Raw genomic sequence first — 576716 nt, forward strand, 5'->3', positions numbered from 1 at the left:
GTGACCCTCCCTCCCCCACCCCGATTACCGCCTATGAGCGGAAAGATCAGGACCACGGACGTATTTTCAAACTTGTAAAAATTGCGGACAAGGAAGCTCCAGTGGTTGCAATTGAAACGGCAAACCCTGAACTATACAAATGTAATTTAACATGTTAAAAAAAAAATAAGTACCACTATACTGTAGTCAGAAAACAAGCCGGTATATATTTTGGAGGGCAACAATAGGTGACGCAATGCTCCGCCCGGCTGCAATTTACCATTAAAAAGAAGTTATATCCGGTCAGTGCATAATGTTTTTGCGCAATGACACATTACCCTGTCGAAATGTATGCACTACACAAGTGAGTAGTGCACACAGTATACTATATGTACAGTAAATGTACTCACGAAAGTATCTGAATTGAGACACACCTTTGGAGTTTCAAAGCTTCACCACAAACATTCAGTCACAGTCACAGCCCGTGACCTAAAAAGTTGCCAGTACCCTAATTCAGCAGTTGTATGACATTACCATTGCATGTTTCTTGAATATATTTATAAAGGTATATATTGTAGGGGTGACCCTGAATAGAAAATGTGGTTATGAAACAAAGGGTCATTACTGTTTTTCATGTAGTGGTCAATTTTAAGAGGTTGGTCTTCTTTTACTCTTATGGAAAGAAAACTTCCAAAATACACACTTAAATGGTATTTGTTTTAGGCCTACTACCCTCCGTCTGTTTTCGTTTCTTCCAAAATAACCAAACAAGCTAATCTGCATATTTAAACATAACATATCATGGGAAAAGAGGAAGACTCTTGATGTAAGTCATTAACTGGGGAAGTTCTATGGTGATATGTTTTAGTTATTTTGTTTATACTTCGAAGAAGAAGAAGAAGAAGAAGAAGAAGAAGAAGAAGAAGAAGCTCAGGTGTCGTGATATGACTTGAGTGTGAATCTTGTTATCGTGACTGTATTGACATGATACCTGAGCCAGCTTCATTCACTGATGAAGACATGCTATCTCCATAGCGCTGTGGAGTAAGGTTTGGCTACACCACACATACATTCTGGGATAGGAGAAAAAAACACTTAGGGCCCTATCTTGCACTCAGCGCAATAGACCTTTTTCATGGCAGACATGTTGACTTGTCATAGTAGGAAAAGCACAGGTGTATTCAAAAGCATTAATGATCGCTGCATTCCACTTAGGAGAGGCTTCTCTCATCTAGCAGTTCCCATTTTGGCAAACCATACATAATTACAAGGAAAAATATTACTGAAAATGCGCTTCAGGTGTTTGGCTACATCAGAAGGCACTTTACAGTACAGTCCTCAAAAAGTCGCAGCATTCTTTGTGGCTTGTGTTTTACACAACATTTCCATAAATCATGGATGTGTTGATGACATAAATGAAGATATATTAGAGGACTTAAGGAGACGTGATGTTGAACTATGGCGGGATTGGACACTCTGGCAGGATCTGGTCCAGGAGTGGCAATGCGCGATGCGCTCCTGGTGGAGCAGGTGAACGGAGATGGAGTGGGGGGAGGAGGAAGAGGCATAACAGGAGCAGGTGGTGCGTTTGGAGGCCCACGCTCCATGGCTGCAGCAATCCTCTCCAGACTTGAGGAGATGCGTCCGAGGGGCCGCAGCAACATCGCCACCCGGTCAAGACGGGCATTTATTACTTTGCCGAATCAGTAACATGAGCTATTTAAATTAGCTGGATACATGGTTAAACATAATTTGCTCTTACCAGTCTATCACCCTGTGTACTTCGTCATAGCAATCCTCTCATATCGGTCCCAAAACGACCCAGTTAGATAGAAAATGCAATCATTCCCCGAAAAAAAACAAGCAGTCCTGCCTTATTGCACAATTCAAATTTTCTTTAACAATTGCCATTTTCAGCATGTTGATGCAAGCTCGACGATTGTTGTTGTTTCCCGAAGCAAACACACAACAGAAAGGCAACACACAGGGAGTGAAAGGTTAGGCACATCAAGTGCCGGATGTCAGGCAATGGTCCTGGAAATGTACTTCCGTTGATCCAGACTAGGGCTTGACGTATACTAGGCACCAAAAGTCTGAATATTTTGGCATCTGCTGCTTCGAAGGTAACCAGTCTTTATACAATCTATTTCCTGTGAGTCCCTCAACTTTATGAAAGGGAACTCTAACTAAAATGAGAGTATTTGTCTGTCTGTCTGTCTCTGTCTGTCCTTGTCTTGACAACTGTTCATCTGATTGACTTGGCAGGTGTACTGCTGAGGAATCCATGGAAGTGTAGTGTTGAGTGCCAGCTCTTTCTTCGTTCTGGTTACAGCTCACTCTCTGTAGCTCATTGACTTTACATTGTAACAAACTTAAACTTTTCAAGTATCAGCGATGTAACTTTTGGACTGAAGACTTTTGTTCTTGGAAAAAGCCTGGTCTCAAATAGCTAGCTGTTAGAAAATTGCGCCTATACTCTAGCATTGCTAGGGGACGCAACTATGTCATGGCAGGTGTATTGCTTAGGACCCAATTAAGTGCAGTGTCAAGTGGGAAGTTGTTTGGGTGAGCGTACTTGAGTAAGTGGAAGTAGCAATACCAGAGGTCAAGAAATTGGCCCGTTTCAAAAGGGCAGTGCACTAGTACTAAATAAATTACTAAATTGCCCCTTTAACTGCACATACCTGATGACTAATCCGGCCACATTCAACAGGGGAAAGGAGTAGAAAGGTGAAGGGCACACCAGAGGGAGATTGTCCTCCTCTAAAAACAGACTTTGTTGATACTATGTGCAACTGACTTGTGATCCATAACAATGACTTTGTTTTCGTCACAATAGAAGCTGATGACGTCCACTCTGCTACTCTGATTTATCTACAACTCTTCTGTTGGTTAAACAGATAATGCTCAGATACGCTTCATCATTACTGTGGGTTTTTATGAAGTGACAATTGATGCAAAAGCTATTTCAGGCTGATACCATGACAACTTCAGTTGTGCTGCCTTGTAATAAACAATAGGGTGAATTGAATGTAAATTAGTACTGGAGGACTGTGAGCAAGCAGTTTCAGTTCGATTGCTCTCTGGTTTACAGCATAAAATTCTCTTGTCAATCCAACAGAGAGTCTGTTAATAATTGTGTTTTATATGACTGCAGGTCAAATCAGCTGTGACAGGGTGTGTTGTTACTTTCACCTTGTGCTTCAAGGACATCATGGCTTCATTTATAATCACAGTGGTTCCTTTGTCTCTCATGTTCAGCCAAACTCTCTGTTCTACCTTTCAACAAGTGTTAATATGAGGTCGCACTGCTACTCCACGGCACTGTAGGTATGCCACAGACAAACTGAGGCTTCACTGTGCATTACCTGTATGAGACAGAGAGGAAATACTCCAAGCAATGGTGTGAAGTCAAGGTTAAAACTCTATAACCCACCTATTGTCTCACCCAGTAATAACCAATGGGATTTTTTTCTTTTTTAGTTCCTTTAGGCAGTAACAACTAAAAACTGACATGGTATTATGAGCTTTCTTAAACAGATGTCCAATTTAAAAGTTCCCAAAAGTGTACTTTCAATAATCGGCATATATTAATCTCCATTAAAGTGAAATAAAATACATTTTACATTTCTTGTTATGGACAAGAGAAATATGTAAAACCCAAGAATATAAATGTAAATGGACTGCATTTATTTAGCACATTTCTAGTCTTAACTACTCAAAGCGCTTTTACAGTACAGTCAGCATTTACCATTCAGACACACATTCATACACTGTTGGCTAAGCTGCCATACAAAGTGCTACCTGCTCATCTGATAAACATTAACACATATTCACACACTGATGTAGCCTGGTCCTACCAGACTCTCGTACATTTCATTTGATACACTCTCCATTGACAAGTGTTAACTTCCTTGAAGGCGGGTACTCTGTTGAAGTTTAAAACTATTGGATTAGCCCAGAGCCACTCTGGCTTTCGTCCAATCAGCTGCCAGTTTACATTTTTTGGGCGACAATACAGATTAGCGTCGCCTGCTGTTATGGAGACGTACTATGTCTCTCGCACGTGCAGAGTCAAGTCAAGTCAAGGCACTTTTTTGACTGAACCATTTAAAGATTACCTGACAGGGTCTCTCTTCACTGTATAGTGACAACAACCCAGTTGACTATTTGCAAACTGCACATCTAGGGCCGGTTGAACAACGTTGGGTTGATTATGACGTTAAGCAATGCTCAGTTAAAAGCAATGTAAATGCCGATGCACTGTTTATGGGTCCAGCCCCTGCTGTGCCTCCAGAAGCCCCTGAACCAATTGTCAGGGTGGCTGTTATCAAACTGACCCCCAGTGGAGGAGGGGAATGGGTCGGCAGGGAATGGGAGAAAGCGCATGCTGGTGAACCTGACATTCAAGCTGTCAAAAGGTATGTGTAAGGGCCGGGACACATCAGGCCGATTATTGGCCGTGGGACAGTCTGGTGTGTCCCGTGCCGTTGTCCGTCTGGGGGGCTGTCGGCGTTCATGTTGGCCGACCTGACATGTTCGGTCGGCGGCAGGGCTGTCGGGATCGTATTCTGAACAGCCGCCATGACAGTCCAGGTCTGAATTTCCGGAGAAAACAAACCCATGTGACACATTCGTCCAATCAGCTGCCGGTTTTCATTTCTTGGGCGACATTACAGATTAGCGCTGCCTGCTGTTATAGAGACGCCAAGCAATGCCTTACTGTACGTACACACCGCCGCCGACTTGAGCTGCAAAGAAGCTCTGGACGCCCTGTCGAGGACGCTTGTCAAAAAGTCCGAGGAAGCTGTTTGACGCTTTGGCCGCTCTGACGTGGGAGCATTCTTCGATCATGTGCAACACACGATTGAAGAAAAAGCACAAGCAGCCACTGCACGGCCAATACACTGACACTAGAAACCTTTTATAAATTACATATATAAGGACATCATTTGTATTGTTTGTTGGTCACAGTGGTGTCTGTTAGCAGTTAGCCGCTGAACCGCAGCAGAATGCAGGCAGAGCGAGCAGCCGCCAGCTGTTGACCCGTGCAGGACTTCACTGTGAGCGGACTGTTTAGAGACCATGTGACGGCACGTTAACTGGTCCTTATACGCAAACAACGTTACATCATAAATGATAGGGGAACCCAGCAACGGCGATTATGAGATTTCCCTCCATTTTCATGGAACTAATGTCTTGGTAGGAACAAAAGTTTACATCGTATGTTTCTCCAGAATCAGCCAGCGAGAAGGACGTCTATATTCCGATTGGTTGCTGCCGTTTGCCGCTGAACCGCGTCATAGCTCATTACCATAAAGTTGACCAAAGTTCAACTTTCTGATTGACGCTCAAAACGCTCAAAACGCCTCAAAACGCCAAAAACGCGACGCCGACAGTTTTGACGCCCTTGCAGCTGAGAGAAGCCAGCTTCCATTGAAAATTAATGACTTCCGGTATCTTTAGACGCCCAAGTCGGCGGCGGTGTGTACGTACAGTTATAGAGCCCAGAGACAGTTAAAGCAATGTAAAAATCTACAAGTTAGAAATAACATCTTGTGCCGGAAAATAATTGATTCCAACACACTTCAAGAACACTTCCGGGTTGTGTGTCCGAGTTTGGCGCAGATCCACCGGAAGTTCTACTGGCTGGGCATGGAGGGAGAGGTATGTTTATTCAATCAGGGTTGTGTTGCCTGTGGCCTACAGAGAGAGAGAATATAGCCCAAAGTCCCATTAAACCCTATTGCTATACTCTTACCCATAAGGGATTGTAGGGCTAGATTTCCTATCTACCTACTTACCAGAACATTGACCGTTGCTACTGATTTGTTTACTAATTTTTCCTTGGCTATTCTCAACCACGATCAGACTGCTCAAACTACAGTAAGGGCTCTATAGACCCATGCAATGCAAACATTTGGCTGCCCGACCCGGTTCCATTCTGACCCTGGCCCCAATATTGAGTCTACCCTAATGAACCCACTGTGTGATACTTAGGGTACTTAGGGTATAACCAAGAGTCAAATGACTCCCTACCATCCTGATGGAAATGGCATTGTTGCACACACAATGCTTTAACCAAACTCTATTAAATATGCTTCACTCCTTAGAGGCAGATAAACAACACCGTTGGTCTGAATACTTACCTGAGTTAGTTCATGCCTACAATACCCCACATAGTGTGACTGGTTACACCCCCTCTTATCTTATGTTTGGGTGTCATCTGTGACTCCCAGTAGACGTAGGTCTAGGTAGGCCCCCAAATGCCTAGGTATGACCGGGGTAGCTGGGGGACAGAGCACCAACATAGATTGTCCACAGCTTATAGCCTGACTAGACAGAGGACAGGTAATGTGGCCTCCCAACATAAAAAGGTGATGTCAGAAATGCTTAAGCCTTACCTTTGTTACCTGGGGAAAGAGTGTTGGTACCAGATAGAAATAAAGAAGGAAGAGGAAAGTTGTGTCCTTGGTGGGGTCCCGAACCCTAATGTGGTTTTAAGCTCAGTGGGAGATGCTGGGGTGGTGTGGCGGATGCAGCCAGAGAAAGGTGGCTGAGAACAGACTCTGCATAGATATGCTTCAGACCAAGTCATTATCAAGACCAAAGTGTATCGAGACAGAGACAAGACCAAGACTTTGAGGGGTTGAGACCGAGACAAGACCAAGACCAAGACCAAGGCAGGGCGAGACCGAGTCGAGACCAAGACCAGACCAAACAACTGAAACTAGATCCCTGAAACATAAAGTATGTACACAATTAGCTAATATGTATAGCTAAATCACTTTGGATGAGGGGTGAAGAAATTTTTGAAGAGTTTTGGTACAGAGGCAGATTGATAACGTTAGCTAGCTAGCTTCAGCTAGCTTCACACTTAGACTTAGCTTACCGTTCTTTATGCCTCCTTACTAAGTGCCGCTAAAACTTGTACGTGGTCCCAGCTGTGTCGGTCAGTGTTACATTGCAGAATGTATACACTGCTTTGTTTTCTTTTAGATGTTCTGTGATGTTTTGTGATTAATAAATAAAATGTAATGAATTAAATGTTATTACCAACGATTTGGCTGACATTTCCCAGACAGCCAGCGCTTCTTCTCCTGTCACCTACATTCACTTTGGGAGTACGTGTGGAGGGGGCAGGGAACGGGGGTTAACGATAACACATTTCAAACTAGAAATTAGTAAAATTATTGGTTGCATTTGAAGCAGGAAGTTTTACATCCAATCACAGTAATAATGTTAACACATAAATCAGATGATACACAAGCAATTTAGTGATATCCCTGCAGTTGTGGTCTTGACCGGTCTTGAAATAAAATCCTGAGTCCTCTTTATTCGAGACCAAGACAAGGTCGAGTACTACAACACTGGTGTATGGCTCACTGAGTGGAAGCCCCTATGTCAACCATTTACAGAAACTCAAGGACTCCCAGGAACTTTCTTTTATGGGTTTCCACCCATGGTAATGCAGGTGCAGGTGCAGTTATACGAACTTGGGCTGGCTGCCTGCCCGATACAGAGACTGATTTAATTTATAAATTCTACTTTTGTATATAATACACCCCAGGGCCTTGTTGGTGAGGCTTACTGCTGAGGGAAAAAAAAGATGATGGAGCCCAGGAAGCAGAAGGACTCCACAATGTTAACTGTGGAGTCACCCACGGTGATGGGGTCGGGTGGGACTGCGTCCTTCCTAAAGTCCACAAACATCTCCACGGTCTTCAGAACGTTTAGCTTTTAAGCATTGAAGTCCCTTTAAAGACCGATTTAGTATGTAAGTGTATGTTAAAAAGGACAGTTTACTGGGCCTGAGTTTTTTTCTAGGGCTGCACGATTAATCTCATCACAATTATGATGTCACTCTGCGATTACATAACCGCAAAAATTGTGCGATTTGAGTAAACAAATCCCCACTCAGGCACTGACATCACTCACTCGCCTGCCGTTCTCGCTTTCACTAATGCCTGATTTATGGTTGTGTGTTGAATCTACGTTGAATCTGCCCTCTGAATTACGCTACCCCATGGATGTATTAAGCGCGGCCCTCTTTACAACGTCCACAAAAGATAAGACCAGTCAGTCTGTTTCATGGATGTATTAAGAGAATTGGATACAGCATTTGGCGCAAAGCCCTGTTCATTCCAATGAGAGTTGCTCAAAAGCACATGAAGCAGTCATGGAGCTAAAACAATACCTGGACGATGGACATGTGCACTAGCGACTGTTTGAGCAACACCGCTCGTTCATGAGCTTCTCTCTTGTGGAAACAAGTATAACATTACGCGGAGAACTTGTCGTTCTTGTCTAAACTATTCACTAATGTTAAACATTATGTTTTCACCGTTTTTACTGTTTAATGCTTAACTTAAATAAACAATGGATGTATTACATGTAAGAGAACCAAGGAAATGTAATCATATGTCCTGCAACTAGCTAACGTTAGCTACTAACGTTAGCAGTAGCACCGGTAGTTTGTGAACAGAGATGTTAATAACGTTACATCCACGTTATAGGCTTTACAGGCTTTACAGCATACAGCACTCAGATGTATCAAAAGATAATACACATGATAAACTTCAGCCATTATATCATTTTTTACAGCTACAGGTAATATAAGCCTGCAGTGCAGGGTGACTTGGGCGCAGGCCCGTGGGTCTGCTCGCGTTCATTATGTGTGTTCATCATGCCTAGTTAAATAATTCTGGATTCGGCTATTAGTGCATGTTAAAAAACTGGTAAGTTAATATACCCTAAAAAAAACGTATCTGCTGAAATATAGACATGTTTTTCACCATGTAAAGTCTATGGGAAAAGTATTTCTGGGCCAGCGGGTTCTCAGACATTGCAATTCCACCATTGGCCACTAAGCACATGGTTGCTTTAAGACATGGTGCTGTTCCTGGGTGCTTGGTCTGTTTATTCAGTAGCGTGTGTGTCGCGTATGGTCACGTGACTATTAGAAGTGTAGAGGGATTCAGAGCATACCGACCTTAAAGGTGCTGTAGGTAGGATTGTGAAGATCCAGGACTTAGCCAAAAGATTTGAACATCAACAACTTCTCAGTCCCTCCACCCTTTCAGATCCTAGGTCCTAGGCCTCATAACAATAAACCTAGGTGGCGTTGTCAGCCCCATTTAAAAAACAAAGAAACAGAACTTTACCCCCTCCCCTACCAGTCTGTACATAAACATCTAACACAACTGAAAAACATTCAGAGAGAAAAGAATAGAAAGGACCAGGTAGAGGGAGAGCCTCAGATTGTAGACGTAGCTTGAACCTGGCAACAACACTATGAGGACAAGGTTTTTAAGATGCTGCAAGCTGCATGTAGTCACTGAATCCATCGGTTAGTCAACAAATGCCTCCAATGCTAACTTCTGATGAAGCCACAATCATCTTGCTTTGGGTAAGATCTGCAAACAAGCAGATTTTCCAAATTGCTCAAGTGTTCCCTTAACAGAAGTGCTTCCTCTTTAAACACTAGGCCTTTACTTTGAAAGGACAAGTTTCACAACCTTTAAGTGCTAAATTGCTCCCAGTTCAGACAGCCTGAGTCTAATTCTGTAGATCAGGTTATCTATCTGGTTCAAATATTAACCATCACATGAATTATTGGAAGGATTGAGTACTAAACTTTGTACTGGGGTGAGTAGCAGCTAAATATGAGTGAGATGTGGATTAATTTGTAACCAGTGAACAGTTTCGCAAGAGCACATATTTCACCACAGCATCAGGAGAGTGGCCAGTCAGGATGTGTGATCTGCATCAAACAGGTTTAGAGCATGGTGACAGCTCAGACAAGAGGGAAAAACAATGAAAGTTTAATAGGTGGGGTGTTACACAGTGGACACCAGCAGTTGGTCACCAGCAGTTACACCCTCTGCTATAAACTGTAAAAGTTTTATTAATGTATGAGACAGAAAACGTTGCTCCAAGTAGGTTGTTTTATGGTTTATTTGAATGTGTGCATATAGGCAAACTTAATTTTAGATTCCACTTTGCACATACTTTACTTCCCACTGTTCCATCATCTTCAGTGCGATTATTCCTCTATATCACAGTTATTTCCAAGTTTGCATATTAATGAAAGTGAAGGAGCTGATGAAATTTCAGCAGCCCTATCAATTTTCCACCTTGACTTTCTTGTCGTGACATCATGGCCTGTCTTCAGGGGATTGGGTAACAGAGTCCCACAAAGGAAAACATTCACCTGACTCAGCAACAGAGTGACACAGTGCCTTGTGCGTTAGTATCAGACGCTGAGGGCCACTAACCAAGCTGCCTTATTGGATGAGCTGGGTGTATCGAACAGAAGAAATTTGTGCATTTGTTGGGGACTATTTTCAGTGGATGGTTAATCCACATTAGGTGCGCTAGTGAGTATTTGGGGCAGCAGGACAGTGTATGTGGGATTGAGTCACAATGATAAGATATAAGGAATTAGATATATCAGGCTTAGGATACAAACACAATACTGTTTAGTAGGATCATTTAATTGTTGGTTTAGCTCTGCAAATGGGATTTGTTGACAAGAAAAACAATTGGGGGTGGCAGTAGCTCAGTCCGTAGGGACTTGGGTTGGGAACCAGAAGGTTGCTGGTTCAAGTCCCAGTACAGACCAAAGATGCTCGTTCACCTCCTGGGCACTGCCACGTGCTCTTGAGCAAGGCACCATACCCACCCCAACCACTCAGGGTGCTGGTCCAGCACTGGCAACCCATTCACTCTGACATCTCCCCATTTGTGCATGAATAGGTCCTGAGCATGTGTGTGTGTGTGTGTATTTCAGGCCTGTGTGTGTAGTGATTTCTAACAAACAGAATGTAAATTGTAATTTCCCCACTGGGGATCAATAAACAGTATAAATTATTATAATTATTATAGAATATCACCAGACCTATCCTATACAAGTCGGAGTCAGGATTTAAATAATTATCACACTTTTGCACTTTATTGAAAGCATCATGTTTTTGATGGCCCTCTTTTTTGTTGACCCTCTAGGTTATATAATAATAATAATAATAATAATAATAATACATTTTATTTTAGGGCACCTTTCAGGACACTGCTAACCCGTGAGAAGAGAGAACAGAAGGTTCTTGTAGCCAATCCGGTACTGGACCTGTGCAGTTGGATCAGGATGGGGGTGATGTGATCGGATGATTTGGTGTGGGTTATGATCCTGGCAGCCGAGTTCTGAATGATTTGGAGCCTGTTCCAGTGTAACAGCAGAACACTGTAATCTGTGGTACCTACGTTGGACTTACTGTTGTCTGTCAGTGAGATATGACAAGAATTAGTGACCCCGATGTCAGCCAGGCGCTCCAGGAGTAATGGGTGTGAGATGGTGTCGAAGGCAAGAAGTATAGGTAAGGATGGTGAGCAATCCAAGAAAATTGTTAGTGATTTTAACCAGGGCTGTTTCAGTACTGTGTGTAATGCGGAAACCAGATTGGAAGAGTTCACATAGGTTGTTTGAGTCAAACAAGACTGAGGTGGAGCAGCCACCCTCTCAAGGGTTTTTCTCAAGGGAAAGTTGAAGATGGGTGTTTAGCGGTTCAGGTCAGCTGGGTCGGCACCCACAGTATGATTTCTTATGTGTTTGGTGATTCCAAAGCTTTCATTCAACATTGTCATCAGGTCAAATGTTCACTTTGACCAACACTTTGACAAGGCATTCAAAACTATACTAAATAATTGGAGAAACACTCCATACTTTGCTCTTACAAATACTGATTTGATTCAATTACATTTTATTTAAAGTGTCAAATCATAACAGAGATCATCACAGGACACTTTACAAATAGAGTAAACTCTATTATTTTCAGAGACCCAACAATTCCCCCAAGAGCATGCATTTGGTTGGGACAGTGACAAGGAAAACTTCCTTTTAACAGGCAGAAACCTTGGACAGAACCTTGCTCTTGATGGGTGGCCATCTGCCATAACCGGTTGGGGGGAGAGAGAGAGAGAGAGAGAGAGAGAGAGAGAGAATAATACTTCAATAAATAAGAAAATTTGATTGGGTTTGTTGTCAGGTCATACCTGTTTGGTAGATGGTAACAGACAATATCTTTCAATAACAGGAGGGGTGCTGTGTCTGCAGTTATACACCCTTCCCCGCCGGTCTAGGCGAACGCTGCAGTTTACTCTTAAATGTGAACACGGTGTCTGCACCCTGTCTACTGGGTGCTGGTTCCACATGAGAAGAGCCTTATAGCTAAAGGCTCTGGCTCTCATTCTACTTTTAGAGATTCTGGGAATCACAAGTTACTCTGTATTCTGGGAGCGCAGTGCTCTTGTTGGACAATAAGGTATTATGAGCTCTTATGATGGTGCCTGGCCATTAAGAGCTTTGTAGGTCAAAAGAAGGATTTTAAATTCAATCTGGGATTTTACAGGAAGCCAGTGCAGAGAAGCTAATACAGGAGAAATATGATCTTTTTTCTTAGTTCTTGTCAGAATATGCGCTGCAGCGTTCTGGATCAACTGGAGAGTTTTAAGGTACTTGTTTGAGCAGCCTGATAATAAGGAATTACAGTAGTCCAGCCTTGAAGTAACACATGCATGGACTAGTTTTTCTGCATCGTTTCATCTTTCATACTTCATATGAACATCATAACAAATTATTATTTGTAATTAATTGTTTACAAAAGTACAATTGCTTGTTTTCTTTTTGTTCACTTCACTTCTGAATTGTGATGTGGGAAGTAAAAAGAAAAAACACATTCTTTTCACAATTCTTACACATTACAAGACATTTAAACTTTCCATAATTATCCTCTGTGAATTATTGACCTCTGGGGCATTATGGTATGGCCTTTAGTTGTGACTGACAAAAGGACTTTACTACTGTTGCATTAATGTGTTCAGGTGTGCCCTTTTACTCACTATACACAAAGAAACAAATGTAGTTGTCATTGACAAAGTTTTTCTTTTGTGTTAAACCTTTACAATCCCATCTCTACCTGATCCATGCACACACACACACACACACACACACACACACACACACACACACACACACACACACACAGGCCACAACCCCCCTAAATAAATCAACACATTCTAATGAAAAGGTTTGTATTATATCATGCAAAAACGTACAACAATTCTTAGGATATCCTACAAAATTACGGCGACTGCCAACCTGTTACATTACAGTTAAGTTTAGCTGAGAAAAGGTGACTCTGAGCTCGGTATAGGGCACTATAAGAGGACGGTCGTGACAGTGGCCATTACAGTTTAGCAGACAAAGGGCCCTATTTTAACAATCTAAGGTGTGTTTACGCCGCCTTCACACTGGCACAGTAGATACAGCTGCGAAACAACCGGAAGTCATTCATTTCCTACGGAGATTCGCAGACTGCATGCGAATGGGTCCGAACCGATGCAAACGAGTGCAGTGCGAAAAAAATCGTGTCGGTTGGTCATCCGGATGCGTTAAAAAAATGTAACTCATACGACAGGCAACGGACGGTTACTATCCAACAATCCGAGCGGAAGTTAGCGTTGCTATGGTACTTACTGATAAACAAATCTGAATTCTTAACTTTTAATAAAATAAATAATGATTTCATAACGATATGTTGTCATGTAATTTTTATATCTAACGTTATTAGGGCAGTTAATACAATTAAAATGTGTAATTTTATATTATTATATTATAGTGGCCGTTTTATATTAACTCGATAATAAAGCCATAAAGTTTCAACTCAGGACAGCGCCACTTCTCACAAATACAGATAGGATTGGAGATGAGAAGTTTAACTGACCACCAACTACCGCTGACCTGACAGAGCACCACGACTGGCCACTCATGGTGCTCTGTATCTAGCGCGCAGTAAACGATTCTGGGGTATCAGCTTCGTGGGAAATTAAGAACTCTCTGCACTGGTGGTGGATGTTGTTGATGCACTTGCATCATTAGGTTTGCTTTTTTAATAACAAATCTGTCCATTTAATTCTCACTCTGATTACCTAACGCACATGCACGCACTGTGGGGGGGGATGGAGGCATTTTCATCCAAGAGGATATGGAACAGGGGACTGACAGCGACATAACCAATCACATTATGACAGACGCAAGCGATGTCACTTCCTCAAACCCCACTCGCGGCATTATTTAGAAGATGCAACTGCGGTCAGTTGCGTTAACGACAACAAACAAAATTATGGCTCCAACTTAAAGTACTGTTGCTCAAGGCCAGCCACATTCACTCTCATGATGGACGATAGAGCGTTCCATCCAATTCAATTACATTTTATTTATAGTATCAAATCATAACAAGAGTTATCTCGAGAAACTTTACACATAGAGTAGGTCTAGACCTCACTCTATAATTTACAAAGACCCAACAATTCCAGTAATTCCCATAAGAGCAACCATTTAGTGCAACAGGGGCAAGGAAAAACTCCCTTTTAGGCAGAAACCTCAGACAGACCCAGGCTCTTGGTGGGCAGTTGTCTGCCTGTTCCGGTTGGGGGTATGAACAGTGGCAATTATAGTCACAATAAATACGCAGGGCGTAGCAGGGCATAGCAGGGCACTGCAGGGAATAGCTGGACGTTGCAGGGCGTAGTAGGGCACTTCGCGGCGCCAAAGTGTTCCTAATTTTGGTTTTGTTCTAACCCACTTCGGAGAACATTCTCTCTGCATCTGCATTCGAGAGAACTAAAACCAGATTGGCAATCTTTGACAGCTTTCCAAATCTGCTCAAGTTGATTAAGTAAATGCTAAAGGGTGTAGAATATCTCTTACCCTATTTTTCATTGATGACATATTCCCCCCAAAACCCTCAATGTTGAAAGTGGCTGGGTCTTGAGGCTTGGGGATGTCCATCAATTGATATTTGAGGAACTCCTCACTGAGCAGATCATGCTCTTGGGGTCTCTGGCATGGAAGCAGTTCAGCAAACCTAAAAAGACACAATGTGCACTGAACTGTTTAATATACAGTGGGAGAAACAACAGGGTTTGTTTTGTGAACATCAAACTTCACAATCTATTCAAAATATTTAGAAAATGTAACATAGAAAATAAATAAGGAATACCCTTACCTGTCTACAAAGTATAATGCATCTTCAACGTCACACTCTGTCCTCTGCTGGACATCAACAAATGTTGCTTGCTTGAGTAGGACCTCTCTCAGGGGTAGTATTTCTAATGCATATTCCACTGCTCTCACCAGAAATGCCAGTGCTGCCTGTTGGAACCTCTGCACATAGGCAATATATCTTCTGCAACAAGGAGTGTAGTCCGATTTGTAAATCCAACATTAAGCTTTTCTTCTACCAAAAAAGATAAAGCAGTAGGAAGTAGGAACAGATAAGTTAATAAGATAAGTTAATACAAATATTTTTCTTCCATGGGTTTATTTATATAGTTCTTTAACAACTGAGAATAACCACAATTGCTAACTTGAAAACCTCTTTATGTATAATCGCATCCCATCAGTGACAACATCACCAAACTTATATAACTGAAACAGTCCTCTCTTAAACAATCTCTTTGTGGTCAGTGAGCGGATGGATAATGTGTATCTGCTTATGTGAAACTTTGGAGAATTTCCTGGCAGTTGGCTTGCTGGGTCCTTGTAGTGCAGGGGTGTCAAATTGAATTTCTCAAGGGCCACACTGGAAAATGAGAATCACACCGAGGGCCAGACATGTATAGTTTATTGACATGCTTTCAATAATCAAAAGTCAAATATTTTTGACTGTATTATTGCACGTCTCATATAGCCTTCTCACAATTTGGTCCACATAAAGCCCTAAAAAGTTAGCAAAAAGTTCCTTAGCCATCATAAAGGTTAGCAAATCAAAGCCTTTCACAGGCCTGAATATGCAAATGCTCTGGTTCTGTCTTAAAGTCTGCAAATCTGCCAAATTCTGCTTTGAGTGTTGCATAATTGCAGTTTGAAAACAAGTTTCCCATCATTTTGGTTTGGTTTCAAAATTTATTGTGAACCTAAATCGATATGTAGGCCGAAACAAAAATGTTGCCGGATTTGGGCCGCGGTAGTGGATGTTATGCAATTGTCGAGACTGTAGTGCTCCTTGCTTTACAAACCTTGAGCACAACCTGCGAACAAACTTTGTCATCTATTGTATTCCAGAAAAGATTTTCAAATATCATTTGAACAAGACACATTGTTGTGAAGGACAGAATGGACTCAAATGCAAGGCTCAACAAAAGCAAATAAGTTTATTGAAGAAAACAAAGAGTGACAAGGAGCTCGGGAGTAAACTATGAGGGCGAGGGACTCAAGGGCAACACCTAGGATGGTGAGGTACACAGGAGCAAAAACTATGAGGGCAGGAACTCAAGGAAAAAACCTAGGATGGAGAGGGAGCTTGGGGAAATGCGGGGAAACCGAGGCTGAAGATCCGGAGGAGACACTGGAGTGGGGGAACAGAGGGTCTGAGGGAAATGAAACGATGGTAGAAGTTGGCAAAGCCCAAAAAACGCTGTAATTGTTTAACGGAGGTGGGAGTGGGCCAGTCTGCTACGGCTTGGATTTTGGCTGGGTCTGCGCGGAGCCGGCTTGAAAAACGGCGGGGGCATTAGTGAGGCCAAATGGCATCACTAAATATTCGTAGAGGCCTAATGGCGTTTTAAAAGCTGTTTTCCACTCGTTCCCCTCCCGGATCCGCACAAGATGGTAGGCGTTTCTAAGGTCTAACTTAGCGAATATGGCGGACCGGGAGAGGGACTCAAACACCGAATCCATAAGAGGAAGAGGATACTTGTTTTTTACCGTAATGGAGTTAAGCCCCCGGTAGTTGATACAAGGACAAAGGGTTTTGTCTTTCTTGGCTACAAAAAAGAAACCTGCGCCTAGAGGTGACGAGGAGGGACGAATGATACCAGCGGCCAGGGAATCTTTGATGTACTGCTCCATAGCCTCCCTCTCCGGACGCGACAGATTAAACAACCGACTGGATGGGAGGGGCGCGTCCGGGAGGAGGGCTATGGAGCAGTCATAAGGGCGGTGGGGGGGTAGAGACAAAGCCTGCTCCTTGCTAAACACTTGAGCCAGGTCATGGTATTCAGGGGGAACTAGTGTCAAATCAGGGGGAACCGGGGGAGTGAGAAGCTGAGCGGACTTACCGGGGGAAGACGCGGACAACAGACAGCGTGACAATGGTTGCTCCAATTCCTAAACTTCCCCCGCGCCTAGTCCACATTGGGGTTGTGAGAGATGAGCCAGGGGAGACCAAGAACAACGGGGGACGCAGGAGAGGAGATGAGGTGAAAGGGGAGAGATTCAGGATGGTTACCGGAGGTAAGGTGATGGAGCGGGGGAGTGTGATGGGTAACGGTGTTGAGTGACTGGTTGTTGAGACCGACGGCGTGAAGGGGCGTTTTGAGGGGAATTTGGGGGATGGAAAGTTGTCGAGCGATTTCTATGTCCAGGAAGTTTTCATCCACGCCGGAGTCTACCAATGCTCCCAAAGGGAGCGTTACCTCCTGCCATGACAGGGAAACCTCCAGTAGGAGGCGAGGGTTGGGAGAGGTCCGGCTCGCCAGAGATCCCACTGCTACTGGCGAGCCGACTCCTTTGGCCGGACGGGGCAGGTGGGAATGAAATAAATAAATGCAGACCCCGACCAGACGACGGCGCTCTCGCTCTTCGGGTGTAAGGCGGGCGCGGCCCAATTGCATGGGTTCGGGGGGGGCGGAGACGGGGGTGCCGAAGGACACATCGAACGTGGCTGGGAAGGCGAGGGAGCAGAGACCCAAGGTGGCGCAGGGCAGGACCGGAAAGAGGGCAAAGCGCAGAGCAAGCGCTCTCTCTCCCTCTCCCGGATGCGATTGTCTAAGTCGATAGTGGTTTCGACAAGGCTGTCCAGGCTCTCCCGCTCATCCCTCGCGGCTAGCAGGTCTTTCATTCGTCCGCTAAGCCCATTTCAGAACACGCGACGGAGAGCCGGACTGTTCCAGCCTGATCTAGTGGCCAGAAGGCGGAGTACTCCGCGACACTGCGATTCCCCTGACGGAGATACAAAAGGCGGGAATCGGTTTCAGCCCCCCACACAGGGCGATCAAACACCCTTTTAAGTTCCTCCGAAAAGGCAGAGTACGAGGAGAGGAGAGGAGATCGGGCCGTCCCGCGTTCACCGAAGTGTACCACGAGAAGGCCCGGTCGCGGAGCAGCCCAGCGACAAAACGCACCCTGGCCTCATCAGAGCAGTAGGTTACTGGCTGCCCCTGGAACACCAGGGCCCACTGCACAAGGAAACCCTCACACGTTCCCAGCTCACCGGAAAATTTGTCTGCCGGAGAAACCGGAGACTCGAGAGGAACGGGCGGGGCCGAATGTACCACGGGGGGGCGATCGGAGTGAGCGGACGGAGCAGGGTTGGGGAGGCTCAGGGGGAGGAGCAGGTTGGCCCAGTCGTCGGACCTCCTCGACCAGGGAGCGCAGCGTCTCGCCCATGGCGGAGATGGCTGTTGCATGCTGGCTCCCGCTCCATGGGAGGCCACGGCGAAAGAGAGGTCTGAAGGCGGGGAATCAGAGGTAGCGGGGGGTTGGGGTGAGCCGGCTGAGTCCATGTAGGCTGAATCGTTCTGTTGTGAAGGACAGAACGGACTCAAATGCAAGGCTCAACAAAAGCAAATAAGTTTATTGAAGAAAACAAAGAGTGACAAGGAGCTCGGGAGTAAACTATGAGGGCGAGGGACTCAAGGGCAACACCTAGGATGGTGAGGTACACAGGAGCAAAAACTAGGAGGGCAGGAACTCAAGGAAAAAACCTAGGTTGGAGAGGGACTCAAGGGAAAAACCTAGGATGACCAGGGAGCTTGGGGGAACGCGGGGAAACGCGGGGAAACCAGGGCTGAAGATCTGCGGACGAGACACTGGAGCTGGGGAACAGAGGGTCTGAGGGAGGATTGGCTGGAACGTGGAGGCGGAGGCAGGGTGAGGCAGGGTGCCACAGGAGGAGGACTGAATGGGGAGGCTAGGTGACTGGATCTGGAGGGTATGGAAGTGAACTCTGTAAAACAAACACAAAGAAGGATAAGGTAAATGCTGAAGGCATATCAAGAGGTCTAGCAGCGAGTGTCACCAGTGAAGCGGAGGCAACGATTCAGCGGAGATGATCTGTTGGGCCGGGGTTGAAGTACTGTGCTTGATTGTAGATGGCTGGCAGGTGTGTGTGGCGGGAGAGCAGTAATGGTTGATTGGCAGCAGGTGTGTGTAGTCAGCTGGCAGGCAGTAGGCAGGAGGGGAGGAGGGAAAGCAAAAAGACACAGTGACAGAGAGACAGAGCAAACAGAAAAATACCAACAGCAGAGGAAAATAAACAGACTCACAGCCAGCCGACCCCAACCATCACACACATTGACTAAGAAAAAAATGGCCAAACTTAACAAATGGCAGATGCATGGGCCAACCTTCCCATTTTACTTCTTCATGGAGAAGAAAGATGGATGACCTCTTTCGCTGGAGGAGGAGGTTCAAGGTTCCAAAGGCTGGCAATGTAGTGGGTGTGTCTTACGGTAAATGCATGAAACTTGAGAGCCATGCTACTTGTGTAGGTATATTTATTTTAACATATGTCATGTATTTGAAAAGGTCTACATAGCTACACATTAGAAAACAAATGAAATAATGTCCCATACCATCAAACTTGATATAAAGACTGTAGACCTCTTCCCTCTGCACCTTGGTTGGTGCTACACTGAGAACTGAGCCCTGCAGCAAGGAAGCTAGCTAACTAGCCTGCAGTCCGGACTGCCTCTAAATTAGTAAAACTAAAGCTGTTACTTTTGTCACAGCGCAGGAAAGCACATTGCCTGATGAGTGATAACTTTGTTGGCGCATTTTATGTAACCAGTGTAGCATGAAAGCATGTTGGGTAGAATGAGCAAGCTAGCTAACTAGTTAGCCGGCCGCAGCAGCCTTCTCGGCCTCTCTGCTTCCACCACACGGAGAATTCATTCCTGAGAGAACCGATGACACCTCGGGAGATGAACAAGCTAGCTAGCCATCTCCCTGTGTCTGCTGTTGGTCTGACAGGGAGTGAAGCAGGGGTACTGTATGCCTAAAGACTAGAAGCAGAGGGAATCAGCAAGCCTGGCTCTGTTCAATATTCAAAAATGTGACCAACACCTCTAAAGCTCACTGGTTAGCATTTGTATCTTAGTTGGTAAATCCATATTCAAACAGAAAAGTCGAAATTAAAACAAAAAACATGTTCTGAGTCCAGCTCTATACTTATTCTGCATTCATGTCCTAGTAATAGTAGAAGTGGGGAAGACAACAAGGATCTACCAAGACCTCGAAAGTTGCGATAGTCATGTCAGGGCTTAAAATACTGCCATTATGGCACAACAGGTATTCATTTTGGGTTTAAGTAAACAATGGACTTCCACTGAATGAGAATCATTGCTTTGTTTCTTTGGTTTTCAGGCACTTCCGTAGTCTGGATCAATGGAAGTACATTTCCAGGATAAAGCCTGACACCCGGCACGCGGCTCACACGGAATAATTGTAAAGATTTACAAAGAATATGTTAACGGAATTTACTATCTAACTGGGAAGCGGGGATTGCTGTGGACGAAGTACACACAGTAATACACTGGTAAGAGCAAATTACATTTAACCATGTATCCAGCTAATTTAAATAGCTCACGTTACTGTATTGTTTGAATACGTAATGTAATTTAATCATTTATGTAGCGTTTGCCTGTGCGGGTTGCAAATGTTTTTTTTCTCCTATCAGAATGTATCTGTGGTGTAGCCAGACACTCCACAGTGCTCTGGAGATAGACAATGCGAGACTATCACTTCTGTACCGTAATGCGCCAACTTGGAGCTTCTCACATGTAATGATTATATTGATGTGTGGGAAACTGGTTATTATGGTAACACCAATATGACATGAGCACAACATTAACACGTAGACATGATATTCTTATCTCACTCTCAGGAAGAGAATGTTTATTTCCAAAATGTTTAACTATTTCTTTAATAGTGAAATAAATTATAATATGAGCCAAACAAGCAGTTTCAAATATAAAGCAATGTAGAGACATCCTGGCATACTTACATAGCTCATATATTGAACTCAGTATTGTACAGTGTTGTTGGAAGTGACAGTAATCAGAGTCAGCTCTTTCATTCGTCTGTGAAACTTAGAGGAAGCCAACAGGAAATGAAAAGTTATCATCCACAGCTCTTGGATTAATTAGTAATTAACATATTGACCCTGCCAGGTCCAGCAGTGGGTCAGTTTTTAGAACCTCATGTAAAGTAGACAAGTCATGTTTAAACCTACCTATTTAACATTCTAGTGTAAGTGGCAAAGTTTCCAACTGTCAGGCTTAAAATGTAGGTAATACATGCACAAAATGAGGCACAAGCTACGTAGAATATTTCTATTGGATATAACTGTGAAGCCAAATAACTTCTTGGGTCTTGGGTTTGAATATTTTGCTCAGTTAGTGGAACAAGCAAAAACAGAATATATATTATCATACAGTGTGGAAAACTTATTTGTGCAAAAAAGGTTACATAGTCCCAGTGTTGGAAACCAGCAGGCAACAGAATGTAATATTAATCCTCAGCACTTAAATTATTAGGAATTATCTCATTAATTTCGTGCATGTGCCATAAACCATCATAAAGCATTATGGGTTAGAGCTGCTTACACTTTCAAGTCAACAAGCTACAAGCTTACACTTTATATGTTCTGTGGACTGTATTTTCCCTAAATGTGAATGTGGAAATTGAACCATGCCAATGACTTTGCTTCTTTAGTTAATTTCTACAGATAATGTAAGCAATACATCATTGCTAGCTATTTTCTATCCGATCACAATTGTTTTGTGGTTCGTATCCCACTAGCCATCTATTGGCTGGACCACTGTGAGTTGATTCTGAAAGCACATCTCGGAAAACAAAACAACACAAAGCAGGTTTTAGTTCGAAATGTTCTAATGGTTTAATGAGACACACAAGAATATTTACATTTTTAACAATTGCTCCATTCACTTGACATGAGAGTAAATAGCTAAGAAAGATGCTCCATAGAAAATGATTGGTTCAATGTAGGTCCACGCAGATAAATCTTCAGAAATAAAAACAAACAATTTATGATACAAATTTATGATACCAAAATAAACAATTGAGACAGGCTTTGTTCAGATTTTAGATAATGAAATGTAATCATACTTTATATATATATATATATATATTTCGATTTTTAAATGCGTTGTCCTAGCTTCCGAACACTACTGCATGCATTTTAATCTGGGCTCATTTTACATTAAGAAAACAGCATCTTTATAATCTAATTACAATTTTTGCCCCCCAAATGTGGTAAATCCCCTGCTTTTTTAGACAGTGGAGGCAAAGTTACAAAAAAATTTCCTACACTGACCACATCAATTGCGAATACCAAAAAAGGCCAAAGTGGATGGAAATTTTGACGAGAGTTGATATAGAAACTTGCATTTGTGTAAAGAGTAGCTTGCGACCTGTGCAGGCCTCAAAGAGGAAGACTCACTGTCACCTTGAGTCCAGCCTCCCCCACACACCCTTACACAGTACACATGTTTATTGTGTACACAATCTGACAAAAAGCAGCAGGCGTGGTTGCTGTAAGACACCAAGCTGTATCATTATAAAAATGACAGGCTTTACAGTATCTCACTGGCTGCTACAGAAACCGTGCTTCTGTGATTTCAGCCTGATGGTTACCTTCACATAAGCTCCATCATATAAACAACATAAATGAGCATTGTAGTCAGGCAAATTATGACCAATTTTGCACCAGGACAAGTATACAGTAGCAGCATGATTTTCAACAATTATTAAAGCTTGTCTTGTTATGTTTGGCGCAGGAGATAGGTGGGATTCACCACTATGACTGTTAGAAAGTTAACAGTTACATAAAATTACTTAAAATAAATAATATAGATATTTTCTGTATAGTAGGTGTTATAGCAAACACCACCAACAAATGTTCCAAGATTTTGACCAACAAGTAAATGCAATGCAACACTATTTCATATAAACTGCACCTGAGAATTTTTTGCAGCAAAACATTTGAACTTGTATTTTTATAATATAATGTATTTTAAAAGACATACAATGCCACATTGATTGCTTTTGTCTTCAGTGTATCGTACACAACATTTATGTTCACTGCCATTGTTTTTGCATTTGGATATTCTTTTCTTTAGTATCCACTCACAGCAACTGCACTATGGTTAAATGTATAGCCTGGTGTTATTATATATGTTCTCTTGTCAACAAATCTCACGAAAAGACCACAACCAACTACATGTTAGTCCATCTCTCTAGACTTCCTCAACCCTGTCTTTGGCTCTCTGCCTCAAGCCCATTGGGTCCTACTGAGGACATAAATCTTTTAAAGGTTTAAAGGCCCTGAAACACCTGGCGAGGTCAGTGACTCGAGTCTGTTCGGTGTGTTCCGTGCCGTCGTCCGTCGGAGGGGCCGTCATTGTGGCCTTCATTTTGGCCAATTTCACATGTTGAATCGGAGGGCGGGCAGTCGGACTCATTGACCAATCTGATTGGTGGAGTGCTAGCCCGGAAATAACGAGCAGGATGAGCCTGACAAACGCCTCTCAAAATCTGACAAAAATCTTTTAAACTGACCTTTGTCAATTTGAAATGAAGACAGATTCATCAACTGTATGGCCTATTTCTCACTTAAAATGTTTTCTGAAACACGTTTCAGTGAACTATTTTCGTAAAATACAAGATCGTAATCCGAATGAGCAGACATTATTGTCGGCTGGAGAAGCCAGACCCACGTGACGGTGTGTTCCAAGGCACTTATTGGACCTCAGGGAGCAGACTGATCAGTCCAACTGCCTTTTCTGCCGACGGTCGGCCATCAGGTTGGTGTGTCAGGGCCTTTTAAAAAGCTGGTCACTGTAGTTTTTAACAAACATTACTCAAACAGGAAGAAATAGGGCTATTTTGATAGTTTGTTGGGGACTTTTTTCAGTGGCAGATTGATCCATAGTATTCTAGTGTGTGGTAATAATAATAATAATAATAATAATAATAATAATAGTATGCTTTTCATTTACTCATGTTGGCACAAGGTGGTAATTACTGTATGTATTTTAATCTGAGCTCATTTCACATGAAAAAAACAGCAACTATACGCACAATTCTTTTGTTAAAGTGCCACCCCCAAATGTTGTAAATGTCCTGCTTTTTAGACAGTGGAGGCAAAGTTGCTCCCCTAATCATTTAAATTTCCTACACTGCCCACATCAATCCCAAATACCAATAAAGGCCAAAGTGGATGGAAATTTCGGCAAGAGTTGATCAGATATAGAAACTTGCATTTGTGTAAAGAGTAGCTTGCGACCTGTGCAGGCCTTAAACAGGAAGACTCACTTTCACCTTGAGTCCAGCCTCCCCCACACACCCTTACACAGTACACATGTTTATTGTGTACACAATCTGACAAAAGGCCGCAGTTGTGTAGGTGTGGTTGCTGTAAGACACCAAGCTGTATCATTAGAAAAATGACAGGCTTTAAAGTATCTCACTGGCTGCTACAAAAATCATGCTTCTGTGCTTCACATAAGCTCCATCATAGAAACAAAGGAAATGAGCATTGTAGTCAGGCAAATTATTACCAATTTTGCATCAGGACAAGTATACAGTAGCAGCATGATTCCCAGCAATTATTAGAGCTTGTCTTGTCATGTTTGGAGCAGGAGATAGGTGGGATTCACCACTATGATATGACTATGACTATGTTAGAACATTACATGAAATAACTTAAAATATAAATAAATATATAAATTGTTTTCTAACAATATATATATATATATAGACAAATGACTATATATCAGAGATGTGGACTTGAGACTTGGTGACTTGGACTTGAGATGACTCAAATCACCGTTTTGATGACTTGTGAGTTGACTTGACAAACCTAAATTACTTGAGACTCGTCTTGGACTTGTAAGTTAATGACTTGAGACTTGATATTTTATAATTTAAGTAACCGTACTGTCATATCTAATACTCTAACCATTTAGAAAGAGGTTTGGTTTTTTTTAAGATCCATTTGCATATTACTGGAGAGCTGTCTTTTGAGTTAAAGGATGGTTTTGCCTAAGCTTCTTTATGTAAGAGTTACTTTACTTCACAAACGGGTTTATGTTTGGTCAGGGTTAGGGGTTAGGGTTCAAGACGTGGAAAAATGGGACTTGATTGTGAGCAGGAGGTCAAGTGAGTTTTCAGTTCATGAAGGCTTTAAATAGAGCTGGACAACATCAGTGATTTTACTCCTCTTGTCCTTGGTATTTAAAGGTGAAAACCCCCATGTGCGTAATCCTGACCGATCATACACATATTTACATTCAAACAAATGTACACAGCTCAAGAAACTCAGATGGCAGCACATTGCAGAGCGATTTCACACATGCATGCATGAACACACACATTACACACAGCTCACATAGCCAGACAAGAATGTGAAGGATGTACACACATCTGTATTGTCAGCATGCGGGTGGATCTAGTCTTTTCTTGCTAATCAAATTTGAAACTGTTTTCAGAATTAATTCAGACAAGGCATTTGCCACATTTAAAAGGTACAGCTATTTAGTAGTAGGTAACACCATATAAATTAAAAGCCTCTTATTTCGAGCTTATTGAAAATTGGGTCATCATGAGGCCCCTGGCACCAGCAGCAGAAATGCCCTTGGAGCCGGCTTTAGAGAGGAGTTATAGGCTGTAGAACGCAGGATATATACAGGTTTCAACTATGTGTATACTTGGCAATGCTGTGTAACTAGAGCTTATTAACCCTGTGGTGGGAGGGGGGGTTGCTCTAAGGAGGAATCGACTGCACACAACACAGGACACCCACCAAGTTAAACTGGGAACAGATACCAGTGTGAGCCACACAGGCTTCAGCTAAATGAACTCCATCCTGCTAGTGAAGGGGATGAAATTATTATATTGTTTGTGCCATAATGAGTGTTTGAGTGTAACCGACTTCATTCAGAATTGCAGGTTGGTGTACTGTAATCTGGAATTCTGCGTGATCCTTGTTGTAATTGTTGGCATGCAGTGATTTAACCTGAACAGTCATGCTTAATATCAATTATTTAGTAGGACGTATGTTGTTGTTTTTCTCAATTCATCAACAGTGGCGTTGAGGAAAGTGGACATGTGATCTCACCCACATCCTACTTTAAGATAAAGTTTGTAAAATAAGGACAAATATGGATGGACATCTAAAACCCACCATCCAATTTCTACTGGTATGGCACTAAATTAGGTGTAATCTGTGATAGCACTGTTGTTATAAAGTTGAATCCTCCCTGTTTGACTTCTCATGGTACTCTCCTTGAAATGTATTTTTCTGACAGACACCAGCTTCACAGGAATAGTCTGACTGGCTTATTGTCCCTCTGTGGTCTGTGACACTTTACAAACACATGTAATGGTAGTCTGTCCTGGAGTATCTCAGGCTGGTGTCATTGTAATTATCTGCACTCACCATTCATGACAAGAGGGAATGAGGAGTGGGAGTTTGGTGGCTCAATGAGGGGTGGGGGAGCAAATGATTATGGGGCCCCAGAGCTGAATAAATATTTACTGTGTGAATGCTGTTGAGCATTCAGGCCCCAACAGGGGCCCTGGGCCGAGACTATAATTTAGTAATTTAATTAATTGGAATTTTGTTTTCCAAACTTTGCTCCATGCACCACTACACAACAGTACCAAATAGTATACATATAGTGTGTATGCACATATTGGGGTTATTTTAAGTTGAGTGTGTATGTACACAATGCACAAAGAACCAGGAGAAAAGGGGCCCAACAGCTTATTTTTCCATGAGGTGCCATATTGTGTTAATCTGGTTTTGGTAGATAGAAAAATGGTCATGGTCATGTGTCATCAGGTTATGTAGGCATATGTATATTTATGTATGTATGAATGTATGTATGTATGCAGGGTGTGATTTTCAGGGGGGGGGATGCGTGGGATTTCCCCCCTACATATCCCTGCCTCTGATGAATTATTTTTATCCCCGGTGGGGACTAAATGTATCCCCCCCCCCCCCTCAAAGTGATCAACGCTACTTCAACAATAGACCATACAGTATATTATATACCTAAAATAAAAAAGCTATATTAAAAAAAGTATAAATTAAATGTATTATTAAATTAGAAGTATTTTAAACTAAGTAAAAGTAAAGCACTGTAACATGAACACATAGTGCCATAGCACAATAAAATCCAGCCGTTGCTGGATGTATTTAGCCGCTACAGAGCTCCAGGAAGCCGGCTACCAGCGACAGTTGTTTAGCTGCCAATAGGTGACTGTGAGCCGGCTACAGGCACCGCCAGATGAAAGTCCTTTCAGGGGCCACGTAGTGGAGTTTAGCCAGAAAAAGTGAGCGTGAGGTTTAGGCACCGAAACGACTAGTTCAGTTTAGGAAAAAGATTGTGGTTAAAACGCTCCCGAGGAATGAACAAAGCGTTTCCTGCGAAAAAACGCTGTTTTATGTTGACGGCGCGTTGTGCTATTTCATTTTGAAATTATTTCCCATTGGATATTGAAGTTCATAAATTAGTGTTTTGGCATGGCTGGCCGAGTGCCACTTCATGGTAGGGCTGCCACCTCTTAGTCGATTAGTCGACTAATCGGTCGTTTTGGTCTTAGTCGACTAAGATTTCTTTAGTCGATTAGTCATTTTTTTATGCTTATTCATGCTTAATTATTTATTTCAGGAAACTTCTGAGCACATTTATGGTAAACACAAGATTTAAAGTGGTGCTTTTGCAGAATAAATTGCGGAGAAACTCAGTTTTACAGATGGTTAATTAACTACATTTATATTGTGCTTTTCTAGTCTTAACCACCTCTCAAAGCGCACAGCTCTGTCAATTAAATCAACTAATCGATTAGTCGACAAAATCCTATAAGTGTTAGTCGACTAAGAATATCTTTAGTCGAGGACAGCCCTACTTCATGGTATTGAAAGTGGGATTTAATTCTTGCATGTTTTGTTTTGTTGTGCATTATCAACCCTGCTGTTTTCACAAATCGCACCCTGTATGTATACATGTATGTATGTATGTATGTATGTATGTATATGTATGTAAATCTGGAATTCGGGGCTGACGGAGGTTTGGGCTACCATAATACCTGAAGACGGTTAATAACTTACCTTCACAGACATGTCTGCAAAGCTCAGCCCTGTAGTGCTAAATGCATAGGCTCAATGTATAGGCTCTCTGTCTTGCTTACGTCAGAGTTACGCACGGCTTCTCCGCTGCTGAATTGGCCGGCGCTGCTCCGCCCTCCTAGTAGGTAACTTGTTGGGAGTTTCGGGCGGAGTCGAGGAGAAACGGTTTATATCAGGGTGCCTTTAAGCGGACCGAGCTGGGTTCCTTGTCTGCCTCGGTTCAGGACTTGGTTACCACACTGAGTGAGTCTGACATAGAAAGATTAAGGGAACACTCTAAAGGGAAGTAAATCAGAATGCCTTCAAACAAAGACGATGGAGGATGGAAGAAGTTTCTGTGGAATTCGGAGAAAGGAGAGCTGCTCGGTCGTACCGGAGGGAGTTGGTGTAAGTATGGTTGCCCGGGTGTTCGTGGTAAAACGGTCAATGCGAGCTCACCGGTAGCCTCGTTTTTCTTTACCACCTGTGTGATTTGACTTTGCCGCATTCTGGAACAAAACGGCATCACGACACACTACCGCGCACCTGTAACTAATATCTTCTACGCTTCACTTGATTTCCATGTCCCCACTTTTGAGCTGACCTCGGAAACGCACAGCCCCCAATTTAGTTGGTTTTAGTATTATCAAATAGCCTTTTGACCGTTAAAAACATTGTCATAGGTGTGGTTTTGCTAGTTCTTACTGTAAGTTACATTTAGAGAGCGTGAATGCTGCGGTGCCGTCTTCGGTGCAGATGTGGAAAGCTGACTATGGGACCTCAGTTTGTCCACATTGGCTTTTTACTGTTGGGGAAAACGTCAATTTCTTTTTTTTTTGGGCTATCGGCAGTCAAAGGGTTAAAAATGCATCACGGTCCAAGGTGAGCCAAGGTGATCGGGCCTGCTCGGAAATGGACCGAAGCCCATCGATCCGTCTCGGGTTCCTCTGATCAGATGTCACCGTAATCTAACAAACAATACAACTGATTAACGTGTTCGACCTTTCTTCTCTTGTTTCTCTTGCAGTTGCACTGCGCATGTCCTTGTTCCTCTTCTCAATGTCACACCGCTCTTTAGTCCTGTCTAGAAACTAACGCCTGGGTAAAAATAATGTTTCAGTGACATGATGTCTGATGTCAGCTGAGGGAGGCTGATGTGTGGTGGCTCATATTTGTCCTTCTGAGGTCATCTGAAAATGCTGATGCATTTGGAAGTGTGCCATGCGCAGTGCTGTGTTGAAGGCTGTGAAAGTGCATCCAGGCTGATATGGGACCACATTAATAAATGGGTTTGAATCATGTTTTATCAGATGGTTTTTACTCATGTCTACAGTTTTAACTGGCAGAATGCCATGAGTTGAATGTAAATTGTCCTTATTCTGGTCCTCCTCTAGCTGAGATGTAGTGCTATAAATATCTAGGAATGACAGGTTTACTATACCCAGAGGACACAAGCTTTGATCATATGTTTTTGCATCAGAAAAACTCAAGTGATGTGTGATGTATTACTTGGTTCAGGCTGTTGTGACCTATTTGACATTGCCTCATGCAGCAGAAGGACTGGGTGAATGTATAGCTGGCTACCTGGAAGGTTAACTTCAGCTGTGCTTCATTTAGGCCTTTTGCTCTGCAGTGCAGATAATAGAATTGTAGCGCTCTGTTGCCTGTAATTCTACAGGAACTTCATGCTAAAAATTGATTACGAGGAGCCAACAGTGCTGTGGGTAATTACTACCTTGTACTGTAAGAACAGGCCTCACAGTTGAATTCCTGTAAATCTTTAAAGACAATTACTGTCACTGTTGGATTGTTTTATTATGAATGCTTGCTTTGTAGCTCCTTACATCTATGGTGGAAACACAAGCTCTTTTAACATGTTGGTGTCTGACAGACCTCCTTGGAGCTTGAGCAGCTTGATATAAGACTACTTGATGTTGAAGAGATTACCGCAAATGTGAATGACTTTGTGGACAATGTGTTTTATTCTCGAATATGTGAGGTTAACAAAAGTGTCTTTTGGGTATCGTTACAATATTGTAAAGCCTTTGATCCATTGAAATGCTGATTCAGTAAATTAAATCTGTAGTCTTCTATGTAATGTTCCATTCAAATTTGATGAAGTAACAAATCACAACAAATTTGAGCACAGAATAATTGAATACTAAATTATTTACCCCCAAAAAAAAGTTAGATTACAGCAGAGGCCCCATTGCCAAAAGTTATAACCTTGAGTCTATATCAGCTTTGCTCATCTGCACACTGCAGATTTCCTCAAATTGTCTCTACATAACTAATGTAAGCTCTGTCAAGTTACATGAGGACTGTAAGTGAACAATAGGGTTTTCAAGTCCTGTATAAATACTGGATTGGATTTAAGTCTGGGCTTAGACTTAGTCACTCCTGATGTTTTTTTTGGTTGAAGCTGTTCCTGTTTAGCTTTGACTTTGAGGTTCTCCTCTGTATGTTGCTGCGTTATTTGACCTTCTCCCTTCCCTATCTAGGTGCAGCATCTCCACAGCATGTTGTTGCTGACGCCAGCAGGTTTTATGTTGGGCATAGTGTGTTTCTCCTGATGTGTGGCATTTACCCTAAAACTAAGGATGCACTGATTATACATATATTGAAATATATCCGTGATATTAACATTGCTGTTATGGCCGATAACCGATATTACCGATGGCATTATGATCTGTATAAAACAAGTTTATATGATAATCATATTTTGTACATACTGAAAAACCATGTAAACACTGAATTTGAAAAAGCAATGTCTATCTTTATTTGCAAAACCTTTGGAAAACCCATAAATCATAGATGTACCACATTGATTCCTCTTAGCAAGTTACAGGGACACCATGAAAAACACAAGCAACTAATGGCGTTAGTTTTAGGCTACTTTTATAACTTGTAGCAAGTGTATAACTTAATGTCCCGTTTAACTTACATCTGTGAAAAGTGTTTCAGTAATCAAATTGGTGGTGGTGTTAAAGGATTTGACACGGCATCCTCCTTGCATAATTTCGACCTTCCAAGAACAATATACTGCATTTTGCGTTTGTATATCTTCTTTTTTCACCCTGAAAAACGTCCAGGACATTGCTTCGTCTTCAGCATGCTAATCCTGTGCTGCATCACTGCGTTTACAAACTCAGTGTAGGCAAAAAGGGGGGGGGGGAAAAAAAAACACAGCTAGACCGAAGTAATCTGTTGTTCATATCGGACCAGTTTTGCTCATTGGTCATATATATATATATATATATATATATATATATACACACACACACTACTTATTGTCTTTTATGTGTAAAGGTATCATATGGTATAATTATACTGTACTATATTGTTTGACAAAATTAGTCATTTAGGTTAAAGCTTCCAACCAACCTGAAATTTAAACAATCATGCAATTAACTCACCCCAGTATTATGAATTGTATCATATAAAACTATTGCGTTTCTGCATACTACTAGATACCTATTTCAGCCTTATCTTAAAGTAATTTCCTTGATTTTCTAAGACACTCATGGCATTAGAAAACCTTGCTGTATTGCCGTCGGTCTCGTCTTGTGCTGTTGTATTAACACATTATTTCTTTTTTCTCCTCCCACAGTCAAAATTTTTGCATTCTATACCGTTTTCTATGGCTTCCTGGCTGGAATCTTCATCGGAACCATCCAAGCCATGCTGCTCACACTGAGCGACTACAAGCCCACCTGGCAGGACAGAGTCGCACCCCCTGGTAAGTAGTGGCTCACACTCCCTGTCTGTCAGGATGTTATCATGCAGATCTGTCCCTGAGATATCTGTAGACACTTAGAGTTTAAAAACGGAATAAACACAGTGCTTATTCACAGTCAAATAAAATAGCAAATGGGGTCATATAATGAACCTCAGGAGTTATGCACAATGAAGTTATCTTATTTAAGTATTCTTCAAATGTAAAAACTAAAGATTGATGATACAAATTCATGATCACATTAATTAATTTAATAACTGCAGTTTGTGTTCTGCCTTGGGGACACATTTCCTAATGAAAGTCAATACATATGTTCAGAGTGTTGGTACATGTGCTCTCCCTTGCCTCAGGTAACATGGCTGCATATTGTTTTGGAAATTAACTCTTTATATATCTTCACATAATGGTACCAGTGCCTGTACTGACAGCAGCTTCCACTGTGTACACACCACAGCCTGGTTTCCATGGTGGAGAAGGCCAGCTGGAATTTACCAGGCCAAATTAAGCATTTGCGGAATAGAGTCAACTGATTGGACAGGAGGAAGGCTAATGACGGTCATCTAGTGTCTGACTGCTGTTTGAGTTTGTTTCAGAGTTCCACGTTAAATAGGAGGCGTATCCGAGTATTGTGTTAATTCGAGGCAGGGGTCTGCAACTTGCGGCTCCGGAGCCACATGCAGCTCTTAAGCCCCTCCTCAGTGGCTCCCTGTGGCTTTGACAAAAAGTTGACATCGATGATTTTGGCCTTACTGCTTAGCCTACATCCTGTCACTGCGGGATGCGCGCGAAAGGTGGCAGCAGGGCTCCAGACTAACTTTTTTCACTAGGAGCACCGTGGCCCCCAACTGAAAATTTTAGGGGCACAACCAAAAGGTGCTGTAAAAATAAAGTTGCCTTGCCTTACAACCTCTGCCTGCCTGTCAGTCAGTCACCAGGGCACCACTGTTGTGCCTGCTCGGCTCCGAGGAAGTGTAACGTCAACAGCACCGCAACCGCTTTCGGCTCGCCATTAATATCATATCGCAGCAAACGCTGTCTGCTTTAAGTAATGAAAAACTGTAACCACACTTTAAACCACTTTATCTGCATTTCCGTGACTCACTGTGACAAAACTGCAGAGCCCACGTAGTTTGCATCGTCTGCAGCTCTGCGAGTGTGTGTGTTTGTGTCAGAGCTTTGCTTTCAGAGAGGACCGATAAGCTTGCGCTTACGCGCTCTCAAGTACCAAAATTTCAACGTTTAACGTGTAAAAAAAGATGTAAAATTCAGTCGCTCACTCTCAAATTTTGTCGCAAAATGCGACAAAATTGGAGACCTGCTGGCAGTAATTCTATTGTCTTAAATCAACAAGGTCATTATTGCGCTATACTGCCACCTACTTATACAGAATAGTATTTAATTTCTCTGCCAGTCATATTGCAGGCACAGATGCTCAACAATGGCAAATTATTTGCAGCAACTCAATAAAAAAATGTGTTTGACCAATTAAGTAAAATTGGATAATTTCTCACGGCACACAGGGCGATCTCTTACGGCACACTAGTGTGCCGCGGCACAGTGGTTGAAAATCACTGAGCTAAGTTATGGATTACAAATCCCCCCCCCCCCTAAAAAAAAGTCTTAAATTAAAGAAATGCCTCTCTCTGCAAAGACCAGGTCAGGGCCATAAAAAGGGCAACAAACTTCACCATATTGATAAATGCTCATTTAGACCTTTTTGTGGTTCCAGACAAATTTTATTTTATTCTTTTGGGCCATTATTTTTTTGATTGCAAAGGTGCATGGACATGGAATTCAAGGAATGTTGTTCAAGAAATGTTACGGTCAATAATCTAATCTCTGGTCAGCTGATTAAAGTTGACAGTGTTCTAAACATGCAACTAATAGATTTAGTTAAATCAATGCGGATTTGCGTTCTTACTTCTTAGCCAGAGTAACATGAGATCTATCGGTGCATTCTGAGTCCAGTACAGAGACACTGCAGGTCTGGACTATGTTCAGCCTATCTCAGCAAAAGGACTGGATGAAACAGTATCTGTATCCTGAATGCAGAGACATAGCATTAATATTGATTATATCCTCTAAATCTACAGAAGTTGGCAAAATGTGTGTAAATCACAGTAAATCTGATACGTCTAAACTCTAATGTCTAATTTTCAGACTTTCAAAGCTTGTGTAATTTCATCTCCTATTCAAGATATGAATGTTTGTTCTATGACTTTAGTGACTTTCTCTCTGTGATCAGGACACGCACCATGATTTCTTTGAGTGTGTATAAATCTTAACGTTAAACATTACAGATGATAATCAAAGGCACAAGTAACTAAGTAAGTAAGTTTGGTGTGTGCTGGACTGTAGTGGACAGACGCCGTAAATAATGTAGTGTTACTATTGCTAAAAAACTGCTGATCTGTTGTCTTTGCAGGCCTTACACACACCCCACGATCAGACAAAGCTGAAGTGTCCTTCAACTTCAATGATATGGAGACCTACCTGCCTTACACCAAGGCCTTGAGGGAATTTCTGGCCAAGTATGACGATGACCTCCAGAGGGACCAGATGAAGTATGAGGACTGTGGAAGTAGGTTTTATTCTTAAATCCCATTGGTTCTTCTTATATCCCTTTTGGACAGTTCCAAAGCTGGACAGGTGATCACGACACAGCTTCAACTCTTCACTGAAGCTTTATGATGCTTCATGGAGTGAAACCTAAAATTCATAAGGCTGTGTTTTTACGGCTGCATTATATAATACATCATCATAAATATCAAAAGCAGGTATTTCAGATGTCATTTTGTACCCCCTTCCCCAAATTCAACTGTACAATTTGGTATCCTTGGCAAATGTGGGACTTCCAAGAGGTTAAATATTTCTATTCTCTGCTTCAGGCAAACATTTGCATCATTGCAACAATACACACCTCTTGGTTGAGCTCTAATTTAGACTTGATAGTAGACAGAAGGTAACATTGTTGCATTATCAAGTACAGGAAGTCATTGGACACAAGAATACTGGCCTGCTGAAGGCCCATCAGCAAATATGGAAGCTTCTCTTAACATAATTGTTAAGCAATTGTTAGCTTCCATATTTGACAGGCTGGGCTTTCAGACATTGTTAAAGATTCCTTACCCAAGTCAACCCTTCACTCCCCCCTATAGCTGAGCCTGCATCGTACAAGAACAGGGGCGACTTTGAAAGCGATATAGGCATCAGGAAGGCCTGTCGTTTCTCCAGGAGCCTGCTGGGACCCTGCTCTGGCATCGAGGACCGCGAGTTTGGTTTCAAGGAGGGCAAGCCCTGCCTGATTGTAAAGCTCAACAGGGTTGTCAACTTTCGTCCAAAGGTATTTTTCAATGAATAAGCCTGTTTGCAAATGGAGTCAGGTTTTGTTGGGTCAAAAAGTCAAAATTGTTGTTGCAAGAAATTGAGCACCAGACTGAAAATGTTATTTGAGTATTATAAGGTTGTTTTAAGACTATTAGCAGATTAGATTGTGACTGTAAGTTATTGATTTTGCCAGCGACTGATCCAGTGTTAAAGAGTCTAGCTCACCCAAGGAGAGTTGCTCACTAACTCTTACAATGTAATCTGATGCCTAAGCCCTGTTCCATTTCCACCTGGTATTTATCTAGATCATGGCATCTAATCACAGACCTCTGACTGCATTGTGATCCGATCTCAATATGCAAATTGGATAGGCCCTGCTGGCAGGCCTTTCAATTGACAGGATGTGTCTCAGATCACTGGAAGTGATGCAGAATGCCCTCAAGGCGAAGGTCATGTGACAGAAGGCTGAACGCAGCCATACGCTACCTTATACGTTACTTATACTGTAAGGTCATCTGAGCTGGTGGAGAAGCTTGCTAGCTCAGCTACCCCTTCAGTCATGAGATCCTTGTCTTGTACATCGTAGTGGTCCCTTGAGACTTCCTGACAACTACTGTACAGGCTCAACTTATTTTCTCTCTCTGCATCTGTAGCTTTTTGATGGGCAGCTTGAAATAGCAGGAAGAGACCGAATCGGGTGACCTTTTGACCTTTTTGTTCAGAATGTGTCCAAATTGTACAGATATAAATTACACCTGCTGAGATGTGATCACAATGAGAGACGGATGTTTAGCTGTGGTCTGGTCAATCCAATCACAATACATTCTGCGTCTATCTGCACTTGTATTACCGTGGGTTTTTACTTAATTGTATTAGCAGGTATGCTTTACTCAGCCAGATACAGATCAAATGTTAGTTCCTAGGGCTGGGTGATATGGAGAAAATCACATATCACAATATTCTTGACTAAATACCTCTATCGATATTGTGGCAATATTCTAGGGTTGACAATTTGTGCTCTAACAAAATACCTTCACACTTAGATTTTAGATAAATAATCATCAGTTATGTGGACATGATGTCTAAGTGTGGAAAAGGCAAACTATAGAATAGCTATAACAGTCTGATAAGTTCAGAAAAGTACATCACTTTACTGTAATGCAGCCTCTAAAACCAGGAAAAGACAACACTTATGGTCATATTACGATATCCAAAATCTAAGAATATATATATATATATATCTATATATTGCCCAGCCCTATTAGTTCCAGGTAAAAGTTGGGTCTCTGTAGGAAAGATGGTAGTTTCTGCTGATTTCTACTGAAGCATTTGGGTCCAGTCTACTTGGTAACTTTTTTTGTTTGTTTTTTGTTAAGACTCCTACCTCAAATGAAAGTATCCCTGAAGACGCTCAATACAAGGTGCAGCCCAATGTTGTCCCTCTCTACTGCACCAACAAGGTACACACATTTTTGAGTTTGTTTTTTCTTCTTCAGACCTCAGTACAAATTTTGTGATTTTTCTTTTGCGTGTTCTTTCAAATATTTGTGCTTGCTCTGTGGTTTTGTCATTCCATACATTGGCCTCTTCTTCTTTCCAGAAAGAGGAGGATGCTGGTAAAATTGGGGAGGTGAAGTACTACGGTATCGGCGGCGGCTTCCCCCTGCAGTATTACCCCTACTACGGCAAGCTGCTGCACCCTCAGTACTTGCAGCCGCTGGTGGCTCTGCAGTTCACCAACCTGACTCTAAACACTGAACTGCGCATCGAGTGCAAAGTGTTCGGAGACAACATTGGCTACAGCGACAAGGACCGCTACCAGGGACGCTTTGACATCAAGATAACAATTAACAGTTGATGACCGACATCAGGACCATAGCACTTTTCCTGGCCACCCCTCAGCCCCCTTTCCCCCCTTTGTCCTTAACTAGATACAAATCTTATGTAGGAGATTATAAGTGAGAGGGGTCGGCTCTAGCGGTTAAGTCAATCACAAATAGTCTTGAATGAATAAATGAAGAAAATACATGATAGGGGACCGATCTTGTCTGCTTTCATCACTAGCTTCTACACTTCTGCCTAGCGTTAGAATGTAATTTAGAGGAAAAGTAGCAATAAATATATTTATTCAACAGTAAATGAGACTTTTCCACAAGCCATGGGACATTGTTCATTGATGACTGTAGAGTTTAATTCCATCTCTGACATGTAGCGAGCTGTGTTTGTCCCCTCTGCATATCGCTGCCTTGTGTGGTTTCAGTAGATCTTTTTGGAGTGTGCAAGATTAGATGCAAAATCTGGTCCTTCCGAACCACGCTGTTCCTCATTTTCTTCTGTGAGCAAGCTTTATCAGTTCTGGGCATGTGTGTCAGACACGAACACACTCCTACTTACTTAATGATTGAAATAGTTTTGGTACACTTGTGATCTGTGTAAGGAAAAGGCTGCACTCCAGGGAACTTCTTTCCTCTTTTTATTCGTCTTCTACACCTGATTCCAGGAGACTTATTTTACTTTGCCATTTTTCTTTTTTGCTTTGTTAAATCACTTAAATGTGTGAAGGGGTTTTATTACTTTGTTTCATGCCTTTTACTTTTGATTTTTGCCTTGGATGTAGAGTTGTGTGTCCAGCCTGTTAGACACTTTGGCCTGCTGTATGGGCGATGGTGCTAACTCAAGTTTTTGAGATTGTTTTTTTTTTCTGCTGGATTCATCAGTGTTGTGGTGTAGCTCTCTGAATGTTTTAGCCATCAAGCATGGTGGAAGAATTTTATATTTATGCAGTTGTACATTTTGTTTCTTTGCAGAATATTGTGAAGTATAAATGCAATACCAAAGTGATGAGATGAAAAGTCTTTATCAGGAACAATGCAGTACTCGTTATTAGGATCTCATCATGTTAAGTGCAACCTCAATGGTTAACTTGTTAATTTGTGTTTTGGTCATGAATGTAGTTGGGTGTAGAATGAACAGGTAAAAGGCAGTTTAATTCCACAATGACCTGATTTCATGCATTTAAAAAAAGAAAAAAGAGATCTAACAGAGCTCTGTGGCTTAAGATGATTAAGGATGTTTGCTTTAATATTCCATAGGATCTCATGTTGATGTGTAACGCTCAAATTGAACTTTAACATCGGTCAACTTTCCATCAGTTCACCCAGCTTTGTCATGTTAATCAAAGATAGAAACAAATAAAAAAAATCATAATAAACCTTTCTCTTGTGTTTTTCTTTTTCTAATACATTGTTCAAAGCTACATCCTGAACCACATCTCATAATGTGTTTTCTAGGGCTAGTTCCCAGCATACACTGGGTGTGGAAGACCGGGAGCAGAGCTTTCAGGCTGGGACTGAAATGTATCCCTATTTACAGCATACATAGGTCATCTACCTTATTTTTTTTTTTAGATACTTTATTTTCAAGATGTCTCGTAACAGACACACAATAAACAAACGGCAATTTAAAAAAAAAATCTGGGACTGCCAAAGTATCAGAGTGCAGGAACAAAGTTTGCTCAGATTAAGGGCACAGCATAGCAGTAAACCCGCAAATCAATTTAAGTCTCATTAAGCAATATCAAGAATGGTATCCACACCTTCAAAAAGTAGTTTTGTGAATTCCCATTGCTAAAAGGAACCTGTTCCATCTTAGCCATAGAAAGTATTTAATAGAGCCACCCCCTGAAACTGGGACAATTTGGTAATCTTTTTTTTTTTTTTTTTTTTTTTTTTTTTTTTTTATAGCTGCAACCATGCCTGCTCTAACAATCTGCTTCTGATAGGAAGAAAGATTCTGTCAGAGCAACCAAAAATAGCCATTTTACAATCCGCCTTAATAATTTATTCGACATTGTTTGGAAAGACAGTTAAATATGTCTCTGGACATTGCCAGAATAAGTGCGATAGTGATCCTTCTGCAATAACACATCTGTCACACAAGGAGGAAACTGGTTCAAAAATCGTGTTTGGTTTTGGAGTAATGCAGTCTGTGTCCTCCTCCCACAGTTCATCGGACACCGGAGCACAGGGCCGTGCAGAGACCTCTGAAGGGGCAGGCTCAAAGTTAAAAAGGGACATATGGTACCCAATTTTAAAACACCAAAGCATAAGGGCTGTGTATAGCCACAGTATAGGCAATGATACACATGTTACTGTTTAATATATTATGATGTATCACAAAACTGTAAGCAAGGAGATAAAGGAGAAGCATTCATAGTATAAAGAACACAACACTGTGCATAAAAAGAGTTAAAGTTTTATTTTTTTAAACAATCATAAGAGATCTACAATCTGTGGGATTCCTAAATTATGGAGGAGAGAGAGTCAAAGCTTGCTGACACTGCTAAGAAGTGGCTCACTGTGACTGACCTGATGTAATGTTCAGCTTACTCGTTACAGCAAAGGCAGAGGGAGATGCTCGGAGGGAGAACATCAGGAGGAAATTAGACTAATAAAGTGTTGCATGTTAGCATGGCAAGATGCAAAATTTGATGACACAGCTAGGAAGGGACTCAATGTGACTAACCTGATGTAGTGCACGGTTGACTGGCAGGAGAGCACTCAAAATTCAATATATTAATATATACCCCAATATATTAAACACTGAAATGTATTGACTTTTTTAATGATAATATGGTTTAACATAAAACATCCTACCTCATTATAAACATAACCGACTACAGGTACATTTGAAACTTGACACTGGCATACAAAAGCATACAGTTGATGCAAGATACACATTAATGTAAAAGTACATTCATCCAGAAATATCGGATAAACTACTGAAAGGTAACATTTTACTTTACTGTATAGCCTAGAACTTAAATACATTTTGCTGATAATAATTCACCTGCTAAGAAGGTATGGAGGAAATATTTATTCATAATTCAAATTGAAAGTCCAAAGAGAAATTGAAAGTCCAAAGGGAAAACAAAGCGAGATCCAATTAAAAATATTATTATTTTTTAAATTTTCCATTTGGCTTTGGCTTTTGAATTTAATATTTGGCTTTTGAATTTCAATTTATCATTGGCTTTTAATTTTCATTTAATATTTGGCTTTTGAATTTCAATTTAACATTGGATTTTAATTTTCATTTAATATTTGGCTTTTGAATTTCAATTTAACATTGGATTTTAATTTTCATTTGGCTTTTGAATTTCAATTTAACATTGGATTTTAATTTTAATTTAATATTTGGCTTTTGAATTTCAATTTAACATTGGATTTTAATTTTCATTTGGCTTTTGAATTTCAATTTAACATTGGATTTTAATTTTCATTTAATATTTGGCTTTTCAATTTCCATTTAACATTGCCTTTTCATTTGGACTTGACACATGTCAATGTAAATGAGGAGGCGCGTCCCAAAGGCTGGTGGGAGGGTCTGAAACGAAAGGGGTGCAGAGGCACCTTCTGAGCAGCACGGGGAGCTTACTGCTGAGGAGCACACTGTAAAGCATCTGTCTGCAGCTTCACCACTAGGCTGGGTCTTGTTTCACATGATAGAAAATGATGAGGTAAGCTAAACACAAACCACATTTCATGCAACAACCGTGAAGTTTTCATGTAGTTACTATCATTGGGCCCGTGTTAGTGAGGACTAGATTAGGACTGGATTTAAAGCTGATTCTGGTTTCTGATTCTGGTTTCCTCCATAAGAAGGATCCTATGTGATAAAAGTTGCAATGTCTTTTGTATGTTTGTTGCAATGAAGTTTTTTTTTGTATAGTTCTTTAAAAATAAAAAGGAAACTTGTTTTGGGGAGAATAATAATTATTACTATTAATGAATTACTCACGGCTGAGATTTCCTAGGTGTCAGGGTCCCACCGGCACCAGCACTCACTCCTCCCTCTCATTCTCCAGCACAAACTCCTCCCACTGATTCATACTCCTCGCCACTCACGCAGATCAGTCGCTTCCAGTCCCCTCAGTACTGATTACACACACCTGCACCTCATCAAGCCTCATCCTCAGTTCACCACCTGCAGCTAATCAACAACCACCTACATAAGCAGCACAACCACACACACTCTTTGTCTAGTCTCGTTTCTACATGACGCTCTGACTCACACACGTTATGCCTAGTCTATCCAAGTTTGCCTTACCAGTACTTTGTATCCTGTTGTCTGCTGCTGCTCTAAACCTGCCTACTCAGCTACCGGATTCCTGCCTGTTGCTTCCTGCTCTTTGTTGGATCATTATTAATAAAGATCTGCTTCACTACTCCAGTCTGTCTCCTGGTCATCCGTGACACTAGGAACCTTACCAAAAGGGCTCAGGATGCTGCAAATGTTGGTATAATATGAAAATGGATGGTGGATTTAAGACAAAAAATTATAATTTATTGAATTAATCAAATATGAACACTGTCAGTGGCTTGTTGATCTTTACATTTAGTTAATTTCCTATCCTGGCCACACACATACACACATTCATACAGTTTGATAAAGGACTTTGGACTTTAACTTATTATTGCACTTACAATAATGAGCGTAGCTGTCCTCAATTTAGGTCATTGTGTCGTCTCATCTGTGTTTTTTCCTGCATCCACCGTGATTGTGTGATTTTTATTTAAATTAATTTGACCCGTTCTCACTCCCGCTTGGTCGGTGGCTGCACGTGGGACTGCTGGGATTGTCGCGAGTAATGAAAATGCGATAGGGGGCCCCAGCTGTCAATCAATATCTTCCAGTGATGCGGGCCCCTGATTGGTCCGGGCCCGTAAGCACCGCTTACCCTGCTTACCGATAGTTACGCGTGTGCAATGACTTTAGTGTGCATCCTAATAAAACAAGTAATTGTGGCCACGGTACCTCATGCAGTTACCGTGAAATGTCACTACTTCAAAGTTAGCTGCTGCTGCCACAAATTTAGCTTGCCTGCTGGCTGTTTTCATCCTTGAGGAGACTCGTTAACTAGTGGCAGCGGCTAGAGGCTACTATAACAAACCAAATGTGCATGCATGCATGCATTCTTATTCACTTCAGAAGCCCACTTACCGACACTTCCAACTTTCTCTCGCTCTTGCCGCCGACGGACGGACTCACTTGTGTCCAAGTGGCGCGCCTGGTCATCATGTGATATGAAGGTTTAGGCCGTTTTATCTAGCTAATTATTATTGTTATATATTCTTCTTAAACGGACCACAGAAAAAAAAATGGACAAAAAAAGGGCATTTTGGCCTTGAGGGCAAAATGGGCAGGTGCTCAAGCTGTGTATCCACGGTGTGCAGGGCCATACAATTCAAGCTGTTGAACCAATTCGTCAATTTCCCTGACGTGGCTGTAGTGCACCTTGTGCCACAAGTGTACGGCACACTGGACGGGACCCATTTCCAGATTATTCCCCCATCCAATGGATACTGGAACTATATTAAAAACAATAACATACAGCATACAATAGGGATGTCACAAGAACCGATACTACTGTCACCTTCCGGTTCTAAAAAGACAAAACAACGAAGATGCCAATTTTTTGAAGCACCGTAGGCACCGTTAGCGACGATGCCAGTGTTAGCAGCATCGGTTCTGTGCCTCTTCCGGAACTGATGGGGGCAGTATACGCTTCAGAGTGTTCCAGTTGATACATTCAGAAGTAGGAGGTCATGAACAAGTGGCCGAAGTCACGCCCCTTCTACTTCCGGTACATATTTTTCGAAAAAATATGAACGAGAGTAGAGGAGATAGATTCTACCCAACCTAAAAAATGGCATGTTCACTGGAAACTCACGGTCCTCTCTTCCTGATTTACAGGACTCTCTTGGCTTCAAATATCTCACCATTGTCGGCTGCTCTTTGCAGATGATGTGGTCCTGATGGCATCATCGGCCTGTAACCTTCAGCACTCACTGGATCGGTTCGCATCCGAGTGTGAAGTGGCTGGGATGAGGATCAGCACCTTTAAATCTGAGGCCATGGTTTTCAGCAGGAAACTGATGGAGTGCTTACTCCAGGTAGGGAATGAGTCCTTACCCCAAGTGAAGGAGTTCAAGTACCTTGGGGTCTTGTTTACAAGTGAGGGGACAATGGAGCGGGAGATTGGTCGGAGAATCGGCGCAGCGGGTGCGGTATTACTTTCAATTTATCGCACCGTTGTGACGAAAAGAGAGCTGAGCCAGAAGGCAAAGCTCTCGATCTACCGGTCAGTTTTCGTTCCTACCCTCACCTATGGTCATGAAGGCTGGGTCATGACCGAAAGAACGAGATCCAGGGTGCAAGCAGTCGAAATGGGTTTCCTCAGGAGGGTGGCTGGCGTCTCCCTTAGAGATGGGGTGAGAAGCTCAGTCATCCGTGAGGAGCTCGGAGAGCCGCTGCTCCTTCGGCGTTGAAAGGAGCCAGTTGAGGTGGTTCGGGCATCTGGTAAGGATGCCCCTGGGCGCCTCCCCTAGGGAGGTGTTCCAGGCACGTCCAGCTTGGAGGAGGCCTCGGGAAGACCCAGGACTAGGTGGAGGGATTATATCTCCAACCTGGCCTGGGAACGCCGATCCCCAGTCGGAGCTGGTTAATGTGGCTCGGGAAAGGGAAGTTTGGGGTCCCCTGCTGGAGCTGCTCCCCCCGCGACCCGACACCGGATTAGCGGACGAAGATGGATGGATGGATGAATGGATGGATGAATGGATGTCGGCTACGGCCGCTGAACAAACAGCCATGGCCCACTTGCCTGCTCCTCCGTTAACGTTAACTAGCAGTTAGCATGGCGGTGTCAGCCACGTTAGAGGATTACTGGAATTGTTGGGTCTTTGTAAATTATAGAGTGTGGTCTAGACCTACTCTATCTGTAAAGTGTCTCGAGATAACTCTTGTTATGATTTGATACTATAAATAAAATTGAATTGAATTTATTTGATTGAAGTTCACTCGCTCGTCTGCTACAGAATGATCCACTCATGACAACGTTATGTGGGATGCGGGTCGTCAAGGACTCATGAGTCATCGAGGACTCGTGGGTTGTCATGAGTGGTGTGCGAGCTTGCAATGTTTCTGGCTCTGAGTCTGCGGGTCGGGAAGTTGTGTCTCGGACTCGCTCTCTGCTCACTCAGTCGCTTGAGTTGACTTGTGGAGTTGTGGTTGCTTACGAAATTGTAAGTTATAAAGCTTTTGGCAGCTAAGATGGCTAGACTAGTAGTAGCTAATGTTGCAAGAGGTTTGTGTGTGGCGCTGTTATCATTTTACATTGAATTGTAGTAGGACTCAACTGATCCGAGTTAATGATACTAGAGACTCTTAATTTTACTGAGTTAGCGTTGCGGGGAGGTCATATAGTCACGATGTATGTTGTGCTCAACCAGAAAATCATTAATTTACAATAAGAGAATACGTTACAGATGCATCGCTGCATTTCAGTGCTGCATACGGTAACTTAGCCTACTTTGGGTGTCTCGTGAGCTAAACCAGGTATCACTGTCACTGTGTCACGAGCCAAAGCATTAGGAGTTTGTTGAAGCAACCAACGTAATAATAACTTAGATTAATAAAGTAATTTCATGAAACCCACGGACGCTTTACACAATTAACGTTATGGGGGACAAGGGTAAAGAAAATAGTAAGCAAACACAAACACAGACTAAAAGGAAAACATCCATGCCAAATGGAAGGGGGATGTAATTTAATGTTGCCTACTGACGTCATTTACAATCCCCTAATTGTCTCCATCTGTTTGCCTTTTGGCTTTTAGTTGTTCTTCATTTAATTGTATTCTTTCCTGTATTAGATGTGTCAGTATCAGCCATAACTGCAATACATAACTTCCAAAATAACATTAAAATACAATTAGGCCTATATGATAAGAAATCTCATGCTGCCTTTTATCTGGCTCCGCTGGCATATGCTTTTCCGGTGTAACAAAGAAATCTATTTAAAATAGCGTTCTTTTCACTGTTAGTCTTGTTTGCTGTTACAGGTCATTTAAGACCATTGTATGAAAAATGACAGACCTTTAGAAACATAAAAAAGTTACATATAGTCACTTTAATCAGTAATTATTATCCAATAATTTTCATTATATCTATTCATTATAGAACCATCAAAGGCTCTATTTTCTTTCAGCAGAGCTATTTGACTGTCAGAAATATTTGAATTGCTTTACTCATTTTGATGTTGACTTACTGTAGTGTAAATATGCACTGTGTATCTACAGGAAAACAACTATATGATCGGGACGACATTGAATAAGCCCTGTGACCTTCCAACAAGCAATGCTTATAATGGTCACTTCAAGTAAAGGCTCTAAGACACTGTGCTACTGTGTGTGTGTGTGTGTGTGTGTGTGTGTGTGTGTGTGTGTGTGTGTGTGTGTGTGTGTGTGTTTTCCATGATGGCCCTCTGTCCTGCCGGGCCCCTGCATGCTTACCCAGCAGCAGCAGGAGCATTGGTCATATCTACCAGCAGTGCTCCAGTTCATTCACCTGTGTAGCAAACACCAACAAACAAGCTCTATGGCAACAAGGCAGGCCAACCACAAATGTAACAGGAGTACATTACGAGTCAGCCCATCACCCGCACTATGGGGAGTGGTTCCATCCTGGTGATGACACAGCCCCAGTGCTGGGGTGGAAGGTGATTGGAGCGGCTAATGAAAATGAAAATAATAAAAAAAAAAAAAAAATACCAAAAATCATGAAAATAAACATGAATGTGGTGAAACATTTTAATTTATTCATTCAAAAATATTCACGTGTGTACTGTGAGGATGTGTCTAATGTCAGCAGTGTCACACACACCATAATCTGATAAGATGGAGGAACGTAGTAGTCTGGCCCCTATCTCATTCACACACTGTCAACCATCAAAAGGTTATATGTACTGATTACACTCTATCATGTGACACACAGATTCTGTGTAGTTAGGTGGCCGGAGGAGGGGCGGGGCGTGTCATCTGCAGACAGAGCAGGGATGTCCCTTTGTCATGGGAACTTTGGTAGATTTGTTCCTGACACGCTCTGACGTTGTGCACATGATTTGCTGCTGCTTTTGGAAACACACACTGCTGCAGTTTCTTTTCACTTTTGTAATACCACCCTTTAGAACGGAGCATAATTCTCTTTTTTGATTTGGCCTCCATGGGTATAGGCCTTTTTCTTCTGGGGTCCAGTCTATTGAGTTCACTCTAAAACTGTTGGGGATTCTGCTATGACATGTCAAAATGACTGCTGTGAAAAAGGTTTCATATAGAAGAAACACAATCCGTGGGCCCATCCATTCATAGATGAGCATATATTTGTATTACTTCTGAACTTACCTGAACACAAGAGGGCAGCAGTGCTGCATCAGATATATCAAATTACATGAACCTGGTCATTCTGCAGACAACAGTAGCTGACAAGAGTGGAGAAAGGATCTATTCTCCAGCTGGAAGGATTCTCAAACCCATAAAAAAACCAAACAAACAGTAATTTTTATGCTGTGGTATGTCATATGTATCATTTCTAGAGGTGTGTCGTCCCCACGATGTCTTGCGAGATTAAAACGTGACAAGATTTCTCATTGAGATATCAGTACAAACGTGTAGAGCAGCAGCATAGAAAACCCATAGAAAACAAAGTTGACTCAGAGTTTACTTTTGCAAAACCTGCCTGTAAAACTCGTAGACACCGTCTCTCTTTCTCTTTCTCTCTTTTGGCCGAGACATATGAAGGTTAATATGGTGCAAAATGTGAGAGCTTGTAGAATATGATGTGAGAACTTGCAGAACAGAAACATCTGAACTTGATGTTAAATGCTGAATTTGAAGTCACACAAAGAAAAAAAAAAACATGAGAGCTTGTAAAAAAAATCTGAACTTCTATGTTAAAATTTGCACTTGTAGAAAATGTTCACACACCTGTTTTCTGAATGTGAAGTCACAGAAAAATATATTCACAAATGTGTAGATTGATATTTACATGAAAACAATGACTGATGAGCTGCAAACTTGTAATGCAACATTTACTTGTATACTTTTTTTTTTAACTCAGGTTCATTTTCCATCACAACCATGACTCAGTGATTACAACCTCTCGAATCCGTCACTGCAACTTCACATATGTGCTCTCTTGCATCACGAAGTGATTGTTGCAGTGACGGATACATTTGGAGCTCCGAGCGAACAGAACAGTGAAAACAGGGTTTCTATCGCCAGATGAGGGACAACTCTGTCCGGTTTATTTATGAAGCATGGAAGCTTGGTGGAATAGCATGCTAGCGTTAGCTACCCAGCCAGCCCACTTCTAAATAAATACCTTTAATTATCTAAACACTTTTTAACAGTCAATCCCCACTGATCAAATACAATCAAGTACAAAAAATTTGGTCTCAAAAAACACTTGGTTATGTTGTAACCTTGGTTCTCTGAGTGAATAGACTCTCTCCTCCATACATATGGAATAAGTAACTTATTACTGTAACTGTCAGTTATGCAGGAGAGGAGCCAGCCATTTGAGTTTGTGGCAAAACCTGTCAGTGCTCGTTTTTCATTTTGTGACTTTCGATTGAATAAAGGACTAATTTTCCAGTAAAATAGTGTTAAAATCTTGTCTCGTCTCGATATGTGAACCCAATCTTGTGTCTTGTCTCATGAGCTGGTTGTCTCGTCCCACCCCTAGTAATTTCTGCTGGGATGTTTACTTTAATAGATTTGTTTAATGGAGCAGTCAGACAATTCTTGTAAAAGATTTGAAATCAGGAAATATCATGTGACTGCTTCCTAAGTATTTGCATTAGCTGGTCATCAGTTACTCATAAATATCAGTTGAATTAAATCAATGAAAAGTCACTGCATGATGTGAATAATTCTCAATTAAATACTTTATTGCAGTGATTGTCAACAGGTGGCCCGCAGGCCACATCCGGCCTACCAAAGCTTTCAGTCTGGCCCGCAGAATAATAATGAATTTGAAATAGTTGACTCCTATAAACGTTCCACACAGCAAAATAAGAAAAAAAGACCAGATGGCATGTTCTCTGCAGATACAGACACCATCACATACTTCTAGTAGGTCATAAGTGATGATTGAAAGGTATTACTTTTGTGTTAGTCTCTCTCTCAGTCTCTCTCTCTCTCTCTCTCTCTCTCTCTCTCTATATATATATATATATATATATATATATATATATATATATATAGTGTTTTAGTAAAATCCTGCATATTATACCTTTAACAGTGCCTTGGATTTTCCCGTAATGGTATAGCTCCTGGCTGTTGATTTAAAGAGGGGTTCTCCACCTGTTGAATTTTCCGACCATTTCTAAAGAGATGACCACTGTTGCTCTTATTGGAAGCTAGACATAAACTCTTTAGTTAACATAAACTCTGTTAGTAGCTGCCTGAACATGTTGATCACAGTTAGTGGAAAAAAATATTCCACCTTGTCAGCATCATTAGTAGTCTGTGAGGCTAGTCTGTCCTCTTTGCGGAGTTGAACTGAACCGATCTGGGGCACAGCACGTGTCTGCAGTTAAGGAGGAGGGAGAGTTGGGTAACACAGGAGCAGCCATTACACAATGGTCCTGTGGGGAGACCGACAGAACTGCCACTGAGGCTGTAATGAATTTAATTGGTTAGTCAGATCAGTGCTGGCTGTCAACAGCTTGTTAACACATCAGCAGTACTGGGAATTGATGACAAAAGCAAGGTCAGTTTGAAATACTGAATTTTATTTATATAGCCTGCAGTGAAATCAGCCGATCTCACACTGAGAGGAAGGCAGTTCCAAAGCCAAGGGGCCGTGACCGAAAACTCACCCTTAGTTTTCAGTTTGGTTTGTGGAACAGCCAAGCTATATCAACCGCCAGCATTCAGTCTTGATCTTAATTGTATATTACAGCCGATTGTTGATTCATCCCCAGGTTTTTCACTCAATTTATCCATCCATCCATCCATCCATCTTCGTCCGCTTATCCGGTGTCGGGTCGCGGGGGGAGCAGCTCCAGCAGGGGACCCCAAACTTCCCTTTCCCGAGCAACATTAACCAGCTCCGACTGGGGGATCCCGAGGCGTTCCCAGGCCAGGTTGGAGATATAATCCCTCCACCTAGTCCTGGGTCTTCCCCGAGGCCTCCTCCCAGCTGGACGTGCCTGGAACACCTCCCTAGGGAGGCGCCCAGGGGGCATCCTTAGCAGATGCCCGAACCACCTCAACTGGCTCCTTTCGACGCAAAGGAGCAGCGGCTCTACTCCGAGCTCCTCATGGATGACTGAGCTTCTCACCCTATCTCTAAGGGAGACGCCAGCCACCCTCCTGAGGAAACCCATTTCGGCCGCTTGCATCCTGGATCTCGTTCTTTCGGTCATGACCCAGCCTTCATGACCATAGGTGAGGGTAGGAACGAAAACTGACCGGTAGATCGAGAGCTTTGCCTTCTGGCTCAGCTCTCTTTTCGTCACAACGGTGTGATAGATTGAATGTAATACCGCACCCGCTGCGCCAATTCTCCGACCAATCTCCCGCTCCATTGTCCCCTCACTCGCGAACAAAACCCCAAGGTACTTGAACTCCTTCACTTGGGGTAAGGACTCATTCCCTACCTGGAGAAGGCATTCCATCGGTTTCCTGCTGAGAACCATGGCCTCCGATTTAGAGGTGCTGATCCTCATCCCAACCGCTTCACACTCGGTTGCGAACCGATCCAGTGAGTGCTGAAGGTCACAGGCCGATGATGCCATCAGGACCACATCATCTGCAAAGAGCAGCGATGAGATCCCCAGCCCACCAAACTGCAACCCCTCCCCCCCGACTACGCCTCGATATCCTGTCCATAAATATTACAAACAGGATTGGTGACAAAGCGCAGCCCTGGCGGAGGCCAACCCTCACCTGAAACAAATCCGACTTACTGCCGAGAACCCGGACACAGCTCTCACTTTGGTCGTACAGAGATTGGATGGCCCTGAGTAGAGACCCCCCCCACCCCATACTCCCACAGCACCTCCCACAGTATCTCCCGGGGACCCGGTCATACGCCTTCTCCAAATCCACAAAACACATGTAGACCCGGTTGGGCATACTCCCAGGCTCCCTCCAGGATCCTTGCGAGTGAAGAGCTGGTCCGTTGTTCCACGACCAGGACGGAATCCGCATTGTTCCTCCTCAACCCGAGGTTCGACTATCGGCTGAACCCTCCTTTCCAGCACCTTGGAGTAGACTTTACCAGGGAGGCTGAGAAGTGTGATACCCCTGTAATTGGCACACACCCTCTGGTCCCCCTTTTTTAAAAAGGGGAACCACCACCCCAGTCTGCCACTCCTTTGGCACCATCCCAGACTTCCACGCAATGTTGAAGAGGCGTGTCAACCAGGACAGCCCCTCCACACCCAGAGCCTTGAGCATTTCTGGACGGATCTCATCAATCCCCGGGGCTTTGCCACTGTGGAGTTGTTTGACTACATCAGTGACTTCCGCCTGGGAAATCAACGACAATCCCCGTCATCCTCCAGCTCTGCCTCTAACATAGAGGGGGCGTATTAGTCGGATTCAGGAGTTCCTCAAAGTGCTCCTTCCACCGCCCTATTACCTCCTCAGTTGAGGTCAACAGTGTCCCATCCTTACTGTACACAGCTTGGATGGTTCCCCGCCCCCTCCTGAGGTGGCGAACAGTTTTCCAGAAGCACTTTGGTGCCGACCGAAAGTCCTTCTCCATGTCTTCTCCAAACTTCTCCCACACCCGCTGCTTTGCCTCTTTCACGGCAGAGGCTGCAGCCCTTCGGGCCCTTAGGTACCCTGCAACTGCCTCCGAGTCCTCCGGGATAACATATCCCGGAAAGACTCCTTCTTCAGTCGGACGGCTTCCCTGACCACCGGTGTCCACCACGGTGTTCGTGGGTTACCCCCCTTGAGGCACCTAAGACCCTAAGACCACAGCTCCTTGCCGCAGCTTCAGCAATGGAAACTTTGAACATTGTCCACTCGTGTTCAATGCCCCCAGCCTCCACAGGGATGCACGAAAAGCTCCGCCGGAGGTGTGAGTTGAAAGTCTGTCGGACAGGGGCCTCCTCCAGACGTTCCCAATTTACCCGCACTACACGTTTGGGCTTACCAGGTCTGTCCAGAGTGTTCCCCACCCCTGACCCAACTCACCACCAGATGGTGATCGGTTGACAGCTCCGCCCCTCTCTTCACCCGAGTGTCCAAAACATACGGCCTCAGATCAGATGAAACGATTATGAAATCGATCATTGACCTTCGGCCTAGGGTGCTCTGGTACCAAGTACACTTATGAGCATCCCTATGTTCGAACATGGTGTTCGTTATAGACAATCCATGACTAGCACAGAAGTCCAACAACAAACAACCACTCTGGTTTAGATCAGGGAGGCCGTTCCTCCCAATCACGCCTCTCCAGGTGTCTCCATCATTGCCCACGTGTGCGTTGAAGTCCCCCAGCAGAACAATGGAGTCCCCCACTGGCGCCCCATGCAGGACTCCACTCCTATTTGGTGCATATCCACAAACAACAGTCAGAGTTTTCCCCCCCACAACCCGCAGGCGTGGGGAGGCGACCCTCTCGGCCCACCGGGTAAACTCCAACGTGCGGCGCCAGCCGGGGCTCGTGGAGTTTTCCCACACCCGCCCGGGCGCCTCACACCCTGGGCAACTCCGGAGAAGAAAAGAGTCCAACCCCTATCCAGGAGTACGGTTCCAGAACCGAGACTGTGCGTAGAGGTAAGCCCCACCAGATCTAACCAGTAGCGCCCACCTCCCGCACCAGTTCCGGCCCTTCCCCACAGAGAGGTGACGTTCCACGTCCCCAGAGCCAGCGCCTGCTGCCCGGGTCTGGTCCGTCCGAGGCCCCTGACCTTCACTGCCACCCATTTGGCAGCGCACCCGACCCCAGCGGTTCCTCCCACAGGTGGTGGGCCCATGGGCTGGAGAGATCGGAGCCACGTAGCTTGTTCGGGCTTTGCCCGCCGGGCTCCGTGGCAAACCCGCCACCAGGCGCTCGCCCGACGAGCCCGCCGTCTGGGCCTGGCTCCAGACGGGGCCCCGGCTTCCTCCGGCAGGGTCACTCCATCTCTACCTCGATCACTCATAGGGTTTTTGAACCATTCTTTGTCTGGCCCCTCACCTGAGACCACTTTGCCTTGGGAGACCCTACCAGGAGCACAAAGCTCCAGACAACACAGCCCTCAGGTTCACAGAGACACACAAACCTCTCCACCACGATAAGGTGATGGTTCAATTTATCTTCATCCAGAATAACAGATTTTTAACCAATTCTTGAAAAAGTTTAGTTTCAGCATTCCAATGACCCCATTTCCCATGGATTGGTGTCTAACTGACTAATGTTGTCACGGTTTGTCAGGAAAGACTGGGCTTGGACCCAAGTGGAGTTAGAGGTGATTTATTAAACAAACAAAAAAAAGATCCTTACAAAGTGTCCTTAGGAAGGTAGCCAGGCAGGAACAAACGAAAAACTAATCCACAACAGGAAAGAACAGCACGGCACAAAAAACAGAATCCACGACAGCACAGAGACAACATCCAACAGGAAACACAGCAACAGAATACAATTTAAGGTAAGGTACTTTATTTGTCACATACACGTAGCGAAATTCATTCTGCATTTAACCCATCCCTCAAGGGAGCAGTGGGCAGCCAATGACAGCACCCGGGGACCAACTCCAGATCTGAGCCAGTGCTCAGTTCTCAAGGAGAACTTGAGAACTGAGCATGAACTGAGTACTGAGTACTGAGTACATGTTTTTTTTTTTTTTTTGATGGTGGGGGAAACCGGAGCACCCGGAGGAAACCCACGCAAACATGGGGAGAACATGCAAGCTCCACACAGAAAGGCCTTGGAATGACCTGGATTCGAACACAGAACCTTCTTGCTGTGAGGCCACAGTGCTAACCATTGGGCCACCATGAACCAACAAGAGACAAAGACAGAACAGAGACTAAATAAACCAGGTAACAAGGACTAACAAGGGCCATGTGACACACATAAGACAATGGCGGGAAACTAAAGACAGGAAGTAAAACTAGACAAAACAAGGGAGAAAACAGATTTCAAAATAAAACAGGAAACAGAACATCATCATGACAAATGTAAACAAAAATCTCTGAAATTTGTCCAATATTAAGCAAGCATGCTGTAACCGGCAGCCATGAACCAGGCTGCAATGTGAGCTAATGCGCATGGTCAATTTTCATCCACTAATAGTGCTGTTTTTGCCATTGACAGGCTCAAGTTGTAATTATAAATGTCTGACAACATTATGGAAAGAATCCCTACAGAGATAGACTTTTATATTAAAATAACTATGATAACTAAAATAATGTTTCTGAAACTGTTTAATTTTCCATCTGACGATCATAAATGATATGTAGCAGCAAACGAGACTAATAGTAAAAATAACGCTATTTTTTATATAGTTTTTATTAATGCCTTTATCCGTGTCCGATTTTTCCCGCCAAGTCACAAAATGATTTACGGCAGGCAGAACAGCTCTACAGTCACACATTGTGATAGGTCACAGATTTTGATACACTGGAAAAGCCTTGTGAATAGGTAGCAGGAGATTTCTTTATATAGGCCTTATTGTATTTTAATTTTATTTTAGAAGGGACAGGGACATCACAGAAAAAAATGAAAATTAAACGACTTAAAGCTAAAAGGGAGGGTGACAGACGGCGAATACCTGTCAACCTCGGTCGGGCTTTCAGCAGCTGGAGACAATAACGGGATTGTAAAGGATTGAAATCCGACCCTGAATTGTCCCTCTTCCTCCTAGATAGGTATGTCACTTGTCTATTTCATTCATAAATTAACTTAACAATGCAATACGTGGTTTTACGTCAGTAGCCTACATGAAATTACGTTCCCCTTTCATTTAGCGCCCAGTTTTTATTACTTTTCAGTCCATTTTTGTGTTAACCTACTATTTTCTTTTTGTCCCCCTGTAGGCTACTTGTGTAAAGCATCCTTGGATTTCAGGAAAGGCTCATGCTGCCAGTTCATTTGCTCACCTGGCCGCCGTCATCGAGCAGCAGCTCCATTCATCTGTATGTAGAATGTGCCTGCATTGGCAAGGAGCCAGTAAAAATTGTACATTATTTTCACATTGTTAGCAGCTGCAAAAACGATGGCTGGTTTTGTTTTCACCTTGTGTAACAGGTGTGATCTTGCATTGTGTTGTGTTATATAGTGACACCACAGGCCAGTATTCCCAGGTAAGTTGTCGTTTTATTCTGGTAACAGACAATCAGTGCGTTCAGACCGCTGTTGAACAAACATCCACAGCAGTGATGATACGCTATATATATATATGGTAAATGAGGGGCGACCTCTAACTCACCTGGTAAGAACGTTCGGCCCATGTGTGAGTCCTGTAGCGACCCAGGTTCAAATCCAACTTGCGGCCCTTTGCTGCGTGTCATCCCCCATCTCTCTCCCACTTTCGTGTCTCTCCATTGTCACTATAATAAAGGGAAAAGCCCCAAAACATAATCTTAAAAAAAAGGGTAAATGAACTGGGAAAAAACATAACGTGCATCATTCCCTTAAAAATAACCACACGCATATTGTAAAGGGGCAGAACACTAAACCAAAGTACACAAATACACTTATGGCAAGTGCAACCACTGTCACTGCTGTTACTAGTTAGCTAATGAATCTGTAGTATTGATGTAGCTCATTGCTCTGTGCTGCTAACAGTTGCAGATTGGTTGACAGGTGGATGTCATGATATTATGGGTTGAAATTGGTTGGTACTAGCTTCCGTAAGCACACAGGATTTTTTTCTTTACAGAAAGAAGACATCATTGAATTTTGATCAATGTTTTTTACAAAATTACAAAGAAATAGATATTTGTTATTTTTTTGGCCTATATTGTTAAATACAATATGACCAGGGAAGTTATCTAATTAATCTGAGTATGTTAGTGGCAAAACAAGCAGTTTTTGGACGTAAAGTTACCCTTTAAGTACAATTATTGTTTCCTAGAGTTTGCAGTTTTCACTGCAACCCAAAATTGTTGTGTTATTCTTCATATCAAACAATGGTACAGTTGTGCAAGCAGTTATTTGCATACTGTTCTATTAAACCCTATGTTTTCTGAAAAAAGAAAGGTTTAGTCTCATGGTACAAAGTAGTAAATCAATCTGTTGAAATGCCCATGATCCTGACAGCGAGGTGATTCAGTGAGCAGTGCAACCTGGGATACACTGGAGACAACAAGCTGAATCCAGAGCAGCAAAGCAATTATAAATGCACATGGGGCCGGTGATTATCTATGGGTACCTCCATCCGTCATGAAATGAGCAGCATGGAGACCAGATTCAACAGATCTGATCCCTGCAGGCAAGATTCAGTGAGGCTGCAAACAGAGCAGTACACCATCATTCATTGCATATGTGACAAATGTCAAAGAGTTGAATAACATCCCTTTATTACACTATTGATACTGGTCCCAATCACAACACACAAATTAACACAAGTTAATTTTCTTTTCGCACAGAAAATCCACACAGTCTGTCCTCCTGACCCCTCAACAATCTGTGACATATCTATGACATACCCTGGGACACTGCCAACAAATTAAAAGACTCACAATTAAAAGACAATTTTAAAGTACAATGTAGTGAAATTCTATTTCTGCATTTAACCCTAAGCCGCCAACCAAGCCACATATGGTGTCCGGGGAGCAACTTGGGGTTCAGTGTCTTGCTTAAGGACACATTGACATGTGGATGGAGGAGCCGGGGATCAAACCACTTGTGGTTGAGGGCCAACCAACTCTTCCTCTGAGTCACAGCCACAATGTGTCCAGTCCGGACCTCTTGGCATAATTATCCAACATGCTGGGTCAGGACCTCTTTGCATCACTTTTTAACACTCTGGGTATCCCTGTAGCGCCATTTTTCAACATGCTTAGTCAGGAGCCCTTGGCGTTATTCCATATTGCGCGTGGCAGAGGACGGAAACGACTGTGACGCAGTCGGAACGCAGCACAGACACTCCCAGTGAAAAATAGGGGCCAGGGGGCACTGACCAAGCATCCGTTTGTGATGAGCTTGGAGTGAAAACAGCTTGGTTTGTCAGGGTTCCAATGCATTCTTTTATTTGTCAAGGGTGCGTGTTCAAGCTAAAGTGTTAAGTTGCTTCTTAAATACCACTGAAAACAGCATGATTATTAAATTATTAGATAAATTAAATGAAATGTGCATTGGCAAACCTATTTCCACAGTGTTATTGAGTAAGGTCTGCATACACCACACATACATTCTGGGATAGGAGAAAAAAACACTCTGGGTTGTTTGCATTTCTTCAAACCAATCACAATCGTCTTAACCTGACTCCGCCAGATGGATTGCTTCGCATTTGCTCGGCATATCCATCTGGGAACTTTCCGTTGGAGAACTTTTGGGAAGGGGCAAAAATACTGGTTAGCTGATTGGATAAACCATCTGTCTATCACCTATGTTGGTGATAGACGGGCCAAATCAACCAATCAGATCAACGAAGCGTATGAAAATACAACCACAAGCCCCTGCTGCTGCAGGCAAAGCGTAGCTCGTTAGCTCAGCAAGCAGGCAACATGTCGATAAAGGATATTTGCCGTTTGCGTAACGAGAATTTACGAATAAAAGGCACCCTTTCAGCTTCCCGGTCCATATTCCAAAAGAAGGATCCAAGAGAAAAAAGCATTAGCGAGCAGCTAACAGAATTAGGGCTACCGCTGTCTGAAAAACTGGTTAGCTGATTGGATAAACCATTGTCTATCACCACCTAAACCCACCTCAAAACCAACGCTGATTGGCCCGGTCGTTTGGCTAACTGCTCCAAATTTGTTCTATCTCAAGATGCCAGTCTGATCTGCTAGTGGAAAACTGGAGCTTGCGAGATCATTACGGTCTCACGAGGCTACAATCATCTAGGGAGGGGCTAAATTCCAGACGCAGTGACGGTGGCTCTGCAAAATGGTCTCTGGAAGGAACTTGTTTTGGTGGAACATTTGCACCCCGCAAAAGAAAACACCATATACAATATTAAATTAACTGTTAACCGTTTACACAATACAGTAATATGAGCTATTTAAATTAGCTGGATACATGGTTAAACTTAATTAGCTTTAATCAGTGTATCGCCGTGTGTCCATTGCAATCCTCTCATATCAGTCCCAAAATCCTGGTCCTCGGTCCCAGATGGATAGTAAATGCTGTAAATATGTAAATCTTTACAATCATTCCCCCGAAAGAACCATGCAAGCCTGCCTTGTTGCACGGTCCAAATTTACTTAAAAACTTGCCATTTTCAGCGTGTAGCTTGCTAGTTCGAAGTTTGTTGTTTCCCAAAGCGAACATAGATTGAGAATGACAACACACAGAGAGCGAAATGTGAGGGACATGTCAGGCAATTATCTTGGAAATGTGCTTCCGTTGATCTAGACTAAATATATCTAACACTACAGATTTAAGATAAATTATATACATAACACCGTAATAACCGAAAAACATTTAACAGAAAAAACCTAAAGAACATTCCGTAATTATTAACCATAGTTTACAATAACTGTAACACAATAATGTATTTGTTCCCTGACTGGGCTGTAACACATTTCCGTTTGCCAGGGGCGCTAGCATCAGCACCAGCCACTTCAACAGGTGTTTATCAGAGTGAATTGTGATCCATCACGTCTTCTCTATCCCCTCAACAAGACGCATCAACAGATTAACTCTAATCTCATTTACAGCAGCTAATCTGACTCTACTGTATGGCTGCAGTCCAACCTCAATGGCACACATGAAAACATACTGTATACAATGTATATTATTTGATAGAATAGGAGAGAGGTATGTATTTTATTTAAAATGTTTGATAACGTGGCCGGGTTAGCTCAGTTGGTAGAGCAAGCGCACATATGTAGAGGTTCACTACTCGACGCAGCGGCCGAGAGTTTGACTCTAACCTGTGGCCCCTTTGCTGCATGTCATTCCCCTTCTCTCTCCCCTTTCATGTCTTCATCTGTCCTGTGAAATTAAAAGCCTAAAATGCCCAAAAAATAATCTTTAAAATAAGAAAATGTTTGATAACTTTATACTGTAGGTTGGACCAAAAGGTTGCACTCATGGTACAACAATATTAATTTCTTTTCTGAAAGATTTTTAGGGAAAAACAATGCAATTCAACATGTTAATTTGGTACACTTCAATTGAATAAATTTAAATGAATTGGTTGACAAAAGAGTTTAAATCAGAGCACAGCAGCAAAAATGTAAAATGTCCACAGGAAACCAAAGAATTTAACATGATTAATATATTAATGTATATCATATCAAAGAGGTTATAATAAGATAATAATCATTCTTTTAGCGCAACAGCCTCTAACAGCGTGGGTGCCATTTTGGACTGAATGCTGCCCTGATTAATATCAAAGTACTGTTAAAAGCATAAAGCATACATTTACCTCTCAGTCATGACCAACCACAAGCAGCGTTCTTCTGCTCAAATTATCCAAGTAAGAATCCAGAGCCAGCGTTTAGGTTTCCAAGCAATCCCTACAGATAATTATGAACAAAAGATGAAATTGAAGACAGACTGAACTTGTCAAACTGGCTTGGCAGAAATGCTTACATGCTAGCTAATGACGAAGTATAAGAGCGCCAAATTTTGGGTAAGGAGATAGGGTAGGTTGGGGTGGATTTTCACCTAGGAGACCGGGGTTTGTGTCCGTTTGAAAATAAAACTATACAGACCACACATGCGTAACCAGAAGTGAAGTAACGTAACAAATTTACATGCTTTTAACCAAAACCACAATATTTTCTAAACTTAACTAAATAGTTTTGGTGCCTTAACCTAACCAAGTAGTTTTTCATGCCTAAACATAACCAAAATGTGACTGTTTCACAACGTTACCAACGTGTTTAAAACCATGATGATGTTCTGTGCTTTAGATATGAGACCTGAAAATGCTTCACGAAGCTTCATTTGGCCATCACTATTAATTTTCTTTCTCTCTATCTATCTTCATCTGATTATTCGTGGTCAGGTCGATGAGGCAGCAGCACCAGCAGGCGACTCCAAACTTCCCTTTCCTGACTCACCTTATCCAGCTTTGACTAGGAGATCCCGAGGCGTTCCCAGGCCAGTGTGGAAATATAATCTGCCCACCTAGTCCTGGGTCTTCCCCGAGGCCTCATCCCAGCTCGACGTGCCTGGAACACTTCCCTAAAGGGAGGCTCCCAGAGGGCTTCCTTACCAATGCCAAAACCCCCTCAACTGGCTCTTTTCGATTCAAAGGAGCAGCGGCTCTACTCTGAGTTCCTTACAGATGAATGAGCTTCTCATCCTAGCACTAAGGGAGACACCAGCCACGCTCCTGAGAAAACCCATTTTGGCTACTTTTTCTTCCAATTAAGCTCTCTTTTCGTCACAACGGTGTAGTAGAGTGAATGCAATACAGCCCCTGCAGCTCCAATTCTCTGGCCAATCTCCCACTCCATTGTCCCCTCTCTTGCGAACAAGATCCCAAGATTCTTGAACTCCTTCACTTGGGGTAAGGACTCATTCCCTACCTGGAGTAGGCACTCCATCGGTTTCCTGCTGAGAACCATGGCCTCAGGTGCTAATCCTCATTCCAGCTGCATCACACTCTGCTGTGAACTGAGCCAGTGAGTGCTCAATGTCACGTGCCATCAGGCAACACGGTCTCACAGCAGTTCGTGAAATAGTCTATATATTTTTAATCTATTGATTTGTGTTCACAGGGACGTTTTTCTCGTTTTTTTCATGGTGGCCAGCACGAAATGGTCTATACGGAGATTAACGGGGAAAGCAAATGTTACACTCCGGGGGAGGACGCCTCACACGCCGGGAAATGGCCGCGGGGGAGGACGCTTCACAAGCTGGGACACAGCCGCGGGGACACGCGACAATAACGGGATGGCGGAGGTTGGGTTAAGGAAAAAAACAACGGGGAAAAGGATGCAGGGAATGCGCGACAATAACGGGACGGTTAACAGGGAAACAAAACGCCACACGCGGGACGCGATCGCCAGCATCCGGGGTGAAAGTCTGGAATTGTTTGACCCACCCACCACCCCAACCAACCTCCTTAAACAGATTTTCAGCATTTCATACTACTCACTACCGTAGTCGTGCTGTGACCATGACATGTGCTTCCCATTTACATTTACATTTTCGTGCTGGTCACCACGAAAAAAACGACAAAAACGTCCCCGTGAAAACAAATTAATAGATTAAATAACGTGACCATTTCACGAACTGCCGTGAGACTGGGTTGCATCACAACCACATCATCTGCAAAAAGCAGCGGTTTTGCAATCCCTCTCTACCACAACTAAGCCTCGATATCCATGAATATCACAAACAGGATTGGTGACAAATTGCAGCCCTGGTGGAGGCCAACCCCCACCTGGAACAAATCCAAATTATTGTTGAGAACCCAGACACAGCTCACACGTTTGATGTAGCTTGAGAAGGGACCCCCTCACCTTATACTCCTGCAGCACTTCCCACAGTATCTGGGATGGAGGGGGGGAGGTGCCCCATCGCTTCTTAGGGTTGTGTGCTGCACGGCAAACCCGGCCGTGGCAAACCCAGCCACCAGGTGGTCGTTGACAAGCCCTCTATCTGGCTACATAATGTTATATATATATATATATATATATATATATATATATATATATATATATATATAAATAAATCGAGACATGTGTTGAAATATCTCATGAACTGTACATCCAATCTACTTCTTCAATTTTAATCTTTTTTCCTGGGTACCCAATGAAGTTGGGGTTTGGATGTTGGAGCATTTGGAGCAATTTGGGCATCATTGGATATTAAAAACTAAACCGCGGAACAACAAAGGTTGAGGAAAAAAATGTACGTAAAAAAAAAAACTGCTAACGCAGCACACAGCAGGCTGTTGACATGCTTTGTACAGCAGTGGGGGTGGGGGAGGTTTCCCGGCTTTGACTGCGGTTCACTTTTTACTGCTTCCAACGTTGCATGATTGCTGGATTTAGGCTACCAAGCAAACTTTTCTTCGATTTCCTGGAGCACAAGAAGATTGCTGACAGGAACATTGTAACTGTTGAAAAAGCTTGGAAAAAAGGCACTACCGTAAGTGATATTACGAATCCCACTATGGCCGTTGCAGTTGCAAGACTTCACTAGCATTTATTGGCCACACACACACACATGCCGGCTTTGCGATTGACCCTCCGGAAACCACACACCCCCTAGTGTTCTGGCGGTGAAATGCACCGCGCTGCAAAGAAACAAGTTCAACCCCGACGCAGAACTCCGAAAGGGTCACAACGCCGTAGGAGCGACGGTGTAGCTATGGCGTGGAGCTTACGCACAACCATAAAACGGCCTTTACAGTTGTCCAGCTAAATGTGAGATTGTCTCTGTAAGCTACTCGGTCCGGTTCTGGTGGTTGATTAACCCATGAGTCCATGAAATGAATGTCTGATTACTCTATTATATTTTTGATATTTTGTGATTAAATTCTGAATCTGCAACGTTCTCTGTCAGGTAAATGTAGTAGTACAATGTCTTCCTCTGATGTAACACTGTAAGTCAGTAATAGGCTATACAGTGGAGTTGCACATTAAGTGGTTAGGTCCTTCTGGAAGAAATTTTGGGGTACAATTTGATTCTGGAGAATTCTACAAGCAGCAATACCACAGGCCAAGCAATCAGCTCATTCCAAACAGGCACTGTACTAGTTGAGAAGAAAAATTAGAAGAAGTGATCTTGAAGAAGACCATTGCACCGACTGATGAACCATGTGATGTATTCTCTGCCTGTGGCCTGTCACACTGTGTTTGCGCCTCTAACTGATCAGCTGCTCTCACTTTCACAGCAGCTCCCAGCTGTTACACACAGAGCTCAGAGTCCAGGTGGCTGAGGGAAGCAGTAGCAGAGGCGAGATTAGCTATTAGCTAGGGCTGCAGGGGGGGTTGTCCTGCTCCCCTCTGAGAGCTGGAGGTGGAGTCTGATGTCTCACTTTAGCTGTCCACACACTAAGAGGATTTACTTAGACTGGAAGGGATATAAATAAGTAAGGTAGTTTCAACTCCCGTTCAGTCCCGTTTATCTATCCTGTGATACTTGTAAAAACCATACAAAAAAAAACATGCCCGTAAAATTATTCTTCATCTAAGATAATGATATCATACAAAGAGGTCTAAAGGGGTATTAATACATGAGTGTCAAAACAAAATGTCTGTCTTGAGTACTTTTGAATATTAAGGTAGGAGCAGTGAAATAAGCTCAGAAATCATATAGCAACATTTAAATTCCAACAAAGGAAAACTGTATTATTATTTACTATAATCCAAATCCAAAATCCAGGACAATATTTTTTGTATGTAATTGATATAGTCTACCATATCACTGAACTCTATTTCTTTTTTCCGTTTTTTTGGGGTTTTTTTTTAAATAAAAGCTCTATTTCCAAGCCAACTCACACTGGCTGATTCTCATGTACTGTAGTTTAAAAGCATAGAAAATGATTCCCTCCTCCTCTTCCTCCTCCTCCTCATCCTCCTCCTCCTCCTCCTCATCCTCCTCCTCCTCCTCCTCCTCCTCCCTTCATTCTCTGAGGTGGTGCAGATTGGATAAACAGAAGGAACTCGTCAACAGCAGGGGGACAAGATCTTGTCCACAGAAAAGCATAAGTGTTGTTTGCTCCTTACACTTGAGTTTGAAGACAGATATTAACTCCAGGATCTATATATATCTGAACTGAACTGAGCTCGCCTGTCAGTCTCATGTTTGATGTGAAAATGGAAGAACAAATAAGGAGCAATTTGGGATTCATGCAGAGCTCACCACGACTTCTCCTCACTGTCTGAACTGCTCATCATCATCACTCACATTCAGGTAAACTACATTTAAAAGTAGACAGTGATTGTTTTAATTGTTACAGTGTGATTACAAGAAGAAAAAAAACTGCTCTGAAGTCCTGAGCTTAACAAGTTACATCAGGTTGAAAATCTAATTTTAGCTGATGTAATCTGGGACAGAAGGATTTGAGTTAGCAGTGCTAAGAAACATGCTCAGCTAATGGGACTAAACACATACAGAAGCTGTTTTACTGTCTGTCAGTTAGCTGTCACAAAATCAAAACCAGCATTTTCCGTACACTGGAGTAGTTACCTGTTTGGTGCTCTCCTCAGGGTCTGGGAATGGAACCTCTGAACCTGCAAGCTGCAGGTTTTTACGTACATACACAGTCTACATACACTTAAATCACAAGCTATGTAGCTTCCTTAGACTTTACTGCAACTGTAGTTATGTATCATCTGCCTACAGCATCTATTTCTTGTGTTCTTTTAGCTCATGTATACACACTGTGTCAACTTTATAAAGACATTTGTATGAACGTTTGATGAACAGGTTATGACTAATGTAAAGATATTGACAGTGAGATAAAGAACAAAAGATGTTTTAATATACTTTACTAATTGAGAGGCTGTTAGGTAATGATGGCCACGTTTAATAGGCCTACATCTACACTGTAACCGAACACAATTTAACATGCAGGATCCTCTTTTTTCTTATATTTTCTTACTTTTTTGTGTAGCTTATAAAATTCAATATTTGGATTACAGTTTTATAATATAATATTTATTATTAAATTATAAATTATTTTCATCAAGATAAAATTACCTACTTTTGCTCAACACATAAGAGGACATTCTAGCTTTAACACCATCTATCAAACTTTAGAAACCAACAATCACAATAACGTGTCACACACACTGTATGTACATAATTGTTATGTGGTATTGTCGTAAAAGTTGTAAAATGGATAGATATGCTAGATTGGAAACAATTAAATTTCCTCCCAACTTTTTGAGAAATAAGTGAAACCTGGTTCCTTGCTTATTATGATAACTGTTGCTATGTGATTGTCACAAATAATCAATGTTGTTCAATATCTTTGTATTTTCATATGTATGTACTCTGCCATTTAGGCTACCAAGGACAGTGTGTGTGTGTGTGTGTGTGTGTGTGTGTGTGTGTGTGTGTTTGTGTGCCTATTCGTAAGGTAAGACTGAGGACATGCAACAAAACCATAAACTGTACAAATGGTAATATACGGTCTATGAACAAACCTTTTTACATGGATTTAAATACAGTGTAAACACAAGAGTCCACAGTCTGAATTCTATTTATTTACTTATTTTATTTTCCAGTAGTAAGCACGAAGCAAGGTCATGGTTAAAATTCTGGGTTTATTTCATTCAGACCAACCCGTGTAACACTGTAATAGGCACAAGTTACAAGCATGTAACAGTGGGATATAATATTTGTGTGATTTAAACAGCTTTACTAAACACGACAAACTATAGACTTTAGACGTAGCACTGGACGCAGTTTAGATAACGTTAAAGCTGTAGCTTCATACAGTACATATGAAAATAAAAAATATATTGAACATCATTGTGACAGTAATCATAATTAGCCAGGAACCATGTTTCACTTCTCAATCATACAAGAACTTTCCTCCTCAACAACACACTCATTTCTGTTGTCGCTTATGTATTTGTGTTGTAGCTTTTGCGTTTGTGTTGTAGCTTTTGCGTTAGTGTTGTGGCTTTTGTGTTTGTGTTGTAGCTTTTATGTTTGTGTTGAACTGTCTCAGCCGTACGCTCCTCCTTGCATAAAGTTGGCTAGATTCAACTTTATGCAAATGAGGAGCTGGTGACTCTACGCCATTCTCCAAAGTCACAGCGACGCTACCAGAATGCATTTCATGGCTGCTCCCATAGAAATAATTAGGAAGCGCTGAAATGACGCTGAAAATGGACACACACCATTGGTCAACCCAAAAAACCCAAGGGAACGCTGTCCAGTGCATCTCAACTTATTCGTCTCAGGGAGAGGGTATAGTGGCTCAACATTAAAGTTCGTCTTAACCGCTGAAGTTTTCTCTGTCATTAAAGCCACCTATACATGTTTAGCAGTAAACATGCAACATATGGCACAGAGCATAATGCAGAGACTTCAGAGGCAAAGCACACCCCAGGTATACATAATCGATTTTGGCTACCTCCTTATCTCATTGGTTGCGCTTTAAAATATCACCAACAAGCGCGGCGCTCGGTGGCAATTTTGAGTGGTGCGCCACCTTCCGTTGTCTCCACAGCTCTCCCTACAGAATAACAATGGCACAGTCAGCCAAAACTATGTTCCTGTGGTTTTACCACTGATCATCTTTATGTGGCTTTAGAGCAGTGGTTTCCAGACTAGAGGGTGGCATCCCCAACACTCCTCTGCTGGAATAACATGTATATTGTGTTAATAATTTGCTTAAAGACAACTTAATCTGGGCAATACATGATGTGGGCATAACGCTACCTAAAACAGAAAGCTCTAGAACTATCTTTTGTCTCTAAGTCTCTATCGATCTAGGACTCATTTAGAGCCCTCTGAAAAAGGGCAACAATCTGTTAAGCACCTTCATGTCTCTTTCATGTGTATTTCAGGCAAAGTGCAAACGACTAGCAAAGCCTTCTGAAAAATGTTGATGTCTGTAGCATTTTAGTAGACATTCATAAACAAAGACATCCATAGACAAAGACATTTTTCCTTCTAAATAATTAAACCATGGAGCCAAACCTTCTGACTGGCACTGGTCTAACACACATTCCCATGCTAAACACCTGTGTTTTTTGTTGTGTTTGACCTTGTGACTGTGAGCTCATCAAACATTTCTGCTCCATGTCTCAGGCTGATGGACACCCAGGATCAGACATCTTTAGTGGGGACAGGACTGGTGTCCAGGTGAGTCTCTCTAATGAAGAGATAATGTACATAGTGAACTGATATTAAATTGATACAACCTACCAACTCACATGTCCTTAATTTAAACAAATCCCTGATGCATGATTTACAGATGTTATTATGCCCATCTTTTCCTACCCTGTGTTCGTGTGTATGTGCTGATAAAAGAATGTAGGTGATTTATATCTCTTTCCCAAGGCTGACACACATGATGCACTTTGGGAGGAGTAGAGTTGGGCCTGCAGAGTCCAGCCTCAGCAGCCAGAGGACAGAGAACAACATGAGGAGCAGGAGCAGGTGAGCTGTACACTTGCAAGCACATCTCAGCCCAGGACCACACTGCTGGAGGATCTGACTTAGACTTTAGTGCCATCTTTCATTCCATACTCACACACTAAAGTCAGTCAGTATACAAAACACATTAAGGTTTTACACCCAGCCTGTTATTGTAGTCACCATTAGATTTAGCTAAAGCTGAAAAAAAAAATTATATTGAATGACATTGAATGAAATGTTTACAGAGTGCCTTGGTGCACAACCTATTGATGTAACTAAAGACACTTATTTTTCTTGGTTCCAGGCATATTTTTCTAAACCTGGCAAGCCTGTTTACAATTCACATGAATATGGCACCTCTTCTGTCCAAAGTGATGTACAAATAGAGGCAATCCAAGCCATGTTCCCCCTGACACAAGTGTCACAAGGTTGTATGTAGTACATAACACACAAGTACATAGCAAGTGATGTTAATTTTGAGCGAGAGATAGGATAGGATGGAGAGAGAGAGCCTATTAAGACTTCATTACAACAACCTGCTGTACCCTGAGACAGTAAGAGCAAAGTATTTTAAAGTGATTTCTGTACTTTTGTGGCCATGCATTCACATTTCCTGCATAACATATTGCGTTTCCACTGAACACCTATTGTACTGTACCTGAGCTGAGCCTGGGATTGTTTTGGCACACTGTGGCACTGGATTGATGCTCTTTAACTTAGGTATTGACTTGACTTAGGTGTAAGGAAATGTATAAGGAATAAAAGAATGTCAGAAGCCTCAGTAAAGGCAATTCAGAGAAGCCCCTCCTTGAATGTGACACTGTTGAAGAATCCACAGACATCTGTGAGAAGTTGCTGAAGTTTTTTAACAAAACAATTAAGATCATTAGATCTCAATTCTGTCCTCTCCCTGACACCCAGCACCACTGTTTAGGGGGCCTATCTAACTTTAATCAATTTGAACTGGTTTCTTTGTCTACGTTGAGGGACATTGTTATGCAATTGAAATCTACTACTTGCCCCCATGATGTTGTGCACTTACATATCATAACGGATACATTTAATATAATTGGCCCTAGCATTCAAACTATCACAAATTCCTGCTTAGCCACTGGCACTGCCCCTGCAGGTTTTAAACATGCAATTGTTCATCATAACCTTGATGTCAAATACACAACTTTCAACCCATCTCAAAATTGTCATTTATTTAAAAAAATGTCCTGTTACAACTACAACCACTTCTGAACACTATTGACATGCTTGACCCCCTTTTCAATCAGGTTTAATACCCTCCACAACAATGAAACAGCTCTGTTAAAAGGGACAAATCTTTTACTTGGCATTAAGGGTACAGCATTGAACAGGTTTAAATCATATCTTAGTTTTAAGACATTCTCATTTTCCTCCTGAACTGTCCATGACACATATGGTGTCCCTAAGGGTTCCATCCTGGGTCCACTTGTGTTCTGCCTGTACATGCTACCTCTTGGAAACCTTATTAGAAAATACATCTCCTGTCACTTCTACGCTGAGAATTTACACTCTCCCACTAAAAATTAGGGACTACCTACAGCCTCTAGTCGGCATCATATTTGATTCTGAGCTCTTGTCAAATAAATCAGTTTGCTGATTGCATTCAAGTTTCCTAATGGTCAGGAACCATCTTATATTACAGATCTTATTCACTAGCACTCAGACCCGGGGTCTCTTAGATCTGACGACATATCTCTCCTGTATGTCCCAAGATCATGACTAAAACTAAAAGGTGACCGAGCCTTTCAGATGCTGCTCCACAACTGTGGAACCAGCTGCCGTTCGAATCTAGGCTAAAGACACATTTTTATTCATCGGCCTTTTTAGCACACCTCAATCTGTTATCATGTCTATAATTAAGTTTTTGTTGTGAATTGCTGATTGTTGTTTCTGTTGGTATATTCTCTTTCTGTTTTCTTTTAATGTTTTTTTTATACAGCACATTAGTGCTTTTTTCTACAGCACTTTGTCAGCTTAAGCTTTGTTTAAATGTGCTTTGGAATTAAACCTTATTTTACTTTTTAGTGTGATGTGATTTTTCATAGCTTATTTAATTTGTTGAAAAAATATCAGGATATAATTTATGACTAGCAAGCAAAACATCAGAATATTGCCTGCCTATGGGGCTCCATATGAGTGCAGTGGTAGTTTTATGTCAGTTTAGGTTTACCTTCATGATTGCTAGCAGATACTTTAGACTAGTGTTTCTCAAATGGGGGTACGTGTATCCCTTGGGGTACTTTGGAGGACTGCAGGGGGTACGTGAGATATTTAACAAAATGTTTAATAGTTACAAGTAAGTTGTCCAGAACATTGTTCCTCTTTATGTAGAATTTTTTTTTCCTTCCAAAATGTGACATTTGTGTCACCTTCTTTGGACCTAATCTTGCCTTCCTTTCTTCTACTGTCCTACTTTAACAAGTTTCTCGCTTTTTTCTTCTTATGTCACTGTTTTTATTATTATATACTATTTTGACCTATTCTTGCCTTACTTCCTCCCTTCTTTCTACCATCTTTTTCCAAGTTTTTGTCTTTTTTACAGTTTTTATCTCCTTTTCTCATTAGCATTTAAATGTTTTTTCAGTTACAAAGCTGTTGTTTAGTAAATCTATCGCTGACAGCACTGTACGGTTCCTGTTTATATACACTTTTTGTTCTACCAAAAATGATTAGCGCTGGTCAGGGGGTACTTGGCTTAAAGAAACAATTCAAAAGAGGTACATTATTGAAAAAAGTTTGAGAACCACTGCTTTAGACTGATGTAAACCTTTTTGACATTCTTCTGAGTTGAGTTACTATATGTCTTGGTCACAAATATATGCAATCATTTGTTTCTCTTCCAGTGATGGTCAGCTAGCCCTGGCTGCACAAAACATGAACAACTGCAACAACAATGATGGGTAAGATGATATATGAATCCTCTTACATGCCCTTAATCACACTAATTGATTGCATTTAAATTGAGATAGTGTACCATCTGCTGCAGTATATGTGTACACTATGTAAAGAGATTAGAGCCAATTCACTTCTTTCAGATTAGAGCCAATTCAATTCCATGAAATGTGACTGTCACATCAAAGTGTTCTTTGTTCTTTGATTGGAAAAATGAACAACAAAAGGAAAATAGTCCAGCCATGAGATTTTTAGACTGTTATGGACCAAAAAGGTAAAAGTTGGTAAAATGAAAATTGTAAAATTCAGTTCAATTTTAGTGTCAAATCATAACAGAAGTTATCTCAGGACTCTTTACAGATAGACTAGGTCTAGTCCACACTCTATAATTTACAGAAACCCAGCAACTCCACCCAAGAGCAAGCATTTAGTGCAACAGTAGTGAGGAAAAACGTCCTTTTAAGAGGCAGAAACCTCAGATAGAACCAGGCTCTTGGTAGGCTACCATATGCCGCTGCCGGTTGGGACACAGAGACACACATACAGATATATAGAAATATGATTCATAATGATATATAGCATAAGGACTCCAGGGAGGAAGCTCCCTGGAGTTAAGTTAGTAATGGAACACGAATGCACACAAATAGAAAAGGGAGGAGGAGAGAGGAGCTCAGTGTGTCATAAGAAGTCCTCCGGCAGTCTAAAACTATAGCAGCATAACTAAGAGCTGGTCCGAGACAAACCTGGGCCAGCCCTAACTATAAGCTTTATCAAAGAGGAGCTTCATGACATCATAGTGGTAACAGAGTCAAGGTCATAGGGTCCCTAAAACGGTTAGGGTTCATGGTCAACAGCAAATGCAATCTGTTCGGTAGTTGATTATTTCTCATTCTTGACCAAAGTGTCGGTCAGACTGACCTTGCCATCAGTGGGCCTGCAACTGTAATTTAAGATAAAATTCAATCTTAAAAACTAACTTTAAAACCAGTGCATTCAAATTCAAATTAAGTTAAATTCGTATTCAGTTGTATCAATATGTGCATGACAATTTAAACTAAAGGAACACTGCACTGATTTTGAGCTCAGTTTACTAGTAATTAAACAGTTGTATGTCTTCAGTGGCTCTGGAGAAAGCCCTTGGTGGAGGGGGTAGCTATGGCTCAGATGGTAAAGCAGTCATCTACCATTTGGAAGGTTGGTGGTTCAATCCCTGGCCCCTGCAGTCTACATGTCAAAGTTACCTTGGGCAGTACTGCTTTTATAAAATGTCAATTTACATTTGAATACATGTGACTAATGCAATGAAATATTACAGATATGAAGTGAGCTAGGGAGAATCCTGTAATTATGTAAGAACAAGAGAGTTAAGTTCACAGAGCACACTCTGATGCTCTTGTGAAGTCCATAAGGGATTTTTCTGATTCACAGTGTTCATGTAAAAGAAAGGGATGACGGAGAACACTGGGAGAACTGGCAAAACCATTACATGTACATAGTAGCGAGTTCTTGTTCTTTGTTCTGATTGTATTCATTTCATTTCATTTGTTTTAAATTATTTATTGCCTGTCATTTGAAAAAAAAAAAATTAGCAAACAACACTTTTATTAAACTGTATAAACTATGAGCCACTAGCTACTGATATAACTTTTTCTAGGTAATGTTACTTCACCAAAAGCTGTCCCTTTCCCCACACAGCAAGCCCCTGCTGATCACACAGGTTATCTCAGTTGAAGTCAGACCAAAAAAGTCCATTCGGCTACTTATATGCACGTGAATGACCTTTCCGTAATCAAAGACTTTCTCCATCACTCTTCAGTGAACTGCCTCCTACTCTGAGATCATTTTCTAGTTAAGTAGCCTATCATTGTGGATTTTTCCATGTTTTTTAGCAGTCTGTTCACACTAATACATGTAAAACAATATAGCATTAATTTAGTAAGGAAGTGACAGGCGTATTAGGTATAAATCAATTTTATTTTCTTTATTTGAAATTCTGGCCCTTAGAAAAATGTAGTTGATGACCCTTGGTCTACATTTCCATGACTGTACTGTGTCACAGCGCCCTCCTGAGGCTCTCTGACACTACTGAATGACTCACCTGCCTATTTCTGACATTTACAGTAAAAAAGATGCCAAGAAAGAGGAACCCAAAAAGGATGATAAGAAAGATGACAAGAAAGAGGACAAGAAAGATGCTAAAAAGGAAGAACCGTGAGTACTACATACAATTTTCTATGGCTGCAATTTTCTACTTGATTTATCAATTTTAAATAGATAGTATTAAGATACAATGTACCAACAACTAACTAACTTTGTTAGTACCTTATTTTGCTGAGTATAAACTTGCTTTTTAACAAAACTAAAAATCCCTTTTCTCATTCAGAAAGCAGGTGTGGATCATGGACCCTGCCACAGATACATACTATTACTGGCTGTGCACATTATCCATCCCAGTGTTCTACAACCTTATGTTCCTAGTGGCCAGGTCTGAATTCATGGCATTTAGGATTTCCTCTTAACCTTACTGTTTTTAGAGGTCTTTATCATGGTTTTGCTTCCCTTTAGGTCTTGTTTTAATGACCTGCAGCATTCAAATCCAACGCTGTGGATGGTTTTGGATTACTCTTCCGATGTCCTCTACTACATTGACACCTTTGTGAGAACCAGGACAGGTCAGTGCCAGGAACTTGGCTGAATGCGTGAAGATTAAAGGAGCGTTGAGTATATGATAATACTAATAATCTTACTAATTCTAATGTGTGTCTAAATGTGTCAACAGGTTATCTGGAGCAAGGTCTTCTTGTAAAGGATGAGAAGGTCCTGAAAGAAAAGTACATGAAGACACGCCAGTTCAAATTTGACATTATATCAATTATTCCCACAGATTTTATATTTCTCATAATTGGAATTGAAAACCCAGAGTGGCGATTCAACCGTCTCTTTAGGTTAGGCCGTCTTTTTGAGTTCTTTGACCGGACTGAAACTCGAACAAATTATCCCAACATCTTTCGAATTGCTAATCTTGTACTTTACATTATCATCATTATCCACTGGAATGGTTGCCTTTTCTTTGCCATCTCCAAGACGCTTGGCTTTGGCTCAGACACCTGGGTATATCCAGACATAAAGAAACCTGAGTATTCTCGCCTGGCCAGGCAGTACATCTACTGCTTTTACTGGTCCACTCTTACTCTGACAACTATCGGTGAGACACCACCCCCAGTCCGAGACATTGAATACTTTTTTGTGGTAGCCGACTTCCTCACTGGGGTTCTGATCTTTGCTACAATTGTAGGCAATGTGGGGGCCATGATTTCCAACATGAGTGTTGCACGTGTAGAGTTCCAGGCTAAGATTGACTCTATAAAGCAATACATGCAGTTTCGGAAGGTCACCAAAGATCTGGAGGTTAGGGTGGTGAAGTGGTTTGACTACCTGTGGACAGAGGAGAAAACCTGTGATGAGAAGCTGGTGCTGAAGAACCTGCCAGACAAGCTAAAGGCTGAGATAGCCATCAATGTACATCTGGAGACTCTAAGTAAAGTGCGCATATTTCAAGACTGTGAAGCAGGTTTGCTTGTTGAGTTGGTCCTTAAACTTCAGCCTCAAGTTTTCAGTCCTGGTGACTACATCTGTAAGAAGGGGGACATTGGCAGGGAAATGTACATAATCAAAGGAGGTAAGCTGGCTGTGGTAGCAGATGATGGGGTTACCCAGTTTGTGGTCCTAAGTGATGGGGCATACTTTGGAGAAATTAGCATCCTCGGTATCAAGGGCAGTAAGGCAGGAAACCGAAGAACAGCCAACATCCGAAGTGTAGGCTACTCTGATCTGTTTGCACTGTCCAAAGATGATCTAATGGAGGCACTCACTGAGTATCCTGATGCTAAAAATATGCTGGAGGAGAAGGGAAGGGCCATCCTGATGAAAGATAATCTCATTGATGAGGCACTGGTCAATGCTACTGACGCCAAAGACTTGGAGGAAAAAGTCAACAAGATTGAAGCCAGTTTGGATGTCATGATGGTTAAATTTCGAAAGCTGACAAGCCAGTATGAATCTTCCCAGCGTAAAATCAAGCAACGGCTCACTAATATGTCGAACCAGGTCCGAACACTCAGAGTAGACAATGAGTAGATCTTGGCTTTGCACTACTACTGCCAGTCTTATGGAATGTTCAGGACATATGTTAAAGGTCATCTGTTCTGTAGGACTTTTTGTACACACCAAATGGCATATGATCAGCAGCTAAACAGTGGCTTTCTCCATTTATGTTCCCCATATATGGTCAAATAGAAAGGTTGCCTTGAAAGTTTACCATCCTCATAAACACAGATATTCAGAGGGCTGGGTAAGTGAATTGTGTCCCTACTGAGTGTCAAAAAACTGAGTCCTGTTTACAACCTTTAAACATGTGTTCTCTGATAATTTACTTGCTCTACTGGCTTGATTGGTTAAATTACAAAAAAAAGTTTTTTTCACTGAGTAACAAAAGGCAACAAATAAGGTACCAATTTGGTCTCAGAACTCAAATTTGTCTCACTATTGCACCTGTCATTTCAATAATCCGATATATATTCGTAACACAACTGTCAATTTGCCTAGATCTTCAGTAAAATGCAGTTTCTCCCACACTGGCCAAAATTGAACAAGTACGTGAAAAACACAGCAAAATACTGTACAATGCTTTTTCATTATTATTTGTGATATTTGCAGCATGATTTTAAAAGTTACCAGAAGTAGTGTCCTGGGTCTGTTTTTCAAAAACTGTTTCAAATAAACTGATTTGAAGTCAGTCTGTGTCTATTTTCATCTGAAGCAGCAACAGACCAACAATGAGTCCATTTAGAAAGTACATTTTTTTAACATTATGGGACTTTTACTATAGGAGAAGAGAAGTCTAATGTTATCATACAGTATGTGGCTGGTAAGTATGTCCATTTGTCTGAAACTCTGTTGGTCTAAACAATGCATCATTAAATCTTTGGAAGATTGCCAAATACAGGGTTAATTCCTTTGTATGCTGCTTTTGTCTTGGAGTATACCTGTACTTACAGGGTTTAATTGGCACTTCTTTGCTTTTTTCTTTGTGTCAATAACAGCAGCCACCCTGGTCAGGAACGAAACTTTATTCACATCCAGTGGCATTTGAAAATGAAATGTAATGACTTTAGTAATCCCTTGACTTTTAATCTAGAGCCAGAAGCAGGTCACAGATTTTCACTTATCCAGTGTTAATATCACAACATCTTTTGGATGGATTGGCACACAACTTCATACAGACTGTAACTTGTGGTTCACAGAGCATAAATCCTACTGACTACAGTAATCCTTTACATTTTCCTTACATTTCTCTAGCACCACCAGAAGGTCGACACTTTTGGTTCAGATTAAGATGTCTCAACTAGATGGACTGATAGGAAATATGGTACAGATATCCCCCCTCAGGATGAATTGTAATAAGTCAAGTGATCCCCGGACTTGTCATCTAGCGCCATCACTAATTCAAAATTTAAATTTGTTTATGTCCGAATACCTGCAAAAATAATAACATTCCCATCAGCAGCACCTTGTGTTTATTGCTAATTAGCAATATATGTTAACATTACCTGCTACATATCAACATGTTGTTGTTAGCACATTGCTGGTCTCATGCTAGCATTTAACCCAAAGCACCAATATACAGCCAGCAGCTGGCTTGGCTTCAGACTCTAAAGGTTAGCTTCTTAGCAAGACATACATTTCATGTTTGTGATGTAAATATTTGAGTGTATTGAGTAGACAAGGTTTAATGACAGAAGTTATTCCGTACCTAAGCGACACTGACTGGGATTACCAATAAACAGCTAAACATGGGTAAGATTCATTGTCATGATACCAAAGGACTTGTGGACTCAAATCAGGATAAGGCAATACAACTTGGAAAAAAGCTGTCATCTTTATTTAGCATGTTTTCACAGCACTGAATACTTTCATCAGTTTGTATCTTTTAGAATGGAACTGTTAAGTCAAACCAATGAATGAAAACTGCTTCCCTTTCCAAAATCAGGTTGACCTTTCACCTTTTACCTTTACAAGCCTTTAGAGCCCTTTCACATGTCCATGTAAGTATCTTCAGCATTACAAAACGGAGGTACAAAGTAATGTTAAACAGCTAAAACCAGACCTGGGCTCAAAACAGTTCTAAGTAATCCTTAACCTTTGTTTTAACATACACAGTTTCACATGATCGAGGTTACTGCAGTATAACAATGCCAGCTAAGTTGTTAATCGCACAAACATACAGTATACCGTAGTGACTTTCAACCCAGTCCACTGTTTGTCCACATTTCCAGAGACTCCATGTACTGTCCAAAGTAACTTCAATAAAGGCTAAAAACAAGCAATGAAAAGTATTCTCCAACATAATTTTGCCCAGGTCCGATGAGAAAGTAAGAGCAATGGAACAGATGGAATGGCTCAGGGTTGTTGTGTACTGCTGTGGTCTCAGCACTGTGGTTTAGTGGTATGTTGTGGGCACCATCGCACTCACAAATTGAGCAGTGTTTAAAGAAAAAAAATAAGAAAAAAGAAGACTGTCCTTTTAAAGACACATCACCAGCACAGCAGGAATCTCATAGTTAGACAGCGTGAGAAGTCGCAGATTCAATCTCCAAAGACAATACATACCAACAACCACTACTGAATAGCCCATGACAACACAAAGAACACCAATCTGCTCTGAACAACTTGTCAGTGACCATCAGCAACAATTTTGACTGGCTTTGAATATATCAAAACAGTTTTTGAAATAAAAGACATAATAATCTGGCTCAACAAAAAATCTTTACTCTCCAATCACTAGTTTTCGGGAGCTTTCAACCACATCTCTTGGTTTTCATCAATGGCCATCCATTGATTTTGCTCAGTTGTTATCAAGCTGGCTAAGGTGTAGTGATGTGACCAGAGAAAATAACTTTGGTCGCCTGATAACAGGTGGTCTTATATGGGCAGAGTTGGTAACCTCTGTCTCTGTTCAAATATGGTCTGTGGTGTCAGATGTGAATGTCCTTGATCTTTCTCCTGCTGTCCAGTGACTCCAAGACCTTTGACCTCTTCCCAGTGGATGCTGTGAATGGTTTTGGTCTGTTCGCAGACAGTTGATGTTGCCCGTTTCTGGTGTTCATTCAGTCTCTTAAAAGGTCCTTGACATAAAACCGAAATAGTTGGATAAAGATCATGGAGGACATTCACATTCTACGCCAAAAACCATCTTGGAACAGAGACAGGCATTACCATCTCCCTCCTATGTAAGACAAATTGGTATCCCGTAATTGAAGATCCATATGTAGGTCATGTCCACCTGAGCCAGCTTCATTTACTGATGAGGACTATGAGATGTGGTTGAAAGGTTAGTAAGTGGACTTTAATATAAATGCTATACGATTTAATAGCAAACCTTAAGTTGAAGGGACACTGTTAAGAGAGCTTTACAGCCGTCTAGAGGGCAAGTTTTTCCCAAATCATCTCAACCACTTATTTGGAAGTAAAAGAAAAAAGGTACATTTTATTTTATAAAATTTTTAGTCATGTTTTAGTGTATACTTTACATTTTTTGATTCCCCTGTTCAAATGTATGCTATAGTTTGAGTTTTTGGGATGAATTTTTCACTCCATTACTTACATTCATTTCTGCCCAATATGAAACTCTATAAGCAGACTCTTGAAATGTGCACGAGTTGTGTACTCTTATCAAAATGAACATCAAGTCTGTGTTGTCTTAATTGAAGTCTGGCTTGTAAAGGATAAACTGCACTGCCCTAGAATGATGATTAACTTGTACAAAAAGTATTGCAGACTTGATGTTTACTCTTCTCAAAACTCTAATTGATCTTCATATTTTACTGGATGCACAGAATGGTAGAAAGAATTTAAATGTCAAAGGTTTGCAAAAAGATTGGCTGTAATGTATGTGGGTATACATGTATAAACACCTTTAAAAAGGACATGCACAGTGACCTACCATACTTACCATAGTTACTGGGTGAGCAAAACGCAACAAACTGCTAAAAATTATATTTCAGGTGAGTCCATTTTATTTTCAAATAAGTGGTTTGATTTGGTTAAACTGTACCGCTTAAACCCGTTTGGGTGGCTGGCGATGCTTTTCCCTTATGTACTCTATCGACAGTGTCAGTATATAGTCTGTGTGCAAGAACACCATGCAGACATTACTCAAGTTCTTTACAGGTACAGCCTATTCAACTGAACAAAAACAGAACTATCAAACAATTGGCCTGATCTGTGGGAGGATGATTTCACTGTTGATATTCCAATTAATGTTGAACAGGAAAAAAGACCGTGGTTACCGCGGTTTTCATTCTCATTGAATGTGACAAATCCAAATATACGTAAATCTGATCACAGTGATGTGTCCACACAGTACAGTCTCCCCCAGAGTCAGAGAATATCAATGTCATCTCTGTGCATTCAGTACAGCGGTACATAGGTCCAGAACATGTTTATCATAGCTTTGAACAAAGACTGGGAGCAGGGGATCACAGTTGGCCTAGCCTTGCTACATAATGTTATACTAAAAGATACAATGTGACAGCTATAGAATGTGGATTTGTTTGTTCTACAGAACTAGGTTAACTGTTTTTTGCCTGCTTCCAGTCTTTAAGATACGCTCAACTGGATGCAAACGAGAGGACATTTAAATTCATCCCCTACTTAATGGTGGATAAGATGGCGAACAAGCACATTTCACATAATGTAATATTTTCTTTAAATGTTTTCCCATCTCTCATAAGCATATATCAGTTAGAGATCAGATCAAACCATACATTTACACTGATATTATTTTCCATTGTGGGTCTAACAGCAAAGGAAGGACTGATAGGAACATATCAGGGGCTTATCTGAGACTCAGTGGCTACAGTATTGACTGACCCTGGATTGCAGCTTTACACAACAATTAGTTTGTTCAGATTGTGCTTAGACTACTGTCCTCACTTGCCCAGTGTCCGATCACAGTGCCATCCATCTGGCATGGCAATGTGAATACAAACACGTCGGCCTGTCAGGTCATTTGTCGTGTTGTCAGAAGATTCATGATGCATTAAAATGACAGGTGTAACCACAACCTTGAAACTAAGGCCAAATGGACTTAAGATCACAAGCTACCAAAGCTTTGCCAGTGACAATGTACACACTGTTTTCTTGACTCTACATGTGGAGTTCCAGATAAATTGAAGTTATATTGAACAGAGACTCTGCAGTGTGAGACTAGGTTGGCACAAGAAGAGTTCTATGCCTGGATCTGAGAACATCATCAGTGACCGGTCTACATGTGTACATCCTCCAAAACGTGCACAATACGGTACCGTAGTTCCAACCGCACTGATATATAAATACTGTTTTTATTTAGAATTGTCAACACAGGAAGACATGGAAATAAAATGCTTCAAACAATCATGGCAACCTGTGGCCAAAAAAACAAACATTCTGAAAATGTCTAAGTGCACTTACACAGCTCTGACAAGATTTTAGTCTAACCTGCGGTGTCCCCACCCCTCCCCCAAGGAAAAAAAGGCCAAAAAATAAAAACAGCTATTTCATAATGTGCCATTTTGGACTAGACAGAATCAATAGCCGATGGCTGTGAGTGGAATGGTCAGCGAGAGCTCTTTCTTCTGTTGGGAATACAATATTTTGTAGTAAAGACTAGTCTAAAACTAGATTATCTCTGTCAATTGTCTATGAACAAGGTCAGGTCTACTTTAACACATTTTTTTTTCTTTCAATGGGGTTGATATTGACTTGTTAATGCATCGTCCCAAATTTACAGTTTAATAATAACCCTCCCCCTTTCCCAGGTAAGGAAGCTATCACAACAGGCAGGCATGAAAAATAACCCATTTTAACCTTAAAATAAATAATAAGGAAATGATTCTCTCTGTACAAAGAAAAAAAAAATGGGGAGGCTGCTGCACATTCACATAATGTGGATGTGGGGGTGGGTATTTTGATCAGGAGGTCTCTGTGCTTACACTGACTGATGTGGGATGATGCAGGCACAGTAGAAGAACTACTGGAGCGCTCTATTGGAACCATTTCTCCTCTTTCATTATTGATTTGCTTTTCCTCAAAACATACTCTGGTCTGTCTTTTGTCACCTTTTGATAAAGGAAGGGCAGAGCAGGGTTTGATGGGCTTTCTGAGAAGGAGTCCGTTTTGCTGTGTGTTTGGAGCAGGGGCTCAGAGCATGCCAAACCCTTTGGCATAGGTGATGGCTTTCAGCAGTCTCTCCCTCAGCTTCTCCTTGGTGCTGTACTCGGGCAGCAGCAGCACATTAAAGCAAGTGTGAGACGTCGGTAACCTGCCAAGACAAAACATTGTACAACATTTATAAAGCCGCGCGTATGCCTGGTTCCGTTTTATAAATCGTAATCATTGTGGAGCTAGGCGCACACACAAGCCTCATTTCCACTCCCGCAGGTCGCCGTGAATAGACATAGAAACGGCCTTAAACTCTGTTTGCATATCGATACTTGTGCCCGCTCCACCACTCATCAGACCTGTCAATGACAAATATGGGGAAGAATGTGCAGTTTCTCAAGACTGTGTTGCATCGGTGAGGTTCTCCAACCGTGCCAGAGCAGCTGTCATTACGCATAGCCGTGTCTATTTATAGCAACCATACCACTAATTCATCATGTTTCTGAAAACCACCATCGCGGTAACATCTTAACAATCATTATTATGAAACGTCAGAAGGATGATCAATGATTCATTCATAGTAAATTGATAGTGATTTAATATATTTTGAAACTGACTTTACAAAGTGCTTCACAATTCAGGATCAAATTAAATGATCATTAACAGGGAGATAATGCTCAAATATCAATAAAATCATATGTCATAAATCATTTAAAATAATGTTTATAAATTTGCCTTAAATTGACATTACACAGAACACTGTGTAGCTATAAATATCAATACAGTACATTATTTTGTTATTGATAATTTTATCAGATGTAGTTATACTACATATTAAAAAATTAAATTATCCTTAATACACCCATAAGTTAAAATTAATTATTTCCGTGGACCTAAAATCATTGTTTTATTTGTTGGCCTTGCTGCCCTGGCATTTGTGCCCTGAAACAATTGACCACACCCAAAGCCAAGTGGCCTTGCCTCTGAAATTTGTCTGTACAGCAGGGCCACCAGAGGATTTTCACCCAACTGGTTGTACACTTTGGTCTCATTTATACTTTATCAAAAAGTGTTGTACATCTGTTAGTAGCACCACTCTGTATGTGTGCCACACCTCAGACTCTGATGGATTTCAAGACTTGAGGTGTTAAAGCTATAGTGCGTAGTTTCTGTCGCCCCATGAGGAATTCTAAGTAATGACAACAAAACTGTCGGCGCATCCACATGATACAAACCTTACGTGATCACGCACGTGCCCCCACCCTTCCTCCACGCAGTTGCTAGTAGCCAAGGAGGACACGGAGGATTAAAAAATAAAAACGATGGACTGTGGGTCACCGGACATCACAATCATCTAAACATAGTCATACTGAGAATACTGAGAGTGTTTTGTGGAGCTGATAGTCTTAATTAGCTTTGTAGCAACTCATTTGGCAATGGCTTGAATGTAACGGACGTTCATTAATATCAAAAGGTTACACACTAAAGCCTTTAAAAAAAGCACAGCATCCTCATTCAATTCAAAGTGAACACTGTTGGCACAGTGAAGTGATTCCACAGAGGGCCCCAGAAAAAAGAAAAGCAGGATCTTTTTTTTTTTACAGCTTGCGGATTACTATTTAACTGTTTAAGTAAAGCATAGTGTAGCAAGCAGGTCAACCAGGTTTACTTGCTCACTCAAACTTAATGAAGTGATTGACACATTCAAGGGACATTACGATTTTAAAATCTCTGGAAGAGAGTGACGAGAAAATTACGCAGTTGGTTCAAAATTCAAATCAATCACTTTAAGGAGCAGAAAGTCGTAAATCTTCAATTAACAAAACCGTCTGCACAAACGCTTTATAAAAACTGTGTGACATGACATGAGTACATTACAGGAAGAGCCGAGGAGCAGCATAATGATAGAGGTGGTTCACCTGTCAGTGTCAGGGCCATTCTTGGCAATGATCATCTTCAGCTTGCCCAGCCCACCCACAGGTGCTCTGTCAGTGCCGGTGGTGAACTGCAGGAAGAAACGCTTCTGCTCCTCACCAAACGAATGCAACGTTTCCCAAAACTCCCTATAATGCAAACAAGCATCCCCGACAGTCAAAAAGAGTGCAGTGAAAACATTTAAAAATATAAGGATCCAATGGAATTAATAAAAATCCTCATATCAAACAACAAAGACATGATGTTATGTGTTGTACATTTTAACTTGTATTAAAAGTTTACCTTTTAAGAGCACTAGTGTTTACTTAACTGTGGTCCAAACATCAACTAATAGAAAGGGTGATACCTCAAATTTGACTAATAAAAGCTGTAAACAAACGTCATTATTTCCACAATTATCCTGCACATCTCTGCAAGAAGCAGAGAACCTGTTTCCAGGTCAATAGGGTCTTGCACATTGGGTATGCATTTAAACCAGGGGTTGATGCATAGACTGTGTAAGTGAAGCCAAAACATCTCGAAGCCCCCTAGTGGTCATAAATCCCACCCCCCTCCATGTTAGTAGATGTGACATGGGCCAAACTTTCAAAAGATAGTTTCTGTTTTAGGTAGTTCTTTTCTCGCTGATGTATTTTCAAGTGTTCGTTTCCCTGATAAGTTTGGGTTTTATTACTTATTTAATGCCATAATAGGGTGAAAAGTCATGATCGACAGCTGTAATTAGGCTCGTTCGAGATGAGCTGCGCCTTGCCTGTAAAGTGGACGACAGCAGGCGGCAGCAGCAGTGGGCTGTGACAAAAAGCCACGGCAAGTCGAACAGTTTACAGCCGTTTCCATCAGCCTGTACACAGTCTCCAGTTGTTTTTATTATGTCAAAATGCTCTACATGCGATCTGTTGCTGATGTTAATAACCGACAGACTGTAGATGATCTGTAATCTGACCTGAAAATGTAGTCTCTCTGACTTCTTGACGTAAATATCAGCCACACAAGATGTGTTCTGTACAGAATAGGCCTTTAAATTAGACAAATAGCAATTAAAATCCCTACCAATTCAAAAACAATAAAACGTTTTTATAAAACGTCATCATGTTGAGTCAATTCTGAACCAGTCAGCTGAGAGCCAGGGGTTTCCCATCATGGCCTGGGTCCGCCTGGGTCCTGCAGTCGGTTGAAAGGAGCTGCGCTGCCTGCGTTTTAAACCTGTGGCCACCTTAATCTCGTGAGCTTATCGTTGCCCACGTGTGCATGACGTCTGAGCAAGTCAGGATCAAGTCGGATACAAATCTATCCGACATGCATTAGGCGGCGATCGCCGGTGGTAGATTGTCCACAGACCTGGCTCATCTCGATTGAGCCTATTGACCAACAATTGCTTGGGAGGTGTATGAGCGGGAATTTACTGCGCAAACTCTGGCTCCAAAATTACAAGATGGCAGTGTCTGTATCCCGGATATTTGGGCTTCACTTACAGTACAGTGGGAGGAAGTGGAGACACGTTGTCCATCTTTATCTTTGCAGTCTATGATTCCAACCATATTCATAATTTTGGTGCACATGTACCAACAAACACACACACTTTCTTACTTGATGATTCGAGAATCTCTGTTGTAACCTCCATCATACTCTGTTGTTTCTTCAAGTGCTAGGAAGTCCAGGTTCTGCAGTATATGACAGAAACAGAAAACATGGAAATTAAGCTTTTAAGCAAATTTAAATGACTTACTAACATAGTCAAATGTCTGCTGACAAATCTCACCCTGCTTCCACAGATCAGGAGCTCGATTTCCTCTGGTCTGAACAGGTATTTGAGTGGAGACTCGTTGGTGACCATGTGGAAGCCTCTCCTGAAAGCTTTGAACTGCTTCTCCACACTTTTGTTCAGCATGTATTCTGCATACTGAGCCACAAACTCCTGCACAAACGCAAATCAACAGGAACAGTTACTGTTTGTCAAAAACCTGATGAGTACTTCTGGCTTTCAAGGGAACATTTTCCCACCTAGTTGTATCTAGCCTTCAGAGAAGCAACACCATGTTACCAGGCTCTACCAGTGTGCTATAATGACCTAAAAAATGAGCCATGGACTACTAAAACATCTCTTGCCACACTCATACAATGCAGGAGAATGGAATTAAATGTTTCTCAGCACTGAAACACCCAACAGCAAAACACCTTACCAGAAAAAAAAATCCCTGTGACTGAGGGGAATATTATAACATGTCAAGTCTGTCAAGAAATAATTGATAATAAGCATTATTAGTCCTGACTGTATGTCATAGGTCAGAAATAATGACAAGCAGCCACAAACCGGAGGGAAATGTTGCATCTTGTATCGTAATACTACGAAGGACAGCTATTTTGTAGTAATTTTTGGCTGGGCCACAGAAAGAGCTCGGGGGACAGCGATTCAGTGATTTTCCGCGGGAGTGTTACTTAAATGACCCATTAGTCTGATGTCCTGTTGACTCAGTTTTCAACTGGCATTAACATCCGTACTGAGTGATTGGATCACAAGTGGACAGATCTAAATACTGGTGAAAACTCTCAGGACGCATTGAGATCGGATCGCAAAAACCACATTTGAAGGTGGTTTGAGTCGCACAATGTCCACAATCTAATAGCAGTGAGAACGAGAATGTGACCTGTGTCCACATTAAAGACCACCTACTCAATTATAAATGGAACGATGTGCTCATTCAAAGTAGCCTAAAGCTTCAGACACACTGACCAGACGGCCGACCCTCGGCAGATGAACTCATCAGTCTCCCCGAGTTAAAAAAAAAAAAGAGCCTCGGAACACACCAAAGCGACGAGATGTAATACGTCTCCATAAGAGCAGGCGGCGCTAATCTATATCGTCTCCCCCAAAAATGAAAACCGGCAGATGATTGGACGAACGCGTCACGTGGGTCTAGTTTCTCCGGAAATTCAAAAACAGACTGTCATGGCAGCTTGTTCAGAATACAATCTCACATTGTACTAAACTAGTTCACCCAAACGTGTTTCTGAAAACATTTCAAGCGAAAAGGCCATGCAGTTGCTGAATCTGTCTTCATTTCAGATCAACAAAGGTCAGTTTAAAAGATTTGTAATATTTTGAGAGACTCTACTCACGCTCTTTCCGCTCCCCGTTTCCGGGTTAGCACTCTACCAATCAGATGGGTCATTAGAGTACGACTTCCGGCAGTGCCCGCCCCGTGGATTATACAGTACAGGCCAAAAGTTTGGACACACCTTCTCATTCAATGAGTTTCCTTTATTTTCATGACTATTTACTTTGTAGATTCTCACTGAAGGCATCAAAACTATGAATGAACACATGTGGAATTATGTCATTAACAAAAAAGTGTGAAATAACTGAAAACGTCTTATATTTTAGATTCCTCAAAGTAGCCACCCTTTGCTTTTTTGATAGTGCTGCAAACCCTTGGTGTTCTCTCAATGAGCTTCATGAGGTAGTCACCTGAAATGGTTTTCACTTCACAGGTGTGCCTTGTCAGGGTTAATTAATGGAATTTTTTCCCTTATTAATGGGGTTGGGACCATCAGTTGTGTTGTGCAGAAGTCAGGTTGATACACAGCCGACAGCCCTATTGGACAACGGTTAGAATTCATATTATGGCAAGAACCAATCAGCTAAGTAAAGAGAAACGAGTGGCCATCATCACTTTAACAAATGAAGGTCAGTCAGTCCTGAAAATTGCGAAAACTTTGACTGTGTCCCCAAGTGCAGTCGCAAAAACCATCAAACGCTACAACGAAACTGGCTCACATGAGGACCGCCCCAGGAAAGGAAGACCAAGAGTCACCTCTGCTGCTGAGGATAAATTAATTCATCCGAGTCACCAGCCTCAGAAATCGCAAGTTAACAGCAGCTCAGATTAGAGACACATCAGCAGTATCAGACACATCTCTAAAACAACTGTTAAGAGGAGACTGGGCGAATCATGCCTTCATGGTCAAATAGCTGCTAGGAAACCACTGCTAAGGAGAGGCAACAAGCAGAAGAGATTTGTTTGGGTCAAGAAACACAAGAAATGGACATTAGACCAGTGGAAATCTGTGCTTTGGTCTGATGAGTCCAAATTTGAGATCTTTGGTTCCAACCGCTGTGTCTTTGTGAGACGCAGAAAAGGTGAACGGATGGATTCTACATGCCTGGTTCCCACCGTGAAGCATGGAGGAGGAGGTGTGATGGTGTGGGGGTGCTTTGCTGGTGACACTGTTGAGGATTTATTCAAAATTAAAAAGGCATACTGAACCAGCATGGCTACCACAGCATCCTGCAGCAACATGCCATCCCATCCGGTTTGCATTTAGTTGGACCATCATTTATTTTTCAACAGGACAATGACCCCAAACACACTAGAACAGGGGTCGGCAACCTTTTTGATATGAAGTGCCCTTTTCAAATTTCTTGTTTATTAGTGTGCCATGTTAACATTAATTTTTTTTATGACATCACATCAAAATGTAATATTCAGGGAATCTGTAATAATCAGGACCTTGTAATTATTATTATTGTATTTTATTATTATTATTATTATTGAAACATGGTTTTAGTATGCAGTCCTGATTGGTCGAAAATGGGCTGACAAAAATATCACTGTCAAAGAGCTTGAAGGAAAAGTTGACATGGAAAAGCCCAGCTTTAATGATGAATGGACTGAAAAGCAGGTCCTGTATGCCTCATTTTCAATGAAACGATGCTGAGGCAAAATAATAACACAACCAGCATCATCATCAAGAATGAAGAACACGAACATAACGATTGCGTCATTCACGTGCATATTAAGTAGCCACATGTTTTTGTTTTGGTCTTATAATGCATCCATATTTACCGCTCCAGTGGAGAGGATGGTTTCTTCAGACAGCTTAAGTTTATAAGAATTTGTCCAAATTTCAAGATTCCCTGCAAACTAAGATAAATAGACTACAAACCGTCAGCTTTTCTTTTAGCTTGTTTTGTAAAAATTAGTTATTTGCAGAGTAGAGCTGTGTTTGCGTAAAACAAGAGTGCGGTGGACAAGAGTGTAGTGAGCAGACAGAGCAGATTGAAATATCGCCTCCAACATGTTGATGCCGGTCTACACAGGTGAGTGCACTGATAAGTATTGACTTTTAACTCACGAAGGTTTAATGTAGCCTCCTTACAGTAACAAGACTAGAGTTAGTTCATCTGTACCCAGCAGCCGTTGGTAATCCTCTTTGTATTGTTCCCAGTCAGAGATATGAGTCAAACTACCTCGTGCACAGGCGCCGATTTATGTTTAGTAGTCAAAAATGTTTGCATTTCAGAACCTTAGGAAATGGAAACATTTATGTTTAGTAGTCAAAAATGTTTGCATTTCAGAACCTTAGGAAATGGACAGTGGCCGACACAAACACACATACCATACTAAAGCCGTAAAGTAGGCTATCTTTCAACTCAGGACAGCGCCACTTCTCACAGATACAGATAGGATTGGGGATGAGAAGTTTAATCAGCTTCGTGGGAAATTATAAATCAATGCCACCCACATGACCAATCACACTATGACAGACGCTCCACTAAGCACCACCTGCAATGTTTAATATTAAAGGAATGTAAAAATGAACTGGCAGTCTGGCACACGTGGGTGCTCAGTATTTTTCGTGGGTGCTCAAGCTCCGGAGCACCCACGGTATCGGCATCTATGAGGTCGCGCAACTGTGAACGTTGTAATTTGGCATGCGGATGAGAGAGTGCTTCAGCATTTCAACCATGATTTCAACACATCAATAACTCTCGTGCACACATACTGCCAGCATGCCATTGGTTAAGGTCCATGGTGGCACGTGTGCCTAAGGTTGCCGACCCCTGCACTAGAATATAAGACAGGTTTTCAGTTATTTCACACTTTTTTTGTTAAGTACATAATTCCCCGTGTTCATTCATAGTTTTGATGCCTTCAGTGAGAATCTACAATGTAAATAGTCACTTAGTCACGACCTCGCCAGGCAGTCCAACAGCCGGTTATCGGCTCGGTGTGTCCGGGCCTTTATTAAATAAATAAACCACTGAGAGTGAATTGTGTGTTTTGGATATTATTATCATATACTGTTAGTGATGTGTCAGTGTTTTTGTTCCTGCATGCTGCCGGCTGTCTTGAGCTCTCTGCAGTGCTGTTGCCTTGAAAATAAAACTAGTTTTAGTTTCATAAAACGTCCCCAAATTCACCAATACGTATTATGTTGTCTCCTTCGGTTATTTATTAGTCTCGCATTACCAGAGCTACACAGCGCTGTATGGAGTTGAGGGTGAAATGAGTGGTCAAAGCAACAGCAGTGCATAAAAATACTTATAAACTCACAATAAACACCCACCCCCCCCCATTATTTTGGTATTTTAATGCTTTTATTATGAAGCAGCAAAATCAGGAAAGGTTGGGTCTTCATCAGCAGTAACGTAACGTGACTCCTAGCGAACATGAAACGTAAAATAAAGCAGGTATAATATAAACTAAACTTCAAACCACAGAGATTCTGTTAGAAGCTACAAACGTACTGAGAGCTGAACACACAGAAACTTTTAAAAACGTCTGTCTCTCCTGCACAGGTCCCGCCGCCCATCAGTAGATCTCCTTATGTCGGCATCCCTTTTATATAGACTACAGTCGGCACATCGACAGACTGCGGGCAGTGCTTTTTCCATTTTTAACTTGATTAATGTGAAACTAACAACTGACATTATAAACACACACAACTAGCCTGTATGCAAATGGCAATGATGTACGTGTTTATTTGCATATAAAGCAGGGAAGTGAGATTACCCTCACAGTGTTTTAAAACTTTCTTGTGGCAGCGATAAAGGCAGTGATGTTTCCTGTTTACTGAATGGGACTCTCACACCGCCTCAAAACCGACTGACAAGTCTGATCGCTGGTTACATGATTGGCCACCACAGCGTGACGTCTGGTTGCGTTGCTCAAAAAGTTGACTTGGTATCAACTTCTCTTTTTCTCGCCGCACTACCCCCATTCAAAATCAATAGAAAAACCTGTGTTTCTGCCGTACCGTCTGGCAGCTGACACAGGCTGTGTGAATGCAAACTAAATGCGAAAGTCGGTTGCCGAGTCTGTCGCTAAGTGACCTCAATATAATTTGCAGCATTGGATCGGCGTGAGTGATAAAGTCAGTCGAGTTGGAGCATTCCCATTGGCTGTTGCTCTTTACAAATTATTTGGCATGACAGTCAGCTGGTAACGTCTTTGGCTCCCCTACCGCTGATCAAATCAGCTGCTCCACCATGCTGTTGTTGTTGCTGCCACTGCCGTTTCAATGACAAGGACTACCAGGGCTCAAATTTACAGGGAGAAAAAAATAATAATGCTTGACTTTACTCCTGACTGGAGTAAAGTCAAGTAAAGATTGTTTATCCAATCAGCTAACCAGTATTTTCAGACAGCGGTAGCCCTAATTCTGTTAGCTGCTCGCTAATGCTTTTTTCTCTTGGATCCTTCTTTTGGAATATGGTCCGGGACCCTGAAATGGTGCCTTTTATTTGTAAATTCTCGTTACACAAAGGCAAGTATCCTTTACCAACATGTTGCTTGCTTGCTGAGCTAATGAGCTATGCTTTGCCTGCAGCAGCAGGGGCTTGTGTTGGATTTTCATACGCTTCGTTGATCTGATTGGTTGATTTGGCCAGTCTATCACTAACAAAAGGTGATAGACAGATGGTTTATCCAATCAGCAAACCAGTATTTTCGCCCTTCCCAAAAGTTCTCCAACGGAAAGTTCCCAGATGGAAATGCCGATCGAATGCGAAGCAATCCATCGGGCGGAATCAGGTTACTCATGCTACACTGGTTACAGAAAATGAGCCAAACAAAGTTAAAGTTAGAAGTTAGTAGTTCAGCTTTTGAATTCTTGCACAACTCCCATATCTACGGTCATAAAGTCCTGTGGTTGGCATGCTTTATTTTCACAACCCATACAAACCGCACCAGAGTTCATTTAGATGCAGACGAAAACCCTGCTTTAGCTCTCAAAAAAAGTTTTCAATACAGTTCGCAAATGCTTCATGGTTTTCTGTTTGGCTCACCTTTCGGTTTTCATTTGTGACTGGAATCTTGTCCCCATTTTCCCTTAAATCATACATGAGTGGGTTCCCAAACAGGTCTGTCTGGGAAATCTGGAAAGTGATCATCATGTCCTCCTCCACGCTGCCCTCATACTCCAGCAGCTCCTTCAGACTCTGGTATAGAACCTTTACAACACAGTTCAGCACAGTCGGATATCATATATAGCATTGCTTAACAAGTGACAAACATGGGTGTTCAAAAAAAGTGAACTTCCAGCATGAAAATGGCATGGTGTTAAAAGTTTGTAGCTATGGATTTGCTCCATAGCTACATGAATTATGCAGCTAAAGAGCAATAAGAACATTTGGTGAGGTAGCTCTTACCGGGTTGGCATCAGCCAAGTCCCTGAAAGTTCCTTTCTTGCCCATCAGCTTCCTGTAGACCACCATAGGAAAGTGGACATCCAGAATACAGTTGTTATAGATGGCCAGACCAAGAACGATGCCAATCAGAGTGTACTGGCCCTCATTTTCGAGTGACGACGAGTTGAACCAAAACAGTTTGGTGCGCTCGTCGTATGTGAACATGCCTGCAGGAGGAAAAGATAACATGGAAAAAGTGTTAATACATATATAAAAAATGTATAGACGAAATTAATCGATTTAAATATTTTATTTTTTAAATGCAATTTAAGAAGGATTAATTACAATTACAATTATTTGCGAACAGTAGCCTTATGTAGATGATGCCACATTTAAAATCTTGTTTAAACCCAGGCCTATGGCATCTAAAAGTACAGTATCTATTTAATATTATATAGTAATATTTCACAACATTAATATAATTATATATTAACCATACCATATATTTTTGAACACTAATATTTTATATATGACAAACAATAGTGCTGATGTAGATACACCAATATTCAATTATATCATTTTAATTACTTACCATTATCATTCAGGTCTATTTTTGTTCAATTGTATTTGTCTGTTTATCTATTTATCTTCATTATTATCATCGTCTCTGCCACAATTGTTATACCGCTCTACTAAGGGTCACTAAACATGTACGCCTTGCTTTACACACTTTCCATACACGTTGTCGGTCATGTCAACATTCAACATAACTGCTGTATATATTGTCTGTAATTATCTTTATGTCTATGTATGCTGATGATGATGATGCACAAGCTGATGTGTGGTGAGCGTCTGGCGTTATAAGGCTGCCGTGCATCACCCAGGTATTTGCTACACATTGGTGGTGGTAGAGAGTAGTCCCCCTCCCCCCCTTACTATTAACTTTTAAACATATATATAGTTGTTGTGCATTTTCTTACCAATATCTGGATTAAAGATCTCCTCCACCACCAGCTGGAAGAACTCTTTGGAAACACCTCCTTCATCAACGCCTTGCTCTCCTTCAAACTCCACATACAGCTGCTTCTTCAAGTCTGCAGGATTCTCCATTGCTATCATTTCAAGCTACAGAGACACAAGAGAAACAGATCAGTGCAATGTTTTTTGTACTAAACTAAATGTATTAGAAAGGGGCCTTAATATTAATTGGATATATTGAACTGGCACACTCATACCCTGACCAGAGCGTCATCAATGATGTGGTCTCGCCGCACTTTGAGCCTCAGGTAGGGATTGAGCTGCTGACCTTGCACCAAACTGTAGAGCACAGTTATACGCCGCTCACTGTACATGCGGATGCGGTTGTCGTAGTAAAGGCCCAGGTTCTTGGTGACGGGATTCAGGATGAAGGGGCAGGTCATAAAGGAGAACTTGTTTTCAGTTTCAACCTTAAAGAAAGTGTAGTCCTTGTCCATCTCCAGCACCTCGTTTAGAGGCTCATTGACAAACTCCTCAAAGACAATGAGTGGCCGTCTGCAATCGTTGGTGCGGATCCCTAACTCCGTCTCCACCGGGTCCACCCGAGGGCCCTTCTTGTTCCGCCGTTCCTCGCCCAGCAGCTCCTGCAGGGTAAGTTCACTAGACTCTGGGATGGGCTCCTCGTCCTCATCCTCGTTGTGCTCTACATCTAGGTCGCCGCCCAGCACGTTTGCATAGTAGACGATCTTCAAGCACTTGGTGGCCGCCACTACTGCGTCATCATCGTTGACCAGGTTGCGGCTGTTGAACTCGTTACTGATCACCTTGTAGGTAATGAGCTGCTGGAAGGTCTCTACCATGCGCCGAATCTGCCCTGCGCTGTAGTGTGACCACAAGCTTGCCAGCTTGGCCTGAGCTGCCAGTGGGAGTTTGCTCATGGCCTTGCAGAACTGCGGGAGGGCGATCTCCAGGTACTCTGGGCTGTGGAGGTTGCTGTTTTCCATCACTATAACAAACAGGTTCAGGTAGTTTGGGTCTCGTGAGTACACATTGTGGTACGTCAGATCACACTCTACGTTGGGTGAGAGGTAGACCAGCGCATTCAGGAAGGCGGCTTCTATCTTCTCATTGGAGAGCAGGCGCTCGTAGACCCGCCGCACTGCTTCAATGTCCACCGACACCTCATCAGGGGACAGCTTTTGGACATCATTTTCCCCTGAGGAGCCCTCTCCGAGCCTTGATGATGAAGAGGAGGCAGGGGAGTCCTCCTCCATAGCTGTAGCGGAACAGGCAGCAGCCTCCTTCTCATCCTCATCCTTGTCCTCATCCTTACCTTGGAGGGACTTGAGCTCCTCCTTAGTGTGAGATTTGGACCTCCGGAAGCTCTGCACCAGGCCCTCAGCACTGGAGAACACCCTACCTATTACCCTGATCAGAGGCGAGTAATCTTCTTTCTCTCCACAGATGTCCAAGATCTCATACACTTTCTCCTCGGTCAGGTAATTTACATCTATATACAGAATCAAATATTACATGGTTAAAAATTGTAGGAAAACAAAACTAACATTAAACTCTCCACTGTCATAAGCTGTATGAATGTAACAGCATATTCTGCTCTATTTTATTCATCAACAGTGTGTAAATCCTGAATGTCTGGCATCAACTCACCTTTGAAATTGTCCCGTACAGAGTGGACATCTTTATGGTTCAACTTCCTGTTGCCGCAGGCTGAGTTGCTGTGAGCACTGCTCTCTAGGTAGGTTGAGGCAGTGCCTTTCTTTGAGGGGTGGGGGTCACATAGCTTAGCGTTGACCTTGTAGAGCTCCAAGGCTTTGACCGCCGCTGCGTTGTTATCCATGCGGTTGAAGCCGACTGATGAGGCACACCAGGAGTTGGAGCACGACTCATTCCCACAGCCCTCAGTTAACTGGTGGTAATAGCGCTCTATTAGATGTTTGGCAGCTGCTCGCTTCCTGCATTCAGAGGTAAGGCACAAAAGGTTATAAGTACTGGGTTGATCCACTTTTTTTTGAATCATTAATAGCAGTTGGTACAATATGGGATGGATTGGTATAAAGAATGATTCCCATGTTTAAACTTAGGAATCATTTGAGTTTTCATCTGACAACAAGACAGTTGTATGACTGCAGTTTTAGTTGTGAGAGTGATAAAATACAGAGCCTTAATAAATATATCACCACATCCATTACATTTTGGTTAAATCTTTTTTGAATGATGGACTTTGGCTGACATCCATACTTTGCCTTCCCTATTCTCTTCATATTATTAAACGGCAAGTTCAATATGTTGGAGCTTTTTCTTCTTCTTTCTTTTCAACACCGTTGACGCGAACATTATTTAAAAGTCAAAAACTCATAATTCCATTCTCACTATATGACACAACTGCAGCATACAGCTGTATTGAATAGAGTGGGCATCACCAAATGGCAGACCGCGGGTGCGACAATCCTGTTAATTATTAATTAATTAATTAATTAATAATTAAATATTAATTAATAAGGCAATAGCTTCACTTAATTGAGCTAATCAAATAGATCATTTACCGTGTGTATACAGTTCGCTAGAGAGAACAGCAGCAAACGATTCTGTCTATTTTTCTTTTACCTGAAATACAGGCTTAAATTCAATGTGCTAGAACTAATTTATATTATATTTATATTATATAGCTATTTGTTTTCCATACAAGTTGTGCAGCACTCTAATGTTGCAGCTGGTAAAGGTGAAGGTAATTTTAATTATTTTGTACTGTCGGGTAGCTTAAAAGTACCATAATAATTAGGGTTGAGCATCGAGAACCGATTCCTACTTGGATTCGTTTCAAAAATTACGATTCCATTGAAATCATTTCTTTATTGGAATCGTTTGGAGAATTTGGTTTCAAATCTGATCATGGGTTCCAAATTTAACATGCGCAAGTTTTGGTTTCTGTAGCGGCCAGGTGCTTGTTGTGTTGCAGCCATGGAGCACAGTAAGTGGCGCTCTAGTGCGGCTTTATTTTACATTGAAAAATCCCTGTCAAACTGCAAACCACCAGTGAATCAAAATAAAACCTTCCTCTTATTTGTGAAATAAGCATGTGACCCGTTTCAACTCCACCCTTCAAAGAATCGGAATCGAGAATCGATAAGAACTGGAATCGAAAGGAAGAATTGGAATCAGAATGGTTAAAATCCAAACGATGCCCAACCCTAATAATAATAATAATAATAATAAAAGATCATCATTTATTCAATTTACATTTTTTTAGTATTAATAATCTAATGGAAAGTAACTAGTAACTAATGTTGTCATATAATTGTAGTGGAGTAAAATATACAATATTGGCTTCCAAAATTAGTGAAGTAGCATAAAAAAGTAAAGTACCTCAAAATTGTACTTAAGTACAGTAGTTTAGTAAATGTACTCAATAACTTTCCACCACTGTTGAAATGATATGGAAATGTGTGTTGTTGATTTTTTATTTGATAGACGTAGGGGTAGGCTTTAGGACACTGGGAGGAAATTTTTTGCAACTGGACCTCTTAGACTATACTAAATACTCCTGTAATAGAGACTGAGAGTTTGATACCAGTGTCAATTTTGGAGTTAAATGAATCCAATATTGATATATCAGGTGGTATGAATTTATTAACATAAACACAAAGTTTCCCCAAACATTTTTGGTTTGGCGCTCTTAAATTTGAACATAAAAGTACATTCTTGACTTTGTCAGTAGTAGTTTGACAAAACAATTTCAACTCAAGGTCTACCTCAAGCACTAGCCTTGTACTGTTTTCTACCATATCTATCAGTCTTGTTCATTGTTGATGAAGACCATTTGTTTTTTAAACTGTACTGTGCACCTTAATAATAATTTAATTCAGACGATCTTCAAACTGTTTAACCCTTGTCGACCATGCATGTTTTTTCTGGGTCAAATTAATACTTTTATCACTTTTCCTCAATGTTTTTGAAGCTTTCCCAGCTTTTTTTGGTGTCACTTCTCTATGTTTTTGTCACTTTGCCAGACATTTTTGTCACTTTTTCAGATGTCTTTGTCAATTCTTTCTGCGCTTTTTAAAGTTTTTTTTCTTCCAAATGCTATAAAATTGAATAAAACACCCTAATTCAATTAAGTAGTCAACTGATCATTTATTTTACTTGTAAAGAGCGTTGTATGGAACCATCCACGTTATTTGTTTTGACAATTTGGTTGATAGAAACCCAAATTTCGGATATATAAACTTTTTGAAAATGGGTCAAATTTGACCCGAAGACAACAGGAGGTTTGAAATAAACAATGCTCAGTGCTACTTAACGCACACCACTGCAACAGGATCAACTTGTAAGAATATATTAGCAAAGACCTCTTTGATTTTAGCATGATAGCGTCACTTAGTTTGTTGCAAAGTTCTATCACTATGGTTCACGATGTACATATAAAATGGTTGTAACAAACAGTTAACGGGACTTTGACGGCAAGAAAAGAAAACAAGAAGTGAGAACAGACAAAAACAATAGTGGTCTGAGCTGCTGGTGTGGAGGGACGGTCTTAAGTAAGCTCAAAGATACACGTATGTACTAGTGTAGTATAAAATGAATTTCACTTACATTCGGCTTGCTTCTGGGTTTTCTATTTCAGGCTCCTCGTATTCTCTAATTAAACAACAGACAATAACGATCAGAACTACAGCAGAGGTCACGCTGCGTTGCATTTACATGAAAATTAAAACAAATACTGTTGCCTCTCTGTTGGTTTCATTAGGGACTCCGGGGCAATATTAGAACATATTTTCATTTAAAAATTGCGTGTGCCTTAGTTAGTATGAGAAAATTACATTAGAGTCGGTGTCTTGTAGAACCAGGTTAGCCTAGGGCCACAATCAGTGTATTTTGCTAAATGTGTAGCCATGGTTAAGAACCATACGCTGTTATTGATTGTCAAAATTAGCGTTTAACAAAATCATACATTGCAATCTTAGAGGAGCAATAGGGCTAACTTAAACAAGTAGGATAAATGACAGGGACCTGGACATCATAACGCTGCCTTAGCAAGCTAATATAGCAAGAAATAGCTAGCCCGCCGGCCTTATTTCAACTATTATTCATGCAGATATAACATTTCCAAAGTAGTAACAATTTTCACTTTTTAATCAACCAATGTCTCCCATGAACTCTGCCTTATTATATTGACCAAACAAAGCTCCACATAGCTAGTAGCAAGATCTAGCTAGCTATCACTTCCAGTGTTTCTCTTAGCATCTCCAGCATCCCCGACTCTTTCCTGTTGGCGTCCCCACCTATATGGTCCTCCTGCGGGGCTAGTCTCGGCCTGTGGTGGCGCACACTCACAGTCCTCCTTCTCGTCGGAATTCATACGAGACTTTATCCTCAGTTGTTTGTGATTTTGTTGCTGTCTGTGAATGTATCAAGTCCTCCACAGGTTGACTACAACTTCAACAGCACGACGGTTTAAGTCTAAACAGGCAGCGACGAAGAATTTGTTATTCAAAACTTCATTCACGGCCTTTCTACAGCAGGCTCCTTCCTCTGCTTGAGGTTCACAGCCATCTTGACTTCACCATCAACCCACGTCCCACAATGCACTGCGTTCAAGCTACAAGACCTGCTGGAACGGATCATAATGCTAAATGGATCTGGACTCATCATATTCATGATTCATTATGATACCGTGGCTGAATCATAGCTCGCGGAGCACTGGCTGATTTATGACAAATACATCTTTATACAGTATACAATGCTATACTATATATCTATAATATATAATATTTACTGTTTAACATAAGTGTTTAATGCAGTGATGCAACAATACAATAAACTACATTTTCCATATTTCTTATTGATCTTTTTTTTTTTTTTTAAATGAACTGTCCATGAAAGCCTTTTGTTCTCTGTGAAGATAAAATAGCCTACTCGTGGAGGTGTTGTGGCTTAGTTGGTTAAAGTGACTGTCTAGTAAACAGGGATCCTGGGGTTCAAATCCCAGCAGCACATTGCTGTTGCAGAGATTACATATGTTTGCATTTCATCCACGTACCCTGGTAGCAAATAAAAAAGGTAAAAAAAAATAATAATATAATAATAATAATAATAATAAATAATATGGCATATGACATTTACACATAAACACTACATTAACAACCAAGGCTTTAAGATAGTACATAAGCACAGCATTGACAATGTAACTTAAGTAAAATTATGATCAGGAAAATGTAGTAAAAATACTCAATGCAGACAAATCCCAACCAAAATCCTCACATTTTAGAAACAGGAAACGATCAAAACAGTTCTTTCATAATGGGCTTATCATTTCAGCTGTAACGTTACCCATATATTGTTGGGTAGTTTAATTTATAATAAAACGTATCATATTTTATAAACTACATGGGTTTTGTGTGCAAAAATCTTAATTTGTAAAGTAAATAGTAATGTAAGATGCCAGATTAATGTAGTATAGTAAAAAGTACAATATTTCTCTTTGAAATGTAGTGGGGTAGAAAAAGTGGCATGAAAAGGAAAGACTCGAGTAGTGGTTAGGTATTTCGGCGAACGAGACTAAAGGAGGGAAACAAATTTTTCAAGGGAAATTAAAAACAGTTTTTGGTAAGAACTCAAAAAGAGCGCAGTATGTTAAGGCAAAAACCCTTTCTCTGTCCCATGCAGTATGTTAAGGCAAAAACCCTTTCTCTGTCCAATATGCAACAGATTAACCATTTTACCACCATATACCAAAAATGCAATAGTATTTTTTTTTAGCAGGCGCAAAGAAATAGACACCTAACCATCTGACCACAGTGTATTATTATTATTGATATCAAATAATCTTTAGTTGTATTTCAAATTAGTCGAGTTGGGCGGGAAAGCAGCGGAACTGGCAACCTTAGCTAGCTGGTTAGTGGAGACGTATGCACACTCTGCGCACGACACACTTGACTGAGCGGAGCCACGCCACGAGGTTGACAATCATCATACTGCAATTAAGAAGCATTTGATAAAGTAAGTAATGGTTATTAAAGTAACGTTAACTATTGTTTATTGGCGCCATCTGTTCAAAAAACATTTGAATGAACGGAACGGATACTCTATCAATTTCATTCTACTTTATTAATGCGGAGTTAGCACTTTTTAGCTAACGTTAGCTAGTTTTAGCTAACGTTAGCGCGACACCCTGCTAACGTTATGCCAACAGGCATCCATTTTCGTACATGGCCGTCACCTTCAAAATGTCACGTTAGTTCACATTTTCTTACCAACCACTTTTCTTTAAAAATATCGACATTACTTGGGTGTGTTGATAACTAATGAGGCCAGGTCGAAACATCCCGTAATAGCCGTCCCGCTATTAATCGGGATTAGCCAAAAGTAGCGCAAGATAATTTTGCACACTTCGCTGGCAAATGAATGGTTAACTTCAGCAGTGATGTTAGTTAGTAAGTTGTGTTACCTTGATAAGGTTAACGTTAGTCGTAAAGGGGTTTTTATGTAACTTGGCAAACGTAAGTACAACCCAGTGTATTTGATATTTGTCCTTAGCTAATGGTTCGCCCACAATTTAGCTATGTCTGGTGTTTTAGCTAAAGTTAACATTAGCTAGCCTAACGGTGTCGTTGCGAAAAGCACGAGGTCGGTGGTTAAGGTTTCGTAAGACACTTGCTGTGCATGGTTCAGAATTGTCTTTTAATGTTCACATTTTACAGCCAGCTACTTGCATTTTACCAGAAATTGGCTGGTGGATTGTGCTAATTGTAAACCCTGGGGCTGTGACATAATGTTAATCCTTTGAAAGGTTACTTTTGTGGGACAAAAGAAAAAATGCTTTTAAAGGCAGGGTCGATAATGTTGAAAAGCTTGCTAGATAAATTCAAAAGTAGCATCTCCTCGGGGCTCCGTCTAGCCCCTCCCCCCCTGCCCTCAGGGCTTCCTCACACACAGAGACGTGCTCCGCTGCTTTAGAGCAGAGAGGCGAAAGGACCAATAGACTCACGGCAGACATGTTGACATGTCACAGTAGGAAAAGCACAGGTGTATTCAAAACCATTAACGATGGCTGCATTCTGTGATACTTTATGGAATTGAGCCATCGTTAATGGTATCAATTTCAGCTGTGCGTTTCCTACTGTGACAAGTCAAAAAGTCTTAGCAATAATTAGCCTGTGCCTATGTTATTTATTTTTTATATATATATGCGCCTATGCTTTCAGTCTCTGCAAGATTTGGAATGATTAAGATTTCTCTTGGCACAGCTACCAGAAGACTTGCAACTTTCAGAAAGGTTGCTCACGTCAAATCTGCATCGGCAAGCTGAGTTTGCAGCTGCGCAGTAACGCTCAGCCCAACCCGGAACTTCACTGGGCTCTGTCCAGAGCAATGGGATCTATTGGTCCATTTATTTAACTGTCTATGCACATCAACTACAGATGACAGCTCTTTCTCAGACTCCATACATTATTTATTGCTGTCGGGGTGTAAAGACCATTTCAAACAATATATAGGTAGATATAAGTGTTGAAAATATTTACCAACCCTGCCTTTAACAAAGACCTAGCATAATTAATGTTACATAAGAAACATTTGTATTAATCCGTTTGATTTTTATTTTTTTCTCAAACTGATTTGCTTTGCTGAGTCTCCAGTAGGATTCATGTAACAGTAACCAGGCTGTCTCACCATTATCACCAGTAACATTGCACAATTGTACTACAGTTCTAGCATCTGAATGTTTAATTTCTTTTTTTTTTTCAGGTGAACAAAAATGGACGAGTGGGATGAAGGGGTAAGCTAGCTTCCTGTCAAAGCAGCAACGAAAAAGAACAGTTTGTCAATTATTTCCAGCTTTGTTGTTCTTGGCATGGAGCCAGACCGTCAACACATGATATGAATTTACTCATCTTTACAGGAAACTTGTACTCGTACTATTGCACTAACCAGCCACACCTCAAGTGAAGGTATGTTTATGCCTCTGTATGCAAATTATTCAATTATTTGCCATGACATTTGAAGCTTCAATAGTGCTTGTACATTCACTTTTCACATGTAAAATGAACTGTCCTTGAGCATCTTCTGAATCACCTCTTGTAACTAAAAATAAAGGGTACAAGCAATAACTATATCATTTAATAATTTAAGATGATTCATCATTGGACATGAACACCTTTTTAGGCACACAAGGAGACTCCTGGAACACTGGTGTTAGTGACTTTGGAAGGGGTAAGTGTAGAAAGGATTAACGCTAACCACCGCTGCCCTAGAGGAAATTGATGAATGTTTTTCTGTTTCTCTCCAGGTCGTGGTGGCAGAGGCAGACAAGGAGGATTTAAAAGCTCATTCTCCTCAGGTTCCAACCCATCTCATATTTATTTAAAATTAGTAAAATGGTTGTTAGTTGAGTCACTGAACAGCATACTTTGACTTTAAATAGCGTAAGTAACATTATGAACTGCAAAACATCAGTTTTGCTTCACACTTTAATGATAAATGCAGTGTGCAAAACTATGTATTCAGTTAAATTTCAAGACACTTTACAGAGAGTAGGTCAACGGTCATTTAGAGATTGTCATGCCTACACTTCTGACGTTTTTTTTAAATGTGCAGTTTTTTGATTGTTGAATTTTGTTTTATTTGCTTTGTATGTTAATGCTTGTATAAAGCACTTTGAATTGTGCTCATACATTTGCCTTGTTTTGTAGGTGGTGATGAGAATGGGAATGGTAAGCATCGCGCAGTATTTAACTGGTGTTAGCAGTTACTCAGCAGACATGAAAATCACTCACCTTTCGGTGAAATTCGCCATTTTGAAACCAACATAGGTGACCTACGTAAATCGTGTAGATTTGATGAGAAAATGTTTAGGGGGGGGTGTAAGTACTCGGGCCTGGTGCCCGATTCCTGACGTATGACTATTTTAGAAAAATAAATAAATTAAAAAGTCCACATGGGATTTGTTTTGATGCGCTGGATTTAACCATACTGTCTATGGATTTAACCAATCATCGAACTTCCACCAACCCATGAAATGAGTTCCACCAACCAATGAAACAAGTTCTAGCCAATCACATGCAAAGTAGGGTGGGTCTTTGCCGAAATGTCAGAGTGCGGTGCTGCTGTGGTCTCCGTGGTACCGCGGCGAAAAAAAAAAATGGGAGGCCAAGTTTATCAAACTTGGAGCATGTAGATACAGGCAACTTTAGTTGAGAAAGTAGTTAAAACAAATGGCGCTGGGCATAAATAGAGGACAAGAGGAAAAGGATGGAGACGGGAAGCCGTTAAGCACTTGGTGCCTCAAACTGAGGGAGCCGGGTGCTGCTTCTGCAGCGCATGTTCAAGGAAGAGACTGGACGGCAGCAGCGGTAAGACAGGGCTTACTAGTCATTAGATGCTAATCACAAAGCTTCGGTCCGTGAACTTTGTCATACGACTACGTTACGGCAACCACCGCTACTGTTGCGACTTTACTGACCGACTGTGATACAAACAATACGTGTGCACGTTCATAGCGGAGCATAATTTGTAACATCTATCTGAAGCCCAAACTACCGTGACAAAGCTGTGTGTTTGGAATCAGCATGGCAGGTATTTAAACATAATGGCCTTGTCCCAGAGTTTAGACGTCTAGCTATATGAAAAAATAAAAAATACGTTTTTAATAAATAAAAAATAAATGAAGCAGCTAATATCAACATGGACAAAATCATGAATGTACTAATTTGCTGTTTTGTGATTCAAAATTTTTTTTTTTTCAAGAAGAATTTTTGTGATTATGATTCATTGTAGGATTATATTATTGCAATATGCAAATCCACATTGACTCTTTATTTAACATATGGTTGGAAGAAGTAAAAATGAATACAAAACTGTTTAGTTTTTAAAAATTATGACTTATTGTGTAATATCAGAAGGACTTTAACTGTTTTGCCAGTCAAACTTAAATGAGTGCATATTGAAATATTAAACTGTTGGTTGGCAAAAAATGCATCTCAAAATGCATCAGATTGATGCTTTAAAATCTGGAATATTTAAAATTTTCTTCTGGGGGAGCATGCCCCCGGACCCACCTAGATGGGTAATATCCTTCTTACCTTTTTCACCCCTGACCCGTTTTCATGCCTGCTCAGTGCTACTGATCCTCCAATTTGTTTTCTTTTAGATGGGGGTAACTGGAACAATACAGGAGGAGATAGAGGTGGTTTCAGAGGCAGAGGTGAGACATGAACTGTAATTAACCACAGACCAAAAATGTACTGTTCTACTTCAGATTTGACTGTAAAAGTTGTAGTCCTGAGTGAAATGTTAAATACAGTGAAACGAAAACTTGATAGTTGGTGTAAATGTTCAAATGCTTATATTGTGTGGTAATGCTATAATTTTGTCCTGGCTGTACAGTAGGAATGCATGATATAGCGGTTGCTGATATATTATTCGTTGAGAAGTAAGATATTAAAATTACTATTGTTTCAGTAATGAAATTTCAGACCTCCGCCATGTTCAAATTCCAAATTGAGAGGCCATAAACAGGATTTTTTTTGTCAGGATCTCATTTGTCCAATTCAGACGCCACATTAATGCAGCCAAAATCAGACCTGCCAACCTGTACGCATTTTGCGTAGTAGATAGCAATTTGGCATCAAAATACGGTGATACGATTTGTCACTTTAAACTACGCGAAAATCAGGTTGGACCGTCTCAGTCTAACACTTGATTGTAGTAGGCGGCTAAAACAGCGTAGCAGCCACGAGCATGCTGGAAAAAAACTAAAGAGTTTGGCCAATCACAGCGTCGGGTTCCTTCCTTCTCCTCTCGGCTACTGATAGTAAAACGAAAGCATCAAATGCAAGTGTTGTTTCCTCATTCCCTTTGGTTTCCCCCATATATCTATGGGTTTCCCAAAGGGAGGACGGTGCTTGCCAAGGTAAACTGATATGATGTAAGAAATTATGAAATTGTGAAATGAATTAATTTACGTAACCTACTTGTCAACTTTGGAGAAATATTATTGATAAAGCCATGTGACCGGCAGGTAACGTCAAAGGTTATCTGCTACTGTAGCCGAGCTGCAAGTCAACGCTGAACTGAGCGGTGTGTTTTCAGTGTTAAACACTGCTGCAGATATTCATGCACGACTGTTGGTGGTGATTTCCAGAGGTGGAAGACTTACTCAGATTATGTATTGCAGTTAAGTAGTTATTTTCTAGGGTTTAAAATGCATACAGATTTGACATTTAATGGCATTTTTTCCACGTGTGTGCCGCCGTGTTCATGAACCAGAACTTTGACAATAAATCAGTAAGTTGCTACTCAAGTATTTCAGGGTTGGCAGGTCTGCTAAATGCTCTATCTCGCAACTTTAACAAAAGTGAAAAATAATTTGTATTATAATAAACACTAGTCTCTCTGTTTGAAATATGGCTTTCTTGGAGGAAGTCAGCTTGCAGTTGCAAGTATCAAAACATTCATAGTAACTTAACAAACCACAAGAAGCATCCTGAATGAGACTGGTTCCTGAGACAATTGTCATCAGGGAGTTGACTATTAAACAGTCTGAACAATATATAGAGAAAATATTGTGTTGTATTAGCAGATAATTTTTTTTCAGTTGGCAGATTTTTCAATTGAATGCTTTGTACAGGATTTTTTTAAAGGAATTGTGTCCTGATGGCATGTTTATTCAATCAGGGCGTGGCAGAGGATCTGGCAGGACGGATCGCAGTGAATTCAATGGTAATGTCTTTATATATTTGGTTCTGAGAATGCTGGAATCAGGTATATTCTGACCGTGATTGACCTAAAGACATTTCAGCTGACTACATGAATTGCCTTGATTTTACAGGAGATGGTGCTGGAGAGTGTGAAAATGGTTGGTGCTGTTTTTTTCTTCTTTCTTTTATCCCCCTTCACACAGGTGTCTGTTGACTGAAGGGTTGGGTACCGCATTCGGTACTTCTTTGGGTACCGACCGAATTACGTCAGTACTACCGAGGACCAATTCACGTTAAATTTGCCAAATTTCGGTACCTGAGAGGGAGTATGCGCAAGCTTATCTGTCCTCTCTGCATGTTGACAGAGCAGGGCTCCGACACACGCAGAGGTGCATACGGAGCCTGACTGACAGATGGAGATTGTAGGCCTAAGTGTTCTCCTGTCCGGTGACTAACAGGCTGCAGGTTGTAGGGCAAGGCAACTTTATTTGTATAGCACATTTTAGTAACAAGGCAATTCAAAGTGCTTTACTTAAAACGACGATTAAAAAAAATAGATTAAGATACAAGAATAAGTTGCAGTGTAAGAAGTTCATTTGATAGGTTGTGGGATGGGTTTGGGAGAGGGAGATGTTGTATTTTGTGTTTGAAAAATTTTCAAAGTAAATAGGTTGTGAATTATTTTTTCACAAATTAATTTCTGTTATTAGAGAGGGAAAGTACTGTTAAAAAGTATCCAACGGTATCCAACCCTAGTTGACTGTTTTAAACCTGAAGTTATTTTCCACAAAGTAATACTAATTATCTAATGTATGTGAATATTTATTTAAATACTGTATGTTTTGACCAGGGTTGAGAGGAGGAAGCAGGGGAGGAAGAGGCAGCAGAGGAGGTGGTTTCAGACAAGGTATTTCTTTAGGGCGGGCATCTTCAACATGGAGTCCTCCAGAGTCAATGCAGAGGGGCCTCCAAATTTTTCAATAAAAAAAGAAAGTCTTAACATTAATCTAACATTAACAAATATAAATCCCCACTGATGCTGGCCTATAGGTAAGGTAGTCACTAAGGTAGCCATCCACAGATAATCCTTTCCATTTACTGTGCCATGTGTATGATTTTATAAAATCATGCCAACAATTATTAGGATATTTTATTTGCTTATTCTGTGCAAAAAAGATATGTATCAATGTTCTACGCAGCCATACACGTTATTGTAGGCCCAGTTTAATACGCAATTTTGTTTAATACAATATAGTAGGAAGTCCCTGCTCTCTTTCAGTTAAGGGGTTCTTAGCGTTGAAGACTCCTGCTTTAGGGTACCTGCGGGGACTTAAAAGTATTAGCCTTAAATTTAATATTCAAAAAACAAGGCCATAGAAGTTTTTAAATTTTATTCACAAAGTATTACATTTTGTTTACAAAGGTCTTTTGTTCAGGCACCTAGATAAATATATTTTTATAGTATAAACAACCTCACAAAGCTATTGTAAATTAAATATTGTATTATATACAATATTATATTTTACATTTTAATTTACAATTTTTTCTTTCCTTGACCTAAAATCCAATTATTTTTTTATTACATGGCTGTGAAGTTGGCATTCAATTTTATCTTAGGTGGTCCTTTTATTTAACTTGATTTAGTCATGTTGTAGGAAAGCAGGCCAGATATCTTCTTATAAATGGTTTTCTAAAAACCAGAAGTTTTGCTAATCAAGTCTTAATTTGAATGTAATGAGCAGATCAATAATGGTAATAATGTGTTAAAGGTAATGACCAGGGTGCCAAAGGAGGCTTTGGAGGAGGTAAGTAAGCATCACTTAATCTTTTGGAAGAGCATTTATTTCATGTCTGTTAACATTGGTCAGTGGTGAGTGTGTATCTTGTATCATTGCAGGCTACCGTGGGAAAGATGAGGAGATCTTCTCTCATGGTTTTGATGATTTACTAATTTTAGCTATTCAGTCGGAATTGTAACATTTTACTGATGCGACTGACATCTATATCTGACACAGGGCGTGAAAATGATCCAGAAAGGAAGGATGCAGACGATGGTGACAGTAAGTTAACAAACTAATCAGTGTAAATATATTGAGCAGTCCCGCAGTATCATTAAGCAGGCCTCCACCACATAACATTTTTCCTTTGTGACCTGTAGGGCCAAAGGTCACATATGTTCCCCCAACCCTCCCTGACGATGAGGACTCCATTTTTTCCCACTACGAGTCAGGCATTAACTTTGACAAGTATGATGACATCATGGTGGATGTTAGTGGAACCAACCCACCGCAGGCTATCATGGTAAGAAGTGCTGAAATAAAATATTTCATAAATTCGTTGAGAAATATTTAAAGTCTATTTATAGTAGCTGCTTCGTAAGACATTAAAAGCAATTTAGTGCTTTGGAAAGTGTAATTGGGTGAACAATTCAATGCCAGATACAAAACACATTTTGCAGTGGGGCATCTCGGAACACAATTTCACTCTCTACCCACTACTTGCGGCTGCACGATTAATCACAGTCATTCTGTGCGATTACATAACTGCAAGAATTGTGCGGTTTAAGTAAACTAAAAGGTGTGCTTTGTGTGATACCATTCTGTCTGCACTGCAGTCTCCTCGTAACACCCTTCACTTAACAGACAGTATTAGCAGATGAAGCCACCTTGTCTTAAGTTTGGCGTTTTTATTTTTTACTGTTGACTCACTTTATATTGTCCAACACTGCCCACCGGTCCCTCTCCTCGCTTGCTTCACCACTCATACACTGACTCCACTTATTAACTCATCTGGATTTATTAAGCGCTACCCTGTAACCACGTCAACAAAATAAATGACCAACCAGCACCTGTGTTGTCTGGTTACGGGAGTGTCAGAAGTGTAAATGGTTTCACAGCATCTAGACTTTAAGAAGAGGTTGTACAAATTAAATTTTGTAACTTAAGTTATATTACACCCATCATAAATATCAGTTATAAGGGCATACAAAATTATTTTAACAATTTATTTTTGTTCCATTTATTTTATTTGTACTGTGGAGCAAAGGAAAAAAGAGCGGATGACCGTTTGGTGAAACAGACAGGTCTGCAATAATACAGCAGCAGAGGTGTGCCGCTGCTAAATGTATGTAGTGGAAACACTGATATTTTAACTTGTCTGACGAGCTTCCAGCTCACTGGGATGTCTACCAATAAAATCAGACCTTTAAGGGTGTACCTTAAACATCCATATGGTAACAAATGAACTGTCCCTTAAAGCTGGTGTGTTTCATCTGTTGTATAAGTGGTGGATGGACTGCTCAGTCAACATTTCAAACCTTTTTTCCTTTAGACTTTTGATGAGGCAGCATTGTGCGAGTCCCTGAGAAAAAATGTCAACAAGTCTGGTTACGTGAAGCCGACCCCTGTGCAGAAGCACGGCATCCCAATCATCTCTGCTGGCAGAGATCTCATGGCCTGTGCCCAGACTGGATCTGGTAAAACGGTGAGATAAGAGAGAGCAAACACTGGCCTGTTACTTTGCTTGTGGATTGAGTATAACTATTTTTCCTCTGCCAGGCTGCATTCCTGCTCCCTATTCTGCAGCAGCTGATGGCAGATGGTGTAGCAGCCAGCAGCTTCAGTGAGCTGCAGGAGCCTGAAGCCATCATTGTGGCCCCAACCAGGGAGCTCATCAACCAGATTTATCTGGAGGCCAGGAAGTTTGCTCATGGGTACCGTATACTGTGGCTTTTACAATTTTATTTATTTTTAAACCAAACCCCTTAATCACCCAACAAGATGTTTAAAACGCTCCCAGGGCTTAAAGTTCTGTGCCACTGTGCCAGAATTCCAGCTCAGGCCATTTAAGAAAATTAACACAATTATTTGTATAAATACTACTGGTTGTTTTTGCTGCAAGGAAGAGATCACTAAAGCAAAACTTGGAGAAGCGGCTTGTCAATTAAATGAGGATAGCTTGTCCCCCTCAAAGGTCAGGCCACTGAGTCTGTGCTGAAGTTGATGCTAGCTCTGTGGCTGACCCCCACCAGCAGGTAGCAGGCAAGATACGGGGGGCTTGGGTCTTGGGAAGTTGTGGCATTTATTCACTGACAAACTGTACACCCCCTCCCCTCCGTTCCTTCCCCTAACCCCCAAAAATATTTTAGCCACAAACATTTTCCTTGCTTTCAACCATGTACATCCCACAAATTAAAGATGCAATGTATACCTTTTATGCACATTCTCCTGGCTTCTAATCTGAGTCATCTGACTGTTGTAGGACATGTGTGCGTCCAGTTGTGGTTTATGGTGGAGTCAGCACTGGACACCAAATAAGAGACATCTTAAGGGGGTGCAATGTGCTGTGTGGAACACCAGGGAGACTGTTGGATATGATTGGAAGAGGAAAGGTAAACAAATTTAGAAATGTTCAGTAATTTGATAACTTCAAAGTTAAAGTTTGAGGTCTTTTATTTGAAAGTTTATACTGTAACTGAATGGTGTGAATGGCTCCAGGTTGGGTTGAGTAAGCTGCGGTACTTGGTGCTCGATGAGGCTGACCGGATGTTGGATATGGGGTTTGAGCCTGACATGCGCCGCATGGTGGGCTTCCCTGAAATGCCATCCAAAGAGAACCGCCAGACTCTGATGTTCAGTGCCACTTACCCAGAAGACATCCAGAGGTCTATTTCTTGTTTAATCACTTCTTTTTTTTTTTTTTTTTTTTTTTTTTTACATTAGAAGTGAGCTTAGCATGTATGAATATGAAACTGTTTTTTTCAGAATGGCAGCTGACTTCCTCAAGACAGACTATTTGTTCTTGGCTGTGGGTGTGGTCGGGGGAGCCTGCAGTGATGTGGAGCAGACATTTATCCAAGTCACCAAGTTCTCCAAGAGGGAGCAGCTCCTTGACTTTCTCAAGACCACTGGTAAAATTTTCCATAGCGATTTTATCAGCCTCTTGGTTTCCAAACTTCCGAAAACATCAAAATAAAAGCAAGGACAATAGTATATTTCTTAAATTATTTGTGTAAAGGATTAGAATTCTATCAGACTACACACTAAAAATGTTTTCGTGATGCTGAAAAGGCTTGCAGCTGACCATGTATTCAGATAGGTTTGGAAACCCAAAGGGTCATTTGTACAGAATAATGCATATACAACATATGCCTGTAAGTTACATAATGCTACATTGCAATATATAACTTTTAAAGGTGAAGCACTCTGCAGCTCTTGCAGGACTGAATAATGCATTACAGCTCAAAATATAACCTTGTTGTATTCCACAATGGAACAGGAGCTTGTGTTGATTGTCTTAGTCTTAATTTTGACGACTGGTGTTTGTTGCAGGAACGGAGCGCACCATGGTGTTTGTGGAGACCAAGAGACAAGCTGATTTCATTGCCACTTACCTGTGCCAGGAGAAGGTTTTGACTACCAGCATTCATGGGTAAGTGTTGTGTCCAGGAATCTATATTTGTACTTTGGTTTTAATGCAGATAGTAATGAGTTGTGTTGTCTGGCAGTGATCGTGAGCAGCGGGAGCGAGAGCAGGCTCTGGCAGACTTTCGCTCTGGCAAATGTCCAGTCCTGGTGGCAACCTCGGTAGCTGCCCGTGGTCTGGATATTCAAGATGTACAGCATGTGGTGAACTTTGATCTTCCTAATAACATTGATGAGTATGTCCACCGTATTGGGAGAACTGGCCGCTGTGGTAACATTGGGAAGGCGGTGTCTTTCTATGACCCCGAAGCTGATTGCCAATTGGCCAGGTCCCTCGTCACAATCCTGTCCAAGGTAAGAGAGCCATTTGCTCCAGAAAGGCATCTGAAAGGCACCAATTTTTTTTTGACATTTCTATTAAGCTTTTTGTATCACTAATAAGCAGTAATACGCTTTCTGCATGAGTTATTCTCCCTGGGAAAACATTATTGTTAGGTAATTTAAGGCAAAGGAATTGTGCATCATTAGGAAGGACTTAAGTCACAATCAGTGTTGGCCTTTAATGTTTCCATATGTTGACTGGGGTTGACAGGCCCAGCAGGAAGTGCCCTCATGGTTGGAGGAGTCAGCATTTAGCGGCCCTGGGGCCACAGGCTTCAACACCTCCAGGAAGGGCTTTGCCTCAACGGACTCTAGGAAGGTAACTGGGTTGACTATTCTGTCTTATAGTTGCTTGTTTTTTTTTTCCCCTCTGGACTATTTGTGATCTCAGTGTAGCCGTCTGTCCTCTCACTTTCGGTCTGCTGTGTCCTCTGTCTTCTCACTGTCCTCGTATGTGTCCTCAGGGAGGATCTTTCCAAGACAACGATACGAGGAGCCAGCCTGCTGCTCAGACTGCAGATGATGATGAAGAATGGGAATAGAGGGAATATTAGAGCAACACACAGCATTGACCTGAGTTATTTTTCTTTATAGTTGTAAGTATTTTAGTTTGAAGGAAAAAAAAAAACGTTTGTATTAGGCCAATCAAAGTTTAAAAAAGTCAAGCGAGAGGAGTGGGGAAACTAGGTGTTTTTGTATGACTGACAACTCTTAGAGGTGTTCACTGACTGGCATATTGTGGAAACTGTTTTTTTCTTCTAAATCATCACTTGCATTTAACATGGTTAATAAGGAAAACAATGTGTCTGACCAATAGTCAAAACTTGAGGATGTTATAGTCCACTGTATTTTGTTTTGTTACTAGAATAACTATCAATAAATAATTGTTCAAACCAAAGCTTACTTTATTTCAAATGTGTTGACTGTAAGGTAGTCCAGTACTTGGTTAATGTATTAACAAAAGCATTAACCCATTAAGGGAGTCCTACCTGAAAAACCTGATTTATTTTTTTTATTTTATGAATTGAGAAGAATAGCGGGCATTTAAATGGTTGAATGATAAGGGATAAATTGTCTCATTGCGTTGGTGTTGCAAGTAATGGGGCTGCTGAGGTTTAATCTCACAGTAGTTTGTTCAAATCACTGCCATGTTTGATAAGAATAATGGCAGAGTTCTTCTGTGGTCCTTAAACTCGTCCACAGGAATCTGCTGCTATGACTTAGTATTGGTGTGGCAACATAACCCTGCAATGATGTACAGGTAAAATACTTGATTGCAAATGGTGCAAGCAGTGATTCTGGTGAGTTAAATCAGTATTCCATTAAATATAAAGCCATGATGTTATCCAGGGGGAATAGTTCATCTAAGTATAAAGGCTTGTGGCATAGGAATAACATTGCTCCTTCAGCCCATAATTTCAAAAGTATTTTCAAGGTGATGTGTTAATTACAGTATTAACATTCAACTGTTCTTCAGTGATTAACTGCTGAACATTGAATGCAATGATCATTCCTAACTACTATACTATATGACCAGCTGGACTCGAGCAAAATGTACAAACCAAGCCCGTTTTCTGTGTACAGGCTTTTAAGTTCAGGACAGAAAACAAAATGCCATCACTGCAACATTATTTGCAAATATACCATCCTTAGATGGTACAATTTTAAACACTGGCCATGTTAAGTGAATGGTTAGAGCAGGCGCACATATACTGAGAGGCATATATCTCGACGCAGAAGTCCAGGTTTCGAATCCGACCTGTGGCTATTTCCTGCACGTCTTTCCCGTTTCTCACTTAGCTGTCCTGTCAAATAAAGGCGGAAAAGCCCAAGTAGTAATAAAAAAATACATTAAAATACGCTGACAATTCCCTAATGTTTAAGATCCTAAATGGCAAGGCTGCTCTGCATGAGTATTTTCAGAGCCTGTTCACTCCCTATCTAACTCCCTATTAGCCCCATTGTACCAACCCGGAATTTTCCAGAGAGTGGAAGTTCTCCCCTTATTAGACTTTCTCTGGTATTTTCCTTTCTACTTTTAGTCCACTACATTTCAAAGGCAAAGATTGCACTTTTTACTCATACATTCCTCTGACAGCTTTTTAAAATACCCTTCCAAATTTGGTGATTTTGACCGTTCCTTTAACTATGAGTTGAGACAACTGTACTTCTTAAGCTATCTAAATAAACGATTTAAATCATAACATTATACCGTCTATGTCTTGGATCAGATGGAAAACAGGGCTGTTTTCTGATCTCACTAACTTGTAGTGGAGTATTTTTGACAGCGTGGTATGTGTATGAGTAGGCTACTTGAGTACAGTCTATAGTACTACTTAATTAATTTAAGGTGTTTAGTTTTTCGCGCCTCAGAGGTGGCTGGCGTCGTCTCTATAGAAACGGTTGTGTAAGGTAAGCTAACGGACAACATGTAGCTAGTTGATCCATTTGAACTAGTTCTAATCAATAGTCATAACATAACTTCTAGATCGGTTCATTATCCAAACAGCCCGTGGTGTTTCTGTGATTAGCCCATGCAGCATACGTTGACATATATAAAAGGTAGCATACTGTACACAGTTGTAGGCTATACAGCTCCGCCCACTTTGAGTGTGTGCCTTTCCGTGTCATTTTGATTGGTCAGCTACATGTTTTCCGTTTTAAATTTGTGCTTTAACCGGAAGCTGTAGAAATAATAAAAAAACAAAAGCCGACAACACGCTTTAAACCCATCAGCTATCGTCAGTCTATAGCTAGCTAAAATAGTCAAAACAATCTCCTTGTTTGACAGCACATAAATCAAATTTTGCAAAGCGGTAGCGTTAGCTAGTTGACTGAAGCTCCTGTATTTCACCATGAAAGGAACTGCTAAAAGCAAGGTAACGTTAACCGACTAGCTACAGTACATTTGACTTAATACACAACTGACGCATAACTAGCTGTTTATTGTCATTGGAGTAACGTTAGCTTCACAAAGGCGGCAGCAGAGATTGGATCTGTAAGATCAAGCTTCACAAAGGACACAGGAGATATCTAATATGGTTTTAAGTGTGTTACTCTGCTGTATGCGTGGATACACGACACATTCGTAGGTCAACAGTATAACCAGTGGGTTAATCTAACGTTACTCCTTGACATTGCTTTGAAGTTGAAGTTAGTCAGCTGTTGTAGTGAACATTTCTATATGTATTGTTTGTTGTTTATTAATTGTTAGAAGAAAACAAATCTATGGTGTTGCATAATAAATTGCAGGGCTGTAGTTTTGTGCTTTAGCTAGTAGGGCTGGGCGATATGGAGAAAATCAGAAATCACAATATTCTTGACCAAATACCTCGATATCGATATTGTGGCGATATTCTAGGGTTGACAATTGGGCTTTAACAAAATATCTTCACACTTAGACATTATGTCCACATTACTGATGATTATTTATCTAAAATCTAAGTGGGGGAAAAGGCAAATAATAGAACAGTCTGGTAAGTTCCGAAAAGTACATCACTTAAATGTAATGCAGCTTTCAAAATCCGTAAAAGACAACACTCATGCCATATTACGATATCCAAAATCTAAGACGATATCTAGTCTCATATCACAACATCAATATATTGCCGAGCCCTACTAATATGTTGACCGTGTAATGTAAGCGTTAACCATACAAAATGCATACTTAAAAAAAAATATATATCTGACCGACTTGTATTCAACATGACTTAATGAAGGTTCTATTTATTCATTTAAATCCAATAAGTCTTTATTGTCCCCAGGTGGGGGGTAATTCAGGTGCAGCATTAAAAACTAGGGCAACCACAAAGACACTAAAAAAGAAGTAATAGCAAAAGTTAAGTTTGCAAAGTGCAATGACAAAAAAAAAAGTGCAAGTAGTATAAAGTCCAAAGTGCAACCTTTCATAACATCATGCATGTTATAAACATTAAATATGTTCCAATAATATAATGACTTGGCTCCTTGGTGGTGCTTAACACTGGTGTAAATGTGAGCTCAGATTTGGGATGTAGGGTTGGGATGTTGTGACTCATCCCACACAACCTGGTATGGAATAAAATAAGGATGTCTGTAAAATTTTTTACCCAGTTGCAGCATATAAACAGAAAATTAGAATATGTCCATCGAGCATTTGTTTTTAGAAAAACAACAATATATCCATACCATTAGTAGAATATGCAGTGTAGACACTGCACAAGTAGATTACGATTTAATTTTACAGACATCTGGGGATGTAAGAACTTCATTCCAGGCTGCAAGCCAGGGTAATTAATACAAAACGTATTTTTCTAAACTAGAAGTGTATTTATGCCACAGCTCCAGTGGTTCTTTTTGCCCCAGCATTGGCAGGTAGCTGTCACAGTGATGGGCATGTGGACAGAACTGTGTCACAGACAGGCTTTAAGAATGTTGGGATGCTTCAGTGCTACAACTGTTGGAAATCGGTTTGTGACTGGCAGGTGGTGACATCAGGGAGGCTGACCGGAGGAGTCAAAGGGCAGCTGGCCAGGAGACGGTGAGTACACTGGCCTTTATTAGGGATCCAAGCAGCAAAGCTCGCTGCTGGAGCCCTATTGTTTTTTTTTTTTTTTTCTTCTATCTTCTTTCTAATTCTTTTCCTGTTTTTAAAAGTGTTTGTGCTGCAAAAACCGTTAAACTTATAAACCCCAACATTGCTAGGTGGGTTGCAAATTCCACCCACTGCTCAGGCACATAAAATGACCCTCATTGACTTCAGGGTGACACTGCAATAATCAAAGTTGACATTTTTGCAATTATCTTGAAAATGCCTTGGCCTGGAGTCCAACTAGTTTAATCATTTTAATGTCTTAAGTCATCTGCATCTTTAGTCCACTGGTCTTCTGCTCTAAAAATGTCAAATATTAGGATTTATTTTCTACACACATATATATATATATATATATATATATATATATATATATATATATAAAAAGTGGTGACCACAATGAATTATTTGAAAGAAAATTCAGTCCTTCCAGAAAAATTCAGTTTTTTGAGTTTTTTTGTGATTGTTTCGGGCAAAAATCCTTGATTATGCGGCACGTTTTCTTAAAAAATGCAATGGAATATGCGGGATATATATGCAATTTTATGCGATGAAATTGCGGGAACTTGCAAAAACTGCGGTTTGATGAAAAAGAGAGAAAAAAGTGATTCCCCTTTGGCTGATTATGCATTGAATTATGCGATCGTATAATCACGTTTTTCTGGAGGGACTGAAAATGATCCGTTTTGCTTTTTGTCAATAAAATAAACAACCATCCAAATGCTCGCAATGTGCTAGGACCCCGATAATTGCAGCTTGTGGCTATAGTTCAGTTTTTTTTATACTTACATACTTTTTATTTAACAGTGTTATGTTCCTGTTAGCACTCCCCCATTCTTATGATGTGCTGTGCTCCCCTGTGTTGTTAGAGTGACTCCAAAACCAGGACCAGCAGCCTGCCCTGAGCCAGCCTACTCTCTGTACTCCACAGACTCTGAAGACCAGGTAGTGCAGTGACCAGATTTACAGTCAGTACGAAACACAAGAGGACATTTTGATAAAGGATAAGGATATTTTAAATCTTCAACTATATTTTTCATCTCCAGTAGCTGGCCCCTGTCAGATTTAAAGCTGAACAAATGTAATGTAGGCTATGAACTATTACACAGTGAGGTTTTCACCACTTTATCATCCATTAAGGAAATGTTAGTCTGGTAAATGATGAATTAATGGACACCACTGCATAAAATCGATTGAACAAACTGATCAGCTATTCTGGTAACAAAAACTCTGACTTTCCCATCTCCAGGAAGTTCAGGGTTAGGTTTGGAGTTTGTCAAAATCCGCTTTCTGAAATTGCCCAGGTAATAGTGTCATATCAGTTTACACATAAAAGTTATCAACATCATGTTGACTACACGTGGACGTCCTGAAAGTGGAAGTGGAATGTGTTTGTGATACTCACAGCTGTGTTTTGTCCCCCCCTCCCAGGTTACTTCTCTCCATAAGGGTCTAGACCGGTGTGCTGCCTTGCTCAGTGGCATCCTTCAGGCTGAGAAGACGGGTCAGTTGGGTTTCCTAACTTAATGGTCCTGAATAGAGCAGCCAATAGTTTGTTGTAGGTAATGCTGAAACAGTCAGTCGATCAATTGTTTAGTTGATTTAAGAGAAAAGAACAATTTCATAATCCTTTTAATCTAACAAAAATGTCAACTTCTCCACTCTGATTTCTATCATTTATATTTTTGGGGTTTAGCATGTTGGTTGGACAAACAGACTCACACTTAATTAATACTTGAATACATGAATTAACCAGAAGGGCACCCTGAGAGTGCAGACCTTTGCCAAGGCATGCCCTATTTCACAATGTTAAGGCAGTGTGAATTTTCCCAATTGGGTAGTCATGTTTTTGTTCTGACAGCACATTCGTGCAGCATCTATCTTGTACTAATCCATCTAGATTTGCACATCCGCCCCGCAATTCGGTTCCGCTCCAAAATTTCTTGAGTTCTCTTTTTCTTTTTTGGCAAATGCTACAGCCTCCACCCAATTTCATGAAAATAAGGCCAGTAGTTTTTCCGTAATCCTGTGTTTGAGAATCCCCGATTGGCAAAAGCAGATTTTTGGGTCGGTGGTAAAGGTCAGGGATAGGGAAGCAGTGGTTAGGTTAGGCAAAGTCTCCAGGAAATGAGACAGAAATGCAAATGTCATGTGTACAGAATATACCCAGCATAGTAAAATGGCAGTATAGACAAAAATATCAATATATTTACAATATATTGATATTTTGTCAGGTGTTACAAAACTCTTAAAAGCACACTTTTGTTTTTTGTGTGTGTGTGTGTGTGTGTGTGTGTGTGTGTGTGTGTGTGTGTGTGTGTGTGTGTGTGTGTGTCTGTGTGTGTGTCTGTGTGTGTGTCTGTGTGTGTGTGTGTGTGTGTGTGTGTGTGTGTGTGTGTGTAAAAGCTTTGCCAGGCCTTCCCAAAGCAGTGAAGGGTGGAGCAGCTAAATCAAGAGCATCTACCTCACGAATAAAGAAAACCATCAAGAATACAGGTGAGTGTATGTGTTAGGTTTACTTCAGTTTATGTGGCATTGTGAGAAGGAGGATCACATGCAACTACAAAATGTCAAGGATGACGCAATAAAGTCCAAGATGTATTTCCATTGTTGATGTATTAGTGAAGAAAACCAACTGACACTTTGCTCGTTTGAAAGCCATGATGTCTCTCTTTCTCATGGGCGGGCCAAATTCTCTGGGCGGGCAAAGCAGAGAAAGGGGAGGTAACCTTGCTCCTTATGACCTCATAAGGAGAAGATTCCAGATCGGCCCATCTGAGCTTTCATTTTCTCAAAGGCAGAGCAGGATACCCAGGGCTCGGTTTACACCTATCGCCATTTCTAGCCACTGGGGGACCATAGGCAGGCTGGGGGAACGCATATTAATGTTAAAAAACCTCATAAAGTGAAATTTTCATGCCATGGGACCTTTTTTTAATTTGGTATGTGTACTTCAGCTCCCAGTCAGTGTTTATATGAGAATGTGAGAAAGATTCAGTCAAGAATGAAGACAACCGACCTTTGCAGGCAGTGGTTGTGGGACAAGCATTGGCGTCGATTTCGGTGGGGACTGGTGGGTACGCGTACCTACCAGATTTCGTCACGAGTCACTTTTTTTGAAAACCTCAAGCTCAATTTAGTTAAAGAAGTCCATAACTAGAGATGTTCCGATACCGATACCAGTATCGGTATTTGCTCCGATACTGCCTTAAACGCTGGTTTCGGTATCGGGAAGTACTGGAGTTTATGCACCGATCCAATACCACGTAATAAAGCCCTAAAGAAAATCTACGTTAAAGTAGTTTATTTAGGTTCTTTTTCCGATGTAACCGACTGTCAAACTGGAAAATAAAAGAAAGTTCTGTGTTTGTTCATGTTTCACAAAGAGTTTAACCTGAGCCAGACCGACAGCAAAGATAGAAATAATATCACATCCATACAGGGATAGTAGTATACAGCTGTTAAAACATAATAAAATATATGACACACTGGTATCGGATCGGTACTCGGTATCGGCCGATACGCAAGTTCAGGTATCTGAATCGGTATCGGGAAGCAAAAAATGGTATCAGGCCATCTCTATCCATAACACATATAATTCTTGAGTGACAGATGCAAAAAAATCCACAACAATCTCTATCCCCACTGGGCAGGCACAGACGCTTCTCGTTTTAAATTTCTCATGGCCATATCTTGTAATGAACACTTGAGCCTGTCAAAAGAACTAAGCCGAAATCCAACGATTATAGGTTATCTCACATTAGCGTCGTCTTCTTCATTGGCGCCTATGGCGAGGAAAAAGCTTGTACCTAAACAATGATCAATGATCACCAAATTTCTCTCTCATATTGCTCCTCATCGCCACTGAAAACTGAAAATGTGAAGCAGAAACGCTAAATGTCAGATAACGTCCATAATAATTGGACTTTGGGTTCGATTTTTTTTTTTTTTTTTGGACAGTTTTCAGTGGTTATGAGGAGCAATATTATAGAGAAATTTGGTAATCATTGATCATTGTTTATGTACATTAAACCACGTTTTTATTCATTAGTAAGCTACAGGACAGCGTCTTTCAAAACATGACATGCGCGAAAGAGAAAAAAACAAACGTATGTGTCATTGTACCCAGCACTTCTGGAAATGTACTTCCGAATGTGTCTCTGTCCCCAGCACATTTCAAACCAAACTGCCGCCCACGGGGACAAGGTGGGTGGGTGCGGCTGAAAGATCAGTGGTGATGTCTCAGAAACCAGGCCGGCACAGTCCTCTATTACACACCTGCCTAATGCTGCTACATATTCCCTTCGTCCCCAGCTCTAGACCAGAAGAGCTGTCCGTCAGGCAGCACAGCTCCAAGAACAACTCCTCCGTCCGCTGTCCCGGCTGCACACTCGCAAGTGAAGCTCCGCCCACCTCAGCTGCAGTCTCACGTCCCGTCTTCACCCGGCCAAACGCTGCAGCGTCTCCCTGCCACCAACCACCCTCCGCCCAAGCCCCGGACCTCCGTCTCCCCACCCCAGCCCTCGATCCCTCCACCTCAGCCCGACCCTCACTCGGGCCGGCCGCCTCCCCCCCAGACCGACTGCCAGGCTGCTTCTGAAGCTCCGCACCCACGTTGTCAGGCCGAGCGCGATCGAGAAGAGGAGTTTGTTCCCGTGAGAGACATCGATACCCAAAGCACTGCCGCGGACCCCCACGCAGCCGTCAGACACGCACCCTCGCACGTAAACGCCTGCACCTCGAAGATGTCGAACATGCAGCTAGAGCTCGGAAAAGTCAATGCCGTCCCTCAGGACCCGCACGGCGGGGAGGAGCGCCGTGACGCACGCAGCGGGAAGGACTGCAGCGCGGAGAAAGAAGGGAAATGCAAGCATCTGCTTGCAGAACTCAAGGCTCTGATCTCCGGACAAGGTAACGTCAGCACCCCCTCTGTCAGCACAGAATCTATCGACACAGTAACCTACCGACCCATCTACTGTGGCGTCTGAAATGTCCACTTCAGAGCTCAGTTCTTGATCGGTTCAGAGATTCCAAACCTGTATTCCATACAAATATTATTTATCTGGACGGGTCTAACTGGAACGTTCACTATATAGGTAAATGTATACATAGAAGCAGAGTATTACATTATCACATTTCACTATTCCAGTAGCGAAGTTTGCACCTGGAGTCAAAGTCTGTAAACAAAGGGCTTGAGGGCCTTGACAACTTAGAGCAAGTTTCTCAGTAGTAAACCAGGGAATTCATCTCCGAAGAGCTTATTTTTCGATGTCAAAACCTTGTTTTACTCAACTTTAACAAGTTTCTCTGTAGTAAACGGGAATTCATCAGCCTCTCTCGCCTGTGCAAAGTGTTTTATTAATGCTGAAATGTTTATTATGTTCTGTCACAGCTGGTGTTTTGTCAATGCCAACTGGTGGACACTGCTGCATTCCCCCTCTGCTGTGACATGGAGACTAGGGCTGCTCCCTCTTAGTCGATTAGTCGACTAATCGGTCGTTTTGGTTTTAGTCAACTTACATTTCTTTAGTCGATTAGTCATGTTTGATGCTTTTTTCATGCTGAATGACTTCTTTCCAAGAAACGTACGAGCACATCTCACATGACTCTTTGCGGAAAAAACTCCGACCTGTTGATTTAAATCAACTAATCGATTAGTCGATACAATTGAATGAGTGTTAAGTCGACTAAGAATTTCTTTAGTCGAGCACAGCCCTAATGGAGACCATAAAAAACTTTGTGTGTGCAGGCAGTGTAGCAGAGAGGCTGCTCAGTCATCTGGAGCAGACGGTGTCTTCACCACTGATGAACGCTGGCGGGTCGAGCATCCCGACTGCACCAGACCTATCATCCCTACACAGCCAGAACACTCGGCTCCGCAGGTAGCTCATCTCTCACGTCAAGCTCCAGCTGGCGGCAACTGATGTCTGTGTGTACCCACCTCAGTGATCACATTGTATGTCGAGACGGTGTCATTTATTATAGCCCAATATCACGAAATCACAAATATGCCTCAACAGGCTTACGATCTGTACAGCATACGACCCATTCGGTCCTTTTTGACCCTCGGTTTAGATGAGGAAAAAAAACTCCCCAAAAACCCATTTTTAACCTTAGGAAGAGCAACCGAGGAGGGATCCCTTGCCCAGGACGGACAGAAAGACATGCAAATGTCGTGTGTACTGAATATACCCAGCATAGTAAAATGACAGAGCCACATGGTCTCCCGTGTGTGTGTGTGTGTGTGTGTGTGTGTGTGTGTGTGTGTGTGTGTGTGTGTGTGTGTGTGTGTGCGCGCACGCAGACGTGTGAGGATTCTTAACCAGCAGTTAAAGGAGAAGGAGAAAGCTGAGAGGCAACAGAATATGGATACACTCTTTAACTCAGAAGGTAAAGCCTGTGTGTGTTTTTTGTTGTTCTCTGTGTCCAAGTTCACTTTTCGGACTAAGGGGATGTATTTTGTAGTTTGAATCCTGTGTCTCTCCACAGAGTTGACTTTGCAGGAGGATCTCACGAGCGCTCAGTCCCGACTGCAGGAACTCCAGGATGACCTCGCAGAACTACGGAAAGCCCTTCAGGACACACAGAGACGGCTGACAGACAGAGAAGCAGATAATGCAGTCATCAAAACAGGTTCGGACTCAACTGAGATCGGTGATCTACTGTGTCATCATACCACATGCAGTCTTGCTGAGACCACTACTTGTGGTCTGATGCTCTAACTTCTCCTCAGAGTGCTCTTAAAAAAAAAAAAAAAAAAAAAAAAAGACTAGATTTTTGAGTGTGATGTACAAAGCAATGCACAACGCAAATGTATAAACTATGACAATGGTACATAATGTATGATCTTTTTGAGCTGATCAATACATGCAAATTATATAGAAGAGCAATGATGAGGACATTGGTGGGGTTATTATGTAGTGTGTGTGTGTGTGTGTGTGTGTGTGTGTGTGTGTGTGTGTGTGTGTGTGTGTGTGTGTGTGTGTGTGTGTGTGTGTGTGTGTGTGTGTGTGTGTGTGTAGACTTGGAGGCCACTAGAAGCAGGTTGCTGGACAGTGAGCGAGAGAAGAGGGAGTTGGCTTCACTTGCCCAGCAAAGACTGGAAGAGATAGGAAACCTTAAAAGGTAGGTGATTGTGTGTGTGTGCCTGTTTTACTATATTCGTGGGGTCCAAAAACCGGAGAATACAGTATACTTGTGGGGTCTGCACAGCCTTGTGGGGACCAAAATGCTGGACCCCACAAGTTTAAAGGGCTGTTTGAGGGTTAAACTTGGTTTTAGGATTAGGGATAGAATTAGGTTAGGGCAGGGGTCACCAACCTTTTTGACACTGAGAGCTACTTCATGGGTATTGAGTCATACGAAGGGCTACCAGTTTGATACACTCTTCTGAAATAACAAATTTGCTCAGTTTGCCTTTAGTTATATATGATTATTAATGATTAATGATACTCATTTATGTGAAGACACTGGTCATGTTAATGATTTCTCACAATAATTATCAACAATGACTTAACAAGGTGGGTAACCGATAATATCAATATTAAACTTTCATTTTTAGAACAGGCCTGAGGGCTACTCATGTGGTCCTTGGGGGCTACCTGGTGCCCGCGGGCACCGCGTTGGTGACCCCTGGGTTAGGGTAAGGGTAAGGGTTAAGGTTAGGCATTTAGTTGTGATGGTTAAGGTTAGGGTAAGGGGCTAGGGAATGCATTATGTCAATGACAAGTCCCCACAAAGATAGTGATACAGACTTGTGTGTGTTTGTGTGTAAATGTTTGTGTGGCTGGTGGGTTTGTTCTCTTTGGGTCTCCTCCAGAATGAGAGTGCGCAAGCTTTGCTTTGAGAAGTGTTATTAGTGCTGGAAGCTCCTTAACCACAATAATGCCTTTTTTAAATAATTTTTTTATAGAGAAAATGTGAGCGTAGGACATCATTGTGAGAAATTCACCATGAAGCCCCCCCTCCGATTCCTCCTCTCCTCTGTCTGTTTTCAGGATTCTTCAGAATCAGGAGTCATTAAATTGTCCTCCAGCTGTTGACAGCTCAGTCTTAGACACTGTGCCAACAAAACATTTAAACCAAAACCGGCACAGACAGGATCCAGTAGATCCCCCCACTGACCGCATCACCCAGTTCCTGATGTCTCTGGATCAGCTGGAGCCTGGAACACACACCGAGCACGCGTACGCGGCCGCAGAGAGGGAAGGAAACGCACCGGAGCAGAAGAAACCGAACTCCGTCCGGCTGAGAGACGCATTCTCGCATCCTGAGGTCCGACCTCAGCCAGGCGACAAACCCGAAGACCCGGCCCGTCACCAGAACTCTCATCTCGACCAATCGCGTTGTTTAGACGAAGGCCAGTCGTGCGGGTGGCGCCTGGAGAAGAAGCGCAGACGCGCGTTGAACGCCACGCTGTCCCAGTGCGACGTGGAATCTGTGTGGTCTGAATGGAGCGCGAGGTCAGGGTCGACCTTTGATACCAGAGACGAGGTAGCGTTCAGGGACGGCCTGGCAGCTCTGGACGCCAGCATAGCCAGTCTGCAGAAGACTATTCAACTGGATCTGGGGAAGTGATTCCCACTCCGCTTTGCTTATATTATATATTGTAATTCATACCCTCTTTTGTATTCTGTATTTTGCCTTTTTTTTTGTGTGATGATTTTAACAAGTGATATTTCAGATAGGAAATAAAGCATTTTAAATTATTTATTTTTTTCCTTGGTTGTAACGGCTTTACTTGTGATGGAGAAAAGTAAGTTTAGTAGGAGTCTGGTTTGTCCCACTCCTCCTGAATGCTCTACAACTCTTTTAGATCTTACATCTTATTCAATGAAAAAACTAATAAAAATCCCTCACCACATCACAAAAAAAAAATCAAAGACTCACACTTTTGTACCATTTTTATGAAACTGCAAAACATGTTTAATAGCAAAAGAGGCCAAACCAGAACACGTATAAAAACAGTCAAAAGCAGCAGTGCACATTCCTGCACAGCTGACATAGTGTTTTCCAAAAAAAAAAAGAGGCATTCCTTCAGTTACAATATCCGAAAGATTCCCAAAAAGCCTACAGTATGCTTTATAAAAATTACAGTACATTATTTAATCAAAAAGCGCTTCATCTGCTCTAAAACATAAATAACAAATGATTTAAAAAAAAAAAAAAAACATTAACATTCCCTTTGGTAGATCAAGGCTTGCAAGGATTGTCAGTGCAGTTGTTCCTCGCTGCTGAAGGTACGGTAGCGTAACCCATTAAGCCCTTAATAGTGCAAACCAGCCAGCAGTAGCAGAGACCGAAAAGATCAATGTTGTACATACAGATATACATTGGAGAAAATAATGTTTGTCTCTTTATGCTCAACTTCAGTGAGGATTAATGGAGATTAGAAGGTGACGCAAGGATATTCAGGAGAGTAATAACTAAAACAACACTGTCTGATGGTCAAATAGGTGCTAGTCTATATCCATGATGTCCCGCTTCTGGAATTGCTCCGGTGCCGCTGGAAATTCGGCCGGATGTCACTTATTTTTTTCCGGCCGGATGTCTGTTAACTTCCGCTTTCTTTGTGTTGTAATTTTAAACTCCGGGCGATTTATGAGGACTATGTTTAACTGCTCCTCAGATCTCTGCAGGGTAAATCCAGACAGCTAGCTAGACTATCTGTCCAATCTGAAGTTTCTGTTGCGCGACTAAAACTACTTTTACGTACACGCGTTCCACCAAAACAAGTTCCTTCCCGAGGCTATTTTGCAAGCGGCACAGTGGCTCCGTCCGGCGCTTAGCAAGCAAACGCCCAAGACGACTTGTGATTGGTTTAAAGAGAAGCCAATAAACCAAAGCGGCACCTAGCCGGAACCACCTCCGCAGCGCTGTGGAGGAAGGTCTGGCAATGCGAGACTACACAGGTGCGGAAACCCTAACAATCCACACCTCCAGCTGTTCATTTTGAAGAACGGAACATCGTATGTAAGCTGGAAACAGTCAAAATGGTGTTTTTACAAATGCAACATATGCAGTGGGGATGTTTAGGACCATTTTTTATAAATCCAACATTCGACTTGCAAACACGAGCATTAAAGGAGCAGTCTAACATTTTGAGAAAAGCTGTAAAACTCAGAGTTAATATCAGAAAATCAATATCGGTTTCATATCAATATACGCCATCTCCAGGACAACAGAAAATGCCACGGCTGGAAAAAAAAACAGATCACTTTAATTTCTATACTTTCCAGTACAGAGCTATGTTAAGCCTAGCTGAGCACAAAGACTACAAGCAGGGGCAAACTGCCCACATCTGTCAAAAGTATCTTTTAATCTTTCAACAGCTGCAAAGCTGTCAAGATTAAGTGGTTGCAAGCTAGTCACTACTTTACCCAAAACACACCTGGGTTTATTTTGGTTCTGACAGTATATATACCTGTCAGGACTATTAGACACTTACTGCAACTAATTCACAACAGTTTTTAAGCCTGAAATGGGTTCACATTGAAAAAAACTAAATTAGGGATACCCAAAAAGACAAAAAATAAATAAATACTAGATTTTTTTGAGTGTGATGCACACTGTTGCACAAAGCAATGCACAACGCAAATGTATAAACTATGACAATGGTCCATAATGTATATGGTACACACTAGGGCTGGGCAATATATCGATATTATATCGATATCGTGATATGAGACTAGTTATCGTCTTAGATTTTGGATATCGTAATATCGCGATAAGACATAAGTGTTGTCTTTTACTGGTTTTAAAGGCTGCATTACAGTAAAGTGATGTACTTTTCTGAACTTACCAGACTGTTCTAGCTGTTCTATTATTACTTTCCGATATGGGGTGGGGGAGTGTGATCGTAAGCCCTGTCTCTGTTCAAAGATTATAGATGGGAACGCTGTCCTGATCTTCCTGATCTGATCTTCCTCCAGCAAGCTCCATCCACTGATGAAGACCATGAGATGCAGTTGGAAAAGCTAGCGAGTGAACTTTTGAGTTTGGAATATTTTCGTCAAACGAGGTTAAACGTGTCCTGGATAGGCTGTAGCAGTAGTGACTCTGGGTTTGGCAGCAAATTAATGATTCCCCGAAATGTGAGACTGTTCTTTAATGCGGCGTTAAGAGAAGGCATATATAAAAAGAGCAGTGCTTCCCTGTTTCCAGGAGGCCGGCTGTGAAAGGCAATCCTCTGCGACGCGTGTCCTTTAGGAGTCGTGGTAGAGGTGGACGGTGCTGGCCACGGCCTGCTTGTACCGGTGCTCGGCCCGGATGCTGCTGCTGTAGTCGAGGCAGCTGCTGTCGCTCAGCTCCTCCGCCGTGTCTCCGAAGCCGTGGTAGTGTCCGTAATGCAGGAAGTCCCCGCAGTCTGCTGCTGTCAGCCCCCGCCGGGGCGGGCGGTGGGACACACAGCTGCTGGGACTGCCGCTCAGATGCAGGGAGCCACACATGTCAGCGTGCTGGGGGCGCCGCTGCCGCTGCCGGCCGCTGATTGGCTGGAGCGGAAGGCGGTGAGGAGATGCTTCTGGGTGGCTCGCGGCCATCCTGGTCGGCATAAGGCAGTGTGTGGCGGTGGCCATTGGCGGGGGCTTCGGTGTCGTCACCTGCTTCAGCAACAAAGCAAGTTCTCTTTAAAAGCGGTGCATGCACCGTTGTACTTTATTATTTTGGGATCTTTGTTTTATTCGAAAATACATCTGTCCTAATCACACACACACACACACACAAAAAAAGCTCCAGTCCTACCTGAGTTGAGCTCCTGTGCAGACTCCATGTTCATGCTCTCCAGCTCCTCACCTCCACTGCCCTGCATCTGTACCAAAAAACCTGCAGCAGGAGACAGTGAGAATGGTGAAGAAAGCTGCATGGAAATGACATCATGTAGCTGTTCATAGTCTATGTCTCGAATCAGAGTTGTTTCTAGTTTAGCTAGTTTGGTTTAGCTAATAACATTAGGTTTTAACCAATACCAATTAACTATTTGAGTATATATACTGTTATATATACAGTACAGGCCAAAAGTTTGGACACACCTTCTCATTCAAATGCGTTTCCCTTTTATTTTTATGACTATTTACATTGTAGATTCTTACTGAAGGCATCAAAACTATGAATGAACACGTGTGGAATTATGTACTTAACAAAAAAAGTCTTATATTTTAGATTCTTCAAAGTAGCCACCCTTTGCTTTTTTTTATTAATAAGGGAAAAAAATCCACTAATTAACCCTGACAAAGCACACCTGTGAAGTGAAAACCATTTCAGGTGACTACCTCATGAAGCTCATTGAGAGAACACCAAGGGTTTGCAGAGTTATCAAAAAAAAGCAAAGGGTGGCTACTTTGAGGAATCTAAAATATAAAACATGTTTTCAGTTATTTTCAGTACAGAAACACATTTTTGCTTTGAAATGGGCAGGACTGGGTTGGAAAAGATAATGCCATGTCCTCCTGTGCACCAAACAGTAGGGATAACCATTTTCTGACAATACTAGTTGAAAGTGTCATAAAATGTATAATGTATGCAGCCCTTTTGCCTAGATATGAAGTTGAATGGCGTTGGTGTTTGCCAAAGTATTATGGTAGAAAGTGTGCTGACCTACAATTAAACATTCTCAGTTGTAGTAAAAATAGTTGGGAAATCTCTCTCTTTGTACACCATCAAACCTGAACATAAAGCTTAAACCAATCTGTTTAAAAAGGCATAAAAGAACATCTACAAGTCTTTTATTACAAATCTGAATCCGGAAATTCTTTATCTTTTTTGTTATTGCATGCTCATGCTTATATGGTCATTGAAACAGAGTGAGGAGCACGCCATGGCTTATATCATTTATTGTATATTGTCTCTCTTAAAGGTCCAATGTGTAGGAATGTCTCCCATCTAGCGTTGAGATCATATATGGTAGGGGTGGGAATCACCCGAGGCCTCACGATACGATATCATCACGATACTTATGTCACAATATAATATTGCGATTTTAAATATATTACAATATTCTGTGCTATATTGCAATGTATTACCTTTTTTCCAACTTCAAAATTTTCCCAATTTCAAATTATGTCCCCAAAAGAAAACTTTGTCAACATCTGTTTTATCTAAAAAGATAAATTTCTCCGTTTGTTCATCTCACTTCAGTTATATTGCTACAAAATGGGATTGTCAAGCAGACAAACGGACCAACACATATATAATAAAAGATCGATACTTGGCGTCTGTGTATCGATACAGTATTGCCACGGAAAATATTGCGATACTATGCTGTATCGATTTTTCCCCCCCACCTCTAATATATGGCAATCAACTCTCTCGCGTCACGCAGTTCAAATTACGTATTACAGCTACGGTAGCCTTCACGCTTCAAAAAGCTGGTCTCTTGCTCTTTCCAATATCCTTTTTCTTTTTCTGGGCCGAGAAGAAGACTCCTGCTCCTGAAATTTGGGATTTTGAATACGTGTGGTCCTCCAACGTTTAGTTCTTCGAACTCGCCGGGGGCCGGGAAGCTGCGACACCCATTAGCAGCATTAGCAGCACCTGTGAGTTTATCATGGGACAGCGAAAAACGCGAAAGGCGGAGCAGTATGTCCTGTATGTCCCTCACCGGCTAATGTATTTCAAGATGCCGCATGTGAATATGGAGCGTCTGCCCCAGTGCGTGCGAATGCAAATGCATGGAATTGATGGTGGTAGTAAATATTCACGAAAAAGGACAAGTTGGTGAACGGGCAACACACCGGGCCTTTAATTTGTTTTTATTCCCGCGAAGGTTTATTCAAAGACACATTTCCACTAGTAAATAAAAGTATTTTTTGTTTGTGTTGGTAAATTGCAGCGCTGTATCGGTATTAAGCTCACAGTATGAAGTGCAACACAAAAAAAGCCAACAAATGTCTTACCGTCGGCTCCCCTGGCTTTCTTCATGTGACCAGCGTCTGCCGAAGTCAGCAGCCTCTTTCTGCTGAGCAGGCCCTGACCACATGGGGATCTGGTCCCATTCTGTACTCCGTTCCCGTGGAGTCCACTGAGCTGCAGCAGGTGCGTCTTGGTTTTGGAGATGAGGCGGAAACAGTCGAGGAAGCCGTGAGCGTGGGCCAGGTCCGCTGCTGTCTGCCCACTGGCGTTCCTTAAACTGAACGAGGAACAGGGGAAAGGTGAGACAAGCTGCTCCCTCTCAGACATCACAGTGTTTTCATAACTCTAACAGCATCCTGCGCTCGTCACTGACTGGCTTAGGTTTACACTGACCAAATGAAAGCCTGTAAGAAGTAAGAGGGCTTTACTATTGGCACAAATGTGTTCTGGTCTTAACAATCTCCCCTGCAACACATTCATTTAGCTAAATTAATCAAATCTTACTGGTGGGCTGGTAAAATGATATCTCACTTCTTATAGAATGTGGCTATATTTGTGCTATTTTTTTTTTTTTTTTTTGGGGCATTTTGACTTTTATAAAAGATAAAGCAATTGATTCTATATCAAAGCTAACGACAAAATAGCTATCCTCTGTAGTACAAAACATTAACAATGAAGTACACTTTAGATAAAGAACAGGGTCCTGTTATGAAATGTTAGTAAAGTAATCCTAGCTCTACCCCATTTACATAAAATGAAATCTCTTCTAACTAGGCTCTGAAATAACCAAATTTAGATATTATGTATCTTCCTCAATACCAGACAAAATATAAAAAAGGTCCAACAAAAGGAAGTTTTATTTGATTGCAGGCTAACACTGAGTATTCAGGCTTCCAAGTTTTAGCTATTTATTTAGCTGATAGACGATTTTTAAGGGGACAGTACTAATATTGATCATCGAGGGATCAAAAAAATCGGATATCAATATATCATCTTATATTAGTTCATTGTATACTATCTCGTCATATACAGTATACATCGAGTTTCATTTTAATGTTGTTTTAATCTGCGGAAACTTCTGTGGAATTCTGCGTCCGCAGATTCGGTGTGGCCCTGGTCAACTTTAACTCTCATAAAACAATATTGGAGTTTCTGATTTATTGGGCTCTTGTTCATAACTTCTGAATGCTCACAGTACAAGGTGCTTTGGTTCTAACCCTGATTGACGATAGTTATCATATAAACATATAAATTAATTGTGTGTTTTTGAATAGAATAAAATGTATCCAGCTCTGAAGTAGGGTTAAGTTATTGCTAAAACCAGAGCTGAAGTAAAAGCTAAAGTTGTGACCTATTTCTAGGTTCTTCTGTTCCATAAACCTTCAGTTCTTCATGTATTTTACCATAGAATGTTCAAAAAATAAAATAAAATTTAAAAAAAACCTTTCTGACACATTGTATTTTCTGTCCATTATGTAAGCTTATCAGCTGACACATGCTGCTATGACATCTGTGACAAGCTAAAACTGGCGGTTTGTTGTTCCATATGCATATTTCAGAGAATGAATTGTTAACAGAAAGGTGGGAGATGGCCATTAACGACTGGTTAAAAAAAAATAAAAAAAATAGGCGTTTTATTAAAGCTAATGAAGTTTAAAAGCTTTAGCAAACATTCTACGGTCCGGAAATGTTTAATAATAATTTTTTATTTGATCATGTTCTCCAGTATGTCTGAACATGTGTCTTGTCTGGTGTTGAGAGAAGCTTTACTTGTCAGAGTTCCTACAGTTCACATAGGAACTCGTACAGAGTTTGAGCATCAGCATGAGTGACAAAAGAAATCTCAATTCAAGGGTGCACTTAGTAGCTTTTCTTTAAACCGCATCTCGTGGTTTTCAACAGTGGTTGGAGTTTGTCTAGTTGTCATGGCTGTCATGTCATCGTGGGATACGCATATACACTACCGGTCAAAAGTTGTTTATTGAAATTGTAGCAGTTCAAGTCCAATGAATAGCTTGAAATGGTCCAAAGGTAAGTGGTGAACTGCCACAAAAAAGTAAGGTTACACAAAACTGAAAAATAATGTACATTTCAATATTTTACAAAGAGGCCTTTTTCAGGGAACAAGAAATGGGTTAACAACGTTAAGCTGTTCTGCAGCAATGGAGGTTGATCAAGCTTTGAAAGTTGGTGCTACCAATTCCCACGGGTGTTCCAACTTGTCGGGATTACTTACAACCCCCTCTGTTCATATAAAAGTATTGTTGGAACACACTGTGGTACCGTACCCTCGTGAGCATTATTTGAACAGTGTTGTACTGCAGAAAGTAGTGTGTTGCTATAAAAATGGCGGGGAAAAGGCAATTAACAATGGAAGAGAGACAGACCATCATAACACTTAAGAATGTTGGTCTTTCCTACAGAGAAATTGCAAAGAAAGTCAAGGTGTCAGTGAGTACAGTATTCTTCACCATCAAAAGGCACTTAGAAACTGGGGGAAACTCTGACAGGAAGAGGTCTGGCAGACCCAAAGCCACAACAGAATCAGAAGACAAGTTTCTGAGAGTCAACAGCTTGCGTGATAGGCGGCTCACAGGACAACAGCTTCAAGCACAGCTTAATAGTGGTCGTAATAAGAAAGTCTCAGTCTCAACTGTAGAGAGAAGACTTGGAGCTGCAGGTTTGATAGGTCGAGTTGCAGCAAGAAAGCCATTTCTAAGACGTCAGAATAAGAAAAAGAGGCTTGCCTGGGCCAAGAAACATCGTCAATGGACTACTGAAGACTGGAAGAAGGTCAAAATTTGAAATCTTCGGTTCATCACGCAGGATTTTTGTACGCCGTCGAGTAGGTGAAAGGATGGTTCCTCAGTGTGTGACATCAACTGTCAAACATGGAGGAGGAAGCGTGATGGTCTGGGGCTGTTTTGCTGGATCCAGGGTCGGTGATTTGTACAGAGTGAAAGGCACCCTGAACCAAAACGGCTACCACAGCATTTTGCAGCGCCATGCAGTACCCTCTGGTATGCGCCTAGTTGGTCAGGGGTTCATCCTACAGCAAGATAATGACCCAAAACATAAAGTAAGTCCAAGCTATGCCAGAACTACCTTAGGAAAAAATAACAAGATGGTAAGCTTAAAAACATGGAGTGGCCAGCACAGTCACCAGACTTAAACCCCATTGAGCTGGTTTGGGATGAACTGGACAGAAAAGTGAAAGCAAAGCGACCTACAAGTGCCACACATCTATGGGAACTTCTGCAACAGAGTTGGGAAGAACTCTCTGAAGAATATTTGATTTCCATTTTAGAAAGAATGCCACGAGTGTGTTCAGCTGTTATATCTGCCAAAGGGGGCTACTTTGATGAGTCAATAATGTAGAATACATTTTGGTTTATACATTATTTCCATGATTTCTTTTTTTAACTTAAATTGTTCATTTGTTTTATTCTTTCATTTCAGAGTACAATAAGACATTGAACTGCATGAATTTCAATAAAAACCTGGAAAAACTGGGGTGTTCTAAAACTTTTGACCGGTAGTGTATGACCATCTGTTATTATGTGACCACATGATACAAGATAACGCCTGAGCCAGCTTCACACGCTGATGAAGACGGTGTGATGCGGACGAAAGCTCGGAACAAAGCTAGCAAGTGGACCTTTTGAGTTGAAACTATTTTGTCACACCTTTCCAAACAATATGTTTGAATGTTTTAATGGATGGTGTTACAGACAGTGCCATTACTCATCAGCACATGGACAACAACAACACTTTCCAGATTGCGCAGGGGTCCGTTTCAGGAAGGAGGTTTAACAAACTCTGAGTCTAACCCTGAACTCTGAGTTTTTGGTTTCAGAACAGCTGATATATGAGTTGGTTCATTCAACTCAGAGTAGGTTCACACACCAACACTATAAAAAGGCAGCATGAATGGAGCCATGATACTACGATTCACCATGGTAACAACCACAAACAAACTGGTTGGCGGAAATACTCATGCGCACATACAGCGAGTTAAAAAAACAACACAGCGGCTGCTGCAAAACTGAGAGAAATTGTATACTCTAGCAGAAATGTTAGCCTTGTATTACAAAGCATAGCCTTGTATTACTGGTGAAATGGTATTGAACCTATAATCTATTTCATTAAAGTGCAATACTACTACTAATCCCATTCTGAGGCTGCAGCACCATCATTAACAGAATTATAATTCATAATCTTTTATTTCAAAGGGTTTACATCACTCCTTTTTAATAATACTGGTTTGTGTCCAGGGAACACTACAAAAATGTTTAAAACAGAGCGAGTCACACCATTTTTTTAAATTCATAATAGCATGTGAATTATTTATTATTTATATGATATATATTTATATAATTTATTATTTTATGAATTTTTTATTTGCTAAAATGCGCCTGAAACAGACTTAATGAACGAATGAGGAAATGAAAGAGCGCTGTGTCAGAGGGAGGAGACTGAGAGAAACTCGAGGTTCCCTGACTCAGTTACCATAGTAACTGACTCTGAGGTTGAGTAACCTCTCTTTCTGAAACGGGCTGGAGTTACCCCTCTCTCTCAGGTTTGATTACCTCCCTTTCTAAAACAGAAAAAACAGTTTCCCTTATCTCAGGGTTAACAAACTCAGAGTCCTCACTAAACCTGCTTTCTGAAACGGGGCCACCTGGTCTCTGGGAGCATAAAGGCCAGTCAAATTGTGATATTTAGCTAAGAACCTGTTAAAAGAAGCATTTCATTTTATTTGTCACCTAACATGCTTTGATTCTTCACATCAGCTCCTTTCCCTCCGCTACGGCTAAAAACAATCCTCCAGCTGAGACGGAGCTTCCTGTGATTTCTATAGTAACTCCTGAAGTGTGTCCAGTGAGCTCACACTTTGTTAGCAACAGTAAGCATGCAAGTCAAAACACGACTATCATCATCAGTGCTTTCTGAAACTTGAAACCAACCGCTGCAGGAAATACCTCGCCAGTTTGCCAGCTGCAGAAACTGTGGGAAGCGAACAACTGTAAGATGCTCGCTGATGCACATGTGGCAGATTCTGCAGTGCCTATTTGGATTGCTCCCTCTTTCTGGGATTACTCAAGAAAATCGTGTTCAAATTGAAAAGCTGTAAAACATCAGAACGTGCAGGGGTGTTTGCAGTTTGAAAATCAAGCTCATGGTTATTCTTTCTTTACTTAATATAGCATTATGATCCAAAAGCAAATTCCAAACATGTTAGGACAATTTACAACAGTTTCAAATCAAAAATAAAAGTAACAGGTACTACAAGTTTCTAAACACCCTTCACTAGTGCTGACTGTGAAGTTCCCCGAAGGCAGAAAAGCTCATGATGTTTCTTTACTGACACTGATTCCATGTCTAAATCAACCACAACTCGTTTTGATTTCTCTCGAAGTGGGAGCCAACACAAATTATACCGAAGAAAGGTTTAGAGTCTGTGCTAAAAAGAGAGCAAATATTAGATATGCATTAATGGATTATTTGGTGTTACTTGGGGGGTAGCAGAAAAACCTGAGATCTCAACACTGGCATATTATACTTATAAATGTCATATGTTGAACCTGTTAGTATATTATAATATATTTACACGCCCAGTAAAGACAGAGCAACTTTGCAAACTTTGGAGTCATGTTTGTATCTACTGGATGAATTGATGAATGAGCCTTTTTTTGTTTTTTTTTCCTCATGATCACTGACTACTACAATCATCTATCACCACTGTCAGCTCCTGTTGATACGGCTAAAAGTAGTTGTTAATTGGCTGAGCTAAAGAGAAACTCCTAAAAATAATAATGTTTGTGTCAGTCCTATCTTCAGGACTCCTAAGTTTTTGGCCTAATAGTAATACACTATACATTTAATACTTTTTTTATTGTTTAAAGTAGCTCCTCAGTCTGAGACAGGTTAGAGGTCCAGAGGACTTCGGAGTTATTAAAGACCCTCACCAACAAATTGTAACAATTGATTAACACCGGAGATGACATGTATACTTTAGAGCCACATTAGTTTGACAATTCATTAAGTGTACATTTAAGTAATCACCAAATGAAATACTGTACCGTAGATACATATATAAAGCTGATTTCATGCACTAAATGCAAAATTAGACCATCACTTTGATGGATCCATTTGATCCAATAACCTTCTTTCTCGCTGTGAGGCCACGATGGACATAGGCAGAACCCGCCGATACTGAAGGCTGGGTAACGTTTGAAATGTTTCCAAATCAGTGTCCAGTGCCCATACAATACCTGAGTGTCGATACAATACCAAATGATGTTGTCTTGTATGCCCTACTTTGTATAATTAAAGAAACTGCCAAATATGTTAAATGCAACAGTATTTATTCTTGCTTTATCTTTAAAGCTATAGTGCGTAGTTTCTGCCCCCCCATGAGGATTTCTAAGTAATTCCCCCTGATAGATTTATACAATCATAGATGTCTTATATAAACGCAATGCATTTCTGTTGTCTCCAAGTTAAAGCAATGCCTCTTTGTCAGTGCGCCATACGTAAACAGAAACACATGAGCTTTTCTGCTTTAGCATACCGTCAACATTCTTATTGACTATCTCTATTTTTTGGCATACTGTATGAGAACATTTTACCTGTGCAGCTGTTGGAAGAAAAAACACAACAAACACAAATAACTAAAAATCCTTTATATCCACTTTAAATGAGCTGGTTTAGAGGGAAAGGGCCAATCTGGAATATTTTTACACTTCAGTCCTGGTTTGGGTGGAAATTATTAATTGCATGTTTTGTTGGGGTGAGATAAATTGATTGCATAAGTCGATTCATTTAGGAAACCTGTGACCTCAGCCTACACCTACTTGTTGAGTTGTTTTAAGAAAACATATAGATTTTGTTTTAATTTGTATAAAATATACAATCATTGAAAGTTATAATACTCACATAGAGTGGCTAAGGGTCATTTCCAAATTATTGGAAGAGACAATTTTCAATATGTTCAATGTTTAAAGTGTCCATTACTGCTCCCAAATCTGAACTGGGACGACACATGGGGAATTGGGGCAATGACGGACCCAAACTAAATCTGGACGTAAATCATATTTGGTTAAAGCTACATTGGTAAAATGACCTACATGAAGAATGCTTAAAATGTTGTTGATGACTATAAGAGAGATGTAAGTAAACCAGTGTGGCCAGTTCCCTCTCTAACAGCTGATGTGATGTTAGCAATACGCTGATATTATATGACAACAGAAAATACACTAACACCACAACACCAGAGCTTCTACAACGTTAAGAAATATGTCAGAACTTCAAGGAAGTGAAATAAATGCATTGGGCTGTTGGCAAAATCCATGCTGTTGTTTTTTCAGGATATAAATGTCACCTTTAGTTTTCTGATCAAACTATGCACAACTTGCAGAAAATGCAAATGGTTGGGCAGAAATGATGTTGCAAATTACAAAATCCTTTGGATTTACGTTTGAATGTTTTCACTGTAGACCGCCTCTTGCTGGTAAATGGCTGTTTGACATTTGAAGGATGACACTGAGCTAGGAGGCTTTCTCACCAAAACCAGTGAGTGTGTCTATAAAGAGCAGAGGTGGGATGTGAGATGTGTAGCTGCTGCCATGCTTCAAACTCAGCATGACAGCGCTGCTGTGTTGCTGCACAGAGATCAGACCAGCAGAATACTTACTGTGGCTTAGCACCTGCTATCAACAGGACCTGGATACACTCCAAGCTACCTGAACGAGCCGCCTTGTGGATGGGAGCCTCACCTACAAAATCCTGAAGACACAATGTTTAACTCTGGGGATATTAGGGATGGAACGGTTCAAGTAAAAGAAATCTGAACCGATTGTTCCGCTAGTCACGGTTCGGGGCGCGTTTCTTTTGTCTGTTTCATTTTAACCTCAAGGTGACGGAAAAAAGTGGAGGATAATAGCGCGTTCCATTTGTACTCGCTGGCTAGAGCTACCCCACAATGAGAAATCTGACTTGTAAATGGAGTGCAATGAACTCGGGTGTGATGTCATTCCCAGCTCCGGCTTCTGAGGTAAATGGAACGCACTATTAGGCCGCGACTGTGTGCCAGCACCGTGCAGCAAGTGTGGCTAATGCTAGCGGCAATATGATGGCGCATTTACAGAGACACCACGCAAGGAGGAGAGTGTCGGGTAGAACAGAGCCACTCCTTCTCTCCGCAGCATCTAAACAGCCTCTCCACGCAGATTCAGACAGACAAGCCAATTTATAACTGAAGCATTGGCCGGGTTCATAGCAAACGTAAACAGTCGTGATGGATGCAGAGTTTCAGCATAAGATTAATGTAACATTACTTGAGCCGCGCTATAATATCCCCTCTCGCCAGCATTTCAGCAACACGGTAAATCCCAATTTTTTTTAATAACACAGTGGCGCTTTTTTCTTTTGATAAAAGATATTTCCATTAAGAACTGGCATGCTATTGGCTGCTGTTCTTAAAAAAAAAAAAAAAAAAAAAAAAAAAAAAGAGTCTAGTGCCGCTTCACTTAATGTTGAAGGCCTATAATGTGGCCATTTTTATATAAAAATGACATAGCTGCATTTTTTGTTTGCACTAACTAGAAAACATATTCTTTTAACAAAGATTTGACAATGAAGAAGTGTTTATGTTCCTTATGGTCCAGAATTTTGTCAAGGCAAACAGTTAACTTGTTTTGCCAAATAAATATTTGAAAAGCATGTTGAAATCGAAATGCCCCCGTATCAAAAATATAGCGAACTGAACCGAAAAACACTGACACCCAAAAACCGGGATATGAACCGAACTGTAAATTTTGTGAACCGTTCCACCCTAGGGGATATCCATTTATAAAAGGTGATAATAAAGGCTATTACAAACACAACATTGCATTCTTGAATATGTTTAGTACGCACCACATGGGAGCACCAGCCAAATGGCTAGTGAATGTTCAAATTTAACCAGCCACTCAATAGATTGCCATAGCTTTTTTTGGCAGGTGAGTGAAGCAAATCTACCATCCATTTGCATATTTTACCAACATTTGGCTGGTAAATGGTGCTAATTTTGAACTCTGATTCTAGGTGACATTGAATGTAATCCAGTGGTATTATTTATGTTTATTCATTACATGTCGCTCACTACATCATCACTGCCAGAGGTGGAAAGTAACAAGGCACATTTACTCTAGTACAGTTCTTAAGTACAATGTTTAGGTACTTGTACTTTACTTCTAATTCACTACATTTAAGGGGAAATATAGACATTTTTACTTTACTATATTTCTCTGACAGCTATAGTTGCTGGTTACTTTGCAGATTTGTGATTCAAATGATTCAAATTACCTCCACCTTGTCCAGATAAAATAAGCATAACAACATTGGCGGTATTACGGTAGTACTTTACTAAACATGAGGATTTGAGAGACACTCGTCATGGTGAAGATCAGAACCTGGAAGCTGATAAACACTTCCTGTGAAAATTAGCATTTTAACATGATGGAGTTTCGGATGGGAGCACGGCACAGCCACAATCAGTCCAGCCGCTCAGATGGTACTAATGTAGTAAATAGTAATGGTGCGCCCTCTGGTTGCAAATGTGAGTCATTGAAATATGCTTTGAAAATACACCATTCTACTGACAGCTAGAATGTAATAGGAGACTACACGTTGTTTATATTTCCGATCTTTAATTGATAGTGTATCAATTAAAATTCACGTTCTTTAATATTTTCTCAATGACCATTTAATCGGTCGCAGATTCATTGTTATCATTCCTAGCCTAAAATATTTGTTAGAGCTGTAATCCTATAGACATAGGCATTTCTGATGAACATCCACATCCAGATTTATGGAATTTTGACAAAAAGACAACAGGCAGGCTTTTTGTGATGGTAAAACCACCGGTCCTATTTTCATATACTTGACTAGTGTTGATCCATTCACGTGATCCGTACACATGTGTGTTATATATTAGATCTTCAATAACCCTGTCTCTAGATTCAAAACAATAGATTAAGATATGACACATATTCATATTTCACATTTTCAATGTAATTGCCCACAATTACATCTGGTTACACTGCTGCTGGATGGTGTTGGAAGACTGACCTGCATGTTGATGTCGGCTCCAGCCTGAGTCAGCCAGACCACACAGTGAGGATGTCCTCCAAACGCTGCAGTGTGTGTGGGTGTCTGGTTGAAGCGGCTGGTCACCGTGTTCACCTCACAACCCATCTGCACCAGGCGCACCACACACTCCAACTGTGTGCACGGAAACACAGAATACAGGCCAATAATGAGACAATTGAAATCATCTGGTGGTAAAGAGAGAATCAAATCAATCATCACACACCAGGAGGCTTGTGTTAATGAACTGTTGAAGACTACTGATAATAGCCTCCTGGTGTGCACGGAGTCCCTTTTATTGTAACAAATCTCCCACAACCCTGTTTGAATATTAACTGACCCTGTATAGGGTCAACCCCGTGGTTGAGAGACGCTGGTGGAAATAAAGGACAGGAAGGCTTTGCCTTTGCTGAAATTACAAGTTTTGCTGAGTTTTAATGCTAAAATACCAGGTTTCCATGACACTGGATGGCATTGCATCAAGACTATAACAGCAGTGGAAACCACAGATTGTCCCAATCACTCTGACCAGCCAGCCATGTTATAGCCATTAAACTATATTATGCTATTCTATGCTGCTACTGTAAATTATGTTTCATACTATCATTACATTTCACCTTAAATTACACTTCATATCCCATACTATACTGTACTCTATTAATACATATATATATATATATATATATATATATATATATATATATATATATTCTGTTACAGGTCACATCTATAGACATTTTCCTGTTTTCCTATAGCCATTTTGGCGCCTGTGTAGCCATTGGCTCCACTGGAACCAATGACAATCCTGCAACCAGTCACGTTAATTATTTATTAATTTTTTTTCCGCCCAAAACAACATTATTGTACAGTTACAATCAGACACAACTGTATGGCATAGTACGTCCATGGGCAGTTTAGTAAGAAAAACACAACGGCGGACAACAGCCATATGGCAACAGCAGACTTCACTAATAGCACATTATTTCCATAAAATATCAACCTTTAGAAATGGTTAACGCTAGCTACTGTCCTGACCCATTTTACGGTTGAAAAGTACCATGAGGAAAATTCAAGTTAGCTAGCGAAGCCGTGATTCAATTTCACTGCAGTTAACGTTAACTAACGTTACTTCATGGTAACGTTATAACGTTAGTATTAAGTTATGCAGGGTCTGAATGTCTCCACACAATCTGAAACATCCCCGACGGAGTTTTACCCATAGATATAAAACAATATATGTTTAATGAAAAACTACATTTCGCTAGGTAACGTTAGCTAAATCTGTTAATCTGGCTAGTAATTAATTAGCGTTAATTCCTACCTGCCCATAGTGAGCAGCCCAGTGTATAGGTGTCCATCCATAGCACGAGTCCTCAGCAGTCAGATGAGCCAGGTTTGAGAGCTGCTGTAACAGTGAGACCAAAGCTCCAACATCCCCATCCCGACAGGCGCGGTGGATGGGAAACCGGCTGTTAAACACCTCATCACTGGAGAAGTCGGGTTCTAGTCCCTCAGACATTAGTGGATTACGAAAGTGGCTGAGAGAAACGTTTTTCTCGAATGTTCCCGCCGGTGGTCCCACGGAGCAGACTTAAAAAGGTTCAAACCTTTCAAACACAAAGGAAGACGAGATAAGCCGTCGGTCTCTTCGCGGCTGGAAAATCACAAAACCCGGACTGGAGTCTCGCACTAGGCAGTGTGACTTTGACCAGATTGCATTTTAGTTATTTGTTTTAGGCGGCTTTCGTTCAACACCGGTCAGGAGGAGGAACACCATCTGCCGTTGTGCCGCCTAGAGGTCGGAGGGAAACTTTGAAATTATACCCACAAGTGAACATTATTTTATCGAATTATTTTTGAAAATATTCGTTATGCTGAACAACTTCAGCCTGCATTATATATGTTTTAGCTAATTGTGTTATGATGCTAGGTTTTGACGAACACGGAGGTAACTTTACTAAACGATGTATTAATGCTACCAACAATGCTAACACTCCACAGGGAAAGTAGAATCAACAGCAGAAGTAGAAGAAGACCATAAAGTCCTACCGTAACAAGATGTCAGGATCATTAGGCGGGAAATCGCTAGCTCTGAATCATGGCGCAAAGATAAAGGCAAGGAAACAGGTAATAAATCCTCAACACAATCTAGAACACACACTCAATCTATGATTGATTTATTCATACCAGACTGCTGTCAAGGTTTAATCCAAAGCACCTCGACATTTTTTTATTGTTTGGCTCTACTGCAGCCACAGACACATTTTACAGTCTATGACCCCAGCACAAAACAACACCTATTAGTTTGAAATCCTGTCTCTCAAATGTTTAGGATGCTAACTTCCATACTAGGTGGTGGCTTTAAAAAGCAGCCCCCATTTTTCTAGGTGAGCAAGGAGTGTTTTATGGCCAAACAGTGAAATATTCTACCTTGGTGAAGTTAGTTTGATGTTGGATATTCAACAGATATTCATTTTGGGTTCATCAGCAGTTCCTGCTGTGCTTTCACTCAGTCTTGGCAGAAAAATATAGGACACCCATTTTCTCCTAACTGCTCCGTGAGTCTCCCGCATATTGATAGCGGCTCCTTGACGCCAGCAAATGAGATCCAATCTCCCGGAATCTCGGGCAAGACCGCGCACTAGACTAGAGAGTGACTGCTGTGTGTGTGTGTGTGTGTGTGTGTGTGTGTGTGTGTGTGACTATAAATGCAGCGCTTGTGAGAGCAAACCGTCCTTATAGCTGTGTGTTGCCGCCATAGATAGTATATAATGGACCAATAGACCCCGTTGCTCTGGGCGGAGACCAGTGAAGGATATTAGAAGCACTTTTCCGGTGATCTCTTGCTTTACTGCGCAGCCTCCAACTGACAGAGACAACGTAGATGTGACGTGAGCAACGTGTCGGAAAGTTGTAAGTCTTCTGGTAGCTGTGCCAAGAGAAATCTCAATCATTTCCAATCTTACAGAGACGGAGAGCGTAGGTATATGTAAGGAGATAACATAAGCACAGGCTAATTATTGCTAACTAACATGCTAGTTAACATTAGTAATTAAACCTAAACAGCTAATGTAAGTCGAAACTGCCTGCGAGCTTCTCCTGTACTATATGGTAATTCCTCTACTGTGCGACAGTAAGTCACTTGGTTATGACACAATCATTAGCTTATTTTTACAAAAACGTCTGCTACGGAGCTATAACGTGAGGTACAAGGTAATGAAGCCTTTTATACATTGTCGTGTTTCTTTAGAAATAAACAATGGACAAATAGAGTCTTTAAACGCTTCAGATGTAAAGTTATTCGCAGTCAAGTGACGTAAAAAAAAATGGCGGTCAGTGGAATGCTAACAAGAGGTGATTTTAGTTTTTTAATTTCTATAAATTAAAATTTTGCATCTCCTTTTTTCTCTCCTTTTTTCTTGCAGTGGTTCTCAAACTTTTTCGGTCATTCCCCACTTTGGACAAGGGGGAATTTTCAAGCCCCACCTGCCCCTATCGCCCCAACACAATGCTAATGAACAAGCTTAAAATGTTCCAATTTATTGAAGTAACAAGTAGTATCAGTATAGTAACAAGTAGTATCAGTATAGTAAAAAGTTGTATCTAAATACAAACTAACGATGTACATCCAATAACAGCAAGTTCAAAAATAAAGAAAATAAAAGTGCAGCTGTGTCATAACTTGTATCAAGTTCAAAAATAGAAAAGAAATAAAAGTGCCACTTTGCAATCTGTTAAAAAAAGAAAAGAAGAGAAATCCATTTGGCAAGACAGGTCTATTTATCCCTGCATTAGTGGCTGCAATGAGCCTGTTGTGCATTGCACAATTTCTCAAAGTGGGGGTGCCGGCTTGATACTGCCACTCTCAAGTCATGCTCAATGTTCAGCTGAGATCTGTACTTTGTTTTCAGTGAAGCAACAGCTGAAAAGCCCATCTCACAGAGATATGATGTGGCAAAGGGAAGAAGAATGCACACAGCTCTCTGCCCGATGAGTGGATACTCCCTCTCCACTCCAAACCAGAATTCACTAAGAGTCTGAGCTTTAAACCTGAGCCTCAGGGTGGAGTCAGATGTCATCTCAATAAACTGGTCCTCCTCAGCAGACCTAAAATCAGTAGGTGCTGCAGACAGAATATGTATAAATAGGCTTACTTTATGTGTCATTGCATAATAAACACAAAGAAATCAGTTTGACAATAATCCATTCCAGTTAGTAAGTAGCATACAACATACATAAAATGCATGTATAATATATGAGTATAATATTCAATAAAATGTCAAAATACCAACCTGCTGCATTGAATGGATCCATAACCCAGGCATACTGAGCACTGTTGTTGGTGAAGTATTTTTAGAACAATCCTCTCAGGGAAGAGATGTGCTCCCTATGGTGGCTCCAGAATCAGTGGTTTCAGCAACTTCACTCAGGTTCTCAAAGACATCTATGTTTTGCTGATCGAGGCGCCTGCCCCATACCTCAAGCTTTCGGGTGAATGCAGTGATCTTGTCTGCCAGGTGAGGTAGGTGCTTGTCTTTGCCTTGAAGCTGAAGATTTAATTCATTCAGCTGGCCAAACACATCGCTGAGGTAGGCCAGTTTAAACAGAAATTGTTCATCACTGAACTTGCTTGCAGCCTCATACATGCGCTCCTCCTCCAAGAACATCCGAATCTCTGCCCTGAGCTCAAAGACGCGCGACAGCACTTTGCCCCGGGAGAGCCACCTTGCTTCACTGTGAAACAGCGCAGATGTGTGATCAGCTCCCATTTCCTCCTTTCCGTTTCTTGACCCTGTCATGGTCTGTGCGCCATCAGAGCAAAAGCCCACACAGTTTTCCCATTTAAGGCCGTGTTCTTTGAGGTAACTGTCCATGATCTTAAACAGCAAATCCTCGCACAGTGACTCGCCATTCACAAAGCGGACATACGAGATGAACGAGCAGTCAGTGGCTTCGTCCACTTGTAATGCAAAACGGCTGTCTTTTAATTTTTCTACGAGCTGTTCCTCAAGATCACTTGAAATGTTGCATATACGTGTCGAAACTGTGTCGTTTGACAGGGGGACAGCTTTTAATGTTGCTACGCTTGTCTCGTCAAGCATAATTGACACCATGTCTCGAACAGCGGGGAGACTGAGCTGCTCTGCAATTGTGTGTGGTTTTTTGCATTGTGCAATTCTGTATGCCACTCTATATGAAGCCATCTGTGCTTTACTGTTTACTGATGCAGCTTTTACCATGCGAGTAAAAGAAATCAAGTGGCTTATTGACGTGACTGGGGTGTGTGGTCTCTATGTGTCTTCTTAATTTGATGGGTCTCACACTGTCTGTTGCCCCTTTGCCCCCACCACCGCTGCCGTGAATCCAAGAGCAAGATACCCTTCATCATATTTTCTTTTCAGTTGGCTTTTTGGTTGATTAGGCCCGTCTGGTTTGTGTCTCTCTGCTGTTGCTCGACAACTTTTGAGGTCTGTGTCACAAATGTATCCATGTTGTGTTATTGCCCACACTAGCCTGCTACCCATCGGCGCAAAGCATAGATACACATATATCTATGTATACACACATATATCTATGGGTGCGAAAGTTTGTTCAGCTACAATTAATATTCCGACGTCATGTCAATCATTATTTTGACACGATCGGTTCCAGGTTACATTTTTCTCGGGCTCTCATATCTAATATTCTTTTAATTTAGACTGCATGTAGGCTAGTAATGATTACTTTGTTTGTGGGTGTTTTGTTTTGAATGTATGATCTTTGTTGTCATTAAAGAAAGGCATTGATAAAGGGGTGGGGGTGGGGAGGGGAATTCCTGTTACACTTGGTGTCGCCCCCGGGGGTGATCAGTCTAATAAACGGCAACCAAGGGGGTAAGCTTCGCTTCAGAACGCGCACCTCCGATGGCGCCATTTTGTTGCTACGAAGCGATCACCTCTTGTTAGCATTACACTGACCGCCATTTTTTTTTACGTCACTTGACTGCGAATAACTTTACATCTGAAGCGTTTAAAGACTCTATTTGTCCATTGTTTATTTCTAAAGAAACACGACAATGTATAAAAGGCTTCATTACCTTGTACCTCACGTTATAGCTCCGTAGCAGACGTTTTTGTAAAAATAAGCTAACGATTGTGTCATAACCAAGTGACTTACTGTCGCACAGTAGAGGAATTACCGTATAGTACAGGAGAAGCTCGCAGGCAGTTTCGACTTACATTAGCTGTTTAGGTTTAATTACTAATGTTAACTAGCATGTTAGTTAGCAATAATTAGCCTGTGCTTATGTTATTTCCTTACATATACCTACGCTCTCCGTCTCTGTAAGATTGGAAATGATTGAGATTTCTCTTGGCACAGCTACCAGAAGACTTACAACTTTCAGACACGTTGCTCACGTCACATCTACGTTGTCTCTGTCAGTTGGAGGCTGCACAGTAAAGCAAGAGATCACCGGAAAAGTGCTTCTAATATCCTTCACTGGTCTCCGTCCAGAGCAACGGGGTCTATTGGTCCATTATATACTGTCTATGGCGGCAACACACAGCTATAAGGACGGTTTGCTCTCACAAGCGCTGCATTTATAGTCACACACACACACAACACTGTTCCTTAAGGTCTCCTAATAGGGTATGTAACATTGGTTGGGCTGAAAATTGCCCGAATGCTATTTTATGGGTCCTTAACTATCCTGTGAATATGGCTCTATTTGGAACAAGAGCTTTTCTTCCAAATATGGTATGCTCATGAATATTTAGATCAGCTGCGTGCTAATTGGTTTCAGCAAACCACATAGAAACACATTGGAGACTCAACAGCAGGTCTCATATTTCAGACACTGCAAAGTTATGCATTGTTTGTTAGGCTATTTCGTTATTAAATTCACTTCTCAGACTTTTTTAAGCGAGAAATCAACTACATTATGCTCAAATATGGGCCGTTTTACGAAAATTGATGGCTAATTCCAAAATGGTAAGACGTGTCAGACTTTAGCTAGGAGCTCCACACAGTCTGACGAGAAAGCGGCAACCTCCATACCCAGTGAAAGTCACCTTTTCCCTGGGTACTGGACTACTGGAATACTCGGGGCTCCGTGGAGCTGGCTGGCTGCCAGCTGCCGGCATAACTAGAGTGGCTATATTTACAGTTTGAATTTTGTCACGCCACTTATATAACATCTACCCCAAGGTCTTATAAAGCTAACAATGGTTTCCGATTTCAATTTTATGAATTTCAGAGGAATTCTAAGAGGAGGGTAACTAGCTCTCATTGATAGAGCTCCATCCAGCCGCAGGCTCTATCAATGAGACTCGCGGACAAGAGGCGTTTATTTCCTTGATCGTTTGTTTAAATAACTCAACACATTATAATTACACACATTATAAGATTAACTGGAACCTGTGGTAAGAGATTGCTGGCGTAACAAGCTCGCTGACCGCGCTCTCACTCACACACACCGGCCATTTAGCAGGAAGAGGGGAGCTGCAGGCCCTGGAGTTTTGTCAGGGCAGTGCCGTTTGGTAGTCCATTAACTCAAAAAACAGTGACTTTGCTTGGGTATGGAGTGCCGTGGGCTGCCAGCCGTGACGGAGCTCCATCTACCTCACGGCAGGCCGGGGTCTGTGAAGGAAGGCAGGCCAGGGGGCGAGGCAGCAACACAGGCAGCACCGGCTGCTGAACTCCGACACACAGTCGGACAAAATTTGCAATTAGACAGCAATTTTCGTAAAACGGCCCATATTTGACCTCTACATAGTTGATTTCTCGCCTAAAAAAGTCTCAGAAGTGAATTTAATGGTAAAATAGCAGATGAACAATGTATACAATTTCTGAGATTTGCATGACCTAGATTCAGAAGACTACCTGATCTCAGGTCAGTTGTGTAGCCTATGTAAATGTTGGGGCGTGATTAGAGAGAGACTAGAGCCAAATGAGTTGACGTCAACTCTGCGGCTTGTTGAGATTTCCCCCGTTTTCAGAGGCAGTTTCAAATTGTGAGATTTTCAGAGGAAAGAGGTGTCAATGGGATTTTGAGGTTCTATATACATATCCTAGTTACCCACTAAACTGTCATTATTCAACTATGACAAGGTAAAATCGGTTTTGCATTCTATCACCCCTTTAAGAACCCCATTCATTTCCTATGGAAAACGGCTTTCTGCTCAATAGCTTCCATGTTATTGGACCCAAACACCCCAGAGACACACCTCAATTCATATTTCGCACCTACTATTTTATTTACCTTTTTTTTTATTTGTCACCTTTTTTGACATTTTTGTCGCATTTTCCGATATATGTTTCTGCCTAAATATGAAGGGATTTCTGAGTCTCAAAGTCGGCAAATCTGAGTGTCGCGTAACTGCAGTGTTTTTGGTTTTGGTGCACAACTAGGTGGGCCAAAATCTATTGTGAACCTTAGTTGATATGTGGGCCGGATCATAATCTGCAAGGGGCCGGATTTGGCCCGCGGGCCTTGAGTTTGACACGTGTCGTAAAGAAAGCAAAATATGAAGCTATCCCAGCCCAGTCTCACGGCAGTTCGTGAAATGGTCACGTTATTGAATCTATTGATTCGTGAACAGGACACGATTATGTCGTTTTTTTCCGTGTGGTGATTACGAATTTCAATTTAATGTATTTTAATGGGAAGCATAATTTGTGATCACAGAACATAGTTGAGCATTCGGCAGCTAAAAAGACAGATATTGCTCTCACGAGTAGGCCTGTAGCGATAGTCAATACATTAACTAAGCGCACGATATATGGAAATGAGCTCGGTAGCTTTTGGTGACGCAATATATTGCAATCGATAATTTGTATAATTGAAAATATATAGATTTATTCATTTTGACATACAAATGAATGTTACCAACATTTTAGTCGATCACTTCTGTCATCTCGTCTGCTATCCGTGTCGGAAAAAGAGGCCGGCCTCAGGCATATCATTAAACCAAAACTACATGATTTATTGATTATTCCTAAAACAAAAAGTAAACATATATAATAAAGATAATTGATCTTTACCAAATAATTCAAGTTTGTAGCTGACTTGACAATAACCAGTGTATATTCAGCCCAGTCTCACAGCAGTTCGTAAAATGGTCACGTTATTGACTTTATTGATCTTTATTGAGCAGAAATTTTAATTTTTAATTTCCCAGTTCCTAACCTCAACTTTCCAATCTGGCGTTTCATGTCCCTGTTGTTGCGTGCTACAGAGACCGCGCGTGGTGGTCCGTCCTGTTGTTGTTGCCGGCGTGTGGCTTTTAATTTCCCTTTTGTGGCGTATATTTTCCCCGTTGTGGCGTTTCTTTTCCCCGTTGTTGCGTCCCCCAGAGCAGCCCAGTGTCATGGCAGTTCGTGAGACGGTAACGTTCGAAAATCGTGACCTGTACATGAAGTAAACGAGTAAATCGTGACCTGTACACGAATCAGTAAATCAAAAATAACGTGAACGTAACTGGCTTGAGACCAGGTTGGTATGTTCTAAAGCATTTCTTCTTCATAAAACTCTGCGTTTGAAAGGCTCTGTGACACTAAATAAACCTGTTTGTCTTAAAATCTAAAGCTACACGAGACTCGTACTAAACCTGCAAAATGTCCCTGAAAGAAATGCTCCCATGTTGTTAATGTAATATTTTTTTCTTTGGATGACCAACATGTACCTCCAGACAAAAAACTATATTTAGTATATTATATTTAACATATAAAATAATTCGAGCCAACTTATATTGTGGGGGATTGGGATGCAAATGAGTGTTTGTCCCCTGATTTATACATCAAACTATATTACACATGACTGTACTGCAAATCAACATTTAAACAACAATAGACCAACAAACATGACATCATTTTTATGCGTTTATTTTAAAAGATTATTTGTGTAGCTACTGTTTGTGTGTATGCAGTAGTAATTATGGGGGTGTGCCTTATTAGTACCACATTGCAGAACAGCTCTCCATTGGTCTGGGGTGTTTGGGTCCCATAACATGGAAGCTATTGAGCAAAAAGCCGTTTTTCATAGGAAATGAATGGGGTTCTTGAAAAAAATTCATTAAAAAGGAGATGCAAAATATTAATTTATAATGAGGTGTGTCTTATTAGTACCACATTGCAGAACAGCTCTGCATTGGTCTGGGGTGTTTGGGTCCCATAACATGGAAGCTATTGAGCAAAAAGCCGTTTTCCATAGTAAATAAATGGGATTTAAAAAAAAATTTAAATAAAATAGTAGGTGCAAAATATTAATTTATAGTGAGGTGTGTCTCATTTGTACCACATAGCAGAACAGAACTTGGGGTTTTAAAAAAAATGTATTTAAAAAAGGAGATGCAAAATATTAATTTATAGTGTAGTGTGTCTCATTTGTACCGCATTGAAGAACAGTTCTGCATTTGTCTGGGGTGTTTGGGTCCCATAACTTAGACGCTATTGAGCAAAACGCCGTTTTCCATGGAAAATGAATGTGATTAAAAAAAAAAATGTAATGAAGTAGTAGGTGCAAAATATAAATTTATTTTGAGGTGTGTCTCATTTGTACCACATAGCAGAACAGTTCTGCATTGGTCTGGGGTGTTTAGAACATCTGATATACAAGCTATCAAAAAATAAATGAAGTTCAGAACGTAATTTATTGACGGTCCCTAGGTAAAAACCAAGAAGTTAGGAGCAAATGGGTGTCCTATTGTTTTCTGCCAAGACTGAGTGAAAGCAGCAGGAACTGATGATGAACCTGAAATGAATATCCGAATATCTGTCGAATATCCAACATCAAACTAGCTTCACTACGGTAAAGATTCTTGACTGGCTAAGTCTGTCACCTGACCTCAGTCCAACTGATTATGATGAAGAAGACTACACACACAAAGTCAAAAAGCCTACACAACAAGCAAGAATAATGAATTGCTTCATAGGCCAGGCGGATCATTAGGTGATATGAGTAGTCTAATTAAGTTTTTATTTAAATTCCACCTTGGTCCCCTCCTTTGCTGGAGAACAAAGCCATCACACAATAGTGCATCACTGTCCTAATATTGCCGGTCTGTACTGTGCATTTGCAGGTGTTTTGGACTTTGAGATTATTAAAGGGATTACTCAACTACGTGAACATGTAAAATGTGAGTTTAACTTTTTCATAATTTGACCAAACAAATTCCATAAAATTTCAACTTCAACACCTCATTTAGTGTAAACATTGCAATGTCACTGACCACTTTAACGAACTGAAACTTTGACGTCCTGTTTAGCACCCACATTAATAATTCTGGTGTTATTCTGTGTTGAACAGGTACAACCTGTGTCCATCTGCCTGCATCAAAGAGTGGTTTGTGTGTGTAAGCAGTACACGTTTAAATATTGAGAGGCAAATAGTTGATGGTAATAGCTGCTTACACTGAGTAACCAATCAAAAAGTTATATGTGAGTCTGCATTTTATTTTGCATTGGACTGCTTTATATTCAGTGTTTCTACCATTTTACCAGTATTCGTAAAATGACGGCTAAAACGTTTTAACCACATATTTAAATATGAATAATTGAGAATGAACTACAACTAGAAACTGTGGTTCAGACAATTTAATTTGGTTCCATGCCTGTGTATGAATTACTGAAAACTTGAAAAACCAGATAATATGATGTGTCACTTTATGTTCACCCTTTGTTGTGTGCAGATTTGGTGGGTGGATAGATATCATACCTTTTTAAAATACTATCTTAACATCTTTTTAGATCAATGCATTGAAGTTTGTGTTTTTTCTTTTAGGATGGTTTTGTCAGAGTGAGGAGAAGTGATTTAGAGAAGTTAACCACAGAAGTCATGCAGCTGAGGGAGTTCCTGCCCAGAGTTCTGAATGGGGACCTAATAGAAATGCTGCATAAAGCTCGAGCAGCTCAGACAAGTACGCTTGCATACAATTTTACCTTGAAAAGACTTGAATATGGTAAATGCCATGTCATTGTGAGAGACTCACCCATATTTCATGAACAGTGGAACTGGAATTTTGTTACCTAGGATTCATCAGTTCACTCCGTCTCACCTTACTCCTGTGTGTTTCGAATGTGGTGAGGTTACCAGCTCCAGAACTGAAGAAGACGCTTGGATGAGAGACAAAAGGTCTTCGGAATACCTTTAACCAAGTCCAGTTGACCCTGATTTTGACCCTTCCTTGGATAACTATGGCCTGGATGACGGAAAACCTTCACAGATATCTACCAGCTCTGTAGGCACTAGCTAGTAAGAAAGCTAGATGTGCAGTTCCAAATTTCCGTCTGCGCAAACTGCCATCTACTACTTTACTTTACATTTTACTTTAAGATGCACAAAAGATGTATGTTGTGTAATGACAACATTGTTTCCGCACTACCATATAGAACATTACATGTCTATACTTAAACGGTTAGCTATAGGTTTAGTTATTACCGCATTGTAAATGCAAAAAAACATACTTCTAAAAATCTGAATAAAAAGGTAAAGTCATAGGACAAGGAGGGCTTTTGAAAAAAGAGCTGATAGAAGTTTTCTGCTAAAACTATAGGCTGTTTTAGCTTTTCAATGCTGGTAGATTCTGTGATTGAAGTTGCAATTTTATCATCAATAAGTTTGGTTCTGTTTATAATGAATATAAAGGAAAAACCCCCCACCAAGTGTAAAAAAACTTCAGGAACCACCATGGAACCAGGAAAGAGACCAGGCTACACAAACAAAAAGCAAAACTGAAGCACATCATTCACACAGATAGAGAAAAGCAACAAACTAACACAAGAGGGAAAGAGAGAGAGACAAGAGGAGATGCTAAATCTCCTGGAGGACGGAGATCCAGATCCAACATCTGGAATGAGCAGCGACAGCCAGCAGAGAGAGAGTTGGGGTCCCACGAGGACGACGGATTGTCCAGCACAGACAAGTCTGAGTTTAGACAGAAAGAGAGAGGAACACAGCCCCTCCTGTGGGACACAAACAGACTGAGGGTTATTGAGCAGCAGTGGCTTTCAGAAAGTTAATATTATTCTCTACCTGGCTTAAATTATACTGTACATATTGACCCGCCAGCTGGATAATCAAAGAATAAAAAAAAAAAAAAAAAATGATGTTTAATTTGTGTGGTATTTCTAAATACTAGTTGGTTGTTGCTATTGTTTTTACAAAAAATGTGTGTGTGTGTGTGTGTGTGTGTGTGTGTTTGTGTGTGTGCATAGTGAAGGAGCACCTTGCGCAGGAACAGGAGCAGCTGCGACAGGAGTGTCTGCACCTTCAGTCCCGATTGGATGCAGTGCAGACTGAATGTCAGAAAGAGAGGGAGGTGAGAGAGTGCAGGCAACGTGTTGTCTGTATACTGTATGACTGTCAAATGGACTCATTACTTGACTCAACAATGAGATCAATGATCTGGCTTTAAAGGGGTTGAAAAAAAACATTGAAAAATGTTCCGATATAGAAAATAGATCCTTGGTGGAGGAAACTACACTCTATGGCTTTACCTCTGCCATTATTTTGTTATATCGGGAAACCTTGCTGTGTGTTACCACTTGCGTGTTTGTGTGTGTCTGTGTATGTGTGTGTGTGTGTGTGTGTGTGTGTGTGGAGAAGCTGCTGTTGCGTGAACAGCTGTGGCAGAGCGGAGCAGAGCTGCAGCAGCAAGCAGACTTCTGCTCTGGTCTGGGATCTGCAGCCTGCAGTCTGCTGTGGAGTTGCTCTTCCAGTGAGGACACGGTCACACGCTGGCTGGCTGATGTGAGTTGTCTTCACTGTCTGTGTGTGTGTGTGTGTGTGTGTGTGTGTGTGTGTGTGTGTGTGTGTGTGTGTTATACTCTTCCCAATGACAACCAGACTAAACTGTAAGCTCTCAGGGTTTCACATTAGACAGTGAGATAATATGATATCCGTGTGTGTGTGTGTGTGTGTGTGTGTGTGTGTGTGTGTGTGTGTGTGTGTGTGAGGTGTAGGGGAAGCTGCAATCCTTCCTGGCTGTAGCTGCCCAGACTCTGGAGAGTTTCGTCAGGTCTCTGGACGAGGAGGCGAAAACTCAAACTGAGGACCACAACTCCCAGGAGCACCAGTTTGTGCTTGCTCTGGCTGGAACCATTACTAGTGAGTTCCCACTTCTGTTCCATCTTTGTTGGGAGTCGCACATGCGCAGTACCTAGGTCAGCACTACAAGCCAGTCAGGAGCAGAGGGCTTTTTCACTTTCTAAACCTATAACATGCACAAAAAAGATATATAACACAATAAAGGAAAGGGGAAAAAGCCAAAAAGCATAATATGAGCACTTTAAAATAAAAAGTAGGAAGCAGGTCAGTTAAAATGTACTCTGAGTAAACGTTACTGCCTTACATTTATAAAAGAAGTGGGGGGTACACTTGGTACTATGCCAAGGTATAATAATGCTAACTATAACCCATAAGGATGTGATCCCTAATTTGATTGCATTTGTACTGTTCATATATATATATAATACCAATACTAGGCCTGACCCTGGTAAGTTCCGCACCCCAGCAGCATCCACTGATGGCTGACCCTCGGCCAGTAAACGTAAACATTAACAACATGTATCTCTCCCGGTCAGCTCAGTGCCCTCCTGCAGCCAAAGACCAAGGGTTGATGCATAGACTGAATAAGTGAAGCCAAAACATCTCTACCCCCCCATGTTGGCTGTTTGTGTGTGCTTCCGATACCAAGGCTCGGAAGCACCCATGGTAGCACTGGGATATTTTGGCTTCACCGTACAGTGGGTGGAAGTGTCCATCTTTATATACAGTCTATGCCACAGACACACCTGCAGCTTCTCCGCTCCAGCCGGTCATTTATCTCCTTTCTTCTTTTCTTTTTTTTAAGATTCCTTTTATTGAGATTTTTTTGACAACATATGAGTAAAATATAAAAATCAACACCCAAAATACAAACAAATACATACTCACATGCACACACACACACACACGCACACACACACAAGGGGGGAGCGGTACAGTATGCAAAGTTTATCTTAACCCCAAGTCAAGGTGACTAAAACCTGTAAATGTCCAGTAGTATGCACAAAAACAAAAAAATAAAGACCAGCCAAAACAAATGAATGAATGGGACTTTTGTTTTTACTGTGTAACGGAAAAAGTACAATACTTTTGATTAAAAAGTACTGATGTTAATATGAAAATATTGATTTTTAACAACACTCAAAAAAGTAACAGTACACAAAAAAAGACAAGAGTAAATATAATCTGTTACTTCCACCCGTGCCACTGGGCCTTGCCTGGATCCAGAGTCAGAGCAGCTTCAGAGGGGGGGGGGATCTCATTTCTGGCCCTCAGTTAATATGTATGCAGGTCATTAGTCACTGTACCAGCCCCTCAGCAACTAAGGTGGATGTACTGTCAGAATGTAATATCAGGCTGATGGAGAAGAACAGAAAACTGCAGTCATGACATTGTGACCATGTCAAACAAAATGTGTCAATAAGTACATTGATTTAATTTGTGCAAATCCTCCTGCAGGACCTGAATGCAACATATACTAAAAATGTGCTTACTGCTACTACAGACCAGGAATCCCCACAATCACCTGCTTTGTCTTTATTTCTCATCAATCAGACATAGCAGCAGTAACACGTGGCCGGGACTTCCTGTCAAGCTCTGTCCTACTGGACACTCTGATGAAGCTTTTGGAGCTGATGATGCCCGGTGTCTTCCCCAAACTGAAAGTGTACGTGGAGCTGTGGTAGAATACACTGGTAGTTTAATTGTTGGTAATGTTTTTCAGCGTATAAATGCCTCGTTTGCCTTAATAAACAACTTTTTCATTAGTATAAACATGGACGAGAAAATTAGACGTAACCAATATGGAACATAAAGTTGCATGTGATCTCATCCATAAATCATCATAAATTTTACAGGGCTAGATCCACTGTACACACCTTGGCTTGTTTCTGAATAAGTCATTTGCAAAATCCTATCGTTTTCATTTAACATTGTTGCTAAGCCAGGGTTAGTTAGTACCCTAAACATGAAATGTGTAGATTTTTCAAACATAAACAGACCCATGAATAGACATTTCTTACCTGAAAGAACTGAAGTTTTACAATTCCCGAAACACATTGTGTGATCACGGATTATGGCTCTGCCCCAGTGTTTGGGCATTATTATGAAACTGTATGGATTGATAGCTAGTGAATGAATTCTAACCCTAACAACAACAACAACAACAACAAAATCATGTCCAATAGATACTACAGAAAGGATCAGGAGAAAAATAGTGTGACTTCTTAAAGATTCAGATTTTTGCAAGTCTGTCTTAATGCAACACTCATATGCCATATACATATGGCATATGAGTGTTGCATTAAGACAGAGTTACAGTCTTTTCAGTAAAAAATCCGAAAACATAGCAATAAAACACACACAAATACCAGGACATAGAATTCCACATAATTAGTTTCACACTGCGGAATCATTCAGCTTCTGCTGAACTTAAGATTCCATTTATATATATAAAACTTTTTTAAGATTATTTTTTTGGGCATTTTTAGGCCTTTATTATGACAGGATAGCTTGGACTTGAAGGGGAGCGAGAAGGGAATGACATGCAGCAAAGGACCTCTGCATCAGTTCAAAGACTCACTGAATATAGAGTATACTTTTTCCCCAACCGCATCACCATTTAGCTACACTTCAGAATGTACAGCAGTAAATGAACGCATTACTTCAGTCTGCGGCTGTTTCAAGCTGTTAAATTCAGCTCAGTACAAAACTAGCCTATACCAGCACTGGTTATCATAGCTCAGCATTTTTGTTATTTGCAACAGTGTTATCACATAGGATTGTTTCTGTGGCTTTTAATACAATTTTTTTGTGTCTAGATGTGGGCACTAGGTGGCAGTGCTGTACTTCTGCAGTACACAGCAGTTTTATTTTTGCTGCAGGTTGATGCTGATGGCTCTGTATAATGTCAGCATCAGTGTTCAAGGACTGAAGTGCATCAGTGAGAACCCAGGACTCCTGCCTCTCATCTGTGCCCTGCTGGACGGTAAGGAGACTTTTTTTTTGGAAACACACCAGTCTCATTCAGAACAACTCAACAGTGGTACAAACTGCAAGAGACATTCTTATAACAAGACACATGTATGCTACTATGTAACATAAATATGTGTGTTAACCAGCCGACACAAAGACAGCTTCTTTCCCCATGCAGTCACTCAGAAATAGCTCCCACCCTTACACTGAACAAAGTAAATCAACACTGTTCTCAATCTTACAATTACAATATTGTTATTAATTTGTTACCATTGCACTGAACTGCCTTGCACTATATTTATATTTACATCTTAAATCTTTGCACTATTCCTTCCCTCTCTTCAATTGTTATTGTATATTGTTTGTAAATTCTATTGTATTCTATTGTATTTATATTTCCTATTCTATTTTTATTCTTCATATGTTAAGTGAGTGTTTGTGTACTTTAAAAGCAAAGATTAACCAGAGTCAAATTTGTTTACCCAAACCTGGCCAATAAAGCTGATTCTGTATACTTGTAAGTAGATTTCGGTAGGATTATTTTGAACTGTACATTACTGAATACATGGCGATTTTTGAAATTAATAACATAATGCATTGGATAAATATATATATTTTTTAAATCTAATCTGAATACTTTTGGATTACTTCAAATATCAAACATTGAACATATTGCACTTTATACTAAATAAATGGACACTGCCACAAAAATTACAGAAATATTCATTTTGCTCTTTAAACACTGAAAACAAATATTAGATATGTCACCGTTAACAAAGCGGGTAACCTGAGAGAAGTAACTTACTTAAAATATATTCGCCATTTAGTGTTAAATGTTTCATAACTTGCCATATTTTAAAGACGTAATCAATAATGTAATCAAGTAATTCTTGACAAAGTAATTATAAACAGAGGCGCGGGAAGTCATTTTCGGGGGGTGGGGGCACGGTCCACGTAGAGTCTAAAGATACTATGGTACACAGGCTCTGTATTGTGCAGACCACTCACTGACCCCTCCCCTCCAGGAAGTACAGCTCAGCTGACGGTGTTCAAACTATATCCCAACATAGTGGGTTACTGCACAACTCCAAAAAACCAGAGATGAAAAAAGTAGGCCTATCTAAATCTGTGTGAATGCATGTTTGTTGTCGTTATGACGTGAGGCGCGCGCGCACACACACACACACACACACACACACACACACACACAGCCTCCCTTGCTGAGAGTCCCTGTTAATTTGCCTACTCCTTACCACGTCGTCAACTACGCTCTCTTCCATCTTTTCCTCACTCGCTCCCATGGCCCTGTCATGGTCACTCTCCTCCTCCTCGCCTTCTTCCCTGTCATGATGTTGTTTCTGCTTCTCTGTATAGCCAGCCACCTCTCCTCCTTCCTCGGCTTCAGGTAATGCTGATGTTGAAGCAGCTGCTACAGCCCCAAACATGTCAGAAATGTTGGCACATTTTGAGGCATCCGCCTGTAGATTCTTAATCTTTTTCTCCCATAATTTTTTTCTCTGCACCTCCCTTGCCCTTTGGTGGTCGTTTGTCCATTTTAACGTGGATGCTAAACTTCCAGCTTAAGCATAGTTATTACAGCTCGTGTCTCAGGGCCGGGAGTGGGGAAAGCGGTTCCTGGATTTGATTGGGTCAGGCCAGTGCCAATAAAGAAAATTAACCAATGGGCTGCTGTCAGTTCTTTATGGGCCGGTCTTAACGTTTTATGGTGTGATTGTGCTTGGTTTCTGCGTTTAGAGAGGCATGTCAACAGACTGTAGGTCGAACTCTGAGTGTTCAGTGTAACATTTGAGTTGAATTTAGGTGTCGGGGCATTCCGCCACCGTCTGTCTATTGCGTTCGACGACAGCCGTGCCGCGATTGGATTTCATAAAGGCGAATTGTTAAATTGTTACAATGTACTTTAAAATCTGCTTTAAAAATAAACATATATGTTTTGGAATATAATGTTCAGCTTTGGCAGCTTTACCTGTGTGCTAAAATATACAATGACTGAGGAAGCCTAGTGACAAGTCCATAGCAACCAGTGTTGAATTCGTTATTTCCCAGTGTCCTTTGCTGTATGGTCTCAATGTTTTATTGTTTTATTTCATGTGAATACTAGTTTACTAGAGGAGTAACTAAGTATTTGAAGTAATGCAGGAAGTGTGCATTTAGTTTCCATGCTCATTGTTCATTGTTCATTGTTCATTGTTTCCACAACTAAAATGGCCACCACACCATAACAGAGGAGTGTGATGTGTAAGATGAGACTCACGTATGTCATGGCAATAAAAATCAAAGGGCAGGTGTACATTTTTGCCAAGCGCAAACTAGCACATAAGACATCTTTTTTTCATATCATTTAGGAGGGTCATAGAAAAATTATTACTGGTGAAGGGAGGGTCAAGTCTATTTAGACTAAATATCCCAAAACTCCTCCGGTGGTCCACTAAATAAATAATGAACAGTCCCTTATCACCTTTGTAGAACAGAAGCAAAAAAAAGGGATTTATTAGATGTATGAACCGTAGTGTACCGTCCTTTTATTCATTCATAACGCACACTAATCATCATTTCTGTGCAAGAGGTTTTAAACGAATATGGAGGTGTTTATTCCACACCAGAGGGTCAGTGGCGTGGTGTGGCTTTTCAACTAGGTGGGTGGGGTCACAGCTCTATAGATAGCTCTGTGGCAGTTTTTGTATTTTTTAAACGTTAATATTTTTGAACGAATTCCTCATGTCACAGGTACCACAATTGACATTGTTATTACGAATGGAAACCCCACAGACTACGCGTCAGTAAAAAAGATCTCGGTTTGTTTGACAGATGGAGACTGGGAGGTGTGTCTTCACTCTCTGCGTCTCCTGCAGTCGGTGTTGTTGGAGGAGGAGGTGCTGCTCCTGCTGGGCTCTGCTCTGCTGGATCCAGACCTCCATGCTCGTGTCAGCCGGCTCACCTCCAGTGTGCAGCCCAGCCTGAGACTGGCTGCCCAGCAGACCATGGAGGACCTGCAGACCCTCCGACAGGTGCCACTTTCGCAACATTTGTTCAACCCCCTGAGCCCCAAACCAAAGCTAAAAACATGCTTTTTTTTAGATTAGCAAACAAGAGATCCACCAAGTAAAAAAAATTTGTGCATGTGATGATACATTTAACACAGGTCCAGGCACTCACAGAGGTGAAGACAGACATTTAATGTTTCACAGTAGAAAAAGCATAGGTGTAAAGAATCAAATGAATGGGGGCTGAATTCCATCAAGCTGCTTCGGTTTCTGAGTCCTGATCCTGTTTTATGTCCATATAGATTGTCTCTGCTTTGAATAATATTGTTGTGTCTGATGTGGTTTTTCCTCAAAAAATACTTCAAATTACTTCCTAAGAATTTTTAAAGAACATATCCTCCTTTTTTTACACTGAAAACAATCCAGGATATCTGACTATGTAAATATTGTCAATTTCAAAAGTTTAACCACTGACCACGAGATGTATCCCACTTACCATTCTCAGTTTATGTAAGGTAAGGGCTTCAAGTTTCCACCTCGCTATTGTATAAGTCGTACACAGGACCACAATCGGCCCAAAACTAGTGTCGCGTTGCCAGACCTCCACAGCGCTGTGTCAACGCTGAAGTATGGTCTGGCTGCACGAAAACTAGGAAGGGGTGGAGAATGCCTGACATCAGGCTTTAAATCGCACTGACCATCAGGTAAGCCAGACTAGCTTCAAACTAGTTGTGATGTCACAACTCTTGCAGGTAATGTGATTTAATGCGGAAACACTTCACCTTTATCAGATATGTGTAAAAACACACATCACTCTGCACAGTGAAGCTCAAACGTCACAGTCAAAGAACTATAAACTAAACACATTTGTGAGCGGAGGGGGACTTTATTAGTTTATTGTGAACGTTGTAAACAGTGAAGTGTCGGAGCGATGAAAATAAAGAGTGTCTGTGTGTTTCCAGGGTCGGGGATGTAAGCAGAGCGGCCTCTGATGTGGATTCAGTATCTTCAGTCCAGCCCTCCTTCTGTGTTAACTTTCCTTTCACGTCACATCGTTACATCTGTCTGTGATTGTACACTACATGTTCAAACTGAGGAGAAAAGGAGAGAGCAGTAGAAATGAAAGATTTCATCAAAGTTAAACCTATTTATCAAGGTAAAAGCAACAGCCTTTTATATCTAAATTTTACTAGCTTTCTTTTTTTACTTGCACTGTTCATTGTTGAGCCTTCAGGTTTGTTCCCATGACTGTGTCTTAATGGTTGTGAATACAGGTTTGTACAAGACACATTAAAGATGATGTTTGCACACTTTCAGAACAGTGTCTCTGTTTTCATAGAAATGTCCTATGATATTTTGAGATTGATAAAATATTTGTTTGATATATATATATATACAGTATATATATATATATATATATATATATATATATATATATATCTCATCATGTATCTGAAATCCATCACTTTATAATTGATGTGCTCTTGAAAACAGCACATCAGCTAATTAATTCTGGTTTATACATAACCTAAAATTACAAATCTTCATACATTTCTTATCAACCCTGACAGCCATATTTCTTGTAAATAACAATGCTATGTTTCAAACACAAAATAAGAAAATTGCCCCCACACTATTTGGGTTTTAAAGTTAGGTTAAAGGTTTTGGTTAGAGTTTTTTCTTGTAAGAAACGCTTATCAAAGTGCTTTACAATGAAACCCAAGCAAAACAACATATTGACACATTGTAAGAGTAATAAATAAATCAAAGGCAGGTCTTTAGATGCTTTTTAAAAGTGTCCACAGATCAGGGAGCGTTTAGAAGCCACAGTTTTAAAGGCACAGCCGTCTTTAGTTTGGCATCTGGAGTGAGGAAGTCTGCTGGTGAGATAAGGCTGCAGTAGTTCTTTAATATTGGCAGGTTTCTGACCATGCAGAGCTCTGAAGGTGATCGCAGGAATCTTGAATATGTTTTATTTAGTTCAAAGGACAATTCCGGCACAAAATGAACCTAGGGGCTAATAACGTGTACCGAGTCGACCCTGTTCCAGGATACGTTTTCATGCTAATCGAATGTGTCTCTAGCTTGAAACAAGCTAGCGCAAACCGGTGATTAGCTTAAAACGCTAGCCTTCGGGGCAGAGGGTAAATCGCTATTTCTACACCACTAACAGGCACAAAATAGCACCACACTTCAACCGTAGCAAAACGAGGGTCCCTACATGTAAACCGAAGCATTGAGAACTTTGTAAGCATACAGACAGTTTATTTAAAAGATAGATTATAAAGACTGTACCGTTCATGTATACAGGTAGGCGCCATCTAAACTGTCTGTACACTTAGAAAGTTCTCAATGCTTCGGTTTACATGTAGGGACCCTCATTATACTACCGTTGGAAGTGTGGTGCTATTTTGAGCCTTGTTAGTGGTGTAGAAATAGCAATTTACCCTCTGCCCCGAAGGTTAGCTTTATAAGCTAATCAGCGGTTTGCGGTATCTTGTTTCAAGCTAGAGACACATTCAATTAGCATGAAAACATATCCCAGAGAACGGTCGACTCAGTACACATATGTTATTAAAGGGGTGATAGAATGCAAAACCGATTTTACCTTGTCATAGTTGAATAACGACAGTTTGGGGTAAATAGGACATACATAGAAGCTCAAAATCCCATTGACACCTCTTTCCTCTGCAAATCTCACAATTTGAAACTGCCTCTGAAAACGGGCGAATCTCAATCTGCTGTGATGTAGATGGAGCTCCTTCACGGCTGGCAGCCCACGGTGCTCGATACCCGCGCAAAGTCACCTTTTCTGGGTTAGTGGACTACCAAAAGTTGCTGCCCTGACAGAGCTCCAGGGCCGGCAGCTCCCCTCTTCCTGCTAAATGGCCGGTGTGTGTGAGTGAGAGCGCTGTCAGCGAGCTTGTTACGCCCGCAATCTCTTACCACAGGTTCCAGTTAATCTTATAATGGATATGTGTGTTGAGTTATTTAAACAAACGATCGGGGGAAACAAACGCCTCTTGTCCGCGAGTGAGCTGTATGGAGCTCTATCAGTGAGAGCTAGCTTGCCTCCTCCTAACAAAACCTCTAAAATTCACAAACATTCATTAAACTGAAATCGGACAAAAGTGTTAGCTTTGTTAAGAATTTAGGATTATATGGGACACATAGCCTGGCTAGCAGCTCCTCCTAAAGAGACCCCTCATGTTCACAAAAATGCCTTAAATTGAAATTGGACACCACTGTAAGCTTTATAAGACCTTGGGGTAGCTGTTATATATGTGGCGTGACGAAATTCAAACTGTAAATATATTTTAATTATGCTGGCAGCTGGCCAGCTCCGGAGCTCCGAGCCCCGGTCATCCAGTAACCGAGAAACTTGGTATGAAGGGTTCCACTTTCTCTCCAGACTCTCTCCAGGAGCTCCTAAAGTCTTACCAAATTTGCAATTAGCCATCAATTTTCATAAAACTGCCCATATTTGAGCTTTAAATAGTTGATTTCTTGGAAATTAAAATAGTCTCAGAAGAGAATTTAATAACGAAATAGTAGACAAACAATGTATAACTTTGCAGTGTCTGAAATATGAGGCCTGCTGTCTAGTCTCCAATGTGTTTCTATGTGGTTCGCTCAAACCAATCAGCGCGCAGCTCATCTACATATTCATGAGTATACCATATTTGGAAGAAAAGCTCTTGTTACAAATAGGGCTATATTCACATGGTAGTTAAGGACCCATAAAATAGCATTCAAGCAATATTCAGCCAAACCAATGTTACATACACTATTAGGAGACCTTGAGGAACAGTGTGAAATACCCCGTATAATCATTCTATCACCCCTTTAACCTATAGGTTCATTTTGCACCGGAATTGTCCTTTAATGAAGACAAACCTAATCAATACAGTAAGTCGACTAACATCTCTCATTTCTGCGGCACAGGTTCAGCTGTGAACCAACACTAGATCCTCTCTCCCAGCTGATACAGTCACCACCACATATCTCACAGAAAAAGAAAGCAAGAAATAGCAGGGTTCCATTTTTACTTCAAGTCTGAGGTGTGGTACCACACAGTTCTTCAATTTTTTTAATCACTGTGTTTGTGTGTGTCAAAATAACGAAATATTTAAAGCCAAGTAAATGATCCGACAGGAAGGATGATCAAGTTACATCTGATGGAGCAGCAAAACACCAGCAGTGTGGAGTTATGCACAGATCTCACACACACACACACTTTATTAAACTACAAATGGAGCACAGATCAAATTAAGACAGATGTCTCTATATTTGTCCTATACAACATTTGGCCAGTTTTCAAAATCCCATTGTGTCATTGAAATGGTCTGGCATATTAGAACTGATAGGCACTAGCAGCGTAGTCCCACTTTTATGTTGTATTTTTCCATCTGGGTCAGGGAGATTTTAGAGTTTATATGGTGAGGAAGGTGATATGGTGTCAGTCCAGCAGGGGGCAGCAGAACTTGGCCTCTCAGCTCTCAAAGAGCAGGGTAGGTTTCAAATACATCGTTGAAAATACATGTATCTACTATTTTAAACCATTTAAATCATGCTACATAAACAAATAATTAAGAGAATCTAGAGACCATCTTGCAATGGGATCACACCAACTGCAACGCCAAATTGGGCCAGGGGCGTAACGTGTGTGTGTGTGTGTGTGTGTGTGGGGGGGGTCACTGCACACCCCTTCTTTCTGCGCCCTTGCTTGGACAACACCCACCTTCGAGCCTTCATTTTGATCTCAACTACACACCTGTAAAATTGTTGTACATTGTAAGGTAAGGCCAATCTGCTCATCAGGATCTAATCTTATCATTTACGCACCGATGGCACAGCTTTGGGAGCTATTTGGGGTTCAGAATCTTGCCCAAGGACACTTTGACATGTGGACTGGAGGGCTGGGGAACGAACCAACGATTGCCAGGAGAAAGGGTTGTGTAAGGAATGGATCTTAGGAGGAGTAATTACAGCAACCAAAAGCTGTTGCTCTGAAAATGTACGTCAGTGTGTAGATTTCTAGATGGCCTCGAAAGAAATGTGAAACTATTATTACAAACCTATACTGGAAGATGCCAAAGTTTACTGAAGGTGTGGTGAAGTCTAAGATGACAGTGAGTTTAATGTCAGATATATTCCAATAACATGATGTTTGTTTTTAAAGATCTTTCCTTCCTACATCTTTGTCCTTTTGAACTTTCTTAGCTCTTTATAAAAGAGCAAAAATCTATGAATGAATATGAGGATGTCCATCCCGTCAGGTTGTCTGCCAAAAAGGCTTTTCAGAGCTATGGAAACACAGGGCACACAGGCATTGTCTGTCCCATTGATACAAACCCAGAATGCTGACTTTGCTGAACTGCAGCCAGTCTAACGGCATCTAAGTCCAGTCTGCAGCAGCTAGTAACCCCAAACCCCAACAACCTCCCCAAACTGCCCCCTAAAACAGCCCCAACCCCGGCTGGCTGGCCTAGTTGCTCTTGGCCTGGGGATGCACGGAGCGGCTAAGCCTCTGTGCTGGCTGGCCAAAGCCCTGTGGGATTAGACTAATGCAGGTGGCGGGAAGTCACTGGTGGTGAAACAACAGGCATGGGAAGGGACCCTTGTCTTTACAATAGAAGTTACTCTACAAATGATGGCCTGATGTTTTTAATTGCACCAAACTGTATAAGTATTCATGCTGTCGCATCTATGTGATGTATATATCTGTGTTGTAAAAGTCTTCCTTAGATTGAGTATCTCTCAGCATGCATTCATTAGTAGAACACTTAGACAATAAGTTGTGTTATTTTATTAATAACTATTGATTTATTTTTGTATTAATTGCAGTAATTGGGTAAAATGTATACAAATTGCACTGGCTCTGGAACCAAACTCCTTGATAGGGGCTGGACTCTCCAGTGGTGGAAGTTAAAGTACTAATACCACACTGTAAAAATTCTCTGTAAAAGTTCTGCATTGAAAATGAGTATATATATATATATATGTTAAGCTCAGTGTAAATTCTTTCAGGAAGACTTCTAAGCTTCATTTTACCTCTCTTTTCTAAACTGATCAGCTGATTCGGGGCGTTCACTTTTCAGTTAAACCAACCAGAATTGGCCATGAATTCCAAGAGCCAATCACAGCATTGCATCCCTGATTTAAATCAGTTCTCCTCTCTGCTCTCAGTTGTCATTCCAGGCAAAGCGTGCAATCCTCCTCCACCCGTTTCGCCTCCGGTCATCGTCATCCAAGGCACCTGGGGTCCTCTTGTGGCGGACCACTCCTATTGGCCCCTTCCTTCCGGTCTTCACACTCCTTCACCACCGCCGGTGTCTAGACCCCATCGGGGGATGTGCCTACTCAAGGCTTCTCTACACCTTCTGAAATGATTTACATAGCGATGGAGTCTAATCGCCAAAGACTGTACATTTCATTTGTGCACACGTAACAAATAAACCTTTTACATATTTGCAACAGTCTCTCCTGATTGAAATGGTATAAGGAAGATGTACTTAAAGAATTGCAACAAATGTCCCATGTGAGTGTTATCATTAAATGCTGCCTCAATTACCCAGAGCCCAAAGTGACATCTTCACAGTACTTCCGTCCAGCCAATCATTCAAAATTGTAACAAATAAATTGAAATGATTAAAATAATTAGGTCAGTGAAGCTGGAACCGTGAAATGTTTTTGCGTAAACAATTACTTAAACGTTTACCAAATTAGTTGCCAGTTAATATTCTTAATAATATCGTTTTAGCTGTAGCCTACTTGTATAAACTGTTGTGTAGTTTAATTTATATATGTACATCTATATATTTAATTTGATAAACTCTTAAAATGTTTTATATGCAGAAATCTTGATTTTTAAATTTACTACTGACTCAAGCTGTCAAATAAATGTAGTAATGTGAAAAGTACAATATTTCCCCCTGAAATGTAGCAGACTAGAGGTAGAAAGTAATGAAAAGAAAAGAATAGAATTTCAGTACAAGTACCTCAAACAACAACTTAGGGATTCAAGGTGAGCGCTGACTTTTACTCACTCTTCTTTGGCACCAAAAACAATTATCTCAAATCTATCTTTGTGTAACTGGAGGAAATGTTGGGCCATCCATTCATGGATTTCTTCAGTGCACTTCTTGTATGGAACTGAAGTCACTCAGTGAATGTTATTTAAAGACCCAAGAGCAGTCTCATTGCTGTTGTATGGTCAACATCCAGACTGGAAAACATTAGGGCTGTCCTCGACTAAAGAAATTCTTAGTCGACTAACACTTATACGATTTTGTCGACTAATCGATTAGTTGATTTAATTGACAGAGCTGTGCGCTTTGAGAGGTGGTTAAGACTAGAAAAGCACAACATAAATGTAGTTAATTAACCATCTGTAAAACTGAGTTTCTCCACAATTAATCCTGCAGAAGCACCACTTTAAATCTTGTGTTTACCATGAATGTGCTCAGAAGTTTCTTGGAAATAGGTAATTAAGCATGAATAAGCATAAAAAATGACTAATCGACTAAAGAAATCTTAGTCGACTAAGACAAAAACGACCGATTAGTCGACTAATCGACTAAGAGGTGGCAGCCCTAAAAAACATCTTAACATTTGTTTTAGGGCCAACACCGCAGTTGTAAAACAGCCTTTTCTGGGTTTTTCTGTTATTGTCCCCCGTTTAACTGGGACAATTAAAAGTTCATTTTTGACATTTAAAATAGTAATCATGACTATTTTATGAAAACCTTTTGAAATGCTGCTATTCTTTCGACTTGAGTAATCTACGTTAGCAATATGTCAGTAATATGTTTGCACCAAAAACCGTCTCTTCTCCTCTCTCTGTGACAGTTGTTGTTGCTCCATTGACCCTGGGCGGCATTGTTTTTTTTTAAATCTGCCGTCCGTCCAACCACGCAGGCAGAACAATACAGCAGTATTATGTCACCGACTGACTGACAGAATAGATATGTGTGTATCTGTTTGATGCATTTTCACTCAGGTAAAATCTTTTGTGCCTTTAGTTTGCTTCCTGACCTCATTGTCTCTGTCGTGCCCTCCTCCTCCCTCCTCTCCGTCCAGCAGGGTTTGTTTTGGCAGCCCTGGGTGTCTGATGTGTGGGTGGCACTGGGTCGCACCAGGGTCTGGACCCAACAGTGCCCCCCCCATCCTCAACCCTGATTTTGCTGACAGGGCCCAACCCACCATGAGATAATGCCATTCCAGTGGGATCGTGGCTAAAGCCTCTCTTTCTGGCTCTCAGGTATATAAAGAGGAGGCAGCTGCAGAGCAGAGGAGAAAGCACTCTGGAAACATTCTTCACTCGTTGCTTTTCATCAAAATTCTGTTCTCTTCGTTCTTTGCCGCACCTCCCTTCCTTTACCTGTAGGACTCTGAGCTGAGCAGGTACATCTGCCAACCTGAGCCACGCCAAGCCGAGCTAGACAACGCTGTCTACAGTCACTATGGATATTGCCATCCAGCACCCTTGGTTCAGACGTGCCCTGGGCTCTGCCTACCCTGCCCGACTCTTTGACCAGTTTTTCGGCGAGGGCGTGTTTGACCACGACTTCTTCCCTTACACCACCTCCACCATCAGCCCCTATTACAGACAGTCGCTGTTCCGCAACTTTTTGGACTCTTCCAACTCCGGCTTCTCTGAGGTAACAAGACCAGACTCAGGCTCCTCCATGCCAGGAATCATATAATTACGCCTCTGATACTTTGGAGAAAAATGTAGACAAAGTTTGTTTAACCCATATGGTCATAGGAGAACAGATATAAAAAAAAAAGAGAGAGAAGAATTGTTTTCATCTGCCTCCAAACAAGAATGTTTTAGTGAAGTTAAAATCATGTATAAGATCTTTGTTTATTTATTGTTCCAGTGACAGTCTTGAGTTAGTTGCTCTACATCTTAAATTCTACTGTGCTCATCACAATTCAAAGTCAAGAAAAGGCATTTATAAAAGTTTAAGAACCTAAAAAACTTTGGTTCAAGCTCTTAAAGAAATCTATATTTTGATAATGTTATGATACAATGGACCCTCTCTATGCTTGCGTGTGTCCCACAGGTGAGGTCTGACAGGGATAAGTACACAGTCTACCTTGACGTCAAGCACTTCTCTCCCGATGAGCTCAGTGTGAAGGTCACTGATGAGTACGTGGAGATCCAGGGCAAGCATGGAGAAAGACAGGTAATGCTTCTATTGTCTCTTATACACATGTCACTTGTAATATTAGTTAGTGAGACTTTTATATAGTTATATAAGAAATGGGATCAATGTGTGCAGACAGGGCCATCTAATATTTTGGTTCATTTCCCTCCATAGAGCAATGATACCTTGATCCAACAATACTATAGTTTGTAAAACATATATCGAAAAAGTGTCTCAGAATAAGTAATATAACTGCTTAAAGGTAATGATTGGAGGCATGGTTTGATGTTCAACAGAACACATTTAAGAGGGGGCTCTGTAGTTGAAACGTTGTACGTCTAAATTTGTGTTACCATTATTTCAGAATAGTCACACTAAATTCAATTCAGTTCAATTTTTTTTTAAAGTGTCATATCATAACAGAAGTTATCGCAGGACACTTTACAGATAGAGTAGGTCTAGACCGCACTCTATAATTTACAAAGACCCAACAAGTCCCCCCAAGTGAAAGCATTTAGCGCAACAGTGGTAATGAAAAACTTGCTTTAAACAGGCAGAAACCTCAGACTGAACCAGGCTCTTGGTGGGCGGCCATCTGCCGCTTACGGTTGGGACACAGAGACACAGATACAGATATACAGAAATATGATTCATAATGATTATAGAAGTTGGCATGATGCGCAGTGGCAATTAAAGTAACAATAAAGATAATAGAACTATGACTAGAAATAATAGTAATATCAGTGCAGGGCGTAGGACGGTGTCGAGCAGGACCGCGGTACCAACGATCCAGGTGCCACCACAATCCAAGGAAATCTGAGAGGCGAGAAGCATGAGGACTCCGGGGAAGAAGTTAGTAACGTGCATTAAAGGGACATGAATGCACACAGATGGAGGGAAAGAGAGAGAGAGAGAGAGAAAGAGTGAGGAGCTCAAAGGAAGCCCCCTGGCAGTCTAAAACTATAGCAGCATAACTAAGAGCTGGACCAAGGCAAACCTGGGCCAGCCCTAACTATAAGCGTTATCAAAGAGGAGAGTTTTAAGCTTAATCTTAAATATGGGGATGGTGTCTGCTTCCCGAAACCCAGACTGGGAGTTGGTTCCACAAGTAACTCTGCATTCTGGGAGCGCAGTGCTCTAGTTGGGCAATGGGCTACTTTGAGCTCTTTAAGATATGATGGTGCCTGACCATTTAGAGTTTTGAAGTTCAGGAGAAGGATTTTTAATTTAATCCTGGATGTTACAGGAAGCCAATGCAGAGAAGATAATACGGGAGAAATATGATCTCCTTTCCTAGTTCTTCTTGTCAGTACACGGGCTGCAGCATTCTGGATCAGCTGGAATCTAAACTAAACTAACTAGTAGGACTGTGCCCTCTGCTGGAGGGTCACCATTGCATAGCTGCACACTGTATCTATCATATATCATCTTTGACCCACTTGGATTACACCACTATGCTTGCCTTGAGCATTTTATTTTGTATTTTGAGTAGAAACACAAAGTTGGAAAACTGGTGATCAAACATTTTATTTCCAGGATTGTTCAGGTGCAGCCGTAAATTCCACCGGATGTCCCTAATTTTCGGCCGGATGTCTGTCACCATCCGCTTTCTTTGTGTTGGCATTCTAAACTGAGGACTATGGTTAACTGCTCCTCAGATCTCTGCAGGGTAAATCCAGACAGCTAGCTAGACTATCTGTCCAATCTGAGTTTTCTGTTGCACGACTAAAACAACTTTTGAATGTTCCACCAAAACAAGTTCCTTCCTGAGGCTATTTTGCAGAGGCACCGTTGCTCCGTCCGGCGCTTAGTGCCGCCCAAGACGACTGTAATTGGTTTAAAGAAACGCCAATAAACCAGAACATGTTTTTCTCCCATTCCGGAGTACTGTGTGGACTAGCCAGACCCTCCTTTGCAGCGTTGTGGAGGAAGGTCTAGCAATGCTAGACAACAGTGAGAAGGACCCAAAAATGCAATACATCACATAACATGGTCACCGATTTTTGTTCACAGGTCCTTATAGTTTAATTATTATTGTATTTATTCAATATTCTTCCTTAATGCCAGTAAAATTAAACCATGTCAAGTGGAAAAATTAGTAGAATCTCTCCTGGGTGTATTTACTCTGCAGTACTAGCTTCAGATTAGGAAAGAAAAACTCTACCCATATCTGCTTATCCTCAGTCAAAGAAAAGTTCATATAAACTTTTGATCCATTATGAAGGCAGACTGCTCTTCTACCAAACTGCTGAAAAGTCAACAGAATCTGTTTTATTAAATTTCCAGTGCATGTTTCTAACCAGTGCTGAATAAGCCAAGCGTTTTGTAGCCAAATAATAGTCTATATCCACGACGTTGCACTTCCGGGACTGCTCTGTTGTACACTTTCTTTGTGTTGGCATTTTAAACTTCGGTCGATTTATGAGGGCTATGGTTAACTGCTCCTCTATCTATCTGTCCAATCTGAGTTTTCTGTTGCACGACTAAAACAACTTTTGAACGTACACGTTCCACCTAAACAAGTTCCTTCCCGAGGCTATTTTGCAGAGGCACCGTGGCTCGGTCCGTGGATTGTGATTGGTTTAAAGAAATGCCAATAAACAACAGTACGTTTTTCTCCTATCCTGGAATGCTGTGTGGACTAACTAAGGTCTGGCAAAGCGAGACTACTAGCCAAATGATTAGTACAATGAAATACATCTGGTCACTTTAACTTCCTGTCAGCAGGCAAGACCACCCGGTTTTAACAGCACACTTGGAATACACAACATCATGAGGCAAATCCATCACTTTCATACACATTCTGTTAAGCTACAATACATTTGAAATATGCTGCAGGAGCTGCTAAGTCGTTTGTTGTACTTCCTGATAGAACCTCCAAATCTTAAAACCTCCAAAATAAAACTTTTATCCCAACTCACTGTTGCTATTTTGTTGTGAGATTCTTTGATTCTTTTCTTTTTCTTATCTTTGCACAGAATATATGGCCATTTATATAAAGACAGAATTGAGTTCTTGGAGTGAACAGCTCCTTTTGACCATTTAGTCTTTTTCCGTGGACTGACCCCGCCACTGTGATGTCAACCTTGCTGTTTTTCAGGACGACCACGGTTACATCTCTCGTGAGTTTCACCGCCGCTACCGCCTCCCCTCCAGCGTTGACCAATCAGCAATCACCTGCACCCTGTCAACTGATGGTCTGCTGACTCTGACCGGGCCAAAGATCAGCGGGGGGAGTGAATCTGGCCGCAGCGAGCGCAGCATCCCCGTCACCCGTGACGACAAGACCAACGCTGCTGCGTCCTCCTAAAGGCCAAGTAGTTGGGGTTGATCAGGGGTGTGCTGGAGGGGCTCGCCCCCCCCCCCCCCCGTACACCCTGCATCGACTGGGATGGACGACCACAGAATCTCTATCCTCCACCCGTTGGCTTCTTCTTCTCCCTTTCCCTTAGAGGATGTCTTTGTCCTCTTCGCTTCACTTTCTTCCTTGTTGATTTTTCTTGGCACACTCTTTACAGTTTCATTAGTAGGCCTATCATTGTTTTGAGCTTAACAAAAATCTCTCCATGAGGATTGTTAAGTGAGGGGCAGCTGGAGTTTCTAAGGAGAAAACTCATCCAAGGATGAGATAGTCATATGACCTGGCTTCATTCTGCTGATTGTTGTTGATCTGTGTCAGAGTGAGAACTCTAACAATACAGATGGTTGGGGTTAAGCTTGGAGGTAAATGTCACACGTGCTGTCCCAGATTTTTCCAGCAGTGAAATTCTCTGAGGTCCTGGCTGCTTCCATTCTTGACTCTTTGAACCCTCTTGTCTTAAATATATCCTGTACTGTAGTCTAGGCCTTGTTCAATGGATACCTGCTCATTACTGAGAAGTCCATACTAAAGAAACATATAATAAAGCTGTGTAATTAACAAAAGGCAACTTCTATGTGGATTTATTCTTTACTCTTTATATCATGTTTCCGTTCAATCAATGTTGTGCTATTTGCTAACTGTGACATCACTGTAAACAAAGAGACCAGGCCCATGGGCCTTATTAACAAAGTATTTATAGTTTACATGTGACTTATCACTTACTTCCTGTGATGGTTAAAGTTTACATGGTCCTACTGAGACACATTTATGAAGAAACATGTCATTACCTAAACAACAAAAAGGTCATTTGTGTGCACCATCCTAAAAATATCTCACCCCAGTGTTTTGCTGATCCCATCAACAGCACAGAGACACATACGAAGTACTTGTTTATAGTTATAAGGGCACTCCAATGATTCGCACAAAAAAAGAAAAGGTCACAGTCAAAGAAGTAGAGACCCAGGTAATCTGACTATTAGTGTCTTTTTTGGGTCAAGCTCCAAAAACATAAAGTATATGCTACATTTCCTATTATGTAACTCAACCTTACACCTCCATGTCTTATAATGCCTTCCAGTGTGTCTGCTTCAGCTTGTAATGCATTCTTTTTGTTACAAATGTTTAGTCTCCACCTCCACACTAACGTACTGTAACACTGCTCCTCTAGAGCTACAACTTCTTCACAGTTTTTGATGAAGCTTAATGGCAACTGCACATGCTTGCATTCATCTATTTATTGGGGGTGTTTGTCTAGAGCATTGTAAATGTTATTATTTACTAACTACTACGTAATAGATCGGTTATAATCCATTAATAAGAACGACAAACAAGTTGGGAAAATCTCTCTGACAAGTGAGTCATAAAGTTTCAAGTTATTTATTGACATATGCGCGACAATAAAAGAGTTGTAAGTTTGGCAATGACAAACTTACAACTCAGGCTTCCATTAACATTATATATAATAATATATAATATAAAATTAATTATATATATTTGTGGAAGACAGGTGTACATTAATTACAAAATGAATAAAAATTAATGGAATGTAATGTAGCAATTGCATATGCATACAGTAAAGAGTGTATACTACGATATAAACAGGTGGTCACCCGGACAGCTCAGTTGGTAGAGCCCATGTATGGAGGTTTACTACTGGAGGCCAGTCGCGTATAGGTGTAGAAGACTTTCTCGTAAAAAAGGGAAAGAAAAAAAAAAAGATGTTTTCCAGACCGGAAGCCTCTCCAAAAGAACAGGGTTCGAATCCCCCCTTACCCAAAAAAATTGTCCTGTATTTAGTTCAGAATATTATGCTACAGCATGTCTGTATTACACAAAGCAATTATATATAAAGTTTTTAACCGTTTAATGTTAAATTTAATTCAATATGTTTCTGAAAAATGATGTGGAAACAATATGATAAGACCTTGTGATTTTAAGGTCATGACAATAATACTTTTACATGCTGCTAGTGGTAAAAGTTGAATTGAACTTAATAGTATACTACCATATAATGATACAAAATTCCAAAGCAATGTATATATTTATACGTATAATTTTATTTCATTTTCTATCACTTTTACTTCCTCAATCAAATGACAGTCATAGTAATGCTCCCAAGATATTTCATAAAGAACAACATCATTCTTAAACACAAAATAAAAACTGACATTGACACATTACTTATTTATATAATTCAAATGTTATATATAAAACAAATTAACAACTAAATATGGGTATACATTTACGGAATAATTTATTATTAAAATATTACACATTTACACACGTAGAGGGAACACTAGAGTGCATGTAAAGGTGCTGAGAGACTATGTGAGGATGATGATGATGATGATGATGATGATGATGAATCAGACCAGACGTCCAGTGAAGGTGAATACAGTGAAATTAAACTAAAGATCACAATTGCTTGGCTATGAAAACCGAAGAAACAGTCCTGACAATGCACAGTGTGTGTGTCTTGTGTGCGTGAGTGCGTGCGTGTGCGTGCGAGAGGATATATTTGTCGTTTGGTGGGTTAGCAGTCCATTTGTCTGTCTTCTCTTTGTATCTTTGTGTCTCTCAGCCTCATAGAACCGACAGTTTGAACTCCCCCCAGGTCATCTCCTTCCCCATGCCCTGTGCCTTGTAGGGGGAGAACACTCTGGAGGGGCAGTAGATGTATTTCCCTGGTACCCCGGGGAAGCTGTCATGTACAGTATGTGAGGGCTGCCAGGGCCCTGCTTTAAGGGTTGATGACAGAACCTGCACAGGCGACCTGTTGGAAGCTGCACTGCTGACTTCCTGTTCGCCCTCTCCTCTGACTCCATCTACGACTTCAGCTGACTGTAGGCTAAACAGTTCCTGGTCATCTTTTTCTGCTGCTTGATGATGATGATGATGATGGTGATGATGATGATGATGATGTTCTTGTTGTTGTTGTTGTTTAACCAGGATGTCTGGCCCAATCCGCTCCACTGTAGACCGGCTCAGAGACTCCTCCTAGTGCGGAGCAACAGGTGGAGGGGTTGAGAATGGCAGGAGCATATTTTTATTATATAGTTTCTTACCAAACTCGGACAAAACATGCATCAAAAATTGTTTGTGGATTGCGTGAAGAGTTGTTTGAAATAAATTCAGTTAATTATATATATATATATATCACATTTATTATATATTATATTCCCCCATAGTCTTGACATTTTGCATAGGGTAACTGATTACTAATTCAACCTTATTAAGCCTATTAAGCCTGACCATTACCTGGTCTGTAGGAGGATGGTAGGTAGGTCATTTGAATGACCTGTATCCATGAAAGACTGCCTCTGGTAGCAGCTGTGTGCTTCAGAGCCCTGCTGAAAGACCACTCCAGCTGTGTGATCAGCACCACTCCAACCGGATCTTCACCGGTCTCCTGCAATACAGCATCACATATAGTGATTTAGTCAGTCTAAGCCTACAGATCAAAATAGTTTGCGTTCATTTTGCTATTGAGTTATATTACTCTCAAATGCAATCATACACACGTTCACTGTGTAAATCCCTACATGCTAAATAGAGCAACCAACAATCACAATAACCTGTCACACATAAGATACATAATAGATATGTGACTTTTTTTTTTAAAAAGTTGTAAGCTAAATTAGGAACAATTCAATTTCCCAAGTGTCAGACTGAGCAGAATATGGAGCATGCAGGAGACAGACTGGGGCAACAGCCATCCCGTGTAAGAAGAAAGGGCATTAGAGTGTGGGGTGCTGAGGGGGTGAGGAAAGGGCATTAGAGTGTGGGGAAAGGCGACAGCCCAGTGAAATATCAAATGAGATAAGGGCAACAATTACACTTTAATCAACCATGGCCTGAGCATGACAGGCTGGGTGGAGAGTGCAGACTCTTTTCTTTTTACCTGCACTGTACAGCAGTTCCTAATAGTTTTGCTTTTGTATATCTTTTTTTCTGTACAAGCTTTCTTTATGTATATTTCATATGGCTGGTATGTACACACAATGACAAGATACATGTTTTGTTGAAAATGTTTTTGTTGACATCAATAGTATTCAGCTGCCTCAATATAAAATGTTAGACTTCGGACAATATTCCATAGTGGGCAACTATCACACTTTCAGATTACACTGTCATTAGACAGGATGTCTTTGCATTTTGACTGTGTTGGTCCAAGCAATAATTAATAATGATTGTTTTGATGCCACTTAGTTATTCATTGATGGATTTATTTACATTTGAAACAGGATTTCATTATTTTGATTGAGTAATCACCTTTTATAGGTCACATAGATTATTGGAATGCTGAATGTGCCATGTGGTGTGAGAGTTGTTCTTAGAGTTTTGACAATTGTAAATTTGGTCTGGATTACCTGAGAGTCTGTGGCCACCAAAGCAGCAGGGCAGTGATCCTCGGTCTCCATAGCTACAGCAGCTGGGATGTTGGGCTGTACCCTGTGCTTGTCACAATTTAACACAACATGACGACAGCCTGGCTCCACATGCTGAAGTCCACATATCATCTGAGCTGAGGAGGTAGAAGGGGCTGGCAGCGGGGCCTTCAGCCTGGCTGTAAGAAGATTTTGGTCACAAAAACATTCAGGGCATTCATGATGGTTTAAAGTAAGACAAAACAAATAATAACCTTTCACAGAAGCAACAATCCCAGAGGAGTCATCAGGCTCGGCAGGTCTGGAAACCATCGCTGTTGGCTCCGTCCTGTGTGCTGTAAAAACAATTCAGAGTCATTTTCCTCACACAGTCAAGTTAGTTTATTCTTCACAATGTGTCTTTATATGTTTTCTCTCTAACAAACTGTGAATACAGACTGAAAACACCATATTTCCTTAAATTATGAATCACTATTTATTTGTCATGAAAAAAACAGTGCTTTTCAGAAAACAGGTAAAGCACAGAAACAATATGAATATATAGTAAGCACACAATCAAAGATGTGGATTATTGTGCCTATTGAATATAGAAATTTAAAATGCCAAATTTTAGACTGCTGCTGCTGGCCCTGAAAGCACAGCTGACATTAGACTATTATCATGAACAGTAGGAGTAAGAGTTTAAAAAATACTCTGGTTATTAAACTAGATCCACCTACTTAGTTCAGTGTCAAATTTAGATGGAGAGAGATTAAGCATCCCCCTCTCCATCGCCACGAGATGACTGTAATGGTGACATTTATTGTGTGTCAGGTATTTCCCTGATGGAGCCTTCCCTAAAGACACCGTAATCTTTCCTGGAAAGAAGTTGGATCCTGTGCACAGAAAAACACAATGCACATAATAACTTGTATGATTTTATTCATGAATATAATTATACTATTATCATAGATAAATAGATAGATAGATAGATAGATGGATAGATAGATAGATAAATAGATAGATAGATAGATAAATAGACAGATAGATAGACAGACATAGATATAGATAGATAGATAGATAGATAGATAGCAGAACAAAATGTTTCACCTATTAATCTTAACAATTTAATATTCTGTTTGGCATAGAAACTAAACCCCATTCCAGACATGCTGTAGTATTATTATTATAACGTTACCCATTGAAAATATACACTATAGTTGCCTGAAATAGGAAGTATTTATGTCTCAGTGATATGATTTTTAAATACAAAACATGTAGAAGCATGCAGCAAGAGAAAAAAATGAAAATCAGACAGGTCTTCCACAAAGTAACCTTATTACAATTGGTAAACATTACTGCAAACGCTAAAATATAACGTGATGCATAACGTTAATGTATTAACCTTAATGTTAGCTAACATCATACCATTAACTAAAAACAGTTAGAACCTGTCAATCATAAAACACTAAACGTAACGTAACACTTTCCCATATAAACAACGGAAACACGTACATTTACTACTTACTTTTGATAAGTTTACCATCTTCTTAGACAACAGAACAGTGATTAAAACGCCGTACATATCCATATAAAACCTCCGTGGATTATACTCTCTACCGCTGCTGCTGCTGATGATGAAGGCTGTCACTGTAAACAGGAAACGAAGAAGAAAAGAGTCTCTCCTTAACTCTATCCACAGGGGGAAACAGCGCCCCCGAAATCCAGCTTGTGGCCACAAATATATGACAGCCGTAGTTTAAGATTTACCATAGAGAATGAATGGTAAAAGTTAAGAGAATTAAGCCCTACTATGCACCCTGCATAATCGTTATTATAATAGCAGTATTAAGCTAATGGTTTATTCATGTTTAAGACAATAATAATAATAATAATAATAATAATAATAATAATAATAATAAGGCTTTAGTCGCCTGAAAAAGAGCTCATTCATTGCAATTAACATTTCCAAATGGATATTGACTTGGGGGCGTTTTCAGACCCGTTTGTTTGCTTTGTTCGAATTCATTTGTTGCATTTGTAAAAGTAATATCAAAAAGTTAGTAACGTTATCTTCATCGCCACTGCACCAGGTGCTTCCATGACACTATCAGTCATGCTTCCTCCTCTTCTTCTTTAGTTTTGGCCTAGGTTTTTTTTTTTTTTTTCATCAGGTCACCAACTGGAATTGAGCGTGCATTATTTATCTTTGCAATTTAGGGTTAGATTCCCCAAACCTGCTTTTTTTTTCCAGTGATTTTATTTTGTAGTAACGAGTAACTAAGATGCTTAGGGGAAATGTAGAGGAGTGTAGTGGAGTAAAAGTAAAAGTTCCCGGATACGTGAAAATTCTACTTAAATACAGTAGAGAAGTATTTGTACCTGGGTACATTGCAACACTGCAACAAGGACAGGCTTATTATGGATGTCTCTGGCCCCCGGAGTAGGCCTACGTGTCTGCTTAGACAAATTGTGGCCCTTGGAAAAATGTAGTTGATCGCTTGATTTAAAGAAATACAAACAAGGCAGAGGGGTTTTCCCCTATCCCAAAATAGATAAGTGATGTAGATAGGTCTGGCAATGCGAGACTATGACAAAAGTAACACACAGGTGAGTCACAAGTAGGCTAAACAAAGGAGCTGATTGTTGACTACAGGACGAGATCAGTGAGGTCCAGCTCAACCTCCGCGGCGATCTGTGAAACTGCATATTGTTTAATCCGAGGGGGGCGTGGTAAGGATGACGGGCACCTTGCAATATAACGCAAGATCCAATAGGAAACAAAGATCTGAATGCATCACTTGGTAATTTAATTCGTCGCCGTTTTTAGTAGGCCTAGTTGTATTACTTAATAGCCTAGATGACAGGAGGATAGAGAGAGAGCGAGAGAGAGAGAGCGAGAGCGAGAGAGGGAGAAGAGAGCTCACAGCTGATTTCCTGCAACATCTAAACGGACGACGGACCAGGACACCGCTCACCTTCGGTCGGCAACTTTTCATTGCGTTAAGAGCTCACGGACGTCTAGTTCATTTTCCTCTCAGGGAGCCGGAGTCCTGACTGACCGCAGACCGATACAGCTCCGCGGTTATTAGGCTACTGGTGAGCGCGGTACACAGATATACATACGCACCGAAATAGTAACTTCTTTAAATACAGGAACACAACAGGAAGCAGCTGAGTCGGCAGAGTGCGGATTATACTTCACCACATTAGAACACTATTAACCGTTCAACAAAGGGTGACAGACCGAGAGACCGCAGGGATGATGAGAGAGCGCCCTGGGCTGGAGGACGTGGCCGAGGAGGAGGACTTATTCGCCGCGGAGGGGAGCACGCTGGAGCGCCGCGGATTTCAGGTGTGTGTGTGTGTGTGTGTGTGTGTGTGTGTGTGTGTGTGTGTGTGTGTGTGTGTGTGTGTGTGTGTGGGGGGGGGGGTTCACTGTCCTGTAAAACTGGGTGCTTCATTCTACTGTTCCTACTATACAGCCAGCATAGTCATAATTCACCTAGTTTAGTAGCCTACATTGTTATAGGAAAATAATAAAAATACAGTCGTCTGACTATCATCTGTTACAACAAGAGCTGTATCCTTGTCTGTTGCCTGGTGCAGTATGATGTGTTTAAGCACAAGCTGCCATTGAAAGAACTGTGTAAAGCTCAGCTGACAGCTGGTTATATTGGCGTTCAAGATGTGTCCCTCTGTGACTGGAGCCAGATTAGCTCAGTCAACCTGCTACAGAAGTCTACAGATACAAAAATGAGAGTGTGTTTGTAGGTTCCTGGAGAGATGGAGGTGGAGAGGACAGTGGAGGTGGAGGGCCAGCTGTCGGTGTCCCAGATGGAAGAAGAGTTTGCCCAGCTGACCTTCAGGAAGCAGGTGTCATATAGGTAGGATACAATAAACAGAAAAAGTGGAATGAGGTCCACTTCCTGTTAACCTGTTTTACCTGAATGTTGTCATGTGTGTGTGTGTGCGTTTGTAAGATAACAGTTAAAAGTGCTGTCTCACAGGTTTTTGTATCCAAACTGAAAAGATAAAGATCAGGTCCCTCCCTGACACAAGGTGTTAAACATTTTTTAAGCACGATAACGTCTTAACTCCTAATTGTAGCAAGAACCAGGTGTTTCTTTTTAACAAGATATAACTGATGTAACAAAATGATCTGAGCTCAAGGGTCCACCACCAACTAGGGGTTTCACAGTCTAAGCCTGTGTGTTCACCAAAGTGTTTTTTTTTCCTATCTGAAAATGCCAGGCTTCCTCTGAAAAAGCCCAACTGGGAATGCTTAATAGCAGTTTGGAGGTGCAGCGTGTTTGGTTTTTATTAATTTTTTTGTTTTGATTCTATGAAAACGGGGTGAAAAGTCATAATTTGAGAGCTGTGATGGTCGGGCGGGTGTTTTTCTTTAAACAAGGTTGATACCATACAGACCTGTGGCTTCTACGGGAGTATATACCATCATTTCACAATCTCATAGCTCGTGGTAAGTCTACCTTGGATGGTAAGACATTATGGCTAATAATCAGAATCTGGATTCACAAAATGATAGAGATTTATACTTCCGGAACCACACTGTTGAGCTCTATTTAGTATTCATCATGTAATCTACATATCTTTAGTCACATAATCACAATTGGTGGTATATGGGGAAAGATAGTAACCCCTGTCTCTGTTCAAAGATGGTCTCTGGTATTGGATGTCAATGGTTATTTATTTATATATATATATATATATATATATATATATATATATATACATACATACATACATACATACATACATACATACATACATACATACATACAGTGGGGGAAATAATTATTTGACCCCTTGCTGATTTTGCAGGTTTGCCCACTTACAAAGAATGCAAAAATCTACAATTTTAATCATATACATTCTAACAGTGAAAGACAGAATCCCAAAGAAAATTCCAGAAAATCACATCATATGAATTTATTAAAATTGATAACCATCTGATGAGGAAAAACAAGTATTTGACCCCCTGGACAAACAGCATGTTAATATTTTGTACAAAAGCCATTATTGGCCAGCACAGATGTCAAACGGTTTTTATAGTTGGTGACAAGGTTTGTGCACATTTCGGCAGGGATGTTGGCCCACTCCTCCCTGCAGACAGCCTCCAAATCATTCAGGTTCCGAGGTTGTCGCCTGGCAACTCGAATTTTAAGCTCCCTCCAAAGATTCTCAATCGGATTCAGGTCTGGAGACTGGCTAGGCCACTCCAGAACCTTGATGTGCTTCTTCTTCAGCCACTCTTTTGTTGCTTTGGCGGTGTGCTTAGGGTCGTTGTCGTGCTGAAACACCCATCCTCGACCCATCTTCAGCTCTCTCACTGAGGGAAGGAGATGTCGGTCCAGAATTCCACGATACATGGCCCCGTCCATCCTCCCCTCAATACGATGGAGTTGTCCCGTCCCCTTGGCTGAAAAGCACCCCCAAAGCATGATGTTGCCACCATCATGCTTGACGGTGGGGATGGTGTTCTTTGGGTTGTACTCTGTGTTCTTTGCCCTCCAAACACGACGAGTTGAGTTGAGGCCAAAAAGTTCTATTTTGGTCTCATCTGACCACATCACCTTCTTCCAGGCCTCTTCTGAGTCGTCCAGGTGGTGAATGGCGAACTTCATGCGGGCCTGTACATGTTTCTTCTTGAGCAGGGGGACCTTGCGTGCGCTGCAGGATTTCAATCCATGACGGCGTAGTGTGTTACCAACCGTTTCTTTTGTAACTGTGGTCCCAGCTGCCTTCAGTTGATTCATCAGTTCCCCCCTTGTGGTTTTGGGATGATTCCTCACCGTTCGCATGATCAGGGACACCCCACGAGGCAAGATCTTGTGTGGAGGCCCAGACCGAGGGAGGTTGGCGGTGGTGTGGTGCTTCTTTCATTTCCTGATAACTGCACCGACAGTTGATCATTTCTCTCCAAGTTGCTTTCCGATTCTCTTGTAGCCCATCCCAGCCCAGATCAACAATCTTGTCCCTGATGTCCATAGAAAGCTCTTTGGTCTTGCCCATGGTGGTGATGTTGGATGCTGGTTGTTTGGGTGTTGACAGGTGTCTTTTATACAGGTAATGAGGAGAGGCAGGTGTATTTGATGTAGATAATTGGTTCGGATTGGGGCTGTGTCTTAAAGAAAGACTAACTGGCTTGTAGGAGCCAGAATACTTGCTGTTTGTCCAGGGGGTGAAATACTTGTTTTTCCTCATCAGATGGTTATCAATTTTAATAAATTCATATGATGTGATTTTCTGGAATTTTTTTTGGGATTCTGTCTTTCACTGTTAGAATGTACATATGATTACAATTGTAGATTTTTGCATTCTTTGTAAGTGGGCAAACCTGCAAAATCAGCAAGGGGTCAAATACTTATTTCCCCCACTGTATATATATACACACACACACATACATACCCATAATTCAACATCTGCTTACTGACTCCTGGGACAAGGTGTAAGTGAGAGAACTTGTGCGCCTCACGCAGACTTCAGACCAGCGTATACAAGGTACACAAACACAAGGTGAGATACAGAATCGAAAAACGCAAACAATCATAAACATTAATTTCATTTCATCTTTATTTGAATGGGGACAGATGCTACGGCATAGACATTTGTGCAACAAATGTCCAGTGTACACCATCACAGCATTTATTGCGATTGCTTGTTTGCAATTTCCCGTCCCTAGAAGGGCGTTTTTTAAACAGTCATAAAAACAAACATTAAACATTTGAAAATACAATAAGCACATAAACATACAAGGAACATCCAAGGCAATTATGTTTCACTAGCAACGCACCCCGTATACGTATGTACCATGACAAACCATCCTTAATATAATTTAGACCAGCCATTGTTTAGCCAGTAAGGAACTAAAACAGTGTTCACTTGCAGTTAGGTCATAAACTCCCCAGCAACCTAACTGGAAATGTGATTTTTGCACAAATATTGACTAAATATATAACAACCAGGCCAGGAAACGAGTTCTGAGAGAATAATGTTTTGATTTAGATATAGATTTATTTAGTGACTTTTTTTCCAAATTCACTAATTTATAAACCCAATGACCGTATGAATAATATCAAAGAGTGCCTAGAGTCTGCAGGTTTTTATTCTACTGAGACACCCAGCAGTGACTTCACTGATTAGTTTCCTTTTCTTTGTGTTCAGGGTGTGTGCTTAGTCCTTAGCGAGTTGAAAGTAGTACATTACATTTACTCTCGTTATTGTGACAAGGTTTTTTTTTTTTTTGTACTACATTTCAAGTCACATCTGTTACAGAGTTAAAAAAAAAAAAGTCGTGATAAACTGAGAAGAAGCTGCTGGTGTGTGCCATCAGTTGACACTCTTCGCAGATGTTCTACATGTGTACGTTCACTGTACAAAAACTCACTCTATAGAAAAGGAATGTATTTCTGGTCTTTGTGGTGCGGTTCATTTTACTCTGAGTACATTTTAACTCTTTACTTTTATACAATGCTACTTTTACTAAGCAGCATTGCTTTTACTGTTGCCAGATCATTGTAAGTGACATAAAATGTCCCACATGAAGACCTCTGAAAGGATTCAGGGAGTTTTGTTGTGTTGTTTTCACAAAAGGTCTCCCCATCCATTACCACCAGGTAATGTACACATTTCCAAACTGAATGAGAACTGAAGTGGAATCTTCTCATAACTCCGTCTTCTAACTTCGACAATTCATTCACCGGCAGCTGCTCTGATGTGAAGTCAGTTCGTTTGGCGGCCGGTTGAAGGATTTAATCTAACGTAGATTTAACCAACTGTTCCTGCTGTATTTCTTACTTCACATTACAGCCCCCTGTATGCCAATATTAACACTGTTGCAGTTGCTTTCTCTGTGGATGAAACATTGGCCTGTCTGTTGCCTTAGAAACGGTCGGCATGTGATGGTCTCTAATCTGATTGTTGTTCCTCTTCCTCCGTAAACAGGCCTCTGCCTTAACAGCTGTCCTCGCTGCTCCAGGAAAACCTTCTGTACCTGGATGTTGTCTAGACAGCTGATGTGATAAACAGATGATGATAAATACACAGACTGGAAGAGAATTTAAAGAGTAACTTAACAAACAAGGCTGGTACCAAGCATTGTTTTACTGATTTCTTTAGTTGAAATTAGGGCAGGGACTCGATTAAAAAAATTTATCTAATTAATTACAGGCTTTGTAATTAATTAATCGAAATTAATCGCATTTTAATTGCATAAATATTTTACCTGAGAACAGTGAGAAGTAATTTTTTTCACATGGATTTTTAGTATGCCATTGAATAATGACTGAATTCATAAGCTTAAGCAACAAAATATTGTTTATTTTTGTTCAACCAAGTCCAGCAGACCAGTGCAATTTTTGCCATTAAGTGTAGCAATAGCATATTTAGAAATATAGTACATTTCAGAAATTCAGGTAGCCTATAGGTAGGTAGACCTTCTGTAAACTATGTTTTTTTTTTTAAGTAAAACACAATACTTTCAAGTACATTCAGACTTAGTTACCCTGGTCCTTAAACCAGTCATCTGGTGGAGTGTGGGTTGGGTGTGGGTCCTTGTACTCGGAGTGTGGCTAACGTCCACGCTAGCTGCTAAATGTTTTGCGTCGAGGTGATACTTGAGGCTCGATGTGCTGCGGTGATATGCAAATTCCTTGTTGCATAGCTTGCACACAACCATGCTTTAATCGACGCTTCCATCCATTCGTTCTTTATAACAAAATTTCCCATCCACGGAGCCAACCAAAGCGGTCTCGTCCGCTTCTTCGTTCATGTTCACTGTGGTTTGTTGTTGTCTGAAGTCATGAACGCTAGTTGGTCCTCCAGTATAATCGGTCCGCCGAAACTCATCCAGTGAGAAACGTCCCGCGGTGCAAAAATAAGTGTGATTAAAATGCGTAAAAAAATGTTTAAGTGTTATTTTTTGTGTAATTAATTAAGGCATTAAAGTCTGTAATTAATTAATCTTAATTAACGCGTTAAAGTCCCGGCTCTAGTTGAAATGTTTAAGCTCGTTGCCCCTTATCCAAACTTTGTGTGGTGTTTTGTGCAACCGGCCCCAGGTCTTATACACTGAGAATGGACTTTTCAGTCGATCTCTGAGTACACTTCTACATCACTGCAGCAAGGTGAGAAATTCAACCGCTGGAGGTTAGTGAATACTTCCAACATTTTAACATTGACTAACCATTTAGCTGGTGGACAAAAAGTTGACGTTGAACCCTGCATACCAGCCCCTAATACTCCCACTAACTGAGTGGTAAGCTAAGCAAGAGAGTATGATAATGTACTCACTGAGTCAAAAAGGCTGCCTGGCTCTTGATGGCAAGATGGCTAAGGCCGGTTACACACTGCCTGCGTGGTGTGAGCCTGGCGTTTCTGTTGTGTGTCAGCTGCGTGGATTTTTCTGTCTTTACACACCAGAAATGTGTCTGACGCGGTGCTGCTGCTGCTAGCCTTGTCTGGACACATGTATGTTTCCCATTGATAAAATGAAATACCATGTTAAACATAAATGCATACTGATTTGATTACAGCAAAGACAACGTCGGCAAATAGGCTATGGAATATTTAGTTCTGTACTGACAGGTGCGATATTAGAAAATCAAATTTTTTTTTTTTTAAAGTTACATTTATTATTTATTATTAGTTGCATTTATATCAAAACATCAACATTTCATTTATTAATTAGATTCGTGTCTAAATGAAATATAAACATCTTTTCCTATCCTATTTTGCCTGGAAACGCTTCCAACACGCTTGCGTGTTGCGTGGAAAAATAGGCGTCGGTTCTATTTCTAGCGGGCACGCGTTTTCGGCGTGTCTCGAGCCGTGTCACGCAGGCAGTGTGTAAGCGTTGAACTTGTTAACATGGGAGCCGAAATATGAACGGACACGCTTGCTCCCGCAGAGATATCTTGTATAATGTTAGTTTTCAAGTGACAAGTCTGTAAATTAAGCTAAAGCTGCATTTTGTACACAGTACACACTTGTGTTATTGTGAAATGTTGATAAATCAGAAAGCTATAGTACTATGTTTGCAAGTGCCCTAGCTTGCTAATACATAACTATCAGTAGCTTACTAACAGCTAACTTGTCCTCTTTGGTAGACAAGGGTGCTAAAATCATCATTTGACAAGCATATCTTGTGTTTTTTAGCTAGCTACCGGCACTTTGTGGAGTTATTTTTGTTGTGGGCGGGACCTAAATGCACTCTCTCTGTGGTAGGATGGAAGTGGGCCATAGAAGGATGTGATTGGCCAGTGTTTAGATGAGAGACAAACCAGTCAAGGGGGGCCAGTCAAGGGATCTCTCTCCTCTCTGTGGGCCAGTCAGTCAAAGGACAAGGATGTGAATGGCCACTGTTCACATGAAAGACACAGAAGTGGGCCAATCATGTGACCTCTCGCACGACTATTTTACTTGGGATCCGTGCGGAGCATAGCGCCACCCATGACGATTGTGATTGGTTTAAAGAAATGCCGATGAACCAGAGTAGCGTGTGGATGGTGTGGCAAAGCGAGACTATTGCCAGATAAGTGACAACTTAGTTTGGTTAATTTTCTGTAACATCTGTGGGATGAAGGCATGTTAGGTGGGTGAAATTAGCAAGATATTGTTCGGGTTTGGTCCCTCTGCTCCGCCCCCACCGCAGGGAGACTTCTTTGCCGAGAGAAATGATGACAGCCTGGGAGATGGACTGTCTGGTTAGCCATCTTCCATGACTGTGTCGGAGGCCAGATAGTAAGACACAGTGAAGCTGTTCATCAGTCAGCTTCTTATGTCACTGCCAGCATGAGGCATAGTCGCAACATAATTTATCACTAATCCAGATGGGATTATGGGATTGTGTGTTAGTGTTGTTTGTGTGTTAGTTGTGGGGGTTGGGCAGGCTGGTATGGCTCTCAATTCTCCTGACTCACCACAGGAGTTATGTAAGGCTCAGTGTCTGTGTCTGTGTCTGTGTGTGTGTGTGTGTGTGTGTGTGTGTGTGTGTGTGTGTGTGTGTGTGTGTGTGTGTGTGTGTGTGTGTGTGTGTGTGTGTGTGTGTGTGTGATCTTGTGAAAACTGCCTTTTCTCAGACGAGGTAATACTCCTCTGCCACTTTAGGATTTTATTAGGATCTCTATCAGCTGATGCAGAACATCAGCAACTCTTCTCTCTAGTCTTTATTAGGTAGACCTTGCCAGTACCAGGCTGGATGCCCCTTTGCCTTCAGAACTGCCTTAATTCTTCGTGGCCTAGATTCAACAAATTGCTTAAAACATTTCTTATAAGATTTTTGGTCTACAAGACCGCGTCCCGCAGTTGCTGCAGATTTGTCGGCAGCACATCGCTCTCTCTTTCCACCACATCCCGAAGGTGCTCTATTGGATTGAGATCTGGTGACTGTGGAGGCCATATGAGTACAGTGGTGATTTGAGCTTTGTGACATAGTTATCTTGCTGGAAGTAGCCATTAGAAGATGAGTAAAATCTGGTTATAAAGGGCTAGACATAGTCAGCAACAACACTCAGGCGGTGGCGTTTAAACTATGCCCAATTGGTACTAAGGTTCCCAAAAGTGTGCCAAGAAATGATCCCCCACACCATTACACCACCACCACCACAAGCCTGGACTGTTGATAAAAGGCAGGATGGATCCATGCTTTCATGTTGTTTACGCCAAATGATGACCCTACCATTCCAATTTGAAGATCCTGTGCAAATTGTAGCCTCAGTTTCCTGTTCTTATCTGACAGGAGTGGCACCCGGTGTGATCTTCTGCTGTTGAAGCAGACTTCAAGGTTCGACGTGTTGTGCGTTCGGAGATGCTTTTCTGCATACCTCGGTTGTAACCGGTGCTTATTTGAGTTACTGTTGCCTTTCTATTAACTCAAACCAGTCTGGCCATTCTCCTCTGACCTCTGCCATCAACAAGGCATTTTTGACCAGAGAATTGCCACTCACTAGATATTTTCTCTTTTTCGGACCATCATCTGTAAACCCACAGGATGGTTGTGGGTCTGAATGGCACCAACAACCATGCAGCATACCATTCTTCCCCATTCTAATGCTTGGTTTGAACATCAGCAGATGGTCTTGACCATGACTACATGCCTAAATGCATTGAGTTGCTGCCAAAGATAGAACCATTCAGAGAACCCTGATTACATACAGAAACATTAGTAACAAAAATATCATGTAGTCTGATCCTGGCATTAAATGTCACCTTCTTTTTCTTACCCTGTCATTTTTACTGCATAAACTGTGTGGCTGTATAGAATACAAACATCAAAAATGTAATCAAGGTTACCACTGCATCTGGTATTTGTAATCACACATTCGCAATGGTTGTCACTGACAATAGAGCCTGCAGATGGAACACAGGCCTGCTGCCTTCAGACAGCTGTAAAGTCAGTTAATTAGCTGAAAGGGAAATACTTCATACATGTTGTGTTGCAGCTGACAGATGATGATAAGACGGACATCAAGCACTGTCTTCCTGGCAATAATAATACTAATTGGAATACAATTTCGTTTATTCTGTATAATTAGATATGTCTGTTGTTTGAAGGATGCCAAATGGAAATAAAACAGACTGGACAAGCATGATTAGAAAGAGTTTGTGTCAGGTTTGTGATGCCTACTAACGCAGACAGTCTTGACGTCACGCTTGCATATATTTCTTACTTGTCTGGACAAAATGTTCACCTCTACACAAAAACTAAAATCTTAATGTCATAATTTTATCAGGACATGCTCCAAAAAGATGAACTTTTTATAGTTTGGCCAGTTTTTATCTTGCACCATCATTATAATAAAATACGTAAGGTTTTCATGGGTCAACCTTTTTTGTTGTTGTCTTGCAATCATCGATGATATAAATTGATGACGTTGAATTGTAAACCTCTGTGCAGTGTTTTATTGTGTAAGAAGCCCTTTGTGGATCTGTAAGTCAAACTGGACTTTGACTGTTTTTCATTGTCACACTGGTACTGATTTCGGTCTGAAAGTTGAGCACAATCATGATAAACAAAGAGTTAACCTTAGTGCCACCCTCAGTATAAACTTTATATTTTATCTGCTGGCAACGCTCTCAGAATAGTAAAATTATGTTTTTGTTATACCGTGAGTCATAATTATCTTTTTAGTCTCTAACAGCAGTAGCAGGCCTTTCGTCTTTTAATCTTCTTTCTTGTCTGTGTTTGCCAACTGATGCTGTCTGTGGTAGTTTTACCTCAGCCTTAGTCAAGACACTGATGATCATATTGGTGATCATGATTGACAAGGGTTGATGCATTAACTTGACCGGCTGAGGGAGTGGGAGGGGAAGAACAATGCACCGCTTTCCCCAAGCCAAAAAAGTTACATAATGTAACACAACAGTACACCAGATGGAAGCAAACCCAGATGGCGGAGTTAAAAAGCAAAGGACAGACAGGAGCTTAGAGGGTTTAGCCCACCTATCCAAAACTGCTTTAACTCCTTCTGTTCATAGGACTTGGTGTAATTTTCAGTATGAATGCCTTTACTTGTGACTGAAGCCCAATCCGGTCCACCACTTGATGAAAGTGGCCACTGCTTGTGAAAACCCAGACTGTCTAGTCTTATCCCTCAAAGACCACATCTCTCTGTATGCCATAAATCCCGTAGAACCAAAAAGACACTTGTTAGATGCTAAAACATAAACCATAAGATATAACACCATGTAATACCATGGTTCTCAACCTTTTTGAGTTGCGACCCCCCCAGAATAATGAGGTTGGTGTTCGTGTGAAAGTTATGAACGCACGCACGCACGCACGCACGCACGCACGCACACACGCACACTGGCTTTCTAATTTTAAATGATGAAAATCATGTGAAAATTCATGTGTGGATTCAATGTGAGAGGTGGGGTTGAACATCCTTTGAGCTCACGGTGGTCATTAATTAAGGCTAACAGTAAAATATCATTTTAAAAATCCATCAGTCTGAACAGAAAACACTCCTCTTCCTCATGATCAAATCATTTTAACTCATAGCCGGCTTGAGTCATTTGAATGCAATGATTTTGAATTGCAAATTTACAGAATTGCAAATTCACTTAACTCCAAAACACAACTCTAAACAAATTTTTGCCGTAAGGACTACCTACAGAACTACCTACACAAGACTTTCAGACTAGATGCTGGCTCTTTGATGGAAGTAGTAGAGGTAAAGGAGGCAAACTGATTTCATCAATCGGTCCAATCCAGAGGCAGCAATCCCTTTTGAATGGACCAATCATCATGGGCGTAAATCTCATCTAACAGAACACAATTATGCTTGTAGAGGATATGTTGCACACAGAGGAAAGCCTTAATACTATCATTAGTGTAGCATGGAGACTGTACCATTATCCTTCTTTTCAGTGTTTCTCTTGATTCAACGAAAAAGCTGACTAAATTGACCAAAATATTCTTCTTTAAAACCATTGATTTATTTTTAAATTTTACAATCAAGCCACAAAAATACCTTAAAACATAATGACTTATTTTGAAAAGGTTTGAAAAGGTGTCCCCATATAAAAGAAATTCAGTGCTTTTGTACACTTGTTAAATTAGCTGATCATAATGTGAATTAGTGAGCCACTGTTAAAGCTCATCTGCTAACCCTGAAAGCCACACACACATTTTTTTTAACTAACTGCCACTTAACATCATATTGAGCAAAACACAACAGTAGATCTTCAATATTCAACTTAATATCCGTTCACGCTCATAACGTTAGGCTTATCACCGTGTTAACGTTAGTTGTAGTGGGTGCATTTTTTTCCGACAGGCTATTAAACAAGCTAGGTAACACCCTGAGACCGACGATGTTGTGTACGACAGCCAACTACACGTTTTATGTCCTATTTAATATCACCAGATCAATACCGTGTAGATACGTTTTGTTTGTTTAAAGGCAGAGAGATGTGCTGTTTCAACAAGGTCTTCCGTGTATTCGTAGGACCTCCAGGCGCTTTGTAATCCAGCCTGGAACTACAGTGTCTTTGTACAGTAAATCCATAATTATGAATACATAAACCAAGTTACGTAATGTTAGATATCTCCGCATCGCTTCTAGTGAGTGTTCTGATTGTCTGTGAAAGTTGTCAGTCATCTAGGTCATAGTTATCCAAGGGTTTAAAAATCATGGACCTGGTTAAAGGTACTCCGAACTCCGTTGTTCTGATTGTTTAGCACGAAGGCCATCGTAGGCCTTCCAGAACCATCTAATCCAGCCTGGGACCGCAGTGTCTTGTCAGAAACAATAATTCCAGAACGATATCCACAACTGAATGGTTATTTATTCATCTTTTAATATGAAAAGGGATTGTTTTACTGTTGGTCCTGGCCATCTTGACTCCCAGAATACACCAGAATGGGGTGAGGGTGTGGACCAATCAGGGGCCGTCTTTCTAAATGTGTCAGAGATGTCTATGTGGATGCAACCTTATATCCTATCAGATCTTTAGCCTACTATTATATACAGTAGTACCCAAAATGTACTTCACTAATACATGTACTAAACATGGAAGAACAAGCTGAACTAATGACATAGCAGCCTAAATGTAATAAATAACAAAAAGATTTATTTGGATAAATTTGGATTGTGCAACAAGGCAGGCCTGCTTGGTTATTTTAAGGGAATGATTGTAAAGATTTACAAAATATGTTTACGACATTTACTCTCTAACTCTAAGATGGAAACAGGTATACACGGTGGTGCACTTCTACGAGCAAATTACGTTTAGCCATGTATTCAGCTAATTCAAAGCTCACGTTACTGTAATGTTATTGTGTGAGCAGTTAACGTCATTCAATATTGTATGTGTTGTTTTGTTTTCCAAGGTGCAAATGTTCCACCAAAACAAGTTCCTTTCCGAGACTATTTTGCAGAGCCACCGTCGCTGCATCCGGAGCTTACCGCGCCCAAGACGATTGTGATTGGATAAAAGAAATGCAAACAACCCAGAGCGTTTTTTTTCAGCTATCCTAGAATGTATGTGTGGTGTAGCCAGACCTTACTCCATAGCGCTGTGGGGATACAGTAGCGTGTGGATGGTTAGGCAAAGCGAGACTATTGCCAGATAAGTGACAACTTAGTTTGGTTAATTTTCTGTAACATCTGTGGGATGAAGGCATGTTAGGTGGGTGAAATTAGCAAGATATTGTTAGCTAACTAGCCAGCGGCTAGTATAGAATATAAAAATATAGTCTGACAATGCCAGACTATATTTTATGTGACTTATTGACAGGAAAATGGACAGGAAGTGATGTCAGGAGAAAGGCAGCTCGCTCAGTAAATAGGTGTGTGTGTGTGTGTGTGTGTGTGTGTGTGTGTGTGTGTGTGTGTGTGTGTGTGTGTGTGTGTGTGTGTGTGTGTGTGTGTGTGTGTGTGTGTGTGTGTGTGTGTGTGTGTGTGTGTGTGTGTGTGTGTGTGTGTGTGTGTGTGTGTGTGTGTGTGTAGACGAAGACAGGCCATTCAGAATGTCTGAATGAGTGTGATTTGACCTTCTGATGTCTAATAGCAGACAGGAAATGCATTGGGGATGGCACAACTAACGTTTGGATAAAAGCGTACAAACTTTTCAAATAGTCTAAATAGTTTTTTATTTGTGATAGTTACAGTGTATATCTTTGTGTCCCCTGATGGCCAAGACTTGGGAGAACAATTTTCAAAAGCCAAAAGTCATGTTTATTATTGTTCTCTTTGAGATTTAATGTTTTTGTTTAGTATTTCTGTCTTGTTAGTCATATAACAATGTATAAGCTGACGTGACATCCCCGCAGCATACATATCCTGATAAGCCCGGGTTGGCTTAAAACTAAAAGATGTCTACTGTATAACTTAATTGTGCATTACAGGGTTGAGGTTATACAAGCATTATCACACAAGGAAACCAGGTGAACCAAATAATTAAAAATAATGGCTTAGGCCCCAAAGGGTTAAAGCATTGTTCTTTTCCATCCCTGCCACAGTACAGGTTCTACTATCAGTAGTTAACCTAAACAATACTAATGGTTAGTATGAACTGCTAGTCTGCATGGTCAGATACAGTAAGTAGGTTAATCAATGTCACTGATCACTGCCATCCCCCCACAATGGAGAGGAGATGGAGTCACTGTCAAGTACACCATATTATGCATCACTGTATCTCACTACTTTGCTGTTTTTGTAATATTTTCATAAAGCAATTAATAAATTAATAAATTGTAATGCCACAAGTAATGTTATGATATGATACACCCCCAACCGGCACCGTCAGACACCGCCTCCCAAAAGCCTGGGTCTGTCCCAGGTTTCTCCCTAAAAGGAAGTTTTCCTCAGCACCCGAGGTTTCTCCCTAAAAGGAAGTTTTCCTCAGCACCCGAGGTTTCTCCCTACAAAGAAGTTTTTCCTCGTCACTGTCGTACTAAATGCTTGCTCTTGGGGGACTTACTAGAATTGTTGGGTCTTTGTATATTATAGAGTGTGGTCGAGACCTACTCTATCTGTAAAGTGTCTTGAGATAACTCTTGTTATGATTTGATACTATAAATAAAATTGAATTGAATATAATGTTATATGTTTAATCAGCAACAGAATGGACAAGGCTCGATAATACCTGATTTACTGGATTGATTTCTGTGGCAATGTCTGCAGCATTGTTATACATATAGTCTAGGACTACATTATTATACCATCAGGAATAACTTCATCCTGACTTACAAGTGTAGTTGCTGCTACCACTAGTACATGAAGCCTTCCACAGATGGAGCTGACAGAGTCCGTAAACCGGTGGTGCAGATCTGTACCGGTGATTCATCAACCTCTCTCTTCGTCTTTTACATGCACATCACTGTGAACATTCAGTCTGCTGGATTCTCAAAGTTACATTAACAAGGCGTGACGATGCAGTTTTAAGCAAGGATTGCTTGGAGTATAGTAAAATGGCAAATGATTGCAATTATATTACGCTTTTATCCAAAGCGCACAACAGTTTGCCTCACATTCACCCATTCACACACCAATTGCAGTGAGCTATACCATCCAAGTTGCTGGCCTGATCATCGGGAGCAATTAATTCAATGTTGGCTTCTGACGTTCGACCACACCACGCACTGTAAAGTTATTTTATGAATAAAATAATAATATACATATTACGTACCTGAGGTCCAATTCGGGGATGTTTTTGAATCATTAACAATCCCGTAATTGTCTCCATTAGTTGAAAGCCCGACCGAGTGTGTGTGACTCACGGTTATCCATGTCTTTCACTTTCCTTTTTTCTTTTTATCTTTTATCTTTATCGTTTTAATTTCCTTCTTTCCTGTGATGGTCCTGCCCCAGTGTCAGCCATAACTACAACAGATAACTTCTAAAATAACATTAAAATACAATTAGGCCTATATAAAGACATCTGCAGCTTCCTTTTACCTGGCTCCACTGGCATACGCTAACACAGGCTTTCCCGGTGTTACAAAGAAATCTGTGACCCATCAGAATGCGTTACTGTAGCGCTGTCTACCTGCCGCAAATCATTCTGTGACTTCGCGGGAAAAATTATGCCTTACTAAAAAGTCTTTGTGTTAGTCTTGTTTGCTGTTACAGGTCATTTAAGGCTATTGTATGAAAAATGACAGAGCTTTAGAAACATTAAAAATAGAAACAGCGAAAATAGGTCAGCAGTGGGTGTTGGGAAAGGAAAAAGATCTCTCTAAATTGTGTGTCATGCTGTTGAGTGGCATTTTATTTGTCATGGAAATACTGAGTGGGTGCCAGATAAGAGGGAACAGTGATGACAGAAAGGAGAGGAGCAGGTGTGTGTGTGTGAATATTCATTAGTGCTAAGATGTGTTCTGTGTCTGTCAGAAGGACTGAAACCTTAATCACATGCTTTTATCCCCTCTCCTACATACAGTACATATATATCTCCACCGTACATATGTAATAAGGCATGGATACCTGACCCGAGTCCGACGGGACCCGACAGTACCCGACGGGCCGGGCCGGGTTCGGACACATCAGTGCGATAAGACATTTGTTGTAAAATGGTGCTGCGGCTCTTTTAAGAGAGCTCAGTGCATGTGGGGGTGTGTGTGTGTGTGGAAAGTGGTCAGAAGAGAGATAGAGCAAGATGAAGCAGACGTGTTGTATGCAAACGGAGCAGAGTTGGTGCAATGAGTTTAAGTTTTGTAGGTACACAGTGTGTGCGGTGTCCGAAATAAACCCCAGAGTGAAAACCAAGTTCAGTCATTAGCTCACCAGAAACGGGATATTAACCCTGACGATATTCATGTTATAACGTTGGCCCTGGAGGTAACCAGTAACCCCTGACTTTCTGACCACAGTCGGAAAAGAAGCAAGCAGGAAAGGTTAACACATTGAACATTTTAACAGCTTATTAACGTGCACTTGTTTCCCCGTGTGCGCTGATACCTCATCTGTTGACCTTTCCGAATGCCTTCCTACAGTTGCTTAATAAAAGCGGGCTTTCCACAGAAAAACGTAGCCTACACGTGTCATTAGTATGAGAAGAAAAATTAGATTTTAACTGTGTCGGGCTCGGGTCGGGCTCGGACACAAATTTTTTAATGCCTGTCGGGCTCGGGCCGGGTTCGGTCACGGCTCTGTCGGACGCGGGCCGGGCCCGATCCAAACTCTAATATGGAATAAGTAACCTAATTTTGGGACTTTCGATTGAATAAAGGACTATTTTTCCAGTCTTGTTTCTTCATTGTAGTTTTCCGTAAAATAGTGTTAAAATCTAGCCTGACAAGCCAGACCCACATCAAGATGTTGGGTCTGGGAACTCACCATTGACGGAGCTCAATCCGAGGGGCGGGATTAACGGTTGTCTTTCAAATTCGCTCTGCACGCAATAGGATAGGGCTATAACCAGGCAGAGCAACGAAGAAGGTAGCGAAGCTAGTTGATAGATTAAACTTTTGCCGTATCCGGTCGGTAAAACTCCAAACACATCTTCCTTTTTTAAGAATGATTTCTGTGCCGTCCTTTTCTCAAAGAAAAGCTGAACTCCAAGTCTTCCAGAAGACCGCTGTTCCCAGCAGCAGCAGCCATAAGCCCGCCCACCGACTCTATACACGATGTGATTGGCCTGACCAAAATTTGGTTTTGCCAGCTCGCAAGCCAACGGAGAGTGCCTAGACCCCCCTGGCTGCAAAATAAATTTGCTGCCACTAGGGTGCGTCTAGATTTCTAGGCTAGTTAAAATCTCGTCTCGTCTCAATCTCGTGAACCCAATCTCGTGTCTCATCTCGTGAGCTGGGTGTCTCGTCACACCCCCACCTCTCAATGTGTGTTTTTAATTCATCAAAGTTAATTGGAACATTTGGTCGCCTAAAAATGTTCACTGCTATGCCAACCAAGTTAGTGTTAGCTGGTAACTTAAGGGAAAGTTTGCTGCTTTTCTGTACTGCCGTACATACAGATGAATGGCGGACCTCTGGGCACTGGCACAATTCATCAACATGTACGGCAGTACACCTGAAATTGGCAAACTTTCTCATTGATTTACCATCTAACGCTAGTACTATATTATATTGTGTCTATGTTACTATTGTATTTTATTCTAAGTGCTAATTGTAAGTGGAAAGGATCCTTACAGCTGCCAATCTTTTGTGAAAAATTGCTATTGCCAAACCCACCAGAACACTATCAAAAGCCAGCTTACATGTGATAATATGCTGGCTCTATACATGCTAAAATTATTGTTTATTTAAATGGAGTCTGGTGAGTTTGGCGATTTTGGCTGTGTTTCTGGTTAAACAAAAATGATTTTACTCTTTAACAAAAAAATCTATCTCTGTAGGGATTACTTCCATAGTGTTGTCAAACACTTCTAATAACATTCTGAGCCTGTCGGTGGCAAAAACAGCACTTTTAGTGGACGAAAATCGACGATCCGCATTTGCCCTATATGATTACATTGCAGCCTGGCTCGCGGCTGCCGGTTACAGCATTCCTACTCAATACTGGACCAATTTCAAAGATTCTTGTTCACATTAGTCATTTAGACACTAATGCAGGCAAAATAGGGTCCAGGTTGATAAAAATGTAAAATAACCCTTTAAATTGGAACATATGGCCTTAGGAATAAATGGTTCAGGCACAGTTTCACAAGTATTGTATTGTTTTATTACTGGATACCCAACCCACAATACCTCTACCCCTGGAACCTGATGAAGGGGACTCTGGGCCTGTTTATGCCCTATTAGGAGCATTGGCTGATTGAGGGAGGGGGGCCGATCTCCACCTCTGGATCCCGAAATAGGGGTCTCTGGGTTAGGGACATTGGAAGGGGTCTGAGGGGCAAGGGTGTAATTTACGGGTTGGACACAGTGGACATGTCCTCTGCACCTTTTCGCCTATTGGTCAATTTCAGTACTCTTTGCTGTATCAAATATTTTTTTTTTTTATGACCTGCCATTTCCTGATGGGGACATATAAAATTATGAAAAAATATGCATGATGGAGGGATGTATAGTCCTGTATAGTAAACTGTACTGTATCGTACTAGTAACAAATATTCCAGTAATTCCATACTTATGGCAACCCTGTTACTGGATACAGAATTTTGAAAAAACTAAAGTACTCATAGACTGTCTGGTTGTCTGCCTGCTAGGCAGCACCCTCATGTGGAGAAGTGTTGTAATATTGAGACTGATTTGACTCCATAGGTACCAGGCATGTCACTTGTTCTTGAAATTGATAAAGAACATCTTAGCATTCACGACTTGTCTCGTCATTTATCATAGAAACACTAAACTGCGCAGGCACACACAATTCTGTCGATATCAAGCAAGTTCTCATCAGCGATGACCCAGGAATCGCGTACAAAACGACTGCTTCTGAAATGTAACTACCAAGCATCTGGTGCCTCAATACAGAAAAATATCCTAACTGCTTGACCTAGATAATCTTATCCTAACTTTTCAAAGATAGGAAAAATCCTATCTTCCTATCACAAAAGCAATTCCTAAATTCATGGCTGTGTCCTGTCCTATCTCAGACATCCTATCTTATCTTAATTTATGAAATCCTAACTATAACTGTACATTTGATTCTTCAGTTGGCACTCGTCTGTGTTTAGAATGCCCACAAAGCTGTCTGTATCATTGATTAGAATGTAGGCTACTCCACATGGAGAAGCATTCTAGGGGGTCCTCAGAGTTACTGCAAGGGGGCCACCAAATTAGTGTTAATTATTGAAAACATCTTAACATGAATCCAACATATTATTAGCAAATATTAGTGAAAAAACCCATTGATGATAGGCTTACAGGCCTATATATAGGTAAGGTAGTCTCTGAGGTAGCCACCCACAGATCCAGTTACATGTATTCCTAAGGATTCAATGTGCCACATGCGTGTTTAACATTAAAACATGATTTATAAAATGATGCCAACATATTTTTATAGCTTAGTATTCTTTTCACAAAAAATTAGGTACGTATAAGCAATGACCCACTAAAGTAAAGTTATGTTTTAGCAATTATTTCATTACTTTTAATATATATACCTTGAAAAAAATACCAAGTCCAGACACAAGATTAACATTTTAGGTTGATATGGTGAGTTTGGTAGCAAACAGTTGCTTATTTAAACATCCAGCAGTTACAAAGAATTAGTATTTACTTATATCAATGTCAGTTGTTACTTTCAACAGTCAAAGTGTGTTCAGCTTAGTGTGTACAGTATGTTTGTAGCATCTCACTGAATCTCTGTTTAAAGTTTAGCTTCTATATCGGCTTTATTTTATTTTTTCATGTTTGCTTATAGGAGTCGTGTTAAGTTACTGCTGATGAAGACCGAACACTTCATGATTTTGCCTCTTCGTAATAAAAATGAAATATTATAACATGTATAGGAAATGAAACCATTTCACAGCCCTTCCTTTAACCACTCAGGCTCGCCGGCTTACTCCAGTGCTAGTCTCGCATTTCCAGACCTTACTACACAGTGCTGCAGAGTGTCTGGCCACTTCACACATACACTCCAGATTAGGAGAAAAAATTAACTGGGTTGATTGCATTTCTTTAAACCAATCACAATCGTCTTTGGCGGCGCTAAGCTCCGGATGCAGCGATGGTGGATCTGCAAAATGTTCTCAGGATGGAACTTGTTTTGGGAGAACATTTGCACTCTATAAAAGAAAATGCCACACACAATATTAAATGAAGTTAACTGTAACGTGAGCTAATTCAATTGGTTGGATACATGGTTAAACGTAATTTGCATTTACCACCAATCCCTGTGTATTTTTTCCCTCTAATCGGTCCCAAAACTTCCCAGTTAGATAGTAAATGCTGTAAACATATTTTTTTGTAAATCTTAACAATCATTACACGAAAGAACCGGCAGGCCTGCCTTGTTGCACGATACAAATATTCTTCAAAACTTGCCAATTTCAGCACGTAGCTTGCTAGCTCAAGTTTGCTGTGGTGACCCGAAACGCACAGTTTGGCAAGGCGAGGGACATCCAGCGGGCGATTATCCAGTAAATAAACTGTTGTCGTTTCAGACTACTCCAGTGGTAACACAGCACTGTGAAGGTAGGTCTGGCAATGCAAGACTACTAAATAACAAAAGGAGAAGTTGTGACAATAGAGCAGGAATATCTGTAGTTGTAACAGGGCTCCAGACTAACTTTTTTCACTAGGAGCACAGTGGCCCCCTACTGAAAATTTGTAGGGGCGCAACCAGAAAATTTAGGGGCACACACCGTAAATCAACATGCTAACCAAATATTGACATTTCTACTAATTTCCACTGTATTACTAATAAATACTTTGATAATAGATGCAGAAATTACAATGTGCTGTTTCAAATTCAGTGTCACTTTTGAAGATGCAACATAGAAGGCACCATTGCTGTCATGACAGTAAACAAAATTTAAAAAATATACCAACTCTGGTAATTCACCTTAAAATTAAACATGCATTGTTTAGGCTACTACCCTTAGGGTTGGGTACCTTTCACATCTGAACCAATATTGGTACAGATACCTGAAATTATGGTAAAGGTTTTTGGTACTTTCCTTCTGTAATTACCAAACAATTATTTCAGTTGTAAAAATAATTCCAAACCTATTTATCCTATGTACTTAGAACATTATGTTATTTTATTAGAATATGTTACACTCTAAAGAAATTAAACAGAAATACAAATAAAACCCCTCCCTCTCTCCTCCCAAACCCGTCCCTACAACCTGTTAAATTGAATACTGATTAATTTCTTACTCACTGTAACTTGTTTAGCCTGTTGTATTTTCATCATGACCGTTTTTAATTGCTCTTTAATGTTTCATGTAAAGCACTTTGAGTTGCCTTGTTGCTGAAAGGTGAAAGGTGCTGTAGAAATAAAGTTGCCTTGCCTTACAGCCTCAGCCTGTCAGTCAGTCACCAGGGCACAGTTGCACACTGTTGAGCCTGCTGCTTGTCTCAGAGGAAGCATCAACAGCACCGTGACTGTTTTTAATATCGTATAGCAGCAAACGCTGTCTGTGTGAAGTTTTTAAAAACTGTAACCATACTTGAAACCACTTTATCGGCATCACTCACTGTGACGTCAACCAAACAGCCGACGTAGTTTGCGCCGATCGCACCTCTGCGTGTGTGTGTGCGAGTGTGTGTGTTTGTGTCGGAGCACCGCTCTCTGTCAATTTTCAGAGAGGACAGATAAGCTTTCGCTTACGCGCTCTCAGGTACCTACATTTCGACATTTAACGTGTAAAAAACGGGGGGAAATTGCGACTGGATGTAAAATTCAGTCGCACTCTCTCACATTTTGGTCGCAAAATGCGACCATTAGGTCGCAGTCTGGAGCCCTGTGTAATATCCTTTTTATATTGGTGAATTTAGGGACGTTTTATGAAACTAACTCCAGACAGCCAGGGATATAAGAGCAGGCAGGACCTAAAAAAAACAAAAAACACTGACACATGACAGTGACTCTGACAGTATGACAATAACATCAAAAAAATTCACTTTAAGTGGTTTCTTTGGCATGCGAAATACTTTGAATGAAAACCTAGTTCAGCTTACGACACAAAAGCGTACACAATGCTATAAGAATGTGGCAAAAATGTGGCCCAGACCACAACCAAATGTGGTCTGTGTGACATTAATAAATGTTCAACACTGAAAGGCACTGTTGCTAAGTAGAATGCATTTATGAAGACGTGTGACTTGTTCAGACTGGTGTCAAATATTCACATAAGTCACATTCAAGACATAATGTAAACAGTGCAATAAAAACCATGATCACAGCAGTTAGTCAGAAGTGAGCAGCAGTTAGTCAGTGAGAGACTTTCAGTCAGGCATGGGACAGGGCAGCTAACAGCGAGGCCCTGATTGTAGTTATTATACACTTCCTGGTTTTAGCCGGGCGGGGAGCAGATAGAGGATCAGTGTGTGTTTATGAAAGCGTGTGTGTAGCAGTGTGCAACTCAGTTGTGTGGGCCTGTGTGTCAATGTGCGCCTCACATGGGGAGTAATTAAACTCAGCAAGACACTAAAGAAGAAGAGAGGGAGGAGAAAGAGTATGAGGAAAGGAAACAGTTTAAACTACTGAGGAGGAGGAGAAGAAGAAGAAGACGAAGAAGAGGAGGAAGACAGAGCAGTGAAAAGCTGAAGAACAAACAAAGAGGAGAGTGAACGCTGACTGACAGTCACAGGAACACTGGACTTCTACTGCACTGATACTACTGCTGCTGACAGCACTACTGCAGAGTGGGAGACATGGAGAGGAATGCTGGAAAGGATTATGTCTCCCTCATTACTCAACTCTAATCTCTCTCTCTACACACACACACACACACACACACACACACACACACACACACACACACACACACACACACACACATGCACACACACCTTGTTTGTCTTGTAAAAGACCTTTGGCGTGTAGATTATTGACTTTGTAGCCTCTGCAGGGTAGCCATGTTTGAAGTCCTAGAGCACTTAAGTGTAGTAATAATTCATTGTCATAATATTACTGAGCGTAATAAGATTTGCAGTTTGAGTGTACGTCATAATGCTACTTTTTAAAACCTAATTCTTCGGGTGTAGTATTTTATGGACCGTAACTTTTAGACTGTAATTGCTTTAACCCTTATACTAAAGTGTATAGTGCTCTAGCAAAGAATACAATTGATTGAGCAGTTCAATTATAGTGCTCTGTAGGTTGAGTCCAGTCCAGTGTCTGAGAAAAGTACTTGGAGTATAGCTTTTGGTACATAGTGCAGTCCTTTTTAATGTCACCGCTTCAGAGGAGTTTTTTTTAAGTGTAGTGATTTTAGTTTTGTACCCTGGTGTGGTCCTTCGCTTTTAGTTCTTTGAGCACAGTATACACCGTCTTTGTCTCATGGTTATTGGTCATATTTTCTACTATGAAGCAGCTCGGGGTCTGAGAGCCTTTTCCAGTATCTAACCAGAGGAGGCGAGAGGATGGGGATTTCATCACATTTTTAAGGAAGATTACCTTTGCAGCTTTGTGGTTTTCGTGGAAAGCCTTAAGAACCTGCTATCAGGAGGTTTTCGCTGCTCTTCGTGGAATTCTTTTAATATCCAAGAATTCTTTGGGGAATATGTGGGCTACTTAAAAAGGAACGTTTGGAGTTCTCCGTTGGGATTGCTTGGACGACACAGGCAGTATTCAGGATTAAAGTGATTTATAAGGACTTTTCTTTCCAAAAATACGGCAAATTTAGCAAGAACTACCAAGAATTACATGAGTTTTAGCTTATCGCACCAAAATGTGACAAGGGTTAGGGTAAGACGAGAAGGAATTCAACAAATTGTCTGTCATGGATTCTGACCTGGGAGCAGACACTCATCTGGGACACGGGGTTGGACTCGAGGCCTGTGGCGGTGCTCGTGAACAAAAAAAAGGGAAGAGCCAGAAAGAGAAGAAGAGGGGTCACTAAATGTAAAAGGAGGGGATGGAGAATTCAGCTCTGCATCCTCTTCCTCCAATTCCTCTCTTCCCTCCTCCTCCACCCTCCCTACGTGCTTCTCCTCGTCCCACCCAGTTTACGTGGAAGAAGAGAAGGAGATGCTGACCGGCTGCTCCAAGTCTTTCACTGGACTCAAGCTCTTCACCAGGAGGTAAGACTGTATTGGTGAAAAAGAACGAAATCAAGAACCTGAATATTAAATGGTTTCAAAAAGACTGTGGGTAAATAATGGTGGTCTACCCTGCACCGGTGTAATACCTTGTACTGACCAGCAGGTAGAGCCATTGACTGAGACTCAGCCTCCTGACCTGATTTGACAGGATGTGAACAGATGTGTAGTACTAGCAAGTCCCATTAAGGCAGCTCACAGCTGCAGTAACAGTATCCAAGCCTTATCTCTGCACACACATACCTTCACACCCTGCTGTAGACCCTCTCTGACACACGCATAGCACATTTCTAGTAAAACAAACTCAAGTATAGACCATCACACAACCCTAGATCTACATACAGAACATTAGATAACACACCTGTTTTGATAAGGCCTCCTGTGCAATTAAAGGTTTAGTTCAAACGTTTGGGAATAAAACCCGTTTTTTTCCCCGCGGTGCGTGTGTTTTTGTGTGTCTAACCTTGCCAGTGGGTCACTTGTCATCATGTGGAGAGGGGACATGATTCCCACGGCAACAGGGGCTGCAGTTGTCATGCCAACAGTAACAACGATGACCGTCGTGCATCGACCTTGGCTACACACTCAAGCTAGAGATCATGGTGCAACACTAGAGGCTAAATTGGGTCGTCTGGTGCCTGTTTGGAAGGCAGGAGATCTTTGTGCCTGCATTTGTTGCATTTGTTGTATATCCTTGGTGAAACTGTTTGCCTTTGTGTATCAGAAGAGGCTCATGGGCATTCTAGATTTAGTAGTATTAACTAATCATTATCATGGGGCTGAAATATTTGAGGAAAATTGCAGTGCAGTTCTTCTGACCAATATTGTGATTAAGATTTAAAAGAATGAACTTCAGGCCTGTGGTATTATAACAAGATAAGATTGTTTCACATGTTAAGTTTGTATCATGATTTTTTTCCCCTTAAAATAATCAGGTACATTTATTAATTTCCTTGTTGTCCTATCCGGGACAATCTTTGCAAATGTTTCCGTCGAAAAAACTGATCAATTATCGCAGTATCCCATATCTCACATTTAAAGTTTTACATTAGTGGCTGTACCTAATGTAATTTATTTTTACCTTTTGAAGCTTTAGTGAGGTTTTTCGAATGCAGCTTCAGATGTCTGTCGTCATATTTTACAACACCAGAGCATAAAAAAACCAAAACAATCCTTGAACCAAATCCTCGATTTGAATAAAGTGATTCATCGGATTAAATAAATTAGTCTTTTTTTTTTATAATTCAACTCGTCCGTTTTGTCAGGGTAAATACATGTAGGCAGCAGGCTAATCCAATAAGGATAAAATAATGATGAAATAATAATAATTGCGCCCTTAGGCTTATAGCAGCATTTTGCAACGACAGGAACATCCATCTGGAATTATTATTACCCGTTGTGTGTGTGTGTGTGTGTGTGTGTGTGTGTGTGTGTGTGTGTGTGTGTGTGTGTGTGTGTGTGTGTGTGTGTGTGTGTGTGTGTGTGTGTGTGTGTGTGTGTGTGTGTGTGTGTGTGCGCGTGTGTGTGTGTTATCATGGCAAACTACCATAGAGGCTGTTTTGAGTGCTTTGGCAGGTGTTTATATGTCTGTCTCTCTGACAACAGACACATTTAACAGCCACACACTAAACATGAGTGAGCACAGTATGCTGTTAAAATGCAATATAAGAAAACATTTGTTATTATGCATAAATAGGTCAATTGTTTTTTTAAATATTTCAGTGCTATCGGGATCCTTTGAAATCCATAATTCACACCTTTTAGTTTAAGTAATTCAATCTGGAAGTCTTTATAAACAGTGTGCTGTAGAACGGGGGATGTAACTCTCTCGTTTTCTCTTTCTCACAGTGCACTTGATGATTGAGTCTGTGTGAACATTCGTCATTCGACAGTGTTTCACTTAGCTTGACAAGGAAGTACACAGGAAGTTATTTTAGTCCTATTCCAAGCGCTCTCTCTCTTTCTCTTTCTCTCTCTCTCTCCCTTGCACCACGCCCACTCTCTTTCTCTCTTCCTCCCACCACACTGGCGGGTGTCTCTCACCCCTCCCTCTCTCTTTCTCTCTCTCTGCTCCACCTTAGCCGTCACTGTACACCACAGTTCAGTGTGAGCTCAGCAGATAGATAGATGAGAAAGTGGAGTGCAAGCATGGATGGATAATTTTTCTCCTTTTTTTATCAGGTTTGCTCCAAATTTATTCTTTGTTTTTTGTTTTTTTTATAATATTTATCAGGCTAAAGAATATTGCATGAGTTTCAGCTAACATTCTCAAAATGTTAAATTAACAAGGTAGAAATGACTTTTTTGGTTGTGCTGAATTATGGAAACTAAAATCAACTCAGTGAACTAATGTAATGCTCTGATGTTGGTCACATTGTTAGTGGGCTGATGCAGTGCTGTGTGTTCTTCCTAGTTCTCAGTCAACTCAGACAAAAAGGAAAGAGGCAAAAATATGGATCAAAATGAATCTGGCCAACAACAAGGTCATGCCACCTCAGCGTTTCCAACCAATTTTAGGTTTTAATTACGTTGATTGACTCCATTGTGGGAAGAGGAAGATGTCTGTCACAGAAGGCCTTTGGAAGATTATCAGTACTGTCATTGCTGTTTATAACTGTTTTTTGCTGCCCACAAGAGGCCAGATAATCGGTTATAAATCAAGTTTAACGACATTTCCCTCCGTTTCCAGTCTTTCTGAAAAGCTAGGCTAAATATGGTAGACCTGTCTATGTGCTGGATGCACTGACATGAAACTAATATTTATTTTCTCATCCATTAAGACAGTGAGAATCACTGCATTGATCTATTTTTTCATGCTTACTTTACATTAAAACAAACAATTATGTGTAATGTGAACGGGGTGGTTTTTAGTGTTCTCTATACACTTGTTTTGGGCAGCTTACTTACAGTAGTTTAAGAAGCTTTTCAAACTGTTTTCTTGACTTAGTTTTTTCTGGATTGCGCTCATATATTGTCACTGTAAGAGTAGAATCATCAGTTAAATTAATGTAGAATTGTAGAGGTGGATTCAAAAGGAAGACAGTATGGGTGACCCCCCGAATAGTCAAATATTCGATGCTTCGATCGAAGGAGCACGATTTGACGCAGAGGCTCAATAACACAAATGTTTCGTACAGACGAACCTGCTTTTCACGGCCGACCGTGTTAAACTGAAAGCGCAGCGCGTGCAGTGGACGCATAGTTACAAAAATTCAGAGGTGCATGACCACGCGCCGCGACAGCTTGCGGGGAATTCGCGCTGGAAACGACAGCCGTGGTGACGTCATTTTAATGGCGCGTGCTAGCTTTTGCCATTTTAGTACTATATTGTTTTGTCGTGTTTGTGGCCCTTGCCGGATTGAAGTTTTACAAATGTTTGAAACTGGAGGTGCGAGTTTGCATCCAAACTCCGGTTGATGTTAGGAAATTTAGATCATGGTCTTTATAAAGATCTGACATGAGCTGACATGAAGTAACGAGCCTGCTGGTTTGTGGTTTTGCTGATAAACTTTTATGTTCGAGGCAGTCTTTCCATGCATTACGAGAAATGATTTCTAATCTTTTATTATGAATACCAGAGCCTGTACTCTCCCCAGCAAAAAAAAGTTTTGGATTGCTTCCCCATTGTGTGGCCCACTGCACACGCTCCAAAAGACTTTACACTAAGATGACGTCACAAACCTAAAAATAGCCTTTCTGGGCTCTAGGAAGGTTTTGCAAATAATGAACCATTCATGGTTTGAATATTCATGACGAGTGTTGACCTCGTGGCATTTAAGGCTTCCTGTCAACAGTTTTACAGGTGTCTCTTTCATAATGCAGCATTGGATTTTTAGTTCCATTAAAGCATTTGGCAAATGGCAGCAAGGCTGACAATTCACTGCACTCTATCCAGCAGTACGAATCCATCTACCATGTGTCAGCCGAACTACGGAACCACAGGGGTTGTTGAAAATCAATATGGGAATAGTAGGATAAGCAGGTTGAGGTAAACATCCCATTTCATCAGTGGAAATTAGAATACGTAAGATGCAGTTTGTGAGAGATGGGTTTGTAAAGGCAAAGTGACATCAATTATATATACATCTTCCCTCACAATAAAGCACATCAGAGCCTTGTAGAGGTGTACGGAAAGAAAAGCTAGCTCTCATTGCATTGCTTCAGCCGGTTAGAAGGGTTGGTCTGTCTGTGGAAAACCACATTGCTCTTTATGTGTGTGTATTTGCATAGCATTCCACTATTCTTCATGTAAATATTTAACCCAACAGCACAGAGCTCTGGATAGTCTCACACACACTGACAAAATGTCTCTATTCTTTTACACATGCAGTCCATCTGAGCTGGTTGCTCATTAAACAGAGGTGTTAGGCTCGTTTGTACCTAAGAACTAGCCCGACCAAATAAATGCAAATTAGTCTGGAACTTCTCGTTTCATTTTCGATAAAGGGATTGGTTGTCTGCTAGTCTGCGTGATGTTGCTTGGTCCGTCGATTGACTGGTCTAACACCTTTGGTCCAATTGGAGCAATACATCTTGACGACTTCAGGCCAACTTTGCATGACGGATGGTTCTTAATGTTTTTTGGTCTGATGGTGGTGCTAGAGGAAACGTCAGGACTTTCCTCACCAGAAAAAAAAAAAGCATTGGCCATGTATTCAGATACTTCAAATGAGCTTCACTTTCAGCATGTCCTATCCTGACAAATGAAGGCTTTCCAGCAAATAATTACTTATTTGACCTGGTCCTGAGGATGGTTGGGGCAAACAGTGTGTTCTTATGCCTTTATTTTTTAAATATTTTTTTGGGGGTCTTTTTTCTTTATTAGATAGTATTGACAGATAGGAAAGGGGGAAGGGAGAAGGGTTGACATGCAGCAAAGGGCTGCAGGTTGGATTCGAACCCGGACTCCCCACTAATAGTCAAGGTTGATGTTGTTTTTAACCATGAAGGCCATCCTTTCCTAACCTTGACCAAGTATTTTTAGTTGCATATAAACAGAGTGTCTATTTGCACCCCCGGTACGAATAGCCTCGGCCACACAGCTGAGCTATTCACACCCTGTGACGTAACAATAAAAACACGTTGCTCGCGTGCACCGAAATCATGGCGGACGTTCATCTTCCATGACCGCAGAAACTGGCATATTAGGAAAGTTTTGTCTCTAAAGTTTATAACGATTGAATTTCTAGCGGAAAATGGATACTACAGTAGTGTCTTCAGTGAAAGCATACAACCATTGGTTTGTTAGTTAGTATCTATTTTTTGTGTACAGTATGGTTACCTAGCAACCGAGGCTTGAAGAAAGCAAGTGGTAAACAGTTGTTCAACATCCTGTAAGAACTGCTGAGAGTGGTTAGAACGCTTACCTTTGATATGGGAGTTAGGAGTTCGACTCCCCTGTGAGGTGATCTTGATTTTGTAATTTTGGATTGGATAATTTGCATGCAATTGCGCCAGTCAGGGCCCGCAAACGCGAAATTTTTTCTTTTGCAGGGTGGTAGGGGAAGACTCATGAATATGCCTGCTCTGGTTGGGTTGGTTAGGTTTAGGCAAGAGGAGTGGGATTGGTTATGGTTAGGGTAAAAATGTCAGAGCGATAATATTCCAAAAAGGTGTAACACATGAGTAGTTTGGATAACTGTGTGTAAATATATGCCAAGGTACTGTAAATGCACAGGGGTACAAATAGCATACACTGCTAATTGTACCAGAGGTGCAAATAGCCTCACCCTTACCTTAACCACACCAAAGCCGTTGGGGTGGCAAATCAAAAAACCTTGTTGGAACTGTCACATTGATTGATTTGGAAGGTACTAACCGAACCCTCATGTTCTTGTTTAATCTTCCCTATAACTAACACTTTGCTCAAAGTGTTCTTGGGCAAGACACTGAACCCCGAGTTGCGTGTAAATGTGTGTGAATGTTCATCTGTTCATGTTTTCCTCCGTGGGTGCTCACAGGGGCAAAAGTAGTCAAACATTTTTTGCATTTCAGAACCTTAGGAAATGGACAGTGGCCGATACAAACGCACTATTAACTCGATAATAAAGCTGTAAAGTAGGCTATCTTTCAACTCAGGACAGCGCCACTTCTCACAAATGCAGATAGGAAAGGGAGATGAGAAGTTTAACTGACCACCAACTACCGCTGACCTGACGGAGCACCACGATCGGCAGCTCGCGGTGCTCTGTATCTAGCGCGCAGTAACCGATTCCGGGGTATCAACCGCGATCAGCTTCGTGGGAAATTAAGAACTCTCTGCACTGGTGGTGGATGTCGTTGATGCACTTGCATCATTAGGTTTGCTTTTTTAATAACAAATCTGTCCATTTAATTCTCACTCTGATTACCTAACGCACATGCACACACTGTGGGGGGGAGGGGGGATGGAGGCGTTTTCATCCAAGATACGCTGTGATTGGTGGATAGAATATGGAGCAGGGGACTGACAGCGACATAACCAATCACATTATGACAGACGCTCCACTTAGCACCAATTGCAATGTTTAATTCTAAACGAATGTAGCCTACTGGCAGTCTGGCACACGTGGGTGCTCAGTGGGTGCTCGGTATTACCCACGGTATTGGCGCCCATGTTGTACGCTAGCCTCGGCCACAGTGTATGAATGTGTGTGAATGGTTCCTGTACTATGTAAAAGCGCTTGGAGCAGTCCTTAAGACTAGAAAATCGCTATATAAATACAGTCCATTAACATAAATGAGTGAAATAACTATTAAATAAGTTGTGGTATCCTGAAAGGCACTGTACACTTCCCGTTTGATTCAGCGTTGCTTCCTTCCTGGCTGTATGTTTGTTTCAAACATCCTACTGCTCTGTCTTTAAAAGGAGTCCTGCTCTCTTCAAAAGAAAGTCTCCATTTCTGGAAACAAGAGACAGGAAGATGTTTTCCTGCCTTTGTATGCAGATGGAAATATCTCTACGTTTTTATCTCCCAATCCAGCCGGACAAAGAGCGCTACGTCGTGTTTACATGCAAATACGAACTTAGGTGGGTAACGTTTTATCGAGTATTAATCTCATCATCGCTCCCTCACTCTTCCCCGTTATGGTGGGGGATGATCATTGTAAAAGGCAGCTTTTACAACACACATACACACACACACACACACACACACACACACACACACACAGGCAAAGAGAAGAAGAGGGACAGATAGGGAAGCATCTGAGAAAAGCAGTTTTAAATTGTAAGGAAAATAAGCTTAAATTCTTTACACTGTAAAGGACATGACATGTTGCTTGACTTATACAAGTTCTTTTTAAAACTAACATCGTTATTTTAGAGTTTATGGAAATCTGATATTGATAGTATTTATGATAATGGTAGTATCAGCCTAATAGTCATTTTTAACATTGACATTTTCTATATATGTCACTGAAAATTGGTTATTAAAAGATTGTGTCTCAGATACAGTATATAGGCCTAAATGTAGTGAGCAGGACATTTCATAGTGTAAAAATTAACTTGCTTTCTGCTGGACAAACTGGAGATCCTTAATCATATCGTTGACATTCCTGCTCTGTCACTTATTATAACTTATCAGACAACGTATTGGCCAATACAAGATATAACTGCAAAAGCTAATATTTGCTAATATATCAGCTCTGAGGAGTTCTAAAAACAAATATTTACATGTAGCCTGCTTTACTACTCTCTGAATAAACTGCTTCCTGCTTTCTTACAGGGAAGACAATTTGCTGCTTAGTATCGTACATTATCTTGCTGATATTCAATTAGATTTTATTTATGTCAAATAATAACAGATAGTTATCTCAAGACACTTTACAGATTGAGTAGGCCTAGACCACACTATAATTTACATAGACCCAACAATTTCCCCAAGAGCAATTGCACTTATTGCAAGGAGGCAAGGAAAATCTTCCTTTTTAACAGGCAGAAATGGACAGAACCTGGCTCTTGGTGGGCTTCCATCTGCCTACCTACAATAAAAACAGAAATATTACTCATAATAATTCTAGCAGTGCGCACAATGGAATGGCAATTCTTCTACACATATCCTTGTTTTTTTTTGTGCTAAAAGCAATTTAAAAGGTCACTCAGCTTTCATGATTAACACATGAAAGACAGAAATACTAAAACAGCAGTTTGGATGCAAATGGTTTAACAAAGAAACTGAAGCAAAACCGTTCTAAGCATAATTTTTCTAACAATGGCTAACTAACGCCAAGAATACTACAAAGAGTCAGGAGGTCTGTCTGTTTGGCATACATCTGCAAGTAGTTATAATCTTCTCTGGAACGAGCAAAGCCTAAGAATAAATATTTTCCCTGGGAAATGGGAAGACGAGTAATAGCCAGCACTCTGAGATTTGTGACGCCATTGGCTGGCCTGCACTATTACGCGTGCGTATACTGTATGTGCTCAGCTGTGGACAGCCGAAAAAGAAAGTAAGCAACAAACCTCCCCAACAACAAAGTATATACCTTGAGAACAGATTTGCACAACTGCTGAATGACCCCGGATTTCCGTCAGGTGACCTGGATATGTTCTTATCCTCACACAAATGGCTGACAGAGAAAGCTAACGACTGGGTCTCAAACTGGCAACGTGGGTGCTGTTATTATTGTTATTTTGCTGTTAAATGTAAAAGGCATATGTGTGAAGAACACCATAATATACTGTACAGTACGGTCCGTAACGTGACAGAACCACCCGTTCTCACTCCCAACTCGTAAAATACTGTGATGAAATAGTATTAAGAGCGACAACGGTAGCGAGTAGTACGAAAGCCCGGAAATCTGCATAATTAGGTTGGTTGAGGTGGTGGATGGGTCAGACAACACACGTGTCCTGTTCTTGTCCCCGTGTGTCACTCAAACGTAGCCTACTTTTGGGACCCCACCCACGATATTTTTCTAAACATAACTGTCCTGTTCTTGTGCCGCATGTCAGTGAAACGTACGTCCCGACCTAGTGCGTCAAAAAGTGACCCCAAGCACGTCTAAATATGACGCCAAAGGCCTAGACGCTAAAGCAGTCTTTTTGCGTCAGTATCAATTGGCAACGGTACCTGACCAAGCGTCGCTTTTTGGCACGCTGGGAGTGAGAATGTGTTGGACAGAATGAATCCCACACCAAACTGAAAATCATTGTAGTGCTCATATGGACTAATGCCATTGTGAAATCAGATGTACTGAAAGATGGCTTGACTGATCTATTGAACACACTCAGCTACTTGAATACTGAGGTGTTAAATAAATGTGTCAATCAAGCAGCACAAAGAAAAGAGAATTAAGAGATTCAGCAAATTGTTGGCATTGTTGGCAACTGCATATACCATTCAGTGCACTTTATTTGCAATAAAAAAATCAAAAAAAAAGGCATAACTACATAAAACAACACGCCAGTTCACTGTGAAAGAGCTGTTCACTGCTGGGAACTAGCTCTTTCGGCGTTCACCTCCACCACTGACTTTAATTCCTCCCCCTCCCCCGGGATGGTTTGACACAGTACAACGACACTGTCAAAACTGCCAGGGAATTCTTTGATCTATTTCAAGCTTTTGATATGTCACAACATGTGAAATGATCCGTACACAGTCAATGACATACACTGGATTTGATTGTAAGCAAGGGTTTTGATATTTCCAGCACTGTCTGACCATTTCTGTCGGTTTCTACTGGTACCCACACCAGATAATCACGGTACATAAACAAGTATATTCATGTTTTTATGGAAGCTATGTCCATGACAATAGGCTTAACATCAGACTCTGTGGATTTGCTCTTTAAGAATTTTTTATTTTATTGACAGCATTGAGTCTGAATGTCATTCTAACGCTTTTCTTTCCTTGCACTTCGATTGCTATTTGAAATATGTTATATACTGTAAATATAGCTGCCTTGCAATGCCTTGCCTTGTATGCATGCGTTATCCCATTTAACCTCCTTGTGCATCTTGGGTGCATCGTGGAACTATTCAAAATATAAAAAGCCAAGAGTAAATGCAACCGAAAGGCAGTACGGACTGGCTACAAAGCCACTACCCAGAAAGAAATTCTAGCTAGATATTTGAAAGAGGTTTACTCCTCCCAAGCCGGACCTTGTCTGTTAGTGGTCTGTGAAAGAAGCGACTCACAAACTTAGGAAACGGCTCTAGCAACTTCAACACATATGTTCATACAGAAGTCATACCGTACTGTGGTAGAATTGATCTGATCCCTGATCAGTACAACTATTAAATGATCTGTATAGGTGAGAGAGCTGTATGAATGGAAGTCAGTGATGAAAAAACTTTTGTCTCGCTCGTGGTCCATGGTGGTCATCCATGTGTTAAAGTTTATGGAAATATTTTCAAAGGTTAACTGGCCTTAAAGCTATAGTGTGTTGTTTCTGTCGCCCCCATGAGGAAGTACTGACCGCAATACTGTCGGCACGTCCACATGATACAAGCCTCCTCCACGCAGTTGCTAGTAGCCAAGGAGGACGCGGAGGATTAAAAAAACATGATGGATTCTTCAGAAGAGATAATTATCTTCACTTGAGTTTCTGTGCAGGAATGTCACCGGAATCTGCTGAACATAGCCATACTGAGAAATACAGAGAGAGTTGTGTGGAGCTGATAGTCTTAATTAGCATTTGGCAATGGCTTGAATGTAAGGGACTTACTAAAGCTTTAATTCTCAATGTAATACATTTATACAAAATAAAAATGATAATGGCTTTATTTGAAGAAATTGCATATCATCTCAGACTATGGCTGTTGTTAGTATGTGGCTTTATGAAAGCCAGTCATCACTGGGATGACCCATGACCTTTTGCAACAGAGCATTTGGAGAGAAAATGCTTGTCTGTTTAATGTCAGTGGTGGGATTAAGTGAACAGTGTGCTGATGAACTGCTGAGATGGGACTTCCTGTTAGACTTTATAATGTAATGGTTTCGGTAAGCTGCACACACTTTTATCCTGCACTTATACGCTGTGGGAGTCAGCGATAAAACTGATCACACCACATGTCAAGTTTTCTGTTCCATTCTCTTAGCTATGGTCTCATCTGTTGTACTGAGTTAGGTTAGTTTGTGGTGTGGTCTGCAGTGGTAAAACTAGAAACCTACCGAACAGATCTTCTGTTCATTTCCCCCTATCATAACCACAGAGCCCTGCTTTGTTTTATAGTTTTCAACAAATTGAGTGTCATGCATACTGTAAACTGTACTAAACTGTGTCTACAGCAGGAAACACAACAGTTATTTGATCGCTTGCTGACGGGTAAGACAGACAGATACGGTAAAAAGAGATAATGTCCGTACATATGCGTGTTGCAGTTTCAGGCCCGTTGGCTTATAATGGAAAAATTGCCCATTGTTTGACAGGATGAGTCATCTTGATCAAATATACACTCCGTAAAAAGATCTCCAACTAAAGCTGAAACAAATTCAGTCTATACAATAGTCCTGCAATAATTCCTGCCTTCATGAAAGTTCTTATAGGATTTTTATTTTTGTAAGGAGGAATATTTTCATGAGGTAGTTTTGTTAACAGTACCTTAACCATCCGTTCGGCATAGTAAAATTCATACCCACATCCTTATATATATATATATATATATATATATATATATATATATATATATATATATATATATATATATATATATATATATATAAAAAAAAAAAAAGCCTGTGCCAAAACCGTGTTGACTAGTACAGTGACTACTCGTGGGTTGTGCAATACTTATTTTATAAAAGTAACTGTGTGCACATCCCACCTTCAGGCAGGTGCAGGACAAATGAAAATACTTAAAACGAAAAGAATGTAATGCAGTGTTGCGGACATTACATTATTTTAGTTTTTTGTGCAATACTTAACCTACACTTTTTAATACGATACGATACAACTTTATTGTCAGCCAAAGGCTGAAATTCTTTGTACATTCTTTATTATATTTCTCAAAACCTTTATTGTAAGGTCGGCAATGTCAAGGCAGTTTGCAGCAGGCAAAGTTCACTGAAGTCAGTATTATTGTGAACATCTCTGAATCCATGCAAATCAATAGATGGAGGTGCTCTATAATGAAATATGTGGCCTTGGTCTAACGTGAAGCTACAAAGTGCAGATTAGGTTTAATGGCGTCGTCGGACAAAGTGCTTTCTCAATTTACCTTTAGCTCAAGTTTCTGCTAGTGACAGCATAAATGGATACTTTTAGACTCAGCAAAATTTGGTCCACCAAATACATCAGGGCTTAGAGCGACAGATTTATACTTTGCTACACTTTAAGACACCATTAAGTCCCATCAAGCCTGCTGAAATCAGAATGTGACATTGGCTGAACCTAGTACACGTAAGGGCCTTTTTGCCCCAATGGTTACAAAAACTAATCCATCCAAAAGCTACATCAGTGAGCAGTGAATTTAGTAAGTTTGTATTTGCATTTCCACTGTTGGTCAAGAACCACAAAGATTAGACAGATAAAATGATATGTTTAATCTTTGCTGATGAGAGACAGCAGCGTGTGTGTGACTGTGTTGTCTGATAAGTGATGGAAAGGAAGGGTGCGAGTTAAAAAGCAAGATTTAAAGCACCAGAAGGGCAAGATGTCCAAAGTAATGATGATCTGCTGAGTCCCACTCTTAATAGTTTTAGTGTGTAACCACATTGAAATAATTAGTCCGTGAAGTTTTTTCAGTTTTATTTTTCTTGCTCCCCCATTCTCTCTCTTTATTTCGCTTCTTCTTCAACTTGTTGAGAAATCAACCCATGGCTGGTAATAAACATCAATAACACTGATGTGATTAAAAATCACATTCCTTATTGCACATGTGTGGTGGATGGTTGCACTCTGAATGCTGGAAGTTGTAACAGTTGCCAGGCTTGTGCTTGATTAGACAGTGATTTTTTTTTTAATACTTACAGTAAGAATACTGTATGATCCGACAGTCAAAATGCACATGTTTTTGGTTCCTGGAAAAGATCCTCCTGTCAAAAAGGGACATATGTCAGATGAGGCAGCCTCAGGTTTGGGCTGAGAGTCAAAGCTCTACTTTCTGTGGAGCATATAAGGAAGGTTTGTATCATGTGGACGCGCCGACAGTTTTGTCATTGCTTAGAATTCCTCATGGGGGAGACGGAAACTACGCACTATAGAGAGCCGAAATCACGCCCCTCATGGGTGGACCTCATGGGACCTTAATTCGGGAAAAAATATGAACGATAATAATTATTTTTTGATCCCGTTTGAATTCAGCCATGGATTTGCCATATTTGTATATGATGTTTGTCAATTTAAAAGACAATTTCTCAACTGTAGAAATTCTCAGTTAGCCGTAGATTTGTCATTGTACCACTTAGTTTTGTGTGAAACCTCTCCGTGAACTCCATCTCTCGTCTCACACAATTTACGTCCCCTAGCTTGATGCTCAATTTGCTCGCTAGCTTAGCTCAGTTCCACAACAAATGTAACGTTATCTTACCTGATGTGTTTTATCCAGTGAAGTGTTTTCGGCAGAAGCAAAAGAACGGGCAAGATCCGCTGCTCATTTGAGTAACGTTACATCCCCGGTACGATTCACAGAGACATCGTAGCTTCAGCGAGACGTCATCCATGCGACATTGTAGTGTGTAGTCTTTCTAATTACTAGGGCTGTCCTCGACTAAAGAAATTCTTAGTCGACTAACACTTATACGATTTTGTTGACTAATCGATTAGTTGATTTAATTGACAGAGCTGTGCGCTTTGAGAGGTGGTTAAGACTAGAAAAGCACAATATAAATGTAGTTAATTAACCATCTGTAAAACTGAGTTTCTCCACAATTAATCCTGCAAAAGCACCACTTTAAATCTTGTGTTCACCATAAATGTGCTCAGAAGTTTCTTGGAAATAAGTAATTAAGCATGAATAAGCATAAAAAATGACTAATCGACTAAAGAAATCTTAGTCGACTAAGACCACAGCGACCAATTAGTCGACTAATCGACTAAGAGGTGGCAGCCCTACTAATTACGCATTTTCCGTCTTATACTTCAACAGTTAACAATAAACTGAGACTTTCTTCGGTTGAAAAAGTATCTTTTAAATTGACGAACAGCATATTTGTAATCCACGGCTCAATAAAAAACGGTATAAAAAAATAATTTGCCTCTCCCCGTTCACTCCCATTCATATTCTTTTTAGAAAGATACATCCCATGGACCAGAAGTAGAACGCTGTGACTTCGGTTCTCTATAGCTTTTAATTAATTGTTAATACAGCATTACCTAATTTCTTCACCTTTTAGTTTGAATGTATGCAGCTGTTTTATATAATTTAGCTTGTATTTTAAATGAGTATATCATATTAAAGGAAACCGAACTGCCTGTGCGAGACAGCATGATTTTCACTCAAAGGTCCAGTTAATGTTTTTAGTTTCTTTTGGAGCTTGTGGTCTACATAAGCAAATGGTTTGAATAAGTTGAAAGCTCTGAAAGCGGACCTTTTCAGTTGAACTAATTGTGTCCCACATATTGTTCCCAAGGTGAATAATTAGCATGTTGAAGGAGTGTCTGTGTTTTAAATGTCCAAGAATCTTTGCTTTAAAGGAGCTGCCACTGGTTAGCAGCCCAGATACTGTCCGTAAGGACAAAAGACAGTGATGCACCACTTATGCAGTCATGACACTATATGAGTCACTAAACGCCGTGAAAGAAAAAACAAGTGAATGCGTCAATCATACTGTGAATGTCAAGGGAACAAGTGAAGGGACTACTAGTTGATACCAGTTTTGAGGACACGAGTGACTTTGAACAAAGCAGCACTGCATCAGGGATCCATTGATCTAATTAAAACAGCTAGTTAGATGATTAAGCATGGGAACAATTTACCTATTCAATTTGTTTCGAAGAAAATGTTCATTTTATGAAGTTTTTTTTTTTTTTTTCCAATACTCTCTGTTGATGTCATTTAGTGAACACGTTTATTAAACAGAAAAGCCCATTTGTCCCTTTAGCATTTCCAAAGGAAGAATGGAGAGAAGGACAGAAGCTGGACTATCATCAGTTATCATGGATACCATCTTCTGTTGCGTGGATATTAAAACATCATGTGAACTGATATCTGACTTTTAACGATTAGCTTGGTATCAGAGAAGACCGGGAAAAGGCTATTGAATGTTCCTCACCCAATCTTAGCAGATGCCACATATCATTTTTTAGTACCTTCCATATTGCACTGCACTCCAAGACATAATGGATATCTTTTTCCAACGTCATTTCCGCCGTCGCCAAAAAGGAGCGGCTGCAGTACGTCAACCTGGTCCTGCTCTTCAGACCAGTAAAGCCAGGAGGCGCTCTAGTGTTGGTCTGCCCTCTGTAGCATTAGTACAGTCCAGACGATCCTCTGTTGGTTTACCTCCAGTTTGTATAGAACAGCGCAGGCGCCCCAGTGTTGGCTTACTGGTGGCCAGTGGAAAGAAGCGACAGTCCATTATAGATGTAGGATTAACAATGCGATATAGACGTCCTTCTAAAGTAAAATCTATTGAACCTCATTTACTTGGACCCTCTATGTTACTCGCGAGTGTGGTCCAGATGGGCGGAGGAGTGAAAGACGAGGAGGAGGAAGAGGAGGAACTAGATGCCTCTCCATGTTCCTGCTCGGAGTCCGACGGAGAGCAAGGGAGCGATGAAGAGGTGGAGAACCGAACTGGAGGAATACAAGATGCAAGGTTCAGGCCTACAGCTCAGATGCACTTAACACAGGCAGTCATTATGGAAAACCTAACACCCCGCCCCTTGCTCCGCCCTCCTCGCTGTCTGAGACGAAACTCCTCCCACCTCCTGCCAGCCGACTCTGTGTTTCGGAGCAGCGGAACAGGTTATGGAGTTTATGGTCGATATAATCGACGTAGGTCAAGTCAAATTTACTGGACTTTAAATAAACAGATGCTGACTTCCACGACCAGCCCCTGTTTGGATCACCTGGCCTCAGCTGGTCTGAGGTCTGAGTCTGGGGCTCCTGGAACAGATGCGGCCTTCTCTGGGTCTACACTCCATAAAAGCTGTTCTACACCACTGGGGGGACCAGAGGGAACCATGTACTATGATCCTTATCTGGATACATGGGAGAACTTCCTGTCGTATGTACTGTAACACACACACACACACACACACACACACACGCACACGCACGCGCACAAAATTTGAGAAGGAATGTTCCTGTAACATGAACAGTATTTTTAGTAATGACATATAGCTAGATGTAACAGCATCTGTCCTAGTATGAAATCGGAGTAGAATTCCACTCCGGCACTACTTGTGTCATCTGTCGGAGAAGGAATTTGATGTGGATATTTTTAGTCCATTGAGAATGATTTTGTATCACAAAAAAAAATCTTGAAATAGTCCACATATTTGCCATGATGCTCTGACCTTAGTGTCTCCATCAGGCAAAAATGTCATGGTAACACACAAGATATCTCATTATCCAAGAGGCGGATACGTAACCTAGAAGCTTCCTTTAGTACAATCAAGATCCCAGGGTCATGCATGGTTTAGATCTTAATGACCTCCATGAACTTTCCTTTAGCACAGCTGTTGCTGTTGGAAACTGTCACACTCTGGGGTGTTGTAACAACTGACCAAGGGGTGCTGCAAGATTTGTTCTTTTCCATTCCTCCCATAAGAAGAATTAAGCTTATTACAATCTCTGACCTGTCAAAGTCCAGGACCTAAGTGATACCATCAAAATGGTTCATATTAAAAAGACTTTTCAACTGCACAGTCCTGCTGCTACCAGCATTTGGGAGGTTGCGACATGTTTGCGGATTGTCAGGGCATTGCATTGTGCTTTCATATTCATGTTCAATGCAGTCAGAAAGAAGTGACAAGGGATACGTTTATGTGTCACAATAAATAGATTTAGAAGAAATGTTGCTACATCTCAGCCCTCAAAACAGTTGAAGCAGTAAAAGCAATTTTGACGCCCCTACAGTGTCATAGTGCACTTTTAAGTTTACACCGCTGTCATAAAAAGCAGTCTCTTTGCTCGGTCGCTCTCTTTTCTTTTTCTTTTTTTTTCTTACTTAGCTTCCTCCGTTAAGGTCCTCTTCGGTCTCTTCTCTTCTCCCACGATGTCCACAGCGTATGGTCAATAGAGGCTTCTGAACCTGAAACATCAGGGGGAAAAACCAGAAAACCTCTCTATAAAAATGATCCACTTTCACCCAAATCGGTGGCGGTGTGGTGACTTAATACCGTAAAGCGTCACGCACTTCTCCCAGGAGATCGTATCTGCTCACGAGGCACAGAGTGGGAATGATAGAGGAACTATTTTCCCTATTACAAGTCAGTTTCGCATCAAAAGGACTTTTAGGCTTTTATTTTAAGGTACAATAGTTACATGATGTTGCTTTAACTTTCCAACACCAAAATGCGTAATTATACAGTGAACACTATCAAATGCTCCAATTGCCCCAGGTAAACTAAAGAAGTCCAATGTGGAACTTACTTCACATAGTGTTATTTGTTTTTGGAAAAGACACGGTGGCTCCAGTGACCAAGTAACTTAAATGTAATAGTTTCCAAACACAATCATGATATAAGTCTTGTACATTAGTGATTTTATTCCAAGAAGTGGACAATTTTCTCTATAACCAGCCAGCTGCAGAGTTAATTTTCAGCGAGTCCATCCTCTGTCTAAAATAAGATGCTTTTTCTTTCAAGTCATTTTCTTCTTTAGTTGTTTTCACAGTGCCTTTGAAAGCTCATATATGTATCTCAATATTCATGCTTGACTTTGAGCAATTACTTTCCCTCTTTCTTATAGGTTATTTGCTGCTTCAGAGATTCAGTGAAAATGTTTTTGTCAAAGCCTACCATTTTAGTTAAATCATTGGAAACGTGTATCCAGTGCTCATATTTTACTGTTCAGCAAAATATATGAAACTTAGCAAAAATGGCAAATAAAATAAATAAATAACACTCCACTTCCTATAGTATAGCCATAGTTTGTACATACTTTATTTGCATTGTCAGCCAGGAATAAGGCAATAACCCTAAACTAGTCATGTTTCCATCTAATTGTCAAGCAAATTTTTAACAAACTTTTTAAAAAAGAAGCAAAAAAAGAAAATGCGAATTAGAAGTGGTTCCAACTGCGAATAAACTAGACTACACAAAGCTTAGTTTCGTCACAAGTTGATGTTAAGCATGGTTGGAGATTGCAAACCAGCGTGCTAAATCAGAGTTTAGAAAAAAAATAAAAATAAATTAGGACACCCATGCTAAAGTTGACTAAAAAGAGGAATAAAAAAATCATGTGAAAAATTCATCACATACCGTTCACCATACCTAGAGATTGGCATGGTTTGATTTCAGTTAGCCTAATAGCTGGTTTGATTTGCATTGATAGATGATTTTATGGAAAGTACCCCATGCCAATGTCTAGGTATGGTGAAGGGTATGTGATGATGTGGGGCTATTTTAATTCCAAAGGCCAAGGGATGCATAGTATCCTGGATCCATGAAAATAACTGGCCTTTAAAAATAAAAATCTGCCTGCCTCTATGAGAATTTAACATAGGGGTGGACTTACTTATGCCCCCTGTATTTTAAGGAAGAACATTTATTTATTTACGATACATTATTCATTCAAAAAGAAAATAGGTGTCCTTAAAGATTATATTTTTTTATTCCTCTTTAGTAAACTTTAGCATGGGTGTCCTAATTTTTTCACATGACTGTATTTGGCTAAATGGAAGGGGTAGCATTATACAAGTTGGCCACCTGTGCAGAATACATTTGGTGTCAGCAAGACAACCGTTCACCGCTGTGAATATACGGTGTGCAGGGCCAAACGATTCAAGCTGTTGAACTAGTTCGTCAATGTACTGTATAGCGACGTGGCTGAGGCACAGCCAATAGTGCAGCGCAACTCTACCACGCACCTTGTCTCACAAGTGTACGACGCACTGGATGGGACCAATTTCCCGATCCAGTCACGTGAGTTACATTTTCGCTACGTCACAACTTATTTGACAAAGCGGTTTCCATCTCCTTTTGTGCATTAACTCTTTTTCGTAAAAGGCAAAACCATTTCACGCGAGCGTTAAAACTTTTTTGCTAACTTTTTATTTTTATTTTTTTGAATTTTGCCGTTTCTATCAACATTTTCCAATGCGATACTTCAAAATGCGCACAACAATATGTTGATGGAAACCCCACTATTGAGACAAAATAGCAGAACATAAGCTGTGTTTCCATCAACATATTTTTATGCACATTTTGAAGTATCGCATCATTATCGCAGATAACATGAAATTGCAGAATTTTACTGTGTGGAGTCTGCACTATATCCTCATGTAATGTCTGTCTTTTCAAGACATGCTGCTTTGCCAATAGAATTGCTCATAGGCGTGAATGTGAATAGTTGTTTTTCTACACATGTATGTGTATCAGCACTGTGATAGACTGGTGAGCCCATCCCATGTCTGGATGGGCTCCAGCTCCAAACATGATAAGTGGTTTCCAGAATGGATGTGTCATAAGTGTCACTGTTGTGCTCTATGGCCTATTTTGTTGTATGTATTGTGTATAGTTTGTTAAAGTCCAAGTCTGGTTAGACAGGTCTTGTGCCGTATAAGAAAGGTGATCATTGTCCAGTTTTGTGTGCCTCTGCAAAGTGTTTATATGTTCAGCTGTACTACTCAAAACTGACTCACCAACCTCATTTCATGCTTTTATTTTGAAAGCCACACTAGAAGTTATTATTTTCTGGTTGTCATTACATTTTGCTAGTCTGGTTTATGATGAACACAATCATTATAAAAATGGAAGTGTTCATGTACTGGTGGGGGTGGGTGCAAGACAGTTGTTTACTCATCCATAACAATTCCATCCAGCTCAGGTCCCACTCTCATATTTTTAACATTAATCTACTGACTTTAGAGATCTTCCTTTTTAAAAGACATGAGCATCACAAAAGGAGACCACAGTCCACTTGATGTTGACTTTTGTGTGTTTGATATGCTGCTTTGTAAGTGGAAGTAATGTTTGATCAGGAACAATTAACAATGTTAGAAGCATTTCCAATATATAAGAAATTGCATCTGGCGTGATGTTGGCATATTTTAGTTTACATTAAATATTTCCTTGCATTTTTTTTTTTGTTTTATTATCAAGAAGAAAATGGAAGCATTCACAATTTTCTGTCTTTTTTTGTGTCTTTCCAGGAAAGCAATAGCTAAGTCCGGCCTGCACCATCTTCCCTGTCAGCCCAGTACGTCATCCCTGAACAGGACTGACCCAGAAGCAAATATCCGCAGTACTTTGGACTGGAGTGTGAGTTTGGCTCAGGATCAGTATGACATACTTATGATTTTACATGTCTTTCATCAAACACCATTTATGCCTCATCAGTCACTTATCTTGTGATTAATGCCTAAGTAACCCATCAGTCCTTTTTGTGACATTAAAACAGGTTTGCAGAAAGCAAAGTGATTTTAAGTTTCTGTCCTTTTGAGCCTCCTCTGTGTCTCTGTTTCTCTCTGTAGGATTCGGCTCTGTATGGAGATCATATCTGGTTTGAGACAAATGTGTCTGGAGACTACTGTTATGTGGGAGAACAACACTGTATTGCCAAAGCACTGGTTAGTATTTCACTTGGACACTTATCTCCACCTGTTCTCCCCCCTTCTGTGTCCCTCTTGGTGTTTACAACAGCACTATTTTCCACAAGTTACATTCATATGCATCTATTTTGATTTGTCTATGACAGTAACTTCTATGTTGGATGATCAACTCTGATCTTTTCCAAAAAAAACTTTACCTTATGCACAGTGATGCTACGGCCATTCATTTCCAAGACCCAAGACAGTCCTTCAGTGTCATCAAAAATCAATCAAGAAGTCATGTTATAATTTTACTCAATGTCAGCTCGTATTAAAATCAAACATGTGGCAAGCCTGTCGCATCACACATACACAAAGTCGTCAAATGTCATACACTATCATGTCACTACGTATCTGGTTTCAATCAACAGCTTTTTTTTTTGCAGCACAGGACTGACCCCTGGTGGCCAAAGATGGCATTACTGCCTCATTGTTTTGTCCATTCAAAATAATCACTCACAAGCTGCTGAAGATCATTAAACAAAATTACTGTTGGCCAAAATACAAATTGTCTGACTTTTGTTCCGTGTTCCTGTAATGTTATGTCTGTGGTTGTTCTTCCATATTTCAAAACTGATAATTTTCATCCCTCTCCTTCTTTCTCCTTCCAGCAAAAGTCTGTTAGTCGAAGGAAGTGTGCTGCCTGTAAGATAGTCGCCCACACCATCTGTATAGAACAACTGGAGAAGGTAATCATTTTTTCTGTCTCATGTATTCAAAATACTTAAAAATCTGAATGAGTTCACATTTTTGTATCTACTTTACTACTGTGGAGAGCATAAAGGTGTACAACTTCCGTCATCACAGACATATTAAGGTGGAGAGGAGAAGATTAAAGGCGGATGTTTAAACCATCTTTCACAAGAGAGAAAATGTGACGGAGGCAAGAATAAAGAGGGATTAAACTTTCAGTCATCAAGGATGAGTTTAAAATCAGAGAGAAGTGAAAAGCAGATTACTTTAAACTGTCTGTCATGATGAAAATCTAAAATTGGATCCAAGGACGGTTGTTTTCAGCTAATATCTATTCTTTATTTATTTCACTTAACAGTTATTTCGTATTTCATTTCATTCATTTTCTTTGAAGCGGAGGGACAGCCCATTTGAAAGAGCGGACAACTTGTCCTTAACAGTTCTTCCTGTCTAATCTGCAGTTTCCCAGCTCTAGAGCCATTCTGTTGGATGCCACCCTGCCCCTCAATGACCCCAACTTTAGAGTGAGATAAACCAAACTGTCTCCTGTCTCTCTCCTCGTCTGTGACCCTCAATCTCACAGAAACACACAGACCTAAGGTGGTGTCGGGACCTCACTTCAATCATTCACAAAAAAACCTGTGCACCGCTTGATATCTGTGTTTGCCTCAGGATGAGAATTTATTTGGAGCAAAAATACAACAAAGAATCTTTGTAGTTGGGGGCAAATGCATAGAGGGCTGTGGTACATGGCAAACACAGATATAGCATGTATTCTCTAAAGGCAAACAGGCCTGTGCACAATCCACTTTTAAAATGAGCGAATCGAATTGGAATCTAATCTAGGTCAAACTTCCACTTTTGATCTTGCGTCATGAAGGCGTCATTTTCTCTTTCTTACATCTCGTAGAATCTTCTGTCTCTTTATCTCATTTTCTTGTTGATCAAATCTGACAGGTTTACAAAGTTGGCCCTGTTGATTTCTAAGCGATTAAAGGGTAACCACCGTTTTTTTTCAACCAGGAATCTTATTTTCCTGTGTTTTTGTGTCTAAGTGACTGATGGGAACAAAGATCTTTGACATTGGTCCAGTTAAGCAAGATTGCTGCAGTCGGCAGCAGGGAAACAAGCTTCAAAGGGCCATTGTCACAAAATTGCTCGTTTTGCCCCAAGTGATTGACAACATTATGGAAAGGATTTCTAAGTAGGTCGACCTCTCTGTTAAAGAGTAAGATCCTTCTTTTAAACATAATAAACATCCGTGAAATTGCGTTCGCTAAACCCACCAGACTCCACTTAAATAAACAGTAATTTTAGCATCGTAAGATACACTTAATTTAAAGTCGACAAAAAAAGAAAAAAGAGAAGCAGTTTTTGGTCGTCTCTCCACTTTTCCAACCATCACAACTCTAGTTTGGGTTGAAATAATCACATAGTTTACGGATTTACATGTGAAAATATGTTGGCTCTATAGCAGTATTGCTTTTTTCAACGGAGTCTGGTGGGTTTAGCGCTACTAGCAGAGCTGTTTCTGGTTTAACAGAAAGGTCTCAAAGAGGTTTTAAAGGTCTATCTCTGAAGGGATCCTTTTCCATAATGTTGTCAGACACTTAGAATATTAATCTGAGCCTGTCAGTGGCAAAACCAGCACTTTTGTGAAGGTAAATACAAGCTGGACAATTGCCCTATTAACTGACATTGTAGCTTGTTTCACCGCTGCCGACTGCAGCGATCTCGCAATGTCAAAGATTGTTGTTCCCATCAGTCTCTTAGACACAACAAAATGTTAGTTACCCTCTACGTGACTAAGGCCACTTTCTTAATCAGTGGGCTAAAGGTGGAGGTAACAGCAGAAGGATCAGGACTGGTTACAGTTATAAAGTCTAACACAAGCTAACACGAGGATCCATTTGTCAGTATGAGAGGGCGGGTACCACCAAGGTCGGTGATATGCAAGGCTGAACCATGATTTGTATATAAACGAGCAGAACTGTCATCAGAATGAACCAGAACAATTCAACAGGATACGATGGCCTGTTCCATACGCCATCCCCAAAAACAGTTTGTTTGAAAGTGTTCAGCCTGGCAACCACAGTGTCTGGTGGTGTCCCTGCTCTGGTCAGGGTGGCCCTAATTTTTTCTTTTCTGTGCACACTCTATTATGTGGAATCCTTGGGCCTTCCCACTTTTCACCGCTACAAAGACACACATGTCTGGACCTCTTTGGCCTAACCACTTCTTTCTCCAAAAACACATTTTACCTGCAAACCTGATCATTGGAAATCATTCCTTTACAGCTGTCTGTTCTGGAGCTCCATGCTTTTTCCTATAACCCTCTCACAGTACCCAGTGTGGTTTGTGAGTTAGAAGCCCAGTTATTATCTAACTATTTACAACTCTCTTCCTCTCTATTCTTTCTCTGCTCTCCCCCAGATTAATTTCAGGTGTAAACCGTCTTTCAGAGAATCAAGCTCTAGGAACATCCGAGAGGTGAGTTTGAGAAGATTGTTATTGGGGTGGGGTCCAAGCAGTGCTGCTGCTGGAGCTGCTTTGCATTTACTCAGATTGTCCGTCTTACAAGTTCAGGAACCAACAGGGAAATAGTTGTATGTTGTTCATATTCAAAATTGTTCATGAACTCCAAAAAATTTCCTTCAGATTTGGAAACTCACAATTTGTGTAATTTGTGTGTGTTCAGCCCATTGTGGTGCGTCATCACTGGGTGCATCGGAGACGGCAAGAAGGCAAATGTAAACAATGTGGGAAGGTGAGTTTTATTTTATCTTGACCGATATTCTAATAAGAATCATTTTATCTTTTTTTTAAATTTTTTTTTAAGTTTAACGGTTTATAAAGTTTACGGTATAAACCCTCATTCTCTCTTGCAGGTTCCCCAAATAAATCAAAGTTATACCCTAAATTGCTTGAGTTCCCCACTTAATTAAATATAAATTAAACTGGTAGTTTAATTTTTAGTAGCAATGAAGAGCACAAAATAACTTATGTTCCTGTCTTTCTGTGCAGGGTTTCCAGCAGAAGTTTGCTTTCCACAGTAAAGAGATTGTAGCCATCAGTTGCTCCTGGTGCAAACAGGCTGTGAGTACTGTATGTTTGGGAACATGTAAAACCGGATGAGTAAGAAGGACAGCGCAGTTTGATCTTGAATTTTCACATTGGGACACTTAAGTCATTTAACTTGACTTAAACTGAACTACCACAAACATTATTATTATTATTATTATTTTACAAAATTATATTATTTCAATTCTACAGATCCCTAAGGAATAAATGCATTGTATTGCTGTATTTCCGTCTTTAGTACCACAACAAGGTGTCCTGCTTCATGCTCCAGCAAATTGAGGAGCCTTGTCCAATAGGAGCTCATGCTGCCCTTATTGTTCCACCTACATGGATCATTCGAGTTCGACGCAATCAGGTAATACTGCTGTCAGTCGCTCTTTTTTTTTTCCCAATACAATGTTATTAAATATTAATTTTAGTTTTTTATACAATTACATTAACAGTAGAACACACATCTCCCTTATATACACTATCACCCAACACAGACACGAAACAATCCTTGGGCCTACATTGAAAATAATAATAATAATAATAATAATAATAATAATAATAATAATAATAATAATAATTGTTATAATAAACCAAACTAAAGCAAATAACTTATACACTTTACTTATACATTTGATATACAGTCAAATATGATCTAGTATTCATGTAACAAATACATAATGACAGATAAGAGATGTGAAAAATAAAGAAATACATCAAAGCACATACTCAGGCTTGACTTCATAGATGTGCAAAAAGACATAATGGGGACAACAAACAAGCAGTAAGTAATTACACAAAGTGACAAGACCTAAAAAAAGGGACATAAAATAATTAAATTAATTAAATAAAATAAAATATATATTTTTTTAAATGGGTTTAAAAGTCCTCCCCAGTACATTATACTAGTAAGAGAAGTAAAATAGTTATGGCTGATCAATCGGAAGCCTTTTTAGATTGCTGAAGTGTGATATTAAGTTTTGTCACCAGACATTTCATTTCTCAACTGAACATCTAAGAAGAAACTTCATTTTCTCTAAATTGAGAAAAAAAAATATCATGTCCCCCAACCAGACCGATGGAGGAATAGTACCATCTGAAAACCGTCTACAGACACGTTTGGGTCCCGGATGTCCTTGTGTAGCAATGTCGCTGTGAAACGCAAAACACTGCTCTCACGATACAACCTCCATCGCCTCACCAAGGCAGATAGCTCGTCCTTCTTGTTAGCCAGCAATCTCGCGGGGATGAAAGGCCTTCACTCCTGCCTTAGATCCTTTGTATCTCCCCCTCCTAAGCTCCTTGGGGATTTCACGCTCCGTCAAAAAGAAAATAACAGAGCTTTGCTGTAAACAATGGCTCCATCGGCGCCGTATTGTTGTGCGAGGACAGAGATGCGGTTGAGCAAAATATTAAGATAATAATAATAATAATAATAATAATAATAATAATAAGACAAGGAACAACAGGGAAAATGTTCCACAACTTCGTCGACTAAATGAACACACACAACCGAGCTAAAGACAAACAATAAATAAGAACAAGTATTCGTACGGTGCCTGGACCGCATCCGAGGGAGAGGTGAATGTTTGCTACTCGGTAGTTTGTTCGCAAAACTCACATCATAAAAATTTGGGGCATACATATCCACAAACAACACAACAGCAAGCAACAGAAAACCCACAATAATTAAATACCTCTCATTAGGATCGGAAGTAATGTTAGTGGGGGATAAATTGCATCCTCTTGTGAATCAATATACGTAGCAACCCTGACCTTAGAATTAAAGGAACACGCCGACTTATTGGGACTTTAGCTTATTCACTGTAACCCCCAGAGTAAGACAAGTCGATACATACCCTTCTCCTGTCCGTGCGTGTTGTAACTCTGTCTGACGGATCCACCTGTAGCTTAGCCTAGCACAGAACCTGCAGGTAATTGGTTCCAACTAGCCTACTGCTCCGAATAAGTGACAAAATAACGCCAACCTGCTCCTATTTACATATGATATGATTTGCAGAGTCACAGCGTGTACAAAGAACAACATAACATGAGACACAGCCATCTTCTAACCGTAAATAAACTGGGAACTATACTCTCAGAAGGCGAAGCTCTGCTACTTCTGCTACTTGGGCGGAGTGATTTGCTTTGCAGCAAGCCTTTCTGAGAATATAGTTCTCGGTTTGTTTAGGGTTAGAAGATGGCTGTGTCTCATGTTACGTGGTTTTTTTGTACACGCTGTGACTCTACAAATCACAACATGTAAATAGGAACATGTTGGCATTATTTTGTCACTTATTTGGAGCAGTAGGATTGTTGGAACCAGTTACCTGCAGGTCCTTTGCTGGGCTGCTACCAGTGGAGACGTCAGACAGAGTTACAACACACACGGAGATGAGCAGGGTATGTATGGACTTATCTAACTCTGGGGGATACGGTAAATAAGCTAAAGTCCCAATAAGTCGGCGTGTTCCTTTTTAAAGTTGGAATGTAATACCTGGTTTACACAGGACTTGCGTAGCCTGTGATGGTCTTTGAGGCACATATACATTTCTTGAAAAAAGGAATGTTCAAGACGGAACCTAGGATATTTCCCCCCCCTAACATCCCATACCTTTTCACATTCCAAGACAAAAATCTAATAAGGCTACCCGGTCCAAGACGACCAAAGTTTACTGAATTATCAGCCATTTAAGTATTTAAAAAAACATTTGATATCATAGATTTTGGCATATTACCCAATAAACTGGAAATGTACGGCATAAGAGGGGCTGTGCTGAACTGGTTGAAAAGCTATATCGTTAACTGGCAACAATCCCACAGGGGTCAGTATTAGGTCCTACAACGTTTGTTCTGTATTTAAATGACGGTGTACGTAATGTCAGTTCTTTTTAGAATTTGTTTTATTTGCGTTATTTTCTGTTCTGGGGAGAATTTACAGCAGCAGGAGATGGTGTGCATGGACATAGATCGTCAAATCAATCATAAATTTCTGTCATAAAAAGTATGGTCTCTGTAAAAACTGTACATTGATGCAAAATGTACATCAAGTCAACAGTTTAGCCCCCGTTCCTGTCAGTATATAAAGTATAACAAATCTGAAGATAACATAACAAAAATGAATACTAACTGTAGGAAAAATAAATCCTGATTTAGACACAGTCAGCCATCTACTCTTTGGTAAGTGGCTAAGGTATAAGCAATCTGATGCACTTAAGCTGTTCTGCTATCTAATAGAACAAACCCTCTCTGCTTTATAACTCAACATTTTTCACCCTTCACTCCATTATTTTTTATATTGGACACACTTTGTTCAATCATGTAACTATCAGTTTAGCTGTTGCTGTGGCTGTTGTTGCAGGTACTTACAGCAGTGTGTACGAGTAAGACTTAATTGGTGATGGCAACGTTGTTTGAGGTGTCCTGATATAAGATTTTAATTGACAGCCAGCCAGTTTCCTTTATTACGAAAACAAGCTGCATCACATCCTCCCCATGCGCTCCATGAAATCAACCTGCAGTGATCTGCAGCTGATGTCTCTGTTTTGTATCTCCCACAGTCATCTATGAAGTCAAGTAAGAAGAAGAAGAGAGCATCATTCAAGCGGAAAAGCAGCAAAAAAGGAGCAGAGGTCAGTCCTGCACTATATTTTTCAGTTTCTCTCTGAGCCACCTCTGGCCACATGGTTATGGTACACATATAAAACACATACAATTTGGTTTTGGTTCTTTGCTTTGTGTGTTACACACTCTGAAACTCTCTTAAGGATAACACCATATTTAAAGATATATCTGACAGACATGATTTGTGATAAATGTGTGCTTGTTTTTTGTCATAGAATAGAGTAGACCGATTATCTGCCCTGGGCGATTATCGGGCTGTTTTTGGCAGTTTGCAGATTATCTGTATCGGCGTTTAATTTGCCTGATAACCGAACAAAGTTAATTATTTAAAAGTGCGATACTTTGTTTCAGCTACAGCTCTGTGTTTGTTACATTCCAAAATCTTAAATTTTGACTTAAATGTTTTAATTTTCACTGTAAATGCATATACGTTCCAAATATTTCACTAACTACTAATAATTGGTATCGGTATCGGCCTTGAAAAACCAGTATCTGTCGATCCCTACTTGAGATACCTTCTGAAAGGCTAATCTGGATTAATAGTTTAGGGACACCAGTTTGTAGATAAGTCCCAGGTTAGACAGCCTAAATGGACAAGCTCTACTATAGAGGGACTTAGCAGATCATCTTCCTCTCTGACAGGAAGGACGACAGTGGAAGCCGTTTTTAATCAGACCCATCCCTTCGCCACTGATGAAACCGCTGCTGGTGTTTGTCAACCCCAAGAGTGGAGGAAACCAGGTATTCACGAACAACCCAATCAACCCAGCCAGTGGGTTAATGACTATAGGCAAATCCAGCAAATGGTTCAGTGATTTAGTCAATGTGTCATCCAGTTTAGTCAAGCTATTAGCTAAGCAGTTATGGTGTCACGAAACCAGCCCACAAGTCTGGAAGCCTGTTATTCCGTCAGTAGTCAGTAAATCAGTAAATCACCGAGGTTTGGACTTAAGTCAAAAGCTCATGATTTCAATTTTTCAAAATCAAAAAACTGGATGTCTACTTTGACATTATTTAGATGTTGGCCTTTTTATTTTATTTGACATTTATCCTTTATTTTAGCAGAAGGGGACCCACTGAGACAGAAATCTCTTTTACAAAGTTAACATTTAATCAGTACATACATACACATAAAAACATTTCAAAACAGTTACAGAGAAAACACTGTTTACAAACTGCTCCAAACCGCTCTGTTGTAGTCCAGCCTTTGCTTGCGTTATAATGCTCGCCTAGCTGCTAGCGTGGCACACCCTCATACTCTGCAACTTACCTTACCTAGCATGTGCGACTCCCAACAAAGATGGTACAGAAGTGAGATGTCTCACTCTGTAGCTAAAACAGAGAGCTTAACACACAGGGTGAAAAGAGGAGCTGCAGCAATGTGCAGTACCACAAATATATCGTGTTTGTTTGAAAATTAAACCATGTAAACCTATTCTGGTACAACCTCTAAATACAATTATGAACCTGAAAATGAGTATAATAAGAGCACTTTAAAGGACTCTGTGGCCCATTCCTCAATCTGAAGAGAAATGATGTATATGGAATCACCTGATAAGGACCTAAAACCCAATGTTTAGGACTTGGACCTTGACCCGCCTCTCTCAACTTAGGACTTGACTGGACTTGAGTCTTACGAGACAATGTCTTAGTGCCAGTGAATGTACTGTAAGTAGATTATGTGTAATTTTAGTTACTTTCAAGTCTTTTAAACTCATATTTGTTTCTCTGTCGGACAGGGCAATAAGATCCTGCAGTCCTTTATGTGGTATCTGAATCCCAGACAGGTATTTGACCTGAGCCAAGGTGGACCATACGAGGGGTAGGTCACACACACACACACACACACACACACACACACACACACACACACACACACACACACACACACACACACACACACACACACACACACACACACACAACATCAGTGAACATCTCTTGGTGATGTCAGATTTGTTTGGCTGAATTGACCATTAACTAGTGTCAATCTTGTAGCCTGGAGCTGTATCGTAAAGTCCATAACCTGAGTATCCTGGCCTGTGGAGGAGATGGCACCGTGAGTAGTAACACACACACACACACACACACACACACACACACATTAGGATTAGTGCCACATGTGAAAAATGGATTTAGTTTAAAGTCAGAAATCTGAGTTTAAAGTTAGAATCCTGAGATTTTTTTCATCAGAATTCTAAATAAACAAAAGCCTCAAATAAATGTTTCACATGTGGTCCTAATCCAGTGTGTCCACTGGCAACTAGAATCAAATACTATCTTAAATTCCTAGTTTATAGCCACTATATTGCTAGACTGTGAACCTGTGGAATTTGTGACAGTGATTACAATGTCTGTCTGATTATTATTGAATTGAAGTAGTGAGTAGTGCATGCCCATGTCATTAGCCCATTTCATCAGCATAAAATCATATGATGTGTATGTATGTATTAAAAAACAGAATGTGCTAAAGAATAAAAACTAAAGGAACTATGACTTCAGCAGAGGTGTTGTTTCTGATGGACACTGAAAACTTCCTGTTTAAGAGAGATTGAAACATGGAGGAACACAGCCTTTTGTCTCTTTAACTGCGTTTGTGTGTGTGTGTGTGTGTGTGTGTGTGTGTGTGTGTGTGTGTGTGTGTGTGTGTGTGTGTGTGTGTGTGTGGAACCAGGTGGGCTGGATCCTGTCTTGTCTTGATGAACTGGGATTAAATCCTCAACCTCCTGTTGCCGTGTTACCACTAGGGACAGGAAATGACCTCGCCAGGACCCTCAACTGGGGAGGGGTGGGTACAAATACTGACAAAGACACCTACACACAATAAAACTGTATTGGTGAATACAAATAGTCCAATTCAATGCTGTTGACAATCTGAGCAACTGCTGGCTCATTTTTAATTTAACATACAGTGAGCCCTCATGTGCTGTATTGAAGCTTCTGCATTTGCGAAGTTGTTTTTTTCTTTAATTTGTCACTAATCTGTACTAGGGGTGGGAATCACCAGAGGCCTCACGATACGATATCATCACGATACTTATGTCACGATACGATATTATTGCGATTTTAAACATATTGCAATATTCTGCGATATATTGCAATGTATTACGCTTTTTCCAACTTCAAATTTTTCCCAATTTCAAATGATGTCCCCAAAGGAAAATTTTGTCAACATCTGTTTTATCTGAAAATATACATTTCTCTGTTTGTTCATCTCACTTCAATTGTATTGCTGCAAAATGGGATTGTCAAGCAGACAAACTAACCAACACATATATCATAAAAGATCGATACTTGGCGTCTGTGTATTGATACAGTATTGCCACGAAAAATATCGCGATACTATGCTGTATCGATTTTTTTCCCCCACCCCTAATCTGTACGCTTGGATTCATTTCAAACTTCAAACTTTCAAACATGTGCCTTAGGCGATTGTTGCTCATACTTCAAGAAAGTCCATCTTCAGCACTTGTTTTCTAAAGTTATTTTGTTGCTTCAACATAAAAATCTTGATTTATATTCACCTAAATATATTTGTGTATACGTATCCATATATATTTTTTTAATGTAACTCTGCATGTATTCCAGGGCTATACAGATGAACCTCTGTCTAAGATCCTGTCCCATGTTGAGGATGGAACTGTTGTCCAGCTAGACAGATGGAATCTACAGGTTGAACCAAACCACAGTGCAGGGGCTGAACCGGACGAACAGCAGACTGATAAGGTCAGTGGCAGTACACCTACATCATATCCAGAAACTCTAAGCTGACGTCTGAGACTGTGGACGCTTAACGCTTGTTATGTAAAAATTGTCGACACTTCACTCTTCTTATTTAAAAACACATTTTCATGCTCTCATCTTAAACCCTTCAAACTAAACGTTAATGTGCTTAGTATATTTATATTTATAATATTTAATCAATGGTCAATCCATTGCTTTCCATCTTGCATTAGTGCAGAGTTGTAACTAAACCTTGAGAAGCTGGTTAATCATTGTTCACATTGTTGCCCGTTGGCATTTATCAAACTTAATGGGCCCTATCTTGCACCTGGCGCAATGCAGCGCAAAGCCCGACGCAAGCGTCTTTGCCAGTTTAAGACCAACAAGGGTGTCAATTCCCCATCCAGTGCCCACGTCGTTTATGCACCTGCGCCCATCTGGTCTTACAGGGAGGTGTGTTCACGTGCATTCTTGGCGCATTGCTATCTTGAGGCAGCGGAAAGCGATGGCACCATTGACCAACCTAAACCTGGTCTGAAGTCAATAACGCAGCATTTCATTTGTTACAATGGACCAAGGTACAAAAGCGCCTGGCTTTTAAAGGGAATGGGAAATGACACTCTGATTGGTTTATTGCATGTTACGCCCAAAACAAACCTAAGAATTAATGAAGACAATAAGTACAACCCTGTTGAACCACGCGACTGGCACACGGACCCTTTTTTCCTCCGTTGAACTAACAAAAGTGGATTTGTACACGCTGTGCGCTTAAATTGTTAAAATAGGGCCCAATAAGCAGATCTATTTCACTCTCACTTTTGTCAGGCACAAAGTCACAGAACCCAGTCCTGGAAGTGGCTGGCAAGCAAGACACAGACAAACCAAGAGATGCACTGCATTGCTGTTGTGTTGTGTTTTTATGTTTGTGTGTATGCTCTCTCAGCTCCCTCTAGATGTTTTCAACAATTACTTCAGTCTTGGATTTGACGCCCACGTGACTCTAGAGTTTCACGAGTCTAGAGGTATGTTCATATTAATAAACCGAACAATGAAAAACAAATGTTACTACACAATATACTGTATGAGAAGCTCCTTATTGTTGTTCACATTCATATTGATGTGTAAAGGATTATGGGAGCATTGCCAATTTGTGAAAACTTTGCTTTTTCATTTAATTTTGACATCTTTTGTCCGTCATTGTTCCAGAGGCCAACCCAGAGAAGTTTAATAGTCGTTTTCGGAACAAGATGTTCTACGCTGGGGTGAGTGCTTCTCCGTGTTAAAGATCAGTGTGCGTGAATGTTTCTGTTTAATACTGTTTGGTTTTAAAGCAGCACTCCCAACATTTTTGACGAAATATGCTTTTTTGCTGACCAACCCACAATCAAATAAGGAGGACATCATTTTAACCACTGTGTCGAGTACGCATATGAAGGGGATGGGCTGTGTTTAGTCTAGCCGAATACAAATAGTGGGGGAAACGTTTAGCCTTTATTAAATGTACAGTTTCATCCAAAGTTGTGTTGAAGACCAGAACATGTTACAACAAAGGTGGTTAATGTTAGGAGACATTCAGATGAAATATGAAATGTTGTAAGAATGTGAATGAACTCTGAATGACAGGATAAAAACAACTGAATGGTACTAAGAACACCATGACATTAAACATTAGTCACTGTTGTTTGGGAGTGGGAACCAGCTCCATTGTTTCCATTTGCAGAGTTACTTACTTAAGCTACTCTTTGTTTTGTATTATTTTATTATTTGCACACTTTAAGTCACGTTATTATTATTTTTTACTTTGAACGGACAACATTTTCCTCAACATTTTCAGCCTGTTTTCTGAAACAATGTTGCAGTTCTTAAACACTAAAAGCATTTTCTTCTTTTTTTTTCTTCTTTTTTGCGACATTTTAAAAGTTCGCTTAAAATTCACTTGACAATTCGATGGAAACATGGCTACTGTCACCAAAATGACAGTCCTCTATCATTGCTTAAGTCAAGACATTTGAATGTCTAAGGAACTGTGACAAAATTCAATTCCGTTTTATTTATAGTGTCAAACCATAACAGAAGTTGTCTCAGGACACTTTACAGATAGAGCAGGTCTTGACCACATTCTATAATTAAGACCTAACAATTCCCTCCAAGAGCAAGCATTTGGTACGACAGTGGCAAAGAAAAAAGTTCATTTTAGCAGGCATAATCATCATGTAGACCCTGGCTCTTGGTAGGCGGCCTGTGCACTTCCTGGCAGTGGGTATAACGGAATGACTTGATGAACAGTGGCAATTGTAACAGTAAAGCTAATAGAACTGTGACTAGTGCCTAGTTCAGTATGCAGTTCCTTTAATGCCAATTAAATGTTCCATTCTCCGTAATAGCTTGCAAAATGCTTTTGCTGTGACGTTGTCACAGCCAGATTGCTCTGCCCTGCCTCTGTCTCTTCCTCTGTGCCCACCTCTCCCTGACCAAGCATATCACACATACCATACAGACAAATTGTCCAACAATTGTCAGTTGTCTTCTATATAAGCTGGCTGTTGTCCCTCTCTAATGTCTCTCTGTTCGGTGTTTAGTATGTGATTATTGAGAAATGATAGCTGAGGAGTTACACCTGTGGACTAAATTTGACATGCGATAAGTTGCACTAAAATGCGAGTATGAACATTTTTACTAATTGAATTTAAAGATTCAGCTGTTATTAATTCTTTTCATGACAGTGCCAGATTACTGCAACCGATGGAGCATTTCTTTTTGAAATGGTTGTGACAGTTGGCTCAAAATATTTTTCCTTGTGAGGATTTGCGCAATGATTGTTGATGATGCAATTAACAGAATAACATAACACTTGCAATGAGAGACACTTCCACTGTTGGTGTCAATCATACCAGTTGTGTCAGTGAAATGTTCTGGGGCCCATCGTTATTCTCTGAAGTATCACAGTTTACAAATCGACAAAAAAGGCCGATCTTGGTCCTTTAGACCCCTATAGGTGGTAAACATTAGGTTACTCAGGTCAGACTGCTTTATATACAGTATATACAGTATAGGTTTCATGGTGCACTCCTCTGAGACAATCCTGCTTATCTGTCTGTCTATCTTTCTGTCTGTGTGTGTGTGTGTGTGTGTGTGTGTGTGTGTGTGTGTGTGTGTGTCTCTCGTACAGACAGCATTCTCAGATTTCCTGATGAGAAGCTCCAAAGACCTGTCCAAGCACATCAAAGTGGTGGTGAGTAGCTGTCAGTCAATCATTTGTATAAAAACACAGTCTCTCTCTCTCTCTCTCGGTCTCTCTCTCTCTGTCCCTTTTAGTCTTTCTCTCTCCCTTATTCTCTCTCTCTCTCTCTCTCTCTCTCTCTCTCTCTCTCTCTCTCTCTCTCTGGATGCATGATGAGTGTGCAGGGTATTTCATGGCAGCCAGTCTGGCTTTTGCTTTTCAATTATATTCAATTTGATTTAATTCAATTAGCTTTGTTGGCATCAATGTAACCAGAACAATATTGCCAAAGCATCACACAAAATGAATATATACATATGTAACAACAATAGAAAAAAATCAAATCCAAACCAAAGCAACAATAATAATACTTCCAATACCAATGTTGATAATCAAATGCGACAAAGCGATCAAAAAATAATAAAAAAAAAAAAGTGTAAATGTGTTCAGGTGCTCACCGGCTGTGATACGTGTTGCTGCTATCACTGACTGCAGGGGATGCCGAAAAAACAACAACGAAAAGCATGAAAAATCAAAGGCATGCTGCTGTGGGCAATCACCTAACCTACCGGCCATCAGACAAAACACAACAGAGACACAAATTGGCCATTTAAGTGACGCTGATTTTTGTTGATTTTTCATTGCTTGCGAGAATACTCCTGGCTTGGAAATCTACACCCCCTCTTTCTCTCTTTCTCCTCCTGGTTGAAAGACACGATCTTGTTTCTAAACCTAGAGAAGATCAAGTTTGCTCTCAGAGGGGTTAGTGAGGGATTTCTAAAGAAGTGGCAGCCTTTTATTTCCTACTTTAACAGTCTATCTGTTCTGCATCCTGAATAAATTGGCTCATTGACAAAGTCCAGTAATGCTGTGTGTGTGTGTGTGTGTGTGTTTTAACTCTACAACAACCGTGGAATATATCCTGAGCCTGACCTAGATCATTGCTTAATTCTTGCTCTTATTTTTGTACTTTATTTTATTTTGACATTTATTTACTTTTTTTCCAGCTGTTTAGTATTGCTATACTTGCCATATATGTTTTAGCAATTTTTTTTTGTCTTTTATCTATTTATTTTTTACTATTTGTGTACTCATGGGGTGAGTTGTTGGGCATTTGGGAGGTGAGAAAATGGGGAGGAATTTGTTTTTGAAAAACTGTGATTTGTACAGACTTTAAACTTATACCAATGTTGTCGCACCAATAGAAATTATATAAGAAGTCATTCCTCTCTCTCTCTCTCTCTCCCTCTCTCCCTCTCTCCCTCTCTCTCCCTCTCTCCAGTGTGATGGGACTGATTTAACATCGAAGGTTCAGGACTTGAAGCTGCAGTGTCTGGTCTTCCTCAACATCCCCAGGTCATACTACTACCAATACTATTGTTACTGATACTACCTTTTACCATGTCTCCTACTAACGCACCATTGTACTGTTACTTTGTGTTCACTTGTTTAGTTTTGTCTACTTTGACTTTAAGTTATCGTAGTATCTCTTTTAGTATCAGAAAAAAATGATTTGCTTAAAAGAGGCATTGCCTGACTTTAGGAATTAAATACAAGCATCTTAAATACAAGCATCTTACAAGCCATCACTAAATACCTCTGGAAAATCCAGCAGACAGTTTGACCAGGCTAGACTCATGAGAGTAATTTCTAAAGCTTTAGTGATGGCCAGATTTAAGCTTTGTGAACTATTGTCTTTATTTCCTGAGCCCACAGATGGAGCTCTCGGTTTAACATAGAAAGCACTCTGGAATGCATTTTTTTTTAAAACCAAGAGCGCCATCTCGTGTGCTCAGAAAATAAAGAAAATGGTTGACAAAGTTTCATTTGGCCCTCACTATAAAGTCTTATTTACAAAGTAAAAAGAGGAAAAGAAGTTATCCTTTATTACACAACAATCTCCCTTTATCATAGTTGCACACTAAAACAGAAATTAATAACTATAACACTCTTAGCAGATGATCTTCACTTTGGAGACAGATGTTCTGAAGTCATGTCAATTTTATTCAACATAAAAATGAGGGATGTCCCGATTGAGGTTTTTAAGCCCCGATCCCATTTTGAGTCTTTTATTATCTTAGCTTTAGGTATCTGCTGAGGCTGCACGATTATGGCCAAAATGATAATCAAGACTATTTTGATCAATATTGAGATCACAGTATTTTACCATGATTATTCATTGATTTTAGGGACAGCATATTTGTATTGCCCTTTCACATTTAAATAAACGGAGCACTGCTTTCACTTCCATGTTGTGCTACATTCCGGCGAAGGTACAAATCTTTATCAAAATGAGTAGGGCTGGACTATTTGGATATTTTGTTTTCGTTGGGTAGGTATTCGGTTTTAATCTTGGGGCCTCGGATGTTCTTTTTTTCTTCTTCAATACTGTAGAATAACAATCCTTACAGCGCAATGCTTCCAATTCAGCTGGCTGAGTCTAGTTATAACCAGCCTGGTGTGGTTTGCAGATTTTTTTAATTAATGAACACTGGCGTAATGCCACTGCTGGTGCGGCACTGGCTTGCTGCGTCCTTTTCGAGTCATGCGTGTTAGTTTAGGAAACGCTTGATTTGAAATGTTGCAGAGTGTTCTATGAGCGGAGCACACATTTTAAACCGCAGTCGATCATGTTCATTTTATCGTGGGAAGCCAAAATCGTGATCCCGATTAATATTCGATTAATTGTGCAGCCCTAGTATCTGCTGATACATGAGTCCGATCCGATACTTATATTTACCTAACCTGACTCCGCCAGATGGATTGCTTCGCATTTGCTCGGCATATCCATCTGGGAACTTTCCGTTGGAGAACTTTTGGGAAGGGGCGAAAATCCTGGTTAGCTGATTGGATAAACCATCTGTCTATCACCACCTATGTTGGTGATAGACGGGCCAAATCAACCAATCGGATCAAACTCTTGCCGAAACCAGTCGAGAGAAGAGCAAAAACAGCTTTTCCTCCGAGAAAAGCCTCCAGTGCCGTTTTTTTGCCCTCCTTTAATGAAGGAATACTTTCTAATTCGGATAAAACTTGCGCGATAGCTACGCTCATCTCATCCGTGGAAGCTGCCATGTTGTTTAGACTAACAGTCACTTCTCGTTGCGTCACACCTAAACCCGCCTCAAACCCGACGCTGATTGGTCGGTCGTTTGGCGAACGGCTCCAAATTTTCTCTATCTCAAGATGCCAGACTGATCTGCGAGTAGAAAACTGGAGCTCGCGAGATCAGGACGGTCTCACGAGGCTAATATTTACCTACATTTTGATGAAATCTCTATCTGACAATTTAAAGAGCCCCTATTATGCTATTTTCCCGTCTTTTAGTGTGTTGTATACAGTAAGATGTTTGTGTATGTAATAGATTCATTAAGTACAAAAAAACCACACTTTCCTCCAAATGGAGCCTTCTCTCCCACAGACACTTCTTGTCTCAGCTGCCTGAAAATCCTCGCCAACATTCGTTTGAAATTCCACAATTATGATGTCACTGATTGAGAATGCCAGTCCAGTTTTTCATATGCGCTGCACATAGGTGCTGCCTAAGCAAGCACAGCCCGCCCAGCGGCTTAATAAAATACTTAAAATGTGTACGCATACAAGGAATTTGAAGTGTTCCATTGCTCTCAATGCACTTGTACAGAAATACACAACTGCTAAGCAAAAGGTCAACAAAGCTGACCATATAAAGGCAAAGAAAGCAGGACTATTAAAGTATGTACACAAGTGTGTTAAAAAGTAGGTGAATATATTAAAATTGTTTATATTTATATTTATATATATATATATATATATATATATATATAGCACTAATGACCAACAACGTAAAATAAAGTAAGATGTAAACAATGTAAGTAGTGCAAATTGATATATTGTGGGTAAATATGTACAGTATATGCTGTCTATATACAGTACAGTGAAAGTGGATGATGATATGGTGATTGGACTGCATTTATATAACCTTTCTAGTCTTAGCGACTACTCAAAGCTCTTTACACGCTACAAACACCACAGCCTTTTCCCGCCAAATCCAACAGTAAAACAATTATGGTATAAATCAATTTCTTGATGCAAGACTGAACCGTTGGTAACGATGGCGTGGTGTGTGTTCTGCGTTCTTCAGATACTGTGCAGGCACTACACCTTGGGGAAACCCTGGTGAACATCACGACTTTGAACCTCAACGCCATGATGATGGATACATCGAGGTCATTGGATTCACTATGACTTCACTGGTATGTAGCTCAATGAATCCTGGTAGCCATGGTTACCAGGGAAGGAAGACCAGCTGCCGGCTGAGTGTGTCTTACTTGATTAAAATAAATATAAATGGAATCTTACCTGGGGTGTCAAGTGTGATGGTTAGTAAAGGATAATTACTATTTGTGATAATATGTACAATAAGAGACCGAAGCCCCTGTTTATTCCTCACATGTGTTTGTATTACAGTGACACAGGGCTAAGTAGTATTTCAACAACACATACTCCTATTTGAACTGTATTTTCAGAACCTTCAAAAACTCTTCTAACAAATGGGCTAAAAGAACATTCTGTCCAATAAAAATATTTTAAAGAAAAATTCTTGGTAGCTGGAACTGACATATCGTCTTGGTGATGATGAATACCCCCCCAAAAAAATCAAGTTTTATTATCATTCATGTTTGCTACATTGATGTGACTTTCCAAATGTTATATTCTTGTACACGATAATATGTAAATATATATTTCGTATGTTGTTCAAAACACGCAATGAGGTATGTTATTTCCAGTTAACCATTTTGTGAGTCAGAACTTGAAAGAAGTGCAGCAGAATAGTACGTCTCTACCATCATGAGTAAAATAGCCATAGTGGGGTGGCCTCTAGCTCACCCAGTTAGAGCGTGCGCCCCATGTTGGTCGAGTCCTGGCGGCCCAGGTTCGAGGCCGGCCTAGTGTCATCCCCCATCTCTCTCCCCCTTTCATGTCTGTCCACTGTCACTATAATAAAGGGAAAAGCCCCAAAAAATAATCTTAAAAAAAAACAAATAGCCATAGTAATCAATCGGTTAAAGGATCCCATGCCACAAGGGAAATGGTGGAAAAGCACAGTATTTCATAAAAAAATAATGATCAATATTAATAATACTGACCAATTGCATAATGTGTATGTGTGTGTGTGTGTGTAGGCTACTCTTCAGGTTGGAGGTCATGGCGAGAGGTTGAACCAGTGCAGAGAAGTCACCCTCACCACTACAAAACCTCTCCCAGTACAGGTACATACTGTACATACTGTTACTTGTTCCTGTACAGTATGTACTATCATGCTTCATATTTATACAATATCACCCATATTCTTCACATTCTACATGAGCAGCTGCCCAGTAACAATTAACATTATTTTACTGATGATTACTTACTACATCTACTGAAGGAAATTGGGTATTAATCTATTTATGTGATTGATTTGTGTTATTGTTAGGTGGATGGTGAACCGTGCAGACTCGCTCCCTCTGTCATCCACATCAGCCTGAGAAACCAGGCAAACATGGTTCAGAAAACCAAACGACGGACCTCACTACCACACCTTAACGAGTAAGTCACTCACTCACTCACTCACTCACTCACTCACTCACTCACTCACTCACTCGCACAAGCTTACACAACCTTAGTCAACTAAAGACAGTAGCTCTTTCCGACCCTCTTGCCATAGTAAATAGCATAACCTTGATCTTCCAACAGTCAAGCCTCCAACTAGACTGATAATGTACAATTATTGTGTCTATAAATAAATAAAGAAATAGACTCCTTATCTCGTAATCTCGTAATTACGAGAAAAAGATTTTGTAATCATGAGAAAAGTATAGTGGGAAAGCATAATGTACAATTTATAATAAATAAGTTGTTTTAAAGTGTTCTGGTCCTGTTTGTGTCTCAGTCAACAGCCAGTCCCAGAAAGGCTGAGGATCAGAGTCAGCAGGATCAGTATGAATGACTACGAGGCTCTGCACTATGACAAGGACAAACTACGACAAGCATGTAAGGCAACACACACACACACACACACACACACACACACTTGCATTCATGTATGCAGCGGTGCAAACAATACTATTATAATACTCACCATAATCACCATTGTGACACCACCATGACTTTATTTGAAATGTTTTTTTTTTGTTTTTGCATTTTTAAATGAAAGTACACACAAGTATCTGATATAACATTTAAAAAAAAACATTCTTACTAATGAAAACAAATACAAAAGACATATTGTATCAGTATTTACTTCATAACACATCAAAGAGTCACGACCAGACTCCATGCAATAGTTTCTGACAAAAAAAACCCATATAATGTTCATTATACACCTGGTTACTGTCATGCTATGTTCACAGGAAGTTGATTTGCTTAAAGCAGCCATGCGGTTTACTCAGTTATGATGGAAAAGGTTGCTTAGTGTATCTCAAGCATGCACTACTTCCCTTTATTGTCAATAACCAAAAACCTTTTTGGAGTAGAAATGTGCATCATATACAAGCAAAATAACTAATAAGACAGACATATGGTTCAAATGGCATATTTGTAGACACACACAAGGGAATATATATGTAAAGTATGTACCAATATTTGTGGCAGTTATGGCTTTAGGTGGTGTAAAATTCAGAACACGAAAATAAGAAAATGTATGGAGGTCAAACACAAAAATAAAAACAACAAACAAAAAACATAAACCTAAGCCTTAAAAACCTAGTAGTATTTTTTGAAAACATTTTTCTCGGTGACATGATATTCATTTTAACCATATATCGTCCATATATATATATTGTACCTCCAATAATTTGCAGATCACCGTAATACAATAAAGTTTTTATACAAGATTGCTATACAAGTGTTTATTGAGGGTATAGCTTTGGTCCACAGCAGACTTGACTTTGTTAGCAAACAACCAAAAACTTGAAATTTTAAAGATTAATTATTTGAAGATTGAAGATTAATTGGTTACATCAGGTCACGTTTTCAACCAGCTTCTCGTCAGTATGCGGTCAAGATGTCTACCAAGGACTTGAACAGGGTCAAGAAGCTGCAGGTCGATGTACCTCAATTACCGCAGCATCTTCAGGCTCAAGTGGGAATAAAACTGCTCGATGATTAGAAGGTGGAGCAGGAATGTGAAGGTCAACAAGATAATTTTCAGCTCTCTCTTCTTCATGCATAACAGCCACTCTTCACTGCTGTGGATTAGCTGTGTGTGTGTCTGTGTTTACATGAAAGATATTTTCAGGTCTTTGATTTACATACTGCACACTCGAAAAAGTGAGCAGCGCTTGCATCGCAGATGTTTCAGAAATATAGTAAGGCAGAGCTTCTTCTCGATCAGTCTCTCTCGGTCATTAGAAATATTAAACACACACACACACACACACACACACACACACACACACACACACACACACACACACACACACACACACACACACACACACAGTTTGTTTTACTATCTTTGTGGGGACCCATCATTGACATAATGCATTCCCTGGCCCCTTACCCTAACCTTAACCATCACAACTAAATGCCTAACCTTAACCCTTACCCTAACCTTAACCATCACAACTAAATTTTTAACCTTAACCCTTACCCTAACCTTAACCATAACCTAATTTTAACCCTAATCCTAAAACCAAGTCTTAACCCTCAAACAGCCCTTTAACCTTGTGGGGTCCAGCATTTTGGTCCCCACAATGCTGTGCAGACCCCACAAGTATACTGTATTCTCCGTATTTTGGACCCCACAAATATAGTCAAACAGGTACACACTCTCACACACTCTCTCTCTCACACACACACACACACACACACACACACACACACACACACACACACACACACACACAGCAGTAAGTAAGTTCAGAGTTTTCACACAGGGTGGCGCTGTTTCCTTTCACAATATTGTAAAAGGCACACTTTATAATACTGTAAACTATGTCTATTGGTGTAAATGTAGACATGGTTCTTTTTGTTGCTGGGTTTTGCATATTATTTATACGTACTGTACAGTATCCTGGGACTCAAGACTAATCCTTGGTATTTTTGAGTCACTTTTTTCAATTTAATCCAAAATTTCTGTTGTTTTTAGATGATTTTCATAATTGTCATTATTTTTACACCTTATACTTTGTTCTTGCCATCTAAAGTTGAAGTTGTTTCTCATTACGCAAATCATCACTGCTCTCAACACAGTGGATGTGTCAGACTTGGGGATGGTAAAAATATGCCTCGTTCGCTGAGGCACAGTGGTTATATAATCTCAAAGCCATTTCACTCACTGTGGCTCTGTATTCTGAGTATAATGATTGTTTAGTAGAGATTTCGATGGACCTTTTATAGGTTGCACAGGTATAAGCTGTACAGTTTTTGTATAGAATTATACTAGAAATATCATCTTAGAGGTAATAAAAAATTCTGATCTAATACTATAATATTATTATCATCATCATACATCATTACTACTTTTGTCTGACCAACAAAAGATTTAAGAGCGCCTAGTCATTGTTTTTGACAACAAAATTGCTGCTGAATTTTCAATCGGGTGCCAAGTCAATCAGAGATATAAAAATAAGCAGATGAACGTACAAAATGGCTCATTTATGGTAACAAAGCCATTGATTAAACATGAGGAAATACCATTGGTTATAAATGCTGAAGTGGGTTATATATTGCACTGGATGTCTAAAAACAGTTTAAAGCCCAGAAGGGATTTCATCCTCACATTTGCTGAGCTGGAGTGTCTGGCATATCTTTGACATATGACCTTAATTAATAAGTTACAAAAAATGTTGGCGATTCATTTTCTGCTGCCTGACTAATTTTACCATGTCTTAAGAAATTGTTCAGCCCATTTGACATTTTACACATTTTGTTGTTTGGTCACGAAAAACCTGAACATTACTTACATTTATATGAGCTATCTTCACAAACCCAACACTGTATGTACCGTCACCATACACAACAACCAATTAGTTGCTACTTGGGTGCCACTTGAAAAGGTCAGTTACAAATGAACAATCCTCTAGGAGAGTCTATGAAATCAATGCAGTAGTTGCAATTTGAAAGCAGCGTTTGGTGTGGGGATTGTTTCAAGACGCACTTGGCTAGTAAACTGCCCTGCGAGAGTAGTGAATTAGCAAAAAAGTGTACAATCTCTAAATCTGACATGGTTTCTGTGAGTGAAGTTACTATCTCTTGCTCCCAGTGCAGTCTTTTGTCTTCCACACTGCGATATTTAGTATCAATGAGAGGTGTATGTGTGTGTGGGTTCAGGAGCTCCTCACTTAGCTGTGTGATGTAACGCCAGCAATGTTGTGTTGGTGCAGCGTGCGGCTGGCCTGCACTGCCTCAGGGGCCAGTCTTTATTATTTCAAATATCTGTCGGCCTACTGATGACGAGCCAGCTTGGTCAGGCTCATTTAAGAAAAATAAATAGACACCAATGCCAACGTTAACTTGGCACAGAATTTTGGCACTGTATGTAAAATCGTCAGTCAGTGGAGATGCCCATTATTGATGTCATTTACAATGAATAAAATACTGAGCAGCGCAAGCTCAACACTAGACAAATGTGTTACACATGATAAGGTAGTATCATGCTATATTATACCGCACACAGAAATTGTGTTCACATGTTTTTATTTAACCTGGAAGTTGATATTGAGCAACAGTGGACTACACACACACTTATAGAACTGGAGTTACTTCAAAGTAACTTCCATTTGGCCCTGTGTCATCACGGAGTAGGAGACGACTTTTGTATAAGCTACATTTTTATGTTCTTTTATTCACTGTGATGCAGAGCAGGGATGTTGAGCGGAATGTTTGCAGTGGTTGTCTTTGTTAGATGTGTGTTAGTGAAAAGCAGCAGCTTACTGGGGCGGCTGTAGCTCAGATGCAGAGCGGTCGCCTACCAATCGGAAGGTGGTTCAATCCCTGGCCAGCACTGAACCCCGAATTGCTCCCGATGCTGCACCATCGGAGTGTGAATGTGTGTGAATGTTTATCTGATGAGCAGGTGGCACCTTGTACGACAGCCTCGGCCGCAGTGTATGGATGTGTGTGAATGGTGAATGGTTCCTGTGCTATGTAAAATCACTTTGAGTAGCCATTAAGACTAGAAAAGCTATACAGTCCATCTAAATTTACTGTTTCTTGCTTCTTGTTACCAGCCACGGCAGTGTACTTTGCTGGGATCAAAATGAAGGATGAGTTCGGAAATGGGTGTGGTCCGAGCAAGAGCCTTGGTCCCCCTCACTTTACGCTTCCTGGGCTAACAACCGTGAATGACAGTCATAAAACTTTTTTTTTTTAGGTGTCTAGTTGAAAGCAAAATGAAAGCTTCGAAAATGGGTGTGGTCCGAGCAAGAGCGCTGGAAGTAGGGAAGGGTTCCCCCCCCACTTTATGCTCATGGCCCGATTTGGCGTTGCGGCTTATGTGATCCCATCGCAAGATGCTCTCCACTTCATTATTAGCAATACACTGGCATAAAAAACACAAGCAACCTTTTGACCATGAATTTCCACTGAAGGACTTTAAAGTCTGGTTCTAACCTATGTCATAAATGTTTTCTTTCTGTCACAAAGATGATATTCTTAGCAAATATTCCAGTAATATTAATATGGTATATTATGTTATCTAAAAACTAATGCAGCTGTGTTTTTGTACCCCAAAACACTCAACGTAGCAAGTTTATGTACAGTATATATCATTTGACAAGTTGCTGTTGGTGGTTCCCAATTTTGGTCCTCAGCAACCATTGTGCTGCTGGTTGTCGATATAGTACCATATATTTAATTAGATTCATGTAGAGTCCCAGGTCTACGCCAGTCCCTGCTAGATGACCAAAATTAAAACTAGCAGTACTTCCAGGGTCCTGAGGGCTGGAGTTGAGCACCACTGTATAAGTACATATCAAAGTGCTGTTGGATAATTGTCTTGCTCCTCTGTATTTCCAGCCATTCCTCTGGGACTAATCGTGGTTTCTGGTGACAGCGACTTAGAAACCTGCAGAGAACACATCCAGCGTTTGCAGGAGGTAAGGAGGAGAGAGGGACGGGGGGGGGAAACCGGTGTAGATATGAAAAGGGCATGGTTCTGTGTCACTGAATGGAAATAAAAAGGCAGTACCACAAAGCAAGAATTTTCTATTTATTTGAGTTAATGGGGATCAAGGGATTTTTCTTGCTCTAAAGTTTATGTTTTAAATATCACATGAAACATATGATGAAGCATAACAGAAAGCAATATTATGTTGTGTTTCTGTCAAGGCTGGTACTGTTGGAAAGGCTCGGCTCACTCTGATTGGTTGAGCAAGTACATGCAAATGTCAGTGCGCTGCTTCACAGTTTGAGTTGTCAAGCCTATAGAGCCCTTTCCTTTCCTATGCTGCCATCTTTCTCTCTAGGACTTCTGTTCTGTCCACCCCTCCCTCAGATGCTTGGGACTGCAGGTTGGTAGTCGGATGCTGGAGTTTGTAGTGTGTTTTTTGTTTGGTTCAGAGGCACACGGGAAACTAACTGCCACCAACGCTTCAACATTCAACATTTTATTGGAAAATCTGACAACCGTTGATTAACAGTCCATCAATTCCTTTTAGGCTGCATTAACAATGAGTACCAAGAAGCAATGCCTACTGAAAAAGATATTGCAGACGGGGAAAAAGTGACATTTAAGAAAAAATAAATAATTCTGTCTACCAAAGTTAGAATTTACACTACATCTCATAAGCCCCCTAAGATATTTATGGTGCTGCTGAGTGAGACAGTGCTACATGGCTTTTCTCCAAAACGGGCTGATTAACTTTAGATAATGCAAAAACAGAAGATAACATTCAACCACTGCAATATTAAAGAGAAAGATTCAAGTGGGAGGTAACAGACTACTCTGCTAATATTGCTGCAGTTCTTTCAGGCTGGTTTAAATTTGCTTAGTTTTTAAGTCAAACCATCAAAGTCATTAGAAAGCTACCTGTCTGAATCCAGAGGTGGATTTTGGTAGAAAGGTTACATCTGACACCAGTGCTGATAGCCAGTTTGAATGATTGACAGTGAAGAAGTCTTAAAGAGGTCTCTAAATGTTCCACCAAAATGCTGCTTTGAATTCCTCCAACAAAGCGCTTTACAATTTGATTCTTATTCACCACACACACACACACACACACACACACACACACACACACACACACACACACACACACACACACACACAAACGCCATTCTAAACAAACAAACACCCACACACATAGACAGAATAGATTCTGTACTCTAGGGAATACAAAGTACAGCTTGTGGCCATTAATACATTACACAACATAATATGCACACACATATACACAGATAAAGCCATATTTTAAACAGGATCATGAACAAAATAAACATCTTAATTATTACACTTAATAAGGACATCCTAATGTTTTAGTCACTTGAAGTGAGAACAGAAAATATATTTGCCAAAAACCTTTTAAAACCCACTCATCAGTAATCATTTCCCTGCCACAGCTAAATGCATGAAGTGTATCTAGGAAATAGTATTCTATCACTTAAGAATAACCTGGGTCTAATTACTTAACAGTCTGCCGCTAAAGACACAAACGAGCACTTTGTCACTGCTGTTGTCGGAAAAACAATGAGCCGAATGTTTGGCCACTGATAACAACGTTGTACTCAACCCTTTGCTTCCTTGGGTCCTGAGCAATACACCTGCCATCACATAGTTAAGTCCTCTTCTACCAATGCTGGAGTATATGCGCCGTTTGCTAACATCTAGCTATTTAGGACTAGGCTATTTCTGAAAAACAAATTCATTCTGAATGTGCTGATGCTTAAAATGTTTGAGTTTGTTTTGGTCTTTCTTTCATCATTTGTTCTTAAATGTACTAGCGAGTGACGGAGAGCGAGCTGTACCCAGCATGCCGTTCAGCGGAGTAACCATTAATAAGGGTCCCCTCTCAATACACTACGCTGATACAGACACCAGCTCAGAGTGGGAACTAGTTAATGTTCTTTTTAACTTCATTTGTTGACTTCATCAGTTTGATTGCTTTTTTTGACCGCATCCACACAGAAAAGTTGAAATCGGGAAAGGTAACGAAGAAATGCCTTAGTCAGTCCGCTGAGCCACGAAGCCCCACCCAAGCTGCTGCACAGAGCGCCCCTAATGGTTTAGTCAAAATGTATTCATAATGAATGTGTCGCATGTCCAAATTCGACGCACCGAACGCCATGGGGTGCCCATCAATATACCTGCCAAGTGCAAAGTAGATCGGATGAACTGTTCTTGAGGCAGATTCATTGTTAGATTGAGTCAAAAAATAGCAAAACCAGTATTAAACAATTTAACTTTGACTGTAATATATGAGCTTCCCCAAAGTCCCATAGAAACAAATTCAAAGAACGTGAACTCAGTGTCCTCAATGGTAGCTACGGCCCTGGATGGAGATATTTACTGTGACTGCTAAAACGTTTTAACATCTGTGACTGATTCATCATGTGAGTGAATACACTTCTTCATTATATCATTCATTACCAACTCACCACTGCTCTCCAGCTCGACTGTCACTGTGGCAAGGAGGAAAAAAAGGGCTTTAGACTTTTCTCTTGCTTGTCAGATGCTAAATATCACATGAGAATTGCAGCTGTTATCCATTATGCTCCTTTAATGTTCGAACAGTCATTATGGAACATCTCTCTAATGGAGACCTATGTTTAAGAGGGCAAAAGGCCATTAATGAAGCCAGGAATGGAAAAGATGACATGTCTGAACAGAGCTATATTCAGCCAAACTCAGTCCAGACAGTGGTTTGGAGAAAAGTAAAACCGAGAGGTTGTCTTTTGTACTTGGCATCTTACAATGGAAATCCTAAAGCCATGTTCACATTACAGGGCTTAATGCACAATTCCTTTTCTTTTTTTTTTCCCAGACCCGATATTTCTGTCTAGACTGTTCTCATGTTTGAAATGACCAATTTCTGACATCAGTTTGTCTATGGTGTGAACAGATCTCTGCCCTGAAACGCCCCAAAGGCAACTGATGCCAACTTTGCTCTGCAAATTTTCTGTAACCAGTGTAGCATGTACAAGCCCTCCAACCTCTAAGATTTGTGGCAGGTCATTCATTTAAACTCTTGGCTCAACAGGTCTGAGTGCAGAGCCTTTTTTCATTTTTTTTTGCAGTACTGCAATATTTCAGTATTTTTGTGAATGCTGCTGACATTTATTTTTTGGATGTGAAAAATCTTTTGTGATTTTTTTTTTTTTGCCTTTTTGAATTGTGGCTCTATTTTAATTGCATTGCAAAGACTAGAGCATGTGCCACCACTTGTTTGTATTTTCCTCATGTACATGTACTTTGCTTGTCAATGTTGATATTTTTCTGACCAGCACAGCATGTGCAACGGTGATAGGATAGACACAAACAGATGGGAGTTTAATTTTAATGAGGCAGCATGAAGTAAGGTGTTATTGTCTTGAAAATTAGACTTGCACTGAGCTAGACATCTGAGAACCATGTCTGTCTTCAGCACGACACAAGTAGTGATTGTGAACTTGGTTTAGACATCTTGTGATGCACAAAGATACGTCATCCGTGATATGACCTGGGGTCACTGACTGTGGACTGTAGGCTTTTCAGCATCAAGCTGCCTTACCCAGGCCATCCAGTTGTAGAAGATCAGGCCTGAGCTTGAATCCAAGTAGCATGTGGTTCATGGATCACACCTTGATCCACAGCCATCTTGATCTTGATCTGTCGGTGATGGTCCATGATGGCTCTGTCTTGGCGGCAAAGCCTCTGCAGTGAACTTAAATGGGTACAAATTGTGCCTGAAATCGTTATCTGCTGCCCTCGCCTATCAGGTTTGTGCTTGGCCCCCTCTTCTCTGAGTCCTCTGAGTCCAAGTTAATTCTAGAAGGACCTTCTACGCCTGATGGCAAAGCTGCCTTGCTTGCAGGTGCACTTGTTTGCTTCTGTAGATTTCTGTGCAAGTGGTATCTGCTATTGCAGATGACATCTGCCCCTCCCCAAGGCTCTTCAGACAACAACTCTGGACATGCAGCCATGAACAACCAAGTCCTGCACCCTTGACTCTCCTATAGTCCTGACTTTGAATACATCATTGTAGACTTGTATCTCTGAAGAGACTTTATATAGCACCCCCTTTCCTGGATAACCTGTCGATAACTCTGTCAATCTGCCACAGGGGAGCCGTAGCTTATTCTTATGCCTGCATGAGGGGATGCTGCTGAGCATTTGCGGGGGTCCCAGCCACCTTTTGAAGGAAAGGCTTGATGTTCCTTTTGAAGCCCAAAGCTCAGCAGGGGCCATATTAATTGTTTAAGGTTACCATGTTGAAAGATCCAGGACTTAAATTTCCCAGGCAGCCCTGATCAGTCCACCTCAGCCTTGACTTGAGGGTGCAACAAAGACCTTGTCCAGGCTCTACTTTGGCTTCTCTGTGACCTACATCTGATACATCACAAGGAAGAAGCATCACTGGTTAAAACTAATCCAGGTCTCATGTAAGACTGATGTAGTTGTCCCCCATCAAGTCATCCATGATGGCTCTGATGAACACCACACTTGGTCAGAGCCTCTTCACTCCACTACTGCTGACTTAAGGTGAATAGGATTACTCAAATGATGCATCCTGCGATAATCCCTTTCTCTAGCCAATGTTTTATTGAGGTTGTTCCAGAAGTGACTCTCAGATTGAAGCACTTCTAATAGATTAGAATCAAGTTCTCGCTAGAAACATTGAGCTGAACTAGTGATGTTTCAACCAGCTTGTCTTGTATACAACCATAGGCATTTGCAATGTCCAGCCAACACAACAACCAGGTCTCTTCGACCTTCCTGTGCTTCTCAAGCCCTTCTAACCTGGAATTCAGCCTCTGATAACACTAATGATCTAAGTCTTATCATTGTCTGTCATCCACCACTGGTTTTAGAGTAGTAAATGATTTTAATTTAGTCTACAACAGATTCAGAAACCACATATAATGGCATTTATGTAGATCACTGTGCAAGCTAAGGCAACAAGGCAACATCATGCACAGAAAACTTGACAAGACCGGACTTTCAGTTTGTCCTCAAATTAAAGTTCAACCTAAATGACCTCAGCATGTTTGCAGATTTGTTGTGCTGGGCATTCATGTCTTTTCATGCTGTACCATCCAGACAACAGCATTGTTTTTCTTACTTGGAGAAGTCACCTTGCCTCTCCTTTTGATTAGCCCTTTTCATCATGCTCTATTGTCATTTGCACAGCTGTTTGATAGGTATGAGGCAAGTAATGTGAATGGCTTAGAGGATAATGAATCCCTACACCCCTCTGATTTAGATTCCTTTTCACTTCACTCTTGTGCACTTGCTGTACATATATCAACAATACCTTCATACCTAACATACTGAAAGAAAATGGGAACCAACATATACACTTTGATGGGGACATCAGCAGTAGCAGTTTATGACCCCAAATATTGTTGGAGACTAAAACACACAAGCTTGTTTCCACAGAGATTAGTTTCCCCATGTGTCTCAGCATGATGCATGGACTGTTGTTTGTGAAGGTTTATTAATGTGTGTGACCTTTTACTACGTGTATTGATTAACCGTGTGTTTAAATGTGCTTTTGGTATTCTTGTGTGGGTGTAGCCAAGTTTGTTAGTAAGTTTATTGTATTGTGACCTGTTGTAAAGGTGAGCTGAATTTGCCCTATGATGCGGATGTGATTTACTCTGTTGTGTCAGAATAGACTAAATAATTGCTCAGTGAATAAAGGTTAGGGTTCTTTTTTTAGTTGTTTCTTTATTTAAGTGCAGGGTTAATTAGGTAGTCTTTTTGAGGCCTCGATCTTCTCACAAGAGGCCTGAAAACAAAAACGGTGACAAGACAATTCATACAGTCGTACAGTTCTAACGTTTGGAAAGTATTTTTAGTGTGGTATTCATGATAACTGAAATTGTTCAATAAACACTTTTCACAGTGTTTTGTCACACAGTCATCAGAAGACAGGATCAGAGAGAAATCTTAATAATAAATGAAACTCAAAGAGCTTGTTACTTTTGAAATGTAATCTTTACTAGTAAATATAGTCACTTTTAACTTTTGATACTTTCTTTTTCTCTTTTGAATCATAACGTGTCACAAAAAGAAAAGCTACAATGGGTACTGGTTATACCTACCACATATTATGATCTTATGTAATGGCACTAATTGCAAGGTAAGTACCTCAAAATAGCTTTTAAGTTGTATAATGAATTACTTTAATATAAAATACAGACCTACCACCAATTCATCATCAACAAATCAAGTCTTCTGTCACTGTAAAACACTAAGAACCTAAATCTTACAAATACAGATTCAGCTCCATTTCATACACAAAATGTAGTTGTACTTGACATTTTTGTTTTGTGGCATGAAATGGGTACAACTGGGGTATTTCTTTCAATTAAATGCATTTTGAGTCTTAAACTTATCTAGCATAATTACAGTATCATTTTCAAATGATTTGTAGCATCTTACCTCCTTCAACATTTTTGTAAATGAAATGGTCTTTGCAGACCTTTTTGAGCATTCCAACCGTAAAAAATGCAATTTGCACACATTACACTTTGCATTAAGACGCCCTCCATAACAGGATCTAGTGGACATGCCCCTTTAGTGTCGGTTTACTTTACTATTACATCAGTCAGAGTTCCACAATACACAAAAAGAGTGTTCAGATAATAGCGTATAGACTAAAACGCCAATGATTCCACAATCTTGAAGTGAACCTAACTCTTTGCAGGGTTCACTAGTGTTGCAATTATGCTGTTGAATGACTCAGTCTACATATGCATGTACATAAGATTCCTGAGTACAGCAGGACAGGTGGATACATCAACACTTACAAACATTTGGCTTGCACTGCTCCGTCGTGGCATTTTAAGCAAGCAGCCTCATGCCATCATTATATGCCACATTGAGTTTCTGCATACTGCTTTTTTAATAGTGCCGCCACAAGTGGGCAGTATTCATTGGGGTGCTAAAAGCTTTAAAAAGTGTGGTCTTTGCATACAATGAACACATACTAAATTAAATAAACATATTAGCTTGTGCATACATCGTACAGAACTGTCTGTGAATGTCCCAATCATCAGACAGGTCATCAGTTATATAGTGCCCTAAGTGTTTGACCTCATCACACACTTTAAGGACAGTACCAGACAGAAGGAAAGCAGGAAATGACCGTTTATTGTCCTCCCTGCTTCTAGCAATGATAATATTACTCTTCTTAGAATTGTACTTAATGTCTAAGTCTGAGCCATATTGCGAGCAGACCCTTAGTAACTGTTGAAGACCAGCACTATATGGACAAAGAATCACCAGATCATCTGCATACATCAGGTGGTTGATAATGGTGTTCCCAACCATACAGCCTGTTCCACAGTTGTTAAAAGCAGTTTTGATACATCATCCATGTTTAATACAAAGCGGCAGTATTTCACAACTGGGGTAGAGAGAGCAGCTAGAGTGAACCCTCTTTTAAAGAATCCCACACTCAACCCATCTGATGTTAACTTTATGGTTGAATGTACTTATTAAGTTGATTTGGATAAAAGCTTGAGCTAAAAATGAACGTAATGTGATATAATCCTAATTTAGCATGGAGTTTTCTGATCTGCTCCTGTTTGCCTTGTTTTGTCATGACATTATGCTGTCAATACAAACTTAACGCTTCCTGTATAAAATGAAAAGCCCTGTAGTGCTTCAGTGGGCAGAATCTCTTTATTTCCTAACATCAAGGCTTTCATCATGAAACATTTACAGGACCTATTTGTGGATACTTCATGGGACATGACATACACCCACAGAAGTCTGGATTGACGGCAGTTTATCTCCAGGATAATCGCCGGTACATCTGGCGATGTGTGTTGCCGTTGTCTAACTCCGTTCTCTTCGGGAAACGACAAACTTCAAGCTAGCAAGCTACACGCTGAAAATGGCAAGTTTTAGTGATTCTTTTTTTGATCGTGCAACAGACAGACCTGCTTGGTTCTTTTAGTGAATTATTTTAAAGATTTACAAAGAATGTATGTTTACAGCATTTACTCTTTAACTGGGATGTTTTGGGACCGATTGGCAGGGATTTGTATGGAAAAAAATACACACGGCAATTCACTGGCAAAAGCAAATTACGTTTAACCATTTATCCATTTATGTAAATGGCTCACATTACTGTATCGTGTGAACGGTTAACTTAATTTAAAATGTTATGTGGTGTTTTCTTTTGCGGGGATTCAAATGTTCCACCAAAACAAGTTCCTTCCCAAGACAATTTTGCAGGGCCACTCTCGCTTCGCCGAGGAGCCAGACCTTACTCCGCAGCGCTGTGGAGATAGGTCTGGCAATGCGAGACTACACCCACAGTGACTACATGCGTCTTAATGACCCTCTCGAAAATGATATGATTCATCTCAAGGGGTTTTTCCTTCTAATAAATACTCTTTACTTCAGTACACTTTAAAAACAAATACTGCTGGGACCACTACAGAAAATTGCAGATGAACATTTAATAGCCATCACAATATAGACGCAACTGACAATCCTTATATCAATTTGGCCACAATTTAGCAGATTGACCATACAAGGTCCAGCCGTATATGAGGTTTCCACCTGGTGTATGTTTCTTTTCTTTCTTTCTTTCTTTCTTCTCTGTGGCCGGGGAGATTTAGCTGCTGGGATTATTGTCATGCTCTGTCACCCTGACGTGCGGTGGAGAGGATGAGGTTGCTGTGCTTTTACAGCGTGCTCGCTGTGCAACCTGAATTGTGTTCACAAAGCATAGAGTTCTGCGGTCCTTTCCATTTCTGTGGTTTATAGAAGCAGACATAAAACCACTTAACCAGCCAAAGCAACCTTGAATTACATATAAATGAAAACCATGTAGTGCTTTTTCCTTCTCATTGTTTTAGAAGACCACATCCCTTTTTGAAACCACAATAATAGTGAGGACGCATTTATTAAGTCCTGTAATAAAACATAAATCACAATATTAAACAAATAATGGCTTTGTCCCATCTTTAATACCATCTCTTATTCCGTACTCAAATACAAGCAGTTTATGAAAATAACCCATATAACAGAAGTCATGACGGAAAGCTGTAGTCTGGATCAAATTGAACCAACCGTTGGGTTTGTTTCTAGTGAAAACCTTTTTTTTGGGGATGTTTGGAACTATGGACCAATTACAGGAAGTTCTCAAATTAAAAGCTACGGAACAAAACAAAATGAGCTGCGGTAGACCATGGGGAGAGAAGGAGACAAAATATTTAATTTTCGTTTGGACATTAGCTCGATTACGGCCAAGCTTTGCGTCAGTGGTGGGAGTCTGATATGACCTTCCCGATGGATCAGTAAACTTTCTGTTACTGCCGTTAGCATTGTTAGCACTTGGCGCTGGCTGATTTCCTGGATGGGTTCGTGTTACTGCAGTCACCGGCTGGGACTGTTGACCGCATGTGTAGAACAGCTGCCATCTTTGACAGCTAGCTACGGCAACACCACTTGGACAAACCACATGGTTACCGACGAAGAAATACGAAATGCGAAAGTGTGTGTGTGTGTGTGTGTGTGTGTGTGTGTGTGTATATATATATATATATATATATATATATATATATATATATTCAATGTTCATTTCTCATTCACTGCGTTTTTTTATTTATTTTCATGACTATTTACATTGTAGATTCTTACTGAAGGCATCAAAACTATGAATGAACACATATGGAATTATGTACTTAACAAAAAAGTGTGAAATAACTGAAAACATGTCTTATATTTTAGATTCTTTAAAGTAGCCACCCTTTGCTTTTTTTTTAATAAGGGAAAAAATTCCACTAATGAACCCTGACAAGGCACACCTGTGAAGTGAAAACCATTTCAGGTGACTACCTCTTGAAGCTCATTGAGAGAACACCAAGAGTTTGCAGAGTTATCAAAAAAAGCAAAGGGTGGCTAATTTGAAGAATCGAAAATATAAGACATGTTTTCAGTTATTTTACACTTTTTTGTTAAGTACATAATTCCATATGTGTTCATAGTTTTGATGCCTTCAGTGAGAATCTACAATGTAAATAGTCAGGAAAATAAAGAAACACATTGAATGAGAAGGTGTGTCCAAACTTTTGGCCTGTACTATATATATATATATATATATATATATATATATATATATATATATATATATATATATACACACACACACGCGCGCACACACACGCACACATACAGTGGGGCTCGAAAGTTTGTGCAGCCCAGGTAAAAATTTGTATTAATGTGCATAAAGAGAAAATGGAAAAATCTCCAAAAGGCATCAAATGACAGATTAGACATTCTTATAATATGTCAAAAGTTAGATTTTATTTCCATCATTTACACTTTCAAAATAACAGAAAACAAAAAAATGGCGTCTGCAAAAGTTTGGGCACCCTGCAGAGTTAATACCTTGTACTGCCCCCTTTGGAAAGTATCACAGCTTGTAAACGCTTTTTGTAGCCAGCCAAGAGTCTTTCAATTCTTGTTTGAGGTATCTTCGCCCATTCTTCCTTACAAAAGTCTTCCAGTTATTTGAGATTTCTGGGCTGTCTGTCATGCACCATCCATCCATCCATCCATCTTCGTCCGCTTATCCGGTGTCGGGTCGCGGGGGGAGCAGTTCCAGCAGGGGACCCCAAACTTCCCTTTCCCGAGCAACATTAACCAGCTCCGACTGGGGGATCCCGAGGCGTTCCCAGGCCAGGTTGGAGATATAATCCCTCCACCTAGTCCTGGGTCTTCCCCGAGGCCTCCTCCCAGCTGGACGTGCCTGGAACACCTCCCTAGGGAGGCACCCAGGGGGCATCCTTACCAGATGCCCGAACCACCTCAACTGGCTCCTTTCGACGCAAAGGAGCAGCGGCTCTACTCCGAGCTCCTCACGGATGACTGAGCTTCTCACCCTATCTCTAAGGGAGACGCCAGCCACCCTCCTGAGGAAACCCATTTCGCTGCTTGTACCCTGGATCTCGTTCTTTCGGTCATGACCCAGCCTTCATGACCATAGGTGAGGGTAGGAACGAAAACTGACCGGTAGATCGAGAGCTTTGCCTTCTGGCTAAGCTCTCTTTTTCGTCCTAACGGTGCGATAGATTGAATGCAATACCGCACCCGCTGCGCCCGATTCTCCGACCAATCTCCCGCTCCATTGTCCCCTCACTCGCGAACACAACCCCAAGGTACTTGAACTCCTTCACTTGGGGTAAGGACTCATTCCCCTACCTGGAGAAGGCATTCCATCGGTTTCCTGCTGAGAACCATGGCCTCAGATTTAGAGGTGCTGATCCTCATCCCAACCGCTTCACACTCGGTTGCGAACCGATCCAGTGAGTGCTGAAGGTCGCAGGCCGATGATGCCATCAGGACCACATCATCTGCAAAGAGCAGCGATGAGATCCCCAGCCCACCAAACTGCAACCCCTCCCCACCCCGACTACGCCTCGATATCCTGTCCATAAATACTACAAACAGGATTGGTGACAAAGCGCAGCCTGGCGGAGGCCAACCCTCACCTGAAACGAGTCCGACTTACTACCGAGAACCCGGACACAGCTCTCGCTTTGGTTGTACAGAGATTGGATGGCCCTGAGAAGAGACCCCCTCACCCCATACTCCCGCAGCACCTCCCACAGTATCTCCCGGGGACCCGGTCATACGCCTTCTCCAAATCCACAAAACACATGTAGACCGGTTGGGCATACTCCCAGGCTCCCTCCAGGATCCTTGCGAGTGAAGAGCTGGTCCGTTGTTCCACGACCAGGACGGAATCCGCATTGTTCCTCCTCAACCCGAGGTTCGACTATCGGCCGAACCCTCCTTTCCAGCACCTTGGAGTAGACTTTACCAGGGAGGCTGAAAAGTGTGATACCCCTATAATTGGCACACACCCTCTGGTCCCCCCTTTTTAAAAAGGGGAACCACCACCCCAGTCTGCCACTCCTTTGGCACCGTCCCAGACTTCCACGCAATGTTGAAAAGGCGTGTCAACCAGGACAGCCCCTCCACACCCAGAGCCTTGAGCATTTCTGGACGGATCTCATCAATCCCGGGGCTTTGCCACTGTGTAGTTGTTTGACTACATCAGTGACTTCCGCCTGGGAAATCGACGACAATCCCCCATTATCCTCCAGCTCTGCCTCTAACATAGAGGGCGTATTAGTCGGATTCAGGAGTTCCTCAAAGTGCTCCTTCCACCGCCCTATTACCTCCTCAGTTGAGGTCAACAGTGTCCCATCCTTACTGTACACAGCTTGGATGGTTCCCCGCCCCCCTCCTGAGGTGGCGAACAGTTTTCCAGAAGCACTTTGGTGCCGACCGAAAGTCCTTCTCCATGTCTTCTCCAAACTTCTCCCACACCCGCTGCTTTGCCTCTTTCACGGCAGAGGCTGCAGCCCTTCGGCCCTTCGGTACCCTGCAACTGCCTCCGAGTCCTCCGGGATAACATATCCCGGAAAGACTCCTTCTTCAGTCGGACGGCTTCCCTGACCACCGGTGTCCACCACGGTGTTCGTGGGTTACCGCCCCTTGAGGCACCTAAGACCCTAAGACCACAGCTCCTCGCCGCAGCTTCAGCAATGGAAACTTTGAACATTGTCCACTCGGGTTCAATGCCCCCAGCCTCCACAGGGATGCACGAAAAGCTCCGCCCGGAGGTGTGAGTTGAAAGTCTGTTGGACAGGGGCCTCCTCCAGACGTTCCCAATTTACCCGCACTACACGCTTGGGCTTACCAGGTCTGTCCAGAGTCTTCCCCACCCTCTGACCCAACTCATCACCAGATGGTGATCGGTTGACAGCTCTGCCCCTCTCTTCACCCGAGTGTCCAAAACATACGGCCTCAGATCAGATGAAACGATTATGAAATCGATCATTGACCTTCGGCCTAGGGTGCTCTGGTACCAGGTACACTTATGAGCATCCCTATGTTCGAACATGGTGTTCGTTATAGACAATCCATGACTAGCACAGAAGTCCAACAACAAACACCCACTCTGGTTTAGATCAGGGAGGCCGTTCCTCCCAATCACGCCTCCAGGTGTCTCCATCATTGCCCACGTGTGCGTTGAAGTCCCCCAGCAGAACAATGGAGTCCCCACTGGAGCCCCATGCAGGACTCCAGTCAAGGTCTCCAAGAAGGCCGAATACTCCGAACTCCTGTTTGGTGCATATGCACAAACAACAGTCAGAGTTTTCCCCCACAACCCGCAGGGCGTGGGGAGGCGACCCTCTCGTCCACCGGGTAAACTCCAACACAGCGGCGCTCAGCCGGGGCTTGTGAGTATCCCCACACCCGCCCGGCGCCTCACACCCTGGGCAACTCCGGAGAAGAAAAGAGTCCACCCCCTATCCAGGAGTATGGTTCCAGAACCAAGACTGTGCGTAGAGGTAAGCCCCACCAGATCTAACCGGTAGCGCTCCACCTCCCGCACCAGTTCCGGCTCCTTCCCCCACAGAGGTGACGTTCCACGTCCCCAGAGCCAGCGTCTGCCGCCCGGGTCTGGTCCGTCGAGGCCCCTGACCTTCACTGCCACCCATGTGGCATCGCACCCGACCCCAACGGTTCCTCCCACAGGTGGTGGGCCCATGGGATGGAGAGGGAGTTGCCACGTAGCTTGTTCGGGCTGTGCCCGGCCGGGCTCCGTGGGCAAACCCGCCACCAGGCGCTGGCCATCGAGCCCGCCGTCTGGGCCTGGCTCCAGACGGGGCCCCGGCTTCCTCCGGGCAGGGTCACTCCATCTCTGCTTAGCTTTTTCATTGGGGTTTTGAACCATTCTTTGTCTGGCCCCTCACCTGAGACCACTTTGCCTTGGGAGACCCTACCAGGAGCACAAAGCTCCAGACAACACAGCCCTCAGGTTCACAGAGACACACAAACCTCTCCACCACGATAAGGTCATGCACTGCTCTTTTAAAGTCTATCCATAGATTTTCAATTATGTTGAGGTCAGGAGATTGTGAAGGCCATGGCAAAACCTTCAGATTACGCCTGTTGATGTAATCCACCGTGGATTTTGAGGTGTATTTAGGATCATTATCCATTTGTAGAAGCCATCCTCTCTTTAACTTCAGCTTTTTCACAGATGGCATCAAGTTAGCGTCCAAAATTTGCTGACATTTTATTGAATCCATTTTTCCTTCTACTTGTGAAATGTTCCCTGTGCCACTGGCTGCAATACAACCCCAAAGCATGGTTGATCCACCCCCATGCTTAACAGTTGGACAGAGGTTCTTTTCATTAAATTCCGTGCCCTTTCTTTCTTTCTTTCTCCAAACGTACCTTTGCTCATTCCGGCCAAAAAGTTCTATTTTAACCTCATCGGTGCACAGAACTTGTTTCCACAAGCTTGTCTATATGTTCATTTGCAAACTTCAAACGCTGACTTTTTTGGTGAGGACGTAGAAGAGGTTTTCTTCTGATGACTCTTCCATGAAGACCATATTTGTACAAGTATCTCTTTATAGTGGAATGATGTACCACAACTCCAGTGTCTGCCAGATCTTTCTGGATGGATCATGCAGTCAAACGTGGGTTTTGACTTGGTTTTCTCACAATCCTGTGAGCTGTTCCGTCTGATATTTGGTTTTCTCTGAAACGCTTTGCTGTCTTCTTATAGCCTTCTCCTGCTTTGTGAGCATCAACTATTTTCAGTTTCAGTTTTCACAATCCTGTGAGCTGTTCCGTCTGATATTTGTGTTGGTCTTCCAGATCTTGCTTTAACTTCCACTGTTCCTGATGACTGCCATTTCTTAATTACATTCCGAACAGAGGATATTGGCATCTGAAAACGCTTTGCTGTCTTCTTATAGCCTTCTCCTGCTTTGTGAGCATCAACTATTTTCAGTTTCAGTTTTCTAGACAACTGCTTAGAAGAACCCATGGTGCTGATTGTTGGGGCAAGGTCAGATGAGCCTGGGCATTTAAAACCTTTGAGATTGACATCTCTTGGTCTTTCCAGACGATGATTGAGAACAATACATGACACTGTCAGGTCTCAGCTTTCCAAAGGGGGCGGTGCATGCTATAAACTCTGCAGGGTGCCCAAACTTTTGCAGACGCCATTTTTTTGTTTTCTGTTATTTTGAAAGTGTAAATAATGGAAATAAAATCTAACTTTTTTTGACATATTATAAGAATGTCTAATCTGTCATTTGATGCCTTTTGGAGATTTTTCCATCTTTTCTTGGCTTCTTTATGCACATTAATACAAATTTTTACCTTGGGTGCCCAAACTTTCGAGCCCCACTGTGTATATATATGTGTGTGTGTGTGTGTGTGTGTGTGTGTATATATATATATATATATATATATATATATATACATACATACATACATACATACATACATACATACATACATACAGTACAGGCCAAAAGTTTGGACACACCTCATTCAATGCGTTTCCTTTTTATTTTCATGACTATTTACATTGTAGATTCTCACTGAAGGCATCAAAACTATGAATGAACACATATGGAATTATGTACTTAACAAAAAAGTGTGAAATAACTGAAAACATGTCTTATATTTTAGATTCTTCAAAGTAGCCACCCTTTTTATTTTCATGCTTTTTTGTAGATTCTCATTAATAAGGGGAAAAAAACAAAAAATTCCACTAATTAACCCTGACAAAGCACACCTGTGAAGGTAAAACCATTTCAGGTGACTACCTCATGAAGCTCATTGAGAGAACACCAAGGGTTTGCAGAGTTATCAAAAAAAGCAAATGGCACATATCAGCGGCAGTTGATTTTTGTGTTCAGCCACCAATAGGTGACTGTGAGCTGGGTTACAGGCACCACCGCATGACGTTCCTTTCAGGGGGGGATGTGGCAGTTGAGTATAGGTGTTGCTGGCTAACTTAGCATTAGATTAGTCGACTACCCATACAGCTAACTTTATGTGGCGAATTTAATCATGGGGTAGCCTAGCGCTATTAACCGTGGTCAAAACAGTCATACTAAAAATCACTTCATGAGCATTACATTATAATGTTACCATACGGTTTAGCCACCAAGCATTAGCATGAGTCACTTGTCAACGTAGCACATAATAGTACGAATGAACCAGGAGTCCTTTAGCAGCAGAGATGGTCTCTCCTATATCCGGCGCGTTGTCAGCCAGCGCGTCGGCATGCAGACCGTGGCGAAGGACAGTATTAATTAGGTGATCGAGACAAGAAAGTCTCCTATATGGTTCCAAGGCTTTGATTATGTTGCTGCCTTGATATGTTAACCACACTATTCAGCTGAGGGAGATAGGGTAGAGTTTTTTTTTAATTAAGTTTTTTTACGTTCCTTCATTCGGATCCATTTGCGATCCTTTACATTCTGAATAAACAAACAACGCAGTGTACACGCTTCGTCCTTGTTGCATTATTCATTAAGATAATTCAAAACAGATTTCTGTAGTTCAAACAACTCGGAATTGTCCGTACGGCCCACGTATTTAAAAAATTGTCGGGTTTCAATCAGACTCGGGCTCATGATTACAGTTAATGTGTCGGCCGGGCTTGGACACAACGTGCACAGGCTCGGGTAGGTTCGTGCTTGATTTTTTTGGGCCTGATCTAAGCTCTAGTTGTCTGACCCATCCACCACCGCAACCAACTTCCTTACGCCGTTTTGGGGGTTTTTCATACTCCCTACCGTTGTAGCTCTTAATACTATGGCATTTTACAGCGCTGTGGTCGAGCTGTTGATATGCCCGGTGTGTTCCATACAGATGCTAAAAGGTGATTCTTGCATCGGTATCAGACGCGAAGAGCCACTGACCAAGCACCAGTATTTTACGAGTTGGGAGTGAGAACGGGTTGTAATAATTCAATTCAGTTTTATTTATAGTATCAAATCATAACAAGAGTTATCTCAAGAAACTTTACAGATAGAGTAGGTCTAGACCACACTCTATAATTTACAAAGACCCAACAATTCCAGTAATTCCCCCAAGAGCAAGCATTTAGCACTGTGCGACAGTGGCGAGGAACATTTTCCTTTTTAGGCAAAAACGTCGAGGGGTGATGAAAACTTCCTTTTAGGGAGAAACCTCAGACAGACCCAGGCTCTTGGTAGGCGGTGTCTGATGGTGCCGTTTGGGGGTGAGATGAACAGCGGCAATTATAGTCACAATAAAGATAATGGAACTATGACTAGAAATAGTGGTTGTAGTAGTTCATGGCGTAGCAGGGCACTGCTGGGTGTAGCAGGGCATAGCAGGGCACATTAAAATAACATTTTAAATTACAGTTTGAATATTGTTGGAAACATTTGGGATACTGAAGTAGACAACTAAACAAAATATATATCATAGGTATAGTTGTTTTTGACATTTTAATGCAAAAAACTTACATATGGTATCTTTAATGACAAAGGCAGCATGGTGGCTCAGTGGTTAGCACTTCTGCCTCACAGCAAGAAGGTTCTGGGTTTGAACCCAGGTTGTCTCAGGCCTTTCTGTGTGGAGTTTGCATGTTTTCCCCATGTGTGCGTGGGTTTCCTCCGGTTGCTCCGGTTTCTTCCCACCATAAAGACATGCATGCTAGGCAACTAGGACTACAGTTGAAAATTAGCCGACTGGCTAACACTGGCGCATTTACAGAAATGTTCATTAATGTGCATTGTCCTAATCAAATAAATAAACAAATAAAATGGAATCACCACAATAATGGATTCACTTGTGGAGGTGCAATAAAGTTAAAGAGTTCAACATTGGTTTAATTCCGACACGCAAAATCATGCTGTTGATCAATTGCAAACAACGTATTTTGATGGTGCTGAACTTTGAGACAAAGTCACAAATGGAGGACGCACAACAAGAAATTGCTAGATTCACTTAACTTCCCCCACCTTCTATAGATGAATTACGTTGTTTTATTGTGTAGTGAAACACTGCTAATCACCTGGGTGTTGGTACCAAAAATCGCCAACCTCAATCTATGAGTATTGATATTTTCTGCCACGGTAACATTTCTACATGTTAACAACTCTTGTTAACCCCAATGTCACAGTCGAGCAAGACACTGAACCCCAAAAACCGGGAGTCCAGTATACTTATGGGGTCCCGACAGCTTTGTGGGGCCAAAATGCTGGACCCCACATGTTTAAAGGACTGTTTGAGGGTTAAGACTTGGTTTTAGGATTAGGGATAGAATTAAGTTATGGTTAGGTTTGGGTTAGGGTTAGGGTGAGGGTAAGGGTTAATGTTAGGCATTTAGTTAGGTTAGGTTAAGGGACTAGGGAATGCATTATGTCAATGGCGAGTCCCCACAAAGATAGTGAAACTGTGTGTGTGTGTGTGTGTGTGTGTGTGTGTGTGTGTGTGTGTTTTGTGTGTGTGTGTGGTGAATAAGAAGAAAATCGTAAAGCGCTTTGTCCAGTTTGATAGAGAAGCACTATATATATGCAGTCCATTTCCCATTTTATACATGGCCATGTAATCAGGTTTAACCCAGGAGAGCTTTGTTAACTGTTTGTCTTAATTCTTCAACCTGAAAAATGACACCTGCTTCATACATCATTATAAAACCAATACTTAACTGCATGCAAATGCAGTGAATTTGAAAAGGGCTCTTTAACTTGCTGCTGGCAGTCACTGTGGATGAGAGCAAATTGAGTGCTGAGCTTTTCATCTCCCTGTTCAGGAGCATGCAGAGAAACACTAACTCTGTAAATGTTATTTTTAACCACACTATCTTGTTTTATATAGGTTGGATCACTAACGCTAAGAAGGCAGCTCATGAGTTGTTGTCAGACTTTGTGTTGCATAACACTCTTCACCGTTTGATCTCCTGTTCTCGGGTGAATGGTGATGCTCACTGGTGCAGTTTGTGATTGAGTAGGAGAAACCGTTTTCTCATAATGAGCGAATATGGCGAACATTTGTTGCACTGTGCGACCAGAACAATTCTGTATGGTTTCTTTACGTCTTCCATGATCAAGATAAGGTGTTCCATGTGTATCTTTTTAGTTCCAAAATCTAGACGTGTTAAAGGACAATTCCGGCGCAAAACAAACCTAGGGGTTATTAACTGTTAATCTGTCGCTCTCTGGGACATGTTTTCATGCTAATCGAATGAGTTTGGAGCTTTGACGAGGCTACCACGGACCGCTGGTTAGCTTACAATGCTAGTATTTGGGGCATAGGGACACTCAAATTAAATCATTATTTAATACCACTAAAAATGCTTGAAATATCACCACACCATAACGTTAGCATAATGAGGGTCCCTAAATGTGAACCGAAGCATTGACAACATTGTAAGTGTACAGATAGTTTATTAAAAATATAGATTATAAAGACAGTCGCGTTCATGTTTACTTGCGGGAGCCATCTTGGAAACCAGTCATGACAAGTCGAACGCCGTGCAACATGGAATCTCCATAGACAGTATGGGAATCTCAGACTTATTTGCATGGCGCTCGTTTTTCGACTAGTCATGACTGGTTTCCAAGATGGCTCCCGCAAGTAAACATGAACGTGACTGTCTTTTATAATATACCTTTTTAATAAACTATCTGTACACTTACAATGTAGTCAATGCTTAGGTTCACATTTAGGGACCCTCATTATGCTAACGTTATGGTGTGGTGATATTTCGAGCCTTTTTAGTGGTATTAAATAACGATTTAATTTGAGTGTCCCTATGCCCCAAATACTAGCATTGTAAGCTAACCAGCGGTCCGCGGAAGCCTCGTCAAAGCTCCAAACTCATTCAATTAGCATGAAAACGTGTCCCAGAGAGCGACAGAGTAGGTACACATGAGTTAATAACCCCTAGGTTCGTTTTGCGCTGGAATTGTCCTTCAAGAAAGACAAGATGTTCTCACCAGTGTGGTCTCATCAGCGTATCACGACCACACTTCAAGTCACTGTGGACTAAATTGACATACATGGGTATATGTAAGCACAAATGTGAGCTGCACCATTGTTGTTTGAGCTACGTGACATGGCGCATTGTTCTGCTGAAAGTAGCCACTAGTAGATGGGTACATTGTCGTCATAAAGCGATTGACATGGTAAGTAACAATACTCAGGCTGTGGTGTTTAAACAGTTCTCAATTGGTACTAAGGGGCCCAAAGTGTGCTAAGAAAACATCATTTAACTTTCATGTTGTTTACGCCAAATTCTGACCCTACCATCTGAATGTCGGAGCAGAAATCGAGACTCATCAGCCGACGTTTTTCCAATCTTCTATTGTCCAATTATTGAGAGCCTGTGCCAATTCTAGCCTCAGTTTCCTGTTCTTGGCTGACAGGAGTGGCCCCTGGTGTGGTCTTCTGCTGCTGTAGCCCGTCTGCTTAAAGGTTGGATGCGTTGTGCGTTCAGAGATGCTCTTCTGCATACCTTGGCTTTTTCGGACCATTTTCTGTTGACCCTAGAGTTTTTGTGCCTGAAAATGCCAGTAGATTAGTAGTTTCTGAAATGTCAAATCAGCCTGTCTGGCACCAACAACACTTAAATCGTCTTGTACTAGTTTTGACCATGTCTACATGCCTAAATGCATTGAGGTTCTGCCACGTGATAGGCATATTAGATATTTGCATTAACAAGCAGTCAAACAGGTGTACACCATAAAGTGGCCTGTGAGTGTATATATCTTCCATAATGAGTGAAAACTTGAGAAGAAGGTGCATCTCACTGCTGATACCTGGAGCGGCAGGCAAAATGCACTTCCAGGCTGATTCTTCTGTTTGATAAATAACACACACGCGACTCCAGGCGCTGAATGAATCAGAACACGAGGCCCACAAGGCGCCGAAACTGAGAAAGAACTCGGGCAACTTTATCTGTAAGAATACAAACAGGAGTGAACGGGGAAGAGACAGGAGAAGAAAGAAGGTGAAGAGAGGAGTCATTCAGTTGGACGTTTTAAGCTTTTGATTCCCTGTTTGTAGGTTTGCTGTAAAAGCCTGCAGGCATTTTACCCTGCTCGAGACTGCTGCCGAAGTCGACAGCAGGATTAGATAAGTACAGACAAACGCAGAGAATGAGAGTAGGAGTGTGTACTTCAGCCAGCCTTTCTGTCACAGTCTCCATGAAAGGTTTGCACTTTGAAAGGAAAACAACTTTACTTTCTTTGGCTTGTTTTCCTCCTGTCACGTCTATTGGAAGGTAACTCTTCACAGTCATTCACTTCTTTACAGTGCTGAACTGAAATTGGTTGATTTGTATTGCATTGAAGCTGCCAAAACAGCATTGATTATCTATACATTTTTACCAGTTTTATGCTAGAAATCACTATTTTTAAGAGTATATCCCAGTCCCTTTTAGAAAAGCCTTTTAACAAGTTTAAGTTTCAGTTTGATTAGTCATACACAGCCACAGGGTCAACAGTTCAATGAAATCTATTCGACAGGACCTCTAGTCATAAATAGATAACAATATTAGGAAAAAATGACAATAAGATGTAAAATAGAATGAGAGGACCGATACAATATAGCACTATATACATATATGAAAATGAGGATTGTGTGTAAACGACAGTGAAGTTTTAACATACAGTATTGCACAAATGTGATAAGAAAAAGGAGTGAGAAATGGTATATGAGCGTTTAGTGTGACATAAATAGATACATAAAAATATAACGCTATGTACATACATTAAAGGAGAATTTGTGTGAGTCGCTCAATAGCAGCAGTCATATTGATAGAGCATCTTTATTTAAACAGCAAAAAGTGCAGGCAGCAGGTAAGCAGACATGTGATGTGGAAAATGTGGGTCATAAGTTAAGAATCCTGCACCAGTATCGTCTGACATGCAGTAACAAGGAGAACAGTCTGCATGCTGGGTGGCTGTGGTCCTTAATGATGCTGTGTGCCTTTCGTTGTCACACAGCTGAATGAAAGCTATTTTGAATGGCTGGGAGACGGTTGCTGATGATGTGCTGTGCCACCTCCACTACTCTCTGTAGTGATTGGCGGCTGTGGGCAGAACACTTCCTGTACCAGACTGTGATCCAGCCTGTCGGCAAGCGGGTGCGATGGTGCGTCTGTAGACGTTTGTGAGGATGCTGGCGTTAATGCCAAACTTCCTCAGTCTTCTAAGGCAATAGAGCCGCTGGTGAGCTCTTATTAGTTACTGTGTCCATGTGTATTGTCCAAGAGAGGTCCTCGGTGTGCACATCACCAAGTTAAATTGTCAGATGACGCGATATTTCTTTAGTGTACATCTAGTGGAAGATTTAGTTTACTATAAATCCTATAATTTACTCAACCTTTCTTATTGTAACATGAAAGATAGCTGACTAAAAAAAGTAGCGTTACATTAACATTACATCCACATCACTTGTTAAAGTTACACATATCCTCAAACAGCGGTTTGTAGGATGAAGCACAGAACACTGTGCATAACTTCTTGAAAGATATCATACGGATGTCCAGCGACACATGTGATCACTGCAAGCCCCTGCAGTACAGAACTTTATGGAGCCCCCTGGGGTTAGCTGAGAAAAAAAAACTAAACCGTGCGCACAGAATAAAAAATCCGTTCCCTCGGGTTTTATAAACGCGTGCGTTAATCCGTGCTCTCTGTTTTTTAAACGTGCGCAAAGTTAGAAAGATATTCACAGATTTGAATGATGAAAAATTCTGCCTTCTATGTGCGGAGTAGTTTTGGAGACATGACTCTCTGTAATTATGACATATATATAAAAACATTTTGGCAAAAAATATTTACCAAAATTATGAATATGCTTATTTTTTTAACGTAAGTGCTGTGGTACAACTAGCAGGAGACACGTTATGATTGTGGTAAGTTTGGAGACACTACCTTATTTAATCATTTAATTAATATATATTTTTTGTTGTATCTCTCTCTGTAGTTTTGTAGACGGTCCCTAAGCACTCGTCTTACTGCCGTCTCCGTCTGAACTACTTGGATTTAGGCAACAAAATACTTGGTTAGGTTTTCAGAAAAGGTCATTGTTTGGGTTAAATTCAGTAAGCTTGTTACGTAAATACATAAGTTCCGTGACAAAATTAAACTAGGTCCACGTTGACTTCTGGTTTCAAACGGGATACAAACGGCAGTTTCTTGGGTAAAAAGTTGAATTTGAATTTTTGAATTTTAAAAGTTTGTTTGACCCATCCATCCATCCTGACCTTCTCCTTACGCAGACTTTGTTAGCTTTTTTTTTTATAAGTGTTGGCGTACTGCTTGCTAGAGCTGGGCAATATATCGATATTATATCGATATCGTGATATGAGACTAGATATCGTCTTAGAGTTTGGATATCGTAATATCGCGATATGGCATAAGGGGTGTCTTTTCCTGGTTTTAAAGGCTGCATTAAAGTAAAGTGATGTCATTTTCTGAACTTATCAGACTGTTGTAACTGTTCTATTACAGTATTTGGCTTTACCCATTTAGTCATCATATCCACATTACTGATGATTATTTATCAAAAATCTCATTGTGTATATATTTTGTGAACGCACCAATAGTCAACACTACAATATTGTTGCGGTGTCGATATCGAGGTATTTGGTCAAAAATATCGTGATCCATACTGCTTGCATATTTTGGTTTGTATCAGCTGTCTTGTTGCTGCTTCTTGTCTAATTCATAGTGGATTGTAGATGAAAAATGTCTATAAATCAGTTTCACCCAAGAACCGGTAACATTAGATAACATTACTGACAGAGACAGAATGCCACTAAATACGAGATTATTTGTATTAACGTCAAAATCACCTTCTGAAAAAGAGATATGTTTGGCTGGTGGAGGAAACGAATGCATGCAGGTTGTTGAATCAAAGTTTGCACAATCGTTTCAAAGATTTAAAAAAAATATATATATAACATTTTGTGATGCATCACCTGACTGCTACTGGGAAATGTATTTTAACTAGTAGTGCCTACATGTAGTGTCACTTTTCCCCACCACTAAGCAGTAAATACAAAATAATCATTGAATCAACACCTCTCTAAAACAGTTTCAACAAAAACTGAACATGACGAAGATGATGATTCATGAAGATTAACTGCAGAGCTGTTGGATAAGACTGCATTATTTTTAGCTAGAAGGACACAAGAAAGCTGATCCAAACATGAAGAAAGAAGAAAAAAAGAACATTAACCAAACAACATAGGGCCTCAGACACAGTTAACAGTTAAAGTTAGACTACTAAATGTTTTGTTTTACATTTGAAAACTTCAACGAAGTGAGAAGAACAAATTGGAAGGGGAGGAAGAGAATTTCAAACCTCGACCCCCTCCTCTCAACATTTCATAGTCCTTGATCTGTGGACATATAGGTGTCTTTGGTGGGAGGATCTGAGGGGTCTGACAGTGTAGTACAGCGGCAGTTCACAGATAGAAACAGGACTAAGACCATTTAGTGCTGTTTAAACAAAGAACAAGGTTTTAAACTTCAGCCTACAGCCGGGAACCAACGGGGAGCCGGAGCCAGAGCGAGACGCAGGAATCCCAGTAATATGGTGTCGTTTTTTTTTTCATCTTGTTAAAAAATCGAGCTGCAGCATTCTGAGATAATTGGAGACTGGATGAAAAGAAAATGTCTGAGTGATACCAAAAAAAAAAAAAAAAATGTTGCAGTAATGAGGAGAGTGCATATGAAGGTGTGGACAACTTTCTCCGGGTCACAGAACCTTACAAATCATTACAAGTCTAATTTCAGGGTTTATTCAATTTCAGTGCTGAATCAAATGGGACTTCTGATTTCTTTTGCATAGGTTTTTGACGAGCATGTTTAGATGTGTCTCTGAAGAAGTTGGTTCTCTCCTTCTCTCGTTTTTTTCCCTCCTCGTTCTGATCCTCTCTGCTCTCTGCCGCTTGGCAAGCCTTTGCTTGATCTCATCCCATATCTCCTTTAGGCCAGTTCTCTCGCTGGGTGCAGCTTTTCTCCAGCTGACGTCTGGTCCTTGACTAGCTACTTTATGTCCTTCTCCCTCCTTCCTTTCCTTGGAGCCCTGGGCTCCTTCCTACTGACTTCCCAAAGGTGTCTCTGCAAAAATGATCCCACCAAAGATGTTGAGCTTGCCTTCAACAGTCCTTCGCAAACTCTGCTCTATCAGCTGACTTAGTTCCGAGTCCCGTTTTTTTCCACAGTGCCTGATCGCTTGCTTTTTCTGCCTGGCTTCTTTGTCATTGGCTTTCTGGGATGTTAAAAAAAACACGATGGACTCTTTAGAAGAGGTAATTCACTTGAGTTTCTGCGCGGCAAAGTCACCGGACAACACAATCTTCTGAACATAGCCATAGTGAGAAATACGGACGGAGTTGTGTTGAGCTGATAGTCTTAATTAGCTTTGTAGCAACTCATTTGGCAATGGCTTGAATGTAATCAACGTTTATTAATATCAAAAAGTTTTAAGAACCTTCTGTTCCATACACCTATGTCTTCTTCTTTCATGCTACCAGAGCTGCTCTATCAGCTTGTTGGTACTTCTGTTCTATCTATAGAAAAATGGATCATCTAATTTTCTCCTGCTCTGTAATCTAATGGTTTTGTCTGTGTGTTATGCAGGAGGAGGCAGCCAAGCCAAAAGGTCTTTCTTCACAAAGATTATCTCCAAAGTGGTGTTTTCTTGACTGTAAGTACATCACATTGTTAATTTTTACTTCAAATTTGTGACGCTATCCTTCAATCCGACAATATTGGTCTAGTCCTGATCTGAGGCTTCAGACAAGGCACCCAAAAAAGCCAACTTCGCCCCGCACCCCAAAGGACGACAGTTAAACAAGGAAATTGTGCTACATTTATGAAGACCATGCTTACCGACTTCTTATAGACATGTGTTAGGTAGACAAAATACACACAAAATAGCGCAGTCTCTCTGCGTTGCTCGGTATGAAAACAGTTATTCCCCATCTCGTTGAGTGACATTTGTTGTTTCTACATCTGCAAAATTGGTGTCTGGATTAAAATTCATTGAAGAGGCATCATCAGAGCGGTGTGGCAAGGGCAGGTCATTTTTTGGGGGGGGGGGGGGATTTTACAGAATATAAACACAACGGTTTGTGAAAAAAATCTGAATTTTTATTTAAAGAACGTAATGGTTGAGGAAATGCAATGCAGACACAAACCTGTAACATGCACACAGCTTTCTGAGTCAGTACTTTCTCAAAATAACACAAAGCATACAGTAGTTCCATTAGATCTTGTTTATTGGTGAATGTCATGAATATTAATCCCGTGCAGCAACAGCTTACCATAAATATCACAGAGGAAAAACCATGCATCTTACACAATGTTTTACATGCATGCGCACACACACACACACACACACAAACAAACCCACGCACACAAACAAACCCACACACACATACACACCTCTGCTTGGGTAGAGTCCTGGTGGAATTTAGCAGAGAACAAACAAAGAAAGATCAGCTAGTTGAAAGGGAGAGAGAGAGAGAGAAGGGAGAAGTGTTTGAAGGGGACAGAGAAAATGGTGATACGTTCTATCTTGTCATCATATGGATTAAGTTGAAAAATAACTTTTTGGGAACTTTGGGTCAAACAATGTGCAACCTTAATTTGCAGCATATGCCTTTAGCATTTAGTCTTCTTCTATGTACTGTATGTCTAGGTGAACTAATAAAAACAGGAAGAAACTCAAACGCGGCAAAGCCAGAACACTGCTGGAAAACCCACATTTAAACCACTCTGGTCACCACTTGTTCTCTACTATTTAATTGGTGTAATATGCCAGTATGTTACGTAAGAGACCGACAGATTGACTGAATGTGCTTTTTCACAGTGTGGCGACTGCCTTTGCCTGTCGGTCACACACACACAGTTGTTCGCGGAATAATTGCCGCAGCAGTGGGGAGCCAACCCATAGACAAATTAACAATGATGAATGCTCTGTGCTTTTTGGCCAGAACCTTTTTAGTGACAATCTGCTTCAAACCAGCTAAATTTAAAGACTAGGTTTGCTATCCGGACAGATAATATTTCATTCATTGACACTGTGTTTCTGTTTGTCTCTTTAGCTACAACAGCAGATCGTTTCTACAGGATTGACAGAGCACAGGTAAGTCTGTCTCGCCTAACTCGTTTCACTGGATGGCATTTCTCTATTGTGCCTCTAAGTTAATACATTGGCCTCTTCTCCCTGCATCTGATAAATAATGATCAGTTTTAACATCATTTGAGGATAGTTATCTGTATATTATATATATACAGTAATATAAACAAATTGAAGTACTTCTTTACTCGAAAATCCAGAGGATTTGGGGGACTTTTTCCCAGCCTTAGTCGTGTCTGCAGTCTTCCCCACAGGCAGCATGGGGCCAAAACAACCTACCTCCAAAAGGATAGGCCAGCGTGTGTATGTTGCCTTGAGGAACAAAAAGGCTAAGTCCACAAATCACCTGCTACTGCTCATAAAGCTGTAAATTACTGTAAGCGCAAGGTAACAACTGAAGGCAACATAGATCATCTCAGCTTCTTCCTTCTGGATTTTGGACAGTAAGAGGACACTGTTTAACGGTATGTTAGTGAACAAATCAAACTGAAACTGTAAAAGTGAGTGGGACAAAAATCAGATTCAGAAAAGTGTCCCCAGTGGAAGTTGCACCTTGGAGAAGTAGAGCCCGAGACTTTTTTTGTTTTTCTGGTTGTGGCCTACTCTGTCCTGGTGACTTAACCCAGTCTCACGGCAGTTCGTGAAATGGTCATGTTATTTTAATCTATTGATTTATGTTCACGGGGACGTTTTTGTCATTTTTTTCGTGGTGGCCAGCACGAAAATGTAAACTATTGTATTTAAATGGGAAGCACCTGTCGTGGTCACAGCACGACTATGGTAGCGAGTAGTATGAAATGCCGGAAATCCGCGTAAGGAGGTTGGTTGGGGTGGGTCAAACAATTCCGGACTTTCACCCCAGGAGGCCGGGGATCGCGTCCCGCGCGTGGCGTTAACACAAATCAATAGATTAAAAATAACGTGACCATGTCACAAACTGCCGTGAGGCCGTGTTGGGTGACTTGGATTTTCTCAAGGCTCTTATTAAAGCTGCAGTAGTGGATGGAGCTGCCCTCCCTTTCATGAGCATGAACAGACTTTGGTTTCTTGCCAGCTGCTCTTTTATTCCCATTGTTTGGGCAGTGAAGGCATACTTGGCACTTTACTCCAACAAGTAGTTCATATTCAGCTCCATCCTGCTTTAAATGAATTTTTTATTTCTTTTTTCTCCAAAAGATTAATTAAGCAATAGCTCATTACAGGCCGTGGTATGTTGTGATTATATCACAGCTGTGGGCTTTGTTCGGCCCCGCGCCTTTTATAAAACTGTTTTCAAGCATGGCAATATGAAAGCTAATAGTCACATTCCAATTTAAATCAATTTTTATTAATACATGTTCACAATAAAATAGGCCCTCCTGGGCTGACTGCCCGCACATACCAAGGCAGGTAACGTTAGCCTTCACTTGCAGCTCGCACAGACTATTTATGTTGCTTAGCGCTAAAGAAAGGCACACAATAACACAAACAAACTCACTGATTGAGAGTGCGGTAGAAGAGCAATTCCCGTTTTTATTTTATTTTTCATTTTTTTAACCAATGGAGTCTGGTGGCTTTGAAGAGAGCATAGATAACGGCTTCAGTTTCACGTCGAAAACAAAAAGGGCAGTCTGACGGCAAGGTAAAGCGGTGAAAATATCCTAAATATAGCATACTAAAGGGATACTTGGCCAGTTCACATTAGCTCTGTGTCATGGCAGTGTGTGTGGCACCCAGCTATCAGTTTTGTTTTTTTAATCCGACACGGAGTGATACTTATTGTGTAAAGGAATTTGAATCATAGCCATCGTATGTGGTTATAATATCACGGCTATGAACCAATCAGATTCCTTGATTTGGGCTTCCACGTCACAGCAGGGTTTGTTATTATACCCGTATAGACTCACTGTTTGGTCGAAACGGTCTCGTGCTTTATGCTTTATCAGGAACATCTTAACTACGTGTCGGAAATCTCCCAAGAAGAGATCTTCATCCTGGACCCTGAGCTGGTTGTTATGACGACTGTAGGCACCTCTCCCTCAGCCATGCCTGACCTGGTGAACCCCGTCTCCAGCCTGGTAAACAGTAGGTATGTCAATCATCACTGCACTTGTCTTGTCAGGGACACCACTGGGTGAACCTTCCCCCTAAAATAACTAATCAGAGCTATCATTTTTAAGACCGTTGCAGCAAAAGCTATAAAACGGCACAATATACTGACCATTTTCTAACACACTGTCTAACTGGCAGCTGTGGCATGACAGAAAAACAAAATCCAGTTTCCAGAGGAGAGGTAGATAACCTAATGCTAACCCTGATAGGAAATCACATCTCTTCACAGTTTATGACCGATACCTACAGGAAAGTAGGCCGCAATGCTGAAATATTGAAAACACGTACTCCCAAAGCATTATTGAACTAAATCATAAACACCACTTACAAAAAGGTACAAGCAAAACATATTGCTCTGCAATTGGGGATGTTTCTAAGGGAAGAGGCAGTATGAAAAATGACAGAATTATTTGGATGATATGTGGAAAAATGGGTACACATCACAATTGTAATCATTCGATGCAAAACTAAACTCTCAGCCTATTTTAATCATGGTTACATGCGACTCTGGGGCAAAAATGTAGGCTCCCTCATATATTTCAATGAGAGTGAGATGACTCAAAATGAACCCCTCCAGCAGGGTTTCATGCCGCAAAAGCCTGTGGCAAGAAAAAAGCATGGGAGTGATCCTGATTTTAGTTTTTTTTTTTTTTAATGGCCTAGTGCAGCTATAGTTATCTGATAAAGCACACATACAGTGCTTGGAGGAGAAAATAACCGCTACTGGGATAAGTTTCCAGAGTTGTACGATCATGCCTCAAAGAAGTACAAACCGCTGCGTCATGTCTGCGAACTGAACTTCCTGGTTGGTTATTCATCTTCTGCCAGCACCCTGTGAAAACACACCAGCACCAGTGCAGCCTCTCGCAAAAGCTGCAAAGTCAGTGACTTGGACGACTTGTGTCTAAGCAAGGAGAGCCGACAGTGTGTGTGTCTGTCTTTGTTTGTGTTTGTGAATGAGATGGGAAGTTATAGAGTGCTCCGAATAAAGGCGCTACATAAACATACATGCAGTAAACTCTCACGTTCCAATTGCAGTCCCGGTACCGCCTCACTTCCGTTCATGTATTGCTTTGTGCTGTCATGTTGCTGTTGTGGTAGCTGTCGATCAAGTCATTTGTATTAAAACGGTGGCACCACATCATTGTCTCTTTCTCTTTCTCGGAGTCTGTCGGTCTGTCGGTCTGTCCGTCTGTCTGTCTGTCTCTCTCTCGTCTCAACAATGTCCACACATGTTTATAGTTATGTGTGCTTCTTTTATCTGAGCTCAGATCTCCCAGCCCCCATGATCTAATTTAGATTGTGCCAGTATAAGGACCTTTGTGAGCACAAATTCTGTGTTTACCAGCCGCGATAGAAACACTGGTATTGTTTTCATTGTATTGTGTGTGTGTGTGTGTGTGTGTGTGTGTGTGTGTGTGTGTGTGTGTGTGTGTGTGTGTGTGTGTGTGTGTGTGTGTGTGTGTGTGTGTCGTAATAGCAAAATGTGGTCCTGGAGAGACCTTGTGTAGCAGAAACTACCATTGAAAGCAGATTTAAAATTGACATATTGTACGTTTAAATCTAGTCAAATTAAATTCCGATTAACTAACTCATCAGCTGAAGACATTGGCAGTGTTGTGAGGTTCAGAAGACTTCTCCAGTGTGAATACTCCTGTCTTGAGCATGCCGATCTTCTGTCACAATTTGCGACAGTCCCTTAATGCCCCTTCATCGATTCTGACGAGCAGAGAGGCATAGCACAGTGTAGGTCACTGTTCAGGCGGCGCGCGGTCGTGGAAGGCTTGTATCATGTGGACGCACCGACAATTTGGTTTTCACTACTTAGAATTCCTCATGGGGGCAGCAGAAACTACGCACAATAGCTTTACAGGTTTTGTAATTTGAGACAAGCAAGAATTTGAACAAAAAAGTAGCAAAAATAACAGCTAAGCAAAGAACATGCAAGAAGAGTGTCTGCACAGTTGCAAAACAGGAAACGGACTAGTGTGGACACCTGAATTTTGAGATCTAAACAATTAATTCATAATGTTATGTATTGTTGTTTAGTTATAATTTAACAGCGGAGTAATATTAGTAATAATATGTTATATATATTAATATATGTTCTCATTATTACATCCCAAAAGTCCCCATAACTATCAGTAAAAAAAACAAAAAACAGTGAAAACAACTGAGCTTCTCTACAAATATAGTTTCTATCTGAAAGACAGATTCACTTTTTATCAAATCACACATTATATTTTAACAGAAATTTTACCATGAAGCAGCCACACTGGCACTGTACTCAGTGTTCAAGGAAAAAAGAGGCAAAGCAGACTGCCTTTAAGCCAAGGGCTCAAAGATTTTTAGTAGGCATTAACCAATGACCTTGCTTCAATTATAAGATCATCTTTGTTTTTACTGCTCTCGCCATCTCCTCTGACCCTGTTCCTTCATTTTTTATTTTTTTTGTTGTAAAACACACTTTTGTGTAAATGTGCACCTATAATGTAATGCAGGTATAACTAGTTAAGTCAATTTTGCATCTTAAATTGGACAAGGAGAGTCTGTAACAGTTGTGGAACACATGTTATTGTGGGTCCATTTGGCTCCAGATAAACCCTAGCGTTACTATTGCAGATCAGTGATCAGCAGTTAGTCTCCCCTGTAGGATCCCGGCTGTGTCGACATAATGAGGGAATGCTCTGCTGTATGCCATTATTTTGTAATTTTTAATTTTGAATGTCCCTTCTTCCTCCTCTTCATCTTCGAACACATTCAACACAAATATGCTGTACACTGCCAAGCAGCTTTTTACCTACTGACTTTGTGTTTGTGTGTGTTTGTGTGTTTAGAGGGGCAGTGACTGCTTACAGGGTAACTAGCGCTTTTTTCAACCTGGACCCTTTTTTCTTATTTGTGTGTAAGTGACTGATAGGAACAACAATCTCTGAAATTGGTCCAGTATCAAGCGTGAACGCTGTTACTGGCAGCCACAGACCGGGCTGCAATGTAACCCTATGTTAACCAATGTTTGTTGTCAATTCCGTCCTCTAAAAGAGCTTTTTGTGATGGTTGGAAAAGTGGAAAGATGACCCAAAACGGCTTCTTATAGTGTTATTTTGTTTCTGTCGACTTTGAATGAAGTGTATTTTACGATGCTAAAATTACTGTTTATTTACACGGACTCTTGTGGCTTTAGCGAACACAATTTTTGCAGTCGGTAAATTAGGGAATGCATTTGCGCTCCCGGGGCGGTTCAGGGAAAAGAGGTGTGTTCAGGCGCAAATGTTCCCTAGTGCTATTTTGCAGTTTCAGAAAACAATTCCGCCACTGACCAGGAAAAACCTGGTCTAAAGTCAGTGGCGCTGGTCTAAAGTCAGTAGCGCATTATTCAGATGCTATTTTAGGGGCGCATGCTTGGCCATAATGTAGCGTGTTCACAACGCTTTGCTTCTCTCATCTACACAGACGCGGGCAGTTCCCATTCTTGCAAACCATACATAGTTACAAAGAAAAATATTACTGAAAATGCGCTTCAGGTGTTTGGATAGATCAGGAGGCACTTTACAGTACAGTCCTCAAAAAGTCCCAGCATTCTTTGTGGCTTGTTGTGTTTTACACAACATTTCCATGAATCATGGATGTGTTGATGACATAAATGAGGAAATATTAGAGGACTTAAGGAGACGTGATGTTGAACTACGGCGGGATTGGACACTCCGGCGGATTCTGGTCCGGGAGCGGTAATGCGCGATGTGCTCCTGATGGACCGGGTGGACGGAGATGGAGTGGGGGGGAGGAGGAAGGTGCACAACAGGTGCAGGTGGTGCTTTTGGAGGCCCACGCTCCATGGCTGCAGCAATCCTCTCCAGACTTGAGGAGAAGCGCCCGAGAGGCCGCAGCAACATCGCCACCACACCTAGCTACTTCAGACCAACCCATTTTAGATTTGCGTCGGGCGCAAGAGTCATTTATCCCGCCGGGATAATAGCAACAGCGCCCGAGATCCGCCCACAAAGCTACTTGCGTTTCACGTTTGATACTTGCGTTTCAGATCGTTAAAATAGGGCCCTATATGTCCCGGTGTCATCAGGGGATCTGTTCCTTTTTTCTTCTCGCATGCAATTGCGTTCACTTGCGCTCACAACATTTGCTGAAGCCTTGAACTTGAACGTTTTATACGTTTCTGTCGCTGGCTTGTCTTGACCGTGTCGGTCGGAGCAGCAACAGTTTGTTCATCCTCCGAAGGCCGCAATGGAGGTTGGTGAGTCTCGACAGTGAAGGGAGCGTTTAGCTTCCCACTCCCGGTATTAAGTTGTGTTTTCTTTTGCTTTATATAACCTTCGTTGCGGTGTTTTCGCCGAAGCGATCTATTTTCCAGCGGTTTACCAATCATCTGAGGGAGGGGCTTTCTGACAGCCCGTGTATGAACTGCAGCTACATGCCGCGGGCATTGAGGGCTGCTAGACTGGCGCAGGTTGGGTCCCCGGTGGGTGACCCTTCGTTGGACCTGTTGCCGCAAGCCCAACCTAGGCGTTCGAAACGTTGGACTGTGGCTTCTGCTGCGGCTCCCCTGGTCTGGTAATAATCCCTCTTCAGAAGTGGGCCGATTGTCTGTGGAGCTGGTCAAAATGAGGTCACTTCTCCAAGTTCGCCGCTCTGATGCTCCTTTGGAAGTGGAAGATGTGCCTGCTCCACCCATGCCCATGCTGGTACCAGAGGACGATATTCCCTCTCTGGCAACTTCAGCCTCTCTCTTCTAAAATGATGATGATGGTAATCGAGCCTCTCAAGCCTCAGCAGGCTCCCATTCCTCAGCCCAGAGCTCAATGAGTGAGGCGGGGGTCAGCTCAATGCAGGCTATCATGCGCATGGCTCTGGATCGCCTACAGCTAGGCGTATCACAGCAGGCCAACTCTGCCCCTTAGTGTGCCCGCTTCAGGCACAGGCGGGCCACCACTGCCCTTGCTGTGCCCCCCTCTGAGGAATATTTGTTGCATGCATGTTGGCGAGATACTAGGTCTCAATCTCGGCTCTCGGCAGATGGCCGAGCCTTGGCAGCCATGCACGATGCGGCAAGAGTTTCAGCTGGATCATATACCTGCGGTTGAGCCTTCCATTGCATCCCTCATTGTGTCTCCTGTTGAGGCGCTGCCGCAGGTCAGTTGCCCTCAACCCCAATGTCGGGTCACGGACAACCTTCTCATAAGGCCTTATTGGCAATTCCCTGGCTCACCTGCAGGAAGGCAGTGTTGATGCTTCCACAATCAGCCTTAATGATGCGTCATTGCAGGCTTTCGCCCTCTTGCCCAGGGAACTCGGGCGGATGATGTCCTTCCTGGTGCAGACTCGGCGCAAGGTATGGTTTGCTCAGTCACCTCTGACGGAGGCTTGTAGGAGGACCCTCCATGGCGTCCCAGTTGTACTGGGGGAGCTGTTCGCTTCAGCTGTGCTGGAGGCGCTGGAGCGTAACGTTCAAGCTAGGGAAACCAGGCAGCAGTTTTCCAGTCTCAGCAGAAGCGTGCTTGTGACGCTACACAATTTCCCTCCACCCGATCCCAAGCCCCGGATCCTGTGACCTAGGATTTTGTTTTTATAATGGCTATAATCATTATTATTGTTAGTTTTACACAATACATAAAACAGATTTGCAGAAGCATTCAGCAACATTCAGAAAACAATATAGTGTTTCAGTCAAGAAAGTGGATGGCAGCTTGCATTATGGCATCCATACAGTATATGGCTGGCACTGTGGGAAGGACTCAGCTCACTCTGATTGGTTGAGCAAGTACATGCAAATTTCACTGCGCTGCTTCACAGTTTGAGTTGTCAAGCCTTTAGAGCCTGTTAGAGGGCAAAGCCTGCATGAAGTAGAACTGCATAATTTTGAAGTGTGTGTGTGTGTGCTGTGTGTGTGTGTGTGTGTGTGTGTGTGTGTGTGTGTGTTTGTGTGTGGGGGGGGGTGTATATATACATGAATAATATTTGCTAAATGCATTTTTCCACAGTTTCATTTCCTTCGCAAAACAGCCAAGTGTTTTTTTTTTTGTATTTGCTATGGTTGTGTGTGTTCACTTCCCAGTGTCACACATTTTTCTGCTTGCCCTGCCTCCATATGAAATCCTTTTAACCATATTTACACACACACACAAAGACACTCACACAAATTAATTTATCACCTACAGGAACCTGTTAGAGCAGCTGTCTGCTGATGCTCTTTAAATGCTCTCTCTCTCCAGTCAGAATGAGAAGATCGTACAGAGAGAAAACAGATTCAGTGAGAGAGCAGACAGTGAAGGGCTTCTCCTTTTTCTCTGTTCAATGATTTTTAGGATAGCTCTGGTGTGTCAACAAATCCCATGAAAACACCCAAACCAACAATGTGTTTGCATCTCTGTGGCTCTTAAGCACATTGATTCCCTCTGCAAACATAAGCTACATGTTTAAAGACTGTTCACAATTATATTGTTTCATTAAAAATAAGTCTCAGTACTTTCATAAAACATCCGGGCACTGTAGGTTTTAGCAAATGTTATTCGGATGAGGAAACAATACATTTGGGGACTATTTTCAGTGGCAAATTAATCCACATTGGGGTGGTCTAGAGAGTGTCTGGAGCAGCAGGACAGTGTATGTGGGATTAAGTCAAAATAAACTGCAGTTGTGTGTTCATGGTAATGAAGGAACACCCAATACAACAGTGTGGCTCATGAATATGTTTTTAATAGTTTTGTACAACAATGGAGCTCTATTGCACAGAGGAAGAAGATATATCAGGTTTTGATACACACACACAATACATTCTTTGTTGGTTTGGCTCTGCACTTAGGATTTGATGTTCAGAAAAATATAGAATAGTCAGTCTTGCCCTTTAAACAACTTAACAACTACAACAAGCAAATAGCATCTCGGTGCTCCTTTGTAATTTATGACTGTAGTCATTGTATGAACTCAAGATACTGAGGAGGGAATTCAGAAAAAGATTGTGCAGCTTGTGCGGCCGCTAAACCTGCACAAATAAGACAAAAATAAGCCATGTAATTCCCAAAGCACCCGCAAAGGATGAAATGTTTGTATTATTCAATAAAAGAAATGCATACATAAATAAACATGTTTATGAAAAACATCCTGAAATAAATAAATGATGCAATAAATATATAAATAAATGTAAATATAATATAAATGAGTCAATATAGTTCAATGAATATATAAATAAATAGGTTTTACTTTTATTCCTTTCAGCTTAATTTTATTTCCTAAGTCCACATATATTTATTTCAGGGGACTTTTAGTTTAATTCATGTATTACTGTATGCATGTAAGCATACATATGACAAATGTCAGTACTTCAGTTAACAAAAAGATAAACAACAAAAAAACGATGTCACGTTGCATTAAGTACGTATTAATCTGACCGTATCTCTTTTCCTAATTACATCATGTAATGTGTTTATTCTCATTAGCATCAGTGCTCTTTTGTGCCATTTTAGTAATGAGTGGTAGTCATTAGTATAAACATAAGTGGGCACACTGCACTGACAGTGTCGCTGAAGTTAATTGACCCTTGCTAACAGCTATGAGTGTAAGAGGCTGGTTTAAAGCCTGGAACTGTATTTACTTTCCGTGTCATCTGAGTATGGCTATCTGATGTAGCGTAGCAGCTATTGAAACAAAAATGCATGACCACGTGGTAAAATAAACCCTTACAGGATCATAATATTGCCCCTGGCATTTGAGCTGCTCTGTGGATATAAAATGCCAAATGTGAACATATAAGGATTAGCATACATAATAGAAAAGAGGGAATAAATAAAGTAACAGGTACAATGTGAGTATAGGCAGAGCAACACAACCTGCTGATCCTAACATCACTTCCCTTTGGCTATGTGTGAGTGTGCACGCGCGTGTGTGTGTGTGTTTGTGTGTGTGAGTGCATGTGTGTTGGCGGGCTGATTTGCAATGCTGAGTGCACTGAGTGGGAGGATGAGGAGGAGAGATGGGCCGAGAGGCAGGGGCAGAATGACGGAGGGATGGGTTTAGGAGAAAGATAGAGTCAGAAAAAACAGTGGATGGAGAGAGAAATGCATGTCAGAGCACTTGAGAGTCACACCAATCTACTGTACTTAGACACACGCACACTCTCGCACAAACAGTGTAGCAGTTTGCCCACGCAGGGCCAGAGGTGAACGTTATTCCTCCCACCATAATTACCTCTCTCTTCTCTGCTCTCTTTCCCTCTGTCTCTCTGACAAACACACGGAACGACACCTACACACCAAACATGTTGTTTTTTATAATGATTTTGGAGCGGATAGCTTCACGTACCGTCAGTTTACACTTCGGCATCAGGTGAAAATCTGTTAAAACAGACACAATCAGGCTCTCAGGTCAGGGAATTTCTGAAATATTAGTGAGGTATATTTCAGGAAGAAAACTTATTGAAACTGACTAAATCTGGGAGATGCCAGTCTGTAGGTGCGTTTCTATCCACCCGTTTTTTAAAGCACATTTTCAATTCGCGCATAAAAAAAAACCCTGAGTGGAAACGCCGTAACAGATTTAGCGAATAAATGAAACGTGTGTGGGGTTTCCCACAGAATTAGAAGTTTCAGAAGAATTAACGGACCACGTTCACGTCCTCTACAGAACATTACCCTTCTATACATACACTGGGGCTGTCTGGAAGCTGAAGGTCTCCGTGAATATATTTGAACTCACTGCAGGAAACATTCAGTCTTGGATGTAAGATCTCTTGCTGAGATGGAGTTTGTTCACTGACTTTGTTTCCTGTGTTTGGCTGTAGTTCTTCCCAAAGGCAGCGAGTGAACAGTGACAGCTCTGCCAGTGAAGCTTTAACACACAACCCCACACCTGTGGCCAGCAAACTCAGCAGGTCAGTGCACTCTTAGACGCACGCACACACTGTATATTGTGTCTTACTGTGCTATTTTAATGTGTTCAAGCTGTTGGTTGTATCTTATTGTTTTTATTAGCAAACTAGAAGGGCACTCGGAAAACGGAGACATTCGCCGAGACATGCCCTATCTCACGATCTTAATCCAGTGTGAATTTTCCCAGTCGGGAACTCATTTTTCCAATTATTCTGACACCACATACTGCAAATGCTGCTCTTGGTCCATTCTTCTACCAAGTTTCATTATAATCTGGACAGTAGTTTTTTTTTTTTTTATTATTCTGCTGACAGACAAACCAACAAACAGACTAACCGTGCCGAAAACCATGACCTCCTTAGCGAAAGACATTACATAAGTACAATAACGCTTACACAATGGGTGATTTGACAAGTAGACATGGCAGAACAAAACATGCATTATTCAATTCAATTTTATTTATAGTATCAAATCATAACAAGAGTTATCTCGACACACTTTACAGATAGAGTAGGTCTAGACCACACTCTATAATTTACAAAGCCACAACAATTCCTACAATTACAGTAATTCCCTCAAGAGCAAGCAGTGCGACAGAAAAACAGGCACTGGTTGACACTGGTGACACTGGTACTGATGCAAGTATCTACTCTGCTCAGGCCAACACAACACCAATGTTTAGCTCAATGTTTAAACCTCTTACATAGAGAATTGACACATTGCAAAGACCAGCTCAAATACAGGCTCAATACCAGATGTCCTTATCGAGTGTACTAAAAATGACAGTGAGCCCGTTATGTCAAATTCATACTCTAAATGGGTTATTAAGTTGTATTTTATATTTTGTATCATTGAATGCATTTTCCTGTGCTTCCTGTTTGTCATTACGCTGTTACTGTCTTGTATTTTGCAGGGCAGGTTGCATCCATCGTTCCAACACCACTGCAGCTGATTTTAAACCGAGACTGAGGTCAGTATATTTACAAAGACATATTTGTTATTAAATCAACAAATCATCAACGAAACGATAGAAATTAAATTATATATTAAAATGATAATAACAGCTGTCAATACAGTTCAAAGCAAAACATATGGCCGTATGATAAACTGAGACATAGATATGATTTATTGCTGGGCTATCATTTTGGATCGCATTAGATCGCACAAATATATCCAACTGACTGTGAACTCAGTGTTTGAGGTAGTACTTCACCCATGTACAGTATTTAATCACATACAGTTTGTACTTTAGGTTCTTCTAAAAGTTCATTAAAGATACAAAAAGCAGCTTTCTCGGTATGGACCAATACCCTTAGCAGCTTCGTCACTGATGGCTTTTGTCCTCTTATCACTAACTTGTAGCATTGATGCTGAACATGCAAACAGGCAACGCTACAAGCCAAGGTGTGAGAAGGCTGCCACAAGAAGTATGATGTGATTTAGCGTGGTCTGTTGTCAGGAGTTTAAGGGAGTCTCTTTGTCATATGTTCTACTTAGAGTTTCCATTCAACCCCTACGCATGGTTCCCGTGAGATTGTCAGTTTGAGTCTTGATGTCCCATTCCTCTGCTCATTAAAACATACAGGACTCATTTAAGCAAAACGGTACTCTGCTCATTAAACCACTATTGCACTGACAAAAGGAGTACATGCGATTTTTCTGTATGCATTTCCACCAGGTTATCTGCACAATAAAATGTTTAACAGTATTTTTTTTTTTCATAATCCATCAATAAAAACAGTTGACGTGAAACATTGTTACTTCAGGATCAGTATGAAAACTGACAAAACCTAACAAACTGGGTCCTAACATGCCATTTGTACGTTTCTGCATATTCAAACTACAACACAGATGATCATTTACACACTTGCCAAATTGTAGGTTTTTATGGTAGAATTATTTTATTGACCACTCATTCTCTCACACATCAGTCACACAGATGCTGTCACATCAGTCACTTCATCCATTGTATTTTTACAACTGTTATTATATATTATATTACTTTATAAAATATATTTATATTCAAATGTGATTCCCATTATATATATTTGTACGACTAGACAAATCATAAAAGACAAATCTCATGGAAAGAACTTAAAGGGATACGCCAGCGTTTGTTGAAATAGGGCTTATCACGGTCTCCCCTAGATAGTTGGGCCAACGCATTTTTTGTGCATGCATTGTTTTAGTCCGGTGCAACACCGGCAGCGCCGACGCTAGTTAGCTTAGCGTAGTGAATGGAATCCTATGTTGCCGGTTAGCATGTTGTGAGTAAAAATGAGCCAACAAAAGACAAAACCACAACCTAATTACTTGCACTGAGATAAAAAATGTATTGGCCCACCTATCTACAGCCAGGGTAGACCGTGATAAGCCCTATTTCAACAAACGCTGGCGTATTCCTTTAAACTACCAATATCTGTCTCTCAATACTTTCTGACTTTCCTATCCAGTGCAACAGTATGGCCCCATGATATATTTTCTATTTTTTTTTTGTTTCTGCACAACACACAATGGAGCTCTATGGCACAGAAGAATCAAATTGATCAGGCTTTAATACACACCTAATACTTTTTTGGGAGGATACACTCATGTTTGTTTGGCTCTACACAGTGCATATTGGATTTTTTGATAATATGAAACCTTTTGACTATAAGCTACCTTAACCTTTAACTCTTACATCCGCTGTTGATGTAGGCATGCAATGCCGCAAATCCACAGTGTATGTTTTGGTCTGCTCTTAAACATTCAACATCTACAAAACATACAGCATAGAAGATTAATCAGAAAAATAAGACACAGGTTTATTGCAAAGTATGTTTTCACATACAAGGAATTGACCTTGGTGTGTTGGTGCACAACAATAAAAATAGTAAGAGAAAATAAAAATAGATGATAATAATAAATGTCAGTATGTTGTGGAAGTTTCTTTGCAGCAGGAGTGGATTTAAAAGGTTAAAGACAATTGCAAACTAAACCAAGTTAGATTTTTGTATTTTATTATAAACTTGCACACATATAGGAGTACTACAATTTCACAAAAAGCACAGCAGCCCAGTGTGGAAAAGTCTCTTCAACGAGTGAACAGGAACACTGAGCTCATATGCACAAACAGAAAAGGGCCACATGTTCAGGTCTCAAACATGACTCTTCATTTCTTACAGGCAACTTTAGACATAAAAGAGAATCTAAAGCACAAGAGACATCGTGGAGCCACTTTGTTCTTTCGCCTATGCCCTACTTTCACCCTGAGGTCACATGCCCCGTACATCTCAACTGGCAAGGGAGGACTGAATCTGCAAAGAGAGATAGTTTACTGCAACCTTGTAGCCCCTATATGTTCAGACAAACAGTGCTCCCATTATGTTCCAGACTTAGTGATTCTCACTTGAGTTAAGTGAGAATCGGAATCTACATGTGGGAATGAGATCAACTCCCTTTCAGCATTGTGAGAGAAACTAAAACAGAAATAAGACAAAAATATAAAGAATCATGCTTAAATGTAATTTTGCCATTACAAATACATATAAATATAATTCAACAAAAGACAGCCACGTGTGGTTGTGGTTGTGCGTGACTGTGTGTTTTTTGAAAGTGCGAATTATAGATGTTTTAACATTGCAAATGAATGTAAATGTAGAGTGAACAGAAACAGTAAGTGGTTGAACAGCTCTTCTGTCTGTTTTGATCTCTTTGTCCAGACAGGAAAAGTGCCAAAAGACAAGTGAAACGGAGAGGGAGCGAGAACAAGGTAATATACGTACGCATGCACGCACACACACGCACACACGCACGCACACAAAGATTAAACATTAAACGTTGAGCCATTCTCCAACCATGTATTTTGTAGCTACATACTATTGTGACATTATACCTAGCCCTAACAAAACAAACTAAAATAACGTGTGTGTGTGTGTGTGTGTGTGTGTGTGTGTGTGTGTGTGTGTGTGTGTGTGTGTGTGTGTGTGTGTGTGTGTGTGTGTGTGTGTGTGTGTGTGAACGTGCGTAAGAACGAGAAATAGACTTCTGTGTCTCCAGACAGGCTGTTTTCTTCTGTGACACATATTTTCTCAACCTCTGTCTCCTCGCGCTCACTTTGAATGCTGGGGATTTGGTGTGTGGGAGCCCTGAGCTGTCTTTTTTTTTTTTTTTTTTTTTTTTTTTTTGTCAGCTTCACTGTGGTTTTATTCTCTTTGGGAACTTGCATGTTTTCACTTCATGATCTGGTTCAGTTTTTTTCTTTTCTTTTTTTGTCTTGGCGGTTAGTTTGCGAGCAGTTTTGTGTTTGATTCCAGTTTTGGTGTTTTGCATTGTGAGCCGAACACAACCCAATTCTTGTTGTCAGTCATGTGTTTATGGAAATCTTTCCCATTCTGCAACAACGGCAGCTAATACAGTAGGGCTGTTATTTCTGAAAGAGGCATGTTGAGAGCCAGCTTCTTCAGAGGAAAGTACTCCTACCCTAACCCTTTGCTCAGGGCATTATTACCAAATCCTGAGAGGATTTAAAATTACGTAATAATACCAGTGTCACAGTGTAACAATGTGAGTAGATGTGTTGCATAAAATGTTTCTAGCCAATTGGCTAATTTGCAACCCCAGTCCTTGGTCAGGCCTTTCTAGTTTCTAGTTTTTTAGTTCTGTTATCCCCTTTAAAACCCTTTTTGTCTCAGAACTGTGGCCTCCAAACGAAAAACATAATATGATGATAAGAAGATAATATGATGTTAAACTACAAAACAACAATAACTGGAGAGCATACAACTGACTTTCAGTATGTCGGTAATGATGAGAGGAATGTTTTGCGCAAATTCACGAATATTGAAAGAACTATGTCCAAATGAAGGCCTTCCATGCATTAGGGTGAGCTTATTAAACTTGCATGGACCAAATCGCTGTATAGTCTCACAACGTCAAAGGTTATGGTTTTTGCGCCAACTTTTGGGAGTTTTGGATAAAAAAAAAGGGGGGGTCCTACACACCTTTTTCATGGCAGACATGTTGACATGTCATAGTGGTACACACAGTATTACCAAACAAATTTGCAGTTAATCAAAGTACCACAAATTTGCAATACTGTTGGCAGTTGCCAGCTTTGGCCAGTTTGTAATCCAGCCTTGCGTGAATTTCTGAACAGCATGTAATCGCTTGCATCTCTTACGCATGTGGGTGCTGTATTACAGTGAGATATAATTTTTTTTTAGCTCAAGCGGTTGGCTGCATCATTGCTGCTCCAATGCAGTGTTCTCATTTAAGTGAGTGAGCTGGTTGTGTTTTTTTGACATAGCTCTTATTCTCAGTCTGAACGCTTGTTGGATATTGCCCTAGCGTGATATTCCTGAATTTGCATAATTTGTTTTAAGAAGAAGCAGATTAAAAACGTACACATGAATACATTAAAAAAAATGTTGTCCAACATACATGCATATTCTATATCTAATGCAGACACACGTTTTTTATTTCATCCACATCACACACACACACACACACGCACGGACGCACACGTCACTTGCTCCATTGATCTCTCCGTTTGATGCAGTCAACCTGTCTGACCCTTATGGGAGCTGTCTATCTGTCTGTGTGTGTGTGTGTGTGTGTGTGTGTGTGTGTGTGTGTGTGTGTGTGTGTGTGTGTGTGTGTGTGTGTGTGTGTGTGTGTGTGTGTGTGTGTGTGTGTGTGTATATGTGTAACGGAGAGGGAGCGAGAACAAGGTAATGCACGCATGCGCACTAAAACTAGCAAACACACTACAAATTTGAAAAGTCAAAACTAAAATTAAATACTTATTTAAAATTCAAAATTATTATAACCTTGCTATTGGACACATACGTGTGTGTGTGTGTGTGTGTGTGTGTGTGCGTGTGCGAGAGATAGAAAGATGTGCCCAATTTATAAGTCTGTGAGAACGAAAGAGGGGGGCAGGTCTTTGCATAGCCTCTATGGTTTCATTGATGTCCTCTCCTTTCTCCTCTCCTCTCCTCCTCTCCTCTCTTCTTCTCCTGTCTTACTCTCCTTCTGCTCTCATGTCTTAAGACTGGCTCACATTTTCTCCGGTTTACTTAATTCCTTCCCTGGGCTAAATTCATTTAATTCCTACATTCAAAGTGTGTGTTGGGTTTTGTGGTTTGTTTGTTGTGTTTTATTTGTCTTGCAGCCACAAAAGCTCTTAGAGAGTTTTGAAGTCTGCTCTCCCTCTCTCTCTCTCTCTCTCTCTCCCTCTATCCCTCTCTCTTTGTCTCCGTCTGTCTCTCTCTCTGTGTCTCTCCCCTATTTCCCTCTCTCTCGCACACGCACACTCACACTAAGCCTAACATAACTGGATTAGGACTCAGCTATTTAGAGAGAGAGGGAGTGAGAGTGAGTATTGAGGTCAACCTAATAAACATTCATCTCCTATGTCAGCCTGGCTTTAGCCATATATACTGAATGTGTTTTAACCAGTAACCAATGACATTAGCATACCGTGTTGTCTGTGTTTGATACGGTTTTGATTAGGGTGTATATTACAAGGATACGGCTGGTATCTGGTACTGTATATACAATATTAATTCCATAATGTATATTTCCTAGGCTGAAATCGCCAGACCAAATAGCAATTGCAAGTTAGTCTGGAACCTCAGCAGTTTGCTTTCACAGCAAATAGAGATAGAGATGAATCCTCCAGTTACTTGCAACGCTCCGGTCTGCAACGCTGTGAAAGCTGCCGGTTCGCGGTGCATCATCTTGATAGCACAACTACTCTTTGTACTTCTGTCTAACTTCCGACTTTTCGGCTGTTTTGTAGCTGGATATATATCATTTGTTGCGTCTAAATATTAATGGGGATACGCTTTGTGATATCGAGACGCTTGCTACAGCTGAATCTTTGATTCTCTGCATTGTTTTAATGCCGCTTGGCTCTCTTCAGTAGCTAGCTCTCTACCTCGCTCGTCCACATACCGTTACGCGCTCCATGGGCGCTCGTTGAGCCTCTAACACTGCCATTTCGACCAGCTGACTGTTGTATAAAAGCATTAAAACAGACACACTACACACTGACACAAACCGATAAATGGTGAAGGAAGATTGATTCACCGTAGTTAGTGATACAGGGTGCACTGTAAAAAAAAAAGAAAATCTAATTATTATTTTTGTTCTTATTATTATTTAGGGGGGCTTAGGAACATTTTAGGGTAACTTCAGCACCCCTAAAATAGGCCTAACGACATCCCTGTAGTAAAGCCCTTTAAAACTGCATCAGTCACTACGTTTACATGCAGCCAATAACCCGTTCAAAACCGGAATATTAGCAATAACCCGGTCACACACGGCCATATAAACACCGGCAAAAACCCAAATATGCTCATATTCCGTTTTTTAAAAACCTGAATATGCTACCTGGGTTACCCCTTTTCTAACACGAAATTTTGGTAATGTAAATGCGTATCGGCATATCCCCATCAAAGGAGCATCGATTTGTGTTCTGCGCATGTTCTATTCGCAAGGAATCTTGGTCTTGTATGAGCCAGAAAACATAGTTATAATAATAATTATATACTATAATAATATAGTTTTTTATATATATATATATATATATGTATATGTATATGTGTCAATGCAGAAAACCTGCGCGCAGTATACCGGAAGCAAACAAGAAGTAGAGGTAAACATGGCGAGACGCAGTACAGCACCACACTTTTGGAGCGAGGAGGAAACCAATTTCTTTATTAGTGTGGTGAAAACCAGGAATATAATGTCTTGTTGACGGCAGAAAGTACCGAGATAGTGAGATTTATAAGAAGGTGACTGAAAAGTTATTGCGTCTTAAGTTTGTCTGTACGTCCAGACGCTAACCGTGTGTCGCAGTTTACATCGGGATATTGCCAATTGATTACAAATTCCATGTATACAGGAGTAACTCTCTCTGCTCACGCATGTAAACGGGTTATTCCGAATGTTTCAGAAACCCGAATAGTGACCTTAACCCGGCCATAACCCGAAAATTGACAGCTTGTAAACGTAGTCAATGCTGCCCATAGGATCATCGGCTACTCACAGCCCTCTTTGGAGGGACCTGATCGGTGTTTGTTACCTCATTGGAGCAGGACACCGTCTGTTTGACCCACTGCCCTCTGGTAGACACTTCAGGTCAATCAAATCACTGACAAACTGATTTTACCCCAAAGCCATAAGATATCTGAACACTGTCAAAACCTGTTTTCACTGATATCATCTGCACTACATCACCTACCTTATGTTTTAACTGCACCTTTGAATTCATGTTTGTATTTGTTCCATAGCAATCCCCACCAATCGGTCCCAAAATGTCCCAGTTAGCGAGTAAATGCCGTAAACATATAATTTGTAAGTCTTTACAATCTTTCCCCGAAAGAACCGAGCAGACCTGCCTTGTTGCACGACAATTTTCAGCGTGTAGCTTGCTAGCTCGAAGTTTGTTGTTTGAGTATGGCAACACACAGATAGCGGAAGCTGAGGGACATCCGGGAACCGGTTGCCAGGCAATTATCTTGTTAATGTATTTCCGTTGATCCAGACTAAGTCACAGCAAATGCATCATTTCTTATCTGTAACATATTTATATATGTACCTTTTATATTATATATTTATTTTTCTCTATTAAATAATACTAATTCTGTTCTATGTTTTATGTGTATATAATTAATGTCATTGTACTTCTTGTGCAATGACAATAAATTAATTCCATTCCATACTATTAAGTTACATACTAAATTGAGTAGTAGGGATTGGTATCGGTACTCAATTCCTTTAAGGTATTGACTGAAATAACCCAGTACCGAGTAGTATCCAAACTTCTCCAGTCCAACAATACCTTAATTCAATCATTTTGGAGCCAGATCTGAAAGAATGAATATTTGTGTGGTTTTGTGGCCAATCGCATTTTTATCAATCCAAAACATTTTTGATATTAATGCAATGTGTCATTGTCCCTATACCACGGGAGGGAGTGGTGGTGGCATTTTACGCAACTAAAGTAGTCGACGTAAATAAGTTACCAATAATTGATTTCACACGGGACACAAACAGCGGCCTCCTGGGTGAAAGTCACGTGTTTGTTTGACCCATCCATCCATCCACCCACCCACCCACCCACCCCAGCCTCCCCCATACACAGACTTTGTCTCTCTTTATACCACGTCACCTGACGGCTTCTGTAGCCTTTGGTCTGAGCATCTAATATTGCAGGCTGTTCTCATGAGCTTTTCATACTCATACGTAGCTACGAAAAGTAATGCACAGCAATTTGTACGTGTTCCACGCATTCATTACTGTATGCACCACACTGAGTGCTGCTGTATAAGAGTGCAAAGATCCGTGTAGGGAGGAAGGTCATGGTGGATGTTGGGATCCAAGTCCAAGAATTCTGAGTTTAAACTCCGAACTAAAATACATTTTTCACATTATCCCTAATCCTCTTCCGTACAGTATGAATCCGTACAGAGAACTTACTTTATCTTGTTTTTACTTCATTCAAGTCTCCATAATGTGATGTTTGTGTGGACCCCTGGAAGAATTATTGTTACTGAGGTATAATGAGGATCGCATTAAAACTGAAATAGCCATCATTTAAATGGCCTCACCAAACCTATTTTAGTTTTATTCTATTGTCATTGTACTAGTCTTGCATTGGTAGACCTTTCTCCACAGCGCTGTGTCAGCGCTGGAGTATGATCTCGCTACACTGCTTATATATGCTGAGGTAGTGGAAAAAAACACTATGGCTTGTTTGTATTTTTGGGATGGGATGGGCATTGAATGTCAGGCTTTATTCTAGCATCTGTTTAGCCAGACTATAATTGTAGTAATTAACTGTTACAGAAACCCACACCCATAGCCTTTGCCTGCAGATTTGTGAGGCTGTTTGCATTTTCTTAAACCACATCTTCATTTACATGCTTACAGGAGTTCGTATCGACTCTGAAACAGCTTGACGACCCTTGTCTAATAGTCTCTATCTTTCTCTCATATTTATGCTAGAACTGTTGATCGAGTGTGTGAAGAACAAAGACAGGAAGAAGGTGAGTGACAGTTTCATTTGCCAATCAATGTTTCAATATTCAGGGAATGTTCTTTCCGTGACGAGTACCATTAATTACCATTAATCGCAAGTGATAGGCTATAATTTGAGAAGAGTAAAGAGTGGTCATTAAACATAGTGTTAGTTAAAGTGTAAGCATGGAGTCTGCTCTCACTTAGCATATGGGTATATTTGGGTCCATGTTTTTTTTTTCTTTGCTTCTGGACTTTATCTTTTTTTCCAATAAAGATGGAATCTGCAAAATGTCCAGACTGGGGATAGCTGCCTAAATCAATGAAATGTATGTATTATAGAAAGTGTACAGTAAGATGCATTAGGTGCATCATGGGAGGACATTTTAGGACTTTGTTGGGCCTGCTCGGTCACACTGTCTTTAAAATCGCAGTAATAAGTGTTCTATTAAAGGTTTAGTGCGTAACTTTTTTTATATTAATGAATGTCCGTTACATTCAAGCCATTGCTACAAATTGCATATTGTTTTCCAGTTTAAAGCTTATTTAACCCCTATTTCACTAAAAGCTGCAGGAGCTACACCTGAAGGGGGCAGACCTCACAGCGCTGGACTCATCGGGCTGCAGTTTGCTGTACCATGCTGTCGGTACAGGAAGCAAAGAGATGGTCCGTTATATCCTTGACAATGGTAATTATATGTTGTTATTAAATTAGATTAAGTGAAATTGTAATGCAATTCGAATGCATACAGGCTTCTGGACCTGCATCGGAGATGTCAGAGTAAACCATGGTGTTTTATTTGCAATCACATAGTTCAAGTTTCCTTTAGTTTTAAAATGTGCATTTGGCATTCATGGTTAAATCATAAACATAAATGTCAGTACTTAACTACTAGTATGATACAGAATGAGAATTCAAATCTATTTGTTTGGATGTACTTTTTATCATGACATTTGGAAAATATAATTGTGAAATTTTAATTATGAAAAGACAATGTGCAATCTGTTATACAGTAGCTAGGAATTAACATTTTAACAACATAATTACAAGTAGGGTATATAATGCACATTCTTTTAGTTAAAGTATTATTTGTTACCCATCTCCACTTGCCACTGTGATAAGAAGAATTAATTCAATTTGTGGAAAAGATTATATTTTTTATTTGAGTTCACAGAAAACCTGTGAACGTAGACAATTATTTGTATTGACTACTATTGTAGTGTGTCATTGATACTCAGAAGTAAATCTGGTCTGTCTCTCTGCAGTAATCTCCTTTCATCCGTTTGCTTTCCAGCTCCAAGTGACCTGCTCGATGTCACAGAAAAACTACAGTAAGTACAGTTGTGGGTGCCTTTAATCACAACCAAACCGTTCAACGATTCAATATTAAAGTTGAATTCAACAGATTATAAAGGGATTTAAGATGCTCATTCTCAAGTTTTTGATTTGGTTTTAATCCAATGATGATCCTGTGACAAAAAAAAGAGAAAGGATCACACCATGGGTGACACAGTGTGGCTGAGAAAATATTGTAAAACTCTGAAACTTTGTTCTGTGAGTGTAGCACCAGCTTTGAAGTTGTTTCACTGGGCTCTGATCTGTCTATATGTGCAGGGCATCCTAAAAAGTGTATCAAATGCGAAAGGGAATAAACATAAGAAACCAAACAAAAGCCATGGGGTGCCTGATCATCAATGGTGGTTGACTCATGCTCGCTCTCTCCCTCTCCCTCTGTCTCTGTCCTCTGGATCACCAGTGGGGAGACGGTTCTTCATCTAGCTGCATCTCTGTGCCACAGGACTATCTGTCATTATCTGGTAGAAGCAGGAGCCTCACTGATGAAAACAGACCTCCAGGTAAGTTCTGTACACACACGTGTATGTGTGAGTCCAATATTTACAGTACACCATTTAGTCAGCTGCACTGTTTTCACGTCAACATTTTAACTGACTTTAAATGCATAATATCACAAACACTTTACTGGAAATCACTATTTTCATTCCCATGCTTAAAAGTCTAATTTTAAACCGCTATTTTATATTTTCCAACTGATTTTGGAAAGTAAAAACAAAAAAAACCCTCGACAACTTTTGACTGTGTTCTGCTCATTAAAAAAATATACACAGAGAGAATTCTTTCATTAAACAGATTCCAGAACATTTCCAGTAATGTTGGAATAAGCAGGCAGCTTTGGTTTGTTTCATTTGCCTAGCAATATTTAACTTATTAAACATCAACTCTCCTTATGAGATAGCAGAATAGTTTCCTCTACTTTAAAGAACCTAAAGCCCACAGTCACATCAATCAATCAATCAATCAATCAATCAATGTTTTTGTCACCTCAAATCTTATAAATTACAATTCCAGTTAAATGTATGCCTAATTATGTCAGCTTCTACAATTTATACATTTAAACCATTAATATCTAGAAGAGCACTCGGAGAGCGCAGACCTCTGCCAAAGCTTGCCCTATCGCACAACGTTAACGCATTTTGAATCTTCCCAGTTGGGAACAAATTCTTTTCCATTATTCCAACACCACATGAATGCAGCACAAATCTCGCAATGTTAACGAATATGACAAATAATTTGTGTATCTGCTCCGTGATTCCAATCCGCTCCAAAATGTAATAGGTTCTTCCTTAGCCATGCTACACCCTTCCCGTCCTCATTTATGGATCTCGGTGGCCTGAGGGTAGACTCTCCTCCTGAGCCTCTCAATGCTGGCCTGCTGTATCCGGTACCTTCTTTCCGACCTTAACAGGGTTGTGGTGGTTATGATTCTCTTAGCCTTCTCGTGCACTGCGTGGTGTAAATATCCTTTAGGCAGGCTAGGGCTCCGCCTAATGTATGTTTAGCTGAAAAATCCACTCTTTGTAGGGCCTTTGTAGGGAGTCCAGCGGCTCAGGTCCGCTTCTTCTTTCAGGTAGGCCTTTTCATTGTTGTTTGTGATCAGGCCCAACACAGATGTGTTGTAAGCAAACTTGATGATGGTGTTGGATTCGGAAGTGGCTACGCAGTCATGTGTGTACAGGGATTCAAGCAGGAGACTCAAAAAATAGCCCTGGGCTGCTCTGGGGCCTTTCTCATTTCCCAAGTTTGTACCTCTTTGTCTCCTTGATCCTCTGGCTTGTGACCCTGAAATCACACTCAGCGCGCCACGTTGAAGGACGTCCCATTTCTTAAAATGCTCATCGAGGAGTGAGGATCGAGGATCAAAGACTCCAATGTATCCTCTGCGGAAGTCTTTTCACCTGTGGCATGTAAACAAAGAGGCGCGACAGAGCGAGAGGAGGAGAGAGAGAAAGAGAGAGAGAGAGGAAAAAGGGAGAGTGACAATTTCCGCGGCCCTGTGGTTAATCGGGCCATTTGGATCATAGAAATTAACATTCTGATAAACAGCGGGTGAGTGAAATACACAATTGACGAGGAAAATATTATTAATGTTCTCTGTCGGAAAGATGGCTTCATTTGAAAGTGCATTTTAGAGACGCTCGAGAAACAGCAGGATTATTAGGATTATTATTAGGATTAGGATTATTTCAGAAGTAAAATGTCTAGTTCTGTTTCCTCTGTCAAGTTTATAACCACAGTTATTGTAGATATCAGCTACAGTGACGTTACTGCCCGCATTGAAAGCGTTTACAAGGAGCCTCTCTAATCATTGAAGTAAATTGTTATAGAAACCACTCAAACATTAAAACAGTACAATATTAAAAAAGCAACGCAGCCTACTGGGACATTAGAGGGGCAGGAAAACATCCATGCAGGTCCCTAAATCTGAGAAAATAATTCATTCAGGTGGGGGCAGGGTGGATGATTTTAAGCTTACAGGCGGATTCGGATGAAGAGCTGATCCACGCATTAATAATAAATAAATAGTGCGTTTGTGTGTATATAATATACTGTAGTCTATATATTTGTATAGTTCTTTTCATACAAACATTTGGAGTGTTTTACACTAAAAGAGCCTATTTATGTAGGCTATAGGCTTTTACAAATATATGTGTGTGTGTGTCTGTGTGTGTGTGTTATAAACCACAAATAAAAATGTATGACCCCCTCTTATCACATTTTGCCACGTTGAGAATTGAATTCAAAGTAAATATATAGAAGTTGTCTTGAACACTTCTGCTCCTCTGACAGAGAACATAAAATACAGCGTATGACAAAACAATGGACAGCTAACGTCATATTTATTGACGTCCCTTTTAATGACAGCTGCAAGGGAGAGATAGCTTGCGTTTGTTAATTGCCTGTTGCCTTGACTCCTCTGTCCTCGAGTCTCATCCTCGGCTCCTCGGGCTCGGATCTCCTGTTGGCGGGACTAAGACGCGAGGAGAGGAATTGAGGAGATGAACTGGGGATGCACAAACTGGGAATTGGGAAAGGGCTGTGGTGTTAAGGATGACGGTGGAAGAGGTGTGTCTGACCACCCTCACCACCTGGGAAGTCAGGAAGTCAAGGATCCACATGCACAGTGAGGTGTTTAGTCCCAGGTGCTTGAGCTTTGTGATGAGCCTGGAAGAAGCTATGGTGTTGAACATTGTAATATTAACAGCAATCTTACATTGCATATTATAATACCCAGTTTTGACTCTGGTGTTTACCACATTTAAATATTCTTCTGTCTAGTCTATAATTGTTCTCATCAAGGACATATCACGCTTTCTCCACAGCCTGGCAGTTCAGACTCCATCAATCTACAGGGCTCCCTCCGCATATGTCTCCCCATATCATCCAGATGTGCTTATGAATATATTAATTCCTGTACATACTGAAAAACTGTCTGTAAATAAAACATGGATCTGTGACTCCAGAAGGTCTTCTTCTATACCCACAAAATCAGGGAGGTGGAACTGAGCTGACGCTAGCAAGTGGCAACCACCATGGCTGTAAAATAAGATAAGATAGACTTTATTAGTCCCACACTGGGAAGATTTCTGTGCTACAGCAGCTCAAAAGAATTTTTACACACATCAGAATAACAGATACACATTAAGTACAAAAAAAGACATTATGTATAAGAAATAAAAAAGAATAGAATTAGTTATAATAATGGTAATAAATCAAAAATATTTAGACAGTAATAAAACTCCTTTAAACAGACAGTATATAAACATAAATATACAGATGAGTAAGGTGTGGCTGAATAGAGATGAAATATTGCACAGTTGGAGGTGACAGAGTAATACATAATATAGCATAGTGCAGAATATTGTCCAGTGATGGCTCATGTTGCAGAAACAGCTAGCAGTGCTACATTATGATGTTGTATTAAAGAGACTGAATGCTGCTGGAATGAAGGACCTGCGGTAGCGCTCCTTGTTGCACTGAGGGTGCAGCAGTCTGCTGATGAAGGAGCTGCTCAGGGAACTCACAATCTCATGTAGGGGGTGAGAGGTGTTGCCCATGATTGATACCAGCCGGGCTAACATCCTCCTCTTCCCCAACTCCTCTATGGTGTCCAGAGGGCAGACCAGAACAGAACTAGCCCTCTTCACCAGTCTGTTTAGCCTTTTCCTGTCCATCTCTGTGCTCACAGCCCCCCAGAAGGCTACTGTATAAAAGATTGCAGACGCACCCATAGAATGTCATGGATGTTCACCGGTGTAGTACCAGGTGGCCTCCTGCGAAAGTCAACCACCATCGTGGTCCATCCGTGTCGGATACGACACAATAAGCACCCCTCAGCATGTGTATGGAACGCACCGGGCATACGTCATGTAGTATTAAGAGCGACAACGGTAGCAGGTAGTTTTAAAGGCCGAAATTCCGCATAGGGAGGTTGGTTGGGATGGTGGATGGGTCAAACAACACAGGACTTTCACGTCCACCTCCTTGTTGTCCCTGTCAAGGTTGTCTTTGATGATGATGCTACGCGCCTTACGCAAGCTATGCAGATGGAGGGGAGTGAGGAACCGATGATGCGTTGGGCTGTTTTCACCACCCTCTGCAGTGCTTTCCGGTCGTAGGCAGAGCAGTTGCCATACCAAAGTGTGACACAGTTGGTGAGGATGCTCTCGATGGTGCAGCGGTACAAGTTCAACCAGGATCTGAGGAGGCAGGTGGACCTTCTTGAGTCTCCTCAGAAAGATTGATGGTGAGCCTTCTTGATCAGGGTAGAGTTGTTGAGGGTCCAAGAGAGGTCCTCAGAGATGTGGACACTCAGAAACTTGAAGCTGGTGACACACTCCACCGCAGTCCCGTTGATGAGAATTGGGGTGTGTGTGCTAGCTTTAGACTTCCTGAAGTCCACAATGAGCTCTTTGGTCTTCTTGGTGTTGAGAGCCAGGGTGTTGTCAGTGCACCACAATGTTAGGTACTGGACCTCCTCCCTGTAGGCCATCTCATCGTTAATGAGACCAGTCACCATAGTGTTGTCTGCAAACTTGACAATGGTGTTAGAGCCATGTACAGGTGTGCAGTCGTAGTGAAGAAGGAGTAAAGGAGAGGGCTTAGCATACATCCCGTACATACGCCGGTGTTCAGGGTGATGGTTGGGGAGGTGTGATTATCTAACCTAACAGACTGAGGTCTGTTGGTTAGGAAGTCCAGAATCCAGTCCACAGAGGGAGTTATTGATGCCCAGTTCACTGAGTTTGGTGATCAGTTTGGAGTGGATGATGGCGTTGAATGCTGAACTAAAGTCAATGAAAAGCATTCTCACATAGGTGTTGCTATTGTCAAGGGGGGACAAGGCAAAGTGAAGTGCCATAGAGATGGCATCCTCTGCGCTCCTGTTCTGAAGGTAGGCAAATTGGAAGGGGTCCAGTGAGGGTGGTAAGCAGGTCTTGAGATGGGCCAGGACCAGCCTCTCGAAGCACTTCATAATGATGGGGGTGAGTGCAACTGGACGGAAGTCATTAAAGGTGCTCTAAGCGATGTCACGCGTTTTTGAGGCTACAACATTTTTTGTCACATACAGCAAACAGGGGCGAGCTAGCGTCGGTGACAATACTTTGCACGTCAACAAGAAGTAACGTCACCCAACATTGCTTTCCTTTAAGGCTTTTTGCAGTGGAGTGTTTTGGCACCTGCACGATGGAGGTGGTTTTAAAGCACACAGGGACAGGTGCCTGGGCTACTGACAGATTAAATATGTCAGTCCAAACCTCAGTCAACTGCACAGCGCAAGCTCTGTGTACGGGTCCGGGGATACCATCAGGACCAGCAGCCTTATGTGCATTAGTCCTGCTCAGTGCCACACACACATCAGTGTGAGGGGCCGGTGATCTGCAGAGACCACAGCCTTGACGGCCACCTCCTTGTTGTCCCTATCAAAGCGGCCATAGAAGTGGTTCAGCTCATCAGGCAAGGAGGTGTTGGTGACAGGGGGGGTGGAGTTAGTAGTTTTGTAATCTGTGATGGCCTGGATGCCTTGCCACATGCGTCGGAGGTCAGAGTTGTTCTTGAAGTGATCCTCAATCCTTAGCTTGTGGTTGTGCATGGCCTTTTTGATGCCCCTTTTCAGGTTAGCCCTGGATGAGTTATAGGCTTGAGCATCACTTGATGCTCAAGCCTCTGGTCTTACCGGAGTCAACCGCTGTTCTCTCTGCATGGAGGAGGCAGTGTCCAGCTAGCTCGATAGCACTGTTGGGTATTTCTGTGAAAATCATGATGTTGCAGTCCATAATCATTCTGTATGTGGTGATCCGCAGCTGCAGTTCATCTATTTTGTTTGCCAGCGAGCGAACACTGGCGAGGAAAAGGCTTGCAAGAGCGAGTCTATGTGGAGTTAGCTTTAGCCTCGCTCGAATTCCACCGCGCGACCCCCTGCGGCGAAGTTTGCGTGTCCGTTTGAAGATCCTTCCAGTCGGTGTGGGGATGTTTGAAGGTGTCGTTGGTTTAGCGATCTCTGGAAGTACGCTAATAACTAAGTCAGAGTTGCAGGAACCGATGTCCAAAAGTTCCTGTCGGGTGTACGCTAAACTGTTTTAACCGAAAATACTTGAGACAAACAAGTATATTACCACTAAATTACCAAAATCTGGAGAGACACGGAGCATTGCGATGCGTTCACGCCGCCATCTTGTAGCTACACCTAACTGCATCAAAAATGATGACAATAGTCCCTAACCAGTGCGTTAAAATAAAGCGGGGTTTAGATTTGATGCTAAAGGAGTCTTTTAGCGTCAATAACAACGTCAAAGGCACCTGACCAAGCGTCTGTATTTTACGCGATGGGAGTGAGAATGTGTTGATCTCCAAACTGGCCCTGAAACCCCTTGGGATCCCCCAGTCAGAGCTGGTTGATGTGGCATGGAAAAAGGGAAGTTTGGGGTCCCCAGCTGGAGCTGCTGCCCCAACGACCCTACCTCACATACATAAGCGGTTGAAGATTGATGGATGGATGTTTTTAACTGCTGACCCTGACTGGGAATATTACATATAAACCCTTTGAGAAACGCGACTGACAAGCCCTTTGCAAGGCACCAGCAATGCTTGAAATGCTGACAATTCTAAATATTGTGGGAGTGTCTTGACACACCTTTTCAATGTCATCTGAAAGACGGTAACAGTGCCTGTGGACTGACAGAACCGGATTTTGATTCCCTATTTTTAAAAATGAGGACCGGAAAATGTGCACCACTTAGCAAGTTTCACACTACCCAGCCTTCCTGGGAAAGCCGATGAGAGGGGGCTGTAGCAATGTAAATTCAGTACTGATTGTGCATCAATTGACCTTCCAGTCAACCCTACTTTTGCAGGTTGACTGGAAGGAATCATGTGAGTTTGCCCATCCAATCTACATGACTTTGGAGACTTGGAGAAGTCACCTGTACCTCATTGTCACTTGTGAAAGGTGGTTCAGGAATATGGGATGCTGGGGCCATTCTTCATAGACAAACATTTAGAATTTAGAATTGGTCATTAAGAGCTCAGTGACTTTAAATGTGACACTATCATAGGATCCCACTAAAGTGGTAGACCATGCAAACTTACAGTGCTGCGTCTGGCAGCACACACACTGCATTGGGAGCTTCCTGAAATGAGTTGCCATGGCTCAGCAGCTGCACGCAAGCCTCACATAATAACCATGCCAATGCCAAGGGTTAGCTAGAGGGGTGTAAAGCATTCAGCAACTTGACTCTGGAGCAGTGAAAACATGTCTTTTGGAGTGATGAATAATGCTTCACTATCTGGCAGTCTGATGGACGTAGTTTGGTGGATGCCAGAAGCACGTTAACTACCTGAATGCATAGTGCCTACTGTAAAGTTTGGTGACCTTAATCCTGTTGAACACCTTTTGGGATTAGAACACTGATTGCGAGCCAGGCCTTCTAGTCCAACATCAGTGCCTGACCTCACAAATGCTCTTTTGGCTGAATAGGCACAAATCCCCACATACATACACCAAAATCTTGTGGAAAGCCTTGCCAGAAGAGTGGGGGATGTCGAAGCTACAAAGGGGGCTTCTAATCCATATTAATGCCCAACGTTTTAGAATGAGATGTCCAACAAGCTCATAAAGCTGTGTGTGTGTGTGTGTGTGTGTGTGTGTGTGTGTGTGTGTGTGTGTGTGTGTGTGTGTGTGTGTGTGTGTGTGTGTGTGTGTGTGTGCGTGTGCGCGCGCGTGTGCTGTGTCTGCCTCAAATACGGATCTTGTTTCATTTTTGTTCAGTTTTCCATTGAGGTTTCAACAGTTGAGAAAAAGCTCCTAACTGGCTGGACTCAGCAATGACCTAGATACAGAGAGAGGGATAGAGAGGAAAGAATGTAGAGAGAGAGACAGTGTGAGAGAAAGTGTGAAAGAGAGACAGACAGCAAGAGAGTGCAATGAATGGAAAAAGAGACAAATGACTTGAGAAAATAAAACTACTCAATAAGACATTGAGACTATGATTTTGACATCTTCATAAAGTACTCTGTTTTATCTCTACATCTCTCTGCACTCACCACTTAGTCTCTCTCCCCCCCCCTCTCTCTCTCTCACTCACTCACTCACTGGGAATGTTTCTAAATCTGGTAGAACCCCAAAGACAAATGCACACACACACACACACACACACACACACTAGACTCAACTAATTAGAGTCTGTTCAAAACTCTGGAAGTGATTCAGTATAATGGCCCCTCTCCCCTAAACAACCACTTAGAATATGTGTTTGTGTGTGTGTGGGTGTCCTCTCAAGGACACATGTTGTTTATTTCATTTCAAATTCAGTTGTTTCTCATTATCTCATTTTTATTAGTTGGAGACAATGCCACTTTAACAACAACACTTTTGAGTTATAGAGAAATTCAGCTGGCCTGTAAACTCACTATCACACACGTTTTCGACACAGCAACTGGAGCTAATGAAACGCACAATCGCTCCAGCACTGAGGAGAGGAGATGCCGTTCATCGTGACAAGTGGGAATAAGACAAATAAGACAAAAGCCTGTTTTATTTTTAACAAGACCCAAAGTCTAAAGCCCAGTGTGCATCACAGCTTGCATCGCAAAATTACAAAATTACAAGTATGTTGTATTGTGTCTGTTGTTAGAGTCTTCCAGTCCCAGATGTCTGACTATGTTAAGGGTGAGGGTTGCACAACAGACTCTTTTGTGGTTTGTGCCAAGAAGCGCACCTCCAATACCTACATCGAGGTAAACAACTTATTTTGCTGTGGAAAAAGACTTGCGCCGTTCCAGCATGGCTTGAATGTTCTTGGTTGTTCCAGGCTAAGCTAACTGTGCGAATCCCCAACCGAATCGATCAACAGCATAACGTTGCTGGCCTCAAAGGAGTGTCCCTGTTTTTTTTTCAATGGAGGTAGACTGCTGAGTCTTGTCTGAGGAATTGGCCTTCCTTTGTTGGGCCCTGCGCTTGGCTGCAACTTATTATTATTATTATTATACAAATACAGATATAGCAGTGCTAGTCAAGCATGTCTTTTGTGTTTTGTTCTGGTCCACATCATACCTCATGTCCTCTCTTGCAATTCACCTTTGATTTACATGTAGATGTAGCAATGTGTTCTGTCCAGTTGATTTTGCGTTACGCTGGGTTTTGAAACAATTCCATTTTCAAAGATGCAGACGTTGAATGTATGGCTTTGTCAAAGAAATGAAAATGTTTCCACAGTTTTGTCCTGACTGATTTTGAAAAAGTGAGCACAGTACTGAGAAATCCTTGTAACAAATCTGTAAGTAAGTGACTACGAACTAAACAATTGATGACAATGTGAACACTGTGGTAAATTACCGTAGTAAAAGCACCATAATACACTCGGAGCTGTGATAGACAGACACAGAAAGGTCAGGGGGGATTTCATGCCAGCCTGGCCTCTTCCTGCTGAGATAGCTCAACGTGGACTGTAAATGTTTGGCCGCAGGTGGAATAGCAAAAACTAAAAGGACAAAACAGTCAAAATAAGATAAGTATTCTATAACTGTTTTTATTTCTGTAATTCTTCTTCTTCTTTGTCTCTTTATCAGGGTGAGACTCCTAAGAACAGGGCTGAGAAGGCTAAGGACTCTGAACTGGCGGCCTATCTGGAGAACAGACAGCACTACCAGATGATACAGAGAGAGGACCAGGAAACGGCTGTCTGAAACTGTCGAACTCTTTGTGAGAAGGACGTGGATGAAGACACTGCTGTCTTCTTCCTCCTCCTCGTGAGACTGTACAGCAGCTCAGTGAGGCCTGTGTGACAGATTTGACTGGTACACACGTTCCAATATGTGCTTGCAAGGAATGACTCAGAGTCAGCAGATTGCAGACAGAGTGAAGCTGTGTCGAATCTGATCGCAACATGCATTTAGTAATTATTATGGCAGTGGCTATAATGATGGAACAATGAGGGTAATGATAGTTACACTGGGGCTTGAAGCTTATGTTGATGAGGGTGAAGAAAAACAGTAAAATTATGAGATGTACAGTACAAAAAAAATCATTCTATTTGTATTTTGAGTAGCTCAGTAATAAAACGTGTTTGTGAAGTCAAGAGAATAGAAACCGCGTTAAGATGATCAGAATCTTGTTTCTGACTTTGAATAGTAATTTGGGGGAGTCCATTTGGACAGCCGTGTTCTTAAAACTCTTTTATATCAAACAAATTCAAAGGACTCTAACCTAAAATTGATAAATCAGGAAAACGTATTTGTGATAATGCAATGTTTTGCAGGACCAGATTGTCTCTCTTGGTGTCAGGAAGTAAATTGAGTTTGCAGATTCTAATGCCAATATCATGGTTTAAAAACTCAGGAAATGTAGTTTATTTCATACAACCATGGATAGACAATCTAACAAGACTTAAACCGCAAAGCCCAGTTAAAGTGGCTACCTTTTAGAGGCTGCAAAGTGCATTGCACCGACATCTAAGATGTTAAGATTTTGTTTGGGTGAGATTATGAAATATCTTGTGTGCAGTGTTGACATTTTGGCCTGAACAGTGTTCATTGAACACCCAACGAGGAAAACCTCTGGGGAGAAATTTCGTCTCAGCGGTGAAAGAAACAAATAGAAAGGTCAGGCGGGTCAAACCCATTGTGGACCCTGGATATCCACAGCTAAATTTCATCAAATTCAGACCGTTAGCTTTTGTGTGTTTTAAATATTTGGGGGATTGTGAAATCATAAGGATTTATGACTATCAATATCAGGTTTAATGGCAATCTACTGTAGTAGTTGTCAAAAGATCTTGTTTGGACCAAAGTGCTAGACTGACCAACCAAGCTACTGATCATCCCTCAGCCCCGACCAATGACACCCTTGGTTATTAATTGGAATGAAGCTCTGTTATTATTTTACTGTGCATACATGCCATCATCCATTACATTGTGAACCTGCTTTGGTTGGTCTTACCTCACCCATACGACTTTATCAATATATTGTACAGACTGTATTTTGTTGACTTATATCAACCGATTCTTGAGATAATTATTATTTATATGTGGAAAAATAATCAAAAGTGATGTTTCTCTGGTGCCTGTGCTTAAGGATTGGATGTCTGAGGTGAATTCATGGGCTAAGATGATTTTACACCCCATTCTAAATTCGCCAACGTGTTCTTTTTCGTGTTTCTTTTTGTGACTGAGGGTCACTACAGGGGGTTTCTACAGAGAACATTGATTTCAAATGAGATCAACTAAGTGTGTGTGTTTACTTTAGATTAAAACAAGAAAATGAAATGTTCATATTTTTTCAGATTGTTTTAGTAAAATCATGTCTTAAATCATGTATGATTATTATAGTTTGTTGTGCCAAACCTTAAAGCTTGTTTACATTGAAAGATACAGAGCATACAAATCATTGGGTTTTGAAACTGTAACGTGAACTGCGTTGAGTTCAACAGCATCACTGAGGAACGTTTAGATTTTGGGGGTCATTTTTGGACGCTACAGCAAAATCAAATATGAAACTCAAACCTCCCTATTCAATTTCTGATTCATTAAATCCTCTGAAACTGTAACGCTGTAAGAGTTTTTAAAGGCACAGCCTCCAATCCAGATGTTAACAAAAGTGTAGCCCCATCAAAAGAACCGATTGAAGCTATTCTATATTATTCTAATATTCTATTTTCTGTAGATTGCTGAGTACATCCACAGGCATGTCGGGTATGATCAGAGTAGTCTAGATCCACGAAGTTCTACTTCCGGGATTGCTCCGTGCCGCAGGAAATTCCACCGGATGCATGTCTTTTCCGATGTCCGTTTCCTTCCGCTTTCTTTGTGTTGGGATTTTAATCTCCGGTGGATTTATGAGGACTATGGTTAACTGTGGGGGTGGAAATGGGACTGAGTACCCAGGGCCCTCATGTGAGGAGGGCCCAAAAAGATGCTAGAATGAATAGCTGTGGATGCGGGCAGGGCCCCATAGAGAATGCCTTTCTACAGGGCCCAGAATTGTGTGCTACGCCCCTGGTTAACTGCTCCTCAGATCTCTGCCGGAAAAATCGAGACAGCTAGCAAAACTATCTGTCCAATCTGAGTTTTTTTCTCGCACGACTAAAGCAACTTTTAAACATACACATTACACCAAAACAAGTTCCTTCCCGAGGCTATATTGCTGCAGCTCCATGCGGAGCTTAGCCCCTCCCGTGATGATTGTGATTGGTTTAAAGAAATGCCAATAAACCAGAGCGTGTTTTCATCCCATCCCAGAATGCTGTGTGGACTAGTCAGACCCTCTGGCAAAGCGAGACTATGATCGAGTATCAAGGTTATGCGTTTACGCCTGTGTAAACGTAATATTCTGTTTTCAGAAACCTGGATAAATCATGATCTTCACTCGAAAGGGATGTGATGATGATGTTAAATTCTGACACCAGTAATAGAAGATAACAGATAGGTAACTTGTCACTCTCGTCTTCCATTGCTGCTGATCAGCTGAGGAAGCCATCGTCCTCGCCTGTTCAGTTAACTTCCAGTGTGCTGAATAGTGTGGACACCAACAAAACAGAGACAAATTCTGGCCTTCATTTGTACAAGCAGAAAGAGATTAAAAGAAACAAGTGGAAACAAGTACAGAATAATACAAACGCAAAAACCCGATGAGCCCTCGCTATCAGAAACCTGATCTTGCCAGAATTGGGTCTACATAGAGACAAAGAACCAGGTTTCTCATGTTTTGTGAGGCCATTCTACATATGTTCAAAACCAGTAAAATAATCAAAACTGGGATATTAACGCACGTGTAAACACAGTCAGCACTCATTAGTTTTTTCATGTGTGAAGATTTTTCACGTACAAAGCCAACAAAGCCTAGGACCTCTGTGATTTTGTAAGTCTTTAATTCAGGAAACCTGCATGCATGTTGCAGGTTTCGCGGTCTTTCTGCTTCTAATGGCAGACCACTTATTCTCTTTTGTTAATAGTGATATTTTCGTTAACGGATAAATTTTTCATAAATGTCTTTTTTTATTTGATTGCATTGTCACATGACTTTCAGCCAATTTTGATGACGTGACTTACTTTAACTTACTTTTACTTTACCAAAGAGCTTTGAATATGAACATCTCATTACTAAACAAAAATCCAGTTCAGTCCCAGCGTATGGTCATTTTGCGACCAGAATACACAGAGATTTGAACTAGGAGCTGGATGTCCAGACCTATGCGCTGTATTTGGAGCCAACTCCTAGATTCTAAGATGCTGCTTTGATAAAAAGTAAAATACTGTGCAGCAAGTGAACTAATCTATTACCCATTTTGTTCTGAATTTTAGCATTTGAAATGTGTTGGTGTCTTCAGATTAGCTTTGCATTGACAGTAAACTCTTGTATGTGATGCATCGCAGTGATGTATATAACATTTTTATTTGTATTTTATTTACATCCATTGCCGATCTAGTCTTTATTCTGTCACGTTTATGACAATGTTTCTTTGGTAAACACATTGGGTATGAAGTAGTTTGTTGATTTGTTTGTAAGTTCTTTGATATTTGTATAATTTGTTTTTGAGATAAATATGAAGATAATAAAAGAAGGCAGTTAATATGAGACTCAATGATGCTTTTTCCTTGTTAACTTTTTCCTCTTTTTATAGATATGGGATTACATAGTAGCAAAGAGAATGTAGCATTTATTATTTCAGTTCCTTCATGCAAACACATTACCATGTTTCTGTAAAGCTAGTTCAGATCACAAAGCTCCTTCTGAGATTCAAATGGTCACACTTGTTCATTCATGTAAATATCACCACATTCTATACTGTACAACCTGAAGCAATGGACAGATGTCCTGCAGCTCTCCTTTTAAATGTATTTTGTTAAATCAGTCGCTGTGAAACTGTTATAGAGATGTGTTGTTTCAACTTTGTGATGATTTTGGAGGCTGAAGTTTGTGGGGTATTTTGTATTGTGCTATAATCATAGGCTCAATTTACCATTATCAAAACTGGCCAGTGCAATTACATTTGCACTATAAATCGATGCAGAAAAGGCACAAATTGTTGCACAAATATTCACCAGAATGCAGAAAATGAAGTGTATGACATTCAGCATTTCAATCTTGCTCAAAAGTGGAGATCACAACCTGTAATGAGAGGTGTTTCTCATTAAAAATAAATAAAAATAAAATATATATATACAGTACAGGCCAAAAGTTTGGAAACACTTTCTCATTCAAATGCTTTTCCTTTTTATTTTCATGTCTATTACATTGTAGATTCTCAATGAAGTCATCAAAACTATGAATGAACACATTTGGAATTATGTACTTAACAAAAAAGTGTGAAATAACTGAAAACATGTCTTATATTTTAGATTCTTCAAAGTAGCCACCCTTTGCTTTTTTATTAATAAGGGAAACATTTCCACTAATTAACCCTGACAAAGCACACCTGTGAAGTGAAAACCATTTCAGGTGACTACCTCATGAAGCTCATTGAGAGAACACCAAGGGTTTGCAGCGCTATCAAAACAGCAAAGGGTGGCTACTTTGAAGAAGCTAAAATATAAGACATGTTTTCAGTTATTTCACACTTTTTTGTTAAGTACATAATTCCATATGTGTTCATTCATAGTTTTGATGCCTTCAGTGAGAATCTACAATGTAAATAGACATGGAAATAAAGAAACACATTGAATGAGAAGGTGTGTCCAAACTTTTGGCCTGTACTGTATATATATACACATATACATATATTTTCACACCCTATTTATTTATATCACCAATGGTAGATTAAATATCAGAAACACCATCCATCCATCTTCGTCCGCTTATCCGGTGTCGGGTCGCGGGGGGAGCAGCTCCAGCAGGGGACCCCAAACTTCCCTTTCCCGAGCAACATTAACCAGCTCCGACTGGGGATCCCGAGTTCCCCAGGCCAGGTTGGAGATATAATCCCTCCACCTAGTCCTGGGTCTTTCCCGAGGCCTCCTCCCAGCTGGACGTGCCTGGAACACCTCCCTAGGGAGGCGCCCAGGGGGCATCCTTACCAGATGCCCGAACCACCTCAACTGGCTCCTTTCGACGCAAAGGAGCAGCGGCTCTACTCCGAGCTCCTCACGGATGACTGAGCTTCTCACCCTATCTCTAAGGGAGACGCCAGCCACCCTCCATTTCAGCCGCTTGTACCCTGGATCTCGTTCTTTCGGTCATGACCCAGCCTTCATGACCATAGGTGAGGGTAGGAACGAAAACTGACCGGTAGATCGAGAGCTTTGCCTTCTGGCTAAGCTCTCTTTTCGTCACAACGGTGCGATAGATTGAATGCAATACCGCACCCGCTGCGCCGATTCTCCGACCAATCTCCCGCTCCATTGTCCCCTCACTCGCGAACACAACCCCAAGGTACTTGAACTCCTTCACTTGGGGTAAGGACTCATTCCCTACCTGGAGAAGGCATTCCATCGGTTTCCTGCTGAGAACCATGGCCTCAGATTTAGAGGTGCTGATCCTCATCCCAACCGCTTCACACTCGGTTGCGAACCGATCCAGTGAGTGCTGAAGGTCGCAGGCCGATGATGCGATCAGGACCACATCATCTGCAAAGAGCAGCGATGAGATCCCCAGCCCACCAAACTGCAACCCCTCCCCACCCCGACTACGCCTCGATATCCTGTCCATAAATATTACAAACAGGATTGGTGACAAAGCGCAGCCCTGGCGAAGGCCAACCCTCACCTGAAACGAGTCCGACTTACTACCGAGAACCCGGACACAGCTCTCACTTTGGTCATACAGAGATTGGATGGCTCTGAGTAGAGACCCCCTCACCCCATACTCCCGCAGCACCTCCCACAGTATCTCCCGGGGGACCCGGTCATACGCCTTCTCCAAATCCACAAAACACATGTAGACCGGTTGGGCATACTCCCAGGCTCCCTCCAGGATCCTTGCGAGAGTGAAGAGCTGGTCCGTTGTTCCACGACCAGGACGGAATCCGCATTGTTCCTCCTCAACCCGAGGTTCGACTATCCGCCGAACCCTCCTTTCCAGCACCTTGGAGTAGACTTTACCAGGGAGGCTGAGAAGTGTGATACCCCTATAATTGGCACACACCCTCTGGTCCCCCTTTTTAAAGGGGAACCACCACCCCAGTCTGCCACTCCGTTGGCACCGTCCCAGACTTCCACGCAATGTTGAAGAGGCGTGTCAACCAGGACAGCCCCTCCACACCCAGAGCCTTGAGCATTTCTGGACGGATCTCATCAATCCCGGGGCTTTGCCACTGTGTAGTTGTTTGACTACATCAGTGACTTCCGCCTGGGAAATCAACGACAATCCCCATTATCCTCCAGCTCTGCCTCTAACATAGAGGGCGTATTAGTCAGATTCAGGAGTTCCTCAAAGTGCTCCTTCCACCGCCCTATTACCTCCTCATTTGAGGTCAACAGTGTCCCATCCTTACTGTACACAGCTTGGATGGTTCCCCGCTTCCCCCTCCTGAGGTGGCGAACAGTTTTCCAGAAGCACTTTGGTGCCGACCGAAAGTCCTTCTCCATGTCTTCTCCAAACTTCTCCCACACCCGCTGCTTTGCCTCTTTCACGGCAGAGGCTGCAGCCCTTCGGGCCTTTCGGTACCCTGCAACTGCCTCCGGTGTCCTCCGGGATAACATATCCCGGAAAGACTCCTTCTTCAGTCGGACGGCTTCCCTGACCACCGGTGTCCACCACGGTGTTCGTGGTGATCGGTTGACAGCTCTGCCCCTCTCTTCACCCGAGTGTCCAAAACATACGGCCTCAGATCAGATGAAACTATTATGAAATCGATCATTGACCTTCGGCCTAGGGTGCTCTGGTACCAGGTACACTTATGAGCATCCCTATGTTCGAACATGGTGTTCGTTATAGACAATCCATGACTAGCACAGAAGTCCAACAACAAACAACCACTCTGGTTTAGATCAGGGAGGCCGTTCCTCCCAATCACGCCTCTCCAGGTGTCTCCATCATTGCCCACGTGTGCGTTGAAGTCCCCCAGCAGAACAATGGAGTCCCCCACTGGAGCCCCATGCAGGACTCCAGTCAAGGTCTCCAAGAAGGCCGAATACTCCGAACTCCTGTTTGGTGCATATGCACAAACAACAGTCAGAGTTTTCCCCCCACAACCCGCAGGCGTGGGAGGCGACCCTCTCGTCACCGGGTAAACTCCAACACAGCGGCGCCAGCCGGGGGCTTGTGAGTATCCCCACACCCGCCCGGCGCCTCACACCCTGGGCAACTCCGAGAAGAAAAGAGTCCAACCCCTATCCAGGAGTATGGTTCCAGAACCAAGACTGTGCGTAGAGGTAAGCCCAACCAGATCTAACCGGTAGCGCTCCACCTCCCGCACCAGTTCCGGCTCCTTCCTCCACAGAGAGGTGACGTTCCACGTCCCCAGAGCCAGCGTCTGCCGCCCGGGTCTGGTCCGTCGAGGCCCCTGACCTTCACTGCCACCCATGTGGCATCGCACCCGACCCCAACGGTTCCTCCCACAGGTGGTGGGCCCATGGGCTGGAGAGATGGGAGCCACGTAGCTTGTTCGGGCTGTGCCCGGCCGGGCTCCGTGGCAAACCCGGCCACCAGGCGCTCGCCAACGAGCCCGCTGTCTGGGCCTGGCTCCAGACGGGGGCCCCGGGCTTCCTCCGGGCAGGGTCACTCCATCTCTGCTTAGCTTTTTCATTGGGGTTTTTGAACCATTCTTTGTCTGGCCCCTCACCTGAGACCACTTTGCCTTGGGAGACCCTACCAGGAGCACAAAGCTCCAGACAACACAGCCCTCAGGTTCACAGAGACACACAAACCTCTCCACCACGATAAGGTGATGGTTCAGAAACACCTTTCAGTATAACATCAGAAAGATAACATAATACAATTATATGCACAAACAATAATACGTTACAGAGTACAAGATCTGTTTGAATTTTGGAGTTCACAGTATTTCATACTGATTAATTGTATATTCATGCATATAGTTTATCAATGTCTTATTCAAACCCACTGTATGCCCATCACTACTTTTTAGATAAGGATTACATCAGACTTAATTAAGGAATGTATTAAAAAATGTTACCAAACATTAACACTCTGTAAACACAACACTACATTCTGCGTTCAGCATTATGCGTGCTAATGAACAAGTATTTGCCAATGAACATAACCTGTAGGCAATAATGTATTACAGTGTATGTACAGTATAATCAGTTATTTTATATAGGACAGGAAATGGAAAGAGTTTTGAAACATTAAATCTCAGAACAATGTTGTAGACAGGGTGCAATTTGCCCCTTTTTGGTCTACATATCCCTGCCTCTGCTGAATTATTTTTTATCCCTGGTGGGGACAAAATGAATCCCCCCCGCAATGTGACCAATACTACTTCACCAATAGACCATATATTATATACCTAAAATATAATTATTTTAAACTAAGTAAAGCGCTGTAAAGTGAACGGTTTATAGTACCATAGAACGATAAAATCCGAGCGGCAGTTGCTGGTTGTATTTAGCTCTGCGAAGCCGGCTACCAGTGGCAGTTGTTTAGCCGCCAATAGCTAACTGTGAGCCGGCCACAGGCACCGCCAGATGAAAGTCCTTCAGGGGCCACGTAGTGGAGATTAGCCAGAAAAAGTGACCACCAAAACAATTTGTTAAATTCATGGTTTGGATTAAGACACTCCCCCCTCGTTTGCAGAATGAGGGTGAAAGTATTTTGTTTTCATCGCGAAGTGAACTCCACATTCCGGGTTTGAAAGCGCTTTATTTTATGTTGACACCACGTTGTGCTATTTAATTATGAGATTATTTTCCATTAAATATTGAAGTTGGTTAATCAAAGCTAAGCTCCAGTGATTGATCTAGAAGCATTAAGCCTTGGTTAATGTGGGTCTTTGATGAATATAAGGGACTCTTTGTTAAAGGAGAATTACGGCCGATTTTTTCTTGAATCGCTATATGTGTGCGAGTACTGTCGATTGGAAAAAAAACGACCACAATCGGTGCTAGCAAACTGGAGTTGCTGCAGCTACGTCCAGAGCGCCCAGTTAGCTAAAATGCCAGTTGTCGGGGCATCTTATAAAGAGTGCCTTTGTGCCTCTTAACAGACACAAATGCAATTAAAATGTCTGTACAACATGAACAGGGCCCTTACGTGACAACAAGATGTGTTTTCAAGTCCGACAGTGTGAAGAAACTGTTTAAATTCAAAGTTTGTACTGTCACCTAGCCTAGCTTGTCTCGATCCTGCTAGTAGCTAGCTTGGCCTGCTAGCTGCCAGCTGCCGTCCGGGATCAGGGGGTTCAGTCAGGTTTCGGTGATAATCATCACGCAGCAGTTCCGTGTGTAGTTATTCGTTGCTAAGCTGAGTTCCAGCTCATCCGTTTTGTGTGCGATGGATCTGGCGCTGGAGGTCTGTGTGTCTGTCCTTAGCCGGGCTAGCAGGCCCGACCGGCATCCTCTGGTAAAAGGTGAACTGATCTTGCTCAATGCACACTGTACCACATGGTGGCTTATGCATGATAGTGTCATGTAAAAGGGGCTCATGACTTAATGAAAAGATATTTTACATCTGGTTTGAAACAGCAATATGCATTAGAAAGACATTAATAATCTTTTTTGGGTTGGGCTTCGACTTTTATGGAGTCCAAGAAGCTAGGAACCTTGAAGAATAAACAACCAAACATGTTTCATATGGAGTAATTTAATTTACAGTCTTGTTGTGTAAAACGTAGCCACCAAAAGGGATCAGTGAAAGTTGAGAGGTTCTTTCAGTGGGAGAGGAGGCATCCATGTGTAAAGACAAAGGGGGCCCCAGCAGGAGGGTGTTTTATCACCTCAGTGATAAGCAGAGTCCCTCAGCAGGATGCTCAAACTAACTGTTTGATGTTTTTAATGAAGGATCAAAAATAGCCACCTTCATGAGGCTACACAATCAAACTACTTAGAATGGATATCGGCCAATAACAATCCATGGCCACTGGGTGATCCGCACTGTCTACCGGGTGAGCTAGGTTGCCCAAGCACTCTGATTTTTAATCATTTGTTCAATTAATTAACAATTAATTAAATTTAAATACATATATAGTTTTTACTCTTTGTTTATTTTGTAATAGCTTATTCATGACTTCAATAATTTGTTAGTTAGGCCATCCAAAATGTAAATTCGATCCATATATAATATGTAAAATAAAATAGCATACAAGCCTATGTACAATAGGCATTTAAAAATATTCTGCAGAATTTGTGCTTTGATAAATTGCTTTGATATATTTCAGTATTACACCATTACAGTAGAAACAGATGGGAGTAGCGAGACCTCTCACCCGGCCTGTCATACACTGTGGACAACTCACTTTGAGAAGAACTAATAATAGATTTCCTATTGATCTCATCCAGGATGATGTGTCTTCTGCTGTCCACACCTCAGCTAGAGGTTGGGGAACCATTAATATGTTTTTAAAATCACAATGTGCTATTTAGAATATTGGAATTGTTTCTTTTGGATATTCATCTTTATCATCCACAGATGGTTGAGCATAAAGATACTATTTCCATTTGCATGGTTCAGGGTGAGGTAAGTGCAAATGCCCTTGCCAGATAAGTGTCACTTTGTTCGCTAATTTTCAATAACCAGTGTGTAGCTTGAAGCACAGTGGGTGGAATTAACAAGCTAGCTAACTAACTATACAACAAGCTACCAAACAAGCTAAGTAACTTTATACCTGCTAACATAACGGACTCGTGGAAAAATACATACTTTTTTGTCATGGCTAATTTAAATAATGACTCAACATCATTTGTATTAGAGAAAATAATCACTTCATCCGATGTTCAAAGTGAATAAAACAGCCTTGCCAGCCTACTTATTGAAGCAATTTGATCTCTCCTACGAGTCCCACTGGACTTCTGCGTTCTGTAAACATTAAGGGAGAGAACCAAGCAGTGGACCAAACTGCTGTGAGGCACGGGAGGGTTGTCTCAAAATGCATTTTTTGCCCCGTTTGCGTTTGTATTGTTTTACTACTTACAAAATTCCAATTTGGGCGGCTGTGGCTCAGGTGGTAGAGCAGTTGCCTACCAATCGGAAGGTTGGTGGTGTGATTCCTGGCCTTGCAGTCCCGTTACCAAGAGTGCAAGACACTGAACCCTGAATTGCTCCTGATGCTGTGCCATCAGTGTGTGAATGTGTGCGAATGTGTGCGAATGTTTATCTGATGAGCAGGTGGCACCTTATATGGCAACCTCGGCCACAGTGTATGAATGTGTGCGAGTGGTGAATGGTTCTTGTACTCTTTAAAAGCACTTTGAGTAGTTGTTAAGACTAGAAAAGCGCTATATAAATACAGTCCATTTACATTTACATTTATTTGAAGTACAGTATATATTATATTCAACACACATTTTTAGGGGGGGCAACCCTCAGATGGAGTGGGTCCTGACTCATTCGAGCCCACCGCGATTTCCACCTATGTTGCTTGATAAACAATTTGTAAGCGGCAACACTGTTAATTCAGTTAGGACCACTTTGTCAAAATAGATTCAATCATCTGCAATGGCAGTATGGCTCTGTTCTGAGAGCAGCAGTGCAGGATCCCCATAGGGCACAGAACAGGACAGCATCAATGACAGAGACACAACATTGATTAAGTCAGACAACATGAATTTGAAAGGAGGAGCTGGGGTGGAGGTGGGTTGCAAGCGCTAGCAGAGATGCAGCAAGGTATGCTGGGAAAAAAGAGTTTAAATAGAGCGTGCTATTTGGAAATCCAATCAAAAGAGAGAATCAGTTGAGCCATCAGCTGGTGTGCTGGCTCTGTAACTGTCAGCTATGAGCTGAGATAATAGCCAAGCTTGACTCCGTGACCTGCCAGAACTTACGCTATGCTTCATATTTGAATTATATCATGCCTCACCTGATTGGAACTTATATTTATCTCCAATTATAGGCCCACTACAAACTGAAACTCCAGTAAAGAATTAGAATTATTTAGAACATATGGTCAATGATTTCTCTTCTTTCAAGAAACAAAATGCTAAAGCAGTGCACCACTCCTTGTTTGCAGTACATTCAGAAAATGATATTTTTCCACAAATTATGGCCTTCCACTCATTACGGGGTGCATTAACCAAATAGCTGTATAGTTTTGCAATGTTCACAGATTTTGATGTGTGCACCAACTTTTGTGAGTTTTCGAGTATATCAAGGGTTTCAAAAAGTAATTAGAGGGTGCTACAGAGCCACCATGCCATGCCCAAGCCGGATTGCGATATCAATCTAAATATTTACTAGTTTGAAAAGTGTGATTGCCTCAGCATGACTCTCATAAACTGTAGAAGAACAGCAGGGGGTGGCGCAGGAAAATCCAAAGGGTTGGCGAGCAGGCAATGCATATTTTAGCTTTTATCAAAATAAGATAATTTGTTTTATATATAATATGTCGTTTATATTTATAATGGCTTACCAGTGAACAGTCAACAATTCCTCCAAATCATCTGACAATGTGGGTTGTTTATTCCTACCCTCTAATACAAACCACAGGAGCGTTTTCTGTCTTCATATTTAAACCAGAAAACATAAACGTAACGGTCGTGGTTTTAAGCACGTTGTTAACAACTCAGTTTGGTTATGTTTAGGCACCAAAACTTCTTAGTTAAGTTAAGAAAAAGATTGTGTGTTTGGATTAAAATCGGATGCTACTTCACTTCCAGTTACGCACGTGGCACTGAACTATCACATGACCTATCCACTAATTCAACCTACCTCCTCATGAGCAAGTTCGCACTCTTATACTTTGTCACTTTCTGCTTTGCTCCCATCATAATTACTGCGGCCACTAGAGGGCGCCACCATTAGAAACGTAAAGATGAGTTGTAATTGTTGCTTGAACAAAAGACCTATGTCTCATTTTCTTGCAAGATTTGCTCGCGGAAAAAATACACAAAAGTCTGAAACCGTCGATCCGCATCACAAACCATTCGCAGAGCACTGTGCAGCATGTGCTTTGTGAACATTACAATTGCTTAACTTGGGCGTCTAAAAGAAGCGTGCAGTGCTTAAGCAGCTGCTGTAAACCTGCTGAAAGAAACTACTCATATAACTACAACTAGCTTTGTTTTGAAAAATGTAACTAAGCTAGTTGGCTACCGCTAGCGTTGGCTGGTAACTTAAAGGAAAGTTTGCCGATTTTCAGTTCTTCCGTACATGCAGATGAAAGGCGGCAGTACCCAGAGGTCGAAGTTCATCCGCCGGAAAAACTCCGGTTGGATGACACGCTTCAGAAAGGTTGAAAATCGGCAATCTTCCCTATTTAGCGTTCATCTTAGCCATAGCAACCATAAACAAAACTGGCTTTGCTGCTTCCTGTTTGGTGCTGGAGGGAGCGCACCCATTAGTTGTTGGACAATGTCCAACATGATTTAACTTCACGACCGAGATTTAAAACTTACGGTAATTGTTAACGATAAACGTTTTGTCGGAACGTCAAGACGGGAAAAAGACTGACATGGACTACCTTACACCAAACGATTGAGATGACGGGAGTGTGCAAACTCTAGCAAAAGTATATTGTAAATTTGTCTGCAACACTATAATCGCTTGAAAGGTCGTTTGGTGTAAGGTCGGCATAAGATGAGTGACCTAGAACAACAAATTGTTGAAAGTACGCAACAAAAAAATACCATATTCATATTATAGACACCACGGTTGACTATCCCTGTAACAATTTGTCCACAATTAAGCACGTTGATCATACACGGTCCAGCCATGTACTACGTTTCAGTTTTCAGTATTACAAATACAGCCCCTTTAAGGCCTTCGACCTTTGATGCTACTCCCTGATCATTACTTGATCTTGATGAGATAACCTGATTAATAAATTGTTTTATATATGTAGACGATTGTGCCAGTGCTTTCACTGCACTGAGATCAATGACAATAAGTAAGAAAATATGTAATTCAATGTAAACTTCATATTATTTAATACTGGGGTTTGGCTGCCAAATACATTGTGAGAAGAAATATGTAGAGCAATACAGCATATTCTAACTTAGCCTGACACTAAAGTAGATTTGATACCATATTCAGACATTAATGATGGAATGAAATGCACAAAAGCTACATGCCTTGGATTTAGATCCAGGTTCAGTGAGAGAAGGGAATAAGCAGTATAATGTATGCAGCTACATTCACTCCTGTGACATCTCTATTCATTTTCCCATTGACAAGTACAAGCTAATTTCTCATGAATGATGAAAGCTTTAGATCCGAGGTTATTTTGGTGTCTTTGATCAGGAGTATGACACACTGCCAACTGCTCTTAGGCTCATTTACAAAGCTTAACAAACTATGTTATCTGATGTGCAGCATGAAATATATACAGTAACAAGAACAACTTGTTGTGGACGTACTTCTCCAAGTGTTCTGTAATACGGTAAATTGATGGTTTAAGTGTTATTTTGGGTTTTGTCAGCTTATGAAAAAATCACGACTCCCCACTTTTTTTGTTGGCTTTTAGTGATGTACAGTACTTAAGTGTGATCAAGCAGTTTTAGAATGCTTTTTTATATACTTTTTTAGTTAAAGAAACTACATTGGGCCTTTGTAAAGCTTCTCTGATGCATTATAGCTTCAAACTTGTTATTTTCTCTGCTGTTATCCTTGTTTTTTAATACGCTCCTTGATTAAGATCAACTCCACATTATGGGTATAAGATGAAAGCAGAAACATAAATTGATTCAGTCGTGTCTGATAAGATAAGGTGCACAACGATCAAAGAAACAAACAAAATCTGAAAAAGGGATTCTCCTCGCTATAGCTGTGGTGCTTTTATCGTTTGCTGATGTGGAGCTATACAATCAAAAAATACCAACTGAAAGTAAAGTTGAAAAATGTGATTTGGTGGAGCATTTATGCAGTGTCAGTGGGCTGGAAAGGGTTTTGTCTGCTTTGTCTCATGACTACACATCTGTGCAGTGAAATGAGTTAGTTCTTCTGTGTGTGTGTGTGTGTGTGTGTGTGTGTGTGTGTGTGATAATGACTGTGTTTTTGAGGGCATGGGGTGAATGGGGGTAATGCAACCAGTATGAACTGGTTTGTGAGACAAAAGCAGGGGGCTAGGGGAGGTGCATGAGTGAGACCTAAAACAAGAGAGAGACAGAACTTTCCCCCGAGTCTTTCTACAACTGCCAGGCAAACAAGTAAGTAAGCTCTATATTTCAGCTCATCCTTTATATGACATTTTTCTGAACTGTGTTTACTGTATTGTACTGTATTTATTTAAAAATGACAAAGGACCTCACAAACAAGTGAGTTTATTTGGTTTGTTCTACTTCTTGTAGTTCATGTGATTTCATAAAGCTTAGAAAACCCTTAGACCCCATGCGATTAAAAGACAAGTTCTGCTGATGGTCTGCTGAAAAATGAAGTTTTTGCATTATAAAAATTGTGGTTTTGAAACAGTTTCCAAAGAGAAAATTAGACTCTTAATAACTTGTGTTTTCTGTGTTTGGGCATTCAGAAATAGGTCTTCAAAAATAAATTACATACATACATTACATATATATAATGTATGTTCATTATATATATGTAATGTTGTATATAATATAAATACATTTATATTCATATCTAACTTTGTACTGCATTCTTGCTTGGCTACTTCTCTAACCCTTTTTGTTTATTGCCTACCATCTGCCCTATGGGTTTTATTAGTCTTTATATAATTTTCCCATTTCCTGTGCCAGATCACAGCACTTTCCCAACTTCTCAACTTTAAAATACTGCAAGTAAAGCTCTTCTACACACACTTTATGTGGTGTGTGGATATGTGTGTGTGTGTGTGTCAATGCAGCAGTGACGCTACTGTAGCATATTTTAAGGGTGTGATTAATAACGTTAGAAAGGCAAGTTTTTTGCTTCCTACTGATACAAGTAGCTTTGTTGTGTTGGGTATTTGGCAGAAAGGGCAGAGCAGTGTTGAGAGAATTACAACTTATTATCTTGTTATTTTTTGCTGACCAACTGGGCAACAGAAAGGACTGGTGAGCAGCAATCAAAAGGTGATTAGAGAGGGAGACAGATGCAGCTCTAATAAAACTTAATTGTGCAAACCATGATTGCCTAGTGATGGGAAGACCAGTTCTTTTAAGTAACCCGGTTAAAATAGCCGTCACAAACTGGGTTAGCTCACTGAAAGGGTTTGAGCTGCTTGTTCTTCAGCTCAGTGGGTGTGCGCACAACTGCGCATGCGCCATACAGAAGTAGGATTTTGCATTCAGTCTGCTCGCGAACTCATTCCTCTTTAAGAGTTATTTAAAAAGAAAGATTTGTTAGCTAATCTAAAATCAGTATTATTCCCACAAAAGTGAGAATGTATAACCCAAGCAGCTATTAAGTGCTGCTTGGCTTTTTGGGCCATACTCTCTGTTCTCTGCAAAGCGTCTTTTGTAACAAAAAGTCTTTGTTCACTCATTTCCGTCAGTTTAACATTTCCTACACAGATGTTTCACATTAAACACCTTTCGGAGGATCAAAGGGTGTGATCTCTCCCTTTCCTAGTAGGTTTTAATGCGAAACATCTGCAGGAAGTGTTGACTACTGGTTGATTTGTGAGGGCATCTGTGTAGAGGAGGATGGGATTTGAGAGAGGCAGCTGGTGATTCCATCAGTATTGTCAGACACTTAGAATAATAATCTGAGCCTGCCAGTGGCAAAACGAGCACTTTTGTGAAGGTAAATACAAGCTGGACAACTGCCCTATTAACTTACATTGGAGCTTGTTTCGCCGCTGCCGACTGCAGCGATCTCGCTTAATACTGGACCATTGTCAAAGATTGTTGTTCCCATCAGTCACTTAGACGCAAAAACATAGGAAAATAGGGTTGAAAGAAACAGTAGTTATCCTTTCATGACAAAGCACCCCCTGAAATTCTGCAAGAAGACGTCAATGCAGCTCTACATACCATCCCTACTGGGACCATCACTGAGACCAACAAGCTGATATACACTTCAGCAACAGTGATCCTGGAGATGCTTGGCTACGAGATGAACTGCATAGGCCATAAGGAGCACTATGGAGAAGGAGGCTAGAAGCCAAGATCAAAGCAGCGAGGAGGGAAGTCAGCCAGCTGTCAGAGCTTCAGAAAGGTGTGATGAAGAAAGAGTTTCCTAGGAAGTACACCAAACAATCCAAACAAAGATTCACCGCTCTGGCTACCCGCCTGAAGAGGTACGCTGTAGAAGTAGAAGCCAGGAAGACAAATACGATGTTCTCTACCAAACCATCTCTACCGACAAGCTCAGCAATACTGATCAAAGACTGAGCAATACTGGAAAAACATATACGCGCAAAATGGCCATCGGCTAGTAGATCTAAGAGCAGACCACAACAAGCTCCCACAACAAGACCGAGTTACCATCACATTGGAAGACATCCATGGGCGAGTGTCTCATATGAAGAGCTGGACGGCACCAGGGCTTGATATGATCCACACCTTCTGGCTAAAGAGGAGGAACCATCATGGAAGGGCAAGCCCCTGCATGTACCACCGACAGATAGAATATATATATATATATATATATCAGTCCCTTCAAAAAAAACGTGATTATGCCATTGCATAATTCAATGCATAATCAGCCAAAGTCCGCCTATTTATGCGGGTGCTGCATTTTTTCAATATTTTTTCGCCGCATAAATTGCCGATTTCCGCGCATAATATGCGGGGCTTGCATGATTTCATAATCCCCGCATTTTCGTTGCAAAAAAAGTCACATATATCTGAGCAGAAAGTTGAACAATGTTGCGTTTGCTTCACACAAGAGCAGCCATTTTCCCCTGTTGCCATGGGAACGTTATGAAGTGACGTGATTACGCGACGTGAACATCATCGAAAAGCAGGGTGTTGGGGCAATCACTTTTTTTCTCTTTTTCATCAAACTGCAGTTTTTGCAAGGTCCCGCAATTTTCGCAAGTTCCCGCAATTTTCGCAAGTTCCCGCAATTTTCGCAAGTTCCCGCAATTTCCTCACATGCATGCACACACAAATTGCATAAATATCCTGCATATTCCATTGCATTTTTTAAGAAAACAAGTTGCATAATCAAGGATTTTTGCCCGCAACAGTCAAAAAAAAATTTCTGGAAGGACTGATATATATAAATATATGAAAGATGATGCAGCTGTGCATTATTTTACCTCACCGCTTTTCTCTTAGACCTTCTCTTTACAGGCGGCAGCAGATGCAGTCAGTGTATACACTGGATCCGTTCTGCAATTGCAGTACCCTGTGCACTCACAGCCCAAAACTCAGTGTATGCATGCGTTATGTACATGAGTCAGAAGATGTTTTGGGTTGCAGTTAAACAAATGAAGTGTGAGCGAAGCGACGTTGAAGACAGCTGTGCTGATTAAAACTGAAGCGTACTCCGAGATGGAGGTTAGACAATAAATACACGCCTGTGTAAAAAGGCTGTTACTTACGGATGTTATGAGACATGTATGTGTACTGTCTCTCAAACTAGGTCATACAGGGACCAGTAAAAAGTCATTTCCGCCGCTTGACTTCATTTCCAAATCCCTAATTACGAGTCTACAGCAATACACACGCGCACACACACACGCACACACACACACACACGCACGCACACACACACACACACACACACACACACTGACCAACTCTCGAGCCCTAATCTCCAACCTCACTTACTTTTAATAATTTGGTCAGAATGCAAACTCCATGGAGCAAAATTTGCCTTATTCACAACACACTTGGCTTTTTAGATTAAAAAGTGAACATTTCACAGAATTGTATACTGTCAGCCTTTTACAGTATTATGAGGCGCACGTGTGTGTGTGTGTGTGTGTGTGTGTGTGTGTGTGTGTGAGCGTGTCTGTGTTTTGCTTCGATGACCAACCGTCAGATAAGGTGCCTGCTAAAGTCCAGCTCTGCAGAAGTTAAAATTAAAGGTTATTTGTTTTAATCCCAGTTCTATACAGTGCAGACAAAGCCCTCTAAAGCTTAACAACGCCAGCATAGAGAATGACATATCTTAAAATTCTGCAATTTTGACGAGGTAAACATTATCCCACCAAGACCCACCTCTCTCCGTAGAAGAAAAGGCAGTATCAGGCTACCATTGTGCCCCATGCAACAACATTCTAAAGCTGTATTCAGATTGAACACAAATTGAATTTTTTACCTTGTTTTATTTGCACAAATTGACCAACGGAGTGGTTTTGCAATTAGTGTGTGTGTGTGTGTGTGTGTGTGTGTGTGTGTCTCTCTCTCTCTCTCTCTCTCTCTCTCTCTCTCTCTCTCTCTCTCTCTGCTCTGTAATGTTATTGACAAGTAGGACAAAAAGTTCAAGAACAATAATCACAGAATTGCAGAACATAATGAACAGCAATATAGTCTCAATAGCGCCATAATTCCCCCCAACTCACTGCAGATGTTTTGCAATCAACACTGCTCACAAGTGATACTGAAAGGTGTTTCCAATAACAATGAAAACAAGCTGACAAGCACTACTGTCTGACGCTGGCGGATGAATGAATCTGGCGAGCCGCGAAACCCCCACGCTGTTTCTTCTGTACTTTTTGCAGTAGGGGCTGCAGTTTGGTTTGTACCGGAAGCGTTGAGGACAGCGAGTGCGAACGAGAGCTTATCAGCAGCAGCCTAGTTGAGTTAGTTTGATTTGAGTCGAGCATGTACATGGGTTTATAGCACGGCAGTGAGCACATTCAGCTATAAGCTAAGTTAGGCAGAAAACATGTTTCAGTGAGTCACCTTCCACACTGCTTTAAAGGTCCCATGGCATTACAATTTCACTTTATGAGATTTTTTAACATTAATATTGAGTTCCCCCAGCCTGCCTATGGTCCCCCAGTGGCTAGAAATGGCGATAGGTGTAAACCGAGCCCTGGGTATCCTGCTCTGCCTTTGAGAAAATGAAAGCTCAGATGAGCCGATCTGGAATCTTCTCCTTATGAGGTCATAAAGAGCAAGGTTACCTCCCCTTTCTCTGCTTTGCCCGGCACATCCTAAGGGAAGCTCATTGTGGGACTGGCTCTAGTGGCTGTAATTCTGCACCAAGGCTGAATTTCGGGAAAGAGACTTCAGATACAGTATTAGGGTACCACTAAGGCCTTTATAAAAGCATCCAAAAAGCAGCATGTCATAGGACCTTTAAGCTAAACTTCCTAATCCTTGTCACACAGCCAGTCAGTTTAGTAACATAAAAAAAACAGCGTATGCGAGGGCTTTTGTCATGTTGGACTTAAGAGTGCGATCACATGGCTATTTTAGGGATGTATCAAACTTTCAAAAGTATAAGTAACAATTGTGCTTTCATTTTCGGCCGTCACCAGTTAATAGCACCAGGTTAACACATGGATGAGGTGTACAGTATGTGCCATATTTCATGATGTCAGATGATGATGATAATGAACTGGATGCATGGCCCCAATATCAAACCACGGTCTTGTTTATTATCTTAAACACAGATATTCGGTCTGGTTTAATATCTGGTAGGGTGGTTAATTGTAAAATTTCACTGTGACAATCTCAATGAGCAGAGGGTGTAACTGTATAATTACCTGACTCTAAAATGACTATGACTAAGAAATGATAATAAAATTGCCACTGGTTACATCCTAATTTAATCTCAATCATGGGTTCTTCAACAACAACAACAAAACACTACAGTCGCTGAAGAAGAAGGAAAGCATTTTTTGCTTTTCTTTCTCTGACACACTCATTCCAGTTGAAATAACCTCTCATACCATTATGACCCTGAAGAAGTCTTTTCTTTGTCTGCTTTCATGTTAATAAAAAAAAGTCAGAATGCGCTTTCGGGACTGTTTTTTTTCAGTTGTGTCTCATGGCAGATGGACCTCTAGGCACTAACAGAGATAATCAGAGCAGAGAGGAGAAAGTCACTCGAGGGAGTTTAGAGTTTTTCTGTCTGTTGACCAGGATCTTTCTTTCTGGTCGCGCCAGTAAAACACATTCCCACGGGGGCTACAGTAGTCAGTAGTCAAGTTAATAGAAAGGCAGACATTTCACATCTTTAAAATCAATCCCTCATTTTTTTTTCCTTATCTTTGGACTGTATGCAAAATAAATGTAATATCAAAGAAGCTTTTAAATCTCAAGTACTTCTCTGAAGCATTACATACTAATTAGGCTATTAAATAAGCAACAATCAAAGTTGACATTTTGAAATTTTCTCAGCAGATCTTCATCAGAACAGTGTGGGCGAGGTTTCGATAACTGCATATAAACTAAGCCAGTACTGATACGCCACACTTTGCAACCATAATGTCAAAGTTAAACTCGTTATGCAAACAAATCTTGCAGGCGTCCTCTGGGAACCCACACACAAACAAGTCCAAACAGTGTCGGGCAGGCTGTTACTGACTTGTAGCCCACTCATTTAAAATCACTGTTCTTGTGGCTACCAGGGTCCACATCATATATGTTTTTTGTATTTAAACCAATCAGAAGATGATGTAACCTAATGAAATGTATGCATGGCCCCGATATCAAACCACAGTCTTGATTATTATCTTTAACAGATATTCATTCTCGTTTAATATCTGGTAGGGTGGTTAATTGTAACATTTCAGGACAAGTATGTGATATGTGCAGGATCTTTAATAAAATAGATATAAGCAGTAAAATCCTCTAAAAAGGAAATATGATCTACTGTCTAATCGGTCGCTACACTCTTGGCTTTTGTTGTGTTGCACAAACACACTTAGGCACATGAACAAGCCTTGCGGTGTGGTCACAGTGTGCTTCATGGTCACTGGCTTCACTAAGAATGAGATTGTGTATAATGGATAAAGGGCTTGTGACAGACTGTCCTCTCTCTCTTTTTGTTTCCTGCTGGCCTTTCTCTCGTTTCACTCCACTATTTTTTGTACATGTGGGCGGCAGCTTCTCCAACAATTTGTTCTTACAGTATATACTTTTGTAACACTTTATTTGTGTGCATGCAGGGGTGTGCATAAGACACAAAATGACACGAAATGACCCCGGTCATTAACATGAACGTTGTCGTTAAGCGTCGTTCGGTAAATGGTGACACTTTCAGTGCAAAGTTAGCACTGTTCAAGATGCAAATAGCAACTACTTAATGTAATGTTAACACATAAAGCTAAATAGTTTATTAAAATTAATAATTTGGCCTGCCGTGACATATTCATGACAGGTTACATTGTCTAGGTTAATGTCAAGTTGTCATAACAAAGATCGACAAGTTATATTGTCTTGCTCAGTGTCAAGTTGTTATGACACAGAGATTGTTGTCTTCGTTAATGTCAAGTTGTCATGACATAGACTGTTGTCTTCGTTAAAGGTCCAATGGCATGAAAATTTCACTTTATGAGGTTTTTTAACATTAATGTGCATTCTTCCAGCCTGCCTATGCCCCAGTGGCTAGAAATGGTGATAGGTGTAAACTGAGCCCTGGGTATCCTGTTCTGCCTTTGAGAAAATGAAAGCCCAGATGGGCCAATCAGGAATCTTCTCCTTATGAGGTCATAAGAAGCAAGGTTGCCTCCTCTTTCTCTGCTTTGCCCGTCCAGAGAATTTGGCCCACCCATGAGAGAGAGAGAGAGAGACATCATGGCTTTCAAACGAGCAAAGTGACAGTTGGTCAAGGCCACACCCCCACCCTCCACCTTGCCCCCCCCACTCTCTTCTCCTAAATTGTTACAGACACAGAAATGGCACAAACTAAGGAAAGCTCATTGTGGCACTGGCTTTAGTGGCTGTAATTCTGCACAAAGGCTGAATTTCGGGAAAGAGACTTCAGATACAGTATTAGGGGACCACTAAGGTCTATATAAAAGAGACTTCAGATACAGTATTAGGGGACCACTAAGGTCTATATAAAAGAGACTTCAGATACAGTATTAGGGGACCACTAAGATCTATATAAAAGAGACTTCAGAGACAGTATTAGGGGACCACTAAGGTCTATATAAACGAGACTTCAGATACAGTATTAGGGGACCACTAAGGTCTATATAAAAGAGACTTCAGAGACAGTATTAGGGGACCACTAAGGTCTATATAAAAGAGACTTCAGATACAGTATTAGGGGACCACTAAGGTCTATATAAAAGAGACTTCAGATACAGTATTAGGGGACCACTAAGGTCTATATAAAAGAGACTCCAGATATAGTATTAGGGGACCACTAAGGTCTATATAAAAGAGACTTCAGATACAGTATTAGGGGACCACTAAGGTCTATATAAAAGAGACTTCAGATACAGTATTAGGGGACCACTAAGGTCTATATAAAAGAGACTTCAGATACAGTATTAGGGGACCACTAAGATCTATATAAAAGAGACTTCAGAGATAGTATTAGGGGACCACTAAGGTCTATATAAACGAGACTTCAGATACAGTATTAGGGGACCACTAAGGTCTATATAAAAGAGACTCCAGATATAGTATTAGGGGACCACTAAGGTCTATATAAAAGAGACTTCAGATACAGTATTAGGGGACCACTAAGGTCTATATAAAAGAGACTTCAGATACAGTATTAGGGGACCACTAAGATCTATATAAAAGAGACTTCAGAGACAGTATTAGGGGACCACTAAGGTCTATATAAAAGATACTTCAGATACAGTATTAGGGGACCACTAAGGTCTATATAAAAGAGACTCCAGATATAGTATTAGGGGACCACTAAGGTCTATATAAAAGATACTTCAGAGACAGTATTAGGGGACCACTAAGGTCTATATAAAAGATACTTCAGATACAGTATTAGGGGACCACTAAGGTCTATATAAAAGAGACTCCAGATATAGTATTAGGGGACCACTAAGGTCTATATAAAAGAGACTTCAGATACAGTATTAGGGGACCACTAAGGTCTATATAAAAGAGACTTCAGATACAGTATTAGGGGACCACTAAGGTCTATATAAAAGAGACTCCAGATATAGTATTAGGGGACCACTAAGGTCTATATAAAAGAGACTTCAGATACAGTATTAGGGGACCACTAAGGTCTATATAAAAGAGACTTCAGATACAGTATTAGGGGACCACTAAGGTCTATATAAAAGAGACTTCAGATACAGTATTAGGGGACCACTAAGATCTATATAAAAGAGACTTCAGAGACAGTATTAGGGGACCACTAAGGTCTATATAAACGACACTTCAGATACAGTATTAGGGGACCACTAAGGTCTATATAAAAGAGACTTCAGAGACAGTATTAGGGGACCACTAAGGTCTATATAAAAGAGACTTCAGATACAGTATTAGGGGACCACTAAGGTCTATATAAAAGAGACTCCAGATATAGTATTAGGGGACCACTAAGGTCTATATAAAAGAGACTTCAGATACAGTATTAGGGGACCACTAAGGTCTATATAAAAGAGACTTCAGATACAGTATTAGGGGACCACTAAGGTCTATATAAAAGAGACTTCAGATACAGTATTAGGGGACCACTAAGGCCTATATAAAGAGACTTCAGATACAGTATTAGGGGACCACTAAGGTCTATATAAAAGAGACTTCAGATACAGTATTAGGGGACCACTAAGGTCTATATAAAAGAGACTTCAGATACAGTATTAGGGGACCACTAAGGTCTATATAAAAGAGACTCCAGATACAGTATTAGGGGACCACTAAGGTCTATATAAAAGAGACTTCAAATACAGTATTAGGGGACCACTAAGGTCTATATAAAAGAGACTTCAGATACAGTATTAGGGGACCACTAAGGCCTATATAAAAGCATCCAAAAAGCAGCATGTCATAGGACCTTTAATGTCAAGTTGTAATAACACAAACATCTCGAACAATGCTAACTTTGCCAAAAATACTTCTTCACGTTCATGACAGGTGTCATGTCAGTCTTATGCACACCCCTTCAAATAAAGTTTACTGTAAACTTTAACATGTATATATTGTTGTACATATACCGTAACTCATGTAAGGATTTTGTTGTTCAATGAAGTAAAGTAGCTGGCAGACCTGACTAACACCAGCAGCTTTTCAAACACAGACGCACAGCAAGCTCATTATCTGTTTCCACAAGGCGAAGGCTTCTGCGCCAGCAGCTACCAACTCTCACACATTTAGTGTGTTAGGTTCTGTAACACACTCTTGCGCTGCGCCCTGCTCTCAGTATTAGGCATGTTGAAATACAGTTATGAACATAAAGATTTCAATATGCAACATAATTAGTTAAATAAATCATGATGCACTGAGCTGACTGTGGGACGCGCGTTTTGTATGGTTTGTATTCCATAGAATGTTTCCTCAGCAAACGTTGCAGCAAGCCAGCTAACTATGAGCCACAAGGGACACTGTTTAAAAAGGCCCCCCAAGAAAAAATACTCATGTATGTTTAATGAAAGTGGTTCACAGATGAGAAATATGGGTTTGGAAAGTTGATAATTTCATAGCTGAATGCACCTTTTGTTGGCCTTCTTTTCCATGCAAAATTGGGGTGAGGCTTCCACTGACCATGTCGAACTACCAGTCAGAAACACAAGGAGCCATAAGTCGAAATCGTGGGCGACCCACCCCATCTGAGGGTTGTCGCCCCCCCCTAAAAAATGATTAAAAAAAATCCTGTGTATTGTAAATAATGTAATAATATATAATAAAAATAATTGTGTAAGTCAGCGATCTTCAACTGGCGAGCCAAATCCGGCCCACCAAAGCTTTCAGTCCGGCCAGCAGAATAATTAGTGAATTCAGAAAATGTTTGTTTATCTTAGTTTGCCAAGAATCTTGAAATTTGGACAAATTCTTGTAAACTTGTAACTTGTAAACTGCTGGCTAATCCAACCATCCTCGCCGTTGGAGCGCTAAATCCATCGATGTATTATAAGACCAAAACAAATCCATGTGGCTACTTAATATGCACGTAAATGACATCATCGTCATGTTCGTGTTCTTCATTCTTGATGATGATGCTGGTTGTATTCTTTTGCAACGTAACGCGATCGTTTCATTGCAAATGAGGCATGCATGTTAATCGTTACTGAAAGTCGGCAAAACAAATGCGTTCTATATTAAAGCTGTGGTTTTCCACCTCAACTTTTTGCTTCAGGCTCTTTGACAGTGACATTTTTACCCGACAACAGGCCTTTCTTCCATCAAGCATTTTCCACCAATCGGGACACTGCATACTACAACGACGTTTCCATAATCAAAGACTTTAACCATCGCTCCTCAGTGAACTGACTTCTACTCTGAGATCATTTTCTAGTTAAGTAGCCTAGTTATCATTATGGATTTTTCCATGTTTTTTTTGTGTTTTTAGGAGTCTGTTCACACTAAGAAATTATTTAATTAATTTAGTAAGAAAGTGAAAATATCAAACAAGGACAGGCGTATTAAGTATATATACATTTTATTTTCTTTACATGAAAATCCCTGCTGTAAGTAGTAAAACAATACAAACAGGGCAAAAATTGTGTTCAAAAGTTCAAAAACATCTTGAGCCCCCCCCCTCCTTGCCTCACAGTGGTTTGGTCCACTGCGTGCTATACACACAAGTAGTTGACAAGGCTATTTTGTTCACTTTAAACATTGGATGAAGTGATTCTTTTCTCTCATACAGATTACTGTGATATTTTAATTAATTATAAAGTAGCTAGTTATGACAAAAAATGATGATTTTTCCATGAATCCTCTATGTTAGCAATTATAACGTTGCCTAGCTTGTTTGGTAGCTTGTTTAATAGCTTGAAGGATAGTTAGTTAGCTAACTTGCTGATTCCACCCAACATGCTTTCACTGGTTACAGAAAATGAGCCGGCTGGCAGTTATCAAGTTCTTCATTGCCATAAATAGTGTCGTCCCCCCCCCCGCTGCTACTCCGGTTGATCGTGTAAAAGCTTGGAATGGCTCTCTCGTGGGATACTGCTTTTCGACTCCAGTCCCTGGACAGGTTATTAGAGCAGCAGTGCATAATTGCAGCCTGGTTAGTGTTTGAAACATCCACTCCATCATGCTCCACCAATTTTGCTTGTGCTGTGTATTAATGACTTAAAAAGAGAAAAACTGTGAAAAAAAACTACAAAATGTTTGGTCTGAGCTTTTCATAAGGACACAGACATGTGCATTTTATAGATGTTGAACAAGTAAACTAATAAACAGATTGAACAAGTCCATTGAACAGGTTCAATCTGTTTATTAGTATAGTTCATGCAGTTTGGCAAAACATTTTTATCAGGTTCAGTTACTTTTTGACGAAGCATTCAGCCACCCTTTATATCTATCTATCTATCTATCTATCTATCTATCTATCTATCTATCTATCTATCTATCTATATATATATTATATATATGTTATATATATGTTATTATGTTATTTCTAGTTATGCTGTTGACTGGTGTGCTCCTGTGCTGTGAATCAGATTACCTTAACACTAAGGCCTTGGGATCAGTCAATAGATGTCAGATCTTTCTGGCTAGTGAGGCAAAACTTGTAATAGCTAATGATGTCTGTTGGCCTGCTTGAAGTCTTTGTCTAAAGATACAAGAGTTTAGTGGATTGAAAAATTGTGAATAGCATCCTATGCTGGTGTGCTGTCTAAATAAAGAATAACTTCTAGAAATATGACAGGAGTGAACTACATTTCATAGCAATATGTCTATTTGTTATTGAATGCTCACTACTGTTGAATGTGATAGTTTCATGATCACTTTTTCATGATGTACTAGTGTCTTGGACTGTATTGTATGCAGTGCAGGAGATATATTGCCCACTATTGCCCCTATTGCCCACTGATGAACGACTCAGACTGCTCAACGAGGAGAAGTTTTATTATTTTTTCAAACAAGAAAGTAACCATTTACATTACTAATATGTGGTCAGTTTATCCAGATAATGCCTGTTTGGAAATTTGCTGTAACGTTTTTCGGAGATGTGATACATTCATGTGATGCAGTAACATGCTTGCTTGGGCATAACCAGAGATGCTTTATAACATTTTTAAACCGTCTCTGAGCATACTTCAGTGTGAACATTCTGTCAGTAAAAGCATACTGTACTTTATCCAGGCTGTTCTCATGAACCAGCTGTCTCTGTACTACAATCTTGACATTTTCACTTCACATTTAGGATTAGGAAAACAATTGATGTGCTTTTTGGCTTGTAAAAAGACAGCCAGTGTTCTGTAGTCCCCTGTCGGGTTGTTATGAGCTGTGGTGAGAGGAGCAGATAATGATTTTGCATGAAATAACCCTGGGCTGAGGGTCAACATTTAATGGTTTACCAGTTGTGATGCATGTGAACCTTTTTAATGTTGATTTTCTCTCTGCTGTGTGTTTGTACAGGATGAGGGCTGCGCTACTGCTGCTGCTGTTAGTTACTCTCATCACTGTCAAAACTGTAGCTGGAGGGAAAAACAAGAAAGGCAAGATTCTCTCTCTCTCCCTCCATTTCATTCGTGCTTTCTCTCTCTTTCTATATTTTGATTGTTACAATACATCATATGTTTCTGTAATCCAAATGTATTGCAAATATTGATTGTTGAAGCCAAAATCTCACTTCTTTACACAGTCAATATAATGTTAACAGTCAATATCACCTCAATTTTTTTCTGTATTTCTTTTGCATTATGAGGAAACATTACATAGCCTATTTATAATTAATTTAATTTGAGTGGGTGCGGTCTTTTAAATTAATTTGGGATTTACAGCTATTCACAGTGGAGTTGAGGGCATTGATTATATATATCTATATATATATATATATATATATATATATATATATATATATATATATATATATATATATGTATATATATATAGATAGATAGATATTTACACTACTGGTCGAAAGTTTTAGAACACCCCAATTTTTCCAGGTTTTTATTGAAATTCATGCAGTTCAATATCTTATTGTACTCTGAAATGATAGAATAGAACAAATGAATAATTTAAGTTAAAAAAGAAATCATGGAATCAATTTATAAACCAAAATGTATTCTAAATTTTTGACTCATCAAATTAGCCCCCTTTGGCAGCTGAACACACTCGTGGCATTCTTTCTCCAATGGAAATCAAATATTCTTCAGAAAGTTCTTCCCAACTCTGTTGCAGAAGTTCCCATAAACGTGTGGCACTTGTAGGTTACTCGACGGTGTACAAAAATCCTGCGTGATGAACCAAAGATTTAAAATTTTTTTAATCAGTCCATAACACCTTCTTCCAGTCTTCAGTAGTCCATTGGCAGTGTTTCTTGGCCCAGGCAAGCCTCTTTTTCTTATTCTGACGTCTTAGCAATGGCTTTCTTGCTGCAACTCGACCTATCAAACCTGCAGCTCCAAGTCTTCTCTCTACAGTTGAAACTGAGACTTTCTTATTACGACCACTATTAAGCTGTGCTTGAAGCTGTTGTCCTGTGAGCCGCCTATCACGCAAGCTGTTGACTCTCAGAAACTTGTCTTCTGATTCTGTTGTGGCTTTGGGTCTGCCAGACCTCTTCCTGTCAGAGTTTCCCCCAGTTTCTAAGTGCCTTTTGATGGTGAAGAATACTCTACTCACTGACACCTTGACTTTCTTCGCAATTTCTCTGTAGGAAAGACCAACATTCTTAAGTGTTATGATGGTCTGTCTCTCTTCCATTGTTAATTGCCTTTTTCCCGCCATTTTTCTAGCAACACACTACTTTCTGCCGTACAATACTGTTCAAATAATGCTCACGAGGGTACGGTACCACAGTGTGTTCCAACAATACTTTTATACACACAGAGGGGGTTGTAAGTAATCCAGACAAGTTGGAACACCTGTGGGATATTGGTAGCACCAACTTTCAAAGCTTGATCAACCTCCATTGCTGCAGAACAGCTTTACATTCTTTACCCATTTCTTGTTCCCTGAAAAAGGCCTTTTTGTGAAATACTGAAATTTTTCAGTTTTGGGTAACCTTACTTTTTTTTTTAACCCCAGGCAGTTCACCACTTACCTTTGTACCATTTCAAGCTATTCGTTGGACTTGAACTGCTAAAATTTCAATAAAACACTAAATAAATTGGGGTGTTCTAAAACTTTTGACTGGTAGTGTGTATCTATATATACCGCCACCTAATAGGTTTGTTGTTAGAACATTCCAACATTCTCAAAACGTATGAAAAAAATGTGAAGATGTGGCATGTTTCAAAATGTGCAAAAAGGGCCTCTTTTTTCAAGATTTAGTATGCCAAACTGGTTTTGAATTCAACTTTTGCCACCTTAATGTGAATAAGGCCCCTGTCAAAAGCAGCTTCAAGTTATACCAATAATGCTAGCCCCGGCTGCAAGAGGATGCACATACAGCAGAGTTAGTGGGGTAATGATGTGGTGTCGAGGATTTCTAACTGCTCAGACTTTCCGCTATGCTCTTGCTGAGCTGCTATTAAGCTCTAGGATTGGTTTACTTCTGCCCTAAAAACGTCTAAGCAATGCACCATGTTTTAAAGGAATATTTCAACATTTGGAAAATACACTTATTTGCTTTCTTTTTGAGTGTGACATAAGAAGATGAATACAATATCTGTGTGTTAAGTATAGAGTAGTAATAACAACGACTGGAATCCGGGGGAAACAGCTAGCCTAGCTCTCTTTGAAGTTCAGAAATACATCCCCCAACACCTCTAATTGCTGTTTTTCATTTGTTTAATTCAGACACCAACTGGTTGTCTGCCGTCTATGAAAAGTTAAAAGGGACTAAAAGTTTAAATAAATCAAGCTTTTTTGTCTTATGCAATTTTTTTTCAAATTTTATGTGACATTGGCACAGTGGAGGTTGACGCATACTTTTTTAAAAATACTTTTACAGCACCAGCCAATGACCCCTCACATATGTATTGACAAATATGTTAAAATAAATGATGACTCATATGGACGCTTCCATATTTGGACCTTGCTGCTCAGGTGCATGGCACTGAACACCCTATTGCTTTGTTCATACAGGCAATATCCAGTGGCCAGTCACCAGCAGACTGGTTAAAGCTCAAGCTGATCACCAGTAGCACTGTCATTTAATTTGTGGATTACATGTTGAAACAATATGGAAACTATGCACGTCTGAAACAATCGGTAAATAAATAAATCTTTATTCTATCCTCAGAGAAGAACAAACCTTCCCAGTCCGGGTCAGAATGCACTGACTGGCGCTATGGCAACTGTGTCCCTAGCAACGGGGACTGTGGAGCAGGGTTAAGAGAGGGGTCATGTGACCAGCAGACCAAGAAGATGAAATGCAAAGTACCTTGCAACTGGAAAAAAGACTTTGGAGGTAACACACACATTGGACCTTTAAAGTTAGAGATTTGATGGATGGATGCATTGCAGGTGAAATTAGGGAAGGTAAATACCTTATAAAGCAATCTGCAACGCAAATTAGTACAATGAAGGTGAACATTGGTTTTATTTTAGTTTATGACATACTTTGTGGTGAGATGCCTCAAGCTTGTAATTAAGTATTTTTTAACCACCATGCTCAGCAATCCAGTCTGATGTTTTTTAAACTAATATAGGCTAAAAAATGCTCTTCTTTGTAAATAGTTTGTTTTTTTGTATAGTAGGCCTACAGTCAAAATATGCAAAATGCTAATTTGTCAAACAAGCAATAAGCTGTATTTCTAAACACTTGACTGTGAGGTTTTTTAATATAGCATATTTCTGCATCAAGGCAAATGAAAGTGCTTAATATAAAACAATATTTTTTCATTATTGGTATTTCTAATGTATATATTTTTGTGTATGTATATATAACGTGTGGCCTATATTTTCTTTCGGATTGGGTAAATGTTATTACGGTATATAACTTACTGGAACAAAACTTGTCCCATAACCATGGGACAAGTTTAAAGATTAAATATGTACTGGTGTTAAAAAGCCACTGATCGCTGTCCAATTCTCTGATATGAATGACCGCAACAATAGTCGAGTAAGGAAGATTTAGATGTATGGATCAAAATTTCAGTAACTTATAAAGAGAAATGAGTACAGTAGGTACATTGTGCTAACTGTGAAAAGGTAAGACACGTTATTTTTAGTTCACGGTGAGTTCTGTTTGACAGATAAAGCTCAACCTTGGATGCATTTTCTTAAATATGTGCTACGTCTGCTTTTACTGACCAAGTATAACCATTAGAATTACCAATTCCCACTGGACCATGTACGTATGAAAGCTGTGTTGCATGTGTTTAGTTATCTTCTTTCTGTCTTTTTCCCTCTCTCTTCTAGCTGACTGTAAGTATCGGTTTGGTAGTTGGGGAGAGTGTGATCCAACCTCTGGCTTGCGGACCAGAAAAGGGACATTGAAGAAGGTTCTTTTTAATGCGGAGTGTCAACAAACTGTTTCTGCCTCCAAACCTTGCGCTGGAGAAACCAAGACAAAAACCAAAGGTTAGCCTGACAAGTTCACTACTGCTGTCACTATTCCATCTCAGTGGAGAAGAACAAACTCATATATCTTGCTGATAGTAATGTTATTACATTTGATGGTATTTGGCCATATATCAAAGTATTGGACAGGTAAAACTTTGTGATGGCGCTAAAAGTCCAAGGACCACCACAGTTATTAAAATGTATCCTCAGGGAAGGATTATTGTCTGTACCAAATGTGGTAGTGGTAACCTTATGCTGATGCTCGATGAAAAGTCAGTGGATTACCAGAGTGATTCGTTTTCATCTTCTGGGGACCATGCATGTCCATACAACATTGCATGGTAATCCATTCAGCAGTTATTGAGATGTTTCTGAAATTTGGTATGGATATTCACTGTCCTCAGAAGACGTTTTCTAATGTGTTGATGAAACCTTGACCTAGCACCACCATCAAGACAAAGATTACACTTGTACACAAAACATTTCATCTAATTATAGACTGCTAGAACTATGAACTGCAATTCACTGAGCTTAATTCTGCTATCCTGAAGATTCCTCTAGTGCCAAACCTGAGATTTTTTTTTTAATGAATAGCAAACTGTTTGTTCTCTCTGTGTTAATTGCTGATTGCTTAATTGCTTCTTAATCTTAACCTTGGACTGCCTTTAGAATCTTCTCTTTTTCACTTCTCGACCCTGCCTCTCCTGAGGACCATTCATATTTTAAAACTCCTTTAGACATTTGCATGTCCTATTCTTGTTCTATTACAGACCAGTATTAGTGAATAAATGGCGTGAGTAATAGTTGTGCCTATGTTTGTGTCTTTTTTTTTCCAGGAAAGAAGAGAAAAGGCAAGGGCAACTAGAAACCTACTGTTGAGAAGAGTCTCCAAGGACAGACAAGAGTATTCAGAGTCAAAGAAGAAACAGAAATGAAACAATAATTGTCTGAACGAGCTGTCTTCTGACAGTTGGCCCCAACACTTATAACCCGATTTCCATACACACAATTTTGAATACAGGCTTCCTCAACCATGACAAAAACATCACTTTTATTTTTAAAAAGAAAAGTCTACATCTGGACTTACATTCATTTTGTAAATATGCACTAAACTCTAGATTAGGACTAATAAAGCGAGCATGACCTGTGGCATTATAACCAGCCAACCGAGCTCCTTCCAAATCGATGTGCATTTGGAATATTCACATTATAGGCATACATTGTTTAGACCACCATGTTATAAATTCCTTTAACTTTGAAATATTGTAAAAAATGTATTTTAGGGAATTCTCTATATCTGACTGATCACTACCAAATCTTTACTATATTAAATACATCTGGGCATCCACTCCACCAAAGCTACCCTGAGAATGGGAGCTATTTTACCTCTAAAGTTGTATCAGCTCATCTATGCTTGGAATTGAATCATTTAGTTAAATAAATTGGACGTGTCAGTAGTATCCACACACTAACTGTATACTTTGTGTTTCAGCTTATTCTGTCACAATAAACACAGCCAAGAATCTTATCCCTTTTAATAATTCTAACTACCATATCTTCTTCTAGATGAAAGTGCATTTTGAATATCAGCTTTATAAATCTGCCTTAGGATCACACAAGCCCCTGTTACATTACATAGGTTTCTTTCTCTTTGAATATTATCTACATATTTCCCTTTTTCACCCTCTTTAGAATGGCCATTCTTTTCTCCCGTAGGTTTGATGCTACAGTATTATACAGTATTTCTTTTGTTTATTAAATTTTCAAAACATACTGTGACAGTGTCTTTTTTGTACTATTTCTGACTTTTAACTCTTTATTCTAGACCTGTAAGCACAATGTATACATAAATGCTTCTTTCTGAACAGGTTTTATCCATAATAGACCCAGGCAGGTTTTTTGTTTTAGTCAGTACTGTGACTGGCCAAATGCATCCCCCAACTTCAACTTCAACTTCTTATAAATTACTTGGACCAGCTGCATTGGGCCCCAATACCAATTTTAAGGTCACAGATTCGCGATAGGCTCTCAGTAGTCTCACTTAGATGAAAAAGTAGGGATCAACTGAAGTCATTCCCTTTTAAGAACAATTTTCTTCTTTTTGTTTGCACAGACAGTACTGTCTAAATCTGTTGACAGGACCACAATGACAGCCTCGTATATTTAGGAGAATTAAAAAAAAGCAGTCTTACTGGGGATTTTGCACCTCCATCTCTTATACTGTTAGGTTGCAGTTTTCTGACCCAGAACACAGAAACTAAACACGTGACTCAGGGCCAGATGTACTAACGCTTTTGCGCCCACTTCAGGCATATTTGTTTTGAAAGATGCGCGTAAAAGCATGGCGAGGTATGTACAAACAGGCCACAGTGAAGTAAAAACCCTGTCGCGGGAACTGAAAATGGCAAATTGCGCTTTTCTGTGTCATGTATATGCATTCACGGGAGAGTCAAGGGGAAAGTGGGAGTTTCCCATAAAGAGATGGGAGGGGAAGCGTAAAGTGCGCCTAATTATGTATTCCGTGGTATGTACAAAAACCGCCATTGCAAGGCACCGCAGAGCGTAGCAGGGAGTGCAGCAGGCCCATGGCAACAGCTGCAACCAAGATCTTGGTGCCAACGTTCTCCAAGGAAATACGCTGGGTGAAAAAAAACATAATCCGAGCAAGACGAAGACGTAGGCCAGGGAGATGAGCTGAAAGGATTTTTGCCACAAGTATCACACTTTTCCAGTTGAGTGAACACAAAATCATTAAAGCCTGGCTCACACTACAGGATTTTTAAAATCCTAACCGATTTTGAAATCTGGTTGCAGCACACACTTGAGGAGAATCTTTGCAGATTTTCTTCCCTCAACTCTTAAACATGCTCACACTACAAGATTTGAAAATAGTGGGGCATCACACACTACAAGATATTCTTAAGATTATCTCGCCAGATTTAGCACCTCACGTGGCGCGATCTCACGGGGAAGCGCATGTAAACAAAATGGATACTGTGTCACGGCAACTTGCTGTAGTAATACTTATTCTTTGTACCAATAAAAAACAAAAGAACATAAAACGAGCGTGTACGATAATATTATTCAAACAAACTATGTGCAATGCATCTTTTGTTAGACCTGAATGTAGCAGATGATCATTGACCTAGATCTAATGTTTACATTTGCTAGCTAGTGCGCTAGCAACTTTGTACACTCACCCGGTAGGTCCAAATCTGAAGCGATCTCTCCCCAGCTCTTCTCTTTATCATTCCGATTATGATACTCTTTGGATGATACATTAAACAGGCACTCGTGCTGTCGCCACATCTCCACCATCCTTTCTTCCAACTCAGTTGTCCACCGGACCCGTACTACCGCTGCTTTCGCCGACATTTTCAAAAGTTTCCGTCACTTCCGTCTCCTTGCAGACCTGTCTCTCATTGGCTATTGTGGAAGTACTGACGTAATCGTAGTCGTTTCACGCCCGATTATAATCCTAGATATCAAACATGTTTGATATTATCGGGGCGGCCCCGATGTGTCTGCGAGCAGATCGGGAGGTGCAAGATTCGATCTGTGAAAGCTTCACATTACCAGATAATCCGCGCCGAACATCGGAACCAAATCGAGGCCCTCGACAAGATTTGTTCTCAGATTCTCGTGAGGGGTAAATCGGGCATAAATCGGCCTAAAACTCCTGTAGTGTGAGACAGGCATAAGCGTTACAGATTAAGCAGCCATGCAATATTACAACTGAATATCAGACTCAGCATTCGCTACATTACAAATTGGCAAAAGGATAATTTCAAACAGTCATATCATCAGCAGTAGGAATATCGCAGTCTGCACTCAGCCTTTGCTGCAGCGCAATTTACAGTATAGTGGGCGGAGAAAGGCGCAGATTCCCCGATGAACTGCAGATTTAGTAAATACGACGTAAGCTAAGTATCACAGTGTGCGCTTTCTGCGGGTTGGCCATGGCGCTGATAATGCTACATTCGCAAATGTACGTACATCTGACCCTCAGAGAGGCAGGTTTAAAGGTGTAAAAAGTCCAAACAGACTTGAGACTTAACGTTGACTGAAATCCTCTGGCTAAGTTACCACACAGAACGCTATGGCGAAGACGGTGAGTTCAACCAGGGCTTCTGGACTGGTGAGTTGAATAGCTCATTGGCAGCAGCTGCAGCAGGTGATTGAGTGGCTTAAATGCACAGGGGAAGAATCTATTATTTAAAGACAAGAACAAAGTTTATGCATACTGAGTTCCATGTATCCATTAGATATTATTTATATTGTGCCCATTCTTTTTTGTATTCAAAGCTGACAAATTTCTTACTAGTTCTATATGACATGTTTTGTTTGCCAGAAGAGAGGTCTGTATTTAAAGTCCTCTGCTCTCCTCTTTCTCCCCCTATGTGTTAAATCAACATTGTTGTGTGTGGTCCTTGCTGGTGAATACATGTTTATAATCTATCTATATGGTCATACGGTGTGTCCATACCACCACTTTGATTTAATTTTAATTACCTGGTTTGGCTCTCTCTGTAAAACACATGCATTATATGCACATCCAGTCAGTCTCTTTCTGTTTCAGACTCTGATGCACACACACACACACACACGCACGCACAAACACACACACACACACACACACACACACACACACACACACACACCTAGTGTGCCACTCTGCCTTTGAAGTAGGTTTGAGAAGAAAGCCTTCATCAATAAATAAATAGCTGCATGCAGCAATGATTTATTTCTGCTGTCTTCATTTCAATCACTGATTCATATTTCATTGAGGTTCCACAGATGTTTGTGAAGTCTGCTGAACTTTGTATTGTTATTTGACATGTTTTACTTTTTATTTTTTTGTATGACGAGGAGTCATCCAGCTGTGTGTGTGATGTCTGATCCTAGCGGTGGCGCTGTCATGGGGGAGAATTCTCTGGGCTTTCGCGGGCTTTTATATTTTACAAGGAAAGACACTTGAGGGTCATGTGCCCTAGGCTCTGTGGAGGTGTGTCCGTCCTGTCTCCTTCAGGTTGATTGGGAGGAGGAGAAGGCAGGTGAGGGTCTCTTTTGGCTTGCCTAGAGAGGAGCGGAGCTCATGGCCAAGGCCGCAAAAGAGCTGGCATTGAACCGGACTGAACAATAACCGAGACAGTATTTTATCTTTTAAAATAGAGTCTATCTCTTTTATTGGACTTTTAATCTGTTTTAATTCTGTTTTCTAAAGTCACATTCCACCCCTGTGACACACGACATATGTTTCATTGCAACTGTGTGTGATCCTCTTCCTGCATGCTTGTTATTTTCCTTGTTTCTGCTATTGAATTTTTACTGTTTGGTCCTAAACTTGTCAGCATATGTCAGCATATGTCTTTGCATGTATTAAATCACACTAATTTTAACTGAGGTTCTAACTTACTGACTGGTCACAACAAGTACACTACAGCTTCTTCAGGTGTCTTTTTTCTAATATTAGAAACACCGTTTAACAACCTTTTCTATGACCTCAGTTTAAAAGTTGACAAATAGCTACAGTGATTACTCTCATGTCAATTAGGTCAAATGGCAGGTTCATAAGGTGATGTAAGATGATGTGCTTTGTACAGTATGAAACCACTATGAAGCCTATAGGTGGACTGTTGGGTGACAACAAGAAAGTTACACACAACTAAGGCCCTTATCCCCTCCCAAGCACCCAATGATTAAACAAAATTATGTTTTATTTAAGTATTCAAGAACAATATCATATAATTTGATTTTAAAATATATTTTAGGGGTGAGGAGAAAAGTAGGTCAAGATCCTTTAGATGCATGATGTCCTTTAGATGCATGATGTCCAGCTGTTGACCATATGTACATTCCTTAAAAAAAGCTGTGAGAACTGTATACCCTATCAATGAACCATAGCTGACAACAGAACTGAAAGCACTGATTATGGACAAAAAAATGCCTTTTCAAGGTTGTTTGGAATTGAATAGGAAATGAGAACAGTACAAAGGGAGATCAAAACCAAAATAAAGGAATGCGAGGCAGCCTAAAGGGATGAGACAGAGTCACACTTTAAGAAGGACAGAGAAAGCCTGGCAGGGTTTACAGACTATTACAGGATAGAAACCCAAAGGACAATTTATCTCATTTACTAACGAGCAGGACCTTGTCAATGATTTAAAAAGCTTTTTTTGTTGTAGATTCCACACCAAGGAATTTAGATTAGAGCAAATGAGAGTAACTAAAAGTGGAAAAAGACAAAGAAATCTGTGCTAAATTAATAAATGCACCCACACCTCTAGCAGCAGGAGAAGGACATGCAGCTCGCCTATTAATTTTAACCATTGTCTTGGAACAGTTGGGGTGATGACACAGAGGGTTCTGGCAAAAAAAAAAAAGAAAGAAAAAGAAATGTGGGGTCAGCTGGCAAAAATGTTGAAGCTGGCTCTAGAGGTGTGCAATGTGACAATATTACATTGTAAACACATTCTATCAGTTGCAGTTCTAGGGGTTTGCCTGCATACAACTACAAATGATTAGCGCCGCTGTTGTATCAAAATCTCCCCAAATCTCTACTTTAAGCAGTCAGAAACGGGAATGAGTGGTGATAGATCGAACACCCCTAGACATTGCCACAGCAGTCGGTTATTGGTTGTTTACAAGCTCATGTTTCACTGAGCGTGGGCCACCATACACACAGAGCGGAGCATAGGAGAGAAAGGTGAAGTGAAGATAACGTTGTTGGTAGCCTACCAGTTACAAACAGGATCGCCAATGAACGACACAATAACTTGCTGACGAATTTGATGTTTTTGTGTCTTTACCTGAACTAGACAAGAGAATATTCGGTTGAAATAGATCTGTGATGCAGTTTTGCCCTCATTGTTCTCTGTTAAGTTTGCTGGCAGTCACGTAATGAGTTTTTATGTGGAGTTAGCACTGATCCGGACTCTGTTTAAAAAATTGCCTTTTAAATATCAGCAATTGGTCAAATGGCAACTTAGAAGGAAATTTGGCATTGTGTGTTCGGATTTATTTGCAACATGTCCTCATACCTGAATGTCAGAATAGGTCAATAGTGATGACTTCCAAAACGATTTTCTGTTCCACCGTAAATGCAGATGAATGGCGGCAGTACCCGGATGTCCGTGTTTATCTGCCGGTAAAACTCCCGTTGGATGATTTGTTTCAGAAGGGTTTAGCTTAGCATCATAGTAACCATAAACAACACTGGCTCTAGCCGTTCGCTGCTTTCTGTTTCGTGCTGGAGGGAGTGCACCCATTAGTTGTTGACAATGTTCCCATGATCTATCTTCACTACCAAGACTTAGACTGAGTTTTATCACCAACTTACATCTCAGGATTTCATTCCGATACTGGAAAATTGTCTGTGACAGTGGAATCGACAGTGGAAAGATTTTGGAAAACTTTGTTTGCACATTTGCATGTAAACTGAGACGAATGGAGGTTTGGGCAGCCGAGGAAGTGAGGAAGAGAAGAGAGAGGAAGTGATTTGTTGCTATTTTCGGGATTCTGATTGGCTAACGTGGGCTTGAACTTCTCATTACACTGCCACTTACAGGTTTGGCGTGCTCTTGATAGCATTGACGACATATATACACGGGTACATATAAAAAAACATCTTATTTTTGAAAATATAGAGGTTGAAATGTCCGTTTATGACAATGGCCGGCCACGTGTAAACGTAGCACAAATCTATGATGTGGGAAATTAGCAGAGCTCATTTTTTCAACATAGGTGGGTTTAGGTTAGAGCCATGTTGAGGTTTCTAAGTGCATCAAATGTGATAGCTTGTATATAATGTATTTTTGTATTTTCAAATTACTTTTTCTCACACCAGCATGTTTTTGTATGAGTTTTATTTTCATACATTTCCTGAGTAAGTATTTTTAATTTCTATTAAGATGCTTTTTAATGTATTTGTGCCCATCTCTGCCTCCTCTCCAGCCACATTCCTGGTTCCTCAAACCAAACCATTCTCCTTCCAACCACCAGATGCGCTCACACTTTCCCTTCCTTCCACATCACCTGATTGCCACACCCACATACACACCTGTTTCCATTTTCCTCATCAGCCATGCAGTTACCTGACTTTCCCCACCTATTCTCACCTGTTTCCATTTTCTTTCATCAGCCCTGCTGTTTATGACCGGACCTTTTCTACACACTCCTTGTGAGTTCATTTACAGTGTGTGCTTTGGCTTTCAAGCCTTATAAGGTTAAATCTGTATCTCCCAGATTTATGGACGTATGATTCTATGCCTTACATGAAATAGTTTGCCTTCTTGGACTGTCTTCCCAATTACTACCCTTGCCTACTCATGATTCTGTAAGTTATTGTACCCTTTTGTCAGTCTGCATAGTGGTCTGCATTTGGGTCCTATCAACATTTCCCTACTTACTCCAGCCATGACAATAACAGTCATGTTGACTGGTCAGAATGTGTTGTATTTGAGTTTTATTATATGTTGATGACAATATGGTATCATAACAAAAGTCAAATAGGCATTGTTGATGTGCTGAACAAATTATCAACTGAAATGATAAGGGTCTTTATGTTGGTCTTGTAATGGGGCCCTGTGTCAAACATAACATTATAATTATATTATATATATATATATATATATATATATATATATATATATAACATTTACTAATAATGTTCATACTACATACCACAAACAAAGAGTCATTGGGGGTCCAGAAATTAGCTGTCTTTACTTGAAAAATTAATTTCCGTTTCAATTTTTACACAAGATAGAGATTGGTTGTCTTTACTCTAAGTTGTTAGTTCACTTGAAAAAAAAATCTTTTCTAGAGTCCAAGTTTTACAAAATAACTATTTTAAGTTAAACATACATACTAAAATGTGTTACTATTAGTAATGTTTGATTTTAATATAATTATATTTTGGTTTTGAGATTGTTTAAAATACATTATTTCAACAAAAGAGTATTGGTGGGAAGAAATTAAACAATACATTTAAATGTTACAATGTATTTTATTGTTGACAAAACATTTCAAAGGTAAATGTTTTAACTGCAATATAAAAAAACTTGTTTCCTTTACACGCTCACCATTCCACTTGGTGTTACGATTCTTTCAAAAACACAACTTTCAAAACTTGACGCAGCCGCCAGTCACCATCAAAAGGCACTTGGAAACTGGGGGAAACTCTGACAGGAAGAGGTCTGGCAGATCCAAAGCCAAAGTCTTCTGACAGAATCAGAAGACAAGTTTCTGAGAGTCAACAGCTTGTGTGATAGGCGGCTCACAGGACAACAGCTTCAAGCACAGCGTAGTAGTGGTCGTAATAAGCAAGTCTCAGTTTCAACTGTAAAGAGAAGACTTGGAGCTGCAGGTTTGATAGGTCGAGTTGCAGCAAGAAAGCCAAGCTAAGACGTCAGAAAAAGAGGCTTGCCTGGGCCAAGAAACACTGCCAATGGACTACTGAAGACTGGAAGAAGGTGCTATGGACTGATGAATCAAAATTTGAAATCTTCGGTTCATCACGCAGGATTTTTGTACGTAGGTGAAAGGATGGTTCCTCAGTGTGTGACATCAACTGTCAAACATGGAGGAGGAAGCGTGATGGTCTGGGGCTGTTTTGCTGGATCCAGGGTCGGTGATTTGTACAGAGTGAAAGGCACCCTGAACCAAAACGGCTACCACAGCATTTTGCAGCGCCATGCAGTACCCTCTGGTATGCGCCTAGTTGGTCAGGGGTTCATCCTACAGCAAGATAATGACCCAAAACATAAGTCCAAGCTATGCCAGAACTACCTTAGGAAAAAAGAACAAGATGGTAAGCTTAAAAACATGGAGTGGCCAGCACAGTCACCAGACTTAAACCCCATTGAGCTGGTTTGGGATGAACTGGACAGAAAAGTGAAAGCAAAGCAACCTACAAGTGCCACACATTTATGGGAACTTCTGCAACAGAGTTGGCAAGAACTTTCTGAAGAATATTTGATTTCCATTGTAGAAAGAATGCCATGAGTGTGTTCAGCTGTTATATCTGCCAAAGGGGGCTACTTTGATGAGTCAAAGATTTTGAATACATTTTGGTTTATAAATTGATTCCATGATTTCTTTTTTAACTTGAATTGTTCATTTGTTCTATTATTTCATTTCAGAGTACAATAAGACATTGAACTGCATGAATTTCAATAAAAAACTGAAAACATTGGAGTGTTCTAAAATTTTTGACCAGTAGTGTGTATGTGTGTGTGTATATATATATATATATATATATATATATATATATATATATATATATATATATATATATATATATATATATACACACACACTGTTTCAAGTGTTGTCAATTGAAAACGAAAAAAGGTTATTCCTGTATGTATGTATATATATATATATATATATATATGTATATATGTGTGTATATGTGTATCTATGTGTGTATATATATAGAATTTATACTTTTTATTAATCCCCAGTGGGGAAATTACAATTTATAAATTGTTGTTATTACATACTAAAACGCAGGAAATACACATACGCTCAGGCTTGCTTTTTTACATGCACAAATGGAGAGATGTCAGAGTGAGTGGGCTGCGACTGCTAGACAGGCGCCCTGAGCAGTTGGGGGGGAAGTTTGGTGCCTTGCTCCAGGGCACCTTGGCAGTGCGACAGTAACCCAACTCCCTACAGACTGAGCTACTACCACCCCTACTGAAAATTATGTAATATAGCTCTTGACTCTCCTCCTTTGATGTGGCTACAAGTAGCTGAATGGATTGGCAATTATTGAATTATTTCTTCCCACCTCCATCTGCTGATTATGTACTTCTGCTTCTGTGTTTTAGAGTCAATTATTTAGGCCTTTGACTTGCAGCTTTTTGTAAAGTGCTAAACAGGACTGTCATGTAAAACCAGCTGCAGCTTTACAATCACTTTGCTACTAATTTCAGAACCTTGACATCATTTTTCAAAACTCCAGACACAAAACTCAAAACGGTCATCACTTGTAACACAGGCTGTCCAATGTTCAAAACATTGCATTGTGCATTCATATCTTTAAATAAATCTTGCACTTGCACAATAATTGGTTAAAAAAACGAATTTATTGTGAAATACCATTGAAACGTTACTTTAGATCACCCACACACAAGCTACCCATAGTTTCACTGTGTCATCGTTCGTACAATCATTAGTACAAAATAGGTGATACATGTTTCATAGTGGTACTAGATGTAAATACATCCCTGTAAAAGTATTGCAGTAGTAGAGAGAATACTACAGACACAGTGAAATCATTGAACAAAACCTGAAATGTATCGATGAAAAACAATACAGTACGATCACAACATAGGTTTATTTGAATCAAAGCAAAAATAATTAGCTAAAAATAGAAAAGACAGTACTGTACAACATCAAATGAAGTGTTCCTCAACCTGCTTGTACTGTAAAAAGCAAAACAAAGAAGTGATTACTGTACTTCTACATCTTCATCAACTCTGTCTTGTGGATTTGGCTGCAGGTTCTCATCTACATTGCAATTTGCCTAACATCTTGGATACAACCTTCGGGCATGGCAAACAATTTGGTACGAGTATATATGTATATGTATATATACAGTATATATATAAAGTATATATCGCAATCATTAGTAACGAGTTGGCAGAATTGGACAAGCAATTCCAAGGGCCTGCATGCATACAGTGCAGTACTGTCAATACTGTAAATAGTCTCAAAGGTGGTACATGGGACCATAGAATCAGTGTCTGATAAACAGTAATACATCACAGTAAAGAATGATGATGAAATATTACATCCATAGATAATGTAGTCTAATTGGTTTATGATCTAAACATGGAATATTGTTTGTCTGTTTCCATACAACTATTCGTTAAGAGTAATGCAACAGTTACTTATCATTTTGACCGGTTGTACCGATTGATAGTTAGATCGTTGTAATGAAATGAACAGACCATCATCTGAAATGTAATGTGTGAATTGCTTTTTGAAATAGTAGTACTTTGACGTTAAGTTGTGTCATATTGAACAGGGGATCTTTATTAAATGAACAAATGATCGTTGGTTTATGTGTATTGTATCCAAGCAATTGAAACAAGTGTTAGAGTTTTGAAAGAAATGTGTATTTTGATCATTGGTTGTGAGTTTTGTGTCTAGAGTTTTGAAAAATGACATCAAGGTTCTGAAATTAGTGCCAAAGTAAAAAACTGTAAATATTGTAGTACAAAAAAAGACCCCCATGTTCCTCAACATATTGCTAATTATAGACATTATAGCCTATTAATTTAAAATTAAACATGTTTTAAATCAGGCTATTATATGTTATATGCAAACATTATTGCTAGTGTAGTTTATTTATTTAGCCTTTACCTCAGATTACAAGTATAACCAAATTATCATTTGAAAGTGTATGTTCTGCTCTTTATATGGGTTGTCTCAGTTTGTTTTTAGCACTAACAGTCACAGAGATATTCAAGCAGTTTAGCACCATGGATTTCATTTTTTAGTTTGTGCTCCCCTTTCTTTGAAAAGAAGTCAGTTACCAATTGTTTCCCCTCATTTAGTTTTCTCTCCTTCTCCTGTCTTTCCTTTCTTTTTTGGTAGCATGATTTGACTTTCTTTGAAAAAGACATTTCTACAGCAGAAGTTCACCTCCTCCACCAGACGCTCAAGCGTGCAGATGGACTAAACCATTTGGCGCATTAGCAAGGGGTGGGTGAGACCTTAGTCTTTTTCTGTATACAGTCAATAACCAAGTTATTCAGCCAATACACTAACTTTACATTTCATCTGACATGCATTATGAAAGTTAATTAGGAAATGAAAATATCCAGGTGAAATAAAAATATATTGCAGACTTTTCAAGGACCCTCTCTCCCCTTGGGCCCTGGTAATCAGTATCGGTTTTACCCCCAGTCCAACGCCCCTGGGGACTCATCATGGTAAAGGGCAATCTCCCAGTCAAGTTCTTGCAGATCCTAAGATACAAATACCAAATTAAATTATAAATTTACAGTGCAATATTCAAGAATGTTCTGCTTGAATTATTATCAACCGAGATAATTGCAGAGGTAAGTGTGCACCTCAACATTCTCAGTCTCATCTGTGCTGTTTTGCAGCAGGCCAAGCTGCCACAACTGCTAAGGGGTCATGTTTCCCTCTGTTCAAAGTGGGTGATGGTTCCAGCCCTCAGTGAAGGTGTGAAGGTCTCTGTGAAGACGTGGTAGGAAAACAAAATGCACCAGAAAGATGTGCAGTGTGTTTGAGATGTCCAGTAGTCCCTCTTCTTTGAGACCGTGCAGGACATCATAGTATGTCACCTTTTGTGATAGAGACAATATAAGATGTATCACACTAGTCACAGCCCTTGAAAGCCACCCAGTCACACATTCCCTTTAAGAGGATAATACATGCCAAATTGTTGATTAATAGAAAATACATCTGCAAAAATACACAGAAAAAGTATTTAGTGAATGCTGACTTACCTTGTTAAACATTTGATTACATTGAGGTTACCTCTGGTTATGGACACTTTTTCCAGAAATAAAACTTACCCGGTCAGTTGCTCGCACAGTAAACATTTACTGAGCAATGTCAACGTCAACAGCCTTGATCAGCGCTGACTCTCTTACTAGTTATATAAAAGTTATTATAAAAGTTATATAGCGCTGTGCAATGATGAATTGCATGTGATGCATATCAGACTGCATGGCCTCTTGTACATACCTTGAGGGCCATCCATTTCTCTCACAAGAGGTCAGGAAAAAGGTGAGGCCAGTAGATGCCTTATTGTTACTGGGTTCCAGGTACGATTTGGACACAAATATAAGCACCCTTAAATATGTTTAGCCTTGTATTAACCCTGTGTGCAAGTTAATGCTACACACTGCAACAGTTGCATTGCATAGTGTTATATGCCACTTAATATGTGGGAAATTATCTAAAAATCAATGTGATAACTGTCTCAAGAATACAATATTTTAATCTGAATACCTTTCTGGAGAAGCCATCAATGCCCCCAAAAATGACTATGGTATACCTGTTCAGAACAAAGTAGAATTAAGTGTGTGCATTTTAAAGATGATAGATTTATTTTACAACTGCATTTGAAAACAAGTTACCTTATGAGTTTGTGGTTAGTATCCACATGCACAAGTGAAAGGGGTGCCCTTACGGAGTAGCTTCTTTTCACAACACAGCCTACCTGTGTCAAACGAGCAAAAATCCCAGCTGCATCTGCACCTGTGCATAACTGCCTTCATTCAGCTCCACTGTTCCCTGTGGCCTAAGGACCTCAGTCATCCAATGACTAAACTGTAGCCACTATGGGGCATCTGAGCTTTGATTTCAGACACTAAAGTTTCAAGCTCCTGGTCTGACACAGAAAACCCTGACACAGAAATTCCAAATTCCGCCATTCGACGGAATACTGTGATGTTACTGACTCCCAGCTGTTTTGCTATGCATGGTATGGGCAGCTGGGTGTCTATCAAGTCCTGTTGAATGATGAATTTTGGTTGTCCCTTTGCCCCTTCCACTGTCTGTACATCAACATATGGAAAATCTTGATCATTTTCCACTTGACATTTAACCAGGTTGCACAGTTCTCTTAGAGCATTAACTATATTCCCTGGCAACTCCATTTGCTCTACAAATGCATCAATCAGTATGCATTCATGGGTGCACATGAAATTAAGATAATCCAGGTCAAAGTCAGGATGGCTGACCACGTATTGCATCTTGTTTTGAAATCTCTCCAAGATGTGACATCTAAGCAGGTTCTGTAGGAAAATACATTTCATGTTACACAATTTATCTTAAAAAAGAATCTTTGTGCATTTCTCTAAAGCAAACGTAGTGAGGTCAACATGCATTCTTAAATTAAAAATGACTTGAAGCTATTTTCATGTATGACATTGTCAATACCACTTTCTGATAAGGCACCCTTTTAAAAGGGTTTAAAAGCATTAATCAACAGCTTAATTAGTGGTATGAAAAGAATTAATAAGCATATTCATCATCATATTGCCTGAACTCATTACTATTCATTAGCTCGCCCAGTTGGGCTGGGTAAAGGATTCTGACAGTCAGGCTCTCATTGGCTAAATGTTAGCCAATCAGATTCAAACAGCTTAGCTTGTTGAATATTAATGAGACTGGCAGAAATTGAGTCTTCCTGTAGGCTTTCTATACCATGGCTTGAAACAAGTTAACCAAGGCATTTTTTCCAAAAAAATGGACAGAGTCCATGGTAGAACTTCAGACATTACCACAAAGTAATGAAATACGTGTGGCAGGGCACCTTTAAACATGATGTCTGATGATCTAAATCCTTATGGATATTTCCGGAACCACACTGTTGAGCTCTACTGCAGTGGCTGTGCAAGATGGAAACGAGATGAATGAAACGTCAACATAAATATTTCTTAAGAAATCCCATTCACCTTGTCTCACCTTGTCTCACTTCACCATCAACGGAAATGTTCAGTTTAATGTATATAAGAGCAGCCGATAGCCCGCTAGCTCACTTAACAACGCCTCAGCTAATGTGTCAACATTAGAAGGGCAGCACCCCATCACCGCCTGACTCATTTTGACGGTAAAATAAACGGCTACTACCACAGCCCGTAAGGGGGGATAAAATGCGTGGCGGACCGGTGGCTTTTGCCAGACATGTATTTGTTGCAGACAGCTGACTATCGGGTAGCTCGTCGCTGAAACAAGGTTGGCACACACACCAGTCTGATGCCAAGCAAGGAGGAAGAGATCCTGTGGTGTTAAGTGACAGACGGAGGGTTGCATTAAACAGCTACTGCTACAGAGTTCACGTTGCTATGGACGCAGGACTATTTTCTTTTTTAAATTAATAAAATCCCTTTTAAATCAATATTTTGTGTCAAATTATTAATTTATTTGATAAGTTGCCGTAAATAACCATTTAAATAACAAACGTATACTGTTAGATTCCCGCAAAACAACGTCACCTTCACCTTCATGACAATCAGGTGACGTACCTCCATGACATGTCTTTCCTGTCATTTACTTATGTAGCTGTCAAAGTGAAGTATTACAAGTGTATTTTTGTATCTCTAATGCTTACTGATTTAAAAGAAGAGAAAGATTTAAATACAAAGTATGTTCATATATACTGCCCTTTTTATTTCAAAAGTCATAATAAAGCAAAGGAAGCACATATTCAAAATTATATTTCATTCTATTGGTTGGGGAATTTTGATAGGGTTGTAACACAAACAATCCGAGAGCGCAGGAAATCTGTCCAAGCAACAGCAGCAGAAAGTTTGAGCACAAGCAGAGCAAATCCAAGCGCGAGCAGTGACTATTTGAGTGTGAAAGCAAGGTTTTGAGGAAAATTTTTACAAAATTGAATGTAATAGTGAGAAATGCTCTCAAAGTGAAAGAATGCGCTCTTGAATAAAGATAGGAATATAACCCCATAACAGCGTAGGGTCAGCCATTTAATATTATGGGGACTTTGATTACACTCAAGACTCAGAGAGAGGATCTATTGTGGCCCTTGATTTTTTTATTCTCATAGACCTAACGGTGCAATGTGTAATGCCCGGCCACACGCATCACCTCCTCCCTCGGTACTAAATACATTTTTTACAGATGTACATTGATACTAAATTCAGTGCCCTGCTACGCCATGAACTACTACAGCTTCTATTTCTAGTGAAGGATTTTAAGCAAAAAATGTGACCAATGACCGGTCTGGCCCTAAACGGCCTGACTCTAATTCTGACTCCAATTCTATGGTCACTACACCCTGAAAAGTGTTCGTTTACTGGTAGATTAGAGAAATAAAACTCAGGATTCGTTCAGTCAAAAAGTTTTAAACAAAGCTTTAGTGAAGAATGATATTGCAATATACAAGAGCGTATGCATACGGATCAAAAGATGAGTCTACCTCTCCCTGGCCAAACAGACAGAGGTTTCCCCGGCATGAGATGCAGGCTAAGTTAAGATACTCTCTATTTATCCATTTCTGTCCCATGTTCTGGTGATGCTGTCATCAGTTTGGATCCAGTCCAGATCTTCTGGCTCCTAACGATATGTAACACACTATATGAAAATGTTACCTCGGCTTCTCCCATTCTCAGCTCAAAAGAGACAAGCTGCTATTGTTGGATTTGAATACCTGTGTGTTCTTAATCTTCTGCCGACTTAAGGAGTTGTGAGAGCCAAGGTGATTTCCATACTCTGTGCCACGAATCTCGCGCTTGCAAAACACTGCACCATTGTTGTCTCCATCCCCTCCGATCAGAGAAGACCTTTTCTCATGCAATATCGCACACTCCCTTTATGTTTTATCACTTTAAAAACCAGATGGCCTCTCATAACTCAGAGAAGTGGAGACAACAAGGTCAGCTTCATGAACTCTAAAAACCTCTTACTTTACTCTAACAAAATATATTCTAACACTAGTCATAGTTCCATTATCTTTATTGATACTATATTTGCCACTGTTCACAGCCTTCAGACCGCCCACCAGGAGCCTGCGTCTGCCCGAGGTTTCACCTTAAAAGGAAGTTTTCCTCACCACTCAAGGTTTCTGCCTAAAAGGAAGTTTTTCCTTGCCACTTTCACACTTAATGCTTGCTCTTGGGGGAATTCCTGGAATTGTTGGGTCTTTGTAAATTATAGTGTGTGGTCTAGACCTACTCTATCTGTAAACTGTCTTGAGATAACTCGTGTTATGAGTTGATACTATAAATAACATGTAATTGAAGTGAATTGAGAACGGCACAGTCTGTGCCTGCGGGACGGGAATTTTACTATACATCACGTGTCTGGGACGTGAGTGTCAACAGGAGCAGGGGGGACAGGAATCATAATAATAATAGATCAGTTTTTATATATAAATAGGGCTGTGGAGTCCACAAAAATTGGTCGGTACGTTGAATGAATAGCCACAGTAGCACCCGTGCGATACATATACACTGGTGTGTGACATAGCGGCGCTTGTTTGTTTAGGTGGTTTATCAATAACGCATACTTGGTAGTTGTAGTCTATGGTGCGACAACGCCTGGATGCGAGCGATAGATGTGTTTATAAAAATGTAGAGCAGTCATTTTATACAGCAGATGTAGGCCTATTTAAAGCGGGCCTGGCAATGCGCATTCAGCTCGCGTTGGACCTGTTCATCTGAGACAGCTGTCAACTCGGTTAGTACAGACTTCAGTCGGCTGAGGCAGTGGTTGCATACGCTCCACAATAGGAATGCATTAACCCAATAATATCCACAGTGGAATTATATAATTTCCTTTACAGCACTTAAAGTACTAGCAGGTAAGCACAAATCCATTGAGGACTCCATGAAGATGCCAGAGATAGTTGAAGTTCACTCAATGCAGATTTATTTGCAAATGTTAAAAAGTAAACCAAGCTGCCCTGGACAAATCAACTGACTACAGGCGATAGTCACTTGAATAGACAACTGAATGTAAGTCTCAAATGACTCACTTTTTATACAGCATTTTGGGCAGTATCAAACTAACTAGTTTTAATGTACTGCTTAGTGTGGACTCCAGGTTTTATAGTTGATCAGATAAAATGTTGTCATGGTATTATAATTGATTTTAAGTGGACATATACGGTGGCCGAGAAGCTACAACATGAATGCAAAAGCTACGATGGAAGTGAGCGACAACGGAAGTGAGCGACAACGGAAGTGAGCGTGTTTCCTTTTCTAAGGATAAAGTGGAACTTGAACTTGAACTTGACAATAAAACGGAGGCAGCGGACCACACATGGATCAGGAGGAGAGTTCAGTAAAAATTGAAAACAAGGTAAATTAATATATTAATATACTAATATATTAATAATAAAGAGGCCATATTGTACTCCTTTTCAGCATCATATTTGTACTTTTGGGGTCTACTAGAATAGGTTTACAGGCTTTGATGTTCAAAAAACACACTCACCTTTTCATACTGCCCATTGCTGCAGCACCTCTATGTCTGAGCTCTGGCCCCCCCATCCCGAAAAGCTGGCCCACTCAGTTGTGATTCAATTCAATTCACTTCAATTCAATTTTATCTATAATATCAAATCATAATGTGTTTTTTCGGGGCCTTCTGCGACCACTTCAAAAACTTGCGCCTCACGCGTCCCCATAGTGTCGCAGAATGTAAACAGAAAACGACTAAATCCAGGGATTGCGAAGAACAGGAAGTGGGAGGTGTTTCAGACTGTCAATCATTCGAGAATAGTGTAGGACCCTAAGGCTAAAACAAAGGGCCTTCTAGGTGGTCATCTAAACATTAGAAGTATACTGTCTAAAAGTGAGCAAATACAGCATCTGTTACTGGATTCAAACCTTGACTTTCTATGCTTATCTGAAACCTGGCTTAATCAAAATGCTCCATCAGCAGCTCTGAATATTCCTGGTTATAACATCCACAGGAAAGACAGGGAGGGTTCAAAAAAAGGGGGAGGAGTGATGGTTTATATAAAAAACACATTACAGTTTCACAAAATCCAGTGGTCAAATTGTATTCCATTAGAATGCTTAGGTCTTAATATCAGCCTTTCACCACAAATGTCCTTTATCCTTGTTATAATTTACAGGCCTCCCTCGGCAGATAACAGCTTTTATGAAAACTTTGAGAAGCTGAGAAAGCAATCTTGATAAAGAAATTTTAATTATGGGCGATTTTAATATCAACTGGGAAGACAAACCCTGTAGAAAAAAGCTCAAACAAATTACAGACAGGTTTGATCTAACACAAGTTATCCGTGGGCCAACAAGAATAACAAACTCTACCAAGTCGCAAATCGATCTTATATTTATCAACAGACCAGAAAGAATTGTAAAATCATTCAATATGTTAACAGGCCTATCAGATCACAATCTAACTCTTGTCACTAGGAAACGTTTCCTTTCCTGTGTTAGAGAAAAAAAGAAACTATTGCAATCCCCAAAAGTAAATTTCAAAACTTTATAGCTGCAGCTAACCAAATTCAATGGGATGAAATGTTGCCTTTAGTCGACTATGAAAAAGACAGCCAAATATTTTTAAAAACACTTGAGAAAACTATTAAAGAATTTTCACAAAAAATCTAGCACAAACAACACAAAAACACTGTACCCTGGATAAACCCAGACATCACAAAACTCATGAAAATGTGAGACCAAGCCCTAAAAATAGCAAATAAAACTAAACTGACTCATGACAGAGGACGTTTTACTATGTTGAGAAATAAAGTTGTAAGAACATTAAGACAAGCAAAGGCAGATTTCTTTCTCACTATAATCGAAAAATCTAATCGCCCCAAAGAACAAAACACTATAGAAATTAAAATAAATGACCAACTAACAAATAATATTGAGGTTGTAGCGGAGGCGTTCAATCACTATTTTATTGATTCTGTGGCTAACATAGCAAGCTGTTTTGCACCTGAGACTACATACACTCCTTCAATAGACACATGTCAATCAGTTTTCACTTTAATAAACATCACAGTATCTGAGGTATCAAAGACCATTAAAAAACTCAAATCATCAAGATGCAAAGAATTTTTTTTGTGTATGGATACATGCTCAAGGAGCTCAGTACATCAGTCACATGCCCCATTACCAAAATTATCAATCTGTCTATTTCACAAAATATGTTCCCAAGCATGTGGAAATCAGCTATTGTTGCTCCTATTTTCAAAAGTGGAGATCCTCATTCCATGTCAAACTATAGACCTATCAGTATATTGCCCACAGTGTCTAAGATTGCAGAGAAACTGATAGCAAAACAAATTATTAACCATCTAAATACCACACCCAATGCTCTCCACCCTATGCAGTTTGGCTTTAGAGCAAACTACTCCACGAGACTGCGACTTGCTTTTTCACTGAAAACATCAGAGCTCTGTTGGATTGAGGTGGGATTGTTGGTGCTGTGTTCATTGATCTCAAGAAGGCCTTTGACACCGTCAGTCATAAAATCTTGTTGACAAAATTGCGCCGTTTCAATTTCTCCTCAGATGCGCTTAAATGGTTTGAGTCTTACCTCATTGACCGCTCCCAACATGTCCAAGTCCAGTCATATAAATCAGAGGCCCTCAGTCTGTCCACCGGTCTTCCTCAAGGATCAAATTTAAGACCTTTATTGTTCTCACTTTATATTAATGACCTCCCGTCCGTCTGTTCTGATTGTTCTGTGCAGATGTTATGCTATGCTGATGACACCGTAATCTATGTTCATGGTAGTAATATATCTCAGGTGGCTGAGAAGCTCATTAACACCATGGTTAATATTACAGCTTGGTTAGAACAATCCTGCCTGCAGTTGAACTCATCAAAAACAGTAGCAATGTTCTTCAGCAAGTCCCACAGAAACTTTAATGTTGAGCCGGATGTTTTACTGTCAGGAGAAAGGTTGCAGATTGTGTCTGAATACAGATATTTGGGGGTCTTAATTGATTCAAAGTTGTCATTTACATCACATGTAAAACGGATCCGTAATTGAATCAAATTCTTCCTCAGTAATTTTAGATACATTCGCCATCAAATGTCCACACAGGCAGCAAAAATGTACATGCACTCTATGATCTTGTCACATATCACTTACTGTTTACCCATTTGGTCACCATCTCTGAAACCTCTGCAATCACTTTACAAACAAACTGTTAAAATCCTGGACAAAAAACCAAGCATTTCTCATCAGTGTCCAATATTACAAAAATACAGATTACTTAACTGGGAAAATATGGTTAAATATTCAAAACTATGTCTTGTCTATAAAATTATTCACGGTTTATCATCCCCTCCTCTCCACCAGTTTGTTAACATCTAAACATCTGATTACAGCAGAACCAGAGGTCCAGCGAGGGGAGATTGTATCATTCCATTTAGGAAAAGTGTATTTGGCCATACTTCTTTCTCTGTTCGAGCTGCTATAGATTGGAACCTAACCCCCATAACCATCAGAAATCTAAACACTTACAGCACATTCAAGATACAGTTAAAGAAATGGCTCATTGATAATCAGAGCTGTCAACATTACCATTAACTTCTTGACCTGCTCACGCTGCCCCCTGCTGGCTTCTTGCCCTGTGTGTGTTTATGTGTTCATGTCTTTGTCTAATGTTTGTCTGTTGTGCTCCTTTTGTATTTTTTTGGCTTAATAGTACCTTTTACCAAATGTATTTTAAATGTTATATTGTTATGTAAATGTGTAATTTTACATTCTTTTAGGGTGACTTTTTTACCATCTGTCTAGAGACTGCAGATGAAAAATAGCCTTCTGGCTAACTCTGGCATATTGACAGAAATGTTTATTAATATGCACTGTCTCTGTAATAAAATAAATAAATAAATAAATAACGACTTATCTCAAGACACTTTACAGATAGAGTACGTCTAGACTACACTCTACAAAGACCCAATAATTCCAGTAATTCCCCCAAGAGCAAGCATTTAGTGCAATTGGTGAACTGATTGGAGCGTGTGTTCGGAAATGTCACAGTCCTTCCCATAACGAGTTCAGATAGCCCCTGAGCACATGCAGCTCAAAACAACGGTGTGACTGGCATTGTCTATTTCCTTACCAGTTTGAGCCAGAATCTGAACCTGAGAGAACAACCCCAACCACTGTCGCAACCAAGAATGGAGCGGGAAGTTTCACGTTACGACGTTAACATATAAAGTCATCTTAAATCTACATTACCTTTTGAAATCAATTATGGCCTGCAACCATAACCCATTTTGCACTTGACATTGCTTAAATCTTTGTTCATCATGGGATTATGGCAGGCTCGTGCTGCCTTGTTGACCACAACTGTAATTTCACATCAGATTGAAAAATTGAGGCTTCAAATTCTGTTATTTTATCACGGAAAGTCGCTCAACACTTTAATTTCATTGGCTACATTCAGTGTCTTGTACACGGAAGCAGCAGCTCCTGGAGAACTTAGAGGACAGTGAACTGCCTTCACCAAGCTGACTGCGAGCGACATTTACTTAACCAAAATAGTTTTCATGTCAGGTCCACAGGAGTAAAATAACCTTGAGAGGGTAATAACGAAATAGAATCGCGTTTGTATTTATTGATTCATTGTTATTTTTTTTAAACCCACCAGCGAGGGAATTTGCCTCTCACAGACCGGGAGCTAATAATCAGATAGATATGGTTTCTAAGTTACAAACACGTAACACCAGGATACATACTATTTGTGTGATGTAAACACCTTTAAAACGTGACAAACTATAGATTCGAGACTTAAGACTTGGAGCGTAAAAAAACGCCATTTAGGGCGCCATTACGTTACTGTTACCTAAATGGCGTAACGTTAAGGCTAACTGAAGCTATAGCTTTATAGCCTAAAGTTAGATGGCATAGTACATACATATGAAAATACAAAGATATTAAACAACATTGCTCATTTGTGACAATTATATAGCGAGAGTTATCATAATTAACGTCAACGTTAGCTAGGAAGAACGTTTCACTCACTTCTCAAACATGCAAGTCCTCGGTCCTCCTGCTCCACAGTCAGTTTTGTAGCTTTTGCATTTGTGTTGAACTGTCTCGGCCACCGTAGACACAGGGAGAACACATATCCTGTAACTGATATGGAGATATTGACTGCTTGTCTAATTTTCAGATTTTATTTGGTCAAGGAGGAGGCAAAGTCATTGCAGCTTTGATGGATAAAAGTTCAGAGGCTACTGATTCTAAATCCAAAGTCTGTCTTTATAGATAAAGTCATACTGAACCTTGAGAACCTGCCTTCAGCTTTTCGGCACTTTCTTCTGTTCGTTTCAGTAAACAGTAGAAGTGCAAGGTCCCACGCAATTGAATGTTGTCAGTAAAAAAATGGAATTATTTGGTTATTGCTAGGTTTCCCTCTTTTCCTACATATTTTGCACATTACTATATTGTCATAATGATTGAATAAAGTTTAGTTTTGTGTTTTTCATAAAAACACCCCGCTTTATTTGCCAGAACCCCCTCTTTATTCCTCCGCATCTCCTTAAGCAGACGAATAGACCCATTTAAATGATGGCTGTACAGTGCAGAAAATGATTGGAATATTAAAACTCATTTGCATGCCAATATTCACTCACATGCACTTATAATCACTTATAATCACACTAAGGTATTGATTCCCACAGTAGTCATCCTGTCATGTTTGTGTAAAATCTGAAATGAAAGCAAAACAAATCACACTTTCTGTCTGAGTTGTGTCCCGTGTGTGCACTATGCGCTATAATAATATCAGGAATGTTATGTTATGTAAGTTTATGTGACTCAATTTTAGAGATTTGTAGGTTGGTGTGGATGTGCGCGATCCGAATGGCAAGTTGTGTGTTGACTGTTGAACTGAAGGATGCACTGCACCGATAGAACCAAATAGATCGTTTTTTTCTTTTCTCATGAAAAACAATTTATTTGTGATAGTTGCTCACAGAAACATCACAAATGACTGGACAATTGCTGCATCGGGGGGCAGCATGAGTATTGTGTCAAAACTGGGACATGTGGGGGGATTTATGGATTTATGGGAGATACAATGGGAGTAAGGCAGGGTTAGTTTGGTTCCAGCATGACCAGATCCTTCATCAGGTCAGTGAACTCCAAGAGTAGAGCAGAGGGAGAAAGGGGGAGTGGACAGAAGGGTGACATGGATGGGGTTTGTGAGGGTGAAGGAGATGGATCCTGAGAGGTGTTGGTGTTAGTCAGGTTAATACTATTCATGTGACTCTGTTGAAGCCTTTTCCTTTTTGAGTCACTCTCAGTTCTAACCCTGCTGTGTGATGATGGAAGGTTATACAGGTAATCAGAAAGCGATCAAGGGTCCTGCAGCAGTGGAGTACATTTGCTGGTTGTTTGGGAGGGGTTTTGTTGACAATTCTCCCCTTGCAACTTTCCACAATATCCTACTGAGTACAGGGATTGAAGAGGCGCTCTGCTTGGATAATAATGCAGGGCAGCAGTATTGTTCGAGGCACACACCCACAGAATTGTTTTGTAAAATTTGGGAATATCTGTAATATCTGGGAAGCAGGAGACCACAATCAAAACGTGGTCATGGGAGTCGCAGATGTAGTTGTACATTTATGGAGGGATATTGCTTGCGATTGAGATAAAGGAACGTGTGTGTGCAGTCTATTGTGCCAATGGTGTTGGGTAGACCAGCAACGGAATGGAATCCTCTCTTGATCGGGTCCTGTTATGCTCCTGTTATATATATTATATATTGTATGGCCAGTTTATTTATTACATCCACAACCTACAGGCATGTTATATGCCCACCGTGTCTCCTAGCTCCCTCTTTCCCAGTGGCTAAAAAGCAAAGGGGGGGGAGCTTGATATGTGGTGGGACAGGGTTAGACTGTCTGGTATGGCTCTGCAGTGCTTTGTAAAATAACTAAAAAAATAGTCCTACTTTTTAATTATTGTTGTTTAAATCCTATGATATGCTACACCTGTAGAATTGAAGAAAACACAGTTTAACCAGCACTCAAATGTACATAAAGGTCTTTTCAGACAATAATCAACTTAATAATCAATATAAATATATATTTTCTTCTATCTGCCTGTTGAGTCCTCCTTGTGTCTTGCTCTCCAAACCTTTAACATATCCTGTTGATATTTAGTGACAAAAGCCATAGCATATAATTCCATCTTTATTTTACCTGATAATGAACTAAAAGGGGTCCTACAACTGCGGTCTTGAAACTGAAGACTCTCGTTGCAGAAACACTACGGAAATATGAATGCGTCTGACGTGAAGGCGCATGCAATACATTTTTGGGGCGCTACAGACTGCAGGTCCATTAACACAGTTCAGGACCGGGGTCTTCAAGACATCATTTCGATCGCCACAGACAACCCATTATACAAGCTACCTTCGAGGGGAGCTATTGTTACGAGAATACATGAACTGTATGATGCTGAAAAAGCTACAAAAGTCAGGCAGTTGACAGAAGGTACTTTCATTAGACTTACTGGAAACCATTGGAAATCACATAATTGATTGATTGACATAATTGATGACAACTGGCAGCTGGAATCATTCACTTTGTTAAAAACAGAAAACTAGCATGCGCTAGCCAGTTTCTTGAAGTTTCAAATGAGTGGGACATAACAGGCTAGGTCACAACTATAGGAACAGATAGCGCTCACAATATGATTGCTGCTCCTATCTAACCTTTGAGCATTTGCCATGTGTGGCGCGCATGACAAACAGGGTGATCACCGTTACGGTACAGCGGATTTGACAGTGTTTTAGCCAAATGTCGGTAAAATATTCGGACACTTTAGACACAGTCCCGCAAACACAGCAGAGCTGAAAGCTTAGAAAGCCTCTCATGGACTAATAGAGGAGTCCCTCGTCCAGGATTTACCGACTAGGGCTGAAACGATTCCTTGAGTAACTCGGTTTAATCAATATTACCGACGTTGTATGGCTTACGGTGTTTCCGCACGATTCTTACTGTCGCACACCGGGCTGACGCTGCTGTCGATACATGCCATGAAGACGGATGGCAGAATACATATTGAGGGGCTAAGAGAAGAGACGACGGAAAGTGTCCAAAGTTTGGAATCAGTTCAAACGTAATTAAAACGAAAACTCTGCACAGTGTGTCTTCTGCAAAATCAAACTAGCTTACCACAATAATAGCACAAACGTCAGTGCTTCAGCATCTCAACACAAAATATTGAGTCTAACTTAATCATCCATTCCACGAAACGGACCCGACAAAAGTAAATCACAGAGTCGTATGGACGATGAAACTACACCAAACACAACAACTACCTAAAACAAAGACAAGAAAATACGTAGTGGTGACCACAATTTGATCTAAAGAGCCGACTTGTTGACTTGTTGCAGACCTGAGTGTTGCTGACCATTTTCTCTCTCTCTCTTCATGGAGAAACTGCTGATCAATGATCATTGATAGCATAAGTGTAACAGAGCTGTGTAGCATTGTAATCAAATATATAAATCAAAATAGGTTGAGTATAACTTATAGGCCTATATACAGATCAGTCTCAGGTTGAAACTTGTAGTTGTGAAAGTTAAGTTGCACAACTTAATTAAGGTAATGGATATGTATGTTTAATGTATGCCTTAGTTTGAGGTTGTTATTGCAGTTCAGAAAATGCTTTCTTTTAAAACAATGTAACAGGGCACTTAAATGCACTTAATATGTTTAGTTTTTTGAGAGACGATATTGTAAGCAATGTAGGCAATAAAAATGTTGCTTTTTCCGAAAATTAAACCAAACTATTTTATATTATTGCTCTTCAATAAAACAAAAGTATTTCTTATCCGATTACTGAATTAATCAATGGAATAATCGGTAGAATACTCGATTACTAAAATAATCGATAGCTGCAGCCCTAGTACGGGCGCGCTGGAATTCAACTCTTGAAATAATCAGGCGGATTCAACAAAACAAACATTCACTGAAAGCAGCGCTGGCAGAGCAAAAGCACAAGTTAGCCATGCTAACCTCAACTGAATATGACAGGCTGGCAAAGTTGGAAATGTTGCTGCAGCCCTGCAGATAATATGTATTTTCTGTCTTCTCCAATTTTACTGATAAACATAAGTAATTTGTAAGTCATCGAGACATAATTAAAGGCCTATACACTAAATAGATGCTATCTGAATGAAAGTTGTAGTCATTAAGTCCTCGCTATATACTCCATTGCAGCCGGACACCGGACTGTACAGAGATAGCAACAGAGGAGCACAGATGCGGAGACTCAGAGATGCGGAAATGCTGACCAATCGGAGTGGACTGGGTTTTTTCAGGAGGGGGGCATAAAGAGACAGGCGCTCCTGTGCCTGCGTCTAAGGCCTTATTCGCACGGGAGTAGAATTACCAGTTTATCGGTTAAGACCCCAACCTCTCCTTCCAGGCAGCGCTGCCTAGGTAAACATATTTTAGAGAAACCCCTGTGAGCTAAAACATTCATATTATCAACTGTTCTGAACGCTCCAGTTTCAACCGATTTGCTCTAGGCAGGGACTACTGGAGTGGGCTTTTTTTAAAGCTACTGCAGTGTTAACATTGCCGCATGTAGCTAACAACAGTAAAAGATGTCATCTTGGCTGGCCAATGTTGTTAAATTCTCCCCAATTCTGGGTCACATTACTCCTGACACATTTCCAGTTATGTAGTATATTTGGTTTAAAAGCCTTTATTGACTTTTTGACTGTAGAAAGTGCTGCTATATTCTATTAGTGTCCACTGCTTAATATAGTAGCTACATGTTAACGCCAGATAGCTGTAATCTTTGCAGCCAATGTTGGTCATTTCTCCCCAATTTTGGGGGTCGCATTTCTGCTGAAACATGTCCGATTGGGTAGTATTTGGATTTAGAAGCCTTTATTGGTGATTTTTTACGGTACAAAGTCCTGCTATATACTCCGTTGCAGCAGCTCCAGCTGCAAGTAGGGAAACAACAGCGGAGCTGAGATTCCAGGAAAACACGCTGGCTAATTAGAGCAGACTGGGCTTTGTCGGGAAGGGGGGCTTAAAGAGACAGGCCCTCCAACAGAGCGTTTCAGACAGAGGGTGACTACCGGAGCAGCAGCCAAGGGCGGGATAAGAAAGATAAAGTGTTTTTTGAACATTGAAGCACGTAAACATGTCCTTGTACAAACACAAAATACAAGTATGAACCTGAAAATGCTTAATAATAGTTCCCCTTTAAGACAGAGGGTGGGGTGGCGCCTGGATAACTTTTTTGGTGTACTTTGAAATGAAAGAAGAGTGAAAGGATATACTATATATCTTTCAGTTTATTTTTGATTAAAGGGTAGCGTAACGTAGGGTAACGACATTCATCCACTGTGTTAAGCAGACATAGACTTTATAATTCAATTCACATTCATACGCAGTATGTGTTTCGAGCTTAACCAGGATTTCAAGTTCTTTTGTTTCCCGCTGGTTGGTAATTTCGGTAATAGGCAACTTGTGAAAAAAATTAATTGAAATGCCAAATTTACATGAAAACTTTGTGATTCTAATTGCGAGAATCATGCGAGACCTGACAGAGATATAATATTCAGAAATTCAGACTACAAGCCGATCTGATGTTTACAGGAATAAACAAGCACAAATGTGTGTATATCATTGAAACTCTGGTGGTAAATTACACACAGAGTCTGGGTTCCTGGTACAATATTTTATTTCAGTTAATTGTGTTAAGTGTGTGTGTGTGTGTGTGTGTGTGTGTGTGTGTGTGTGTGTGTGTGTGTGTGTGTGTGTGTGTGTGTGTGTGTGTGTATGAGGATGCCATATGGATACAACCTCAGTTACCATTTCACATTCCTCGCAATGATTATTCATCCTCATAACAAGACACAGAGTTGTTCATCTGACTATGATGATCACATTTTCACCATAGCAACACCGCCTCTCCTCTCTCTGTGACTACTAAATACCAGTGATATCCATTATTTTGTTTTGTGTTGCAATTGTGCGAGATGCATGGGTATTATGTTTCTCTCAACCTGTTCCTCACGGTGTAAAGTCAGGTTGTAGACCATGAATAAATAGTGAAATATACCATCTGTAGTTAAGACAACATAGAATGAAATGCTTCACTAAATGCTTAAATACTTTCTGAAATAATACTTTTTGAATATTGTTCTGTGTAATTAACTAAAAGATTTCGTCCATTTGATGAATTTTTCTCATTCTGATCCTCAACGACCTGCTCCTCCCAATCTAGGTCAGCTCTGATGTTCTGATCTCTGTGTTCCATTTCATTGGAATCGACACTGGAATAAATGATGTGTGTAGTTTTTATCCATGTTGCCATGGTTACAGTGTGTCATTGGCATTAAAGTGCCTGTGTGAGGGCCTATTGCTGTTTTCCAACACTGATGCTTGCTTACATAGATAAAAAGCAAAAGATTGCATTAAACAATAATAATGACATTACACAAATTAAGAAAATACAATTTATTGATCTTGTTTCTCCTAATCCTCTGATTCCTTTTCCTGAAATCTCATAAATGTATTTTTTTCATCTTGTTCCTTGACTGTGATATTTAAACTTCACTGTGCAGACAATTTGTTTGTTTACAATGTGATCCAACGTGTTTCTACTGAAGGGGCAACGTTTTTCTGTGCTCACATTAAATCTCAGTTTAACTCATGCCCTACTCACAGGATTTGTGACATCACAATTAGTTTGGAGCTAATTGTGGTCGTATGCAACTTACACTTATGTCAGAACTGGTGAGGAAGCAGAGGCTATCTAAAGCCTTTCAAACTGTCAACCATGCAAAGTTGAAACCGAGAGGACTTCTTGGTGGACACTTGACCATCAGAAGTCTTTATTTATTTATTTATTTATTGTCTAACTCAAATCTGGACTCTCTGTATCTTTATATCTTAAATTTACAATAGCTTACAATAGTCAGCTCCAGCTAAAGTATTTATGGTGCCTGGATAGCAATGTTTTTTACTGGTTTTCAAATGTCATTGCTGTAGATCCTTGTGATGTGGATCAGTGAGTCAATGTCAGCCTCACTCCAGCTTGATGTCATCCATGTAGAGGAGGTGGCTAACGGTTACTCCACTTCGGAAAGCTGTTTCCGTAGCCACTCTTAGTGATGATCTGACTGATGCAGAATGGCATAGCATTTCCTTGGTATATGTTGACTTGTGCGATTGGCTTTGAGTTGGTGTCCTGTTGATACAGTTCCAAGCATTCCAGTATCCATGAGTGCAGCAACAAGTTGTAGGCTTTCTGTAGTCGATCCAGGCAGTGTAGTGCGTCTGTTCTTAAACTCTAGAGTGGCTGCTTTTTCGACCACTAGCTGGTGTTTGGCTCCCTTGGTTTCTTTGTCAATTCCTTTCCGGGCCCAGCTTATCTTTTGAGCCATGTGCCTACTCATCTTTGCTGCAATGATGCCTTATAGGAGCTTCCATGTTTTGCAGTGGCAGGTTACTCGCTGGTAGTTGGAAGGAATTCGTGATCAGGATTGTCCGGCCTTGGGTTAACCACTCTGGGAGGGTCCCATCTCTCAGCAGCTGGTTCAGTTGCCAGGGTTAGGGTGCAGTCAGTTTCTTTAGCCAGAAGGTGTGGATCATATCAGGCCCTGGTGTCATCCAACTGTTCATGTGAGAGACTTGCTCTTGGATGTCTGCCATTGTGATGGTTACTGGGTCTTGTTCTGGGAGGTTGTTGTGGCCTGTTCTTATATTTATTTATTTAAGTAGTTCATTCTTTTGGCTTCTACTTCTGTAGTGTGCCTCTTCAGGTAGGTATCCAGAGCTGTGGTGGTAGAGCAAGTGCCTACCAATCAGAAAGTTGGTAGTTCGATCCCTGGCCCTGCAGTCCCATGTCGAAGTGTCCTTGGGCAAGACACTGAACCCCTGAAACCTGCTCACAATGCTGCACCAATGTGTGTGAATGTTTATCTGATGAGCACCAGTGTGTAAATGGCTATAAAAAGTGTTATGTAAATGCAGTCCATTTACTCAAGCAATGTAACCAAGCACAATGATTTGGAAAAAACAACAGACAGAGTAACTACTCTAACAAATGTAGGAGTGCTTATTTTGCCACCCAGGTCAAATATCAGCCTACAGGTTGGCTAATTTGGGCATGCATATGTGTATAAATCATACTCCACTTGTTTAGAAAAAAACGTCTAGCTTTAAGCTAACTCTGGTAAATAAAACACAAGTCTGGTGTGGAAACTTTAAGCCTTCAGTTCACGTAGAAAAGTGGTTCCCAAGCCCCCTTGTATTGTCCATGCTTTGCTAGCATAAGCACCATGCATCATTTATTTATATTTAGCACTGCCCCCAGTTTGGGAACCACTGACCTTGAGACTGAAGTAGAAGAAAGAATAGATGTACTTTCAAGGTGATTGAACTTTCTGTGGAAAGAACATTCTAGACACAGGTGATTTTTTATGAATTTATGTCTTAAATGTCTGGAATAGTTCATTAAAATGAATAGTAAGGTTTGTAAATAGTGCAAATGCTGTGTCATTTTAAGTTCAGTTCATTGAGACAACACACTTTATACACTTTCAACAGCAGGTGTTTATTAGCATTACAGTTTTGTATAAACACAAGTTGCTTCTAATATATCTTCAATACATTTAATTTTAAAAATGTATGCTAGCTGTGTATTGTGCTAGGCGGTGCTCTATGTTGCTTTGAAAATAATGCGTCTATTCATACAGTGTTTTACTTGAAAATGTATAAGATAAAGTACAAATAGACATAAAGCATTATACGGACAAAAATAATCACCAGATGGGTTTCCCTAAAAGCCACCACTGGGAGCCAAAGTAACAAAAGGAACTGACTACAATGGCACTCATTTAAAGAGTAAATCAACCGTGATTCATAAAGGGCAGCAAACTGCTGTTTCACTGCTATATGTAATACTTATACTTTTCTTAAGTACATGTTTGAGGTACTGTTACATCACTGGAGTACTATAATTGTGAAGATTTTCTACTACTACCTACACTACCACTACATCAAGAGTTTTATAGAGAATTACATAAATTACCTACTTTCTTACTACTTTACTATTTACTCCACTACATGGATCCTGAGTTACTTTGCAGATTAAGTATTGTTCTAACAGTGGTACATAACTGCAGCAGAAAGTCTTGTTTTTGTGGATGTCCAGTGATTTAACTTCTCACATTGCTGCAGCAATGCAGACATGTACTCTAGGGGGTCAGTTCACTGTGACATCTCAGTTGGTGACTTGCAGGCAAACGGCACACTTCTGACCACACCAAACTGTCATTAAGTGCGACTTAATCACATTGCTGCATTTGTAAATACATCACCCGAATTCTTCTTTCAAAAAAGCACAAGCAGGAATGTGAAAAAAAAAGGCCCTATGGCAGGCATCAACAGGAAGCCGTGTTCTTTGATCTTTGCTTCAGTTTGGTTGACTGCAAGAGACTTGTCAAACAGGCCAGTTTGACAAAAGTCCTGTAGGACCCAAGTGTTTTAACTCCACAAGGATGTGAGACTGTGCTGTGCTTCTGAGGTGCAAAAGCTGGCTAATTACAGTTGCAAGTTTTAGCTGAACTTGTAAGAACAAGTAAGGTCCATGTTCTAGGTTCTGCCATGTTCTCCACAATTTTGTTTTCAGACCACAACGTTTTTAAATATATGTCACCGAAAAGTGGAGGCTGAGTACCTGGAACAGACAACGTCCGTAATTATTACAAACGACTGGAGGTCACCAGCTAATACTAATCCATTGTGAATAGGGCTAAAGAGTCCTCGTGAGTTGAAGGGTGGAAATATTCAGTGTTGTACTTCTGTGTGCACCCCAATTCCACAATCCAATTCCAAAGCCAAAACACCTGCTACATTTAATGTTGCTTTACTCTTTAAAGAGTTGGTCCGTTAGCATCTTGTGTGCTGTTGGGAACCCAGCTGTAGGTGAGTAACAGATTCAATTCAAAGCATATACAGTACATAAACAAATGGTTATCAACAGAGCAAAACATTACATACACATTATATGTGGGTGTTTCCTTTAGCTTGGCATTTATATTACAGATGTCATATGTCATCTTAATGCAGGGATGTACTTTTGACATGATGATCAGTTGCTCTTCCATATGGTGAACATGTTATGTTGTCACTTAACTGATGCCATTGAGCTGAAGTTTTAATAGAAATACTCTGACAGAATATAAGATTACAATTCACAATGTATTTAGATCACTATAACATTCATGCTCTGTACATTGGGAGGTAAATATATTTCATATAAAGAACACAAGGACCATGTCTCCTCTCTTTGGAATGATTCAGTATGTGATATATTGAGCTCAAATATTCAGACATATTATCTTGTGTATTTACAGCAATGAGTGTCAAATTGACATTTGAACATACAGTGGTGTATTTTAAACTTATCACTAGTTACTACCTTTGAATGATACGTTACATTGACTTTTACATATCTTTAGACAGTGTTTTACAGTGAACTACCAAATGAAACAAAACGTCAAGTTGTTTAGCCCAATGATCTAGGCAAATGCTTTCATTTGGTAGTTGTACAGGCTTCATTCTGAATTATAATACAGAAAATGTGATTTTCAACTCTCATGGCACAGGATTTGTTTGTTATATTCTGTTTTATCAGGGAAAATACGTTTTGTGTGACATCTTCTGATTAAAAGGTAAAAAACAGTCAGTCTAGTGAGACAATCCATTTAACAAGTGTTCTTGTGGTTCTCCAGCAACACATGATCATCAGAGACATTGCATACTACACTGAGCCATGTATTGGCTATTTAGTCACTGCACATAACAGTGGAAATCTTTTTTAACCTTTGGCCAAAGCATTCACAATTGGCATTTCATCGGCTGACTAAATTATTTTACATTTTACAAATTTGTCTGGGGTTCTACAGATGTGGTGGCAAAAATGATGTTGATAGTATAGGCAGGACAAACTGCATGTACACAAACACTGTGTACACACACTGCCATGTGGGGCTAAGGCATATTCAGGACATCCAGGGACAGTGACCATCCTGTGGGGCTGCTCTTTGGGTACAGTGTTTTTACACCAGGATGGATGGGAGAGAGAGGCTTGTTTATTTGACTGTGCCGCCCCTTACTTATAAGTCATTTCCCCTGTAGTTTAAACCCACGTAGCCAGGAAAAAGTAAAAAATTGTACCTATAGTTTTTTAAAATTGCCCTTTGATTTATTACAACATTTTATTTTGGGGCTCTGGCCATTGGTTCTATCAGCTATGACAATACTGTACTTTACTTGGTTTATGTTTTAACCTGCACGTTTTTAGAAAACAAGGTCTTTTGTATGTACATTTCTATGGATTGCTTCTCCAGCCATCATAAGAAAACATTAGCCACTTTGCAAAACATTGGCTACTTCTCAAATTACACGTTCTCCTTACTAGTGCGTCTATATATATATATATATATATTGTTTGCTACTTTTTAACTTTGCGTGGATGACTTGTTTTTTAGACAAAGCCAAGGTAGACAGAGAGGTGCCATGGACTGTTGGAGGCAGAGGACCTCCAACAGTCCAAGTCAAGGCTAAAACCAAAAGCTGCCTCAGCCAGTACGGCTGAGAATGTTTGAAATGACTTTTTGAAACAGATACAATTGCAATAAAGTTTTTGTAGTGATGTTAATAGATATATTTTGAAAACTAACTATGATGAATAGAAACACATTTTTGACCAAAATAAGCCAAACAAAAAGCTTCATTGTTTCATGTTGTCTTTACACAGACATAAAATACAGTATGAAAGAAAAAAAAAAAAAAAAAAACTGGTTCATGTGTTAATATCTGATCAATGATTTTTTTCATCTTTTGGTGCAGTGGTAGCAATTCAGTTGATGAATACTCAGAAAGGATTTAGGTTCCATACCCGGCCGTAGCTACGAGCAATAACTCCTGGTAGAGATGTACAATGGAAAACAACAGTTGGAAAGTTGTCTTTGGAGATGGGAGGCAATTTGTCCTATCTTGATAGGCTGTGAGGAAACCTCAATCATACTTGTTAGACCCACTGTACGCCCACAGACTCAAAGCACTTCATGCTCCCTGTGGGTTAGACTCTGCCCAGCTCTGTCCTCCCTACTCCACCACACACCTCTGCTCTCTCTTCCCCCGGGGGCTCGGAGGGAAAACACAGTCATTGACCTGAAGACACCTCCCCTGATAAGAATCTAAACTACATCAGCAAACCAGAAATAACTTCCTGTTTAAAAGTTTCTGAATGGAGCACCGCCTCACAGACAATAGGATCTGACAGGAAATGAGGGAAGAGAGAAGCGGGGATGACATGTAGCAAAGGCCGCTGCCAAGTTTCAAACAGGGATGTTATTCGCTCGTCTGTGTCTTAAAAACCTAGACCACCAGGATAATCTAATGTTTTTTATATATATATATAAATAATTCCCCAATGATAAGCAAGTAGGTCTTCTTTTAACTCTGACAATGACACTTCCTATTATCCCTCCTTATCCCTAGCAACACCTAACTATGGCAAATGATAAGGTGGCAAATAATAAAACAGTCATATTAATCATCTTTAAAAGGTAATTTGTAATGGTTTAAGAAAGCACTAATGAAACAATGCCATCCTGCTGATAGCTGTGTCAGATCAGAAATGGTTATTATGGGTTGTTCGTGAAGCCAATTAGAAACATTTTGTTTAGTTTGAAGCGACTTTTAGCGGCAATTAACTTCTAAAATGCACTGAATATAAAATTGAGAAGAACAGTTTCCCAGTAGTTTCAGAGAGTACGAGCATTTCATTTTTCACAAGTTTGGTGAATGTCTGTGTTATAGCCCAGTTTAAGACGGACGGACTTTCTCATGAATATCGTGCCTGGTGAAGCTGTAATTTAATACTTTCAGTCAGTAAAGAAGTCGAGCCGTCAGTCCAATTTCCCTAAACTCGGCTGGCATCCATTTATTCTACACATCTTGTTAATTAAGTATGTCAGCGAGCCAATATTTGTCTGGTGACATTTGTCTTTCTACGGTTCCTGCCTTCTCTTTCACACTCTTCATTTCTCTATTCTTTTCTTTCTCTGTTTCTCTTCTGTTTGCATTTTACACTGGGCAGCCATTCTCAAGTTGTTGTTTTTGTTGTTGCTTGAATCTCAATATAGGCTTTATTCTCATTGTGAGAAAACAAAGTAAGAGGTTTAAGAAAAAAAAGATGTCACAAAGAGTTTTTTTGTGATTGGATCTAAAGTTTCAATGGTAGTAAGAGAGGGAGAAGTGAACGAGAACACAGAATATGACCAATTATTTCGCCCCATAGTCACCAAAGTATATATTGGACCAATTTTTCACAAGCCACAAATCTCCAGAATATTCCTACGCTAAAATAGCGCTTTTCAGACGGACTCATCAGGAGAAAATTAACTTTGTTTGAGACCTGTTTCTGTCTCAGGACCAAACGAGATCTGGCAACACAGATAATCTAACGTCAGCTAACATTCGTGAACGCCCTAACAAAACTAATGTTCCTGAAGCTAAATATGTCTTTTAGCTGTGTAAATATCTAACGTTAGCAAAAGAACATAATAAATTATTTAAATGTAACTTTTCATCCATCCACACAACATTCACTACACATTCAAACGAGGTCACGCCCCTTCACGAGACAGGAACTGTGTACTGTTTAATACCATTGGCGCTGCTTGAAATGCGCTATCTTTAGTATAGAGGATCTTTGACGATAGTGATGGACGGCTCTTGAATAAGAAGAAGACAGGGGGTTGCAGATCATACAGAAAAGTAAAAATGTGAGTGCACATTTGAAGAGGCGTCCCATAGTGGAGATTGGCCAATACAAAGACCTGCTAACAGAGCCAGTTTTGCACTGTGCAAATGTACGATCACTATGACCCTGAATTTATTGCAACTAGGACAGTGGAGCTAACATTAAGAAAAATGTGTTACATTCAGTGTGGGGGCAAATGGTATTATCTGATCTTATTATCCTTTTTTTTTAAGTACTTCTTGAGAATTATGATTCCAATCTGCAATGTAATAAAATGTTATAATTTCAGTGCAATATCTTCTTGTATTTTGCTCTAAAATGCTCCATAATAATGTTCAAAGCTAAACCTATAACTAAAATAAATCCCAGCAAGAGAGAGAAACACTGTTAAAATGAAAGGGAGACAGGGTGGAAGAGTAATTACTAAATGAAGAGATACTGCAGGGATGAGAGCAAAATGAATTAGCAGAAGTTGTGCAATGTTCCTGCAGAGACTCCAGTGTCTCTCACTGAGGACAAAAACTGACAATAAAGGGAAATGTTTTCACTTCACAACGTCTCTTTGGCATTCACTTCCCCTGTTTCTATATGGTGTGACAGTCATACAATTATATTCTAAATTATAGTCATTCAAAATGATCAGTGTTTAGTAACAAAACATGTTGTGATAGATACAGTATTTGTACTAAAAACTGCTGATAGAATGATGAAGTGGAAGACTAGAGCAAAGTGGTGTTGTTGCAAAACTTAAAATTGTAGTCAGAATGAAGGAAATTCATTTAAAGTGACTCCATAACAACTGTCCTTTGAACTTGGAGTCATGCTGCATTGTGGGTAATTCAGGAAGTACAGCACCTACAATAGACTATAGCAGGGACAGTTTAGCCTCTTTAGTAGACTAGTGGCAGGTCCTGAGTGTATTGATTCCAACGGGAGAAGTGAACAAAGATTATTTCGCCCCATAGTCACCAAAGTATATATTGGACCCATTTTTCACAAGCCACAAATCTCCAGAATATTCTGACTAAAATAGCACTTTTCAGACATGAGAAAATTAACTTTGTTTGAGACCGGTTTCTATCTCAGGAACAAACTCTCGCAAGATCTGGCAACACAGATAATCTAACGTCAGCTAACGTTCGTGAACGCCCTAACAAAACTAATGTTCCTGAAGCTAAATATGTCTTTTAGCTGTGTGAATATCTAACGTCAGCAAAAGAACATATTAATAAATTATTTAAATAGAACTTTTCATCCATCCACACAACATTCACTACACATTCAAACGAGGTCACGCCCCTTCACGAGACAGGAACTGTGTACCGTTTAATACCATTGGCGCTGCTTGAAATGCGCTATCTTTAGTATAGAGGATCTTTGACTATAGTGATGGACGGCTCTTGTCACAGAATCGGTTCCGTCAAGTTGATACATTTTGTATCAATCCTTTTGAATCTTTAGAGTTTTGATTCGTGAGCACTGGTACCTACGAACGGGTTTGACAGGCCGACCGGGTACTTACAGGACACTAAAATACGGTATTTCAAAAAGATTTGATCGTTGTCTAGAGACTACAGTCTCTAGACAGCAGAGAGGTGACAGGAAATGAGGGGAGTTTCTCTATGATCACAGCCTTAATTTGATACAAATGACCCCTTCGATGCACATTTTGGGCCTAAATTGAAAAGTGAAGGAATAAAATAAGGAACATCCTGGAACAAAAGAACGTGATTAATTGTCATCTCTCTCTGAAATATTTAATAGCAACTCATCTTGAACTCAGTAGTATATGGATATATCCATCCAATCAAATGTGATTTGGGCAGACTATCTACTTACTTTTTATCTGTTACTTTTGGATGCATCGCACTACTTTTATTCATAATTTCATGCATTCGTGATCGGTTTAAGCTTTAGGGCGTAACATTTTTATATTAATGAACATCCGTTACATTCAAGCCATCGCCAAATGAGCTGATACAAAGCCAACTAAGACTATCAGCTCCACACAACTCTCTCTGTATTTCTCGGTATGGCTATGTTTATAAAATGATGTCATGGAACTTTTGCGCGCAGAAACTCGAGTGAAGATAATTACCTTTTCTGAAGAGTCCAACATGTTTTTTTAATCCTCCGTGTCCTCCTTGGCTACTAGCAACTGCGTGAAGGAGGGGTCGGGGTGGTCCGCGTTCAGGGAAGGCTTGTATCATGCGGATGCTTGGATGTTGTCATTACTTTGAATTCCTCATGGGGGAGACAGACAATACGCACTATAGCTTCAAGAGGCAGGTGGTCAGCTGGTCCCAGGTCTGTTGCCACTTTGTTTAATCTACCGCAGTCATGTCTCCACATGACTCTGTTCAAAGCAGCATGGCTGATGCCAAAGCAGGTGTAACGTTAAACGTTGGGGCATTTTTCAAATAGCACTAGCAGATAACATTTACCGACATATTACCAGCGTACAGTGAAGTACGTACACCAGTAACGTGTGTCTGTTGTGGTACAGTAATGGTAGTCTCGCATTGCCAGACCTACCTCCACAGCGCGGCGGAGGAGGGTCTGGCGAGTCCACACAGCACTCTGGGATGGGAGAAAACCGTGCTCTGGTTTGTTGGCAATTCTGCAAACCAATCGCAATCGTCTTGGGCGGCACTAAGCGCTGTACGGAGCCTCTGCAAAATAGCCTCGGGATGGAACTTGCTTTGGTGAAATGCGGACGTTCGAAAGTTGTTTTAGTCATGCAACAGAAAACTCAGATTGGACAGATAGTCTTGATAGCTGTCTCAATTTACCCTGCAGAGATCTACTCAAAAGGTTTCTGGCGTAACCAAGCCAACGATGTGCATTTAACTAGTCATGCTCATTTGTGAATCCTGGTGAGGAGGGACAGAAAAGTAGAAAGTAAAAGTTGCACACTGCTTTTTTTTCATGTGGACATGACTGATATAATGTTTCAACCACAGATGGGTCTTCCTCAGATCAAAGTGAAGTAGTTAAGTAACAAGCAATACATGATGAAACATCACAGCATTATCTCCTAATTAGCCTAAATGATTCATTAGATATAAGACATTTTCAGAAATATAAGGGACTTCTCTAATCGTATTGTCTTAATGTGCTTAAGTACTTAAATATGTCCTTAATGTATGTACTTAAGTACTTAAATACTTAAGTACAAAAAATGTTGAATACTTTAGTACTTCCACTTAAGTGTGGAAGCACTTCAACTTCTACTCAAGTCACTTTTTTGATAGATCACTTGTACTTTTACTCAAGTCTGGGGCTCTAGTACTTTATACATGTCTGTGTACAAGTCTACTGCTTATAGTAGCATACTCATACACTCATTGAGGACTTTGTGAGGTTCGAGCCTGTCCTATGTTGTAGTCCCTCATTCTTAGTCCCAGGGTGTAAGAACAGGAAGTCATAATTTACTTTTAGTATCCTTTTTTCTCTTCAATGTGGGCAAAAGGTGTCTTGACAGGTTCCTGAGCCATGCTAAGCTGACACAGTCACAATTTAAGCAGACATAAACCCGGCCCTAGTCTTGCTGTGCGATGGAGGATATTTTAGCACTTCAGCTGACTAGTAGACATTTCACTTCTCAGATGTGATTGCTGCATTTGATGGGCCTTGTACAAATCCTTGTATGGCACGAATAATGTCTGACTTAAGCCCTGCACAAAATTCTGACCTGACATTCCCTTATATTATTCCTTATACAAATGATTGAATAACTATGAGCTATCACTATTCCTCACAAGGGATAACATTCATGTCTGAAATAACAGAAGGATAGACTAAGCCAACAGTTAATATTCCATCCATCCATTATCCTATTCAGGGTCGCGGGGGATTGGAGCCTATCCCAGCTGACATTTGACAAGTCGCCAGTTCATCACAGGGCTGTGGGTAGAAGCCGTAGAACCCGGAGAAAACCCCTGCTAACATGGCGAGAACATGCAAACTCCACACAGAAGGACCCAAACCAGCAGACGTCTTTATAATAATGAGATGGAACAGGATTTTAATCCACATATCTGTCTAATTGTCTCTCTGACTATATCTCCAGCATAAGCATTAGGGTTGGGAGCCCTTAATGAAGAATTCCTGTACTTCCTCTATTCTCCTCCCATTGTGCCCTAATTTCTTTTCAGCAGGCTCATCATTCCTTTTCCCTAATTCCCTCTTCCACATTCTTTCAACCCTCTCCCTCTGTAATTTCCTCCCATCCAAAGGTTTTCTCTTTAACGCTCACTCCCTCTACCTGTGCTCCATTTTCTCTCTCCCATCCTCTTACCTCTTTTCTTTGTTTCATTCCCTCCCTCTACACACTGCACTGCATTCTAAACATGCATGTTGTTATTACTCTGTCCTTCATAACATAACGCTGTAAACAGGTGTGGTGTGAGGAAAGAACAGTTCAGTAAAGTTTATCCTTGTTAATTAATCCTAAAACAATGTCTGTTCAGATGGATTTGGTGACAGCAAGTACATTTTCAAAAGAAAAATCTTGTATTCACATAATTGAAATTAGAAGCTGCAAGGTGAATTGTCCAGTGGGCCAGGAATTAATTAGAAGAGAAAATGATTGATTCAGCTGCAATGCAAAACAAACCAACTTGGTTACTGTAAAATATTAGCTTGCAGTCTCTAATAACATTTAATACTGTACCATATAACTCTATAACATTATAAAACAGTTGGAACCAATCTGAATCTGTATAAGCAAACCAAATCTGATGTGAAAAAAGAAACATGACCAGAGATAAACTAAACCTAATCCAAGGACCTGAACAGACCCAAATAGAGAGAACCCCAACACTGGCAGCATGATGCGGTGCGCAACAGTTTTGTTGTCATTACTTAGAATTCCTCATGGTGGCAGCAGAAACTACGCACTTTAGCTTTAACGTCTCAACAAACAATGATGGGTACTAGCGTATGACTAATCAACAATCAAGCTGCAGCTTTTTATCTTCTGCATTTACTGTAACCTGGCACTAGTGCAGTGGCCATTCAAAGCGTACGGCTCATCAAATCAACTTTTCACTCTACCCTGCGCTTCCTTGGGTTCTTAGCAATACACCTCCTATGACATAGTTATGTCACACATCCAAGTTGTGGCTACTAACGGTCAGAAACACCGGTAAAATACACTCTGCTTCACAGGAAGAAAAAAAATTTCTTCATTAGGCAGGGTAGGCAACTGCTAGCAGCTGTAGATTTTTTATATTTAGATTTAAAAAAAAAAATTGAATATGTTAATATTTTAATTCACTGTACCCCGACATTCTAACATTACCTAATTTAGATTAGTTGGCACATGATTCGACGATCAGTCAACGATAGGCAAGACTTGCTGATTCTAATTTGACTATGTGAATTCTTAGTCGGGGACAGACTTAGTGCTTACTGACAACGTTATCTTCAGCTTAGTCTATATCAACAACGTTTAATTCCCGGGATTTTTCCAGCCAGGTCTCATGGCAGTTCGTTATATAGTTACGTTATGTAATCTATTAAGTCGTGGACAGGACACGTGAGTGGCGTTTTTTTCGTGTGGCGATTACAAAATTGAAAGCAATGCATTTTAATGGGAAGCATATTTCGTGATCCCAGAACGCTGACGGTAGCGAGTAGTATTGATAAGGCGAAAGGCCGCGCAAGGAGGTTGGTTGGGTCAGAAAACACAGGACTTTCACCCGGGAGACCGGGGATCGCGTCCCGCGTCCCGCAGTTCCTTTGTCGGCGTGTCCCGCGCGTGACGGTTACTTTCCCCGTTCTTCATTTTTCCTAACCATAACCGTCCCGTTATTGTGGCGTTTTATTTCCCCGTTGTGGCGATTCATTTCCCCGTTGTTGTGTGCCCCTGCGCCCGTTGTTGCGTCCCGCGAGTAGGCGGCCCCGTTCCGTTGTTGTGGCCGGCGTGCGGCGCCTCATTTCCCCGTTGTTGCGTCCCCCAGAGCAGGTTCGAAAAGCGTGACCTGTACACGTTCAAAAGTCGTTGCATGTACACGAAAAAAAACGTCAAAATTGTAACCTGTACACGAATTAATAAATCAAAATAACGTAACTATATAACGACCTGGCGTGAGACCGGGTTGGATTGTTCAGGTGCCGCTGGACCCTCATTTTGGCCGGATGTCCATCACCTTCTGCTTTCTTTGTGTTGGCATTTTAAACTCCGGTCGATTTATGAGTACTATGGTTAACTGCTCCTCAGATCTCTGCAAGGTAAATCGAGACAGCTAGCTGGACTATCTGTCCAATCTGAGTTTTCTGTTGCACGACTAAAACAACTTTTGAACGTAAACATGTTCCACCAAAACAAGTTCCTTCCCGAGGCTATTTTGCAGAGGCACCATTGCTCCTTCTGGCAATTGTGATTGGTTTAAAGAAATGCCAATAAGCCAGAGTACATGTTTCTCCCATCCCGGAATGCTGCGTGGACTAGCCAGGCCCTTCTTTGCAGCGCTGTGGAGGAAGGACTGACAATGCAAGACTATCTTCAGCTAAGCGCAATTTACTGCAGAGCGGCGCCGTAAAGGAGATCACATTTAACTAGCAGTGGGAAGAGGGAACAGCAAACGCTATGTTTGTTCACAGTACTGTTTTTTTGGGTTGATGAGACGATGTATGGCAGCATCAGTCTGAAAGAAAACTAAAACTAAAACAAGGTAAAGTTTTAACATTACAGGAATAAAATCATGGCTTTAAGATGCATTCCCCGCCACCAAGTGGAGTGGAGTATCTACGCTCTCATTATGGGCTCTCTGCGTCAGGTGCAACACCTAGAGGTAAAATGTGGTATTCCCGTTAGTCCGTTGTTTGGATTAATATCAAACCATTTTAATTAGTGATGGCCAAATGAAGCTTCATAAACCATTTTCTTTATATTATGAGCCCACTAGATGGCACTCTCTGTTCAACAAAGGGTTGAAAGCACACTAAAATGCCAACCCTTGATAGCCTGGTCCTACCAGACGTACATTTCATTTGTACAGAGAGTCTAGCCACTCTCCATTGACAAGTGTTAACTTCCTTGAAGGCGGGTACTCTGTTGAAGTTCGAAACTATTGGCTCTGCCCAGATCCACTCTAAATCTGCCATAACCAATCGCTAACGTTTGGTCGTGACGTCGCCTGAGCATCGCTAGCTTTCGCCGCCTGAGCATCGCTAGCTTTCGCCTTAGCAACTCCTTCACCACTAACTGCTGGAAAATCAAACTTTTCCCGAACCCTGTGAGGAGGAGGGCCACAACATCATGGCCACCAACACAACTCAGCAAAGATTGTTCTTGCTCAGGCTTTAGCTTCTGGATATTCGGCAGCGTTGCCACAACAGACAAAATGGCTTCGCTCGCATCTTTCTCCGCCGCCATTATAGAACTACAACTTAAACTAGCGCACAACCTCAACATCATCGTTCTCAGCCACTCCCTCTGTTCACTGATTGGACCGGTAAAGATTGGCCAGAGTAAACCTACGAATATACCGCAAACCCAGACGGAGTACCAAAGGAAAATTAAAACTGAGCGGAAGTACGTAGGAGGGTTAGGGTTAGGGTTAGGGCAGAGGGCAGAGCCAAGCTAATTCCTTGAGCCTTTTTCTTTAAACCAAAAGCACCTTCTAGTGGTCTCAGAGAAAATAAAGAAAACTGTTCACAACGCTTCATGAGGCTTCAGTTGGACATCACTAATATTATTATTGTCACAGCGATGGCATCTTTTCTCGTCATGGGAAAAAGGGTCATTGGTGAACATATTTCATTATTATTGTTAACGAAATTAACACTGATGCAGAGATATTAATTTCCAAAGAGGCGTATTAGTCACTTGACATAACCACCGCTGCTATAAAGTAATTGCTGCTTTAAAAGAATTACAGAAAAACTACTGGTCCAATTTTCAGGTCCAAATCACAGGGTCGCCTAATTATTTGTGTGCTTTTGTTTTTATCTTTATTGTGCAGTTAGTTTGTAGACCTACAACTACTGGCCAGATTATCATGAAACTCTGTAAATCAAATATCAAAGTCTAACTGGCAGATTGCCACAAAATGAAGTGACGTCCATAGTCCTCAGCTGATGAAAGCTCTGTGTTTTAGATGTTTCATGGTGATTAATTCCTCTGGCCATACTGCCAAATCTGTACATACTACTATTATAATATTATAAACAAATTTCTCTCCATTAATTTTGACATTTAAAGACATAATAATCAGAGGAAAAGCCCTACTTATGTAGAACTCTTTTATAGAACTACTTTAATTTAATGCTACCATGTGGGCCAACATTTCATTTGGACAAAAGAAATATATAAAAATCTATGCAGCTCCTTTCTGATGGGCTTAAGCCTCAAGCAACAGTGTTTGAGGCCTAAGGGCAGTAGTGTGAAATTTAGGTCTCATGACTCAATACAAAGAAATAGTTGTAGAACTAAAAAGAAAACTTCCTGATCATCACACATTTAAAAAATACTCTTTATATTATTACAATTACATAAACCGTATATTATATTTAAGCCAACTCCAAGCATTCGACCCCTACCTCACCCCACCTGGCCACTATGGACTCCTGGAACAGTGTGGGAAATTGATATTGGATTTAAGCATTACAATGCATTAGTTCATTAAATATCTCGAAGTACATACATCAGAAGATGATAATCTAGGTCAGCAAGATCTTGACGTTTGTCAAACCAGATTGTTATTTGATGGCGTATGACCTGGAATGACCAAAACACAAACTGATCACATGGGTAATAGGAGAAAATCACTACTACATCTTAAATAGGGAGAAGTACTACAATTAATGAGGTGGTCAAGTTGTAAATAATTAAAGTTTCTTTAGAAACATAATTAGCTGCTATTGTTATAAGTATAAGTCATAAGTTAAAGACCTTCACAACATGGCTGCCACAGTGTGGTATGCTACTTGTATTTACCTCATACTGCTGCTACCTTCTCCTCTATCCTCCACCATAACAACTTACCCTACTCCTCCACTTTTGCTTTGTCCTCAGTCACAGTCAAAGTCTCCCAGTCATCCCTCCTCTCCTCTGTATGTAGATCTCATTTATTCATATTTTAATTTCCTTTTCTTCAGTTTTATGGCATCTATGATCTATGGTATCAGAATCAATTGCATAATTTGGGCTGTCAGTCAGAATCAGAGTTTTTAAACATTTATATACAATAATGAAATCAGATAAAATTCATAAAAGATCACCACAATAAGATTTCTTTCCAAGAAGCTGCCCTACACTTAAATGAAAATGACCACCAAAAGCTCACAGGGAAAATTTTGTTTTTTCTGACCTACTTTTGCATTCCTTTGCAATAGATTTTGAGCTACTGTACCTTGCAATACCTTATGCATTCCCTCTGATCCATGGATGGCTGAGTTCTAACGTGCATACAGCATGGATACATTATGATATGGCATACTATTATGTATTATGTTTGATTTATAATTGAGTGCAAGTATGCACACTTTCAGCTGTGGCTCAGCTGCAAGTTTATATCATTACAGCTAATTTTAGATAACTAGTCTTCGCTAGTTACTATTTTTGTTAACATAGCTATATTGCACTGGCTGCTGCCTTTGCTGTGATTGTGACAGAATGTAGCTGTGATAATGACTGTAGCCATGGCTTGAGTTGCTGCTATAATTAACGGCAGTGACACATAATTTTTAATGGGTGGTGAAACTATTCCTGAACTCCTGTAGTGTATATTGGAAACACAACTGTCATATCATTAAACTGGTCAGGTTAAAGAATCACTGGTTTACACTCACATTTCGATCTGAATCTATATGTACCAATGGCATTCATTTGCAGAATAAACCACAGTTACTCATCCCCTATATATGTATCTACTCTTTAGAAGGAACCCTTCAACTAAGTTATGCCATCCATTTCCCTTCAGCCCTCTCCCACTCACCTTTTAAACAATATTTCCTTTCTCCCTTCTTCTGTCCCTGCTTCTTGTTTTGTTTACCCCTTCCCTATCCATCCCACCCTAAGTCTTCTCCTTCCATCTCATCTTGTACCTATATTTTTATACTGGCACAGCAACAGGTTCTTGAACGTCTTTTTGAATGTGGCATTGCACAGTGCGTAACAAGCTGGGTTGATAGTAGAGTTGACATAACACAGCCAGTAGCCAATAGCCCACACAGTGTCAGGGACACAAGACTGGCAGAAGGTTGAGATCAACACCATGACGTTATACGGTGTCCATGTGATGATGAAAGCCAGCAGGATGGCAAAGATAGTCTTGGTCACCTATAGAGAATGGGAAGAATAGAGAGAAGAAGAGTTAACTGAGCAAAAGAATAAGAGCGCTGATGATCTTCTCTACTTTCCAGGTAGCAATTTGTTTTGTTTATTTAATTTCTCTGTGATATGAAAATCAATTTGCTGAGAAATAAAACTAGTTTGAGATAATCTATGAGACATAACATTGTTTCTGTTGTTTTGTAGCATGGTGTATCTGGTACCTTCTTTCCATCCTCAACAGGTAGTTTTGAGCTTTAGTGATAATCCTAGTCTTTTTCTTGCCATGCCTTGTGTAAATATTCTTTTGGCAGGGTAGGGCATCGCCTGTTATGTGTTTAGTTGAACAAACCACTCTTTACAGAGCCTTGCGGTCCTGTTGGTGGTTTCCATACCAGACAGTGATGGTCCCCGTCAGGACGCTCTCAATGATGCATGAGTAAAATTGCTCAGTATTAGAGGGGATAATCAGAATTTCAGAAATTCTACCTACTCTTCAACGAATCGATTGGTCCATGGGGGAAAAAACACCTGCACGTTTTCTCTATATCAACTAAATCGTCCAGAGTGCACTCTACTTGGTAGCGTTGTGTACATCAAAACGTTTTTTTTACTGAGGCCACTATACGTTTTTATTGCTTTAAAATGGGAGCGCCATTTAATTACAGCATGCTACAAACACCAGCAGCGTGACGAGGCGCTAACCGTCTTTTCTGCGCTGTGAGTTTTTTTGTTTCTTTCTGGTCGCAAAGAGCTCAAGAATGTTCAACTTTGGGTAAAAAGCTGAGCTTGTCACATTGCCCGTCACGTCCTACATGTTCAAGTGCTGAACATCAGTAAGGGAGGAGAAATTATTATTGCTGGACCATATACATCTGTCCTCTCTACCTACATATTTCAGCTTTCACTTCATCCAGAGCAAGTACCTTGTGCCGACCCATATGGTGCCACCAACATTATTATTTACGCGGGTATGCCGTATCAAAGCAAACAGCAGTGTTGTGCCTGAGCGCGTTCATTGAACGATAGTTCATGAACTCGTTCATATTTTGGGCGAATGTGAACTGAACGTACTGTATTACTGCCTGATGAACGTTACTGTGAACTCGTTCATTCTGGTGTCTGTGAACGGTACGCTCTCTCAGTTTAACTTGGTTCAATAGGGTGCCAGGTTTCTATACAGCCTTCCAGACGAAAACCCGGCTAAAACACACCGTAAACAGGCCTTAATATGTAGCGGAAAAAACACCCAATCTGGCAACACCAGCCACCAGTGTTGCACCGCCGCATGCGTCATCAAAGCAAAAAGCAGCATGTAGCAAGGAAGCAGCAATGAGGCGTCGTATGATCATTTAAATTAGTTTTATGACAAGGTCGGTGAGGATGGGAAAAATCTTACATTTCTGTGCAAACTTTGCCCGCCGGCTTTCAAAAAGAAAATCCGCACTTCAGTCACATCCACAGCAAACCTGAAACGGCACATTGAACTGAAGCAACATATGGAAAAAAAAGAAATATGAACTAGTTCATTTTTGGAACTGTGAACTTAGTTCAAAATTTCCAAGTATGAACTATGAACTGAACTAGTTCATTTTAAAATTTGTGAACTGAACTTTGAACTAGTTCACGTAGAAAGTGAACTTTCCCAACACTGGCAACCAGTTTCAACAAAGTAGTCTCAGTTGAAAAAAATGCTAATCCTCCAAAGCGCTGTAGTCTGGATGTTTTCAGAAGAGCGCCTGTCTGGCATCAACACAAATATGACGTCAAACACAGCGGATAACGGCGCACACTCTGACGTCGCAAGGCAAAAAACCCGGTTATACTGTCCACACGTCAACACTGTAACCGGCGTTCCTGAAAATGCTCACCCTGGCCGGAGTTTTCAAAAATGTTCGGATACAGTGCCCTGAAACTGCGTTTTCGTGTGGACGGAAGGCCGAACCGCGTAAAAAAAGTCACGGTTAGAAAAATACCCGTGTCCGTGTGGACTAGGCATGAGAATTGACAGAGAGCAGAGCTCTGACACACACTCTGGCACACACACGCAGAGCTGCAGACGATGCAAACTACGTCGGCTCTGCATTTTTGTGGTCACAGTGAGTCACGGAAATGCCGATAAAGTGGTTTCAAGTGTGGTTACAGTTTTTCATAACTTCAAGCAGACAGCGTTTGCTGTGATATGATATTAATGGCGAGCCGAAAGCGGTCGCGGTGCTGTTGACGTTACACTTCCTCGGAGCCGAGCAGGCACAGCAGTGGTTTCTGTACCCTGGTGACTGACTGATAGGCTGAGCTTGTAAGGCAAGGCAACTTTATTTCTACAGAACCTTTTGGTTGTGCCCCTAAAATTTTCCGTTGGGGGCCACTGTGCTCCTAATGAAAAAAGTTAGTCTGGAGCCCTGCTGCCACCTTTCGCGCACATCCCGCAGTTACAGGATGTAAGCAGTAGGGCCAAGTTCATCGATGTAAGCCTGCAAAAGCAATGGATACATTTTAAATAAGGAAAAATGCATATTTTGATTATTAGGCTACAATGTGTCATTTTTGGTTGGTGGTGTGCCGCGGGATTTTTTTAATGTAAAAACTGTGCCGTGGCTCAAAAAAGGTTGAAAACCACTGTTCTAAGCTAACAAGCCACCACCTTCTATTAGCATTCCATTGACTCCCATTCATTTTGGCGTCACTTTGACAGCGAATAACTTTACATCTGAAGCATTTAAAGACTCTATTTGTCCATTGTTTATTTCTAAAGAAACACAACAATGTATAAAAGGCTCCATTACCTTGTATCTCAGGTTATGGCCATAGCAGACGTTTTGTAAAAATAGGCTAACGATAGTAGAGATATTATCGTATAGTCAGGAGAAGCTTGCAAGAAGTTTGAAACTTTCATTAGCTGTTTAAGTTTAATTATTAATGTTAACTAGCATTTTAGTTAACAATAGTTAACAATTTAGTTAGCAATAATTACCTTGCCTATGTTATCTCCTTAAATATACCTATGCTCTCCGTCTCTGCAAGATTCGGAATGATTGAGATTTCTCTCGGCACAGCTACCATAAGACTTACAACTTTTAGACAGGTTGCTCACGTCACATCTACGTCGTAAAGTTCAGTTTGAGGCTGCGCAGTAACATTCAGCCATCACCGGAAAAATGACTGGTCTCAGTCGAAGTATATGGCGTCGATGACCATTCATTTTACTGTCTATGGTCATTTAGTGCAGACTGTAGGGTGGCCTATGATTGGCTTGACCATTTCGTGACCTCACAGGTCACTGGGGGGATGTGCCATAGTTTGTTTACATACTTTGGCTGCTTCTCCCAAACGCAAGTAGTGATTCCGCTCTATAACCGTTTTTGAAATGTGTTTAGAAGTGATCCAGTGTGTTTATTCCCCTTGTGGGACCACAATGTTCTCTTCCAAAAGTGCTGACTACCTAGATAAGAGCCACTCCTCTGAGTTTTGCTCAGCGAACCCCCTGATATTTTGAAATTCAAGTATGTTCTGTGGTGATTTTGAAGACTGACGGACCAAAATCAGGAAAAAAAGTTGTTTAAGATGCACGCTTTGTCACTTCAAAAGCTCAGAGGAACATTTCCAAATGCCATCTGTCATTTTGAACACTAATGAAGTGAAGTGACTGCAGCTCAACAGCAACTCATCAACAGCTGCTCCGTACCCCATTGACAGGCAGGTAAACTGGGTAGTCCCACCTGTAAAGCAGCAGCATACCGTATGTTGCCATGCAAAACCAATAGTTTTAGCTTTGCTTGTTGTTATGATAAATTATACTGCTCTTTTCTGTGTCTGGATGATCAGTGAAGATGTAACCTGCATCATGATACAGTTTGCTTGTATCACCTACTCTTCAGACCGTGCTTTTTCACACATTTAGGGACACTGAAAAGGGATGAAGCTGATTAATTTGTAATTACGATGTGCAATTGAGCAAACCAATAATTAAACCCATTGCAATGCAAATTATATATATTTCATCGTTACAATAATCTAAGGGTAAACAACTTAATTATACTCATTTGTAGAGGGAGAACACTCTTTGTGTTCTCCCACAACCAATCGAACAAAGAGCCGTTGATGTAATGTACACCTATATGTCAGCACAACATGTATTGTTTACTCATTTATGTCTCATGCCTGTTATAGATTATATTAATGCAGTTTTAAATAAACATACTTTCTTTTCTCTGGCAGCCATCTGTCTTTTCCTTTTCACTTGGCTTCTAGCAATGCTTGCAAACTTTCTTGCCACAGTCCTAGGACGGCTGATTGGGATTGAATGCCTCTCGGCTCCCTCTACGGGGGGGACAATCTCTAAAGCGGTGATGCATTCATCCCCGGCCTGCTTCGTTACAATCTTTATCTTGGACCACCTCGAGTTGGAGGTGATCTTGGATACTGCAGGATTGGCTGTTGATGTGGCCTCTGGGTTGGGATTTGTTGCAGCCTGTAACAAAACCAAGACAGTTTTGTTAGAAACTTTTATGTCCAGTAAGGATGGATGAAGGTGTTTGAAGTCATTATGTACCACAAGAAAAGTGCAAGAATGGTAATCCAGAAAGAGTAGCAAAACATCTGGATTTGTATCAGTTGCTTAATTACATTTTCTGAAACAGTGGTGCAGTTTTCAATACACTAAGGGGGTTTTCACGCCTGCCTTATTTAGTTCGGTTGAGTAGCACTAGAGTTTATTGTCCCACTAGAGCACTGCGCTCCCAGAATGCAGAGTTACTTGTGGTTCCTAGAATCTCTCAAAGTAGAATGGGAGCCAGAGCCTTCAGCTATCTGGCTCCTCTCCTGTGGAACCAGCTCCCAGTCTGGGTACCACATTTAAGAGTAAACTTAAAACTCTCCTCTTTGATAAAGCTTATAGCTAGGGAGTGAGGAGTTGCAGCGTTCACCTAGACCAGCAGGGGAGGGTGTATATCTTCAGACACAGCACTCCTTCTCTTCTCTGCTTCTTTTCATAGTAATCAGATTCATCTACCAACCCTTATTGAACTGGCTCAGGTTTGCCTAGCACCAGCTCTTAATTATGCTGTTATAGTTTTAGACTGCCGGGGGACTTCCTTTGGCACACTGAGCTCCTCTCTAAACTCTCTTTGCATCTGTGTGCAAACATGTCCTAGAAATGCTTGTTACTAACTTATCGGGGGAGCTTATTTCCTGAGTCCTTGTTTTTTCGCCCAGAAGTTTAGGTGGCACCTATATCATGGTTGCAGCTGTCGAATTCCACAGGACAGATGAAGACATGAAAGGGAAGAGAGAGGGGGAATGACACTTGCTGCTGCGACATGGAGTAAACCTCTATATATGTATAGATGCCTGCTGTACCAAATGAGCTAACCCGGCCACACAACAAGTACTATTTCTAGTCATAGTTCCATTATCTTTACTATCTATTTTAAGATGATCATTTTGCATTATTATTTGTAATGGTCAAATAGCAAGTGCAGAATAACAACACTGTAGGATCAAATTAGGCCACATTATTTACTTTAAGTTTCAATTAAGTCACATAAAGCTGAAGTGCAACTTCACATTTTAGATGTTGAGTCTTTTTTATGGTGTAACAATAACATTCTGGGCTGCCAATGGTGCAGAATGTAACAAATACTGTAACAAGCAACACGTGTCACTAAAAGAAATGGCATGTTCCCATTCTTGAACTTATTACTTGTCCTGAAGAATCCATAGTACTAAGTTCTCGCCGACATTGTGTCTGTGGCTAAAATTAAAATGATCAATGCCTCTGTGTGTGCGTGATGGGCAGAGGCATATGACCCAGCCAAGCATATAACAGGCGATCAATGTCAAGCCCATTCTAGTTGGATGTTTTCTGATCAAGCAAGCTTCATCAATGGTATTATTTTGAAGGCGGAAATTACTATAGAAAAAAAACATATTGCTGGACCAACTGACCAATGGCCAAGTCAGAGTGCAAATACCAACGAGTCCAAGACAATTCTGAGAAAAACATTTCAGTCCGAGACCGGACTCAGGTACTACAGCAGTGCTCAAACAACACATTCACGAACCCAGGGACATATTTATTCATCTATCAGAATGTCCCTCTCTATCTGGTCACAGCATTTCATCAGATAATTGGCCTTTAAATGCACGAATATTTTGGAATGGTGCAACCCTCCCATACATGTGTCTGATGTGATGTTGTAAAAGCACCATATTGTTCATGTCCTCCTGTCTCTTTGTCTATGTCCATGTCCCCTCCAAACTAACACATGCAGTCTACTTTAACATCTTCCATCTGTTATGAGAGGTTTACTTATGTAAAACGTAGTTTTAGCCTCTGTGGTTTAGACCTGTTTGAGATATGATTAGGTGGCACCTAAATCATGGTTGCAGCTGTCGCCGTGGTCCTGCTCCGTGCCCTACTATGCCCTGCTACATAAGTTGTTTAAATCCCAAAGACAATTTACTTTTAAGCTATGTGTTGGAAATAATGCCTTAAATGGAAAAAAGAAAGTTGTCCAACTTTTGAACACCAACCTCAGATATCACCTCGTTGTTGGCGTTGTCCTTTGGTTCTGTGTGGGGAATAAAAGCTGTGGACGAATCGTTGGAGCTCTCTTTTTCCTAGATAGATAGATAGATAGATAGATAGATAGATAGATAGATAGATATGTTAACTATGAAGCTTCAGATTAGATACAGCTACCACACAATAAATTGCCCATGGACATTGAAGCTATGAATCTGTCACACTGCTTAACATCTGGAAGGCGTACAAAAGCCGAGATGTTAATTGTGTACGAGTAAGTACCTGTGTGAGTCCTGGACTGGGCTGTGATAGAGGCTGTGGCTGAACAGGTTTTGATTCCTCCACTCTGCCATTTTTCACAGCCTCCAGCGCAGTGGTAGTTGAGTCTAGACTGACTTTGGGCGTAGAGCGGGGACTGGCCTGAGGACTGGTCTCATTGTTGTTGTTCTGCTTTAACAGATGACTCTTCATCAAGCTGGGAGTTCTGGAAAAGAGTTAGAATTGCATTTTCTCACAAAGTATAAATCATTAGAACATCTCTGCATAATCAAATGTTCACATTTTAAAAATCCACAAATGGACATGAATCATTAATTGTGAAGATATTATGGTAATTCATTTTGCAGCAAATTGGGTACATGATTAATCAATGTTAATAGCCTGGTTGACATGCATCTGGTGCCAATTTGTGATTTATTGACCCACTTGTTAACTCTTTTGGTTGAACACAGAAATATATTTTTTTGGAAGTTGTAAAGTTTAAGCTACAGTAAAAGCAGATATAATTATTTGGATAATAATAGATTCAAACTGCAAAAGATATACAAAATGTGGAAAAAAATTCATGTCACCTGTACATTCAAACCATTTACAAGGAGAGTGATGATTGAATCTGAATTCAAACAACTCTACACATCGCCAAATATAGTGATCAACATACTGTAGACCTAGAATCACACAGTATACACACATTTAGCCATATGTTTGGTAAGCTGTGTTTGTTTGGAATATACAGGGCATTTAGATGGACAGCAGAGAAGTATAATATGTGTGGTATTTGAGTGGTTCAAAACGTTTGGAATCCGGGCTGAAACGATTCCTATAGTAATTTGATTACTAAAAATCACTGATGCAAATTTCTTGGGATCAAAGCTTTGTATAATCCATTTAACTATGTAGTCACAGTCCACTGTGTTTTCGCACGGATGATTATTACTGTCACACAGTGTGCTTACAGTGTTGTGTGTACAGGTGACATGGTGAATGCATGGCAGGGGTGAGGAAGACACAGGTCAGAGAAAGTTTGGGTTCATTTCAAGCTGAAATTAAATGAAAACTCGGCCCGTTGTGTAAAACTGAACTACCTTACCAGAAAAGCCCTGCATCAATGCATCAGCATCTAAGCAGAAAGCATCCAATCTAGCATTACCACCTAGTCGACAGGGCGGTCCGGGCACATGGTAACTTCAACATTTAACGGAAAATTAATATGATTGCTAGTTGTAATGAAAACCTCAACCGCCAACTTGGCGGATGAGGGAGCTCACACACACTGCTGGGACACAGAGCTGATTAGCGGATTGGGTTAGTTGTTCATTTTAAGAATATTCGACCACTAAAATAATTGATACATGCAGCTCAGCACAGTTGTTGTTCCCTGTTAGTGGAGACAATAAACCTTTTACAACCATCTTCAGTATAAAGATTTCATCATTCAAGACATCATTTAATTTTAATGTCAACCAAGATAAACTGTTAACAGAGAGATTACATGGAAAATGGAAGCTAAAACAGATCTATGTCAATGTCACTCAGTCACCATGGTCTTCACCTTGAATGATGCCATCTTTCTGTCCTCGATATCCATAGCAACAAATTCATGTGACTGACGTCAGGTTTGGCTCACCATATGTCTCTTACTCACCTCATCCGAGACTGTTAGTACCATAACTGTGTTTGGGTCTCCACAATAACCAATCCGTCAATTTGTTGCAGTTGCCTTGTCCCTAAAGATTGTACATGGTTTCTTTGCTGTATATTTTCCTAGTAAAAACAGACAACTCCACTGTGTACCACATAAATCACCAGAGGGGAACCAGATCCCTTTAGCTGTCTCCAGGTAGCCAGGAAGCTCTTGTTGTGGGCCTTTACCATCTGGGGTCCATCAGAGTAGTGTATGTTTCAGGGGTGAATAATCGGGCCACAGATCTCCTGTCCAGGATGGGCCCCCTTCCACGCAAATGAAGGCTACATCTGGAGGTTGTAGCTTTACTGTGGTCCCAATTTGGCAGAGCTTGGACTGATATTTGTGAGAGCTGGTTTTCCCCGAGGGCTCAGGGGGCTCCCACAGATGCTCTGTTTCAAGAGTGGCCGAAAGATTTGTTGTATGCTTTTCAACCACTGCTTTTGATTCTCTATCTATTTTATTGGTTTCTACCACTCCTCCAGTTGTCCTACAGTTGACAAATGTGGGTCTTGCTGGTCAGAGAAGATCTCCTTTTACAGGCAGGTGGTCTGATTTGGCACCCCAAACCATTAACTCTACTCCCTCTGTAATTGGACAAAGCTGTCATGCAGACCACAGTTAATGCTTGGGATCCTTCCACACATGCTAACTATAACCGGAAATGGTGGATGTTCTCTAAATGGTGTCAGAGTAAGCAGCTAGACCCAGACACATGCTCTCCCCCGATGATTTAGTGCGTCCTTCAGTTGCTTCTGTGTATGTTGCCATTTCTTGCATTCATAAGGTATTGAGAGGACTTTCAGTTGGGAGACATCCCTTTGTGTCTCAGTTCATTAAAGGTATATAGCAACTGTGGACATGGAGGACTCTAAGAGGAGTAGACTGACAATATTGTGTCCTCTAAGGTTGTTGAGGACTTACTTTACACACACTCAGTACTTGAGATGGTCACAGTCACAGCTGTTTATAGGTTATAGTGAAAAGAGAGCCTTTCTGGCTTTCTTTGTCTTAACAGTGATGGGTGGTCGAAACTATTCCCCCACTGGGTTCTACTGTCCTCTCAGCAGCTTGACAGGGGAGAGATAAAGGGGACTCTTGCAACTGTGACTAGTCATCCAAGAAGGAAGAGTTTGATGATGGTCTTAATGAGGTTGAAAGAGATCAGAAGTCATGACTAGAACTATGGATCTTTGAAGCCAAATGATGACCGCCATCTCTTGTCACTCACAGCATGCTGGATGCTCTTAAAGAGCCAAGCCTTCTAAGGTCAGCCACATGACTTTGTTGATATAAAGTTCCGAGGGTAGGTAGAAGAATGGCATTGATTTAAGGTGAAGTCCGTGGTGATGGTCATGACGATTTATAGTTATAATTATAACTACAAATTCAGAAAAGGTTCTATTTTTTAACTTTGTCATTTGTTTTGTTTTTTCCTTTTATGAAGTTATTTGTAACTTGTATAATGCAATTCATTTGATTCCTTTGATGTTCTTACTTAATTCCCTTCTTCTCCTTCTTCTCTGGTTTGTGTTTGGACACCCTGCTCCTGGAGGCAAGGGAAATGTGGATGTACAGGACTGTCATAATAATGACAGGAAGATAGAATGCTGCTATAGCCGTCCCAAACGTTGCTGCAGGGTTCGAAAGGAACTGTAGAAAGAAAGAAAGAAAGAAAGAAACCCTTCCATGATCTACATAGAATTTCTATGTGCATTTGATATATACAGTGAGTTAACAGTTTTGTAGACACACTTGTACAGGCTAATGTAATCCAATACAACATACCTGAAATCAATCCTGTCTTCGTAAAGTTTTGGTTTAAACTGTTCATCTTTGAGGTTGTAGTTAGAGGTGGTATTGAATTACGCTGTAGTATATTAAAAATGTAATATTTTGCACATCCATAAATACACATTACAGGTATTAGAGTATTAAGGCCCAAATGCACTGAATGCGATAACTGACGCTTCTCAATTGATGCGCTTCAATTGACGTTCCTTAGTTAATGCTCCTCAATTGATGCTCCTATGGTGCATTGCAGGCATCACATTTGAAGTGCCAACACCACAGAACCAGAAGTATCTTAGGTAAGGTCGCTATTTAGGCAAAGGTTTTGTATATTCAAGGAACCCCGAGCAGTGGTCATAAAACTTCCATAATAATCTAGTCTACTATTACCGTTAATTTTGCAGTGACAGCCGAGACCACTAACAACATTGTGCCAAAACAGGCAGGTATGCTATCTATACTTGCTCCTTATTTCACCTTGTCTATGAACATCATCACAATTATTGGACTTTTGAAAGAAACATACATACATACATACATACATTTCTATTTAAGTAGCTTATGACATTACATTAGACAGGAGGACAACTGTTGAGTGCATACCTCCGCACAATAGGTTATACTGCAAATGAACACTGACCTCAGTCAGACAATGAGGCAGAGAGGAGAGACAAAGGAGCAGCAATCAACAGCAAGGCGCCAGTAAATATCAGATGGTCAATCTCCCACCTGTAGGCAGACTCATCCCCCCCGCCTAATTGGACTCATCTCTGGCAGGGATGAGTCTGCCTACAGGTGGGAGATTGACCATCGGGTGACCTGGTGCAGTCAGTAAAACTTGGGAGTTTAACGCTCTGAAGACAGTGGAGATGGTTGTGGATTTCCGGAAGGACGCAGCCCCCATCACCCTGGGTGACTCCACAGTCAACACTGTGGAGTCCTTCCGCTTTCTTGTACTCTATCATCTCCCAGGACTTCAAGTGGGAGGTGAACATCAGCTCTGCTGAAAAGGTATTTGGCTGCAATCTGCCGTCTCTCCAGGACCTGTACGCCTCCAAGGCACTGAAGTGGGCAGGAAAGATTTTAGCCTATCCCTATCACCACGGACACAAACAGTTTGAACCCCTCCCCTCTGGCAGGAGGTTGCTGTCCATCAGGAACAAAACCTCACACCACAAAAACTTCCCCTTTGCAGCCAGCCTAATTTACAAGGCCCCGGACCCCCACTGACTCTTAACCCCCCCTGCCCCCCTCTGTCAAAAGGATCAGTTAAGTTGTATTTACTGTACCTGAATATAACACTCTCCAGGTGGCACTGTTCGCTGTCCAACGATGAACTGCCAGAACAAGATGGCGGGAGCCCACAAGATGAACGACAGGATCCATGCTGCCGCGATCATTAACCCTGCCATCTTTGTTGTCCTCCTTGTCGGATATGTGAGGGGTTTTGTCACGCAGAAATAGCGATCAAAGCTGATGATCAATAAATTCATCACTGAAGCGTTTGAGACAACATAATCTAAAGCTAGCCACAAGTCACACACCACCGGCCCAAGCGGCCAATAGCCAACGATAATGTAGACTGTGTACAAATTCATGCTGAAAGCACCGATTATCAAGTCAGCGCATGCTAATGAAAATAAGAAATAGTTATTGACAGTTTGTAGGTGGCGGTTTACTTTGATGGACAGCATGACTAAAATATTTCCTGTGACAGTCACAAAACTCAGAGATCCTGTAACCAAAGCAATAAAAAACATCTCCAGAGCTTTATATGGACTTCCAGCCCCAACTTCTTCGTCCACAGGAGAACAGAATGTTGAATCATTGGAGGACGTATTGCAGGAAGTGTTGGAGAACAGGTCAGCTGATTGGATGATCGATGACCCTGAAGGAAGAAACAGAGAGAAAAGAAGACACACAAAGGGCTGTACATTATCATCATAGTGGCTGATGACCTGTAATTTAGTTCTAAATTTGAAATAACTGAAAAAGGATTTTCTTATCCAAGAAACATTTCTGCTGGGTTGGTACCAAATCAACCTATAGGAGGAGGTCTAATCTTGTGAGCTGTTGCAGTGATAATAACCCTTAGCTTTACATTTTGAAAACCATAGAGATAATGATAGACTTTGAGTAAGCAGAGGGTGCAAAACTACCTTTTGAAATTTCCACGAAAAAAGGAATGTGAAAAACCTAGAATTTCTTGGCACTCGAATATTTGCTAACCTTAATTAGTAAAGCAATGTGTAGAAATGGTTTAAAGATGGTTCATCAGAGATTATATTTTTTTAAGAAGCTCAAACATCTGGAGTTTGAAAATTTGTTCTCTACTGCCGCCACAGCTCAACTGGGGATGCTTTCTAGCAACACACCCATGTGGTTGTACTGGCCCTCCCCCAACCACTTTGCATTCAACTCACTCACTGTAAGGGGAAGTGAAAAATGCTGAATTTTGCAGATGTGAAATAGTCACTTCTGGCAGAATAATTACAAGAGAGACATTTCATTGACAATGGTTTCTACTCTGTCATGAATGGATATAGTTTAGAGAAGATGGGTGCCTGCATGCTAACTACAGAAAAAAAACACTTTTTGACTTTTTCATGTGGCTGGCACACATGCACTGAGATGTGATCTTGTGCTGCACACACAGCATCATTTTTAGTTTTCCATTAAACTATAAAACAGCCTCATTGTGTCTGTTTCTTTTAACATTCCCTTCTATCATTAAAACTGAAACACCTACGAAAGGTGGCCAACATATTCAGGTCTTGTTATGTAGGAGTATATACTTTTCACCAGGCAATAGGTGCTAATGCCATGACAAATAAATTGCATTTCCCTTGACTGCTTCACAATAAAAGTCCTAAGATCTTCTTCCAATGCAACACTTAATAACACTAATAGCAACAGGAAATGTTGCTGCTCCTTTACATTAAAACAACTCTCTGACAGTTCCAATATGTTTGTAGAACAGTAACCATCGTAATCAGTGATGCTTATATCTGTTAGATGACAGTCATAACAGAAACAGAGTAACCAAACAGCAGATATTTCAACCCGTTCTACTCCCAACTTGTCGAATGCGGCAGCTTGGTTGGTGGCCCTCAGTTTTTGATGCCCATGCACAAGGCATCTGTATGAGATGCGCTGGACTTTCAACTAAAGAGTGAGGAAGTCCACTTAGGATAATAATCAATGTAGAAAATTTTACATGGGGTGGCAAAGGTAGCAAGAGATCTTGGCAGGATGGCAGGGGAAGACAGTACATATGGAAGCCCCATGTGTAAACGCACTGCTATGCCCTACTATGCCCTGCAACACCCTGCTAAGCCCTGAACTGCTACAACTATTATTTATAGTCATAGTTCCATTATCTTTATTGTTACTATAATTGCCACCATTCATCATACTCCATGTGTGTTGGAAACACATACAGGTCATACACATAAACAGTGGGGAGATGCTCCAAGCTGAGCAACACAGACTGGTGTACTGCATGTAGACTCTGGGATGCAGACTCTCTGGCAGATGGTCTTCACTCCAGACTGAGGTATAGTCACCCAGCCATTGTCATCCACTTCTGGCATGTTCCTTGACAACAGGTCTGCATCAATTTTCTGTGGCCTGGGCGATACCGCACATCAAACTCATAACGTCGATACGGCAGCTAGCCAGCGATGCCCTATTGCCCTATTGTCCCATCTTTCCCAGAAAAGCTGTGATTCTTTCAAATAGACTTTGTTCACATCTTGGGCATACTTCTTTCTCTTCTGAGTTGGAGCATATCCCTTTGTGAGTTCAGTCAGTGGTCTAATGATTGCAGAATAGTTCTGAATGAATCGGCGCAATAACCGCAAAACCCTAGGACAGATTGTAACATCTTCAGTTGTGCTGTCAGCATTAACGTCTTATGCTCGGCCCTTAATCGTATCGCGATTAACGTGTTCATTTTTTTTAATCGCATGCCGCCATTTATTAATTTATTTTCACTTCACTCGCAGGGTTTCCCGCAGCACTTATGCTGAAGACAGCAAGACGTGCCTGCCGTCGTCGTAAAAAAAAACATATATATATGAGCGATATCCACCGTGTTACTCATCGTCCTGTTTTCTCCCTTTCATTCCAAAGCACACAGTTGACAACCTGCAGGTGGAGGCGTTGGAGGCGTTGGAGGCGTTGGAGGCGGTGGAGGCGTTGGAGGCGGTGGAGACAGGCTCGGACATACACTCCGCTGTGGACTTGTGTCAGTCCCGCAAACGGTTTCAGGAAAGTGGCTGCATGCGTCCGACAATGCACAGAACATCAACACCGGTACAAGCCTACAGCTGCCCGCGGACACGGAGTGCGGAAAGTGTGTCAGAGTCTTCCGGATGGTGAACTGAGACTCCGTTACCTGCTTGTCGGTCGACGGTTAATGATTATTTTATTTCATTGTGCTTTCTTTTGGAAGGCTGGCTGAAAAAAAGGTAAACAATAGTTAATAATAGATAAAACAATCAGTAAACAGAAGTGACGTGGTGGCTGGCATCTGGTGTGTGCGCTAGTTTTTGTGTGTGTGTGTGTGTGTGTGTGTGTGTGTGTGTGTGTGTGTGTCGGCCCGCCCCCGCGAAGCCACGACATGCAGACAGCACAGGAGCAGAAGAAAGTAGCTTTACCTTCACCAAAATGAAGCCTGAAAAACAGAACTATTTTGGTACAAACATTTACTCGCCATGTGGCAGATTGCCACATAGATATAGATAGATATAATTTATTAATTATATATTATTATTTTAATTGAATATTTAGTGTTTAATAAATAATTCTTAAATGTAGTACAGAGTCCGTCCCCCCTCCGTCCCGTTTCCAAAACTCCCGGGCGGCTCAGTAAACAAGTCGAAAGCCATATGCACATTGTGTAAAGCTGAATTAAAATATCACCAAAGCACGTCAAGCTTGAGCTACCACCTACGAGCTAAGCATACAGTTAACGTGGCTCAGGTTGATGCAGCAGGCTCAGCCAAAGCACTATTTTGGAGAGTCCAAAAAAATTACTACAGCTCTTGCAAAATGGATGGCAACTAACTGCAGACCTGTCAGCATGTTGTAGAAGACTTGGGTCTTAAAGACATACTACGGTTGGCATGTTCTGACCCGTCTTATACATTGCCGTCGAGGGGGACAGTAGTTTCACACATACACAGCCTGTACAGCAACACCCTTGAGTGCAGGTTGATCTTCCTTGACGAAAAACACGTAGGCCTAGTGTTCTGGTGACATCAATGCAATTGTCTTTGCATTGATTCACCAAGCGTTGAACTTCAGCCCTGGGGTCATCTTCAGCCCTGGGGTTAGGACATATGAGAGCTAGGACAGTTATAGTCTGGCTGGTTCCTAACACCTCAGCTGGATACTCCATATCAACTACCACAGAGCCACAGTAACTGTACATACACACCGCCGCCGACTTGAGCTGCAAAGAAGCAGCATTCTTCGATCATGTTCAACACACGATTGAAGAAAAAGCACAAGCAGCCACTGCACGGCCAATACACCAAGACACAAGAAACCTTTTATAAATTACATATATGTGGAAAGAATTGTTATTGTTTGTTGGTCGCAGCAGTGTCTGTTAGCAGTTAGCTCGCTCGTTAGCCGCTGAACCACAGCAGAATGCAGGCAGAGCGAGCAGCCGCCAGCTGTTGATCCGTGCAGGACTTCATCGTGAGCGGACTGTTTAGAGACCATGTGACCGGCAGGTAACGTTAACTGGTCCCTATACGCAAACAACGTCATATCATAAATGATGGGGAGTATGAGCTTTTCCTCCATTTTCACGGAACTAATGTTTTGGTAGGAAAGAAAGTTTACATCGTATTTTTGTCTGGGATCAGCCAGCGCGAAGGATGTCTATATTCCGATTGGTTGCTGGCGTTTGCCGCTCCTTGCCGCTGCTTGCCGCTGCTTGCCGCTGCTTGCCGCTGCTTGCCGCTGAACCACGTCATAGCTCATTACCATAAAGGTAACCAAAGTTCAACTTTCTGATTGACGCTCTGGACGCTCAAAACACCCAAAACTCGACGCTGACAGATTTGACGCTCCTTGCAGCTGAGAGAAGCCAGCTTCCATTGAAAATGAATGACTTCCGGTATCTTTAGAAGCTCAAGTCGGTGGCGGTGTGTACGTACAGTAAGGGTAGCCTTCTCCAGACTCACTTAATCTCCACAGGGAAAGACCAGATACTGGCTGAATGGGGATATCAGACAAGTACAATGATTGTCACCTGAGAGCCACTATCTAATAAATCAGTGCAGGTTGTCCATTAACCTTTAGCGGCACCAGGCTAGGCGGCCCAACTAACCTATCAGGAATATGTACACTCTCAGGCGTGTCAGCTGTACTTTTCTTAACAGAAAAGTTAACTGCATTAGCGGTGGCCTCACTTGATGGCTGGTTGTTCTTGGAGAGCTTCAGAGCCTGGAAAAGTCTCTTGATAACTTCAGCTTGGTTTTCTGGGCTTTGGCACTTCCTTGCCAAATGCCCACTCCTACCACATCGATAAAAGAAGTATTCCTCCGATACTTTGAATGATGGTTTTGGGGAGCTGGCTACTGGTTTTGAGGTATTCACAGCTGAAACAGCAGCTTGATGCAGTAAACAAAATGCAAAATACAACTCTTCTCTTGACTCTGCTGTCACAAAAGCATGCTCAAGGGACTCTAAACAGTCTTCGGGGCTCACATCAGGATCACTGGCTCGTGCTGCTTTTACAATGTCAAGCGCCGGGCCTTTAAGACTTTCCATCAGTCTCCGCCTCTTCTCTTTGCGAGAGCAGTCACTCTCTTCCACCATGAGCCGTGCTTGACCCAATCAATGGTCGAACTGCTCTTCTCCAGCTGGAACCCTGAGAAAGTTCGTAGGCGGCGATTGCTTCCATGCTCACTTGAGGACTTTGATGTCTTGTCAAGTAAATCACTCACAGCTCCATAGAATGGCCTCTGTTGACTTCGCAGCAGCCTCATCTTCAGGAAACAATGTGCGAAGGTCTTCAACACGCGTACCTGGAGCTTGTTGCGATCCGGACATCTGAAATTGTGTACTGGCTCGTGTAGCTTCATCTGCTATAATAACAGATCACATCCCTCCACCATCAATAGAGTAGCCTACTTCCTTGTTTATTGCTGGATTTGCAATGAATTACATGCAGAGGGGAATGAAAACACAAGAGCGCCTGTCTCCACAAAATCATCTGTTTGATGGTTATTTATTTGAGCTTTAGAACATCGCTGTGAAACAATCAGAAAATATATATTTTTTCTCTCATTTACAGCTCCGCAACTCTCTCTCTCTCTTCTCTTGCCGAGCTCGCAGCAACAAGCTTGCTGTACAATAAGGCATTCAAGTACAAAAAGCTGTTCACTAAATATGATGTGTAACCCCCGCCCATTTCTAGCATGTGATGATATTGGTATGCATCGCTTCCAGGTCATATCTGAATTGTAATGACCAGGAATCAACCTGTGTTGATTGGCCTAGTTGAAATGGACCAAAAATGTGTTGAACACGGGTCAGATAACCCTGGTCCCACCCAGGTAACTGGTGTGAAAGAGGTAAAAGTGAGTAATAGCATACAGCACAACTGTACAGCACCATGCCACGGAGAAAAAACTGAAAGCAACTGCTAAAAAATGAATCCAAAAAGATTATTTTTTGATTTAGTGTAACATGACTCAGAAAATACATAATGTGGGAGAATGTGGTTCTCTGACGATGGCTGCAGTTTATACCACTGGATAAGCCCGACTGAAGTTCCTAGACATGAGTCATGTGTTTGTGCAGATGATTTCAACTTTGCTAACTTGCTATAAAATGAGCTTCAGCTTAACCCTCTCACTCAGCAGAGAAGCTGTTTCTTAGAGATTCTAAAGTCATCACATTTAGAGTCCCTTCTCTCCCCGCCACACTGTATTTGAAAGGCTATGGTACAAATCAATGAATTTGTGTGCATTTACAGAGCAAATATGTTCACACTGGACAGTTGGGTTTACTTTAAGCCCCCAGCCTCTGAACTAGGACCAATCAACAGTCTCTTCACCAGCTGACAGGTGCATGTTCTTGCCTACCAGAAAAGTTGCTGCAGACTACACTTCAGAACCCATGGAGTACACCAGCAGCTTCTCAACATGCTCAAAGGGTTTTCATGGAGATTTTTTCCACATCTACTTGTATGTGTTGGCTTATGTCCAAGAAGGTACTGTAGGTAGTTTTATAGTTTAGAACAGAGACAATCCAAGTAGAGTATGCACAATATAAAGGAAAGAAATTCAAGAATAGACAGACAAAAGATTATATGGTGAAAGGGAGGAACATTTTCAGAAAAGAGAAATGTTTTCGTAGTAACCTGACGCGCCATATAGTTTGTTAGGACAGAACCATCTAAAAAGCTGCCATTGGAAATTGTTTGGAAAAGGGCAGCATGTGATTGGATCAACCATCTTTTTTATCATATCCGCCATTTTTGTTTTGAGCAAACAGTCGCGCCGTCACACATGCCTAAACCTCGCTCGTAGCTGCCAGCAGCTCCTTACTGGACACTGATTGGTTTGGTCTGCTTTCAATTGTATGCACCATGTTCTCAATAGATGGAATATTTACTAAAAATGAGAGATGTTCCGATACCATATTTTCTTTTTCTGATACCTGAACTTGCGTATTGGCTGATACGGAGTACCAATCCGATACCAGTGCGAAAAAAAAAAAAAAAAAAAAGGTTGACCAAACCCCGGGTAAATATTGGGTATGTATTTGAAAGATGGAGACAGCTTAGAGCCCAAAAGTCTGTCAGTTGGGTACAGAACTCGTGAGCGCGGGCTTTTATGACCGTCAACTGTAGCATCTAACGTTAGCTATTAGACAAGCGGCTAGTAACATTGTTGTGGATGCTGCGGGCTCACCGGGGATTTCCACTGGATGCGTAACAGCTGCAGACCGGCTCCGCTGTGTGTCTACTGCGTGCTCCGCCGTCCGTCAATACCCACCATCGCGAATTCAGGTAGAATAGAACCACAAAACCGAAAACATTTTTTTTCCCTCCAGAGGACTAGAGGGGAAACAACTCTGTGCTGTGTTTTCAAGGTGTAGTGCAGGGAAATATGATCCGCCATGAGCACGGTGTATTTTATTTTGATAATTAACCGGATATTTATTTTGTTTCTGTGCTCGACTTCCTGTCCCGCACTATCTGCCGTGTGCTGAATTGCTGCGAAGCTCTCCATTGTCCGTCAAAAATAGAAGCTCTCCGTATTTGCTGCGGACGGCTGCGGACTGACGGAACTGGGACGGAGTAGGGATGCAGACGTTCCGCAGTCTGTGGAAATACACACACTGACTTTAATGGAAACCTATTGACTCCATCAACGTTCCGGAGACGTTCCAGAGACGTTCAGCAGACGTTCCGCATCCAGTGGAAATTGCCAGTCAGCCTGGCAACCTCCATGAACTTCAAGTCTGGGGAGGAGGGGCTGGGGGAGACAACTCTCTCCAGTATTTTGAATTTGTACTGCAGTAACTATTTTAAACACCAGCTGTCAGTATTACATATTGCACCAAACTATAGGATCATGGATACACATTGATTTTTAATTAATTTAATTTATGTGAAATATAAAAATACCCAAAAGGTCGCTCTGCTGCCTCGCATTGCCTCTGGTACAATGAGGTGTTTTTAATCATTTTTAAACAGATTGTAGTCGCTTTATACACATTACACATTACACAGTTCTATGTAGTTTTCTAAAGTTGGCGGGCCGTGTAGAGAAAAAGAAAACTGATGAAAAACTAGAGATGGTCCTTGGTCCATGTAGCAGCTTTAGTTAATCATGTGAAGTTATGTACTGTATATAAGGTTTCATTACAGAATTAAATCAAATCACATTATAGTGAGGATATACAGTGAGGAAAATTTGAACACCCTGCTATTTTGCAAGTTCTCCCACTTAGAAATCATGGAGGGGTCTGAAATTGTCATCGTAGGTGCATGTCCACTGTGAGAGACATAATCTAAAAAACAAATCCAGAAATCACAATGTATGATTTTTTAACTATTTATTTGTATGATACATCTGCAAATAAGTATTTGAACACCTGAAAAAATCAATGTTAATATTTGGTACTTACAATAAAAGATTATGAAAATAATTAAGAAATGTTGTTTTAGGGTCAGGATGTTATTAGGTGGCCTTTGAAAGATATTAAGCAACATTAGGTCTGTTATGTTCTAAAAGCCACTCCGAACCATCTACCGTTTTTATGCATCATTCATGTGGGCCAAGTAGAGCTAATTTTGGATATAGTGTAATTTGTTTATGTAATACTCTAGTCACTACACTCAGTTTGAGGTTTTTACAAAGTCAATAAATAATCTGTAAAATCATCTATGGAAGATTTTAATTTTATAGAAATAGTAAAACAATAAGGTACACAAAAATGTACGTAGTTACTAAGGAACAAATGAAGAACGACTGGTTAGTTAATGAGAAGTTCCTGTGTGACTGGGATTCAAGCACTAATGATTAGTTACTGGTAAACCGACTGGTAACACTTGATGAATTATCATGAAATCATGCTTGACTATGAATAAAAAAGCATGAATTCACTCATGTAATACTTCATGAACTATCAGTAATGTACAAGGATTAATAGTATCTCATGCTTGACTTAATGCAGGAACAATACATTAATTAATGCATTAATTGAGGCATTTCAATCATCATGAGTTCTGATATATTAAAGATGTTCATGTCTTCTTCATCTGTAAATCTGTAGTTAAAGTGAGAGGCTAAAGAAACTGAATTGTAGGGTTTTTAATGTGTAATTATTGTTAACTAAACATTACTTCTTCATTACTTCATCATGTTTGTGGCCCTTCAAATAAAGTGCTGACCTGGTCCATCTTTAACATTGATAAATAACATGATTAATAATTAATAATAAAAAAGTCAAGACATCTCTGTTGTTCAGACACTTAGAAGTTAGTAAAAAGTAAAATTCATAAATATCCTACTTGGGTGAGCATTGTTTTCAGGCATTACTGTTTAAGTGCCTTATGTTGTTGTGAATAAAGCAACTACAAAAATGCATCTGCAGTATACTGTATTGTGTAAATGTCAGTATCATTTTGCCAACCCACTCCTTTAATTCTTAATACATTTAATGCTACCATTAATCATATCTTATGTATCAATGTTAAAGATGGACCAGGTCAGCACTTTATTTGAAGGGCCTAACACCTAAAGACCTAAACATCATTAATAAATCAGAAATCATGATGATTCAAATACCTTAATTGATGCATATTGTTCCTGCATTAAGTCATGTATAAGATACTATTGATCCTTGTATATTACTGATAGTTCATGAAGTACTACATTAATGAATTCATGCTTTTTCATGCATGAAGTCATGCATGAATTCCTGATAATTCATGTACCATGAATTACATGTTTCATGGTACATTACTGTATTAAATGTTACTTAATTAATGAATTGTTAGCTAATAGTAAGTTAATGAGAAGTTCCTGAGTAACTGTGATTCAGCACTTATGACCGATAGACTGAACGTCTCATTAACTTACCAGTTGTTCCTCAGTAACTACCTACATTTTTGTGTACCTTATTGTAAAGTGTCACCATAGAAACACAACAAAACGGATAGTTAAGACTTTGAGGAGGTCATCAATTAAACAACAAACGTACTCGCTTTCAACACATCTTACAGTCTTCATCAGCAGATGGAGGTGTCTTCAGGAGGCCTAGTAGTTAGGAATATGATCACATGATAACATGTTAGGGGATGGTGGTAACTCCTGTCTTCGATTATAATTGGTCTGTGGACACAGACCAAAGACTCAGGCTGTCATGGCTGTCCATGACTTTTTCATGTCTATTTGTTTAGATTGAAGGTCAAATCATGATGATGTCATACACTACTACAGTCTCTCAGGGGGCGTCCTGCCTTTAGGTTGTACCAGCGGAGATCTTAAAGGGTAACTAAGTTTTTTTTCAACCCCGATTTTCCCATGTTTTTGTGTCTAAGTGACTGATGGGAACAACAATCTTTGACATTGGTAATTTATAAGGCAATTTTCCAGCTTGTATTTACCTTAACAAAAGTGCTGGTTTTGCCACTGGTTTTGCTCAGATTAATATTCTAAGATTCTGACAATTATTATAATTACTTTATGGAAAGGATTTCTAAGGAGGACGACCTTTCTAATAAAGAGTAAGATCCTTTTTTTAAAGATAAAATCATCCACAAAATGGCGTTCGCTAAACCCACCAGACTCCACGTAAATAAACAGTAATTTTAACATTGTAAAATACACTTCATTCAAAGTCGACAAAAACAGAGTAAAATTAAAGCTGCAAGCAGCGTTGGATGGGCCCTCGCGGCCTCTGCGCACGTAGGGGTTACTGGCAGACGCCGCTCCTTGCGACCATGCATTTGCGCGGCTCTCAAACACTGCAAATCATCACCAGTAAAAAGGGATCTCCCTGCTGAGTTCAACAATACCTCACACAAGACTCTACATCATACAGTTAATTAGCTGTGACAGGGGGCATGGCCAAAGCATAAGGGTCGGGGCAAACCTTTACCAATAAAAAAGGAAGTCTCTGCTGAGTTCATTGATACCTCACATAAGACTCTACCTTAAACGGGTCACCATTTATGAAAGGGGGCGTGGCTTAAGCATGACCAATGACAAACAATCCATCCAGCCAATCCATCACAAATTAATAAGGAACTCTCTGTTGAGTTCAATGATACCTCACACAGTAGTGTACAAGAAACGGGTCATTAGTTATTAAAGGGGGCGTGGCTTAATCATATGGGGTGGGGCAAATCATCACCAATGAAAAGGGAACTCTAAGATACCTCACAGGACTCTACCTTAAATGGGTCACCAGTTATGAAAGGCGGCGTGGCCAAACCATGACCAATGACAAACGAACTCTGCTGAGTTCAATGATAACTCACACAAGACTCTACCTTAAATGGTTCAAAAGCCATAGAAGGGGGCGTGGCCTGAGTACATGGGCGTGGTTAACGTATAGGGGCCGGCTCAGTATCACACATTCTAAGTTTCATGTAAATCAGATGATAAGGCTGATTTCCTGTTGCCAGCGGGGGGCGCTATGATCAAAAGTCAATATTGGCCTGTATATGTCCTCAGGCCTGGACTCTTGTTGATTGTGGGAAATTTCAAGAAGCTATGACAGTGTACGCTGTAGTGCAGCCACTTTCTCATTCATCGCTAAACACTCAAAATGGCCACAATGTTTGACGAAAAGTTTTTCTTTTAAGAAATTTTCATCTTTAATCTAAATTTGAAGTCCATCAGATGAAATCTCTAGGAGGAGTTTGTTAAAGTATAGCACCTTGACTTTTAGGTGTACCACTAGCTATGACTTTGAGCAAACATCGGTCTGTAGATGTCGTCAGGGTTGGACTCTTATGAATCCTGAAAAGTTTCGAGCCAACTAAACAATGTACACTCAAGTTACACCCACTTCCTGTTTCAATGGTGAAACGTACAAAATGTCGTGCCCTATAACGAAAAGTTTTTCTTTTAATAACTTTTCATCTGTATGGTCTTAAGATGGCACAGACCAAATTTGAAGTTGATCGGATGTAATCTCTAGGAGGAGTTTGTTAAAGTACGACGTGGAAATGGCCAAAATCGCACTAATTTGGAACTTTCAATTCAAAATGGCGGACTTCCTGTTGGGTTTAGGGTATGGCTCCAATGACGTTTTTTGTACATCTTGACATGCTTGACATGTTTTGTGACTCTACGTTAAACTTACTGTAGGGGCTCAATTTCTTTCATTTTGTAGGGGGCGCCAGTGAGCCATTTTTGAGAGCCTATTTCTGAAACCCTTAAAATATTACATACATTTTCAGCAGAATTGATGTAACCGTCAATATTGGTGAGTTTTTGAGTATGTTAAGCCCCTCAAAAAGGCCGGACAAAGGAAAAAGAATAATTCCTTCAGTTTCAATAGGGCCTTAACTATGAAAAGCTATTTTTGTTATTCCAACCAGTAAAAATCTCCTTAATAGACTGCAATATGTCTTACATTTTCTTATATTTATTTATCTTCTTTTTTTTCTGTGTAAAAGGGCTTTTGCCAAAAAAATAGCTCTTTAAAGGCATTTCAATTCAAATACTTCTCAAAAGCACACCCATGCGCACAGAAGACTTGTCTTAGATCCTCCATAAAATATACAACACAGGCTGATGAGAGGCATTACTATTGATTTCATCACCATCGTCTTACACACATATATACATGAACAGCATTCCAGCAACAAGGCTCTAGTCAGCATGCTGTTGCAACATTTATATCTCTCTAACATGGGCATACACCCGCGTTGTCAACAGACAACTAGCAGACAGCATTTCATTGAAATATTCATCTATAATCAAAATAATTTTAAATTATAAAACCATAGATGTTCGCCTGTTTCATTCAGGAAGAGGTGAGCAATGGGATGATCTTATTCTCATAACTCAATGATGAAATCCAAATATACATGTTCAATTTTGAAAAGAAGCAGAGTGAAAAAAGGAAGATATTCAAAATGGTCCTTAGGGAAGAAAGCTGGTCTAGCAGTTTTCCAGCAAATAAGCCCTGGTTGGGCCACTTTTGATGTTTTGTTGTAAGTGTGGACTAGAGCAAACCAACCCTGACGCACAGGTCCCATTGCACAGCCCACAGCATCATCCTGATTAATGGTGCTTTGTGGTTTTTTCATGTGCAGGCCTCACTAAGCCTTAAAGACCAGTTATGCTTGTTATGTCAAGATCGCAAACAAATTGTTTTTACTGCGAGCACCAGAAAACAAAAAAATTAATATAATCATTCCCACTAATTCCGAGTACATTGCTATGGTTGATAAAATAAATAAATAAATGAAACAAGATGGAAAGTCTTTAGTCACACACAGCCTATTATAACTTTGCTTCATGTACTGTATGTAGCTTTGATCTTTATTGATTAAGATAATATTGTACCCATTGTACCAAAGTAACTGCTGAGAATTGGGATTGCTACAAGAAAGTCCGACGCAAGAAACACGAGCAAACAGATTATCTAAACTTTACTTTAATAACAAAACAGTAATAATCCCTTAATGCACAGGAAAACTGTGTGCATGCATGTGTGTATGGTAAATCGAAGATTAGCCAGGAAGTCGCTCTCTACCTTGTAATGGCTAGGTCTATCAATACAGAGTATTCCGAGTTTGAACTTACAATCTTGGGAGTTTGGTACTATAAAAATGCAAGCTATTATTATTATTATTATTATTATACACGTGGTGGTAATGTGCCAAGATATGCAGCAACGCACCAACAAAGGCAACAAAGAAAAAGAGCTAGTAAGCTAAACAAGGACTTTAAATCCTGCATTGTTAACCATGCAGGATTTAAAGTAACACCAAATGTAAACACAACTTTTGCTTGTTTACAAGAAAACTCCACTGTGTACCTCTACATGCACGTTATGGACAACCTGTTCACATTCCCAGTTCTTTAAATACTGACGCTTGGTCAGTGACTCTCAGATAGTGTCAGATAGTGGCAAACAAATCACCTTTTAGCGTCTGTACCCATACAGACGCTAAAAGGTGAATTAGAACAGCAGCTCGACTGCGGCGCTGTAAGACGACGTAGTATTAAGAGCGACAACGGTAGCGAGTAGTAATAAAGACCGAAAATCAGCATAAGGAGGTAGGTTAGGGTGGTGGATGGGTCATACAACCCAGGAGACCGGGGTTCATGTCCTGTTCTTGTCCCGCGTGTCACTAAAACGTACATTTTGTAACCCCACCCACGACCTTTTCCTAAACCTCACTTTCCAGTTCTTGTGCTGCATGTCAGTTAAACGTAAATTGTTTGAATGACGGTTGGTCTATGTCGATGACGTTTCATTTACGGGATTGTTCCGGTGCAGCCGGAGGTTCCACCGAATGTACCTCATTTTCGGCCGGATGTCCCTCACCTTCTGCTTTAAATATTAATATTTCTATCTGGAGTATTAGACTTGCTTGGTGTGGCTCATTGGGTGGACTCAACTGCTCCGACATCCAAAACTGCTGTACCAACTTCAACACAGACTTGGTAACGTTGGCTAGAGTTGTAATCGTGCCTTAAAAGTTAGGCCGATCCCGACAGAATTCAGCCCGAGCCCGACAAGCCTGATATTATTCAAATATGCGCACGCACACAGCTCTTTTGCCTTTTGTCAAGATTGAGTCCTTTATACATTTTTTAACAACATTTATTCATGACTAACGTAGGCTATCCATTTTCGCACTAATCAAAACGCTTCATTGAATGCGCAACCCGCAGCGCAAGCCTGAGCAAGGCCCAAAATAAAAGGATTGACTAATACTAAAAGATAAGTAAAAGCAAACATACAATAACTAAAGAAACAATTAACTAGGGTAAATAAAAAAAAAAACTGTTTTAGTTTCTGTAACTCTTTATAGTTGCTCCGGGCCACAAGGTAAACTAAATCTTCTATCTTAGGACATTTGTTTTTTAAAGACAGGGGAAGATATGAGAAGATTATCTCCTTTCCATCTTAAAATTGGCCAATTAACAGCATTTTCTGTCAAAAGTATTTTTTGCACTGTGCAAACCAAATATGAAATATATATTTCATATAATAATTATATATATAATCCCAATAAAACAAAACAATCAAATTTAATTAAATTAGATTAAGGTCGGAGGAAATGTGGTAAGTGATTCTGTGATCAGGAATCTGCTTTCTCTTTCTCCTTCTCTGCCCATCCCAATATATCCCTCTCTCACTCCATTTCTCTTTCTCTTTTTGTCGGTCTGTAAACGCTGTCCTCCCTTTCCCTTCATCTCCTTCATCTCTACATCTCCCTCTCTCTTGCCACCCCCTGTTTTTGTCTTTGGTCATTCCACTTGTTTGTTCTGTGTGTGTGTGTGTGTGTGTGTGTGTGAGAGAGAGAGAAAGAGAGAGAGGGTTTTATACCCCCCCAAGCACATCATAGCGTTGCCAATCCATACTTCACAGTGCAAAGCCAGCAGTGCTCTGTATGAGTATGGTTGTACATGCAAGTGTGTGTACTGTATGTGTGTGTGTGTGTGTGTGTGTGTGTGTGTGTGTGTGTGTGTGTGTGTGTGTGTGTGCGCGTGTGTGTGTGCGCTAGCAACATTAGCTATTCTATTTGACACATTCTGTAATCGAGCTTCTCTCCCTTTCTAGCATTTTCCTTTCTAGCATCTCCAGCTCTATACATCTTGCTTAATAATACCTTATTTTCTTTCTTTCCGATTTATTTTGGCTTAGTTCCACAAGGTGGCATGAGACAAAATGTTAGGCATCTTCAGTTTGAAAACAGCCATCACTGCCACACACACACACACACACACACACACACACACACACACACACACACACACACACACACACACACACATTGTTTTGAATGTAGTTCATTTCATAGGCCAAGTGCCGAATAAAATACGTCTTTTATAGGCTTCCATCTACTGGGTTCTGTTGGAAAACAGAACAAACAATCTACAGCCACCCTATGGCCAACCATCCAATAGTTGTTAAAATATTTCAGTCTGCACCAAAGTGGTGGACCAACCAACCTACAGACGCGTGGCAAATCATTAATCTAATAGCAAATAGTAGAGTAACGAAGTTAATAACCACAACTTCAAGTTGAAAGTAAATCTAAAGGGCAATCCATATCACCAAAAGTGTTTCTGGAGTATTTTACATGTCCATTTTGCACAATGTACACACTTTTTCATCAGAAAAAAACTACTTTACATACTTTCAAGCAGCATATATCTGTCTTGATTGACAAGCTTTCAAATTTCTCTTTCATTTGACTGGGTAAAAGGTTACGTACTAGAGCATCAGAAAACACTCGGAGAACTGCGATCTCCTCTGCTCCGGAACAAGAGCTCTCTGTCAGACTGCAGTGCATCATGCAACCAGCATGTTTCAACACAGGAATGTCATCATGTGCTGTGGCGACATACAGCCACTGTGAAGGTTCTAAGCTATGGACCATCGCATTTGGCTTTTCCTGCTTTCTTCTCAATTTCATGGCTGCCTATACCAGGTATGTTCCAAGCACAAGGTTTTTCTTCGTGCTCCAGCCCTTTCAACCATTCCCAGTTTTCAATTGACAACGGTCCCACATCTCACTGGAGTTCATCACTGGCCTGCATAGCACAAGACAATGGGCCTCATGCAAGAACCACTTGTACCGGATTGGTTCTTAAGCGACTCATTTAGGGAGTAGACTCAGACTATAGAATCTCATAGAATTTGTTGCATTCACCGACTTAATATCACTTTTATTTATAGTATCAAATCATAACAAGAGTTATCTCAAGACACTTTACAGATAGAGTAGGTGTAGACCACACTCTATAATTTACAAAGACCCAACAATTCTAATAATTCCCCAAAGAGCAAAAATTTAGTGCAACAGTGGCGAGGAAAAACTTCCTTCCTTTTATGCAAGACCCAGGCTCTTGGTGGGCGGTTGTCTGACGGTGCCGGTTGGGGGTATGATGAACAGTAGCCATTATAGTCACAATAAAGATAATGGAACTATGACCAGAAACAGTGGTTGTTGTAGTTCATGGCGTAGCAGGGCACTGCAAGGTGTAGCAGGGTTTAGCAGGGCACTGGATGGCCCTGCTAAACCGGACCACGGCAGGACCACGGTGGCAGCTGCAACCATGATTTGGGTGCCACACACAATCCAAGGAAAACTGTGAGGCAAGAAAACATAAGGACTCCGGGGAATAAGCTCCTCAGAGCATTTCTGGGGCATGAGTGCACTCGGATGAAAAGAGAGAGGAGCTCAGTGTGTCAAAGGAAGTCCCCCAGTCTAAAACTGTTACAGCATAACTAAGAGCTCCAAGGCAAACCTGAGCCAGCTCTATAAGGGTTGGTAGATGACGACTATGAAGAAAAGCAGAGAAGAGAAGGGGTGCTGTGTCTGCAGCTTCCCCGCATGTCTAGGCGAATGCTGCAACTCTTCACTCCCTAACTATAAGCTTTATCAAAGAGGAGAGTTTTAAGTTTACTCATAAATATGGGGACAGTGTCTGCCTCCCGAACCCAGACTGGGAGCTGATTCCACAGGAGAGGAGCCTGCTCGCTGAAGGCTCTGGCTCCCATTCTACTTTTAGAGACTCTAGGAACCACATGTAACTCTGCATTCTGGGAGCGCAGTGCTCTAGTGGGACAATAAGGTACTATGAGCTCATTAATAAATGATGGTGCCTGACCATTAAGAGCTTTGTAGGTCAGGAGAAGGATTTTAAATTCAATCCTGGATGTTACAAGAAGCCAATGCATTGAAGTTAATACAGGAGGAGACAAGTCCTTTGTCTGAAGCAGTTAGGTCATTTGTAATTTTCACCAGTGCCGTCTCTGTGCTATAATACTTTCTAAATCCTGACTGAAAATCCTCAAATAAACTGTAGTTATGTAAAAAGTCACATCAATTATTAGCAACTACCTTCTCAAGGATCTTGGAGAGAAAGGGAAGATTACATATAGGTTTTTAGTTGGCTAAGACCTCTGGATATGGGTGGGTTTTTTAAGAAGACGTTTTATCACAGCTACTTTAAATGACTGTGGTACATAACCTGTTAATAAAGACATATTGATCATCATTGATCTAGTAACAAAGTGTTCTTTAAGTAGCCTAGTTGGGAAGGAGTCTAAGAGACAGGTAGATGGCTTAGCTGAAGAAATCTTTAGCGTTAATTGGTGAAGGTCTATAGGAGAAAAGCAGTCTAAGTATAAATCAGGTCTTAATGCTCTTTCTAGCAGTCCTGCGTTTAAAGTTGAACCGTTAGAAGTTGAGGGCAGGAGGTGATGAATTTTATTCTAACTTTCTCTTAATTAGGATTTTCTCGTTGGTCTGAACCAAATTCACTAAACGTTAAGGCTAGCAAAACAATCATGTACAGGGCAAAACCCCTTGTTGACCTAAGAACGATAATAGCTTAATCTGAATGAATTACAGGAGTACATGAACCAAAATGTATCAAAAATAAACTACGCCTAAACACATAACTAAAATAATAATAACCTAAACTATTTATTCATCGTTCAGTTTTCCAACAACAGAAAGAGAAAATAATGATTTGTCTGTTCCAATCCTTACCAGATGTTGGGTGATGGATGAAAAGAGGCCAAAGAAAAGTAGATTTAGCTGTTTATGTTGTTCACTGGCAACAGGGGTTTCTACAAAAACCACATGGGAACGCTAATGTAGACGCAAGTTGTTGCAAAACGGGTTTAAAATATAAATGGCCACCAGCTCTTTCCACACCTTGTTTACAAGAAATGCCACTTTAAATTAGGGTAATTAAGCAGTACAATATTTAAAAAGCCACTAACCACGCACTGTTTTATCCCTATATTCTCTAGAACCACGTGGAACAGAATACACATAATGCTAATAAAGGGTTGCTTTGTGATTAATGTCAGTACTAACAATTCCAGCAAAATAAGTTTTAATTGGAAAAAATGGGATGACTTTGGTTGCATTATCTCCTCCACTAAATTACCACAATGTCGCATACAAGATTTGCACTTCCACTTGAGCTCAACATATCTAGATTTCATTAGCACAGTCCTGGGTATTACATGTCTGTGTCCTCAAAAATACTCAGTTTTATGTCTCCATTAGTGCATATTTCTGTCTGTGCAATGTACAGCAAAGGTTATTAGGCACCATCTAATGTTCCCCTACATCTAGATTAGTCATTTTTTATCTAGTGAGTTAGCTTCCGCAGCAGCTCAATAACATTCAGTATTATATCAAGTTTCAGACATCACTCTACAATTCAACATCATAAAATAATGAAAAATATCTCTACAATATAGGAAGAGTGCACCATATTGTACATTCTCAATTATTCAATTAAGATGGCATTAAAATACAACATGCTATGCAACGTGCATTTCTACAGCACTACAATTACAGAAATATGTGATGCTTATCACTCTTTTGCTCTAAGAAAAGAAATACTGTTTTCCAGCCCTTTTCATTTCCATTGCAGTAACATTACCATCAATACTCAACATTTCGATGAACTGATGGATCTAGTGCTGTGGAATGTACACTGAATTAATCAAGACAACAGGTATGGAGAAAGTGTAGAGTTTCCATCCAGAAAATCAAAACAGGAGCATATCAGAAGTTTCCTACTGAAGTAGTGTATCAAACATTAAAGAGTAGAAATAAATGCTAGTCTCTAATAAAAGCCTGTGTCAAATAAAGCCCAAGTTTAAATAGTGGCAGTCAAGGTGATGGCCAGTATTTGAGAATTTACTGTAGCTATTTTTAAAATGTATTCTCATTCTTCATTACATCTAGTTATAACCACGTTATTTTTAAATATACAATGGGTAAATTAATTAATGGAATGTTACCAATGTTAGCACAATCAGTTCTAATCCTTCCAGTTATCCTCTCTAGCATTGAACAGTTGGCATGAATCCTCATCTGTCTCTTGTCAAACCCCTACCCCCTAATTCCTCTATCGCCCCTCTGCATCCTACCCTTGCTCTCCAACTTTGCATCCTTCTGTGCCCATTTTAATGCCAGCTCACAGGGAATGTGCCAGTAACAACATCAGGGGCTGACACACATTCACATACAAACACACAGCCGTGTACTTACACAGTAAATGCAACATGGCAACTGCGGCATGCCCAAAAACTAGGCCATTACAGGGTAGAAACCGAGTGGATGATGACAGCAAATGCTAGGATGGTAGTGGCACTGTAAAGGCTTCATTAACATGGTCTGTAGATCAAATCACAATGTTTGTTTTTGAATAATTTCCGGGCTGGACAGCGCTGGGCAAACAGGGGCGAGGAACAACTGCATAAACTCATCTCATTCATCTAAAATGCATGTTTGGTGCTTTCATATCTCAACACTAACTAACTAATTAACTAACATTAGAATTGGAGAAAATTATCTGTTGGGCCATAGACCACCCAAAACCTGCAGTCAGTCCGAGATGTTCCTGTTCGTAACCCTAGATTTGGTTATCAAAGACACTAGCAAAACTACACAGTAGCTACATCAAATAAGCACAGCAGACATGTCATACAGGTCCGGCCTCCATGTTTATATATTTTTAAACCATGCCATTGCGGCTGAAAATGGTTGCCAACTACAAGTTTGTCCCTGTCTCCAGCCCCTTTGTTTATTGTCTACAATAATTGCTCAATGGGTTAAATATATATATATATATATATATATATATATATATATATATATATATATATATATATATACTCACGCACACACACACACACACACACACACAATGTAAAAGAGAACAAAAGAAACAGATTTTGTATTGCTAAATTAAAATGTATATTAATTGATGTCTTATGCTTAGTTGCTTAGGAACAATAGGAAGCTTTGTTTTAACATGCTGATTCTGATGCAGGGAACACAAAAGCCAATGAATAACATTCTTGACATAAAAAAGAGGAAGCCCAAAGGTCACTCTCGTTACTCTTCTCTTGCTCTCTTTTGTTTTCCAGAAACTCTACCGACCCGTTGCCTATGCGGGTGGGCCAAGCAACAACCCTTCCGAAGGCCGGCATCCAGCTACCTTTCAAAAGAAAGAGACTTTGAAAGAAAGAAACTCTCACTTTAACCACATTTGTCAAACACTGTCACAATCACTTCATCCAAATGGAAGCGAGCAAAGCTCCAGCTGCCTGCCGGCAAAGAGAAATGGACAAAGCAATTTAAGCCGAATTGCTACGTGGGACAGATCGGGCCCGAGAATGCCAGAGGAGACCCATGCGCAACTTTTCTCTGGCCATCGGAACTACATTTCCCTGGGTTAGTGGGGTTGATGCTATAGAATAGTGTTAGTTAATAAGCAGGCTGTTCCATCAAAACCCCGCCTAACGATTCCAATACCTGCCAGTAAGACAATATTCGTTTAACCACTGAACTGAGCCTGTGCTGAACCTTGTCTATGTTTGGCTCCTTTCTTTGTTGCCTGTATTCACCAGCTGTAACACAAATATAACATTTGCATCCTTATCAATAAAAAGATATTACAAGGTGTTCATGGGGGGGGTGGTAAACATAGCCAGGAGACCACATACTGTACATTTAAAAAAACCATAAGCAAGAAAAGTGAAGCAGGCAACTGCAGAATCTGGAACAAGCTCATAAAGTTGTAAGTAAAAGCCAAGACAAAAGAAACTCAAGGATCTGAAGCAATCAGGCAAATATAGCAAAAGGTCAGAATCAAGTAAAAAGTATCCAGCTGAAGGTAAAGGAAAAGAGTAATGTATGAAATGGAAATATAGTTGCAAGCAGCAATATTTTGAGCGTCAAAGACTTAATTTCATTTGGATACACAGTATGACAATGTATATCCATAATATATCAAAAATATAATGCATAGTATGTTGTTGTGTGTCATTGGGCATTTTTAAGTGGGTATATGGTGCATGAGACCATTTTCTGTGATATTGGGTGTTGTTACAGAGGCAAACAGTTAATTGATCATTTTGTTAAGGAAAATATTTCTTTTAAAAGCTGCTGTTAAATGTTACTTTATTCTGAAAGGATAACAGAAATGACCGTGTTAAAAAACAATGATAGAGATGGGAAAGGTTAAAGGAAGCTGAAGGCTGGTAATCCATTTGTATAGAACTAAAAAACATTGTAGAATTTGATATAAATTTGATAAAATAATGATATTGATTTTACTTGTTTACATCAGTTAGTGTTTTGTTACTTATTTAGGTAGTTAGGCCTGGTGATATGTGTGATGACATATGTTGAGTGTCCGTGTTCATCAGGATGTCTAGGGTTGATTTTGTATTTTGGTCTTTTTTTGTGTGTATGTTTGCTCTGTGTTCATTGCTTTGTTTGTTTTCTGTCACATTTTTGTTAGTAAAAAACATTCACATCAGTAATGTTCCAACACAGGATAACAGCAATATGCAATAACGTCATTAAAGATTGAGCTTTTGATCACGTCACATAGTTAGCAAAACACTGCAAAATACAATGCATTTGTGCCATTGTGTTTATTCTTTTTTTTTTTAAGAAAAAAGAGCTAACTGGAGAAGTGTCACTGCATCAAATAGTCTGCATGTAAGCAAGATACCGTTTAAATATGGAGGCGTCTGCCCGTGATTCAGCAGCCTGCCTACCGATGACAGTGATGCAAATCACATCTGCAGAGCAGTGTTTCGAGTGCTTCCTATTCCAATTGGAATATTTTGCTGTTGACTTCCCTCACACTACAGCAAGAAGCTGAAACTTTGTGAATTAAAAGAGCAAAGTCCTGGCAACCCTTGGCTAGTTAACGCTACTGCATGACAGGGAAGACAGGTACAGGACAACCAGAATGCATCTGCCAGAGATGACCACAGACACCAACTCAACAGTGCTGACCTCTGGAATGTGACAGCTGTCAGCAGAATCAGTCAGAAGGGAGCAAGCACACCAGACTCTGAGATCACAGACAGAAACAGAGAGGATTTAGACTGAAAATCTGATGAGAAGCAGAAAGCCAGTGTGGCATCATTGCCCAGAGCAGCCTATAGCAAAAGCTGGTAAAGCCTAGAAATAAGAAAACATGTGCACCCCTGCCTGGATAAGATTTTAGTCTCAGTTATAATCCACTGTTGCAATGTGTATGTGTATCTAATGACAGCATTTTTATTGTGTCGGAGACACAATGTGCATATGCATTTTTGTATTTTTTTTGTCAGACTTATAAAGCTTGTATGCCTGAGTCTGTTTCATATAAACTTTGAGAGCAGAGTTACTTGTGAGAGCATGTGTGCCCTCCAGCGCTGCTCTGTGCACTTGCTGCTTATTTTCAAACTCCCAGGTGCCATTCTTTGCCTCTCCCTATGCTTTGTTTCTCGCTCGCAGCTGCCTGTACAGCTCTCGGTTGTTGAATTGGCGCGCAAGGACTTCTACTGTGCGAGTGGCAGTTAATATCCGCGCGCGGGAAATAATACAATTTGCTCGTTAGCGTGTTTAGACATAAATATGATGCCATACTGTTTAACAATCAGTGAAATTGGCAAACAACCTGAAAGAAATGCTGGCCATCGCTTAACTTACATTCAATTTCGTCCTTATCATATCACCTGCAACTATGTCAGCTAAAACCGTGTGTACGCATGGTCTGAAGGTGAGGTGGACACTCTCTACTCTTTTGTAAATGCCAGTTGATGTGTAGGACAAGGAGTGTACACATTGTTCACACATCTGGCGCCTGAAGTAATTCCATGTATGTTGCTGTCCAATAGACATACTATATATAGGACGTAATATCCACACAAAACATTTTCTTTATCTGATTTAATTTACAGCTACAGTGTAAAACAGTATGTTATTGCTGGATTACAAAAGTAGAGAGAGAAGTCACTATGAAGGTTTGGCTACTCCTTCAACACCATGAATGTCAGGTTGACACCTAATACAGACAAAGTTAGGTAGGTGACACGTGAAGGCTACCTGCACATACCAGCAATAACTACCACATGGTAGCGCACACCCCAAAAATCAGGTGTCGAGCAGCTACAATGACAGAAATTCCACAGAAGACAAACAACTCTTTCCAGCAGCCAAACACTGTGTACTCAGAGGATTCATCAAGCTTTTTAAGAAACCACCGCAAGTAACGATAGTTAACGCATAATAACTCCAGATTATCCAGTCTTGGCATAGTGCTCTTAGAGCTGCTATTGGGTTTATTTTATTTTATTTTATTTGGGTAAATCAAAAATGTGAAACAAATACATAGTATTAATGCAAGCTTTAATGCTGGCCAAAACTTTATTTTATTGGTTTCTAAATACAGTGTAGCATAGCTCAGTCACCGCAAGTAGACCTATCCTTTGTTTTTTAATTTTATAAAAAAATTGGGATTAAACTGTGTTGACGAAAATGAACATAACAGGCTCCTGTAGTGGGGGCACCGCTACAGGTTGTTACAAACCATTAAATCATTTGTGTCGCAAGACTGCAAATTATCTTAAATAATAAACCAACATTAGCCATAAGCAGAACATTTTCTTTGTATGGCTCCATGTCTATATACATACACCCTGTACATCCATTCTCTACACCCACATTTTCCTCTTAACAATGATGGGGGGCTTGAGTCTGTTCATGAATATATTTCTGCACTTAGATTTTGACAAAGAAAATAAGCTCAGTATAGCACGAAGATTTATAATAATATAATATAATATAAATAGCAAGTTACATAATTCATGTAAATATCAAGTTACGTTTTTAACAAAATATTAAAAAAAAATTGGTTATAAATGGCTGGTAGTAGATTAGCGTTAAATAAGATTGAAAGAATATTATATAAGATTATGATCAAGAAACACCATGATAATCACTGCCCATAGAGTAGTTAGTCAGTTGGTTGGTTTAACCACAATACTTGTACATTATTATTTAGATTTTTTTTTGCAAAGACAAATTGAGACACACAGAGACATGCATTCACTTCATATACACATCACACATTACAACCAATACAGTAGATACATACAAGAAATGAATGCTTCCCACACACTGCTGCTTGCTGGAGTACACAAACATTTTCTCCTTCCAGTACAGTCTATGCATGTTCTCATGTATACACACCAACATCCAAAATTCTTTATCCATACACATAACCGTATATATGTACACACACACACACACACACTAACAGACACGCCTTTACACCACAGGGATCTGTCCTCTGCGGGAGCAAGGATGTAAATAGGATAGAATTAGGAGAGCAGAAGGAAGAGAGGAGTGAAGCGGGGAGAACAGAAGAGCTGCTGATGAAGGGGAGGAGACAGGGGAGGAATCACCGAAAATGGAGAAGAGGGGGAATGTTCCATCAACCCCCTGATGTTTTCATGTAGAACTCAGCGCTGTCAATCATTCTATCGTACAGAGTCTTGCAGCCCTTTCCCTTCTGGGAAACAATTTCCGCGCCCAAGTGTTAATTCATTCTCAGCCTGTTGTTTTGTACATGCAATTTATAAAGCGTAATGGATGTACAGGATTAAGACCTTCAAATGAAATGCTATTCTAATGTTATAAATCATATACACTGAGTGACAGGACCACTCAAAGCCCCCGTGCACTGTGATACAATCAATACAGCAGCCGATCAATGTAACCTCGTAAACTTTGAATCACTTTCATCAGTTTCAGTTTTTCTTTGCTTTTGTGTTATTGCATTTGGCTGCACGTATTGTAGGGTGTGTCTGATATTTTGCTTCTCCATACAGTTACCTACATGTACATGAGTTAGAAGTGTATAACATATACAAATGTATAAACACCTTTTATTATCATTCGGTCCTGTACAAAGAACTGAGTTATCCCCCATGCAACTAAAATAGCTGTGTCAGCAAAAAAAATGATAAGTCAAGAAGTGTCACTGTCTGGTCACTGACTCTGTCTTCTAATGGTTAACTACATTTTTTAACATTTCTTTCCTTCCTTTTTAGGTCTGCGTGTCTCTCACAACACACACACACACACACACACACACACACACACGCCAAGGGCACGCACACACTGCTCATGAATGCAATACACATGAAATGTCATATATATGTATACGTTGTATAGACAATTTATACACTTTGGACTAATCCTCTCTTATTATTCTCATTCTTTCAAGCCTTATCACTTTTATATTCCAGTAATGACATGAAAAGAGGAGGGCAAAGATGAGGAAAAGAAGAAGAGATGAAAATGGTGAAAGAGAGGAGCGGAGTAGAGTGCAGAGAGGAAGGAGGGGCTTGAGTGTATTCAGGCTTTTTAATCTCTGAAACCTAATTCTATTCGTCATGTCCCTGTTTTGTTGTCTCCTCCTTCACCACCTCCTGTCTTCCTACACCCCTTTCTCATCATCTTCATTTTTCCTCCTCTGCCCTGAGAATAAGCTGCTGCTCTCATTGTTTGGACATGGAGCTCCAAAAACAACAATACACCCTTCGATCATTTAGATATGGTCCTATATATATATATATATATATATATATATATATATATATATATATATATATATATATATGTTCTGAGAGATCTTTTCAACATGAGAGATATCATTGATGATGTCAATATCAAATGATCCCTTACCTGCTGATCCAAGCAACTAATATTTGTCAATAATAAATTAGGGAAATATCAAAGTCATTATGATAAAGAATATTCATGGGCGAAATGCAGCCATCATTTAATGATTTACTATATAACTCAAAAGAATGCCACAACACCATGTCTACTCCGGCTACTATCTTGAACACGTTTTTTTTTTTTTTTTTTTTTTTTTTTTTTTTAATGTTCCTTTATTAAAGTAACAAAAAACGTCCCTGTGTTATAAAATGAAAAATTGCCTCTTTTTTTTGGCTATGTATTCAGAAAACATCTTTTTCTTCATCAATATTTACTCAATTACCGATCTGCGTTTAAACTGACTATTACATATTTTCTATTAAATTAAAATTAAATGTATTGTTGGGTCTATCGTGCTTCACTTTACCAAAGTGCATCATTACGCTTCAAATGTAAGCACCTAGTGAGGGGTCGGACTCACTTTAAGCACCTTTTTTTTAGGATGCCATGCCATAAATCCCTTTGACAATCACAGATCATTTTTACGTGACAGGGTTGCATGAAAAAAAAAAACGCTTATTTCATTTCTTTATGTGGTTGTTATACTCTGGGGTTATATTTGACCTGCCGTCCTTTATTTAGCATTGCTTGCATTATAACGGCAATTTGGCAAATTTGGCTTTAACAACTGTGCGCGTGCCTTTCACTTACCATTGAAGTTCCAGAGGGGTGGAAGCCCCCCAACTCCGTTACTGCCGTCACTCATGTTGCATGGCGGAGTACCGACAGCTGCCAACCTGAGACCTCTCTCCCTTATTTCTCCGCTTTCTGTCTTCTCCACTTTCCCCTCTTCAAGTTTTCAACCGGCTGTCACACCGAAATTCCTTCCGTAGTCCTTCTTTAAATCAACATCCTTTTATTTCTTTATTTTATCCTCCTCTCCTACTCTACCGCCGTACGCCGGATAACTAGTTTACTCTGTGTTGTTGATCCTTGGCTTCTGTTATGGTTTGTCTTTCTGGTATGATATCAACCAATTTGGATGTGGCAGTTTTCTTCTCTGGGGTTAACGATGCTGTCTCAATCAGCCGGGTTGTCATAGAGATCTAAACTAATAACACATAAGAAATCAACACCAACTAATCACTTCTACTTCTCAATTACTCAGTGATTCTCCCGAAAATCAAAATCTGGCCGCTCAGCCTTCTCCCGCATGGTTTCTTGCGCACCAAAAAGCGTTTCGTTCACGCAGAGCGAGAGAGCGTGCGAGCGAACGCGCGCGCGCGTGAGAGAGACAGAGAGCGAGAGAAGAGAGAGAGAGAGAGAGAGAGAGAGAGAGAGAGAGAGAGAGAGAGAGAGAGAGAGAGAGACTTGTGATGTCATTTTCCTCAGCCAATCCTCAGTGACTGAATCGCTGTTTAGGGCATTTAACATTTCTTCACAGTGCTGGTATTCTAAATTTATACCATGTCTTGCGTGAATTCCCTCCTCAAGAGTAGTGGGAAGTTTAATATTTACCTGTTGGATTGTGAAATGGTGTAAACGTGGTGCTGCACATTCTTATGAATACAATTGACCTCATAACTGCATAACTGTGTATACATGCAAAAATGAGGCCTACAAAACGGGCTGCTTTCACAATAGACATAGACATAGACAATGCCGGGGATGTGCTTTACTGCTGAGTTTGAACGTCTGGGTTGATGGTGGACAGAGCTACCCAAAGATCATGCTCAGTGTCCAACCTCTTCCTCTGCTTTGAGCTGGACCAAAAAGTAGAGAAGCCACTTTCACACAACTAGGTAGTGCTGAACGGTAGGGTCCTTTTGACTGCACGAGTGGCGAGGGAGGGATACTCACTCAGCGTCTGATCACGTGACAGCTCCACCAGCTGATTCTCTTCGTTGCTTTGCAATGTTGAGACTCTCCTCCCAGCGCGCTTTGGAGGAGGGTTCTGGCAAAGGGAGACTAGTCTCCCTCCGACACACGTCTCACATAAACAAGTAAAGTTGCATGGTTGGCAATATCTGTAGGATCCATCTAGGGCTGGGCGATATATCGATATTAAAAATATATCGATATATTTTTAAATGAGATATGGAATTAGACCATATCGCATATATCGATATAGTTCAAATGTGATCCTTGCTCCCATAGACAGATGTCGCCTTGAGGTTCTAAACATACGTCAAAACCGCCGCCATCTTGGAACAGAGGTCCGAAGCATTCAGATCAACGCTAAAGATGCCGGACTTTTGTACTGCTTAATTATGTTCGATAGAGGAAATGAAAAGAACAAACAGCAATGAATAACATTTAACAGGTGACAATGTGTTTTATGATTACGTATGCCGCCTTCGACCAGCAATCTGGGCTCCGGCGGCAGCGGGAGGCGGAGAGCTCCGTGGCCGGCCGCAGCGTCTCTTCCCCCGGTAAAAACACAGCTTTGCCTCGCTGCTGCGCCGGTCCCCGCTGATCCAGATCGGACCAGCCAAAGACAGAGTGGTGATCGGTAGGATCTTACACGTAGTCCAGGACGACCTGTATGTCGATATCGGGCGGAAAGTTCCACTAAGTTTGCCGGGCGGCAGGCGGACGGAGAGAAGCTACAGCGGGCAGCAGAGACCGCCTGCAGCTGCAGGATCTGGAGCTCAGTGCCCGTTAAAATGACATGTAACGCATAAATACATACAGAAATAAATAGTGGAGGAATGAGCCTGGACATTTCAGTCTGTTTTAAACTTCACCTTGAAGCAGAAACTCTTAGTTCAGAAGGGTGAAGTTTCCGTTTGACTCAGATCTGTGAACCGATCATAATAAATATTCTTTGTATTAACACATTAATTAGTTTCTTTGTTTTGTAGTCGATAGTTCATCTTTTAGTTTACTTAAGTGGAAGCAGTATCAAGTGGAAGAATGGGACTATAAACCTAGGCTTACAGGCATGAGGCATTACATTTTGAACAAAGTAGATTATATTAATATCAAAAGCTTAATTGACCTTTGGAACGAATCACAAATATGGAGCTTTGATTTCAAAAAGGTACTCCTGTTATACAGTATTTAGGTTTACATTTTATTGTTATTTGAACAGCTGAGCATTTAATCATGAACCACGTGAAGAAACCGGTTTATTATTTATTTGATTTTGCAACTGTTTCTATGAAACTACTTGTGACATGTCATATTTGATTTTGGCTTTGACTGAACATTTGCTCTCACTTTGCGGAAAAAAATATCGGGATATATATCGTATATCGATATTCAGCCAAAATATATCGGGATATGACTTTTGGTCCATCTCGCCCAGCCCTAGATCCATCCATCTGTAAGGCACAGTAAGCCCTCGTCTTGTTTTATGTCTCCAGACATTTTTTAATGTGTCTATCTATGCTATCATTCAACCGTGGTCTGGTCTTTAGCTTATCCCACACCGATTGATCCAGCACCCCCCCCGACCGACAAGAGCTTATCTTGTCTTCCGCCATGGACATCATGTCGGAAGATAAGACAAGCTTTTCTGCTATTGCATGGAGTTTATTGACCCTTGTGATATGGTGAGCAACGTGGTAAGGAGAGCCGGTTCTTGTTTGTGTCACAGGGCAAAAGGGCGTTTGTTTTATTACGTGTTGGACGACATTATGTGTTTTATTCCGCATGTTTTTATCTGCATTTATTACGTTTTTTTTTATTTGGCATGCTTTTATCTGCATGTTTTAAGTTGTTTTCTCCCTCGCTCTATCACCCACTCCCCACACACACATATACCGGCTCGACGCACACCGTGAGTATAAACATCAGGCCACTTACGTAAGCTACGGCGAAAAGCTCTGCGTGGAGCTACCGCAGGACCATAAATCAAGCTTAAAGGTGCCCTGCCATACAAAACGTTTTTTACTTGCATTTTTTTGAAATATGTTAGGTCCATATGTGTTTGTGTTATGTTGTGAATGTGAAATTGAACTGCTACCTCCTCTGTCACCTCTAGCCACTGAAAAGAAATAAGCAGAGAAATCAGGCCAATTACAAAAGCTTGTCAGTCTGACATGTTGCCTGAGATCATTACTATTCATTAGCTCGCCCAGTTGGGCTGGGTAAAGGATTCTGACAGCCAGGCTCTCATTGGCTATCAGATTAGCCAATCAGATTGAGACAGCTTAGCTTGTTGAATATTAATGAGAACTGGCAGAAATTGAGCTGAGTCTTCCTGGAGGCTTTCTATACCATGGCTTGAAACAAGGTAACCAAGGCATTTTTTCCACAACAAATGCTACAGAGTCCATGATAGAACTTCAGACATTACCACAAAGTAATGAAATACGTGTGGCAGGGCACCTTTAATTCACTTTGTAGATCGGTGTTTGCGTATGTAGCTGCTGTAAAGTATAAAGTAACAGTCTACAGTGCCATAGAACAGTTGGTGGTTGTAATTAGCCGCAGTTGTTTAACTGCCAGTAGGTGACTGTGAGCCGACTACAGGCACGGGCAGACGATGGCCCTTTCGGGGGCCATGGTAGCTGAGTTTAGCCAGTAAAAGTGAGCGTCATGTGGCGACGACAGTTAAGTTTAGGCACCAAAACGACTAGTTAAGTTTAGGAAAAAGAAATTGGCCTGGAATAAAATACTCCACAGAGTAACGAACGAGTGTTTCCTGGGTGAAAGTATTTTGTTTTTGTCGCAAAGTGAACTCCGCACTCCGGCTTAAAAGTGTATTATTTTAGGTTGAGACCACTTTGTACTATTTCAATCTGAGATGATTTTCCATATGTGTACCGGAATGGCTGGCCGAGTGGCACTATATCCATGGTATTGAAAGGGGGATTTAAGTCTTGCATGTTTTGTTTTGTTGTGCATGATTAAAATAAAAATAACTCCCCCACAAATCGCACCCTGCTAGTATGGATACTTAAATAAATGATACGTGGGACAAGTGGAACAACTGCAGAAAGCGAGTCAAGCTTATCAAGATTCGGGTGGCCTGCATTCCTTTCTTGTTATTGCCATTCAGTTTGTATTTATCCAGATGTACATAAAAATAATTTTGCCAGCATTACCTGGGCTGGGACATATGAATACGGAGCTCATCTGGCATATTCACTATAGTGGCGTTTTATAGCACCACCCCCAAGCTAGGTAATCATCCCCAGTCCACGCAATACCTAGTGATTCTACCTTGCTTTCGCCAACCTGGTAACACTGAAATGTCAAAGGCACGAACAAAGCATGCTACTTTTGTAAGTGGCTGCAAGAACCAACACAAAAGTCTTCATGTACTTCCATAATCTGAGTATTTGAAGACCTAGTGGATGACATGTATTTTTGACAGAAATGTGTCCACAACAACTGGGTTAGTACAAAGCAGGATTTGTATAATCATTTCCAATATAGTCAATATAATATTTTGAGCATGTGAAATTATGTTCACAAATAGTTTCACAGCCTGCAGTTGTATACCACCAGATTGAAGACCACCTCACCCCCCAACCTGATCTCACAGAATTCTGTGAAATGAACTCAATTAACTCAAAATCTGTGGCATTTTCATGGAATCGCCGAAAATTCCGTGATGGACCCATGGAAGAATTCCGTGATATTGAAGATCATATTTGCTGAAACTGACCCTATGTTCGACTAGAACTACATTAAGCAGGTAATTAAAAAACAAAATCTGGCACCACCTACAGCCTGTAGTGTGATTTGCAAAAGTCCACCGCTCCCTGTTCAGATTTACCAATCAGAGGGGGGGGTGTCTAACTGTGTGTTAATCACTGCTCAGGCATATGCATTCCTTCTCCCTAGTGGGGGGAGGGGCTTAGGAGACCGTTTGGGCTTTAGCAGAAAGGGGGGGAGGGACTGAGAAGTTGTCGATGTTCAAATTATTTGGCTGAAATGAACACGGCCCCTTAAGTTGAGGAAAAGGTTGTGGGTGGGCGTGAGCTTACGTTTCCATGACACGCAGGATAACAACGGGACAGTTGGGTTTAGGAAAAGAAGAATGGATGGTTGGGTTTAGGAAAACAATAACAGGACACGGGACAACAATGGGACGGTTGAGTTTAGGAAAAGAAGAACGGAACGGCTGGGTTTAGTAAAAGAAGAAAGCAACGGTTGGGTTTAGGAAATGTGACACGCGGGACACGATCCCCGGTCTCCTGGATGAAAGTCTAGTGATGTTTGACCCATCCCCCACCCCAACCAACCTTGGCTTTCATACTACTCGCTACCGTAGTCGCTTTTAACGCTATACGTCATCTTCTCATTGACTTTACTTTGGCATCGTTTTCCGTGGTGGCCACACAGAATTTTCACACATTCCGTGCCACCACCACGTAATGCGCTGTTAAAAGTTCGTGATCATTTCATGGAATTCTGTGAGACCAGGCTGCACCCACTCTGCGGTTCCCCAGTCCTTAGCTCTGCCTGTGGAAAGAGACACAATATATGCCTCTATATGAGGAAGTTGGAAGGTCAGAGCTTAAAGTTGAGGGAACTCTGCACGAGTAAAGGATGGCCGGAATCAGGAGAACCAGAATAATGCTCTGGAGGAGGCAAGCATGCATCTAATGACGCCGGAGTCTGACCCGGAGAGGTAAGTCGGGTAGTTGAGAGACTGATGAGATTTTCCCAGCGATACAGATGAATCATGTTGGCCTGTGTTGGGAACTTGATCTGATATACATATAAAAAATGTGTATCTGTTCTAAATGTACTTTAAAAGGGGGGCGCCTGGATAGCTCACCCGGTAGAGCTTTGCTGCACATCATTCCCCCTCTCTCTCCCCTTTCAAATCTTCAGTTGTCCTATATAATAAAGACCTAAAATGCGCAATATTTTCCAAGTTTTTAATTGCCAAGTGGTATTTGAGACTCAATTACTCCGGTGGTAACCCAATTCACATTGACAGTACACACAAATTACTTTAGTCTTGTCGAGAGAGCCATTTGGAAGGAATTTAAAACTAAACCTGCCATTTAAAAGATGCTTTTCTTTCTCCTTTTCTGCTCACGTTTTGTCTCTGCCATCTTGTCTCTGTCGCAGGCCTGGCCCCCCCCCACCCCTACTGACGGTGAAACAGTGCAGTGCAATCACAGCACGAGCGTGCGCTAAACCCGCTTAAAAAAATGGCTTGACTGGCTTTAAAAGTAATTTGCGATGTCTTGTTATTATTGTGTTCATTTTCTCAGCCCTATTAATAATATATTCAATTTAGAAATAATTAAATAGATCTCATATTTTGCACACCTACTGTGATTGCTAACGTATAATTCATTTAATTTACATAAACATTTTAAACATTTAAACATTAAACATTTAGGGAAATACTCTATTGCTGCATTTCTAATCTTTGTATTTGCTTAGTAATAAGCATTTTTTATAACACTGCATTTTAGTCATATATAACAGAACCTCTTAAGTGTATTATGTTTTATTATATACCTGATAAGAATGTAACTATTTGAAATGATATACAGTCTGGACTTTACTGATTATTTGCATGTATCTCTGTTTCAGAACCACACACACCTTAATTCCAATAAAACACAGTATTAGGGGACCACTAAGGCCTATATAAAAGCAAAAAGCAGCATGTCATAAGACCTTTAAGATATTAAATGAAATATGTTGCAGGATGTCAATGCATGTCAGAGACAAAGAGTTCAATTTAAACAGATTTAAATAATCACTCAAATATCCGCCTGATATTTTCACAGGGCAAATGTGACTCACAAAAGTTCTCAGAAACAATTTCTCAGAAACATCAGGTCCATGAACTAGCAAAGGAGCATCTTGTCTGCGTTCTAACCGATGCCCCCTGGTGGCCACAACCTTTTAAGGACCAGACTAATCACACAGTCACCAAAACAGTTATACTAAATAAGCTAAAAGCTGTCTGCATGTAGTCTAACTATCTTAGTTTGCCACATATCTTAAATTTGGGAAAATTCTTGTAAACTTAGCTGCTGGCTGAGACAAACCAGCTCCTCCTCTCTCTACCAGTGGTACTTGCAGGCAGTGAATCACCTCAGCAGTGGGAGGAGCAGAGGGGAGCGGGGACAGGAAAAAGCTCCGATACTTACTGATGTACTGTATATGTGCTTCCTTCTTTCAAAACTTCACTCAGTATTGTGATGTCAGTACTATTCTTTCACTGATTTTTTTTTTGTTGTTGATTTGTTTCCAGTGAAATTACATTGTGACATTGCTGCTGTAAACGTTGCTGTTGCTTCTCTAGAAATATCCTTGATATTTAAAATATAAATTCTAAAACTGTTCTGAATTTATTTTTCAAAAAAAATTACATATATATTTGGCCACATACATACAACCTAGTCTTGTTTTTAAATATCCTAGAGAAGGTCTCAGAGATGGTTTGCCAAAACGTGTGTAAAGCCTTGGACATGTCCAAAAATATGTACAACAGAGTGGGTGGAGTCTGCCTCATTTACATCTGGGATCTACAATGGCTTTAATCTTAGTTAATGTGTGTGTGTGTGTGTGTGTGTGTGTGTGCGTGTGTGTGTGTGTGTGTGTGTGTGTGCGTGCGTGTGTGTGTGTTTGAGCCAACAACCTTACATAAGAAATGCATGCTATGCTTTATTCAACTCACCTCTGACACACACACACACACACACACACACACACACACACACACACACACACACACACACACACACACACACACACACACACACACACACACTGCATGTGTCATTATGGATTGAAGTGGGCTGATTTTGGCTCAGCCATTATCTTCTTACACAATCCACTACAGTGAAGAGAGTCTCGGTATGAGCGTGTGTGTGTGTGTGTGTGTGTGTGTGTGTGTGTGTGTGTGTGTGTGTGTGTGCGTGTGTGTGTGTGTGTGAGTGCTCACATTACTCATGTGCTTATGCGCCATTTCAAGTCATTTTCTAAAATTGCACCCTAATAAAGCAGTGTGCTCTAACTATCAGCCCTCTGCCCCCTCTTTGTCAGCAAGGCTGGGGAGCTTCATTGTGATGTGTGTAAGTCTGAAACACAAAACTGATGCAATTACTATCGCTTTGAAACCTTACAGACAATGACAAAAAGCTTTTCATAACCTGGTGGTAGAACTCTCTCTAGGCTTTTATTGTCTTCATGCAAAAATGGATACAAGTATCTACATTAGTCAATATGTTAAAATCTAATTAATCAGATAATTAGATAATTAGGAAATGGAAGTATAGAATTTCATGTCAAAATATAGAATATTATACATTGTTATACTTTACGTATAGGCTACAAAGGTTACTGTGGTAAAGAAATATGTTGCTGAATCACTATTAAATCATCCATTGAAGAAATCAAAAGGGGCATTGCAACCTTTGACGTGAGAGAAGGTTGAGACTTTCCAATCAAAAAGATGGGAAGACTTGCTTGTTGGTAATATATTCTGGATTTTGTTGTTTAGGGGGGACGAAATAGCTAAGAAGAGCCATAAAGGTATGTCTTTATGACATTGTTTTCATAACTAGGCTAGTGGGGACTAAGGTTGGTAAGCTGACTCATCATGATGCATCTGATGTGTGTTATGAGTCATTTAAAGTGCTCATATAATGCCTTATTGTGTTATATATCTCTTTGTGCACTTTACAGGTTTACAAAGTGAAAAAGCCCAAAGTCCACCCTAAAAGCACTTACCATCTCCAACAGAAAACACTGTTCACAAACTGTTCCAAACTGCTCTAATTGAGCTCAGCGTAAATTCTTTCAGGAAGACTTCAAATAACTTCAATTACCACTCTCTCTTCTTAAAACAAATCAGCTGTTTAGAGGCGTTCCCTGTTCAGTTAAACCAATCCGAATAGGCCATGAATTAAACAAGCCAATCACAGCATTTCATCCCTGATCCCAAATCTGTTTCTCTCGCTGCGGCTGTCAGCTGTCAGCTGTCATTCCAGGCAAAGTGTGCAACCCTCCTCCTCCCCTTCCACCTCCAGTGATCGTCACCCGCTGCACCCCGGGTCTTCTGTTGACTGCTTTGGTTTGGTCTTCAGGCTCCTACACCGCCACCACCAGTGTCTAGACTCCATAAATGAGTCTAGACTCCATAAATGATATTTAAAAGGGGTAGAGAAACAGCACACACGGGTGTTTTTTTCTCTACCCCTTTTAAATATCATTTATAACAATGGAGTCTAATCTCCAAAGACTCTGAACATTTCTTCATTATCCATATGAACAATAAACCTTTGCATATCTGCAACGAAGTTTCTCCTGATTGAATTGTAGTCCAGCCTTTACTTCCGTGACGAATGTGCGTCACTTTGTAACACACGTTATAATGCTCGCCTAGCTGCTATCGTGGCACGCCCTCATGCTCTGCTCCTGACTGGCTTGTAGTGCTGGCCTAGGCAATGCGCATGTGCGACTCCCAGCAAAGACGGAATAGAAGTGCGATGCCTCACTTGGTAGCCAAAACAGGGAGCTCAACACACAGGGTGAAAAAAGGAGCTGCAGCAATGTGCAGTACAACAAAAATATGGTGTTTAAAAAAAAAATTAAACCATGTAAACCTATTCTGATCCAACCTATACAATACAATTATGAAGCTAAAAAATGAGCATAATATGAGCACTTTAAAACTGACATTTCTTTGGGTTAGGGGGTTAATTCACAATTCAGTGACTCTTAATTCTTAAGTCTCCAGTTGCATCAACTGTCTTTTGTTACTTAGTATAATGGACCTTTTTCAAGTCTATAGAACATACTCTGGGCAGGCGTTTGTTGTGTAAAGTTACTTCTGCCAAAATGAAAAGCAAATCTGAAAAGGGCTGAAATTCACAACCTCCTTGGTGCGGTGATGTCATTCTTTTAGCGGAGCAGCATTCCTCCACAGTCCCTTCATTCTATGGGTGTACATACAAGCCGTGTAGTGTTTGATGATGTTGCGTTAGCGATGATGATTTTCTGTCAGTGTCTAATGTCGTAAAACAGGGAGGTTGTTGTCAGGTGTAGGTGTTTCTGATCGATGAGGAAGCGAAATGAGCCCCACTCATCACAGGTTACCTTATGATATTAAGGACAAAACATTAAGATAGGTTTAACCCCTTCAACTGTTCCACTGTCTAATTGAGGTTTTCATTATTTTCGATAATCATTTGGTAGCTCTTATTACTTACTCAAACAATGAGTTGCTGTATCTATTATAGTCGTGTTTCAGATAATGTTAATTACTAAACATATAATACTTTGGAAGTGCATGTAGATTCTAAACAAACATATTGAAGCAACTATGTTGTTAATAGGTAAGGGGTTAAATATTTTACTGCAGTTGCAAATTTTCTTAGACTGGCTAAGAACTTGAACTTTTGTAAAGCGGTTCCATACCATTTGTATTTAGTTAAAACCAGTATTTTCTTTTATATTTATAAAATTTGATATCAATTATTAACCAGAATGGCTAATTGTTATTGTGTTCTCATGTTTTTGTGAGACACATGTATACACACATTTTGTCTGACATACATGTGTATGTTAGACATGTGTATATGTTGTATGTGTAGATTGTTTTCCAAGCTGGCACAGAGCCTATTCAATTGAATGGCATCATGCACCTGCAGCAGGCAAAGTTTTATGCAACCATCTCATGGCCATGCTGTTTCAGAGTGCCGATTAAAGCATGATGCCGATGAAGTGGGGTAACCACTTTGGTCTGCACAAGCACTCTGCAAACATGGCATCGGCCACAGACACAGGTAGCTTACGACATGACAATCGGTGGTGTTTTTTTGCACGAGGGCCCATGGGGCACGGCCCCACCAGAGGGCGACGTTGTACAGAAGAAGTTATAGGCCTCTAATGTCAGACACAATAATGTGTTTTAGCTTAAGTTAATAGCAAACTCAACTTTGTTTGCTTCATGACATGTTTGCAATTTTTCTTCACATTTTGAATGCAATTTCTTCTCTAGAAAAGAAACCCTGGCTTCTCAAACATAACACTCATGTTGACTGGACATCGGGGGTTGTTAAAGGGTGGGGAGGACCTGTGCTAAGACCTAAGTCTTCAGTCCAGACCCGGATGGTGTTCTAGGAGTAGTATTCCTGTGTTAACTCCTGCTAATGTGACTGTGACTCCTGCTCCCCGTGTTCTGTCGGCTGCTCTGTCTTCCCCTAACCCCAGGGCGAGATAATCTGTTTACCATGTGTATATATATATATATATATATATATATATATATAGTTGTTTGTTTTTTCCTTCGAAAATTACTTATTAATATTTCTTATATTCTGAATGTTCTGAATGTTGTGTTATTGGGGATGGGAGGGAAGGTGTGTGTTTTTTATTTGAAATGATCAAAAAGCCAATGAACATATAAGGAGACATCATTCTGTATCAAGGCTGACTCATGATTTGTTTTTAGTAATCAGTCAGAGTGAAAAACAAGCCACCTGCTCATATGAACTATCATCCGAATTAACGAGAAGAATGTACGTTCTTGTAACAAAAGCCTGTTAATCCTTTTGATTCAAGTCGAGTCATATGCACAGTGAACACAACTTACACCATGCAATGAAATGCTTGCTTTGCCAGTCTTCCTTACACAACAAATAAAAAATGAGAATAATAGGAATTTCCCCAGTGCGGGATTAATAAAGTCTATCTTATCTTATCTTACAATAAAGCTAAAACAAACAATAAAAAAGTTGTAATAAATAGTTTGAAAAAAGCTGTTTGTCGGTCTTGTGGTCCGTGCTTTCACACTCCTGTAGCGCCTTCCTGAGGGCAGACGTGTGAAGAGACTGTGTTGTGGGTGTGTATTGTCTTTAATGATGTTGTGGGTCCTCCTGATGACCTTGGTGGTGTACATGTCCTGTAGTGATGGGAAGGCTGCTCCACAGAGGAGTTGTGCAGTTTTTATAACACGTTGGAGAGCCTTTCTGCACCGAGCAGTGCTGTCTCCATACAATGCTGTTGTGGAGCTGGTGATGATACTCTCCACCAGGGCTGGACAGGCCATCTGGCATACCGGGCATTTTCCCGGTGGGCCGACGCACTTTTGGGCCAAATCGCCGATATAAATAGGCCTTTTTTTATTTTTTGGCCGGGCCGGCCCATAAAGAACTCACAGCGGCCCATTGGTTAATTTTCTTTATTGGCACTGGCCTGACCCAATCAAATCCAGGAACCCCCTTCCCCACTCTGAGACAGGAGCTGTAATAGTTATGCTGGAAGTTTAGCATTCACGTTGAAATGGACAAACGACCATCAGAGCGCAAGTGTATTGGTGCTCTTTTCCAGGGCATATACTACTCTGAGATTTATTGTAGCTTTTGGGTTATAGTTATGGTTATAGTATTTAGCAGACACTTGTGTCCAACGTGACAAAATATGAATCTTACAATAGTTCAAATTAACAGTAAACTGTTTTTAAAATTGCTAAGCTAATATTAAGCAAAATAGTAATAATAACAATAATGGCAATACAATATCAAATATCAATAATACAAAATAATAAAAATACCATAAATATACAAATCATAACTCTAAGAATGAATTCATTATTTAAGTGTAAGACAGATAAGACAGATAAGTCTTGAGACCCCTCTTGAAGGATCCAAAACTATCACATGAACGCTGAACACTAGGCAACTTATTTAATATACTGCACGCATATTTTAAGAGGACTGTCTGCAGGGAATGTGTCTGACCAATCACGTTGGGTGTGGGCCGCCTCGGCCAAAAAATGCCAGGGCTAATTTTTTGTCGCATTCCAGCCCTGCTCTCCACTGTACATCTGTAGAAGTTACATGTCCAATGTCCTCAGCTTCCTTAAGAAGTACAGGCTGAGCTTTCTTCAGGAGCTGGTGGCTACCAGGTAAGATCCTCAGTGATGTGTGCTCCGAGGAATTTAAAGGTTTTCACCCTCTCTACCTCTGTCCCAACGATATACCATATAATGGTGTTTGCTGCTCCTTCCTCCTTCTCCTAGGATCGATAATTATCTCCTTGGTCTTCTTTGCGTTTAAGGAGAGATGATTTTTCTGACACCAGGACACCAGTTCCAGAGCGTCTGTGGATCAAGCGCTAGACTGGTCGCTTACCAATCGGAAGGTTGGTCGGTTCGATCACTGGCCCTGCAGTCCTTGGCAAGACACTGAATGTTGAGTTGCTCCCGATGCTGTGCCATCGGAGTTTAAAAGTGTGAATGTTTATCTGATGAGCAGGTGGCACCTTGTATGGCAGCCTTACCACAGTGCATGAATGTGTGTGAATGGTGAATGGTTCCTGTACTATGTAAAAGCGCTTTGAGTAGTCGTTAGACTAGAGCTCTAAATAAAAAACACAATCCATTCTGCCACCTGCCTTCTGTACGCAGTCTCCTCACCACCAGTGATCAGCCCAAACTTAAAAATGCTGGTGTCAGTCTGGGAGGCTACGCAGTCGTAGGTGAAGAGGGTGTACAGCAGCGGACCCAGCACACAACCTGTGGGGTCCCTGTGCTTACAGTTCTGATGTCAGATGTCCATTGGTCATGTTGTTTGTAAGAAAGTTCAGCACCCAGTTACAGACGGAGGGTGTCAGATCCAGGGTAAGGAGCTTTTCAGAGAACCTGTATGGTATGACTGTGTTGAATGACCAACTGTAGTCAATAAATAGCATTCTCACATATGTGTCCTTGCCTTCAAGATGCGTGAGGGCTGTGTGGATGTCAGCTCGTCCATCTTATTTTCAAGTGAAGTTACGTTGGCCAGCAGCAGGCTAGGTCTTGGTCCGAATAGATTTATTCTAAATAATTACATTAGTTTAAAATAAGTGTTCACTTCCATAACATTCACATGCATTCATGCATGCAACACATCAGCCTATGTTCCGTCTGCTTTGTCTTCTCTGTGATCTTATATAGTCTGATTCTATACAGCTCATCACAGATGTTGTCATTCAGTTACAGTTTGAGGCTCCACTGACTGCAGCACAAACTGCAGTGTGTAGTTGTGTGATCAGACTGTAGTGTAGCAGCTCAGGCCAGATTTCATGTCAACCAGAGAATATCAGTGGTCTACTCGCAACTCCTTAATTTAAGAGAGGATTTTTTTTCACAAATCTATGGATTTTCAATCGTACAACACCTTCTGTTATATTCTCCCTGGCACTAAGACAAACTGGGCGAAAAGTGAATCTATGATCTCAATCAAAACAGGTCAACAATCAAAACATGTCTGGCGGACAAAAGAGGAGATACTTATCTTATATTACAACATCCCACTTGTTCTGTCACAAAAAGCTATAAAGCAGAGAGCAGCATGTGTATTTGGTCATTACTAATCAAAATAACTTCAGTAGTAGGTATGTCACAGTATGTATCACGCACACAAGGAGATGGACTCACGGGATACGTCCCATAGCACTTACATTTTATCCCTGACTCCTCCACTTGCCTTGATTATTGCGAGGAGAGAGGCAACGAGCAAAATGTCTTTTAGAGGGATGAGATGTCCTTTTCTCTGAAGCCTCTCCGTGAACCATCACCTTATCGTGGTGGAGAGGTTTGTGTGTCTCTGTGAACCTGAGGGCTGTGTTGTCTGGAGCTTTGTGCTCCTGGTAGGGTCTCCCAAGGCAAAGTGGTCTCAGGTGAGGGGCCAGACAAAGAATGGTTCAAAAACCCCAATGAAAAAGCTAGGCAGAGATGGAGTGACCCTGCCCGGAGGAAGCCCGGGGCCCCCGTCTGGAGCCAGGCCCAGACGGCGGGCTCGTCAGCGAGCGCCTGGTGGCCGGGTTTGCCACGGAGCCCGGCCGGGCACAGCCCGAACAAGCTACGTGGCTCCCATCTCTCCAGCCCATGGGCTCCCATCTCTCCAGCCCATGGGCCCACCACCTGAAGCGTCACATGAAATCGTCAGCTGTTTGGGCTGAGTTAGCAACTCCTTAAGCTGCGCGGCTTCCAGGAAAGGCCGCTCTCGTATATCCTCGGCTATAGCTCCGCGATGCCACCTCGACGCTCGCTTCCTTGGACCTCGGGGCAGAAAAAAGAACTGTGAGATGGCCTTCACCGAGGAGGGATAGAACAACTTCTGGTTCAGCCGAGGACCAAGGAGTCGAGGAGCTAACAAACAAGGGTGATGAGATTCAGCCACAGAAGCAAGACTCTTAGAAAGTTCAATCCAAACAGGTTTATTTGCAACAAGCAAATCTCACAGACGACGGTATCCAGAACACAAGGCAAAGAGGTGATCCAAAAGCAGGCGAAGGTCAAAACACGGTAATGCAAGTAAACTAGGAATACAGGGAAAAATGCTCAAACGCTGCCACAGGGGAATGAGACGATTTTGCACAGAGCAAGGAAATAGGTGGACTTAAATACACAAAGACGGGGGAGATAACAAGACACAGGTGAAACACACTGGGGCGGGGAAAGGTAGACAAAGACCAGGAAGTAAATAGACCTGAAACGAGATGAGACGGTGAGTATCAAAATAAAACAGGAAGTGTTATGAAAAACAGAACTAATAAAAGGATAGAAAACTTGAGCGCAGGACCTAGACATGACAGTATGGGTAACCTTTTGAAGGGCTACGCCTGAACAGTGTAATACAAGACTAGGTTAGATACTAACGTAAAATATTCATTCTCTTACTACGTTTTGATAACTTGAAAAGAACTTCAGAATCAACAGAATTTGGTTACACTGCTAGTATCATGGGATGACTATATACATCCTTTTCAGGATTTTAATTGGTATCACCTATTTTATTCATTTAGTTTTTTTAACTTTGTAAAACAAAAGCATGTTAGTAATGGCCGAGTTTGAGTCAGGAACTGATTTAGAGATAACTGTGGTTACCTTCTACGCTGAGCTTTGCAGCTGCAGGGTCATTAAAGGTTTTAAAGACTGGACTTGTGCAAAACATATCAAATTATTATACTACATTTAAACAAAGCTACTTCGTGGTATTAAGTGGTACATGTATGCTCACTAAACTGCGACTCTAACTTTGTAACATAGTGTCAGTGTGGTCTGGAGTTGAGTTGCCCCTGTTACTAATGTAAGTAATCTAATTAAATGAACCATCATATGTCAGTACTGACCCTATTGGCGCTAACTACATTCACTGAAAGACCTGTCATAACAGTGTCCTCACTGTTGTCTTGTCCTCTTCCCTTGTTGTGCTATTGGAGCTATAATAAAGTTGCATATTTTTCTCTGTGTTGAGCTCAACCATCTCTAAGCTGGCAGAACCCTGATCAGTTAAACTTCAGTGAGCTATAAGAGGCTCAGGGGGTTCTTAGTCAGAATAAGACACAGAGTCGGCTGTTGAAATTGCTTGCAGATATCTCGGAGCTGTTCTCGTCGGTCTCATATGGTGGAGTGATGTCCCAGGCAAAGGGAGTGATGGAGGCCAATCGGGTGGGGTCCGGGGCAAAGACTCCATCTGATGGTGTGTCCCCTCGCACCGTTTTCACATCGGGCACTTTGTCAGACTCTAAATGAAAGATAATTTCTTTTTAAGATTTTATAATTAAATGAACCATTTAACCCACAATTAAAAGTATTACATCCACTACACGAACTACTCCATGTTCGTACATCCACCAAATACAAATCTCTTTGGAAAACATATTTGTTATTTTACTGTGGCATTGAACAATAAATGTAGCATTTACTGCTGCAGCACCTCTGAGAAAGTGTATTGCAGATTTAATAAATAACGTGCAGGTTACTTAAACTGTTATACCACACATCACATTGCAACTATGACATCAGTAAGGTGTTGTAGTGCTTTGGCTCCAGTCTTAAAGGACTGTTTTAACTTTGGCAAACCACCAGATGTCCCTGTGCTGCTGAAGCCAAAGCGTAAGGTTTCATCGTAAGATGAGAAAAATTTTCTGTTACTGACCAAGACTGAAACATTAAAAGGAGAAAATCAAAACTGTCACATTAAATCACTTCTTTTTTTTTTCTCATTTACAATATCTCTTACTAAAAGGCAGGTAACGGGTATTCAATATAGGCTCTATCTACCTACACAAATAAACTATGAACTGTAATAGTAATAGTAGTATTAATAACCATAAGAGCAATTTGAAGTAATGGGAACTGGTTATACATAGTTAGCACTAATTTTATAATGAAGATTTCTTTGATTCCCTGTCACAAAAGGGGAAACAACAACAACAAGACATCGGTATATATAAATATATATATATGTCCACTGTTTCGGTGTAGGGCTAGCAAAGCTGGTAATGGTCGTATACTTAACACAAGTTTTGGGCTGTGACTGTCCTTCCTTTGCAGTACCTGAAGTTGCTGCATTTTGGCTGCTGTCTGGAGATTCCTTCATGCACAACTCGTATGCTTTCGGATGTTTCATACGCAAATGTGTTAACAGCGGCGATGTTGTGTATTGTTTAGGGTCCTTGCAACCACGAGACCAATCGGCATTGCAAAGTGAACATGTAGCTCGACTTGAATCGTCTTCTTTTGACTGAAAGTACTGCCAAACAACACTTTTTCTGCTCACACATTCCATTTCCACTTTCTCACAGCCTACTGGCGTCGCTACTGCATTCTGTCTCGCTCCAACTACGTCATTACGTCGACCACGTAACTCTACAAAGAGTAGTGAAATAACAAGATAGTTCAGTCCAAGATGGCGGAGCTGCAGCTCTCATGGGTGCGTTTGTTTGCAATGGAACGTTCTATTGAGTTTCGCCTCTTGTTACTTCTATACTCTTTGGCAAGAGCAGAAACTCAACACGTTAGTCTCCTTTTCTCGCCTCGGCAGTACCCGAACTCCGTCAAAAAGCCCAAAGTTTGGCCGAATTCCGAACCGAACTCTGGGTTCCCTGCATCCCTAGCTAGTACACCATCATTTGAATAATTTCTGCATACTACGGCACCAAGCGGCAACCCGGGGGCCACCAGAATTACGACAACCGAGCGGCGTAAAAGCATAAAGCAGCCTTATTGGCCATGGCCTGTGTGCAAATGCGACCATCCCGCAGCGTTAGGGAGAACTACAGCGGGCAGTGGGTGTTCCGCCGATTCGCGGACAAATCCACATCGGCCTTTCGAAACAAGTTCAAATCTGCTTCATCAACTTGGGGCAGCTACAGTCTAGTTGCACTCACTCCAGAGCCTTTCTGTCCCGCGGCAGCACCTGTGGAAGCAGCACTTTGCAACCTGGACCCTCGCCTCAACACACATGCCAGATGTCTGGCAGAGGGGGCGAGATGTAAGCCAGTTTGCAACCCACTTTTATGGTCGGAGTGTGTATAATTTTTCAATCCTAAAATCCTGTCAACCATGCTGTCAACAGGATTCAAGCATTCTGCTTCCACCTACCGTCTAGACTAGTCAAGTGCAGCTCACTTTAAATCCCCCACCTACTGTCGCCACGGTAATGCCTTTAAGTGGCAGCAAGGGTGTCAAATGAAATCGATAACATGTACCCTGCTGCTGTACACCTGTATTCATCTGGTTAGCCTGTAAAGTAAGATTAAGGTTTCTGGATAATAATTCTTTTTTCAAACCTACATTATCTACTTTTCCCAGGCGTATGTTATACTTCAATAGACTAATGTCTGTAAACCAATATATGTGTTTATTAGACCGACAGCTGCCACCAAATCACCCTGGTGACTTTACAATAGACACACTACCCTTTGGTGATCGTGCCTTTTCAGTGGTGGCTCCGGAACTCTCTTCCTTTATCCTTGAGAGCCTTGGACTCTGTTGAAATTTTTAGGAAACACCTAAAGACACATCGTTTTAGACAAGCATTTAGTTAGCAATATGGTTTTGTATTGCATTTTATTTGTTGTTGTTCTTTTTATTTGTTCCTTTTGTAAAGCACTTTGTGATCCCTCTTGTCTGTGAAAGTTGCTATATACTTTACTTACTTTTTAGTTTTTTTATATCTTTAGCCTACCTTTTTTGCTCTGGCTATGAAGGTCATCCCTGTAAAGACATGGCCCTCCAACCTCTTTTCCCATGATGCTATCTTCTGACACCAACGGGTTCCCCAGCAGGAAGTAAGTGGTCATCTGGCCTTTACCCTTCACCTCAATCTGCCCACGCTCTTGTATGTTGAAGCCAGCATCCTTCAACTTACTGAAGAGGGGATGGGGTGGGTTGAGGGGATACAGAGGGACACAGAAGTGAAATAAGTAAAGTTCTGGAAAGAGTGATTACAACTGCCACTGTACTTCAGCAAATGGCCACAGGAACATATTTTCACTGATCTTAAAGGTGCAGTAGGTAAGACTTATTGTCATATTCGTTGAAACTGACCCTATGTTCCAGTAGAACTACATGAAGCAGGTAATTAAAAAAAATAAACCTACAGCCTGCAAAAATCCACAGCTCCCTGTTCAGATGCACTAATCATGGCCGGGGTGGGGGGGGGTCTAACTGCATGTCAATCACTGCTCATGCACACGCATTCATTCTCCCTTGTGGGGGGAGGGGCTTAGGAGAATGTTTTGGGCTTTAGCAGAAAGGGGGGAGGGACTGAGAAGTTCAAATTTTTTGGCTAAGTCCTGGATCTTTCCAATCCTACCTACAGCACCTATAAAATCATAAATTGTCAGTACTTTCTTTGCACACAGAGTTTGTATCTATCTCCTTGCCTACACACTGCTAAAGAGGGTTGGTTGCTGCTCTATGCACATACGGGGACACCAAGATTTAGTTTCAACAAAATAATAAAACACTGGATTAAAAAGGAGAAACCCCTCCAGGGTTAGGGTTAGCTAAAGACAAGTGTAAAATATGTCTAATTGACCTGGCGATATACAGATAACATGCAGCCTCACAATTGGACACTATCTCCCTTGTTTTCAATAGAGCCTATTTTGGTTTTGGACTATTTGTTGTTGTATGTTATTTTCTGTGCCATTAACTCGCTAAGGCCAGTTATGTTTAGCTGCTCCTCTAAACGTTTAGCTGTGGTGACGGCATGCAGTCTTATCATAATCTCACAGGTTCTGGAATCTGATATAGGCCACATTTTAAAGGCAATGGTAATAACCAAAAAAAAATTGGATCTGTGGAAAAAAATCTGAATTAGGCATTAAGACTTGTGGTGTGAACGTAGCTTAAGTACAACCCTTTTGAACCATGCCCCCGTCAAACTAGCGGTAGTGGATTTGGACACGCCCTAAACGCATCAGCGCCATGCGCTTCATGCCGTGCACTTAGATCGTTAAAATATGGCCCTACATGTTCACACTGGATGTTACAGTAATCATGATCTGCAGAATCGTCAAATATGAATGTAGTTCCAAGTCTTAAACACACACACACACACACACACACACACACACACACACACACACACACACACACACACACACACACACACATACCTATATGTGGAAGTGCTGAGGTGAATGTGGTCAGGGACTCCATGACTCTCCATCCTGGAGGCAGTGTTAACAGAGTCTCCAAACAGGCAGTAGCGAGGCATCTTCTCCCCCACCACCCCAGCTAACACTGGACCAGTATGGAGACCCACACGGATCTGAAACATACAGACCCACCACTCTCAGCACATACATGCCGGCTGGAATACATTAACACAATAGTGGTCTACTTTGTGACACAAACCCTTGAATCAAGTGAGACATCCTGTGGTAGAAAATCACAGTTAAATAATTTGTTGAATAACTCAAAAGGGGAATTGCGACCCTTGATGTCAGAAAAGGTTCAGACCTTCTACTCTTTAAGATTAGAAGACCTTGGCGTGTCTCAATATCTTGGGATATGCTGGTTGGAAACTGGTTCTCAGACCCGATGCTGAACGATCGTGTGTAGAGTTTTGCTTGCTGGTGCCAGTACTGTATTAAAACACATTTAAATTAAGACAATGGGGAGTTTACCTAGGCTAGTTGCTGATTTTCTGCTATAGCATAGTCTTCACACAGATAGTCTGGATACAACCACTTACTAACTGAGAGTACAGAAAGCAGGGGCTGGCCTGGAATGATTCTGGAAAGAGATGCTGCTTTGAGATTACCCTCTTCCGTAAACTGCCCAAACGAGTTGCTTGTTGAAGCAGCAATTATGACTTCTATTTACATTTATAGTAGCGGAGCCTTCTAGTGGCCAGAGTAGTTATTACGGGAGCAAAGTAGGAAGTAAGGTGACAAAGTATTAAAGTGCCAAATTTCTGCATAAGGAGTTAGGTTCAGGACTCTTGCCCAGGAGACCGGGGTTTGAGTCCTGTTTGAGTTTTTTTTTTTTTACGAAGTTACATCTCCTTTTGCGTCACGGAAAGTAAAGTAGTGTTTGATTTTAACTAAAGCCACCATATTTTTCTAAACTTAATTAAGTAGTCTCAGTACCTGAAACATAACTTTTGACCACACTTGCAAGTTTGCAGAGGTGCAACAGACTCGACAGAATCATATAACCAGAAGGGACAAGGGATCAGCTTGATTTTCAGTTACACTTGAAGTATATAGGCTATCTCACCTCAGGCATCTCGGGCACCATTTCTAATTTCTTTGGACATAAGATACCAATTAGGATAAACATAAACATGCAGCTAATAAACTATCTGACATGATTCTAAATTCTTACCTGTATGGGTTTGCCGGTTACTGGGTTGGTGACCTCTCTGGCAGCTATCCTCATACCCAAAGCAAAGTTTGCCACTCTGTGGGCATGGGTTTCTGTAGGGATTGGAACGCCACCTACCACCATGTATGCGTCACCAATAGTCTCAACCTTTAGGAAACCAAGTAACCAAACTCTTTGACTAAACAATGTGAAATTAAATGAACACTTACATACTTCTATTAAACATCTTGTGACAAATATTTACTGTAACCTTTTAATGCAGTCATCTGCCATATATAGCTATGATGTACCTATAATCTCATAATAAACATACAATTTGACATGCTTTACATGTCTATATGAAGACATTTAGCATTAGCTTTTGATCTGATTTGATTACAGGTTGATAAAATACCTAGATTTGCTAGGATGTGATGCTAAGGAATCTCTTAAGGAAAGCTCTTTACACCTTTTTATTAGCAAAGAACAATAAACTAGCATTAGGCTTTCATCTTATTGTATGCTCATTTCATTTTCAGATTGAAACTACAGATTTTGAACATGTAACATGGTCTACCACTGAGACTACAGTTTCTTTGCTTTTTCAGCCAACAACGTGCAGATCTTATTTAAGTATTTTACTTTTATTTAAATTATTTCTATTTACAAGTAACAAAAAGTTTAACCTAAATGGATTCAATAAAAAAATATGGTTACGTTTGAATTAAAAGAGAGATTTCTTTGATGAATTTGTAGCTAAACTGGTGTTAGTTGTGCTATCACCACCTAGAGATTGCACATTTGTAGCTAATTACATAAGGTATACTTTGCAGGGTGAGGGACAAACAGACTTACAAATACAAAGCACATATAGAAACTATACGCACAATGTTCTGAGTGCGCACAGGTAAAAAAAATGACAGAAAGAGTCATCGCATCCAGTACGACTTTAACACAATAGCTTAATTGTTTGAACATTAACATAACCTCATCTAGAAATGTTTATTTCAACCACCACAATATCCATGTGACAAATGTCACAGTGGGCTAATACCTTGTAGATGCCGTGTATGTTGGTGAGTCGGTCGAACTTGGAGTACATGGAGTTAAGCATGTCAACAATATGGATGGGCTCACAGGCAGCGCAGATGCTTGTGAAGGTTACAACATCACTGAACAAAATAGTGCACACCTCGAACTCCCCTGAAAAAGACAACAACACTTTTACAGGGCAACAGGCAGACATGTAGAGATAGAACACATGTTTGACAGACAGACTGACCTGCCTTTACGCTCTTCCCATCTTTAAGCTGATCGGCTATGTGGCGTGGCAGCATGGCATACAGCAGAGTCTCTGTCTTCTGTTTTTCAGCCTCTAGGTGCCGCGACAGAATTCTCAGTTCCTCCTATAGACAGACAGTTGTATAAGTATAAACCCAGTAAGGAGTTTCAATGATATGTGATATGATAATGTGTAAGTACACAGAAGTCCACCATCAGTATAAGTGTAAGCACTGAAAACAGTTGAAGTGGTAGATGACACTCATAGTTTCTTTACAAAATAGCTTAAAAACACTACATCAGTTGTGAATAATTAGCAAAACAAGGTTTGTTTGGAACATACTGAACATACTGTGAAACAACAGATACGTGGGCTGCAAGAGGGGTTTAAAAGGTCTCTAAGGACATTTTGCTAGATTCTTTAGTTAAAAAGTATCAAGATAGTAACAATTATTTCAAAATCTCTTGAGGGTTGTCATATCAATTACACATGTCATTACACAGATAGATAGATAGATAGATAGATAGATAGATAGATAGATAGATAGATAGATAGATAGATACTGTAGATACTTTTTCGTACCTTGGGGAAATTGTGATCCGGCTCATATTTCACCAACTGATTCAAAACATTGTACATTTGCCCCATTACGATCATCACAAAAGTAATCAATAGGCAGATGACATCATATTATATTTAACTTATACCTAAACACCACCTCTATCAATCCATAATCTGACAGTTATGGTTGAGTGTCTGGCTACTATATCAGCTGTTCCCAGTCCAAGTCGAAGTCTAACCAACTTCAAATGTGACGGTGGGGTCAAGAATTAACTTTTGTGTTGGATTTCGATGACACTGAATCTTATCCTCTTACTACAAAACATCAAAGATGACTAACAAACTATGACTATCCCATCAATGTCCTAGTGAAAAGGAAGTTAGAACCTCTTCAGCTTCTGTACTGTGAAGTATTTCCCAGTAAAAGAAATAACTGTGTGTTGTGCAGTTACAAGAAAGATTTAAATCAAATTCTTTGCATTTGATTGGACGGCTAATAAGTGGGTGGATTTAGAGATTAGCATGATACGGAGCTACAATTGCTAAAGAGGATCTTACAGTAGCTCTGTGCTGCTAAAAGACACATCTTGACTTTAAAGCTGAATAGCTACAGTAAAAATGTGTATTTTCCAAAAAACTACTTATTTACAATGACACCCAGTAAACCCCTGGGATGGCTAGTAAAGCACACAGCTGTTATTTAATGCAAACCATTTGAAATATTCCTTCTCTGCTCTTACCTCAATCTGTCATAATAATAAAAAAAAATTTATTTTAAACATTTATTTCTCTAGAGTTTTGAAGTTTCTCCTTATAATGTCTAACCGAGTAAATGCACATCTCTGACACAGAGATGTCAACAGATGATAAAAGGAAAAAAAAAAATTCTGTGAGTTCATCACAAACTCACTTTCAATGTGGATTGGGTTTAAAGGGTCCATAGCATGCTCATTTTCATATTTATACTTATATTATATATAACAACAAATGTTAACATGCTTTAATTAAGTTGACACGAATGTGATGAAAGTCAAGTCAAGGTCCAGTAGTCGCTGATGATGTCATTAACCTTTGTGCCTTTCTAGCATTTTGCAACCTGTCCAATTTATCAGCAAGTGCTTTTGCAGTGAGCTTAACTACCCATTTTTCAGTTTATGCATCATCACCACAAGTCACACTATTGGGTTTACCAGCAGTAACACCTGCAGCATTAGCACCGTACCTCCACCGTACCTAGCTGACTGCAAAGGTCCTCCAGCGTAGCAGAAATCCAAATAGCTACAAGGCAGCTCTCCTCATCCTTTTCAACATTTCAATACGTCCTATACGTTCTGCGGCTGCTGGGTTTTTGACTAATTTTGCAAGTGACAGTGCTACAGATCTAATCTGACCAACCAACCTTCTCACCTGTTGCTTTCTCCATGTTGTTAGTGACAAAACCATGTGATCAGCGACAAGTAGACATCAAGCTCAAAACGTCATTGTGGAGCAGTAACGTCAACAAGTCGACTAGTTGACTAGTCTGTGCAATCCTTAGTCTGAATATACCTGTATTCGCCCTCTGCCTGATACACTCTGTTTTAGCGCCTGTCTCTTTAAGCCCCCCTCCTGAAAAAGCCTAGTCTGCTCTGATTGGTCAGCATTTCCAAGTCTTACACATCTGCACTCTCGCCCGTCTCTGTTCAATCATTGCATCCGGGGGATGACTGTAACACCACTGTAGCAGCTCTTTCTACCAATATATATATATAGTATAATTCTGCGTCGACCTGCTTTAAAGTAAAAAAAGACATTGAAATCTCACTTTTTACAATATGGAACTTTTGAGAGGCTACAGCCAGTGGCTTTATGAGGCTGGACTTAGACACAGCAGTACTAACATCAGCATGCTGACATGCTCACAAAGACTTATATTCTGGCATTTCACTAAAACCCAATAATGTCAACCTCATGGTGGCCAAAAAGTCAAAGTCAAAGTCAGTATATCAATATATGTACACAATGGCAATCTGAACCAAAGTGGTGGACCGGCAGGCAGACAAACCAATCAATCAACCAACAATCTTTATGCCTTTTTATAGTTTACTATTATTCTGTGCACACTTTGGTACAAGATCAAATACTGGTTTGTTCTTTTTTGTAGATGTGTACAGAAGAAGGACAATAACCTATGTTCAATCTTTAATCTAAGGTGTCCACCTGGTCTTAACATGCAATCTGTATTAGCAGAGGTATATTAACAAGTTTTGTCTTTTTCCTAAGAATTGGGCCAAGCAATGCATATAGCATTTTCACCTGGTTGAGATATGATCATGGAAGCCAGACCACCTACATATATGCCTTTGTCAAAACTATGTGCATGCCACTCCCTATGAATGTGAATGTCACTAAAGACTGCACAAACTAAAAGCTGCTTTCCTACTTTTTTCCTTTCTAACTGGTTGGTGAGCTCCATCTCAGCTAGACGTTGCTGGTTGAGAAGAACCAGGTCTCTGGTGACATCGTGCTGGGCCAGGTCAGCCAGGTGAAGGCCGACATCTTGAAGCTCCTGAAGGCTTCGTAGCTTTGGCGAACACATGTATAACATACAGCCAAGAGACTCCATCCACAACATCTGACCTACAGATAAATGCAATACAGGTTAACCTGTGGAGAGAATGCAGCTCAGATATTATTTCCGTGGTACTGACATCCCTGCTCAATTTCCTCTGCTCTTATTTACTTATTTATCTTAGTCTCCTGTGGGACGATGAGCTACCTCGATTGTGCAATGATGAGCCTCTATTGAGTTTGGTTCAAGTTGGCTATTGTCCATCACAGTCCCGAACAACGTCATTATTGTTCTTTTGGGTTTGCTTTTACCTGGAGGAGTCCGTGTCAGCACAACCTTTAGAAGGTAATCTGCCTCCATTCGAAGCATGTGGTCCACTATTGCAATCTCCTCTGTCTAATTTTACTGATCATGTTCTTGCTTGGTTACTTTGATTTGTTTGTGTAATGTAATGGGAAAATTACATTTAAGCACAATTCCTTATATTTTTATGTTTAATTCGTACTTTACTTCTCTCACAAATGCTGAAAGAGTTTATCTAATTTTCCACATGTAGATTTTGATTCTAACTTTGTGAGACATCCAGTCTGGAACATTATGTGAGCTCTGTTTGCCTGAACCGATAAAGGTACAAGGTCACCCTAAAACTATCTCATGTTTTCCCATGCCAGTTAAGATGTAACTGGGGGGTGAAAGTCGTACCGGGAGGAGGAGGCGAAATGGCTCCAAGATGTCTCTTGCATTTCTCTGATTGTCTTCATGTGTATCAGATTGCCTGTAAGAACTGTAGCGTCATAATAATCTAAGTGCGTGTGTGCTGTCACTCTGAAGATGCATATAAGCCTAGTGTTCTTGTTCACTCATGGGAGAAACTGACTCCACACTGGGCTGCGGCCTTTTGTGAAATCATGTTGCTCCTATTTGCAAATATATATATATATGTTTTTAATAAAATACAAAAACCCAACTTGGTTTTAGTCTCAGTCTGTCTTATTTGTTTCAATTTAGCATCCAATGTGGAATGCCTCAATCCATTTTATATCAGCTTTGGTTTCCTGGCAACATTCAGAACCATAAATGAGGATGGATTTGATGTTACTGTTATATAACGTATTGCTCTGCCTTCCAGTTGTCAAAACTCACCCTGGGCATTCCTCTTGCATTGATGCCTGTTTGTTTCCCACTCTCCTTGCTGACAAGTAAGTAAGTAAGTAAGTAAAGTTTATTTCTACAGCACATTTAAAAAACAGCCCGCGCTGACCAAAGTGCTGTACATAGTGCATTAGCCACAGGGTAAGGCTGTCTAAATAGTCATAGTCGTCAGATTCATCTGCCAATCCTTATAGAACTGGCTCAGTTCTTAATTATGCTGTTATAGTTTTAGACTTTCGGGGGACTTACTTTGATACACTGAGCTCCTCTCTACTCTCTCTTTCCATCTGTGTGAATCCATGTACCAGAAATGCTTGTTACTAACCTAGCTCTGGGGAGCTTATTACCCAGAGTCCTTGTGTTTTTTTTTTTCGCCAAGCAGTTTTCCTTGGATTAGGGTGGCACCTAAATCATGGTTGCAGCTGTCGCAGTGGCCCTGCTCCACACCCTGCTATGCCCTGCTACACCCTGCTACACTTTACAGTGCCCAGCGTCTTGCTACGCTCTGCTACGTACTGCTACATCCTGTAATGCCCTGCAGTGCCCTACTACACCATGAACTACTACAACTACTATTTCTAGTCATAGTTCCATTATCTTTATTGTGACTACCCCCCAACCGGCACCGTCAGACACCGCCTACCAAGAGCCTGGGTCTGTCCGACGTTTCTCTCTAAAAGGAAGTTCTCCTCACCACCAAGGTTTCTCCCTAAAGGGAAGTTTTTCCTCGCCACTCCTTGCTCTTGGGGGAATTACTGGAATTGTTGGGTCTTTGTAAATTATAGAGTGTGGTCTAGAACTACTCTATCTGTAAAGTGTCTTCAGATAACTCTTGTTATGATTTGATACTATAAATAAAACTGAATTGAATTGTATTAAATAAATAAAGTTCTGCTCTCCCCACAATTAAGTGTGTGTGTAGAACTCCAATTCTAAGGCGGAGGCACATCACTGCTTGCCTGTAGACATGTCGTAAGGTACCACTTGAAGGTCAACCTGGACAAGACTGAGAATATGTTTCTTTAGGGGAAGGGGTGCCCATCATGAAAATATTGTGGTGATGCAGACTCTGACAGCAAGGAACCTGGGTGTGACCCTGGGTGACAAGTGGTCACACAGTCACTACTGCAATTGTCTTTGTAAATTATAGAGTGTGGGCTTTTACTCTATCTGTAAAGTGTCTTGAGATTACTCTTGTTATGATTTGATACTATAAATAAAATGGAATTCAATTGAACTGAATGAATCCCCTTTGAAGTCACGGCCCCTTTTTCACTGTGTGTGTCTCAGTCATGCTAGCATTCACTGACATTTTTTCAAAGCTTTTCTCAAAAAGCATTTACTGTAGAAGATGAAGTTGATTTGGTTGAGAACATTTTCTACAATACATGTAACAGCGCAGGGATGGTTTGTTCATACAAATGTATTGTGGTACTGTTTATTAGAACCTACCTCTTAGCTTGAGCGTGGTGTGATTGTCTTTGTAGCTCTTCAGGACAAATTGACTGTTGATGAATTTCCTGATGCTCTCTATAGTAAAGGTCACCTGGAAAACAGAGAAAGAGGCTGTAAACTATCCAACAAAATCATTCATACTGTAGTATTTACTTGCATATCCATGTCATGTATTATTAGAGGTATAATTTATTTCAATTGATTACATGAACACCCACAAATCAGATATAACAAACATATAATATACAATATGGTTTGGAATCTGACATGGTCCAACATGTTTATTTGACTTTCTTCAATCCTGGCTCTGACATGCCAAATGTCATGTCTTTAAAAGGTGGTGCTAGAAAATGAGTCTCCTGGGAATGGGTAGACACACACCATAACTGGTTAACTGTCCCAAGGAGAGTGAGTTGAAATAATCCATCAAATATATAGTATTGCTTGGTTCTTCATATAGCTCTCTCTGCATGTATTCTTAATACACTAAGGAAATTGAACCCCATAGTTGAGACAACTACATTCTTGGTTTAAGACTCACAGGTGCTCTTGTAAAGGTCATGGTTGCTCAGGGCCCTGGGCAACCCCAGGATCACCCCAGCATTCCTTTCTACTGCACTCTTCTGTTCATTCCACTTTTTTTTTACTGTAGTATACGTTGTTCTTCTCTGCTGATGTCTTTTAATTAACTACTTTACTGTTGCATTTCAAACAATCTCACAATTTCTGAACTCTTGACTCTGTGTCTATGTTTTACCTGTGGATGTATAATGGTGAACCATTGGTCCAACATAGCATCTCTGGCCTGGAGACCTGGAAGAAACTTTTGTATGTTCACCCCTGTCTGTCTTACCTTCAGCTGATAGAACCAGAACCCAGAACAGATACCAGAAACAGAGAAAAACAGATTGGTGACAAAAGCAAGATAGGAGTTTGAGCCAAACCAAAGATATTTTCAGTGTGCTAATGAATCCGGTATACATACTACGAAACTCTCATGGAGCTACTAAAGCACACAGACACATTGAGCCTTACATCCTCATCAAAGACAATATGGAAGGGAAAAGCATTGCAGAAAGTTTTCTCTTCCACCCACAGCTTGTTCGGGTAAGACGGACTGAAGGTGCAATGGAGGCTGCCTGGGAAGTAAATCAAACACACCCGTTCCATAAGTGTTAGGGAAGCTACCGTTAAAACATAATTAACTAACACAGAATAATCGTCAGACTCCGGCTGTTCACTTCACAGGAAACAATGCAGCGTAAACACGACCTAGTTTTTGAAACTTCTCATTATTATGAATCAATTAAAGTATTAGTTCAGCATTTGGGAAACACTAATTTGCTATTTTTCCCATGCATTAAATGAGAATATGAATATCAGTCTAATGTCTGTATTAAATACGGAGCTAAAATCAGGACGTGTCTAGCTTATTATAGAATAAAGACTGGAAGCAGGGAGTTTTTCTTTACTTGATGAAGAACTGTTTATCTGTCCCCAAGTACTGTACTTCTGGGCAGCGTCTCTAAAGCAAGTTTCCAGATAAGATCAGTGTGCATAGGTTTTAAAAATGATACCTTTTAATTATGAACTTATGAATACAGTTAACCTTTTTCTGAGAGAACCACAGCTCTGATCAGGTCCCAGCCATGCTTTTTCCCAGCTGGTGACACACACTGCTCCCTCATTTTTCTTAATAATGTCTCCTGGGAAAATCACACAGAGCAAAGGTTGGCAAAGAATCAGAAACACACATAATATATACTAGAAACAGACCATGCGCATGCACCCACAGACACCCACCCTTTTATGACTGGAATGGTCCTGGTCTCTTGTCTCGCTTCCTTGTTTGGTCTGTTTTACCAGAAACACAACGTGCTCCTTCTTCCCTGTGCGCTCATCTTCCTCTGATTGATTAAGAACCACCATGGTCACTTTGCTATCAAAAAACTCTCTGGCCACCGCCTCCATGATACCTGCAGCAAGAAGGAAAAATGGGGGGAAACAAAAGAAAAGTGGTTACGCACAGTGGATGGGAGTAAGTGAGAGATCAGCGTATAGTAAATGATTTAATAGTTGCATATTGCAAAGTAAAGCACAAGCAAAGCAAAGGCTTGTTCAGAGACATTCACAATGCTAGGTTAAAGGATAGCTACACCCTCTAATTCTGCTAGAACTAGCTAAGAGAAACGGCAAGCTTGAAACCAGAAACACAACTCAAAGACATACAGGTTGAGATAAAAAAATAAATAAAAATAGTTTGGTTGGTTTAATAAAATCAAAAGGCAACAAAGGGTCAAAACCAGATAATCAGCCAGAACAGGCAAACTTATATATATATAGGGGCCTTATCTAGATAGGAGCTTTTATGGTTTTTGCTGGGAAATTTCCTTTTCAGTGATGGACAAATAGCAAGTAGTCGGGTTCCAGTTTTACCAAATCCGACATGTTCCACTACAGTAACAAAACAAACTCCATACACATGCAAGACAGCCTTGTGGGACTTGCAAAAGTATCTGCAGCTTGTGAATGAAACTCATTTTTGAAATGTGAGATTGACACCTTTTCTAATTTGTGTGTAAATAGAGCAAATCACTTTTGTCAAACAGGCCCCTAGGTCGTGGCTCTCAGCAATCGCTGCTGGTTAAATGCGTGAACTCAAGATTGCCACTTTCATTTAACTATTTCAGATTTCTTGCCAAGGCATCTCGGACAAGTTTTGAATGCCAATTGTTTGACACAGTCTGGCAGAGATATTCACAAGACATCTTTTGGAAGTCCAAGTCGAGTCTCAGGTCTTTGAGCTTGAGTCTAAGTCAAGTCTTGAGTCTTTGAGGGGCAAGGTCAAGTCAAGTCTTTTGCCTCAAGTCTCAATGCAATCTGAAGAAACACAAATTAAGAACTCTGTTTCAATTTCAAAACTGTATTTTTCAACATTTTGGTATCTGCACCAAAGAATACATGTTTGTCTGTGTTACTAACTGGCTGTAAAGCCCAACCTCATCATGCATTACATGCTTCAGTGTTCAAAGTTTGAGGGAAACATCTGTATTGAACGTTAATGCACCAACCATGGTGCAAACATGTGAGAACTGATATTTTCTGTATTGCCATTTAACAGCAACCTGGTGAAATATTAACCTAAGTCTGTCACATCATATGGATACAACTATAAAGTCAGGGTGCGAACTACGGGGGAGCTAGGGGGAGCTCTGCTCCCCTTAATAAGACATGGGCTCCCCTGAAAACGTGATTTGTGAAATTTTGGGGGGTCTCTAAAAATATTGACAATGTGTCATTTTAACATGTAATTTCAGTCTTGTGTAATGTGATCATCGTGGATTATTATCTGTAAAATTGCAAAAATATCCTTCATTCATGCATGTCGCTGATTGAAACTTAATTCACTTCAATAAAGATAACTAAACGTGCTATTCTTGTTATGAGCATCAAGGCGTGGCGGCGCTGCGGTGCAAATTCAACTCATGTTTAGTACATGTTAACTCAAAGAAAAAATATAAACGTTGGAGGCCATTAATTGGTGCGCAAAGTCCTTGAAATCAATTCTGCAGTGAGCATCACATAGCCATGGCAAAAAGAAAACAAGGCAGTTTCATTAATTGCGGTTTTACTAAGAAATTGTGTAGCGATGACGTCAATAGCACAACCGCTGGTAAGCCCTGTTAGCACACCTCCCGCCGGGGTGACAACGCAAGAAGAAGCTGAAGAAATGATGTCCTCTCTGGCTGAAGATGGTGGTGGCAACAGCTCGTCAGAGGCCGGTCACCATCCTACCCCCTCTTGCTCCTCTCTCTCCCATTAAATTGGAACAGCCAGCAGTGGAGAGACTGGAAGAAGCGCACAACCTCCCCCCGTGGAAAAAAAAGTGGGCTCCCCCAAAGGCCACTTTATAGTTCAAACACTGTATAAAGTTACATTTTGCCTGTTCCCAGCGTTAGCACAACACTTTGCGATGGTTAGCTTGTTACCTGCGACAATATATGCTAAATGCTTTAACGTCTCTTTCACATTAGCAAGTGGTGCGTTTTGAGATGCCTAACGAAGTTTGACGTTGTTGATCCAGCATGTAGCTGTTCGCATATTGCCACCGTTTATGACGGAATGCATTTATGTGAGGGCGCACACCTAAGGCATAGTGCATGCATTACATTGCACATTATGGCAAAGGGCAGGGGACATGCAGCTCGTCATACGTTTCCCTAACGTATATGCGCCAATAAAAGAAAATAGAAATACATGAATGAATTTAGATTTAAAAAACAATAATTGCATGAAAACAGGTTGTTGACGAGTCTCGAAGCTTGAGACCGAGTCAAGTCTGAAGTCTTTTGGGTCGAGTCGCAAGTCAAGTCTGAAGTCCGTGTGTCTGAAGTCCGAGTCTCAGACTTGAGTCTCCATCTCTTCAGTCTGGTAATATAGACTCTGCTGAATCAACAAAGTGGAGCAGATTTCTTGTTCTTTTTCTAAAAAATTCATACTGGAGCAAAAGTAACCAAAACTCATTGGGCCAATTTAAAGTAGTAGCTATGTGCTCAAAAACAATGAAATAAGAGTCAACTTCAGACTCACAGAAAGATAGGACTAATGCAATATATTTGCTCATATGAAACCCTTTTAAAAGATGTATCTCTTATTACAACAATCTGGGCCAGTTAAGAGAGGATAAAGATGAGTTTCGGCCCTTGCCAACCCTCTTGCCCCACACCTGTTTGTGTGTAATAAATAAAGTAATGTGATTACTTTTTCAGTAACTAATTAGTTACTGAAAAAGTAATCACATTGATCACCTTTCTTCCCATTTATTAATGGCGTTGTGAAAAAGTTTTTAATGTATATTTAGTATTGTGATCACATTATCAACTGTTTTTTGTGTTTTTTTTTTACAATTAACAGCATAAGATCTGAATCATTGATGTGGTCTGAGGAAGTGTGGTTGACTTTACCTGGTACAATATGGTAAAGGCCCTTCCTATCAGAATAGTAGTGAAGTAGCATCTTCCCATCATCGGTCATCTCTACTCGGAAAGATGGTGCATTCATTTCCTTAAAAACAGGTTGTATGGTTAAGATTCAGTTTAAAATTTAAAATTTAAAATAAATAAATAAACAAACTGAAAAATACTACTTGTCTCTACATTGTGCAGTTCATAAAATCCCTGTTTTTGAATATGACAGATAGCAGCGGTGTCCCCACCCACTACATATTGTTGGGGACCAAGAAGCTGGTTAAACATTGATTTTAACCAAAAATGCTCAGATGGAGCTGACTGCAGAGACAAAGGACACAGGGAAAGCAAGACAAAGGATCTTGGCCTACATGTGAATCCCAAAGCCAGTTTCACCGAACTCCTAAAGGCAGAGTCGCCAAAATGGAGCTTCTACCTTCAACACGAGGGGTGTCAAGGCAGACTGGGGGTGAGACAAAGAACTGCTTCACATCTGTGACAAAGTTGCAGTTTTCCCATTGGTCGTCGGGCCTTTGAATGCACCACCCCGACACTAGGAGGCGGAGGAAGGATAAATAAATGACTCCTTTCACGGAGTTTAGTTACTGTCTGCGAGACAATCGCGGAAATCAGCTGTTAGCCACTGAGCTGGCCGTTATCGATAACTAAGATCAGAGTGCCTCTTTTCTTTATACTTCTTTTCTTTCTTCTTTTACTAACACACACACACATGACAGAGGCTAGCCGCGTAGCTCCCGAGCTAACGCTGCTAGTTTAGCCACGTGGAATCGGCTTACGTTTGCACAGAGCTAACACAGGAACTGGCTACCATACCAGGTAAGCGTTCCCCCCATTCAATTCTCAATTTGCTATTGAATGACATTACTCTCAAATGCAATTGTACACATGTTCATTGTGTAAATCCCTACATGCTAAATAGAGCAACCAACAATCACAATAACCTGTCATACATATATTAGATAAATTATGTGGTATTGTTGTAAAAGTTGTCAGATGGATAGACTTGGCTAGATGGGGAACAATTCAATTTCCTCACAATTGAGAGCAACCAAACGCAAATGCTGTCCAATTTAGCTGGTAGGCAGTGAAATTCAAAACCAATTAGTTCTCAAACACATTTATGCATGCAGGAGACAGACAGGAGCAAGAGCCTGTCTGTGCAAGAGCATGGGGGAATGGGAGTGCGGGGTGGTATGGTGAGGGGGAGAGTAAGAGGGGGGCACAGAGGACAAGGAAGAGCCAGAGAAAGGCAAAGGCGCAGAGAACCACCAAATGAGATATGGCAACAATTACAGACAAGTAATCAACCATGGCCTAAGTATGACAGAGGCTGGTCAGATAGGGCAGCCTAATCGATCGTCAATAGTCCAGACATTCAGGAGAGAAAACAGGTATGTAATCAAATATTGCACTGCAATAGTTCTTCACACTGGTATTCCAGTAAACTTAGTGGGCTTTCACACCTGAAAGTCCGAACCAAGGTCCGGACCAAGGTTCACGTTTTTGCATTTGATCCGGTTAGTTTTGGTTTCACACTTCGGTTATTAAACTGAAAAGTCAGAAGGTCCGTACCAAATGAGGTAGGTGTGAAAGCCCCCTCAGCCAATGCATGTCTCAGAATGTATGTAGAATACATTGACTTTATGTTGCTTTACTTCCTTTCCAGGATCGAGCATCTGCCCCATGGTCAGTTGTAACTGCTTACATGTAACAAAAAGTTGAAATATGTAATATGGTTGTAGCAATGCTGTTAGACTATTAGATATTCAAAGTGCAGTCATACAAGAGGACGGCATTTTTCAAAACGTCAACACCACCTCACCACACACTACAGTGCTAAAGAGAAATCAAATTGCAGTGAAGCAACTCTACAATATTCGTTTTGGGAGGAATGGTGTGAAAGTGAAGGAGCTGGGAGGTACCAGTATGTATCATATCATGTACAGTGCTGTAATCTCGTTGTCTTTCAGTATTAACAAGTACGATCTGCACCCGGGGAAGTTGGGCGCCGTTCATCTGATAAATACAGCTTTTTCCCTTTTTTGTAGCACAGTATAGATATCATTTTACTGGAGCAGTTTAGGAGCTAGCTGATGGGTATCTGATGTGGCTGATATTGGTAGGACTAGTAAGGTGGTTGGAAAAAGGAGGCCAAATGACGAAAGGAGTGGAGAAAACCGAGCCTGGCGTCCTCTGCTGCCTGAGTGAAGTAGTTTTCCACCCTGCTAGTCTTGGCAAGTAACTTCCAGACAGCCATCAGGGCATCCTGCCACCGCAATGCAGGAACTACAGCTCCCATAAGACAACATCCACATCAGTTGTTTCTTTTGGAATGAAGAACGCACCCGCCACATTTCAGTGGTTAATGGATTCAGACACACAGGAGTTAAAGTCACTTACATTGATGCCATGACATACACTAACACATGGGAGGAGCATCTGGAGAAGATCAGGTGGCTAAGTGGCTGATGGAGGCAAACCCGGTGGTGAATTTACCAAAGTGTGAGTTTGGAAAGGGTAAAGTTACATACTCAGAGGGGCTGTCCTCTCTAGAGCGGCTAATGTCCTATTTACATAGTCACAAAGCAACATTATCGTTCATTTTGGACCAACAGAGTGTGTCCACCTGATTAAATCCAGTATGTACTCTCTTTAAGCTCTGTTTTCGGTCTCTACCAACTCCTGAGGAAAATATCTGGATCTGTTTTTTTTGTGCAGATGTGCTGCACAAAGCACAGCTCTGCACAGGTGAAATTACATTTTCCTCATGTCGCACTGAGCACTCACAGGAAAAATATGGTTAAAATATACAACAGTATTTGCCAAAGTCTGTTTTTTTTTTAGGTGTGAGGAGTCGTTGGCAAGTAGGATACAAACCGGAATAATAACGCACATAAGCACACCTGATAGGACAGAGCAAGGTAACTGTGGAGAGAATCCAGATTTCCAATGAATTCAATGAGATTTCCCCCCAGTGTCCTCAGCATGGTGTCATAGCCCGCTTGCTTACAGAAGAGAAAGAAATGTTCTCCAAAGAGCTTAAGAAATACATCAGCAGAGACATCTGAAAGAAGAAAACACATTCAAAGAAACAGCGTCACGTATATAGATATGTAAAAATACATCACCATCATCTTCTTATCATTTTGTAGTCCAGCCTCCCGGTGCACACCTGTTTGTTATATTACAGCATTGGCAGCAAGCTATTTAATTACACCATATTCCCAATGGTAATATGTAAAGTCGAGATAATCAGACCCTTGGGTAGGGCTTAGTACCCTGTTGGCATGCCCTGAATAAACAAATCTTGTCATCTTGTCACACATCTGTGCCCAGGGGTCCACTGTTTAATAATCTCTCAATGTCACTGCCAAGTATGTGTATTAATAAACTATTTACCTCTCATGTACAATGCTGTTTTGCAGCTGCTGTTGTGTTTCTTTAGTACTGACAATTTTAAAGAGAGGACATTAAATTGCCGCACATTCTGCAAAAGAAATCGATTTTCAGTGATGCATTCAAAGATATAAACAACTACTGAGGGCAAGCTGTTTGATTTCATCGGGGACATTGTTAACACTTAGAGATATCACATGCACACACGGACGCAAGTTCACACCTCAGACACCTACATGCGGCCTTGATCGGTTAGTTTGTGCTACGTGTGTGAATTCAAACTAACCCTAGTTAGTCAGACAATAATACAAACAAACTAAGCGATCAAGGTAGCGGTAGACCAGCAACTCCTGTGTTCTGCTAGGTGAAATTACTGTATTTATCAAAGAAGCGCAGTGGCTTCAAAAAGAGCATAGATGAATATAGAGGCTTCAGTTCCCCGTCGGAAAGGACTGAGAGCAGGGGCGATTTTAGTACTTTTTTTAACTTGATCCCGGAACCCCTAAAAAGTAATTCTGCATACTGTACATACGGTAACCTACCTATAAGTCTTGGCAATACTGATCCTAAGAGCCCAATTACATTCATGTGTGATTATATGGGCTTATAGTAACAAATTGCAATGTGTTGAGAGTATTATTTTTATTGTTTGAACTTGACAAGACTGTCTAAAATCATCTTTTGTGAGTTAGGGAGTTCTGCTCCAGGAAAATCACGGCTGAAGAATCCAGAATCTAGCTGCCTAAATCATTCAGAAAACAATTCAGAGCCATTTTTAGAAAATCGCACTTGTCCGATTAGTCAAAATCCCATGAATCTTATTGATACTGCATATTGCAAATGTCTGCTTTTCCATTGATGGATATTTTTCCACTTATTCAATATTTGCATAAAACTGTTCCATTTGGGATACCACCTCACCTTTGTAGCTAATCTCACTTTGCCAGACCCTCCTCCAAAGCGCGCTGGAGGAGGATCTGGCTACTCCCCATAGCATTCGAGGATGGGAGGAAGACGTGCTCTGGTTTAAAGGCATTACCTTAAACCAATCACAACTCCGCACAGGGCAAAATACAGAGAAAACTCAGATTTAACAGATAGTCTAGCTAGCTGTCTCAATTTACCATGCAGAGATCTGAGGAGCAGTCAACAATAGTCCTCATAAATCCACCAAATTAAAAATTCCAACACAAAGAAAGTGGAAGGAAACAGAAAATACACGCATCCGGCGGAATTTCCTGCAGCACCGGAGCAATCCTGGACGTGGAACGCGAAGGCTATAGACTTCCTTTGAAGTAATGGCCCTGTGGCTCAGTATTAAAGTAAGTTTTCTCCGAATTGTTTGTGTCTTTCTAGTTACATAATTCAGTGTTTCCCCTACCATGATGGTCCGAAATGATGTTAACATGCACAATTAGCTCAGCAGAATAACGTTTAAAAATAAGTTTACGCTATTTATTCTGTTCTCTCTGTTGCTATCAGCTGTCATTTCAGTGCAAATTGTCACAAAGCCGCCTACACATGATAAGCGCCAGCCGTTCCATTGATTTCCAACGGGGGAAGATGGCTATGTCACGCGCCACTTGGATTTGCCGCGTTGTGCTGCGCTCAAAATTCTAATTATTATTCCAACTTTGACCTAGTAGCCGCTGACCTTCCGAAAGCGCAACAAATGAGTAATGAGTAATGTCATTACCTAGCAATGGGAACTAGCTTCCTTGCCACCCTTGATGACGATAACTGCGCTGCGCTTGGCTCGCGGCGCCCTACCTAGCGGTGCACGGAGAGCAAATCACTTATCATGTGTAGGCGGCTTAGCTGGCAAAGCGCCCCTCCACCTCCCCATCACCGCTAGTCTCCGCCGATTCTTCAGCCTCATCCGAATCATCAGCCACCACCATCAGTGTCTGGACTCTGTGGGGTGATTCATTTTTCTGCTGCTCAGTGCAGACGCAATAAAAAATCTCCCTGTGTCAGGGCCAAAGAGTTTTTGCCAAGACTTAATTATCACATATCATCAATTATAATGACCATTTATCTGTACCTGATATGCTTGTCTCTCCTGATTAATTTTAAATAAATACGTTTTGCTTCTGCCTGTGCTGCCCCGTCCACAGTGCACTGATTAGCTGAAGTGCAGGTACTCCTGCCTGCTTCTCCAAACTGGTGAGTTGCCGGCACCATCTATTGCAGGTAATACTCTGACTGTGGAGAAGTACCTCATACAGCCCCACATCAAAATATCCAAACTATCCCTTTATCGCCTCCTTCAAGATTATTTTAACCACCAAGAAATAACAGGATTTCTGAGCCTTCTTCCTCTTTAAACCATGAGCGCCATCTAGTGGAAAATAAATAAAATAGTTCAAGAAGCTTCATGAGGCTTCATTTGGACATCACTATTAAAAGGATATAGAGGAATTTGCACTCTTACCCAGCAGTAAACAGGCCTCATGCACCAGGCTGAGGGTTAGGATATCGTCGTAAACCGTATATGTCATGAAGGTATCCTGGACGCCTGGTAGAGAGCTATGCAAAAACAATAAATTAGTACATTTGTCAACAATTATAGCAAATATCATCTTGCTCCTGACAGCCGTTGCTGTCCATTATAAAACATATGGGTATATGTGTCCAAACCTCAGTTTGTCCCAGGTCTCCTGGCCAAACTTCTCTATCACCAGAGACTGGAGGCAGCTGTTTATGAACCCGTACTGCAAAGAACACACACACACACACACACACACACACACACACACACACACACACACACACACACACACACACACACACACACACACACACACACACTTTGTCTGGTTACCCAATGTTCAAATTAAATTAAATGTCACAATAAATCAATTCAATAAGCATGTAACAGCACTGTAATCTAAACAATATATATATATATATATATATATATATATATATATATATATATATATATATATATATATATGCACCCCAATTTTTTTTTTTTTTTATTGAAATTTTAGCAGTTCAAGTCCAATGAATAGCTTGAAATGGTACAAAGGTAAGTGGTGAACTGCCTAATACAGTGGCCGGAAACGCCCTGCAACTTCAGAAAACACAGGCAAATAGATATGAAAAAAGAAAAAAAGATATATTTCCAGCTGCTCCCTCTAGAGGTCTGGAGAACTTCCGTTGTGGAATCTGGATGCAGCGTTTTTTTATTGCATTTGTTTTCGGGGTTTGTGTGCTTTTCTTTTTGCATCGTTTTTTATTCGCATCACGTTTATGTATTTGGTTGTGTTGTGTGTATTTGCATCGCGTTTGCTGAATGCTGCGCATGTGTTGTCAAATTAATGAAGTTGTTTTTCTTTTTGCATCGCTTCTTTTTTCGGGGTTTGCTTTTCTTTTGCATCGTTTTTTTTTTTTGCAGCGTTTGTATATTTGGTTGTGTTGTGTGTATATGCAGCGCGTTTGCGGAATGCTGCACGTGTTGTCAAATTAATGAAGTTGTTTTCTTAATTTGCTTGTGTTTTGTCTATTTGCCTGTTTTCTGAAGTTGCAGGGCGTTTGCCCCTGTCGGCCACCGTACCCTGAGGTTAAAAAAAAAAAGTAAGGTTACCCAAAACTGAAAAATAATGTACATTTCAGTATTTTACAAAAAGGCCTTTTTCAGGGAACAAGAAATGGGTAAAAAATGTAAAGCTGTTCTGCAGCAATGGAGGTTGATCAAGCTTTGAAAGTTGGAGCTACCAATTCCCATGGGTGTTCCAACTTGTCAGGATTACTTACAACCCCCTCTGTGTATAAAAGTATTGTTGGAACACACTGTGGTACCGTACCCTCGTGAGCATTATTTGAACAGTGTTGTACTGCAGAAAGTGTGTTGCCATAAAAATGGCGGGGAAAAGGCAATTAACAATGGAAGAAAGACAGACCATCATAACACTTAAGAATGTTGGTATTTCCTACAGAGAAATTGCGAAGAAAGTCAAGGTGTCAGTGAGTAGAGTATTCTTCACCATCAAAAGGCACTTAGAAACTGGGGGAAACTCTGACAGGAAGAGGTCTGGCAGACCCAAAGCCACAACAGAATCAGAAGACAAGTTTCTGAGAGTCAACAGCTTACGTGATAGGCGGCTCACAGGACAACAGCTTCAAGCACAGCTTAATAGTGGTCGTAATAAGAAGTCTCAGTCTCAACTGTAGAGAGAAGACTTTGAGCTGCAGGTTTGATCATTACGCAGGATTTTTGTACGCCGTCGAGTAGGTGAAAGGATGGTTCCTCAGTGTGTGACATCAACTGTCAAACATGGAGGAGGAAGCGTGATGGTCTGGGGCTGTTTTGCTGGATCCAGGGTCGGTGATTTGTACAGAGTGAAAGGCACCCTGAACCAAAACGGCTACCACAGCATTTTGCAGCGTCATGCGGTACCCTCTGGTATGCGCCTAGTTGGTCAGGGGTTCATCCTACAGCAAGATAATGACCTAAAACATAAGTCCAAGCTATGCCAGAACTACCAAAGCAAAAAAAGAACGAGATGGTGAGCTTAAAAACATGGAGTGGCCAGCACAGTCACCAGACTTAAACCCCATTGAGCTGGTTTGGGATGAACTGGACAGAAAAGTGAAAGCAAAGCAACCTACAAGTGCCACACATTTATGGGAACTTCTGCAACAGAGTTGGGAAGAACTTTCTGAAGAGTATTTGATTTCCATTTTAGTAAGAATGCCACGAGTGTGTTCAGCTGTTATATCTGCCAAAGGGGGCTACTTTGATGAGTCAAAAATTTAGAATACATTTTGGTTTATAAATTGTTTCCATTATTTATTTTTTAACTTAAATTGTTCATTTTTTTCATTTATGTAAAGGTTGCACACTGGGGTGTGACGAATAAGCGACTAATAATTGGCTGCAAATATCTTGCATAGAAATTATTCATACCAACAGTAGTCTGGGTCAACGGAAGTACATTTCCAGGATAATTGCCTGACATGTCCCTAACCTTCCTGTGCTGCTGTTCTCAAACCTTGTTCAAAATACTGAGTGAATCTGGTCTGGTAAACAGTTACGCAGTGTAGATTGTATATAGGGCTTTTATTGTGAAAGGTAAGATAGGAAGTGTCTCTGGTAAACGCTGCCTTTGTCAAGGTTGAAAGTAGTAATAAAGTTTGTCCTCTATACCAGTGGTTCCCAACCTTTTTTCCTTGGCGCCCCCCCTACTCATGTCTAAGAAAAGCTGAGCCCCCCCCGAAACCGAAGTTGAGGTAACTCTCGAGATAGAGCCTTACTTTCTTTGTTGATACAGAGGAGCTATCAGCACTGTTACGTTTCTCCGCCATGTTTCATTCATAAAATAGTGATGCCGTGGTGGCAGGAAAAACGAGGATACAACAAAATAGATTGTTTTCATACAGACTTTTGTATACATTATATATTCTAGTGTATTATCATAATTTGTTTAACATGTGCAAATATTTTTTTTTTACCTCAACCTCAAACCACATAAAGACTTGCGCCCCCCCTGTGATCTTTGCCGCGCCCCCTGGGGGTGCCCGGACCCCAGGTTGGGAACCACTGCTCTATACAGCCTGCTGTTGTTGCATTATGATCCTCATCATACATTAACAACACGACATGAATGGCTGATGTCTTTGTGCGGAATCTTCAACAATGTACCTTGTTCCGGAAAATAAAATCGTGGCAATATCGCAGCGTAAAATTGGCGTTCTGTGTCAAAGTACTCATGACAAAAACAACAAAAAACACATTGACATGTGAATTAATCGCACGCAAAGACCATTAAAACATATTTTGACGGTAACGGTACTGAAAGGATAAAATTATGTTGCTGCCTATACGCTGTTATGTGATAAGACTGTGATTGCACATGTTCAATGTTTATCTCCCTCACATGTATAGCCTGCTGGGTAGATAATATGTCATTCAGGAGGATTACCATTAACTGGCTCTTGCAAATATATATATTTATTAATTACAAATATGATGCTTCTTGACCCAGGTGGGACTTGAACCCACAATCCCCAGCTCCGGAGGCTGATGCCTTATCCATTAGGCCACTGGGCCTTGCAAACCTCTAAGCGTATTATCAATCAATAAGATCACATGTTTGTAGCATCGCTGTAAGGACCAGGAGCAAAAGACTGTACTTTGCATGAGCTCACAAAAACAGCCCTGCATTTTGTAGCTGATTCAAGAGGGTTTTTGAATACTCTATTTAGCTTAAGAAGTGAATAATTTTCTCAAGATATAAAGGAACATTTAATCTTTCAGTTTATCAGAAACATTCACATTCAGAGTCACCAAATTTGGATTGTTTTGACTAGACAGGAAGGTATGAATAATTTTGATCTTAAAAGTACATCTAGCTGTAATACAAATATAGTTAAAAGTACAGTATTTGCCTCTTGAATGTAGTGGAGTAGAAGTATAATCTAGCATCACAGGGGGCATACTCAAGTAAAGTACATATACCTCAAATGTGTACGTAAGTACAGTACTTGAGTAATGTACTCAATAACATTCCACCAGAAAATGAACAGTGGTACTGACTGCACAACTAGAACACTGATGTTCTGGGCGGTTCTGACACATTATCATGGTACACTGTATATGTACGGGGGGACAGATATCTAGTCTCATTCCCACACAAACCTATGGAGAGGTAAGACACACAAAATACACAAAATATAACAAATAAATAAGTAAAATGAGTATTTCACATTTTGTATTGTTGCAACAACCACTAAGGGAAAATGTGTAACTGCATAACATTGGGAGTGGTTGGCTCTAATTGGATTATTTTTTTGCTAATCTCTGTTTTTACTGAATGTCTGCACTGTAACAGAAATGTTTCCTATAGTGCCTAGCTATGTATGGCTAAAGATTTCCACAGACCTAAAACCTTTTGTGGATTGAAATGTCCGGTTTTGCTGTTCTAAAAACGTTTGTGCCATTTCCAATACTGCCGATTTAGTTAAGTCTTGGTTCTCTCACTGAAGAAAAAATAACTTAAAAACACCAAATGAGGTGGTTAGACCACAAATGTAGGCATGTTAAAGGCACCAACTAGCAGTGAACTGGGACACTTTCTTTGGAACCCTTTTTCTCAATATTCACAGTTCATTGATGTACATTGACAGTTCAATATGATGTGTCTTGCTTAATGTTTGGAGCACAAATACAATATTGTGATGTCTTTAGAATGCTAGGAATTTCTTTCCAACAGTATTGAAGCTCAAAATGTGTTTTGGAGTGAATTTTGACAGAAAATGTTCACTAATATAAGTCACAAATGGTAAAAAAAAGTGTTCACATTTTTGTTTACTATTGCTTTGGGAAATTTAATTGAATAAATTACATTTTTTGTAAGGCAACCTCACTTTTTCATTGCTTAATTATAACATATAGCCTACTCTCACCAGCTTGTCAAAACAATGTTATTTACTGCTTTTTATAAAGAAATACAATAAAAATTATGCAGAAATGAGTTCAGCCTTTTGGCCCGGCCCTCCACAATATTTTCTGTTTCTCATGTGGCCCCATGGAAAAAAGAATTGCCCAGCCCTGAACTAAGAGCTAATAGCACAAATTTGATACCAAATAGAAGTGGCTGAGATTTCGAACATGGTTGACAAGTATGGCTGTGTCTGATTTTACGATTCCTTGTGCTCCAGCTACTTTTAGTGGAGAGAATATGTTATCAATTTATATTTGAACCCCCACGCATAAAAATCAACAAAACAAAAAATGATTGCATTCCTTTGCCTCTATTAAAACCTAAATAAATACAATCCAAACACATTTGATTGCACAATCCACAGTTATTTGCAATGTTACATCTTTCACACACCGCAACAATGGTTGTTATTCGGGTTCCCCACCAGACAAAGTCTTTAATCTGTTAAAATATGAAGACATACTCACCATGTCTGCGTTTGATGTTATCCCATTGAGCTATTTGCCCACAATGGTGCATATGTTGAATGTACTAAATACTACGCCCTCTCTCTCTCTCTCTCTCTCTCTCTCGCTCTCTCTCTTTGTTTAAGCCAAGCGGCAATCTCCGGGGCTGAAAAATGAAGCCAATACGGAAGTGACAAAGAAGCCTAAAATGACCACTTTGGGCTGTCTCCAAAAGCAAGGCAATCCACATGGACCCACATATTAAAATGTCCAACTTTACAGCTGAAATAAACACGTTTACAGCCTGGTACAAAAAAAGAGTTTCACCCGTTTCAATTAAGCTAAGGATTAAAGTTATGCATAATTAAGAGGCATGGCCGCTTTGAGTGACAAATGGGTGCCCAAAGCGTCGAGCTAGGTGGGCTTGTTTCAGCAACCTAGGCACGTTCAATCTCAAAACCGTTTGGTGCAATTTCCGGGTCGAACGAAATGGCGTGAATGGGTGCGCAACAAGCGTTGAGGTATGTTTTCTCTCGTTGGGTGGGAGCGTTAGAGATGTCACCCAATCAGGTGTTACATTTTCTCGGGGCTGAACGTGCCCCAAGCTTCGAGATGAGCCAGGCCTGTGCAGAAGCGATCACCGGCGACGCGTGCCGGTTAGATTTGTGTCCAACTTGATCCCGATTTGGGCACGTGGGCAGCAAGCAGGCTCGCCAAAGCAGAAAAGACGATAGTCAGCCTTCAACATCCTCTTTCGTTACTTCTCCAAGCACACCCCTTCTAAACAGATTTCTGCAGTTCAAAAAAACTCAGAATTGTAGTTGAGAAAGTCAGTTATAAAGGCCCCCGTATTAAAAAAAAAAATGTCGGGTTTAAATCGGGCTCGGGCTCATGATTACAGTTAATTTGTCGGTGCACGGGCTAGGGTAGGGCCCGGCTAGATTTTCTGGGCCCGATCTAAGCTCTTCTACCAGGGTACCCCAAGAGATGAATTTTCTTTATAGGAACTTAGAAAGATGATTCTGGCAAAACCTTTTATTCACCTATACTTATGTCATAAACAGGAGAGAAAACAATTTAGATCAGACTTGGAAAATGGATCGTCACAATTTCTTTTCTCATTTGCCTCTCCGGGCTTCCGTACATAATACTTCTCAGGCTCAGTTTTTTGTTGGCTTTGGTCTATTCATTAGATTTTTTCAACAATAAGAAACATATAGAGCTGTATCACTTATACTTCAAAGAGCATCTACAGTAGAGATCGTAGCTTGGTCAGAAACACGTTTGACAGATTAGGAATATTCTCCCCACCTGCCTTACATACAGTATGCTCAGAATAAAACAGATTTTTATAGTCACTAGTCATGTTTTATCCATTCGTGATAGTACACTTCTTCACAAAATTAAAAGGTCAATCTTGAAGTTTTTTTGTTTTTTTTAACTGCCCATGGGTAAAACATTTTGTGTGGGAATCAGTTTTTATCAGAATACAAGAGTAAATTACGACTTTACACAATCAGGGGACTGGGTGTCAGCACTTGCCAACCACAGCAGATACCAGGCTTCAATGCTCAGCCTTAGTGCTCATACTGAGAAGCTCTAAAACATCTGGCAGTGTTTACAGATGGGAAGATGGTGAGAGATGGTGTCATTGCATTATGGACTCCTGCTGGTTGATTAGGGTACTCGTCTTGTGGGAATAATCCCAAATGCGTTTTCAACTCCCAGTGAATCGCTTCACTGGCGAGTGAAAAGAAGCAGGGGACACAACTCGTCTGTGTACTGGAGGGCTGAAATGGAGGTCAGAACCCCGCTAAGTCGTATAAACGATGACACTGATAAGAAGCTTAAATCACATTAAACACAGGCCTTTTTTGCCAAAAACACATTTTGGCTTCCTCTACTACATAACATAAATATAATCTTTATTCAGTTTACACATTTTTAGAGAGTTAGTTCCATAAAATTTAAAAGCCTCTTGGATGAGAATTTTTTTTTTCTTCTAAGAATGAGGCCAGGCCACAAATGTAATATCAGGACCAACAGAAAAGTTAACCAACAGGACACAGGCATTTACAGATACATTGTTCATTTTTTCCAATGTCAGTGACCAACAAAAAATCCATTGCTATGAAACTTGTGTCTGTTCTAGGGTTACACTAAAAGTATTGGTCAGCTAATATATATCAGGCTGAAATGCTACTATATCATACATACATACATATATACATACATACATGCCATCCACTTTTAATATGATGGAGACTCTTTCGCAATCCTAAAAACACGGCAAAAAAAGGATTTGCCACTCTGTCAGGAACGTAGTTTAAAAGAAAATGTGACATTGAAGGGTATAAATTCAGCCACAGGTGGCTTCGACACAAAGATACTCAGTGTCATCTGAAGCCAAGACTGGTCTTCATGGTTCTCACTGTCCTGTGCCTAGAGTATTTGTTCCATCCTTAGTATACTGTTATAAATAAGTGAGCAGAGTGGAAATGATGGACCGGTTATTTAGCGGGACTCAAAAATCCCTTCCTGTCAATGTCCCACGACTGAAGAGAGAATATAGTCCAACAGTTGAACTATGTCGAATGTGTCAGTCCCTCTATTGTGTGGGTGTCTATGTAGAAAACAGGGGGCCAGTAGACGCCGCAGTGAAGACAGGGCCAGTGTAGAGTCCTGGTCCATCAACAGGAACCTAGGGACAAAATGAAGGACATTTGAATACAAGCGGGCATTGGATTTCATGATCAGCACATGAAAACATTGATAAAATGTACACCGAGATTTGAAATGATAAGTAACACAACATCTGGTTTAGTAAAGCCATTGGGACGTAGTAACCCGGTTCTGGATTAATCTGAGTGGTCATGCAGCACAAATAATCTAATCCTTCAATAATAAAATTAGACCTATAATAGGACTATAGACATAGAAGAGGCCGACGCGGTTGTCAATTTTCCCGTCCAGCGGCCACGTCGTTTAAAGAGCAAATGGACCTGCGCTCATCTGTGCGCCCCTTTACAGGGAGGTGTGTTCAGGTGAATTCTTGGCGTGTTGCTATCTTGAGGCAGCGGGAAGTGATCGCGCCATTGACCAATAAAAACCTGGTCAATAACGCAGCATTTCACTGTTTTTTTTTTTTTTTTTTTTTTTTTTTAACGCCTGCTTCACCTCGTTGGGTTTTGGTGTCATAGTGCTCCTTGCCACATACGATCTGTCAGTTGATCCATCGGTTTCTTCTCCCGAAAATCTCTTCTTCCTAGCAAATCCGCCATCACAAAAGCAATGCGCCAAGGTGCCCTTCACGCTGTGCGCTTTGATCGTTAAAAGGGGGCCCTTAGAGCTTTTTAAGAATGAAAAAATGTCGCGGTTAATCGGCATCTGTCGTTACTTGTACAGATTGACCAGGTAGTGTACAGGGATTGCAGGCGAAACAACACACTCTCTGACATTCCTGATGACTGGTAATGCTAGCTTGGAAATAAGAAATCCAGGACGGAATGTTTGTTGACCTAAAAGTGACACCATTATTCTACGTACAGTATAATGGGAAATAAAAGTCTACAGCTGCTGTTTCCAAAGTGAATGCTGTGGCACTCTGGGTTGCCTTTAAGGACAGGTAAAGGGTGCCGCAAGATTTGTTCATTTCATTGCCTATTTATTGTGCATTTCGAAAAATGTTTCACGATATTACAAAACAGTAGAGATAAGCAATATCAAACCATTGTATTGAGAATTAAGCATGTTATGCAGTTATGCCAGAGCTAATGACGTGACACCTCACGGCTCCTGGTTGTCATAGTCTCGCAAGACGCTTTTGTGGCGTGTGTTTTTGGCGTTTGCAGCGGTCAGAAAAACAGATTTTTCACTGTAAATAGACATTAAGAAAAATACTGACTGTATAGCAGACACTTTACCATGTTCACCATCTTGGCTAATGAGCATTAAACATAGTACGGCTGAGGCTGATGGGAATGTCATTAGCTTTGTAGGTATTTGGTAATTTACCAATGTATGGGACAAACTGATATTTTGGTGGTGAAGTTATTACAATTCATCTTGAGGGGGGACATGATGATGTCGGAACTGAATTCCATGACAATCCATTGATAAGACCTCAACTTTGATCCATCTTAAAGCTCAGTCTTGTTAGATGGCGATGTTTTAATGACATTTGAGCAGTATTTAAGATACATTTACGCACAAACAGTGTGTATTTTCTGTATTTATATTAAAATGCTTGCGCTTGGAAATAACTGCATGGGGAATATCCAAACAGAGACAATACAGGTAAAATGAAGTAAAACTAAATATATTCTGACTATGGAACTTGCCAACTGCTTGGATTATTGTTTTCAGTATTACCTCTCCCAGAGCCTGCAGTGCAACGGTAGCTGCCATGGCCTTGGCATGTTTCTTATTGGGACTAGCTGTCTGGGGTTGGTAGTCCACGCCATTCACTGTGACCTGGAGACAACAAAACATATGGATCGATGATCAAATGTCAGAATTTGACCATCAGAAGCAATAAATAAAAACACTAACACTCATTCAATTGTATCGACTAATCAATTAGTTGATTTAATCGACAGATCTGTAAATCTGAGTTTCTCCGCAAAGAGTCATGCAAAAGCACCACTTTAATTCTTGTGTTTGCCAGAGATGTGCTCGTACGTTTCTTGGAAATAAGTCATTCAGCGTGAAAAAAGCATAAAACATGACTAATCGACTAAAGTAATCTGAGTTGACTAAGACCAAAACGACCAATTAATCGACTAATCGACTAAGAGGGAGCAGCCCTATTTTTTTCATGTACATTTTTGCCCTGATCTAAACCTGATCATGTGGACTAGTTAATAATGGCCTGGATTACACATTTGCACCATTCAGAAAATGTACTGGAAATACAGAAAACATATCACACCTGCAAATTAAACATGGCCATGGTTTGTAACTCCAAAGTCAAGTAGTCCGATCTGTCGCTGCTGACTCATTTTGCTATAGTGAGGATAGTGTTGGGAGTATCTGACAAACTGAACTAATGCTCTAATCATTACACAGATAGAAGGTTATACAATACAGGTGTTGGTCTTCTTGCTCTTAGTACGTCTTACAATTTATATTTACACTCTATTTTAAGATTAAGCTCTTGACAAGAAAAGAAAAACGATCACAAATGTCAAAGTAGCAGACTTTTTTGTCTGTCAGTTGTTCGGTCCGCCACTTGGGTCCAGACTGAAATATCTCAACAAATATGGAATGCATTTCCATTAAATTACAGACACACGTGGTGCTGAAAGGGCGATTTCTGACGACATTGGTGATCATCTAAATGATTCGCTAGCGACATATTGCAACATCTAAAACATGAACTGGGACATGTGGTACAGACATTCATGGCTTCCAGACAATGAATTCTCCTGAATGTTCCTCTAGCGCCACAATGAGGTTGACATTTGTGGTTCCGAGTGAAATTTCTTTACATTGTATTGCCACGAAATTGACTTTTCCGGTAGTGCCACTATCAGGTCAAAATTTCAATTGTCCAATACTTGGGTTTATGACCAATTAGCTTTAAAAAATATTCACATCAGCTTCAGCTTAACTTTGTGTTTAGCGCTAATTAGCCAAATAACCAAACAGGTTAAACATGGGAAACAAGATACCTGCTCAGCGTCAGTATGTTAGTATTTAGTTCAAAGCATCGCTGTGCATGGCTGTCAGATGACGATGAAATGGACACAGAATTTCTTTAAATCTGATGTCGCAGAATGCAGAATAACAGTGGGGACAAACCTCAAAAGGTCCAACATGGAACTGGCTAATGAAAAAGGAGTAAAGCTGACACACAGAATCCAAAATGACCCACCTTGAAGAGGAAATTCTTCCGGTGGTCGGGACCACTGTGATGCACCATGACAAAGTCTGGCTGCATGATCCGTCTCTTGTTACACAGCTCAATGAGAGCAGACACTGGGTGCTTCCCTGTGCACAGATGAAAGGGCAGAATAAGATGACGGGGCACACAAATATCCTACGGAGATATCCTGAAGAAGTTGAATTAATAGAATATCCATACACTTCATTTAACATTCACGTTGATCAAGGCTAACAATCAAAATAGTCCGTATAACCTTGTGTCACTGGCTAATTATTACATTAACATCACAATTTAGAAGACTGCAATTTTCAAATAGCAAGAGCCACGGATTAACATAACTTGCTGCTGAATTTGAATTTTAACAGATATGATGATAGCTGTATTTACTCTCTAGGCTTGTTTTCTGTGCCCTTTATGCCCCTTTATTCAAAGATGGTTTCATGAAACAAACCGCCTTGTGAGATTTTGAGGTTTAAATAAATGAGGACAGGGCTGTGTCTATTTTGCTGTCCATAAGAGTGGCATGTCTTTTTTTCTTTGCCAGAGTAGCTTAGCTTAGTAGGCTGGTGAACATTTACTAACCCTACAGATTACTGGTTCCGGTAATACAGCAGTATTGCTGTGGTGACAGTTAAAGGGTAAGTACCGTTTTTTTTTTTTTTTTTTTCAACCTAGACCCTATTTTGGTGGGAACAACAATCTCTGACATTAGTCCAGTATTAAGCAAGATCGCTGCAGTCGGCAGCGGCAAAACAAGCTGCAATGTAAGTTAATAGATCAATTGTGCAGCATACTTTCACAAAAGTGCTCGTTTGGCCCCTGACAGGCTCAGATTAATATTCTAAGTGTCTGACAACATTACGTAAAGGATTTCTAAGGAGTTCGACCTCTCTGTTAACGAGTAAGATCCGTTTTTTTAAACATAACATCCGTGAAATCGCGTTCGCTAAACCCACCAGACTCCATGTAAATAAACAGTAATTTTAGCATCGTAAGATACACTTCATTCAAAGTCGACAGAAACAAAATAAAACTATGAAAAGCCATATTGGGTCGTCTTTTCACTTTACCAACCAACACAACTCTAGGTTTTGTTGAAATAAACACATAGTTTACCAATTTACATGTGAAAATATGTTTGCTCTATACACACTAAAAGTATTGCTTTTTTAAATGGAGTCTGGTAGGTTTAACGCTAGCTACTTCAGAGCTGTTTCTGGTTAAACAGAAAGGTCTCAAAGAGGTTTTAAAGGTCTATCTCTGAAGGGATCCTTTCCATAATGTTGTCGGACACTTAGAATATTAATCTGAGCCGGTCAGTGGCAAAACGAGCACTTTTGTGAAGGTAAATACAAGCTGGACAATTGCCCTATTAACTTACATGGTAGCTTGTTTCGCCGCTGCCGACTGCAGCGATCTCGCTTAATATTGGAACATTGTCAAAGATTGTTGTTCCCATCAGTCTCTTAGACACAAACAATCACAAGAAAGCACATGTGAGCAGACCAGATGCAGTTTCTCTGTCAGTAGACGGGGGAACAGAGAAACACCATGAAAGTATTGGGCCTATACAGTAAACTTACACATCACGGTCATCACATTTGTGTTATGATCATAGACTGTATAAAAGAAGTGGACAGATGTGGCCTCAAGGTCGAAAAAAAGTCAATGCTAAAGTGCCTTAAATCTATGGATTTAGTCTAATTGTATGATCAGATTTTGTAATCATTCCCCTCAAAACCTTGCTGTCACACTCAAATAGCCACTGCTTGCGCTTGGGTACACTGTGCTTCTGCTCAAACTTTCTGCTTGGACTCAGATATGTTGTTGCTTGGACAGATTTCCGGCTCTCAGCTACGGCCCTTCTCCTCGCACTCTGGCTGCTTCTGTGCGCCCGCGTACCTTCTTCTCTTGGATCACTCCTGCGCTCTCAGATTTTTCTTTTTGTGATACAGCCCTGTCAAAATTCCCCGACCAATAGAACGCCAGGTGTAGAGTTGACCAATTAAACAATCCTTTGTACATATATTTTAATCGTTTGACAGCACTAATATTATGCAGTTAGTTTTGATCTAGCTTTAGTCAACAAAAACTAAGGACATTTAAGTCTAGTTTCCGTCACTCTCATTTCAGTCATGCATTGTTGTCCTCTAATTATTTCAAGGCAGCGGTTGCCATCTTTGTTCTGCACAGGTACCATCTGTTTCACGTGTCGTGCTCATCTCTGGCGAGGTTAGTGGAAAAGGCACTGTGTACTTGTCACACAGTGTCCATGTCACTCTGCTCTGCAGTAATCCAACAGACTGACTCTCTTCAGTCGATCCAGTCATCATTATAAACTCTGGCTGTTGGAACAAGAACCTCTCTTTCGTTCCTGCTCACCTAGCAGCACAGCAGCTACCCGCTCCACGGCAGAGCGGTGAATCATTCAGAAGCCGATTTGCTCACTTGTTCACTAATTAAATACTGTTCAGCTGTTTACGGTGTAGCGTGAGAGGAGAGGACATGCTGTGATATTTCCTTAGCGAACATCTAGAGGAAGATTTAGATAATTGACTAGTAATTGATAGAGATGCACTGATTACAACTTTCTAGGCCGATTCCAATTTTGTACGAGTTAGGCCAGCCGATACCGATTTTAGCCGATTCCAATTTCATTTTTTCTAACCACTTTACAGCCCACACAAATATTTATTCACTATCTTTTCTTTAATAGAACATTTTGCACAGAACATAGAAAATTTTTTGAACAGATCACTATAAAATGATATATTACTATATAAATTACTCCTGGTGTGGGAAATTCACACACATCTAAAATGCAATGTTAGAACCATTTCCTTCTTTTCACATCCAATATCCAACTAAAAAAAATTTGATTTTGGTTTTGGTGTCATCCCTCCAAACCCTAGTTTTTCCTTGCATGCGTTGCATATTGCAAACGTGTTATCTTCTGCACACAGTCGGAAGAATTTCCAAACAGCTGACATGTTGCAGGTTAATTCACGAGGTTCCCTACATGGGCGAGAATAGCGGCGAGCACGTGACAACCGGCCGGTCTATCGGTGGATCTCTAGTAATTGACATCAATCCTTTCTCATTCCTTCCAAGAGCAACACGAAAGATGGCCGACTGAAAGTAACATTAACGTTACATCCACAGCACTTGATGTTGCGTTAGCTGACCTTGTTGTTGGCGTGCTGCCTGCATGATTTCGTGGTTTGTCTCAGCTGTTTTGTGGCTGCTTCTTGCCTTATTCTCAGTGGATTGTGGATTAATTTAGTCCTTACATTTCTTCCAAGACCTGGCAATGTCAGATAACAAATGAGAGACATTTCAGCAGTGGAGGGAACTGTTTTACTAATCAGGAGCTACAGTGTGATTCCACAGATGCCTGCAGATGTCGTTAAATTAGACCTTGCATTAAAACGAGTTAATTTGTTCATCTTTCATATTATCGTTTAGTTTGTATTAGTTTACGGAAACTGCAATACATTTTGTCAGTTCTCAAAGGCTTTTCCTGATCCAACTTGATTCCAATGTCAGGAAATGGAGAAAAAAATGGAGTGTAGTCTGAGGCTAAAGGTTACAGCTAAATCATTTTTGCAGAACAATTTGTTTGTTTTCACTGTACATGCTGTGACTGTGTTTGCTGTGCATTGTTTACCCATTAGATCCTTGGTTACCACCAGTCCTCCTGTCTGCTTCTGTGGCTTCTCTCCTTCAGCAACTAGTCCTGAAACACAGAAATCATCATCACCGTCACCACCATCTAGGAATACACATTTTAAGCAATTCCTTTAATAGACAGATCTGCCGCCACGTAATCAGCTTAATCACTAATAATTTATGAAATACGTTGGGATGTTTTTCCATTCGAAAACCGTTTTAACCACTGACATGACCTATGTTTGAGGCAAAATCATAGTAGGCTACATTGGGAGTTAAAAGCCCCTCGTTAACCGAGCAGCTGTTTTTGTTCGAGATGTTAGTTTAGCATTCGCATAAGCCTTAGGTAGCTAAACCGCACCTCAACACCGCTGCAACTTTTTTCTTCCTCAAAGGGCAGGAGGTGCGTTTGTTTTACAGTTCAGTCGGCCTTTTTCCGGCGGTTACTAAAAAAAGTAAGAGGCCTCATCTGGCAGCGTAGCGCGTCAGCATACTACAGCAAATCTACACAGCATTTTGTGACACGTCCCCTATCCTGCATTATGGATTCATATATTTTTGAATGGGTTACATTAACAGTGATTAACAGATAATCGATTAATCATAAACATCCCTACCCCCACCACCATTGGCATTAGTGCCAATGTTCTCATCGTCATCGATACTGAGGGTAGTACTGTGAACCAGTACTGACACAGCTGCACACCATGCACGCTGCTATCGGCTGAGGGTTACGCACCAACGTGGGGCCAAAAGGCTCTTTGTTACTGCCCAGAAACGTCCCGCACACAGAAAAATAAATGAATAAAAGAGAAAACCTAGGTAGAGGGCAGGGTCTTTCTCAAATACAGACACCACCACGCACTTATAGCCGGTCATAAGTGAGGATTGACAGGGATTACTTTTGTATTAGTCTATAGGTTGTTTTTTGAGGAAAGCATTGCATGTTATACCTTGAATGAGGCCAAGTCTCTTTACAATGGCAATGCCCACCACCAACATGTATTCTAAGCAGATTAAACTATAGCATTTCAAGTTCAACTGAAAGGCTCTTCCGAAGCTAATTTCCATTGCCAGCACTCAAAACCCAGAACGCATACTTGTGCTCCACCTTTCTCTTTTTCCGAACAGCCACTGGGGTAAGTGATGATGAGGCACTGGGACAGGTCTGGATGAGCTATGACAGCCAATAATCCCTAATTTTGAGGAGCTATGTGTCTGTTCCCTCAAATTAGACCAGTTTGCCTTCACTATCCATTCCCTGTAAAGCTCTACGCAGAGCTTTCGCTGTAGCCTACATAAGTGGACTGAAGTTTATACTTGTGCGTTAGTTTCTGCGTCCATCTCTTTAAGAGAATAGCAGGTCCGGCAAGTGTGTGCGCGTGGGGAGTGTGTGTAGAGCGAGTGAGAGAGCAGGGATCCAGACTGCGACCAAATGGTCGCATTTTGCGACCAAAATTTGAAAGTGTGCGACTGAATTTTACATCCAGTCGCACATGTGCGACCAGTAAATTTGCTCTCGGTACCCGAGAGTGCGTAAGCGCAAGCTCATCTGTCCTCTCTGAAAATTGACAGAGAGCAGAGCTCTGACACAATCATACACTCACGCAGAGCTGCAGACGATGCAAACTACGTGGGCGTTGCGGTTTTGTTGAAGTCACAGTGAGTCACGATGCCGATAAAGTGGTTTCAAGTGTGGTTACAGTTTTTCATAACGTCAGGCAGACAGCGTTAATATGATATTAATGGCGAGCCAAAAGCGGTCGCGGTGCTGTTGACATTACACTTCCTCGGAGACGAGCAGGCACAACAGTGGTTTCTATGGCCTGGTGACTGACTTTATTTCTACAGCACCTTTCAGCAACAAGGCAATTCAAAGTGCTTTACATGGAACATTAGAGAGCAATTAAAAACGATCATGATGAAAATAAAACAGGCTATAAAAAGTTTTTCTGACTGTCATGACAGCGATGGGGCTGTCAGTTTACCTTCTATGTTGCATCTTCAAAAGTGACACTGAATTTGAAACAGCACATTGTAATTTCTGCATCTAATACAGTGGAAATTTGTAGAAAAATGAATATTTGGTTAGCATGTTGATTTACGGTGTGTGCCCCTACATTTTCTGGTTGTGCCCCTATAATTTTCAGTTGGGGGCCTCTGTGCTCCTAGTGAAAAAAGTTAGCCTGGAGCCCTGGAGAGTTACAGGGATTAGCTTCGGAGCGAGTACTGACTCTAGAGGCGTAGACGGAGAAAAACATTGTCTCCCCTTGTGCTTTATGACCACGGTCGGAAATCTGTAGAGGGAAGAGTTAACCCTCTCCTTGACTTCATGTGGTTATGGAGAAGGAGAACCCGGGAATGAGTAGGAGGTGATGCAGCACTACCAAGCCACGGCCGAGCGGATCATTCACATTTGTTGCGGTCTACGTCACCGCGAAGTGTAGTAACATTTTTTTTGAGAGGTGCCTAGGGTCCATAGGTCCACGTACCTACGTACGTACTCACGGCGTAGATTTAACGCAGAAGCATAAATTGGCCTTAAAGCATACATTGTCAAGGCTAGCTATCACTAGGCTGTTGGGTTCAGTGTTCTGTGGCTTCAGACCTTTGCGATCGACCTTGAAGTCAATTATGATTGGCTCCACGGTGCCCTCGCGGTTCCTCCCTAGGCCCTCTCCTGTCTTCCAGCCCATCTTTCTCATCAGGAACTCCCCGACACCCCCTGATACTGGAGCCGCCCTGAGGAACTGGTCCTAATTGAGACATAAACAGACACAGTGAGACAGAAGGAAAGAGGAAGAAAGAAAGAAAACAGATTATCAGTGGGAGGTGATCAGTCAGTCATGATATTGAGGTGGCATAAGGACCACTTATGCGTTGGTGGGGAAACAGGAGGAAAAAGCCACAACGGTTTTGTTGGCAAGTTCAGTCAAACACAAAATACTGTTGGTACCTACTTAACACCTCCTCTCCACCCCCTCCTCACCCTGACAACAGAGACGAGGACCCTAACTCTAACTCTGAGAGGCAAGTGGGAAAAAAATTATACATTATGTGTCTGAATTATACTTTTCAGTATAATGTATCTCTGATACAATAGTCATTATTGAAGAAAAGGGCAGTTTAGGGGCAGTGATCTGATTGCCACAGTCTAGTGTGGTCCAGGCTGTGTCTAATCTGGTTAGGTGTGGTCTAATATTTTTTTAGTGGGGTGTGATTTGTGATTGTCGCAAACTTGTGAGGTAGGTATACAGAAGCCCTGAGACTGCGTCAATGTTTTGGTTCATTTTGTAAAAAAAATACATAAATATAGTTTAAATGAAATCTCAAGAACCGGTAAAAATTAAACACCATGATATGGTTTAAATTGTGTACTATTGTGTAATCCGTAGTACATCGTTTCAAGTGTAAATTGTTAAATAAATAAATAAATAAGTTATTTCGGATGTGTACATTTAAGACTGCAGTTTCTCTACATTTCTGCCAAAGTTCTTGTTCATTGCATCTCAGGGTGTGAAAAAACAATTTCATGTGTGTTTTATCAAGAAAATTCATCAAATTGATGAAGACGACTTATAGTTCCTTGATAAAAAAGATAATTTGGTACCTGGAAATCTTAACATATTTTCAGATTGAGCCAAAGTTGTCAAAATATCCTATAATTAATGCTGACAAGAGTGGTTACTTAAAATAAAGTGACATAACAGTGGTATAGCAGCAGACATGCGCAGAAACCTCAATATGTCAAAAGATGCAGGTCTGTTTTTACTTCTAAAGGAGGTGTACAAGTCTATGCTCATCTTTTGGAACATCCGTCTCAATGATTTTGTATTCTTCCTTGTGTATGTTGTATTTGTGTGCATCTTACCTTCTTCAACCATGCTTGTGGTCCGCTGGTAGAAAGCTCCTCCGAGCTGAGGACCTGGGCTCCAGTCGAACCAGTGAAAAGACCAGGAACAGTATTGGATTGGGCCCACGCATCCACCTATCAAATTTCCAGTCACATTTCCAGTAGATCAGACAGTCGTAGATCCAATAGTCTCATTAAGTAGACAGTCTGGAAACATTTAGCAATGAAGTGCTGTACATACAATTAGTGCATACTACTCCTCCCACTGGGGTGCATCGACAGAGCAAATGTTTGGTTTTGAGTTTTTCTAAATTAAATTTTCAGTCCGCACTTTCAGCCAGTGATTGATATTAGAGAGGCTTTCAAGGCTGATTCCGATTTCCAATATTCTTTGAGTTAGACCAGCCAATACCGATTTTAGCCGAGTATTTATTTTCTATCTTTTCTTTAACAAAACATTTTGCACAGAACATAGAACATTTTTTGAACAGATAATGGATCACTATAAAGTAGAACTATATAAATTACTCCTGGTGTGGGAAATTCACACACATCTAAAGTGCAATGTTAGAACCATTTCCTTCTTTTCACATCCAATATCCAACTAAAAAAATGTGATTCTGTATGAAATCATACAGACTACTACACTACCCACAATCCTACGCATAACAGCGACGTCTCTGATTGGTGGAGCTTGCGGTTACATTTAATGGAAATGTTTACCGCACCTAAGAACCGGCGAACGGCTAGTGAGCGGCTACCATTGAACAATATATGATTGTTTTATGTACACAGTCTTGTACTTTAGCATTTTTTGCTGTTTTTAAAATGTTTTTTGTTCACGATTCATCTTGTAGCTGCGTGGCTGGGTTCCAGGCTTAAAACTCTTTATATAAGCATTTTCTAAAACGATGGATGAACGGTCGATGGAGATATTGAATAGGAAAAATCATTTCTGGAACCAGAGCTGCTCAAAAACTGCAATGCACATTAAATAGTTGCTGATGTATCTTTATGTGAGAACTTTTGATTTTGTTTTATACAGTGCATATTTTAATGGAGACACGGAGGGCCAGATGTACGTACATTTGCGAATGTAGCGTTATCAGCGCCACGGCTAAACTGCAGAAAGGTCACGCTGTGATACTTCAGCTTACGTCGTATTTACCAAACCTGCAGTTAATCGTGTAATCAGCGCCTTTCTCCGCCCACTATACCGTAAAGTGCGCTGTAGCAAAGCATTTAGTACTTGAGTACGGAGTTTAGACTGTGATATTCCCACTGCTGATGCTATGACTGTTTGAAATGACCCTGATGCCACTATTTGTAATGTAGCGAGGAGTTTAACAACTGCTAAAATGGAATGTGAATGCTGACTCGGAGATTCAATGTCATCTTTGATTTCTTCCAGTAACTGTAATATTGCGTGGCTGCTTAATCTGTAACGCTTAATGATTCTGTGTTCACTCAACTGGAAAAGTGTGATCCTCTTTGCAGCTCATCTCCTTGGCCTACGTCTTCATCTTGCTCAGATTACTGTTGCCATTTCACCAGGAGGCATATGCGAGGAAACCCGCTTGCTTTTAAGAGGCAGAGAATTTTCACCGAAAATAGAGGCGCGCTTTCTCGGGCTGATTTTGTACTTCTTCCCCTCCCATCTTTTTATGGGAAACTCCCCCTTTCCCCTTCACCCTCCCGTGAATGCATATGCATTACAGGGAAAAGCGCAATTTGCCATTTTTAGTTGCCGCGACAGGCAGTCTGCGCTTTTACCTCAGCGCGGCCTGTTTGTACATACCTCGCCATGCTTTTACGCGCACGAAAAATACGCCTGAAGTGGGCGCAAAAGCGTTAGTACATCTGGCCCTGAGTGAAACATACTGTACATTTTGACTGCACTGTTGGAGCTGTCTGTGTGTCTGTCTTTTTCTTGTCTGTGTATTTTGTCATTATCACATGTATTGTGTTATGAAGTGATGCCATTGTGTTTGTTTAGTCGCTGTCTTACGATGTCCTATTTTGCATTTTTTTACGATGTATTGTAATGTGTATGATGTACATTCATTATTACATTATCCAAGTGTAAAGAGAGTTGTAAGGACCTTAGGAAGAATAATGAGAATCCTAAATAAACAAACCAAAAAATCCAGCTGTAAATATGTAACAATATATACGGTTTTTCAAAGGGGTACTTGTTAAAGTCCGAAACCCAATACCACAACTTGCTGCTAGTGTTCATAATACATAGCCATATTCATTCTGCTCTTATGACACTGCAATATATTTATTGTCCTGCCTATGCACCACCTGTCTATACTTGTATATCGCATTGCACTTTTCTGCTTTTTTTGCACTTCTGGTTGGACGCAAACTGCATTTCGCTGTCTTTGTACTATGCACAATGACAATAAAGTTGAATCTAATCTAATCTATAATATGTAACTATATGCACAATGTGGTGCCAATAGGTTTACCACTTTGGTCAAGACTGCAATATGTCCAAAACTGGAAAGGATTGCCATGAAAAGTTATGCAGACATTCAAGTTCCCCACAAGATGAGCTGGCCACCAGACTGGTTAAACAACACACGCTAGTAATAGGGGACTCCATTACCCCCAATGTTAGATCAGCATTGCCGGCCACTGTTTACGGTCTACCCAGGGTTGTAGACTCTTAGTTGGGTTGATGTATTCATTATCTATATATTTCATTTTCTAAGTGTCTGTACTAATAATAATTCTTAAAATATGTGTACTATACCTGCTCTTGTGCCCGGCTAAGCATGCAGATGGCGTTGACATCATAGGGGTTCTCAGCCAAACGCCTCTGAGCTTTGATTCTCTCAGTTACAGCCTGAGAAATATCTACTGGCTGCAGAGAGGGAGCGAGAGAAAGACAGAGAGAACAGAGGTGAGAAAAAAAAAAACAGTAGTGAGGGTAGAGAAAGAGAGAGAGGGGGAAGAGAGCTTTATTTAAAAATTTCAAAAGGCAAAAAGTCAATTAGTCAGGTATTTGTCGCCGCACTCAGGTTTACAAGCAAAGACCGGAGAAAACAATGTTTTTAAATCAGTTACCTTTGTGAATTGTTTTATACTGTCTTATGACTTATCTTATAACTGGATGTGTACATGATGTCATGCGTAAAGTGGAGATATTGATGCTTACTGAAACACACATTTTTGTTATTTACAGTAGTTATGGAGTGTTGTGTCATTCTCATGCGTTTATCTATATTTTCATAACATAAGCGCTAGGAGCCAGCCAAACAGCTTTCAAAACAATGCGACCATGATGATGCATGATGATGTGAGGTTTTTTTGACTGTACATAAATACATACATACATGCATACGGTATTACATAGAATATAGACGGTATACTTCCACTTCTCACCTGCAGTAGTGGGTCAGGAAAAACGCTGTCATTATCTAGCACACAAACGGGCTGTTCGACAACCTCCGTTAACCCTGGTGCTGTCTTCGTTTCACCTGATGATGAGGTAGCTGTCGCTATGGGAACAGTGGTCCCGGCTTTCCTGGAGGCAGCTGCAGCTTTGTCTGATGTTTTGTCGACCGGAACCCATTCTCCGTAGGCCCCCAGTGCCTCGCCCTCCTGGACAGTATAACACATTACATTACCACACACTCATTAAGAAATAGAAATAGCTACATAGATGCCCCTTTGTAAACAGTGAATTCATTGCTTGTAATTTGGAATATAGTAACTGGTTGACCAAGAGGACAGCTTTTCTGCCTTCAATTGATTTGTTTTAGTGAGAAAGTAATTTGTAGTTATTTGGCCTTTAGTTACCTGTAGTGGCCATTTATAGCACTGCAGTACTGTAAACACCTGCCTCCTATCTACAGCAGGAAATTGACTTTTAAACACTGTTACAAGATCCAAATCTAATGCACATCTATTCAGACCTTCTTACGATGTTGGGATCCTGAAGACACAGGAAACTCCTTGGCCATGCCTGCGTCGCTACGCACTGCTGGCCGCACTGTGGTGTTCTGGAGCGAGAAGAGGATATAGTGTTAATTATTTTTGCTTCAATCCAATGAATTGCACTGACTGGCTGACAGGTGTGTTCAAAATCATGTCAGGACACCTCAAAGAGAGGCACTACATCATGGTGCATGGTATAATTACACTGCGGGAAATCATAGCAAATAAACTTTAGCCTTACTTTACATTGCGATTTCACTCACTGGTGAAAGTTACCTGACCATAAGTCAAACTACCACACACAACTTGAAAAAAATGGATTACTATTTGTTTACAGTTTTTCTGACATTGGAACCTTTTGCTCAGGTGGACACATACTATCCCTTAACCCATATGATGGAAAATAACCTAATTTGAATTCCATTTGTTGCAACATTTTAAACATCAACATGTAGTGCTAAATTTGAACCAAATTTACAGAAACCTGGCAAAAGAAAATGCGTGTTTTTCATCCACTACCCTACCAGTATGCAAATTTGGGAAGTTGAGTGCATCAAGATAAACAGTCATGTGCCATAAAACCTTTGCAGAAGAAGTCAAACTCAAAATGTGGTGGAAATGTTGAAATGTTTATGTATTTTTCATGTAATTATTGTGAAATTCCCTTTAAGGGGAATCTAACAATTGTGCAAAGATGACTGTGTTCAACACAAATAATTGCAATCAGGCAATGTATGACTACTAAATCTCAAGCAATAATGGGGCAGGACATCTTTACATGACCTCCAATTAACAATTTCATCTCAACAAAAAGGGATTAAAGTCAGTGCAATATGTTTTGGAACTTAATGGTAGGAATGGGAGTAATGTTAAGACAGAGTACAATTTTAATTGCAAAAGGGGAAAAATAGGGGTAATAATAGGGTAATATATTCAAAATAATATGAGGTATTATTATAGATCATGTTTCCATTATTATGAAATAACAGGTAATTTCCTTGTTATCTCTCAGTCATCATTTAAAGTGCTAACCCATAAACTTCAATGTATTATTGGTGGGGTTTACCACACATTCACAAGGGAGGAAACTCTATTTCACAGCAATGTATCATATAAGACACAGTGTAGCTTGTGTGTGGATGTTACGTTGATGCTGAAGCTGATGGCTTTTTGCTCTCGAAGAGCTGATCCTCCAAAAGGCTTCCCATCATCCTCTTCGTCTGAAACATGAGGCATTGCCACCGGCAGTTCTCCTTTACTGTCCACAATCATCTTGCATTTCTACAAAGACACACGCACGTTAGTTACAGAGGAGAAATTTGAGAATTGGTTTCAAATTCATTACCATTGCAAAGTTGATTTAATTGTACATTTGATATCTTTTGAGTGCAGTCAAAGTCCAGCAAATAATAAAAAGGTTTGCACTGCTATGTACCCTTACATCAGTAAACTCCTTAATGCTGATGCTGTTGGCCTGCTTCGCTACTTTCCTCTTCACTTCCTCCAAAGCAGCAGTGTTGGGTTGCGTTGAGACAGGAGGGGGCTTGTTGGTGATGGAGGGCAACGGGAGCAATGACGACATGCCCATGTTGGACAATGCCGCTGTCATGGTGGCTGGAAGGAAAATAAAGAGACGGAGAAAGAGAACAAGAAAGGAGCCAATGAAAAACAATTACAGTAGCTAATTCAAGTTAGATTCAAGCTTGTCAATCGTTCCTCTCAGAAGCTGACCTATATATACACATTTAAAATAGCCAATTTGAACTTTACAAATTCTCCAAATGCTTAATCCCTAGGCTATGATGGCAAGATGACACAAACAAGTACAAAAAAAACCTGCCTAGGCATGTCTCACCCCTCCGACAAATGACTCTCAGGGTGCCTTCCCACCTACCTCGTTTGACTTTCCAGTTTGATCCGAACCAAAATTACCAGTGTCTCTGAATAAATGCTGCAGCTCCTCCAAAAGAGCGGCAGTAGCACGGGGAGAGCAGGAGTCAGTTGGAAAAAAACTCGCCAAAATTTCGACACCAGAGAGAGGATCATAGGAGAGGATACGAGAGGACTGGAAAGCCTGTCTACGAACCAATCACTATATATATATATATATATATATATATATATATATATATATATATATATATATATATATATATATATATATATAAAACATAACATCTATATTCTATTCTATGTTGAATAGGCCTATGCATAGTCAAGCCAAATTGGAAAGATTTTCCACCCCATTAGATTAAGGAGGCTAGTTAATTATTAGTAATAGTGACAATTGGTAACACCTCTCAATGTAGCAGTTACAGAATAACAACAACCACAAACTACAGCCTTCAAAATGACCATAACGTTGAATAAACACCTCTCTAAAATAGTTTTAACAATAATTGAACATCATAACCTTTTTTAAGGTTAGAATGATCTTAATCATCATTAAATTAGCCTTAACAGAGTACTGTAGTGATGAAATGACTGGATAGATGGATGAGACATTGATAGATCAGTCATTTTATAAAAAAAAAAAATGCAGATAAGAGTCAAATTTGTACCGGCTGTCATACTGGCCATAGCAGCATTCATGGCCATACTGGGCAGAGACATGGGAAGCACTGTGGACCTCAGGCTGGCAGGGATGGGCATTCCTGCTTTGGCACACATAGCAGCAGCATTGGCTTTGGCAATTTCTAACAACTGGTCCTTATCTGGGGAAAAAAGAATAAACATAAATACAATAAAGGAATCAATTAACTAAACGGATGCGTTGATGCAATACCGGTTTTCACCGAGTTTACGTACAGTGTGATGCTTCAAACTAATTTAAATATCGGTTCACAAACCACTTTAACTATTTTTAAACTATATACCTGGTGTTCTTGTATTTTTGGAACATTTAGCAACTGTTGCAGACATGCATGACTAGATAACGATTCTACAAAAGGTAACTCAGATTTTACTTTAAAAAATAAAAATAAAATGAGATAATGTTATTTAAGAGATTGTGGATTATCACCAAGCCTGAGTGGCTAAAATGTAACAAAAAGTGGAAATTAAATTGGCTTACAGTTTTTGAATTGTTTAAAAAAAAAAATACTTTTAACAACTTTCCTAAATTCTTAACACGGTTAGCACAACATCCATCTGTCTATGCTATACAATGAACACGTCTTGTTGCTTTGACACAAAATGCATACAGTTAACACAAATTTAAAATGCTTGAACTTCTTTTACACTCAAGCTCAACCAAGACCAAGACAATGGATTTTTTTTTACTGCCATATTTACCAATGCTTTTATACTGTATGTCAGAACAGATAACATCATGTTCTAAAGTCAATGTCAATGTAGATGAACACAAAGAAAGTAAGAAGTTTCTCCAATTCCATCAGATGGTAGTGCTTTGTATGACATTGTGCTATGACTGACTGGATGCTCCGGTCGGAAGAGAACATGTGTTAGGGTTTCGGAAGAATTATTTGATTTTGAGACATGTTTGCATTGTTTTGGTAGACATAGCGTATTGCGTTTGTGTATTATTGTATTTTGAAAATTAGTGTTGGAGTTTAGTTTACAATGAGTGATTTTGAGCAGGAGGGGATTTCACCTTTAAAGGTCTCTAACTTTGGAATTTGACAGCTTTCAGTTTTTCTTTGCATGTGGATGTATAAAAGCAGGTGTTGAGTTTGCCACTCAGTTAAAGTGCTCATACTATGCTCATTTTCCAGGTTCATAATTGTATTTAAAGGTTGTACCAGAATAGGTTTATGTGGTTTAATTTTCAGAAAACACCATACATTTATTGTACTATGCATAGCTGCAGCTCCTCTTTTCACCCTGTGTGTTGAGCTCTGTTTTAGCTACAGAGTGAGACATCTCACTTCTGTGCCATCTTTGTTGGGAGTCGCACATGCGCAGTAAGTACTGCTAGCTAGTCAGTTGCAGAGTATGAGGGACTGCCATACTAGCAGCTAGGCGAGCATTATAACGTCACGGAAGTAAAGGCAGGACTACAATAGAGCTGTTTGGAGAAGTTTGTGAACAGTGTTTTCTGTTGGAGATGGAAAGTCCCCTTGGGGTGGACTTGGGCTTTTTCACTTTGTAAACCTATAACATGCACAAAAATATATATAACACATTAAAGGAAAGGGAAAAAGCCTAAAAGCATAATATGAGCACTTTAAAGGGAAACTTCACCGATTAGCATTAAGCTTTGTATCAGTAGAAACCTGGTAGTATTTCTGAATGACCATGCTTCCCTCCCTCATGTCCCCCTGAGAGGGGAGATCTCTGTATTGTGGGTCTGGAAAAAAACCTCAGATGACGCAAAATGACGATTTCTGCGTCATCTGAGGCTTTTTTGCCCAGAGGCAAAAGACTACAGCCTGTATTAGGAGCCACTTCCGCATAGCCCAAAGGGGGTTGGACTGTTGGCTCTTTCCAGAGATTGCCGAGGGAAAAAACCGAGTGTCAGCCATCTTGAATCCTCGCTTAGCTTCTCAGCAGGAGCAGAAACTGTTCATCCCGACGGAAATTTTGGGACGCAAGCTTTTATTTTGAAAAGTAGACGGGACGGCATGATATAGGACGCTCCAGGCTGCAGCCATACAGTCTTGGAAATTTTAGAACAACAATGATGTGCATTGAAACTACCGCACACGTGTACCACCGGGATACATTGGAACACATCGGAGAACATGCAGGACACTTTATTACGGACGCAATACTCGACACACTTCGCGAGCTTCGCTTGCACGGAGACCGCCGGTGGTGCTCGATTCCTCTGGCTGGTGAGGAGACCTCATCAGCGGGGAGTGTTGAACGAGTGTGCCGGTGGAAAGCTAACGCTAGCCGGCCACCTGTTCCACCAGTCCTGCTTGCAAGTGTCCGCTCATTAAACAAACTGGACTACATCCAACTTCAACCAAACTCCCAACGCGAGTTCAGAGACTGCTGTGCTGTGTTTTTGTTGTTGAGGAAATATTGCTGTGGACAATCCAGCCTGCTGTCACCGGGTAAGACTACTAGTGGAGGTGGGCTGTGTTACCCCGGACTGCCTGTTGCAGAAATGGGGTGATTTGTATCCAACTAACTGCTAACTGCTGGTGGAGTTTGTGACTGTAAAATGCCGACAATTCTAGCTACATCCCACGCAAATGTACGGCTGTGTTTATCCCCGATGTTTATACCACAGCCCGCCAAGAGCCAATGCTAGTAGCTATGTGTTAGCCTTCTTTTATTATATATTATTATTTCGTGTATATGGTTGAAATGACAATAAAACACACTTGTTGATTTGATCGTCTCACTGTCTGTCTGTAAACGGTAGGCGTGGCTTGGGAGTGGCCTCATACAGCAGCAAAGCAAGTGCATTCTGGGATTTGGTGTCTTTCATCCATATGAGCCAAAAACACATTTTCTGGCTTATCTCGGCCTAGAAGGCACCAATTTCAATTTTCTTTTCACATTTCTACTACATAAGTGACCCAATTTAAAGATATATTCAGCTTTCCAGCGGTGAAATTTCCCTTTAAGTGACGGTGGTTTACAGCAACTTCATGACACCGATACCTTCTTTATAAATAAGAATGCAAAAATGCAAATGGAAAAAAAACAACAAGTAATATAGTTGGTTCACATTCCAATGAGTAATTTCATATTATCTGACCCAGTTCACTGATGCGTTGAGGGCTGTTGCTCGAACTGCAGAGTTTCCGAGTGGGGGATCTATTTTTGCGGAGGATGAGTACAGGGGAGTGACTTGGCTCTCGTTTCCAGCGGTCCCTCTGGCTGTATGTAGCCCTCCTCCGACCCCTCGACACCGACCGGGAGCGCGACCTCCGCGACCGCCGCCCCCCTGACCTGCATGGACAAGATCCAGTTCAATTAATTTGAAATCAAGCAAACCAGCACCAACTTTTTTTTAATCAATGTCTCCTGAATAATCACCCAGGCAGTCATTAGGGACAGTGGGATAGTGGGAACAAACATTTAACCCAAGGTGGACCAATTAAAACGAGACAGTTATCACAGGCAGCGTAATGTGCGGTTGTCAACTTATGTTTTTCTTTGTCTTTAATGCTCACAGTTAAAAGCTGAAATAAACAACAGGATTACAAAATTAATGAAACAATACGCTGACAAAACATGCAAAGAAATAATAAATGATTTAAAAGCAGGTTGCATGACAAGCTAAATAAAAAGTCCATTAATGTAACCGTTTTGGGGTCAATTCATAAATTTGTATACTGTTGTATACTTTATGTTCATACTGTGCTTTATTTATTTATTTATTCGACACTGCACTACAATAGCATTTGTACAAGCTATTGTTTTAGCAACATAATCTTTTTAAAGCTTTAGTGCGTAACTTTTTTATATTAATGAACGTCCGTTACATTTAACCCATTGCCAAATGAGTTGATACAAAGCTAATAAAAACTCTCTCTGTCTTTCTTAGCATGGCTATGTTCAGAAACTGGAGTCATCCGGCGACTTTCGCTCGCAGAAAATCGAGCGAAGATAATTACCTATTCTGATAATCATCCATCATGTTTTTTAATCCTCCCTGTCCTCCTTTGCGACTAGCAACTGTGTGGAGCAGGGGAGGGGGTGGTGCGGGATCACGGAAGGCTCGTATCATGTGGATGGGGGAGACAGAAACTACGCACTATAGCTTTAACTCAATCTTACTTTTGAACTTAATCTCACTTTGCTTGTACTTAACTTTTTTACTTCTTGCAGTGTAGCTATATTACTTTCATACACGTATTGACTAGCTCTTTTCTCACTCTTACTTGTACCTTAAATCGGACTGTGAGCAGCTGCAACTGAACAATTTCCCTGAGGGGATCAATCAAGTATTCCGATTCTGACTTTTAATAATGCACCAGGTCGAAGGGAACCTGACAATTGTAGACTCTCTTTCGTATCCAAGCTAAATTGGTTTTGCAACTGAAATATCCCAAATCGACATTGAATTGGAAACCTTGTCTAATCGGGAAATCTGTGGCGATACCCAGTCCTAATTGAAGAAGACTTAAAATTAGTGATTGAGACCATTAACTCATTATGAAAACATTTATTCAAGTAATAAATCAGGTGAGAAGTAGGGTAATGTTCCCATTAGTCTAAATCCTTCGCGTTCCACTTTTGGGATTGCTCTGGTGCTGCAGGGAAATCCACCGGATGCCTTTGTTTTCAGGATTTAGTTCCGCATTGGCTTCACTTTTCAGACCCGGAAGCTTTGTCTATTATTTTTACATCCAGCCAGCCGCTTTCCCAATAAATCCGCAGGTTTCCACTGCATTAATTAGTTTAGTTGCGAAGCTGTCAGCTATGTCTGCCTGGTACACTCTGTTAGTAGATTGGCCAATTCAACCCCCCAGTCCTCATCAATGTACTGTAGTGGCATGTAGCTTTCCACTTTAAGTGCCGTCCAGCACTCGGTAGTGAGAGCCACGAACTTCGCAGAAAAAAAAAAAAAAAAAAGAGCTGAAACCGAAATTTGCTACTCCAATAAATGGGATTCACATGTTTCATGTGTTGCCCCATGAGTTGGTTTAATAGCCTTTTTTTTTTTTTTAACCAAATTACTTTAAATTACAAGATGAATGCTTTTTTTAACAGCTGACTAACTGATTAATTGAAAGTGAACCCAATATTTATATAATCATAATCAATGTTTGGTTAATTTAGCTATAACGTCACATGGATAAAGGAGATCCTAATACAGTAAAAAAAAAAAAAAAAAAACAGTCACTTTACCTCGACCGTGATCTCCTCTTCTTTGAAGGACTCCTGGATCTGGATCCCCTCCTGTGGCTCCTACATGGTGACTTGGATCTTTTCTGCCTCTTTGATGACTTTGATTCTTTTTTCCTCTGTGGGGACTTGGATGGTTTCCTCTTCATCATTGCTGGCAATTTAACATTAGTGTCAGATGTACTCGGGTGTTTTGATGCTTTAAGCTGAGGCAAGCTGAGTTCAGTGGTCTGGTCAGGTTCAGTAGATATGGACTGGCTCATCATGGAGTGGGATGCGCCAGAACCTGCCGATTTAGCATCAGGCCACAAAACACATTAATTGGACCTTGAACACCTTTTTTTTATTTTTATAAATGTCTGTGGGTCATCATGAAGTACCAGGAAGTACATCAAATAAAGGCGAAACAACAACAAAGAACACATTATTTTTTTTCAGAATTTCATCAAAATCAGAGTTTCGTCAGAATTTCATCTCTATTATTACATACTATGCTTTCCTCAATACTTATTATTGCTTATACCGACCCACCCCTGCCAACCCACCTCCCTTCCCCCAACCCAGCCTACCATCCGCCCACCTCTCGCACCCCCATCCCCATTTACCCGCCTACCCCGCACATTGCTGGTCCTCATTCTACAGACCACACTTACACACACACACACACACACACATTACGACAACAACAAAATAAATAAATAAATAAATAAAAATAAGTAACATAAAATAAAATAATAAATGTAAATGGACTATTTATATAGCGACTACTCAAAGCGCTTTTACATAGCACAGGAACCATTCACCATTCACACACATTCATACACTGTGGCCGAGGCTGCCGTAAAAGGTGCCACCTGCTCATCAGATAAAGAGTCACACACATTTACACTCCGATGCGCAGCGTCTTATCCCAAGGAGACTTCGACATGGGACTGCAGGGACAGGGATCGAACCTCCAACCTTCCAATTGGCAGGCAACCGCTCTACCACTGACCTGCGGCCGCCCATGAAAGGGGTTCTAAAAACATGCTCCATTGGCTATCAAATTGTTTATTTTTGTCCTCTGACATTGATCTTTCAATACACAGATAATACTTCATTAAGGCCTTCCAATTCTCTATTGAATGTGCTTCCTTATTTTCCCAGTTTTGCAATATTAGTTTTTTAAAGATAAGAGAGGAAAAAAGTATCTGCCAGCTAGTTGGATATCTTATTCCCTCTATATCTTGAAGAATACACACTTTTGGAGAGAATATGATTTTTCTGTTAGTATACTTAGACAACCAAATCGCTATGCTCTCCCAAGTCTTCTTAATCCCTTTGCAGTACCAAAAGGCGTGCATAAGGGAGTCAGCATATTGGTTACATTTTAAACATAAACAATGTGTTATCAAAGTTGTTTATTTTATCTCTAGTGTAATACATCATGTCATTTTCTTAAACTGTATTAGTCGCAGATTTTCATTAGTAGTTAATTTGTTTCCATTTTTCTTTAACGTCAACCCCTAGGTCTTCCGTCCATTTATTGTATATACTGTACTTTGTAATAATGTATCACTGCTTTCCAGTGTTTTCAGTTGTATATACCTAAATAATTCTGTATCTTTTAGGTTATATTTGCTTTTTAATTCACTGAATGGTGCAACAGTGTCGTGGTTTGTGACATCTGAAAACTGCTGGATTCCACCTTTTATCCATGTTTCCCAGTATAACTGCGTGCTCTGTATATTTATTGACGGATGGTTCCAAATCGGTATGTGCCTGGGGAGCCCTATTTCTTGATGGAGAATTTATTTTTATTTTGTTCCAGGCCTTTAATGTACTATTAATAACAAAATTGGTTGATTTGATTTTGTCCTTAGAAAAGAGTGCTAGCAGTAAACTAGTAAATTGATTGGTTTCCACGTCTATCCATGGATCTTTGTTTGTTTTATTTTTTAGGCGTTCAATATAAAATGACTGAGCTGTTGTTACATTAATTTCTGCCATTAATGTTAAATCTATTTTATGTTTCTTTGCATATTGTGTGAGGGAGATACACGTTCTGGTATTAGTTCTTAAATCCCTATGTTGTATAAAACCAGCTTGGTCGTGATTAATTAAGCTTGGTAGAATACCAGTCTATTATTCAAGATTTTACCTTATAGGCTTATAATCAGAAGGTGTTTCCCAAGTCTTACCTGGTTTTGGTATAACAGATATAGTCGCTTGGTACATTGTTTCAGGAAGACTATTGTTTTTTTGCACTGAGTAAAAAAGGAATCTATTTTAGCCCAGAACGTGGTGTAAAATTCCATAGGAAAGCCGTCCATTCTTGGAGCTTTGTTGAGGGGAAAGTTATTTTCATAAATATATTATATATATTCATATGGACTTTTATTTCTGAAGTATAGAATTTTTCATAAAATGATCTAAATTCATTGTTTATAGCATCGTTGTTTAGACACCCTGAATAACTGTACAAACATATTTTAAAATGTTTGTCTATGTGTAAGGTAAAGGGGTTGACAGAAAGGTATAAAGGTAGTTACAAAATAATTATTATTTTACTTCTACAAGAACAATAACTATATTGTAACTTTAATGTCTTGTCCTGAAACTCCCAAAATATTAACCCTTAGGTGTTGCTCAGAAGCAACAAAAATCGGCGCATTTGTCACAATCTTGTTTGAATGATGGCTTTGTGTAGAATTAGGATAGAGGCTAAAATTGGTAGATAAATATATTTTTTCAAAATCTTGATATATAACGTTGTTCTAAATATTGATCAAAAAATAATCGTGATTATGACATTTTTGAATGGGTACTGCACTAGTGGAATGTCATCAAACAGGTCCTACCTAGTTTTTGTGTTGAGTCATCTGCTTTATCTTCTTTGTTCGCTGGTGGCTTTTCCATCTGGTCAGGGCTCTGCAGCTCTGTGCTTGATTCTGCCAGCTCCTGTGCTTTGATGTTACTTCGGGTAGGGCTGGAGGCCAGCTCAGGTGGCTGGAGGCCTTTTAAAGGACATTGGGTGGACTGCATGGACTCATCCAAAGCTCCCCTCTTCTCTGAAGAGCTACCAGCAGCCGCATCAGCCAGATCATGGACGGTTAAAGCAAAATCACAAAGAGAAAAAGGAAAAGACTATGATGAAGACCTGTGTTTATGTGCCATGTAAGCAGCCAGAATGCTGCTTTTTCTCACAGGGGTAGCATTATTATGTACATGTCAATGTGTGTTGTGCCGGCAAAATATCCTAATAGTACCAGATTGTGAGTGACCTAATGATTTACTATCAACTTTAGTTTCCACCAGATTAAATCTATGTGAGATACAGCACTTTGGTATGTCAGCTATAGTGCTGCCTTCAGAATCCTAATTAAATCAAGTTTGGGAAACATTTGAAAGCACAATAAACTAAATATAACCAAAACACTATATCATTACAAAACAGCCCACTTCAACCAATTACAATAGAAATTCAGTATATGCAATATCATCCAGAAATGAACTGAGTTTTGGGCCAAACAAATAACCACACATTTCCTGGCAGCATATCCGTAGAAAACATGTCAAACTTAAATGTCACAAAAACTAGACAACCGACTCAGAAATATCGTTAAAAAAGCAAAAACAAAGTCCCTGGTTGGCAAATTGAGATCATCAATCAATGATTTAATATCTCGCAGGAAAATTAATAAATGACATGTAAAAAAAAAAAAACAAACGCAAAAGATTCTAGGTTAAGTCACACAGGCCAAAACTCAACTGATGTTTTTTTTGTTTCTTTCATACCTGGACCGAGTCCTGTGGCGCTGTGTGCTGGATAGGGAGCGAGTCCTAGACCTTCGGTGGTGGTCTCTAGAACGAGAGTTCCTCCTAACTGAATGTGAATGAGAATAGGAATGTGACCGTGAACGGGAACGAAAACTTCTCCTGCCGTGTCTTTCTTCATCTCCTCTTCCTTTAATGGAGCTGTCCTGTTAGAAAGCAATAAAGAAAGAAATGCGTCATTTTATCATTGGATTTTTGATGTCATTGATGCACATGTGACATCATTTTATCAGTGTACATGATGTTGTTTGCATTCATCACATGATGAGGACAGAAGTCTGTTCACAAAGTCACGTTCCATCAAAAAGATGGACCCCACAAGGACAGGGGTAGGACTTGGTTTTAAGGTTAAGGGTGGGTATAAGCGTGTAGTGGTTACATTTAAGGTTAGTAAAATGTTGTGTTGATGTAAATGTGCCATGCATTGTAGTTTCCGGCTGGAAATTCTTCACTGTTCCAGAAAAGCTTTGTTTTTCATCATTTTCTGAAATGCATCCAGTGTCCTGCAAATGTTTCTGCAATGTTTCTTCTGTAATACTACCATATTCTCTGCATTAGGGCTGGGTTAAAACAACTGATTCTCCAATTAAAATCAATCTTTTAATATATGGAATATGTTGATGACAATGTCAGTCCTGTTAAGTAAAAAGTACTTCAAACAAACTTTTTGGGTGAATTCTTCATGTAAACATGAACCTGCCTTATAAAAATTATTTGAGGCTGGCTTCTTGCTTGTCAAATTTACAGCATATCTTCTCTGAGAATGTCTTTTACATCCAAGCGGAACTGGAATTGTAACTGAAATTTCCCTAACCTCTTTGACGTTGAACCAAATCTGACACGTACTCGAATCGGGACCTTGTGAGTCGGAATATAATCGATTCAGGAAACGATTGCCGATGCGCGTCGGAAACGCGCACCCTGAACTCGGATTTCCGAGTTGGGAAGTTGGAGCGCCACACAGTACCCCGAGCAAGCCGACCTCAAAATCCAACATGGCTGCAGTCGTACAACTTCTATCTGTGGACATGTTGCTACGCTGTTTGTATGCACAAAAAAACAACTGGTATTAGGGCTGCTCGATTATGGATAAAAACATAATCACGATTATTACGGTCAATATTGAAATCACGATAATTTGACACGATTACTCGTTAACTTCTGGAAAGATGTTGCAATTATTGAACTTAAAAAAAAACAGTGGAAAAAGTTGTGAAAACTGTGAAATTTGCCTATTTAAACTTAATTTTTTTTTTTTTGGGTGACATGACATACATGGGTGACCGCCCAGAAAGTCGAGCAATGGACTAGCTTATGCAATTTAGAAGGAAACATATTGGTTCTATACAAGGTTCTAAATCATAACTTTGGTGTAGAAAAGATTTCTTAACATTTCAAACCAACAGTCTAATCAGCTTACAGGCTTGATCATTAAAACATGGAAATATATATATATATATATGGAATGAGACACTGCAAGAGTAGTCAAATTATGTGTGTGACCATCTTGGATCAGTCACTAGCAATACCCCAATCCTACAGAGACTCCTTTAAAGGTCCCACGGAATGAAAATTTCACTTCATGAGGTTTTTTAACATTAATATGAGTTCCCCCAGCCTGCCTATGGTCCCCCAGTGGCTAGAAATGGCGATAGGTGATACCCAAGCCCTGGGTATCCTGCTCAGCCTTTGAGAAAATGAATGAAGTTCAGATGGGCCGATCTGGAATCTACTCTTAATGACGTCATAAGGGGAAAGGTAACCTCCCCTTTACGTATCTGCTAATAAGAGGTCAGAACCTATATTTAATATTTTAAGGACATAGACTTATTAAGACAGCATGCGTTGACTGTTTTTGTGGTGCATTTACCTGTTTTGGGATGATATCAGGAAGCTCCTCTCGCCGCCTTGACAATAAGCTTTCACCACAATTACTCTCTCTCTGCTTTGACACAAACTCTGAGTCGGAATCTGATGAGTTCTCTTCCCCTTTCCTCCTTCTCTTCTTCTTCTTCTTCTTCCTCTTTCCTTTTGAATGCCGCTTGTGGCATCTGGACTTGCTCTCGTTATCCTCACCTGGACAGACAGTTCAGCAGCTCTGTGCCAGTATAGCATGTATGTACAACAGTAATTACTGTATAATATGGTTTTGGAGTCTAAAGGTTCAGTAGGTAATTTAAAAAACTTTTTTTATTTGCTGAAACAGTCAGTATATCCTGACAGTAGCAGATGATAGTCTGTAAAAAAAATCATGTTCCTCTGCCTCCCCCAATTGCTCCTAATGGCATTTGCAAGTTTCCACTGCACACAAAGATTAACAACCAATCAGAGCCGAGGAGTCTCTAACGCAGTGTCAATGACTAATGATGAACTGCTGTCAAACTGTCTAGCGCTGCCTGTCTAAACTAGGCAGTGCTGATCAAATATAAATCAAGATTATTTTCCTGTATTGCCTATTTCTCCCCTCGAATATTTTTTATTGTACTTTTTAGCAGTAAAATGAGAAAGTTTGTGACCAAGTGAAGCCAAAAACAAGCACTGCCTACAGGCCCGAACAGCCAGAGCAGACACTCTGATTTTAAAGCTAAATACACCACACTTAAACATTAAATTACATTTATTACATGTCATTTAGCTGACGCTTTTGTCCAAAGCGACTTACAATTGCTATATATCAGAGGTTGCACGCCTCTGGAGCAACTAGGGGTTAGGTGCCTTGCTCAGGGACACATTGGTTGATGTACCACAGTGGGAATCAAACCCAGATCTCCCACACCAAAGGCATGTGTTATATCCATGCCATCACCACCACCAAAACATGTTTAGAAATAGACAATGCAGTAACCGAATCTTGATTTATATTTGATCAGCGTTGCCTAGTTTGACCACAGCTCAAGAGCAGTAATTGACATGGCGTCATTAGCCGCTTTCCGACCAAGTAGTTACAGGAACGTAGTTCTAGGAAAAGTCCACTTCTGAGCAGATCTACTAACTACTCTCCCCCAAAACCGTTTTTCCCATTTGCATTCGCACAGGGCAAGTGGCCATAGGGACTATAGGAGGGGTAAGGGAGTGATGAAAGCACGGCAACGGTCTTTATAGCGTTCAAATCCGAAAACAAATACACAAAAAAAAGTATGAACTAAATACTAAATCTAATGTATATAGCGTATTTGTCATAATTTAAACAAGTCTCCCGAAGAGAAACTGGTATCTCTCGCTCCCCCGCCTCGGCCTGCTGCGCTGTGGACGTGTGTGAGTGTGTGTGTGTGTGTGTGTGTGAGACTGTCGGGCAGCGAGGTTGTCAAGCGCGCAGGGCACGCTTGTGGAGTTTAACTCCAAAAAGACAGTTAACCACAGGTTCCCGTTAATCTTATGATGGGCATGTGCCGACGGCGAAATGAAAGCCTCTTATTTACGAGAGTGGTCTGAGAGACCTCCAGCTTACAGCGGGGTCTCTGAGCAGGACTGGCCGAGCGACGAGCTAGCGGCCGGGGCAGGCGGTAGCTGGGGGTCGCGTCACTTCGTGGAGCTTCTCCCCTCCGAAAACTTTGAAGCAAATTGTCAATTCGGCATCAATTTTTCGCAAGGCGGCCTAGGTTCGAAATCTAAACAGTTCATTTCTCGCCTAAAACGTTGTCAGAAGTGAATTTAGTGATGAATAAGATGGCGAAAATTGTTAGAACTGTCCCGTCGTTGGTCTGTCTGTACCGGAAATCCAACACTCGTTGACCTAGGTTCCTAGGTCCGAAAAAGGGAACAGCGAAAAGTTACAGGAAGAAAAGCCAGAGGAACTTAAAAATCCCCAAATTGGTCCAGTCGGAAAAACGAGGAATTAAAGGGTTCTAGGAATTTTATGTTCTAGGAACTGCAAAAATCCCTCCGGTCGGAAAGCGGCTATCGTCTCCTCAGCTCTGATTGGTTGTTTTCCTTATGCCATGGGGAGCACCAAGAGAAGGCAGAGATTTTTTCATAGATTATCTGATTCAGGATATTGTGACAGTTTGAGCAAATATGACAACAACAAAGAAGCGATTTATTTTAAAGTAACCAGCTGTAGCTTTAAGTATGGGGATGTAGCCAGCAAATTGGTTAAATAAGATGCACATCAGCCACAATAAAATAACTGACTGAAAACATGCTGGCGAAGACACCGTTCTTAGGAGAACACTTCATAATGATTTCACGTGATGATATGATGCATCACTGTATCACATTCATCATAAGAAAACTTTTGATACTTTGATGTGACTTTAATACAGTAGTATTCCATGATGGTACCTGTACTTTCACTAATATAAACAATTTTTCTTTTCACCACAGCTGATCAACACATTGTTGTATGACTGATTCTATTCAAATAATAAGAGGCGGACTTACCTTGCTCCTTATTCGCCTCCGTTGGTGTTCTTCTGTGAAGCAAAGATAAAAACCTGAGTTATGCAAATTCAAAAAGCGGGGATCAATAGTAAAGATTTCAACATAAACCCAACCACTCAAATTACTTTACAAGCCAAATGTGGCAAGCATTAGGTTGCACGCTATAAGGCCTGTAATGAATAACAATAACAAGGATAACAAGGCAGTGCCTAGAACTTTAAAGGGATACGCCACCGTTTGTTGAAATAGGGCTTATCACGGTCTCCCCTAGCTGTAGATAGGTGGGCCATCGCATTTTTTGTGCATGCATTGTTTTAGTCCGGTGCAACACCAGCAGCGCCGACGCTAGTTAGCTTAGCGTAGTGAATGGAATCCTATGTTGCCATATAGCATGATGTGAGTAAAAGTGAGCCAACAAAAGACATAAAAACCAATCTAATTTCTTGCACTGAGACAAAACATGCGTTGGCCCACCTATCTACAGCCAGGGTAGACCGTGATAAGCACTATTTCAACAAACGGTGGCGTATTCCTTTACTTGGGGCCCCATAGTTGAACTATTTATTTATTTTTTTTGTATTGCCGTCCAGATGCTTTCAAAGAACCACTGGATCTTCTTTGCATTTTCAATGTTTATACAATTTTGCTTTGACTATGCATAGTTTGCTTAGTTGCATGGTTTCAAAATAATAGATGTTCAACAATTTGTATGTACATATTAAAGCCTGATCAGTATATGTTGACCAATAAGAAACAAGATATATTTGAGGTTACAAAGAAACAGAGCTGGGGACTCGAGTCTGAGACTCAGACTCCAATCGCACTTAAGTTGCACAAACAGCAACTTCGGACTTGACTTGCGACTCGACCCAAAAGACTTCAGACTTGACTCGGACTCGAGCTTCGAGACTTGTCAACAAGCTGTTTTCATGCAATTATTGCTTTTTAAACCTAAATTCATTCATGTATTTCTACTTTCTTTTATTGGCGCATATACGTTGGGGAAAAGTATGACGAGCTGACCTGATTTTGATACTGTACTGTATGCACGGTAGCTTACAGGACATGCTTTGAATTCATAAGATTTAACAATACAGTGTCAGGGACAGATCAGATGGCCAGAGACTTGACCTGGATTTGCCCCCTCAAAGACTTGAGACTTGACTTGGACTCGAGCTCAAAGACTTAAGACTCGACTTGGACTTCCAAAAACTGACTTGTGAACATCTCTGCTAAGAAACAGCGCGTTCAGTAGCTTGTCTACTAGAAACCACTGAGCATTTATTTTTCAACTTCAGATGTCAGGGCTCTTATAGTTAGGTTTGGCGCAGGTTTGCCTTGGACAAGCCCTCAGTTATCCTCCTCCTCCTCCTCCTCCTCCTCCTCCTCCTCCTCCTCGCTCCACCTGTATGCATTCATATGTTACTAACTTAGCTTCGTCCCCAAAGTCCTTGTGCTTTTTTGGCCTCGCAGATTTCAACAGTAATCCAGATACTCAACATCACCTGATTTGTATTCATTTTTAATATATGGAATTCATGGGGGTTGGGGGTTGTTTAAGTCGTTAAGCCTTGCACTGTACACATTGTCTCGTGTTAAATGAATTGTGGTAAAAAAATAATGATAATCAACAATAACCGTACTGACAACAATATTAACCATTATTATCATTATTACCATCACCACCACCAATATTAATTCCAGAGTTGCCATCATCCTTATGGCAATTAAAGTACAAAACAAAAAGAGAAAACAATGTAGAATAAAAGAGTATAATGGAGACTAAGTTTAGGGGGAGGCAATAATCAACACCACAAAGTCATAACGAGGGCTTTAACTTTCATCTGCTGACAAGTCTGATCTGACACTTTATTTACCTACTGTACATTTTGATTAAATATGTATCTGACATTGACAACAGCTCTTGCCTACTGCCATTAGAAAACTCTAATTTTCACAAGCTACTTTACCAAATAAGGAAGGTCCAGGAGAAAAAATACTGACTTTATAAACTGAAATTAGTGATATGATATTTGATATGAATGAAAGGCATGGTTGATGATTTCACTTGGTCAGCTAGAATGACGACACGTCGCTCTGTTGGGAGTTTTTCGGAACTACACAAGAAAACACTCACTCAGCTCACACAGCTCACTCGCACAGAAGATCTCCGGCTGACTGATACTGGCTTGCAGATAGAACTTTAACCAGACAGACTGTCAAGTTTAAATTTAAGCCTGTTATCAACTTACTCGCACATTTAATGTTAATTTCTGCTGATATGGCCTGCTGCCAGCGATTAGTGTCAGCTCAAAAATGTGTATGTACAGGGATCTTTGATAGTAAGAGAGCAAGAGAAGAGATAACGGATTCATTAACAAAGTCTGTGCCAGAACATAGAGCCATTCGTGTTAGAGATGGTCCGATACCGATACAGTATACGTATCGGCTCTGATACTGCCTAAAACGCTGGTATCGGGAAGTACTGGAGTTTATGCACCGATCCGATACCACGTAATAAAGCCCTAAAGAAAATCTACGTTAAAGTAGTTTACTTATGTTCTTTTTCCGTTATAACTGACTGTCAAACTGGATAATAAAAGAAAGTTCTGTGGCGTTCATTGTTTGTGTTTGTTCATGTTTCACTAAGAGTTTAACAAAGATAGAAATCATATCATATCCATACAGCGATAGTAGTATACAGTTGTTAAAACATAATAAAATATATGACATACTGGTATTCGATCGGTACTCGGTATCGGCCGATACGCAAGTTCAGGTATCGGAATCGGTAAGCAAAAATTGGTATCTGGCCATCTCTAATTCGTGTGCAGCCAAATAACCATTATACTAACACACACTAATTGTCACTTGGATATGCAATGAATTGCTCACAGTGTAGAGACAGCTGTGGTAAAGGAGAGTAATTCAGTGTGATCTGATGAAGCGATACACATACCAGCCAATGGTTTCACACTATTCCACTGACTTACAAGCAGCAGTGCACCAACAGAGGAAGTGAAGGAGAAGACTGCGAGCTAGTAAATCTGGATGTAAACAATGCAGTTTTAACAAAATCAGCTTCCCAAATGTTGTATGCGGAGGCAAAATCACTCCAGGTGTTTATGTTGTGTTCACACCGACCACGTACATTTGCTTCAAGTTGAGTTACTCGAGTTGAGTTTGATCACTCCAGTTGAAATATTTTTGGGGCTGCGCAATATGTTTTTTTTTTTTTATCATCATCGCGATAACAACTTACGCAATCAACACATCACGAAAGGCTGCGACATCTCGCGAAAGACCCTCAGAGATTTTTAGTTCGTTGAAAGAAAATATCAGTAGAAAACTGTACTTTTAAATGTAACTGGCATTCTTTTTTTCCAGTGGTGCCCTCTTATGTTCAATTTCAATGGTCACTATTGTTCAATAAAATAATGTTGGAAATGATTTCCATTCATTTGTTTGAAATTCAACAAGCAGTTTGTTGTGTTTGAGCAGAACACTGAAAGCAGCAGACATGAGTACACTTTAATATCGGTTTATTTATTTATCGCAAGTAATAGCGTCATCGCGATATTCAACAAGGTTATCACGTATCGCATATTTTCTTCATATCGTGCAGCCCTAAATATTTGAACTACCAATATGCATCAAGCGCATTATGCACTCGATGGTGTTTTTTGCCCCCAACTGCTCCTTCCAGGCAGCGCTGCGACCGCTGCAGAGCTGCCTGGAAGGCACCCTTGGGGGCAAAAAACACTGATAAACACATTACGCCATCTGCCATGCATTAGCGAAGACAGTTTGTGACCAAGCACTGCCCACCGGTGGACTGGCCGGAGCAAAACCCTCTCATTTTACAGCTAAATAGTAAACTAAAATATGCTCTCAAAACATTTTAATAATAAATAACCAATGCAGTAACAGAATCCTAATTTACATTTCATCAGTAATGCCATTAGGAGAACCACAAGCCCTTCATTCACTGTCATTTTTGTGTAATTGTGCAATTTTTGTGTTCATATCTGGTTCGCTGAAGTTTTCTTCTATTACAGAAGTTACTATTAATCAGTTGAAATGACGTGGGTTACTTTCTGTTATGCGTTTAGTCATGGTACTATGGAAGCGTAACAACAGTTTTATTAAATAGTTTGAATAAGACCATTTTGTAAGTATTGATGAAAATTCACAGTTTTACCTTGGCTGATGGTTGGCTCCTCCCTCCAATTCTGCCCCAGACTCCGAACTGCTCTTCTTCTCCTCCTCCTTTTCTCGGTTTCTCCTCTTCTTCTTGCTTTTGTGTTTTTTGTGCTTCTTTTGTTTCTTTTGTGAACCACTGCCCCTTAAGTCGTCCTGTTTGTCTACCTCCGAAGCGGCTTTTTCTGCTCCAACCATTTCGATGCCATTACCATTTTCTCCTTCGGCAGCACTGATGGACACAGACGCAAAAAAAAAAAGAAAGACATTACTATTGAGTCACATTTGTTATTCCAACTGACAAGAAACCTGAGCTTTAATGTAAAAATTCATCCAGAGGTCTGTCCCGTGAAGTGCAGGAGTTTTAATACATTTGCTGAGTAAAAACCAGAACAGACTTTCTTGTGCATGTTCTAAATTTATTAAGGCACCGGTGCCGTATTAGCACCAGGTCTCCCCCCACAAAAATATAAACTCTTCAGATCTACACGATTCAGGTGGATGACATTTCCCCCATTCAAAACGGCGATTTTTCGCCGAAAAAGCGACTAGTTTGCAGGTATGGGTTATTCTTCAGGAACTCAAGGGGAAATGACTGAATCGTAAGGGCCGGGCGATAAGGAGAAAATCAAATATCACGATATTTTTGACCAAATACCTCGATATCGATACCGCAACGATATCGTAGTTTTGGCTATCGGTGCTTCTCACAAAATATTTACACAGTGAGAGTTTTAGATATATAATCATCAGTAATGTGGGTATAATGACTAAGTGGGTAAATGCAAATAACAGAACAGTTACAACAGTCTGGTGAGTTCAGAAAAGTACATCACTTTACTGTAATGCAGCCTTTAAAACCAGGAAAAGACAACACATATATATGCCATATTACGATATCCAAAATCTAAGACGATATCTAGTCTCATAGAACGATATCGATATAATATCGATACATTGCCCGGCTCTAAATGTAAGTGTGCTTGGAGACGTCTCTGATCCGAAATCCCAGAAGCGTAACGTTGTACGAATCGTTCAGTATGCGTTCCTTCCTCATAAAGCGAGCAAGTGGAGAGATAGCTACTGCATTCGACTGAAACTATCGTTTAAAAAAAACACAGTGACTTAGCTATCCCAACGTCTAAATGTATAAATATGGAGCTACACAATTAGCTTGAATGTTAAATCTGGTAACCAGACGACGATCCGTCGCTGTAAGGTTAGCTGGAAGACGATCGCCTTTGTTCAGTACTATTCACTAGCTAGCTGATTGTCATTTCAGTATCGCTAAAACGAAAACAAAACACAACATTTGACGTACGTTTTGTCTTCATTCTGGTCTTCAATTTCCCTGATTTTATTCAATATAAAATCTTGGAAAATTTGCTCTATATTGGCCGCCATGTTTGAGTGTGCGTCTCATTGCCGGTCCGGGTAGGAACTGTTTCGTCCTCTGCTGTGTTCCGGGTGTCCCCTTTTTCGTGTAGCGCTGCCCTCCAGTCATTAAGGTTATTATGGCTAATATTATTATGATTTGTCACATAGCTAGGCCATGCAATGTGATGCTGATTTAATGACCCTGCCATGTGGCGTATGACTGTGGCAGGTGGAAGAATTTATGTTTCGATTTATGTATGAAGTACTTGAAAGCAATACTACAAGTATCTTACCAGAAATGTCCCCTTTTAAAATATTACTTCATTAAAAGTCTTAAAGTATCTTATATTTGCTGTACTTAAGTATGAAAAGTAACTTTCTGATATTAATGTGCTTAAGAATTAGAAGTAAAAGTAAAAAACTTTGATTATGAACTGTATTGTCTGTTTCAAGTCTAACATTAACAAAGACAAAAACAGAAACTGAATTTTTTTTTTTTGTGAGGAAGAATCTTTGACTCCAACATACGGAAATATCTTTTCAATTAATGAGTAACGAAATGGGAAATGTAGTGGCGTAAAAGTAAAATTTTCCAGAAATATAAATAACGAAGTAAGACAGATCTGTGCAATTCTACTTAAGTACAGTAACAAAGTATTTGTACTTTGCTAAACTTTGGTAATACGGTAGGCAACAACAAATACCTCTTTCACACCAATGACAAAGGTCGGACCAGAGTTATCTGACTGATTTTCAATCCTTCTTTTCTTAATTCAAACCAAGCCAGTCGACACGGGTTGATCCCTGACAATTAATGGTTTATTGTTGTATGTTATTGCCAGAAGACAAGAGCTTGTTGTACTTTGTATTTGAATCCGCCTATTAAAAATATCCTAAATAACGGTTGAGTTTTAGTGCTGTTTAGGCTAAATGTTGGCTGTTATATGCCTTTTTAAAACATATGTCCTGTAGCCCAGTTGTTCTATCCGGCTACAATTCTGAAATATTAACAGCTATATCGGCCATAAAAAAAGAAATAATCCAGGCTTGATTACTAAATTTCTGGAAGGGTTACAAAGGCACCGAAGGACTTGATGTAAAGATGTAGCTGTGAGCTAACAAGCTAAAAACATAGTAAGATGCTAGGTGAAAAAGGTCGCGAAGCAGATTTTTGGATTCATAATTATTTATATATGTTACAAACATGCTGTAATTCCATAATGGATACAAAAAACCTTCAGGATGGCCTACAATTGTTAAAGGACCTTGTTTAAATTGTATTTCTGTAGTACATCTCTACACTGTATTGATCTGGAGATATTAAATATGATATAAAGTATGTATTGTCCTGTCACAGGCTACATCGTCGACTTTAAACAACTATTTTACATTTACACTAATGTGATTTTATTGTTTGGGAACAGTAATTGTATCAACTAAAGCTAGCTATAGCCTAAGTTAACTAAAAGTCCCCTTGATATGTAGCGTTAACGTTAAAGTTAAAGTTAAATCGTTCATTACATTTTCTATTAGCCTATTCTGAGTCCTTTTAAATAATACATTACATTTTATCTGTTGTATATCCACTACAGAATATTGTTAATAGTGCACCGGTTATGTTAACAGTAATGTTAACTTTACTAACCTAATTCATGTTTCTGTTCATGCTATGTCAGATCGACATGTTTTACCGGCAACTTTTGGGGCAAAGGATTTTGAGTCTAAAGTTGGCATACCAACTTTGCCAGAGGGAAATGGGCTGATAAGTGGATAAAATGTCAACTTCAAAAGTTAGGCTATATGAACCCTACCTGAAAGTTACCTTCATCTGAAGAGTAGAAATCAGGGTTGAGCAGTTGTCATCCTGCTCTGACACTTCCTCCTCGCTGTGTGATAAAAGGGTATCAATGACTTTTTGTACACTGACATGCATTGTCATATTAGAAACTGAATACCTTATGTAAAATAATGTTAAAATAAAAAGAAATAATGTTGCGCTGTTACTGTGTCTAAGTGTATTTCAGTATCTAAATGTAGATGGCAACCCCAGTAATCCGCATCGTCAACCCAGAGGCCCCTGCACACCGAATAAAGATTTTGATAATAGTCTGTTGCCAATTTCAGGACATGGATACTTTGCTGCCAGCCCTCGACACCAGCCTGCCGCCAGAGAGGCAACAATGTCTGCTAAAAGCCTCAAAGGAAGCCAAGGCCCAGCAGGGAAGAAGTCAGTTTGCGGGACCAAAGGACCACAAGCTGAGGGATCCCAAGACTGCCTTCAAGGACGGTAACATCTTGGCATTGCATTTACAGTACAGGCCAAAAGTTTGGACACACCTTCTCATTCAATGCGTTTCCTTTATTTTCATGACTATTTACATTGTAGATTCTCACTGAAGGCATCAAAACTATGAAGAAACACATATGGAATTATATAATTAACAAAAAAGTGTGAAATAACTGAAAACGTGTCTTATATTTCAGATTCCTCAAAGTAGCCACCCTTTGCTTTTTTTGATAACTCTGCAAACCCTTGGTGTTCTCTCAATGAGCTTCATGAGGTAGTCACCTGAAATGGTTTTCACTTCACAGGTGTGCCTTGTCAGGGTTAATTAGTGGAATTCTTTCCCTTATTAATAAAAAAGCAAAGGGTGGCTACTTTGGAGAATCTAAAATATAAGACATGTTTATTAACAGTTATTTCACACTTTTTTATTAAGTACATAATTCCACGTGTTCATTCATAGTTTTGATGCCTTCAGTAAGAATCTACAATGTAAATAGTCATGAAAATAAAAAGGAAACGCATTGAACGCGTGTGTCCAAAACTTTGGCCTGTACTGTATACTACAAGCAATGACAACCTAATGAGGTGCACTAGAGCTTTTGCTTGCTTGTTCACTAAGGTCATACAATGTTTTGTCTTCAGCAAAAAGGCGCTGTGGGCTGGAGAGGCCAACTGAGGCACAGTACCTGGGGCAGCTACACTGGCAGGACCTTCAGGTGGCTGGTGGAGAACAACGAGGGATACGTAAAATAGTAAGCATTTCCAGTATTGGGCGTAACAGGTTACAAAAGTAACGCAATTACAGTAATGTATTCCTTTTCTTTTTTTTTTAAAGATTAATTTTGGGGGCTTTTCCCTTTATTATATAGTGACAGTGGATAAATAGGAAAGGGAGAGAGATCGGGGATGACACCCAGCAGGTTGGATTTGAACCAGCAAAGGACTCAGCCTACATGGGGCAAACGCTCTTACTGGGTGAGCTAGAGGTCGCCCAGAGTAATGTATTTCTTTTTAACTGTAAAGCATTATTATAACGCATTACTAATAAATTTTCAGTAATATTATACCCGTTACAATCTCAGTAACGCGCGTTACAACGCAGAGGCAGTAATATTGTAATATAACTAATTACTCTCAGATGACAGTAACTAGTAATCCATAATGTATTACATTTTTGAAGTAACTTGCCCTACACTGGGCATTTCCCAGAAAACCAAACCATATACAGTTTCCCTTTACTGAAACTACCAACATTGAGAGGGCCATTTTTTTTTTGTGATTGTCTTATGTGTTTCACCTGTTCCTTTCCCTTGTGTCACCTGTCCCTGGTTAACTCATTACCTCTTGTATTTAGTCTCTGTACTACTCTTGTCTGCTCTCTGCATTTGGGTCTGCACATTCTCTGAAGTTGTGTCAGTATGACCTGACCCCACTTGGACCCAGAACAGAGGCATCTTTTTTCAGTGGGTTCCCAATTTTTTTTTTTCTCTACATTTGCTACTCCTAACCTACCTGGACTATGGATCCCCTGCACACTCTATGTCAGATGAATTATGTGATTTAATTTGTGACCTGATAGAGGAGACTGATAGTGATTGCCGGAAGGAGGCAATTTTGTCGTTTGCTCGTGTTAAGGTGTCAAAAAAGCCCTGGTTTAAGGATTCTATTCCTGACTAGGCTAAACGCTTAATTTCCATTCCAGCTCATTCCTCTGCTAAGTGGTTCTGTTCTTCAGAGCGTCCCGAATAGTCTCCTCTGTCTACCAGCAAGAATGCAAAGTGCAGCAAGCAGCAGAAGCCCCAGCTGCCCTCACTGCCCTCCACCAGCAAGGCTGCCTCTAGTGAGTGTGAATTTGTGTGTCTGTGTGTGTGTGTATGAATGAGTGTCTAGAGTTGCATGTTTTCTAATGTGCCAGAGCTGCTGCTGAACTGTTTGAGTGTGTGTTCTGGGAGGGGGAGAGTGAGTGGGCTGGTGGCGCCCCCTGTTTTTACTAAACTGCTTGTTTTTAATTATTATGGACACCATGTCATTTATGGTCCATTTAAAATTGTTAATTGTTTTTTTTTTAAATTTGTCATACCTGCCCAGGGACTACAGGTGGAAATGAGCATTTGTTGCTATAACCTGGCCCAAGACATATTCTCTTGTTTAACAAGTTTAATGTTTATTTGTGCATTGTCCCGGTTTCAAATAAATCAATTTCCATTCCATTTCCATAGTGAGCAACTGCCAGCCTGCGTCTGCCACCACCTTGCTGCAGAGTGACTCTCCTGTAAGTGTAAAATCACAACATACACAAGCAATGTTAATGCATTTCACAAAATCCCTTGGTTACTAACCCCCGCCACATTATGGAAAATAATTAAAGAGATCAAGGGTCCAGCAGCGCTCAACGAGAGCGGTGTCAGCCTCTTCAAGTCCCCTGTTGAGAAAAAATATAAATATGCATGCATACACACACACAGAATTTACCTGACGAAGGTCTGAGACCGAAACGTTGTATTCTTCTTCTTAATAAATTATTGCTTGCGTAATGGTCAGTGTGCAGCACTGTTCTGCTAATCTTCCTCATGTATATTTTCAATCTTACAATCACCATAATGTTATTAATATATTACCGTTGCACTGAACTGCCTTGCACTATATTCATATTAAAATTTTAAAGCTCAGACTATACTGTAATTGCACTATACCTTCCCTCACTTCAATTGTTGTATATTTCTTGTAAATTTCTAAAATTCTAATATCTTAAGTGAGTGTTGTACTTTGAGATCAAAGATTAACCGGAGTCAAATTTCTTGTTTGATTGCGCAAACCTGGCCAAACCTGTGTGTGTGTGTGTGTGTTATATAATAATAACTAGACAATTCTGCAAGAAATTTTGACAGTGTGCCTAAGTATTAATAGCAGTAGCTGTATTGATGTACATAGGTCACACTGTCACTGAGGTAAAGAGAATACAGTTGTTTAACAATAAGGAATGGATAGGCTTACAAGACACCACAAATGCATACAGGTCAGGACCAGTGTACAACGTAGTACCACTTACCGTTTCTTTTGATTATTTTGTTTTATTTCACACAATGTATGCTTCAATACTTTAAAAATGCACTGCTTGAGAAAACTGTACCACCTAAAGTAATGTAAAAAATTGGTCTAGGTCGGGCAAAAGGCTACTAAAAACCAGGGATGATGTGGGGAAAAGACCTCAGAGAAAACAAACTCAACCACAAGGAATTACAGTTAAATTATTAACTTATACTAATATAAAAATAGACATTCATTATTTATAATAAATAATTGTTATAGCATTGTCACAATGACTGGCTCCCCCAGGCAGTCATCTTCTATCTCTGAAAGTACACAAACGGAAAGACATCCGTAATGACAATATTAAAGCAGCGAGAATCAATTGTATTTTAATTCAGTCAAGAACTCAAAAAAGCTACTTAGTTTTGTAAACATTTCTCCATGCCCTAATCAAAATAGTAACCTCATTTTACCTATGATAATTGTTAAATGTTTAAAGTTAAATGCCAAGCATGTAGTTGTGAGTAGAAGTCACGTTAATCTTATTTTAAAATGTTACCTCAAACCTTGTAATGTATGGCCTGCTTTCTGGAGAAAGAAACCAGCTGCTGTCTCAGCTGGAGTCCTGAAGAGCTTCTGTGTGTTTTCTGAAAAAGAATCAGACATAATGGGACAAAGTGGACGTAGGTGGGATTTTGTGCTTAAAAAACATTACGCTTCTGGAGTTCTTATAACACTTTGAGTTTACTGTTTTTTGTTTATTCATTTATTTATTTTTAGACAATCGACCAGAGATGGATTCATTTATGCCTGCATTGTGTATTCTGGACACAAGTGTGTCATAGGATAGGCAACAATGCCTTCTTAAGGCAACGAAGGAGACCAAGGCATATAAACTATCCCAAACCACAGACGACAGCGAGCTGAGGTACGAGAAGAAGGCTTATAACAAAGGTAATGCCTTGGCATTAGGGTCATAGATGTTTTTTCCACCTTATTTTCACCGCAGTCATGATAACCTACTGTTACGCACTAGAGCTTCTGTGCTTGTGTCTACAATGTCTGTCTTCAGCTAAAGAGATGCCAGTTGATCACATCAACTCCAACGGAGGTGCAGTGTCTGGGTCAACTGATCATCACGTTTGGGATGTACAATGGCAAAGGTTTCAAATGGCTGGTGGAAAATGATGTTGGATACATTAAATAGTACGCATGTTGCACTAAACAGAATCAAACTATGTTTAGTATATTTTTCATTAATTAATTATGCTTTGTCATATTTCAGTGTCCTTGATCGCCACTTTAAAGAGAGCCGCCAACCAGAGAAAAGAGCCATCAATGACGAGTGGGTAAAGGATAACCTCCTAAAATATGTGCAGCTCTTCCCTCCGGTTTCCTGCCATCTTGAGACGTACACTGTTAGACTTAGCTGTAATTTCTACAGTTACTTACCACAAAATGCCCAGTAAAATACCATCATTTTCTTTTCCGGTTCATTACTGTAATATGCATTGCATTATGGGTAATAACATTTAGTTTACAGTGATTTACTGTATATTTTGAATTTGCGGTAGTCTGCTGTAAAACAACAGCAGTAGTGCTACTGTAGTTGAATAAGACTAACTGAATTTTAAATAAAATTGTTAGTTAATGTTATAGAAGCATAGAAATGAAATGGAAAAATAAAATATCACTATAAAATGAAATACACTTAATTTGTTTTGCTTTTAGCAGTGAAGGTAATTAAAAAATTTAGAAATTTTTTTTCAGCAGTGTCAATCATTTATTGAGAGAAACAAGAAAGCCATTACGGATATAAATGCTTGACCGCCAGATTTGAACTCTGACCTCTGACCTCAGACTCTGACAACTTCAGAAGAGTAGCGCCAGAGTTACTTCAAAGGCGTTGAAAGGAGTAACTTCAGAGGAGTACCGCCTGGTTTGGTCTGTGCGTGTGCGCACCAGAGTCCCGGGTCACACACACTCCTCGAGAGCTGGAGCAGCGTTAAGGTAAGACCAATTTTTGCTAATTCTGTGACATTAAAATTTCTGCTCACAAGCCTTCCCAAGCAGAGACGTAGGTTTAGTTTACCGACCTTCGTCATAGCTAGCTAGGCAAGAGCAAACTGTTAACTATAGTTCATTTTCCCCATGGTGAGGATTAGCTATAATGACGACGCTCGGTAGCCTAAAGCTAACACAACTTGTTTTACACGCTGTTAGGGACATCTTTTTCACTTGTCAGACCACCATTATCTTTGTCGGAATTAAAATGTAACCCATATTCTAGAAGTTTAAGGTCAGTAACTGCTAGCTTTTTAGCTTGCTGTTGCCGCATTTTGGCTAACATTACCTACGCTTATGTTGAGTCTGTGGGTTGGTTTGTCAGTGTTTTAGCATGATTAAGCAAAATGTACCGCATTATTAACCTAACATTAGTGGAGGTAAAGTTAACATTAAACCGTTACCTCTACAGTTGCCCATCTAGTTTTAATAGCACCTAATGTTAACATTACATCTTTTTAAAAACACCAACTCTAAAAGTTATGTCGGGTGACAGGGAAGACGTCTTTAAGTAATGTTAATGTGGAGTATTTGTAGATAGCATTTTTTTCCCCTTGGCTTCAGAGTTTGGCCACTTAAAACCATCAAGATGTCCAGCAAAAAGTGCCCAACGTTACAGTAGTATTGTTGCATTCTGTAATGTGATATCATTGAATTCATCCTTTTTAGTTTATGAGACCTAAGCCAAATATTGTTTAACTCAAAGAATATGATGTTAGGAGTTGAGCGTATTAGCTACCATGGTTTATGCTTTAAGTTTTTCTTCACAAAATAGTGTTGTTGTTAGCTATCTAGCTATCTATTACGTGATTAACCTTTTAATGCATCACATAACATTCTGTGTTACCTAAATTATACTGGTTCCTTGCATACTAATGCATGGCATGCATTTTTTTTTTTATCTTGTTGTAATTGTGTTTTATAACACCATGCATGCACTTAAAAATATTAATTTTCATAATTTCATATGTAGAACAACAACCAATTACTTCCAATATGTGAGATGCTTTTCTTTTTTTAGTTTGCAGCCAACCTCGACCAAGATTTCAATTGAGCAGGAGGTCACATTGCCCACCACACCAAGGCGGATCATGCTAGGTACGAGAAATAGTTTGAAGAAGAGGAGGATGTTTTATTAGCCATGTATGTTTGGTATTCTGTGACACACTGTAGATGAGATAAGATGTTTGTTTGTTTGTTTTTTAGGAAGAAGTTTGACGTCTTCCACCCATTGGATGGTCAGCATTGAGGGGAAGGTCCTCTTTGAAGCTAACCAACTTAACGCCAGTGCTTTTGTCGTCTTCTTTGGCTCCTTTTATGCGTTCAATCTTGAATATCAAGAGTCAGCATCTACTACACTGGAGTTGGTACAAGGTAAGTAATTATCTGCATAAAGCATTTAAAAGGTAATGGTACATATTTGGACTATATGAGCACTCTATACACTTACTGACAAAGAGAAAACAACTGAGAAAAAGACTTGGGTATATAGAGCCCTATTACTGTGGTAACTTACAGTGAAAACACACCGGGCATGTAAGCGGTGCGCATACCTGCGTAGCGCAGCTATTTTTATTTCAGCGCCTATGTCATCCAATCGATCCGTTCATACTAGTCACGGAGCGGCCACTTCGGCCCGCGAGCTGCAGCAATAATTTCGTGTCATTCGGAGAATGTGTCAAGCAAGGCAGTTACTCACATAGACAGTATATAAGAATGGACCACCAGATCCCGTGTCTCTGGACGGAGACCAGTGAAGGCTATTAGAAGCACTTTTCCAGTGATGGCCAGCTTTACTGCGCAGCCTCCAACTGACAGAGACAACGTAGATGTGACGTGAGCAACATCTCTGAAAGTGTGAAGTCTTCTGGTAGCTGTGCCGAGAGAAATCTCAATCATTCCAAATCTTGCAGAGACGGAGAGCGTAGGTATATGTAAGGAGTTAACATAAGAACAGGCTAATTATTGATCACTAACATGCTAGTTAACATTAGTAATTAAACTTAAACAGCTAATGTAAGTCGAAACTGCCTGTGAGCTTCTCCTCTACTATACGGTAATTCCTCTACTATGTGACAGTAAGTCACTTGGTTATGACACAATCGTTAGCCTATTTTTACAAACGTTACAAGCCGTAACGTGAGGTACAAGGTAATGGAGCCTTTTATACATTGTCGTGTTTCTTTAGAAATAAACAATGTCAAACAATGACAAATCAGTGGAATGCTAACGGAGGTGATCGCTTTGTAGCATCAAAATGGCGCCATAGGAGGTTCGAGTTCTGAAGCGAAGCTTACCCCTTGATTAATCACATACAGGAAGACCACAGTAGGTTCATGGGGATTTGGGCTGTCTTGACTTCTCACAGCGAGACACATGATCAGGCGCAAGGAGGGAGACCCGATGGACGGACAGAGAGAGTGACACGGACACATATACTGTATATAGCCTACAATTACCACACTTTTCCCCACAAATCCTGTCTCTTTCTATCGGAGAGAGAGGGGCGAGAGAAGAAGGATGGCTTTACGGTGTGTTTTCGCTGTGACTTTCTGAACCGAATGTGCTCGCTGGCAGGTTTACTTCCATATATACTGTATATTTAAATATGACTGCTGATGATTATTATGATATATCTTATATATCTTAAGGATCAACCCAGATGAGGGAAGCAAGTGCATGGCGAAGTGGGTACAAGCACGCAATCTGGGGAGTTGTCCAAAGAAAGGTGACAAGCATCAGCTCCCAAGTCACCACCTTCCTCCAACGGCTCACCGAGTTTGAGTGGAAGACATCAAACTAGGTAAGCATTTTATTGTGTGATGTAATATAGTTAACATCAGAAAAATGATTACACAGTACGATGAACAGTGCGGCTCGTACCCTGCCTGCTCCAACATCGACAGAACTAAATGCACAGTTACTCGGTCACAGTTACTCAGCAAAAGTTACAAAGTGTTGTTTTAATTTCTAGTTAAAGTTTTCATATGTTTTTTTTTTTGTAAGTGACTGATAAGAACAACAATCTTTGAAATTGGTCCAGTATTGAGCAAGAACACTGACCTGCAGCTTCGAACCGGGCTCCAATGTAATCATATAGGGCAAATGTGCGTTGTCAATTTCGTCCACTAAAAGTTCAGTTTTTGCCACTGACCGTCTTAGATTATTATTTTAAGTGTCTGACAACATTATGGAAAGGATCCCTACAGAGATAGACATTTTAGTTAAAGCGGAAGATCCTTTTTGTTTAAACAAGAAACAGCCCTGAAATCACCATCACCAAACCCACCATACGATCAAAAGTTACTGTTTATTTACACCGAGTCTGGTGGGTTTAACAATAGCAATTTTGGGGATGTTTTTATGATTTAGAAAAAAGATCTTACTCTTTAACAGAAGAACTGTTGACCTCGATAGGAATCCTTTCCATAATGTTGTCAGAGATTGTCAAAGATTGTTGTCACTTAGACACAAGAACATAGGAAAATAGGTCCAGGTTGAAAAAAAAGGTAAACTTTAGGATATACTGTATACTGTGGTAAATTTTTTAATTTATTTTATTTCTACTTTTCATGTTTATACAGATGTTTGAGAGGATTGGTCATAAAGATATGCCTTAAAGACATGGAAAAGTCATGAAAATATATTAAAAATGTGTATGAATTCTGAAATTAGAAAATTAATCAAAACATTTTTTTAACTGTGCTGGGACCGACAGACAGCAAAAGAAAGTAGAAAGACCTTTGAATTATCTGGGGAGGAAAAACCTTGTAAACTACTACTACTGATCACTGATGTGTTATTTTTTATACTGTCATATTCTATGTTTTTGCAGAAATTGTAAGTCTGTTAACAGTTTAGATGAGATAAACTCATGACCTTTCTCTGCTTCCCATACAGTCCAGGACGGACCACCCCAGCAGATGTGGATCAGCAAGCATGAGTATCATGGGTCCGGCCCCTTCATCGTCCTTAACAAATGCTTCTCAACAGACTGCTTCTCCTTCCCCTCCCCAACCAAATGCCCAACAACTTCACCTCTGTGGTAAACAACCATACCACATTTTTCAAACATACTCAGGATTTCAAAGAAAAAAACAACTGCCGAGATAAAGGATGAACTGATGGCTAGGTTATTAATTAAAAAATTTGCATGTGTTTTCTTTGAGTCAAATCAAATGGTAACTGCATTGCTCAGACATCAAGGCTGCCCATTGTTTGGCGCATACTTAAACATGGTTGTAGTATTGCTTGTGTGTAAATTGTGTCTGTTTTTTTTTTTTTTTATTATCTTGGTCTTGGTATTTGTACCTGTTTTAATACAAAAATAAAAATGTATTACTTTTGTACATGGACTAAAGTCAATTATTTGGAATTTATTAAATTCAATAGCATTTATGTAAAATAATCAATAGTTTGTACTACCAATGCCAAATTGTGTAATATACTGTGAACCACAATTGCAGTAAAACTATAATAGATCATGACAGTTACAGTATAATTTAGGAAATTGTAATTACAGTACAATTACTGTAAGGTTATTATACTGTAAAACCAAGTTACAGTAAGGGTATTATACTGTAAAACTAAGTTACAGTAAGGGTATTATACTGTAAAACTAAGTTACAGTAAGGGTATTATACTGTACAATGGAACTGCGGTAAGGGCATCATACTGTAAATAACATGTACAGTTATGGTACTGTAATGGGTTAGTTACAGTAACTCACTGGCAACACGTTGCCAGTGAGTTACCGCAAATATACAATAAAAAGTCTAACAGTGTATGTAGACAGGGCCATTTATGGACAAGGCTGCTTCAGGTCTTTCACGTTTCAAGAGACGGGGCAGTGGTACAGTCTGCACAAGCGCCTTCAAGCTGACCCTCAATCTGGGAGTGACCACGAGCGAAAGATGGCTCAGGCTTACTGCTCTATTAGACAGTGGCTTGTCATGAAGGAGGACGACATCACCACCAAGTAGTTGAAGCGCTTCAGACAATACATTTTCGCTAGAGAGGTAGATTAAGGTGACTTCCGGTGACATCCGTGATTTTTACTACACGTGCTATGTTAATGCAAACTTCAAAGCTGAAACTCACGAGAGGTCACGTGACCAACGATCGCAATGGTCGCTGAGGGCTAGAGCTCCTCACCCACCTCCGTATTTTCATTGAAAAACCAGGTCTATTCATTTCATTTGTTACCACAGTGACTCAGTGAAATGCCTACAGGAGCAAAAAAAACAGGTCTCGTTGTTTACCCGGACACAGAAATCTGCCAACATGGCAGCAGCTAACATGGCTACTGATGCTAGCGCGGACATAAACATGGAACACATTACTACAAATTATAGCCAAGGTCTTGGAAAAGCAACAAAATGTGCTTGAATCAGTGGTCCGCAACACAGTGAAAGAAGCGTTAGCAGAAATTGATACCTCGCTGCTGCAACACACCAGGACAGAGCTTGAGAGGCAGGGAGCTACGGTACGTGATCTGGTGCAACGACTGGACAAGATACAGGGGGATAACAGGCAGATGAGAAACATGGTGAATGCCTGTGTGGATGACCAGAAGAAATTTGAGTATAAGCTAGCTGAAATGGAAGAAAGAACCCGACGCAACAATGTACACATCAGTGAGTCTCTACTCAGCACGCTGGGGCAATGCGCTCTTCAGTCGCACAAATGGAGATCCAGCAGAGTCTTCCATAGTGCAAAAGCTGAAGTTCAGCAAAAGATACTCAGCTGCCCACCTGCTGGACTCAGGGAAGAACCGCCTGATGTACTGCCTCATTAAACAGCCGTGGCTTCACCCCAACTGTGGAGCGAAGACCTGTGGGTTGCCGCAAAAGCAGGAGGTCACCAGGCTGTACCAGCGTGTCCAGCAAAGGGTGACTGTTGATGACCCTGAACTCAGCAAGCTCGTGATTCCCATCCTGAAAATGAACACCAAAAGTGTTGCTGAGTTCATCAGGAGAGAGGAGGCCTTGTCGGCCAGAAATGTCACCGATCAAGGCCTATCCATCCTACGCCGTCAGCAGTCTCTTTCTGGCACCAGCCAACCCCAGGAGCTCCCTGATGAATGGCCCAACACCAGCTGGGCTCAGGTGCAGTATGAGATCACTCCATCTCTGGCAGGAACCTGCTCTTCCTTTGAGAAAATGAAAGCTCAGATGGGCCAATCTGGAACCTTGCTCCTTATGAGGTCATAATCATTTGGGTGCAAAGATGGGCGCAGGTGCATTTGCTATTGAAACAACGTGGGCGCTGGACGGGAAATTGACAACTGCGTCGGTCTTAAACTAGCAAAGGCACTTGGGTCGGCCTTTGCACCGCACTGTGCTGGGTGCAAGATAGGGCATAGAGTCAGCAAAAAAGTTCCTTAGCCATCATAGGATTTAGCAAATCAATCAAAACAATGATTCATTTTTTTGTATAACAATCTGTTTCACAGGCCTGAATATGCAAACTCACTGGTTGTGTGAGAATTTCTGAGTCTCAAAGTCGGCACATCTGACAAATTCTGTTTTGAGTGTCACATAATTACAGTTTCCTGTCTTTTTGGTTTGGTGCACATCTAGATGGGCCAAAATCTATTGTGAACCCAAATTGATTGTCGGCCAGTTTAAAATTTGCGAGGGGCCGGATTTGGCCCGCGGGCCTTGAGTTTGACGCATGTGCCCTACTTGATTAAAAGCAGGTCTTTATTTAATGAATAAGTGCATATCAGATGCATACATGTGATGTATGTAGGCCTAATGTAATTTATGAGATGTGGCAAATTTGATTTAGAGAGGAACATGTAAGATTCATGAATTAGAAAAAAGCTGGAATTTGGAAGGGATTTTAGGGAAGAGTGGAAAACTAGGAATGCTGTAAGGTATTATTTAGTTTAATTAAATAATAGAGGGTCAGGTTATATATAGCTTTTTTTTTAGATCTAAAAATGTAACCTTGGGAAGCCTGGAGTTACACACTCCGGTACAGGAGGTGGCGGTATACACCTTAATACGTTGGTTTGTGACACGCCATTGTTCAGAGAAGAAGAAGAAAAAACAGGAAGAAGACGGTTCATAATATGTTACCGACCCAGAGCAGTCAGCGGAGAGAAGCCGTACGCTGAAATAAAGACAGAATATCCAATGCTTTAGTTTGGTTTAGTTAATCGGAGATGGACCGACCCCGGAAACAGCTGGTGGGGGTTATAAAAACTGAAACGGAACTGCGAGGAGAAGGTTTGTTTGGGTTTTTATGCAGCTTTCCTAATGATGCCAAGCTAACGTTAGCCGAACCATCCATACACAGTATGTAGTCGTAGCTTACGGAGCCCCCGGAAGGGTAACGGCGATATTTTCTTTGAAGGGACTAATTTTACATTACCTCGCAATATGTTTTGCGTTCTAACACAATATACTCTGTTGTTATGCTGCCTTCAAGCCACCTCGGAATAACAGGCACCGCCCCCCTGGTTACGTTGTTTTTCCGACTGGCAGCGTTCACATGGTCGGGATGCGTGTTCTTCTTCTTCGGTTATATTGGCGTTTGGTATAACAACTTTTTGCATGACTGCATGATGCTGTCGGCCGTAGCCGAGCCCGAGATTCCCACCTCTGATTCCCACAGGACGTTACGTGAAAGGTGACGTTTTCACTCGTTAGTGCGTTCCATTTGTAGTCGGAAGTCGGATTTGCCGTTGTCAAAGTCGGAAACACGACCCCACTTCGGATTTCCGAGCTCGGTACACTATACTACTACTACTCCTCCTCCTCCTCCTCCTCCTCCTCCTTTCTGAAATCATAGAAACCAAGAAGCACATTTTTGAAGGGTGAAGGAGAAATCAACAATGATATGTGCTTGAATGAAACAAAGGGCATCAGACCATTTCTCTCACTTTGTTAGTTAGGAGATATTTAAGTGGTAAAGTCCAGACTTTTTGCCAAAAAATTTTTTCTCAAAATGTGTCCCAAAAGAATGTAATGTATGGTGTTGTTACTATATCTAATTGGAATGAAGCTCTAATTAGTTTATTTCTATTTTTTTTTTATTATCACTGAGAAACACAATTTACCACAGATTATACTATTTAGGTGATTGTTGGGAGCCAAAATTGAAATCGAAATTCAATTAATTGCCCAGCCCTAATATAAAGTATCTGTGGGGAGAGAAGTTGTGTTTGTATAAAAGAGCCAAGCCATTAGAGATTGCTCATGATAATTTGATAGGGAATAAAGTTATTTTTAGGCCACCTATTTTTGAAAAAATATGATTGGGGATGAAATTCCATAATAAATTCATGTTTTTCATGAACTGCATTAACCAGTTAAATGTGTTGTTCAATGATATACAATCTACAAAGTCTAATCCTCCGCAAGCCGTGCTATTCATTACAACAAATTCTTTGACAAAGTGCGTTTTTGTTTTTCCAAAAACAAGTTTAATTGTTTTTTGCAGTACCATTCTCAACAGCTAAGGGGAGAGCAGCATAAGTAAGCCTTGAGATGCCATGAGCTTTGGAGAGAAGACACCTCCCTCTTAATGACAGATCTATTTGCAACCAACTATTCAACTTTTTCCTGGTCTTTTCGATGATTGGTTCAACATTTAAAGAGCATTTTACAGAATTATTTTTTTTAATAATTACACCCAAGTACGTGACTTGATTCTTGATTGGGATGCCACATAAAGACAACAATCAGCCACCGTGCCAAGTCCCGCCCTATGAAGCAGCTTGATTGGTTGGGGTTAGGCATTTGACCTTGAGTGGTTAAGGTTAGGATAGCTGATTGGTCAGGGGATAGGACCTGTACAAATGGGGTTACGTTACCTAGCGTAAGCATGAACGCCTACGTTGGCTGGAAGATTAAAAATACAAATTATGGATTAAACGGGGACAAACCCCGCTCTCAATCAGGGCTGTAGCGATACACTAATCTCACGATACGATACACCATATTCAGCTCACGATACGATATATATCACGATATTCAGCCAACGATACAATTCGATACGATTCGATATATTTCGATACACTTACATCATTTTCTGAAAGATTTAAAGGGGACCGAGTGATTTTGGTGACATCTTGTGAGTGTTCCATTTACTTGGATTTAATTAATTGAACTGAAAACATCAATCACACAATATATGTCTCTGACTGGACAGAGAGTCTACAGCAGGGATCATCAACTACATTTTTTTCAGAATTTTTCTAAGCACTCTGGCGGCCGGACTTTCAAATACAGAAAATAAAATGAATTTATACCTAATACGCCTATTCTTGTTCGAAATTTTCACTTTCTTACTGAATTAATGCTACTATTTTTTAACCTGTATTAGTGTGAGCAAACTCCTAAAAAACATGGAAACTCCATAATGATAACTGGCTCTTTAACTAGAAAAAGATCTCAGACTAGGAGGCAGTTCACTGAGGAGTGATGGTTAAAGTCTGTGATTATGGAAACATTGTTGTAGTATGCAGCATCCTGATTGGTGGAAAATACTTGCAGAAAGAAAGGCTGTTGTCAGGTAAACATGTCACTGTCAAAGATGCTGAAGCGAAAAGTTGAAGTGGAAAAGCCAAAAGCCAGAAGCCCAGCTTTAATGATGAATGGACTGATAAGCAGGCTATGCACTCGTCACGTATGCCTCATTTGCAATGAAATGATGTTGTTGCAAAATAATACAACCATCATCATCATCATCAACATAAAGATTGCGTCATTCACGTGCATATTAAGTAGCTCCAGATTGTCCGCTCTAGCGGAGAGTTTGGTTTGTTCAGCCAGCAGTGAGGTTTACAAGAATTTGTCAAAATGTCCAGATTCCCGGCAACCTAAGATAAACAGTTAGACTATAAACCGACAGCTTTTGTTTTAGCTTGTTTATTAAAATTCGCTATTTGCAGAGTAGAGCTGTGTTTGCGTAAAACAGCGCGGTGGACCGAGCAGATTGAAATATTGCTTTCTACATGTTTATGCTGGTCTATACAGGTGAGTGCATTGATAAGTATTGACTTTCTACTCACGAAGATTTAATTGTAGCCTATTTACAGAAAAGAGACCAGCGTGAGTTCATCTTCCCCAGCGGCCGTTGGTAACTCTGTATCGTTCCCAGTCAGGTGCTGCGTGTTTTAACCTTTAACACACACACCTCTCGGCTCAGCGGTGTGTGTGTTTTAACGCACACACATCTCGGCTCAGCTGTGTGTGTGGAGCTCGGGCATCGCTGTAGGCTACAGAATCGCGGCATGTGAATAGAGATGTAAATACAGGAGGGCTGGATTTTTGCTCTAAATGCTTGAAATGAAAAATAAGAACGCATTTTTTCCTCTTTACATTTTGTGAATTCATGATTACTCTGGGGGCCAGACTAAAAGCTTTGGCGGCAGGCCGCCAGTTGACGTTGGCTGCTCTACAGCAACACTAGCGGCTGGCTGACCAAATCGCTCTTCCTGCAACGTGAATGGGGGTAAACAAGGGGGATTTGAACGGGACTTATGTATCGATACTCGCGGCATAAAAATCTATACTTTCTTGGGGGAAAAAATATCGATTTATATCGCAGAATCGATAAAATTGCTCAGCCTTACTCTCGAGTCACATGAAGTAAGTTTCAAGTAAGCCAACTGAAGTAGCCTACTGTACACGTTAGCACTATTTGTTTACGCTAGTAATTGCTAGCTAGGAATTTGCAGGATAAGTGACTGAGAGTACTTGGTGTGATAATGTAATGTTAGTATTGCATGTCCGTTATGGCACATTTATTTTTGGAATATGCGGTGAACATAACCAAAGTTACATCACAGAAACTGTAACGTTAACTACTCGCAAATTAAGACATGCAAACGTTAGCCCAGTGCATAACAACAGTCGTTGATTGCTGAACAGATGTCGTGTCAGATGGAGTGTCATACAAGTAACTGTACTGTTACTGTAAGGTTGAGGATGGCCTTATGCAATATTTGCACTGCTCTATTCCAGTCGATAAATGTATATGTCTTGGCAATGAAATACATTTCTTTTTTTTTCTTCAATTAATATAGGCTATTTATCAGGCAAGTGCCTGTGCACTGTCAAGAGTCTTCTGGGTTAAATTGGAATTACAGGTTGTTGTTGCAGTGTCTCAGATTTAGTTCAAACCTTGTCTATATTAAGAATGTGTTCCAAAACCAAGGCCTGTAAAATATTTCTGTTCAAATCCTGTGTCTTCAGCCCTTGAAATTACTTCAGTTTTACAGCCTGAAAATCACAAAGTTTGTACAGCGTGTCCTAGATTTGGGGAAAAAAGTGTGAAAAGACTGACATTAAGGGTAGCATAAACTTTTAGCAAAATCTAAGAGGGTGCACCAACTGCTTATACACATTAGGGATTAAAGTAATGATTCCCTGAGTGGGCGACAGGCCATTAAGTGTACTTTCCAGAAAAACATTGACCAAGAAGGGGGATAATTACTCAGCAAACATTTTAAGCCATAATTTCCAGGTGATTTGTTATTATCTATCACTATCACTTTTATAACTTCCTCCAAGGTAATTGAAACATCACATAGCTTCCTATCATCTGGGCCCAGTTTTTCAAAAGTAATCCAGTGGGATTTCGGATCACGGATTGGATCAAATCTTAGAAATGGGTTTTTCAAAAGCAAAAGTGGGACTCTGAACTACACTGTGTTCCAAATTATTATGCAAATTATATTTTACACTGATTTTCCTAAATAGTCAATGCAAATTATATATATATATATATATATATATATATATATATATATATATATATATATATATATATATACACCTGTGTGTGTGTGTGTGTGTGTGTGTGTGTGTGTATATATATATAATGAAAACAGTAATTTAAAAAAAATCAAAATGCACTGTTCCAAATTATTATGCACAACAGAGTTTCAAAACATTTTATAGGTTGGACAGGGTAAATCGCTATTTGATACCACTAACAAGGCTCGAAATAGCACCACACTTAAACGGTAGCATAATCAGGGTCCCTATATGTAAACCGAAGCATTGAGAACTTTGTAAGTGTACAGACAGTTTATTACAAAGATGGTCTATAAAGACCGTAGCGTTAATGTTTACATGCGGCTGCCATCTTGGATAGGTTTGCTAAGGAATTGTCCATTTTAAATGAATGAATAACAAATGTTTATCTAATGATTAGTTACTGATTGACTGATTCAAGCAAAGATAAAAAGGAAATCTGTTTTGGGGAGAATAAAATTACTCTAGGCTGAGTTTTCCTAGTAACATTACCAAAAAGGCTCAAATATCCTGCAAATGTTGGTATATATGAAAATGGCTGGTGGATTTAAGACAAAAAATTATAATTTATTGAATGAATCAAATTTGAACATGTCTGCCAGTGGCTTGTTGATCTTTACATTGTTAGTTAATTTTCTATCCTGGCCTGGCTGGGACACATTCATACAGTTTGATAAAGTACTTATTGGGCTTTATCTTATCATTGCACTTACAATAACGAGCATAGCTGTCCTCAATTTAGGTCATCCTGTACGTCTCATCTCCGTTTTTTCCTGCATGCATCCAGCGTGTGCGTTTGTATGCGCGCGTCAGTCGCGGGGGGAACTGAGCAGCCTCGCCCGCTGCAAAGCAGCTGCTTTAGAGTGAAAAAAAAAGCGCAGCATACATCGATGTTAAAATGAATACAGGTTGGCAGGACGGTCTGAAATGTTTTGCGCGGTCGTTGTACGTTTTGTTGGTAACTTGTCCACACCTCTTCTTTCGCGCAAAAGGGAAACACAGCTGTCTGAGGTCACATACGGGCACAAAGCTACATTGCGCGTGCATCAAACCGTGCGACACACACATGCTCCAAACCGAGACAAGCGTACCGAGCGGCTCTGATGTTTTTTCATGAACCCCTAATGATTAGTTACTGGTAAACAGACTGGTAGCTACTGTTAAATGAATGAATAACGACTATTACTCATTCATTCAACTCAAAGAACAGGGTTTTCCTCAATGATCAAACACTATCTTCCTTTTTTTTCCCCCTCCTTTTTATTTTGGCATACTTAACAAGTTACATTTGACAGTTACATTTGAATTATTGCTTCAGCCAAGGAAGGCATTTGGATTTTTGTAAGTCTTAAGATGCTTAACAGTTTAGTCTTTTATAGCAGTTGCAGTAACCGGTAAAAAACCTTTAAAACACAAAGAGAGAAAATATACACATTTCTGGTACGCCTGAATGGTTCCCCATTTGTAAGAACATGCATTTGTGGGATGAGCAGCAGTGCTGAATATGTGGGTTACGCCCATGAAAGATTTGCCAAATCTTCTCTGCCAATGCCAAACAGCTTATTCTGCCATTGACTCATTTGGTGTTTGGTGGACTGGATGATTGAAGTTTGAAGATCTATTGATTTCACAAACGGGAGCCTCAGTAGCGTGTCGAAGAACCATACACAGCCACAACAGCCTGGCACCTCCTCCTCATGCTGGTCACCAGCCTGGTCACACACTGCTGTGGGATGGCCTCCCATTCTTTAACCAGCATTTGTCGCAAGTCAGCCAACGTGGTTGTTTTGGTCACTCTGGCACAAACCGCACGCCCAAGCTGATCCCACAAGTGTTCAATGGGGTTGAGGTCAGGACTGCTGCCAGGCCATTCCATCCTCTCCACTCCCACATTGTGGAGGTAGTCTCTGATAAACTCTGCCCTGTGGGGGCGAGCGTTGTCATCTTGGAGGGTAGAGTTCGGTCCCAGACAGTGGAGATATGGGATTGCCACTGGTTGCAGAATCTCATCTCTATATCTCTCTGCATTGAGATTGACATCCCCCGTTATATGGAACTTGGCCTTCAGTTTGGAGATGGTACTAGGGCTCACTAATAATGCCACAACTTGGTTTTGCGGAACATCAGCTTAAAGTTGCCCTTTCGCAAGGGCCCAATCCAGATCAGTCAAACGCAGCATGCCAATTCTTGGAGCAGACACTTACTGACTGAAGTTGTATTTACAGTAATAGGGCCCATGCTCACAGGTGCTGCCATTCAGGTGCCAATCAGGCTCCTCAAAAACTCCAGTCCTGCCTGGCTGGAGCAGAATGGTCCAGTGTATGTTATGTTAAAGGATGGTCCAGTCATAGAAGGCCGTCTTGGAGTTGCAAAACACTTAACCAAGAGTAGAAAAACTATTCATTTTAGCTCACGGGAGTTCTCTAAAATATGTTTACCTCATTATTTGACCACGTTTTACATGACAATTTCGACATTATACCATTGTAGATCTGACAGAAAATATGGAAAAGCATAATATGTCCACTTAAAAATAAAATTAAAAATAAATCAACCATTTGCATGATCAGGAAGCTGTAAAATAGATAACATTTTACAGGTTTTCAGCTACAAGAAGGCAGGCATGTTTGTTTACTGTCATGCATAGCCATGTGATGAAAATGCATCCAATCTGAGACTGCAACCCTCAGCACCAAACCACAGCACTGCCTAGTGTTAATAGTGGTGGAAGAAATATTCAGATCCTTTTAATGCAGTAAAGTATTGAAAATGTTACTTAAGTAAAAGTCTGTAAGTATCCTCAGGAAAATTTACTTAAAGTATCAAAGGTAAAACTAAAGCTGTCAGATTAATGTAGTGGAGATAAAAGTACAATATTTCTCTCAGAAATGTAGTGAAGTAGAAAGTGTCATGAGAAGACTCAAGTAAAGGACAAGTACCTTTTAACATTTATACTTAAGTACAGCACTTGAGTAAATGTACTTAGTAACATTCTACCACTGGTGTTAAGTTTGTAAAAATGTAAATAATTCTTTGTGTGAATGATGTATAGACAAAAAACAAATGTATTGTATATACATGTGTACCCTTAGGTAAATGTATTATCTGATTCAACTGTTTTGCTATTTAAAAAAAAAAAAAAAAAAAAAAATCAAATAAATTGAACTTACGTTTTCTTACATGTCATTATAACTGTTATACTGCTCAAAAAACATTTAGGAGCTATTCCTCTTTCTGGCCATGGTTCTGCTTGTTAAATTTAGACGCAAGACTCGCAGATAGAGTGGAAAAAAAGCTCACGGTGAGTAAAAATGTCACAGGAGCAAAATACGCTCAAAAATAGCTTGATTTGCACAGGGTTGACTAGGTTCAGTTTCTTTTTCCCAGTCAAGAGGTTGTTTATATACAGTTTACCCAGTTAAAAATGAAATAGTTCAACTCACAAACTTGTAAAGCTATGTTTTTCCATTCATTTTGAATGGGGGTAGTGCCCCAGTTTGTCACGGGGGGTGGGGGGAAACAGTCGGTTTGAATCCCGTACAGTAAACAGGAAACATCACTGCCTTTATCGCTGCCACAAGAAAGTTTTAAAACACTGAGGGTACAAATTTTAAACACAAGCACTGAACTGTCCGGGAGTTTGTGTAATAGCTACATGTTTCCTGCAACAACAAAGCACTCGCTATGTCTTGCTTGTCTCTTTTCCTTCTCTCGCTCCTGTGAAATAAAGCTGCCTTCTAGTCTACTTGTTCTATGTTGGGGGGGTTAAATACGTGAGGTCACAGAAATAGGCTGTTTGTTAAATGACACTCCCACCACAGCACAACCCTGCGGCAAAGCACAGGATCACTTTTTTTTGGTCTGAACATAGCATAAACCATAGCGTTTGCCGTAGCTACCATGGAATCAAGCTGGGTTATCCTACCTTCCAGCTCGGTAACTTTCTTAGATAGATAGGCACAGCATGCATGAGCATGAGTTTCCAGAGTGAAGGCGTACTAGCTCTTGCCTAAAAAGTCAGCGGCGAGGTGAGTTGGGCTCAGTGTTGAATACAGGGATTTGGGGTCCCGAGGTGGAGCATATGATGTCATTATGAATTTGTGTCTTTATCAGCGTGAATTTAGTTACCTAGCAAAGTATTGTTAAGATTCACATTAATGAATGTGTTCTGTCTTTAAGCTTTACCTTCAGATATCCAGAAAGTGATTGTTGGTGAAGAGCAGGAATGGAGCTCATGTTTGGACCAGGAGGACACAAAGCCCCCACACATTAAAGAGGAACAGGGGGAAGTCTGGACAAGTCAGGAGAGGGAGCAGCGTCAAGGCCTGGAGGAGGCTGATATCACCACGTTTTCATTTACTCTTGTCCCTGTAAAGAGTGAATATGATGAAGAAAAACCTCATTACTCACAACTTCATGAAAGACAACCTGAACAGATGAAAACAGAAGCTGATGGAGAGGACTGTGGAGGACCAGCGCCAGTCAGACACTCCGATCCAGACAGACATTTACAGCCAGACACTGACAAGACTGGAGACTCTTCTGAACCTGAGACTGATAGAAGTGGTGATTGGAAGCAGACCAAAAGAATTCAGTCAGATTTAAACTCTCTGAATAGCGATCAAATATGTAGTACTGGTGAGAAATCATTTAGCTGCTCTGGGTGTGGAAAAAAATTTGGCACCTATAAACACTTGAAGAGACACATGATATCTCATACCGGAGAGAAACCATTTAGCTGCTCCATCTGTAAGAAATATTTTGCATTGAGACAACGTTTACAGGCACACATGAGAATCCACACAGGAGACAAACCATTTAGCTGCCCCACCTGTAAGAAAGCTTTTACAGAGAGCGGAAGTTTAAAGAAACACATGAGAATCCACACTGGAGAGAAACCATTTAGCTGCTCCGTCTGTAAGAAAGCTTTTACAGAGAGTGGGAATTTGTATAAACACATGAGAACCCATAGCCGCAAGCCAATTCTAAAGAATTGCATGAGACGCCACACCAGAGAGAAACCATTCAACTGTTCAGTCTGTAAGAAAGCTTTTACACTGGGTGAAAATTTACAGAAACACATGAGAACCCACACAGGGGAGAAACCGTTTAGCTGTTCAATCTGTAAGAAAGCTTTTTCCGCGAGCGGAAGTTTACATAGACACATGAAAATCCACACAGGAGAGAGACCGTTCAGCTGTTCTGTCTGTAAGAAGGCTTTTTCGGTGAGTGGGAATTTACATAAACACATGAGAACCCACACAGGAGAGAAACCATTTAGCTGCTCGGTCTGTAAGAAAGCTTTTACAGAGAATGGAAGTTTACATAAACACATGAGAATCCACACAGGAGAGAAACCATTCAGCTGCTCCATCTGTAAGAAAGCTTTTACTGTGAGTGGAAGTTTACAGACACACATAAGAACCCACACAGGAGAGAAGTCTTTTAGCTGCTCAGTTTGTAAGAAGTCGTTTATACTGAGTGGAAATTTACATAAGCACATGAGAACCCACACAGGAGAAAAACCATTTAACTGCTCAGTCTGTAAGAAAGCTTTTACAGAGAGTGGAAACTTAAATAAACACATGAGAACCCACACGTGATAGAAACCATTTAGATGTGGAGTAGAGCTTCAGTCAAGAAGGAGAGCAGAGCTCCTCAGTCAGGTGTACAAACTTTTTAATTTAAAGTTAATGAGGTCTCTAAAAGTGATATTAGATGTAATACTCTGTCTTTTTAAAAAAAGTAAAATCCAATAATCTTATTTTAGAAATGATTTTGACAGTGTTTAAAAATCTATTGGATTATGAAGTTAATGTTTGGATCATTAATAACTCTCTTAGCCTTATTCTTGTGGCGCTTGGAGTAAATATATAAGTAAATATAAGTGTGTGTGTGTGTGTGTGTGTATATATATAAGTAAAATATCCTTTAGGCAGGTGAGGGTACAATCTACTGTATGGTTACCTATAATCATGCTTTGCAGGGCCTTACCGTACTGTTCTGTGCGGTTTCTGTACCGAGCATGATGAAGTGAAGCTCTTGATAAATTCCTCAGTATTTGAGGATATCTGGAAGTTCCTCAGGCGTCAGAAACCGTCTCTGCCTTGCCTTTCTCACCACTTAGTCAGTATTCAGCTCCCAGACCGTCAGTGAACATGAACAACCAACATGAACTTTTAAGGTCCAATATGTACTAATGTACAAGCGTTTAAAATGGTTACTGCAGTCCAAATTCTAAATACTGGAGAGTCATCTATCCCGTTTCCTCCTCCCCAGCGTTGAAGTTCACGGGGGTTTCCAGGTTGCGAACATAAACCCCAATGTCCCACAATGTCAACGTCAATGTTAGCTAGATGCTAGTCTTGCATTGCCAGACATTACTCCACAGGGCAGCAGATTTGCTAGATGCTGCTAGGTTGACAGTTATAAAAGCTGGTGCTTTTGCGGGAATCTGTAACCTGGCCGCAAGTTACATTTTATTGGCCAAACATAACAACAATGACCGTGACCTTGCAGAGCTTTGTGCCCGACTGACAGCTACCCTTTCTCCGCTTAACGTCACTGCAACAGGTGCTAAAAAGACCCCGACCTCGCAGTCGTCACTGTTTGTAGGCTACAGCCGCTGAACAGAAGCAGGGAAAGAATTTCGGCAGGGGCGGAGATTTTCGGAACTAACCTTACCATTTTACACACCCTGTTATACAGCTTATCTTTACACTGCACATTACACTTTATGGTTGCATGCCAGTGTGTATCTAAGTGGGAATCATCTCATCACAACCTTGAAGCTTGTGATGGGAACGTTAGCCACAAGAAAATTCCTTAACCTACATTGCAAATAGGCTTGTATAGAACATTAGCTTACCAATCCAAATTTTCAGGCCACAGGGTTGTTTTGGAAAGTAAAATTGCATGTTTCCATTATTCTGAAATCAAACTTGCATTTTCTCTCATATGTCCGTCATGGTGGTTGGCTGTGGCCTGCTTGCCTGGTCTTCCGGTAATGTTAGCGTGTTAGCATGGCGGTGTTTGCACCAGTTGGGATCCCTTCACCGGCTATCTAATTTTTTTTTGCAACTAACGTAACACAAGTACTACATAATTTGATGTAGTGTTAATTTCGTCAGACGAGACTAAATCTGTTCATCAACTATCTTTTTTTTTATGAATTAGACGAGACGATGACAAGTCTGCACCAATGTCCAAACACGCTGACTATGACCTAATGTTATTGTTGACGAAAAAAGACGAGACTAAAATGGTTTGCATAAAATAACAGCTAAGATTAAAATTTTACTTAATTTTTGTCTACAACCGTCTCTACTTTTTCATCATGAGAGAGAATATCCAGCTGTTACCGCACTGGGATCTTAACAACAGTTATCTACCGGACTAAGCAACGCTTCTCTGTGATGCTCCTAAACATCGTCGCATGTCATCCTAGTTAACGCTACACTTTGCAGCAGGTAACGTTAGCCTACCTTTAGCTAGCAGCTGGAGTAAACACGGTTAAAATGCTGACAGCTAAACGGTGTAGAAGTTTGTCTGTATTTCACTGTAGAGGATTCCTGTAGCTGCCGTTGTCTGAAAAACAGCAGATGTTGCTTTCACTTGAAATTCACCTCGCCAGCCTCATGCTGCATTCAAAGATATTGTAAAATACCCTTTTCCCATCCAGTGGTTGTTTTTGTCGTTTAACAGGAATTTACTGGTGAAATAAGGAAGAGGCTCGATATTTTACGTACAAAAAATCTGAATGTGTCATAACTATTTAACTGAAATGATTATCAGAAATAATTTATTTTAAAAAACACTAAAATGTTTTGACTAAAATGACGAGACTTTTAGTCGACTAAAACTTAGCATGTTTCCTTAATATCTGATGACATATTGTGGTCATCTTTTGATTAAATAAAGTAAATATATTACATATTGGACCTTTTAAACAAGCTTATACATTGATGATTCTCCAGGATGTTAGTTATATGTTCTGTTTACTGTGTTTGGTTATTTTCTTCAATGTGTCTTAGTAATGATTTTCTTTAAGTGTGTAGCATTTATATGTCATGTGCACTATGTCACATTACCTCTTGATGAGACTGTAAAGCACTACCTGGGGCATGTTTAATCTTAAAAAATGTGTGCACCATTTTTCTACGCACAAAAGAAGACATACTCTGCTCTCACAAATCCATTCTTACAAATAATATCCTACACAAACACCTGTTTGATCGATCTGCGGTGTAAAACCAGACAAAATAAAATAAGATATCATCGTAAATTTGAATTAATTATTAATAATTATTTGGAAAAATATGTTCTGTAATTATATTGGCATGTTATGGAATTTATTCTAATAAATAATACAATAAACGGGAAAAACGTTTACACTGATGCTGTTTTCGATACCTCCGTCTGGCAGAGCACGTTGCTTTAATATGGTCATCATATACAGTATCATAGTGTTTTATACGGTGTTTATTTTTATGGTTTAGATTGTTTTATTTTTGCTTTTGAATGTTTGTTTTATTGAAGGCATGTTTTAAGCATTGTGAAAGGTGCAACAGAAATAAAGTTTTATTAATTACGTGATCCTTAGTGCAGGACTATATGTCATTTACAATTAGATTAATTCCGATACCTGTAGCTTTTTAGATACAATCAAATTGATGGGTATAAAAAAAGGCATGCCATGCGTAATGGAGCACAATGGCCTGAGAATCAGTTCTGACTTCCTGGAGCTGTTCTGTTAGATCTCTGTGCTGTTTTGGTCCCAGTGTTAGAAAGAGGAGCACTCGGAGAAACCAAGCTGTGCCAGTCCCACTTCAAGAGGGGTCAGCTTTGGCGTCCCGTGGCAAAAACCCTTTCTCGATGTAGCACTAGGCACTTTTTTTTGCATCAACTGTAATATCGGACCATTTATTTTTATTTTTCAGAGCCAGCGTTATGGCAATGCTTTTTTTTTCCTTACCCTTTATTGATTGTTCGTTCACTTTAATTCACAGTTTATTCAGGGCTGTCTAAACTGCTCCAAATTCCAAACCCCAAGTCCATTGGGTACTCAGGAAACCAACACACACACACACACACAGATATCTTGATTTATTAGAGAGATTAAATCAAAGCAAGGTGAGATTCACTGTTGAAACAGAATGGATGGCCATGAAGTGAGGCAAAGTCAAAAATATAATCCAGGGGGATATCAGAATTACTTTTATTTAAGTATTTGTAGTTGATTTATTTATTTGATAAGGGATGAAAATACATTTAAATGTTTGTCATTAATTACATGCCACTATGCAACACAGTAGAAACCTTATTTATTGATATATTTCAATATCGATGCAGCTTTCTACAATGTGGTACGTTGGCAACTGACTAATGCTTATGCTCGGTGGCTAAACCATATCAGAATGGTATAAGGTTACAACATTCATCATATTCATAAAGTTATTGTTTAAGGTCAGTAGGATTGTTTTAATCATGGTTAACAGCACTGGACTAACCCACAATGAAATTTGCCTATTAAAGGGGAAATATTATATAACATTTTCAGGTTCATACTTTTGTTCAAAACACACTATCCTTCTTATATTGCCCATGGCTGCTGCACCTGTATTCACCTTCTGTCTGAGACGCTCTGCTGGCACGCCTGTCTCTTTAAGCCCCCTCTCCCGAAAAAGCCCAGTCTGCTCTGATTGGCCAGCATGTTTCCTGGTGTGGTAGCAATTCTAATGCCTAGGTGAGATCTGAAATAAAACTTCATTCAACCAAGTATTTGAAGGAACTTATTCTTTGCGCAAAGAAGGTTCAGTTCGTCATGAGAGTCTGAGAGAATGAGCAAAGAGTCTTGGAGAATCCCTTGCTTATTAACCCCTCTACCAGCTGACAGCAGTGGGGAGGGAGGTAAAATGAACAGCCCTTTAGTCCATCTGACCTCTGACCTCCAAATCTGTGACCAAAATGGGAGGTAGAGAAAAGCCAGTCGCTGCACTTTAGATAAACAGAAGAACGAAAAGTTAGGCCATCAGGGTCCATACATCAAAACAGAGGTAAAGAGTCCACACAGCTAAAAACTACAAAACAACTTTAATAGTACGATATGTTAATAGACAAATTAGTTATTTTACACTTCTCCCTTTTTCATATTTATCAACCCATATTTTACATAACATCTACATAGTTCCTTTAACATGAAGCAAAACAAACATGAAGCAAGAGTTCAGTAAACACTCTAACATCAAACTAAAATATTCCTGTGTAAGCATATATGAATTCAATGCAAACATGGTGACAAAAATAAATAAAACCTGTAAAATAAAAATCAAGTATCAATAACACCTTTTCGTGGTACCATAAATTTGAGAAATCAAAAATTTTACAAATTTAAAATCAAATCTTGTCAGTACTGTGAATCATCTTTATGACATCATAAGGAGCAAGATTCCAGATCGGCTCATCTGAGCTTTAATTTTCTCAAAGGCAGAGCAGGATACCCAGGGCTCGGTTTACACCTATCACCATTTCTAGCCACTGGGGGACCATAGGCAGGCTGGGGGAACTCATATTAATGTTAAAAAACCTCATAAAGTGAAATTTTTATGCCATGGGACCTTTAAAATATAAAAACAGCTAAAATAGAATACGACAGGTATAAACCACAATAATAAAACTTTAAAACAGTTCAGTACACATAAAGAACAATGGCATGACAAAGAAAAGTCTTCAGCCTCGATTTAAATTGAGTGAGATTGGCAACCGACCTGCAGTTTTCTGGGAGTTTGTTCCTGATATGTGGTGCATAAAAACAGAACGCTGCTTCTCCATGTTTAGTTCTGACTCCGGGGACAGAAAGCAGAGCTGCCCCAGATGACCTGAGAGGTCTGGGTGGTTCATAATAGCAGGGGATCACAGGTAGCAGCAGATCAGAAATGTATATGTTTTTCTTTATAAACCAACAGAAATATTTTGAAAACAATTATTTGTGGTACAAGAAGCCAGTGTAAAGACCTCAGAACTGGAGTGATGTGATTTACTTTCTTGGTCTAAGTGAGGACTCGAGCCACAGGGTTCTGAATCAGCTGCAGCTGTTACGAGTGTCTACGATCCATGAGCAATATCTGACGATAGAGGGCCAATACAGATAATTTTGTTGTTTTGTTTAGTTATAGTAGTTGTATTATAGGCAGTGTGCCTGTTTGTAGTGTATTGGGATGTGTGGGACTCCATGGTATTATTAGATTCACAAGTCAGTCTTGTTACATTCTTTTCACATCTAACATGGCACATATACTGTATGCAGATTTTTCAAACAGTAAAATCTGCTAATGATAGATTCCTTTCCCATTGCAAGTAGACGAGTATGCCATTATTTTCTTCTTCCGGTATGCCATGTTTGACCTCACAAACGTGCCAGAAAACGGGTGTTAACTTTTGCTGCTACAGTTTAACGTACAGTGCACAAAACTGCAAACTCTGCTAAACCCTTCTTATATCCATGTGCTGTTTATTAACTTGATATCTGTTCGCTACTAAACTTAAAGGGATACTCCACCGATTAGCATTAAGCTTTCTGGCCGTGCTTCCCTCCCTCATGTCCCCCTGAGACAGGCTTTCTCTGTATTGCAGGTATGGAAAAAAATCTCGGGTGACGCAAAAATCGTCAGTTAGCGCCATCTGAGGCATTTTTGCCCAGAGTCTGAGACTATAGCTAGGTAGTTCCGCATGTTTTCAACACACCCATAGGGTGTTGGACTGTCGTCTTTCCTTGAAGCTTGCTGAAGCAAGCCATCAAGCCATCTCGTTTTTATATATTATCGTTTTTTTTATATATTTTAAATGTGTTACACCATTTGAGCCACGGTGAAACGTTCCGTGTATGTGGTTGAAATGACAATAAAACAATTGAATTGAGTTGAATGCCTCGCTATCTGTCTGTGTATGTCTGTAAACAGTAGGCGTGGCTTGGGAGTGGACTCATAAAGCAGCGAAGCAAGTGCATTCTGGGATTTGGTGTCTTTCATCCACATGAGCCAAAAACATATTTTCTGGCTTTTCTCGGCCTAGAAAGCACCAATTTCAAAAAAATAAAAATCCCATTTCTACTACATAAGTGACCCAATTTAATGATATATTCATCTTTCCAACGGTGAAATATCCCTTTAAAGGTCCCATAGCATGAAAATTTCACTTTATGAGGTTTTTTAACATTAATATGCGTTCCCCCAGCCTGCCTATGGTCCCCCATTGGTTAGAAATGGTGGTAGGTGTAAACCGAGCCCATAACAAGCAAGGTTACCTCCCCTTTCTCTGCTTTGCCCGCCCAGAGAATTTGGCCAACCCATGATAGAGGGACATCATGGCTTTCAAACAAGAAAAGTGGCAGTTGGTCAAGGCCACACCCCCACCCTCCACCTTGCCCCTCCCACTCTCCTCCTCAATAGCTTCACACACAGAAATGGCACATCCTTAGGAAAGCTCATTGTGGGACTGGCTCTAGTGGCTGTAGTTGAATTGAAAGCTGAATTTCGGGAAAGAGACTTCACATACAGTATTAGGGGACCACTAAGGTCTATATAAAAGAGACTTCAGATACAGTATTAGGGGACCTCTAAGGTCTATATAAAAGAGACTTCAGATACAGTATTAGGGGACCACCAAGGTCTATATAAAAGAGACTTCAGATACAGTATTAGGGGACCACTAAGGTCTATATAAAAGAGACTTCAGATACAGTATTAGGGGACCACTAAGGTCTATATAAAAGAGACTTCAGATACAGTATTAGGGGACCTCTAAGGTCTGTATAAAAGAGACTTCAGATACAGTATTAGGGGACCACTAAGGTCTATATAAAAGAGACTTCAGATACAGTATTAGGGGACCTCTAAGGTCTGTATAAAAGAGACTTCAGATACAGTATTAGGGGACCACTAAGGTCTATATAAAAGCATCCAAAGAGCACCATGTCATGGGACCTTTAAACTCTACTCTGCTCCGACCACTTGCTGTGCAGTCACCGTCACACTCTCACTTGCTCCACCACCGGTCTAATAATACATCCATGTCGGCAACACACTCCCCAGACACCGCTCTGCGACTCTTCTATTTTTCGTCCATTCAAACAACAGAGCAGGATAAGGAGCAATGCAACAAGTAGCCTACAATAAGTCTAGGAAGACAACTGAAATGTGCAATGTAATAATTACATACCATTATGTGAATTAATTAACGCACATTTATTAACAGGCTGAAAGAAACATTTAGCTTATTTAATAGGCTTAATAACCGTGAATAGTCAAATAAATAAAAGTCAATATGTCTCATAATGCTTGCAGTTGCATTATTCCAAAACAAAGGCTACAGATACAGGCTGTTTTCAAAAAGACTAACAAATTAAAGGCAACAAGCCTTGGAACATGGCTTGCAGTTTTATTTATATAGGCCTAATGCTATAAATACTAATAAAATGTATAAATACAAAATAAAATGTCCTGAGCCTAGTATGGCTTCTAAAACATGGTCCAAGACCGGAAAAAAAAAAAAATAGCATGCAGGCCACAATAAAAATAGCCACAATATTGGCGTCTAAAAACATGGTCTGAACGACATGAAAATAAAAAATAGCATTCAGGCCAGAAAAAGTGGATTTGCAGAAAGGAAAACATACGGTACAATAAATAGCTTAGCCAGGCATTTAGCATAGGCTAAATGTAAACATTAGGGACATTCTAACCAAGGTTATTTGACCAGATCCTGATCTGAGGACTCTAATTTCAGGAGTCTTCCAATACTGATACTTATATTTACCTAAATGTTAATTAAATGACGAGTTCAGGAATATATGTTGTGTAACATTACCACTGTGTAACATTACCACTGTGTAACAGTGGTACACAGTGTCTTTTCTCACTTTTCTTTCTATCTTTGATTTATACGTTCTCCCCTTTTGACACAGGACACACACACACACACACTAAGCCAAACATCATGCCTTTTTTGTTGTTAATGTTGCTGTTGGGTTGTCTAGTCCCCCTGCAAATAAAAAAAAGATAGGATGTTTGAAATGGTTTGTCTTGATCTGAGGAATTCTTTATGGTATACATTGTGGAATAGCTTTTATGTTGTTTGGTCATTTTAAAAATGTTTAGGGGCCCAGAATCCATTGTTTACACATTACGTTAATAAGCTTCACGAAATCCCATTGGTCTCTTAATTACATAATTTAATGGGTAAATAAATAGAATTTTATGGTGAAATGGTTGGTTAGCCTGTATCTATTCCTTAACAAAACATTGTAGTCTACTGTTTGTTAGCTAGCTCAAAAAGTTAGTTAGCCTGTAGCTAACGCTACTAACGTAAGCTCCAACCTGTCTTGATGCTGACTGACAATCAAACCATATGAAGAAGTTATGAGTTAATAGTTAATAATAACTGACAGGTGGTCCACCTGAACGCTCTCTGTGTGAGAAAGTGAGCCTCGAACCACGGAGAAACTGTCATTTTCATCTCAGCTTAAGAACTAATAAACACGTTCAGACCTGTCTAAATAGCACTGAAGAGTATAATTTAAATTATAATATATGCATACTCGCAATATAATGTAAAAGGTTCCTATAGGGACACAATGATGGAAGCAGTGTTTACTGAAAATATTAATTCAAGACTTGAAACTAGCGATTGAGACCATAAACTTGTTAGGAAAATGTTTACTGAGGTAACACATCAGAGGCCTATACTACGAAGCAAGATTTGGGGTTACCGAGGTAACTTCCGGTTCAACGCAGGGTTTTGTGTCTCACGACAGCGGGTCACTTGTTACCAGGTTACATCGCAATGGTAATTTATGCGGAACACCCAACCTACTTGCGAGCAGGTTATGTTCGAGATTAGACATTAACCGGTATAAAGTCACCAACTACTGACCAATCAAATACGCGATAGAGATTGGCTTCACCATTCTTAGAAGATTCAGTGGAGCTCGGTTGACACCTCTGTACTAGAGTGTAAATATAGCGCTGTTGAAATACCAAATGCACCTGCGCCTATTTGTTTGGCCATGGGCGTGCTGGTCTTACAAGAAGGTGTGTCTAGGTGCATTGTTAGCGTGTTGCTATCTTGAGGCAGCGGAAAGTGATCGCGCCATTGACCAACAAAAACCTGGTCTAAAGTCAATAACTAACAATTTCACCGTATTGTTATCAGCCTGCATTAAAATATAACAGGTACACATTGCTGTTCAGTTAAGCACTGTTATTATTTCATAATAATTCATGTGACATTCACTGTTACTGTTATACTGCTTTATAAAAAATGCTGTTCATATTGTTATTGAAGTTTGATGAATATATTCTGGCAGTTGTGTGAGAGAGTCTGGTGGTCGAAGGTTTAGAAGTTACTCCCTTGTGCAGGGGTCTTCAACGTTTTTTAAGCCAAGGACCCCTTAACTGAAAGAGAGACGGAGCAGGGACCCCCTACTATATATTATGTATAAAATGAAGTTGCATATTAAACTCCCTCTGCAGTAATGCGTGGGCGGTCTATACCTGGCTTTTTTTTGCATGGAATACTAAGTTTTGAAATTGGCTAATAATTGTTGGCATAGTTTTATAAATCATGTTTTAATGTTAAACATAAAGTACATGTGACACAGTGAACCCTTAGGATTGAACTGTACTTAGTGACTACCTTACCTATAGGCCAGTAAGCAGTGGGGATTGATATTATGCTGTTTTTACTCATGTTAATTTTTGAAAAAAACTTAAATTAACAACAATTTTGAGGCCCCCCTGCATTGACTCTGAGGACCCCCCAGGGGTCCCGGACCCCCTGTTGAAGATCCCTGCCCTAGTGTATGTGATCAGAAAGGTACAGCTAAAAGATGGACAAATAAACCAAAAAAAAATACTAGAAAGCAAAACACTTATATACATATACGTTTCATATTCTGGGGATATTTGTATACCGCATAAATTCTCAATAGGCTACTTAAGACGTCTTTTACGTGTGTTTACAGCATAACCTTAAGTAGCCTACGCAAAGCCCTGATGTTACACACTCCGGTACAGTGGGTGGCACTATGCAACTATTGGTTTGCGATCCACCTTTAAATCAGAGAAGAAGAAGAAGAAGAAGAAGAAGAAGAAATACTGTCTATGATTTTACCGACATAAACACCGGAGCGGTCAGCGAAGAGAAGCCGTTAGTTGGATCCAAATCGCGGCAGAACCCGAGGAGTTAGTTCGTCCATCAGATATGGACCGACACCGGAAACAGCTGGAGGTGGTTTTAAACCCGGAGACGGAGCTGCGAGAAGGTTTGTTTTCTTTATACTGCTCTGCTAATGATGCTAAGCTAACGTTAGCCAAGTCATTCACAGCCTGTTCGCCCCTTAAGCTAATGCGTTATAGAAGAGGATTAACTAAGAGTCTTTACCGTTTACCGTGTGTCCGTTTATAACTGAAAGGAGCAACACAAGCAGCTGTGAATGGCGTCCAGAACAAGTGAGTAACCGTGAATGGTGTAGCTAGGTGGAGAGAGCTAGCCGATTAGCTCAAAGAGTCCACAGACGACTGAACTAGAGTTTCCACACTGATACTTTTACAACGTCGACCAATACAATGCCAGGTCTCCACGGCGCTATATTTACTTATCATACATCAGTAGAGCACATATTTGGAAGTAAATCTGTTTCATCGGATTTTAAAAAGCCATTGGATTTCTAGCACTAAATATTTATGCATGTAGGACACACCAGTGTTCAGAGAGGCTATATCAGACATGAATGACAACAGGACTCTTAAAACTAACTGTTTTGTTCATGTAAATAAAAAAAAGTTTGGCATGCAACGTTTTATACAACCCTCGTTAAATAAAAGAATTAGTTGTTGAAAAAATTTAGAGGCTAAAATTCAGTTACATAATTTCCATGCATAAATATATTCAGTGCTGGAAATTCAATGGCTTTTTAATTTCGAAATTTGATGAAACAGATTTACTAACCATACCAGCAGCTCTGTTCTGCTCTGTTTACAGTACAGATTTTCTGATTGATCATACGTTATTTCTAGGGCTGTGTATTGGCAAGGATCTGGCGATACGTATCACGATACATGGGTCACGATTCAATATATTTCGACACTGTGCATAAGGTGATTATTGAGATTTTAGTACAATTTTAGAAAAACTAATATTAAAAAAAAAAAAGACATTTTATGCACATGAAAGTCAAAGCACTGTACTTTAGGTAAACAATTCAGTACACAGAAAATCAAACTGCCAGTTTGGGATTGTGGTTTACAGGTTCTTAGTGAGCAAATGTTTATATGCTCAAGTAGGCCATAATAAAAGAAAATACATAGCCACTGTCACAATACATAACACCTTATGTATGTATGCAATCTGAAAAAAAAAGACATCTGTCTATGTCAAAAAAGAATATGCTTGCACTATACCTACACAGGGTACATCCAACACATACAACGTTTTGTGTTGCAAAAACATGTTTCCTAAAGGAAACATTGAGGAACAAATGTAAACTGTCAGTTAAAGAAAATACATAGTCCCTGGCTGTGACATATTGGCTAATGCATAGCACATTAGGTGAAATCTGAAAAAAAGAGAGGACATTTGGCATTGAAAAAAATGTGCAGTAACAATATCTCCCGCAGAGGAGAAAACTCTCTCCGAAGAGACACTTGTACCGGGAATGCAAAGAAAGCGCTTCGCTACTTTGGATAGCTGAGGATACTCATGCTCATGGACCTTCCACCAACTGAGAGGATTTTCTGGAAGTGGCAAAGGGGGTTGTTCCCTAAAATGTTTAACCTCCACTGTTGCAGTGTAATGTGCAGATTTTGGCTTTGGGTTAGCCGGAATTCTGCCAGCGCCACGGTACGTAGCTAACAGAAGGAGGCCCCACCTTGCAGCACTACTAATATTGCAGTTTATTAGTCTGTTACAAGTGTAGCCTATAATCTTACAGGACTAATTTTGATAACAACAACTGAATAATCAGTTAATAACGGACATGTGTTCCAACTTTCACTTGGAAAAGAAAAGTAAGGGTTTTAAACATAGTACAATAATAATTAAAGACAATAAACAGACTAACTACATGCTAAACTCATGTAAGGGCGGTTTGTTCACATACCACCTGAAAGAAATAATAAAAAATGATCAGTCCGTTGGCTTCTTCACTGCAATTTTAACGTTACTCTAAAATCACAGTCAGACATTGTTACAACTGAAGTAGTTGGATCAATATACAATACAAATATAATTTCAGGAAATCACAGTAACAGTATCTCAAAAATAATACTTTACTCTCATACAAAATATATATATATACACACACACACACACACACACACACACACACACAATATATTATTAATCATGAATTCCAGAATTGACTGTCTCACTTGATTTAGTATGTATCATGTAGGGTTTTTTTCTGGCTCAGAGTGGGCCTTTGGGGTGACACAAAGTGGGGGTTTGGGGATCCTCCAACAGGAAATTTTGAGGGTAAAAGACTTCATTTCCTGCATTCTAATACATGTTTAGGCACACATTAATTTAAATTTTTTATAAACACAGCTGTATATTTTGTTAAGCATGAGAGGAACAGGTAGCCTTGTTTTGGATTCTTGATGCATCCCATTAAGCGGAGTTGCCCATTTATTTACTTATTTAGTATAATTAAATTGGGTAAAAATTGTGTAAAAAAAAAGGGTAAAAAGTGTACATACCCATGCTGAACCGGACTAAAAAGAGGAATAAAAAAAATAATCTTTTGGAAATTGATCTTAATGCCTTAATTAAAAAAATGAGAAAAAATCCAACCTTTTAAGGACACCAATTTTCTTTGTGAATGAATAATGTATCGTAAATAAATAAATGTTCTTTCTTAAAATACAGGGGGCATAAGTATACATACCCCTATGTTAAATTCCCATAGAGGCAGGCAGATTTTTATTTTTAAAGGCCAGTTATTTCATGGATCCAGGATACTATTCATCCTGATAAAGTATCCTTGGCCTTTGGAATTAAAATAGCCCCACATCATCACTTACCCTTCACCATACCTAGAGATTGGCATGGTTTTATTTCAGTTAGCCTAATAGCTGGTTTTCTTTGCATTGAGAGATGATCTTATGGAAAGAAATGTTACAGGGAAAAGTCTTGGATTTCGTTAGGTCTTATATATTTTTGCCTTTCCTAGGATTAAGTTCATACCCTAACAAAATTAACTGTTGCTAATGTAGGCTAATTAAAAACTGTCCGGAGCCCGTCGCTGAATGCACCGGAGGACCGAGACACAAAGTAAACACGCCTCTCTGGGTTAGTGGTTAAACTGAGCGGAGAATGTGCAGAATGTGTCAGTGTCTGTCGGACCTTGGCTGTCCGCTCGCTGCCTTCAGACAAAGCTCAAGGTAACAGGCTAACCACTTATTAGCTAGTCAAACACCGGGCGGTTACATCTGCAAAGATTGTCATCTGCTCGGTGTGCGGAACAAACAGAGCGAGCAGCCGCCGGACTCTAACATCTGTTCACTGTGAGCGGACTGTTTAATGATGATGTGACCGGCAGGTAACGTCAAAGGTTATCTGCTACTGTAGCAGAGCTGCAGGGAAACGCTGAACTGAGCGGTGTGTTTTCAGTGTTAAACACTGCTGCAGGTATTCATGCACGACTGTTGTTGGTGATTTCCAGAGGTGGAAGACTTACTCAGATCATGTATTGTAATAAAATTAGAAAAAACAGTTAAAAGTCCTGCATTCAACATCTTCCCTAGTCAAATAATAATTTTGATAATACAAAGTATTATCAAAATATACTTAAAGTACCAAATGTAAAAGTGCTCATTATGCAGTGTAATATATTTTTTTGGCTTATATTATGATCCAGTTAATTGTATTAAATATGACTGATAATTTTCATAAAATGTTTTTTATTTAATTCAAGTAGCCTACTTGAGCATAATTACTTTCTAGGGTTTAAAATATATACAGATTTGACATTTAATGGCACATTTTGTCCGCATGTGTGCCGCCATATATTACCCTGTTACTGTGGTGAAATCCTAGCCTAGAAATCTAGACGCACCCTAGCGGCAGCAAATTTAATTTGCAGCCAGGGGGGTCTAGGCACTCTCCATTGGCTTGTGAGCTGGAAAATTCTGGTCAGGCAAATCACATCGCGTATAGAGTCGGTGGGCGGGCTTATGGCTGATGCTGCTGCTGCTGGGAACAGCGGTCTTCTGGAAGACTTGGAGTTCAGCTTTTCTTTGAGAAAAGAACAAAGAACGGCACAGAAATCCTTCTTAAAATAGGAAGATGTGTTAGGAGTTTTGCCGACCGGATATGGCAAAAGTTTAATCTATCAACTAGCTTCGCTACCTTCTTCGTTGCTGTGCCTGGTTGTAGCGCTATCCTATTGCATGCAGAGGGAATTTGAAAGACAACCGTTTATCCCGCCCCTCGGATTGAGCTCCGTCAATGGTGAGTTCCCAGATCTTGATGTGGGTCTGACTTGTCAGGCTAGTGAAATCCATCATTCCTAAAGGAGGAAGGTCTATTCCAAAAGAAATTAAGGCTGCAAGCAGCGATGAACTCGTAAAAGCACCTCCCAGCACGTTGGGGTTGCTGGCGGGATGCCTGGACGATTTACTTCAAATTTTGCACACGGCCTCAGTGGAGCATGGGGAACAACTGTGCCGTGTTTCGTCTAATTCAGAATAACTCTTGCCAAGATACGCAACACTTTGTGTTTTGACTGCCACCTACAGGAAGTTGGTCCTCTATAACTTGTACATTTTCAGAGTATCAAAACTGAACAACTTTTTTTCATGAGTCCACAGATTCTACATGCAAAGTTTTGTGCAGATCAGGAGAAGTTTGCAAAAGTAGCAAAAAAAATTGAATTCATCGCAATTTTACGAAAAAATATCCCACCTCTAAATGGGCATGTCCAAGGCCGTATGATTCAGCTTCATTCAAGAGACGTGGATGTAAAAACTTTTAATGTGCTATATGTAATGTGGGAGGTATAGATCAAAACACGTCTTTGTTGATTTTAGCGCTACCTAATGGCCAACCTTCGCCATATTTGGTCCACAGCCTCCGAGTGGCATGCTAAACAATAATATTCAGTTTCACGTTAATAGCATTTACTTTGGACGAGATATGTAAAAGTTTGTGTTTGGTAGCTAGCTAAAAAATGTCTTAGTTTATAATTAACGCAATTTTGAACCAAGCTAAATTCTTTTGATAAGTTTTATATGATAGCCTCCGTATAAAACAGCTGGCTCAGATGAGCTTACTACTATCGCATTAAAATTGTGGCCCCTGTCATTGCAGCTCCCCTTACAGTCCTCTTTAAACTCTCCCTCCATACAGCAGAAATTGCAGCTGCTTGGAAATAAGTGGTTGTGCTTCCTCTGTTTAAGGGCATTGCTCAGGCTGACCCAAAGAATTGCAGTCCTATTTCCATCTTGCCATGTGTCTCGAAGATTCTGGATATCTCCGGGGCACAGTCTGGCTTTCGATCTGGGTATGGTTGTGTTACAGCTACTACAAAGGTACTCAATGACATTACTACTGCATTCGATACCAAACGTGACTGCGCTGCTATATTCCTTGCCAAGGCATTTGACTCCATTGACCACAATACAGTCATACACAGACTTAGCAGCATTGGTGTTACTAATGACCCACTGGTTTGGCTTTCCAGTTATCTCTCTCACCGGGTGCAAAGTGTAAGATTTGAAAACTTTTTTCTCCCATTCTCTCCTGGTCACCGGGGGTGTCCCCCAAGACTCCAGCAAATTATTGTTAAGATTCACATTATTGGCTGTGTGTTTTGTGTTTCAGCTTTACCATCAGATGTCCAGAAAGTGATTGTTGGTGAAGAACATCAGCAGGAATGGAGCTCCAGTCTGCACCAGGAGGACACAAAGCCCCCACACATTAAAGAGGAACAGGAGGAACTCCGGATCAGTCAGGAGGGAGAGCAGCTTCTGGAGCCGGAGGAGGCTGATATCGCCAAGTTCCCATTCGCTCTTCTCCATCTGAAGAGTGAAGAGGATGAAGAGAAACCTCATTTCTCCTTAGATCCAGGTACACGTTTACAACCAGATACTGATGACAGGACTGGAGACTCGTCTGAAGCTGAGACTGATGACAGTGCTGATTGGAAGGAGACCAGAGAACCTCAGTCAGGTTTAAACTCTCTGAATAACAATGAATACCCAGTCTGCGATTTGAGATGTAGTTCTGATGCGAAAAAGTATGCGAAAAGATTTGGCACCAGTGGACATCTGAAGAGCGACGTGAGATCTCCTACAGGAATAAATATATTTAGCTGCTCAGTCTGTAACAAAGCTTTTACAGTAAATGGAAGTTTACAAAAACACATGAAAATTCACAAAGGAGAAAAATCATTCAGCTGCTCAATCTGTAAGAAAGCTTTTATAGAGAGTGGGTATTTAAATAGACACATGAGAATCCACACAGGAGAGAAGGCATTTAGTTGCTCAGTCTGTAAGAAAGCTTTTACATTGAGTGGAAGTTTACAAAAACACATGAGAATCCACACAGGGGAGAAACCATTCATCTGCTCCGTCTGTAAGAATGCTTTTTCAGAGAGTGGAAGCTTGCGTAGACACATGAGAATCCACACAGGAGAGAAACCTTTTAGCTGCTCAGTCTGTAAGAAGGCTTTTACAGTGAGTGGAAGTTTGAAGACACACATGAGAATCCACACAGGAGAGAAACCATTTAGCTGCTCAGTCTGTCAGAAAGCTTTTACATTAAGTGGAAATTTACAAAAACACATGAGAATCCACACAGGAGAGAAACCATTCAGCTGCTCGGTCTGTAAGAAAGCTTTTACACTGAGTGGAAGTCTACATATTCACATGAGAACCCACACACACAGGAGAGAAAAAATGTAGCCATGTGGAGTGGAGATCCAGTCTGGAAGGAGAACAGAGGACCGCAGTCAGGTTTAAACGCTCTGAAAATAAATGAATTCTCTAAAAGTGATGTGAGATGTTATACTCCGTCTGTTCCTTGAAAGTCCTAAGTCTCGATTCCAATCATCATCCAGCATATGGTGCGTGTGCCTGCTTAGAGTAAACCAGTCATTATCGCCGTACCTAAAACGGCTGAAGAACAAAAACCGTTAGCACCAAGCTATCTACAAAGACTGAAGGTACCAGCTTCATCCAGCCTCAGACCTGCCGACCTGTACGCATTTTGCGTAGTAGATACGCATTTTGACATCTAAATGCGGAGATACGATTTGTCACTTTAAACTACGCGAAAATCAGGTGACCGCTTTGAGTTCACTCGTTGATGTGCAGTAACCGTCTCAGTCTAACACTTGATGGTTTTGGCGGCTAAAACCTATGGATAAACAGCGTAGCAGCCATGAGCATGCTGGAAAAAAAACTAAGCGTTTAAAGTGAGCGGAGGATGTGCGGAATGTGTCGGTGTCTGTCGGACCTTGGCTGGCCGCTCGGCGCCTTCAGACAAAGCTCAAGCTAACCGACTAACGGCTTATTAGCTAGCCAAACACCGAGCGGTAACATCTGCAAAGATTGGCTCTGTGAGCTCATCAATCTGCTCGGTGTGCGTCTTATAACAAACGGCAGCCGCCGGACTGTAACACCTATTGATCCGTGCAGGACTTCACTGCGAGCGGACTGTTTAGAGACGATGTGACCGGCAGGTAAAGTCAAAGGTTATCTGCTACTGTAGCCGAGCTGCAAGGAAACTGTTGCAGGTATTCATGCACGACTGTTGTTGGTGATTTCCAGAGGTGGAAGACTTACTCAGATCATGTATTGCAATAAAATTAGAAAAAAACAGTTACAAGTCCTGCATTCAACATCTTCCCTATGTAATAGTACAAAAGTATTATCAAAATATACTTAAAGTACCAAAAGTAAAAGTGCTCATTATGCAGTGTAATATATTTTATTGGATTATATTATGATCCAATTAATTGTATTTAATATAATTAATGTTTTATTTAATTCAAGTAGCCTACTTGAACATAATTATTTTCTAGGGTTTAAAATGTATACAGATTTGACATACCACGTGTGTGTCGCCGTGTTCATGAACCGGAACTTGGACAATAAATCAGCAAGTTGCTACTCAAAAAAGTTTTTAAAGGTTGGCAGGTCTGCAGCCTACACATTTGGGATGCAGCACAACAGAGCTTGCATTAGTCTCAGAGCCACAATTCTCCTAGCCTGGCTTTCTCACAATGGCAGAACTGCCAGCTAACAAAAGGATTTCTTTCTTTGGTGATTTAACCAACTGGGCTAGTATTAGCATACCGACAGCAAAACTGTTAACTTCTGTTAATGTACTTGCATTCATTTGATGTAATGCCATCTAGTCCTACATTGTTGTAATGTTTGTGTAGTCAAGTTTTTGGAAAGCCACACTGCTAAGTTGATGTTGGTTTAGGCTTCACACCAATCCAAAGTCTACATGTAACAAACATCCATGTTCCTAACCTGGCATCTTAATTTACACAGATTGACTCCTAGACATTTAGACATTCACACTTATTTAGTAAACAAACCTCCCACCTTTTGATTTAACTTAGACATAGAACATACAATGAGGAGACTCAAGTCTCCCTTTAAATGTTCTCTTTCTAAGCCAACCCATGTGGCCTTAAAGTGCTCATAATATCCTCATTTTCAGGTTCAAAATTTTATTTAGAGGTTATATCAGAATAGGTTTAAATTAGGGCTGTGAAAATAACGCGTTAATTTCAATTAATTAATCTGAGAATAAATAATGCGTTAAAAAAAATAACGCAGATTAATCCATTCCATATTGACGTTTGACCCGGAGCCGTTCTAGCCACCATTCGACTGTAAAATGAAGGAGGGAGACGAGAATGTGCTGCCTGGATCATTGATTGGAACATTTAGCTACTTGTTACTTCTTCCTGCCAACCCTGGCTACCGAAATCTGGTGCCACTGATTTGTCTGCTCTTCTCTCTGATGCTCTGAAACGGACGATACAGGCAACACAAACACCGCTGCACGTGACACTAGTTAACACTATACCCGACAGCAGCTAACGTTAGTAGCAGCTAGTAGCTGGATTAAACACTGTTAAAATGCTGACAGCTAACGCTAAACGGTGTAAAGTTTGACTGTGTTTTACTGTAGAGGATTCAACAGCGGTATGTAACAGTCTGCTAGCCTGACAAGCCAGCTGCCACTACGGTGCGTCTAGATTTCTAGGCTAACAATCTGCAGCTGCCGTCGGAAAAACAACACAGACAATGAAACTGGTAAACTACAGCCTCATGGTGCATTTGAAGTCATTGTAAATATCCTTACCCATCTGGTGGTTGTTTTTGTCGTTCAATAGCAATTTACTAGTGAAATAAGTTATTGTTATAGATTATTATCAAATCATTTAATTTTGACCTTTGAGCCTTAGTAATAAACAAGCCCTTCTTTAATGTGACTGTTGTTTAGTATCCTTTTTTCTTTTCTTTTTTTACTTTCTTAAAAAGTATCGGATCAGGCACCTTTAATTATGTATGCGATTAATTTCGATTAATTAATCACAGAGTATGTAATTAATTTGATTACATTTTTTAATCGATTGACAGCCCTAGTTTAAATAGTTTAATTAAAAAAAAAAAAAACCATATTTTTTGTTGGACTACACGTTGCTGCAGCTCCTCTTTTCACCCTGTGTGTTGAGCTCTCTGCTTCAGCTACAGAGAGAGGCATCACACTTCTGTTCCATCTTTGTTGGGAGTCGCACATGCGCAGTACCTAGGTCAGCACTACAAGCCAGTCAAGATGGTGTGCCACGCTAGCAGCTAGACGAGCATTATCACGTGTGTTATAAAGTGACGTATGATTGTAATGGAAGTAAAGGCTGGATTACAATAGAGCTGTTAGGAGCAGTTTGTGAACAGTGTTTTCGCTAAGTCCCTTTGGGGTGGACTTTGAGCTTTTTCACTTTGTAAACCTATAATGTGCACAAAAAGATATATAACACGATAAAGGAAAGGGAAAAAGCTAAAAAGCATAATATGAGCACTTTAACAAAGAAGCGGCCATCTTCGATTTGGCCATCTTGTTTTAATTACCTGCTTAGCTCCAGCTGAGCCATCTTGTCTGAGCCTTTTCCTCCTTTTAGATTGGATCGTTTAGTTGATTTAGATATTGTTTGTTTTCATTTTGCTTTATTAATTTTGTGAATAAACACTTGAGAATATATGTGATGTCTACTGACTTTGTTCAAAAGGGAATTTTGCCAACCATCCAGAAATCTTTCAACTTTTGCAAGTTTTTGGTATGTTAATTTTGGTTAAGTTAAAAATGTATTCCACATGATAGTCAATTAATCTGTTCAAGTGGTGCCCCATAAGACTGACATAAGACTCCCATTGATTAACTATAGTTATATCTAATTATTTTGATTATCAATAATTTTTATAGCCATTTTAATTGTTTTACCCAAACATAGTTGCTACATCCACCTGATTAGGGCTGAGCGATAAAACGATAACTATATGTATCGCGATAGACACATAATCAATATCAATAGAAAATGCGGTCGATAAAACGTTCGATAACTTGTTTTTCTTCATCAGAAGAAACCAGAGGTTGTGAATCAAGTTTGGTTGCATGAACAAAGGCCCTCACTCTCTGGCAACCTAGCAACGTGGGGAGTGACACTCTAACAGCCAATCATGTAACAGTATCATGTTTGGTTGCGCCACATTGCTGTCTCGTGTTCTTCAATAACAGAACCGGCGTGGAGTGGAAAGTGAGTGCCGCAGCGAGCGAGGAAATCGTTGATAAAACAGGAAAAGTCAGGATGGCAGTTTTTGGGGATTTTATAAGTCTGACCGTAGTCAGACCAATGTCGTCAGACCAACACTGGTAATACCATAAACTTGTTTTACCACTTTAGCCGCGCTCACACTTTCGAGCACAGCCGTATTCGCCATCAACATCCAACAACATCTGCAGCTGCAACACGGCACAAGCAGCAGACCACCATGGAGAGGTACTCTGCATCAGCGCCTTACTAAACGCTACAAGCAGCAGACCACCATGGAGAGGTACTCTGCATCAGTGCCTTACTAAACACTACAAGCAGCACACCACCATGGAGAGGTACTCTGCATCAGCGCCTTACTAAACACTACAAGCAGCAGACCACCATGGAGAGGTACTCTGCATCAGCGCCTTACTAAACACTACAAGCAGCAGACCACCATGGAGAGGTACTCTGCATCAGCGCCTTACTAAACGCTACAAGCAGCAGACCACCATGGAGAGGTACTCTGCATCAGCGCCTTACTAAACGCTACAAGCAGCAGACCACCATGGAGAGGTACTCTGCATCAGCGCCTTACTAAACACTACAAGCAGCAGACCACCATGGAGAGGTACTCTGCATTAGCACCTTACTAAACGTTACAAGCAGCAGACCACCATGGAGAGGTACTCTGCATCAGCGCCTTACTAAACACTACAAGCAGCAGACCACCATGGAGAGGTACTCTGCATCAGCGCCTTACTAAACGCTACAAGCAACAGACCACCATGGAGAGGTACTCTGCATCAGCGCCTTACTAAACACTACAAGCAGCAGACCACCATGGAGAGGTACTCTGCAGGAAGTGGACCTCTTGTTTTACAAATTGCAATTTCTTAAGACTGGCTTTGTGTCCCTCAGTTGCAAGATGGCACAATAGCGCAATCGTGTCTTGCTCACACAGCTCTTGTGTTGAGCTACCAATCAAAATGTCGTCTAAGTACTGCAGCAGACTTGAACCTAGGTTCGGTGTAAAACTCTCTAGGCTGTTGCGCAGTGCGTCATTGTAGATGGTCGGAGATTCAGTGTATCCCTGACAAAGGCGTGTGAAAGTGTATGGTTTTCCATCAAACAGGAAAGCGAACCAGAACTGACCGTCTTTGTCCACCGGGACACTGAAAAAAGCATTAGACAAATCAACAACAGAGAACCATTTAGCATTACTTTTAATTCCCTGTATGATTGCGTATGGATTTGGCACATTTGTTCGGAATGCCTTTTGGCCGTATCTTCTTTACCGGAAAAATCGGTGTTCTTACAGGAGAATCTGGACACGGAATTATAACTCCTGTAGCCAATAAGGAGTTAAAAACTGGTCGGATTCCATCAATAGCTTCCTGTTTTAACGGATACTGATGTTTCTGTGGTCTATAGTCCGAACGTGGTATTATGACGACAGGTTGACAGTTTTTAATCAACCCCACCTCATATTTTTGTGTCGCCCAAAGGTGAGTTGGCACTTTGGCTAAAAGTGGTGATACGTCAGTAGGTAAAATGTCATTTTTACCGTGCAAAAATGTGTCAGTTGTAGGCGCAGTTTCACTCAATATATAGATACTGCGGATACAAGGCACACGCCATGATAAGTTTTCTATAATTTCGTGTTGAGGGAGAATATGAAATACAGTCATCAGCCGTGTCAGTCAGTTTCTCACAGGTCATGACAAAGTGTCCTGGGTCTGTCCCCTGGTCTGTGGGAGACAAAGAGAGAAGAATATGAGCTACAGAGTTAGGAATTCTCGGAATTCTCAGTCAAGGCTACCGTCACTGCGCATGTGTGCGTGTGCCAGTAGACGTAAGACAACTCAAGCTCGTCCTTGCACTGGTCAAGGAATTTGTCAACATATTCTTCGTCTGGAGTTGGAGAGACAAGTGAGATACAATGCATTTGTTGTGGTGTTCTTAGCACTGCTAAAGGTGACACTAGTGTTTGTGCTTCTGTCAGGAGGTCGATAGCCTGACAAAGGTTAATTTCCCATAGAAATGTGAAAGAGTGTGTGCTTTTCGATTTTAACAAAAACATGTCAGGAAAAAGATGATTTTTATCAAAACGCACAACCCTGAGGCCAGTGGGGGTAGGAATTACCCCTATACGAAAAACACACATCAAATCTCTGCCTAATAAATGTACCGGGCACACAGATGAGAGCAAAAATGAGCATTTTGCTCTTCTATCTGGGTCTGGATCTGTAGGATCTGTGTGCACACAAGTCATTGGAGCAGTACATTTTTCTGGCAATACCATACCACTCGCACTTCTAGAAAGAATTACTCTACCAGAAAGTTTTTGTTTAGGAAACAATGATTTTTTTCAAAACCAAATTTATAGCCCCTGAATCAACCAAGAATTCTATTTCCCTCCCCTGTATTGTCAACACTGTTGTAGGCAGGTTTTTATACACATCTGATGAATACATAGCATAAGTAGGCATTTTCTCTGCTAATTCCTTCTGTTCTATATGCTGTATTGCATCTAATATGTTTTGCCTATTGTTTGGGGGTGGTGTAGGTGTTTGTGGTATGCAGGAAAGCATGTCTTCATTGCCAAGCATGTGTATCTGTATGTGTGTGCATGTTACCCTCCTTAACAGGCGCACTTGTGTCATCCAGTCCGTCCATTCCACACCCAGCTCCATCCCCCACCCACTGCCTGTCAATCTGCAAACTGTTGAGGGTCATTGCGCTGTCCCTTAGACGAGTCCTTCTTGGGGTGGGGACATTCGTAGGCCCAATGCCCTTTCTCGCCACAGTTGTAGCAAGTGTCTTTGTCCACTACCAGTGTGTTGTCCCGGCCCCTGCCTCTGTTTCCTCTGCCTTTTCCTCTGCCTCTGTCTTTGCCTTTTCCTCTGCCTGCACCCTTGCTTTCTTGAGACATTGCTGCCACAGTTTTTATGAGGGTTAACTGTGCAGCATCACTGTTCTGTTGTCTTTTCTTCTCCGTCTTGTCTCTTGTGCTGGTCAGGATTTTCTCAGCATGTCTAACGATCTCCATCAGAGCTGAATCGGGCAGTCCAATGCAGGTCTTGTCCACTTCAGCTCGAATGTCAGGGAGCAGCCCACTCAAAAACACGCTGCTCCGGCGGCAGTGCGAGCAATGCCGCTGTTTCTATCAAAAGTCTCAGACTGCCGGTGCTGGAAGTCCTCCACCGTCTCGCCTTTATTCTGCTTGGTGTTTGCCACACGTGACATGTCGATTCTATCTGGAAACACGGTCTCTATGCCGGTGGAGAGACCCTCCAGTAGGTCATTGTAGCGATCATTTGCTCTATTTGCGAGATTTGGATGCTGGAGGACCGGATCATTGATCGGTTCTTCGGGGAGAAGGTGTCGGATCTTTGCATACTCCATAGGCCCCAGGTTTATCATCAGAAGACGTTGTATTTCTGGAACAGTGGGCAGAAAAGTCTCAATGAATGTCTTAGGGGCCATGGTAAAGTGTGCACCAGAGTTTTTGCACGGGGGAAGGTGGCTTGTGGCTTGTCTAATGTCTAATTCAGTCCAAGCCCTATACACCAGGCCTATCCCTCCTGCTTGTGTAGGGACTTGAATCATCGGGAATGCATCAGCTTCATCTTCGTCCACCTCCGTTTCCTCTGTGAGGCCTTGGAATACTGGCCATCCAGCGGTTGCGGCTGCATCAGTGCGGTGGAGGAGTGAGATGAGTTGTTCCCGTGCCCGATCGCCTCTCGTCTGTCGGGTCGTCGGTACCGTGGCTACTCTCTTCCTCTTTTGTGCGGCGGGGGTAGGGTACTGGGGTGGAATGTCCAGAATTGAATCCACGTTTTTCAAACTCGGATAGAGAGGAGAAAGTGTGTCAGTGACATTGTTCATCTCTTTTTCTTTCCTTTCTTTTTCTTTTTTGTTAGTATCAGTCATGCTCAGCAGTGTCATCTGTTTCGGCAACTGCTTCCTCTCTCTGTTATCAGCTTCTTTCATCCACACATTAAAACATGCCTTTATTATCCTCAATTTGTTCTAAAACCTCTGTTGTAATTGTTTTCTTCCCCTTCAATTTTTTCTCTTCTTGCTCTAGATCCAATTTTAGCATTCTGAGCTTTGCTACACTCAGGGAACCATTTGGCGGAAAGCCAAATCTTTTTGACCAGTATGACAGACATCGCAAACAATCCGGTCCATATTTATGAGTCATTTCACCCACTATGGGTCCAGTTGCATCACTGGAATGGGAAATTTTGTTTCCCATTTTTGATTCTTGGACCTTATAGTATACTATGTCTTGATCGATGTGATCGTCACCACACCGCAAAGTTTATTATTCGGGAAACTTACGTGAAAACCTGCGTAAAGCCCTGCGGACGAAATCTAGTTAATTTAATAGTCAAATAACTCGACCTATTTAGTATGTTTTGCCTTGTTGCAGTCTGTCTCTAAATAATCAAGAAGTGCGACCCTGCAGTCAAAATCTCTTAAATAGTTAACTATTTTATTTACTCTGCAGTCCGCCTCTTTAATCAGGAAACGTTCTATCAGTTTCGTAGATTAATTCTTTAGGCCTTGCCTACTGTTCTGCCAGTTCTCTTACTGGTCTTGTCCGTCAATCAATTGACTTATCACCATATGAGAATTCAATCATAAATATGTCTGCAACAAGGCAAAACATACTAAATGTCAAGTTATTTGACTATTAAGTTGATTTTGTCCGCAGGGCTGTACGCGGGTTTTCACGTAAGTTTCGCGAATAATAAACCTTGCGGTGTGGTGACGATCACATCGATCAAGACATAGTGTGGTGGAAGTTTTCCTATGAAGCAGCAGCGTTTAGAAATGTCAATGATCAAAATGAAAACGAATAACGACCGTATGAGAATTAAACCAAAGTTTGGCCTTTGAGTATTTATTTACATTTGCAAATGGAGAAAACACAGTTGCAAAGGTACACGCAGCACATCCGAAAATGTCTTTCTAACCTAAAGTCTAAACATCCAAACATCATATAGTGAAGAAACTCCGTTAAGCCACCCCTCTAAATGTATCTTTTAGTATGGCCATAGTTGAAAAGAGGACATCATTAACAGTCACACCATTGTCTCACCTTTCCCTCTGCTCTCTGTTCTTTTCATTAGCCTAAACAACAGTTTATCTCAGGAGGCAGAAGGAGACACGGTTTGTGGCCTTCTCGACTTCGTCTGCTAAAAAGTCAACAATGTGAGATGGTTCAAACTAGTAAAACTAGTTCACGGTTGCCAACTATTTCACTTGGAGCCTTTTGAATCTACACATGAAGAAGTTAAATCTTGTGGCATTATAAAACAATCATTAAACCAATGGTTAATATCATTAAACAAATGGTTAAAATAAAATTTGCCACCACAGTAGTATACTATAAGGTCCAAGAATCAAAAGATGGGAAACGAAATTTCCCATTCCAGTGACGCAACTGGACCCATAGTGGGTGAAATGACTCATAAATATGAAAACATATTTCGAGGTATAGAGGCAGGCTGATCATTGATCACCTGGTTTGCAAGACTCCAGGCCCACGGAGTCCTCCGTGCCACTCCTCACAACCGTCCTGCTCAGACAACGCCAAACTGTGGTGGAAGTTTTCTTGAAGCAGCAGAGTTTAGTAAATATCAATGATAAAAATGAAAACGAATAAAGACTGTTTGAGAATTAAACCAAAGTCTGGTCTTTGAGCATTTATTATATTTTGCAAAATATGAGAATACAGATTCACAGGTACACGCAGTACAACTGAATGAGCATTTCTAACCTAAAATCCAAACATCACAACATCATATAGTTAAAACCTCTCTTAAGCCACCCCTCTAACTTTATATTTTAGTCTGGCCATAGTTGTAAAGAGGACATCATGAAAAGTCAAACCATCCTCACCTTCCCCTCTGCTCCCTGTTCAAAACATTAGCCTAAACAACGGTTTATCTCAGAAGGCAGAAGGAGACACGGTTTGTGGCCTTCTCGACTTTGTCTGCTAAAAAGTTAAACAAAATGAGAAGCTAGAGTTCATGGTTGCAGCTGTCCCTCTCTGGTCTTTAAGAGTCTTAAGAGGAAGGAACAGCATTTTGTGGAGGTTTAAAACCACCTTTAAGCAAATGGTTAAAATCATCAATCAATAATGGTTAAAATAAAATTTGCCACCACAACTGTTTCGAACCAGTGTGCTTTTGCGGAAGTGATACAAGCTTCGGTGCCTCGGTGTCAAACGTCCCATCACTAGGCTAGACCATGATTTCACGCAGATCTGTCTTGCTGTTAGCAACAGAATAATGAGATAGGTACATTACATAGCGGTAATTTATTATTTAGGGTAAAGGCATCACATTTTCACGGCATGATCCCTGATGTCAGTTCTAGATTAAGAGGCTGAAGTAGCCTACAAGAACCTGCTAACGACTTCTGTAATGTCAATACTTTGAAGTCTGTGTACGTTATTTCCTGGCACTACCCGAGCTGGATATGTACTACAGTAAGAGAGTCATTGCAACCTTTGGTTTTAGTTAATAAACAGATTTATTGATATCCAAATCCAGCAGTGAATACAGTGCTTGTTTGTATGTGGGTGTAGTTTTCTGTAAAATAAGGAAATACAGAATATGTAAATATAACCTGTACATAATGAATGCACATATATACAGATTAAAGAGAAATAAGCAAAAAATCACTCTGCAATATATGTAATTATAGGCAATATGCATAATTGCTATGCAATAAATAGTTGCTAAGCAAACAACTCAACAATACTGGATAGTAATGGAAATCAACACAATCCAATGTAGTAAAGACTACAGGTTTCATTGTGTAGTTATATCTATTGGCCACTAGATAGCACTCTAAGACCACAAATGAACATAACAGCAGCATGCAGGTCCAATAGTCATGTGACAGACCAGTGGCACGAATGGCACAGCAAAATGCGCTTCAACAATTAAACTAGCAAAACCATCAGGAGTTCAACAGCTGAACTAATCCTCAGAAGGATTGTAATTAACAAATGTACAACACTGTACTAACATGCATCCATGAATCAAAGTATTAACTATTGTTTCTGAATGATATATTTTGCAGTAAGCTCCTAGCATTACAGTAGACATGAGCATGCTATCCTGAACAGAGGTGGGTAGAGTAGCCAAAAATTGTACTCAAGTAAAAGTAGTTACTTCAGAATAATATGACTCAAGTAAAAGTAACAAGTAGTCATCCAAATAATTACTTGAGTAAGAGTAAAAAAGTACTGAAAAAACTACAAGTACTGAGTAAGTGTGTTAAAATTAATTAATTACAAAACAGCTTAAATTAAAATAATGCAGGTAAATTCAAGTACAAATAAAATCAATAAAATAATAATACATAAAAAATATATAAGAACAAGTAACACAAATTTTCAAACCTGCCTGAGGACATTTATAGGCCAAAATTGACCTTTGGTCATAGCGCTGGCAACAGGAAATCAGCCTTATATGACAAACATCTGATTTACATGAAACTTATAATGTGTGGTCTACATGTGTTACTATACTTTAACCACGCCCACTTACTCAGACCACGCCTCTTTCATAACATTTGAACCGTTTAAGGTAGTCTTGTGTGAGGTGTCCTTGAACTCAGCAGAGAGTACCTTCTTCATTTGTGATGGTTTAGCCCGCCCCCTATGCTTAAGGGCTGCAGTTCGGACCCCAAATTTTGGGTACACACTCTTGGAGTTTGGAAACCAAATTTGATGCATGTACGTATTGGGGAAACATTTTCCTCTTTTTTTAGAGCACAAAGGGTGTTCAAGCAGTGCTATACTGGCCAAAGGTTAGACAGCTTTCTAATGTTGTGTGTTGTTTTTTTTTTCCTGCTGAACTCTGTTGCATTTATTGTTTGCATCTTAAAAACATCAAAATCCCAGTTAAACATTGTTGGACCATCTTTTATAATCATAATTAACGTAAATACAGACATGATGATACATGGACATGTGAAACATTCTCAGTTCATAATAAAACAGTATATACAAGTATAAACCCTGATTAAAATCTACAGGCTATATTTTCCTTCTTAATAACTCTGTGACTGTAGACATGAAAGCAGCAGAAGTCTGATGGACCTTGCCTCTGCTTACTGATTGTGCAGCTACATATCATATGCATGAGAAGAACATCAGTTATAAATATGACTAAGAATAAAACATTTTCTAATTCAATCTGTGCTTCAGTCAAGTTATTATCTAGTATGTGGAACTATTGGCATTTTATCCTACATGTAAATCTGATTGATTGATATGCCTAATATGATTGCCTACCCAGCCCTGCACACTGCCCCTCTACCTGCCTGTTTCCTGCTCTTCCTCTCTCCTCCTCCTCCTCCTCCTCTCTCCTGCTGCTGCTCCTCCTCCTCCTCTCTCCTGCTGCTGCTCCTCCTCCTCCTCTCTCCTCCTGCTGCTCCTCCTCTTCTCTCCTGCTGCTCCTCCTCCCCTTCTCCTACTGCTCCTCCTCTTTTCTCCTGCTGCTGCTCCTCCTCATCCTCCTCTTCTCTCCTGCTGCTCCTCCTCCTCTTCTCTCCTCCTGATGAGAGTGTATGTGTGCAACAATAGAAAATAAAAACAATTAGCTTATCAAAGCAAACATTTGGAGACAGAAACAACTCAGGTATACAGGCCTAAAACTCCTAAAAACCTAAAACTGTCCTACCTCACATCACCAAATCCAAACCTGACTGAAAGTAAACTCTTTTTTTGGCGCCTTAAGTTTGAGCCAATCGGATGTCAGGAAAAATGAGGATCAGTCCAAGTTAGGAGGGGCCACTCGTATCCCCACTCAAGATTGAAAGTATTGGTTTGGCCCGGTCTGAAACACACACACAGACACAGCGCTCCGCTGAAGCTGAACGGCCGGCCAGGCCGGTCGCGTATGACACTGTTATGACAGTGGAACTAATACATATTTTGACCTCAAGTAAAGTGGTACCAATTGTATTTGTCATTAAGATATCATGGATAAGACTTGCTGTCAGGACAACATTATGACAGTGTAACTAATACATAGTTGGACCTCAAGTAAAGTGATACCAATTGTATTTGTCATTAAGCTATTATGATGGCTAAGACATATCTTACCTAAGTGCCATCACACACCAAATGACCTTCCTAACACTTCATGTGATGTAAAACTCTTTGATAAGGCTTGGTTTGTGACATGATGACCAAGCTCAACACTCACACTCAGAAATTAAACAAGAAAGCACTTTCATAATGAATAATGAACATCAACAGGCTTTCACTTGAACATACAGAAACAGTCAAATTAAAATAAGTAATGAAATAAAAAATGTAGGCTGAGACTCAGTTATTGGCAGGGCTATCTTCAGCAGGGGCTCATTATTTTTTTTTTTTCTAAGTTAGTTTATAAGTGATGGGCAGGAGTTCTCCTGCCTGTTTCTTGGTTGCTATTGTGTGTGCCATGTCGTTTGTTATTGCCGCCCTACACCTTTTGGTGAAACTCAAGATTTTTTCGTCCTTATCTCTCTCAAATTGTAGAAAAATATCTGGGAAGGTGATGGAGAGCGCCGCAATGGGGGCCGTCCGCGCAATAGTATTGCAGTCAACCCCCAAGTGCTCAAAGGCTTTTTTCATGGATCCATTTTTTACAAAGTGCTTCAGGACATCCTTGTAGCGTTTGATGACACCATTGATGGTTGTCTCTGAGAAGATAACAACAATTGAATTAGTTTTCATTGATTTCCTTAAAGGATAATTTTGGCCGTTTGTTCCACGCTTCCTTCAATAGCGACAACAATGATACACGTTGGCACAACATTGACCAAGTAAGCGAAATGGTGGCTACAGCGAATGTATGGGGGCCCATACATTTACTTTACCTGATGTTTTGGGTACTAAGTCAATGTTGTGCCAAATTGTTGTTGCTATTGAGGGAATGGGATGCTTTGAACAAACAGGAATATGTCTAGAAAAATTCACCTTTGTAATTAACATGCCATCGTCTTATGAAATTTGGTCATTTTGCTACTCTGCTGCAGTAAAACAGGTGATATAAGCTTAGCTTAGCACATGGGTCTGAACCCCACCAAGCACTTTTCTTTCGGACGCAAATTCTCCACTTATTTCCTTTCATTTGCAAACACTAACAGTTTGTGACATGGTGTTGAAGTTCGACAACCACAACATGTCATAAAAAATTATGGACCTATCTTATTTCAGAAAACAGCAGATATGCTGATTTTCTCACGGAAAGGGCTCTTTATGTAACAATGGCCACATTCTAAAAGCATATGCCACACCTATGGCCATATCAGTGGATGGACACATCCCATAAACGTTGCACCCCTTATGAGAGCATATAATAGAGATGTTTTATGTTTCATGTTATGGCTTCATAAAAGCTACAGTCTTTGAAGTGGGGGTGGGGGTGTGGGGATTAATAGAATTGTACCTGGCTTCTCGCTGAATTTACTGAGTAGAAAATCTTTGTCTTTTTTGAGTTCATTGTTGGCCTCCTGCAGTTGGTTCCCCTGCTCCTCCAGGTGTTGTATTTCTATCCTGGCCAATTTATTGTCCTCTTTCAATTTTGTAATTAATGATGCTCCCGTTGGTGACCCTGAATATTTTGGGAGAAAATAAATGTTAAAGTAAACACAAAGTTTTGAAAGCCTTTTTTAAACATGGTTAGCAAACTAAATAATACAGGTAGATAATACACTAATAATCAGACAGCCAACATTTTACTCTTTAAATTTTACCAATTAAATTACCATCTATCCCAGGCTGCTAGTCTGGGCTGGGGGAAGGCATTGGCTGGTAACACTTTAGAGTAAGGGTATATGAATAATCAGGAATTCATGCATGATTCACCCATGGGTCTTACATGATTCATGCATTAAGTATTAAGTTGCATTAATTTGAATGCTGCAAATCGAACTGATCACGTCTTTCAAGAACCATGAATTCATCATGATTCAATTCAATTCAATTTTATTTATAGTATCAAATCATAACAAGAGTTATCTCGAGACACTTTACAGATAGAGTAGGTCTAGACCACACTCTATAATTTACAAAGCCCCAACAATTCCAACAATTACAGTAATTCCCTCAAGAGCAAGCAGTGCGACAGTGGCGAGGAAAAACTCCCTCTTGGGAAGAAACCTCGGACAGACCCAGGCTCTTGGTAGGCGGTGTCTGACGGGCCGGTTGGGGGTGTGATGAACAGTGGCGATAATAGTTACATTAATAATGGAACAGTGACTGTAGCAGGAAGCTGCAGGGTTCAGCAGAAAGCAGCAGGGTTCAACAGGAAGCTGCATGACATTGCAGGGCACCGCTGAGCTCAGCAGGGAGTGCAGCAGGACCACGGCGACAGCTGGAACCAGGATCTTGGTGCCAACGTTCTCCAAGGAAATACGCTGGGGGAAAAAACATAAGGACTCCGGGGAGTAAACTCCCCAGAAGCTAGGATTAGTAACAAGCATTTCTGGGACTGGATACACACAAATAGTAATAGTAATAGAAAGGGAGAGGAGAGAGCAGCTCAGTGTTTCAAAGGAAGGAAGTCCCCCGGCAGTCTAGAACTATAACAGCGTAACTAACTAACTGATCATGCATAATAAATGCTTATCCATGATGATTTCCTTACAGTAAGTAATGCTTAACCCTTGTGTGGTCTTCCCATCAATCTTGATAACAACCTTTTTGACGCCTTTGTTTTTGCTTTTTCCAACATTTTAAATTGTAAAATTTTTCTTCTACACATTTTCAGTGCTTATTTCTATTTTATGATATAAAACAAACATTGAAAATGGGTCAATTTGACCCAAAGTCAACACAAGGGTTAGGTTGATGTCTTGTCATTGCATGAAGTCACAAATGGCAGATCATAAATTAATGCCAACTCATGATGATTCATAATGCATGGATCATGTAAGACCATGAGTGTACCCTTACTGTAAAGTGTTACCCATAGGCTTTATTAACTTTATACTTACACGAGTTCTTTAGGGAAGAACAACCTTTCCTTTTTTGGTCTTCGGTATTATGTCTTCTCATCCTCAATAGCGTCATCCTCGGATTGCACCTCCTCAACTGCCATTGTCAACAGACACACAAGTTACAACAACCATCAGCTAGTCAACCTCCTAACTGGGCCGCAGACTGAATATGAATTTAAATATTACCCTGAACATTTTAGGATTTAAGTTGTTTTGGTTTTTAATTTTAGTCTTGTTGGGTAGCAGTGTTTCCTCTAGGCTGATTGCATAATGGTGGTGCATCACAATAAAATTTCCAGCGCCACGGTATCAGAAATAGGGCAGACGCACAACAGGGTTTCCGCTATGTACATCACGCACCACCGTTCCTTCAGCTGTTTATGAAAAGACATACATTCGTAGAGCCATCTGCTCTACTGAACTCAAGCAAACTGTCATTCTCTCTCTCCCCCTAGGGTGAGCAGAGCAACTGGAACAGTGACAGGAGTCATCACTCGCAAAGTCATGGCAACCAAATAAACAACAGGGCGAGTACTTCACTCAATAAGTGATAAACAGCGACGAAAGCAGTGACATGTTACACACCTTACACATAGGAATACTCAAGTAAATTACAAGTGTGTCATAATTGTCGTTAAGTACGGTACTTAAGTAAACTTAAATTTAACCTGTAACCTGCAGAGTCTATTGTGTGCTAATCAACCAGAGGACAAAGCACAGAGATGCTACCTGCTGAGGGGCAGAATAGAAATGTTATTTAAGTTGGATAGACATTAGGCCTATATCATAATGTTAGATTCCCTCTCAGCATTGGGTGTGTAAGATAAATAAAAACATGCACTGAAAAGTTATGTAGATGGTTTATTTTTTATAAAAGTCTTAGGGCCCTATCTTGCACTCAGCGCAATTGCCTTTGTACACCGACGCATGTATCATTCCTATTTTGCACCCGACGCACAGCGGACTTTTCCCTCCACAGACGCACGTCGGTAAAATAGGGAATGTATTTGCGCTCCCGGGGGCGGTTCAGCGAAAAGAGGAGGCGTGTTCCGTCGCATACGCTCCTTGGTGCTATTTTGCAGTTTCGGAAAACAAATCCGCCACTGACCAGGAAAAAACTGGTCTAAAGTCAGTGGCGCTGGTCTAAAGTCAGTAGCGCGTTATTCAGATGCTATTTTAGGGGCGCATGCTTGGCCATAATGTATAATGCTCCTGGTGGAGCGGGTGGACGGAGATGGAGTGGGGGGGGAAGGAGGAAGAGGCACAACAGGAGCAGGTGGTGCGTTTGGAAGCCCATGCTCCATGGCTGTAGCAATCCTCTCCAGACTTGAGGAGATGCGCCCGAGGGGCCGCAGCAACATCGCCACCCGGCCAAGACGGGAATTTATTACTTTGCCGCATCTCGGACAACTCCCGCTGGCGTGCGCCAGGCAAATCCGCCATCATAATAGCAATCCGCCGTGGAAAAAGCGCGCCTGCTCTTAAAGGAAATGTGAGATGAGGCTCTGATTGGTTATTTTCACGTTACGCCCAAACCACACCTAGCTACTTCAGACCAACCCATTTTAGATTTGCGTCGGGCGCAAGGGTCATTTATCCCGCCGGGATAATAGCAACAGCGCTCGAGATCCGCCCACAAAGCTACTTGCATTTTGCGTTTCATACTTGAGTTTCAGATCGTTAAAATAGGGCCCTTAAGCTTAATAGTTTGAAACAATAGAAAAGCTGTTCAAAATGACCCTTTTCCTTTAAAAATGCTCTTGGTCTTAAGGATTTAGATTGTGTAGGTTAAAGCCTTCTTACAACTTGAATGCATGGAAACCTATGGGAAGCGACCTTTACAGCAGAAAAAAAGTGTGATATGGGCTGAAATTTTTTTCCAGTGAAATTATTTTTTCTTGCTTTAATCCCTGTATCTATGTTCGGTCCTCACTGGACTTGCATTTTTTTTTGACTACGCACCAGTAAGGAGCACGTTGGCATTTTCAAATTAAAGTAAATTAGAGGAAAAATGTCTCACGAGATGAAAATGCAAGGAATCTCTTTGTCCTGGACTGCACTATTTTGAAAACTGAAACTACATTTTTTTTTTAATACTAAATAAGCTTAAATCAACATATAAATAGCAACTTTTTTACCCAAATAATGCTGGTTCTATTGGCATTTCAAATCTGAAGCCTGCATTGTACCATTGAAGCCTCGTTTGGAGAAGGAAGACGTCATTAACCCAATCATTCTTAAATCAAATCAGCTGGTTAGAAGTGACGCTTTCAGTTAAATCAATCAGACTTGGCCACGAAATTCAAGGGCCAATCACAGCCTTACAACTGTACCTGGAACAGCGGCAGGAACTTGATTCCTACCTAGCACTGATTGGCGATCTCAACCTGAAGTATGGGAGGAGCTTTTTCTATCGCTATCACAAGACTTTTTCTAGCAAAGCTGCGCTTCACCTCGCTCGGTCCAATGTCCGGCTGGATTGGTCCATTTTGGATATAGCTATTCTGGTTATGCTGGTGGGCGGTGCGCAGGTCAATTCCTGTTCCACCTGCGGAGTCGCGGGCCACGTGGCTTCTCTCTGCCCTACTTTGCCGTTCCACCAGGACCCCAGTCCCTCCTCTCAGCCTCCTCGTTCCTCGTTCCCCTCCTGGCGCGGAGCGGCTGCACGGGGACGCCAGCTACTGCCGCGATGCCCTCGTCCCGGTCTGCCCGGTCTCACCGTGGCTCAAAGACATTCTGACTGTTCACCCATCCACTCCATTAAACCTGTGTGCATTGGCATCTGAAATGGCTTCGCATCCTGATTCTGTGTTCTTTGAACACCTTCTTTCTGGGCTTTCCCAAGGTTTTCGAGTGGGCTACCTCACAGCGCCAAATGTTACTTCCGTGGCTAAAAATTTCCTTTCTGCTACTTCCGATCCCGGCACTCGGTTGTTGGCGTCGGAGGTCGATAAGGGCTATGTCATTGGGCCGTTCAGTTCTCCTCCATTTTCCCTGTTTCACGTTCATCCAATCAGCGTTGCTACTAGGAAGTATTCTGGCAAAAAGCGATTGATTTTCGATTTGTCCGCGCCACATAACGGTCCTGTCCCCAGCATTAATAGTCTCATCCCGCTAGTCCCCTTTTCTCTGCACTACGCCATCAACCTCATTAAACTGCCTGGGGTGGGTGCTTGGCTTTCCAAGGCGGACATCACCGACGCTTTTAAAATCGTGCCCATCCATCCTTCCCAATGGCCTTTTTGGGGTTAAGTGGGATTCAAACTTCTATTTCAGGGTGCGCCTGACCTTCGGATGCAGGAGCAGCCCGTGCATTTTCAATCACATATCAGAAGCACTTCGCTGGATCCTGCTTAACAGGGTGAGGGTGCCTTTGGTGCTGGATGGTCTTCTGCTTATCGACCCCCCGCACAAATAGCTCAGGTTCGTCTCTGGGGAAGCTGCGGAGCTACTTTCTTTCCTTTGGCATTCCTTTGACGGAAGAAAAGACTATAGGTCCTGCCACGCGCATGGATTTTCTTGGCATTACCCTCGATTCCGTCAGCATGGAAGCGTCTCTCCCGCTCGAAAAATTACAGCGCATTCGCGATATTGCTGCGTCTCTTTCATCCACCGTTTCCAATAACGCCAGTTACTTTCCCTTCTAGGCCACCTAAACTTCGCCATGCGTGTTATCCCTCAGGGGGCGTTCTTTCATTTCCCGGTTACTGGATATGGCATCTTCAGTTTCCCAACTGCATGATCTCGTATCCCTTGATGATGGCTGCCGTTCCAATTAGCGTTTTTGGTCTCACCTTCTCAACTGTTGGAATGGTGTTTTGTTTTTCTACGATGATTTGGTGCATTCTTCTGACTCTATGTTGTTCTTCACGGGCGCTGCCCCTTCCGCTGGGATCGGAGTTTTTTTTGAGGGGCAGTGGTTCGCAGACCACTGGCCCCCCACCTTCGCCCGGCTCAATTCGTCGGCCTTGCATGAGATTTACCCCATCGCTGTAGCTTGCTGGGTCTGGGGCCATCACTGGAAGCGCAAACGTATCTCCGTTTTGTGTGATAATCGAGCGGTCGTCGACATCATAAATAGGGGGCACTCTTCATATAGTGCCATCATGCCTTTTATGAGAAACATCACCTGGTCCGCTGTCATGCACAATTTTCTCATCACTGCCCCGGTCAATCTAATGGTGTGGCTGATGCTCTGTCTCGTTTTCATTTTCAGGCCTTTCGGCGCCTTTGACCTACTGCCAGCCCCTTCCCTGTAACTCTGCCTTCTCTCCAGGAGCTAGCACTGTATTAAACCTATCGCCCCTTCATCATTATCTGGAATCCTCTAAGGAGTATATGAGAAAAGGCTTAGCTGCATCTACTTTGAAAACATATGATTTTGCTTGGCATACCTTCTGTTTCTTTTGTGTTTGTATTTCTGTTCCTCTTAAAACCGTTCTTACAAGCAGCATTCGTGCATTCATTTGTTATTGTACTGACACTCACAAATTTCAGTTGCAGTATACTCAAGGTTTGCCCGCGGGTGTTCAGTTTCATATGCGCTGCTACGATCCGTCTTTTCCAAGCATATTTTCTAATCAGGCCGTTAAATTGCTGCTGAAAGGCATTTCCAAAACTCATCCTTCTTCCCCCGATCCGAGGCAGCCTGGTATTTTGCACGCTATGGTCTCGATTCTCAGAGCGGGGGTGTTTTCTCCCTACGTAGACTGTATTTTTGTTGGCTTTTTATGCCTTTCTCAAATGCGGCAAATTTACTACCCCTTCTAAATCTTTTAATCCCGATAGCGATGTCACTTTCTCTGATTTGGCTTTTTATCCTGGTCATTATCGCTTATCTCTAAAACATTCTAAACGCGGTGGCGCTTGCTCTGTCCTCGTCGCCTGCACTGATACTTCTTTATGTCCCTTCAAATCCATGTTAAACTATTTAATGTTGCGGCCTCGCACTGGCTCCTTAGCGCCTCTGTTCCTCATCCCCGGGGGATTTCCCCTGTCAAGAGCTTGGTTTGGGCTTCATCTAAAGCTAGTTCTCCTTAGATCTCATATGTCACCTCAGCATTATTCGGACTATTCGTTTAGGATAGGGGTTGCAACGATGGCAGCTAACCAGGGCTTATCTTGTGCTTCCCTGCAAATGCTGGGTCGCTGGTCCTCTGCTGCTTACTCCTCATATATTCGTCTTGACGTTGACGACCTTCTCACCAACCAAAGATCATTGAAGCCTTGATTCTGATGAGCATGCATATAACTGGTGGTGTGTTTTCATGTCTCGGTTATTGTGTCTCATTGGCGGAGTTGTCCCGCTCGTGTCACATTTAAAATATAATTAATTCAATGGAGTCTAATCTCCAAAAGACTTTGTACATTTCATATTATACAGTTGTCCAATAAGTATTTTTGCATATCTGCAAACGAAGTCTCTCCTGATTGAATTGCCACACGGACGTATCGGGCAGCACCCTTCCTCAGAGTGTTACACAGGCAATAACAAACAAATGATAGTCCACAGGTGGGGTTAATTGTATAGCCTACAATCAGCACATCAATCCCAACAGGTGGAGCCACAAGCTATTCAGACCAAGGTTATTATTGTAAACACCAACCAAAAAAAGCAGTGAAAAATGAGAGAACGTGAGAAATGGTAGTTTCTTCTTGTGCACTTGGAATTACTCTGATAAAATGGGAAAAATAAAGCATATTGAGGTGTATTACAGCATTTCTGATTCATTTATGTGAAATGTACTGTAGGGTAGCACAATACATCCAACAAAGTAATAATAAGAATCCTATGTTTTTTTGTCTATTTTAAAATAATGTGACGAATAATGTTTACGAAATGAACATCATGCTGTTTTATTAATCATGAAAATGTTTCCTGAGGTAATATATCAAGTTGGAAGTAGGGTCATTTTCTCATAGAATTCTATGGAAGCCAGTATTTTTTTGCAACCAGACTTCGCCCCCTGCTGGGAATTAGATAGAATGCAGGTTTAAAGTATTTAAACATTGGCTTCACTTTTTAGACATGCAAACTCTTTTCATTATTTTTACAGTCTATACATGCAAATCATCTGTTTATGCTTTCAACTCTAATTAAAAAATTGGAACCTGTGCTAAAGCCCTTATTTGGCTATCTATAGACCACAACACTAATGAGTTTTGCTGATGGTGTGTGTTGGTGCCCCTTTGTTTCTCAATTCAATTTTCAAATTATTTTGTCGTGAAAATATAGTAGGCTAGTAAAGGCTGTTTTTAGGGCTAAATTGTGGTGGCATATTTTACTATTAATATAATTGCTTAAAGAGGATGCAGGGCCTACTCTGGTAGACTACTTTATCTTAGCTGAGACATTTTTACATTTGATTTTGAATTAAGCTGAATTTTAAAACTTTTTTTATCAACATTTTTCATAACTATCACTAATACTGTAAATGGTAAATTGATAGATAATTAAACCCAAAGGCATAATATCATAAGTATCCCTAACTGTTGATTGGGATTGAGAGTGCATCGACACGTCTCCACCATGGATGTAAGATAAAATAAGAAAGACTTTATTAATCCCACACTGGGGAAATTCCTGTGCTACAGCAGCTCAAAAGAAAAAAAAATTGTACACACATCAGAATAACATAAATATACATTAAGTAGACATAGGAGAAAAAATTGTAGACTTGGGCTTTTATGACTGTCAATATAGCCAGCATCTACCGTTAGCTACTCCGCTGTGCTGTGGAGTAATGTCTGGCTATGTGAGAAAAGCGTCTAGCAACGTGGTTGCAGTCTCAGCCTGGCAACCCCCGTGAACTTCGAGTCTGGGCAGGAGGGGGCGGGGGAAACGACTCTCCAGTATTTTGAATTGGTAGTGCAGTAACTATTTTAACCACTAGCTGCCAGTATTAGATACAATATTACATATTGCACCTTTAAGCAATCATTAACAATAAGGTTAAAATAAAATGTTGCCATTACAATTCACCTTTTTGATTATAAAATAATCACGCAAAATAAATTTTACGTTTAAAGATTCAAACGTATCATAGAATAAATCACAAAAACAAAGAAATAAGATTTCTACTTATTCCACACCTTAATCCATGCTTAATCATTTATGTATGCCTCAAGCCCATGTTATGGAAATGTTTTGAAGTTAACCTGCACAAAGAATATATTGGACTTCCTTTTCTGTATTAAAAAAGTTAAAGGTGTTGTTTAATAGTTCCCTAACACACAACATACACGTAGTTCTTTTCATCTAATGAATTGGAAAAATACATGAAAATGTTCTTAATGGTACAAGATCAAATGGATTTACATTAAATAAACATGACAGGGCATTTTCGAGTCAGTTATACCACATTCATTTCCCTGATTCGAGGTAAAACTGTCATACACTTGGTATGAGGCACTCACCAAGATTATCATTGCCAGTCTTTACATTGTAATGTGCAAGTAATTTGATACCAAATGGACACCAAATGGACATCTCCACTTATCATATTTCTGGGAATTAAAGCCATCAGTGTGATAATAAAAATATTGTTTGGAGGTTATACAGTGAAATATGTCTTAATGTTGCCTAGTAGAGGGTTGCTTTTGACAATGAAAAGGGAACTGAGCCTAAAATCTAAACCTCTGTGTTTAATCCAAAAAAACTTTCTTACACCTTAAGTGCATTCTAGATGCTTCTTATGATTTGGGGAAATTGATGTGTTGTGCTCAAACTATCGACAAATCAAATGGCCGAGGCAACTTTATATATCCACATGCAGCTTCTATGGAGCAATTGTAACCCTTTGAATGTTTGTCACGGTGACCGTGTAGGCTGTTGCATTCAGAAGCTGTTCTCTGAAAAACTTAATGGAGAGAAGACAGAATAAAC

At 40.6% G+C, this 576716-nt stretch overlaps 15 protein-coding genes, 3 long non-coding RNA genes and 1 other non-coding gene across 32 annotated transcripts; 12 read left to right on the plus strand and 7 right to left on the minus strand.

The window, feature by feature from the left end:
• The first annotated feature begins 28287 nt into the window (after nucleotides 1-28287).
• Nucleotides 28288-38451, plus strand: atp1b1b (ATPase Na+/K+ transporting subunit beta 1b). The gene is made up of 6 exons (XM_028571807.1): nucleotides 28288-28580; nucleotides 31783-31911; nucleotides 34334-34489; nucleotides 35067-35251; nucleotides 36612-36695; nucleotides 36836-38451. The coding sequence occupies exons 1-6, from the start codon at nucleotides 28490-28492 to the stop codon at nucleotides 37091-37093; spliced, it is 903 nt and encodes a 300-aa protein (XP_028427608.1). The 5' UTR covers nucleotides 28288-28489; the 3' UTR covers nucleotides 37094-38451.
• A 4670-nt stretch (nucleotides 38452-43121) lies between these two features.
• On the plus strand, nucleotides 43122-73316 carry LOC114550669 (cyclic nucleotide-gated cation channel alpha-3). The gene is made up of 10 exons (XM_028571428.1): nucleotides 43122-43190; nucleotides 54116-54218; nucleotides 54358-54382; nucleotides 65925-65978; nucleotides 66177-66275; nucleotides 69131-69187; nucleotides 71301-71390; nucleotides 71563-71664; nucleotides 71745-71851; nucleotides 71959-73316. The coding sequence occupies exons 1-10, from the start codon at nucleotides 43122-43124 to the stop codon at nucleotides 73314-73316; spliced, it is 2064 nt and encodes a 687-aa protein (XP_028427229.1).
• A 1762-nt stretch (nucleotides 73317-75078) lies between these two features.
• Nucleotides 75079-96341, minus strand: LOC114550838 (ubiquitin-protein ligase E3A). The gene is made up of 11 exons (XM_028571753.1): nucleotides 96003-96341; nucleotides 95314-95358; nucleotides 92371-92675; nucleotides 90960-92212; nucleotides 90705-90849; nucleotides 89746-89951; nucleotides 89383-89547; nucleotides 83074-83229; nucleotides 82902-82975; nucleotides 81299-81442; nucleotides 75079-79539 (listed from the first exon to the last, which is right to left on the minus strand). The coding sequence occupies exons 1-11, from the start codon at nucleotides 96077-96079 to the stop codon at nucleotides 79419-79421; spliced, it is 2691 nt and encodes an 896-aa protein (XP_028427554.1). The 5' UTR covers nucleotides 96080-96341; the 3' UTR covers nucleotides 75079-79418.
• A 1230-nt stretch (nucleotides 96342-97571) lies between these two features.
• ddx4 (DEAD (Asp-Glu-Ala-Asp) box polypeptide 4) lies at nucleotides 97572-110117 on the plus strand. Of its 3 annotated transcripts, none has more exons than XM_028572254.1 (23): nucleotides 97573-97719; nucleotides 99466-99496; nucleotides 99620-99668; nucleotides 99850-99930; nucleotides 100007-100057; nucleotides 100410-100430; nucleotides 101867-101920; nucleotides 103393-103437; nucleotides 103547-103573; nucleotides 104266-104322; nucleotides 105185-105220; nucleotides 105313-105348; nucleotides 105431-105475; nucleotides 105574-105716; nucleotides 106746-106898; nucleotides 106973-107127; nucleotides 107676-107805; nucleotides 107912-108078; nucleotides 108179-108324; nucleotides 108746-108845; nucleotides 108922-109192; nucleotides 109431-109538; nucleotides 109684-110117. In XM_028572254.1, exons 2-23 carry the CDS (start codon nucleotides 99476-99478, stop codon nucleotides 109759-109761), a joined length of 1974 nt encoding a protein of 657 aa, XP_028428055.1. In that variant the 5' UTR covers nucleotides 97573-97719; nucleotides 99466-99475; the 3' UTR covers nucleotides 109762-110117. The 3 variants fall into 3 exon arrangements, with proteins under 3 accessions (XP_028428056.1, XP_028428055.1, XP_028428057.1); XM_028572256.1 differs by having other exon boundaries at nucleotides 97575-97719; nucleotides 99883-99930; XM_028572255.1 differs by lacking the exon at nucleotides 100410-100430 and having other exon boundaries at nucleotides 97572-97719.
• Nucleotides 110118-111676: 1559 nt separating this feature from the next.
• ccdc14 (coiled-coil domain containing 14) lies at nucleotides 111677-122497 on the plus strand. Of its 2 annotated transcripts, XM_028571943.1 has the most exons (12): nucleotides 111677-112098; nucleotides 113683-113738; nucleotides 114659-114734; nucleotides 115221-115293; nucleotides 116196-116285; nucleotides 117960-117995; nucleotides 118104-118700; nucleotides 119539-119671; nucleotides 120094-120179; nucleotides 120279-120422; nucleotides 120812-120914; nucleotides 121787-122497. In XM_028571943.1, exons 1-12 carry the CDS (start codon nucleotides 112075-112077, stop codon nucleotides 122364-122366), a joined length of 1998 nt encoding a protein of 665 aa, XP_028427744.1. In that variant the 5' UTR covers nucleotides 111677-112074; the 3' UTR covers nucleotides 122367-122497. The 2 variants fall into 2 exon arrangements, with proteins under 2 accessions (XP_028427744.1, XP_028427745.1); XM_028571944.1 differs by lacking the exon at nucleotides 117960-117995 and having other exon boundaries at nucleotides 111678-112098.
• Nucleotides 122498-124545: 2048 nt separating this feature from the next.
• ankrd10a (ankyrin repeat domain 10a) lies at nucleotides 124546-139590 on the minus strand. Its single transcript, XM_028571909.1, is given in 7 exon segments — nucleotides 124546-125281; nucleotides 125283-125392; nucleotides 125532-125612; nucleotides 127682-127914; nucleotides 135334-135425; nucleotides 137751-137903; nucleotides 139090-139590. Coding segments are annotated over 7 exon segments (1155 nt in total). The 5' UTR covers nucleotides 139288-139590; the 3' UTR covers nucleotides 124546-124993.
• hsf2bp (heat shock transcription factor 2 binding protein) lies at nucleotides 139112-159088 on the plus strand. 4 transcript variants are annotated; one of them, XM_028571907.1, is made up of 11 exons: nucleotides 139811-139895; nucleotides 148829-148885; nucleotides 149056-149101; nucleotides 149530-149665; nucleotides 150963-151066; nucleotides 151348-151497; nucleotides 151710-151854; nucleotides 153349-153460; nucleotides 154677-154780; nucleotides 157597-157796; nucleotides 158735-159088. In XM_028571907.1, coding segments are annotated over exons 2-11 (1029 nt in total). In that variant the 5' UTR covers nucleotides 139811-139895; nucleotides 148829-148883; the 3' UTR covers nucleotides 158765-159088. The 4 variants fall into 4 exon arrangements, with proteins under 4 accessions (XP_028427706.1, XP_028427707.1, XP_028427708.1 ...); XM_028571905.1 differs by lacking the exons at nucleotides 148829-148885; nucleotides 149056-149101 and adding an exon at nucleotides 139112-139566 and having other exon boundaries at nucleotides 139770-139895; XM_028571906.1 differs by lacking the exons at nucleotides 148829-148885; nucleotides 149056-149101 and having other exon boundaries at nucleotides 139611-139895.
• A 7149-nt stretch (nucleotides 159089-166237) lies between these two features.
• Nucleotides 166238-170237, plus strand: cryaa (crystallin, alpha A). The gene is made up of 3 exons (XM_028572351.1): nucleotides 166238-166435; nucleotides 166844-166966; nucleotides 170028-170237. Exons 1-3 carry the CDS (start codon nucleotides 166238-166240, stop codon nucleotides 170235-170237), a joined length of 531 nt encoding a protein of 176 aa, XP_028428152.1.
• A 7278-nt stretch (nucleotides 170238-177515) lies between these two features.
• dgkza (diacylglycerol kinase, zeta a) lies at nucleotides 177516-308866 on the plus strand. 3 transcript variants are annotated; one of them, XM_028571708.1, is made up of 36 exons: nucleotides 177516-178010; nucleotides 178430-178542; nucleotides 221984-222092; nucleotides 222305-222400; nucleotides 223033-223110; nucleotides 223576-223638; nucleotides 225548-225604; nucleotides 225813-225881; nucleotides 226139-226210; nucleotides 226434-226550; nucleotides 229744-229815; nucleotides 230450-230548; nucleotides 231547-231629; nucleotides 231806-231866; nucleotides 232482-232595; nucleotides 233396-233533; nucleotides 234474-234552; nucleotides 234737-234792; nucleotides 236700-236762; nucleotides 238033-238106; nucleotides 240874-240985; nucleotides 241916-242002; nucleotides 242209-242321; nucleotides 242665-242765; nucleotides 247734-247813; nucleotides 273339-273405; nucleotides 274808-274848; nucleotides 276768-276910; nucleotides 285722-285811; nucleotides 286723-286779; nucleotides 289511-289560; nucleotides 295806-295846; nucleotides 296386-296506; nucleotides 297113-297149; nucleotides 297575-297674; nucleotides 307243-308866. In XM_028571708.1, exons 1-36 carry the CDS (start codon nucleotides 177918-177920, stop codon nucleotides 307357-307359), a joined length of 3063 nt encoding a protein of 1020 aa, XP_028427509.1. In that variant the 5' UTR covers nucleotides 177516-177917; the 3' UTR covers nucleotides 307360-308866. The 3 variants fall into 3 exon arrangements, with proteins under 3 accessions (XP_028427509.1, XP_028427510.1, XP_028427511.1); XM_028571709.1 differs by lacking the exon at nucleotides 223576-223638; XM_028571710.1 differs by lacking the exons at nucleotides 177516-178010; nucleotides 178430-178542 and adding an exon at nucleotides 200505-201779.
• LOC114550820 (uncharacterized) lies at nucleotides 181235-184077 on the minus strand. The gene is made up of 2 exons (XR_003691756.1): nucleotides 183971-184077; nucleotides 181235-182691 (listed from the first exon to the last, which is right to left on the minus strand). It is a non-coding gene; the product is annotated as an uncharacterized LOC114550820 (long non-coding RNA).
• Nucleotides 308867-322765: 13899 nt separating the features above from the next.
• Nucleotides 322766-341826, plus strand: LOC114551093 (midkine-B-like). Of its 2 annotated transcripts, none has more exons than XM_028572173.1 (5): nucleotides 322766-322863; nucleotides 336013-336092; nucleotides 338789-338956; nucleotides 339910-340071; nucleotides 340890-341826. In XM_028572173.1, exons 2-5 carry the CDS (start codon nucleotides 336014-336016, stop codon nucleotides 340916-340918), a joined length of 438 nt encoding a protein of 145 aa, XP_028427974.1. In that variant the 5' UTR covers nucleotides 322766-322863; nucleotide 336013; the 3' UTR covers nucleotides 340919-341826. The 2 variants fall into 2 exon arrangements, with proteins under 2 accessions (XP_028427974.1, XP_028427973.1); XM_028572172.1 differs by lacking the exon at nucleotides 322766-322863 and adding an exon at nucleotides 334560-334654.
• A 44150-nt stretch (nucleotides 341827-385976) lies between these two features.
• chrm4a (cholinergic receptor, muscarinic 4a) lies at nucleotides 385977-399599 on the minus strand. Of its 2 annotated transcripts, none has more exons than XM_028572201.1 (6): nucleotides 399180-399599; nucleotides 397598-397752; nucleotides 394419-394620; nucleotides 394145-394231; nucleotides 391812-392081; nucleotides 385977-387619 (listed from the first exon to the last, which is right to left on the minus strand). In XM_028572201.1, the coding sequence occupies exons 1-6, from the start codon at nucleotides 399582-399584 to the stop codon at nucleotides 387374-387376; spliced, it is 1365 nt and encodes a 454-aa protein (XP_028428002.1). In that variant the 5' UTR covers nucleotides 399585-399599; the 3' UTR covers nucleotides 385977-387373. The 2 variants fall into 2 exon arrangements, with proteins under 2 accessions (XP_028428002.1, XP_028428003.1); XM_028572202.1 differs by lacking the exon at nucleotides 385977-387619 and adding an exon at nucleotides 390006-390084.
• A 42637-nt stretch (nucleotides 399600-442236) lies between these two features.
• On the minus strand, nucleotides 442237-466544 carry gucy1b2 (guanylate cyclase 1, soluble, beta 2). Its single transcript, XM_028572184.1, has 15 exons — nucleotides 466463-466544; nucleotides 463536-463696; nucleotides 460609-460708; nucleotides 457442-457620; nucleotides 457254-457350; nucleotides 456680-456783; nucleotides 456402-456503; nucleotides 455642-455735; nucleotides 452909-453105; nucleotides 449926-450049; nucleotides 449698-449846; nucleotides 448665-448811; nucleotides 447445-447603; nucleotides 446011-446188; nucleotides 442237-443562 (listed from the first exon to the last, which is right to left on the minus strand). Exons 1-15 carry the CDS (start codon nucleotides 466527-466529, stop codon nucleotides 443369-443371), a joined length of 2052 nt encoding a protein of 683 aa, XP_028427985.1. The 5' UTR covers nucleotides 466530-466544; the 3' UTR covers nucleotides 442237-443368.
• Nucleotides 466545-470013: 3469 nt separating this feature from the next.
• Nucleotides 470014-470086, minus strand: trnar-ccg (transfer RNA arginine (anticodon CCG)). Its single transcript has one exon. It is a non-coding gene; the product is annotated as a tRNA-Arg (tRNA).
• A 2871-nt stretch (nucleotides 470087-472957) lies between these two features.
• On the minus strand, nucleotides 472958-510918 carry sonb (SON DNA and RNA binding protein b). Of its 2 annotated transcripts, none has more exons than XM_028572381.1 (20): nucleotides 510770-510918; nucleotides 509450-509680; nucleotides 505249-505280; nucleotides 502739-502944; nucleotides 500830-501014; nucleotides 499893-500110; nucleotides 497056-497338; nucleotides 494957-495150; nucleotides 491844-491996; nucleotides 490724-490896; nucleotides 490429-490563; nucleotides 489261-489347; nucleotides 488728-488946; nucleotides 488096-488206; nucleotides 485353-485469; nucleotides 484090-484237; nucleotides 481480-481548; nucleotides 477801-477916; nucleotides 476297-476398; nucleotides 472958-474626 (listed from the first exon to the last, which is right to left on the minus strand). In XM_028572381.1, the coding sequence occupies exons 1-20, from the start codon at nucleotides 510850-510852 to the stop codon at nucleotides 474549-474551; spliced, it is 2940 nt and encodes a 979-aa protein (XP_028428182.1). In that variant the 5' UTR covers nucleotides 510853-510918; the 3' UTR covers nucleotides 472958-474548. The 2 variants fall into 2 exon arrangements, with proteins under 2 accessions (XP_028428182.1, XP_028428183.1); XM_028572382.1 differs by lacking the exon at nucleotides 472958-474626 and adding an exon at nucleotides 480998-481116 and having other exon boundaries at nucleotides 476307-476398.
• Nucleotides 510919-514491: 3573 nt separating this feature from the next.
• Nucleotides 514492-515384, plus strand: LOC114550759 (uncharacterized). Its single transcript, XR_003691744.1, has 3 exons — nucleotides 514492-514575; nucleotides 514815-514952; nucleotides 515332-515384. It is a non-coding gene; the product is annotated as an uncharacterized LOC114550759 (long non-coding RNA).
• Nucleotides 515385-518131: 2747 nt separating this feature from the next.
• On the plus strand, nucleotides 518132-520890 carry LOC114551219 (uncharacterized). 2 transcript variants are annotated; one of them, XR_003691875.1, is made up of 4 exons: nucleotides 518132-518152; nucleotides 519228-519304; nucleotides 519413-519580; nucleotides 520858-520890. It is a non-coding gene; the product is annotated as an uncharacterized LOC114551219 (long non-coding RNA). The 2 variants fall into 2 exon arrangements; XR_003691874.1 differs by lacking the exon at nucleotides 518132-518152 and having other exon boundaries at nucleotides 519177-519304.
• A 4413-nt stretch (nucleotides 520891-525303) lies between these two features.
• On the plus strand, nucleotides 525304-537687 carry LOC114550712 (gastrula zinc finger protein XlCGF57.1-like). The gene is made up of 2 exons (XM_028571494.1): nucleotides 525304-525441; nucleotides 534160-537687. Exons 1-2 carry the CDS (start codon nucleotides 525378-525380, stop codon nucleotides 535581-535583), a joined length of 1488 nt encoding a protein of 495 aa, XP_028427295.1. The 5' UTR covers nucleotides 525304-525377; the 3' UTR covers nucleotides 535584-537687.
• Nucleotides 537688-546129: 8442 nt separating this feature from the next.
• Nucleotides 546130-553757, plus strand: LOC114550724 (gastrula zinc finger protein XlCGF17.1-like). 2 transcript variants are annotated; one of them, XM_028571510.1, is made up of 3 exons: nucleotides 546213-546298; nucleotides 551433-551564; nucleotides 551857-553757. In XM_028571510.1, the coding sequence occupies exons 2-3, from the start codon at nucleotides 551483-551485 to the stop codon at nucleotides 552936-552938; spliced, it is 1164 nt and encodes a 387-aa protein (XP_028427311.1). In that variant the 5' UTR covers nucleotides 546213-546298; nucleotides 551433-551482; the 3' UTR covers nucleotides 552939-553757. The 2 variants fall into 2 exon arrangements, with proteins under 2 accessions (XP_028427312.1, XP_028427311.1); XM_028571511.1 differs by lacking the exon at nucleotides 551433-551564 and having other exon boundaries at nucleotides 546130-546298.
• The last annotated feature ends 22959 nt before the right edge of the window (nucleotides 553758-576716 follow it).

Source organism: Perca flavescens, chromosome 24, assembly GCF_004354835.1.
Source record: "Perca flavescens isolate YP-PL-M2 chromosome 24, PFLA_1.0, whole genome shotgun sequence".
NCBI classification, from domain to species: domain Eukaryota; kingdom Metazoa; phylum Chordata; class Actinopteri; order Perciformes; family Percidae; genus Perca; species Perca flavescens.

What these genes read in the sequence shown, in the direction of transcription:
- gucy1b2 (XM_028572184.1), bottom strand. Translation starts at nt 466,529, where the DNA reads ATGACATATACGGTTTACGACGATATCCTAACCCTCAGCCTGGTGCAT. An exon ending in TCACCATTATACATCCACAG is followed by an intron (nt 455,736 to 456,401) that starts GTAAAACATAGA and finishes TCTGTTTTCCAG; the next exon opens with GTGACCTTTACTATAGAGAG. An exon ending in CACCACGCTCAAGCTAAGAG is followed by an intron (nt 453,106 to 455,641) that starts GTAGGTTCTAAT and finishes ATTTATCTGTAG; the next exon opens with GTCAGATGTTGTGGATGGAG.
- cryaa (XM_028572351.1), top strand. Translation starts at nt 166,238, where the DNA reads ATGGATATTGCCATCCAGCACCCTTGGTTCAGACGTGCCCTGGGCTCT. An exon ending in CCAACTCCGGCTTCTCTGAG is followed by an intron (nt 166,436 to 166,843) that starts GTAACAAGACCA and finishes TGTGTCCCACAG; the next exon opens with GTGAGGTCTGACAGGGATAA. An exon ending in GCAAGCATGGAGAAAGACAG is followed by an intron (nt 166,967 to 170,027) that starts GTAATGCTTCTA and finishes GCTGTTTTTCAG; the next exon opens with GACGACCACGGTTACATCTC.
- chrm4a (XM_028572201.1), bottom strand. Translation starts at nt 399,584, where the DNA reads ATGCTGTCCATCAAAGTAAACCGCCACCTACAAACTGTCAATAACTAT. An exon ending in ACAACGAGGTGATATCTGAG is followed by an intron (nt 392,082 to 394,144) that starts GTTGGTGTTCAA and finishes GTTTTGTTACAG; the next exon opens with GCTGCAACAAATCCCAACCC. An exon ending in TGGCTGCCAGAGAAAAGAAA is followed by an intron (nt 387,620 to 391,811) that starts GTATGTTTATTT and finishes CATTCTCTATAG; the next exon opens with GTGACCAAGACTATCTTTGC.
- sonb (XM_028572381.1), bottom strand. Translation starts at nt 510,852, where the DNA reads ATGGCGGCCAATATAGAGCAAATTTTCCAAGATTTTATATTGAATAAA. An exon ending in GACCAGAATGAAGACAAAAC is followed by an intron (nt 509,681 to 510,769) that starts GTACGTCAAATG and finishes TGTGTCCATCAG; the next exon opens with TGCTGCCGAAGGAGAAAATG. An exon ending in TTCCTGACCCACTACTGCAG is followed by an intron (nt 488,207 to 488,727) that starts GTGAGAAGTGGA and finishes CCCTCTCTGCAG; the next exon opens with CCAGTAGATATTTCTCAGGC.
- ccdc14 (XM_028571943.1), top strand. Translation starts at nt 112,075, where the DNA reads ATGAAAGGAACTGCTAAAAGCAAG. An exon ending in AAGGAACTGCTAAAAGCAAG is followed by an intron (nt 112,099 to 113,682) that starts GTAACGTTAACC and finishes TGTGACTGGCAG; the next exon opens with GTGGTGACATCAGGGAGGCT. An exon ending in CTGCCGCCCACGGGGACAAG is followed by an intron (nt 117,996 to 118,103) that starts GTGGGTGGGTGC and finishes CTTCGTCCCCAG; the next exon opens with CTCTAGACCAGAAGAGCTGT.
- ddx4 (XM_028572254.1), top strand. Translation starts at nt 99,476, where the DNA reads ATGGACGAGTGGGATGAAGGG. An exon ending in TAAAAGCTCATTCTCCTCAG is followed by an intron (nt 100,058 to 100,409) that starts GTTCCAACCCAT and finishes CTTGTTTTGTAG; the next exon opens with GTGGTGATGAGAATGGGAAT. An exon ending in TCGTCACAATCCTGTCCAAG is followed by an intron (nt 109,193 to 109,430) that starts GTAAGAGAGCCA and finishes TGGGGTTGACAG; the next exon opens with GCCCAGCAGGAAGTGCCCTC.
- LOC114550838 (XM_028571753.1), bottom strand. Translation starts at nt 96,079, where the DNA reads ATGAATTCCGACGAGAAGGAGGACTGTGAGTGTGCGCCACCACAGGCC. An exon ending in AACCCAGAAGCAAGCCGAAT is followed by an intron (nt 92,676 to 95,313) that starts GTAAGTGAAATT and finishes CTCTGAATGCAG; the next exon opens with GAAGCGAGCAGCTGCCAAAC. An exon ending in TCCTGATCTGTGGAAGCAGG is followed by an intron (nt 82,976 to 83,073) that starts GTGAGATTTGTC and finishes CATATACTGCAG; the next exon opens with AACCTGGACTTCCTAGCACT.
- LOC114551093 (XM_028572172.1), top strand. Translation starts at nt 334,575, where the DNA reads ATGGCTCTCTCGTGGGATACTGCTTTTCGACTCCAGTCCCTGGACAGG. An exon ending in TGGAGGGAAAAACAAGAAAG is followed by an intron (nt 336,093 to 338,788) that starts GCAAGATTCTCT and finishes TTCTATCCTCAG; the next exon opens with AGAAGAACAAACCTTCCCAG. An exon ending in AACCAAGACAAAAACCAAAG is followed by an intron (nt 340,072 to 340,889) that starts GTTAGCCTGACA and finishes TTTTTTTTCCAG; the next exon opens with GAAAGAAGAGAAAAGGCAAG.
- LOC114550669 (XM_028571428.1), top strand. Translation starts at nt 43,122, where the DNA reads ATGAGGATCAGCACCTTTAAATCTGAGGCCATGGTTTTCAGCAGGAAA. An exon ending in AACATGAGGAGCAGGAGCAG is followed by an intron (nt 66,276 to 69,130) that starts GTGAGCTGTACA and finishes TTTCTCTTCCAG; the next exon opens with TGATGGTCAGCTAGCCCTGG. An exon ending in CTTATGTTCCTAGTGGCCAG is followed by an intron (nt 71,665 to 71,744) that starts GTCTGAATTCAT and finishes GCTTCCCTTTAG; the next exon opens with GTCTTGTTTTAATGACCTGC.
- hsf2bp (XM_028571905.1), top strand. Translation starts at nt 139,827, where the DNA reads ATGTCAGGATCATTAGGCGGGAAATCGCTAGCTCTGAATCATGGCGCA. An exon ending in TCACACGCTGGCTGGCTGAT is followed by an intron (nt 151,498 to 151,709) that starts GTGAGTTGTCTT and finishes TGTGAGGTGTAG; the next exon opens with GGGAAGCTGCAATCCTTCCT. An exon ending in ACCTGCAGACCCTCCGACAG is followed by an intron (nt 157,797 to 158,734) that starts GTGCCACTTTCG and finishes GTGTGTTTCCAG; the next exon opens with GGTCGGGGATGTAAGCAGAG.
- LOC114550712 (XM_028571494.1), top strand. Translation starts at nt 525,378, where the DNA reads ATGGACCGACCCCGGAAACAGCTGGTGGGGGTTATAAAAACTGAAACG. An exon ending in AACGGAACTGCGAGGAGAAG is followed by an intron (nt 525,442 to 534,159) that starts GTTTGTTTGGGT and finishes TCTGTCTTTAAG; the next exon opens with CTTTACCTTCAGATATCCAG.
- dgkza (XM_028571708.1), top strand. Translation starts at nt 177,918, where the DNA reads ATGATGAGAGAGCGCCCTGGGCTGGAGGACGTGGCCGAGGAGGAGGAC. An exon ending in CCTGTGGAGGAGATGGCACC is followed by an intron (nt 231,867 to 232,481) that starts GTGAGTAGTAAC and finishes GTGTGGAACCAG; the next exon opens with GTGGGCTGGATCCTGTCTTG. An exon ending in ACGAACAGCAGACTGATAAG is followed by an intron (nt 233,534 to 234,473) that starts GTCAGTGGCAGT and finishes ATGCTCTCTCAG; the next exon opens with CTCCCTCTAGATGTTTTCAA.
- atp1b1b (XM_028571807.1), top strand. Translation starts at nt 28,490, where the DNA reads ATGCCTTCAAACAAAGACGATGGAGGATGGAAGAAGTTTCTGTGGAAT. An exon ending in GGACAGAGTCGCACCCCCTG is followed by an intron (nt 31,912 to 34,333) that starts GTAAGTAGTGGC and finishes TTGTCTTTGCAG; the next exon opens with GCCTTACACACACCCCACGA. An exon ending in CTCTCTACTGCACCAACAAG is followed by an intron (nt 36,696 to 36,835) that starts GTACACACATTT and finishes TCTTCTTTCCAG; the next exon opens with AAAGAGGAGGATGCTGGTAA.
- LOC114550724 (XM_028571510.1), top strand. Translation starts at nt 551,483, where the DNA reads ATGTGTCTCGAAGATTCTGGATATCTCCGGGGCACAGTCTGGCTTTCG. An exon ending in GTGTTACAGCTACTACAAAG is followed by an intron (nt 551,565 to 551,856) that starts GTACTCAATGAC and finishes TTTGTGTTTCAG; the next exon opens with CTTTACCATCAGATGTCCAG.